We start from the raw sequence: 495829 nt of genomic DNA, 5'->3' as shown, positions 1-495829 counted from the left end.
AACAGCTCTGGTTGTTCCACGTGTGAACCTGTCACGCACCTTCTGTCAGTGGCCCAGTTCTGAGGGCATTCACAGACGAGTTTGGGGCTGTACTCTGGAATACTGATGTGTGGCATTTGGCACTGTGCAGTCAGGCAGGAAGGCACTGCAGCTCGTTGCGCTGTGCCTGCGTAGAATGGCAGTAATGACAAGTAATTACACAGGCTGCTCGTCAGCGCCCTGACTCCTGGATGTTTCCCTAACTAACTTCCCCCCCACATCACACATCCCATGACAGCATTCTTTTTTCAAGATTCACAGGTAAAAAACAAGCAGCATGACACAACTAGAGAATAGCAGTAAGTCCAGGACCTTGACACAATCTAGGCAAAATTTACTCATGATCTGGGTTTAGTGAGGTCTGCTCTTTGAGGAGGTCTGCATTAGACATTTGTGTCATTAATAAAAACACTTATAGTTACATGAGGATTTTTTATAGGAAGGTTATAAACAGTCGTGTTTCAAGGCACAAGCTAAACATTAGGGAATTAAGGAGGATTAGGAAGAAATTTCTTGCAAGCAGGTTTTTTCATAGAAGCATATTATACCATATATTATTCTAGTGCATCTTCACTAGAAACCACCAGTGTTAGTCAGTCTTAGGGACAGAATAACGAAGTAAGCTAACTGATGTTTGGGTGGCAATTACTAGACCTAGATATAACAAAATCCCAGTCATAACTGGATATGATTTGCTTTTCCAATAGTTCTTTTCCTCTTCACATACCACAAAGGACATATATCCTTGTTCACAGTGATGCAGTATGTCAAAGTGCCAGCTTTGCACTGCTCTAACCTTGGTTTTGGTATCATATTTGCATCTGGTAAGGAAGTAGAAGATATAAATATGGGAAGATATAACAGAAGTTAAAAGTAGGGCTGTGAGATTTAGGGAGAGCTTAGTGCAATAGTGCTTAACAGCACTCCTTAGCAAGAAAAGCTCATCAAATACATTATAAAGAGAGTAGGGACCAGTGAATGTGGTGCTTTCATTGTCAGCTTGGGTTTGTTTGTACAGCACTTGCCACAATAGGGCTTTTACCCCCAGGTGTTAACAGAGGAGAAGTTACATATGCACAGAAATGTGTTTATTTGTGCATATTTCTGAAAGGTCCAGAAAGAGAAGCACATGGAGAAGGGAAAGATACTGGCCAGCAGGAGTTGCATCAGATCCTAACTGTTGTCACCCTCTCTTTGTCACCCAAACAAAGGTGAGTTTTAAGAAGGGCCTGGGGCAGGATTACACATAGTTCTACTGTTACTTACAGAAACACCTCCCAAATGGATGGCAAATATAAGACAGCAAGCCATGGAAATCCAACAGGTGTGAGGTGGAGGCTGGCACCAGGACACCTGAAGAGAATTAATGTGTCTGTATTGCAAGAGAACAGACAGACAGAGCACAGATAAACTGAGAAGGGATTTGGAAGTGAAAACAATCCTCAGTTGATACAACAGGGAGCAGAGCCATCTGAAGGATGAAGAGAGAGAGATGACAATGTAAACAAAGGTACTGGGTTAAAAAATACCTGTTTCATGAGTGTTGTGGACAATTTCGTAACCACAGATTCATCACAGGACAGTGAGTCAAACTACCTAGAACCAATAAGGCATGTACGGCAGTCACTCGTCAGAGACACAACGTGGACCTCAGCTGTGTCCTCCTTAACATTCATCCCTGCAGTGATCCTAACAGGAAAAGCTCGGCAATGACTCACCTGGTGGTTTCCAGTCACTGCCTTTTAATATGTTGACCAGTGTGATCTCAGTGTTACCTTGTGCTTGCGTTATTTGTTTTCTCTATAGACCTGTCAGCTCTTCGTTTTGATTACAAGGTGTTCAACAGAACAATTAAAAATACCAACACAGAATGCTAACACACAATTGGGCTCAGAGGTTGGCAGTTCTGACTGAAAGTACTGCCAGTCCTACCCTCCCCTGTTTGTCTCTCTCATCGGGATACACCACCCTCTGCCTCCCAGCAACACAAAACTTGTACAGCTGTGTTTTAAACTGAATGGGGCAATTAATTTGGCCAGAAAATCTGGGGACAGGGGGGAGTGCAGGAATTCTTTTGGCTGGATCAGCTTCCCCGGCGAGTTGGGTGCAACAACACCCTGTTGTGGGTTGTGCCAGGGCAGTGGAGGGAAAAGGGCAGAACAGAATCAGGGCAGAAAAGGGGGCTGTGGGATGTGGCCATCCTGAATCCACTATTGGCACCAGGTATTTTAAAACACTCCATCACTGCTCTACACATGGACATCTAGGCATCATCTCTATACAAATAATTAATATCCATAATAAAAGTTTAAATTAAAAAAAAAATTAGTATTTATAATCCCCTAAGAAGAAATTCATCATTCGGAAGTGATTGCAGAAAATTCATTCAAATATTAATAGCCTGAATAAGAAACAAAATTGCAGTTGGTTATTTCTGGAGGATAGGTAAAACAGGACCCAGATTTTCTTTGTGGCTTGTGAGAGCCCCCATCACACAACACAGTGAGCAGCTACTCAAACCAAAGCCCCTGCTTTGTTGAAAAACTAACAGTAATTGTTAGTGGTTCGAGGAACCTCCCAGTAACAGACCAGCAGATTGTGAAAGGCAAATGAAAGACTAGGGTAAAGGAAGAGCGTTCTGTTATGCTTTCAAGAGGTGCTTTCAACTCAGCAATAAGCTGAAATAAGCAGGTTTTTGTCCCCTTTAATTTTGAAAAACCTAACGTGGGGCTTAAAATTACACTTTTACAATTCTAATTTTGTTGTTTGGGTTGTGATTTCTTTTTAAACCTATTACTCATAAAACTGTCTTCTTTTTTCTCCCCCCACTGACTCACTCTCTTGGTTGTATAAAATTACTGGTGCTTTTGTCATTCCTGTGCCCTGGTGGAGAACTAGCTCAGCAACATTTGTGTACTCAAATAAAGCAAGTAAGACTGACTTTGTTCCGTGAAGTATTCCTTACACCGAGAAAATAAAAGGAGAAATCCCAGCCCCAACTGAAGTGAACAGAAAAAAAAAAAAAATCACACCTCAAATTCGGTAGCATTAAGATTTGGCCTCAGCTGTTTTTTTCCAGAGTCAGGAGCGCCAGACTGAGTCCATCTGGAGTGTCTCCCTCGGCATTCAGCTTGACTTGTGACACGACACATTCAACCGGGACTTGTGAAGATGAACTCTTAGTTTTGAAGTCTAAAATACTGAAAGCCAAGGTTATATTCTTAACTGATCACCAAATAACGTGCCCTTGTTGCAACTTTAAAAGCAGTTCTGCAAAGGAGCTTGGCTAAATTAGATAACAACCTATACTGCTAATTACATTTCTTGTTACAGTTAACAAGAGAAGCACTTCCAAGCTCTGAGCACGCAGGCTCACGCTGAGACACGAGGAACAAACAGATTAATTTCATTAGCACACATTGCCGTCTCTAATAAAGCTGTAACAGGCCAAATGCTCTCATTTACACTCCCGAAACCCAGTCCCCCTCCAGTCACACTGCTACGCTTTCAGGATGCCAAGAAGGGAAATGGATCTGGCAATTGTCACTGGTTGGAAGCGCAAACAATTTTTCCCTTAACCACATCGGCTTTCCAGATTCACCCAGAGTACAAAACCCTGAAAGCTTCCTGCAGTCATTAAAGAGATGTGACTCACAAAAGAGGAATCGCTCTGTTGAGTTAGAGGATGTCAGTTGACACAGTTACCCAAATGATTGCCAGAAGCTGGGAAGTTAGCTACTGGCCTTATTCTCCAAACATTTCTCCCTTATTTTCTGCTAATGGCTCGTGCTAGAAGGAAGTTGCTCAGGTAGATGGCTCTTGAGACCCAGCATAGCAGTGTTTGTGGTTTTGGAACAGATGCACGCTTTTACTACCATCACTGGCCAGTATCAATTAGCAGATGATAATCAGCAAATGATTTATTGTTGTGGTGCCTGAATTGCTGTCTGCGGTGATACCTTAACATCAGGGATGCTTTAGCTCTTGAAAAGATGAATAGAATTTACAGGGTGCTGGTTAAAGCTAAAATTAAATGGCAATAGGAGTCTTAAAAGCACAGGAATATCACTGAGTGCTTGGAAAGAAGTTCAATTTTAACAAATGAAGAGAAAGGACCTGTTCAAGTATAAGAAGGGATAAGAAACTTCCTTGAACAAATTTCCCAGTATAAGACATCACACCAAATAACTAGCAAAGAATACTTTAAGAATAAAGAATTGAAATTCCTTTCTCAGGACATGAGGATGTGCAGCTGAGATCGCTAACAGCTCCTTAGCCTGAGCCTCCTTACATGCATCTCTCACCAGAGCCAAGTCTGGGAAATCACAAACATATGACAATTTTCCTTCCTGCTGCTCGAAACTCTGCCTCATCTCCCAGCAAGTGGTCCCATTTGGCTCCTACTCAAAGGCTGAAAGCGATCCCAGTTTCCTATAGCTCAGGATCACTCGGATGCCAATTCAGCGAGCAGAGGCACTGCAAGAACCCCCCTGGCACGGTTACACCTCACCCGTGTCCATGAGTTTTCCTCAGACTGGGGCAGTGCTGCCCAGAGCACGGACTGCTTCTGTGCTTCTCACCAGCCTGGCCAGCCCCTCCACCCTGCCCAGTGTGGAATGTTCACGTTACACGGTGGACTTTATTTTGTTTGAACACACAGACCCAAGTGCTGAGCATGACAAAGCGGCGAGGAACTCCATGAATTGCAGCCAACCCTGGATCGAGCCCCATGAGGTGAAGGAGTAGGTAATAAGCTGTTAGATTTACTTCAGTTTCTCCCTTAGTTACTTTATGCCTTTTTGGACTTGCCTTAATTAAATTCATTCTTTAAACTTGTCCTAATTAAATTGATTCTGGAACATAAATATCGCTCAGTTTCCACTGATCTGGAAAAGGCTCTTTTTAGGCCAGCAAGACGTTGTCCTTGAGGCATTTCCTAGAACTAGGATAGAAATCTGTGCTTATAGCTTATAAAGGTTGTTTCATTATCCTGCTCGGTGATTTTGCTCAATGAGAATCCTACCACGCTTCCATTGTGCCAAGGTTTGTATTTTCAAGAAAAAAAGGTTAGTAAATAATGGCCCCAGAGGATTACCTGACAAACCAGTGCTCTATTCAAAACACAAAACCAACAGATGCTGCTTTCCTTATGCATCTAAATAATCACAAGATACTGAGTGGTGCTGCTCTTTACAGCACTCAACAAGACAGCCTGTGAAAGTGCAGCTGTTTGTCATCACCACGTCTACCTTATACAGTGAGTTATGCTTAGATGCAAATCCTCTTTGCAGAAAGCAAATCTCCCAATGAAATCCCATCAAGAACCACAAAGAGCCATACAATTGTAGTGCTTGTGACAGTGGCTGGAAAGTACATAACGAGGCAGGTAGAGCAAGCAGAGTAAACAGGAGCAGGTTATGAAGGGATGTTGTGAAGAAAGAGCAAAGACCTGGGAATCAGGAGACCTGGACTATCTTCCAGGGGATGCAGTAAAATCACTGTGTAACGAGGCAAGGCATCACACCTATTGGAAAAGTTCAGCCAGTCAGGCTGAAATAAGAAGCATTTAATGTCTTGAGTTCAGTGAAGCCTGAATCAGTGACAAGAGCCCCATGAAATTGTTGTGGAAATTAATCTAATAATTAATAATGCAGGGAATCATTGACAAATCAGGCAGGGGGGTTAGTGGCATTTGGATTATAGGAGAGCTGTTGTTTTTCTAATTCTAACCCACATTTGTACTTTCCTCTTTGTCATGTCGACGTTTGCAAGCAATAAAAGGGCATTATGTGCTGGTCATTGCATCTGCTCTTGAGATAAATCTGTGTTAGCATTCCAAAGGGTCAAGGAACTCTTCCAGGGCAAACAAATTCTAGAGCACCGATGCCAGATGGTGTGTGTATATAAAGTGGAAAACGAGAAAAGCAATTTACTGTGTTCCTGTTCCAGGGAGAAGTATCAGCTGGGAAGACAGAAAAGGTGAGAAACTACTGAGAAATTGAAGAGACAATTTTCTTCTTCTGTATCTGTTGTGTTCTTTCTATCTGAAAAGTGTAGGTGCATAGAGGAATGGCAGTCCTTATTCAGGAAAAGTTATTCCAAAAAGTTAGCAGGAATATTTGACTAAAGAATGAAGGGTTAAATTAACAACATGTGTGAAGAATTTTGCATCGATTTATGTAACAGGTTCTAGATTTATCTGTATAGCTGGCTAATATATAGTCTGTGTTTAGAGAAATTTTATTCATAAAGACCAAATGTTTTTATCTTGCATTTTTGACCAAACTCTACAAAAGAGGCAGAAAATAATGGATCAGATTCTTAAATATAAATTAGCATATCTTCAACAAAGGCAAGTACTCAATGTAGTTTATCCAGCTCAGGTGCTGACCACTACTAGCTCACCTGCAGCTGTATTTAATGTGTGATTTCCAAGTGTGCAAAACAACTCTGCAAATTTTAGAACTAATCAATATTTTTGTCAAATCCAGTGAAGCAGAGAAACGTCTCTTGGAAGGGTTCAAAGATCATTCAGGTCAGTGTAAGAAATTTAAAATTATTTTCTTAAGCAAATTATAACAAGTCTTCATAAATAGCCTGAACTATGGATGGCCTTTATCACTTGCCACCAAACCTCAGAATTAGGTAGCAAAAGTGTAAATGTTCAGTTACAAGCAAAGAGGGAGAATGTGTGTCTTAATGTGTGTTCTTGATATTTCTGTGTGCAATCTTTGCTGAACAAATTTAACTTTATATATGTAGTTTTTTGAAAGCAATCTTTCTTCTTAATCTTATGGCTTCTCCTAGAAAAAAAAAAAAAAAAAAAAGGATATAAACAAAGACTCCTCTCCATACAGGAAAAAGAAGTGGACAATGCTCAGGTTTGCTGTCACCCTCTTTGCTGTCATAACATCATCCACCTGCCAACGATACGGATGTCTGGAAGGGGACACCCAGAAACCAAAGCCAAGTCCTGAGCCAAATATGCAGGAGTGCACCCTGTACTCCAAATGTAAGAGAGGTTTCATTTTTGCCAAATACGGTCGAGAAGTAGAGCTTTGTACACACTGACTGTTTTGGCAGTCCCCCTAATTTCTCAAAAGTACATAAGATTCAGAATGCATTGTATTTGAAGAGCTTCCTCCATTGGCATTTTGCTGCATGCAAACCACGAGTAAGATTCTGGGTCTTACCAAAGTCAACTGCAAAACTGTGTTGACTTCATTTATTTTCTTCTAAAAATCTGATGCACTTTGCCTTTCTTGTAACTTCATCTGCTTGAAACTGTTCAGAGCAAAGATGAATCTGGTTTATTGTGATTAAGTATAAAAATTAATTGTAGCAGACACGAAATGGGAAAGGTTGAAATCAAAACTCTATTGGGAGCAAAGTACAGTACTTATTTACATTTCTTCAACTATTTTTTTAATGCTTGATAGTTTTCAAAGTGAGTATCCCTTGGGATATAACGTCTGGCAGAACACTGCTAAAATTCCTGGCGCTCTTTAGGTACATCTTGACAAAGCACTGTTGGTGACAATCCACCTCACTTAGCACACAACTATTTCCAAACCCAAAAACGTTACAGCTTGAATACATCTCTTAGTTAGCACTAAGATTTTACCATATTATGCTCCAAACCAGATTAATCTTACATTTTGAGTCTTCAGAATGCATTATTTAAAAAAAAAAAAAAAAGAAAAAAATTAATAAAAAATCCTTATTTCAAGCTCTTTGTTTTATTCCCACCAGCTTCCTGTTGCTATGCAGACTTCACAGAGCAGTTGGCTCATTCCCCGGTGATTAAAGTCAGCAACAGCTACTGGAACAGATGTGGGCAGCTCAGCAAAGCGTAAGTCAGCTTTGAAGTTGTCTCTGTGTCCTGTTTCCATGGGTCTGTGCTGGGGCAGCCACACAGCTGCTGCTGGGCACCAGCTTACCCTGGAGATGGTGTCACCCAGCCTAGTTCCCATCACCCCGTGTCTACACCTGACCAAAATCTGACTCTTCTCCTCCTCCTCTCACTAAAGCCCATGAATCCTGAAATATATACTCCTTATGCCGTTTTATCATGAGAAAGTTATGGTTTTTTCAAGTTTGCTTTCAGCATAGAACGAGACCTAGTAGTTTTAAACTCAGTAGGTAACAACCACACCACACCTCTGTAGGTCTCCAGCACAGCCATCACCCACCAGTGAGGGTGATTCCTAATGAACAGAGACCAGGCACATCAACTAGATTATTAAATCTCAGGGAAAAAAAAAAAAAAATCCACAAGAGTCCAGAAATGAAACTTCTGAATATTTGGAATACAAATTCTTGTAGTCCAGTGGGTTTTGTAACCATGCAGAATGACTCCATAATTAAGACTTTTAGTACCCCGTTAGATGTTAAAGCTGTGAAACATGGCAAGTTATAGAAATAAAAGGATGAAAGTACAAAACAATTAAGCAAAACCAGATGTGCAAAAGTAAAAGCTCTTGCCTGCCACTCCCAGGAGAGCAGCACAGTGTGTGATTTTAAGTAACTTCAGCTGGGCTGTGGGAAAATCTAAAGATTAGTGAAACCAGGAGGCTACAGCGTAGACAATGTTTTGTACCATAGCTTCAAACTACATTTTATTATTGCCTGGAATCGCTCTTGCCAGGAAAACCCAAGGCCTCAGAAGTTTACAGAAAGCTCACACAAATAGGGCTGAAATATGCCTGGAAACATTTGTGCACTCTGGAGCTGGCTGTGCTGATTGCACGGTCAGAGCCTGTGCACGGTGCCAAAGGAATGAGCTCTGGAACTTAAACACTAACAGGGCCAGAGGATGCTTTTTCTGTGTTTTTCTCCTAATTTGTAGGGTTGCATCCACATCAAAGCAGGCCTAGAAAACTGAGGCTATAACCTTGATGCTCAGAAAGGGGCTTATTTGTGGCGTTTCTCGTCCACCACAGCTGTGAAGATTTCACAAAGAAAATTGAGTGCTTTTACCGGTGTTCTCCACATGCTGCTCGCTGGATCCATCCCAATGACACTGCTGCTATTCAGGCTGTCCCACTGTGTCAAAGCTTTTGTGATGACTGGTAGGTTCAGATCTCCAATCAAAGTATTTTTATTCATGATTTAATGGTGTTGCACCACCTTTTCTCTTGTTCTGCTTCTTCATTTCTCGCTTGCCACCTCTACTTTTTCCTCTGCTAAGCTCCTACCCCTAAAATAATAATGACACAGGCTGTGAATGCAGGATGGAGACACCAAACTGAGTTTAGTGACTCAGGGGCAGCACTGCCCTGCTCCCAGTGAGGATGCAGTGCAGTGGCATCCTGACAGAGGAGCTCCCACCACACTGACAGGCACTAACAGCAGCCTGCCCACCCTCTGAAAAGCCCATGTCTGTGAGTTAGTGTTCATGCAGTTAGCATTTGCAATCTAAATGCTTGATCACTGTATGATACATTTCTTTTGCATGCATAAAATGCCCCACAAAATCAGCAAAGAAGCCCCTTCCTGTGGGATTTCATGTAACGATTAATTCACGTAACAAATTATCTCCATTCCTTAATATTGTGCCTTTGACCTTATCTCTTCCATTCCATTATCACGCTCTCTAAAATCTCTTCTGAAAGCCTGAGAGAGAAAATTGCAGCCAAGTAATGTAAAATTATTAATGGCAATGGGCAGCATAATAGCATTTAATTTTGTTCCAAAACACAGCATCAGGGAATTATATTATTTTTTGAGTGCAAGGCACATGGTGGGACAACCCTTAGTCTTGGGGTAGGAGCATTTATATCCTTGTAGGGTTCTGAGATGTTCCCAGTGATACATGTGCAGCATATATCCCTCTCTCCCTGAAATTCTGGATCTCAAATAACATCATCCTGCAACATCTAAACCTCAGTCAGCACCATATGAACGTTGTGCCCAGTCACCAGAGGAACTCGTCTGGATGGGTAAATTGTTGTGAAGTGTAGTGCAAACAGCATAGGCTCTGTTCACACTATGGCATTCTAACTGCTAGCTTCCCGTGAAAGTGATGGTCTGTGAATCTCTGGATCCCTTAGGCTGCTCTGAAAATCGTGGGAAACTGTTACAGTACTTCTAAAAATGTTATAAAAGGGCTTTTCTTAAGAGGAGAGAAAACGCAGAGCACAGGGTAGTGCGTGGTTGGGTTCTCTCACACCGCTCTCTGCTGGGCCTTCCTTGGTGCTTACACGAATATAATCAACATGTGGATCCATTTCCATTCTCATATTCCCTCCAAGGGCAAAGTCATGTATGCAATGCAGAATTTTGGTAGGATTTGCCTTTAAATATGTCTCCATTCCTTTGTGCCAGAGAAGGGAATGAAGCCTAGCTTGTATTTGTAATGGAAGATAGTGAGAAGGTCTGAGGTATTTCTTAGCTTCCCTAGGGTTTTCTCCAGTGATGAATTTTATTTCTGTGTCAGGAAATTCCATGTGCCTCAGGAACAGATTTGTCATGTGCAGACTTCTTTCCTAAGTTTCTGGTAATCTTTTAAGCTGAATCCACATTATTGACCTCCTTGAAGATAAAGACTGAGACCTTGAATTTCCCTCAGTGTTCGCAGTCTTAGAGCTGAGAACCAAATATTAGTAAATTTTGCATTTGGATGTTAAAGCACTAGAGTTGCCAGTGAGCTTTAGAATAGATCTAACAGCAAAATTACAAAATACCAATATCTAAACCAAATGTATCCCAAAACAAGTAGCATAGAAAGTCATCACCAAACTGCTATATCGAGTGAAAGAGTAAAGATGAAACAAAATGTGTGCTGTAAGTTTAGTTTGCACCTATGAAGTGGTTTAAGACAGCTTTAGCATATATGAGATTTATACCACAGTGCATATTGTGGGTCAATATTACACTGCAAAATCCTCAGTGTCCCCTGGGCATCGCCAGAACCTGCAGGTAAACAGGACTTGTAACCTCCATCGCCCAAAAGTGTGGTGGGGGTGACTGAGAACTGCTGCACAGGAAGAATTGACCCTTTTGCAGTACAAGTCTCCTGGCAGAGAGCAGGCTGGGCTCTGAACAAATACTGAACAATGATCTATTGCCCCTGTTGGCGTCACAGATGCCTGGCCTGAATCAAAACTGTAATGACGACCCATTGCCCTGAACACCGCTCTGTGTGGCTGCCTAATGCCAGTGTCAAACCCATTCCTTCACCCTGCCCAAGGCCTGAGGCTAGAAAAGAGCCTGGACAGAATTCCCAGTCTTTCTGGTGATTTAAAGTAACATTTTTTCGTGTTCTATTCACTGGAGTCCCTTTGGCATGCTGTAGCACTGCTGGTGATGTGACCTACTTTCTCTCCATACTGTGAGTGTGCCTGCTCATACTCTCTGTCTTTGTGGCCAGAAATGTGCAGAGGATTCTGAATGAGCAGTGACTTAATTTAAAAGAAATTCATCTGAGTAGCTCGGGGCCATCCTTTTCTTCCTATTGTCTTAGAATTTCTTGCTCCCACTAGTCCTAAAACTATTGCTTTTGAAAGAATCCAGTGTGTAAGTCACTTTTTCATTCACCTGTGAAAGGGCCTTGTGCCTCCTTAAAGAGAAACATCTAATTAAAAAAATACAGGGGTAAAAAGCTTAAAAATAACAATATCCTGCCCATTGTGCATAAGGAACTAGTATGTTCATAAGTATTTAAGTTTCTCACAGGTTTAATTAATATTTGAAGAAAAAACTTACGGGTTTCTGGACAGCAGAAATCAGACTTTTTTCCCAAGTCATGATTTTCCACAAATTTGGCTTCATAATTACTTCCATTGGGATAAATGAAAACTCATAGCAATAGAGTTATGCCTTGCCACCTGCTTACAGAACAAACCACAGAGTCAGGCAATAACCGTAATTAGGAAACGTTTCATCTCACAATTCAATAAATAATGGTGAATAAAAATATAAACACTTTAATAAGCATATTTTATTCAAGTTCCCGAGGGAACCAGATGCACAGCACGAACATTAATTTATCAAATTGCAGCCTCTATTTCCAGCAGAGCCCCTCCCTCTGACAGCAGATTAATGGATGAACACATGTGAGACTATGGGTCTCCTGTCCCAGACCTGTTCAGGCTCTGGTTACCCTCCATCTGTTCCTGTTCTTTCTCCCTGCAAAAAGCCCAGAAAACCAACGTGAAGGTTCTGCAGATGTGCATGTTCTGACCTTTCTGCATTAGCAAATGTACTGCAACGTCCTGTTCTTTCAGTTCTATGACCACATGACAAGCCCATTTAAAAATGGAAGGCTGCAGCCCTCGTGATATCAAAATGGATTTGGAAACACGGCCCTGAAAATGAAAAATTCCAAACAGAAAATATATCCAAAGGCATTAATTACAAATATCACGCTGAACGATGCTAACTTTTTGGAAGCTGTGCATTAAGGTTTTGGCACTCTCAGTTGCTGGGTGTGAATAGTCTGCCTAAAGCCAGTGAGACTAAATGTAAGGAGATGTTAACTGATTTGCAGAAAAGGATCCTTAAGAAGGGTAAGAACATAAAGTAGAACATAAAAAAGAAGTGGAAGGAAGGAAATTATGTAGGATAATGGTAAGTCATGAGATCTCTCACCACTTAGACCAACCAGTTGCTCATTCTGCTCATTCCAGGTCATTTATAGCTTTTTTTCTACATTACCTACAAGTAAAAAATAACTTTAAATGTAAGGTTTTAGACCTATACCCTCCAAGACTTATCCTTCCTCCATCATTTCAAGTTTAACTGCTTTTAAAGCATCATTTTGAAGCTGATGGCCTATTAGTTTATATGATTTTGTTGTTTGTGGACTTTCCTTATTTCAGTGCACATTCTTCAGAGCAACTCCTCTGCCCAGGAAGCATCAGTTTTATTATATATATATATATATATATATATATATATTCATAAATACAAACTTTCCCCACACCTCCCTCAAGTGACAGCTCACCATGGGCATCCCTGTGCTCTGAACATCAGCATTCCCACATAGTATTTTCTCTGCTCAGTAACATCAGATAACCGAGCAGAAAACACCCAGACCACGAGCCCTTGGCTCAAATCTCTGAGTACAACACGTGGCAAGTGAACTGTTTCGTTTTCACGGGGATTTAGGTCTTCCTGGCCAGCTTGGAGTTTATGTACATGTCAAGCAAAGATAACGTGCCCATTTCTCGAAGATCAGTTGCTAAGCTGCACTGTAATCACACCCCACTGCTAACAGAGCCCCTGGACACTTTGTGAGTTGAATGTGAGTCCACAGAAAAGGAGGGAGAGAAATAACTGTTTATTCCCCTCTGATCTCCATGCAGGTATGAAGCCTGCAAGGATGACTCCATATGTGTTCGTAACTGGCTGACGGACTGGGAACGGGATGGAAGTGAAGAAAACCACTGTAAGAATAAATGTATTCCATACAGTGAGGTAAGAAAACCAGATCGACTGAGGCAGAAAATATGACATTAGGAGTTCTTTTCTTTTTTTTTTTTCCCCCTGGATATATGGGAGTAAAATGCCATCAATGAATTATTTTTACTTCAGCAGTTCCAAGCCATACCTACATCGGACTTTTTAGATATAGGCATTTTCAAAGATTTATATTTATGTACATCACTTACTCTGGGTACATTTAATTAATCACTATCCGTTCCACTTGTGAAACAAAAGTTCAAGCAGCATTGATATTTTAACCACAGTGGGGTTTAGAAAGTAGAAGGTAATGAGAGTTGCTCGTACAATGGAGACACTGAGATGCATTTCATAAGGTTCCTTACACAATCCAGGGCTCTACATTCCTCTATTTCTTTAAATTGGGATATAAATTCCCAGAACACTGAGGAATTTTTAAAGTTTTCTTGCCTGTTAGGCATCTTTGCCCTTTTCTGTATTTTACCTTGTTATGTTCAAGTCCTTCTCCATTCTCCACATCCCCATGTCCTGACATTCTTCCAATTGTCTCCCTTTTGATCTCCACAGCCCTATTGTATCTCTCACGTGTGTTCACCATTGTGTTTGCCAACTGTAGGCAGAGCTAACCCTGCCCTTTGTAACTCTGGTGGTTAAAGAGCAGCACTAACAAGGTGCCTGAGAGCTCATCCCATCTTTCTGAGGAGGTTTAATGAGTGGGATAACTAATTTTATGAGCAGAAGTGTATAAAAATGAGAACTGACAAGACTCACAGGAGCAAGGTTGCCTGGAACTTGATCTACAGACCTCTCAAGAGTCAGGATTTTTTTAGTGACTCGAGTAAATTTAGCTTCAGGGCGATATAATACAGCCCAAAACTGCTGCACTTAATTGAATATCCTGAACAGTTGAACTTTACTGAGCCCATGAAAAACTGTCCAAGTTGCAGAAGTAAACAAAATTTAAGTGAGGTGCTTAGGGACTGGTAGTAAGGCTTGCAGATTCATTGCTTTGAACTCAGTTCAAATGCACGTACTTCCAAAAGTCAGTTCAGCAACTGATATAAGTGGAAGACACAGCCCAGTTGGTGCAGGATTGCTGTCAGCCTTGCAAAAGTGACACTAATCAGCAGGCTCAGGAAGGTGGCCAAAACCAAATGGGCTGTGGAAACTTACAGCTTCGTTTCCCAGATGTGCTAAATCATCAGTAGTTCCAGATGAAGTGAAAAACAAAATGATAATCTCCGTAAATAATCTCCAGTCCCTGTCCAAACTGTCCCCGGTTCAGAGATAGGAGTTTTTAACCTTGAGTTCTCCCCTGTATTTATTTCTTAAAGAAAATATACCATCTGCAGGGAAAAACATGCAGCAAATCCTGAGGTCTTATCACTCGAAACCAGGCGCAGCTATTCCTAAACTAAATGGAACCACACCCTAAACTGCCCATGTTTTGCACCAAAAATAGGCTTGCATGGTAAGGAGGAATAAAGATGAAGTTTCTTCAGAGAAATTAAAAAACAAACAAACAACAAAAAACCGTATTTCCCATATGACATTTACATGATATACAAACACTAGACTTGATTGGTGTGGACTTAACTCATGGAAAAGGAAGATACTGTTACCCAGAGGCACAGAGGGTTCTCCAACCTCAGAGCACTGTGGATAGATGCTATTTTTTGGGGGTTTTTTTGTGATGCCCTCGGCTCCCACAGAGGAGCAACCAGCAGCCCTACATGTGACACATGCTACTGGATCTAAGGGGTCTTTGGGACAACTGCTGAATAAGGAACAAAGGCTGAATATTAGGGATGCTCAACTGATCATGGCCATTTTAGCCTGGCTAAAATGAGGCACATTTTGTCACTGTTGTCCCAGCTGAGTGCTCCCCAAGCAATGTTAATGCACAGACTAGAACATTTTCCAAGAAGCTAAGAAGTCAAAGTCCTGTGCAGTAATGTAGGGACAAGTTGTGTAAATGGGCTGTGTGCACTCTTTGCTTGCTGGTTGTGTTCTGATCTTTAAGCAGAATTAGGAGGAAGGTCAAAATAAAATTGCCAGTTTAGCAAGTAGAAGAGCACGAATACACGTCACAGAACATATGGGGCACAAGAATAGGATGCAGCTATGTCTCTTGCATACAGACCTAAGAAAACCCACATGACAGGTTTAAATGCTTTCCTGAATGATTGGCTAAAAGCAGGTCGAAATCCAGGAACTGCACAGGAGCTGGAAGAAAACGTTTTAGTGCTACATAAAATCACAGGAATGGTGAGAAAGGAAGAGCTGAGATCTGCCTGCCCTGAGAACATAAGGAGAGAAGTAGGTGGGTTAACTTTTCCTTTTCTGACCCTGCATTGCTCCCAGTGCATGAGCCAACCTCCATACTTCTTCTCCAGCATCCATGGCACAAGCCTTGGCTAGAGATGGTATGAACTGAGAAGCTATTTTACAGACTGCAGAGTCCTTGGAGCTTTTTGGAATGGACTCTCTAGTATTCATAAAGGATAGATTTCTAAGGCAAAAGTGATTATTATGCTTTCTTCTCATCTGCCTTCCTCACAGCATAGGTCAACATTGTTTTGCACATGACAGGGAGTCAGAGATATAAGAAAAACTTGTTGTTAAAAATAACTGGAGCAGAAGAAGCTGCAGGACTACAGATACCCAATGCCACTTCTGCATAATAGACTTAAATCTGTAATCAATTTTTTGTACACAGAGCAGCTTCCATGCAGAAGTCTCCTAACCACAAAGACAAGGCATCTGCACAGATTCACAGTGTCAGATCTTTGTAGGAGCTGGTGATGGTGGTAAATCAGCACATCAACCAGGAATTACAGCACTATGAGAAACACTGTGGGATTAAAGAATCAGTGTCACGGGCAAGGAATACTTGCACTATTACAGATGAAACCCAGCTCCCATCAGAGAGATGCTGGTGACATGGTCAAGGTGAATCAGTCAGTAACAGAGCCAGTGGTCCTGCTGCCTCACCCACAGTTCCAGTTATTAACACTCCTACTCCTGCCATCACTCCCACCCCCACCTTCATTCCTAGCTTTGCTTCTGGGAGTACCTAAAGCTTCCTTTCCAGGAACAGAAAAGACTGAACTTCAACCACAAACACGTGGGAGAAATACAGGCAAGACAAACTGTACGTGCTGCCTGCTTTGTGTCTGGCCATGATAACTCCTAAGCTAATACCTGTTAGGCAAAGTGAGGCTGGGTGAGCAGAAGGTTATCACAATGTTGTGTGGGTGACAGGTCCTGTGACAGTGGCCTTACAAAACAATGCAGCACCAAAAACAGGAGAGATTCACTTGGCCAGAGTACAAGGAGCTGCAATCAGAAATTTCTTGAGCCAGAAGGGCCATTGCACCACTGGACACGGCGCTTTGGAAGCCTGAAGAAAACTTACTTTCTTCGAGCAGTTGCTAAGTTATGTCCCTTCCCTTTGTCTTTGAGGTCCTGCCTGGACACGAAGTGCATTGCAGGAGGCACAAGGAGATCCCTCAGAGCTGTTATTCCATTGGGCTGTCTCTGGCCTGTAGATGAAAGGATTCCCATATTCAAAGCACTGTCTGGCACTTTCAGCACTACTCAGATTCCGAGGCGTGTCAGAGTGTCCTGACATGCTACAATTTGTCCAGCCTCTCACGCACTGCTTTGGTCTGTCAGCCCCAGAGAGCTGCTGGGCTGTCAGCCCCAAGCTGGAAACAAAGGGTGGCTGTTGATCCCTGCACTTGGTGTAGCCACTTGCACTCTCACACTTTTGCCCATTGTGGAACTGGATGACATTTTAAGATATTTCAGGAGAGATGAAACATGGCACACAGCAAGAGAGTAAATGAATGCAGGTAACTGTTTTATAAGCTAGTACCGATTTTTAAAAAGTGATAAATGTTTATCAATCTGTTACGAGCTGATTTTAACTCAAATCTTTCAAAATGTAATGGGGGCATTTCTTCTTTGACACACAGATGTACGCAAATGGGACTGACATGTGCCAGAATATGTGGGGGCAGTCATTTAAGGTGAGCAAATCCTCCTGCCTCTGCTTGCAAATGAACAAGAAGGACACAATTGCAATCAAGTATCTCCTCTCCGAGAGCTCAGAGGAAAGCTCCAGCAGCAGCAGCAGCAGCGAGGAGCGCTCCTGCCAAAAAAAACTCCTGAAGTTTGAGAAACCAGAGGAAGAGGAAGGTGAACAGACAAGATAAATGCTAGTGGATGTATGTCAGAACAAGGGAAATCATCCTGGGGGCTGGGCTCAGGGCGTCGTGCCAGCCTGCTTTATTCCTTGCTTCCTAGAACACAATAAATCAATGGCTGGTTGTATTAATCTTTCTCTGATGTTTTTGCATCTGCATCACAAAGCTGCAGACAGGTTAGCACAAGTGTAATCCCGTGACTTGAACTGAACAGCTACAAGCCTGAAGGTAACATCTAGGGGTTGACTTTCAAAGAGAAGAGGCACAGGCAGCTCCTGCTGACTTAAGGTGGAACAGTGAGAACCAGAGACCTCTGGAAGGTCATGCCAGTAATGCACCAAATCTTCAACCCAAACCCTTTGTTAGCACAGGCACACAGCACTCCTGTCACGAGTTCCTGTGTGTGTGGCTCTGCTCACATAAAGAAGAAATCTGCAGGCAGAAGTAGGTCGGTGAGCCTGGCTCCTGACCACTGAAAATGTATTTATTTTGTACCTCAAAAACATTCTCACGGAGCAGGGATTGTGGTGTACCAGATAAAACCTTGGATTCAAATATTGTCAGTATAGAGCATCCACAGTCTGTTGCACAGGGCTTTTACCTTAAAACAACCACAGTACAAAAGTCTCCAACAACATCAAGTTGAAGCATAATTTTAAGTGCAATTAATCCCACTGAATGATTCCAAACACAGTGACCTCTGACAAACCAAAGTGTCAGGGAGGGCCCCAGTCAGATTTCTGCCATCAATAATTCTGTTTCCAGTATCACTGTTACAGTCAAACTAAAACCAAAATCTGCACCAGTCCCAGAGGGACTCATCAGGTTAAGGATGAACAAAATCCTGCTTTCAGTTATGCATCCATACCTCCTCTGACACTGCTGTAGAGTGGGCAGCTCTGTGCCATTCTGCACAGCCTTTGGCAGTGTCATCACCAGGGAAACTGTGAAAAGGGTTGAATTTGGGGGCCAGATGATCAAATTGTGAAAATCAGCATAATCTCAGTTCTTTAAAAGGAGCTCAGTGCCTGACAGCCTTTAAAGATCCTGCCCACAGTTAAAACAATGACTTGGCACATCCTGTTAAACTGGGAGAATCTTGAAAACCCAGCACACTTTCTTCGCTGAGCTGTTTATTTACTGGAATGGGTTCACACAGCTGCAATAGTAATGCTAAACCCATTAGGTTGTGCTCTGCTTCCAATCAGCTTCTCAGTGCATTTAACAATAGACTAATTCCTACCAGCACTGAATTGTTCTTAGAATGATGTTTTGCCACATCTGCGTTTCGTGCTAACTGAATTAGTCAGTTCTACTGTTTGAAAAGGAAGAACAAGAATTTGGTCTTCAGTAAAGCTCTCACAGTCTTTTTTTTCTCCCTATTTCACTAATTCAATTGTTTCCTGTTCTTTATTGTACCTCAATCAGAGCAGAAATTTTCCTGCTTCTTATTTTGATGTGCTCCCTCTCACTGTCATAACACCAACTTTTTTTGTATCACCATGGCCAAAGATTTCCTTTGTGTTTTTTTTGTTAAGTAGAGCAGAATTGTTTCACAGAATCACAGAATATGCTAAATTGAAAGGGACCCACAAAGACCATCAAGTCCAACTCTGGCACTGCACAGGACCATCCCCAAGAGTCACACCATGTGCCTGAGGGTACCATCCAAAACTTTCTGCCTGTGTCTCTGCACTTTTTCTTCCTTTCCACTTTATTCTCTTTGCTCTGTCTAAACTACTCTTGAAACCCCTCTAAACAAACAACTCCTCCATGCTTAGTTTCAGGATGACCCATGAGCCTGGTTCTTGCATGCTCTTGAAGAGCACCAGGTCCTACAGCAAGATAAAGGACCAAAAAAGACCATTCAGCTCCTATTCATAATTTCCCCACTGACTTGTGATGTACCCCAAGCAAACCATTTAAGTCTTTTGTGATCCCAATAATTCTGCAGAGCTACCATATTTCCTTTAGGTCAGCTCTTTTCTAGGACAAAAAGTCAAGAACTACTCAGTTGTTTCTAGCACAGAAATTGCCCCATACCTTTGGTCATTCTCTCATTGATCCATGTGTTTTCTTCCATAAGGACTTTCAACCTTGATTTAAAACTTCAGATAATAGGAGGTTTAGTTTAAAGCTCCAAATAATTGACCAATGCACCTGATAATTCGTTTCCTCGGTGTTAGAGATAATGCCCAGTTTAACATTTGTTGTTCCAGCTTTCAGCCACTGCTTTCTGCTAAAGTCTATTTTATTACAGTTCTTCGTGTTTCAGCATTGCTTTTCTGCCCAGCAGAAATCATACTTATGGTTCTTCTCTGGAGCTTTTCCAGCTCTGAACATCCTCCCTAAATCAAAGCCATGCTCCATGGCAGTGTTAAGGGTGACCTACAGAGAGACCTTGTCCCTGCCTCTCCCCACACTTCTCCCTGACTGCACTGCCCGTGTCTACAAGGGCATCCTTCTGATTATTTTCATGCTTCCAGTGTCCATGTGTTAGAATTCTCGGTGTCACAGTTTTCCACTGAACAGCTCCCTGGTCCCACAGGTGTGAACTCTTAAGCAATAAGCTCTTACACTTCTTGCTTTGCACTTGGTTGTATTACAAAACCTTCACGTGAATCAGCAACCTTCTTAAGCCACTGTTTGCTCTGTCCAGCTGCTTTAAACTCGCAGTAATTTATGCCTTAAACAACCTTTGTGACACTCAGAAACGTGATCAGTGAAGATTTTACATTTACAGATAGGCTGGGATAACTCAGGTAAAGCAAAAGGAAAAATAACAAAAATCACTAAAAAACCAGACCAGAACAATACATTGTGCAGGTAACCAGGGAAAAGCAGGATCCAAGTTACTGGTGGCTGCAAACACCCCCACCTAATGCTGCTCTGATCAGCTAAGTTCTTGCTATGCTCTCACAGCCCCAAAGCATGTCCTGCCTCTGGACCCACACTGGCCCAGACCACTGAAATGTCTCTGTATTTAAGTGACACTTAGTGACTTGACCAAGAGCTTTATTAAAATGTCACAAGAGTAAATCAAATGCTTTGTGAAATAGGTTGTGAAATATGTTCCTACAGCAATCTGAGGAAACAGACTTACAACCTTTATCAATAAACTAAATTGGACTTATCAACAAGACAGTGTTGAGAAAACAAAAGTGATTGCCAATTATTGACTTATTTACAACCTGGCTGAGAATCAGCTTTTGTGCTGTGCTACTTGGGCCCGGTGTCACATTAACCATAACACAGCTAGCTGGGTCATCCTGATTGCTCTGTTTATTTAATTTTCTTTCCTTAAACATTGGCAGAATACTGTGAGTCTTCTGAAATTTCACTGACATGCCAGGAGTTCTTACAAATGAGATCTCTCTCGACAGCTCTGTTAGAGGTTTTTACTGTATGTTACCTGAGCACGCTGCTTTAAAATTATGAATGTTACTCATAATGAGGAACCTCATCTTTAATTACTTGCAGACTGAAAAGGATTTCATCATCCCTCTGTAATACTAATACTTCATCCTGTATATATTTCAATACTAAGCATTATTAAAAAACTTGCCCACTGTACCTTGTGCCATTGCAAGGCTTTCTTCCTCGGGCCACAATTTCCTGTAGCAACTTCAGAGTCCTCCCTCTATTTTTATAGTTCATGATTCTCCATGGATATTGATTGCCACGTAGTCTTCCTTTTTAAAAAATAATAAGCATCAGTAATTATGACATCTTCAGCTTCTGTTGCATTTTTTATGCGCCACATAAATATTCATTAATCTTCAAAATACACCTGAGAGGAAAATAAGTAGTGAGAAGCAAACTGAGTCAGTGGGAGAGAGGCAGAAGGAGACTTATCTGATCATTGCAAGTATTGCAGAACTCGGACTAGCACAGACAAGTTCTCTTTGAGAACCTTTTTTTCACACTGCAAATGGAGCCATGCTTTGTAAGACGATCCTTAGAGAAAAGGTATTATGAGAAATTATTAGGCAAAAGTTATTAGGCAAGAATTAGAGAATCACAGAACTGCTTAGGTTTGCAAAGGCCTTAAAGATCATCAAGTCCAACCATTAACCCAGCACTGCCTATCCCACCACTAAACCATGTCCCCAAGTGCCACATCTATACGTTTTTTAAATACCTCCAGGGAGGGTGACTCCACCACTTCCCTGCACAGCCTCTTCTGAAGAAATATTTCCTAACATCCAATCTAAACCTCCCCTGGTTCAACTTGAGGCTGTTTCCTCTGGTCCTATTGCTTGATACTCGGGAGAAGAGACCAATCCCCACCTTGCTACAATACCCTCCTTTCAAGTAGCTGTAGAGAGTGATAAGGTCTCCCCTCTGAGCCTTCTCCAGGCTGAAAACCCCAGCTCCATCAGCTCCTCCTCATCAGACTTGTGCTCCAGACCCTTCACCAGCTTTGTTGCCCTTCTCTGGACACACTCCAGCCTTTTATGAAATAAAATAGTGCAAAACACCCTGAGCACCCAAAACCCAAAATGAGTTATTCAACAGTGGATTTCTATGCACCTCAAAGGACAATGGAATTATACAAATAATAATTTGTGCATTATTTAAGACAAATAACATCAAACAGGCTAATTTCCCTTGCTGAGAGACAGCCTGCCTGCAGAGAAAGGAAAGCTGTAAATTAGATATGGCTTTTTAAGATTTTTGATAACATTTAATGTAACATTCTAATAAGTAACAGGAGAAAAGCACTAGCCATAACACAGGTGCACAGTTTGTTAAAAATATACTAAAAAATTACTACTTTCATCAAACACAGACAGATCTGCTTGGAATCCCAGAGGGTCTGTTCTGGTTCTAGTCCATGCTTATGTTTAGTCAGACAACAAAGTAGAGATTTTGCAAGCACTTTGAAGGACAAGATTAGAATAAAAATGATCTTTCTAACCAAAGAACTACACCAAGCCCCCAGAGGTGAAATTCTGAAAAGGGAGATGAAAAATGCTTGCACTGAGGAGAGGTAAATCATTGGAAAAAATCATCCAGGGAAATGTATGACAAGGCAAGAGCAGACCTATGCCACTTACAGCTGAAATGTTACACCGTGGAAGTTTTAATCTTTTAAGGCTTTGGTGTACGCAGAGCTCTGGAAGTCCTGACTCACCAAGCAAGCAGATGCAGGACCTACAGACATCCTACTAACAGTTACTCAGAGTTCATGACGTATCTCACATTCCACTGAGGCGCTGCTTCTGGAATGACCCCACTGCACACACAGGCTGTGGAATGTGGTGGGTATCAGGCAGAGTTTAACTCTATCCATCTTCTCGAGGAAATCAGCTCACAGGCTCTGACAATGCAAGTGCAGCATATTCTAAGAGAGCAAACATGCTGCTGGCGTGTACCTAATGACTATAGAATATAAAAGGAACAAAATTAGCCAAATCTATGCACATTTTCTGGTTATTATCCTTCCTTTTTTTCTGTTCCAAAGGTTTGCATAACTTGGAGTTATTTAAAAAAAAATGCCACATGCTCTAGACAGTTCTGTTGTGCGTTTGCTCCACTTTATTATCCAAGGAAACACAAAGATTTAGACAAGAAGAGTTAAGTAAAGAGTCCAAAAAGCATTATGGTTTGGATTACCATTTGAAACGGTGCCAAACTTTGCTAATGGCAAGACTGAATTCCCACACGCCTGCAGACTGATAATTCTCAAGCACAACTCATTTTTCCTCTTGGCAAAAAAAAGACCTGCACCTTTGATACAGTCACCTTAGCCAGCAGATCTAACTCAGTGCGAAGCTACAGGTCAGCTCTAGACCACAAGTGAAAAAAGACCCAAGCTATGAAATCAATTATCTGCTCCAAACAAGTGTGAGGGCACAGTTAGGATCAGACCCCCAAAATTTGGCAGCTTTCAACATCTCCAAGATGAATTTGCAGCAATCTCCTACTACTGAGATTTATCTTCACAGAGAAATGAGGGGGGAAAGTCTCTCTGCTGCTAAAGGGAAGTTTTGATTCCCTTTAGCTACTAAAAGCACATCTCTCCTGCCTCTGTTTTGGTCTGCTATCCGAGTCTTAGTATTATTTTGGCCTCCTTCCTTGTAAATGCAGTGAGCTCTCTGTGGAGTTTGCCTTGGTTCCCCTCTCAGACAGATGTGATTAATTCAGTGTTCAGGCTCTTGAGTTAATTCTCTCATTAGATCACTTTCCTTCTTCATGGAATGATTATTCCCACAGGAGAAATGAGGAAGACTGAAACAATATTGTGCTAGTATCTGACACATTGCATCCAGGATGTTTACTTTAAACCAAATTGCCTGGAAGTGCTCCAGATCTGTGGCTTAAACACAAGAATCTTCTAAGTGGTGGGGAACTGCAGCCATGCATGTTGCACAACATTCCCAGTTTAACTGGAATTCCTCCAAACTTCCTGCTAGGTAAGTGTACCCAGAACACAAACCTCTCCAAACAAGTAGGTCAGATGACAGGATCCTTTCATCCTCAGGGCATACTCTGGGACTGAAAAAGCTTTTTCCTCATTTTATTACTTTTTATCATACACCGATCACCTTTCCACCTAATGCTACTGGGAAGGTGGAGCCTGGAGCACACAGCACTGAAATATTGCCGGTGCTCCTGAGATCACAAGGCATTATCTGTGCGTTACTCACTGGAAATGTCACGTTCCCTCTGAAGGAATGGCTCAGATGTGTTCCCCACTTTTGCTGCTGCCACGCGAGGCACGGCTGGTCTTTGAAGGGCAACACCCCCCTCAGCTGGACACCGGCACAGCCTGTGCCTCAGCACTTGGGGTGAGATGTGGATACTCAGGAGAGTTTCTCAACAGCCACTTCAAGAATGCTAAACCTGTTCCAGACTGGCAGCTCTGATGGCTGTCACCTGAATGCCACCTTTACCCAAAGCCATGTTATAGTGGAAGTAATACAAAACCTTAATTACAATTTCCAAAACGGACAAAAGAGTTAACAAAGGTTTCTAAGGAGGAGAGGGAGAGGAGAGGCATTCAGCATGGTAGTGAGCTTTACAGTTTCCCAAGCCATTAACAGTTCAGCTGAAAAACAGACAGAGCCATCACCACCTTGCTGATAGTGTGAAAACTTAAATGTTTCCACACAAGTCATATACTCTGGGGCTGCCTGTGCAGAAAGATTAGCTTTGGGGACCCCTCCTGCTCTCCATCTCTAGGTCAATTCCAGTTCAGACCTTTAGTCTACACACATATTCATCAAGATTCATTAACCCTCACAGGAATGAAGGTAAAAGCTCTTGGGCCTGGCCCAAACCTGCCAAGAGAGAGTGTTTTCACACATGGCTTGGAAAGTGTGTTACCTCACTGTGACCTACAGAGATTGGAAACCTTCAGACCCTGAAGGGAAGCTTCTTTATCCACTAAAGCTTATGTATCACGTGAAAATGTAAGCTGATAACAGGTTTATGCAGGTATCTAATTAGAATCTAGTGCCTGTAGCTCATTAGAGGCTTTTGACTGGGTAGACAACACAATAACTAGTCATGATTATTACCATTGGGGTGATTATGGGGTAACCAATGTTTTCTTCCAGGAATACCTAACAAGTACCTTCTGGAACCTTCTTCTGCCCCCCATGTTGCACTCATCAGCCTGCCTGTGAGTGTGTGCTTGGGGTTTTTTTTGGTGGTAGGTTTACTGGTGTGGGGGTTTTTTGAGACTAAAAGCTCTCCATCTGTATGGAGTTCATAAAAAAACAAACACACAAACAAAAAAAACCCAACTTGGATCTAACAAAGATCTCGCTGTAACAGAGGAGGGGTTTAGCACCCACACATCCAACAGCTTTCAACCTCACGTTTTTGGTAATGTTCTAATACATCATCCTGCAGTCCCGCTTTTGTGAATGTTCCAGTACATTACCCTGCAGTAACAGCGGCACCTGCAGGATTCGGGAAAGGCAGCAAGACATCTCCCTCGACTCCACAGATCATCCGAGGCGTCTGGAAAGGTTTTACTGAGAAGCCTTCAGCCAGTGAAACCTGAGCAGCCACGGCTCTCTGCGGGACAGGGGTTTTTTCAAGAGAAAGCCTGAATAGCTTGTTTGGTTCCTGAAAATCTACGGCGTGTTTTGGGAGATGCACAACAGCATAGGGGAGCATTAGCCCCATCCTGTACAGCTCCTGTGTGGTCACAGAAGATGCCTTCTGAAGCAGTGCCCTTCCCTGGGGATGGAACCATCCAACCACATTAACACAGCGCAGTCCTTTGGGGCAAAATTAGCCATCTCAGCAGCGCTATTTTGTGTCCATAAATTTGGCGCTATGGTGTGAAATCCTAGCGCTGGCCGGGAGTCCAACAGCTGACATCAGCCAGCGAGCAAGCCACTGGCATTTAGGAGAATTCTAAGCCTTTTATTCACAGGCCACTTCCGATGAATAAAATGTCAGCGCGAGAGGGGTCTGGTTTCTTTTACTGATGTGTCAAAGAAAGAAAAAAACTTCAATGCATTTATTAGCCGAGCTTAAAATTTGTACTGAGTTATATCAGCATGCATCCAACTATGTGTGCTTGCAGAAGCCTTGTTCCATCCATATCTATGTTTTTTATGGGTATTTTTTTAAGAACAACTTGAAATGTAATTAGAATGTGATGCTGATGAACAGAGAAACCAACAGGCCCCAGAGGGTATCACAATTCAAATTCCTTCCAGAAGTACATTTTAAAGTTATTACAATGAAACCCAGAATCATGAGAAAAGCCTGAGGGGCCATGACCATTGTAACTCTGAGCAGACATGTTTTTCTTTCCCAGCCTCACAGTAAATAGATATGGAAGCATTCCAAGCAGCTCTCTGATTGCTTTTTTGCTTTGGCTGGATGTCATGCTCCTGGAACAGTTGTGGAAAACTCAGGAGGGATGCTTTTCTCTCAGAATCGGTGCCAGCTCTGCCAGACCCGGTGATCGCGTGCGTTTAACTCAGTATGTGATGCTCATCCCCTGTCAGTGCTCAGGCATGCAGTGACTCAGGGAATTATACAGACTGAGATGGAAGCAAGCTCTGCCTCAGGGTCAGCGCTGACTTCAGTGACCCACGTGGTGCTGCTTCAGGACAGCGATGAAACATCTGTGCTGGAATGAACAGGAAGGCCCAGAAATGGCATGACACTTTGAAGAAAGGGGATGCTGGGCTGGATCTGCTTGTCACGCTCCTGGAACGGTTGTGGAAAACTCAGGAGGGACGCTTTTCTCTCAGAATTGATGCCAGCTCTGCCTGACGCGGTGACCACGTGTTTAACTCAGTAGGCGATGCTCACCCCATCAGCACTGTCTCTGGTGCCACAGCCCTGAGCTAAGGACAGGCAATGCCCCCACATCCCATCTCTGGGGTTCCCTAGACAGGCAGCAACTGTGGTTTCTCCCCATCGCTGCCAGGTTTGTCCCTCACAAGCACAGACCGAGGTGGGTTGGGATCCAGTTTGCAGGAGCGTGACTGAGGGACAGAAATTATGAAGAGAGTGAATAAGTAAATTACCTATCGGGAGGCCAGTTTTAACAACCACCAAGCTCCCCATGGAGCAGGCAGCGAGCACACGGTGGCCAGAGGTGCGCCCGTGTGGGTGCACAAGGACTCCTCAGTTTAGAAAGGACGCTGAGCGTGTCCGGCGAAGGGCAACAAGGCTCGTAAAAGAGGTCTAGAAAACACGCCTCACGAGGAGCGGCTGAGGGGGTGTGCTCAGTACAGAGAGCCCTCAGCACCACGGAGCGCGCTCAGCACCCCCGGCCGCAGGACCCGCCATGTCCAGGCGGAGCCGCCTCAGCGGGGCGCGCGCCCCCCGCGCGCACGCGCGCGTGCGGGCGGAGCAGGCGCGTGCGCGGCGCGGGGCCGGGGCCGGGGCCGGGCGGGAGGTGCCGGGGCCGCCGCAGCAGCTCCAACTCCAGCTCCAGCTCCGCGATGGCGGCGAGCGCCGCGGCGGGCAAGGGCGGCCCCAGCCCCGGCTCCTGCTCCAGCTCCGAGCGCCACGCGCGCCTCCTCCTGGCCCAGATCAACCGGCTGCGCGCCGGGCAGTGCTTCTGCGACGTGCGGCTGGAGGTGGGCCCGGAGGCGTTCTCCGTGCACCGCCTGGTGCTGGCGGCCAGCAGCCCCTACTTCGCGGCGCTGTTCGCGGGCGGCATGAAGGAGTCCGGGCGGGACGTGGTGCGGATCGCGGGCGTGGAGGCGGGCACCTTCCACACGCTGCTCGACTTCATCTACACAGGTGAGGGCTGTGGCGGGGGCTCGGGGCGGGCGCCCCGCGGCCGCAGGCTGGAGCGGGGCCCCGCTGTGGTTTGGTGCCCGCAGGGGTGGTGAGCATCGCGGAGCACAACGTGCAGGAGCTCATCGTGGCCGCCGACATGCTGCAGCTCACCGAGGTGGTGGAGCTCTGCTGCGAGTTCCTCAAGGGGCAGATCGACCCGCTGAACTGCATCGGCCTCTTCCAGTTCTCCGAGCAGATCGCCTGTCACGACCTGATGGAGTTCACCGAGAGCTACATCCACGCGCACTTCCTGGAGGTGCAGGGCGGGGAGGAGTTCCTGGCGCTCACCAAGGAGCAGCTCGTGAAGATCCTGCGGAGCGAGGACCTGAGCATCGAGGACGAGTACCAGGTGTTCATAGCGGCCATGCAGTGGATCCTGAAGGATGTGGGGAAGAGAAAGAAATACGTCGTAGAAGTACTGGAGCCTGTCCGATTCCCTCTGCTGCCAGCACAGAGGCTGTTAAAGTACATAGAAAGTAAGTGAAAGAGGGAAAGAAAGGATGTCATGTGAGGAAGCCATGTGTTTTTTGGAGTTACTGCGTTTTGATGGACTTTTTCTTTTACATTAATAGCATGATGAGTGAAAATACTTATAGCAAACGAGTTCTCTTTTTTTAACAAACAAGCACAGCTTACTTTAAAAACTTGCTTTTGAAAAAGTCGTATAAAAGTAGGCAACCTCTGACTTTTCACTGTGCCTTATTTATTCTGCTTATTTCCTCCAGGTATTCCAGATTTCAGTCTTCGGGTGGCCCTGCAAACTCTGTTGAAAGAATATTGTGAAGTCTCTAAATCTCCCAAAGAGAACAAGGTCAGCAGTTTTCTGCAGGCTTCTAAAGGTCGTCCCCGGAGGAAAGCCAGGAAGTACCTTTATGCAGTAGGTTAGAATGTGGCTGTTTGAACCTTGTAAAGCAAATGAAGTAGTATCTCATATTACAGTACTAAAGAGATATATAAAGATAGCAAAATGTTTCATCATGGCTGAGTTGCCATGATAGCTGGTTTCTGCTTAGAGTTGCACAGAAGTCCAGCATTCACGTTTCATGTCATTATGACATGGCGTTCAAAGCCCAGATTTGCTGTCTGAAAGTAATATGCCTTGGGTGGAAAGCTGCAAATCAGCAGAGGATTTACCCAGGGTTCTCTGCTGGAATGGTACATGCAAATTCACTGCACCCTTTGTTCTTCTGAGAGCTGGAGTTCTCTCTGTCCAGGATACTTTGGTTCATGTGATTGGGGTACTTGATATTGCTAGTTTTCAGCAGAGCTTTATATTGGAAAGGAACAGCTTTGTTTCACCTTGGGGGAAGTAGCACCAACTTGGATAGCAAAGGCTGTTGGCTGGTCTCTGTTTTACTGAAAACATGAATTCTAAGATTTGTGGCATTATGGTGTCAGCTCAGCACAATTTCCACGACCCTCAAGCCAACCTGTCTTCCTTGTGGGCTGAAGAAAACCAAGCTCTTGTTAAACCCCAGTTCCTACTAAAAGGGGCTAAATGGCTGTCACTCTAATTTTTTTTTCACTGTTTTAGATATAGGAGCGTGGGGATGAGCAAGAAGCTCTTACTCAGCCGTGGTCTTTCCCCTTACTTTGCAGGTGGGTACACCCGACTGCAGGGAGGACGCTGGAGCGACAGCAGAGCCCTCAGCTGTGTGGAGCGATTTGACACCTTCAGCCACTACTGGACCACGGTGTCCTCTCTGCACCAGGCCCGGAGCGGGCTGGGGGTGGCTGTGGTGGGAGGAATGGTCTATGCCATTGGAGGTAACAGCTGAAACACGCTTTCTTTGTTACACGGACACTGGACAACTCACGGATGGGGATTTTTTTTAATTATTCTTCCTGTCAGTGGTTCTGAGGAACCCAGCAGTAGATAATACAACTTTTAGGTATAATTGGGGTTTGTTCATTCTCTGCCTTGGTTCTCTACCATCACTGCTCTGTGAATGTCTGTTTGGGCTCCTGTGTTGGCCAGTTTTTGCCAAGCTGCTTTCCCCTCAGGGTATAGCAACTCACAGGTTGCAATATGGACACATGCAGATACACTAAGAGATGTTGGCTATTCTGAGGGCTTTGCATACTCCCATTAATGGAATTTCTTTTCTCACCTGTAGTCTGGCAGAAGCCCATAGCATAAAAGGCAGTAGCACAGGACAGACCACTTGTGGTGTGCCTGCCTGGAAAGGCTCGTTGTGTGTGTTGGCACAAGGATGTGATGAGTAGCTCTACCAGCCCATCACTCAAGAATGCGTACGTAGACTGGTTTTGTCACCACAGAACATATTCTTTGGTCCTGACAACCCTGGCAGTTGTGCTGCAGAGTAAAAGATGAGTAGCACTGTGGTTGTTCGTCCCTCTGATGTGTTCAGTAACGTTTCAGGGAGCTGTTGATGAAAGCTGTTCCTAGTGATGGTTCAGTTCTGGGTATAAACAAACCTTTTGCTACATTGGCCATGTGGCTGAAAGACAGATCTTGTATTCCAATGTTGCCTGTCCTGGAAGGAGTTGAAGAATGTTTCCAAATCTGCAAAACATTTCCCCTGTCTCTGTTCTTGCTCTTATCGTGCAGGTGAGGACAACTCGATGATTTTCGACTGTACGGAGTGTTATGACCCTGTCACTAAGCAGTGGACAACTGTGGCTTCCATGAACCATCCCCGCTGTGCACTGGGAGTGTGCACCTGCTATGGTGCTATCTATGCTTTGGGTAAGTTCTCTTTTCCAGGTGGAGTTAATTTTAAAGATTCACGAAACTTGCAAATAGATTTGATCTTAAATATTACATCTTGGTGATGCAAATTCGCAAACTTAAGTTTTGAAAGCCAGCTGTGTCCATAAGCATTATTATACCAAATCTCTGTGGATTAGTTATTGTTTATAAGTCATTTCCATTGTAGACTGACTGCGTGCTGGTTTCAGAATTTGTCCTGGAACAGTGCACTGTATGCCAAACATGCAGCTAACACACAACTTCATGCCATTAAATTCCTTCCTGTGTTTGCTGTTACTTGTAGGAGGCTGGGTAGGAGCAGAAATTGGCAACACAATTGAAAGATTTGATCCTGAAGAAAATTGCTGGGATGTGGTGGGAAGCATGGCTATGCCCCGTTACTGCTTTGGGTGTTGTGAAATGCAAGGTGTGTATTGTTAAGTTTGTATCCATAAATAGTTCCAACAGCTGTTGGATTTTGAAGCTTTATGTTTCAATCATGAATTCTTCCCATTGTCTTGTACCGAGCTGTCAGCTGCTTGTGTTTGTGCTTCGCTGGTTTGTTCTTCTAGTACCATATTTCTAATTCTGCAGAACTCAAAGACTGTAAAGTTCTCTTTCGTCTTCTGCCTTTTATCTCATGAAAACAGTTTTTCCTGATACTGCTTTTATTTACCTTCCATATTTGGGTTTGTTTGTGTTTCTTTGTGTCAAGCTGAAGAGTTGCTACAGGTTATTTTAAGACAGTCATGTCTAAAGACTTGGTAAATAAATGTGCCTCTTAAGTATTTGATTCAGGCCTGGTCAGCATTTGCAACCTTCTGAATTCCTTCCCCTGCACTTAATTAATGTTTGCTTTCATCAGAGCTTCCAGTGTTGAAGCCTCAAGTTACTCATGCAAAAGCTTTATGTGCTGCTGCTACTGAACAAAGGGAAGTTTTTCTGTCACTCTTAAGCCATCTTAACGTCAGGCTGAAGCCTTTGTTGTGACAGTCATTTTCTGTCTGTCTTTGTATTGCGAAACCTGAGAGAGGAGAAATTCTGTTCCTGCAGGTTTGATTTACGTGGTTGGTGGCATCAGCAGCGAAGGAGCAGAGCTCCGCTCTGTCCAAGTCTACGACCCGATATCCAAGCGCTGGTCTGAGCTCGCTCCCATGGGCACCCGGAGAGCGTATCTTGGTGTGGCTGCTCTCAACGACTGCATCTACGCTGTGGGAGGCTGGAATGAATCTCAGGATGCACTTGCTAGTGTAGAAAGATACTCATTTGAAGAGGTATGGTAGAGTCCCTTCCTCTCATAAATGTAGACTGCATCAGGTCTGTGTAAGATGCTATAGAGGTAGCCTGCTTCCTTTCTTTGAAAAGAAAAACTGGAAGTTCCATTTCCTTTTCACTGTTGGCTGGTGATCCTGAATGAAACAAAGTTTTGGTGATCTCAGGGTCTGTCCTAACTAGCTGTTGTGGTTTAACCATGCACAGATATACTGTAGGTTGGTAAATACTTGCTAGGGTTAACATGAGAGGAGAGATTCCTCCTCTTCAGTAGAAAGGTCAATAATTTGAATAGAGAGAAAAAACTCACTGAAAAATTGAGGATCTTTCTTCTGCATCAAAATGGTGTTTCAGCATGACTAAAATAAGATAAATTATTCCTGACTGTTACTGCTTATGTTTCTATGATGCTGTTTGGAAGAGTAGCTACTGTTAAAAACAGAACATAACCCAGTGAGCCAATCTGTTTGCTTTTTGAATTCAATCTCATTTTCCTAATTTCCCACCTCAGACTGTACCATTCTCTATTTTGGAGACAGACTGCATCTTGCAGTGACTGAACAAAGGGAGGGGTACAGACAGTATGGGATCTGCTCTTTAGTGACTAACATGATTTGGACCCCTTGTGAAAGTATTATCATTCCTGGTTTGATAATCCTCTTGATACTGTACACATACCATATTGGAGCCTGTGAAGAGCATACACAGTGTTCTTTGGATCTGTTTCAGTCTTTAAGCTTTAAAAGTTATTTTATCAGAATTGGGGCTTGCCCTAAAACTACTTGTTGACTCTCACTTTTGTCATTAGGAGAAGTGGGTTGAAGTTGCTCCGATGAAGATCCCAAGAGCTGGTGTGTGTGTTGTGGCTGTGAATGGACTCCTCTACGCCTCAGGAGGCCGAGCTCCCAGCCCTGATTTTGCTGCTCCGGTAACCTCTGACTCTGTTGAAGTTTACAACCCTCATATGGACAGCTGGACTGAAATTGCCAACATGATCACCAGCCGCTGCGAAGGAGGGGTGGCTGTGCTGTGAAACACAGAGAAGGACACTCACTGGAGGATGGAGTAAAATCTGCCTCCTCAGATCTCCAGTTTCATTGGCCAGAAACCTCTTTTTAACACAGGAGCTGCAGTGGAGAATTAGATCAGAGGGATTTTCCTGAGGAGAAGGAAAAGCTCTTCAAAGTAAATTGGCTTATCCAGTGTCTGTCTTGGGAAGTATTCTGTTAAGAGTAGGAATGCCTCTTATAACTGGATTAGGCTCACTGAAATAAATGGTGAATTTGCCCTGTAAAAATCTGAAGAAGTAATTCCAGCACGTTAGAGACGTTATTTGGGTTGTTAACTCTCTCAGGTGCACCAAAGCTGGCATTTCAGCTGCCCTTGCAATCTGGAAGGGGGTTAGCTATGGACAGCAAGGAGTTACCTGGAGATAAGACCAGGTGGGCAGTTTAGATAGCATTAGCTGTCTTTTTCTGGTGGAAAACAAGGAAGAGAAGATAACATGGGGGAAGCTTGGTGTCTCTACTTAAGACCTTGACACATTTGAGCCTCTTTTCTGCTCCTGGACATTAAATATGAATTGGATATTTACTTTCTGGCTACTCCACTCACTTGGATGGTGAGTGGCTGAGAATTTCCTATTTTGGAAGGTTATCCACACTGTTCTAATAATGTCATTCCACTTCAGCACTGGCTTTTCTTCTCAGTGGTATCAGCATTGACAGTAGAGCTCCTTTTTGTGTAAGTTCTGATGAATTTTAAATGGAAATGCTGTTCCTTAGGTTTGCTGTTCTCTTTAGGACTGCTCTTAGGCAGAGCCTTTTGCCCCCATTTTTTTTTTCCCCCACAGTTAAATGTGCTTTTACCCTGTGTGACACATGCTGAGACTTGGCATTGGAGTATTTGCTGTTCTACAAGGCAGACACTTTCACCTTCACTACATCTCGTGCCTCGTCCCAGTTTGAGCCAGTGGAGCTTTCTGTGATAGAATTAGCTGCACTCAGCATTGAAGTGATGCTGTCAGTGATGCTTGAGGAGTTTGTATTTAGCTTGGATACATCCAGTAGAACAATACTACTACGAGTTTGGAGTTTTTTTCTAGATTCTTTTAATTAATTTGAAGTTGTTTTTTTTGCACACTTGTGACTGCACAGCTGTGGATGATTTGGAAGGAGCCTGAAGCGAGGCTGCTTGAACTGTGATAGACAGTGTTATTCTGGAACACAAAACCGCAACTGGAATGTCACTAAACAGGAAGCCTGCAGTGTGCAGACAAAGGAGCATTCATGCTGTGTAGATCAATAACCCCTGTGTAAAATTAACAAATTAATACAGGAATCAAATCCTCCAAGGTGAGCATTGCAGGTACCTTAAGAATCTAGGTTTTAAAATCTGACGTAGGGTTGGGCTAAAGCATGCTACATGATGGAGAGTTTCTTTCTCTGATTGTTCTATAATCTTGTGTGTGCTTTTACTTCAGAGGATTTCTTATATGTCTGAATTAATGTCTATTTTTTCCAAGTATAAGCTTGTATTAAACAGCTTTTCATAATAAAATGTGTTTTCAGAACTGACTGTGGAATGCTCTTGGGTAAGTTGCTTTCATATCACAATGAGTTGTATCACTGCCACTTTGATATAATAGCTCCTTCTGTCTTTGTATTGGAAATCCTATTTTCCAGTAGCACATTAGAAAAAGATTGGTTATAAACTGTGACTGCTTGAATGGTGCAAGTAACACCTTTCTGCAGTAGAACACTCACATATGTCTGTTCTCAGTGTAAAATCACTCAGACTTCTTGGGAGCCTGGCTGCCTTGCCAGCTCTGTCCAGCCCTCTGGGGGACAAAATTACAGATAATATTTCTTGGGCATTCTTCTTCACATTTCAGGGTCTTTCGTGGGAACCACTGGAGGAGCATTACCTTAGCTGTATTTTATTAGTTTGGGAACTGAGAGTTCACTTCTGATTCCTGCCCATAAACTTCCTGGTGTGTGGAGCTTGAGGGAATCTGCAGTTGTGTGGAGTTACCTTCTCCAGGTTCTGTAGCTGATTACATCATGTTTGAATGGAACTTGGTGGCTGATTGATTATGGTCTCTGATACTCAGCTCCTCTTTCACTGAATCAAGCCAAAGGCAGGGCTCTACTCTGGACCCATCTTAAACAATGATGTGTAAGTAAGAAAGAACAGAAACATTTTAGATCATAAACTCAATTTTATTTCCTTTATATTCAGAGAGCATTGATGTATATTTTTGCTTCAGGGGGATGATGCTGTTACCATACAAAAGTTGACAGGTTGCAGAAGTGCTAGGCTGGTGTACAGAGCTGCAGTTTCAGCGATACCACACAAGATGCCTCTATCTCCAGGACAAACAGGCTTCTTAAACCTCTGTTCTTTGCAGAGTGAACAGATAACAAAGTCTAAGTGACAATATGTGCTTTATTCTGTGTAGAATGATGAAGATCAGTGATTTAACAACTATGAGGACCAAATGGTCCTAAAACCATGTGTGGATGTCACTTTTCAGCTTTCTTGGATATTACACTGTACTTAAAGATTTCCAGTTAAAAGCTTACAGTAAATATGCTCACATACAATTTCATGGCTTTCCAGAGGTACCTGAGACCAGAGAAGAGGATCCACCTGACTTAGGCTGTGACTTCTGCTGAATGATGTGTTAGGAAGACTGAAGTACAAAGGCCATCTGCTTCTGCAGGGGTTTCAGTAACAGGCCCATCAGGGAGGGTTTGCAGATTACCAATCCATCTGTACCCGTTCTGGGAGCTCAAATATATGGATTCTCAGGAGGGAAAAGACACAAACTACTTTCAATCCCTTTAACTAGTCCCTTAGTGCCAGCACTGGAGTCCTCGTGTCTTACTGTATAACATCAGTTTGCAGTGCTTTAATTTAGGAGTGAGGCAGATCTTCCTGGCTGTGTTGCACGCAGCTTCCTTTGCTGGGCAGCCCTAATTCCAAACAAAACCTAGGAGCAGGTGGCCCACATACCCTTTTTTGTTTTAGTAAGCCTGAGCAGGAAGTTGACTTTCTGTCTCCTCTGGTGCCTCATCAAAGACACAAAGCTCACCCTTCAGCTTTCCCCACTCCAGCAGAGCAACTGAATGACATATTTGAGGTGAGTGCTGACCTTGGCTTGCCCTGCAAACAAACCTCACCTGGCCTTTCTTACTGACTCTGCACTGAGCACTTCCTCACACAGCACCCCTGGAAGAGTTCAGGCTGGGTGGAGCTCTGAGCAGCCTGGTCTAGTGGAAGGTGTCCTCGTCCATAGCAGGGGGGTTGGAACAAGATGATCTTTAAGTCCCCTTCCAACCCAAATGATTCTGTGATTTGCAGCACCTCCTCAGGTGAAATAGGAGTCTTGTTGCAGGAACTGAACATGGATGTGCTTGTGCACAGTTCTCTGCTGCTGCTTTAAACACCAAACTAAAACTGCTTTCACCTTGTTGCTGTTTATGACCACACAGTTGTCCTCCTCACCTAAGAACATGATCACACATTATAGTTAAACCAGATACTTTAATAACTCAGCCTACAGCAATTCATACCCACATCATTCTGAATCTCCATTTGAAATTCCTAGGACACCAATATGTCATTCAAGAGCGATTCCTTGTTCTATGGATAAGGACAGACTCCCACTTGCCTTGGAAGTCATTGCTATTTGCAATCCTTCCCTCCTAAACTAGCTTGAAAACCAGTAGGAAAATCAAGTTTCCTTTGAGAGTAAGCATCTTGATCCCTGCCATCACCACTCCTAAGCACAAATCAGTTCTTTATTTCTCCGGGAACTCCAAGCAAATACCTCATTGACAGACAATATCTCCTCCCTATCGATTTATTAGTTTGTGTTCTGCCAGTTATTTCTCCCTTCAAGCCTCTGCTCCTCTAAAATGAGCTTCAATGCTGCAGTGGCCAGCAGGGACAACACCATCACCACTGTTCCCCACACCCTCAGCCTCCGAAACCACCTCGGGTACGGGGGGAGAAGGGCAATGTCATAATGCAGGGCTATCCCCAGGGCCATCACCAGCATCACCGCTCCCAGGGTGGCGTCCTTGAAGAGCAAGGCCTGCCAGGCCAGCACGGGGGGCACGATGCCGTTAGCCAGGTTCAGCCAGTCCGGCTTGGCCGGGCTGCCTTCCGGGAGGGCAAAGCCCCACCTCATTCCCCCCAGGAACGAGGCCGTCACGGCCCCGTACATCACCTGAGCAAAGGCCACCTCGGGGTAGTAGGAGCCCTGCGTGGCCATGGCCAGCGGGGCCATCACGAAGGGAAACAGCCCCCCCAGGCTCAGGTAGAGGGCTGGCTTGGGAGCATCCTTCAGGGATTCCTTGCTTTCTTGGGATTCTGCCTCGGATTCTGGAGGTTTTTTCTTCTTGGAGGCGGGGAGAGAGGTGTGAAGAGCCTGGAGCTGGGTGGCATAAACTGCTCTGAGGCTTGGAGGTCTCAGGAGAGGACACACATCCCTCCGGAGCCGGAGGCCGAGGGCAGACCAAGTTGTCTTATCCTTTGCACAGAGCAGCAGCCTGGGACCCGTTAGCTTCTGGAGCTGCAAGCATAAAACTTGTCCTGAGCACCACACAGTGCAGGCTTACAGACCTGCAGTTACCTCAGCCACCTGGGGAATATTGTACCAACTGGTTTTCCAGGTCAGGTCACATCACAGCTGTCCTTGCCCTTGGATTTCAGGTGTTTTCAACTTTCAGGTGTTTTTAAGTGACCTAGTGAAGGCACCCCATGCAGCTGATGAAGAGCAACCGGGCTCTCCAGAGTGAGCAAGAAAACCTTTACTCAGCGCAGAAGGTTCGTACACCCACCCATCCTTCCCCCCACACGTGCATCATTTAGGTGCTTTGAAGATACATCAGTCCCTTTCAGAGCAAAACATAAAATAATTTCCTGCACAAGCAGGACAAGGTCACCCCAGCAACAAACTACTATCCCCTGGCTACTCTGTCAAAAAGTGAGAGGAAAAAAGACCTTGAGACAATAAAATGTAATTTTATAGAAGAAACAGCTTTGCCTGAAGGTGCTGTAGAAACCAGGAGCTCTCCCAGAAAAGCTGGGTGATAAACGTGTGGCTACTCCAGCTGAAAGCCACCTTTTATTTTTTTTTTCCCCAAAGCTGCAGTTCGTATACTTTGCTATTTTACTTCTAAATAAAAACAGACAGCAAAGACAGGCTTAAGTAACTTACTCTGAAAGATGTGTAGAAGCAGCACCGTTGTATGAGAGGAAACATATTTGTTTTACCGACGTCCTAAAAACAGAAAACGTCAGGACAAGGTCTGAAACTGCTGAATAGGTGAGTTTCTTATGTCCAAAGTCTACACTTATCAGATGCTCACAGACTCAGGCGTAGATTTAAAGAAATACATATATATTTTTTAATTTCTCCTGGAACTTCATGCAAATACCTCATTGGCAGATAACATCTCTTCCCTATTGATTTATTAGTTTCTGCCCTGCAATTTATTGCTGCCTTGTCTGCTCCTCTAAAATAAGCTATAATATATATATATATATATATATAACATATGTACTCAATCTGTGCTGGGCCACTACAGAGTGGAAAGGCCATCTCCTCCCAAGCTACAGGTAAGCTCCCTGCCGGAGGACGACACTCACCACGGAAGGCAGTTCCCAATCCTGCTGCCGCGGGGAAGGGCCAAAGTGCCCGCAGAGAGGGAAGGCGGCGAGGAGCAGTCTCACACCCCGGAGGGATTGGGGGCCCCGCCCACGGGCACCGGGCGGGACTCCCCGGGCGCCGCCGCCGCCCCGCCCGCGCTCCCTGAGGCGGCTTCCGGTGCCCCGGGAAGCGCTCCGGCGGTGCCCGGCGCTCAGCGCTGCCGCTCCGGGCGGCAACGGGAGCAGCCCATCGCGTTCCGCCCGGCCAGGGAAGGGCCAACCTGAGCCGAAGGCAGCAGCACCGCTCACTCTCAGCCCGAGGACCGCGGTCGGTCTGGCAGAGGAGCGACGGGGGCTTCTGCCGCCCGTGGAGTTACGGGGCGGCGCGGCCGCTCCTCCTATCTAAGCCCCAGCATGTCCGCAGCGGGCCAGCCTCCTACAAGCGGACTGCAGGTCCCAGCGTGCCCCGCGGCGCGCCGCCCGCCCGTTCTGCGTGGCGAGGGGTCGCGAGGCCTTCTGGGACACGTAGTCTGCGGCGGCTTCCGCCAGGCGGCGGCGAGGGCGGCGCGCGGCGCGGGCCGTGATTGGTGGGGCGGGGGGCGCGCGGCGCGGGGCGGGAGCGGGCGAGGGGGAGCCGGGCGGGGGGGGGCGTGTCCCTTCCGCGTGCTCGGCCCCGCCCGCGCGCGCGCCGGCCCCGCCCCTCCGGCCCCGGCCGGGCAGGGCCAGGCGGCCATTTGGGCAGAGCTTTGTTATGGTTGTGGGGCCGCCGGAGCCGCGCCAGGGCCCGCCCGGTGAGTGCGGCCCCGCAACGCCCCGCCGCGCCCCCGCGCCCCCGCGCACTCACTCGGCCCCCGCCGCCCCGCCGCCCTCCCCGCCGCCCCTCGCGGCCGCCGCGGGCTCGGCGCGGCCCGGGAGCAGCCTCCCGCCAGGCCGGGTTTCCCCCCACCACCCCGCGCTCGGTCCCGCGGCCGCGGCTGGGTCCCGGCAGGGGGCAGCGCAGGGAGCCCCGCAGGTGGGGGCCAGGCCGGGCCGGGTTGGGGAGCCGGGGCTCCGCGGGGTGTTGTTTGTTTGCTGAGCCGGGAAGTTCGCGGCGCTGACACTGCCGGGGCTCAGCTCCTGTCATGGGGTCGGCCGGGAGCGGGGTGGGCAGGGCGGGTGAGTGGCGGGGGCGGGGGGGGCCGGGCAGGGGCGACCCCGCTGCCGGCTGGAAACGAAACCAGCCCGGCCGCTTCCCCTCGGCTCCTCCCGGGCCGCGCTTCCCGGCTCCCCCGGCGGGAAGGGGCGGTCGGGGCCGGCAGTGACACGTGTGCTGCGGGCGGCCGGGGCCCGGCTCGCCCTGCCCGCTGCCCCAGCCGCGCTGGGAAACTTGTCAGGTGCCCCTCGCTGTCCGCTCGCAGGGAAACAGCGCCCGGCCCGGGCGGGAGGTGGCTCTTCCCGGCGTGAAAGTTATTCCTGCGCGTCCCGGTGTGTTTTGTGCCCCGTTGGCCTGAGGTTTTTTTGCGCGGTGTGGCGTAAACGACCGTGGCTGGGCTCGGTCAGAATTTGAGACTTTGGATTTAGTAACGAGCTGCTTTGGAACGATTTTAGAGCAGTCAGTGGGTGTCTGCGCGAGTTTTCGAGTTTTTAAAACAGCTTTAGGGGAACGGTCGCTATTTAAATCCTTGTAAGTAATGATGGAATGGTTTAAGAGGGTTGCTCAAAAATCTTTTTATATTAACATGACCAGGTAGGTCAGCCTGCCTTTCCCCGCCCCCGAGGTGTGAGTGACACAAGTGTTAGTAATGTTGATAATATTCTGAAACGTTGCGAGTGCCTGAGCAAAGTGTGGAAACAGCAGCGGGGGGGAATGGAGATGAGATAACAGCTGAGATAATTGAGGAGCCATCAAGGCCGAGTTTACTGTGGAGCTGACATTGCTTCTATAAAAAATGTTAGGTGTTATGAAAAAAACCTTATGTAAATGTTGCTTTCATGAATGACTGCGGCTGGTATTTCAGTGAAAGGTTCCCTTTGCTTATCCATTTGGAGACCGGTATTTCAAACTTCCAGGCTCTGACTCAGGAAGGAAACAGGTGTAGAGCAGTGGTAGGAAGAAATAAAATTCCCCAGATTTAAGAGGAGCAGCTTTTGCTTTTGCATTCTTTCCCATCATTTCTAGAGAAAAGTCCCTTAAGAAGAACTTTTTTGAAGTTTTGTGTTTTTGTCTTTAGAAAAGAAAGGCTTCAGGTGATACTTCCCTATCTTTCTTTTCTCTCTTTTTTTTTTTTTTTAAACAGCTATTAGTAGCAAAGTGCAGCCTCTGCATTTTATATTCATCTGTTTTATAGCCTTAATCCTATATGACACAGAAGTTTCCATTGCAGATATCATAGGAGGACCTAAAGGGAAAATATGCAGGGAACAGATGGCATTTTAAAAGAAAGCAAGTCCTGGTTTTTTTCTGAGGGTGTCTCAGAAATACGAGGAGCAGAATGCAGATGTGAAACACAACGAATCAAATGGAAATGTACACTCTCTGAATGTTAGAAAAAATGCTTTTACTTTGAGAATATTTGCGGGGTATGGTCACCTTGTCCCACAGATGGGACTGTTTGTGTACACGTGGTGTTACTGCCTCTTGAAATTCCTGTTTTAAATTAGGAAATTAAGTCACCAGAGAAAAAATAATATGCACTAGCATTTTTCACGAAATGTAAACAGCATTTCAAGGGGTGTGAGATACTTATTTTTAATACTGCAAAACGCTGCGGTTGGATCTGTGAATTTCTTCAGGAGTGTGAGGTCTCAGATAATGTTCTTCTTGCCTTTACAAAGTGAGCTAAAACCATTGGCTCGGGAGTTAAAATTGCCTCTTTTTTTTTTTTTAAAGTCAGTGTTAGGAGTTGTTTGAAGTTAGTTGTGTAACTGCTGAACTGACTGGGTTGTGAAGTGCAGCGCAGGGTGTGCTTTGTTTGTTTGTCTGTATGAAGAGGTGGGAACGGGGCTGAGTGTTCAGCAGAGCTGAAAACATAAAGCACCTCTCTGCCCGCCGGAGTGCTGGCTCTGCTCACACGGACACAGGTTTTCCTCGTGGCTTTGTAAAAACACAGAGTGGGGGTGGCCCTTGCTCCAGCTTATCCAGGGAAAGGTCACAGTTACTGAATTTTGCAGTCGCTGAGGTCGGTGTGTGCACCAGGAAGTTTGTTTGATTTTTGTTTTTTTTTTTTTTGTAGAGGGCGGGAGGGGTTTTAGTTTTTGTTCTGCAAACTCAGCGATGGAAGCAGACGTTTTACTGTCACTTACGTAGCGACCAGGATGCCAACTAAATCATGTGGCTTTGGTTTCAGCAAGAGTGGCTGAAGTGCATGTGCTCTTTGCTCCTCAGATTTGATGAAAAGCAGGGAAGTTGGCAGAAAACGTGGTCCTGCTCAGAACACTTCACCGATGCCAGGATGTTGTTTAACTTGTGGTGCTGTAACTTAATATGTTCCTGTGAAAATGTGCCAAACTTTTAAGGAGTTACTGTATGGTCAGAAGATAAATTTACATTTTTGGGAGGGGATTTAGGTAGAGATTGATAGTGGCTGAGTGTCCACCGCCCCGTGCCTGTGTGGGCAAACACTGTGCAGACCTCAGAGTTCTAGGGCTGTGAACATGACAGTGAGTGGGGAGGGAAGCATATTGGCTTAATTAATCATAGATATTAGTGATCAGGCTGTATCACTCCAAACTGGAAATTCTTGATTAAAGTGTGCTTAACTGTTTCAGTTCCTGCCTTCTCTCTGGCCTACAGCAGTGTGGGGAGAAGAATTTTCACTCTTTATGCTGTGTTTAAACAGCAAAAAGCAGAGTGTTGGTGTGTGCAGTTCCATAAAATGACTAATCTGAAATAGTTGCACTTCCAAGGTCTGGCTTAACAAAAATCCTTTGAACCAGTGCAGCCAAACATAACTGAGGTTTTCTGCAATAAATGATGCTCAGGGAGAAATATTTTGCAGTCTGTGACCTTGTGTCCTGTGGGACTTTTGTACACAAGAGAGTTCACCAGGATTTACTGAAGTTCTGGGATTCGCAGTCATTCCAGCAAAAATGCCAGTGTTGGTTTGGTTGGGCTTTTTTCTCCTTGAATCTTGTGATCACTTCCAGTTCAGTGTTTTACACAGTTTTATCTTCCACCCTACAAGGAGCATCACAGCCTCATGGTGTGATGTTGGTGACTCTTAAGGAAAGGGGTGGGTGGGTGTGTGTAATGTTGTCTAAATACATGCCCCTGCTTTTAGGAATCCACTTTTTTTCCAATACAGGAAGAAATTAAGATTTTTAATTTCATTTCCCTTGGAGGGAGCAGTTTATTTCCGGTGTCAGCTCTAGGTTCAGGTAGACTGTCAGTGTCTTGCATAGTAAGGGCCAGGAGGGCAGTGGGGACAGAAGTTTAGGATGGCAGGAATGGCCTTTTCTGGATATCTTTGTGACCCCCATGGCATAGTTACAACATCCAGAGCACATGGCAATGAGCGTCACTCTTGGAATTTTGTCGTGTTCAGTTTGTGAAGAAACAACTAACTTGTAAATAAAGGACTGAGCCTGCCAGGGAGGTACATGGTGTCATTCTGGGCACAGAAATTGTTGGTGTTCACAAAGGTGCTATGGGTTTGTATGGTAAAGATTACAACAGCTCTCCAGCCTTTCAGCAGAGGGGAGTGTTTTGCCATTGTGTTACAATGCGTCATCCATCATCAAGGGATTAATCAGGACTCACGTGAGATGGACTGAAAAGACCTTTGATGTTAATCTTAAAAAAAACCTCAGCAAGGAACTCTCATCCTGAAAATGTTGAATGTGTTATGATCTTGCCTGTTGGTTTGGGAAAAGTGTCTTTCCTCTACTTTGAACTCCAGTTAAAAGTAGAGAAACACGTTAATGACAACTTTCGTGTCTTCAGGTTGACTGGGCCTTATGGAATGTGTCCTACAGTGTTTAGGGAGCTGAGAGCCTGTGGGGATGGCAGAAGTTCCAGAATGCTGAGGAGTTGAGGTGCACTTTCCCTCACAGCTTCTAGAAAAAGGCAGGACTCGGCTGTGTTCACGTCGGGGAGTCTGTCCTGGATCACGCACTTTTTGGTAGTTTCACTTCTCTGTGTTGAAATAACGTTCTTACTGAACACACAGATCTTGACAAATTCGGTAAATGGTCTGAAATCAATAGGATTGGTTTCAGCCATTTTGGTGTAGATGGGTTCAAATTACTGTGTTTTGGTACACTGCCTACGCAGACAAGTAGCAGCTGCCTGGGCAGCACTTCTGTGGGGGAGTATCTGGGGGCTGTAGTGGTTCCTAAATTATCGTGAGTCAGCAGCATCACTGTCATGAAAATTCATTGGAACATACAGAAGCATTTAAAATAAGGTAATGAAGCAGTTTCTCCATTCTGCTGAGGAGTGGTAGGTCTGCAGTAATTACCTTGTTGAGTTTGGGACACTGTCACACTTGGGAGAGTTATGGCTGTGTAACGAGAGCTGTAAAGAAAATAACAATGTCTGTAAAAGAGCCAAACCCTGTGTAAGGATTGGGGAAAAAAATGGATTGTTTCTCTCTAGAATGGTTTTGTACAATGTGTTTTCATCAGCCATCAGCAGGTGCTATATAAAACAGGTTAAAAAAGTTACCTGCAGGTGTAACTGGGAGGCAGCTCTGACATCCTGTCTCTGCCTGCAAGCTGTCACACTTGGCAGGTGGGTCACATCATTTTCTTCATCACTGGTGCTTTGAACTTAAAAGCTTGGAGCTTCAACAGTAAAATTTGACTGGCTGAGGGTGGGTTGTTTGTTTTGTTTTGCTTTTAAAAAACTGTGACTATATTTGATCCCAGAATATGATAATACATCCCTTTTCTCCTGCCAAACAGTGCTGGGATACAGGGTGGTCTATGGGACTTCCCTAGAAAAAAAAACAAAACAAAAAACCAAACCAACTGCTAAAGTTGCCTTTCAGTCAGGGAATACTGAAGTATTGGGCTGGAGAAAAGATATCTTAAAAAGTATCTGCAAGGAGAGTTTAGTCAGCTTGCCATATCCATCAGGAGTAAAACAAGTAGTTAGGGGTTGAAATTGCAGCAGAATGTGTTTAGGTGAGGCACCAGATGTGGGAACAGCCTTCCAAACTGTAAGAATAACCAAAACAGGTTGTAGGGATATGCTGGCAAATGCTGGTTATGCTAATCTGGTTTGATTTACAGCTACCAGAAAAGTATTGCACTGGAGGTATGTGTAGTTTCATAATGAACTCCAGTCTGCTGATCTCAAACTCATTTTTCTAGTACTTTTGGAGACATTTTAGGATTAATTTTTGGACCTCTGTAGCCTAAAGATCACTATAGAGATTGGTGAAGGGGAGCATTGCTCAGCTGATTTCAAAGGCATCTAAAGGAAGAGGGTAGAGCTAAATTCTTTTAAACCTCAGGAAAAAGGAATTAATTATGTAGGCTCTGAAGATTTTATTTTTTTTTTCCCACACAGATGTTCTCCTGGTTTTCCTCTAGTTTATTGTAGGACACTAGGATAGAAGAATGACAGTGTTTAACTCCTGGCCTGCACAGTGTACCTGCAGAAGAACAGCACAATAATTCTCTGTAAGATCTAAAGACAAAGCTCAAACCAGCTGGACAACACCTTGTCCATAACATTATTATTGCTTGATTTTATCCCTAGGAGTTTCACAGACTAGATCACAGATAGACCTTCAGCAAAACACTGTGAACACGTAAAGAGGATGTATCTCCCAGCTGCAGCAAATCATTAGATCACTAATTAGGATTAGGGATCTCTTTTCCACCTTTTTTTTTTTTTAAAGCCAAGACCAAACAAGTGGATTATATATTATTTTTTCAATTTATTTTATATGTATAGTTGTTTTAAACTGAATTGTCTTCAGTAACTTTTCTGCACTGAAGTTTGTTAATACTTTCTCAATCAGAGAAGGTGCTGAAAATGTTTAACTAGTGGAATAAAAACCATTGCAGACAATATAAACCTTACAAACTGTAGTGCAGGTGTTGTACACATGCTGAAAAGTGCTGACTGAACATGTCTTTGTCAAGTCCTAGGCACAGAGAAATAAATGTGGAGTTTGATCATATTGTCCTGATGTAAAAGGGTTGGGAAATAATCCAAATGCAGGGAGGGGCTGAGAGGGTAGGAGTTGTCCTTCAGTTCTGGGCGTGTTGTCTTGAGGAGGAAGTACCAATAACTGGAATGTACCTCCCTTCCCACTTTGTGGTCCTGATCTTGTAGGACTCAGGTAATGGTACAGAGCGGAAGAATTACTTCAGTACTGGAGAATGGTCTCTTACTTCTGCGTGTCCTCTGTTTATTTTGTTGACTTTTGATTCTCCTTCCTCTTTGTAAATACCTTCTCCCTTATCCTTCATCTGGATTGCAGATCTGTAATTCCCCCTACTTGATTTATAGTCTGTCTTGCCTTGACACAAACATTTGATAAATAATCTGGTTGCATTTGATGCTCTTTTCCAAAGGAAATAGGTTTTTCTCCACTCCAAATGGGATATATTTAAATATAAATGTGCTATAGTAGCAGTAGTAACCCTGGTAAAATACTGGGTTATAAAATACCCTTCGTGGGAAATACCCACCCCATTATTTTTTTTAAGGTTCTGGGGAACTTCTTGCTCCACTTCTGCTTAGGTTCTGTCCCCACCTCTGGAAGACAGGTAGGCAGGAGGTATGCAACATGCAGCAGGGATAAGCCAGTAATTACATATTTGCAATTCTTTCCTGATGATGAGGAACATTATCCTGGTGTGTGCCACTGAGCAGCAGAAACGACTTTGGGTTTTGGGCAGACCATGCAGATGGGCTCTTCACTGCTGTTTCTCCCATTCTATCTTGAAGTTTTGGGGAGAAGAGTAGCACCTTTAAAGGCAGCCATGACAAGAGGTTGTGCTTTTCAAGGTTTTCAGACAGAACAGAGCCTTATCTTGACTTCAGATACTTGCAAAAGGTCTGTAGATCAAAGTGCACAACAAAATAGATGTTTGATTTTGTTCCCTTTAGGAGCTAAAAAGACCTTTGGATTTAATTAAAATGATCAGAATACCTTCTCCAGATTTAAAATACCTTTTATTTAATAAGAGCTAAACTGGTTTGAAAGTTTAGAAGATTGTTCACATTCAAAACCTAATGCTATTTAAAATGTTCTTCTTTGTTTTGAATCAGTAGTTTCAATAGATACACTTGTTTGAGAGAGGTGTGTACAATCCCTGGAACCTCTCTCCCTGCAGTAGGGCAGAGCAGGTAAATTTTCAGGTAAATACTGCAGTTCTCTAGCATTAACAGCACTAAAGACAGTTTTAAAGGGTTACTGGAGGGAAGTGGAATTCTGAGAGGCACAGGAGAGAGGTGTAAGGGACGACAACATTGCCAGCAGCTGCACAGTGTGAAACATCCGGGAATAATCGTTGGAAGGCACAATATCCAGAAAGTCTGTGCTCTCCCTGTTGTGTGCTTTTGAGGAGTTGAGCCTTTTAGATTTTACACGTTTAAAATGACCTCACCTTGGTACTCTTGATACTTTGATGAGTAAACTCCCCAGAACCCACTGGAACGCGGTTCGTTTGTGGTGTGTCACACTTGCTGGCTGAGGCCCAAAGGCTTATCATCTTACCCAGGCCTCTGTGCAGGTTCCTCAGATGGCCTTTTCCAAAATGTGCTTGGGGTTTTGGAGTTAAATTCAACTTGCTTCCAAAGACAAGCTTGCTGGCTTTGCTTTCTGTGGTTTCCTCAGGACTGTTGGCCCAGTGGTGATGTGGTAACCTGGCTGGCAGAAACTTGGGTCAGCTGAGGCTTGGAGGGCAGGTATCAGTCAGTCAGTAGCATTTCTAAAGATGATGTTTTCGCCAGTGGTGTTTCCTTGTTTGATGTAGAATCTTTCCTATGTTGCAGTCCTAGAATTCACTTTTCTCTGTGATTTGGTTGTCTGCCCTGGTGTCCTTGATTGCTGTTAAGAAAGAAAAAAAAAATCATCTCCTTACCCACTGCACTCTGGATCTCAGTGTGTGTTTACAGGACCAGGCTGTGAAGGCTGTGAACAGTCCGTGGGTGTGTGGGAGCATGTTTTTGTCCAGAAATTTGGAAGGAGGTAGGATTCGGTCAGCGTGACCTTGGAGAAGTGGAAAGTAAGTAGGTAAAAGGGACAGTTTGTTTGTGAAGCAGAGCTGTATGAGATGTCAGTGGGAGAACTGTCAGTAGAGAAAAGGGGGTTAGGACACAGATGTGTCCGTGTGGACCTTTCTTAACCTCTTTCCAGTTCATTTAAATTAGTCAGCTGGTTTGGTCAGGTATGTACAACATGGTTTTCCCCACCCCTAGCCTGTTACTCTGGAAGGACTTTTGTATGGCCAAGCTTCTGGCATGTTTTTATCTGGGAAAATATAGATTTGCAATATTGTTTCTAGAACACAAAACAGTTGTGATAATTCTGCAAGATAAATGCATTTGCTTTAAACTTGAAAAACAAGGTGTTAATCTTTCAGTAAAGCCTGCTTTTCACTAAACTTTTGATACCTCTCTCTGGGAAGATTTTGGTTTAGTACACGATTAACATTTTAATCCATTATTTAGTGTTCTAAAATGAGCTCATATTTCTATAATTCTAGAAAACCTAGTGTGAGTGATGCTCTGCATTTTTAGATGCTGGGGTTTTTTTCAGCAGCCAGATACCATTTAAACAATGTTTTCTGCTGTGTTTTTAACTAATAGGACTGTCCTATACCTTCAGGTAACCCTTTTGGAGGGCTGGTTGTGTAATATGATGGAAGGAACAAGTTCTGATGGCACATCTGAGATTTAGTTATTCTGGTTCCTGATACCTCAGGTGTGTGAGCACTACCAGTCCTACGTGCCAGTCCGGAACATCTACATTTGTCCTCTCCAAAGGTGGCTGTTTTTCAGTCCTGTAGACAGGCTGAAGGTGTGTCTAGACAATTGTATTCATGGAAGTGAAAGCAAAATGACAAGAAGTTTGTTTTGTAGATACTTTATGTAGGTGAACTGCAAATTAATGATCTCACCTTGGGAAGACGCAGCTCACCAGTTGTTATGACGACTGTTGAACCAGTTATGCTGTACTCCTATCTTTCATAGTAAGGCCTCACAGTGTTGAAGCAAGATTTATAATTACATTATAAATGTGATTCCCTGGCACAGGTTGCCCAGAGAAGCTGGGGGTGTCCCATCCCTGGCAGTGTTCCAGGCCAGGCTGGATGGGGCTCTGAGCACCCTGGTCTGGTGGAAGGTGTCCCTGCCCATGGAGGAGTGTTGGGAGCTCAGTGATCTTCAAAGCTGTGTGCCCAAATTCAGTTATTTTATTCAATAAAATGTTTATAGTAGTGAGACCAAGTGATCTTCTGCGGGTTTTTTTGGGCTGTTTTTCTGGATTAACTGGATAATGGAATTTCACGTGAGGCTTTTTGGTATCCTTAAGGAAGTCAGTAGCACTTTTGACTCCTGGGTTGGGCTTCAGGCTGTGAGTCCCTATTTCTGTAAATGTGCTGGGTGAGTCAGAAGTTGTTAAAAAAAGATTATATTCTAGTGAATGCATATGGTATGAATTCTCTATCATAAACTTACACCTCTTCAGTGACACTACTCTGAAGAGTAACAAAGTGGAAAGTGGCCTGTTTTGTGTGTTCAGGCATATCTGCTTGATTAAATAACTTTAATAGAGCTTCACAGAAAGAAATTTGATGAGGGAAGTAAATTCTGTTCTGCCTTCTGCGTCCATTAAGTTGTTCACTAATTTTTCTGAATGCTTTTGCAGCCCAGCTGACATCTGATCTTTAGGAATATTACTGAAATCCCAATTGACTCGGCTGGTTAGAAAAACAAATCTCTACTTTTTTTTTTTAAGTAAACGTGTTTTATTTAGACTAACAGATCGAAAAGCAGTGAACTGAAATTGTGGCAGGGATAGACAGGTGACCTTTTACAGCTGCTGTTAACTGGGTTGATGAATGTGTGATGAAGGGTAAAAGTTTACTTTTATACTGGTTTTCCACTAGAGGCTCCACGTCTCTGGGATTTGCTGTTGCAGGGGAGGGGAAGCTGAATTTGAGGCAGTAATGGGAGGAGGTTTGCAGGGTAAAGTGAAGCAGAAAAAGCACCCAGTAAAATGTGTCTGGTGTGGCCAAAGGTTGGAAAGCTGCTGAGGGTGATCTGTGCTCTTTCTTAGGACTTCTGAAAGGTCTTTATCCTTTTCCAGTGAGTAATTCATAGCTCAGTAGCTTTGCTTGTCTTTATCTCGTCTCTCTGGTCTCATGGTCTGGTGCACGTAGGTCTTTAGGTACTGAACACCTCCTTAGTTCCTACTGTCAGGTACAGCTTACCTGATTCTCTCAGCCTGAGAATCAAAGCTTTAGAAACTCTGGTTTAGAGAGGAGTAGAAATTAAAGTTACCAGAAGACTGAAAGCAACTGGGCAACTCCATTTCACTGTGGTGCAGAAGAACTTTCTGGATGGTGCACTAGAAAACAGGGGTTTGTCTCAGACTTTGGATGTTTCTTTACTGTGGTCTGTGTCTCCTCTTGAAATTCAATATGCCTGTAAGTTCCTTCCATTTTCATGTCAGTTTTTAATATTTGTTTAGACAAATACACAATGAAATCTGGCAGTGTAAAAGAGCACCTGACAATTTTGTTTGACTCAGGGATAAATACCACTTCTACTTGCATGCAAGATGACACAGTGAAGGGTATTAAGTTATGAAAGTTAAGCATTTACCAAGGGAAAAACGTACTTTTGGAACAATAAAATCTTAAGTAAAAAGGTTGCTATGAAGTAACAGTTAAGACATTTTTAATACTATACATAAGAAAAGATAATTTAAATTATTTGTAAAGGTTAATGAGAACTGTTGACAAGTGGAACACAAGTGTTAATACAGAGTTTAATTTTTTTTTTTTTTTTTTTTTACTTAGATTGTTTGCCAAACACTCATTTTGATCAGTGGAAGAATGTTTTCGGATAGTTGACAGATAACCTTTTTTTCTTCACCAAAGCTCATTATTGCAGATTTTGTTGTTTTGATAGGAGGTTTACCTTTAGGGAACATCTCATTTAGTGATATTATTAGTAGTAGTAGTATTTTCTCTTTTTTTTCTGATTTGTATTACCAATAATATTTCAAATTTTAATTCAGAGAGAATTAATTAAATTTAGCTTGACAAGCACTTTTATTTCCTTTTTCCTGGAGTTGGGAGTGGCTGATGATGATCTTTGTCCTTGTGTTTTCCATAGTGAAGCAGAGATCAGTTCAATTGAACTGTAAATGCCATATGAGAAGAATTGAGTAGTTGGCAAAGTCATTTCAGTTCTGTGTAGTACTAGAAAAAAAAAAAAAAGGAAACAAGATTAGATATTTGTAAGAAAAGTTTAAAATTGTACAGTTTAACCACTGGATAAATGGGCCATGGCCCCAAATCTTGAACACAGTTTTGGTGACATTGTGTCTGAAGGACATGATGAAGGCTAGTAAGGATGATCAGAGGTCTTCAGAATGATTCCATGAATACCCTGGAAGAGGGATGACTTGATGAGTCTTTGTATCTTGTATAAAATCATGAGTACCATGAAAACCTTTATAGAATGTGGTTGGGTACTTTGGTAGCTCGAGAAAATATCCAAGTGAATTGAGGCTGACATTTTTTGTAGCCACAAGTTGACTTCTACACAAAGCACAAGTAAACTGTGCCCACTCTCATTTGGGAGGCAAAAATGTATAAATGTGTCTAAAAACAAAGCAATTGAACAGATTTACATAGAAGCTCTGACTGGTAATAAACTGTAGTACAGACTCTGGCTTAAAAGTCTGAGAAAGGAGCCTGGGAGTCCTGATGCTGTTTGCTCTTGTTCTTGCACTTTTTTTCTCAAGAATTTATTGTAGGTTGTTGTCAGAGAAGGGAATTGAGAGACTTTGGGTCTTGGCCATTAGGATTTTGTGGTGTTACTGTTGTCAGCAGTGTGGGAGGTTATGGGGATGGTCTCAGGTAGGTTGTCCTTGTGCTGTTGGACAGAATTTGGAGTCTGTGTGAGAGGGGGCTGTAAAACCCAGCACGTGGGATAATCCCAGAGACCAGAGGGGTGCAGTACTAGTATAATTTACAACACTGCATCCAACAAGGTTTTTGCTGTAGCAAAAACCATTGCATTTGAGTGTTGCATCCCTTGTTCTTTTTGAGCTTGTTCATGCCCAGGAAGGCTGGGACTGAGGAGAAAACAAGGAGACAGGACCAGGGGCTGCTTTATGTGCACATCAGACACTGCTGAGTGAACTGCCCTGATCACTCACACTCACAGTGCCATCAAAATAGCATGTTGGGAGACCCAAATCTTGTTCAAGATCATTTATAAAATTGGTGGTTGGAGCTTTACAAAAAGTTTCACTTCGGTTTTGATTGCGCTGAAATATTTTAAAAAAGCCTTGCAGCAACACAAGTTTTGCAAGCTGTTGATGTGCTTTCTTTTCAATTACCTTTTCCAAAGGTGCTGGGAACCTTTTTTGTGAATGGAACCTGGATATTGTACTCCTGTGGTGGTTTTATAGTTGTGTGCTAGACCTGGTTCTTACTTCAAAACTGTAATTCTGTGTTTGTTTACTTAGATACCTTAAATCCAGAGAGCAGCTCTCTGTGGGCTTTGCTCTCTTTAGATCCATTTTTCACATTGCTGCAAATTGTTCTCAAGGTTCATTAAATCAACTTCTTAAATTATATGACTTCTCTTAATAGTTTGACATGGCCAAACTGCTGTACAGTTTGTTCTGAAAAGTGTATTTATTCAGAAAGTAATGAATCTTGTTTAAATATAGTCAACTGCATTGACTTTGTCCCTGTTTTATCTTCTTGCTGCTCAAATGTTTGGTAGCAGCCTGAGAAGGTCACATCTAAAGGAGTTCTGTACCTGTACAGGGTTCAGCATGATGGGAAGTCCGTTCTGTCTGCAGCAGATGTTCCATTATGTCCCTATGCACAATGAAAAATTACCCTTTAATATAAAAACAGGTCTTTTTAGATTAGCACTTCAGTTGTTTGCAATGTGTGACACTTGGTAGCTTGTGGTGTGGGATGGGATACTCAGAAAGTTCCCAGGTCAGTGTTGTGTCTGGCCATGACCACTCTGGTTTTTCCTCACCTTGGCTGGTGGTTTCTGTGGGTTGTGAGGCTGCTTGTTCTTATTTTATCTCCAGGAATGTGATCGTGGCTCACAGCTTAGGTGCAAAAGTGTTTCCATCTTTCCAAACTGCTCTACCCAAGAGTAACATCCAGTTCCAGCAAGAAAACACACATGAAAATGAGGGGGTTTATTAGAGGGGATGACTCAGAGGATAAAAGGTGGTGATTCTTTTACTGTTCCCTGTGTATGTTTATTTTGAGTGTCGATCAAAATCACCTTAAAAACTTTAAAAAAAAAAAAATCCACACGCTTAAGGCATGACATAAGTGCAGTGAAAACCAAATTTGATGAAAGAATGGAACCACATCCAAACAAAGAAAACAAACTCAGATAAGTCAAATATAAAGGCATAATAAGGCAACACCTGAAAGGATCCTGAGAAACAGCTGATGCCATCAAAACAGTGATAAAACTTCTCAGATGTTTCAGGAGCAATAAACTATCTATTTGCTTCTGGTTAGGTAAGATGGTTCAAGGAAAAAGAGGTCATAGCAGAATAACTCAGGTTTTGTTGGTGGGGGTATTTTCCGTGGAGAAGTTAATGGAATAGCGGTTGTATTACTGTCATCATCCTCTTGAGGGGGGAGTCTGGCTGTGCTGGAGCAGGTGAGGAATGATGGGACCACACAGAGATGAGGTTTGTGGAAGGGCCAAGCCTACCTGCAGCCTGGAGTCTCATTTTAGCAGCAGGATTTAAAATTGCTGTGAAGTGTGCAATCGCTTTCATCAGCTGCAAGCAGTTTCTCCACTCTTCCCTTTATTCTGATTCAGCTTGTTTTTGTTGCCCTTTTGTGAACCGAATCTGGGAAGTGATTCATTTAAAAATAAAAATGCCCTTTTCGGGGATTTTTTTTTTTTTAATTAGATTATTTCAGGTTTTGTTTTGATCAGAGATCAAAAAGCTTTTGGCACTTGCACTACAGTTGCTCTATTTCCCTTTCTGTTCTTCTCTTTAGTCATACTTTGTCGTGTTTATGCCACTTGTATTGATGGAGTTTTGTTTGTTTTTTATAGTGACTACAGTTCCTGTCTCCCCTCTTTGATGGAAGAGGACTATGACCCAGAAGTGAACTCTTCACTGTAGAACAAGAAGCTCTTGTGGAATAATTGTGTCCCTTTAAAAGCAGCACCCAGTCTACAAAAAATAGAGTAGAAGAGATTATTTTTGGACCTGGCTTTTTTTTGTTCATGTGACCTATGTTTCAGCATGTAAATGGTGAAAACCAGGGAAAATATTTGTGCCTGCTTCTGAGCTTTATATCAAGTAGTGCTTAGCTCTGTGGAGCATTTACCAAGTTACGTGAAGACCAGAGTATATATCCCAACGTTCATTTTTTAAAATACTTTACCTTTTTTTAGCAGATGTATGCGATAAAAATGAAGTTTATATTTTAAGAGCACTTCGGCAGATGCTTCTCGTTTAGATCTCGGCGTTTAGGGCAAACATTTTTATGTAACATCCTTTTTCCAGAGTGTTTAGGTTGATCTGCTGCAGATCATGAACTGTCCAGCAGCCTTGGGTGTTCAGTGTTAACCATGATGTGGCTCTGAATGTTGTCATGCAGACTTGACAAACCTTTTTGTAATGTAAAGGCTGGCTTCTGTACTACCACGACCAGAGGAAATTTAATGAGGTGAACGTGGGCGTGGCTTTTTTTTTTAAATATAAATTACCTTCTTAGGTATCTTTTTTTTGTAGTGAGAGTGCAAAGAGAGGTTAAAATGAGCAGCTGAGGGGGTGAAGGGCACAGTTGGCACCAAGTGCGGCCTCTCGTGCTCTGCTTTGAGACGCACTGTTGCCTCAAGGCTGGCCTTCCAGAATACTGGAGAAGGAAGGAACCCAGAGCTCACTGAAGCACACAAACTGAGGACATTGGACTGCAGAGCCCAAACTCAGGGTGAGTGATCATTTTTTTGCTTATACAGTGTTGACTTGTTTATAGACAACGTTGTAAAATAAAGCAAAAATGGTAAATGGGAGAACCTTCCACGAAAAGATGGAATTCAGTTACGCAGAGCAGTGAAAATTGCTGTGGTGTGTTGGAAAGAACAGTTTGATTTTGGATTCGTCAGTGAGACACCTCTGCTGGTCTTCAGTTGAACTTCCATTGAGATCCTTCCAGCAACTTGTGTTCTGTTCCTCATCATGTGCTTTCTTAGCTATGGAAGCGGTGTCAGCACAGGATATTCCCTGGTGCCTGGGAGTTGGTGGGTCTGGATACAGCTTTACTTGGGGGTGCAGGAGCTGACCCATGGTTGTCTTTCAGGTCTCTGATCTTCTCTGAACGTCTCTTAACATCACTGATTTGTCATACTTGATTTACAGCCTCTGGAATAAAACATGCAGCGATCACCTCTTTGTAGATTATGGGGCAATGAAGGATTGTACCCCAAATTCTGGCATGTCTTGATTTTACGTGTCTGTGCATTGTGTGGCTTTTCTAGGCCGTTTGTTCTGTTTTCTTCCCACCTCCACACCCATTCTATCATGAACTTCATGGGTGTGTTAATTGTAAACAGGAAGTAACTGGGAATGTTGAAGTTCTTACCTGTTTCAATCGGAGGAACACAGCACCAGAAAAAAAGGGCTCAAGTGTGGTATGAAAACTGGCAGCACTTTTCCCCTCCTGCTTGCGTAGGACAAGCTTTGGGAGATAAATTATATTATTATTTCAGTTTGGAAAAGATGACAGGGGGTGTCCTTTTCATTTACAGATCCTGGCCATGAGGTTTGATGCCTCATTTTATTGAAGGGAGACACTGGACCTAAATGGCGCAGCATGACTTTGTTCCTGCCTGGCTTAACTTCTCAACACCGCAGTCAACCAAGGTAACAGTAACACACATCACCTGCTTTTGCAGCTGTGACCACTGGTAAGATCAGTGTGTTGGGTTCTCTCTGTTTCTGGATGACATCTGTGGATTTGTGTGCCATCCTGATCAGATCCATGCTTGTGGATGGTGGTTAATCAATGCAAATACGGAAAATCGTAGGGTGTGGTGAGGTGGTGTTGTTTTGTTTTTTTTTTAATTGACAAAATGCCACTGCTGGACTGACAGGCTCCTGAGGTGTCCAGATGAATGCTTCATTATATCACTTTTTCCTTTCTGCAGTCCCCTGCAGCCACCTTTGAGAAACATGGAGAGCATCTTTCCCGGGGAGAGGGCCGCTTTGGCGTGAGCCGCAGGAGACACAACTCCTCCGATGGATTTTTCAATAATGGGCCCCTCCGCACTGCGGGAGGTGAGTGGGAAGGATCAGAAATGCAGCCTGAGAGTTTATGTTCTACAGGATGAGGAATTCTGCAGAATATAAACTCCATTTTCCCAAACTGTGCCTTTTCCAAACATCCTATAAGGAAGCCGTACTACTCTCTTCTCCTGTGCCGTGTGCTCGGGCCTTAAGGGGTTTTCCTGTAGCTGTCTGTGCATTGTGTAGCTTATTTTCTGATACAATCACACAGTAGCTTAATAAGTTCAGCTCAGTAGTTACCCAGTGAACACTGACTGAACAACAAAACAACCTGATATTTCCAGTGTTCTGCGTGCTGTGCTGATTTTTCTATTTGCACCCTTATCTCCCTTTGTTTAGACTGCTGGCATCAGCCGTCCCTTCTCCGCCACGATTCCGTAGATTCTGGTGTTTCTAAAGGAGCTCACGTTGGGCTTTCTGGCAGTCAGCCTGGCTGGCATGGTCCCTCCCGGGGCCATGATGGTGTGAGCCAGCGTGGAGGAGGAGGAACTGGAGTCCATCGCCACTGGAATGGCAACTTCCACTCTCGGAAAAGTTCCGCCTTTCAGGAAAAGCTGCCTGTTGAATCCAGGGAGGAGAAGAAGGAAGATAAAGAGCATTTGCAGTTTGAGGAAGAAGACTTTGTAAGTGTCTAGCTTCTCACTAGAAGTGGCAGCTGTGAGAAGTGGCTTTTCACATCTCATTTTTATTAGCATGGATAGGTGGTGAGGATCTAGGGTTGCATTCCATTCCATGTTTGAGATCACAACAAATTAAACAAAATTATTCCAGCGCTGACAGGATGCTAATTGGTACCCAGAGTCCTCAGGACCTGATGGCCTGTTGGACTGTGGGCTTTGGCACGTGTATTTTGCCAGATGGTTATTGTGAGCTCAAGGCATTGTAACACACAAGCCAGGTCTTCAGCAAAACCCAACTAGATTGACTTTGTGGCTTTGCTTACAAAACCTTTTTTTTTGCTCCTAAATACGTTTCAGCTTATCTTCAGTCTTCCTGTATTCTGGTACATGTTGGTGTTTGTGATAACCTTCCCAAGCTCGTTCATGACATGTTCAGACCTTTGCAACCATCTGTCTTGAATCTTCTGGAACAGTATTTTGTTATCAGAGCTGTTTCCTCTCTCTCTGGTAATCTGTGGATCAGGGTTTCTTGAGCCATTTCTTCCATCAGTATCTCCAGTTCATCAACTTTCTTCTTACTCAGCATTCTGATTCATGTGGTATTATCAGTATGATAGTCTCTTATATCCTGGCTCTATTTTTACTGCAATATCTTTAGTTTTTTTGACTTTATCAAATTGTACTTGGACTTCCAGCTTTCATCCTTACCATGTACATTCCTTAATGCTAACGTTTTGAGACGTGCACAGCTCTTCTGCTTTCTCTTTTCAATTTAATTTTATTTTTCCTGACCCCTGAAGAGGATTTTATTATCAGACCATGTGTTTTTCTTTTGCATCTGTTTCTTGCTGTCTTTAAGCTTTTCTTGACCAGTATAACAGGGACAACACAATCTGCAAGGTTCTGGTAACTCCAGATCCATTCACCTAATGCAGTTCCTCTGTCTTCATCTTCATTGCTAAAGCCTCCTGCAATGAGAGGTTCTGGTGATACTCTGCACACTTGTGGTGTGTCATCAGCATGAAGTTTTTGCTGCCTTATTCAGCATTTGTCTCTGGAAGGCTGTTTACAGCTGACATTGTTGTGGCAGTTTGATGGCACTGCTTCTGTTTGGGAAGTTAGGAGTTGGAGTGAAGTTTGTGGGTGCCCACAGCTGCTTCAGGCCAAAATCCAGAGCCTGCAGTTAAATTGCCACGGGAGGCAGTTTGATTTAAGCTGCTGGGTGTTGTTTCCAGTGAAGTGCCTGGGAAGTGATTGCATGTTCTTGTTCAGCTTCTTCTGCTGGAAGCAGGAGCATCCCAGGGTGGTTAACAGCCAGAGAGCAGCAATGAAGCTGGAGCATGGATTTCTGTTGCCTGATTTCTCAATAATACTGTAATTCAGGATTTCTGTAATACCATGCTTTTGACTGTCAGAAACCTGTTGAAATATAGAATTATTGCAGCAATTGTGATGGTGCACTGTTGTCATCTGTCTTGGTCTGAATCCTTCTTCCATGTTCTTCTTCATTCTCCAGTGCTTTGATTAGTGCCTTCCCCAACTACATGGCTGTTTCTTCTGTAATTATTTCCCCCATTTTTAAGATGATAATACCACATGCTGGCTATTTTGTTTGATAACTCCTGTGTTGTCTTTGCCATAGTGATGAAATCACTGTGTGCTGGGGTTGAGCTGTTAGGCCTGCGTGGCTGGCAATGGCAACACTTGTCCTGAAACACTTCCAGCCTGCTCTGCAGACCTAAGTTCTCCTGTGCTGTGAGCACCCCTGCCATAAATCTGGCCAGTAACTAAGAAAATGAAGCTCTGAAACAGAAGAATTTCGTAGGGACTGAGGCAGGAATTTATGCTATGGTGTGACATTTTTTCCTAACTCTTAAAGAACAGGAATACCTACTATTTCAGATGCTCATTATTAGAAACTTATGCTGTCACCATAGCAACTGACATATGAAGAATTCATTAAAAAGAGGAAAAAGATGTGGCTGTATTTTGAACTGGGGTTATTTGGGACAGGGGAAGAGGAACAGCTAATCAGAAACACTTTTCATTGCATGCTTAGATTTTCTGTACTCTGCTTTGAGTTTGAACATGTCCACAGTTGTTCCACTAAGTTGAACTCTGATGCTGAATTGCAGGTAAGTCTGCAGAGAGCACTGGGTCTGCATGCAGGATTGTCCTAAAAAGTGGACTCTGAAGCTTAAAAATGTAAATGTTGCGCTTTTTTTGTCAGTGAATGTATTGCTGTACATTAGGAATCCAGTATTGCTTTTGGTGGGTGTTTTTTAATTGGCTGATGCATAGTTCTTGTGTTAAAATATTTGAGAAAGGAGGCTGGATTCTTCATATACTGATAATGTGGATTCTGTTTTATTTTTTGAGCTGCTGACTAAACACCTAAATGATTTATGTGTGCATGGGTTGGTAGAATCTACTGAATTGTAATAGAAGACTGAAGGGCCTATCCTGGACCCTCTCATAGTTCCACTGGAAATACAGCAGAAACCAAGGAGAATACAAACTTGATTTTTAGGTACCTTGTGACAAAGCACTCTCTTCCACCCTCAGGTGCTGTTCAGACAATCTAGCTGTGCTCTGGGTTCCTGAAAACATAATATTATGTTAGTACTGATTATATTTTTGTGTTATGGACGACATAACGATGCATTCATTTGTGTTGTCTTTTTGCAGCCATCTTTGAATCCAGAAGCTGGAAGACAAAACAACCAGAACAAACCTTTAGGGACACCTTCTGGAGTATGGGGTAAGTAAAGGTCAGGATGTTGGTGCTGAGTGCTGGTGCTGAAGCAGAAAGTTGTAACCGGTGTTTAAATGCTACGTTTTCTTCACTCAGAAATACTTTCAAGACCTAAGTGAAGCAGACAGTTTGCTGCTTTCTGTCCTTTGTTGTTTTCCTCCCACAGTCTTCACTAATCTCTTGGCCTTTTTGTCTGCTTGAGACTGTGCTTGTCTTGTCATGAAAGAACTGCCAGTGGCAGCAGTGTCGCTGTTCTGCTCTCGCTCCCTGTCGTGCTGCAGTTACAGTTTCACACAGACATCTCTTGAAGGGCAGAGCAGACTGGAGTGAACTAGACATTAGTTCCTGGCTTGTGATCTTCATATTAGAAATACAGCAAAACTGTCAGATTTCTGTGGTTTGCATTTATTTGTTTGGGTTTTTTTTTAACTCAGCCTTGCTTTTGATCCTGTTTTGGTATGTGAGTCTATACCTTTAAAAAAAAAAAAAAAAGAGTGAAACAAGGTGCCAGCTCTAGCAAATAAATACAGGTTTGTTAATATCCAGTTGGGTTAGATACTGTAAATAGTCCAAATGCAAAAGAAACTCAAAACCACTTCTGGCAATAGTATTGGGTTGTATTCCTTTTGGATGTTTGTCAGGTAGCTGTTGCTCTGCTCAAAAACCAATGGCATTAACATTTATGGGGCTTTTTGCTGTTATCACTATTACTAATTTTTAAATTTTTATGCTCCTGGAAATGTGCTGATTTGGCCTAAGAACCATTAATTGTGCTTGTTTGTAAAAGCACTGTGTCTTTTGAGGTATAAATTATGCAGTGTATTTCTGCTGTGTTAGTAAATTAACAAAGCTGATCCATGGTTGCTGAAAAAATGCTCCTGTCTGTTCAGATTCCTGTAGAATGGTGCAAGGCTGCTGGCTGATGTCACTGTGGGTATTTCCCTTCGGCATCAATAGAGCTGTTGTGGTTGAGTGAGAAAAGATTGGACTTTGACATCCATATCCAGTACCTTTGCTCAGAGTTGAAATGGAAGAGCAGCTGATAGCAGTGTCAGAATCAGATGTGAGGTGTTTAAGATGGAGAGGGGAGGAACTGGAGAAGTAACTGAAGCTGTTCTGAAACTCAACATCTGTATTTCATAATCTCTTGTTTCATTTTTACAGAAAACCCCCCTAGTGCCAAGCAACCTACCAAGATGCTGGTCATCAAAAAGGTTTCAAAAGAGGATCCTTCCGCTGCCTTCTCAGCTGCATTTACATCACCTGTTTCTCACCTGGCAAACGGCAACAAAGCCACCACCATTGTCCCAAGTGTCTACAAAAATCTGGTTCCTAAACCTGCAGCTCCTCCTTCCAAGGTACAGGGGATTCCAGCCAAGTTAGTGAACTGCAGATCGAGGGAATCAACCCCCCAGCAGGTAGCAGGAGTTGGAATTCAGGAGTTTCTGGGGTAGTGGCTTTTACACTAGAGGGCTGTTTACTACTAAAACTTTTGTTCCCTGATAAAGTGCCTTTTGGTCTTGTCCACAGGGAGAACTGGCCACTGAGATCTGTTTGAGTGGGTCTGTCCTCATGCATTAGACAAAACCTTATCTTAGTAAGACAAAACAGGCAGTGCTGGAGAGGTGGAATGTGTCATGCCATGTGCCTCAACTGTTCATGTGACTATCTTGAAAAGTCTTTATTGGGATACACTACTTTGATGTGTTCGGAACACAATTGGGGTTAAGATCAGATTAGATTGTAACATCCTGCAATTCAGGTGTAATTTAGTTGAGCCTTAAAAACAACCTAGAAAAGCAGTGGGGGCTGTAGTTCATTTACTGAAGGAAATACAGGAGTGTTGAAAAGACCCAAGTAATTTTTTTGTTTGTGATTGCTGGGAGCAGAGTAGTGTTCCTTGGAGGTAGGGATTACAGTGGGAAGAATTGCCTGCTGGTGTCATCAACAGAGCTTTTGTTAATGAATGGTGACCATTAGCAAAACCAAGAGGTGAGATATCAGCATAACTCTAGCCAGGAAAACTGTGTGCACTGGTGCTTTTTTAAAGGCACAGCCATAAAGCAGCTGTAAGATGCATTATTCTGAAAACTTCTAGAAACTTGTACAGAAATTGCAGTGCATGAAGCAGCAGACGAGTCAAAACATTCCTTTCCACAAAGTCAGCAGTATTGGAAAACTGTCACAGGAAAACTGAATGAAAAATGGTTTTGTTAAATTGTATCAAGTGGTTTTGAAAGGGGGAGAACTGGTGGCACTGGAACAAGTGTGTTCTTTCTTGGCTGGTTGAGATAGCTCACAGCTCACAGGCAGGCAATCCATGAAGGTCATGCTCAGCCTCCCTAGGAAAGCAGGAGGGGTCTGTCTTTGGATCTGCCTGAGCTGCCCCTCTGTGGAAGGCGGGAGAACAGCAGTGGGAGAGCTGGGAAGGGAACAGTGCAGCCCCAGAGCTGCAGAGAGAAACTTCCTGTAATAGTCATACCCTACCCTAATTTTAGTACAGGCAGTGTTGCACAGCTCAGGGTATTCTGGGGGTTTGAAGGGAATGTTTGCAATGGGTGCTGTGAGTGCCATAGAATCCCTTTGATAATGCAGGATGCTCTTGTTTTTAAGTTGAAGAGTAATGCTGATGGCCTCCCCTAGTGATGTATTTATTTAAAAATTAATGAAACAACCCATGAGAACATGCTGAAATACTGGCCTCTGCTCTCATTGCTGGCAGATTGCAAGATCTGTTGCATCTGAGATTGAATTGAATCCCATTTGGGCATCAGTTATTTCACTAGTGACTTGAAGCTGGCTTCAGAAGTCCAAGGGGGCGAAGGAGCCTGTATATCTTAATGTTCTGATGGGTGTATTTCTTGTGCTACTCAATACAAGTTTCTTGTTAGGAACCTTTATGTAAAGACTCTCACTTCTCAGTGTTTGTCCTTGGCTGATAAGAGAGCCCCAAGAATAACATTCCAAGCAACAAAAACTTATCTTGGAAGTCTGTGCTCTTCAGCCAAATGGCCAGTGTGTATTCAAAGAGATACTGCAGGGAGTATCCAGAGCAAAACAGCAATTGCTCCTTCACTATGAGAAACTGGCTGCTTTTTCTTCTTTTTCCTTTGTTTTTCTTGTTGTTGCTAAATCAGTGCAATGATGGACACTTTCAGAACCCTAGGAAACAAATAATTTGCAATCTCACCCTGGACAGAAATATTCCTTGATGTGCTTCTTCCTTGCACAGGGGAACTTTCTGTCAACTGATTGGAGGTCTTTCCTTGTGGCATGCAGTGTTCCCCAAAGAAATGTGAATTTAGTTGGGATTTTTTTTTATTTCCCATCTGTGGGATGAATTGCATTACTTGGTAGTGATTCCAATTAATGAAGGGCAATGCTGGATTTTTTTTCTCTCTTTGAGCTCCTAATGGTGCTTTACTGGAGGGTGGCACCCATGAAGCAGAATTATGTGTGATTTGAGGAAAATGAAAGATTCCAGGGGGGAAAATGATGGGTGTTGAGGTAAACTTGTCGAGACCGTTCTTGGAGAGGGAGGAAAAAAATTTCACACGGCAGCCAACATAATGTTGTTTATTTATTTCAATACTTGCAAACAACCCTTCCTTGTGCTCTGCCATTTAACTGCCCTGTGTTTTGTGCTCTCTTTGATGCAGCCAAGCCCATGGAAAGCCAACAGAAACGAACACAAACCAGGCTCGCTCTCCTCCACCCGCGACTCTGCCTTTACCAGTCCGGTGTCTGTAACCAAACCAGCGGTACTGGCAAGTGGCTCAGTCCTCACCTCTCCCAAAGAGGTAAGAGGTTGGGATTAGGGGTTGGGATTTGGGAGCTTCTATCACTGTCACCTACTGTAGCTCAGACATGATAAAGCCCTCTCTTGTATGTGGTACCACTTTTGCACCCTTGAGGGATGACTCACTTGTACATTCTCTGGCACATCTTCTGATACACTAAAAGAAATAAAAATTTTAATACATTTGAACAGAGACCAGTGGCTTTACAGCCAGGTAAACCTGGCTGTAAAGCCATTGGTCTCTGCTCAAATGTATTAGAATTTCCCTACAGTAAAAAAGAAACCCAAAGTACTAATGCTTTAAATGGTGTTGTGTAACTGAACATGTATCGACTTGGTGTTATCCAAGTGCAGATACCAAGAACTCGATGTGAATAGATAGGTGAATTGATTCCCATGATGTTCTTCAGTATGGGAAAAGAAGGAAGGAGGGTGATCTACCTAATTTCCTCTCTTTAGAACAACAGCACAGGCAGTGAGCTCTGAGGGGGTTGAAGGAGTTTAACATGTGTACATGTGACTTCAGCTACAGAGTCTAATTTTGGTGTTGGAAGGAGGCAAATCTGCTGAGATTGAAACTGATTCGCCCCTGGTTTTGGTCTGAAGTGTGGAGAGAACCTTAAATACAAATCTATTAATATTTCAGCACTAACTGTGACATAACACAAGGAAAAAAAAAAGAACAAAAATAAAACAGGCTGTGATGATGATTCACAACATTTGAAATTACTGTGATCACGTTTTAAGCGTAGAAGTGGGATTTTTTTTTAAGCTGCGTATCTGTCTTGTTTCTTTACAAATATTACTTATAAAATAAAACCTTGTCATCTTTATGATTTTCTGCTTTGCAGGCTTTACTTTGCAGCAGCCTGCACTTTCCTGCCTTAGCCACAGCTGAGTGTACAAGCAGGCACTAAAGGCAATAGTTAACAAGCAGGCACCTGTCACTTTGACAGATAGATCTTAACACCGTGTTCCTTTCCTTTGCCTTGCTTTGTCTGTCTTTAGACCGAGTTCTTTGTGCTGCCTTGTTTTTTTCTGTAGTGCACAGCACAGCATGGACACCTTAAAACAGAGTTTCATCTCAGCAGACACTGAGGGCTGTGTTCACTTCGTGTCATACACACAAGTGTCTCCTTCACCACCTTCCCCAAGGAGGGCTTGTGTGAAGCTTCAGTCAGTGAGGGTGTGGGGTGCTAACCTGAGAGCAGAGGTTTAACCAGCCTGTGAGGTGCTAACCTCAGGCAGATGGGTTTTCCACAGAGCAAGCAGGACTTTCTGGAATGCTTCTTGTATTACCAACGTCAGTCAGCTAAACAGAAAGGGCTTAAAAAGTCCTCCTGACCTAAAACTAAGATGCTTTTCTTTGAGTCTGTTGGAGATTTAGATATGAAAATATGTGACTGTGGCCAGCACATAGTACTGTAATCCTGGCTCCCCAGGACTACTGCAAATAATCTCTGGCTTTTTGTTTCTGAAAGGTAATGCCTCTCCTGCAGAAGTGGTGAAAATAGCACCTTTATTCGTAAGAGACCACAGTGTGCTGAAAACTAAGAGTGCCAGCTAGCACTGGCCCCATGTCCCCACAAGGCAGCCTAGGACAACCAGGTTGCAATGCAGGCAGAATTCTTAAAATGATTCAGGATTACTTTTCTGTGAGGGAAGCCATCCCTGATACATGGGCTGACCTCAGAACAAATCTGAGGTGTTGCATAGTACTCTCATTAAAAAAAAACCCACACACACTCCAAAAAAAAGGCAACACCAAAAAACTGAGAGATGCCTTCATGTTTCAGTCAAAGGGCTAAACTTACTTCAGAAAAGATGCCACAAATGACTCCTTGTACTCCTTTAGTGCTAAAATAAATAGAATATTCTGTAAAACATAACCTTTCTACAGAAAGTTACACGTGAAACCAGAACGGAGGTGAAATTAATTCCCATTCAGAAATCTGTTGTTTCTAAACTTAAGCTATAACTGTCTTCTCCTAATGCATATAAATTAAGTTTTAGTACCTGAACAGCTTATTAAAGATTAAAACAGCCACTAACAATGAATGAGTTCAAGTAGAGTATTCCAAGTTACTAGAAGACATCTAATTTTAGTCTCCATTGTTCACTGGTACCTTTTGTCACTGCACTCAAACTAGTTGTCTCGTTGAGAGCTTAATTTCAGTACTGTGTTGGCTTTTTATCCTGATAGTCACAGTCACTTGTTAAATCTGTAACAAACTGGTGATTTGTTCCTTACTGTGTTGAATTAGGCAAAATCCAAGAAGGCTGCCTGAGAAATGTTTGCTGTAAGGCATTACCTCCAGCCTGCATTTCCCTGAAGGTTTTATTTCACACCAGTATTTCACGTGCAACAGGCGTTAGAAATTCAAGCAGCAGTTGCTGCCTTGTTTTTGTTCTAGTTCCCTTGATCTTTGCTCAGAGCACGGCGAGTGTGATAAAATTTTTTGGCAAAGGAGATTTGTTTTGAAGAGCCTGGAATTGTAACCTTCTTCCCCAGCTTAAAAAAGTGTGACTACAGACTTATGGAATGGAGATGTTACTGTTTTGATAGTGAAAAAAAAAAAAAGGCAAATACATGAAAGTAATTTTGCATTGAAGATTGTACTGTCAGGTATCCATAATAATGATTAAATTGTTTTAGAGTAGCCAGACATGAACTCCACATGATGAGCAGGAGGTTAAGATATCAGGAAATTTCACACAGCGTTTGCTTAGTCTTCTCTTGTGTGCCCAGTCAAAATCACGGAACAGATTAAATTGAAAGCTCACCTTGGTTAGCAGTGCTGCAACTGCAGGATCAGGGCTGGGGTGGTGCCAGTGGGGCAGCTGCTGTGCCCTGCCTGGTTCACAGCCCCGGATAATTAAGAAAACTTAAACACCATGGAAGAGCACGGGGGTTTCCTGGGATTCGTACACCGAGCTGAGCAGGTTTCCCACAGGCTCCAGGGTTGTCTGTGTCCGGCTCCACACTGAACCATCTGGGCTGAGTGTACACAGCAAGGAGCTGGCAGCCTGTTCTCCAGGGGAGGATCCTGAGGCTGGAGCTGCTTGTTTCACACCCGGCTGTGGTTAGTTAAGGATGTGACCTGACCACTCCCTGAAAGGAGATTACCTCCCCATAGCTAATTTCAGGGTAGAGTCTGTCAGGATGTCTTAAGACGCAAATTTGAACTGAGGCTAATCTCCTTAATTTGTTAAGTTTTGTAGGGCAAGAATCCTGCATGAAGTTTTCTGCCTTAATATTGTGTTGTGGGCTCCAGCTTGCTTGGGAGAGTTATATTGCAAGGAACAAAACAAATATGGCCATGTGAATTGAGTCCTGGGGTGGGGGGAGATTGAGTTGGTAATAATAGATGGGAGAACAGTGTGCTGGTAAGGGGAGAGGTGAATGTGCAACACCCATCAGTATTTTGATTGGAATTTGACATTAGACTGGGGGGGGTTGAGGGGTTAAGAGCCACCCAAAGAACTTATGAGTGTTTGAAAGGTGTAAGCACAGGCACTGGAGAGGAACTTTGTGGCAACACCATTTGAAATGGTCTGTGTTCTCCCTCCCCTGTACAGAGTCCTTCCAGCACCACCCCTCCCATCGAGATCTGCTCCTCACGCCTGACGAAGCTGATGCGCCGGACCACCGATAAAAAGAGCGAATTCCTGAAGGCACTGAAAGATGATAGAAACGGGGAGATAACTGAGAACAGGGAATGTGACAAGCTGGATGATGTAAGATCACTGTCCTTGTATATATGATCATAATGAGTTAAGGAGTTGGAGACTGAAGAAGCCCCGAGCAGTGTATGTAATCCAGGGCTGTGGAGGAGGAAAGGCGTGACTCCCTCTGGTCTGGCACACGTGCCAGCAGATGCAGTGCTCAGCACTGTGATGGAGGGAGATGGGTAACATAGAAATGCAAACGGATAAGTAATAAATGAGGTGGAAGGGAAGGTCACAGACATTGAAGGTAATCTAAATTTTTTGCAAGGATTCTCTAAGGAGTGGAACAATACCATATTCTTACATCTCTGTTTTGCTTTCCAACTTCCTTGTCAATCTGCATTCACGGGCAAGTAGAACTCTGTGCTTGTGAAAGGGGTAGGGTTGTGGCTTAAGCCTCAGAGGCTCAGACCAGACTCCTGAACGCATAATCTGTGCCTTAGTGTGTATGTAAAGCGTGTCCTTAGGAGCATTTAATTCTGGTAGTTTTCTTGCTATCACTCTGAAGCCCCTGTTGGTGGCTTTGTGGTGCCAGCACTCACAGCAGCACAGTCCACCAAACGTCCTTCATCGCGCGTTGTGCTGTCACGGCCAGGTATGAGTCTGTGCAGCCCTTATCAGCCAGGCTCTGTAAAAAAACACAGGCTCAAGGTGAAAGGCTTGGCTGGACTTTCAAAGGCAGGAGCTTGAACTTGGAACTGTGCTTTTGTGTGTTGGCACGCTCTGATGCTTTTATTTTTCTCTAGATGGAGAGCAACAGCACACCAGAACCAAAGGAAAACTGGGACGAGAATTGCCATCAGAATGGCCTTTCTCTCCCTTTGCCGGAGGAGGGGGAAAACCTCTCCCATTCGCTGGAAGCAGAACACAGGTGAGTAAATGGCAAAATAAAGTCTCTGAAGTAAGGGAGGGCGAGTCCTTGGGCTGCGTGAGGAGAAGGAAGTTATTTCAAAGAAAACTCTAATTTTTGGGAAGCAGCAGTAGCTTTGTGTGTGCATGGAGCAGGAGGTGTGTGGGCTTTGTAACTAGTGCTGAACTGGGCGGGGTCTTACTGAAAATAAAACAAGACACCAGTGACAGGTGAGCCAAGGCTTTACCAAGGTCTGTAATTAAATTCCAGTGCTGCTTTAGTGCCACATCCCCGTGTGCTAATGCTGCCTCGATATTTAGTTGCCCATACTGGGGGTCAGCATGAACCTGGTGTGATTCTCGTTAATTTACAAGCAGGTGTCCTGAATGGAATTTGGTTTGAGGACACACACACCACACTTTGTTTGCATTTAGAATGCTCCTGTGCTGCTTTACATGCTGCAGAAGTGGAGGAGAGCTAAGAAAATATTTGCCTGGTATCTCAATCTGTATCTCACATCAGTGAGTAAGCACTGTGAGCATCTGGTGCAAGCGGATAGTGAGGTTTAGGAGATTCTAAGCTGTGATACTGGTTTGGTTGCCTCGTGTCCTCCCTCAGTGTCCTTGGGCTGGAATTTCAGATCCCTGCCTTCCACCAGGCTGGTTATGTACCCATTGTACAAGACTGCTGATGGTTAAATACTTGTAAAAGACATTGAAAACTATTGGGTAAACCCAAAAGGTTGTTGAAGTGGTCTCTGATAGAGAAGATTCCCTGGTGAATTCGGGGTGATTTAGTACAAAACCTCGTGCTTCACAGACAAAGGGTTCTCTCCTTCCCCACTGTTCCCTCACTTTAGTTCCCACACCCCTTTTATTTTCTCCACAATCAGGTTACTGAAAGAAATGGGATGGCAGGAATATCCTGAAAATGATGAAAACTACCTTCCCCTCACGGAAGATGAGCTTAAAGAGTTCCAGATTAAATCAGAGCAGGTATGTTCACACCTTTTGCCACTTGTCACTGTTCTTCTCCCTCTCCCTTCTCATGCACGAGTCCTTTGTGGGATCATTCTTACGGATGTTCAAGAAGACAAAGAATTGAAGTGAGACTGTAATAGAATTGATGGCTCTGCATTATCCCTGCAGAGTGTGTGTATACACAGTTAAATAGGTAATTTGTGTCCACACACAGTTACTACCCACAAGTTTACTTGTTTTAAAACTTGCTTTCATTCCTACAGCGAAGAAGAAATGGATTTGGGAAGAATGGATTTCTTCAGGGCCGCGGCTCCAGCCTGTTGTTCCACTGGAGAAGCACTTTTAAGACAAAGATTGAGGACTCAGACACAGAAACTAGTAGCAGCGAAACGTCAGATGACGATGCCTGAAACTGGGCACAATAAAATTAAAATAAATAAAACCAACCCAATAAACTCAGTTCATAGTTCAACACGTGTTTGGGGTTGTATAAACTAAACAGAGTTTATTCTGTCTCCAGTCTGTTCAGTTTTTTTCTTTTGTTGTTGATACTTCATGCACAAGGGAAATAATTGTATCCCAAAGAAGAGAGAAAATTGGCTTCTTTAGCTTTTTCTTTTGGTTTTGCCCTAATGCTTACTAGAATTTTGTGCAGCTAGCAAATTTTGACAGAAATCCCTTGTGGGGCAGTGCACAAGTTCAGTCGTGTGAGCAGGACACAAGTGGCTGACTGATCTCTGCAACAACAAGCTTCTAACAGTGCCGCCGCATTGCCCAGTGCCGCGCGGTAACGGTGTGCTAAAACAATCATTGTCGATGACAAAAATGGCTTTTGAAGTTCTAATTATGTTAAATTAATGCTAATAACATGGATATTTTATTTTATTTTATTTTTTTCTTTTGGCGGCTCGGGGAGCTTCATCACTTAACCAGGCGTTTGTGGTTTTCTTTTTTTCTTTTTTTTTTTTTTTTTTTTTTGGGTACAGCTGTAAAATATTTGGATATAGGAATTGTTTGTGTTCTTCTTGCAGCCTTGATATTCAGGGTGGATTGTAAAATATAAATTTTTTGTGAGATTTCAAAGATTAAGATTATTTTGATAACATTATTTACAGATTTTAAAAAGTGACTATCACATTGAGTCTGTATGAGGGGGAAAAACTACTGCATCAAAAATAACTAACTTGGAATAAATATTTTGCATCAGTTTGCCAATTCTAATTGTCTTTCTTATGTAAGAAGAGCTTTCCTCTAAGGGACCTGAAACTCTGGGGGTTCAATAGCACTGGGGATAAACTTTTTCTTCTCCCACTCTATATTTCCACTTGGCAAACATTGCTGTAGCGCTCAGACTGCAGGAACTGAACTCTTCCTGTAAGAAGGGAGAGGGAGAACAATGCTGAGATGACAGCCCGTGCTTGGGTGTTGTTTTTTTTTTTAAAGAAAATAATGGCAATTATCTCCTACTAAAGCAGTTTGCTCTTTTTTTTTTTCCGCTTCATACAAAACGGTGAAGCTCGACCGGTCGGTGTCACTTGTTCCTAGTGCAATGCTGCTGTTTATGTTCACAACGTGGCAAGGGAATGTCTGAATCCAAAGCTGTTTTCATTGAAATCTTTTTTAAAAATTCATGAAAACATTTCTATTAGATTAAAAAGAATTTTACAAACAACTCAGTTGTGGCCTAAGCTATTTTAGTGTCTGGTGTAAGTTCAGCTTGTGCACAAAGGTTTTGGAGTGGAAGGCGCTCGGGTGTTGGGCAGTGTTTGCAAGTGGGTTGGATGGAGTTGCACAGCGAGAGCGAAACCCTGGGCCTGCTGAGCTGAGGGGGTTTCACACGAGGTTGTTGTGCCAGTGTGTTTTTAGTCCACTCCTGGCCAGGCAGAGAGGAGAGAGGTGTAAGAAAATTGTAATCTTTAGCCACAAATCTTTGCATCTGGGCTCAAGAGAGCACTGTCAGCATTATCAGGTATAACTGTGCTACCTCTGCTTTTCAGCTCCTACCACCACAGTGATGCTGCCTCCGCAGGGAACCCCAGATGAGAGGAGTAATGTGGCATTTCTTCATCACTGCCTTCTGGAAACTGAGCTCCAGGGGCTGGGTCTGCCTTGGAATGCTTGGGGAAGTGCTGGGACTCCTGTAAGACAGACATTTTACAGATTGCCTCGTTCTTTTTGAATGTCTTTGTGCTTAGGTCCCATCAAACGTGGCTTTTGGCTGGAAAAGGCCATCCATGTTTTAAAAAGTTTAACTTTCTACATCCATTTAAATCAAATTATGCAGATCTGTTGTGTGCACTGTTGGCAAGAAATGGGGTAAATTTAAAAACTCCCTCACCTTAAATCCGTGCTGACAGCCACTTGGAACAGAGGAACTGGATTGTTGAGGAATCCCTGCCTGGACTGAGGGAGCAGTGAGGTCGGGGGGGACCTGCAGCACCCTAGGGAGCGCCCGTGGGTGCTCTGCAAGGACAGGTGGGTGCAAGGATGGAAGGAGGGGAGCTTGTTTTGGGAACAAGGGCAAGGCCCAGACACCTGTGGCATGGAGAAGGGGCAGGAGGGGTTTCACCTCTGTACAGTTTCCTCCTTCAGTCCTGTGGCGCACGGGTGGGAGCTGCTGCAAGGCGGAAAAGGAGCACCCCGAGGCAGAGAATTGTTTGTAACCAGGGCGGGGAGCTCTGGGGGACCACCCTCATCTTGTTTTCTGGGGATTGCTCAGGTGCCCAAACGATTTTTTTCCCCATTCCAGTGCCCGTGGTAACAATGGGAATGGCCGAGGCCCAGGGTGCGGCCGCGCTCCCTGCCCGGCCCAGCGTCCAGCATAGCAACAGCGGCTCCAAACAGCGCCAACACAGCCGGCAGGTCTGAGCCCGCACCCAGCCCTCTCCCTGGCAGGGTGGCCCCCCCGAGTGACCCCCACCCTCTCTGCTTCCCAGGGTGCCGGGCATGGGCAGCTCCCTGTGCCCCCGCTGCCGCATGGCCTTCAGCTCCCGGCCGCTCCTGAGGGCGCACCAGGAGAAGCTGTGCCTCGGCATCCCGGAGCCCGGCAGCTCCTGCCTCCATGGGGGGAACCCTCTGCCTGTGCAGGGCACATCAGGAAGGCCACAGGACACCTCGGTAATTCGGAGCTGGGTCTGTCACAGAACGGGGAGGGGGAGGAGGGATGAGGATGGGGACAGGGACGGGTGCTGGGCTGGAAAACAGCATCTTGGCCAGCATGGCTGCTGGATCCAGCTTGGCCTGAGCTGGGGCCACGCTCTGCCCTCCCACCCCTGCACCACGCAGGCAGCCCTTGGGGCTTATTTTACCAAAGGCAGAAAAGTATATGAGTAAGTGGGGGGATTTTTTTTCACCCTTTCCTTCCTCTTTTTGTCTGCGAGGTCGCGGTGTCCCAGCATGGGGACGGCCCTGAGCCACACCATCACCCTGAGCTTCCCGGGGTCTCAGCGGCTGTGTGGGGACAGCAGGGACCAGAGTGGGCACAAGGGGCTCCCCTTGGGGTTGTGCTCACCCCCCGCGAGAGGGCCCTGCTCCGCACGGCCGACCCCGGGTCCAGGAGGCCCCCGGCGGAGGTAGGGTGAACCCCCGGCACCTGTGGGCACCAGCACCCCCACAGCTCCCCACACCCCACAGCTGGTGGGGGTCCGGCCCCTCCTGCTCGCTGAACCCCCTGTGCAGCAGGGAGAGCCCCCCCAGCAGCCGGGCCCGCCACAGGGACAGCAGCAGCCACCACAGGGACAGCAGCAGCCGCCACAGGAGCTGCTGGAGGCCCACCAACGCCAAATGGCCGAGATCCGGGCCAGGACCCAGCAGCTGGAGCAGCAGAGGGAAGGTACGCACTGGCAGGGTTTAGGGGTGATGGGAGGCACGTGTGGGGTGCAGCGACCCCCAGGGAGTGGGGCTGTGGGGGCCGTGCTGAGCCCCCCTGTCCCCTCACCGTCCCGCAGGGCTGTGCCGGCAGCTGGCGGCACTGGGGGCTGTGAGGCCCCAGCCCGAGCAGGGGGAGCTGGGGCTGGGCCAGGTCCTGCAGGCCCCGAAGGAGCAGCTCAGATGGGTGCAGGCGGCACAGCACAGGTGAGCCCCAGCCAGGGATGGGGGAAACTCTGCCACCTCCAGGGGAGAGCCCAGTGGGGTGCTCTCCATCAGGGAGCCTTTGGCTTCCTCACACCCCCATTTGCCTCCCCAGGGCCACCCTCCACCTCGACACGCTCCTGCCACCCGCGGGGCCACTCTCTGCCGAGGCCAGGTGAGGGGCCGGGGGCCAGGGCAGGTCCAGCAGAGCGTCCCGCCCAGCCCAGCGATGGCTGATCGGGGACTCTGGCAGGGCACTGCGACTGTCCTACCTGCGCGCCGGAGGACATGACCCAGCCATCCTGGACCAGCTGCTCCAGCTCCAGCTGGAGGCCACGGTGCTGGAGAGAGGAACCCCAGGGCTGCGTGGGGGCAGGAGGATGGGTAAGCCCCAACCCCAGCCCCGTCTCCCTGCAGGGACCGTGACTCCACAGCCGGTACCTGAGGCACCCCTGGCTGTGCCAGCAGAGCCCCCTGGCACTGGCACACAGGGTCTGGATGCGGCACTGCTGGCTGTGGAGCTGGAAAATTGGCGTCTGGAAGATGAAGTGTTGGCGCTGAAGGTCAGGAGGGAGAGGAGAGCCGACGCTGGTAGGTGATGGGTCCTGGGGAAGGGGGTCCCCAGCTGTGCACCCCACAGCCCCTGGCTGCCTCTGGGGTTGGACACAACTCATGGACATATGGGCAGGGTGGGGGGGGTACAGCTGCACAGCCCAGGGTGGGGTCTCTGCACTGAGCAGGAAGAGTCCCAACACCCCAGATCCTGAACAGTGGCCTGGTCAGATGCTGGGGAAAGGGTTGCTGGGGGAGTGCAAACCCCACAGCAAGGAATTGCTGTCCCCAGGCTCGAGGGTGGCTCAGCAGCACTCGGAGGAGCTGGCCCAGCTCCAGGCAGAGGTGGGGATGCTGCGATGCCACGCAGAGCAGGCGGGGCCACGGCTGCCCCCACCCATCCTCCCACCCCCTGTGGCCCCCTCACTGCCACCAGCCCTGGCTGTGCCAGAACTTTTTATGGTAAGAGCCTTGGCCCAAGGCAATCTCTAGTTCTCCAGGGAGGGGAGAAGAGAGATGGGAGAAGCTGCCACCTGGGATAGGATGAAGGGTGTGGAGGTACAAGCTTGGGAAGATTTGGGAACAGCAGCCTTGGCTGCAGCTGGGGATAGGGCCCCTGGAGCAGGTGAGTTCCTTCCCAGTGATGGAGCAGGGCTGTAATTTGCTCTGCACACTCAGTGCTGTGACAGAATGGCCAGGCAGCTCCTGCCTGTGCCTGTAGCAGGACAGTGTCAGGACCGTCCTGCCCTTGAAACCAATTTTTTTCATTTCCCAGGAGCCCCCAGGCCAGCGCTGGGGCCAGGCAGCCCCACAGCCCACGTGCCCCACGGCCTCCCCCTCAGCCCCTTTGTGGCCCTGGAGGACCCTCCTCCTGCTCAGGAGCCCCCAGAACACCACAAACCTCCACGAAGGTGAGCCAGGAACGGGCCACACTGCCCTGGCATCCCCTCACCACCCTGGAGGGGGAAATCAGGGCTTTATTAACTGTTAGGGTGATGAAAGGATGGCAAAACCTGTGTTTGAACTTCAGTTCAGCAAGATGGGGCTTGGGACTGACTGGGTAAATGGCACCAGGAACCCAGTGCTGGGGGGGAGAAGCATTTGGGATCCCTGCTGGGAGCAAGCAGAGAGGGTCTGGGCATTTTGGCAGCATTAGGCTGACCCCCAGGCCAGCAGCCTGAGTTACACAGCTCAGCCTCCATCTCAGGCTGCTCTTTGTGCCCCAGGACCGAGCCCACAGCCAGATGAATGTTCCACCCTGCTTGCAGTGGTGGTTTGAGGACAGGCAGAGAAGCACAATCACATTCCCTATGGCTCAGCTTGTTCCATCAGACACATCACCACCAGCCTTTTGTAGGAAAAGCCTGACCAGAGGCAGGCACAGCTCAGCCCTGGCAACCAGCAAAGCCCAGTACCAGCTTTCCTAAGTGTCACAGGCCACGTGCTGTGTGTTTAATAAATGGTTTCAGCCCATTGCTCTTCCCTTCTTGGCCCTTCTCTATGTATAAACAGAGCAGGCTCCCATCTCCACCTGGCCCAGAGGACAGCCCTGCCCTGCCTGGAGCCACCACTGCCTTCATATCCACAAGGTCTCACTGCACAAAAGGGCTGAGCTAAAAATCCACATCCAACACCATCCAGGATGTTACAAAGCTCTTCCTCAGCCTTTCCCCCCCACTCTTTAGGCTGCTCAAGGCTGAGGGAGGCACCCCCAGAACCCAGTGTAGGCTTAGCTGAGACTGAACCCAAACACAGCCCCAGCTGTGACCACAGAGCTGGTGCACCAGAAGGAAAAAAGGTCACATCTAGACTGTCCCCACACACGATCACAGTGAATTTCATTCACTGCTCTTCCTTCCCTCCAAGCAGCCAGCCCTGCCTGCCCCATCCCATCCTCTGCTCCTGCCTCGTGAGGCGGATGTGGATGGAAATGCTGAAGCTCAAGGGACCAAGAGCCCAGCACTGGGCCAGGGCTGAGACCTGCACCCCAGGGGAACAGGCCAGGAGCAGAGGCTGGAACCTGGCACAGGAGGAAGGTCGGGACAGGGACTATTTGCTTACAATCTTTATTGAAGTCATACAAAAGTTGCCAAAAAGTGAAAAAATACACTATATACAAAACCATTTTCCTTGTAAGGAGAGGAGTGTCCGAGGTTAAAGAATTATCATACTGTGCTTTCAACTGCAGCCCCTGATTCTGCTTGTGGCCTTTTCTCTGTCTAAAAGAGAAGAGAAGGGTTTGTTTAAAAAAAAACAAGACACTGCCTTACAGCACCAAGTCATGCAGCAGCCCAAGGGTTCTGTAATGTGAAGATTTAACTGACTACATGAGCTTTGCTTGTCTCCAGAGCCCAACACCACCCAAAAGCACTGACATGAACAAGTGCAGCCCAGGGGTAGGGTAATAAAACCCAGGAGTATGAAAAAATGGGGGAAAGACTCTGTGCTGGAGTTTAGCCCAGCTTAAACTCCCAGAAGCCATCTCTGTCCCACCCCAGAGGTGACAAAGCTCCACAGCTGGGGCTGTCCAGCCCACACAGGGTCAGGCACCACAGTGCAACATGCATCCTGCCCACTGGGAATATTCCTCATCCCACCAGGCAACAAAACCAGCACATCTACCAGGCACAGAACCATCCCTGAACAGAGTGTGGAGGGGAAATGAAATAAAAAGCACAGCCCAGACTCCTGGCTCAGCTGCCCACCTCCTCTTCCATTTTTGCTGCAACCTCATTTCCACTGGGGGCAGAATCCCCACCACCACCATTGACAGCCGGTTCTGGTTTAGATTTCTTGGCTTCGTTGTCTCCCTGGTGAGTCTCCTCCTCTGGTTTCCTCTGAAGACAAAATTGTTTATAGGCTTCACTAAGTACAAATTTTAAAAGTTTTAATCTTTTTTGAGAAATTCAGCATGAGAGGTCACTGCACGTTATCCACCCAAGCTGTGCTTGCCAGGCTGAGGGCAGACACCTCAGTGTCAGGGTTTAACTGAGCTCTGAGGCTCTGGCTCCAAGGTCTCAACCACAGCAATCTCCAGTGAGACACTCTTTGGGTGCCAGAATCTTTGGGTGCTGAATTATCCCTGATTACACTCTGGCAAGGAAATGCAACCACTGAGCCCAGTAACAGTTCCAGGGTAGGTTTAGGGCAGCTACAACACTTGAAATCACCTGTGTAAAGCAGTTCTGAGTCACTCCAGGCACACCTGAACTGACAAGAGGCCAGGCTGTGCCACGGCCACAGGCAACATAAAAACTCAAGTTCCTACAGGGGATATTCTTATTTATATCAACAAACACCTCCAGAGAACACACACACCTTTAAAGGAACAGAGTGCTCAACACCTCATCTCTGTAAGAGACCATTTATCATTAACATCACTCTGGCTTTGCTGTTTATTAACCCCAGGTCTCCATTTCCTTTTGGAAAGAAGGGAACCCAGCCCAGCCTGGTTGCCTGCCCTTTCCTTGAGACCTGCAGGTGACCCTGCTGCCCTTGAGGGTCCTCAGCAGAGGAAGCCCTTGTTCAGAGAACACCTGCAGAAGCCACACAACAGGGTCAGAAGTTACACCAGGGTCAACAAGTTATGATCAACAAGTCATTTCTGGACTCACCTTTTTCCTGACTAGGTGAGAGATGTCTGTAACACACTGAGATGCACCATCAGCCGCTTTTCTTACTGGAATCTGTTACAAGACAGACACTGACACGTGAGCAACTGCAACCAGTAATCCTTAGAGCAGACAGGAATTAACAACATCCACCTTAAATTAACTTACCGTGGAAGCAGAACCACTGTCCTCACTTTGTGCAAAGCCAGATGTAGTTCCCATCTTAAGAAAAGCAGAGGAAGCAGTGAACAGATTGTGTGCAGACCATTCAAGCAAGCTTAGAAGGGGACAGAAAGCCCAAGCCCTTTAAGTCCCAGCACTGCACTCTGCACTTCTACACAGGACAGACAACATTATCTCCAGCCCTGACACATTAAATGCCATAGAAGCCTATCAAATTCCCATTTAGTTTGGAACAATCACTGTCAGGGTACTTACTAAATATCCTCTCTTTAGAAGTCAGCTGCCTCAGTTTCCTTCTCAGAATCACAGCCTGTAACACCTGTGAGCAACCACCAGCCCCTGATCAAGTCCAAGCTCCTCCCATGACTGATTTACTTAAAGTTCCACTGGAAGAATGCTGGGTCAAAAGGAAGCCACGGGACACACTCACCAGAGTTGCCTTCAGTCCCAACTCAGCTACTCTTGCACTCTTTTGAGACTCCTTTGAATCTTCTATCTTTTCTTTAATTTCAGGAAGCAATCCCTTCAGCTCTTCAATCTCCTTCTCGTCCTCAGGGGACCCACTTTCTGCTTTCTTTATCCTCTCAGTCAGAATTGCTGGGGTGAAACAGTTATCAGGGCAAAACACCTTGAGACACAGTAACTGTCCAGTTATCAACATCCAGAGACAGCTATCTGCTAACACACACCATTTCCACAATTCTGCTATGGGTGTGGTCCGCCTGTCACCGCCTGCAGAGCGGCAGACACCGCTCGGCAGGCAGGGAGCACCACTCAAGTCTGCTCTGCCTTGACAGAACTCTGACAGAGCCTGAGAAAGCCACTCACCCAGTCTCTTGTCGATGACCTCCATGGACTTGCCGAACTGCAGGACGGCCTCGTCAAAGTCGCTGTTGTAGTGGTAGGCCAGGGCCAGCTGGTAGTGGCTCTCGGCCAGCAGACGGTCGTGAGCCTCCAGGTACTTCTGCTGCAGGGCCAGGCAGGACTGGAACTCCTCTATGGCCTGTGTGTAGTTTTCTAGGGGAGAAAAGCCACGAGGTCGTCACAAACGACGCCGATTCTCCAAACGATCCCAGCCCCCATCCCATCACTCCATGTTTTGTTACATCCTGCACCCTCCGCAAACAGAACGCGGCAGTCGAGGCCAGAGCTGCTCTCAGGTGATCAGCTGACAGCACCGCCTCCCCCTCAGAGATGCCTAGTCCAGTTCCTTAACTTCTCTCAGGAGTGTTTTGTCTACTTCCAGCACAGTCAAACCAGGCACTAAACCCTCCAGTTTAACCTTGGTACCACAAATTGCATGTGGCAGTTCCCAGCTGCAACACGGACCTGGAGCCAAGGACAGCCCCCTGCCACCCTCCTGCCAAGCTCTCCACTGAAGGTGCTCCAGTGACACAAGATAACCCTCGATTTGTAGCCCTGTTGGATCATTTCCAATGCCTGGCCCAGAGAAGGAGAGTACACTTGGATTTAACAAGATCAAATCATGTTTTTAAAGGAAAGGCAGGTGAAACATCAGAAGGCACAAACCTGGGGCTTGCTTCCCCCTCCTTTTTTCTCCTGTGTAACAACAAGAGTCTTTCCTCACTACACCTGAGCATTTTGGAAAGTCTAAGTCAACCATTTTTAATTTGCAGTCTTTATGTTCTGACATGGCATGGTACTGGCACCTCCTATTAATTAAGCTCAGTGACTCTCTACTTCAATAAGTCTCTTCTAAGTTCATAGGCAAGGTTTCATTTTCTTACTCAAATTTTTCTTTCACTGCTCTGGAAAAGCACAATTATCTCATTTAAGGCACCAACTCAGTTCATCCATTGATGCCAAAGCTTCTCACATGGCTGCAACTACCATGATAAGCCTAATTTGTTTTCATCCTGAGTGCCTTAACTCACCTCTGCTCAGTTTAAAGTACAAAACAGAGTGTCAGAAAGTGGAACTGAACACTTTGCACATGAGAATTAACTTACCAGACTCAATGCTAACTTCTCCTAACTTCAGATGAGCTTGAGCTGCATGGAGCTGAGCTTCTTTTGTTTCTTGTCTAAATCAAGGAAAAAAAAGAAATAGTTTCCAGGTCCTGATCAGAATATGCCACATTCACTAGCTGGTTATGCCACCCTCCAATTTACAGTTTCTCTGGCATATACCCAAATCAGAACTCAAGTCTTTACCTCTTATAAATGACTTTTGCTAACTCCAGCATGTCCCAGGCTAGCTCAAGATTTCCAATTTCATCCTCCTCACTTTCCTGTAAAGACCAGAAGTTCATGAGAGATTAAATGCCTTGGTTACCGATCACATCAAACACCGCCACTAAATCCCTAAGAATTCCTTCAAGAGGTAAACAGTTTACCACTAGAAGGAAAAAAAGAACAGGACTATGCAGAAGAGGTTATTGCATCAATCAAGACTCTGCCTGCAGTGAAGATGGTTCAGTGGAACATAAACTGTCTGTTGATATGGCCTTATTAATTTTTTTCCCCCAGAAATATCAGGGCACCAAGCACCAATATTATATTACCTCAAGAGGAAGATTTTGTTTAAGGTGCTATTTAGATCTTTTTTTTTTTTTTGTAATGAACCTTTGAACTTTATTAGAGTAGTCTGAGGAAGGGACAATCATTTAAAGACAGTTATCTAGAATGCAGCTCTCCCTGCCTGCCCCTGCACTCCAGGCCACGTTACTCAGCAGACCAAAAGAATCTGCTGAACAAACCCAAGTTTACAGACACACTGATCAAGATCCCACAGTGTGGACGAGGTGCAATTCCCTAGGCAATACTGGCTTTCAAAAGTAATTTCCTACACAGAACTAAATAAAACACAAGTGAGCTTTTATAACACGATCTTTAGGGTAACACTGCACCCTCCCCTGAGCGCCGCTATCAGAGCTCAGCACCCTCACCTTGTCTTCCACTGTCAATTCATTCTCTTTATCATCTTCAGCTTTATCGTTTTCTTTATCCTCCTCCTCAGATTCTTCTGCTTCTACAAGGCAAGTAGATGGATGAGAACACTTGTTGTTACTGGGCTTGCCTGACGTGGAGTCGGGCAGAATATGTTACATCCAACCCTCATCCTTCCAGTGACAGGTTAGAGGTGTGATGCAAGAAGAGCACAGATACATTGAATTCTCAGCAGCAGCAGCAGCCATCTTGCTGAAACTGTTCAGCACTGTAGACTAAAGCAGTCTGTAAGTTCAACTTCTTACTGCCTACAACAGGGACTTACACAGAATTTAGCTCTCACAAGTACACTGTGAGCTCCCACTGAAGCCACGGGGTCCTGAGCACCCCAGAGGAAATGGGCAGCTGCTCAACTTCATCCTCCACAAAACAAGTATTTTCAGCAAGATAGCTGCCAAGCTGCACACAAATTAGTTCATGTTCCTCATGTCAGGGATTTAAGTGGCAATGTTATTAATGAACCTCCTGTTGTGTAGCACTAATCTGACTTCTGATACCCTGCAGGAGCATCATATTATCTATTCTGCCAGCAGAAAACTTTTTGGGAAAATGTGCAGTGAAGGAGCACGGCTAATAACTTCAGAGAACTGGCTGATCTGAGTGCTGAAGTCACACAACTCCTGTATCACAATCCCTGGCTGAATTCCAGAACAACAGGAGCTTGATGGGGTGGGGATTAGGGAGCCTGTGAACTCGTCTGTCTAACTCCCAAAAAGCACACACCTACCACTGGCAGGGCCAAACCTGTCAACACGAGGACACCTCATCTGTAAGTGAAACAGGAGATGTCAGGACATTAAAATTTTAGTAGTGGGAGGAGTGTGCAGTGACAGCACCAGCCCAGGACATTCAAGAGGGTCCTCACATTTAAAAGAACTGGGGGAAAAAGGCAGCAGTATGTGCACATAGTCAGCCTTTCACAGGACAGTGAGCAGGTAACTACTCTTAGTTTATGTTCAGACACACTCTCTCCCCACAGGCACCTTGTTAGGCTGCTGCTCCACCACTGAGTGTTCACTGTGCTTAGCAGAACAAATCCTTTTGGTGTCCACAACTATTTAGCCTGAACATCTGCCTCTCCTGAAGCTGAGCTACTGACAGGCAAAGCTGCAATTATCAGCTCATCAATTAACTTGTGCAACAGAAGGCACCAGCCTACTAAGGCCACGTCCAGTAACACTGCAGCAAGGGGTGCAAGTCTTGCTGGGTTACTCGAGCAAAATCCTGAAAACAGCTATGATAAAGCAGGGATGCAGAGGGCAGAAGCTGGACAGCTGGAAGACTGTACCAGAGAGCAGCAATAAGCCTTCAGCAAATCAAGTTTAGGTTTGCCAACTAAATTCTCACTAGAAATGGACCACCAGGAAGACTCGAATGAAGAGTTCCTTCCCTCCACCAAAACCGAATTTACTGTTTTGTTACGTGTTCAGCTATTCTCATTTTTTTCATCACCTCAGGCATAACCAGAGGCAACTTGTGCTTCAAGTTATTTGGAGGTTAGTGCAATAAACCCCGATGCATGCAAGTGAACATCCATTCAGTATTCTCCACCAGCCTGGCCATTACTTACACATTTCACAGGGCTGTCAGTTTGCTTTCAAGTCAGATTTGCTCTGCAGTTAGTTAAGCGTTAGTCTAGAGAGACTGAGGCTATTCACTATTCCTTGAAACTTTACTTGGATGTAAAGTCCTTCAAGAGGCCCTTTACTGTGCCTTTTCCTTATTCTAAGGCAAACAGAAAATTCTGAATGGAACACTTTTTACCCATTGTTAGCCAAATCCATCAAGTCATCCACCCACAAGTACTTTTCTCCTCTCAGTGTTACCTTCTCCCTCTTCCATCAGGTCATCTTTCTCTTCTTTTTCTACCTTAGCACCTTCACCCTCTTCCACCAGGTCATCCTCCTTTTCCTCTTTCTCTACCTTAGCAGCAACTTCAGCCTTTTCTTCCAGGTCATTGGGTGGCTCTTTGCCCTCTGTGGGCACAGGTTCCTTTGTGGACTCTGTCTCTTTAGATTCATCTGGTTTCTCTTCCATAGCTGTCTCTACTGGCTCTTGTTTCTCTTCCACCTTCTTCTGCTCAGCTGCCTCTGTTTCCCCTTCTGCAGCTTCTTTCTGTCCCACAGCAGCTGCTGCCTGGGCTTCTGCCTTCTCTTCTGCTCCTGCCTTCTCTTCCACAGCAGTCTCTACCTGCCCTTCTCCAGCCTCTCCCTTCACAGCTGGCTCTTTTTCTGTTGCTTCTGCTGCCTGTTCTCCTGCCTCTCCTTTCTCTTCCACAGCCACTTCTCCCACTTCAGCCTCTTCCCCAGCTGCCTCTGCCTCCTTGCCTGACACTTCTGTTCTCTCCTTCTCCTCAGTTGCCTTCACCACCTTGTCTTCAGGCACTGCTTTCTGCTCTTTTTCTACCTCCTTCTCTTCCACAGCTGCCTCTTCTTTCACAGCCTCCTTTTCCACAGCCACCTGCTGCTTCTGCTCTTCTGAAGTTTCTTCTTTTTCCACAGAAACCTCCATCTTCTCTTCAGCCTCTTCAGGCTTTACATCCTTGTCAGCAGTTGCTTCTTCTTTTGGTTTCTCTTCTGCAACCTCCTTCATTTCAAGATCTTCCTCTTTGATTTCCTTCTCAGACAGTACTGGAGCCTCCTCTGCAGACTTTTTGGCCTCTTCTTTTTCCCCCATGGCGTTATAAACCTGTTCTCTCAACTCCTCCCTCGCTTCTTCTACATGATTGAGGAAGCATAAACATTCCTTCGAGTTTAGTGATAAAGACATTAACTGACAACACCACCCTCAGACCCTCCAGTGTGTGTTGGTTTGTTACCAACTCGGATGACACTCCTTAAAAAAGCTTCATTTTCCAAGGACAAGGAATTAGGACACAACCAACAACAGTCGCTCTGAGCTAAGCAAACCCCTTCCCCAGCATTGCAAGCGGCCGCTCAAGCAGTGCCAGCGATTTTAGTCACAGCTAAGCAAGAGGTGCCAGTGTTTTAATAGCCTGGATGGACAGGAATTCCTGTGTCATCTCCAGCTGCAGGCAGTATAAAACAGTTACTGTTCTTGGACTTTGTTTACAGAGACTCTGACCTGCTGGACTACACACACTGTACTGCTACCAGGTTACAAAGCAGTTCAAGTCAGCGGTGAAGCTTAGGAAAGCAAGCTTGAATGCAGTGTTTCAGGACACAGACACCTGGTGACCCCTGACACGTGCTTTCAGTGACCAGCTCCTTGCAGATGTTTTACAGGTTTTGCTCATCTTAAAGCAAGACTTAAAAAAAAAAAAAAAAAAAAGACCACCAAAAAACCCAGTCCATTCAGACTGCCAAGAGCTTCAACAGAACAGTTCAGGCTACCCAAGATACCAGTGGACTAAATTTGGATCCTTTCAGCAATGACATACAGTTTGGTGCCTCCACACCAGGGCAGGCAGCTTTACCTACCATCGACAGCTGGCAAGGCAGAATCATCATCTGCTTTTTCTCCTTCCTCTTCCACCTGCACCCCTTCCAAGGCATTTCCCAGCACACCATTTTCCATTCTGAAGGGAACAAAAGCTCGTTATCCCTTGGCTCTTGCGATACATCCCCATTTGAACTGCACAAGCTGCAGTGCCACAGCCCATCCCACCCAGGGCAACCCTGTAATCACATCCTAGGGCAACCCTGCCCATAAAGGAATGAAATCCTGTGACACCAGACAGACTCTTCAACAACTGACAAACTGTCACCATACCTTGCCAACTCCAGAGAGACTTTCCATAGTAAAAAAAAGCTTCTGCACACTCATCCGCTGTCTCACCATACTTCTTACCCCTACAAAAACAATGAAGAATTATTTGCATGTGCCTGCTTTAGATTTTGATACATGAACTGGAAAGCTGAATTTTTGCTGGACAGGAAGAAATCAGTTTCTTGGCTCCTCTTTCATTGCTTCAAACCAATAATGAATGCTCCTCTCACTTAGCTTTCATGTGGCTCTCAAACACACGCAAAGGGAATTAATCTTTAACGCAGAAAGTACCACTCTGGTACTGAGACTGATCGAGGCTGGTGAACATGTTACTAGAAAATAACACTCTCTCACTGCTTTTATATTAAAAGAGTCCTGCAAAACAAACTATCAAATCCCTTTTCCTCTGCAGGGAACTGCACTGGCAATTACTATCAGAAAAGCCATCTAAGCTGCACACCAGCATGTCCAGCACCTGGGGGAGTTCAGTTTGTCCCCTCCTCAGTTCTATCGTAAATTACAAACACATGAGGTAAAAATCCCAACCTTTCCCGCGTGAGCCACATCAGAACAGCCAAGCTGAAGCCCAAGCCCTGCAAAAACACCCAGAACGTTCTGCTACTCACAGTAAACTTGCAGCTTCCTGGAATGCATTAACAGCAGCCGGAATATTTCCCATCACCAAGTGCTTCTGCCCCAAACCCAGTAGTTTCTTTGATTCTCCATCCACGTCCATACTGGAGGAGGGGAAAGAAGTCAAATACAGGACACTGTTAGTTTTCACAGTCAGTTCATAGACAGCTCTCAAAACCCAGTCAGCTTTATGGAAGAGTGAGTTGCATAAGTTACAGGGGTTGGAACTACCAGCAGGGATTTGCTTGGCTTTGTTTGTTTAAATGGGGAACAACTTATGGTTCCAATAACCAAGAGATGACAGGAAAATCCAAACCAACCACTGCAGAAAGTATCAGAACCTGGTACAGCAAAGGGTGCTAAGGAATGCACTTCAGGAGATGTACAGAAACATGCCACCAAGTGCCACAGTGTTTCACCAGACTCCAGTGGTGGCTCAGTCAAGAGAAAGAATAAGCCCAAGTTCAGACTTTTCATAGCACAGCACGATGCAGCTGAGAAGAATGACAGATGCAGATCTTAGTTTCCATTCAGTGCATCTTGCACAGCTTTATTTCCAGAAGGCTCTGCCCAGCACAGGATCTCAGACTGGGACAAGAGAGTATTGTCACATGGCAGCCTGTGCCTCCCCAGCACTAACAGACCAAGAACTTCGAGAACAGCTGCTATTTGTGTATTTGTTACTCCTTGAAATGGCTTTGCTGCTCTAGATTTGTGCAAATCACGGGTGAGCACAAGTTTTCAGCACCTACAGCACCCACATCAGTTAAACCCCAAGCCCAAGCACGTGACTCGAAGGGTGACCTTTGTGTTTCAGCCAGTAACTCCTGAATTCCACATTATTTGGCGACCGACACTCCTGACTCCCTCACCTCTCTGTCTTGTCTGTGGACGTGGAAGGGGCTGCCAATTCCTCTTCCATCCTGCAAACAAAACATCGAGCGATTCTTTTACAAGCGCTCACCCACCCCACAGCAGGAGGGGGGGTCAAGCGAGGGGGGAGCGCTGGATTTCGGGCGTCCGTGCCCGCGGGGCGCTCTCGGGTTCGGTGTGCGGGGTTCGGGCCCCGCGCAGACAATGGGCCTTTCCCGCCCTGCCCGGCCCCGCCCCCAGCCCTTGGCCCCGCCCCCCGCCCTTGGCGCCAAACCCCGCGGCGGCTCCTCACGGGCCGCGGGTCACGTGACGCCCCTCCCCTCCCGCGGCGTCGCCTGCCCCCAACAAATATGGCGGCGGCCGCGCCGCGGTCACGTGGTGGCCCCGCGCGAGCCGCGCGGGCCCAGCTGGCGCCGGAGGAGCGGGGAGCGGAACGTACCACCGGGGCGGGGGGGGGGGGACGGGGCCGGTCGGTACCACCGGAGCGGGAAGGGGGCGGGGAGGAAGGTACCACCGGCGGCGGGAGGGGCGCGGGGGGATGCAGGTATTACCGTCGGTGCAGGGGAGCAGAGGGGACAGGCGCGACATCCCGACCGGCACCCCAGCCCTCCCCCAAGGAAATCCTGCCCACCGCCTCACTTACCCCCCACCCCTCCGGGCGCGAAATGTGTCCCCCGCTCCTCTGCTACCCCCTCCCCGACACGCACACACCGCGACCGGGGCCAGCCAGGCCTACCTAGTCGCGGAGGCCGGCGCGGGCTCAACGCAGGGGGGAGCGGCGACGGCCGAGGATTGCATAGAAGCTGCTGGAGAGAGGGGCGGCGGCGGCAGAGTGCAGCCCCCTGCCCCTCGGGCCGCCTATATACCCCCGAGGACACGCCCCGGCCCGCCTGGCGGCGCGCGCGCGCCGCGGGGGGACTACCGCTCCCGGCGTGCCCCGCGCCCGCCCCGCCGCGGGACGCCGGGGGCGCCGCCGCGCGGGGCCCGCCGGGAAGTGTAGTGCCGGCCGGGGCACCGGGGGCCGCCAGGCACGCCGGGAAGTGCAGTCCAGCGGCGCCGCCGGCCCGCCCCGCCGGGAGCCTCTTCCCGGCCTCGCGAATTCCCGGGAGGCCCCGGCACAGCCTCTGCACCCACCGCAGCCCGTGCGAGGCGGGCAGGCCGTGCGCTCCGGCTCTGCCCTGCCCTGCCGCAGCACACGGCCCCGAGCGGGCAGGGCCGACATGGCCGCGGCCCCTCAGGGCGCAGAGCCGCCGGCTCCGCTGCCTCGCTGTTGTTGTTACTAACAAGATAAAAGTTCAGCGCCTCCAACCCCGCTATGTCACTGCACCCAACAGAGCCGGGAAGCGTGGGCTCCACGGAGGTAAAGAGTCAGTCTGCTTCTCTTGAGAACTCTTCCCAGCCCACTTACCCCTGGTTGGAGAAATAACCGTGCAAAGTTAATTGGGGCCCTGACATAAGAGAGGGAGGGGGGAAAAAAGTCGCAAAGTCGTACAATGAGTACAGAATTTATTTAAGACAAGCAAACGTGCAAGGGGAACACAAGCAAGGAAAGCCACCGTCCTTGGCAGGATGACTGCTGTGAGCGGTGCACAGTGTGCCTTCAAACACGACTGCTTCCCCAATGACTGCAGCAAGAACCGTATTCAAACTCACCCGTGTTTGATTAGAACAATTAAAAAAAAAACCACACAACAGGATTTTCATTTTCCTTAGGAGTAAATGTCCAGTCTCGTAAAGATACCTGACTGAGCTGCATTGGCTTTTTCCACTGAGGTAAATTCAACAGGAATTAGAAAACATTTTACCAAGAAACAGGAGTTCCTTAAATTTTACATACAAAGAGTGATAAACAGGTTTGTTCCAGTTCAGCTGCACGCTGGGAGGCCCCGGGCAGGAAATACTTGAGGAGGCATTACAGTCAGGATGAATATGTAGCTTTACTATAGGCCTACTGTAAATGAGGTTATCAAAATCATCAAAAGTATCTAATTCTTTATGTTTTGAACTATTCAAATAGAGAAGATTATTCTTCTAACTGTTTGCTACTGCTATGGGAAAAAATTAATCCTATTTTACAGCTGGAGAACACCAAAATAAAGGGTTAATGTTGCTAAGGCCACAGAAGGTACCACCATCAGAGCAGGGGTAGGTCCTGACACCTCATGCCCTTTATCTCAGATGGTGATTCATTAAGAGACTGAAACAGAATAAAACTGTGGTTAGAGTTGGAGTTCCAGCCCTGTGCATCAGCACTCAGTAAATTAATCCCTGCCAGGGGGGAACACAGGGACGTGGAAGTGAGAAAACAGAGGCACAGAAAGGCCAGTGCCTTGCCCATGTTCCCAGCAGGTCAGGGGTAGAGCAGGAGACAGGAGCAGCTCTCCCGAGCATCAACCCAGGCAGCACCCAAAAATGCTACATCAAAATGGAAGGAGCTCTCTGACAGGTCTTTGCTCTTACTGTATCAGTCAGGGACTGATTTTGTGACCTCCCAGAACTCAGAGTGGACACCCCTGGTAAAGAAACACTGGACAACTTCACGGGAAAGGCAGGATGTTTTTCTACAGGACTTCCTGAAAAGTTCTTGTGGCTTTTGCGATAGGAGGATCAGAGCTGTTGTCGGAGCTGAAACCCAGCACTGTGACAAGCGAGAGAGCATGGCCCTGAAGGCCTGCTCCAGGGCCTGCTTTTGTTCTCTTCAAATCTACAGGCAAATTAAAAGAAAGAGAAAATAGAAAATCCCAAGTCCCACAAGTACAGTAAAGTGGATAGAAGTGCTGGGCATGGCTGGTGACTTGGGTTATAATGAAAGGGTATGGACACAGTGCAACTGCAGCACATTTCACTTTCTTCCCTGTGTAAAAAATATTACTAAACACATCAAAGGTGCTGGCTGAGCAGTTTTTTAGTCTTAAAATACTTTCGTGTCTTCACTTTTTTTTTTTTTTTTTTAAATTTTTCCCTCTCATGGTGATAACTATATATAAAGTTTTCGAAACTGTTTCACAGGCAGTAAACCCCAAGTATTGCCCTAGCTTGATAATGACATGTTTGGAACTTGATTTAGACTTCACCACTCTACCTAATCTCCAAAAGATTTGATGCTTCCAGCAGCGAGCTTGCAGTCCTTGTAATAAATCCACAAACTCGGACATGGAAGCTACAGCATCTCCAGAAAAGGAGGTCGATTAGAAGTTGTACATTGTAGGTAAACCTACTCAGGGAGGAAGCTGTAAATTTGGACAGCGTTTTTGACAAATTGTGGCAACAATCGTTCTGTGGAAGGGCACTAAGAGGAGCATGTTAATTTAACACCTTATTTTCCCGTAGTTAATAGGGGTCATTGAAGGGGTAATGGGGGTGTCCAGCATCTCTGGCTACAAGCTTTCCATCCACCTGTGAAGTAAACAAGACAAACTCCAGTCAGCAAGATGAAAATCCCTTCTTTACTCTCAGTTTCAAGTTCTCCGTGGTTTAGATTTCCAAACCTTTGTATGCCAAACATCTGGGACTGTACTTTTCAGCTTAAACAAGGGCTGTTCCCTCTTCTCTCAAGTCCTCTTAGCATTTCTTAACAGAAAAGACAGATTTCTGTAGCCTAGAGCAAGAGCCTCTCAAGCTGCAGAGACCTGAAGAACTAGATTAGGAATAGTTAAAAGCCTTTTTTGCCTTGTAGCTGTTCCTGAGTTAAGTGTTGTAACATGCACGCTTCCAAAACACTTCCCTGGAGTTGGAACCCTGGTTTCCACCACAGAGTTGCTGGGCTGCCAGTTTTGAGAGATGGATAAGATGGAAACACACTGGATGACTTGCTCAGGGCCACATCCTGAGGCATTAATAGTGTCACTGCACTCCTTCCTAGCACTTTTTTGCTTAAGAACATTTCCACAGAATGCCTCCATTAGCTTTCAGTATAAAACCTGCATTTCAGAGCAGCAACTGGAACTCCTGCTATGGAACTGTTTAAATTAAACGAGTCGCCTGGGGGCACTGCAGAGCTCAGAACGAGGGTGTCACAGCTTAACATCTGACTAATGCTCTGATTAAAACAAAATAAAGCCGAAATGAAGCTGTCAAGGGAAGGCAGCCCTCGAAACTGTGGACAGAAGTGTCACAGTAGCTTCGGGTTTCCTCGCGTTCTCTTGAGAGCCAACAGCTTTCTCGTGTTCCTAGAATTCAGATTCCTCCTTTCCCCCCCCTCCCAGCTTCTTCCCCCTGCATATTTCTGCACAGCGTGCCGAGACAGCAGCTGCCAGAAGCAATGTTTCACATCACTGACTCCAGTCTGCTCCAGGAATCTGAGGGAAGGAGGGGGGATAAAATCAGCGGTGAACACGCTGCAGGTGAATGGTAGTTTAGTATCAAAAATAGGTCATGATGTGTTACACGACCATCACTCCTCTCCTGGCTTGGCAGTCATTTAAGTTTCACTTCAGTACATTCCTTGGCCAATTATGCGTTTCCAAAAGTTTGGATTTCAGGCAGGTGAAAGGTCATTTCCAACCTCTAACTAGGTAATGAACAGTTAGAAGTATAAAGCAACTTAAATTGCCTACATTCAATGTAACAGCCTCTCCTCAGGCTTTAACACAGCAAGGAAAAGAGAGGCACAACTAGAACAACTTGTCGTTATAGATCAGTGAAGTAAAGCAAGGAGGAACTGTCAGATACAACAGGAGCTCTGCTGTCACTGCCATATCACACTTTGAAATCCAGGCCTGAATCTGTTAAGTCAGATTCATGGGGGAGGATAGGCATGAAAGGTTAGACAGGAATTTTAATTCACAGTTGACAAAAAAATCTTTCCAATAAGCCCAGGAGGGATGGGCAGGAGACGAAAGGTTCCGGTAGAGATCTTACAGCTGCAGAGCCGTGATTTAATTCCCCTCATCTTGCTTCTTCCTGTCTTGTCATCTGACACTGTGGCAGTACCTTTGAAGCCCAGCTGCATCACATCCACCCTCTCTCCAGCTGGATGGGCTGCCACTTTGAACTGCATTTCATCTCTCCTTTGTGAATCCCTGTGATCCCATCAGGTCTCCCAGGCAACAACAGCTCACCCGAGCCGGGCTGCGTTCTAACGCATTTTGCAGTTTCGTTAACAGAAACAACTTTGTTTGCGGCCTAAGTATGAAAACACTTGGAAAAGAAACACCCTGTCAGCAGCAGGTGTGCTCCTCACTGCCACATCCACACAGGGCAGCAGCTAAGCTGACCCATAAGCACAGAGAGAGTCCTGGCTGCAGGGATGTGGGGGGTTATATTTATGCACACACGCAGTTAAAAGTGTGGCCTTGAGGCTCAAAGCGTGACAAACAGTTGGAAGTTGTAACAAGTATCTTAACCTCGATATGAGAGAGTCGTTCACACATTCACAACTTCTCTTTTCTAACTCAGTCACCGATGTGCTCTCAAGTATTCTAAAAAACCACAATGATAAATCCTGGAGAAAAGCTTTCCCCGAGGAATTCCTAAAGAATAATCTACAAGGAGGAGGCAAACTGCTGAAGAGGCAGGGGTATGCCTGACAGCTTCCAAATCTGCTGAGAGATTTCCTGTATCTATGCAGTGTAGGATAGAGAAGGGAGAAATCAGTTCAGGCTCATTTTAGCACAGCTACAGCAGTTCATTACACCTGCCACATGTTGGCCAGTGATGCACCTCTGTTGTGTAGTCAGAAGCAGGACAATAAGAAAGGAGAAACACTAAAGACAGGAGACAAGAAGGCACTGACTATTTTTTTTTGGTGCAGTGAGGGAAAAAGAACAAGGTCGTTTAATATAATAAAAGAAAGACTAAGAGGACTTCGACACTATTGTGAGATAAGGTTTTGTGTGACAGTAAACTGCTGATGCTGAAAGATGCTGCAGCTAATAGATTTGGGAAGAGAAATATAACATCCTAAGCCCAAACTCCTCATATTGGAGGAAAGCCATTACAACAGATTCTGCAAGTGGGAACTTGCAGTGGAGGGGAGGGGACAAATTCCCTGATGTGGCTTCCACAATGGATGTGGAGAACTAACAGTACCCTGAGTCCTCACTGATCCTGGAGGTTTGTGGTATAAAGTAGACAGTGACAGCCTGAACAAGGAGCACTTCTGGAGGAATGACATGGATCTCAGCCTGCCTGGACTTGTGGAGAGCAAATCAGCAGGAGTTTGATGAGATGGGACTCTGACTTAAAGATCCATGGATGGGTCAGTAATGGGAGCTCAGGAGAGGGCCACCAGTGTCCTTTTCTGCCCCCAGACTTTGAAAAATTCTTTCCTTTAGACAACCTAAGATGCAGTGTTCTTACGAGTAAGTAGCTCTCATGGGGGGGGCAAAGAAAGAAATCTGTAAAATCTCAAGTTTTGGCCACATGCACACAACAAAAACTACGAGAAATGTGAAAAATTTACCGTAATCATTGGCACGATGTAACGCCAGTTTTTATTCAGGCTTGCAATGTGGCTCATCTCCTGGTCTGTGAGGCTGAAATCAAACACCTGAGAACAAAAGCAAGAGGCTTTAATAAATAACCATAAGTTGCCATCAGTTTGTCTTCTGCTTATAAATATGAATTTGCAATTAAACTCACTGTATAACAAACACCAAATAAAGGCTTAAAGTCTGAGGTGTTCACACACCTGCCAACTCTAAGCCTACACTGTTACTGCACAGTGCTCTTCCACAAAGATTAAAGGACTGTTCCTCCAAGTAAAGTGCTGCCTATTCAATCAGTATTCTGTTCCCATGTAGGTCTAAACCTCAAGTAACAGAATTTACAGGAATTTCTTGAGATTTCTAGCAGCACACTACATGGCAGAATTTGGTTTAATGGGAGTAGCATCTACAGAAACTGCTCCTAACTTAGAAACAAGCCATGTAACCAGCCAATCTTAATGATTAAGGGCTGAAAAAAGATCCCAAGCAGTGATTCAGAGACATCCCTCAAGATTATTTAAAGTCAGAGTTTTCAAATAATTTTTAAAGTGAACTGCCTCTACTTCAGAGCAGAACTGAGCCATACTTATTCCTTCAGCATCACTAGGATGGCAGTTTGCTGCAGAAATCGTCACCAGCCCTCACTTTCAGGACAGAGAAACTATTACTCATAAATAAGAACCACTGAACGTCATTAGAAGACGCCCTTGTTCAATAAATTTGCCTCTCAAAAGAATTTAAGTAAAGATTTTTTCATGCAGACTTGTAAAAAATACATTCTTTACCTTCTGATAACAAGACTGTGCATGTGCACATCTGCACACACTGAGCTGCTTAAAACACATCATTTGTTTTCAACAAAAGATCTTTACCCTCCCTTGTAAGTGTGTTGATGAACAAGCATGAGCCAAGGGTCTCAGTTTGTTGCTCTGCAAGTCTTAGGGCAGTGTTTTACTCACGTGAAAGGGAACTGATGAAAATTCCTTTCTTCCATTTCAGCTTACCTGGAGATTCTGCTGAATGCGAGCAGGAGTGACGCTCTTGGGAATGGCAACCACTTTACGCTGCACTTGCCATCTGTTAAGAGGAGGAGAGGAGAGAGATTTTGTCTGTGTGTGCAGCCCAAGAACTGTAAGTATTTATTTTAGCTTGAGTAATGATCTGTTTGTATGTGAAATCAAAATCCCCAGAGGAGGAGTGACAGGGCACTCACTGCATGGTATTAGGACCTGGTGTGCCCAAGCTCAAGTAAGACAGCAGTCACTGGACTAATTAATGAGGGGAAGATGTTCATGCCTTGGAGCATGCGAGCAAGTTTCAAGTGTTTTAAGCTAAAAATGCAAGGAACAGTCAGACAAATGTTCTTAGGCATTCTACACAAGTTCTAACACGACAACCACTGAGAAAACAGATGAAAACACAAATCCTTAAGTGCCTGTGCAATGGCTTGAGCACAAAATCTTGAACGTGTTCAGTTGGCAGGAAAACTTGCTACTGCCCAAGACTGTGGTAGTGATATCAATAGATATAAAGCCAGTCAAAAAACGAGGGCAGAAATCCAATTTTACTTCACAAGGTGCTGATCACATTCTGGACATCGCTCAATCCCATTGTTTCCCAGTACCCAGTAGATGGCTTTTGCTATATAAAAACAAAGCAGCAAAGAGTTCTTCAGTGCAAAGGAGCAAGGTCTTCTGCTCACTCCCCCTTCTTGGGAACCCACCTGAATGCAGCAGCAAGTCCTACAGTGTTCAAGGAACTGGCCACACACAAACTCAGTGGGCAGCACTCACGAGGAGTACACTGCTGCCTTAAGTGCCCTACTGCTATTTCCCAGAAGAAAAGGTAGTGAACTGTCCTAGACATGGATCCAGGCCCTAAAAGGACCCCTCTGATCTAGTCCATCCACCTGCCCTGAGGCAGGACCAACTCTACCAGCTCTCTAAGACAAGCACCAAATGGGGTTTGCTTTCGGCACTCCCTGTGATTTTAACCCACCCCCATGGGGAAGAACACACACTTTGAAGTGGATTCCTTCTGCCTTGTGTGTTTTGCTTTATTTAAGGCTGGGTCCCTCCCAGACAGCACCTCTCTCACAGCAGTTCTGTACCTGAGGATGATCTGGGCAGGTGACTTGCTGTATTTTTCTGCGATTTTTTTGATGCCAGGTTCTTCCAGGAGCACGGGCTCATCGGGGTGTTTCCACATCCGGTCCGGAGAACCAAGGGGACTGTAGGCAGTGACAACCAGTCCTCGTTTCTGGCAGTGAGCAATCAGCTCGTTCTGAGCTAGGTAAGGATGGCATTCCACCTGTTAAAATGACCCACAGAACAGATACCAACACAAAACTAAACAAATGGGAAGTCGAGCACAGCAGAACCAAATATATCACAGGAGCTCATTCCAGATTTTGTAAAACCTTGTAAGATTTAAGTTAAGTTATGTTCACTCTTATGGACAAACAGGAAAGGTATTTGTCTTCTTCCTTCATCTCACCTGGAGCACAGCTGGTTTGACAGTGGCCACACTTAGCACATCATCGATCTGACGACTGTTGAAGTTGGACAGCCCGATGGCTTTCACAAGACCTTTTTCCACCAGTTTCTCCATGGCCTTCCAGGTATCCTTGTAATCAGTGTAATCATAACGCATGGTGTTATCAGGATTCTTAGGGAAGAGATTGTCCCCTCGCCTGCAGCATCAGAGGGGAAGTGTAAGTACATCTACCACCTTATTTACAATATGTGAGTCCTTGACTAAAAGAAACCTTCCTCAGAGTATTCTTAAAAACTTATACACGGTGTGGAGGGCAGAGCACAAACTGAGTGAATTTATCTGTTCAGTTCCATTATGTGACTAAAGCCCTAAGCAGTTATTACACAGACAGTCTTCCTACATCAAGTCATTTTCAAAACCTCGAGGAACTGTGATTTCCATCTGGAAGTCCTTTGCTCAGCTTCCCAGGACAATAGGCATTATAGGTAAGCAGACATTAAAACAGTTAGGCAGAAATAATGGAAAACTGGAGAGTGAAGTGTTTCCAACAAGAAGAAAAATGAAAGTGCTTTATTAGAGTGTCAGTTGTGTCAGGAGTTGCGTAACATCAAGCAAATTTCAATACCAGTGATATCTAAACACACATCGTTATTTGTGTTATGTGTCATTACCAAAGCAATATTTAATGGGTCTTTTTTTTCCAGGCAAATGAAAAGCAAACCTGTTTCACAACAGGGGGAATTTTTAACAGCTCTTCCTCCAGACCAAAAGCACTTCCTCATTCTGTTATGCTGAGGAATATATTTATACTTTGAGCATCTTTCAATTTACTGGTAGTGTTTCACTTTGTAAAATTCAGTTCCTATGACTAGAAGGAGAAAAAAAAAGTCTCAAATTTGCAGAACTGAGTCCCCCTAAATTGACAGGGCCCTCCCTGTTGAGTGAAGACTCCATGCAAACATCTGGTCAGGAGATTTATTCCCCTTGCCTTTTTTTTTGCTGACTAATTGGGTGGGGGGACAACTGTTCCCACATCTACAAGGAAATAGAGTATGGAATTCTGCTTCTCATGGGGTCGTAGGGTAAGTGCATTTAGCACTTAGCTGGAGAACTTTGTCATCTCTGATTGCCTCAAATCATAGAATTACTGAAATTAGTGTCATAAAAGTCATTTCACTTCCTCCTCATACAAATACCACAATACTGCATGGGCTTGGCCACTCCAGTACATTTAATAACTCCTAGTGAAAAGTGTTTTCTTCTCTACAAAACACTTAATTTTCCCTTTACAGATCAGTACAACTAAGGCACAGGGCAGTTTCAGTATTTCCTCAAGGTTACCACACTTCCCCAATGCCTAAATGAGGACACCAGACTATTTTAAACTTCTAATATATTTGAAACTCAAAGACTTTACCTCACAGGTAGTATAGGATGGCAAGCTTCAGTATAGAAATTTGTCCCATAAAGCTTTATGACTTTTCCCAGTTACCTAATCTTGGCACCCATGCCAAACTGTCACCAGTTCAGTCATCCTAATTTCATTACCTAATTGTTCTCATGACTAAAAATTTATGTAGTTGCCTTAAGAATTTAAATGAAGACTTAATACTCATTTTCCAGCCTCACCATTGCTAAAAAATGAGAGCAATTATCCTTTTTCTATTTAATAATAATAATAATTTACATTACTACACAAAGCCATAAGTTTTGTCTCCTCTACTGTATATTTACAGACATGCTACAAATCTAACAGTAAACAAATTCCCACCCAACTGGAATTCAAAGAATGAAATCTGAACAATTGTTTCTGTGAATGAATGGATGAAATATGAGCAAGTTATGTGTAGAAAAGAGTGTCTACCTGGCAGTCCACAGGACCACCCACCAAAAAACATCTTGCAGACGGTACACACAGGAAGAAATTCACAGCTCAGAAAAGAAGGTTCTCAGGATATAACATGATAAAACTGGGCTTTCTGCTTTCTGTGCCCTTTCCACTTGGTACTTACTCAAAGGCATGAGGCCAGTGCATGAGGTACAGGTCCAGGTAATCCAGCTTCATATCTCCAAGTGTCTTCCTCAATGCTGGCTCTACATCCTCTGGGTGGTGCTTGGTATTCCAGAGCTTTGATGTTACAAACAGGTCCTCCCTTTTAATGAGCTGTAAGAAAGGAAGGAGAGCATAATCCACTGGAACAAGTTCAGAAAGAGAATTGCAACAATTTCCCAGCTAGTTTTAAAACAAAGAGAACAACTGAAGTTTTTGTTTAAAAAAAAAAAAAGGTTAACACATGGAACCTACTAATTAAACCTTTCAAAAATATACTGGATGGAGAAGAGCCAGAGAAACACACACACTGGCAAGTCCTTAAGTATATCAAATACTTGAGCCCTATATTAGAAGTTCTGATAAACAAAACAATCCTTTCCACACACACACTCTTCCCAACTTTCCAATTCAAGGGTTAAAGCCACTACTAAGTGTAATGTGGTCAAAAGGATGATTATTCAGTTTATTCATATGTAAATTCTGACATTTCTATTTAACAGTTCACATATTCGAGGCACAACCAGCCAACTGACTTTACTCATCACATGCTATAAACTAAGAATGTTTCTTGTGGAAACTGCATGGGAAAATAAACAGAACTTTCCCCAAACCTTTGCATTTGAGTTTCCAGGCTGTGGAAGGAACACACTAAGAACTGAGAGCCCTGTACCCTGTCTTGGAAGGGTAAGACCCATAAATAAAACAAATATTCAAAATTTTACTCAAGTCAGTATTTTGAAGAAGCTGGAATGATTAATTAGTTTTTCTCCTCCAGCCCTTCAGTTATTTCTGCGTTTCACACAAGGATGTCGTGTTCAAGAACAAATATTTTTAAAACTTCTTTTGAAAAATAATTTTCATTTAAATTGTAGACTTAAGTTGGCTGGCTAATATGAACTGAACAAAAGCCCTATGCTTCCCTTTGTGAGTTACCACATCTAGCAGGGAGGAATCCCTGGGGCAGGCTGAAAACAGCCTCTCTCAAGCAAATCACATAACAAAGAGATTGCCCTAAAGCCAGGGCAAGAGCAGCAGGAAAACAGGGAACAAGAAAACTTTCTTTCCATGGGCTCTGAGGCTGTGCAGGTAATCCTTCTGGCCCCTTGGGCCAACAAGAGCAAGGGGATAAATTTAAGATTCCACCATCTGTAGGAATGCCTGTTACATTACGTTATACCTTGGCCTTGGACTCTCAGGTGCAGGCCCTGGAGTCACAGTTGTTAAAACTTCACATGCAATCACTATTAAAAAAAAAAAATCACCATGTATTTACTCACTTCTTTTTTTTTTACCTATAACCACAAAACCTACAGTCACCAAATCTGCTGAGGCTACCTTAAATTGCATGCCAGACTGGAAAATCAGAGTAACTTTCCACATAAATCATGGCAAGTATTTTACGTTACAACTGCTGGTTCTGGGAACCCACTGTCTTTGAACATCCAAACTGGGACACTTCATGAGGGGGAAAGGGGCAGGCATGCAAATTAAAAAAGGCATTTTCTAAAGCTTCCCTCCAAATATTCCCGATGATCTCTTCTCCCCAGGACAGCCAGCAGGGTTTTTAGGAAGAGAGAAACAAACAGCTGGGGTAGACCAGGAGGAGCAGCCACAATGTCAGCTTCACCAGTCTGCTTTCAGGTCCCTGGCTGTAAATTTTGGTAGAGCACACAGCCAGCATGGCAATTCCGGTGTTTTTACCTTGCTGGGCCCGACGCATTCCTGGAAGGCCTCCCCGATCTCCGCCTCGTTGCTGTAGGCGGCGGCGCAGTCGATGTGGCGATAGCCCACGCTCAGGGCGCACTTCACCGCGTCCTTCACCTGCAACCAGACACACACTGTGCAGTGCCGTCACTGGAAAGGGACACTGCAGTGGGCAAAAGCTAAAAAATGTTACAGGTTTAGTGAGAAACGCTCCCAAAGAAATCCCACAGACCTGCAGAAGTCATGAGACTCAAACCGTGGGGTGCAGGGCCCTCCACTGCTGGCAGACACTCCAAGAGTAACAGGCAAACGGGCTGTGCACACAGGACCATTCATACAAGAATGCACCAGGACAGAACAAATCCCTACTCTTCACCATAGCTGTCACACTTTTCTTAGATATAAAATGAGCTTTAAGAAGCAGTTTTCAAATAAATCATTACTCCAGAAGACAAACTTTCCCACCTGACTGATGCATCAATGTCAGTTAAACCTGAATTATATCTCCTCTCGCCCAGTAAAGGCAGAGCCTGGTTTCTAACTCCAGAATCGCCAGAGTTTGGGTCTGGTTCAACCACTCACACTTAATTACTAAGACAATGCTATTTTATGGCACCTTTTCTTTTGTGTCCCATTCTTTACTGACTGCACAACAATGCAAGTTATTATACTGCTGGGACACTCCTGATGGTGCTCCCAACTTTGCATTTTGCTCACACTGAAGGTGTTGCCAACAGCAACGCGCCCTTTGCTGCGTATCGTTACACAAAAGCCAGAGCGGTTGGGAACCAATATTTCAAATTTGTGTCTGCTTTTGGAAGCTCTAATGAAGCAGAAGCACAAAACATCTTCACATGTGGGCCTCGGATATGGAGCAAGTCTGGGAACCACAGAATGGCATCTTTGTGAGGAGTCAGAAGGAGCTTCTGAATAAGGATTTTTCAAATATCTGATTGTGCAAGAACCAAGAATTACTACAGATGCCAGTGTAGTCATCATCTCCTGTTAGGCTCATGGGCATTTAGTAAAATCTGTTTCATTTAAGTTCACGTGGATAGCAAGCACATGTTCTCTTTGACATCTGTCCACCTGAAGTACTCCAGAAAGAGTACATCCTACCTGCACTGGGATTTCTGTTCATTGCTCCTCACCAACTCGTCTCTCAAAACTGCAGCAGACCGTAAATTACTCTGTGTACAATGCTTGATCCACTAGGACCCTCATGTGTTTACAGAGATCACATCTCTCTTGTCAAGAGATTAAAAAATGTGTCCACAAAGGCTAGAGGGAGATTGATTTCTTTCAACTTAACCAAAGTACCAGCATTTTCAATTTTAAAGCTGACAAAATTAGTAATACTGAGTAAAGGCATGTACAGTCCTGCTTTGGGACGCTACAGAAAGGCAAGGGGAAATCAAATGTGAAAACATCTCTCTCCTACTGCTGGATTGCATTTGGTTTTCTTTTCAAAGAACTGCAGTAAAGGCAGACACAGGATATTCTGACTGCATTCTTTGGCATTTTGAGAGGAGAACTGGAATGTAGCTCAGTTTCCCTTAGCCAGAATGACAAAGCACTTCTATCACAGCAGTGAAGTGAACCCTTCCCTTCTCCAGCAGGATGGCAGCGCCAGTGCTCCTTTCCCCTGACAAAGGCATTCCTCAAAAGGTCACTACAAAGTCAAGGGCAGAGTAACTCTGAAATCACTTGAGACTCAATAAAGGCTTTTAAGAATCAATATCTACCCCCCCCCCAAAGAGGTGAGAGTTGTGGAGAGGGACAGGAAAGGGAAAATAGCAGTTTTCTATGTCTGCACTAATCCCTTATTTCCTATATGAGATTAATACTTTTCAAAAATCCAAACAGGTGCAAAATTTGCCATAAAATGCAAGGAGGCACCGCTCAGAGAAGACCAGAGATAAGGCACTCCAAACATGTCTCTGCAAAGCATTCCAACAGGAGGCTGCACTTCTTTATCAATTTGATAAAAAAGTTTTGGTAAATTTCTAGCACTGAAGAACTGAAACTGTTCATTTAAATAAGGTTTGGATTGGGGAAAAAAAAAATCTGTATTTGTGTAAACTACTCTCAGCCTACTAAGACATTCCAATGTGAACTGAAAGTTCCTGTTGAACATAAAATCAAGAGAAAATATGAAAAAGAAAAGGCATTTTTTGGAGGGAAAAACTAACAATAGATGTAAGTTTAGGAAAAGTACTTTTTTTAAAAGAAGTTTTGTATTTTTGAGATTACGTGCAGACAGATACACACATTTTGTGGAAGAGAAGAGAGGAAATAAAAAACCACAACAGAAGCAGGTGGAGATTCATATGCCTCTGGGTATTTGGTGGTGTGAAGTAACAGTAGCCAAGGGATCCTTCAATCTTTCCACATATTCTTTAGTTTAGCCTGCTTACTCATGCCTTTCTTCAAATGGTTTACCCCAAAACAGACACAGTATTGCAGCCCACGTGATATTCAGATGCAGCATGACCAGAACATGTGTTCCTATATTGCAGTTCCTATATTGCACTAAAATTTGCCGAAAAGGAACTCACACCACCACATAAGTAAAGCTGACTTAAAAGTTGGTGTTGACCAAAAATAAAAGGAGGTTGCCTCTTATCCTTCAAATATTAAATTTAAGCCCCTCCCTTAACCCATCCCAGCAGCAGTGAATTTTTTTTGCGCCTGTGACCAGGATTCTCCACATTGCCTAATGAACTTCAAGAACGAAACAGTCTCCTCCGTAGCTGCAATCCTGTCACGAGACACCCAGTCTGACTGGTTTTCTGAGGAATGTTGTTTCCTCTTCAGCTTTCCTGAAGCTTCACATGGAAATACAACTTCCCCACAGCCCTGTGTCTCTCTCCCCCACAGAGCCAGCCCTCTGCCACTGCAGCTTAGACTGCTCATCAGGTGGGGAGCGATCCTGCAGCTTCAAAGCACGGCTCGCTTGAGAGAAGAGAACAAAGCATTAAAGGATTACAGCTAATCCAGCTGCAATATCAAAAAGCCACGCTACTGATATTCTTGATGCTCTTGTCTGAACGGATTTCTCTTTGAACTCATTCACTGTCAGCTCACAGAACTTTTGTGCTGTGCTCCCTTCTACTAAACAGGCCTCTATCGTGTTCCTATGGAAACATGGAGAACAAATTTCTCTTCTAGCATTTGATTACATAAAACACAGAACACCCTATTATTTTATAGGGTCTAAATCCTTATAAAACCCTATAGTCCTCCAACATGGATTTAGATTCAATAATTTGCCCCCATTCTTAATATCTAGGAAACTAGGGCTGCAATTACACCTTTGGGTCATTGGGCTGGACTGCTAAGATCTGGCTACAGGTCAGGGCTTGCTTACAGTCAGGAACAGCAATAATAAAGAAATTACTCAAGCTTGCCAAGGAAAATAACTACAGCCTGCAAAATATTTGCCTGAAATAATTTAAAAGCCATCCATTTCCATGCTTGCTTCTAATGCAGCCCTTGCACAAAGGAGCTTTTGACACATAGCCTCTACTTGGGAAACAGCTAGATTAAATATAATCAGTGATAATTCTTCTGCTCCACTGGGTTTTGGCCCTCAGTCTTTAATTCATAATAGCTATTGTTATGCCTGAACTATATCATGTCCTTTTAAGGGTAAATCATTTGGATGATCGACCAAATTGCTGCTATGCCTCTGAATCTGCAAAAGTGATGAGCAGAAATTTATTTATTCCATAGGAATAGCAGCAACTTCTGCAACTCTGGCCACTTTCACTGCACTTCCTAGATTTTACCTGCACTACATTCTGCAAGTAAGTCTTTGAAGACAGGAAATATTGCAAATTAGTGCCTCCCAGTGACTTCTGAGGAGCCCCAGAGAAGATGGCTGGATCCTGTGTGGGGTCCAGCTGCTAGGCAGCACTGCTTGTCACGGCAAAATCCTGAATTAGGTTTAAATTCTGCACAAACAGGATCTGTTCCGGTTCCTTCATAAGGCTGCACTCTCCCCAGAACAGTTCATGCACAAAACAAACAATGTATTCATATTTTGTTCATTTAGACTCAGACATTTGTTTTGGACAAAGCACATTTAACTGCTTTGAGTGCACAGAAATTCATCCATTAAGTTTGTGCATATTAATAAACTTAATTAAGCTGTCAGTTGATGTTTTAAGTGGCAGAGCTGAACATTCATCCTTGTCCTCGTTTAAGAGGTTGACTGAGCTCTCAACCCAACTCAGTTGCCACATTAGCTCAGCTTCCATTCCCAACAGATCCACTGTCCTGACAGTTGTTTGGACAGGAAACCCCACAATAAATGGCTCTCAAAAGACTTAGTTTTCATAGCTTGTTTCCCACCTTTTCCTGTAGTTGGCACGAGAGAACAGCACGTCTTGAGAAGGGTTTTAACTTTCCCTCTCAGTCACGAAGCTCACGCAGGAGCGGCAGCGAGACACACGACATTTACTGCGCAGACACGCAACAGTGCAAATGCATGATCCAGGGAAGCTGGGGATGCCCCATCCCTGGAAGTGTTCCAAGGCCAGGTTGGATGGGACTTGGAGCAACCTGGTCTAGTGGAAGGTGGCCCTGTCCACGGGGACACCTTCCACAAGGGAGGTGAGGGGACAAGCCAAGACTCTTTATGGTCTCTATCAACCCAAACCGTTCTGTGATTCTATGATTCTTTGAAACACCAGCTAAGAATTCCACCAAGCAGTGAACACGGCCTTTCACGGGGAGCATGTACAATCTCTTTGCCTAAGAATTTATCTTTTAACTAAAAGAAAGAGAAAAGAAAAGACAGACAAGGGGGAGAGGCATTACAATAGCAGGCACAGTCCACGGCAGGCAAACATTCCCACAGACTGTTTGTAGTAACACGGGGAATTGTTTCCAAGTGTGGTGTTTGCCAATGCAGTGCATTCAGAAGCAGTGAATGTCTAATGATACATGAGTCCTCTTAGTCTAAAAGCAGGCTGAGCCAAGCAAGTTCTTTGTTTTCCTGCTCACCATTGGCTGACTGCCAGAACAGGACTTATTGCAAGAACAACTACAGTTCTTGCCTCCCAAAATAATGCTTTCTGCTGAGTCACCAGCCTAAGCCAGAGGGGTGTCTGGTCAAGCTGGCAGCCTGAGGACTTACCAGTGGAAGAGTCCAGCACCATATTATTGCTACAGCATTGTCCCTTGTCCCACTCTACTCATTGGTCTCTTTCTGGATTCATGTCCCAAAGCACCACTGCCTGGGCTCAGGGTTAACAAGTTCGAAGGGATCTTCTACTGCTGCCTTAATGCCTGAGCTGTGCAAATACACACATACATTCCACTGGCTTCAGTGGACTCAACAGCTAGAACAACTCAAGCAAAGGACCTGGGTCTCAGATCTGGGATCTCCATAGAAAGGTGCACGAACCACAAAGAGTGTTGTGAGCACAATATTGGATTGTTCTCTGCTTACTTGGCCACGGTCACTTTTCCAAGTTCCCAGTCCTATGAGAGGCATCTTCTGCCCATTGTGGAGTGTAATGAAGTCACACGCTGCAGACATTTTTGCCTAGAGAATAAAAAGAATAAGTGGTTTTGGAGTAATTCAGTAAGTTGCAATAATTTACCTTTTCTGCTCCCAACGGTAAAGTTATTCTTAATCAAAAAGGAAGGGCTTACAGTGTGTCCCAACATCCTCACAATCTATGTTTCTGCTCAAACAGTTAAAAAGATGAGCTCCAAAGCTGGCTGGCTGATTTCAGCAGAAGCTGAGGAAGTTACTTCCCAAGTTCTGCTGCATCTAGGCTTGTTACAGTTATGTGTTTAAAAAAAACAACAAACAGAATCAAGAGTGGAAACATGTAATGTTGGTTGAATATCTGTCTATATAAGAGGAATGGACGTTTTCAAAGCATAGCACTCACACAGCACACCTTGTAAAAAAAGATCTGTCTTCTCTGCATTATCATTTTCCTTAGATAATTAGGTAGCAGCCCATGGATGTGTTCACACAGAGAGTTTATGTTTTCATTTTTTTTCTTAGCTTATCAACCTGCTTTTTTCCAGATTTACAGCAGACACCAAACTGCACACTTGTTTTTCAGACAGACATCATAACAGTGGAGCTTGAGTGATCCTGCCCTGAAGGCCACGGCACACCAAGGAGCTGGTGATCCACGGAACAGTTAAACCAGAGTAGGTCCAGTTAAACCAACCAGTAGGTCTGGTTTAACCAGAGTTAAACCAGAGTAGTGCCCTGTGCTGCACTTCATGCACTGTGTGGCCTCCAGGCCTGTGCTGTGGGGTGCACAACCCAGGATAAGCTTTGCAGCCACCTGCAACAGGGGAGTCTGCAGGCAGCTCGAACTTTGTGCCTGAGATTATGCCTCCTGGCTGTTATCTAAAAGAGCAGGAAGTTCTCGAGCAAGCTCCCTTTGTGTTTGACAGCAGAAGTGATGAATAGAGTTGTTTTCTTGTAAAAGAATCCCTAGTAGTTTGAGTGACCAAAACAGGGTAACCTCTCCTGTGGACAGGGTGAGGAGGTCTGCACAACTTGGGGCTCCCAGCACCTGAAAGATTATCAACACTTTCCTCTTTCTTTATAGGGTTAGCTCTCAAAACCAGCATTTGAGGTGATACTTCAGACTCCCAGTGCCCTTCTTACCAGGACTGTAATGGGCCAACACCTCCTGATTCGAGACAACAATGACACCAAACTAATGGCTCTGGATTTGCACTGAGGTAAGTCCAGATACTGGTGCTAAAGGCAATCACTGGTGAACCAAATTGCAGGTGTACATCTGTTTTTTGGAGTAGAGGGTCAGAGAAGGCAGAATGACAAGAAATTAGTTGCCTAAATAAAGGCATCTTCTTACATCACGTAACACAACTAAAAACTTCGGGCTTTTTGATTCCCTTTGGCCTATAATACAAATAAGACACCAACCGTATGCTTTACACAACCATGTTATGCAATCATCTTAAAGGTAAGAGTTCAGCTCAGAAGACAAGGTACACGTTTAATCAATAACTAGCATCAGCACATTTTCTAAGATCCACTCTGCTTCATGTAACGTTGTTGTATATTAACACCACCAAGATCAGAACTAAAACCTCTGGAAGGATGGAAACACTGGAAGGAAATACATTAACTCTTTCGACTCAGATTCTTCTCTAAAATAGGAGAGTTAGGAGAGCCACTGTATCTGCTAGCCATCATTATGTGGTTCATTGAAAAGCTGGACACCTCTTCTGAGGAGGGCAGAGACAAAAACAAACACAAAAGCAAACTAATTCTGTACAAGACAGATGCGTTTTTTAGCTTAACAATGCAGACCTATTGCCACATTCACATAAAAGAATTAAAACACAGCAATTCAAAGGCTGGGAGGATGCATCAATAATCAGAATAGCGCGAAGCACACCTGCGCATCAACCCAGGGGTACAACTCATTTTTAACCAGAAGCGAGGGGTCTGCCGGCAGCAAAACACGCAAAGATATGCATAACATTAATATGTATAGCTATGCAAATATGAACACACTGGCAATTCCTAAATCGCCGCTACCGAACAAGCTGAATGAAGCACAGACCAGGGACAGACCCTCCGTATTTCGGCTCCCCCCGGAGGCGCCAAGCGCGCCCACCCGCCCCTTATGCGGGGGGGACGATAAGGCGGCCCCGCAGCGCTCCCGCACTCACCCCTTTCACTCACCCCTTTCACTCACCGCCCGCCCGCAGCGCTGCCACAACCCGGCCCAGCTCGGCTCAGCTCGGCTCAGCTCAGCTCAGCTCAGCTCGGCCCGGCCCTTCCGCTTCCGCACGGGCAGCGCGCCCGGGGCTCGGCTCGCTGTGAAGCGTTGCGGGCTGGGCGCTGCCTGGCCGAGGGGCGAGAGTCCGCTCTGCTGCCGGGCCGAGGAGCGAGAGTCCGCCCGTGCGGGTTCTGCGGGGCAGAGCAGCCCCCCCAAACGCGGCGCTGCTCCCGGGCGGCGCTCGGGGCCCCGCGCCGGTCTCGCACCGACCCGCTCCCCGCAGCAGCTCATCGGCCGTGGCCCACCGCGCTTTCGTTCCCTCTCCGCCCGGGTCCCCTCGGGAGGCTCAGATAGCCCAGACCCCCCCGCCGTTCGCGGCCAAGCGCCAAGGGCCGCGCCATGCGGAGGGAAGCGACAAAAGGCACCCCGGCCCCGTAAATTCGAAGTGGAGCGTTTGCGTGAAGGTCCCCCTGACTGCTGTTTGTGTCGGCCTCTTGAAACCGTCTGCACTTGTAGGAAGACAGAATTTCCCTAGTTTTCTTTGCGGCCCTAAATAATAGGAATCCAGGGAAAGTGCAAGGCTCGTTTTTGCTCCAGCTTTTGTGTGCCAAAAGGTGCACAAAAGGGGAAGAAGCTGCAGTTCCCCAAGGAGCTGGGGCACCTTTTGTTACAGGTGCCCAGGAATGCATTTCTTTATTTGCTCAGAGATTTGCAGTGAGATTAGATTAGAGCAGGCTCATTCAGCAGAGTGCTTTCTTCTGCACAGGGACAACCCTGCTACTGGTTAAGTCAAAGCCTTCCACTGGAGCAGACTTTGTCCTGTGACCCAGACTCTTAATCTTAAACACAACTTCGGAAAAAAAAAAAGAAAAAAAAAAGTAGCCAGTTTTGACTTCTACTCCAGGCTTGAAATGAACTTGAAAAGATAAAAGATTAGATCAGAAATAAGGCAATATATATCTCCAGCGGGGCTTTGAAGAGCCTGTTATTTATTTCCAGGAAGACAATTCTGCTGCAGATTCGTTCTTGGCTGTTCTGACTTGAACTGCTCAGGAGGTTTAAAGGCACAAAGGTCAGTTAATCTCTTGGGCATGCATGTGACCAGATTTTTCTGTTGCACAGCCTGTTTTGACAAAATACAGGAAAGTGGAAGGAAAGTACAAGGACAAGACAACAACATTAACAGGAAATAGAAAATTTGAGAAATGGAAAGAATAAAGCAGGAGGAATCACTGCTGAGTTTCTTTTTATGGAGACCCTGTGAATCACAAATCCATTTAAAAATCCACAGTCTTCATGCAACAGAAGATGTTTGATTTATATAAATATCACATGTGAAAACCTTAACAAACCTCAGCCTCCAATAACATTATAGGGACTAAAAGAGAAAAGATAAGGAAGAGTAAAACATTTTGTCATCCAAACATACAGTAGTGGCTTGCTACTTGAAAAAAGAAGAAATGCAGAGAAGGAAGAGGTAGTGCAAGACATTTTGACCTAGAAATACAGCCTTCATTTGAGCAAAACAAGGAAAGCAAATATGTGCATTGTCTTTTTAATGATATGAAATTGTTTTCATTAGAATGATTGTGCACCAGCTGCTCGTGCATAAATGCCCCATGGTTTGGGAACATGTCAGTTGTTGACTTTTCAGTTGACTTTCTGTGCCCATGTGGCCAGGATTTTACTCTTACTGTGTCCCTGATAGTAACACCTGCATGTGGAAGTTTGGTATGTTCAGGATTCGTGCATGGGGATGTTATGATGTTATCACACACTGGCTTTAGAGAGCAGGCATGCCCGAGGGACATGCCCAGTATTGCCCAAACTCAGTTCACATTACTATTCCAACTAAATTCATCTTAATCTAGAAGTCTTGGACACAAACCCCTCAAATTCTCTTCTGACAAAGTGCATGGAAACCCAAATGTGTGGTAGTGTTCTGAAACAGAACCCATTTCTTTGCCTTTGTTTTTGCACACAGCAGTGTATTTGTTTTTCACATCAAGCAGGATACACGGGAGATGCTGTGATCAAGGTGATGGATGTAAAATCTAGCTTGGTTTTGGGTAGTTCCAGTGTGCTGGCACTGCAGGGCCTGCCAGCTCCTCTTTGTTAACAGATGAACTACTTATTGTGTCCCTGTGTGTGTGGATGGGTGCAGAGGCCACTGGGCCTCTGATGCTCCATGCTAATCAGGTACAAGCTGATCCTGTCTGGCAGCTATTTTAGCAGAACACTGCACCACGGTTATGCTGCTTTGTGGAGAAGCAAGGTGGGGAGAGAACTCCATCCTTCTAGCACCTGCAGGGGTGGACATGCCCTTTATTTCCTGGGAAACCTAATTTTTTTAAATCTTAAACAGCATCTTACATCTAAAAATTTGAAAAAAGCTGCAGAGACCCAGGTGCTTGCTGAACAAGGAGTGGCCCTGACAAGGTATTACTCCAAAACCTCCAAAAAATTGATGTTTGGAAAGACAAGCTCAGAAATCAATCAAAAATAATGAGGCCATGGACATATGAATGGAAATGCAATGCTTATGCACAAACCTGGAACAAACTGCCTACCATATTGGGTACATTGTGCACCTGAAAGTATGAGAAATGAGCATAACAAGCATTAAAGGAGTCAAAAACCAGGAGAAAGAAACTTCTGATTTGTCCATTGGTAAACATGCCAGAGTTGCATTAGGACTACATTGTTCTAGAGGTTTTAATTAGGACTGCCTGACCTTTCAGGGGTTCATCTGTTCACAGTTTCATTGGTCTGAGGTGATTACAGGGAGGTACATACATATCTCACCATATAGACCTCAATTCTCATGACAACACTGATGTTAAGAAAGTAGCAAACTTCTTTCTTTAAAAGATTGAGTATGCTATAACAATAGAAACAGCGTTAGATAAATCATTTGCAAGAAGAGAGTGCAGATTTTTTTTCCTGAGTACACACGTGCATGTTACTTGCTTTTATTATTTTGAGACTAATTTAATCTGATCCCAAAACCAGCCATCTCTGGGTGAATCACCACGTGGGTTTGGCCACCCAGCAACACTACACAGCGATCTCAATTACAGACATTTAAGTTTGTTAATCCTTTGCGGTTTTCTCCTTATTACAATTTGTAATCAAGTTTTAACAAGTATAAGAAACACAGCTGTTAACTGCAAAAAGGCAAGTAAAAATCAGTTGGTAAATGCATTTCTTACTTTTGACTAAAGCAAGCATTTTTATCCTCAATACGTGCTTAAAGGCCTTTAGTATTCATTATCTAATAAAGATTTAATATTTAAATTCGGGGTTTGGTCCTCAAAAAGTACTGCTTCTGTTCACTCTTGGATCCAAACACAATGCTTATGAGGATTCACTGAGGCCAAATATCCCTCAGAGCAGCTTCACTCTGTGAATGATGCAAAACTTCCTGAAGTAATTGTATCCTCCAAGAGTTTCCATACCACCACTGAAGCTGAAAGGTTAGACCTCATTTAGTTTTCAGCTGGTTTTGCTGACTTGCATGGCTTGGGTCGGCGTTCCCATTGATGGGGAAGAGTCAACGAAAGCCTCGGGAATGAGTGGCAGGTTGAGGAGGCAGTAGGTAAAGCAGAGCAAGAGGATGGAGGTTTGACCCCGCACCTCTGTAACACGTTGAACTGATCAGTATTGAAGTATCACAGAAGCATCAGCAGCACTGTGAATGCACATGGCTCTGTTTATAGGTTTTGTTTTACTACTGTCAGTGGCCAACCCTTAATTCACCTGAATTAACGCGCCAGGCATCTTTTATGCTCCCTCAAAGCGCTGTGTACCCTCCGAGGACTTCTAACAGTCGCGTCTTGGTTAATGAAGGCCTTAAAAAAGCGATTTCTCCTTGCGCTAAGCCCATCAGTCGCTTACAGCCGCTTACATTTGCTATTTCCACGGCACCTCCCGGCGCTGTCCGCAGGGAGTTATCAGCGCGGGGAGCAGCGCGGGTGCGGCCCGCGCCGATAACCGGGATGTGCCAAGTCATGGTGCCCTGGCGGGCGGGGGGACCGGCCCTGCCCCGGGACCGGCCCTCGCGAGATCGGCGCGCCTATAAAGGGGGCGGCGCGGCGGGGCCGCCGCAGTGTGGGGAGCGCTGCTGCAGGGAGGGAGCGCTGCGTGTGCGGGACCGGCCCGGGCTTCGCGTGAGTGTGCGCGGGACCGCTGCGGGGGGGGTGGTGTTTGCACAGTGATTATTTTACCTTTTTTTTTTCTTCCCCTTCTTAAATTTATTTAGGGGGCTTTTTTTCTTTTTCTTTCTCTCTTTCTTTCTCGTTTGCCTTCCCCTCCCCCTCTGCGCAGCTGCGCCCTTGGAGCCGAAGCGCGCAGGGCTCTGGCCCTGCCTGGCTCGCCACGTCCCGGCCCCGAGAGGAGCGCGCTGCGGGGGCTGCCGAGCTTTTCCCGCGGTCAGCGCTCCGCTCTTCTTTTTAGCGGGCAGATAAGTCCTTCCAACGCCCCGGCCTTTATCAGCGCCGCACGGGGAGGAGCTGCGGGAGGAGCGCAGAAAGTGCCTGCTGGGAGCCGAGGGGTGCGTCAGCATCTCGCTTCTGAGCTTTAAAAAGGAAAAAACGCACCCGAGTGCTTGATTCGGCTCGGGGACATGGAGGGGCCGGGTGTCCCCTGCCCCAGAGCAGGGTAGCAGTGGCCTTGGCGCAGGGGGAGGCTCGGGGGTCGCCCCGCAGTGCCCGTGGGCGGTGGGTGCCTGGTGCGGTGCCCTCGGTGCGGTGCCGCTCTCCGGCCGCGGCTCCCGCATCTCGGCCGCGTCCTTGTGACGGTCTGGAGGTGCCAAAGTGGGTGTGGTTTGCAGCGGCCTTTCGACTTTTGTTCGAGGCACCCTAAAGGTATGAATTGCTGGTTCGGAGAGCAGGGCCTGGCTCATTGTAATTGGCGTTTGAAGATAATTGAGGCCGTCTGCGGCTGTGAGCAACAAAGGTTGCTCTGACCGGCTCCGAGTGTTCGTGATTTACAGCGTTCATTCTGCTCTCCTCCAGAACGAAAGGAAACAACAATGATTCTGTGGTCTGTTCCTCTGTGGGTTAGGAAATGCTGTGGCTAAAAACCCGAGCGTAACACGTGCTGACCCCAGAGAGAAAAGCAGAAAGGTTGGCCAGGTCGCAGCAGGCGCCCCGAGGAAAGCAGATGCGATTCTCTTGCAGTACGAGGCAGCCGAAATCTCCCGCCGATGTTAAAAGGTCTTCATGTTACCTAAAATGGGGGCGATAACTTGTAGTTTAGGAAGGGGAAGTATTAAAGAGCAGTCTGATGGCTTCTGTCTGACGTTGAGTACCTAGTGAAATACTCCGGGGGATTGCTGGTGGAACAAATGCAGGAGGACTGGCGCAGTCCTGAGCAGGAGTGTGACCTTGGGCTTGAGAAAAGAATGTAATTCACTGACAAAACGCGGGGTCATGCACACCAGGCCACACAGCTTTTGCTTATAAGATAAAACCGGCCAGTTGGAGGCGTCTCAAAATACTGTGCAATGGCTCTTCCACCCTTCTTTGTGCAGAATTGCACTTCGGGAGCTGCACCTGCCTTTGTGGGTACAGGATTGTTGATGTCCTGCTGCCAGGCTGCTTCAGTTGCATCCTGCAAATTCCCTCTTGCTCTGGCCACCTTTATTTGTAAGACTCGCTCCCAGACTGCTGCAGTTGAAGACTAAACCCTTGGGGGTGAACATGGGGATAAGGAGCTTTGTCGCAATAGGCATTTAGAAACACCGAGCATGTTGGCACTTTTCAAAATAAAAACCGAGAGGTGGATGGTTAATGTCTGTGTGCTGCCGGGGGGAGCGAGAGAGAAACTTTCAAAGGTAAAACCGTTGCTAAAAAGAGTTAAATGGGGTTTGAAAGCTAAACGTTTGACTGGAGGGCTGTTTCTCCAGGAACAAAGTGCCTGGCAGGGGGGGAAGGAGCCAAGAAATGAGGTGCTCTCAACCTTTTTTAGAACGGGCACAGTGCCTTGCAGGCACAGCGTGGAAGAATCCTTGTAACTTGGCTTTCCTTAGAAACATGCTAACCTTTGAGGTGCTTTTTTGTTTCCAAGGCAGCTGGGGCTTGTAGCTGTGTATAGAATGACTTAAGTGAAATCACTTCTAAGAATATTTTGTTAGCTGCAGAAATAAGGTTTCTAGAGTTGGCAATTTGAACGATTGTGCTCTGGGTGCAACTGGAATACTAAAGTGATGTTCTGCATTCCCAGAGCGAGCAAAAATACTGCACAGGGCGTATTGCAGATGACTAGCTTTTAGGGCAGGCAGCCAGAAGTGGAGTTCTCTTGTCCTTGTCTACTCTCTTACTATTTTTTCAATAGACTTAAGGAGAAAACAGCCTGGCTGTACTGATTAAAGACTTGGTGAAATTTTAATTGTTAACATAGAATGTGATTTCCACACATACCACGGGTCTTTCTGGTTGCAAATAAAAAGAAGGTTTAACTGTTCAAAGGGTTAAAGTGTGTAGTTATGCAGAGCACTGTTCCCTAGGGATTAACAGAAGTTATTTTCTTTCAGAATCAACAGGAAGATCAAGTTTGAGGTCTTAAATTCCCTTGTAAAATTGAACAAGGGTCTTCTCATTGGAAGGTCTAAAAAACAGACTTTCTACTCATCCACCAAGTGGAATGGGAAGATATTTCTGAGTTCTGCTAAGGCTCTAGGCTAGCCCTTTCCCAGCCTCTTGAGCTGTTACTGCTTAGATAACCATTACTGTATCATTAGGAGGCCATGAGCCAAACATGTTGAAGTGCTGGTAGTATCTCTGTAGTGGCTTGAGTACCCAGGTGACAAAGTTAAAACTCGTGTCACTCTGAAGCCTTGTGGAGCAAGGCCAAGTTGTCTTTGGTGTTCAGTCTAGATTGATAAAATGCTTTGAATAAATGCTTACTTCCTGGTGCAGAGGTACCATTATCTGAACTGTGTTGGTGTTAACTCCTGTCTAGATTAAAAATCAAGATGTCTTCAGGAAAGGCTTTCATTGGAAAACCAGCCCCTGACTTTACTGCCACGGCTGTAATGCCAGATGGACAATTCAAAGACATCAAACTCTCAGACTACAAAGGTAAGTTTGTGCCTCTCTAATGACACAGATAATCTGGCCATAGGCAGAAGGGAAGGGTATCTAAAGATACATCTTGATTTGGTTCCAAAGTAATAGTGACCACTTGGCAGTGGACTGAAGTGTGGAACTTAGGCAGTGGTTCTCAGTGGTGGCAGGAAGCTGTCAGCAGCATGACTGGATGTCCCACCTATGATAACTGTTGCTAATTAGCACAAAACCCCTCCAAGCTGTAACCTTGCATCAGGCTTATTGCCCTGTGTCTCACACTGAGACTGGTGTAACATCTCCAAACTATGTGGAACAGCAAAATCTTCTCTTCCATCTTTGTCAATGAGAAGTAGATTAATTCCTTTAACCAGTGAAGTCCCTTTCTGTAGAGCACCTCTTCAGTTAAAATGTCTCCTTGGCTTGTAGCCTTTCAGACCTGTGGCATTTCTCTTTTAATTGTCAGCCACGGGGTCTTCTAGTGTGGCACACCCAGAGGTGTTCTCTGGGCAGGCCTATGGGAGTAGAGTCAGGAGACAGGCATTCCCTGGCAAATTTGACTGTCTGGTTTTGGAGTAGTTTGTCATTTACTCTTTAAAGGTAGTTTTGTGTTAAGACTTTTTACCCTCTATCAGTATTTGAATGGTTGATATCAAATATAACTCTTGAAAGGCTGAGAGGGATTAACTGGTTATGCTGCTTTTCTAGGAAAATATGTTGTGTTCTTCTTCTACCCCCTGGACTTCACATTTGTCTGTCCAACTGAAATTATTGCATACAGTGACAGAGCTGATGAATTCAAGAAAATCAACTGTGAAGTAATTGGAGCTTCTGTTGACTCTCACTTTTGTCACCTTGCCTGGTAAGAATCATCCGTTTTAACCTAATGGAATGTTCTGCCTGGCCTCAGTTCTTGCAGGAACTGAATCCTGAGTGTATTTAAACTTGCTTAATGAAGTGTCAAAGGCACTTGGGAAGTATTTGTAGTGCCAGCTACTTCTGATCAGAACTGAGCACAACTGGTCAGTTCTTTTGTTGCCTCCTGGCTGACTGAGTACGATACTGCAGAAAGGATCAGCTTCTGTTGTACCTTTAACCTTCATTCTGAACTGCCCACATTTGTAACATTTGAACTTCCTTCTTTTAGGATCAACACTCCCAAGAAGCAAGGCGGGTTGGGCACCATGAAAATCCCCTTGGTTTCTGACACAAAACGTGCCATTGCCAAAGATTACGGAGTACTGAAGGAGGATGAGGGTATTGCATACAGGTAAATACACCAGAGGGTAAACTTGCTGATAAGGTCTTGTGTTGCAGTACGAGGAGCATGTCAGATGATCACAGAGCTTGTGAGAACTTGAACACCTGCAGCAAACTGAAGCTGTTGGCTGTTCCAGATGTGAACTCCTTCAGGCTGTCTAACACTCCTACAGGGGGAGATGCTGCTTGGTTCTCCTTAGTGCTTAGACTTCTGTGCTTTTGTCTAGTTGGATCAATGCTGCACAGTGCAGGAATATGATGCAGGTGAGCCTCTGCAAACACTGGTAATGCAAGACCTACATAGTCATGAGAATGATTACAGATATTTAGTGATCAAAGTACAGATTAATTAAACCCCAAGCCTTATCTTTTAGTTTGGTATAAATTGCTGAGGGAGCTGAATTCTTGCTAACTTTAACCTGACTTTGGAGGACTGAGCTGTTTCTGGTTGGGGTTTTGAGAACAGTGTGTAGGATTTTATTTTTTTTTTGGATGTAAGAATGCCTCTCTTTGAATTTACTCTTTTTCCTTGGGTTTCTCTTCCATTCTGTCTTTTACTAAGATCTTCCTTAAGTAGGAAGCATTTCTTTCCTGCATCAGTGTTTTGAGCTGCCTCCTGTCCTTCCTAGTTCCTGCTGAATGTCAGGCTTTCAGTTGCCAGTGTTTCAGTGCTATAAGGGTGTAATATTAGATGGCACACTTACTGCCATAATTGAATACTGAACTTTGAGTTTTTGAAACTCATTTCAACCTACTCAGTCTTTCAAAAAGCTGTGTTTAACTTTGGGGTTGATTTTGTTTGTTTGTTTAGGGGCCTGTTCATTATTGATGACAAGGGCATCTTGAGGCAGATCACAATCAATGATCTTCCTGTTGGCCGTTCTGTTGATGAAACCATCAGACTTGTCCAGGCCTTCCAGTTTACAGATAAACATGGAGAAGGTAAGAGTTTATTCATTTTAATTCAATGCTTTCTCTGAAGAACAGTATTGAGTAGGCAGGTTAAATCAAGGATTACTGAAAGGTGCTAAGTCCATGTATCAATCTGTGCACAGCAAGTAATTGTAGTTCTTGAAATGCAGCTGGTTCTGTGAAGCTGCTTGCTGAAGGACACCGTAGTTCTTTATCCTGTTCCAGTTAATTGTCCACTGAGTACTTGCTAATGTTGAGATCACTTAAATCAAGTTGGTGATGGATGTCTTGTCCAGCACAGAGCAATTGTATCCTTTCCAATTGAACAGAAAATACTTGAGACAGAGATGAAGAACATGAAGAAACATGATTTAGATTCTGCTCTTGGATTTGGTAGGTTGAGCCCGCCAATTCTGAGGTAGTGTTTGATGCAGTCTGTTAGGCAAAGCATTCAGATTCCCAGAAAGTCTGCTGATCCTTCTGTCAGTATGTAGTGAGGGGAAAATAGAGGAGTCTCTGTGCCCATAGTTCAAGGGTGATAAGGTGCTTCAGGCTGGCAGCTCTTCTGCAGGAATCGAAAAACAAAAAGGCACCGCAGATGAAAAGTTTAAACCAAGTTTATAAACTCAGAATTGCTACGTAGGTGTTGGTAGTCTTCTGTTGTCATTAACTAATGACATGTGTTGCTGCTGGGCATACTTAATGTGCTTCAGAACAGGTAAATCAGTTGCAGGTTTTATTTTAATAAGCTACTCTTGTGGCTCTGGTATAGCCTGAAGAGAGTCAGTCGTTCTGAACATGTCAGGTGAGGGAACATCCCAAATACTTGATGGAGCAGTCACATGTCATGCAAATGAAGCCTTCTGGGGTTTACTGTGGCTTGGAGTAGCAAAAGTTTTTAGAACTAGGACTGCATCTAAGCTACTCAGGAGAGACTAGAATAAGATGGGTAGCAACACTCAGAAGCTGAGATCACTGCAGCTGTAATTGCCAGTGCTGTGTGGAGCAAGCACCAAGCAGTTGAATGGCTGTAAACAGGGAATGCTGTGGCTGCAAATTTGAGACCATGAAACCTCTGGGTCGTGGTGGCTTTCTGATAGCCACGTAGTGACAGTTTAACGCTTTTTCCCCCTCAGTGTTAAACTGGAGAACTGGGCACGAGGGTGAATTAAAGATAAGGGAATACAGACTTGACTGGATGCCAGGAGATAAATGTACTGAGAGGGTGTTAAAGCCTCTCTGGCCTGGGCTGATGGAGTTGGTGTTGAGCTGCTGAGCTTCTCTGAAGCCCTTAGGTGGGATGGGGAGGGGGTGCACGTGTGAAGGACCCCCTGATCTGTGGGCAGACACCTGGTTCACTTGCCCAGTGAACAAATAAAGAGTAAAATAAACTGAACACAGTGTGACCCTGCATGCCCCATCTGTGTGTTGCAAAGATGTGTACATGTTCTGAGCTGCTGTTTTGCCCTCACTGTTGTGTAAAAGGTGTTCTGCAGAAAGCAGCTGGGAAGACTTAAACGCTCTTTATCGTTTCAGTGTGCCCAGCTGGCTGGAAGCCTGGGAGTGACACAATCAAGCCTGATGTTCAGAAAAGTAAAGAGTATTTTGCCAAGCAGAAATAAACATTCAGCCTGAGTGGAAATTAGAATGCCTTACGTAAAGAGCAAAGCATCAGTTACTGAACTTTGACTAAGTCATTGCATCTGAGTCAAGGGATCATGTTATAGTTGTAAGCAGTAACTTTTTTACTTGAAGGAAAGTTTGTCCTGTTGACAGTACCTTCATAGAAAATACTAATGATCAGTATCTGTACATCAAGCCCTGTTGACCTTAGTGACAATGCTGTGTATGTGGTTAGCCATGTGTTACATATAGAGCAGTGGTATCCTTTTGTAACTCTATTAAACTTGTGAAAAGAGCACCCTGTCTACTGTTTTTCTGTGCAGTTGTCAGGAGGAAAGCGGTGCAGGCTGCACTTGTGGACATGGGCATTGTAGTAAATGCTGCTGATGCTTTTAGGTAAAGAGCTTTGCTACAAGGTAAAGGAACAGGGTTTGATTGTTCTGTCAAGACTTGAGCTCTGGGCACTGCAGTATTGCTCAAAGCACAGATGTGACTGGCAAAGGTGGGGCACATTTTCATGCACCACATCAACGTGCTCATTTCTGCATCTGCTGTCATGAGAATGGACTGTTCAGGGTCAATTTCTGGGAATCCAACATTCATTTTGAATGCTGACAGTACAGGAGGGGAAGACTGGGCTTGCTGGAAAGCCAACTTCCTTGGATACACAACATTCATCCCTAGCCTTTCCCACTGCATGTCATGGGGCTGATAATATGCCAGTTATCCATTAGCTTGTAGTCATGGGATTTAGATCAAAAGGGTGGCATTATAAAATCTGGCACTCAGGTGTGCCCAGCTTTTCCTTTAATCTCTGTGTTCCCAATGATCATGCAAAACTCCAAGCACATGACTGTGGCCTTAAGTTCCACTAAAGCTGTGTCTGATGTGTAGCTTCACAGTTAAAAGGTGGCTTGTGATAAAAGTCCTGGAACCTCAGAGCTGAGAATTTGGGTAATGAGCTATTGCCTAACAATGTGAGTGAGTTAGAGCCTTGTGATCTTGATGTACCTGTAAAGATTAAACTGTTAAAGGCCAAGACCTTGCATCTACTCTTCAGCTCCTCCAGTTGTAAACAAGTTCTGTTCTGCTTAAAAGTGAGCAACAGCAAAGTGAAGGCCCAGGGCTACTTAGATGACTCAGAAGTGAAAGTTGCATGCCTTGAGAAGTGAACTTGTTTAGTACAGCTGGAAAAATACACTGCAGAAGCCTTAACACCAAATACTTCAATAACTCCTAAAATAGCTAATCAGGGTCTTATTTATGTGCCATAAATCTTCATTGAAGATACGTGAAAGTGATGTTTACCTGGATCATTAAATCTTAATATTTAAAAAATACAAATTCTTGAGATAACAAATGAGGCAAACATCCCCAGTTACTTACTGATAAGTAACAGGAGCATTTATATGTTCAAAGTAAAATTAATATAAATCAGTATGGCTGAGCATGAAGTTATCTATCAAATGCTCTTTTCTAGCAAATGAAAAGGAGAAAAGTTAGGGCTAAGCTAATGTAAAACTTACCTCTGTTGTGTCTAGCTATTTTAGCCTTGAAATGTAAAATTGATAACAGCAGTTATTTGAGGGGTACAGGATTCATGTGGTTTAGTTCTGTGGAATGGGGGTCTTTAACCTGATCATGTGACTGAAGTGACTTTTGCTCTTATTCAGAAGTAAAATTACACTTGATTGCACTGGGCCATTGCATCATAGAACCATTTATGTTGGAAAAGACCTCTAAAATAATCAAATCCACATGTTACTGCAGCAAAGCCCTGCTGACCACTAAACTTTATCCCCAGGTGCCACATCTACACAGTTTTGGGGTTTTTTTAATACTTCCATGAATGATGATCCCATCACTTCCTGGGCAGCTTGTTGCAATGCCCAACCACCCTTTCAGTGAAGAAATTTTTCCTTAATTCCTAATCCAAACCTACCCTGGTGCAACCTGAGGCCATTTCTCTTGTCCTATTGCTTGTTACTTGGGAGAAGAGAACAAACTCCACCTGGCCACAGCCTCCTCTCCCAGAGGGATAGGATTCCCCCTGAGCCTCCTTCAGGCTCAGCACCCTCAGCTGCTCCTTGTGCTCCAGCCCCTTCCCCAGTCCTGTTGCCCTTCTCTGGACGTGCTCCAGCACCTCAACGCCTGTCCTGTCGTGAGGGGCCCAAAATCAAGCACTGCCCTGTGTTGAAGTCCTGCTGACTCATGACAGGGTGACACGTGAGCCTGTTCTGTGCCCAGACCGAGGGCCAGTAAATCAGTGACCAAGTTCAGCCCCTCACCCTGATATAAATGGATTTTCTCAAATCCTTAAGTGTGTTCACTGTTCATACTGTGAGAGAATGTGTTTAGAGGGAACAGGCTTTGTGGCTGCTCTGTCACCTACCCCTTGTCATGGAGGATAAAGGGGCTTTTTATTTTCTTTTCTTTGTTCTGGCCTTGGACCTCTCTCCCAAAAGGTAGAGGGAATCTTTATGTGCCCATCCCAGTCCCTGGGAGGAAGATGAGGGTCTGAGGATGGTGGAGCCCTGACCTGCAGCCTCCTTATCCCACGGGCTGAGCTGTCCCGCTGGGGCTGCTGCCAGGAGGGGAGGTCAGAGCTGCCCTGAGGGAGTGTGGGAGTGTCCCACAGAAACATTTTCATTTATTCATCCTGCTCCTCTGATGGAAGGCGTTTCCTCAGGTACACCCTAATTCCCTGTGCATGCTGGTCATGTGGGGACTCAAGCCCTGACAGGAAAATGTTGTCAGCCCTCAGCAGAGCTGTGTGTCACTCCTGCTCTGAGCGCTCCCCAATCCCATCCACCAACCTGCTTTAACACCTCCCACCTTTTCAATGTCTCAACTGCAATAGCTGCGTTCAGGCGTTTAACATTCCTATTTTGGAAAAGGAGTTAATCTCGGTGGCTACTTAAGTAGCTCTTAGTTCAGAAGAAATATTCTGTGCCTGAGAAAAAGATTTTGGTTCTACTTAATTTCCCTGCTGCTGCCCACCTGGAGCTGCTACACTGAGAGGCTACAAACTGTACGTACTTAAACATCTTAGTCAGAGGTGAGTGGTGATACTGTGGAAATTTGAAGCGGCCAAGAAACAAAATACCTGTGGGTTAGGAACTGTATTACAGCTTTGCACCAAATTATTAACTGGGAATTCACGCAATTATTGAATTTTTGAATGTGTCAAAAATGATACATTTGCAGAAAAGTTTGCCATATTGTCGTTTTAATGTTTACATGACTTACATTTCCAAGAGTGTAACACCAAAAGGTGGGTACTACGCAAAACTTCTTCAAAGCCAGAAGAGTCTAAGTTTATTTCTTTGCTTAAGCTCTGCACCTGGAGCACCTCCTCCCCCTCCTTCTTCACTGACCTTGGTGTCTGCACAGCTGTTTCTCTCACACATTCTCACTCCTCTCTCCAGCTGCAGGTTGTTGCACATTTTTCCACCCCCCTCTTCTTAACTCTGTTATCCCAGAGCCTCTCCCACTGCCACTGATGGGCTCAGCCTTGCCCAGCAGCTGGTCCAGCTTGGAGCCACCTGGCGTTGGCTCCGTTGGAAATACTGGAAGCTTCCAGGAGCTTCTTCACGTACTATCTAAAATTAAGAATATTTACTCCCTCATTTTTGTGACACATATTTATTATTAAGTTTTCAGGCAAGAGGATTTGTGTAAGAGCAACAGGATTTTTTGGTGTGTATAATACAAAAATGCATCAGACTTAAATTCTGTACCTTGTGTGTTTATCACGGAATACACAGAATGTGACATTTGATGTTTGACAGACAGAACCCAACCTTTACTAGATTTTGTACAGCTTCTGTGAGAATGTTATTTCAAAATTCACAGTTGCATATTGAGATGCTTATAAGAAAAAAATTGCTTAATAATGTTTAAGGAATTAGCACTTTGTTACAAAACGAGTTTCTCAGTGGTCTTGGAAAATAGTCTAATAAGTTACTGATTTTTAAAAGTATTCTTTTTCTTAACAAGTGCTCCAGCCTTTTTATCAGGCCTCTGATGAATAGGTTATTGGATTGTCCAACAGATCAATATAGTGCAAAGAACAAAAGCAAGTGGTTTACATCTCACAGGTGTTGCAAAATGATGCACTTTGGTTAGGAAAGCATGTTTGCAAAAGCCCCATGAACTGTACCTTTTAGTAATGTCATATATCAAAACACCAGCCATGTCAAGATTACTTTGCAATAATGAGGTTTATCATATTAACAGTCTGAAAAATATATATCCTATGAAATTTTCAGTGGGTCTGGTGTTTAGTATTAAATGACAGGATGTGAATATATATTCTGATGTGGATTGCTGGACAGATAAAGCACAGAGGGCTTAAACCAGAAATGTCTTGGTTCTAATTTGCAAAGGGTGCTTCCATGCAAGATGCCATTTCAGCAGGAATATGTGTGAAGCAACAGATTTTTGAAGTATTTGCACTGACAAATGAGATTAATATCCTTTGTCTGGAGAGGAAAGAAGTCTTTAACCTACAGTTCATAAAACAGTATCATTTAAAATTAACATATTTCATCAAATTGACAAAAATAAGGTAGTTTTTTAGAGTTTGGAAGACTGAAGGAAGGTGAATAATTCAGGAAGACTAGTCAGAAAAATACTGGAGAAAGGGTTCTGACAGGAACCTAAAGACAGGAACCTAAGACCAGCTAACTCCTTTAGAAGGATTAAGAAGGTTTATGCATTCACAGAAGAACTAATGATTCTGCATAAATTTAAGAAACACAGAAAAATCCTCCCACCCCTCCTTGTCTTTAATTTGCTTACAGGAATTTTCCTATCCCGTGCTTTGTTTTACACGAGGAAAAAAACCCAAAACAACTTAGTGTAATGATTTTAGTGTATGATTTTTAGACACCTTTCAAAGTGTTTGGGGAAATTAAATAATTATATGCAGCCATTAAAACTTCTTGCTTGCTGAGTTGTGTACAAACATCAACAAAAATAACATAAAATGAGAAATGTATTATGGATGTAATATTAATGATAGTAGACATTTTAAATATTTGTTTATGTATATAATCAAGTTTTGCAGATTTTGGCATATTGTTGGAGAAATTTTAAGCATTCCACTACAATATCTTACTGTTCACTCTGTGATAAAACATTTTTTTTTTTACATTTGTCTGCTTTGGTCGGTGAATCTGTGAAGGTTCAGGTTGCAGAGGTACAGCTGCTTCTCTGCTGCAGTCAACGGCAAAACCATTTCCCCCTCAGAGGAGGAACTTTGAGCTGCTGCTGCTGCTTAAATCAGCATTCAAAGCTAATTTATTGAATGTACTTTTTGCACAGGGCTGAACGAAGAGTGGTGATAACCACAGCGGTGCTGGTCAGGAGCTGCCACTCCTTGTTTTTAGAAATACTTAAGTCTTTACTCAGTTTTGGGGGTTTTTTAAGTCAAACTCAAGCCACTTGGCCTTTTCAGAAATGTCCCCCACGTTAAAGAGTAGCTACGCCACTTTTGGTCACAAATAATTAAGATGTCATGAATATTATACTGAACTGAGTACAGTGATGCTTCTGATCCAGAGGAGGGCAACCTAGCTCTAAAAAAAAGAACCCCAAAACAACATTCCAAAAACCCCAAACCAAGCCAAACTTTGAAAACCCCACCCAAACAACAAAGCAGAAGAGTGCTCTGCCCTCCCGAGGCTGACACAGCAGCCCCAATTTACACAGCAAACCACCTTCAGTTTTCCACAGTTTAGAGGAAGACAGGATTGTTACAAGCCACTCTTTTTCCGGGAGAAGGGAAAAAGTCAGCATCAGGAATTAAAGTTTGCCACACTCCATACCACAAAGAAACTTTAGTGCTTATTCTTGCACCCCCTGAGATGTAACTGAATTAACTGGTACCAAAAAAACCCAACAGTGCTTTCTGGGGTGTTTTTCTGAGCAGTAGCACTCATGACTGCTCGTCACCAGATGAGACTGTGCTTTGTATTTAATTGGTATTTTCTGTCACATCTTTAATTGTAATAAAAATCTCAGTTATTTTAAGGTTAATGAAGTAAAAAAAGGGACAATTTAACTGAGGGTGAATAACAATGATGTATGTTATGTGCATGAAAACATTACAAATTTGTTAATTCTCCACTGAATATTTTATTAGCTTGAAATGTACTGAGTATCTTCCTGCTAAAACTGAATTTAAAATCAAGTAGGTTTAAATTTATTTTATTTTTACTGTTCAGCCCTTCAATACTCACCCTACTGGTCATGCTGAGCCAAAAAAAAAAAGTCTTTAATAAATATTTAAAGATTAGGATTTAGAGAAAAACCTGCTTGTCTTACAAATGTAAAATGTGATACCTGAACTAGTAAATCTATCCAAGTGTTTGCAATTACTTGCTCGACATTTGCGAGTGCTGAAAATCAGAATGCCTGATCCGAGGATGATCCATTCCTCACCCTGTCTGGTCTTGCCCCCAGAGAGGAGAAAAGTCAAAACAGGTTCTCAAGCTTTCAGATTTATAAGACAATGAGACCATTACGTTCCAAGCAGCCAGGAGAGAAAACGACTCCCTCGCAGCTGTGGATCTGAGTGAGGAAAAGGCAGCGACACCCAACCCAGGTCACTCCAAAACTGCTGCAGCAGGGATGGATGTTATCAAATATTTGTGCTCAGTCCAGCCTGACACAACTGCCCAAGGAACACTGACAAGTTTTAACAAAAAAGAATCCCCCTACTTAGAGGTACCACTTCAATGTTGCTGAGGGAAAGTCCCCCAGCTGTTCATCGCTGGACATCTTCAACTTTTGTTGCTGTAAGAGCAGAGGAGGAAATGAGAAGCGCCCCGTTAGGTGCCTGCTGTGAAATGCTCTTGCTGCAACGACCTGGGAGAGGTAAAACTTTGTTAGGCTTGCTCGTACTGTGCTGTGTGTTTTATTTTTTATATCCCAGATGAGCTTGTGGCAATAGTTCATTAATTTCTGCTAAGATAACTTTTTTCCTTAGTTTTCAGATAGTGGATTTCGTGTCTTAGGTAGCTCACTATTTTCAGGATGCTGAAAACACCATGACCGATCCTCACTTGAACATCTTGAGCTCTCCACAAGTGAAGAAATGCATTGTTTAAATAAAAATACTCAGTGCTGAGGGTTACTCACAACTTTGTATATTTTATTAATCAAAATACCACATGAAGATAAATAAATTACAAAAATTGAAATGCAGTGGCTGTGGTAATCTGTTTAATAAATTAACTAAGACAAAATATTAAATATTTGTAACATATCAATGCAAAAAATCAAAATATTTTAATTTAAATCGTAATGTAAAAAGATAGATCTCATTCCATTCTATATTTAACCTTCTGAGATAACAGTATTTTGTGTTTGTTATTAATATGAACCATTAGCTCAAGCCCCTGTTAAATTACAGATCAGCTGGAAAGTTCTGAAAGGTCAAACAACTTTCAGCCAGAAGTAATTCTATAACAAAAGAACGGAATTTAAACAAATTTCATTATTTTACTTAAATTAAAAATCACAATACCTCTATCACACAGCAAGTCAGGTGTCTGCCTTAGTCAGATGTGAACAAAACATGGAAAGCAACAAAGATTTTTTTTGTAACAGCAAATGCACTGAACAAACCCAGTGATTACAAGCTCACTACTCTGTCTACAGGGAAACAAACCTGTTATACTGAATTTAGATTACATTTAGTGCACAGGCTATGAAAAACCGTACCAAGCAGTGACTTGTTGTGAGGGCAACCTTCATGTTTGAGTCTCCAAAAGGTAGGAAGAATCACAACATAAAAAGAAAGGGCTCAGTTCTGCAAAGTGAGTAGTTTTGCAGCATGTTGATACCACTGAAAGGAAAATAAGTGCTTAGTGATTTGCAGCATTGCACTGGAGCCAGGCAAAACAACTCCCATAAAATATTATTTTAATGTATTATATTATTATAACAAGGCCTGAGCCTCAAATTGCTCGAAGACAAATTAATTCCCAGTTCCCAGCGCCACTGTAACCTCTAAACAAATCTAACAGGACAAAGGCATCAATGAATGTTATGTTTCTGTCTAAAGATGGTTTATCCAGCAATGTAAGTAACATGAATGTCACTAATATTTTCCTTTTTTCTCTGCTTGTTTGCCTGTGTGTGTGACAGGGCTTCGTGTGATGGTTTTGAAGTGTGTCCAGGTTTACAATCTCCCCCACACAGAAAGCACACCAGCAAACTATGGCAGTAACTCTGGGGGGAGTTGGGGTGTGCTGGCACTGAGAAGTGTTTTAAATACAAAGGTCATCCACCTCAGAAAAGGTCATGAGAATTGTCCTGTCCAGCCAGTTACCTCGACAGGAGTAAAACCTCCACTCACACACAGATTACTCAGCATCTCTCCAAACGTTTCAGTCAGCTGCTCTATAAATGGGTAGATGTTTTAGAAGGACCTAAGGATGTCATGGTGTTCTGAGGAGCTCTGGGTGAAGAGGAAACAGCACCTTTGTACTCCCCTTTCCCTTTCTTAACCACCCTGAAGGAAGCGGCTGCCGCTGGCTCTGTTCCCCTCACTCCTGCTCCACGTACAGACCACACTGCTCCCTGAAACAATCCCTGGGGAATTTTCTTTTGGATGGTAAGGAAAGGAGGCATTAAAAGATTTCTTAATTAAATTAAGCCAGCTTTGTTCCCAGTGAAGGAATACAGGACAGATTTTCTTTCTGAGGAAGGCAAGACTGGAAAGACCGAACATCTATTCCCTAGGGAGAGCTGTGACGTGGGATGGATGGATGCTGGACACATCTAAAAAAGTATTTGCCCTGAGTTCAGACACAAAAAAATTTTGGGGTAGAGTGGCTGATCTTTTTTTACATTTACAAGTACACTAGGAAAGAAAATTCTTGAGAACAAAAGGACTTCTCTAACAAGCAGCACGGGTTTTCCAGGGGCCAGGGTGTCTGAACTATTCCCAACCAAAGGCCAATCAGTATCCTACCAAAAAATGGGCTCCCCAAAAGACACACCTGATCATCAGCAGCATGGAAGGCACTACTCCACCTTCCCCCAGACCACGAGTGCCATGGAGCAGTGCTCCCTCTCCCTGGGAACTGATGTTTGGACAGAGACGCTGCCCACGCTGCTCGGATTTGCCATCTCTTTATACGCACACCACTCTCCTCCTCCTCGGCACCACAGGGAAAGGTCGGTGCTGATGAGCTACACTTTGCTGCCCTCTGGCCCTCCCTGGAGCCAGTTCCTCAGTGAAATGTGATCCTCTGGGCTTCCTGTGTCAGCCCCAGCAGGCGGAATCTCTCTGCTGGAGGGGTGGCAAAGTAGACTCTCTGCTCCTCCGAATACCTTTCCTTCACCTCGATGATGTCCCTGTAGCGCCCGTCCTGCCAGTGGAAATTGAACTGCTCCAGCAACTCAATCCTTTTCTCCTCTGTGCTCACACAGTCAACAGGGGTAGGCTGCTCCAGGAGCAGCACCTGGATGTCTGGGAACAGGAGGAGACCCCGGATGGCAAACCAACCGCCATACTTGGGATGGATACACACGCCATAGATCTTCTGGAAAGAAAAAAAAAGATATCTAGGATGTCTCACTTTGTGTCTCTAGTAAAGGTTAGACTTCACAGCATCAAGCTTCAGTGCAACTTGTCACACTCCCAGCCCTCTGCTGGAGTGCTGTACAGAGCAGAAAGGAAAGCTCTTTCCTGTAAGTGTGGCTCCAGGCATCACTTTTCACTCCCATTTTCCTGTGCCCATACACCCCATCCTGTAACAGGGGGAGAGGTTCCCTTCTGAAAATCTAACACACAGATTAACCAGAGTGTGTTTTGTCCCCACTTAACATGCTCCAAGCAGCAGGTTTGCCTTGCACTGCAATTTATTCTTCTACATAGGTTTAACACATTGAGATATTTCTCTCCGTGTTTCCCCACCACCCTGAAGAACCTTGGAAGCTTCCAATTCCCATCTGAAATACTTTATGCAGCTTTGTGTGACCTGGACTTTGTAATTTCCTGCAAGAGATCTAGTAACCAGTGAGTAAACAACAGCTGTACAGTTCAGTGGTTGCAGTTTAGTGGCTCTTCCCAGGCTGTGTTTTTGCCTCACCTTGTTCCCCCACGGATCGTGCTTCACGTCCTTCCTTTGGTAGTAATACGCAGCTCCAGCAACGTGGGCAGCTGTCTGCGCCAAGAACTTGGGCTTTCGGCTCGGCAGGATCTCGTAATCAAACATCACATCCACCCTCTGGTCCGGGAATTTCTGGGAAAATTGGAAAACATCAGCCCAGGCTGTGAAGGTCCCTGCACAGCTGCAGGTTGTGATGGCAGAGACAGAGTATGCAGGTCCCCAGACTGCTGATGCTCTTACCTTCGTGAATCACACCTCACCCTCCCCAAGAGCACAGGCAGGGGCCTGCAGGGCTCTGTCTGCTGCTGAACCCACTCGGTTTTATGCCAAAAAATTAAAAAGAATGAGTATTTCAGCTTCTTACCTCCTTCACACGTGATAAATGATAGGAAATACACTGATCCACGGGATCCCTGATTATTTTTAATCGTTCTTTCTTCACAAAAGGCTTAAGGGCCTTGTCAAACATGGAAGGGGTGCTGAGGATCACGAAGGCCAGTGTGTCATCTGGGTAGGGGAGATGGAAGGCTGGCTGGAGAACCGCATTGTACCATCCAACCTTGGGCAAGGAAACACAAATTTCCATCAGAACAGGGACACCACTCCGGTGGACATGCAGGAATGTAAAAAAGTGGAAGGAAGTGTAGCCCCCTTCATTTGCAAACCAGATGAGGCAGCCAGCCCAGAGCCTCCCTTTCAAACCCAGCTGTTTTGCACCCCAGGATTCACAGCTTCTGGAAGCTGTGCTGGGAGCTGGGTGCAAGATAAGAATCAGGCACCGCATTCATTATTCATTATCCAGTTCTGCTCAGAAACCTAGAGGGAAGTATGAGCAACCAGGTCTTGCCAATGCAAATCAGATGGTTTGGTTTAGATAAAGCTTTTACAGTTTGGGGTTTGGTTTTTTTTGTTCTTATCATGGGCCAGAATGAAACTGGCACTTCTGTTTTGCTCATATGATAAGCTGCATGTTTTATTTCTTCAGCAGGAAACACTTGTGTGGAAGTGAAGGATGGGAAGCTCCTGACAGCGCTAAACCCCCACAAAACCCTCAGCTCCACCCTGTGGAGTGACACAGCCACATTTTGGTATTTGTTTCCAGGGCTGCATGTGTTATAACACAGTCCAGAAACGAGGGATCAAGGCAAGGCAGCAGGAATGGAAGGAGGTAATGGCCAAAATCCCCTGCACCCCACTACTGATGCCCTGCACAGTAATATCAGTCTTTTCACAGGTTATGACAATTCCCATTCTGCCAGGGGGCCATAAAGGTCAGGTCTAACATTCACAGAGATGCCCAGTAAAGTAACAATAAGCCTGAAAATGCAATGCACTGGTTACTCTAAACATCAGTGAAATAAATCTGGAAGTGACTTTACAGGTGAAAGTGGCAGCCAGAGTTTACCATAAAGATGCATCCTTCTGTCAACCCAAGGTTTAATCAGTTTTGTGCCTCTTGTTTAAGATGCTGAATTGAGATGTCACAAGAAATTAGAGAGATGTGAACCCAAGGTTTGCTGCTTTGCCAGTGTACATCAGTCAGTGCACCATGAAATCTAGAGCAAGCTGCAGGGATAAAAGGTTTCCCTCTGGCAGCTACAGCCTTTTTTATCGGGGTTCCACCCCTGCTTGTGCTGCTGTGTTTTGGGAAAGCACCATTAACTCCTCCAGATTCTGGAGACGCCACCTCTCCCAGCGCCTCGCTCCCTTTTACTCCTTACCTGAACAACACAGCAGGCAACGCAAAACATTTCAGGTGGCAAACACAACAAACGCTCCCCCAGGGGAAGGGCTGCGTTTATTGCAGATCGAATCTTACTGGTTATTGCACAGTGATTCGTGTTTGATATTGCAGATTGATTCATGCAGATTGATTCACTGCAGATTGATTCGTGCAGATTGATTCGTGCAGACTGCCCCGGGGCGGGCGAGGAGGAGCAGCCGAGCACAGTGGCGGTGGCAGCGGGGGCAGCGGTGTCCGCAGCCCGGGTACGAGCGGCTGAGGGGCTCAGCCCTGCCGCGCACAGGCGCTTCCACGCTCAGCTTACAATGTGAGCCCGCCCGGCGGACTCTGCTCCCTGCGGGCCACGGGTGCCCCGTGGCGCAACCCTGCGCTGCCCGCCGCTCCGGGACCCGCCGCGGGGCCCCGCGGCACCGGGGCACGGCAGTCACCGCGCCCCGCGGCACCGGGCGGGCTGGCCGCGCCTCCCGCAGCGGCTCCCGGGGCACCCGCAGCGCCGGGGGGGCCGAGGGGGCCCCGACCCGCCCGGGGTCACCGCCCCCCCGCGCCGTGCCCCGGCTCCGGCCCCGGCCCCGCGCTCCCCCGGTACCGGGGCGATGATGTCACAGCGGTGACGTCACCGTGCCGCAGCGGTGACGTCATTACCTTGAAGGCGTGCGGCTCGAGGCCGAGCGGCCCCAGCGCGCCCCGCAGCCGCTCCGCCACGCGCCGCTCCATGGCGGCGGCGGCGCCGCGCGGGGCACCACGGGAGCGGTAGTTCCACCGGGGACGAACCCCCCCCCCCACAACCGCCCTCCGCGTCTCCAGGGAGACGGCGAATCGCGCAAGGCACGCTGGGAGTTGTAGTGCGCGGCGCCCCCTCCCTCAGCGTTGGCTCGCCCGGTGGGGACTCCATGTCCCAGCGTGCTCGGCCAGCCCGCACAGCGCGGGCTGAGGGCGGTTCCCCCTGCTCAGGGCACGTTTTCGCCGCCCGGGGTTGGGGCTGTTTGTCTGTTCCCACACGCTGGTGGAGAGCCCCACCTGCCCCTCGGGTTGGGTGATGCTCGCTAAAACAGTTAGCGAGGCCGCTGTGCTCGCCATCCTTTCTCCTTTCCCATCTGAAAGGCCGTGTTCCAAGCCTCGGGTTTGGATCTTCCTACCCTGATCGTTACAGCAGCTTAACATAATCTTCTGCAGTTCTTGTGCAACGTTCTCCATCCAGCCTGAAGTCCTGAGTTTATCACAGTGCCAAGGACACCAAATCTGCAAGTTTTCGAGGACAGACCCCCTTCAGAAAGGCGAATGTCTTGCTCTGTGGAGTCCCCTTATGTGATATTGATGAGGGCAGGGACCAGGCAGCTGCCGGGGAGCTGCAGGAGGGTGGCACAGGAGGCTGCTGCTGGCTGGTGGCTGCTCGGAGCTCTGCAGGACGGCTCTTGTGGCTGATTGCTTTCACAGGCGACGGGCTGGCAAGCTCCGAGACGCTGGGGACTGATCTCTCATCTCGCTGTTCTCTTTTGCCAGCTGTCCTTGGTGCCTGCCTGTGGATAGAGTATTTATCTTACGGAGCACGGTTCATTTCCATGGGTAGTAGGGCTGTGGCTTTACCGATGCAGAGGGTAGGAGATTTGCCAGCTTTGTGAGGTGAGATCTTCTGTTTAAATCCTGAACTGGCAAAGCTTGAAGCAGGTATGACCTGAAAGTCTGCCCTCTCCTGGCGATGACCTCTGGCAGAGTGCAGGAAAGGTGTTCAGTCCTTCTGAGGCAGCTGGAGGAGGGGTGAGCAGGCTGCCCAGGGAAAGGGTCACAGCACCAAACCTGACCAGGTTCGCTTGGACAAGGCTTTCAGACACATGGGGGATTTTGGGGTTGTCCTCTGCAAAGCCAGGAGTTGGACTCAGTGATTCCTGTGGGTCCCTTCCAGCTCAGGATATTCTGTGATCCTAAGTGGCAACCTCTTGTACTGAGACGTTTGTATCCTGAGGGTTAGCATCTCCAGCTCATTCCGTGTTGGCCTTGAGAATGGGTGCCTGCTGTTCCCTTCCCAGCCGTCCTTGGAGCTGAGCTGGCAGGGTGTGAGTTAGCTCATGGCTTCCCTGAGCCATCTCATCTGCCTCGTTTAATCAGGAGTATTTGCTGTCTCCTACCCGAGCCCCCTGTCAGGGCAGAGGTGGGCTCCACATGTGCTTGGCTGGTGGGAACCAGCTTTGTTTGTACCTCAAACTCCCCCTCACTTGGCCCTTGCTCCCCCTCCCCAACTCCTACCCAGGGGTTCTGGCCTGCTCCCTGGAGAGAAATGAGTGACAGCTCAGCTTCCTCACCGAGGATCCTTGGATGTTTCTGACTCTTTAATTGTATCCTCTGTCCCACCCCACCCCAGCTGCCCTCGGACAGCTGCCAGCTGTCCCAGCCATCACAGGTCTAGCAGAGGATTCCTGTCACTGTTCCCAGCATTTGCTTCCCCAAACAGCTTTGTGCTACGGGAAAACAGAGGATATGCATCTCTTCCCTGAGGGGAAGGCAGCGATGTCTCCATGAGGTGTCTGTGTCCCAGGTATGGTTTTGTGGTTTGGTTTTTTTTTATTGTTAGGAAAAACACTCCCATTCATCTCCCTCAGGCTACTGCTGATGTCACCTGGGCTACAGCGTGATTAGGTGTCATCACGAAGCATTTACACAAAAAGAATTGTTAGTTCTCAGTGTCCTCCAAAGCATTAAATAAATATCACCGAAACACAATGTTGTACAGGTTATAACAGAAGGGGTTTTCCTTCTGCTTTCCATTCACAGCTCTTGAAACCTTTTTCTGTCCCTGTTGAACAACTATTGCTCTGCATTACGTAGGAACCTGAGAGAGACTCATACAAAATTTTTGAAGACTCATGGCAATTTGTTAACTGAAATGGAGTTAAAGGACATCTTAATTCCTTGTCTGTTTTTCTGATCTTTCTAGCCCTTGACCATAAGCATATAAATGTCTGGTTTTATCAGTGGGGAAGCACTGATGAACGCTGAGTCTGGAGGTCAATGTAGCTCTATTATTAGGTTTTCTTTGATAAAAACCACTGTATCAACTTGGTGAGATATTTTGAATAATGGAACTTCATTGCAGTTCTCCTGTAATTAAATATCAATTCCCTATTTCTCTCTATAAAAGCCTAATGCCTTCCCTTATTATGTCATTCTCCCACCTGTTGTTAAGCCCTGATATGTTGTCTATTCTGTCAACATCAGCTTAAAATGTTCCCAGCCCTCTGTTTCTCCTGCTCTGGCCTCACAGCACATTGCCTCCTGAATTTCTGCCACTGCAGTTGTTGGCTGTGCTGTAAATCCGATCAGGGAGCCAAGCTGGTTCTAACAAGAGCGTCATTGTTCGAGGGTTTTGTTGTTTTGTTTTTTTTTTTTCCCCTGAAGTGGTGTGCTTCACAGTGCTGCTGCAGGAAAAAAATTGTGCTGGCACAACTGAGAGAACAATGTGAGCAGGGCTAGGTGGGGAGGCAGAGGTTCTGCTGCCAGACTGTTCATCTCTGAAAACACGACTGAATTGCTCAGCAGAGCTGCCTGCTGCTGCTTCGAGGCATGATTTTGTTGGAAGCCCCATCAAAGTGGTTCCCATCCCATATCCACCCCCAGTAACTGTTCCAGTAGGCATTGCTAAGCTTAAGGGACTGTCACTGTTATCCTTCTAGCAGATCTTCAATCTCTGACCTGAAAAATCAAGGGAAAAGTCTGTTCTGGAAGGAAGTGCCATCCACGGCACCTGCAGAGAAAGACAGAGATCACAGGAACAATTTCCCACTTACTCCAATGTTATTAACACTCTGGGACATGGTATTCCAACCTCTCTTTGGTTTAGAGATCTCATGGTCAGCTCAGGTGTCCTATTGTCCCTGTACAACACGAGCTGACCCCTGTATGGGAAGGGTTTTGAATTGTGGCTGTGGCTTTGAGCAGAAACGAGGTGGCTGATTCTTCGTGTTTTAAACCTCCACGATGTGGAGCTGGTTGGAGCTGTTGGTGTCAAAGACAGGTGAAATCCAGTGCCTGAACATCTTTGCCAATGTGTTTTGTTGCCTGTCATGGACCTGTGGACCTGTGGACCTTTCTGCTGCCTTGTGCCACTGGTTGTACCCACACAAGAATAAGAAAATGCTGTTAAAAGTGGAATAGCAGCAGTTTCCTCACGAGACAACAGGTGTCACAAAAGGCAGACAAGGGAGGTTTAGGCTCAGCAAGTCCATCCTTGAACTTTTGGCCTAATCTGCTGCTTGCTTAATTTCTTTAAGAAAGAAGCAAGAACTTGCTGAGAGAGACAGGGTGGTTTTCTCCATCTTCGGGTGAGGTTTCCACCTCAGAGGCTTCGGCTCCGATGAGCTTCCCGGAGCCGCAGAGATCAAGGTGCCTGAAGGGAAGTGTGGCTGAATCCTGCACCCTCAGGAGCTGAAGAACCTGGCAGGGTTTTCCACAGCAATGTGGGTGACAGAGCTTTACTGTCCAGGGCATTCCAGAGGTCGTGCTGATGAGAGGCACTTGCTGTGCCCAGTTTTACTGAGTGTTAGGCACCCTAAAGGCAGGAAGGCAGTCCAGTTTGGAGTAGTGGCCTAGCACTTGGGCCAGAGTTAAAACTTTGCTCTGAGAGCAGCATTGCTGTGCCAGGACAGAGGTAACATGTGTGTGCCTGCCTGCTCTTTCATCCTCCCTCCCCGTGTAGTGTCAGGGTAATGAAAAGCTGCATGTGAGGGCCCAATTACGATACTTATCACTTCCTCTGACAGTGCCAAGATACTGTTTTTTAATGTGGCTCAGTTTTTTGTTTTGGTGCTGAAACACAGCCAGTGAGGAGGTGAAAATTGCTCACTTAAAGAAGGTATCTTTCTCAGCCTCTTCATCCTCTTGGATTTATGCCTTGCTTTTAGGATATAAAACAACCTTGTGTTTGCACTAACACTTAGCATTAAAAGAAATCAGGAACAAAGGGCTAATGTTCCTTTAAAAGAAAAAAATTCATGCCCTACTTTAGTAAGATGCTTAAGATTCTTGTGAATGGAGGCTGTAAGGCATGTTAAACTGCCCTGTGTTCTGTTTTTCCAATTTACTAATCCTGCTGATTCAGACTTTACTAGCAAACCTGCTACAATTAACTGCTTTATAGATGCAGTCGAAACATGTCAGGTTGCTGTTTGGGCAATGTCTAATGAGCCTGCAATTCCCACCAAGGGGTTAAGATTTTTTTCCCCTAACATTTGTTCTGAGGCACATCAGTAGAGCCTTACTGATCAAATGCTCAAGCAAACCCCCCCATTTAATAATAAGCAGCTGTTGCTATAGTATTACCTGCAGTTACTAAGAGTAAATATTTATATCCTGGTAGCATCAGAAACCCTGGCCAATATTACAGTAAGAGGCACCCAGTAGCTGTGCTGGCAGCTTGCTACCCCACTTGGAACCATGATTCACTTACGTGGGCACCTATTTTTATTTGAACTTCATGTAGCTTGCATGGATGCTCGTTGGTATTTCTGTGTCAGAAGGAGATAAATGAGGATGTTTTTTAGCAGAGTTTGACACAGATTGCCGACCACACTGAACCAGCAGTGCTGGAGGGGCTAGACAAAGGCTGCTGTTTTTTCTAAGGTTTGGTATATTGGGTAAGAAGTCTGGGGAGGGCTAATTCTTTGGTTTTTTGGTGTAGAATGCACAACTATCTCCACGCTGTGTTTTGAGCTGGAGGAGAGCAGTGCTGGAGAAGTGGCTAGAAATAGCTGGAGTGGATGATCTCAGCAGTGACCTGACAGGCTGCCTGAACTAGAGCTAGCTGCATGACCTTTAATATTAACAAAGAGATGCACTCTTTACTGTCAGGAACAACTAAAAGATGGAAATGATACTGTCTTCCCGAGGTGGGCAAACTCTTCTTCCTGACTTGTTTGTTAGCCGGATTTCCCAGAACTGGAAGCTGTGAGGTGTGGGGCTGACCCAGGGGAGGCAGCTCAAGGAAGGGACACAGCCATTTTGATGAGTCATTCACAGACCTGCCCTGTCCCACACTCTACCTGAGACCTGAACTGTTGGCTGCCCCCTCACGCCCCCTTGCTCAGACCTACACCTTAAACCCCTACAGCACCGTGCTGCGTGTTCTGTTCTTCCACCTCAGGTGACAGACACTGATGCAGGGCCTGATTTGTGATGTGTCAATCAGCTTTTGCAGTTGCCATCTGGCTTGCACAGGGAGAGATGCTGTGGTGCTTGGCTGCAGTGGGGGTCAGAGAATTCCGAGCTGTGGTCCTTTGTTTCAGCCCTCTCCCCTCTTCTGAGCTCTCACTCGGTGGACCAGAACAAAGTGAGAGAATTTAGTGTGTTGTCTCAACTAGTGCCTTCAAATGTTTTGCTATTTGTTGTTGGGTTTTTTTTCCCCAAATATACTGTAAGTTTTGGGTTATGGTGGGTGTTGTTTAAACTGTTAGCTAGCTAAAGCTCTGGGATGTGTAGCTGGGCTTAGACTGTGCCTTTTAGGGAGACAATGCACAGCAAGAAGAGAATAGATACAGACTCACCATGGATTTACCCTGTCTGATAAGACCCAATATGGAGCAGCTGACTTGACAAGTGCTGGTAAATTGCTTCCTCTTGTGTGGCACAAGAAAGGATGAGAAATTTTGTTATTTGAACAGAAAGTTCCATGATGACCATAAAGGAGAGGCTGCTGGTTTGCTTTATGAGAATAGAGTGCCATAGTGACAAAAAAAAGGGCCTTGTGAAATTTCCTAATGTGGTTTGAATTTCTTAATTCCATTTTGCTCTGAGATAACCTAATTTTAGAATTGCTGTCTGGTGAAGGAGAAGGGAAGAGATGAATGAATGACACTGAGTTCAGAAAGCCTTAAGACTGCGGGGAAAGAGGACAACAGACTGTTTGATGCTGAAGGCTTTGTAGTTTTGCAGGTGGGATAGTGCAGGAGACAGCTCTGTGGCATTCCCTTTGCTCCCTGCTTCTCAGTCAATACAAAGGACTTTGGGATGTGGCAGAGAGTCAGGGATGCTGTGAGGGGAGTCCAGCAGAGCTCAGTCAGGACTGGTTTTAAAAGCAGGCAGAGTCTGGTGACACTGGAGTAGCAGCAGGACTCATCAAGCAGAGGCTTGAGCACAGATCAAGACAGGACACAGTGGCAGAGGCTGCTCCTGTGAACTCCATCTCATTCAGCTGCATGAACTGTGGCTTTTGCTGTGAAGATCAGGCTGAGATCAGTTAGTTTTCCCTCTCCAGTGAACAGCTGCTTCCCAGAGTTCAACTCTGCTTCTTAGAGCGGATCTGAATGTGTGAGCAGCCCTTGGCAGATCATGGGCAGGGTGTGAAAGCCTGCTCGAGTGGCTTAGATCTCACTGAAAGTGAGCTGGAAAGGGACTTGGAGCATCCATGAAATAGGCTGAGCAGGATGTGAGTGACCAATTCCCTGTCCCTCAGTGTGGGCCACCAGATTAGACTCTGTAAAATAAAGGGATCTCTTTTCCCAGTTCTTCTCTAAGGCCTTTGAGAAAACAGGTTCCCTTCCTGCTAGACAGCCACAAACAGTATTGTACACAGCTCCTTCCACCAAAAACATAGCCTTCCATCTACAGATACTGAGATCCTTTTTAAAAAGTAGGCAAAGTTTCTCATCCTGCCCCAAAGATTATCAGAAGGGAAACTGAAGCAATGATCACGTCACTGTCTTGATTTGCCAGTGTCAGAAGGCACAGCCAGGATTAGCACAAAGGAAAACTGTGCTAATTTTGCAGTTGTCCCCAGCGAAACCCTTCTCAGTTAGAATCAAATGAGTGTCTAAATCTGGCTGAAAGGCACATTCCAGAACCCATGAACCTTGTCTTGTTCCAAGCAGAACCTGTAATTAGGCATCAAAAGCTTCAGGAGTTTGGACACAACAGCAAATTTTAAAGAAAACACTGAGTGTGGCTGACTGCTCATCCCTCTTCCTACAGCTCCAAGATAGAGCAGTGTGAAAGGAAACACTCTAATGCTTGTGAGAGTCATCCTGTGGCAAGTGATGTGAACTTCTGAAGGAGAGAGAGAGGATTAAAATAGGGGAGGGGGAGAAGTTACCCTGCGGGAGATTGTCAACAGATGTTCCATTGTAGTTCAAAGAGCACTAGCAAAAGGCTTCTGCTGCAGGGATATATTAATTCTGGGCAGTTCATCACAGGGAGACCTGTTTTATGACTGGGAGGATACTATAAGGTATCTTACTTAGTTACCATAAGGGAACTTAGCTCTTTATTTGAACTGTGGGTGGGGAGTCTGGTCTACCTGTAAACAGAGAGAGGGCTGAACAGTAGGAACAAACACATACTTATTTTCTTCCAGCTGTGACCACTGTCAGTCTGATCAAGATCAAGCTGGTTTTGTGGTTCAGGGGGTAATTTGGATGATGGGTCATTCAACAGAAAAAATATTGCAGAGGAACTGAGGCTAACCATTGTTAAACTGCTGGGGCACGTGAGGCAGACCTGTGTTGAGTATTGTCTTTCAAGTATATTTATTAGACAGGAAGTGGGAACAAGCACAAGGAAAACTGTGCAGGCTGCCAAGCAGATGAACAAATTGATCCCTTTGTCTTTAAAAATGCACTAATCTATGGGGTTTGACACTGTCTAACACCCCATCTACGCTTCTTTCCTGAAATAGTTCAAGATTTCTTATAAAAGCTTACTAATGTTGCAGAATCAGCTATAGCGGAGGATCTAATTCACAAGCTCTGTATCAGCAGGCACCATTAACAAGTCCTCTTCTGAGTAGGTCCAAGTGCTTTATCTTCTGAGATTGTTTTGACGTTGTGCTTTGGGTGAAGGTTCATTTTTCTCAGATCTGTGAGGAAAAATGTCCCCTGTGGCATTAAAGAGAGGAAGATCTCCATTCAGGTGTGGTTGGATGGGGAAGTTCGAAGTTCCTTTCTTATGTTACAATTCCGGGGGATTAAACCAGCCCAAACCACAAACAGTTTTGGGAGCCTAATACTGATGGAGACTTTTATATTTGCAGTCATGGTCTTCCAGCTTTGCTTATCACTTAGGAATGTATCAAGAGGACCTTTTTCATTCTGATTTAAGTGGTAACAAGCACAGGGGACAGTTATCCGTGAGAAATCCTGATGGGGTCGTTGATCTCGTGAGACCCACACACTGCCTTGTCCACTGCAGTGCTCCTCGTTGCAGTTCCTCTGTCTCTGAACAGTGTCTTTAGCCTTATTTACAGACTTGCAGAGTGACATGATGGTTAAATACACAGTGTCTACAGCTAAAATACAGGCACTGAGCCATGAAGGACAAGTGAGTGGGCAGAGAACTGGCACGTAGCACAGGTAGCCCTGCCCTTGGCACAGCAGCTCTAGCACTGTCACTTTTCAGCTGCTCAAATCCCTTTCCTTTCAAAACATGAGTCGTGAGAGGAGGAGGGGAGGGCAGAGGTGGCAGGTGGGTCTCAAACTCTGCTTTTCTTTTTCCTGGGTTTCTTTCCCTTCTATTTAGCTTTAAACCTAACTGATTTGATTGATTCTTAGTCCCTTGCTAATTAATAATATAATTGTGCCTTAACCCAGGAGGCATTAAAGTTAAACCTCATCAAAAGTGAGAGCTGTGTTCAAGGGGAAATGCAGAAATTGGCAACAGTTGATTTCTGGTTCTGTCATTTTGCTTTGCTGCACTGGAAAGATGAAGCCCACACAAGTGGCCCCATGGTCCATCTCCAAACTTGGCCACCTCAGAGCTTGCACCACCTGGCTGGGAGGTCACAACTTGGATGGGCAAAGGCAGAAAGCTTCGTTTCCAGGGGTGGCTGCCTGCACAAGCCTGTCCTGCTGCTGCCTCTCCAGCTAACACAGACCTGCACGGTGCAACCTCTCCAACAAGGCAGCTCACAGCAGTTTGTTGTGCAGAGAATGAATCAGCTCTGAGTGGGGTTGGTGGCAGAAAGGCAGAACATTAGAAACTCCAACATTAAGCACCAGAATAATGCTGACTGTAGACCTGAGCAGACTGGCTTAGTTGTGGCATGTTTGTTCTGTTACTTATTCTGTTTTGTGAGGTTTTATGTTGGGTCAGGACTGACATCTCTGCAGGGTTTAAAGTTCACCCCCATGTCTTCAGATTACTCAGCAAGCACTTTGCTAGGCTATGAAATCTTTGCTCTCCCTTTGCTCAAGATCTTCCAGGGATTTGCTTTTCTAGATTTGCTGTGGGAGCTCTTTAAAAAACAGCATAAGCCCAAAGACCAAGTAACTTCACTTGCCGTGTTTTGTTTTTGCAGCAGAAAAATCTTGTAATACAGTCTACATGACAAGAGCTGACTGATTTTGCCAAAGTGTTCTGACAGCTAGGAAAGACTATTAGCTCAGGAGAGACTCCTACCAGGTCTGTAGCAAAAGCTGTGCTTTGGAGTGCCTCCCTCCCTGCGGGTCTGAGCTCTGAAGGGAAGAGTTCAAAACAGCAACAAAGCTAAACAAAAAGAAGTACGTACCTTTCAGTTTGCTTTGTCTGCTGTACTATAGAAAGAAGCATGACAGATGATGCTACTTAGGTTTGGATTAGGCTGGCTTTCAGGATATTTCTGTAACTAAGGTTTGGGGTTACAGTTGACGATGGATGAGAGGCAAAGGAAGGGAGTCTAGAGGTGTAGGTTGAATTATTTGGTCTAGTGCGGTTCTCTAGGACAGATTTCATCTGATTTAACTGTACAGAAGTTAATCTCAGTCAACCCAGACAGGGAACGACCCTGACAAGAAGGAACACAAGCAGGGGGTGGTGTCCTTCTCAGAGCTATAGTTCATAGCTGTCTGGCATTTTCTAGTACCAGCTTTGTGAGTCTTCCTGCCCTGAATTGCTGCTGTTAAATCTATGACAGGATTCATTGTGATCTATAAAAGCTTTACAGTTAGATGTTTGCAATGAAAATATGAGGACTGAGACAGCTTTGGCATTTGTAACTTTATTGCAGAAAAAAAAAAATCCACTATCAACATATTTTACAAAGAAAGTTGCACTTTGGTGTTGGGCGAGTTTTCTTCCTCACCCCTTTCCCCTGGACAGCGATGCGTGGGAAACCAGAACAACCAGCCCCTGCCCTTTGGAGTGTGTGCAGAGACACCTTCCAGCTATGCCAGCCTGCACCAGTTCCAGCCAGGATGGAGTTCTATTTTCCACGGCTAACTTGCCAACTTTGTGCCGAAAACCAGTAGCACCCTGCCCTCCGGCAGGGGAAACAAGTCTGTAGCTAGGGAGATGGCTCTGTGCAGACAATGCTGGATACAAAAGCTTTGGAGTTGTGACAACTGCCCTTTAGTTCTCATGCCACAGTAGGAGAGAACCAACCCTTCCTCCCTATGTCACTGGGCATCCTTACAGTACACAGAGGCCAAAGCCAGCGGCTGAACCCAAACTGCACTGCAGCCATTTGTCAGCCACTTGGGAAGCAGCAACGCAGGGAGGAGGAACTACTGCCTTGCCCAGTTCATCTATCTGACCCAGGTCAGTTCTGCTCCATCTTTGGGCTCTGCAGAAAATTTGGGCCCTGCTGATGGGGAAATTCCCCTTTTCCTGCTACGACAAGCAATAACAGCACTGTGAAAAAAAAAAAGGTACTTTTGCTAGTGAGGCTTGGTATCTGTCCTTTGTGGGGTCAGTGATGTTGCTACTGAAAGGAGAGGAGAAACTGAGGCTTGTAAGAGCAAAGAGGCAGATAATCTCTAGCCCTTGCTGTATCCTGAGGGAGAAACTGGCTTAGTCAAAAGTCAAACACTCTAGAGAAGGCATTTCTATTCACCTGCAGACAAAAGTGAGCTAGGAAACAGGAGCAGGTGTAACTACACGAGGACTGTCACGTCACACACAGTCTGGTCTTTCTAAGGTGAGGGCACCAAAAGATCCTCAGACTTAACACTCAGAGGCTCTGGTCCGTGGGTTTCCTTGAGGGGCCTCAAGAGCCTTGGATGCAGTCTACAGCAGTGATATTTTGAGGCAAAAGTGCAGAATCTAATCAGCCTAACACCTAGAAAGGGAAGGAGAGGAAGGCACCTACATCCAGGACCTGTCCTCGTGACAAGACATGGACTGGCTCAAAGACCAACATCAGAAGGTAAAGGAGCTTTGACCTTGCATAGCACAGGAGGGACAGGGAAGTACTAGTTTTGTACAACAACTTCCAGCAACCAGATGCTAGCAGGAAAATGGGAGGCACCTGAGGAAAGGCATGTGTCAGTCCAGGCAGGAAAATGGACTAAAGCATTTACTGAGCCTGGGAAAAGGCATTTACATGTATGCTGAAAGCATCAGGTGTAGGAGACACAACCTCCTAATTTTGGTGAGACCAAATTAGTGTGTCTAATTGGCATGAGACTGAGTCCTATCAAGTTCTGTTAAGCTAAAATTATGTTAATTTTCCTCCCAGCAACTTCAAAGCAACATCAAGTAGCAAGGGCACTTCTCCAGTGGCCACAAAACTGTTTTCCCTGGTTAAAGAGAAAAGGTTTGCATGTAGGAAGGAAGCAGAGCAGTCTGTTATCCTCCTGGTAGGTGTTTCAGGATGGGCAGTGCCAATCCCGGGACTAAAGCTGAAACAGGAACAATAAAAGTGCAAGAAAAAAACCCCAAACAAACAACCTTAAAAACACAGAACAAGAGGGAGCCCAAGAGAACTGCTTTCCACATCCTTGGCTCCCTCAGAAAACAGCAGTCTCCTCTGTTAGCACTGTGCTGACACCACCAGTGTTAAGAGCCCTTGTATGGATCACTTGCCCACCTCCTTTGAAAGCAGCAGCCACCAAGATGGACAGAAGAGATCCCTGCAGAACACGATGGCAAAGGTTGTCTTGGCTAACTGGTCACCACACTAAGAGGAGGAGGCAGCTCTTCAGGGCATTATTTTGAGAAGAGCCTGGAGGAAAGGGCCAGACTTGGGCTCTGATTCGCAGCATAGAAACTTCAACACTGAACTATTTATAACGTCTAAAACGAAAAACCATAGGAAAAGGATCTTTCAGCTGTGTGCAAATCATAGCCCCTCATTCCTTGGCAGATCGTCTGGGACCAAGTCCTCAAGGCCTTTTCCTCAGGGAAGTTCAGCCGGCCAGGCAGAGGACAACCTGGTTGCCTAGTAGCTGTAGAGTGAGAGAGGGGTGTCCTCCATCATGTCATCCTAGAAGCAGAGAAGAGTGCTTTAATGAGATGCCTGCACATGGCAGTACGGTGCCAGCCTGGAAGAGAGCTGTGCAGGCAGCACAGCCTTCTCTCCACGCTGTCACAGTGTGGCCATCTGCCCAGCCATCCACCTAAATGCTCTCCCTGTGCAGCTGCTGGGTATTTGGTCTGCCACTCTCCCTCCTGCTCTGGCAGTTGGAGAGAAGGGGTGTGTGCAGGAACTGCCTGCCCGCTGCAGGGATGTGGAAAACCCCGGTTGTTGAAAACTCCACTCAGCTTGAAACATCATCAGCTTGCTTGAAACAGCATCAGGTTGTTTGCTAGCTCCTGTGCTCCTCTGTCCCAGAAAGCACAGGGAGTTAGTTGCAGCTTCCCCAGAGCTAATTCATCCTCTAAAACCTTCATATTTTTTTTATATTCCCAATGGGTCAAATGCAGACAGACAGACAGACAGACAGACAGAAAGACAACCGCCTTGGAACACAGCACAGGATCTGCTTTGTCACAGTCACAAAGCAAATGTATCAGAAGACAGGAGAAGAGGCTAGGAAGGTGTCATTTCAGGACAGGTTTGGATGGAGCTCTCCTTCCTCCCTCTATTTAACCTCTTAGCATTCCCCTGCAGAGTGAGGGGAAGGCAGAGAGCTTCTTTAGTGCCCAACCTTGAGACTTGCTGTCTTGATTCAAACCCTGGATGGAAGGAGAGGGACCTAAGAGGGAACAGGAGTGTGTGATCAGCGTTGCTGCTGCTGCTGCAAATACCCAAAGCATTGCTAATGTAGTAGCAGGGGAACTGCAAAGCAGTCAGTAGCAAGCCAGACCACGTCAGGCTGGGCTGCAGGGATGACTCACCATGGGCAGGTCCTGCAGGCGCCGGAATTCCATGCGGCTGTTGTGCTGCCGGTATCTCAAGAAGCCCACCAGGCCGAGGATGCCCACCATGACAATGAAGACGGAGATCACGGTGATTACCAAGGGATCAGCCCTTGTCGTGTCAGCCAAATTGGGTTGCTCTGCAAAGGATAACAAGGGAATGAGGCCAAAGGAGAGCCTTCAAGGGCTGGAGCAGCAGGGCTTTTGTCTTTTCTGGTTCTGCTCAGTACAACCACGAGGCAATCTGAGGTAGCCCCAGCCCTTTGCTACGTTTTGTGAGAGCAGGGACAAAAGCAGAACGTTTACCTGAATTTTCATCATCACCAACATCCAGCACAGAAGCTTTCTCATGCCTGGGCTCTGATGACGGCGCCAGTGTAGACGTGCTGGTGGGCATGGCAGCTGTGCTGGCAGACGTGGAGCTGGTCATGAGGGGTCTCAGCGTCACAGTCCTGGGGGTGGTGGCAGAGGACGTGCTCCCTACGGTGGAGATGGGAGCAGAGAAGGTTCTGGGCTCCACAGCACTCTCCTCTGTGACACCCACAGGGCTCGTTCCTGGCCTGGTTTCAGACCTTGCTGCTGTGGGCCCCACGGTCTGCTCATCAAAAGGCCCCAGCTGAGAGCTATTAGTTGTTGCTGCAAAATAGGAACAAGGAGTTAATTTAAAGGATAAGTGCAAAGCACACTATTCTGTGGAACTGGGCAAGATGGAAGCAAGGCTGTAATGAAGATTGCTGGGACTATGGGAATAGCAGCTTATTGTCAGTCCCTTGAAAAACAAGCAGGACCGACAGTGCAGGCCCAGCTGAGCCATGCCTTTAAGCCACAGTGCTTAGAAAGTCCTCTTGGTTTTCATATGTGCCAATCTGCGTTGTCAGCCAACCTCAGCTGGGCCCACAAGGCTTGTCCTTGGGGACAAAGGACAAGCTCTAACAGCTCTGCACACAGCTGGGGGCTACCCCAGAGCCAGACACTGGGAAAGGTATCTCATCTGTCCTTATGGGGGGGCTGCCCAGGGACTGGGGCTGTTGTTGTGTCACAGCTTTGTGCTAAGGGAGGGTTTGCTGCCCTGTTCTTGAGGCAGCAGGGAAGGCTCCTGCCGAGCCCCCAGCCCTGGTGCTGGAAGAGCCCAGCTGGGCAGCACTGCTGAAGCATGTTGTTTCAGATGAGACATATAAAGGATGTCCCTGCACACAATCAATGTCCTCATCACAAAGACACCAGCACAATTAATACCATAATTAATGGGGTTTGCAAAGAGGATGTTGAACTAACACCTCTATAGGTAAGTCCCACTGAACTGGCTACACTTAATGGCTCATTCCCTTTCCCCCCTCTTCAGTCTCCAGGAGAGTGCTCAGATATTTCCAGGTTGTGCATCCTCGAGGCAGGACTTTCTGCACAGGCAGTAAAGGCAAAACCTCACCCGGCACCGTGTTCAGAGGAGGCGAGGGGGTTGCACTGGTGGCCTCATCCGTTTCTTCAGTTGTGCTGAAAGGCTCTGTGGCTTCGTGGCTGGGCTGGTTTTCTTCCAGAGTGCTGGCAGTTGGGGTAGGGGAGGGGATTTCAGTGCTGCTGTTAACTGACAAGCTCGTGTTGTGGTGCTCAGGATGTGTAACTGTGATGTCCCCGGGGCTGGCAGTGGTGGAAGCCTGCAGTCCCTCTGCCTTGGAGCCTGCCATGGGGGTGGTAGGGATGAAGGCATTCTCCACCTCTGTAGCGTGGGCCCCAGTGGCACTGAGTGTTGCAGCAGTCAAGTTTTTCTCCAGGCTTGTCTGAGGAATGGCAGTAGTTGCTGGACCAAAGTCAGAGGCTTCCTTTGGCTGATGCGAGGTGAGCACTGTGCTAGGAAAAGGTGACGGTGTCTCCAAGGGCTCTCCTGTCTCCTGTCCCTGTCCTGTGGAACAGAGTTAAGAATGAGAAGTTTGTCAGAGATCCCACACTGAGAGGAGAAACAGGGCAGAAGAACAGAATTTGAACCTCTTTATCCCCTTAACTCCAAATCCAGCACAGGTTCACACTTGGGAAAGGGATTCAATAGCTCCTCTGTCCTCCTGGCCTTTCTGAGGCCTGGGACCTGCTCTGGGGGACCTTCCTTTACCCTCCTCCCCCTCAAGCCCTGTGTTCTTGTTCTGTGGGGTCAGCATCACCAATCCCTCTACCCTAGAGCAACTTAGAAACATTTTTCAATTATTTGGGTTTGTTAAAAAGTACCACTTGAGACCTGATTCTGTAGGAAATTTTGATAAGTCTTCCTTGGCTCATTGAGAAAGAGTCAAAAGTGGTGCTGAAAAAATACACACGAGGAAAACGTGGAAGTAGACCCTCTAGTTCCCCGAGCCTGATGAACTGGAGGACAGTGATATTTAAAAAGTCTGTGGCTGGCAAGGGTAAAGCACATATTGTGAGTAATTTTACCTGTAGTGTGGAATTGCTGCTAGAGGGAGAGGTGAAATGGGCAGCAAGAGAGAACTACAGCTAACAGGGCTGGTGGTGTGCTCTGGGAGCCGCCTTCATGAGCTATTTACAAACACATCACCAGCATGATGTGCAGCTACTGACACAGAAATGGGGAGCTCCTCAGCCTCCCACCACAGCAAAAAGGGCCAGCAAGCAAGGATCCCCCCAGATCCACAGCTGGTACACAGTGTGACAGCATAAGGGAGCAGGAAAACCACAAGGCTCTCACACCGCCCGTTCATTAACACGGATCCTGTGAGGGTTTTTCAGGGAGTAAACAGGAAGAAAACAGGAATGCAGCCACGTCAGGATGGACTCTCCAGACAACTTAAAAGCCACACAGTCAATATTTTGATGATTTCTGTTCAAGTTTCTACCCAAGTCACGGAGGCCTGATGAGCCATCTACAGAAAAAAATTAAAGGTACTGAAGCAAATCCATCACCATGCCCCTCCTCTCCACGGTGAAGGAGCATCCAAATCAGATGCCATCATCAAGAAACAGCAAAGCAGCACAGTCCTGTACTGCTTTGGGGAAATCTCAGCCGTTTTTATAAGCTCTTCAGAACAGACACAGTTATCAGAGCTCTTCTCCAGCTACAGCACTTAACAGGCCCTAAAAAAAGACACAATACGTCTCTCTCTTGAGACCTTTGCAGTATCCTGACCAGCTGGAGAATTCCAAACCTTCCCCAGGCCAGGGCCTCAGTCCCAGGAGGGCTCCCGCAGGGATGCACAGCCCTGTTCGGCACTTTTGGAGAACAAGCTCTCCCGGGGAGCCCCAGCTGGGGCAACTTAAACATGAAGACCAAAGTGATGCTCCTTTGGCCTCGCCTGGATCCAGCTGTCCGTGGCCAGAACGTGCCTCCAAATAAGGAGAGCTGCTCTCTGCAGCGGAGCTCAGGCACAGGATATGCTTACACCAGGAACACCTGGAAGGAAAAGAGCTGAGCACTGTGTTTCCTGGGACCAGGCACCAAAACACACAGCTTTTCATGTGACAATTTCCAGCCCTAAACCCAGCACTGCTATTCAGCACTGGGTGAGATCCCACCAGCTCCAGAGCGTGCGCTGGGCAATGCTGATGGATCCCGGCTGGGCACTGCCGGGTGCTTGCTCAGTAAACACCCAACTGCTGCTCCCACGCAGCAAGAGACACACACAGAGCCGTGCTGTCACCGTGGGGTAAACAGGAAAGGTGGTGGCCAGATGCCCAGCCAGTGGCAAGCCTGGCTTTCAATAGCTGGCCTGTGCCCGGGACAGCCTCTCATGAGGTGGCAAGCCACGACTGAGGTCGTGAAGGGGAATGATCTGTGGAGAGCTGTCTTACAAGAAGGCCTAAGCAACTCTGAAACCACCATGCCACTTTCTGACTAGAAAAGGAAAGTCAGAGGGAAGGTGGACAAGTCTGGACTCCACACACCAGGGCACCTCCCGGCAGCGTCAGGAACCGGCAGCCCTGCCAGGAGGTGCTGTGGGACGGGAGTGTTTGTGGGGACAAGCAGCTCCCCCCAGCCCACTGCACACACAGCTCCCTGCTGTCTGCAAGAGTGGTATTTCCCTAAGCTCTTCTCTCCAAGTAGCCACATGTCTCCTTCCCACAGAACTGTCTGGTGTCCAGCACTGCCAAGGAAGTGGATCCCGGGCAGATGGGCCACTCTGGCCTGGTGTAAAACCTGGTTTGTAAGGAATTGCAGAAGAGATGTTAAAATTGGCAGGTGAGGAGCAAGGGAGTCGCTGAGAGGCCTTTGAGCAAGGCAGGTGTTGATGGCACCTGGATTAGCAGGTCATCCAGCCCAGCACATCACAGCACCTCCAGCTCCAGAAACAAAGGAGGGCCTGATAAAACGCAGAGCCTAATCCAGACTCACACAAAGACTCAAGCCATTAAGAGATGATGGTGGAAAGACACAGAAGGCCAGAGCCAAGGAAACAAAAGATTGTGAGTAAACCCTGATCACCCGGGGACAGACAGACAAAAGATGCCCATCACCTGTCTGTCAGCTCCTAAGGAATAAGGGCACATCCAAAGCCAGCACTGTCACCAAGCACAGCACCTGGTGAAACCTCCCATAGGATCAACTTGGTGCTTGTGAGCTGTGGAAGAGTGCAAGCACAAATGACTTTTGTCTCAGTTATGTTTTAAAATAAAAACACCTCCCCAAAGGCCCTTGCATTAACGTTTGCTACATCGTTGCTGCAATGCCACAGCTTTGTTTACCACGGTTTTACCACCGAAAAAGGCAATCCATTCCCACCCAGCTCCAGCGCAAACCCCTTGGTACAGTGGGAAAAGCAGGGTGCTGCTGTGGCTGGCTGTGCTGGGGGAGACCCAGCAAACCCCATACCAGCCATGACCCTCCAGGGTCCAACCCCTGGGGTCTGCTCGAGGTCTTTGGTGCCCTGCAGGTCAGAAAATCCCCAGCTCCAGCGCTGTCACTGCTGCTCCAGTCACTGGAGCAGCAATGTTGGGTTTAGGTGTTTATTGGTTACCTAGAGAGACGCAGGTCAGAGCTCGTTCCTCTGGCATCTTCCTGGAGCTCTGCTTCCTGCACCACATGCCAGGAAAGCCGAGGCTGTACTGCCTAAGGCATCACCCTCATCAGCTCCTGGAGACAAGAGGGAACCAACTCCTTCTTGTTTCAGATGGAAAGGGAAGGAGTTAGTGTGGATGTTTCACTTTCTCCAAGGGATCCTCCAAGGCCTGACAAGTTGCAGCAACCCAGGACAGGTGGTGAAGGTGCACTCATCCTTGGATCCATAACAAAGCAGCTACAACTGTACCAAACAAGAGCTCTGGACACAACAGCATCTCTGTTTCCCTGACAGGGAACCAAGGGTGGGCCTGCTTTGGTTATGCTGCAGTGCCTGCTGGTCCCCCTGGCTACAGCCCCACTCCCACCCCGTGTCTGTACAAAGCTCCAGGCTCAGCCTGTGCGTGGTGAGAACCAGAGATCCCAGACCACATTAGGGCAGGGCTGGTGGATTTGGAGCGGCAGCTCCCATCAGACCGTGCTGACTGCAGTGACCTCTGTCTGGGAAACAAGAGGGGCAAAGGAAGAGAGCGGCCCCAGGGGAGAAGGGATGCAGCCAGCCAAGAAGCCCCTGCCTTGGACAAGGGTGGGAAACACTCCCAGCTCCTTGAGGGAAGGGAGGGCTCTGAACATCAGCCCACGGCTTCGGCCCCTCTCCAGCGCTGCCTGACACCACTGAGGGCTCTCCATGCCATCAACCCGAGCTCCCACCAACTCCAGAGCAGACACGGTAAAAATATGCCGTAACGGAGAGGAGTGAAGGAAGCCAGCTCTGCGGGAGACAGGGGCCATTCCTGCCTTGTGCTCCCTGCCCGAGTTTCAGGGCTGGGGCCAAGTGAGGGGACAAGGAGGTTTGCACAACCAGCACAGAGCGTTGCTGCTGTGTCAGGGCAACCACACAGAGCAGGGATGTGCCCTCCATCCTCTGCCACAGCAGCCACCCCACTATTTGTTTCCCGGAATAAAACAGTGACACAGAGCAGGGCCTCAGCTGCACCAGCCCACTGATGAGCTCCGGTCACAACCCTCCAGCCACAGTCTCAGCAGCATCCTCTGCACCCTCCTTCCTGTTTCAGCCAGAAACAGCAGCCTGAGCTCCCCAAAGGCCAACACAAATCCAAGTCCTATCCATAGACTTTACCACTGTTTTTAAGATCCCTCTTAGGATGAGATGGGGGAGAGCCCCATAAGGCAAGGCAGCCCGTGGCAGGCTGGCTGACAGGGCTCAGGGGGAGCAGGGCAGCAGGGTGCAGGCTGCAGCCACTGCTGGAAAAGGGGCACAGAGACCCAGGTGACAGCTGAGCACAAAGATGAGAAAGGATTCACCCAGGATTTCAGAACAAGTGCCCGTGGGAGCAGGACTCCCTGGTGTGGATGTATCCTCCTGTGCAGGCTGTCACTGTCTGAGGGTAGCACCTCGCTTAAATCAGCTTCCTACAGAGTGCATGCTGAACCACTGCTCTGATTCACTGAAAAGGCACCCAAACCCTTCTACAATGCTATTTTGGTGCACTAAATGAATTCAATTTCCATTTAAGTTTAACAGATCCAGTTGCAAGCAAACCAGTAAGATGGAAAAATAAAATGTTTAAAAAGTAACAGTGTAAACTGTAACCTGTATGTATTAATGCAATTACATCCTATTGCTTAGCAAAGCACTCAATTAAGCGTAGAAATTATCTTTGGTTGCCAGTTATTACCTTTTTATGGTTACCAACCAACAGTAATTAAACAACCTCTTCAAGGAAAAAGAGCTTGAGTATAAATGCAAATAAAACCATATAGTGGGATTTAAAACCAAGGCTCTTCATTTCATTTAACAGCAGAACTGGAATAGCTGCTGATTAGATACTAGCCAAGCCTGATCTCTTCTCCTGAAAAAAACAAACACCACCAAACAACAAGCAGCAGAAGAGATTTCTGGAGCCCTTCAGGGAGGTGCCAGATGCACCCAGGGATGCTGCAGAGCAAACACCCTCATTGCAATGAAGCGAGGCTCAGAGGTGTGGATCCAGTACGAAGGGCAACTGCTTTGTAAACTCAGATCCAGCTCCATACCTTGCCTCCATGGAGGCAGGATACCAGTGGGCTGCATTTGCCACAGCCTGAAGCGCTCTCCCAGCCAGGGCTGATGCTTGGACTGTCCCCATCCCCATCCCTTGCAGAGAGAGGATGGACAAGCTCCATCTGCTGCGAGGAGTCCCGGTGTGGGCCATAGGCTCAGATCTGACCTTGCAGCCTGCCCACAGTGAAGCTCTTCATGGCAGCAAGTTAATTACCTGGACCCTGTGAGCACCCAGTGTGGCCCTGGAGAGCTGCCAGGCCAGGCACGCTGCGAAGCAAGGGCTGAGGTAAGAGACGGGAATAGAAACCAGGTCTCCTGACCGAGAAGCTCCTTCCAGCCCCATAGGCAGGTGGCCATGAGCAGAGCACGGGACGGGAGCAGATTAGATACGGGGTGCTGAGCGAGTGTGGTGCTGCAGAGGGACAGCCCAGCACCCAACCAGCCCAGGCAGGCTGGAGGAAGCCTCCCCGGGGCATCTGCAGATGCCAGGCTGCAGGCTTGAACTCCTGGGGAACCAAAAAGGGGAGGCATTGCTACCACCTCGACTGATGGCACCGTGTGTGGGACAGGGACATCCAGCCGACAGCAGCCATGGCAGAGCAAGAGCTGTGAGAACAGGGATGAGCAGCCCTGGAAACAGAACCATGAATGCCAAGCAGAGGTATTTCAGTACTTGGAAAACCCATGAAACAGCACAGACATGTCCAGAGCATGCAGCAGTGCTGGAGCCTGAGCCAGGGAGGGGTGCAGTGCCAGCCTGATCGCCTGCCTGCAGGACACAGCACCCCAGGGTGGCACGGTCTGCCCGGCCCTGCCACACGAGACCCTCCTCACCCAGCCAGGGTGGGCAGAGAAGCAAGAAACTTCTTTTCCACAGGTTTTCTCCATCACTGATCCCCCGTTTAGAAGTGAGGGGGCTTATCCCTGGGGCAGAGAAAAGGGAGAACAAGCTGCTTTACCACCAATGTCACACCAGCCAGTTATTTTCCACTGGCCACATGCAGCTATGGAGCATCCTGCTTGGCAGGAAGGTACCCAGGAAGCTCCTGTGCTGTTTGTTTTTGTTCTCAGTGGGGGACTGAGTCATGATAAAGACCCCTTTGCCCACAGGCTGCTTAGGACATGCACAGCTCCCACGGCCTGGGAAGCCTGCCCTTCTCTGGGGCTGCGTAACCCCAATAATATGGCAACAGCAGGGAACTCTGGCATCAGCCAACCCTGGCCCTGCCTACCTCAGGAGTCACAGCTGCACTGAAGGAAACACTCACGTCATTACAGAAAATTAATTAGCCAGTTGCCTTAATAGCAGCCCCATGTCAGCAGGGAGCCCGCTCTCCAGGGCAGCACAGCATGAACCGGGGGAAGTCCGGACCTCAGGAAACCTGCCCAGCCCTGAGCAGGCCCCAGGTCCTTCCAGCTATGTTACTGCTGGTTCCACGGGCTGTGAGGCTTGGAGGAGGCTTCCTGCCCTGAGCAGCAGCAGTTTGGGTCACGCTGGCACATGCCCTGGCCCTGCCCTGGGCAGCCCTACAGGGCTCAGGATGTGGCCCCGGATCCCAGCATCGCTGAGCCTTATGAGAGCTGCCCTACAGAGCATGGTGGGGATGATGGCAGACCTACAGAAACCCCTGCAGCAAGAACTGTGTCTGCCCACCCACAGGGTTTTGGTGGAAAGGAAGGAGGAGCAGGGGCCTCTGTGCTTTGGACAGTCCCTGCTCCCCTTTGCCTGGAAGGATGGGACCAAGGGAGCTGAAGGAAGTGAGTGCTTTGCCCCTACCCACAGGGTCAGGTCTTGGAAGGGCAGCAGGAGCCAAGGCCCATCCTGCACCTGGGGGTGGGGGAAGAGCACAGAAATCCAAGACTGAGGGCATGACTTTACCCCACACAGCTGGAGGTGCCACCCTAAGGAGAGAACTGAGCTACAGCTCAATTCTGGCTGCTCAGTTCTGGAGCCATCCTGCCAGAGCGAGGATGAGCCCATCCACTCCTTCTCACCCTGGGCAAAAAGGGGGAAAAAAATCCTGGCCAATGGGCTGTGGGACCCTGCAGCAGACACACTGCCCGCCTGTGTGTACCGACAGACGGGGCTTTATGTGCTCATGCTGCTCCCGGCCCTGCGTCCTCGGCACTGCTGAGGCAGCTCAGAGAAGGAAAGGCAGCAAAATGCCCAGACCTAAATTACTCGGGGTTTTATTTGTAAGGCTAACGGTGCTGGAGGAAGTGGATTTCCGCAGGCAGTGAAGAAAGGCTGCATTGAGAGGCCAGGGTGGGCAGAGCACCGGGTATGCGGCAGCCTGAGCTCCTCTGTGGCCCCTGCAGCAAACCTGGAGTGGGAGTGGGAGCAGGACACTGGATGCAAGGGGAATCTGTCCTGGGAGCAGTACAGAGAGCAGCTCATGTGAGAGAGCTGTGGCAAGTCCAGTTTTCGATGGATTTGTCTGAGGAGTGATGACTTTAGGGCCAGTCTTTGGGTGAACCGTTCCTTTCCCCCATCATTGTCCTGCTAGGATTCTCTGGTGTTTCGTTAAGGGTTCTGCTTGTGGCATTTTTTTATTGGTGGCATGTCTTCCCTGGTATCTGCTTTCACAAAACATTTGCTCTCTCAGCCCTGGTTGGGATTAGCTAGCTGATCCAAAAGCTGTGAGGACAAGGGCCAGGTCAGCTACATAGGTAGCATTTCCTGAGGCTGAAGGGACTCTGGGATTGGGACACTAAGCAGAAAAGATCCCAGGAAAAACCCAGCAAAACCTTAGTTTCTGGTACATTCCAGCAGTTTGAGTCTTGGACTTTGCAGCAAGAAGGCTCCTAGGAGCCAGCTGGGGTGAGGGGCTCCCTGGGGTTTCCCAGTGTGCTAGAGTGTGAGATGCAGGGCCAACACAAGTCAGCAGCAGCCCAGATCTCCTCCTCCTCCTCCTTTCAGCAGTGGAAATCCTGAGTTCTTCCTCTGCCAGTGGCTGGTCACCCCGCCACATCCCATCACAGCACAGCCACCCTCGTGTGGGGAGTGCAACGTTACCCAGGGCTTTGCCCACATAAAGGGAGCTGGTTTGGGACTGTTCCCTGTGTTCAGCCTCAAACCCAGCCCAAACCCCATCTGGCACCCAAAATCTCAGCCTCAGCACTACTCTTGCTGCTGGGGCTCAGCCCCACAGGCATCTCTGCTAAGGTTTGACCTGTCCTAATTAGTCATTAGAAACCGAGTTTCTATGTGTCATCCCTCGGTCTCCATTGCTGAAGCCACGGTGCTGCGATCTGACCAGGGTCTGGGTCTGGCCAAGGGTTTTTTTCTCAGCCACAAAGAAGAGGAAATACATTTTGCTTCCTGAGCCTCAGGCAAGCCCCTAAAATGCCACTGAGCCTTTGTCACTGCCAGGGTCACGGGGAAGGTGACAGCCCCCCGACTCGGGGCACACACACTTCAGCCACGCGGCAGAGCTCGGCGGTGTCGGAGGACGGGGCTGTCAGCGCCACGCTGCAGACTGCGCCCGCCCACGTGGGGACGTGTTGATCGTGGAGCCGAGCCGAAATACGCCCCGAGAGAGTCTGCCTGGGGCCGGGGTCCGGCTCCGGCTCCGTCCCGGACACCGGCATCGCCTCCTCTTCCCGCAGGCACAGAGCGCGCGTCCCGTCGTGCTGCGGGAGGCGGCGGAGCTCGGGCTTTGTCCGGGGTCCCCTCGGGGGGAAGTTCAGCAGCGGCTCGGAGGCACCCGAGCTGCACCGCGGGAGGCAGGAGGCTCGCAGGGCTGGATGCTGGAGGGCGAGTGCCTCCAGGATCTCTCCTCCTCTGCCCGCGCATCCCCTCGGGATCCTGCCGGGTGCCGGGAGGGAGGTGAGCCCGGGCGGCTCCGCCGGCGGGAGCAGCGCTGCCGGCAGCTGCCTTGTATGGGCAAGGCCGGCACCGGTGGCCGCGTTGCTGCCCGGAGCGCGGAGCTCACCCGGGACTCCCCCGAGCATCCCCGGGTCACCTCACCTGAGCGCCCGCTGGGGCGACGGGGCCGGGGCATCTCGCCCGAGTTCGGGGGACGGGCCCGGGGCGCTGCTCCCCGGAGGTTCCCGACCCCGGAGTGGGCTCCCCAGACCCTCCTCCCGCAGTCCCACCGGCGGGCGGAGGAGCCCGGGCCCCGGCGCTGCCCCGACGGCTGCCCCCGGCGCTGCGCTCCCCGGTGCCGCCAGACCGGCGGGTTTCCCCGGGCCGCCCCCCCCGTCCCGGCCCCCTCGGGCGGCCGCCCCGGTACCTGGCAGGGCGCAGAGCAGGCAGCAGGCGGCGGCGAGGCGGAGCAGGGCGCGCCGCGTCCCCTCCATGCTGGGCCGATCCGCGCTGGCTCCGCCGGCGGCACCGGGGCGGCGCCGGGGCGGGCCCGCGGCCGGGGCGGGGCGGGCGGCACGTGGTCCGGCCCCGGCCGAGCGGGGTGGGGGCTGCTGCGGCCCCCCGCACTCCCGGCACGGGAACTTGCGTCTCCGGGTCGGACAGCGCGCTCCCGGTCCGCTCCCGGTTCGGTCCCTGGCACCCCCGGTCCGGTTCGCACCGCCCCCACTATCGCCGGTTGGTCCCCGGCATCCTTGGTTAGGGCAGGATTCTCTTGGTCCAGTCCCACACCGGCCCCGGCATCCTCAGACCGGCCACTCCTAGTTGGGGCAGGACACCCCTGGTCCAGTCTTTCTCTGTTCTGAGAATCCCCAGTCCAGGCCTGCACCACCTCATAACCCCCTGGACTGGTTCAAGTGACCCCACTCCAGGACTTTACCACCCCTAATCTGCCCCCAGCACCCCCCAGTTGAGCGTGACACCTCCACTTCTGCCCCATGCAGGGATGGGGACAGGAGCTGAGCCCAACCTGGGGCATCACCTGGGGCCTGTGGACAGTTTTGGGGTACCTCGGTCTGTGAGCACAGCCGGGTGCAGAGCTGTTCTGAGCACCCCTGGATGCTGCCCTGGTCAGGGTTCAGTCATGTGCTTGAGGTACCATGGCTGGTTTTCTTAGGTTTCTGCAGACCCTGGGCCATCTCCTGGCCTCACATCCCTCCCACTGTCCTGAAGGCTGGCCAGCCTCATCCAGGCACTGTGAGTCCTGAGCCAGCAGCCATCCTTCCGGAATTGACCTCTCTTCTGACCAGCATTTCTGAAGAAGAAACCCCATTATGAAGCTGGCAGTACCCAGGCACCATTCTGTTCTCTCAGGAAGGACCAAAACCCCCTTGCAAATCCCTTGTAATGGTTTTTCTTCCCTGACCTCAGCCTTATGGGTGCAGCTGGAGCAAGCCCTCCTGTCTTGCCCCATGAGCTCTCACAGAAACAATATTTGGGATTCCTCTGATCAGGGAAGGTTCCCTTTAACCATGAAGAACAAAGAAAATGGGACCTCAGAGGCATCCAAGGACCCCACATCATGGCGTGGTCTGTGCTGACTTTCTCTCAGGCTGCTTTGGCAAAGGTGGGTCTGTGGGTCCCCTTCTCCATCAGATACCTGTGTCTGCAGCACCATGGGGCAGAGGAGGAAAGTGGAAAAGGATATTTTTGTTCCCCAAGAGGTCTTGCATTCGTTTTTCAGCGTGGGGTCCCTTCATAGCTCCTGCCCTCATTTCTGAGGCAGGTGGAAGAGGAACTGATCATATCTTTTACCAGCTCTATAAGAAGAAGTAAAATCAAATTTTAGCCCCTCATTGGAAATATGTTTCTAGCTGCTTGCTGCTTACTGCCAACAAAACTATCCGCACCATTTCCTGGCACTCTGTCAAGGCAGAAGTAATTGGGCTTGTACAAATGTCCCAGTTCTAAGAGGAATTATTTTAAGTGTATTTACAACTACTTGTTAAGTTGTAAGAGCCTTCTGCTCCCCAAAGAGGCTGCAGGGCTGCCCACCAGAGCAAAGCCTCCTTTGCTCCAGACAGGCTTGGGCTCTTGGTGCCACCCGACCCAGGAGCCTGTCACACCTCACCAGCGAGGGACCAGGGTGTGTCCCCAGGCACCCATCCCTGGGGAGGGCACGGGCTCGGGGGGACGTGGGCACTGCTGGCCATGAGCGCAGTTCAGAAGCACATCCAAGGGCTGCACGTTTGTGACTCGCTGCTCTCCCCTGGCCTCTCCCTGGAGACGTTGAAACAATATCCATCTCAGCTGGCTCATGGATGGTGGCTCCCAGTCGCCAAGGTTACCGGTCCCCCTGCTTTAATTAGGCACGGAGACGCTGCAAAGGGTGTCTTCAACAGCTGGGGGACAAGGAGAAGGGGGGTGGGGAGCTGGCATTCCCCGGAGGGGGTTGGTGAGCAGCGCGATAAATCTGGGCAGATGAGCCCCCCTGCAGGTCACCGCTATTACTTAGCTGATCTCCGCACTCATTAGGACTACGATTAACAACACTAATGAGGTACCTTTGGCTCTCCATAGCAAGGAAGGAGCAAGAAGAGTGAATGCATTGGAGTGACAGTGCCTTTAAGATGATACTGCTGATGTCCCACCCTGGAGGAGGGAGCAAAAGCAAGGGGCACTTTTAACATCCCACTGGAACACAGCCACTTTCTCACGAAACAAGGAAAAATACTCCCCTTGGAGGTCAGGCAGCAGTCCCCCATGTCCATCTAGGTGACAGGGGCTCTTGATTTGCTCAGGGGGTAGGGACCCTGGGCTGTTCTCGAGTAGGACCGAAAACACCCTTGCAAAGCCATGCAGAGTCTAGACCAGGCAGGTCTTGGTAGCAGCAAGAGTCGAGGACTTAGAATTAACCTCTGAAAGAAAGTTTTCTGCTGAAAAACCACAACATTGACTTCTGCCACTGTCACTCCTCTCTCTTGGCAGTGGCTTTATTTAGCTCCTGTCCTTTCGTTTCTGGCTGGCGGCCAAATCACAGAGCAGACCAGAGATGATGATGTTGATTATGTTAATTTAATAGGAAGAAGCAGATCATAGAAAATAAGTGAGTGGGAAACAGTGGCAGCAGAAGATCTGAGGGGAAATAAGGGCATAAGTAGGTGGGAGGGAGGTGTTGACTCTGGGAAAGACAGCTCAGTGCTTGGGCTGTGTCCCCCAGCCCAGGGTACGATATGGGATGTGTCCCCCTGAGTGAGCAGAGCAGGGGTGCAGCTTTGGCCCCACTGCCACCGTAATCTGCAGCCCTGCTCAATCAGAAGAGTGATCACCTGCCTCACCAGCCCAGAGGTGAATGGTTGCAGCAGTGGGAGGCCTGGGCAGAGTGATGGCAGCTGTGGGAATGTGGGTGGTTCACCTGGGCTCTGGGCTTATGCAAATCATTCCATTTCTTGTGCTTCCTCTCTGCCCTCCGCCCTTTGCCAGGGGCACCGGGAGTGCTGCTGGTGCACATCCCACCCTGGTCTTGCAGAGAGCCCAGCAGACCCCCATTTGCCCCCCTACCACCTTGGAAACCTGCTTTTCCATGAGGATTGACCATGATTAGTGTTGGTCTTGGGATAGACAGACCCAGGTATCACCAGATGGCTGCTCTCATCCTCCAAAACCACTTCCTTCCAGGATGAGGAGAGAGGCTGCTCTCAAAGGGAGATGACTTGGCTCTTGAAGGGATTTTCAATTCTCAAGGGAGCTGGAAGCCAACTGACTGGAGCAGAACAGGTAATCATTGAGTGAGTCATTCCTCCCTCCCAAAGCTGAAACATTAAACCATTTTTTTTTACAACAGCCAAATTAAATCCCACAAGTCAGAGCCAAGGAAGGAGAATTTATCAAAGAGCAGAAGATGCCACTGAGGGACTTGCAGGCAGACAGAGGGAGCATTTGCTCAGCAGCCTGGGCTATTACATCTCCTCCATCTCTCCTCCAATGTGAAAAGCACTGCCATTCATCTATTTTTAATAACAATGACGCAGGCAGTGAACTTGACTTCAAAGCTGGGAGTTCGTCTTCTTTCCCCTTCATATCAGTCCTGACTCATCTTCCTTTCCAAGAGCTGTCCACGTCTTTGTAACCCAGTGAAGGAAGAAAGGAAGAACAAAACTGAAAAAAAAAAAAAAAAGAAAGAAAAAAAAAAGAAGTGGATCAGACAGCAAAGCATCAGAGTCAGAGAACCATTCTGGGAGAGGGATAAAAACCACTGGGACTTCACTGGCTCAGGGAGCCAGGGAAAATGAAGGGTCTGGGAGACCTGAGTGTACCTGGGGGGCTGGCTGATTGGGGAGTGTGATCTCTCAGGCAGCCAAGCAGGGATCCAGAAGCATCTGGATGGCTTGTAGGTCTTGAAGCTCTTGCAGAAAGGGCTGGAGGAAGCAGGGGCAGAGCTGAGGGTGCCCAAGCCTGGGGTGGCTGGGAAGGACGAGCTGAAGAGCTCTGTGGGGACAGAGGTCTCCGATTTCAGTGCACAAAAGGGCTCTGCAGTGTTGTAACTGCAGAGATAAGGGCAGCAAGTGTGAGGAGTGTAACCAGAGGAGGACAGGCTGCTGTGCAGCCTGGGGAGGAAAAAGCTGTGCTTTCATCCCAGAGAGGAGTTGGCTTAGCTGGGGAGTGAGGACAGGCAATGCAGGAACCCTTTTGGACCTTGGCATGGGGAAGGAGAGGTGGGACTGATGACCCAAGGGCTGGAACGTGGTCTGAGGGGCTCTCCCCAGGGATGGAGCTCCCCATGCAGGGTGACACAGGGGTCAGTCCTAGCTCATTCTCCCGGTGCTTGCACAGCCTCATGGCTGGGAGAATCTCAGAGCAGGTTGGAGTGAGCCAGCCAGCTCTGTGCCACCCCATGCCCATGGGAGCACCAGGAGCTTGGCCACAGCCACGTCACAGCGCTGTTTCACGGTGGACAGGGTCTGAATTGAAGCCAAGGCAGCAGATGGGCACGATGAAGCAGGCAGGGGAGCACGAGGCTGCGGCACCGGTCCCAGCACAGCAGCTGCCAATTTGGGCATCTCCATCTGCCCCAGAACAAGCCCTCTCTGGTTGCCAAGGCAGGGTGTGTGGTGCCGTGCCAGCCTCCTGCCTGGGCTCTGCCCAGTCTCCTGGAAGAGGAACGTGGAAGATGCTCTGACATTCCCGTGGTTGCCAGGTCCCCTGTGGGAGGTGTGTGGTGCTGTGTTTGGACTGACATGGCTGTGAACACAAGGACATGCTGGTGGTGAGACAGAATGGTTAACCCACTTCTTCATCAGCAGGCAGGTACATCCTTGTCCAGGGGATGTCCTCCTCGCTGCCAGGAGCATGGGCATGGCATGACAAGGAGCAGGGGGTCCAAGCACAGCTCCCACTGTGTCTTCCCCTGCTCAGAGTGGTGGGAAATGCCCTCTCACCCATGAGCAAACTTCTCCCTGTTCTGCACAGGCCACCTGCAAGGATGGCTGAGGGAGGCACGGCTGAGAGGTTGTAGCTTCCTCCACAGGGGAACCCATTATGATGCTTTTCAAAATCTAGGGCATTCGGTGCTTGACTGAAAGCCTAAAGGGATCATTTTTCATGGCTGTTCTGTTAAATGTCCATCTGGGACAGGGGCCAGAAAAGGCACTACGTAGGCATTAGACCAGGGTAGATTCCTTGCATTCCCACTGGGATCCTGTCCTCTGTCTCCCATGGCATGACTCCAGATCTCCACTGGGTTAAATCAGAGCAGAATTTGACCAATCCTATGCAAAGATGTTTTTCCTTGACAGGTTTCATTACATAAAGATTTTAATAGGTTAAATGACTAAAATGCCCAATCTCATCACAGTACTGTGAGGTCAAACCACTGTCTTGGTTCCTTGGGAGGGGAGAGAGACAGTCCCTGTTGTGTGACACTAATTTTGGAGCCCACAGAACTTCTCTGTCAGGGAAATCACCTGCTCTGATCAGCGGAACCAAATTTGTGTGCATACATTGCAGCAGCTTTCTCCTTGGGAAGGAGAAATCTCCCAAACTTCTCTCCTCCAGGGCATTTCCAAAGCCCAGAGGAAGGGAATTCCCCATCCTGCCAGCTCTCACCCAACTTGTCTCGTGTCTATTTTTATTGCCAGCCGTGGGTGAACCCTCGAGTGCTCCTTTGCCAAACCGGTTACATTTAAAAAGCCAGAGTGATCTGTCTGGGGGGAGAGAGTGGGTCTGAGAGCAGAGAGGAGCAAACCACAAGCCACAGAGCTGCTTTTTGGAGTGGCTGACTTTGCATGGGACAGCCTGGAGGCACCTGGGGCAGAGGGGGAAACCCGCCGTGAGCGCAGCTTCCCGCGGCATTTACGGGCTGTCGTTCACCGAGTGACATCTGCGAGAGTTTGGCTTTGATGAGTCTCACTGATGAGTCTTCTAATTGGGGTTGTTCACTTCCCTCTCTCTGGGAAACAGAGGAAGGCTCCCAAAGCCACTCTTCTGCAGATTTTGAGTCTGCAGATTTGCTCCCGGTGCTTCTCCCACCTGCCAGGGGGGGACAGGGGGGCTTTCTGGGGTGAAGCTCTGCTGTGATGTGTGTGAGCACACACCGGCAAACCCCTGCTTTTCTGCTTTCCAAAGGTGGGATTTGCCGTTGAGACAAAGCCATAGGAGGGGTCACAAGATGATCTTATTTTCCTCTCAAAGCAGGGCTCGCTGATGACACACGTTACAGGGCCTCATGAGGTGTGACATGAAACGCGGTGTGGGTGTTCCCAGCTGAGATTCAGCTTTACTGAATCACTCTGGAATATTTTAATGATGTTCTTTTGCACCAGCCCGTGGGATAAGTGCTTATTCCTGGGTATTACCAGGAAGGCATTTGCAGGACAAAAGCAGAAATAACATGTATCTTCTTTTGGAAAGTAGAAAAGAAGTAAAATGTATTATGGGGAACAAGGGAAACAATTTATTTGCCTCAGTGCTGGGATCAGCTCCTAAAAAGAGAAATAATAACACCTACCACCAGATGTCATCTTGAAGCCAACTAACAGCTCCCAAACCTGCAGGGACGGGGATACCCAAGGAACAGGGAGATTAATGGAGCAGGCACTGGGTTTTTTAGCAGGGCACAAGGCCACAGGGATCACTGCACCCTGACAGAGTGAAGGACCACGGAGTTGTTCCAGAGCTGGCTTTGTAAAAATCTTTTCTACTTGCTTGGATAAATCTCAGTAAAATGTAAAGCACTGAAATTTAACTTTAAGAACGTAAGCTGTAAAAAAAGAATCTTGCTGAAAAGCCCCATTCTGGAGCTCAGTTCTGGAGTGTCAGAGAGCAGAAGACACTCACAGATCTGGGTAGTTCCATCTGCTTTGTCAATCGTTAAAACATGATGGACACTATAATAATTTTTTAATGGCTTAATTACCAAAGCTTTGCTGAACCCTGTGTTTGAGCTGTCATTAGAATAAGTGTTTGCATGTGGTTGATATTTAACATTCGGGAGTGTGGGAAAATTTCCTGTGAAGGAAATCCAGGTGGAAATTAAAAAACCAAGATTTTCCCCTCTCCCAAAGAACTTTTAATCTGTTACCTGTGCAGAAATGATTATATTTTTTTGTAGTTAAACATACAGAGAAAGTTTCACAGCAGGTTTGGTGGAAATTCCGAGACTAAATTTAATGAAGACACTGAAGAATAGAAATTTTAATCCATCTGTAAGAATACATCTCTACGCAGTATTAGAGGTGGTGTTAATGTTTCCAACATCCAACTCCCTCAAGCACGTTTTGGATCACGCTGAAAAAGATTAGATGCAAAATTAATGGCAAACAATAATGAGAAAACTTACTACTAATATGGCATGGGAAGGCTTAGGGTCCAAGACCCTTTTTAGTTACAACTCTGTTGGTTTGAATTGTTTGGGATTTGGTTATTCCGTCCAAGACAGTGAAGCAAATGGACTTTGTTTGCTGAAGAGTTTCAGTAAAAATAGCTCAGCCTGTGCCAAAGATGAGGTCAGGGGAAAAAATCAGTCTCTAACCGGTGTAAAACAAAACCAACCCCCCTCGCAGCGGTTTAATGAGATGTCCGAGTCCTGCCGCGCTTTGGAAAGCACTCCCGGGATTTGGCGCTGCGTCCCAGCGGGAAGAAAGGCATCTTTTTCTATCCCTGTTACAGGGCTGCCTATACGGGGTAAGTGATAATGTGAGATATAACAGTTCGCACGTGAACGATCCCAGACCTATTTCAGGTTGTCAGCCGAACCCTCAGAGTATGAGAGACACGCTAAGCAGGGAGCGGAGGGAGCGGGCGGGCTGTGCCGTGCTGATCCACACCAGGACCAGAGGGAAGGCTGAGCCCTGTGGGAAACAGCAGTGCGGGGTAATTAGCGCTAATAGCGCCGGGGGCGCCGCCTCGGAGCCCCGCTGTGGTAACGGTAGGGGCGGGTGTTGCCCGGCCGGTGTGAGGGCCGGGGGCGGGACGGGCGGCGGGTCTGAGGGATCCGCTCCCCCATCCCGCTGACAGCCTCGGCCCCGCCGCCATCAGCGCGCGGCCATTGGCTCTGCCGCCCGTCCGTCACCGCCCTCTGCGCTGATTGGCTCATTTTTAACCCGCCCCCGAGGCCTGGCCAATGAGAGCGAGGCGCCCCCGGCAACGCCCCTCTCTTTCCTGCCACTGGTCCCGCTCTCCTCTCGGGAGTTGTTGTCCCTCCTGCGGTTGGTCAGACCGCCTGTCCCTCAAACGTCAACAACCAATCGAAAAGGCGCGCTCACGTGGACTGCCTGCGAGACCCTCCGCCCGTCTCTCGTTTTCCCATTGGCCGATCGGCTCCGTCCATCGCGCTTTACCCGGCGCCGATTGGCTGCGGGAGAGGGGCGGGCTCGCGGCCGCGTCCCGCCCCCGCGCGGTGGGCGGGGCCCGTCCTGAGGGGGCGGGGCGGGGGCGGAGCCGGCGGTGGCGGCCCCGGGTCCCGCAGCCGGGCTGCCGCCTCACATGGGGCCCCCGCGCCGGCCGCAGCGGCGGGGCCGACCCGCGCCGGGGCGCTGAGGGCCGCGGCCACGGCGGGGATGCGGCCACGAGACCCGCGCCGCCCGCGGGCCGTGCCGGCGCCGCCGCCGCCGCTCAGGTAACGGGCGGCGCGGGGGGCGGCGCGGGGCAGGTCCGAGCGGCGCGGGGGCGGTGAGGGCGGAGCGGGGCCGCTGCGGGGAAAGGGGCTCCGTGCCTGCCGGGGGGGTCCCACCGCCTTCCGCGCCGCGCTGAGGGGAGCGGGGCGTCCGGCCGAGCAGGTGCGCGGAGGGGCTGCGGGAACAGGCGGGACCCGCTCCGGGCGCAGGGGCTGCCTTGGGAAGGGTCGCTGTGCCGGAGGTGCCAGGGCTGGGCTCGGGCTTTGCTGTTGAAAAGTCACGCGTTAGTGACGGGCTCGGGTGTTGGGTGTCCGTGCGCACACGAAGGGTGCTGTGTAAATGCTCCTGGTCACTCTTGGTGCCGGTTCCTTCGGGGGTGGGAACTGCACTGGCTTCAAGTCCGGGGGACTTTCCACTTGGGTGTTCTGATAAGTGGCGCCCTGGTAGCTGAAAGCTACGGTTTCGAGAGTGCTGAATTGGGTTTGTAGAGTACTGAGTTAAATTGTATTGAGTTTTGCACCTTTCTGTTTGTCCCGCTAAAAACAGCTACAACTGGTATTTAGGCTAGTTTATGAAAAGCCTTTGTGCTTCAACTAATTTTTTTTTTTTTAATAGAGATCAGAGTTCCAGCATACTTTATTGTCTGCAAAACCAACAGACTTACAGTTCCATGGACCTAATTAGGCAGTGGAATTTACAGCCCAAGATAAGATTTTTTTTATGAGAAACTCTGATATGCCCTGTGGACCAGCCATAAACCTTTCCATTTAGTCACCATCTTTGCAAATCATTGTTGCATGCCAATAAAAATGTCATTTTCTGATCCTTCCAGTGTACAGCTGCAGACATGGCTGAGTACTTCCATTGTCCATTTGGGTTTGTCTTCGTGTAAAGCTTGCATGCAAAACGAGTAGCTTGAACTGCAGGCAGGGCAGAGAGGTGTGTTCCCTGTGCCTGGTGGCAAGTGTGTGCTCTCCTGTGTTTTTGGTTTGGAATTTCTTTAGTGCCCTTTCATTAGGATGACCAGCTGACAGTGGGAGCTGAGCAGGAGACGGGGACAGAGCAGTCCTTGCTCCGGTGCTTAATATTTTTGTGACTGTGGAAGGGCAGAGTTGGACCCGATGAGCTGTTCTGCTGGTATAGGCCTCCTGTAACCTGTTCATGCCCTCCAGTTCTAGATGTTTCCTTTTGCCAGTGTAATTCTTTATGCAAATGCTTTCACAAATCCATGAAAGAAATGCAGGGTTTAAAGGAGGGGACTGTTGCCTCTGTGTCTGCTGCAGAAAAGAATGAAGCTTGTGGTTCACTTGCATCATAGGTTCCCTTTCTGTATTCTTCCTGCAGCAGACAACCACGCATTTGCACAATGGCAAAGCTCTTTATTGTATCCTTACAGCCTGGTATCGTGCAGCCTGGCACAAAAACAAGTGCTTTGCTAGGCAAGATCAAAGAAGGTCAATGTTCATAATTATTTCTTTTTTTTTTTTAAAGCCCATTCTCTCCTTATTAGTTCCCCAATGTCTTCATTTGAAGTTGTGTGTTTATCAGTAAGTCCATCTAATAATCGGCAACTGTATCACACTGGCTCCATCTGTTGTCTGTTGCCGAGCCGTCTCTCTGCCTTAGATTGTAAGCCTCTTTTCGTATGATCCTGTCACTTTTTGTTAAGTTGAACACATTCCTGGTGGTGGCTAAGCCACTTTTTTGGAATGACTGTCCTGCCGGTTGCGCCAGAGAACTGGAACAACTTTGGCAGCCGGGAGTGGGGTGAGTTGAGAGAACTTTGCTTTGGAAGGCTGACCTTGTGCACTCGGGGTCTGTGACTCTCCAGCCGTGTTTCCCGTGGTACCCAGGGAGCTCCAGGTTGATTTGTAAATACCTGCAGACTTCAGTGCCTGCAACGCCCTCGCAGCAAGGGGTTGAGGAAGCCCCGTTCTCGCTTCAAAAACGCGTCAATAGATTAGTGAGGAGTGCGTTGCTGTTCTGTTTGTGCAGCCTGTACCTGAAGTAAACAAGGCCCTGGGTGTTTCACCCTAAGGTGAAACCAGTAACACAGTCTGGTGTTTGCTAAGGGTAGACTACAGAATGTGCCTTAAATATTTGTGGAGATGATACTTTTAGCTGGAAAAACACAAATCCTGACTGCCTTGTGCGATGGTGTACAAGTGTAAGATCGTGTCCAAGAAAGGTCAGTCAGGTAGGAAATTCAGCCTGCTTACTGTGTGTTCATCCCTCTTTCAGGCATTACCATTCCCTTTCCTTGCCTTTGCTCTGCTGGATTGTCTCCCTGGCTGCATTGGAACAACAGAAAGTTGGTTTCCATCTCCTGTGAATCCCCCAGTGCTAATAGAGCTGAGCCCTCAGCTGCAAACCTGGGCCCCAGAGAGGCTGAGGGAGAAATTCCTGGATTATTGAGATGCTACAATACCTGTTGGTATTAGAAGGCTTTGATTCCCTTTGTTTTTGTTGAGAGCTCTGGAAATGTCAGCCTGCTGACACCTGGGAGGCATGAGCAGCTTCTCAGTGTCTTTGCTGAGCTGTTTTGTTAAGCAAACACAATATATTAAAATTATCCATTTGAAGCAGCAGCTGTGTCTTGTAGATGATCTACTTGAGTGATTATTTAACTCTAAGGATGCTCTGTAACTAGGCTAGAGCCTGTCTGCACTGTGGATTGGAGTGACTAAAACCAGGCTGGGGGAGGAATGGATTGTTGCAAGGTCCTTCTGTAGAGGTTTAGTTTTGTGTTGTAATTGGACACCGGAAAACGTTGGCCCTTATACTGTGGGCATAAGGACCAAGTGGTTTTCTGTTTGTTTGTGAGTTTTTAATATTCTCCTCTCAGTTTTACTTGCCTTCTAAATATGCCTATGCCAGAATTTATGCCTGTGCCTGATGAAAATATTTCTAAACCTACAACCTTGGCCCTGAGCTCTGCAGTAGGTTAATGGCAAGTCTCCCTTACTCGTTTCAGACTTGGCTACAGTCACAAAATAAATGACCTGTTTGTTTCAGCTCAGCCTCTTGTGGAGGTTTGTTTGCATTATAAAACCATGATGCAGTTCAGCAGACTTCCAGTTTCTGGAGTGGTGTAGTAGGGCTAATGCAGGTCTCTTCTGAGGAATGCCAGCCCTAATTTGTGGGAAGTTTATGCTCTGACAGTACTGGCTAGAGCTAGGAACTATGCTGAGCAGGGGAGATGAAATTAAAGCAAAAGGTTACCTAAGTGGAAATACAAAATATTGGTATTTTCCTGTTCAAGTGCAGTGTTGTAACTGAGACTACAAAGTGAACTCAAAGACTTGTCCTGTAAAGTAGTCAAAGAAGACTTGCAGGTTCAGGATGAGCTGGGCCCAACATGGGGCAAGTTTTGGTGCTTGAATCTTCCTCAGCTGTAAATATTTGATGTTGTCTTTCTCCCAAGGACAAGGAGCTGAGTTATGGCCAAACCAAGGAACTTTCCCTCTGCTGGGGAAGCAGGTGACAGCAGCTGAGAACAAAACTGTTGAGTGCCTGGTTCTCTTTACCTGTTTGGTTTGATTTCTTGTGTTTCGTTTTCAAACACTTTTTTTTTCCCCCTTGTTTTTATTTTTCTTTTCTCCAGGCTGATGACCTCACAGTCAATTCAGTTTTTGGAAGGTTTTGTTCTTCTCGCTTTTTGAAGCCTTTCTGAAGTTTACACAGGGCTGTGGTGAAGTCTTCCTCCCTTCATGTTGTTATTTTATCCAGTGGCATTTGTCAGTGGAATTCCTTTAATTCCTTCATGTTTTTGCAGTGCTGGCTGTCGAAGCTACATCAGACTACGAGTTTAAATAGTTAACTCTTGGCAAGTGACTTTTGTCAAAGCTTTGGCATCTTGTTCTTCAGAAAACCTTTTCAGATTAATAACATGCATCCAACTGATTTATTGCGCTCCAGGCCGAGTGCCCAGCGACAGCCTTCGGTGTCTAAAAATGGTTGTTGTTGTTAAGGCCATCTTTTAGGAAATTAGGAGTTTGACATTTGAGTGCAAATATGCACATATTTATACAGATCCCGGGGACAGAAAACTGCTTAGCAATGAGTTGGAATATTTTTTTGGAGCGATCTTGTTTTATACCCCTGAGGCATTAAAGGGATGCTGCTTGAATTTGAGGAGCCTTAGCCATTTTTATGTCTGTGAAGTATAAAATGTTAAGAACTGGCTAACAGATGCCACCTGTTAGTTTGACCCTGATGCTTAGGGTATAACTTGATGTGACGTTGTGGGATTTCCATCTTTAAATAATTACAGATTCAGGCATTAGTTTTGAAAGGCAAACCTCTAATTAGCCAAATTAATGCTGATAGTAGCTGTATTTATAGTAATTTCTGCATTAAAAAAAACCAATATATTCGTGCAGCAAAGAAACTGATCTTATAATATTAATATGGAATTTTTTTTTTCTTCAAGGTGTGTTTTGGTCAGGCAAAAAATGAAAATGTGGCAGGGCATGAAACATGCTGAAATTTTACTTTTCAGTAATATAAGAAATTACTGAATAGGGCAGATATACATTTTGAGAGGTGCATTTCTGAATTATTTTTGTCTTGGCAGAGTGGGGTGCACTTTTTTTGTGTAAAGATGTCAGAAAAATTGTGCTGAAAGCTGAGAATTCATTAGGAAATTTTTTTTTAAGTATTTAGTGTCTTTTTATTTTTTAACTGCCTATGGAGAACAACTTAAGAGTTTTTATGCTGAACCTTAGTATGAAAAAATCCCACCCAACAACCTTTTAGTTCACTGGAGTATAGTCAGGATAGTCTTGGATTCTGTTCAGTGCACTTTAATTTACTACCTTGTATGGTTAATTAAAGTACCTCAGACTGACTTGACAGTCAATTAAACCTTGGTTGATTTCATTGAGAATGTGATCATTAGTGTAATTGGCCAAAATGACAGGAGGCCCACTTGGAACTGCACCCACTTGAAATTTTCCTCTAATTCCGTCTATGCAATCCTGGGCAGGGGAAGAGACAAGTGGAGCTCTCTCCTAATAATTTCCAAGAATTTCATGTGGCTGTCTGGAAATAAGGCAACCTCTAACAGGCAAAAATGAAGGAATGGGTTACTTGGGAATCCAGATGGCAAAACCTTTTGGTATTTATACTGCGTGCCAGAGAGATTTTGTTTGTTAAATAGATTGAGAAACTGTGTTGAGACTCCCCTGTGTTAATGGGATCTGGATACTTGAGAGAGTGAGGCTTTTCCTCCTGTTTAATATCACTTATCTAACTCGGTATCTTCTTTCTAGTGAAGGCAACACCATTCTTCCCTGTTTTGTTTTTGCATACATCTTGCTTTGCCTGAGAGCTTCCAGTCTTGAGTTTGCTGGGTTGCAGTGTGGAGGTGTTGTTGTCTCACCAGATGTGTGGGGAGGGCTCTGCAAGCTCCAGGGTGCACTTTCTGTGGTGGAGTGGTGATACCACGGTGTCAGGCTGTGCATTTCTGGGGGCAAACATCTAGTGCATATGGGTGCTACTCTGATGGAAATAAATTCTAAAAAATTGTTTCTTCCATTGCCAGGTTTTCTGGTCAGTCTCCAAAGGTACTTGCATCTCCTGCTCCAGAAAAATAATTGTTAATTAATACCACGGTTTCCTCTGTCTATCCCCCTGCCACAGACAGTTCTTTCTTTATCCCCTTGAAAAGCAACCAAATGATAGTTTGTCCCTTTCAAATCAAAAGGAATTATTTAAGCATGCCTTAGAAATTCCTAGGCACCTTGTCTATATAGCTGAGGAAGTTCTCTGGGTTATTTTTCTCAGTTGAGGAGATGTAACAGGTTTTACCATCCCATGGTGCATTCCAGACCATCAGGGCTCCTGGGGCAAGAACACAGGGTCAGAAAGTGCAGGAAACTCAGGCACGTGGGAGTCTGCATTCAGAATTCTGTAGGAATACCATGATGTGGCATTTGATAGAGATGAAATTTTTCATAATCAGACCGTGGTAAGTAACTCTCATACCCACCAGCATTCATTTAGAGAGGTGTTGAGATGTCTGAAATGAACACCCTTCAATTTTGGAGAGGACAACCTGAAATTCCTTCCAGGCAGTTCAACAGAGCTGGTTTCTGACAGCAGGGAAGGACTCTGTGTTTGCCTGCTGTGTTGGCACAGAGCATCTTTAAAAAATAGGCTGCATACAAAACATGGGTGCAGCAGCACTGCTGTACATTCAGGGAACAGCTGGTGTGCCTGTTTTTGAGATGCTTTTCAAATTTAGTGCATTGTTCAGGTTCTGTACATCTGTGTAAATAGATGTGTAATTGCCTGCTCTGTGGTTATTTTGTCCCCCTTTATTTATTTATTTATGTATTTTATTGTTTCCTTATCGTCCCTCTGGTTTTTCATTCAGCCTCAAGGTGAGGGGGAAGAGAAGAATCTCTTTGTGACTGTTCACTTTGTTCAGGCTTGTAGGGGCTCACCAAGCTGCTGTAAATGAACAGTTAAGTTTGGAAAAGACAAATAACCTCCTAAGTCTAAGGTTTAAAGAGGAAAAAAAAAAAAGTAGGCCACCTGTCAAGTTTACCAGTCCAAGCTGAATTTGATGGGCTCCAGAGTCACCCTGATTACTTCATCATCCTCTTGAAAAGGCAAATAAAATTGTTGGTCCCCCTCCATTTATTTTGTTTTTCCCTTTCTCGTACTTGGCAAAGGTAACTTGTTTCCTGTGTTTTCAGTTGAACTGAAATTAATATAGCTTTTAAAAGTATGTTTGTGGGGAGAATTTGGGCAGTTTCTTATAAGAATACTTTAGTTTTGTAGCGGGATTGTAGGTAATTTTATAAATTTGGGGTCTGGGTCTTCAGTGGGTATAAACTTGTATTCCTACCAGGTGAGGAATTAGTCTTGGAACACTCGCAAGGAGAAGCTTTAAAAACAAAGGTTTTGGTGCCTCAGCTGATAATTTTCCTTATGTCAACTGAAAGTCGATCTGTTTTTTTATAATTAGGGATCCTTTGTTCACTCCTGAAAGTGAAATTCTTTCTTGCAATAGCAGTAGATTGGTCACCAACTGCAACTGAAGTAGAATAAAATGTTGCATTTTGTGGGTTTCCTCCTGCTTAGTTGCTTGCTTTAGCAACCAGAACTTCAGTAAAACAAAGAAAAGGTTGGGGGGAAGGGAGTGAAAATTGTTTGTTACCGGTTAAATTTTGAGTTCCAACCCTATTCATCTCGGAATAGCCAGAGCATAGTGTATTTCCATGACTCTAAAGGACAAGTGCATTAGATTGCTGTTGTTGTGTGGTGGTTTTGGTGGTTTGGTTTTCTTCTTTGTTTGTTTTCTGCCTCTACCTGGATATCTTCTTTCTTTTTTTATTCCCTTAAACTGGTGCAAACTTTGTTGGGAGTCCCACCAGACTTCTTAGACACGTTCACAATAATGGCAACCTCAATTTCTTGTATTTTAGGATCCAGCAAGAGTAGAGAAGACAGCACATTACCTAAGATGTGAGAAGTCCTCCCGTAGTGAGATCAACCCTTGTTTCCAAAATGGACCGGAGTAAGCGGAATTCCATCGCGGGATTTCCACCACGCCTGGAGCGCACGGAAGACTTCGAGGGTGGCACTGGAGAAGGGACTGCATCCCAGATAGGAAGAGTTTGTACCTCTTCATACAGAGCCCTGATAAGTGCCTTTTCCAGACTTACTCGTCTCGATGACTTCACATGTGAGAAAATCGGCTCTGGTTTCTTCTCTGAGGTGTTCAAGGTGTGTGTTTATTTATTTTCTCCCCTCTCTTCGTGTTGGTTGCTTGGTGTTTGATGAGGAGAGTGTATCACAGTGTCAGCTGAAGAAGGAGTGGTGAAGAACTTTCAGGTCCCAAACATTTCTTCTGTCACTCTTCCAACCGTTTTTATGTCACTTGTAATTTATTTGGGGAGTTACAGAGCAATTTGGTGGAAACAGAGCAAGCTAAAAAGAACTGGTTTATTTTTGGACCTCTGTCGTGTGTTTTTGCATTCTTGTATTTATATTATATTATATTATATATATATTAGTGTTTTAAACACTGATAGTTATTGGTTCTTCTGTATGTAAGTGTAAATGTCTTTAATTTAGCTAGTTTATTGGTCTTGTGGGATGGTGCACATTCCTTTGGCAGTCTTTGCCTCTCAGCATTAGTTGCATGTGTTGGGGAGATTCACACGTGGTTACTGAATTTGAAACCACGGCATTTATTGCACTGAAATACAATTAGCTGCTCTTCTGTTTCCTTTGCTGCTTGTTATTTACTTCTAACTCCAGCAGGGATTGGTTTGATGTAAGTAATATGAATGAGAAAGTCTGATGTTGTCAGTGACTTGCTGCTATGAATGTTGGACATGGACAAGATCTTTCTAAAGCAATTTGCCAAACTGTACAGGCACCCCCAGTTTTACAGTGCTGGTGGTTCTGCTACTCTGACTGTTCTGGGGAGGTTTATTGTAGAAGAACAGGACACTGAGTTGACCTCCAGGCTTTCAGGCAGGCAAAAAGATAATTTGCTTCCTTGTCCTAGTCCCTGACTTTACCTGAAGTTGCCTTCCATGTTATTTCCATTTAAGGGAAATGCCAGAAAACTTTATCTTACAATATATTATGTCCATTCCATGACACTTCATGTGGGTTTTTCTTTTCTTTAAGCTAAATCCATAAACCTTTTATCCAGTTTTATTGCTGTAAATAGATGCCTGAATTAGAAAAAGAAAAATTATTTTAAGGTTGCTTTAATACCCAAAGGCATTCAGATCTCCATGCATACATTGGCTCTTATGTAAAGGCAAGTCACTCCACAGAAGTTTTTCTGTTCAGCTAGATATGTGAAATTTTACTTTTCACTCACACGAGTTTTTCATTCTTTCAAATGGGTAGACATGAAGAATTTTATTTGGGGTGTGTAGGAGACTCGGTACAGATAATTTCTTTATAAAGCCAGCTTGTGTAACAACTGAAAACAAAGGTTTGCTTGGTAGATGTTTGTTTGGGGTTTTTTGTTTGTTTGGGGGTCTGCACTCGCTGGCATTGCTCTGGGAGCAGGGCTGGTGGTCTCAGTATCTGGTGCCTGTTTTCCCAGAAGCAAGCACAGTCCTCCTGCAGGGAGTCAGTGAGTGCTAAAGCCTTTTCTTTCTCCTCAGTTTCGACCAAAGCGTCTCTCCAGTTTTGGCCCAGAGGGGTGAGATGCGTTGTGACCTTATCGTAGGTGCAGTTCCAAGCTCACTTAAGCAGGTGTCTGTTCTGGTGCTTTATCAGCCTGGCCACCTCTGTCATTAATCCTGCTCTGCTGATGATCAGATTTCATGCAAGAACCTTGATGTGCTTCCAGGAAGGAGATCCTCGTGGTTTGCCACAGTTACATTTCAGGCTTGTCTGCAGCTCCCAGCTAAATGATTGAACTTGGGGAAAATCCAGGCTAGTTCTAGACTTGGCTGTGTAAGTAACTTTACAAGTGCAATGAAGCCTTCCCTTCAAACCAGCAAAGATGTCTCAACCCCCCCCATGTCTCCAGAGCTTTTTCAGTAATGTATTTGTCTGTTGTTTTGTGAGTATCATACATTGGGCTCACTTTGATTTAGCAAAGAATGCTTGGCCTGTTTTGAGGGCTTGGAATTTTTGTTTTGCACTGTGACTGACAATTGTTTTCCGTGATTTCTTCCCCTCCATCCTTTTCTGTGGAGACTCCATTTAAAGTAGTTTGTTGCACTGGATAGAAGTTGCCTTCTCTTAACTTGTTACAGCTCAGATGTTTATGTTAATGGTCATATGTGCTGTGAATGATCTCTTAGCATTTCTGCTGCACCTTTATTCATAAACTAATTGAACTTTGTGGTTTAGTCAGCATAGAGTATGAAACTTGCATTTTGATTGTGTTAGCCATCACTATAACACTTCAAATTCATGTTCACCTGAGTACCAGGTGTTACAGAAACTAGTTTAGAAAAACTGAATTTTGTCAAAATATTAGCAATCTAGTTTGAATCAGTTAATGAAATACTTGTTTAATGATGGCTGGGCAAAGGTGAATATAAGATGCATAAAACACAATGCAAAACAAATGCCTTTTATATCTGAAATACCAAGCAGCTGAGTGTGGGTGCCTCCAAAGAAATATTTTGAGATGAACATCAGCCCTCCCATTTCAGTGTATTTACTGTCAGCACCATGTGTTAGGTGCTCAGTTTATGATCCCCTATAACTTGAGATCCTTTCTGGACAACTTCTGACTACACAGTTTTTCTGTTTTTGCACTTGTGCAGCAGATTTTACCTTTTTTTGCTGTTGCCCCCTTTCAAGCATTTCTTAATTTTTCAAGGGATTCCTTCAGTCTTGATAATCTTAGCAGTTTACCTGTGATCCACAAGCTACTCATCTGATTATGGTTTTACGTGGCCACTTCAGAGTATTTCCTTTTAGATCACATTTGTTTGGCTTATTTATGAAGATGTCTAGAGAGGTGCATTGAAGCCGTATGAGAAATAAGATAGGATGAATCTTAGTGATGATGTGACATGGAAACCCTTGAGAAAAGATAGGTGGAAATGCCAGTGCCGTTTGGTGATGTATGGACTCCACACATAATGAAACTGGCACTGGCAGGGTGCAAGTTCAAGTACAAATACAAAGAGAGGGCATCAGTACTTTTGGGTGACTCAATGAGGTGGGTGGTGTCTGCTGAAGGGTCACTCTCCTCAGGGTGTTCCTGCTGGATGTGCTTGTACTGTGAGCCCTCTGAATACTCAGGAATGATGGTCCTGCATTCATTAGTCAGTTGTTGGTCTTTCCTTGTGTGGTCGAATTTATGTTCTCCACGTTTCAAAAGTGCTGAGTGATCACGGAAGGTGTGCCTGTCCAAATACGGACCTTGAACCTGGGGCTGGGATCCTGTTTCTCGTATTTATTTAATGTCTTCGAGGTGCTTTCAAGATAAGCAGCATCCAGCTGTCTAATGTGAAAGGAGAAACGGGGCTGATGTGGAGGTGTGGTGTGCTTGGGAGTACTGTGAAGAACACATTTTATATATATATATATATTCTTTTTCTCAAGTACTTGTACCCAGGATAAAACTGGTAGTTCTGTTTCTTCTAACATTGATACCAGATAGTGGTAGATTTATGGTACTGTGTCTCATGGGCACACTGTCAGCTGGTGGGCTTGCTCTCTGGAACATCTTTGGCTGTGGTAGAGCTGTTAGAGAGATATTACTGAGCTGCCTTTCCCAGAGTGACTCAGTGAGAGGTTTGGGGTTTTTTTTTTTTTGTACTTTATGACTTTTAGTGATTGTAGTGGGTTGTGGCACTGTCAGATGCCTTACAGAAGTCTGTGTGTATTGCTGTTTTAAAACAAGTATGCATTTTGCTTAATTAATCTTATCACTTAAATTTAAAATTAATATAAAGCAAGGAAGGGATGTTACAAGAACTGCTGCAGTATCCTTAAGTAAGCCAGGCATAAGCATTTGTGATCTGTTCTTGGCAGCTACTTTTGGCTTGTACCTTATACTTACATTATATAACATTCTACAACCTTCTTTGGTGTATCCAGGCCATAATTTATTATTTTTAAGGGATCCTTTTATAGCTAGAACCTCCCAGTTTGAGTTGTTTCTACAGCTGGTCCTTCCTATTTGCTTATTGACTCTACTAGCAACTCATTACTGACAGAGGGTTCTGTTTTCCTGTGGCATTTAGTCATAAGAGTGAAATGTCTGTGAATGTGTGGAAGGAAGGAAGGAGATATTTGAGTAGTTATATAAATGAGCTTACACAGAAGGCAGTGCCAGTTCAGATCCAAAGGAGAGGATGACTGCAAAGAGGAGATGGAAAAGGTGGAGGAAAAAAGGCAATAGAATCTTAATTGAAGGTGAGGGAGCTGCTGTTTGGTTTTCAGCCCGTGCTCAGCGAATCCCACCGGAGGAGGTGTTGGAAACCAGTGTCTCAGAACTTGCAGACAGCGCTTTCCAGGCCTGGAATCTTTATTAACTTGGGTTTTATCAGATAAACAGGTGCTGCAATATTTGAATTGTCCAAATGTTTTAAACCTCAATGTGAATCTGTGCATTGTTGCTGGTCTTTGCAGAATGGCCAAGATTAGAACTGGAACAGATCTTCCTCCTGCAGGGCAGGGCCTCAGCACTCTCCCAGGGCTCTACAAGCCAGTTTTCACTTTCTCCTCCGTGTGTGTCTGTTTGCTGCACAAATGGGATATCAGTCTTGAAGACTGTCAAGCCAGTACCTTCCCTGCTGAATTATTTTAAGGAGGAAGGGGTTAATTGTCAGTATAAATCAAAAAGATTCTGGGCACTTCAATTGAAGGCAAACTTTTCTTAATCTATCATATCCTTTTGATTGTTATTATTATTTCAAAACTCTCAGCATAAACTGACAACAGGAAGAAGCTTCTTTTTTTTGTTAATACCAAACTAAGAGATGAATTTGGCTCTTAATACATCTCTGGATTTTTCTTAACAGTTTCATTGCTTTGTCACCAGACTTCAGGCCAACATTCTTCAAGGTGACGTTAATATCCCCATAAAACCACCTGATTAGACAGAAAACTTGTGTAGGGGAAGATAAGAAGGCTAATTGTGTTGTAGGTGTTTTTCTTTAAAGGAACTGTTGTATATGAGATTTGGTGTTGATGGAGCCATAGTTTGATTAATGCTGTGTGTGTATCATGTTCCTGGACTTACAATGCAGTAACAAGAGTTTTCCTCTGGTCAGTAATACCATACTGGAGATAATTGCACTTATTTGTATTCCTGGAAACTGGTTCTTCCCCAGTAGGCATAACTGCTTTCTGCAAGTTTTGCTTACATCAAGCTTTGCCATTTCGGTTACTGTTTAGGCCTTCTTACCACACTGTACAGCTTTTGTGCTTTATTTTGCTTTGTAGGTCTGTGGAGTTAAAAGCACAGGGTAGGGAAAAGGCTTCAATGTCCCCTTCATCCTTTTGTCCCAGGGCAAGAGCAACTTTCTGTCATTCTTTGTGGACAACTCCTCAACCTATTCTTTAATGCTGATAGGAGACACTGCAGTGGGAGATACCTGGGAGCGGGTATCTCTGAAGAATCAGTTTTATTGAGCAGGAGAGGGGTGATTGCATCATAACCACACTGGACTGAAAAGCCTCCAGTGATAGATTAGACTACTCTCATTTCCTGTGGAAATGATGGGTGTGGACAGTCCCTTTACCTGCTTGAGCTGGAAGGGCAGAAGCTTCTTGCAAAGTGATGGTAAAAATCGACTGGGGAAGTGAGAAAACATCTGGAAGATTCTCCTTCCATCATCTGTAAATGCTTTCCTCATTCCTTCTCCATCTACACAGTGGCAGGAATCATCCTTGTAGGGTGGAAAAGGACTAGGAAATGAGTAAGTGGATCCCCCTACCTATGGGTTATACAGATCTAATATTTGATCTTGTGGGCATGGGGAACATCCTTGTGACTGACGAGTGACACCCAATTGACCAGAGCATATCCTCCCTCACCAGGTGTGGGCACTGCTCCTCTCCCACAGTGGGATAGAGCCATTGGAGTTGTCCCTGCCCTCCCTGTGTGACATGATGCCTGTTTAGAAAGACAGACAGCAGCTCTTCTTGTCCATGTGTGCCTTTTGGTCTCATTTTTAGGCTGAAAATCTTTCCCTTTTGGCTATGGGTGAAACTCTCACCTTACTCAAGATGACAGAAGTGAGATATTTGAGGCTTAGGGTCTCTCCTGTGAACTTACAGTGTTGAAACAAACTGCTAATTGTTTGGGAACACAGTCACTTTGGGTATTATATAAACTGGCCAAGAAGGATAGAATAATTCTGAAACTTCATTTCAAGCTCTAGGGTTGTATCAGCGAGGTGGTTCTGATCTGTCTTTCTACTCTGATTCTTGTCAGGAGTAGGAAGAAACACCATTCTAGAACTGAGATGAGGCATAAATCCTGAGGGTGCTGGTGCTTTCTTAGTCAAAGTAGAAGTCTTGTGAGTTTGATTTGTCTCATGCTGGTGTGTCTCAGCCTTTTGGAGCCCTTCTGCCAACTGCTAAGACGGATTTGTATGGTAACCACTTAACCAGACAGTTGTCTTCCTCTTGCTAATGATTTTTTGAGTACTGAGGTGCCAAGTTGCTGTCATCCTAGTCCTTGTCACTTAATTAGCAAATGCTTTTATAGGGCATGGGCTGTGGGGAGAAGTAGTAATAAATAGGCCTTACTCCAACAGATCATTAATATAGGAATTAAAAACCTCATCGGTGTCGCTGTTCTTTATGGATTGCACCATCGGGGCAAAATACTTCCTCCCCACTTAGGCAACTCTGACTTTTAATGATATTTGCAATCTGATTTGTAGGGCACTCTTACATTTAGCAGAGCTGAGAATGCTTTGAAATACAAAGCAGAATGGAGTTCACATTTGTCTGAAACAAGTTCTGTTATTTATTTATTTATTTATTTATTTTCTGGCTAGGAGTCTAAAGACACTCATGTTATAATCACCCTAAAACACCAGCTGAGGAAACACTGGGATTGACTCAAAAGCCATCACCAGGTAGCAGATTTAATGAAGGCCTTGTCTTTTGTAGTGGTGTTGAAAAATTTTAAGAAATTTCTGTATCACTTCTTCCTGTAGTCCTGCTTGGCATCACTACAAGTGAAGTCTAGAACTACACTGAGTAAGCAAATGAAAAAAGGGTGAAAGAGTTCTTATACTATATTTCACTTTCTCTGGTTGGGTCAGCCAGCTCCTCTGTTTGAGAAAGAAATGTTTGGACAGTATGGCAGAACTACCCTTGAAAGTGAGGGATTTGTTTGTTTAGTAAAAAACCAGAACAAAAATCATTGAAACAAACCTGATGCTAAAAGAGGTTCCTTTTTTACTCAGTCAAAAAAAAAAAGGAGCATAGTTTAATATAAAATTGCCCATTTTGAATTGTATTTATCACCTGTTTGGAAACTTGGCCTCTCCTAAGCCTTGCTAAACAACTGATATGTTTTGAATGTCCGAGATAAGTCTTTGTTGCCCTCACAACAATTCCAAGAGGGAATGCTCACAAATTCTGTCAGCAGTCAGAAAGACACTCTGATACTGTAACAAGTGGGACCTTGCAATAGGAGATAACCCCCTGGTTGGATTTTGTGTTTAGTACAGTGACTGCTGTAGTTCAGAGACCTTTGGGCCTTTGATTTTATTCAGGAGGAAAAGCTGTGCCAATCTGAGTATCATTGTGCAGTTTCCCAGGGGCAAAGCAGGTGGCAAGATTCCCTTGGCACTGAAATGTTTGTGTGCCTTTTGCCTTGTTTTCCATAATAATTTCTCAAGCACAGTCAAATGAGATCTGTTTAGTTTTCTGTTCGGGGTGGAGATGTGCTGGGTTGGCAGCTCTGGGATTTTCTGGGTTTTGCCAGCTGGCAAACATGCACATTTGTGTAAGCTCATTCATAGCTGATACTGAGAGACAGGTGCTGATTTACTGTTCTTCAAATAACTGGGCTGGCACAAGTCCAGTATTAACATGACTGTGCCTAGAGAACAAGAGTGCATCACTTAAAATCATTGTGAGACACCTCTGAGACACCCCTCTGAACACATCTTTACTGGTATTGGCAGCAGGGGAAAGTTAAATGTATTTCAGTGATGGATTTCACTGCCTGTGCCTGGGGAGTGTCTGGGAGGTTAATACTCACACATGCACAGGTGTTACTGTGGTACTGGAAATCTAAAAGTGAGATCTGCAAATTATTATTTGATGGCACTAACAGAAAAGAGATGTTCACAGTGTCAGATCTATAGGGAATGCTTCCTCATAACCCCAAAATTACTGTTGGTAATGATTAGAGAAAGGAACTCCAACTGTGTTTTAGGGCTTGTTTGCTGCTGCAGTTGTTGGGATTCTGGATGCAAGACATCAAGAGCATCCTGTTCCCAGTAGGATATGGCTGAGGCCGTATCCAAATTACAGGGATCTCTTCTGTCCATGTGCTTCCTGTGTCTGGGAGTCAGCACAGCTGCTGACCCTCCCTGTGCTTGGCACAGGCTGGAAGTGCTCTGGGGTGGCCCCAGGGCTGGGCACAAGCCCTGCAAGGTGGGGGCCTCCTGTCTGATGGTCTTGTGGGATGAGGGGAGGAGGGAGCTGTGAAACATCCGCTGCAGTAATCGATGCCGGGACAGCCTTGCTTTGTTAACTAATCCGCAGCTGACAGTGTGTCTAACACTGACTCACCGATGTCAGTTTGTAACTTCACACATGAGCTGCCTGCAATTAAGTCCTGCAAAGCCAATTCTTGCGCTTCCCAACCTTTACAGGCGATGGTGAGACATAAGAAATTGCCTGGTATATTTAATTAGCTGCTTGGGTAAGGAGGAGAACCTAATTCTCAGTAAGAGCAGTTTTGTGAAGTCTTAAATAACAAGAAACTACTCAGAACTTTTGCTGAAAGTTACTAACTGTATCAGTTTATAAAAGCTGAAAGATCTTCAAGTAAGCAAAATTTGGCTCCTTCATGCTCCTTGCTCTCTTCTTACTTGTGTTTGTGGTCAAATTTTAGTGCTGTAACTGTGATTATGGTAGCAATAATTGTATGCCAATGGGGTCTGCTCTGAAAGAGAGACAGACTTTTCCTTACTCATGTATGGTAATGTTTATTTGAAAGATTTATAGAAGAAACGTAAAGAAATTATTTCTGCCTCAAACAGAACTTTCTGTCAAGGTTCCTGTACAGGTTTTGAAAGCGAAGCCAACAAATGTATTTGATGAATACCAATGATGACATTATTGGTGTAGTGGGGGTACTGTGTGCTCAGTACCAAACTGTTTATATACTGTAAAAGACTGGAAGTGCAATTGTATGTCAGGAAAACTCAGTCCAAACTGTTTGCTGCTTCAAAAGCATCTGCAGATTATGTAAATACCATTATCTTTCATACAGGATGAACCCATAGTAACATGGGAAATATTTAACCATAAGTATTAAAAATTAAATAGGAAAACAGGAACACAGGTCCAGTATCTGATTCTGTATTATCTTTGGATGTTACAACAGTCATTTGCAGATGTCAGTCTTCCAGTCTTGTGGCAGGTAGATAGGAATATCACCTGCATTTTGTAGATACAACCAGAGAGGAAATGAAAGAAAGGAAGTACCGTGCTCAGGGTTCCTCAGTGAGCTGAGGAATAGCTGACATTGAAAATTAAGAATAAGCTCCCCATTCTGTACTTCAAAGTCAATATTTCTTTTTCTTTCCTGACTGTGATATTAGGCTCAGGTATGAAGTGCATAGTTGAGCTATTTACTGAGGTTGTGATAAAACAGCACTTACCTGGTGTCCATCAGTCAACTTCCCCACCCTGGGTTGTGCCTGATTATATCTCATCTCAAACTGTAGATCCTCTGATGAATTTGTGCTTTGTCTCAAAATAAGACTGTAGTCTCTTTTTGCCTTTATGGTTTGATTGAGATCAAGTTAATGGCAGAGATATGTGCACAGAATCCTATCAATAACTGGTTTGTTTAAAATAAACGGGTGCTCTGTTTTGGACTCTGGTTCTGCATTACATTGGCAACAAAAAAAACAAATGCAAAAGAAAAATTGAGGGTTTTTTGTCACACAAGTGGATTTACAAACTCTCAGTAGTACCCTGTCTTGCTAATTGTAAATTCACTTTGGTAAAAAATTGGAGGATTTCTTTGGCTGTAGGTGTGGAATATTCTGTAGTAATTGAACTTGTTAAATCCTGAGTTAGTGATGCTAGAAGCTACTAAAGTTATCAAATCAGGACCTTTGTCTGATGACCAAAACCAAGCTTTTGTACTAAAGGGAAATCAGTAGTCTCCCAACTTTTTCTGGATATTTCTCTCCACTCTTTTTAGTAGGAGAAATTATTAGATTCACAACTACTGTCAGGCTTTTAAAAGGTTTTGGGGTTTGTTTTGTGCTTAATTTCTGTACATCTTCTGAACCTGTGCTAAAGCTCTTGTAGCACATGCTGACTAGTTTTGTTTGGCAAACTTTTGTTACACTTGGCAGGCCTCTCTCTTGCTGCAAGAAGTTAGAGTACAGTGACATTCTGTATTACTACTCTGAAAACAGCTACAATCCCATCTGACTCCCTGGCATCAACACAGCAGCTTAGTATTATCTGGATTGATATATTTCTTTAAGCTTCTATTTGTCACTGCAAATCTTCCCAGGGACATGATTGATTTTTGGACTCAATGCAGGCATCACTTCTTCAGATATGTGTATCTGGCAGTGGGTACATCTTGATGTTTAGAAAAACATTTGAGATTCCAGACTTACAAACAGTGTGATCTGAGCTGGGAAACAGGTTTGTCTTCTCAGCTGCAGGGAGCTTTCTCCAATCAACCAGAGAAAGCTCAGGTATTCTTTTAACACATTCATCCTCGAGCCATGAATAGATGTCCCTGTAAGTGTGATTGATGACTTGGTGGCTTGACTGTGAGACTTGGATAAAATACAGGTAAACCCTAATTTTTTCTATAAGATTCCCTCTCCTGTCACAGCAGGAAAGTCTGGTTTTGAGAGAAGTCTTGTATCAGAGCCAAATGCTGGTCTGCTTCCCCGTGAAAGGCTGTTTCCCTGTCAGTTAGCACAGATTTGTGATGAAGCCTTTTCTTTTTAACAGTGATTACTTCTATCATCTCATGTGCCTCAAGAGCTTTGTCAGCTCAGTCAGTTGAAGTTATACTGCACAGCACAGTTAGTGCAAATGGCCTAGATAGGCAACTAAGGGAATGTCTTCATCTCTTGTCATCACAAGAGAAAATACCTGCAAATCAGATGAGGACAGGGGCTGTTACAGAAGGGAGATTGATGGAAGGTGGCACAGATAAGCAGAAGGCTCTTCAGCCTTTGCTGTCCATGCCACTGACGTGAAGGCTGAACGTGGAGGAAATCCTTGAACTGGGGAGTGTAAGGTTGGTGAGGCAGTGCCAGTAAAAATAGTACATACAGCATTTTTGTGCATAGTCCAGTGACCTCAGAAAGGGGAAGCAAACTCAGGGAAGGTCATATTTGGACTAGAGGGGACTGCTTTTAAAATGGTGCTTTGGACACATGGCAGGCAAAGGCAAAAAGGTGAAATGGCCAATGAACACCAAGGTGTGTAAGAGAGTGAAGAAAGAATTGTTGTGTGTGCTAGAGCAGCAATGTGATTTTATGGACTAGGCTGGATGAGGAAATATCTGTAAATGTATTTAAGCAGTGAGGCTGGATGCCAAAAGAGGGGAAGGTAAGGAAAAGCTGGAAAGCAATTAAATGAGGTTGTGGAAGAAAACTGTGACAAAATACTTCCAGCTACATAATGATGATTTGGAAAATAATGAAAATGCAGTGGAAAACTAGGGGCAAAGCTCAAAGCTGTGTTGGCAGATTTATAATATCGGTGTTAGGAAATGTTCTTCAGATGTTTATTCCAAGGCCACCTGGAAAGGTACAGTGAATACAGATCAAAAAGGCCTTGTGAAAGATGAAATCAGGCTAGATTTCAGCTATTGCTTACACATGCCTCCCCTTCAGTCCAGCAGAAAGTGGAAGTAGTGTAAATGTGTGGATTTTCGGAGAGCTCTGATAGATCTGCATGATGTAATAAATAATGATCTGAATTATATTTTTATTTTTTTAATAATAAAGAACTTTATAGCTAAGCAGCAAGCTAAAAATTAAAACTATCAATTTTTTGCAGGATAGTCCTCCTGTGAACTTGATACAGCATTCATATAGTGACTAATTCTTTGGAATGTGAGCCCTGCTCAGTCACTATTATGAGATTTCTTTTAAATACATTACTCTTTCTTTACATGGATCCAAGACTTTCTCACTTGCTTCTAAAGGAAGGGATAAGGTCCAGGATCAGAACGTGGTTTGGAATGAGCAGACAGCCCATGCTGCTGAGCCACAGTCAGGTCAAAGTGCAGAGTACTTTGATCCTAGAAGAATCAGAGTGCAAAGGGACAGTTTATCTCCCTGTCAGCAATAAAACAGGGAGGCAATATCTGGTTACAGTGACCTTGGAGATGGAGACACACACACACAGGTAAGCAGACTGAGAAGTCAGAAGCATGTGCAAAGCAGCTGTAGGATTGTCAGAATGTTTCTAAGCAGAGACACTGTGATCCAGACATTGCTGAAAGGTTACTTGGTCTGATATCCAAGGAGGCCTAATTAATAATAATGTCAGCAGCTTTAAAAGCTTTACAGCAATCTGCAAGTTGCATCAGTGAAAGGTTTGAATTGCATGAGTGAGTCCCTGTTTATGTTGAGTATACAGGCATAGGCCCGAGGCAAACTGCCTTGTAAACAAATGTTGAATTGGATCGGCAGTATTGCCAAAATATTTACTAGTTTTCCTTCTGGGTCAGGTGGTTGAAACATCATTTCCATGCTTTCATTGCACAGAGATGGCCTGAAAGGAGAAGGAGGATTAAAAAGAAATAGTTTGGCAGGGTTTGGCCAGGGCTGCCAGAGCAGACACAAATTTTGTGTAGGGAAAGGAGGCACAGAGGGCTGTGTCACTGGCAGCTCCTTCTGTGTGGGTGATTCAGAGCTTGACCAAGACCTGAAAGACAGAACCTCTCTCAGTTCCCTGTTGTCAGTCTGTTCTTCCCACAGAGATGCTGTTTGCCAGCAGTGCTTCAGGGGAGAGAACACTGTTAGTCTTACCATGATTCCAAGTGATTAGCACTGTGCTCCATAATATAGAAACTGATACTGGATTTTATTTATAGTACTGACTGTTGTCCTCGTGAGAAAGATGCCTTTTCACCTCCAGATCTGCTTCTTCCTCCTTGCTTAAAGGGTAGCTAGCAAGAGAGGAAGAGTCCTTTTTTTCCCCACCTCTGCTTTGGTTTGATTAGGAGTTTTGCTGTTGTGTCAGATTTGGCAGGAATACATTCTCCAACATCAGAGCAGTATATGGAACGTCAAACAAAATTGCTACTGTTACCTTACAGTGGCCCTTGAGGTGACACAAAGCACAGTGCAGTGTTGGCTGCTATTTGGAGAACAGCTACATGGACAGAATATGCTGCTCTATGTGCTGGAAATCTGAGCTATTTCCAAGGATGGGGAGAAAGAACACCCCCCCCCCAGGACATCACCACAGAACCTCATTCAGTCTGTCAATAGAACAGCAGAATAGCCTAAAAAGGAGGATGAAAAATTTTGTCTTTGCAAAAGCAGCTGAATTTTCTCTGTATGTGGAGCCAGAACTGTGGGCAGTCAGACCTCTGAGCAGCAGTTGCTGATCACTTCTCTGGCATATCAGACCTGAAAATCCAGGGAACATGTAGGACACAGTGCCTCAAAAAGTTACCCACCTTCTTTTCAGAGGTTTCCTTACCTTAAGAGGAGCAGTCAGAACAAGGAAAAATATCCTTTGATAGGTTCTGCTTTTACCTCAGAGTTGAGGGAAAAGAAGTGGAAATTTTGGCGTGGAACTGAGTGAAGTATAGAAATGGCCAGGAAATCAAGAGGTAGCTGGCAGAGTTAATGAGAAGGCAAATACTGTTCAAGACCACACTCCAGCAGAGTTCCTGCTCACCTTCTACCTCTTTTCAATCCCTTTTGGCAGACCTTGAAGCTTCTGTGTCAGTGGGAAAGCTCATTTCTGAGAAGGTTCTGTTGAGAGCTTTTCTCTGCCTGTAGGATTAAAGTTTCTTCAAATCCTTTTCCATTCCCTGAAAACCCCAAATTACTCTACCGCAGCACCCCAGATTCCTAACCCTTCTCTCAGGTGTTGATTTAGCTGCTTCTATTGTATAGATTCAAAGCACAGTCCTTTAAATTGACATTGTTGGAACAAATCTTCCTTTCTTGAGACTGTGAAAGCTTTTTAAATTTTTATTCCCCCTCACCCAAGGCGTTACTCCTAATAAAACTAAGGTATAACTAAAATTTGTTTTAAAAGTCTGTATATATAGACACTGACCTGTCATTCAAATTGGCTGGGTATGCAAAAGCTGCGTAAAATTAAAAATTAATGAAAGCACACAACAGACACAAGAAACCTGGCAAGTAACAATAAACCTCATCCACTTAACATGCAATCATCCTGCCTAAAACCAATAAGCATGCCAAACAGGCAGGACAGGTTGTGTGCAGAAGGATTCTAGATTATCTTGTTCTAATGCACTAAAGCTGTAGTTCAACCAGTTTTTATTTTAAAGCCAATATTACCACAGAAAGGAGGAGTCCCATGCCTGTGAACTTGCTCTTGGGTTTCCACTTTCCGTGCTGGTTTCTATATATCCTCCACCCCCTTTCTCTGATCCTGCTTGCACTGGGATTACTGGGTGACTGTGGGTGAGGCATCTGAGGAGCTCATTTACATCGGCGGGGGAAGCAGGAGGAAAAGCATCCAAGGGCTGGTTTTCTACTCCCGCAGTCCCTCGATGTTGTTTTCCACACCTATCTGGGATGTTTCCAGTGCTACACTATACTTCAAACTAGGATGGGAAGAGGCAATTTGGAAGCATCTAAGCAGGCAGGCACCTGAAACGGGTCACCCTTTCCTCCCAGTACATCCCTGTGCTCCATTCCTGTGCTTTGTGTGCAGATGAGAATGTTTGGCTATAAAATATGCCCCTTGTTCTTGCAGATATGGTGTGAAAATAAAGCTTGAAAAGGGGGGGGTATCATCCCTTGCTGCCACAGACCTACCAGGGAGCTTTACCTCCTAAAACCATACCCTACTTTTTTCCCCTGCACCTGCTTATCATGAGTTCAGCTGTTCTTTCTGTAATTAACATAATTAATTAACAATTTAATGAATTAAATAAGCTGCAATTAACATATCACAGCTCTTACTGGAAAAGATGTGCAGAGCCTTGTGGAATAAGAGCAGGCAGGCTGCTGTTGTTTAAAATGTAGGTGGTTTGTGTGTGCCTCCATCATAATGTGAATTTCAGTTTTAAATTAGAAAGCTGGTGAGTCTTAAATTCATGCAAGACAGACTTTTTTTCTAAACTAATCTCCATAAAAGTGAATCAGTTTGCTGTGGGGGTAGTTCAGTATTTTGGGAAGTGCATGTTTTCTGTTTGTGAGCTGCAGGTACTGCTGTAGGAAGAAAATGGTAACACAGTTTCCATCAATACTACCAGCATGTGTGTGGGAATGCCCAACTGCAGGGAGATTCAAAGGGTTGGCAAGCCTTACACTATGGTGACAGCTCCTTTCTGGTAGCAGCACACATCTACATAATATTGGTCTGTTGACAGATGGGCTGGTTTGAGAGTATCAAGTTAAAAATGGCCCAGTCACACATTTCTGACCGGGGAAGGTGACTCTGAACTGGGTGCTGGTTCTCTGCAGTTGCTGCAGAAATCCTCTTTTTTGTGCCAACACTGCAGCCAATGCTGACACCCTGGTTGAGGCAACCCCCTGTCCAGGAACCTCTCCCTGCTTTGCAGCAGGGCTTGGTTCAAATGCTTTCTGTCCACTCAGTGTGGGAGCTGCTTCATAGTCTTGGTTCAGAAGTAAATTTGGAATACCCCCACAATCTACCCTGCACCCCAACCAACTCTCATAACCCGCTCTGTGAACAACCACCACTTCAGAGGGTAAAAAAGAGGGATATGGGTGGAATGAAGATGAGTTTTGTAGGTCTTGGAGACTTTGTGGACAAATGAGTGGTTTCCTTCACCTGTACTAAGAAGCTGGTAACTTTTTTTCCAACTTCTCAAGCTCTCTGTCATTGTGAGTTGCAAGAGAAGAGCAAAATGCCTTTTCACATTTTCACAGCATGCTTATGGAAAGTCACCTCTGTGATAAAGACTGCAGAAATTGGAGTCTAGATCATCATTTGTCATGGAAGGTCTCTACACTGTACTACAGCATTACTGGGTTTTCAGTCTTGCATTTCATATCCTCACCGTTTTTTGCTTCTGTCCTTTAGGTAAGGCACAGAACTTCAGACCAGGTGATGGCTTTGAAGATGAACACACTGAACAGCAACAGAGCAAACATGCTGAAAGAGGTTCAACTTATGAATAGACTCTCACATCCAAACATCTTAAGGTACACTGGCTTTTTTTCTGAATTATATAGAGATAAGTTGTCTTTAGTAAGGCTGTCCTATTTTCTATCTTTATTTATTTATTTTCTTATACTGTATCTGTTGTGAATGTGATAGGATCAGTTGCTAATTTAATAGAAGAAGGGGGAGGAGGAAGAAAAGACTTGAGAGGAAAAAAATCCCCAAAACATCCCACGGACATGATTTTGGTATCTGGAGTTTACCAGTAAATGAGTAACATATGTCAGAGAAAAAAAACAAGTGTTCACATTTTAAATTTCAAATGACTCAGTAAAGTGATATGAAGAGGGAAATTTGGCTTCTTTCCGTGAATTTAAATTATTGCAAATTTAACACCATTCAAATAACCTATGGTTACTAATCTTACAGATCAGCAATGCAAAGTGCCGTAGCTGCTGCTTATTTTTAGGTCTGCTTCCTAGTTTTTAGCATTTTCTTATTGTAGTATTGCCAGGTGGTATAAGAGGGACAGAAGAAAAGAAGCTAGAGTTGAACTAATCTGATTTTTCTGCTCCTGAAAGGAAAAAGGTAGTTCTTGCTTTGCAAAAGGTTTCTGCATGCAAATCCAAAGTGTTTCAATGTGTATCTTGAATCTTTTTAGTCTTGGTTACTCTTCTATGATGATGTGACAAGCAATTAGGATAATTAGCTGAAGCCATAACATTATGAAATTTAAAGATGTGATGACAGTGCACCAAATAACCAGTTCTCCCCAACTGCTGTTGTGCAGCTGGGATCCGTTTTTGATCTCAGGCAGTGCAGCTCTTTCTGAAAACCTTCAGAGACATGGTGACCTTTGTTACTTCATTTCCTCTTTTTCACCTGTCTGTTAAATAGTACAGACAGAGAGCACTGATTCCTAAAATCCTCTATAACCAACTTTTTTGATCTGTAAAATCCCATCTCAGTGTTCATCAACTGATGTGTAACAATAGCATTTCCGTCAGTATTTATGAGGACACCTATCAGAAGCATTTGAAATATTTGTAGGGAGCATTCCAGGAAGTCATGTCTGTATTCTTTATTTTTTTTCTTAAAACCTCAAAAACCTGTGAATTTAGAGAATTTTTACCTGTAGTAAACTGTATTGGTTCTATTACAATATATTTATTCGAGTGGTGTACGAATCTATCCTTAATTACAATTCTTAGTCTATTTTCTCTGCTCTGTTCCCAGCAAGTCCTCCTTCTGTTTGGCTGTTTGTTTGTTTGTTTTTGTTTTTAGTTCTCCCATTTTTTTTTAAATTTAAATTTTATTACCTATCTGGCTTTTTAGATTTCAGTATCACAAATTGTTTCTTATGTCTATCCCCCACACCCTTTCCCTCAGAATCCTTAGATAGGCACTACATGATCCTGGAGACGGGGACCCTGATCCAGCTGCTTTTTTAGTAAGGTCTGTGGAAAGAACAACTTCATAGGATTGTCAGAATCACTTCATGGTCTTCTTTATCAACTTTGTGTGGTTTGTAAATCTTATTTTGTAAAAAATCTAGGCATTCGATTGCACCTTGATATAACCTTGCTCCCCCTTGAATGGAATTACTGAGGTGTTGCTGGAAACAAAAGTTGCTGTGCTCAGTCCTGAGTAATTGCTGCAATTCAAATGTTTTATGTTGTCTGAGAGATCATATCTGTGATATACTGGTCCCCCCTGGCCTTAAAGCCTGTGAATAATTTGAAGTCAGGGGTGTTGCACAGATGGTCCTGAAGGAAGAACAATAATGTATTGATTTATGCCTGAAGCAGAAAAGGAATTTCATTTGGTCTCCCAGTTATTACCCAGGATTGATAGAGAAGTCTTTCTCTCTGTGTGCTCAGCTAGGCAGTTATGAGTGAATACATCAGAAATAAATGACTTAAATAGAAACAATTTATCTTTGCATAGTGTGTTTTGAAGGAAAAGCTGCATTTGATTTATTAATTGCTTGATTTGAGGCTTCTTCTTAGAGAGTTGGTTCTTTGGTAAAAAAATACTGCCATTTTCTTATCTGTTAGGTGAGTCTCCTTGCTACAGGAAATGCAAATGGGAAAACAGGGTTTAATTTTAGTCTATTCTTTTACTGAAAAACTTGCCCTGATAGTGATAAGTGGTGAGAGGTTGTATTGCTTGTTTGACAACATTGTGTTGTCAGAGAAGAGCAGCTGGCGTTGCATTGCTGAGAGGCCTCCAGGAAAATGTTCTACAGCAATGTGTTCCCACTGAAACATTTTCTGGGATTGTTTTTGGAAATTTTAAGCTTATATTAGGATTTAAAAGGAACATCCTCTTCCAAGAAGTTCTTATGTATAACTTCTCCAGGGGCTATGAGCTACCTCAGTTTGCCATTAAATATTATTTTCTTCATTTCTGTCCTTTGAAGTTTTCCTCCATATTACTGAGTAAGGTGTTTTGTAACCAGCATCAGCTTTACTTCTCTACTGATTAGTCACTGGATCTCTTCCACAAGCCTTGAAGGTGTACTCTGCTTTTTATGGAATATAGAACCTCTGAGCTTCTTCATATTCTGTAAGCTCTGGGACTACCTGCTGTTAATTTATGATTAAAAAAAGCTGCTTTCCTTAGTGCTGATCTTCTTTTAGCCAGTAAGGATACGAGTGGGTTCTTAGGCTGAAATGTTGAGATCATGTTGTGCAGGACTTGGTTGTTGCAGGTGAGGGCTGTGAGGTGCTCTGATGTCAAATGGCTTGTAAAATTATGAAGCTGGGTAGATACTGGCCTTGCAGCCTCCAGATTTCTGCTCTCGAACCCACTTCAGCATGTGCAGTTTAAATGTTTTAGAAAGCCAATGTCAGGGTTAGCAACGATGTATTTATTTTAACATACTAAAATATTGCTTAAGCTGAGTGTGTGGTTGTGGTTTTGAATGTGTCCTGGTACTTTGGTACCTAAAATTGGTAATTCAGTCAGTGCTTTTGTGCTAGAACTTTTGTAGTTTATACAAACTAAGTGGTATGAAAGAGAGAAGAGGCTCATTATTATCCTTTGGATGCTTAAAAACCCCATCCCTTTGTCAGTGCTCTAAAATATAGAGCTTTGTAACTTTTTACAAACTGTCAATGATGTTACTGCAAAGATTTGGTGTTTCTGCCATTGATTGCACTGATGTGAACAATAAATATTGCTGACTATTTAAAACTGCTTTTGCTTCTGTGCTGCCCATATCAGTTCCTTTTCGGAGTTACAGATGCCTCTTGAGGTTTTTATCCAGACTGTGATCATTTTTTTGGAGTGTGTTTGTCAGCAGTTGTTGACTTCCTCCCATTCCTTAGCTCAGCAGGGATTACCAGGAGGCAGATCCATGTTTTTACCTCAGTGACACTCCTGTACTATTTGAGGAGATGCAGTTGGGTTAAGGTGTTTCAGTTTCTCTGCTTCTAAAATTTGGTGAAGCACCAATCTGGGTATTTAGGCTTTGAAAGCCTTTTTATGCACAGGGTGAAAGGCTGACTTTGAATCTCCCCACTCATTTCCCTGTTTCTGCACTCAAATTCTGCTCCTGGCCAGCTATGTAGATCCATCTTGATCAGAAGACTGATGTAAGTGAAGAGTTAGTTTTCACTTACACAGTCCCCAGTAAGTATACCCGTCCCCATGGTAGGACCATAAAGATTCCAGTGGTCAAATATATGTGTGTATATAAATTTCTAATGGATTTTCCATCAAGAAAATGAGAAACTCCCCTCTCTTAGAGGGTTTATTTTGGCAAAAATAGAGCCTCTTTGTCAGTCTGTTAAGGATATTTTAGAATGGATGAGTTCAGCTCTTGGAGCTACACAGCCATGATGGTAAAAAGTGAGGGGATTTTGGAGTTTTTTTGTTTGTCTCCCTTCCTCTTGTTTCCTGTTTCAGCTAGCAGATATGATTCCAGAAGCAGAATAAATGTTAACTATAGTGGAGTAACTTTTTGTTCAGTCACTGTTTGATGTTCATAGCAAACTATGTATGAAAGAGCTGCTTATTTTTTTGGTTTTTCCTCATGGTCCAGCTTAGGGACACTTTAGGAGTGGACAGGGCAGGAGCAGACGAATGTTTTTCATGTTTTATTCTGTTTCTACCATCAGCTTCATCTCCTGTCCCCACCTCACACCTGCATACAAGCTAAATACGGAGAACTAAAATGCCTTTCTGCCTCTGATCTACATTTCACCCTGCTTTGGGCGTGGGATGTGCTGGTTTTATCACATCTTCCCTCGGAACAGATGGTGAGGGGAGGCATGAAGAAGTGAGCTGGACTTCTGGTTTGTCCCACGTGATGTTTACTACAACCACTTTAATACAGGTTGGGTGATACATGGCAAGACTGTCGTTGCTGGGGGTAGGGAAGGCAGAGTTTTGGAGCATTTCTTCACTTCCTTATTAACTTCTGTCCTATTTAAAGGGCAGTGCTGTTCAGGGCTTGGGTCAGATCTGGTACCAGAGCTATGAAAGGTTTGGTTTATGCTTTTGTTCTGCTGTTTTGCTGATTCCCTGAGTGCTGGTGTGCTGCTGTGTAGTCATGAGTTTTTGCCCATAATGAAGTAAGAAAATAAGGCTGTAAAGGACTCGAGAAGTCTCTGTCCTTTTGCCCTGGTGGGGAGCCTTTGGGCTGGAGTTTGGGAGACCTGATACCTTTCCATTTTGGTAATATCATGCAAGTAGGTTTTGTTTTTTTTCATATTCACAAGTGCAGTGCTGTGCTACCAAAGATTCCCTGTCTCCTGTGCTGTCTCTTAAATTAGTGTATCTTCAATTTCGAGCTAGAATTTCAGTCTTTAATATCACGACCGTTCGCATGAAAAACTATTTTACTATTTGATCTGTACCTCGGGGACTTGAGTTAAACCACTCTGTGCACAGAAAGCCTCAGCTCATGCCTTAAGTGCTCTCGTGGGAGCTCTTGGAGATATTGCTGCATGTTTGGCTGGGAGCATGAGGGCAGATTGACTCGTGGATTAAACCCACCTCCTCGTGCCTGCCTGCACACAAACAAGCACACAGTGTGTGTGTGTGTATTCCACGAGCTTCTTCCAAGGAGAATTTCATTTCGTCTCCCTTGAGGCAAATGCAGCACCCTGGGAACACAATACCAGGGTTTTTTCTGTGTGCAGCTTTCTCCTTTCAGACCTTCCTTTCTGTGAAATTACTCGTGATGGACTTTTGTTACAATAGCCAGAAGGATGGATTTTGTCTTCTAACATCCTTTGTCATGTGTTGAAAAGTGCTTTAACAGGAAAGAAAATTACTTTTGCTTCTCTTTGTGTAATGTGATTATCAAAAAGGAGTATTGCAGGAATGCAGTGTGCGAGGCAGCAGAAGAGAGGCTGTTATGTGCTGTGTGTAGTATGTTACAGAAATGATAGATTAAATGCCTTACCTCTGTCCAGAATCAAAATACAAGTGTAGAAAACTTAAAATACATTTTTAATCTATCATGGTGCCTAAAACATTAATGCAGACCTAATGTTCTTACCCTCTTCCTTCTCCAAAAATCAGTGCAATGAAATAAGAGGGTGTTACTGAGCTCATATCAGAGACTTCTGCACTGGTGTGTTTGGTTTGGTTTGGTTTTTATGTTTAATGTTATCAAAGTGCTGGATTTTCTCATACAAGCAGTAAATTTCTGCGGGCATCAATTTATTTTGCTGAGGTGTAGCTGCCCCACAGCTGTCTTTATCCACAAAACAGGAATGTGTGCCAGTGAAGTGCTTTTAATGGGAAGCATGTGTTCAGTGTCTGGATGTCCACACAGGCTGTATAATCTGAATATTAGTTTTGCTTGATAAATTAAGGCAAAGAGCAGACAGAGGCTACAGCTTTCCCTTTTCTGTCCAGGATTTTCTTCCTTGCCATCTGACTGAACTGCACGTGGTTTCAGCTGTAAAGGACTGAGAGATATCCAGACTGCCTTCTCTTGCCCTCCTTTAGGAGGAGGGATATTCCAGATTGATTGATTGAGGAATTACCTCGTTTACAAAATGAGACTCCCAACATCTGTAGGTTGCTGACATTTGTTAGAAAGCATTTTGTGTGCTGCACTGTGTTTAGCAGGCTGGACTCGAGTAACGTGCTTCGTATTTGCAGCTTCTGGAAAACTTTTCCAACCGCTCGTTACGATTTTGGAAGCGTTTCAGCTTCCTGATAAGGCCAGATACACAGTCTTGAAAATAAACTTCCTCGAGCCTGCAAATGCTCTCCTGTTTTGTGGGTGACTGGATCATTGAAGCTTCTTTCCACTAGGAATGCTTATAGGAAGTGTCACCTTTGGCTGACAAGACAATCTGCTGAAGTTCACCTACGAGCACATTTTGGCTCAGGAGTTGGAGCGTCTCGCCAACAGGAATCATCTCAGCTGTGCTGGACCAGCATGTCAGCTTCCTCTCCACAGACCTTGGAATCTCAGCTGGGGCAATCTCAGAAATTGAAATCAGATGTTAAATCTTGCTTGGTAATGGTATTTCCCGGTAGCAGCTGGGTGTATTATCTTAGAGTGAAAATCCTTTCCAACAATGTTTTGTAGCAGTACTTGGCTTAACCAAGTGCCTTATTATTGCTTGATAAAGCAGCTAAGCAGAAGTTTTTCAGGCACTTGGATCACTACAGGTCTGTTCTCTCAATCTGTTTTCCAGAGTCTGAAAACTGAGATTCACGACAAGAAGTTTAAATGGCCTCAGTGTGTTGCTTGTAAACTCATTAATTCTTTTTATCAGTGTATCTGGTTTCTCTTTTCCTGGGGAATGGCTTCTAAATATGAAGGGGTTTATAAATGTATCTTTATAAATGTCCAGCTTTTTGCCATGAGGTCATGATGTGGAGCTTTGTTTTTAGTTTGTGATTCAAAGTTAGAAATGAATGGCTGTTTCCTGGTAGAAATCCCAAGTGTTTAAGATTTTTAAACTCTTACTTTTGGTTGCTTGAGTTAGTGTGTCTTTGCTGCCTTAAGAGTGGGTTTATAAAGGTAATGAATGTGTTTCCATTGAGACTTCCCTGGACCTAAACAGAAAAAGTTAAGCTCTGCCAGTCTTTAAATGACAGTGATGTCTTTCCTGTTTGGTAAAGATCAAACAAGACATTTAATTTTTTCAAAATTTTGATAAAATCTTAGATGCATTTGTATTTTAGTATTATGTCAAATACAGTTAAATTCTTCATTTGAAAGTAGTGTAATACACCTTTACAAAGGAAGAGTTGATAAATAGATGAAAACATTGTTGTTTTTAATTACTTAGCCTCAGTTTTTGTTAAATGAAAATATTGCCATACAGGGTTAGTGTTTAGTAATTAGTGTGTTTCATAGAAGAAAAAATACTTTGAAAAGTTGTCTAATAGTGGAATTCATATATTGAAGTTGGGGTTTTTTTCCATTTTTCTTGTGAATAAAGTCATTAACACCATGCCTGATAGCTCTGGAGACTTTCAGAATGCACTAAGAAACAGATTTCTGCTCTGGATTTCTTAGTCTCAGGAAGAGTTCATTTGTCAACTTGTTTACAGAGTGGTTCACGTGCCATGGCTGTGTGAACTGAAACTCAGAAATAGCAATGCTTTGAGTAGATGATATATCTAAAAGAAGGTTCTTCCATTTCCCCTGAATACCTGGTCATGCCTTGTTGTTCTACATTAAACAAGAGGAATTGGATTTTTCACTGCCTCTCCAATTAAAATTTCCATATTCAGGGAATTTTCTTTGAGCTGAGAGCAGGCAGTAGATGTTCTGGTACAAGTCCTGCTGCTTCTTTGGTTATAAAACCAGATTTCCACAGCTCAGCTTATGCAAAGGTTCTTGCCTATACAGTTTTTCTTCGGCTGCTTGTAATTTCCCAGTCAGCTGTTGGACAAGGGAACAGTGAGGATCATTCATTTCCTCAAAAGCAGCTTAGCTGAACTAGCACTACGTGTGTCTTGCATCATTTTGGGGTTTGAATTCAGAAGTGCTTCAGGATATAAAACGTTCTTTTTCCTTTACATTGTTCCCCGCAAGATTCCCGTCACATTTAATGGAATCGTGCATTTCTACCCCTTGCTTGCAGATGGGAAAGTGCTGAACGTTGTGGAGATGACAGACAGCTCGGTTTTTGCTCACCGAGACCAAAACCTAAATGATAAAACTGAGAATTAGTTAATCCAGGAAGAACTGACACTTGAACTCTGCAGGGAAGGCTCTGAAGCTTGTACAGTTTCAGCATTACTGAACTTTCTCGTGGGAGATGTTTACTCTTAGTATTAATTTGCATTTTGTCGCTTTTAAGTTCAGCTTGCATGGTGGTAAAAAATGAGCTTTGAGTTGTTTCTCATACGTTAAATTTATGGCACGTTCCGTTGCTCTCCAGAAAAATCAAGGGTGACAGTCATTGCTGTGAACAGCAGGAGTGAGGTGGACCTTGTGCAGTGCAGGGAACACTTGTGGAATGTGTGTACACTGAATATTATCACAACTTGCTTTGATCCAAGTGCTACAAAGAGGGGGCTGGGGAGGGGAAGTGGACAGCATGTGTGTGCCCTCATATTCCTGAGTGGTGAGGAATGGGATAGGAAGAAACATCTTTATGCTTAAACAGCAAAATGCAAAGGGAAGTAATTTTCTGTTTGTGCAGAGCAATAGTGGATTACTTGGCTTAAACTTCCTTACAGCAGAACTCTCAGACTGTTCCTTTCTGCAAAAACCATTATATGCTGGCCTTTGCTTACAGTCAAATTAGTGACTTTCCATATTGAGTTTGAGCTGTCTCCCCTGCTCTCTTGGAACTGCTAATTCAAATTATGTTGTAATGTAGACACATGATTTTGTTTTGTGCTGAGATGTTTAAGTAATCAACAGTGAAGTATGCAGTGTCTGTGAGGCTGAATTTTTTTCTTTTTCCTCCTTTCGTGGTGTATCCAGAAATTCTTACTATATTAGTAACTTGAGAGAAAAAAAAGAGGGGGGAAAGAAAGCCCAAACCACTTTTCTTTTCTTGTTTCTTGTAGGTTTATGGGTGTCTGTGTGCATAAAGGACAGCTGCACGCTCTTACTGAGGTAAGACAATTTCATGATATAAGTACTGAATATGAAAACAGTTCTCAGGCCGGATTCTGCAACTGCTGTTGAGTGACGTTTCTTTTATGGGGAGTGGTGAGTTAGTCACTTGGTACTTACTGTGCTGTGGGAAGGCTGCAGAATCAAGCCTCAGAACTCCCCTTTGCTCACAGCTCTTATGTCTTTTCTGCTCAGAAGCACTTAGAATGGGGGAAAAAAAATCATAGTAGGAACATAACATTTTACTGACAGTGTCTGACATGAGAGACGTGTCATTTGTTTCAATGACACCGCATTGTGTTTAAGTCTTATTTCTACTCCAGCTGAACATTTCACAGGTGAGTCAGTGACATTTCAGCTGGGTGATATTATTGTATTCAGTCCCTACCACTTTCTTATTTGGAATAACATCAAGATTACAGCTTAATCTGGGTCCCATTAAAAGGAATTATTCCACTGCCTGTGGACCCTGGCCAAGATCTGGGTATCAAATGTGAAGCTGAAGTTTCCGTTCATGTGAGTCTTCCCACCCAGTTTTACTGGCTTGTGTGTTTAATCCCTCTGTAAACTGCTCAGGAAAAACAAGAAGGGAGTATTTTCTTGTTGGGAATAGTGTTGCCTGTTTTGAGTCAAAATCGATAAAATTATTTTGCCTGTTGTATTAGTTTGAGTACAGATTGAAAGGAAAGTAATGTTTTGTAAAGTTAATGTTGCTTACTTCTGACTCGTAAGAACTGCTGCATTAAAAGATGAACCCTTTCCCACCCTCCCAAAGACAGGTATGCTATTAATTAACAATTAAAGCAGGTTCCTGGTACGGTGTGCTTGCCAAGGACTGCAGTAAAATGAGAAGACTGGATGGCTGTATGCTAATCAGCAGGATATGTGTCACCATCACTTTCTGGAACTTACATATGCAACTCTGAGGCAAAGATGCACATATGTGGGCAGTGAATTTCTTCACCTTCTGGGGTGACAGTTCTGCAGTTCTAGTTCTAGCTGCTGCTGGAGTGATGCACTCTAGTTCACAGTGTCTGTATTTCTAGTGTAACAGCAAAGGTCAAAGACACTTTCAGAAATTTCAGGATACAATGTGTGTGAGCACTCTGGTGTGAGAGGGACAGTTTTTTTGATTCCCCACCCTCCTTGTGCTCAGTAGAGGAAACATTTCTAAGATGGCTGATCAAGACCTTCTGGCAGGCTTTGCTAATGCTATTGCTGATTTCTTTTGGACCTCTGATCAATGAAAACAGGGAGGGTTTGTGTCCTTCCACTCACTGAACACATCCCAGAAGAGATTGAGCTTCATAACACTTTGTCATACTAAAACTTGGCAGATTTTCCTCAGTGTGGTTTTTTTGTTTGTTTGGTTTTTCCCCCTCCTTCACAGCAGTTGCTTGCCATTTAAATGTCCCTCTCCACCCAAAAGCCAAGAAAATGAAAACAGCACAGATGCTTCCTCATGGAGAGCTAACTTTGTAGCTGCTTGCTTTGCTCAGCTATTTTTGAGTTCTTGGCAAGCAAATAAATCTAAGAAAGACTTCAAAGAATAACTTTTTATAGCTCTAATTCAGAATAACAGAAGAGATTTCAGAAACATCTTGAGACCAAAGAGGAAAAGTTTTAGACTGAAGAAGGTTGCTGCAACATTTGGAGAAACAGAAGAACTTCAGTGGTTTGTTATAAAAGTGTAATTACTGAACACTGCTTTTCTTCTGTGGACCAAGACAGGATTTAATGCCTTCAGTATGAAAATCCATGACCAAATTCGATGTTGTAGGGGAAGACACACACAACCTTGCCCAGTGCAGCAGTTGTTCTTTGGTTTTACAGAGTGTTTAAAAGTTAAAAGCTGTCTATGTTCCAAGTGGTGGAATTAGTTGTCTTTTGTGACAACAGCAGTGGCATTTCTCATCTTGAAGTGTGTGTAGAGTAATAGCTGAGTTCTGAAGACTTCTGAAGGTTAGAGAAGGGGGCTGAAATGATGTGCTGGAGGAGTTATTAGTGAGACAGACATGGTGAATCACCAGTTCAAATATAGCCCAGGAGGATAAACAAATCAGCCACTGTCTCGTGGCTTTTTGCAGCCTGTGGTCCAGCAAGGTGGTCTCCTGGCTTCCAGTGCTCAGCATAATTGATACTAGCCTGGCACTACAAGCACTCAGAACTTCTGCCAGGGTTTCACCTCTCTGGAGATGAAACTGTTGATTCAGAGGCCCGTTGGTCAATAGGTGTCTGAGTCACTGCAGGGAGAATCCTCTTACACTGCCTGTGCTGGACCTGTTCTGTAAGGAGCTTAATTATCCCTTCTTGTGTTTGGAGAGTACAGTTGATGATATGCCTGTGTAAAAGGGATACAGCATCGCTCAGAGCTTATGTCTGAGGGCACGATGGGAAATCATGTTTATTTAACAGAAGGAGTTGAGAACTTGAGGCCAATGTTCAGTGACTGGATTTAGAGGACTTGTGCGTAATGCCCTCCTGTGCTATTAACAGGCAGGGCAACAAACACAAATGTTTTAGAGGAGCCTTGAGGATTTTGTAAACTTGTTAAGGGGCTATATTAGAAATATATAGCATTTTGTTATTGGAAGGCAGAGTTGAAAGTGTTAAGAGGTGTTTTTTTGTGTGTGAGACATAGGAGAGGATCATGCAGAGCAGGTTTTTTGCTTGAGGAAGGTGTTGATCTTATGTATGCCTTGGGATTTTCCCTTTTGGCAGCATTTTGTGTTGTTTTAATTCTCCTCTCTCAAGTGGCTTTTGTTTTTGAAACTTGAGCAAGAGGCAGTTTCTGTTTGTTTTGGTTTGTTTTTTTCAAAATAAGAATGGAATGGTTTAATTATAGACTGCACTAGGACCTCGACCTTGTTCTGAATCCACAGTCTTATCAGTTTTGATAATCCGATTTTTTGAAGTTCTCAAACCAGAAGCTATGGCATGTGCCTCTTCTGAAGTAGCTCAGTATCCTTAAATTGATGGAACAGTGTAGGCTGGCGAGGACCTCAATCCCTGCAAGCACTGAGTTAAGAAACCTTTAAGGAAAGTAAATGCTTTAATAGGTGTATCACTCAGATGAGCTGGCAGGCATTAGACTGCCTCACAGACATCGAGCTCGTGGGCACAGATTTGCTGTGCTTGTTTTCTGTAAAACCAGAAACTGGGTATTCCTTCCTCAGCATTCAGCTCTAATCTGAAGCTGATGGTTTGTCCCTGGAGCTGCAGGAATCTGCAGTGCTTCCTGCTCTACTCACACGCCTCTCCAAACTCCTTTCAGCCTCAGGCCTCCCTGTGCTTTCCAGCCACCTTCCCAATCTGACAACTCTCTCTTCACTTCCATTTCTTCATGTCCTAGCACAGAGCAGCATCCTCAGTCTTGGAGAAACTCGGGTAGTGGTAGAGCTCTGGTGTCAGCGTGAGGTGCTGCTGAGCACTCAGAGACCGGACTGGAGCTGCTGCCAGGGGGTCAGCAGAGCTCAGGGACACGGAGCTCATGTGGAGCAGACACGGCTGGCTCAGCAGGAACTCCACAGGATCTTATCCCACCCACATTTACCCCTGAATGGCTGCTTGAGCAAACATCCATTTTGCATGAGAGGCAAACAAATTTATTTGTGTGTTGCAGGTTTTACAGGCCCGTGCCGAAGCTGATACCGCAGCTTACAGTCTAGCATTTAAAAGCCTCTTAATACCTTCGTGCAGCTCTTAAAACTATTTGTAGAACTCCATTAAACAGGTTTATCTGAATTTCTAGGAGACAGGTCAGGCTAAAAATCTTGTGATAATTAGATGTATATATATGCACAGAACGAGTCATACAGCTTGATAATTCCTTCCTGAAAAAAATGAAAGCCCTGCCAGCTGTGTGTGTAGAAGATGAGGAAGGCAGAGTTATTATGTGTTGATTGGGATATCTTGAAATTGCAGTGCTGCAGGGACAATAGTTAATTGTTGCAACAGAAGTTTTATGGCTATTAATTCATACTGGAAGATAGTAAAAAAGTGTGCAAATGCTCTGCTGCCACAATGCGTAGCTTTGTTTGTTCCATGTGGGATTTGTTGTGCTCTGGAGCAGAGAGCAGGGCTGCTCTCTGGAGCACTTGCTCAGTGATGGTATGAAATACACATTTAACGCAGATGTATGAGACAAAAAACGCTGTGAGAAACATCTTGACTCTTTTGTTTGTTTGTTTTTAAGAGAATCCACAGAATTCTTTGAGCTTGTGCACATTTTCAGTTTGATTAATTTTTTTTATAGCTGTGTCATAAACCTCAGGACAAAGTTTACTACGGAAAGCCTTCCAGACGTGGTAATTTTTATCCTGGGCAAGATAATTGCTGTTGGATAATTTTGACATGTTGTACTGTAATAGCTTACTGAATTTGACACTGCTGTTTTTACCATCAACCACAATTTGATTGTTTTGAGACAAGAATGCTGTTTGGAAAAGACTTTTCTTTTTTTTAATTCCTTGCATAGTGTATCTCTTTTGTACTTGTAAAGCTTGTCTTAATGAAAATGCCTGTGGCTTTTGAAGGGAGAGGTTATTTTCAGTGAGTTCTTCTATGATAACTGAAAACTTTGCTTTCTCACCCAACTGCAATAATTTAAGTAAACTATAAATGCAATTAGTGGAGTTTCAGGTTTTCACAGACCTTCCTTTTTTTAGTATTTTTCTTTTTTACTTTTGGAGATAACACTGATTAGAAAGCAAACATACTAAAAGCTGAAAATTCTCAGCCTTGTTATAATTGTGCTGAATTATCCTTTTACAAAGAATGCAAAGTAAGTTCTTCAAGTGAGAAGGTCCTTCTGATGTACAGCTTTCACAAGCAGAATCTGTCATTAAAAGTGCTTCATTTTCCTCTTTGGTTTTTTCCTGCCCTCAGTTCTTAATCAACTTTTTATGGAGAACCTTTGACACTGGAATGGAGAAAACCGGGCAGACATCACTTAGGTCTGCTCTTCTGAACTTTATGCTGCAGCAAAAATTGTAGGCATACATTGCTTTCTAGATGGTGATTGCTCACTTTGGAGAGTTCTAAAAAGCTCTGGAACACCATTCCTTCCCTCCTTCCCTCATTTCCTATAAGACTCCCTAATCCCTACTTTTATTCCACCGGTGTGATTCGTATTGTTTGAATAACTTCAGTTTTACTCACGTAGCACTGCAAATGTTTACCTCTGCTTTGGTGATCACTGGAGGCTGTCAACTCCAGAGAACTCGGTGTCTTTGGAACTGGAGTTCCTATTAGCTGTCATCCTGCAAATATTCTGTGCAGCTGAGGGGTTATTCCCAGTTTAAGTGTTACCTGTTTGCCAGCTGATAGTAGTTCCTGGATAAGTTGGCTCTGGTGGCTGTTCCTTAAAAAAAAAGAATATTTGCAGTGTGAAGTTGATTAACCTGAGCTGGAAGACAACTGAAGAGAAAATGAAAGTGTTAAAGATGGCACCAAGTAGAAAAAAATTTAAAAAATTAAAGGACTCTTATCTTCAAGCTGTTAGAAAATATTCCTTATTCGTTGGATACTCCCATCCAATTTCTAGCAAAAAACCTCCAACAATTTAGAGAATTATTAGGGAAGCCCTTTTGTTCAGGTAACATGAAAGGTTTAGGTGTTACCTGATGTGTTCAGTGAAGCCATACTGATCAGAGGCTCCCAGATCAGTTTGTATTCCTTAATATCTTGTGCTTTTCATTAGCTCCTCTTACTTATTGAAATCTGAGACACTCTATATAGTCTTTCTGACTAGTATTGAAAAAAAAAATTCCAAAGGAGGAGGAAAAAAGCAAAGGGGTGGGAAAACTCTAGAGGTGTTTTACTTTGAAACAACTTTCAAAAAAGATTATCCTGCTGTGGTGACAAAGGATCTCTTTTGGATGGCTTTCAACAGCTGGCATTTTCAAGTGCCTCTTGGCTGTAGGATGCTGCAGAAAGGCTGCGGTTTAAACTTTGTAAGAACTCTAAGTATGTGTAAAATTCTGCAGATTAATTCTCAGCCAATGAATAGCATGACCTGTGGATTAATACTGTAATAAATCTCTGCTTGCCTGCTCTGCATGGACTTTTGTGTCCGTAGTTCAGATACTTTTTGTAGCATTCATTGGAGCTGCAGCTTCATTTTATGGAAGGGATTCTTTCAGTGGTGCTGGACAGGGGTGTGCAGAGTCAATCTGGCCCTTTGCATATACTTGGCTCAGGGTCAAGAGAAAACCACTCATCTGGAGCCCAGGGATTTTTCCTCAAGAGAAGAGTTTAATTCACCCCCCATTGATAACTGCAAGAACTCACTGTAGGACCTGAGCAGAGCAAAGGTTGTGGCATCAGAAGTAAGGCTTGAACCAGAGTGTGAAATAACTCAGATGTTAGGAAGACCAGGCTAGGCTGTAATGTGGCAGGTGAGAAATCTTTCCATTCCACTGACACAGCTTTCCAGCACTAAATTAGTGAATGGTTCCTGAGATGTCTGTTAGGGCTGTTCACTCTCTGCATAGAGCTTTGTCACAGCTTCACAGGGGGGTTGAGGTTGGAAAGGACCTCTGGAGGTCATCTGGTCCAAACCCCTGGCTTAAACAGAGCCACCTAGGGCTGGTTGGGGCCAGTTGCCAAGGTCCATGTCCTAGAATCACAGAATGGTTGGGGTTGGAAGGCACCTTTAAATGATTACCCAATTCCAACCCCTGCCCACCATGGGCAGGGACATCCTCCACCAGAGCAGGTTGCTCAGAGCCTCATCCAGCCTGGCCTCAAACACTTCCAGGAATGGTGCATCCACAGCTTTTCTTGGCAACCTGTGCCAGGGACTCCCCACCCTTACAAGAATTTCTTCCTAATATTTAATCTAAGCCTACTGTCTTTCAGTTTAAAAACATTACCCTTTGGCCTTGTAAAAAGTCCCTCTCCATCTTCCTTGTGGGCTCCCTTCAGGTGCTGGAAGGCTGCAGTCAGGTCACCCTGAAGCTTTCTCTTCTCCAGCCTGAACAATCCCAGTTGTCTCAGCCTTTCCTTGTGGCAGAGGTTCTCCACCCCTCTAATCATCTTGGTGGCCCTTTATGTTTCTGTTCTTGAGGGAAAAAAATACAACACAAAAATTGTTGCAACTGAACAGATGCTGCGAAGTATCTTATTAATTCTATCACCTTTTATTAAAACAAAGTGGAGTCTTTTTACATTGGGGAATAGGGATAAGGTAAAGCTACAAGGTGCAAAGATATGTTACTGTGTGCCTGCTCACTGGCACATGTGAGTATTGACATAATCTTTCAGTGTTAAAAACACCCAACCAACTAAATGTGGACTGAAAGACGAGTCTTTTCTGCTTCATTGCTCGTGAACACCAGGGCTCAGTTAAGAACCACTCAAAGTATCACCTTTGTGGTCAAATTCAGCTACCTTGCTGAAAGGAAACAGGCACAGGCAAATAGGGACCTTTTCTTAAGAAGAGCCAAAAAGTCAGGAAGCTTCTGCTTATATTCCAAGATGAATGTGTTTATAAGATGTCAAACCAAGTTGCTAGCAATATCTCTTTAGAAACTGTAAAGATCCTGATTCTTTAAAGTGATAAGCTTTGGGATGTGTGCCAGATTTCTTATATCAAAGTATTATTTTTAGCTTTTGCTTAAATTATTGTGATAAAAAAGAGAGATATCTATAGATTTGAATATTAAGTACTTGTGTGTATGAATCTGACAGAAGATATTCTATTAGCTTTGTCTGGGACCACATGCAGACCGTGTGCTTTCTTGTTTCTGTGTAGCTTGCAAAATGATTCCTAGTTCATCTTTGATCATTTTGAAATGCAGTTATAATTGCTTTTATAAACCTGGTTCAGTGCAGACATTTCCCTTCATCTCTTGATTGTTTGTAAGAGAATTTTAAAAATACTTGTCAACACTTGAGCTGTATTTGGTCTTACTTTTTTCACTCTTCCCAGCATATGGACTGTCAGTTTTTGTTCTGCTGTGACAGTTCACTTGGGTTCTCAGTTTAATTTATAAAAAGTAGGTGAATGCACTCTCAGCAAATGTAGATTGAGGCTTGGCAACCAACTCTACCTTAATCTTTCCCTGTGCTATAAAGGCATCATATTGTTTCATTTCCAAAGCAGTGTCCCCTTCCTTTGGATTTATCCTCTTTAGAGGAACTGCAGCATTGTCTCTTCAGCCTGAGAGATCCCCATCAGAAAGGCACATACCAGGTTGCAGAACTGAAGGGGCCCTTTCCTGTGCCTTTGATCCTGTCAAGCAGTCCAGGTATCTCCAGAAACAACCATGTCCTGATTAAGTGGAGAGTGCCAGACTGAACCAGCTGTGTTGGTTTAGGGAGAGGACTGTCTACCCTAACTATACTTTTTGAAAGGGTGCATGAGAAAGGAACTAAAATTAAAATCTTGTTTCCGGCGTGTATTCACAGTCTGGATTATCAACTGTAGGAAAGCTGAATGAGGGTCAGAAGGATGTGAGCACCATCATCTGTTTTATCAGCTAAAGATGTCTCATTTTTGTTGAAATAATGCTGTAGACACTTGCACTAATCTTATCCCAGCAGCTGAAGAATTCCAGACTCTGGTATCCATCTGTACCTTGTATGTGAGATTTGAGTCAGGCTGATTAAAGGTGGATGTAAACCTGACTCATCTGTGTGCACCAGTGGCTGTAAAATCAAATCTGAACATGGTGCATGTAGTAAGTAAATTCAACTGTTCAAAGTATGTAGAGTTTAAAAAGCTTGTAGGAAGAGGAGAGGGGGGTGGTATTTGGAAAATGTCACACGTTTAAGCCTTGGGTTGTAACTTTAAGGCTTCTTGAATTATTTTGTAACACAAGAAAGCAGTGTGTCTAAGACAGTGGAGTTATTTCACAGAAGTCAAGACAAAGTACATATTCTTTACTTTGTTTATATTATTTTCCTTGGGAACCCAATATTTTAGTGAATCTGTTAAAAAGAAGAAAGACTTCAGTCCCAAACACAGCTTGATGTGCTGCACATACCAAAAAAGTCCATTTACAGTCACACGAGGGGGCCTGGTTTTCAATGACAGGAGGCAGGAAATTTAGTGTTCTGCCTGAAATTCCATCTGCAGTTCATACTCCTGTAGCCTGGTGGTGGGGCATATGTGATGTGCTTGACCCTTTATTTCTTTCTCTGGCAAAAATGATACAGGTCTCCACAGGAGTTTGAGCCAAGTCTGTCTGATTTGTAGCTTTGCAGTTTTGAGTGCTTAAATATCAGCAGGCAGGTTCTTGGAAGGCATGTAGAGGACTTCATTTAAGTTATCTGATCTTTCAGATTTTTTTTTTTTACATCTGGTGGCTACTTACTTTTTTTTTGATAAATGAAAGCTAACCATCTTGTCTGATTGCAGTGATCAAAGAGCTGGCTTTCCAGAAAAACACTTTAACAGAGCTTTTTTAAAAAAAAAAAAAAAAAATTGAGTTGGTTGTACCAAATTAGTCACACACTGGGGACAACTCTGCAGAGAAAAGTCTGTCCTTGAAGCAAAAGCAGACAAGCAGTGAAAGATGGGTGAGCCCTGCACTGTGCACGATGCATCTGCACTGCGTGGTTAGGAGGGGACACAAGGGTGGGTTCTCACGGAGACAAAAATTTCAGGTGTAAAAAGAACTGTAATCAAAGACACTGAAGAAATCCTCGTGTAAAGACAGAAACCAAGACTTTGAAAGCAGGAGTTTAAGCTGAGGTGCACAGTCTATATTTGTGCATGCAGGTGCTAGATCAGAAGGGATGAGCAACCAGTTATTTCGGTGAGAACTTCTGGACATGCAGGCTTTGGAATTCTAGTCTTTCTTAAATGCTTGTGTGTGAGCTTAACAGCTCATACTTAAACCTCCTTTTCTCCCCTCCCTCTCTCTTTCTATTTTTTTTTTACTAAACCTTGGCTACACAGGCTATATGTTGGCTTTAATTCTTTTCCCCTCTCGTAGGAGGATGATTGACTTGTTTTATCACTTCAGAGCCTGTAATAGTGCACAAGCCACTTTTATTCTTTATTTTAATTGAGATAGATACATCTAAATATGTTGTGTTCAGAGGAAGGCTTGCTGAATATCTCGCTGCTGCTAACCTCTTCCTCCTTCTTAGAATGTCTCAAGGATAGAAGAAAGTAAGATAACAGGCAGATAAAAGTTGAACTGCAAACAGCAAGTTCCATTGTCTCATTCTTTCCCTTCCCCTCATGTGTGAGGCGGGTGGATGCTCCGTGTGTGGGGTTTTTTTGGGGGAGGGATTTTAATGTCTCTGTTTGACACTCACTGTAAACCTTCTGGGAAAAAAAGAAAAAAAAAAAAAACCAAACATTTTTGAACTTCAAATTCTGCAATTCTTTTATTGGTGGTTTCTGATATCCTAGAAAGAGGTCTCACTTAAGAGTGAGAAGATGAAACTTCTCTGCTATATTGCTGGGGTGGGGAGAGAGGGGAGGAGAACTGAATAGTGCCTCGAGAGCCAGATTTTCCTGCTACTTCTGCAGATGAAGAGATGAAGTCCAAATGGGTACTGTGATACTATTGGACATTTAACTTTTTTGCCTTGCAGGTTTTTTTTTTAAGTAGTTCCAGTAAATTCAGTTTGTATGCAGTGCTTTCTCTTCCTCCCCCCCCCCTGCACCCTGGATCCCAGGAAACATACTCTTGAATTAACAAGTGTTTTGTAGTTTCACTGCCTCGTTTCTCTTAACTTATCAGCCGTGCAAAACATTCAGGAGCTGAGTTGTAAAGAAAATTCCTTGTAATGTTTGCCTTTACACACTGCTATTAATAGGGGTTCTTGGTGCCTTCTGTGATTGGCAATAAAGTGTTTGAGCACCCTCAAATGTAAATGGACATTGTGGCACAGTGGGAGTGTGGAGGCTTGGAAAAGCATTCTGAAACAGCTCAGAAAAAGTATTCCTTGTGCTGAATTTAAACAAAGTTTGTATTATGAGAGGTGTTCGTGTGCTGTAACTTTTGCTCTCAGTAGATCCTTGTAGCTGTTTTACAGACTTCAGAAAATGAAGCAAACAGGTTATTTATCTGGATCTTGCAGGCATATAATCTGTGGGCTGCTGCTGCTGGTATTTTTGTGGGGAAGGTGAGAAGGACCTTATTTAAATAAGAGGCTCCTTGTCAGGGACTTCAGCTTCTAGAACTGAGTGTTTAGTATGTTCAAAATGCTGCCAGTATGGATAGAGCCTTCTGCTCTTAACAGAAGTGTTATTGTGGAGATGCTGTTCCTCTTGCCTGTGTCAGCAACGAGGTACTTTCTCTTCTGTGCCTTTGTGCTAATTTATGCCATCGCTAGCTTGCCATATCCCAGATTCTTATCTGCACTGAAACTGGGCTCTACTTTGAATCCAAATGGTTGTGACTTCAGATTATAAATGCAGGGTGGTTTTTTTTTTTTTCTTCTACTAATATAATTACAGGAAAAATGGTTATCAAGGTCAGTTTGTATAGATATACTGGGAGTGTTTTCCGGTTCCAACAAAATAAGCTTATTTCCTGCAATATCTCAAACCTGAGTGTGAGTAAAACTTCATACATATGGGTTGCAGTAGTGCATTGTTGTTGCTTTGTGCCTCAGTGGTGGAAGCCTTACCAACAAGGGCCTGTTTCTAGCAGCAGGCAACCAAGTGAACATTAAATTTTGAGTTGAGTGAAATGACAGGAAAGGGCTAAATTCAGCGTGCTGACCATGAGAACTGTTGGGATTAGAGAATTCAAGGAAGACAAATCTTGCCGTATTCTTTTCCATGCCAACACTTGAATGTCTGGAATGCAACAAGTGGTTTTCATTACAGCTCCTTCCTGAGTTAGTGCATGTTAATTCTTGTTTGCCCTTATAAAAGAAGCCATGCCTGTACATGCCTTTTCAGCAGGAGGAGCCAGTGGATCAATCAGTGCCACAACTGACACAGAAGAAGAAACAGAGGTAGATCTGTTGCGTTTCTTGGCTTCTGGTTCCGAGTTCTGATGAGTAACCAGGCTGTGGCAGTTGCTTGCCCTCTCCTCTCTGAATAGCTGACACCTTTTTAAGTTTATTTTAATCCTGTAATGGTTAAGTCCTTTAAAGAAAATACATACTTTTTATTAAAGAACTGACTTGTTTGTGTTGGTTTAAAAGCAGAAGACAAATTGACTTTAGGTTAAAGACTGTTTTTCCCTTTCGTTTTCAGCAACTGAGGAGCAGGAAAATAAACCAGCCTTTAGATGAAGACTTTTGGCTTTGCTTCTGCCCTTTCAATCAGGCTGTTTTTCCAAGCCACTTGTGCCCTTCTGATCCCTCATGAAAAAGTTTGAGCTTTGTTCTGAAATGTGTTTGCTTCACCTGCATGTTCTCTTTCAGTACATGTGGTTTTCTCCTTGGAAACATTAGTTGACCTGCTGACCCAAAGTATACTTGTGCAGCCCAAATTCAATATCCAGCTTGTTCTGTTTCAATGTTTAACTTATTTTCTTTGGTTCAATCAATGTGTTAGGTATTTAGTGGAAGTGGAAGGCGACTGCTCAGAGGTGAGGTGGTTGTGGACGTTTTTAAATTGTGGGGTTTTTAACTAGTGGAGGGGTATGAACCAACTTCAATCTTAAAAAAAAAAAAGTCAGTTTAATCTGATAGTCAATCTCAGTGTATCAATTTGCAGTATCTTATGTAGTAGTTTTGAACATACTGATGCTGTCTTTCTTTTCCAGTTCTGCACAGTTGAAGCTAATGAAAACAGTTGGGGGAAATGAGAAAATTTCCAATCCTCCCACTGTAGCTAATTATGCCAGTTGTGACAGAAGGGTACATTGACTTGTTGTCTTGCAGCCAGAAGCCTTCAAAATAGTCACTTAGAGAGTGCTGAGTGTGGCAGATGACTTAAACATATGAGAAATGAAGATTGGGTTGTGTCCTTCTTGAAATGGATGGTTTAAAACTGGTCTTAAACTTCTGCAGAAAGCCAAGTGAAAAGCTCTCAACTTTCTTTTAGCAGACATGAGAGTTACCTTCTTACTTCCAACATTAGAAATGATACAAATACTGGAAGCTCTGTCTCTTTTGACACTCTTGAATGCGTTTGTTGACAGTGTTTACAATACTGTTATTTTGCTTTCCCGGTCCCCCTTCAGAGTCCAACTTCTTGGTCTGGCGTTTGCTTTGACATCTCTCTTGTTTTTCCATGCTGAAGGTGCTGATGGCACGATTCTAGTTTCTCTTTCCTCCTGCTTCTCTGCCTGTCTCTTCGGTGGGTTTCTGCAATATATTCATTCATTGCTGTCTCAGTGTTTGTGTCCTGGGTCCCTGCAGCTCTCACTCTTTACTTACCTCACTTGGTCAGTCACTTTAAATGCTCTCTCCACGCCTACTTTTCTTAACCACTTAATGCATTGTCTTTGGTAAGGTTTGGGCTGCAGTGTAGGGGTGTCTTGTGGTTACTTGTTGCTCTTTAAATGGCGAGCAGTGACATTACAAGTCATCTAAATAGCAGGCCAAGTTTTTTTTCTGGCTTTCCTGTGCAATATCTGATGGCTTGTTTGTATCAGACCTTCATATTGAAACAGCCTTAGGTTTTCAAAATAGCATTGAAAACTCTTTACAATTTCCATCAGACTTGACAATATTTGGAGTCTTTGTTTTTGAGCCATAACTGCTGGAATTGTGTGAATTTGATGAGCCTTTCCTTTAAAAGCTTCTAGTTCTCGTATTGGTGTTCAGACTTTTATTTTGAATTCTGAAGCTAAAATCTGACAGCTGAAGTTCATTATTAGTCTCCTGAAATGAAGCATGTAATGCTGTATGTAAGTACTGTCATATTCTGAATTTCAATCAATTCCTTATTTCCTGTGCTTGAGTCTGATAAAGTGACTGCAAGTGTTTTGCAAAGCAGCAAAACACTGTTCTTAGGTTAAAGCAGCATGTTTCCCTATCCCTGACTGTTGTGCAGGAAAGGGTTATATACTGCTGCTGCTGCTGTATTTCTTAGCAGTAAAGAATATACAGTAAACTATAACATCAGAAACCTCCTCAAGGCTCTTTGATCCAGGAAGCATCTGCGCTTGGCTGAGCTTCTGAGTAACATGTCCTGCAAAGAAGCTACTACCCTCTTTCCTCATCATAAGATTTGGGGGAGGTAGAAGAAATGGAGTTTTGCTGAACTTTCATTCTAGCAAAAAGAGTGTGAGCTCCTACCTCAGAATTTTTTCGGAAAGAATACTTCTGTGGGCTGCGACGCCGGGATCTTTTAAACGGGCATTTCGTTTGCTTTGAGGTGTAGCAAATGCAAAAATAAACAACCTTATAGCCATTACTTTCAGACCTTGGCAAGCAGATAAACTGAGTGCTGGGATCCTGTTACGTGACAAAAAGCTAGCAGGAGGAATAATGGGTAGCTGTTTCACTGCAACCTGATGATAGAGAGTCTGAAAAGGTCTGAACACTGCTCCATTTAGCCGTGAGGTCTCTCTGAAATGTAGCGGCCTTTGCTTTCATTGTGGTGGCCCCATCAGATCTCTGCTCCAATTGCTTGTACACTTATGCAATGGCTGTTGTTGTAGTAGAATCGTGCTTTGAGATGATGTGTGTGCTGCAGCCTTACTGTACCAGTGCTGAAATGTTTCAGGGACAAAACAAAATCCAGTGTTCCCTTTGGGAGAGGTGCATTTACGATCCTTCGGGATATTCTTGCCACAAAGAGCTGGTTTGTGCCACTGAGAGACTGAGAACAAGTATTTTTTTCTTTCAGTTGCCCTGGCATTTAGGAAATAATGTACATAATTCTGTGTCTGTTCTGAAAAGGCATTGTTGAAGGGCTCTGAAAAAAAAATAGGCCATCAGGCTGGCTGTTTGCATTATCAGCCTGAATAACCGGAAGAATTGGATTACTTACATGACACTGAGGGAGCACTAAACTCTGTGTGGTGCTTGCCTTAGGGACAATTTGGGCTTCTGCATGCAAATATTACCTGCTGGTCAGCTAAAACCTGAGATCAACTGGAGTCTTAAACGTGTCTTATAGGAAAATCTTAGTGCAGTTGTTCACTTGATGATTCGTCTCCTGTCTTTCATGGAGGTACACGAGAATGTAGAGCCAAAGCCAGACTCACATCTCTAATAAACGAGGGCTGTGCACTTGCTGGGTGGCAGTTTTGGACAGGAGGCCTGGAGGGTTTTGTAGATGTGCTGGAGACAGGTTTGGCTCTTGCCTTTGCAGCTCGTCCATGTTGTGTCCTCTCTGTGTGTGTGTGTGTCAACCTTCACCCACCCCATGCTGGAGTTGAGTCCTTGCAGCTAAGTTGGGTGAATGACCCTGCAAACCAGTTTGACTGGAAGAGTAGCTGGGAGAATAGATATATTGGATGCACTTAGCTGATATGGCAGCAGTGGATCAAATCTGAGAAGGAAAGTAAGAGCATGCTCGATACAGTAGCCAGCTGTTGTCCCATTTCAATATGTGTCAATACTCATCTGGGCTGATTGTTTATTAGCACTTCTGGAGCTATTTATGTCATGGTGTGGCACAGACTAGGAAATGGAACCTGGGCCGATGATTCCTTCCCCTCACATTGTCTTGCCAGGGAATTTAGGTATGGTAGTGCTACATGGATGGTCTGTTGTGTGTTACTGCCCTGTCAGAAAGGTGAAATGCTTTGGGGCAATTGGTGTCACTGTAACTGGGTTATCCAGCCTGGGCCTTTGGTGCCTTCTGTTCCAGGTTGATCGGTATTGTTTGGATTTGAACATAACTGGATGAGAAGTGCTGTTCACACTTGCCCAGGGAGGCTGGGAATATGTAAGAAGTTATTGTAGAAGTCTTATTCACCATTTTTCCTTAAGCATGATAGCAACCTATGACTTAGAAAAAATAGAAATCTAATTTTATTGAGCATGGTTTTTTTTCTTATGTGCTCTGTAAAGTCATCTAGCTCCCTTAGGGGTTCAGATAAAAGCAGTGAGAAAGATCAAAGCTGGAAAAGCTCAAAGCAGCATTGTTTCCAACGCTGAACCAGGTTGACTGCAGCTCTAGTTGGTCTTGAAAATCTCCAAGGATGGAGATTGCGTAGCCTCAGACTGACCTGTTCCAGAGCTGCTCTGCTCTCTGGGCACATGTACCCCTAGCACAAGGAACAGGTTGTTTTGGAGAGAGAGGGGTCATGCCCTGGACTGCCAGTGAAATGGACTGGGATGAACCCTGTTCCCAAGGGAAGCACAGTGGAGCCCCTTCCCAGTGAGCTCTGTGCCAGTTAAAATTGATTTGTGCCTCCTCTGCCTGAACACTTTTGCCACCTTAGTTAACCTGTGGAACTTGGGTATCTGTTAAAAAGGTTTTCAGAATTAACCTGTGAGCTCAGCTAATGGTAGGCCCAAACTGTAAGGAAGAAGCTGTTCTGAAGGTGAGCTGTGACCCTTGGGCTTATCAGTAGAGTCTGGCTTTGTGTGCTCTTTCCTTGCTGTAGCACAGCCTGAGATCATCCATCCACACTCCATTGTGAGTGGTTCGTGTTTGCCTTGTGCCCCAGGCTCCAAGGCACAAAGAAGCGCAACAAAATACAAGCAAGTTACAAGTTTCTGAAATAACAAAAGCTGCAATTAAGACTTCAGTTTGAACATGATAAGGGTGCCACACTGTCATGTGTCACTGTCAGGGTGAATGACACAGGGAAGTACAAAGCCATCTGAGAGAGGGTTGGAGATGTGTCTGGCACAGGGGAGGGAAGTTGGTGCAACCTGGCACAGTGTTAGTGCGTGGGCCAGGCTTGGGAGCAAATTGTCCTGCCTGCTTCGCTTGGGTTTTCTTGAGAGAAGTCACTACTGCTGCCAGGTTTTCCTGCTGGAGAGAGCTACTCCTTTTGCTTGTGTGCTGGTGGGGCACTGGGGCTGGGAGTGAAACAAGAAGCTACTTAAAACACGATGTAGCTGCTGGTGTGGTATAAAGGGTCTGTACATAAAGCATAAGCTGAGTTGCTGTAATGATTATTTGAGCAGTGGAGCTGCCATGTCTTAGCTAAGTTATATTGCTTAGTGTCATTTAGGTGCTGCTTTGTTTCACTGTCTTTTATAGCATTTATCTTTTACTTAATGTTCTTTCCTTTTCATGAGGGCCGCCATTTGATGGGGTTGATGTAGTACTGACCACAGTGGGAATCAGATTGCTGATTAGAACTTGCAGATAGAGCAGTGAAAGAAATGGAACTTACAGCAACACATTGTAATATTTTTCTTTGATGCTGTTTCAGTTTAGGGAATTGATATCTGGAAACTTGATCAGGTTCCATGACCTACACTTGGATACTTACCCTGCTATTTGTTGACTTATCCTATATAAGAGCCAACTCTTCATCCTTTTTTGCCCTAATTTTCCTCAAGCTGGAAATGAGAGGGTGATACAATATTGTAGATGTTTCTGAAGGGTCTGTTTAAATACCAGAGAGTTAATGCAGTGGTGGCTGTCACGTGCATCTTTAACATAAATGCATTTGCACAGCTGGTGAAGGGAGACATTTTCAACCTCTCTTGATCTGCAAACTTTGTGCCCCTCCAAGCCCTTAAGAAAAGAAGTTTTGATATGTAACTGAGCTGAGGTCACCTGTGTAATTATGAATTTTACATTCCTGTCTGAAGTTAAATAATTAATTACAAATGTTGCTTTTTCTTTTCAGTACATCAATTGTGGTAACCTGGAACAGCTCTTAGACAGTAACCAGCATCTGCCCTGGACAGTGAGGGTGAAACTGGCTTATGACATTGCTATGGGGATCAGTTATCTTCACTATAAAGGCATTTTCCACCGAGACCTTACATCCAAGGTACCGTTTATAAGCTTAAGAGAACTTTTTGAAGGTACTGTAATTGTTTGTTGGGGTTTTTTCCTCCTCCTTTTGGCAGATAACTGTTATTGAAATACAGTTTATAGAATTGAAACTTTCCTCAAAACATGTTCATGGTTTATATGGGAACTGGAGAAATTACTATCCTGAAGAAAGGTTATTCCTTAAATGAGTTCAGCTTCAGATTTCTCAGAAAGCAGCTGCAGAGTTTTTTTAGTTCCTAATTGTGGTTCGGTAAAGTATTTAAATCCCTGGATAATTAAGCACAGCAATCTAACATTTGGAACAGGTTAATCGTATAAAGAACCCAATTGAGAAGATTATTACAAACGCACTTTAAAATCTCCTTGTTGTTTTTGTTTCCCTGTGTATTTCACAAATCTTCTGTAGGAAGAGTGACCTTTCATTACTAATTCTGTGTTAAGTGTTTCTCTCGCTTTCAAAGTCAGTAAGATCAAAACAATTTGCCTAAAATTTTCAAATTTCAGAATTTCTTCCAGAATGATATTTCCGTGGCAGAGTTCCCAATGGACAATGATTTATTTTTTTAATTGCCTTAGTGACAACTTGCATGAATTTATTTGGCTGAAGTAGCCAGCTAATTCAAGCTTGGCTAGAAACACTGACAGAGGAGCACTAAGCTCTGTGAACAGATTGTCCCACTATTCACACTGGGTCTGAGCATGCATTGCAGCCTGTTGTGAGGGCTTTCCTGTCCTGTCTGTCCTGTTGTCTGGAGCTCATGAGCTGGTTTAAGCTCACTGGGGACCTGCAGTATGAAAGAAGTTCTTGAGAAGACTTCATCATGCACTTCAATCGAAAGCATCCAGAAGAATATTATCTGAGTCTAAAAGGAACTGTTTTTTGAGATTAGAAACAGCTTTTAAAAACCACAACACAGTGTGTTTGCAAATGTGAGTAACTACTAGTCCTCCATCTAGTTTTCTTTCTTTTTTTTTTTTTTTTTTTTTTTTTTTTCAAGTTACCTCAGTGCGGTGTTAAACAGATGCAGAATGTGCATCTAACCAAGGTGGAATAAAGTTGAGCAGGTGATGAAAGAAGTATTTCAGTGAAGTCATAAAATACTTCCTTGGCTGTCCTTTCAAGTGAAAGGGGCTGAATTCTGCAGAGAAGAATGTCAAATTTATGAAAAATGCCCATACTTGGAGTCATGTCTCTTTGACATGATACGCTCAGAAAGCTCCAAATTTCAGTCACCTTGGAGTGTGAAGATAAGAGATGCATAAAGATATCTGAGAAGATAACTTTAATAATAATGGCATTCCCCATTCTTTTTCAGTTCAGGAAGTATTTTAGTCCATCTAAGAGTAGAGTTCCTGCAAGGAACCAAAGTACCTAAAGGAGAACTCTGTGCCTGCAGCACTTCTCATAACACACACTGTGATGGTTACTCATATAAAAATCCCATTTCCTGGGATCCCTGTGAATGCCTTTGTTCCCAGCTTTACATAACTGTATGCCATTCTCTGGAGCTGCCCTCCCAGTGCTTCAGTGTTATCTACTGTTGAATGCCAATTGTTTGGAAAGTGCACCCGCTGGGAGGGGTTCGTGATGTCCCAGCAGCAGCAAACTCATCGGAGGTTATTTAAAAACAAACGAACAACAAATCAAACCCTAAGGATTTGTTAGCAGTTATGCTGTATTTGGGTTGTTCTTAGCACTAAAGTTATAGTGTCTCAGTGGGTCGCATTGGAAGCTGTCAGCATAAAAGTTTAAGTCATCAGCTTAGAAATTTTCAAATTCCTTGGGCGTTTTGGGTTGTTTTCTGTTGGTTTGGGTTTTTAAGTTTAGTTTTTAAAGTATTTTCTATGTGATATGTGCGCTTTCCTTGTTCTATTTGGGAAGGGACGTAGATGAAACACCAGGACCTTAAACACCCACCTTAAACAACTTGTGAATTTTATTAGTGTATTATTGTATTGATGAAATATATTTTAAAAATTAAATCTATTGGACAAATTACTCTCCTTTTGAATCTTAAAGAAGTCACTTTGTTCCAAAGGAAAAACCTGTCACCAAAATTTTCGGTGCTCAGACTGTGGTTTTTGGCTACTGCTTGAGGACGTGCCTTGTCTTTTACCAGGTTGTATTGGTGGTAGGATGAGTCATCTTCATTCCTACCAGTAAACAGTTGGTGTGTGAACAAGCTGAAGGAAAATGTGATGGACTCTTTCCTTGGGAGAGGACTTCTGATCTGGATTGAACAAGGGCAGATTCAATACTGTTCTATATTGTCCTTTCTTTGGTAAACTTCAGTAATTGATGTGATGCTTTAGTGTTCAAATGAAAGCAAAGACAAGGATTTAGACCTGCAAAAGTCAGAACAGACACTGAGCTTGCAGGGTGGGAGAGTGGAGCATTTTTCTAGGAAAATTCTTGGCCTTGACTGAACTGTGAACAGAATGAAACTGAGACTTTCTATGCAATAGTGTCTCCATGCTTTACCTGTTACCCTTAAGACAATACCCCACTGCAAACTGTCCCTGTAATATGAATTTTACTATTAAAATTACTCTTCTTTTTTTCCTGCCAGATCTCTAATTCCTGCAGCTTCCCGGAGCGGATGGTGTGATACATAAATTTTACTGTGTCAATTGTAGCAGCAGACTTGTCTTGCTCTTAGTGTAATGTGTGTCTATGTATTTGCACAGCATTTTAAAGAAAAAGTTCCTGTCCTCTGCCAATCTGAGATCGAAAAATAAGTGGCTTGGGCCATTAGTCTACAGCAGGGTGATCTCTTTTCCTAATGGCACCATGTGGAGAGCAGCAGAGCAGCATTGATACTGCAGGAGGCCAGAGGGAAGAACGGTGGAGAAGAGTAGATGTAGGTCATCGTAGTCGATGCGACAGCCCACGGGGATGTCAGCCCTGACATCCCACGGGTGCCCTTCCCGATGCCCTTCTGTCAGAGAAGGGAGGCAGTGCTTGTGAGAAGAGCGTGTGCTGCCCAGACAGCCGGTGCTCACCCGTGTCGGGAGCAGCTCCATGCCCGGGCTCTGGAGCTGATCAGGCTCATCTGCCCTGCTCGGTGGCGACAGCCTGGCTCGAATCTGTCAGGAAGCACAAGTGGTCAGACTGGCCTTTTCCAGCCTGCAGAGAGTTAGGGGTGTGGGCAGGGTGACTCGTACGCTTTGCAAGCCACTGACAGCAAGCTTTACTGTCCACGCTTCTGACTCGTCATAAAAAGGTTTACGCAGAGATTAAGCCATAGATGGGTTCTGACATCCTGCCTCGTGGGCTCATTCCCTCTCCATGTCACTGCAAACCCCAGGAATTGTTTGTTATTTGAGGCTCATTGAAGGTGCAGAAGGAGGATTTGCATCCTGGAATCATGAAGATTTTCTTCATCTTCCAGCGATTCTCAAGAAGTTCTGGTTAGGAATTTTAACTCTGAAAGTCTTAGTCACAGAAAGTGCAATCGTTAAAACAGAATACTGTGAGACATTGAAAGTGTTTCAGTAGAAGCCACTGAATTGTGATAGAGTTTTTTCTTAATCTGACTTGGTTTTGCAACATTCTGGCTGTTGTAACCTGCAATTAAAATAGCAGTATTTGGGGCAGTGCAGGGAAGAAGCATCCAGCCTGCAAAAACATGGCAGTGTTTTTGCACCTCACCCCTCAAAACAAATATCCTACTACTACACAGTGAGTTTCTTCAGCACCTTGTTTACACTGTGTTTGCACTGCATTCAAACCCTGCTCTGGAAGCACTGTTGATTTCCTTGGCAGCTCACACCAGTGACTGCCCTAATACCAGTGAACTTATTCTTACAGTGCCTCTGAGATGAGGGAGATGAGTAAACTCAGCCTTATTATGACAGATTAAAAGCAAGAATATTGGTGAATGTTGGGTATGTATTTTAAGACTTTTGTCTCTTGTTTGGGGTATTTGGCATTTTACGTGTTTAAGTTCAAAGCAATGTGCTCACTGACCTCAGAGACAGTTGGAAGCATTAGAGCACTTATAAAATAGTCAGGTTTGACCCCTGGAGGCAGAGAATGTTACTAATCCTGTGTGTCCTCTGAAAGATTTTGTTAAAGTAGCTTTCTTGTCACAGACTCCTCCTGTGATGCTGAGGAAGGCCAAAGTCCAGATCCTGGGGCAACACTGCAATAGTCTTAACCACAAGACAGAAAAGCTTCATTTGCAGCCCAGACCTTTTTTTTTTTTTTATCTCTTCCCAGCCTTTCTGTCACCCTGCTGTTTATGTGGGAAGAGTGGCCAGAGCCCTGAAAATAGTGGTCCAAGTGTTTTATGTACAGCCCCAATTCACCATCAGCATGAATCCATTGTGTGCACTAAAACACATGGATGCCAGGTGGAAAACTGTGTGATCGTGTAACTCAGGACGTTACCTTAATGTGTATGCATAAGGGGAAGAAGGAAAGCTGTTACAGGAAGTTTTACATCCCATCTTTTGTGCAATATTATTTTTTTGATCCAGAGTTTTTGTATGCAACTTCCTACCAATTTTAGAAACAATGGGAAAAAATGACATGATGCACTTTACCTTAGGGTTGGAAACCACAAGATTCATGGTGAAGGTGTTTGTTGCTTCATGAAGTAACATGAAGTATTTTTAATTTGTATTTGTTGCTACTGTTAATTAATATTACTAAAGCACACTGCATATTGTTGCTGTGGAAGAGGAATAGAGAGAGGGATGAGAGAGACCCCCTGGCAGTGAGAAGTGAACATCTTGGAGTCTGCCTGTTTTTCCAGTACTGATCATACCTACTCTGTTACTATCCAATCCTTTCTCCTAGTGCACAATGCCAGCCTCTGGTTAGGCTTTTCATCCTTCTTCATAGGCTTTTTCTCTTCTTTTTACTCCCAGTTCCAGACCTTATTGATCAGTCTCCTTGTCTGAGCCTGACTGCATTTACCCTCTTCCTATTGCTGCCTCTTGATGCTTTATCCAAGCAATCTTTCTGTGTTCTGGTCTTTAATTTGTTGAGCCATTTCTAGCTCTCCCCATGTTCTGCTGCTCCAGGTTAGCTCTCATCCCTGCCACCACCACCTGTTTGCTGTACTTGCAGTTCTTAAGTCCTTGTGATGGTATTTGGGGTTTTTCCCCTGTCTCAGGAGCCTTGCTCAAGACCCTGCTCTTGGTCCCTGCCAGCCCCTGGCTTGGACTCATCCTCTGTCTTGTCCCCTCAGTCACTCTCAAATTCCTCATGCAGGATATGCCTGTCCCAGTCTAGTCTTTGCAGCAAAAGATGCATCTTACACAGAGGTCTCATCGTGTTTCAAGTTGAGAACATGCCAAATTTGATATGATACCACAGGCTAATATTCTGAGGATTTTTTATTTTCATTAGTTAAAAATTTGTTTGCAACACATATTCTGAGTTAGTTCTCCCAATCACCTGAGCTGTTGTAGCTGAACACCCCCTCCCTAAAACCCCACCAGCAAAACTCTTGATCAAAAACAAACTGGCAAACCCCCAAACAAGTGCCTTTTAGTTTTGCAGAATTATTTATAATTGAAAACAAGGTTTTATAATCAGTAGTAGGCTGCGAGCAGTTTTAGGGGACATCGTGAGCTCCACTGATGATAAAAATCTATGAAGAAATCCTAATCTTTAGGCACACAGATACATACACACATATGACTGTGTGTGTATTCCTGCCAACATCTGCTTTCACTTCTCAGTGTGTAATGGCCCAGCCTTCTGCCACTGAGAGAGGAGCAGCCTCAGTTCCTACGGGACAGAATCCCTGCATGTAAGCAATTACTGTGGATTATCTGATGTAACATAAATTCACTGCCTTTGGGCTTGCAGGTGACGTGCCCTGACTTCCTACCTTGTACTCTGTTTGCTTCTTTAAGACGAGGTAAACCCCGAGCAGTGAACAGCACCTTTGTCTGATGAGTCTGGTACTTGCTGCTGCGATTGCAGAGTCCCCTTTGTGCTGCACTAAGCTCTGGTGGGGATATTTTGCACTGCAGGGGAGGGCTGGCACTGAAAAAATTAGCTGTTACAGATGGTTATTTCTGATGATAGTTACAACAGCAAACTTTTACTGGTACTTTGGGAACCAAATGGAGCCTGTCCCTTAAACACAATAGTTTCAGAAGTGTATCTGGTACTGTAAACTTCCTATTATTCATTTAATTGTCAGTGGTGTTTTTCCTAGGGGGTAGCTATTTAAAAATAGCTGATACATCTCAATTGGCCTTCAAGTATTTTAATTCAGTAACAGCCATCAGAAGGTTGCAAATGACACTGCAGTAGCATTCCTGTATTTTCTGGAGTGCAGTAAAGTATCTGAGGAGTTTAGCTTGTATGTCATACCATGAAATAAAACTATGGGGTTTCTTCATCTAAGCAATTTATTTTTAACTCTGAAACTCTTGAGTCTATTTTCATTTTTGTTTATGTAAAAGGGAGAGTAGAATATTGCATTTGTCTTAGCAGGATTATGCTGTGCAAAGCAGATGTTAAGCTCCTGTAACACACAAAGGGGGCTTTATGTTCTTTCACATCTGTCTGCATAAACAGCTCTGTTAACTCTTTGGGGCTCATGTACAGAGCTCCTTGCTTCTCTATTAAGGGACTGCCTCAGGAAGGACTGATGGGGTTCCTATTTTGGAGGAAAAAAACCCACTCTTGAGAACCCAGCTGAAGTCAAATAGTGCCCTCTTAAACTGTGTGAACTGCCAGAGGAAAGAACATCCCTGTCTGTAGGAGTCCAAAGAGAAATCTTGAAAAGGTTGTCATGTTTTGTTGCCTTGCAGCTTATACAAATAGTACAGTAGTAAGTCAAAAGTGTTTTTTCAAAGCCTGTATTGTGAAACTGCTTGGAGTTTTCGTTTCATAGGCAGTTCTTGAGAGGCTCTTGCACTAGCAAGGGGTTTGAACTCTTGCATTTCTGTGCCAAAATCCATTAATGAAACTTCTTCATACCACATCGAGACATTGATATACTTTTTTTTTTTTTTAAAGAAACTGAGAAGTATCACTTTGTTAGAAGAAACAGTGCAGTGTGTACTATTGTACTTTCCCTGCTAAGAAACCACCCCTAGATTAAATTCAAAAGCTCTTTTTGGCCATTTAATCTTTAATGAAGGTTTCTCTCTTTTTGATCCTGATTTACCTTGATGGTAGAATGTGAATTCTTGGAAATGTCTTTAAGTGGGTGCACGTGAACTGCCAGTTACCGTGGGCCATGTTCAGTCACCTATTTATGAATTGCATCTTAATTCTGGTAACTCAGTTATCTGTGCTGGGGGTTTGGGGCAGTGTTGTGTGATGGCATCACTGGGGTGGAGGAGGAGCACGATGGTGCTGAGAGTTAGCCTTGAATCTTGGAGAATCTCAGCACAGAGTGAAGCATCACTGTCCACACAGCTGTGCCTTGAATTAGCAATGCAGGCTGGAAAACTGACATGGGCTCCAGGAAATTGGTGCTTAGCTATGTTAAAACTTACCCCAGTTGAATTAAATCAGTTTAGTTTCACTACAGTGAGCATTTGTAGTGACACTGGAATTTTATTGTCTGGTGCATGTCACCTGCCTGTGGCTGATATCAGTATGAATAAAAAAGTCACTCTTTTACTGGAATACATATCCTAATGGATTTAAAATCACACTCAGCACTTCTTCCCGTGCAAACAAAAGACAAGCTTCCACTAGTGAGAGAGAACAGTTTGGCTTCCTTCTTTACATCACTTAACATTGTGCAGCCCACCACAGCAGAACAACTGATCGAGTCTTTGTAGCCCCAGATGTTGCCCTGGGCTTTCCCCTGTGCCTTCTCCCGGTGCAGTGGCCTCTCCTGCAGGACCTGTGGGATGTCTGCACTGCTCGGTCTCTCCAAATGCTTGCACTGAAAGCGAGCCTGGCTTTGCTGCAGGCAAATACCTCTTACTGGGGAAGGAGCTCAGAGCTGTCAGGCAGCATTGGCTTAATTTATGATTTATCTGGGAATAACCTACTTGCATAATGGTTCAGTGCTGTACCTGAGAGCTGAGGCTGCCTGGGGCTTGTTGGGGGGTGGGATTGTTCGTCTTCAGTTGGTGATGTATCACTGTCTAATGGGATGTGATTAGATACTGGCAAGAAGCTGAAGGAATATTTGCTGTCAGGATGATGTTGAGTTTAAGTCTCCCTCTGGTATCAAAGCAGCCTTGTAAATTATCGTAGATCTTTAGGTCAGTAGATAGGTTTCTGCAGATTTTTATTTGTGTTGAAAGTAGTTCTTTCAATTGTCTGGTTTTAAACGTTTCCCTGAAGTTTTGGAGAGCTGAGGTTATTGGAGAACAACACTAGTCCATAAAACCCAGATGGTAAAATTAAGTATTGCGGTCTTGCTCCTAAAAACGAACAAAATGTAAATAGTCAAAGGTAATACAAGAAGGAAATCTAGATTTTAAAACTAGTGTTTATGAATCACAGATGTTTCTTAAAAGAACGTTGAATTAAGAATCATCTTTAGTTGCTGAGAAATTTGTGACAGAAAAATAACCTGAAACTTTTCTGCATAAAATAGTATCAACCTTCCTGAACACCGCAAAGTCTCCGGTGTCCTCACGGACCTGTTTCTGTGTGGTACACAACGACATTCCACTTGTCTGAATCATTTGAGTAAGATTTCTCAGAGAAGTTTTATCCTTCTCAGTTTTAAGTCCACTTAGAATGCCCAAATGTTTAAAGAGAGGCGAGTGCAATGAATGCCCCCTTTGATACAAGATAACAAAGGCCGCAACTGAGAAGCTTTGCTGCTCTTTGGGTAAGCACAGTTGGTTTAACTTGGTACATGTTTATGAATCCCCAAGCTAACTGTGGTTATTATACTTGAGTCATGCTAAACAAATAAAAGCTTTTGCATCTCAGGAGCCTGGCATGTGTTTCGAGAGGCTGGCGTGCATTTTCTTTACGTGGTCCCAGGAATGGCTTCCTCAACCTTTTAATTGGCAGGAGGGAAACTCACTTCATGGCCCGAGCCACAATCGTCTCTGAATAATATAAACAGTGATGACCTGAACTTGATCTTTTAGACAAGGGACTCGCTTTTCTTGGTAGCTGCATTATACAGCCAAGCTCATGCTCGGGGTCAGCGAGGGGCTTTTGTATATCCAAGCACAATAAAGCCAGAAAGTGATTCCTGCTGTTCAGCTAATTAATGCAGGGTACCACTCGGTAGGAGCCGGCAGTGGTTTTGCTGCCTGTCACTGCTATTGTACTGCCTGCAGGAGGATGCAGAGCAAGGCATGTGGGAAGGGAATGAATTTTGTCTTGTTCTACCTATTGCAGGACAGCAGAAAATGCAGGGGAGTCAGCTACCGATTCATTTGGTGTGAAGGGGAAAGGTGTGGTGCTGGAATGGTCAAAGCATATTTCTCAGAGTTGTAAATAAATAACAAAAAGAAATCGATAATACTCTGTGTGTGATGGGCCAGCCCAGAATTATCTATGTGTGTCCTTAAATTGCCCTCCATCCTGACACTGGAGGGCACATTTGAAAGGAAAAGACTGACAGCTTTTCCCTTAAATCATGTTTTCTAAATGCACTGTAAAATAAAGAATTTTGAGACTTTAAAGGAGCATATAACTTTGTCACATTTGTCTTACATTTTCTGATGAAAAGCTGCTGCAAAGCAGTGAGTTCCTTTTCAGTAGCAAAATATACAAAGGCATTTAGAGTTTGCTCTGATCTTGTATTCTGGTCAGGTACAGGTAATTGGTGAAGAGAAAATTTAAAGTGTCATAGAGAACAGCATGTATTGCATATAGTTGGGTATAAGGGAGCTAAATCATCTCAATTCTTGTTATTACCTAGCTGGGTATGTGCTGCCTGTGGCTACCTGCTTCTCAGCAAGTTTGTAAGTGGATTATTAACTAAGTGGAAAGCTGTTTGCAGCATCTCAAGTTTGGCAGACATGTGATTGTGCAGGGGGAGGGCAGGGGAAGAGGGTGGTTGCTCTCAAACAAAAGCTCTCATAAATGAATGTGCTCCAAACTATATTTTCTAGTTGTGTTCCAGATTAAAAATAGAGAAAACAAACGTTACAGAGGTTTCATGCCCAGACAATAACTCTTCTGTTTTGTTGGTTTTCTTTTCTCCTTTTTCCAGAACTGCTTAATAAAACACGATGAGAATGGATACTCAGCAATAGTGGGAGACTTTGGTTTAGCAGAGAAAATTCCTGATCACAGGTACGTGAACTGATCAAAATGGGGAGAGAGCTGCAGTGCCACTGCAAGTCAGAAGCTCCAGTCAGAGCCAGATCCCTGAGGCTGTTGTTGCATTCTGATACAGTTTTTGCAAAAAATATCCTCAGTCTTCAATCTGGAACTGCAGGCTGGATGACCAAAATGTTCCAGCCTTAATTACTGTCCATTTTGATATTTAGTGGTGACATCTATTCTTCAAAAATGTTCCAATGAGCAGATGATTTACTCAAGCTTTTCAGTTGATCTTTTTAGCAGGTACTTGGGAAATTTGGGTTTAAAAAAACCCAAAAAATACTGTCTAGCACTCTGGATTGGGATGATTTTGTAATAAATGTCATTTGTTGATTGCAAGCAACTCTAGCTTCTTTCCATTTTCATAAATAACATTCAGGGGCATTCTAGTACTCCCTTTAACATCTGGGTTAGTTGTCAAGATCCAGATTTATAAAAAAGAGTAAAATTAATTATAAAATTACTGTAGCTCACCATTTTACTTCTACTAGGATGAAATTATAATCTTAACTCATTTGAGGAATGCACAGGTGACTGTCAAAGCTATTGTCACAACTGGAAATAGTCCTTTTTGTCATCCCTCCATTAGGGAGATCAAGGCCAAGGATTTCATTGTTCTCTCTGTATATTAACTTGTGTATTTCAGAGTATTCTGAGTGTGAAATACGCTGTCAGATTTTCTCCAGTGTATGCTTCTGAGTAAAATAAATAAAAGCCTTCCAGCACTTTTGACTGCAAAGAGAACAATAAAAGTTGATCTCAGCTATGCACAGTTTTTAGTCTGCACATATCCTGAAACCATATCTTGGGAGATCTAAAGGCTTGGGTTAATGTTGATGAAATGTTGATGTAAAAGCTCAACAAAGTCTTAATTTTCAAACTGCTGATAAGTACAGCCAGTGTGGATCTTGTAGCTCCCCTGGGGCACCCTGTAAGGTGCTGAAAGCTTCAGCAGTATTGAAATGAACCCATCCCAAAATCAGGAAGGCACTACAGGTGCCCTAAGTTGTTCTTAATAACCAGTTTTGAGATGCCTTGAAAGCTGAGAGTACAGCAATAGCTGGAGTAGCTACTGAAGTAAACAGCTTGAGAGAATTGCTGCATTAGGCACCATTTTGGTTTGATCTAGTCTTACCTCCATTCTGAAAGGCAGCTTTGTTGTTCTCAGTTTGCTAATAGCAAGCCATGCTATCCTGAAGCCTTCAGAGGCCTTTATTTTTTTTTACTAGGTATTCCCTCAAGGTCAGCTGGGTGACAGCCTGGAGGTCTTTCTTAAGGCCCCAGTATTCAGCCATATGGAAACTGCAGATTTTTCAAATTGGATCTATTCTAATTACTTTGAGGTTTTGCCTAGTAAAGGATTCATTTGGTCACTCTTGATTTTTTTTGTTTTGCTTTTTTGTTTTAATTCAGTTTGCAAACAGGCTGTGCTGACTTCATTTTCAGAGTTGCTTATCAGCATACATGTAGGGATGGATACCTCTTTTTTTTTTTTTTTTTTTTCCTCAAAGTGGCCAGGCATTTAAAAACTAGAAATAAAATGTGAGTAATAGATTGGGAAAGTTAGTAGCAATGCTTGAGCATTTAATTAATAGTTCTTCTCTCTTTCCTTCCACTCCTCTCCCCCTATTCCCCCATCTATCCCATATCTGTATAGTGAGAAGTTACCAGTGGTGGGTTCACCCTTCTGGATGGCACCAGAAGTTCTCAGAGATGAACCCTACAATGAAAAGGTAGGTACATGATATAAATGTTAGTTGTCAGATGTTTCTCCTCAGTAGCTGTATGCATGATTTAGAATTATAATAAATAATAATAATAAAACTATTGCTATTTTCACTTGTGACATTTCTGTACTCAGGTCATTCAGACTAAGGGAGAGTGAGAGTTGAATAGCTAATATTTTTAATTCATGGTGTGTATTCTTACATGGAAATAGAACTAGCTTTAGGATTGTTCTCTGTGATGCTATTTCTGTTCTGGAACACCCCACATGCCAAAATATGGTAATGGTTTGTTGACCTAACACAGTTTCATTTAACCAAGTCTCATGAGAAATGTAGTGAAGTTGCTTCCCATACACTGGTGAAATCTGGGTAGAAGTAAAACCTGCCTGTAAACTTGTACAATTATGTGTGTGTATGTGTGTATACGTATAAATCAGCATTTCTTTAGGTAAGATTCCTTGATAAAATAAAAATGCTCTCCAGAGGTATTTGCAGGTTTTCCTATTTGTGTCATTGGGAAATGTTTCTTTCAGAGGAGGATCAGATCACACTGGATTTTAGAAACAGTATTTTCAATCAAGCTCTTCTGTACACAAGATTTTCTCTCCATTACTTCAGCCCTGCCAGTGTAGCTTTTCTGTGATAAAACCCACATCTTGTACCTCTTTCTAGCTAGTAGTCAATAATCTATTTAATTGGTGGTACTTTTAACTTGCAGGAAAGCAGTAGCTACCTCAGTAACGAATATAATAATTACCATTTCAAAGCTTTTTAAAGAGTTACAATCGACCTAAATTAATAATAAAGTACCCAAATCTGTGGTGCCACATTCTTCACCCACCCTGGGGCATGGAGGACTAAAGAGGAAGCAGGTCTTACACCCCAATCAGCATGAAAGGTGACAACATAAGCCTGGCTGATATGTAAGGGATGAGGGATGCAAGCTTCTGCTCTGTAGACTTGTATTCCGTGTTTTCCTAAATTTTATTCATGAAAAACTGAGGTGGGTGGAAATCTGAGGAATTGTGCAGCTCCAGGGGTAGTCAGATAAGTGATTACTGAGCGTCATGGAAATTGAGGCTGGTGTACAGTGCTGCTGAATATCTCAAGCTGTTTTCTCCAGAGGTACTGAACCCTGAGAAGAGAAAACTGTAATTCTTCTTAAAAACAGCATTAATGTTCTGGATGAGCTTTGATCATGCATATTCTAAACCCATTTTTCTAACCACAGTGATATACAGGCACGTCACGTTTTTGGCTAATTATTCCCATCTGTAGGACATCAAATGCAACATCACCATCCTTTATGCAAGGAAGGATTATTGTTTTGTTTTGTTTTGTTTTTACAGTGCTGAATTAAGAGTGATCTGGTGGGTTTTCTCTTTTATTCTTGAAAGAGTTTTAAAGTTATCACTGCTGTTTATGCAACAAGAAAGCTTTACTGTGAGCATGTGTTTCTTGGCTGTGGAAAAGGGTAGCTAATAATGCAGTGGCTCTGTGTTGTAAGGCTGAGGGACCAGTTTAGGTGTCCCCCGATAGCCATTTGGGGTGAGGAGAGACTCTGGGGCAGATAAGAACACTCACTGTTCATAACTGAACCACGTGTCTGTGAATTTTTTTCTTTTCTCTCTCAGGCAGATGTGTTCTCCTATGGCATAATTCTGTGTGAGATCATAGCAAGAATACAGGCAGATCCAGACTATCTCCCTCGCACAGAGGTGAGTGTGTTGCATTTATAACGCTGGTGGGAGGTGCTGAGTCTGCCACGATAAAGGCCTGGCCTTTAGAACTTCTGGCACTGCTGCCAAAGATAGGATGAATAGGTGCTGCATTAAAAATAGCCTGGAAAAGGCTTTTGTTCTTCCATGCTGTTATTGGAGGAAACTCCACTGAAGACACTTCCCCAGAGACTTTGTGCAGCTGTGGTCCTCATGGGAATTCTTTTCTGCCCCTAACTGGCAGAACACTGAGAGCACTGCAATGCCAGCTCTTCCTTTTGTGGAGTGATTCCTCATGCAGACCTCTTGCCAGGTTCACTTTTGGCACGCTGCATCCCCTAAGCAGCCCCTCCTTGTGAAAGGGGAAGGACCTGGGTTAACAGCAGCTAAAATAAGCTCACCCTTATTTTTGCATAGACTCTGCTAAGCACTGTGGATCTGAGCTATAATTGACTAATCAAAGATACTTCTTTACTCTCTTCGATTGCCTTTTGCTTGAGTCACATCTGCAGGGCAGCTTTTGGCCCTCTGGGGGGGCTCTTCCAAGCTGTCTGTCTCCCTCTGGTTCTGAAAATGTGAAATTACTCAGGTCTCAAACTGCAGTAAGTAAAATTCTTTTGCTCCTCTGGCCTTCACATTTTATAGGAACCGGATAACTTGTATTACCAGTCTACCATCCACAGAAAAGTTAACCATTTTAACTGATACATTTTCATCATAGCAAAGTCTCTGGTTTTATAGCAGGCTGTTAATTCACACGGTGAAAGTCACCACAGTGAAACATCACAGTATAAGATATTGTTTCCAGATCCACACAGGCAACATTTCAACTGCAGTGGATTGCAGTTGAGTGCAGGAAGAAGGATGGGCTTTGAAGTCAGTCCATTCTCTTACAGGTATCCTGTATCAGTAATCCCACTGGGAATGCTGCAGTTCAGAGCGTGCATGAAGGTTTCTTAAAATTGTCTGCACGTGGTTGTTGAGATGGTGTTCTTGGTTATTCCTGATAACTCCATGTAGGGTTCCCCTAAAAAGAAGATGCTTTGGGCCAGATAGCAGACCTCATTTATATCTCTATGTTGTGTTTTTGTTTGTACAGAATTTTGGATTAGATTATGATTCCTTCCAGCACATGGTGGGAGATTGTCCTCCTGACTTCCTGCAGCTGGCCTTCAACTGCTGTAATGTGAGTATCTTACTTGAAGGGGAGAGGCCTGAACTAGAGTTCTCTAAATCCCTCTGGCTTTTGAAGATAGAGCTTAAAGCATTTACAGAAGAGGCTTGAAGAGCCTACCTATAACAGCAGTGCCTTCTGATAACCCAGAAAGTCCCTTGGAGTTTTTGTAATCCTTCCCTTCCCCTTGCAAAAAGGTGTATCTTGTGTTTTTGCAATTCTGTGTTCTGTCATGCCAAACAAACAGAACTGAACAGCTTCTTGCAGGCTGCTCAGGCTGATCATAACCAGTTGGATGCTATTGGAACTGGGTAACCCTTGGGCTGACAAAATGCAGCTGTTATTGTGTACAGACCTACTGAGCTGTGAAGAAAGGATTCTGAGCTGCCCTCACAAACAGAGGGGACAAACAAACCAAGAGCAGGCATTAAACTACTCTGGATACCTTCGTGGTTCCTGAGTGTGAAAATTCCAAGGAGGAAGGTCTCTCTTGTTGGTTATCCCATAAGAGAGCTGCTAGTACCATTGTATAGTAAGCTTGTTTATATGAAATAAGAGAACCTGAGCTCCTGCCAGATTCAGGTGAAGTTGGGAATGTCCAACTTGCACAGCTTAAGTTGAGGCAACTTGTAAAAATTTTATTGCACAAAACTTTGCTGGGGACTCACAACCAGGCCATACTGGAACCACTACCAGCACTGTGTCCAAGTGTGAGTGCTTGTAAGAAAAGTCTCATCTCTTTGTGCTCTTGATGCTTATTTTTGACCTGAGCTCTCTCTCCTTTGTATTAGTGCAAATGCACATGCTCCAGGAGAGCACGGTATAAAGGTGAGACTGGGGGCATGACTGCTGCTCTTGACACCAGAGAGCATAATTTAATTCTAAAAATGTTTGTGGAACTTCACTGTGGACAAGCTACTTCACTCCTCTGGTTTCACCTTCATCCAGCAGAGCTTGTTTCACCAGGACATTGGTACATCTGACTCATATGAAGTGTTTTGGTTACATGAGCACTAAAGGGTTTGGCTAGAGGTAGGATTTGACTTGGGAAATATCAACTCCCACCTGTAGGCTCCAGAAATGGTACTGCATCCAAACACGTGGTGCGTGATTCAAAGCAATTTCCTAGCACAGAAACTCAGAGAGAAACTGCTCATGAAGGAAGAGGCAGTGACCTTATATTCTCATGTAAGAATTTGGTGTGCTCAGAGAAAAAGGATTTTCTCCTACTGATTATTGTCAAATGCTGCTTCTTGTGTAATAAATGTCCCTTCCCCGAATTGAAATGTAAATTACTCTCATGTGATCGAGCCATTAATATGCTGATTTCAGCATGGGCCATGCTGGAATTCACTGACCACTCACCTAGTAGAAGGAAAGAGGGGATAAACAGATAAGGCTTTCTTGTATTTTCCTAAGCATGCTGTGCTTCAGTAATAGGTGACTGGTGTGATAATTTGCTCTTAGACATGGACATTTATAAAGCTTTTTATTAGGTCAGCAAAATGTAAACTCTGTAGCCCAGCTGATCAGCTGAACTAATGTGCAAACTAATGTGCAAAGCCCTGGGGTTTTCTACAGCCAGGAAACGGTTTTTTAGGGCACGTAAGAAAACCAGTAAAAACTGACATGTATGAATAGTGGATTAAAATGCCTTTAATTTGCTGTTATAAAGTGTGGGATTTTTTTAAATGAGTACCTTCTAAGGTACTCCCCAACAACTATAAGTCTATTTATGTGAATACTTAATAAACATAATCATAAATGATCATGCAAAAAGTTTACCATCACGAGCTGAGCTGTGGGCAACTTCTGCCTTGAGGAAGAATCTTTTTTTCCATTTGAGCAGAATCTGGACTGCTCAGGGATGGAAGAGGCAAATGCTGCTCTGAGTAACTTTTCCATTGGTGCCTTTGTCCTGGATCTTACCTAGCATAAATTAAAATAGCCAGAGAGCCCCTTTTACTTCCTCTAACTTCCTGTAGCTTGCAACAGCTCCTTAAGCCTCCCAAATTAGTAAGTTTGTCAGAGTACAGCGTGTGCTTCAGTGTTGCCCCTGCCCTACTCTTTCAGTGAAGCAGGGAAAGCAGAAAAATGTTTTCCAATGCCAGGAAATTCCAGCTGCTGTATTAGAACAACTTTCTTGCTTGCTCTTGAGCTCTTCAAGTGCGATCTGTCTGGTTGGTTTTTATTACCGTACGTGCGAGTGTTTAGCCCTTCACCCTGTGTTGCTGGAAGGTGTTCTGGCACTGCTGATCAGACCAGTTCTTTTCAGGAAGATCCATCTCGTGGGACCTGCAGGGCAGTACGAGGGAGGTCTGGGAGGTTTGTTGTGCACAAAGCACCACTGTTCCCATTGTAGAGGTGAGATGTGTCTGGGCTTGCCCACTCTGAAAAAGCCTTTAGAAGGCTGGAAACAGGAATCGGGTCAAGCAGAATACTTTGTTATTACTGTAATGAGGTAACTTTCAGCTGCTGAGTTAGATACTCACACCTACAGTAGTTAAACCTGTAACATATATGCAGGGTCAATGTTCAAAATTATGAAATGCCTTCTAAATTACTATCTTAAATTTAACTCTTGGCCTGCAGTTCAGTTTTAGTGTTGGACTTTGTTTAGAGTTCCATTTCTGCTAGAATGAATAATTAAATACACACTGAGAAATTCAAACTGATACAGGGGGAATATTTTACCTGAGGTTTTTTTTTCCCAATATATTACTTGGTCAAATGATATTAACCAATCTTGCTTCCTTATAAGACAGACCAGTACATCAAGTGGTAAGGCTGATTAACAGATGGAAAGATGCATTTTTAGCAATGCCATTTAGGTGGGTTTTAATTTAAGCCACAAGGAGATGATGGAAGAATTACAAACCTTTAAAGAATGGCATAGCCACGTTGCTCTGTGTAATCCTTTTGAAGCAACATTGGTACATAATCTCTGTCTGATAACCAGAGTCCAGAAGGAAATCTTGAACTATTCAAGCTGTTCAAAACAAACAAAGCCCCATCACAAACCATGAATCTGACCGATTCCCACCTTGTCAGTTTAAAATTCATCCTCTGCATACAACGTTTACAACTTGATAATTAAATGTGAGAAGTATAACAGACAGAAATGCCACTTTGCGATGATAACACACTTACAACAGTCTTGAATTTCCTTGGTTTCTTCAGATTGTCCCTCTGTCTGTCCACTGTGTGTAAGCAGAATAGCATGGACAAACCCACATGAGCTTATTTGATTTGTGTGCATTCACAGATGGATCCAAAGTTGCGTCCTTCATTTGCTGATATTGTCAAAACACTGGAGGAGATGTTAAACCGCCTGAGAAATGAGGACTCGGAGCGAGAGAGAAAGTTCTTGAACCTTGACAACAGTGAGAGGAAACCAAAAGGCAAGTGTCTTGTGTTGTACAAACATTGCTGCATGATAACAGCAAGAGGGTACAATGCTTCGTATTTCGAAACCTGGGATTTCAGCTATTTATGCAGTTATTTACACCTTATGAAAAATTTTACATGAACCTTGAAAATTATTCTGGAGCAATGCTGTGTACTTTAAGCTGCAGAATGTCCTTTGGGGAAAAAACAGCTGTTTCTTAAAGTGCCTCAAAAGATTTTGCCCACAAGCTCTTGAGGGGAAATTCAGAGTTTATTTGGGAATGGTTTTGTAAATTGCTAACAGTATATGAAAATCCATCAACTTTTTATTTATCCCTGCCCTACTTAGTACGTATACGTAATTCCTTTGGTGTATGTTACGTGTAATGTTCAGAAGCTTCTTAAATTCCTTCAGGAGGAAGAGCACAGAAGATGCAAGAGTATTAGAAAGTACCTAGAAATAATCTGAAAGATGAGAAAAGATGAGTCCCAGGTCTGCTGGGGAATGTTGGCCTTGAAAGGTTTTCTCTAAGGCTGTCTGGTGCCACCTGGTGTGGGGAGTGAACTCTGGTAGCCTGGGCCACATTCTGACTTGGGTGTCTCTTATGTTAGTGCACTTCTGGCACTGGGAACTTAGAGTACAGTAAAAACAGTTTATCATGTTGTGTGTATATATAAATATGCAATACATGTGCATAGCCATCAATCTGTAATATGGTTTTAGGTTGCAATAATTATTCTCTAGTTCAAACCACATAGAGTTAATGCATGGTAGTTCTCCCACACCTGGAAAGCATCTAAAAGAGGTGTCAGTTAAAAAGGAAAATGTGTTTTTGTTTGTTTAGATTTTTGGTTTGGTTTGTGTTGGGTTTTTCTTTTTTTCATTTTTCTGGCATTCTCCCCTTGGAGTACATGTACAAAACAAGTACTTCTTGAGGAAGTGTTACATGCTGTTCTTTGATTTTTATAGTCTTTCCTACATGGAATGACTGCAGTCTAAACTGTGGTAGTATTTAGAGGGGAAAGTGAAAATCCATATGTGCTTATTCTGGAAAGGGTAATCAAAAGGAGATATCACTTCTTTATATTCATTTGTTAGGGCTCTAACACAGCTCTTCAGAGCCAGTGGCAGATGCACGTTCCAAATACTTAGTTAGCATCTACCATTTTCCCAACCTGTTCTAGTGATACAGCTTTATTTTTATATATATATTTTATATATATATATGTATGTATGTGTGTGTGTGCAAATACACATGCATATGGACAACTTTAAAACTCCTATTCATGAGAGTCAAACAGTCATATATCCCTAGTTTTGTGTTGGATAATGTACTGAATGAAGCCTGTGATGGAATTATTTAAAATCTGCGTGGTACCAGGTGGGGCATTTATTTTGATCCTAGACTTTTTCTGTCAGGGTGAAAAAGTCCCAGTTCCTTTGGCAGCTCAGTTTTGTACTTGTTCTCTTTGGTGGCCAGTATCACCAACAGATCTTGGGCAACCTCTGCTGGAAGCCAGGACAATAAATCTAGAATCGTGCTTATGGAAGATAGTTTGGAACATCAGAAATGCAGCCTTTTTCTTTACAGCTGTCGTGAAGGCTCTGTGAGTGAGCAGACATACAGCTCTGTGTAGAGCTTCTCTAAGCTAAGAGTGTTTCTCTTTTTCTACTCAGGATCAATTGAGAAAGGACCAGGAGTGAAACGTTTGAGTTCCTTGGATGACAAGATCCCACCCAAGTCACCCCGTCCACGTCGGAATATCTGGCTGTCGCGCAGCCAGTCGGATATCTTCTCCCGCAAGCCTTCCAGGAAGATAAACGTGCAGGACCCCTACTATACACCAAACAAAGGCTTAGGCCGGAAAGTGAACCCCTTCAGTGCCCGGGAGGACCTCAAGGGGGGGAAGATCAAGTTCTTTGACATGCCAAGCAAGTCTGTGATTTCCCTCGTGTTTGACTTGTACTCTCCAGAGGCAGGCGGGGGGCTGAAAGCCAGCCAGTCCCACTTCCGGCAGGCATACAGCGCGGACTGGCAGGAATTTTCCCTGCTTCCTGGGAGGAGATGCAGATCGCTCCCACTCTCTCCTGAATTACCACACAAGGAATATGGCCTGTTTGGAGGACTGTCCTCAACCGTTGGCAGGTGCGACCCAGCCCAGCTTGGCGCGGAGGTTCGGCAGAAACTCCTGAGTAGCAGCAAATACGGTGTGTCAGAGATCCCCCCCTTTCACGCCAAGCCTCACAGACCAGAATTTCTTCTTGCACCAGGACAAGAGGAGGATATGGACTGTTCAGATGGGCCGGTGGCCCAGGAGGAAAATGGGTTTTGCCTTGTTGAGAACACGTGTGGAGCTCCAGCGCGTAACCAACCATTAGTGCTGGCCCAGCCTGAGCCTCTATCTTACAAAAAGCTCCCAGTTGAGAGTTCAGTGAACTCTGAGGGACATGGCTCCTCACAGGTGTTTGCAGGTTGTCTCCCTTCTGAAGAGATGGAGGTGGAAGATGATCTACTGAAAATTACTCTGTTAGAGTCCACAAAGCCTCTGTTCAGCGTTAGTCCTTCCAACGAGCTGAAGAGAGAGGCGTGGCCCTTCAGGGAACAGGATGGGGACAGTCCTGCCCTGTTGCCTCAGACCTCCTCCAACATCTCAGCAAGTGGCAGCACAGAGTCAACTTGTGACATATGAAGAGAGGGCTCAAACTGAACATGTCCTTGAGCAAAGAGTTGTTCCCAGTTGCTTAAACTCTATTTTTCTCTAGTGCCGGGTCTCACATTTGAAGGAGACTCAGCAGATGGTGGGAGCTACCTGTCAAACAGATTGCTGCAGACAGTGTCTGGAGAGACTGATTATTTTATAAAACTTTATTTCAAACTGTGCTTATTCCCGTTCCTGATTTACATTAGGAGGGGGAACTACTCCAGCCAGAATGGCCATGTGAGCCCCACAGCCTTTCTAAGAGGCAGCAGCCAGAGCAGGCACCGCATAAACAGTTTGACCTGGATTTCCAGCCTGGAGTATTTCAAGGCCTTAAGCTCCATGTAGAGTAGAAAGAATGACCCTTAGGTTTTCCCTCTTTCTCCGACTGACCAGCAGCTCTAAGCCACTGCAGATTTTTTCATTAACATTCTGCAGCAGTGCACGTGAGTCGGAGCCTCTGTTTTAGAAACAGGCACAGAGGTCTTTCAGAGCTCTGTTGAGCAGATAGGAATGCTCTCTGGTTCCAGAGCTGCTGTGAATGCTGTTGCAGCATTAAACAAGCTCTTCTTTCAAAAGCAGCAAAAACAAAACCCCTCATGCTGGTCACAATCTGCAGGCCGAGTCACATGACAAATACTTTGCAATTAAGAAGAAGAATCTGTTCCCTGGGATTTGGTAATGGTGTTTAATGCATTAGTGCAGGGAAGCTCTCTTCCTTGTACAGCTCTTCGTGTACCTCAGCCCAAACGTGGAGGAAGATTTGCCCAGGGCACAGAGAGCCGTATTCCAGGCATTGTGATTTCTGGGCTTCTGAAGAAACTGCCCCTAAGAGTAACAGTTGTACTGAGCTCTTTTGGGGGGGGTGGGTGTGCTCTTATCTCTGAATAGCTGAATGAACATCATGATCTGTTTCTGCAGAATCTTTAAATACAATAGCTACATCACAGTTGACTATTACCACTAAGCTAGCAGGGTCACATTCACCTCCCTCTCTGGTATGACATCCCATCTCACTGATTCCACTGCAGTAATGATGGCTCCTCACTTAAAACCAGCTGCTTGACAGAGGACAGTGATGCCCTGCTCAGGGGAAGTTGCCAGCAGTGTTGTGGCCACACAAGTGCTCTTAGAGAGGATGACTCACAGGAGGGCTTTGAATTGTCAAACTAAAGAAAATCAGCTTGTCCCAAATTAACTGGTTTTTTTCCCCCTACAGAAAGAAGCTGCTGTCCTTTTTTGGCTTCTACTATCACTGAATAGCATGATCTTTTTATTTTTTTGATCTTTTTTTTTGTTTTTACTTCCCTTCACCAGCAGGTACATGTGAAAGAAGCAGCAACCTGAGCTTTAATGCTGCATCGGTGATCCCCGCTCTGGGGCGCGATGCACGGGGAAAGCTTGTTCTGTGACCACGTCTGTGCACCATCCTGCCCTTTTCCACTACCACCGTCCCAACAATATGGGATTTTATTTTATGGGTTTTATTTTAACCTATATTATCATTCCTAAGTGAGGTGTGCATTGCATGCCTGCTGAGCAGATGGTGGTGCAGCGGAGTCCAGAATTTCATCCAGGTAGCCTGTTACACTCTCTCTCTTCCTGCTCTCTTGTACGGATAGATAATGTAAGCTAGGCTCTGATGGAAGCCAGACTATTTCTACTCTTCTCCCATCTCAAAAGACAGGATGGAGAAAGCCTTAGTTCTTTATCTTTCCAGAGGTGTAGGTAATTATTCCATGAGTTACAATTATGACTCTCTCTTGTGAAGCGTGTGTTAACCTGAGCAGCAGTTCTCCCTTTGCAGTGGCTGCAGTGAATTCAATGACAAACCCAGTGTTGCTGAGTTACTTAGCACAGTCCATCCAGATCAGGCAGCTGTTGGCAGTTTGAAAATGCCTGTGCTCACTAAGATCACCCCTTTTGGCCCACACCTCTCTGCCTCTTGAAGGTGCTGATCTGTAGAGTAGTCTGGATTCTGTATCGTGTCTGCAGAGTGCAGACCAGCTTGTACAGCTGGCACTGTGTTGTGTGTAACTTCCTTTGAGGACAGAGAAACAGCAGAACTCGATTGCCAGAGTTGCCTGCCTTATGCCTGCTTGCTTTTTCTTTCTCTTTTTTTTTCTTTTTTTTTTTTTTCTTTTTTTTTTACTACTTTGATACAATTGTAATCTTCTGGGAGGGAAACCCTCAGCACCAGCTTCTGTTGTCACAAGATGCATTTAGGCGTGTGACATCAGACAAAAAAAAAAAAAAAAAGGCAATAATGAGTAGTTTACTTTTGGATCACCAGGCTGAGGGAAGCTGCCCAGCATCCCAGAGCAGCCTGCAGCCTCAGCAGAGAGCACACGCACACCTCTGGCTGCCCTGTGGCTCCTGGGAGCCCTGGCTGTCAGCTCACACCTCATCATGAAGCCTGTTGCCTTCTGTGGCACCCATTGCAGTGACCTCATCCCTTCTCTTACACCGTTCTTAACGATGTTTCCCTGCCCTGAGCAGCTCTTACAAAGCAGCATGGCTAAAGGTTTATTTTCTTAAATGTCCGCTCTAAGCACAACCAGCTGACACGCACTGGGCACGTCTGTCGACCTTTCTGGCTCTTTGTACTGAGGTGGAGATGTCAGAAAGGCCAAGGGCTAGCAGCTCAGGCCTTTCCTGGATTCTTGGTCTGCATGGGAAGGGGCACGTGTACAAAACTGGAGTAAGAAGTAATTTTTAAGAATAGCGGAGTGGTTGCTGAAACCCAGCGTTTCCAAGGGTGTGGATGCGGTTGGATCTCGCTGCATCTCACCCCTTAGGTTGTGTAAAGCTGAATCTAGGTTGCACCTGGTAACTGCTCCTAGGTTTTCTGCCTACCTGAGGTTGCTTTTTGTCAGAGGAGGCCGTTTTCTGACAGCTGCTGATGAACACGAATTTGAACACGTGGTTGGCAAACTCCTTGTTTTACAGAGTTTTATTGCGCTTGGATTTTACCGTGATTTTGACTCCACGGGAGCCCGGTGTTTTAAATTCACTTTAAATCTTTCTGTATTGAATTCATTGAGATGTCTGTTATAAGCTATTTTCGTTGTGGTTGCAGGTTGATGAAACGCAGCCCAGAGAGTGCATGTGAATTGCTGCCCTTCCAAAGCAGCTCAGCCAAGGGGCTGCAGCAGACTCGTACTTGTTGGAGAGGCATTGACGTATTATGTGTAACAGAACATTGGTATTTTTTGCCAGTACAACTAAAGACACTTGAATAATTCCTGTTTGCACTTAATGCTATTGTTTATATTGCATGTCACTACATTTCTATGCAAAACAAATAACCTTTTGGTTTGGATTTTTTTTTTCTTTTTTTTTGGGGAGGAGGGGCAGCCAGATATTTGATTAAGTATAAAGACCTTTGCGAGATGATCTATTTTCGTATTTATGAAGGAGTTTTACGTCTTAATATTTTGCAGTCTGTAAATAGCTCAACTTGTAATTAAAGGCTTAGGAAGAGGTTTGTAGCCTGTGTATAATAGTAAGTTAACACTGCCAGAAAAAGAAATCTTTGCGAAACAACTTTTCTAATATTGCGGATATTTATGAATATGTAAAGAAAGCACGTCTTGTTTTTATGTTGATTGACCTTCTGACTTTTTTGAACTATAGAAATGGTGTATGTTTTATTGGAACTGCAATAAGAAGTAACCAAAGATGAATCCAGTTAAATATTTTCATAATTTTTTTCTTGGTCAGGTTTTGTAAACTTTCCCAACTTGCTTTCAAAATAAAAATGAAATCAAGGCCTGAGTCTTGTCATTAAGAGGACAATTCTAGATTGAAAAAGCTGGCTTGAATGCTTAAATAAGCTGTGAATGCCATTAATACCTGGCTTGAAATTGTACTTGCTATTACTCAGTGCTGAATTATAAACAAGGAATCATCCTTAGTCAGTGTTATTTCTCACCTGCATCTTACTGAAGTGTTCCACTATTAAATTTGTGAGAATCAAAGGGTTTTATTTTTTTTCTGCTCTGGGTTACAGTGCCCAGAAGAGCTAGCCACAGCTTTTGACAGCAGCCTGCAGGGAGCTTGCCGTGGTGGCTGCTTTGTTCTAGCCCTGAACAGCTTCAGGAGCACAGGAAGCTGGGCACCTTCTCAGGACCACATCTGGCTTTCAGCCCCACTGCATCTCCCCTCGGCAGAGGTCTGAAGACCTGCTGTGGCTTGGTTCTGCAAGCTGTTGGCCTGCACTAGAATCAGCTGGTCCATCTGGGAGAAACCTTCTCCTTCCCCTCCCTCCTGTAGGAGAAAAGGTCTCATCTGGATGTGCTGTAACCAAAAGGTGCATTTCTCCTCCCCCTTCGGCCTCACCCCTGCCTTCACATCCCAACATGCCGCTAAGGAACACAGGGGGAACTCCAACTGAGAGCAATTTAATTGGTCAGATGTTAAAACAGAAACAAGAATAAGAAACTTGTTCTCTTTCTGGTGATGGAACAAAGGACTTCAAAACTTGAAGGGAGAAAAAAAGCTCAGTTCAGTGAGGAGTTCTGTAGCTCTATGCAGTGTCCCAGGCCAACTTTATCTTCTCGCTGTGGGCTTTGGAAGATTTAGAAAACAAGCTCTTCACAATTTGCAGTGGCACCGCTTTCCCGCTGAGGTACAGTTTATTATGGCACTCTGGCAACCAGGGCCCGGCTCCAGTGTCTGTGTTTTTCCCTTGCTTGAGCATCCAGACGTAAGCCATGATATAGCCAGTCATGAAGGCATCAAAGCCAGCTCGGTGTGTGCCCCCCTGGGAAGGAGGGACACGGGCTTCCTTTTCCTTTCCTGCAGCACCTGCTGCTTCAGTCTCGGGGATGTCTGGGTGACTGGCTGAGCCCAACCCAGCAGGAACCTCTGACTTCGTCTCCACTTGGTCACTGTCAGAGGCACTGCCCTTGGCAGAAAGGCTCAGGGCAGCAGCTACCTGGGCAGCAGTTCCCTCAGTGCTCCCCAGATTCTCTTCCCACTGTGTGCTGGTGTTTGAGCTGACCTCTGTTTCCACATCCATGGAGTTCTCCTCCAGGGGCCTGCCCTCTCCATTGGGTGCAATCTCTGCCAGCTCTGTAGCAGCTGCAGGCCCATAGCAGCTCTGTTTCTGTGGTGGTCCCTCCTCCCCGTTCTCAGCTTGCTCCATTTTTTCCCCAGAGCTTTCCTCCAGGAACGCCTTTGCAGATGCTTTTGTGTTCTTCCGCTGCTTCCATCTGTGCTTCCGTTTCTTTCGCTTCTCCCAGAGCTTGTCGTCCTCATCAATGATGAGATCGATGTTATGAGACTGTGGACACTTCACTCCTTTTGGACACCAACCATAGGCCTAAAGGAGAGAGAGAGAGAGAGAAGCTGCAGACAGGTAACATTTTTCTTATGTCTAATCAAGATACAGGGGAGGGTAGAGGTGGCACCTCTTGCTTGAGGGACAAGCCAAACTAATACAGAACTTGCATCCCTCCCCCAAAAGCAATGGGTACTGTAACTCACACCATCCCACTGTTTAGGGCAATAGAATCTCCTTCTGAATCTTTCCATCTAACACAGCCTGTAGAATTCCCCACCTCCCAAGCGGACTGTGCTATTGCCCTGTCTGTCAGGAAGCCACCCGAAGCTCCAAAATGTTCCTTCTGCTGTGAAACAAGCGAGGGGAAGTTCCCACGTGCTTCCCTGCCACCTCCTCCTCTGGCCAGGTGTGCCTCTTTCCACGGAGCCACGAAGGAAGCTGGGATCCAGGTTACTCACCGAGAATTTCTCACAGACGGGCACCTTGTTCCCCTCTCCCGTGTTGTGGCTTTCCTCTTCCAGGGAGCAGCAGCGATAGTCGATGTACCGGGACACGTTGGCAGGGTAGTTGCAGAACTCCACAGTGAGGTGCTGCCCACTGGAGTCCTTCAGCTTGGAGTTCTCCCTCTTGCTGGAACAAACAGGAGCACACAGTTACTGTGAGGAGCTCACTGAAGGACCACGGCTCGGAGCCAGCGCCAACTCCCTGCTCTCCACCGAGTCCCAGCTCCACGAGTTTCCTGCCCCTGAGCTCCACTGCTTGCTGGAAAGAAATTCAGTCCTGGGAGAGCAGCTTGAGTAAGTAGATGCTTCTGTGCTGATTTAAAGGTTGTTTTTTCTTAATATACAGACAGGGAAAACGGTGTCTCTGGTGAAGCTATGGGAGAAGGTGGCACCTAGTTTGATTTTTAAATGCTAAGGGCACCAACATATCTGTTAGTCTCCATGCTGTTAATGGACAAAGAAAAAACACCCCAAATTGAGGCATCACCACCCAGGCAGGCTGAACCTGGGCAGTGCAGAAAAGGAAAGGGTTTCCATCTTATGAGAAAAGAATCTGACCTCTGTTTTGTCCCAAGAGGTGATTTAAAGGCCCAAAACCTCTGGAAGGCTCCATGAAAATAGAATTGTGGGTTAAGACATTTAAGAGGTCAGTTTAAAAAGTATTTTTATCTTGTCAAAACAAAGCACTCTCATGTTTTGGGAACAGCCATCTTGAATGTTTTCAGACCTGTCAAAGTGGTATTTCCTGAGATAAAACAGTCACTAAAAATACTATTTCTCCTCTACACAGAGCATGACCTGAGCTTTCTGGAGATTCCAGGGGCTGTATATCACAGCCAGGGGCTTGTTTAGATTGCGTGGGGACTGCAGAATGTGAGGCCAGACTGTAAAGCACAGATGGGTGTCCTGAACAAGAGCACAACCCTCGCCTGGAAGGCAGTGATGGGATTTGGAGCAGGCTGCAGGTGTGTGTGACAGAGCTGGTCAGCATCAGGATGTGCAGGGAGCACCCACCCTTTAACTGCAGCATCCCTCACAAAACACAGTCATAACCAGCAGACCCTGCAGGGCAGCCCTGGTTTCATTTGCTCTCTGAGTTCTTAGGGGATGTGTGTTCCTGCTGTGACCCGGTGACACTGCTGGACCAGAGCCAGGCAGTGACTCAATTAGTTCTCAGATCAAGTCGCTGTGGCAGTGGGACAGTGAAAGGACACAGCCCCCCTTGCCTGGAAAAACAAATACACAGTGACTTCCCCCCGTGAGCTCCAAGTAGCAGAGTGCTGCTCACCACTTCTTGTAGGCGTACTCGAGGTAGGACGCCACAAAGCGCGTCTCAAACTCCGAAGCGTATTTGGTGTCGTAAATTCCCGCCGGGAACATCTCGGAGAGGTCGGCAGTGAAGGTGCCCAGGCTCTCGGGGAGGTGGGCGTAGAAGCACTGGTACAGGAACACCAGGTCAATCAGGCCGTTGTGGAGAACGAGCGGCTTCCTCGCCCGGATGAGCTCCAGGAAAAGCGTCCGCACACCCTGGCTCTGGCTCTCGTTGCCCTGCAGGAGGAAGGATCAGTCAGGGAGCCTCGGCACCCCGACCTGCCAGCACCCTGGGGAGCCCTCAGAGCCCGTGCCAGCACCACACTGCCCACAGCTGTGACCTGCTCTGAACAAACACAGGCACAAATACTTGGAGAAGCAGCTGCACCGAGCGACAGCCTGGGTGTGAAGCAGCAGGGAGGGGAGAGGGACAATGCTGCACTCAGGGCCGCAGGGTGAGCCCATCCTCACTCGGCAGCAGAGGCAGCCAGTGCCCTCCCAGCAGCCTGAGCTGGGTTTGTACCTTGTCATTGCCCTTGTGGTACGGGATCCCCTGGGAGTACTGCTTGTTGAAGTCGAAGCCGTGCTGCACCAGGAACTGCACCGACTGGGGCTCCACCACGTAATCCTCCATGCAGAGCAGCGTCAGGTTGTAGATCTGGCACAGGTACGTGTTCTCGGACTGCGGGGGGACACGGTCACAGGGGTGTGGGAACAGCCCGGCGGGGCTGTGCCCGGGGAAGGCGGGAACAGCAGCGACCGGCCCGCGGACGCACCTTCTCCGGGAGCTGCTTGAAGCAGGCGAGGCCGAGGGACAGCACCGAGCGCGTCCTGGCGGCGCTGCAGACGGCCTTGTAGCGCTCCTCGATGCACCTGCGGCACGGACGGACAGCGGGCCGTGAGCCCCCGGCACCGAGGGACGCGCCCCAACCCCAACCCCCGTCCCGCGGGGCACTCACGGGCTCAGCAGCAACTTCCTGGCGCCGAGGCCGCTCAGCTCCTGCGGGGAGACACAGACACCGTCAGCGGCCCCGCCGCCCCGGCCGCGTCCCGGCGGCGCCCCCGGCCCCGCTCACCGTGTCCACGGCCACGAAGGTGGCGGAGCGCAGCGCCAGCAGCAGCGACGGCCACAGCTCGCCCAGGTTGTCGCTCTGCACGTCCACCACCGGCACCCGCGCCGCGCCCGCCATGGCCGCGCCCGCGCAGGGCCCGGGCCTCCGCCGCCGCGCCCGCCTCGCCGCCCGCCCGCCCTCGGCCCCGCCGGCCCCGCGCCGCCCTCCCGCGCGGCGGGCGCGCGGCCCTGCCGGCCCTGGGGGGGATTTTCTGCCGTTTCCAAAATCCGTTTTCAACCGAAACTTGGGGTCAAGCGAACCGGCGTTCGGCTCGGACGCTTCCCCGGGGTCCTTCGCCATGCGGGCGCTCGGGCCGGCGGGAGAAGGGGCGGGCCCCGCCCCATTCTGCTCGCGGCTCGCTGATTGGCTGTCGCGCGCCGGGAGGCCCCGCCCTGACGGCGCGCGCTGAGGGCGGGAGGGCGCGAGCCCCTCCCCGCGCCTCCCTCCGATTGGCTGGAGCGGGCAGGGGGCGGGGCCGCCCGGGGGCGGGAAATGTTTTCCCGGGAAGGTGTCACGTGGCGGCCCCGGCGGCGGCCCCGCCATGACCCGGGCCCGGGCAGGGACAGCGGCGGTGGCCGGGGCGCTCCAGCGGGGCGGCGGCAGCGCGGGCCGGGGCAGGAGGCGAGCGTCACCCCGCGGAGGTGCCGGCAGCGGGAGGGGTGGGGGGAGCGTGGGGTGTTCTCTGCCGCAGCCCGGGCGGCCGCCGGTGCCTCCTGGGTCCTTGTAAGGCCCCGCTCTCGCTGCGCGTCCACCCTGGTAGCGGCCCTGCCGGGCTCCCGCCTCTGCTGCGGTCGAGCCCCGCAGCCCTTCGTGCCCTGACCCCGCTCTCCTGACAGGGGCCCCGGCTCCAGCACCCGCCCCGCCGCCCACCCGGCATCACTTCAGCGACCCGGCCGAGGTCGAGGCCCTGCGCGGGAACCTGCTCGCCTGGTACGACAGATGCAAGCGGGACCTTCCCTGGAGGGCGCTGGTAAGGGGAGACATCGGGAAGCACTCTGCCTTAAGGGAGTCTCGGTGAAGTGACCGCGGTGTCTTTCCCTTTGTGGAGCATCCCTGCCTTCATGGAAGCGCTCCTAGCTAGTCCTGGCAGTTCCTTGGGGCATCTGTAGCCAGTCCCTAGGTATGAAGAGTAAAGCAGGGCACACTTTTCGAACACAGCCTCCAACCCGGAGTTCTTTTCTCTGGCGTGATTAGTCGAGTTGTTTTTTAACCCTGTTTTGTTTCTGCCTCTGTGATATCCTGCAGCAGTGAGCGCTGCATGGAAGAGGTTTTCCATGCATTTGCTTTGTATTTGCTTTAAGCCTGCTGGGTGTTTTTATTAGAGCTGCAGCCTGCTCTGTGCTCAGCCTGGCAGCCAGTGGCTCAGGGGTGACTGGGGTGCTGAGGATGCAGCCTCCTTTACAGCAGCATCTGCCTGAATGGTGCTGGGAACTGCTTGGCCCCTCGGTGGGATTTACATCTGCCTGCAATCGCTTCATGTGTGGAGGGGCTGAGGTCTGGGACAGCTCCTATGGTGGGATTTTGAATCTTGAAGGTGACTCTCGGTGTGGGATATTTGATCAGGAAGAAGCCGCTTTGGCTGTCACTTGATTAACTCGAACTCAGAACTTATGAGCGCTTGGGGGAGGTGTTTTCTTCTTTGCAAAAACACACCACAAGTAGTTTTATTTTACACGGAGGTTCCCTTTGTGGTGGGGTCCTGTGTCACCTTGTTTCTCACACCATCGCCCTCCCCTTTCAGGCAGCGACGGAGCCGGATGCCGACAGACGGGGTTACGCAGGTGAGGAGCGGGGACTGCGCCCCAGCACGTGTGGGGTGCCCCTCTGTGTGTGGAATTGTGAGGGGTGGCTTTAGGGGCCTGGGGGAGCTCCTGTGGTGCAGCTCGTGGGGAAGGTGAGGGGTGGGAAGGGGTCCCGTGGGCTGGATGCTCTGCAGTGCTTGTAGCCAGTGCTCACAGTGCCAGGTGTGGGGTGGTGCTGGGGCCTCTGCTCTGATGCCTGCCCCGCTCCCTGCAGTGTGGGTATCCGAGGTCATGCTCCAGCAGACACAGGTGGCTACAGTGATCGACTACTACAACCGCTGGATGCAGGTGACTGTTCCCCACAGAGTCCTGTGCCCACAGGCTGCCCCTTTTGGAGAACACATCCACTGCCTGTGGCAGATCCCCAGCTGCAGAGCACAGCTCTGCTTGAGCCTGACTCATCCCCTCTCTTCCACAGAAATGGCCAACACTGCAGGCTCTGGCACAGGCATCCCTGGAGGTGAGTGTCAGTGGGACCAGGTGCTCTCCCTGCCCTGTGGCTCTCCACTGACCCCGTGCTGTGTCTCTTGGAGCAGGAGGTGAACGAGCTGTGGGCTGGGCTTGGCTACTACTCGAGAGGGAAGCGTCTGCAGGAGGCAGCAAGGAAGGTGCTCTGGAGCTGGGTGGGAGGGCATTTCCAAACCCCTCTGTGGGTGGTGGGTTGGTGCTGGCTCACACCTGCCCTGCCTTGCTGGGGCTGTGTGCTGCTGGCATGAGGCTGTAGGGGCTGGGATCCCATCTTCCTGTGGGCAAAACGGGTTGCCTGCATGCACCCACCCCAGCTGCTTCCCAGACCTCAGCTCCTTCTCTGCCAGGTGGTGTCTGAGCTGGGTGGCCACATGCCCAGGACAGCTGAGGCCCTGCAGAAGCTGCTGCCCGGAGTGGGCCGATACACGGCGGGAGCCATCGCGTCCATCTCGTATGGCCAGGTGAGAGCTGGGCATCGGTGGACGTGTCTTCCCTCTCTGCCACCCAGCCACACTCCTGGCAGGGTCCTGCTGCTGGGTCTCACAAACCAGGGGCTCCTCCTCAGGGCTGTGCTTGGCTGTTGCTCTCCCCTCGCTTTGGGGTGCATCTCACCCACCGCCCAGGGTTGTGGGTTGGCCTCTTGTGTGTCCCTCTCCATGCTGGGAGCACCCCAGCTCCCTGCCTGGCTTGGAGCACATCCCAGCACGGTAACCCCAGCTCCTGGTCCCAGGCTACCGGCGTTGTGGATGGGAATGTGATCCGTGTGCTGTGCCGCCTGCGATGCATCGGTGCCGACTCCAGCAGCCCGGCCGTCATCGACCGGCTCTGGTAAGGGGAGTGCTCTGTCTCTGTTTGGAGCTGTGGTGATCATGGCCCAGGGCAGGATTGCTCAGGAGCCAAGGGGAGCTGAGCCTGTGAAGGGAGAGAGGCGTGGGGTACAAGAGCTCTTGGGAATTTGGTGCTGGGAGTAGAGGATAAAGGAGCCGTGTTACCGGTGCCTACATAGGAGCATCCTCCCTGGCGGGCAGGAGGCAGGCAAAGGTCCTGGCATGCTCTCCTTGCAGAGCCCTGTGCTTCTCACTGCCGTTTGTCCAGGGACATGGCCAATGCCCTGGTGGACAGGAGCCGCCCTGGGGATTTTAACCAAGCCCTGATGGAGCTGGGGGCGACCGTGTGTGTGCCCAAGGCCCCGCTGTGCGGGGAGTGCCCCGTGAAGCAGCACTGCCGAGCACGGTGCAGGGTAAGTATGACCCCAGAACGTGGCCCTGAGGGGTTGCCATGCATGGGGACAGGGTGGGCTGGTGGATGAGCCTGTCCCTGCTCCCGTCCCCGCTCCAGGTGGAGAAGGAGCTGGCCTTCGCCTCACAGAAGCTGTTTGGAAAACCCGCCCCAGTGCCCGACGTTGAGGACTGTGGTGAGTGCGGGAGGAGATCTCTGTTGTAGCTCCAGGTCCGGGCCCTGCAGCAACTGTTACATTGGTGTTTGCAGGTGTTGGGGACTGTCCCCTGTGCCTCCCAGCCACAGAGCCGTGGGACAGCAGCCTGGGGGTGACCAACTTTCCTCGGAAAGCAGCCAAGAAGCAGCCGCGGGCGATGCGAGCGGCCACGTGTGTGCTGGAGCGGAGGGGCTGCCGGGGGAAACCCGAGTACCTCATCGTGCAGAGACCCAGCTCAGGTGATGGGGCTGGGCAGGAGGGGGATGGAGGCACCACACAGCCCCTTCCCACCTGCGTGAGGGACAGAGCAGCACTCAGAGCAGCTGGGAGAGGCACTGGGATGCACTTCCTGCTGGGGTGGGCAAAGGAGCCCCCTGGGGCTATGAGGAGGCTCAGTGTCCCCAGATGTGGCCCTTGCTGTCCCACATTTCCATCATGCCTCCTCTCCAGGTCTCCTGGCTGGACTCTGGGAGTTCCCAAGTCTCCCGCTGGCTCAAGATCTGCAGGAGGAGAAGGAGAGGGAGGTGCTGGCTGATCACCTGCAGGCCTGGATGGGGCAGCCCGTGGCAGCCAAAGGCCTGCAGTTCATTGGAGAGGTGAGCCCAGAGCCAGAGGGACACAGTGTGAGCCCCCTGTGCTCAGCCATGGGGGATGCAGCACAGGGGAAAAGGATCCCCCTTCCCTACTGTCACCCCTCCCAAGCTCTGCCCCGCTCCTCAGAGCCCTGGCAGACTTGGTGTACTTATGGGGCAGCTGAGCTGTGCACTCCTCATTGCAGGCCAGCTGCCTGTTTCACGTGTCTTCCCATCCCCTCACAGGTCATCCACATCTTCTCCCACATCCATCAGACTTATGTGGTCTACTCCCTGCCCCTGGCTGGGGACGTGACCCTGGACCCTGCCTCCCCATCCCGCTGGGTGACAGAGGAGGAGTTCCATGCCTCGGCTGTGTCCACGGCCATGAAGAAGGTACTGGGAGGCACCTGGGCCTCTCCTCCCTTCCCTCAGTCTTCCTGGGAGAGCCTCTGCCATCCCCTCAACCTCTGCAGGCTGTCTCAGCTCCCAGACCCGGCTGCTGTTCAGTTCTGGTCCCTCTTGTGCTCCCTTCAGGTGCTGAAAGCGCACGAGAAGCAGCGCGGGAAGGAGAGCAGCCCTGCCAAGGTGAGCAGTGTTCCAGGGTGCCTGGAGCCCCAGGAGCTGCTCCCTGTTGCTGTGGGACAGCCTCTGGTGTGCCATGCTGAAGCCCCATGGGGTTTGGGATCAGGCCAAGGAAAATCCTGTGGCCTGGGGGGGACTTGCCTGGCTGGCACTGCCTAGGGATGTCCTCTTTCTCCAGAGGGAGGCCGTGGGGGCCCTTGGGGTTTGGTTTAGTTCTAGTGCTTGTCTCCTGTAGGGCTCCAAGCGGAAGCGGGGGGCAAAACCACGGGGAACAGGCAGCATCTGCCCTGGGACACAGCTCTCCCTCCACGCCTTCCTCCGGGCACCAACTGCCCCGTGACAGCACCTTCCACGTGTGAGACCCCCAGAGACCCACACTGGGGTGAGTCCTGCCCGTGGCAGGGGCTGGGGTGTCCCTGTGCCTCTGCAGGCCCAGTACACAGCACTGTACTGGTCTCCTACTCATCCTTTCCACTGGCTCTCCTGTGGGAATTCTGCCTGGACGTGGCCACTGCGGTCCTGGATGTGTCCTGGAGCCAGACCCGCCCTCTCCCCTTGGATGGAGCCCCGTGCAGCCACTGCTCTGGCACCGTGGACTCACAGCAGCAGGAAGGCTGTGGCCACGCTGCTCCTGCAGCCCTGTCCCCTGCCTGCACCTCATCCACCAGCCAGCGACTGGGGACGCTGCCATACCCTTCCCCGCCTCCAACAGTCCTTTTTATACACTTTGTTTTTACTGAACCTGAACCACAGGCTTTCTAATAATAAATCCTACGTGTGGGGAGGTTTTTCTACGTGACTTTCTGTTTCTGTTGCACTGTGCTAAGCTGGGGGTGTCGGGCAGCCTGTGGTGGAACGTGAAGATAGCCAGCAGGATCCCTGCATTTGGGTTGGAGACAGCAGGGATGTCTTTGTTAATGCATCCAAGAGCCCCTTGGCTGAGCATTAAGTGCTGGTGACCCAAAGAGGGAACCCAGAGCATTCCTCCTGTGAGGGCAGGCATCATTTCTCTGAGGGCTGTGCTGCTCCTGCCCATAGGCTGCTCCTACACAGACCAAACAACTGTCCCCAGGGCTTTTTGTAGGGTTTCACCCTTCTTTTTTTTCTTGTTGTTCCTGCTGAGGTTTTCCCTGACTGTGATGAACCCTTGCAAGGGCACAAGCCTGGGGGCTGGCAGGGACAAGGGACAGTGCTGGTGGGGTGCAAGAGGCAATGACCTCAGTTTAGGGACTGCAGGAGTGGGGACAGCCTGCCTTGAGGGACAGAAATGGCCCTCTCATCCTTGCCTGGCACTCAGTACACTGTAAATGGGAGGACTGAGAACTCAAAGCTCTGCTTGCAGGTTAATTCTTTAATTGAGAGGAGCAAGAGGCCACCACTCACCCCAAAGAGGGGCTGGCCGTGCTCTGGGTGGTAACCATTGGTGAGCAGTCTGTCCATGGCCTCAGGCTTATCCACTCCCCTCTGGCAGCCCTTCATTCCTCCACAGCTGGGGGTGTTGCTGTGCCAGCACTGCTCTCAGCCCTGCTGCAGGCTCAAGTCTCCATAAATGAAGGCAGAAAGTTCTTCTTGTGAGGTTGATAAATGACTGGGAACCCAGGGAGGGAGAAAAATCACCCTCCATCCTGGGGGACGCTCAGAGCCCTGCTGGACTTGGCCCTGAGGGTCTTGCTCCCACGCTGAGTTGGCTCTGGGTTGACCTGGAGTGCTCCCTTGGTCCCTGCCCACTGGGGCCACGCTACAGGCACCCACTGGGATGTCCACAGTGGTGCAGTGCCCCCAGGGTCGGACTGGAGAGGACGGGGAGCTGAGGGTGGAGGATTGCAGCGCTGCCACTACTGCTGCTGGTCCATATAGACCTGCACAGCTTTCCACAGAGCCCGTATGTTGCCTTCCCCGAAGCCCGGCGCTCCCCGACGGTCAATGAGCTCCAGGAAGAAGGTCTCCTCGGAGAAGATGGGATGGGTGAAGATCTGCATCAAATACTCCTGAGAAGGGCTCTCTGTGGCATCACTCCCCAGCCGGCCCTCGTCCCCAGGCACCGTGGTGTCCAGGAGGATGCCAAGCTCTGCCAGCGTGCGGGGGTCCTGCCCGGCCCCCTGGATCTCCTCGGCTTTGCCCCCCTGGCTGTAATACGTGGCGGGGGGCGTGAAGAATCCGCACGCCCTGCTGCTGCAGAGCCCTGGTCGTGCTGACGATGTCGGTGGTGCAGAGGCCGACGTGCTGGATCCCGGCCCCGCCGTGCTGCTCCAGGAACGTGTCGACTTGGTTGGTGCCGTTCTGCGAGAGGGACTCGGCCAAGACCAGCTTGCAGCCGTGTGCCGGGCTGCCCTGGGCACTCTGCAGCGCGAGGAGCACCATGCCCACCCCGTGGCCCCCCAGCACGTATCCCTCGGCCGGGCTCTCCTGTGGGTTTAGCAGGAAGCGGTGGAAGCCGAAGCAGCGCTGGTACCAGTCCAGAGCCGCCCGGGCGCCGCCCCGGGGACAGACGTATGTGATGTGGTCAAAGTGGGTGATCTCAATCCCATCCCCCGTGGCTGAGGGGGCTCCTTGGATGGGCTGGAAGCCAGGCAGGAAGGGTCCCCGGTAGCGAGATCGGTCCAAAAGGGTATGGCTGATGTTGCCCACGACGGAGCTCACCACCCCGTAGGTGACAGAACCGCCGTCATCCCTCAGCTCCGTGGGGGGCACCAGCAAGGAGCATCCCTGGCTCTGCAGCCGCTCGCAGAGCCCCAGCACATCGTCCACCTCAAAGCAGACGTTGGAGGCTGTGCCCAAGGCAGGCCGGGGGTCTGTGTCGTAGAGGAACTCCCGGGAGGAGGAGCTGGCAGACCCTGGTGCCAGGCGCTCGTTGACGAGGAAGACGGCGGATCCCCGTCGCAAGGCCACCTGCCGGACCCGCGGCGTCTCCCGCACGGCCACGGGCTGGAAGCGAAAGGTGTTGGCCAGGTGCTGGGCCCAGCCCTGCCTGTAGGGCAGGTGGAGGGAGATGAAGCAGGGGCGGCTCAGCGAGGCTGCCATGGCTGGGCAGGCTGCGGGGAGGACGCAGGGGGTCAGGGGGGGCTTGCTGGCCACGGGAAGAAGCCATTCCCCCATCTCGCACAGAGCCCACGTGCATCTACGTGCACAGATTCGCACTTGTGTAAACCTGCACCCCTTAAATGTGTGTATTTAAATAAGTGGTCTCACAAGCCGATTTGCACCCACCTTCAGGAGCAGCTGTGAAGAGCTGCCCAAGGATGCTGAGCCATCCCACCACCCCTTCACTCTGCTGCCCTGCCCTGTGCCTGGGGTCCCCGAGGAGAAAAACCCCTGAGCCCTGGCTGCAGCCCAGTGGGCCCCCTGTGGAGCCATGTGTCCCTTGGGAGTGCCACAGGGAGGTCAGCAGGGAATCCCAGTGTGGGAGGCGTGCTGTACGTTTAAGCAAGATTTTGGGGACAAGGGTTGTGGGAGAGAATGTCCTGTACCAGGAACATGGAGGTTGGACTGGTAAACATGGAGCAACACATTAGTTACAGCTAAAAGGCTTCCGTGCTGTCCCAGCGCTTGCCAGGGGTTTCCCACAAATGTGAGGGTTACAGGCTGATGTGCCCTTTCCCTCCCCAACAGCGACAGCGTGGAGCTACCACGCTCCCTGCAGCAGGCTGGGGACAATGACCTTGCCCTGGGGGGCAGAGGAGGGACACTTCGGGAGAAGTGACCTCCCTCCCCACCCAGCCACATGCCTGCAACACTGAAGGAGGCAAAAAGTTCTGTCCAAAAAACCAAGCAGCATCCCTTCTCCAGAGCATCCCACTGAGGCTTCCTGACCCACGCACAAGCCAGCCCGGCCAGAGCGCACAGGAGTGCAGTGGGCTGGGGGAACACACACACACACCCTGCCCCTGGAAGGGGCTGAGCACACCGAGCTCTCTCTGCTCCCAGGGCGCAGGGCTGAGCAGGGGCTCCGCTGAGACCCGCGCCGGGAGGCGAGACCACGCCGGGGCCCCGCTGAGCACATGGGCAGGGACCGGCGTTCCTTCCTTCCAGCCCTCCTTCCCCCTGCGGGATCAGCACGGCTCCCGCTCCGCTCCCGCCGCCCCCTCTCCCGCCCGTCCATCCCATCCCATCCCATCCCGTCCCGTCCCTCCCCCGTGACCCCGGGCCGCGCTCACCGCGGTCAAGGCTGCGGGCGAAGGGGATGCCGGGCAGGGCCGGCCCCGGGGGAGGTTCATTCCCTCCTCCCCGGCATGCCCCGGGCACGGTGGGACGGGCACAGGCGCGGGGGTGGCGGTGCCAGGGAGGCTGCGGGAGCTCCGGGGAATTCTCCCGTCCTGGGCCACGGAGAACGCCGGGGACGCCGCACGCTGAGGGTGCCGCAGTTCCCACCGAGGCCTGCGGGGCCGGGCGGTGCTTGTAGGGCGAAAAGCTGCCCAAATTTACGAGCGCGGGCACGGCGGCTCGGGGTGAGCCGAGGGAGGAGGGAGCCGGCTGCCCGGTGGTGCTTGGGGGTCCCTGGGGTACAGCTCGTGTCTGTGCTGGGTCATTCCCTGCCAGCCCGAAATCCAACCCGAATATGTAATGCCCGCGGTCAGTGCTGGGCGCTTCACGGTGCCCGGGATACCCGGTGGGACTTACGGAAGCAGGTTGTGGGTGGGTGGGGGTGAGAGCTCTGCGGAAGGTCCAGTGTCAGTGATGAGATGGGGCTGCTCCAGGCAGCTCCGCCTGCTCCCCGATCCCAACCCATGGCTCCACGCTCTTGCAGACGCCCCTGAGCCCCTCCAGCCCCCTCCCAGCAGCGATCCTCGCTCGCCCTGCTATTCGTGGCTGTTTTCGGACCAATCCCCCCTCTTCGTGTGTCTGGGATCATGTTCTGTCCTCGCTGTGACTGTGGCTGCTGCCCTTCCCTGCCTTATCATGTTTTTGTACAGAGCCCAGGTACAATAAACTGCTCAAATATTTGCAGAGATGTCCATGTGCTGCCAGAGTGGTGAGCTCCTCTTGTTTGGTTGGGGGGTGGAATCCAGTGTTGCTGTGATTTCCCAAGGGAGCACCGACTCCTCACACCACCACAGCTCCACTGGTGTGGGGCTGGACGGGAGGCATGGGATGGGACACTGGGGGATGGCTGTGGGGCCACACAACAGAACAGCACTGCCTTTGAGGTGACGCCGTGCAGAGCAGGGGTGTGAGGCAGGCACCCATCTTTTTGGCTGCAGGGTGGCTCCCCTGGGACCTTGTGCATGGATGGTACTGTTCAGTGTTACCCCACAGTCCTGCAGCCCTTTGGTGCAAGCAGTGCCCTTGGCAGTGCCCCCAGCCCTCCTGTGCCTGTGGGGTGGTTTCGAGTGGCTGTGCCTGTGTTTTCCCTGCGGCACTGCCTGTCACCCTCTGTGCCAGCCCAGCACCAGGCACCGCTTTGCCCCAGCGTGGCACGGGCTGGGCTGTGGCAGCAGGACCCGAAGCCACATGGCACCGAGAGGGACAGTGCCTGCCTTGTTGCCATCCCCTCGAGGCAGGCGGGGGTGGCCGGGGAGCAGTCCCTGTTCCAGCCAGGCTCTTCTCCTCCCTCCTGGGCGGGGAGAGTGGACAGGAGATAAAAGGGAGACCAGGGCCAGCTGGAAGTTGCTGAAAGCTGCTGGGACCAGGAGCGAGAGAGGACGGCAGCGAGGAGAAGTGCGGTATTGAGGGCTTGTTCTTGTTGGGGAGGGGGCTGGGGATTGGGAGCACATCCATCCTTACCAGACCCTGCAACCCCTTGCTCCTTCCCCAGATCATCCCCCCAGTCCCATATCCTTCTCCTGCCCATTAAACCTGCTGGATGCCAGAGGGATGGGGTTTATCTTGGGGTTGGCATGGTTGGGGGGGGCTGTGAGAGGAAGGGACTTCAGGCAGATGTCTGGAGGCAAGGGCTTTAAACAGCCTGTGTACCCCCAAAATGCTTCATGGGGCATCAAGGACTCTCAAGGTTACCTGAAGGTGAAACCATTCCTGTCCCAGTGACTCCTGACTGGTAGCTGAGACGATGAGGGCTGCATCTGTGCTCCCCTCTGGGGCAAAGACAGACCTCTGTCTGGGACTGGGTGTGTTTTGTGGCATCAGGGAGGTGGACAAGGCCCATGAGAGGAGCAGCACCTTCATCTCCTGTCGTGTGGAGGAGGCGTCTCACTGCTGGGGGAGAACAGGGTGCTGTGACAGTGGGTGCCCACAAGAGATGCATCAAGGCTGCTTTGCTTGCTGGGAGCTGGGCACCCCAATCCCCCACCTCGTCTCCCTCTCCTTGCCCCCAGAGTAGGGGTTCCTGGCTCCAAGTGCTGTGCTGGGACCAGTCCAACACTGCCCACCAACCCTTGTCTGCCCTGGAGGGGGGTGCAGGGAGATAGTTTGGGGTTGCAGTGGATCTGGGAGGAGAATAACACCCCGTGTCACCCTGCCAGGGCCCAGGGTCCAGCATGGGGCTGCTGGTGCTGGCCCTGGCCACCTGGCTGGGGCTGGCCTCGGCCTCTGAGGGGGTGGCCAACAGCAGCCAGATCTGCCAGGAGGCACCGGCGTGGAGCATCAACGGCTCGAGCCCCATGGAGGGGGCGGCAGGGCAGGTGACTGTGGTGGCTCTGCTGAAGGCCAGCTGACACTTCTGCCTGAGGCAGGCCCACAGGTGAGCCCGGCTCCCTGCCCCAAGCCAAGCTCTGCCACCTCGAGGGGGTCTCGGCAGCCCCCCCTGCCCCGGCACCCCTTCCCATTGCCTCCTTCCCGCAGCCTCGGGGGCCTGCGGGAGCGGCTGGCCCGGCAGGGCATGGCTGACACCCGCTACATGATCGTCAACGAGAAGGCGCCGCTGTCCCGTGCCATGTTCGGGGAGCTGCAGCGCCACGCCCCGCCCGGCGTCCCCGTCCTCCAGCCCGAGCCGGAGGATCCCGACGTCTGGCAGGTCCTGGGGGGCGACAAGGACGACTTCCTTGTCTATGACCGGTGAGTGGCCCACTGAGGCTTTCCTGGGGGTTACAGAGCGCTTGGTGGGCTTCCAAAATCTACCCCCATGGCTGGGCCGAGGGGACCCCAAAATCCCGTCTCGAGCCAGGCCGTGGCTTCTCCCCTCAGGTGCGGCCGCCTGGCTTTCCACATCCAGCTGCCCTTCAGCTTCCTCCACTTCCCCTACGTGGAGTCGGCAATCCGCTTCACCCACAGCAAGGACTTCTGCGGCAACTGCTCCCTCTACCCCAACACTACCCAGGAGGTAAGAGCAGGGGTGTTCACTGGAGCTGGGATTCCTTCCTTCCTCTGGCATTGCACTCCAGGAGAAACAGAGTTATCTCCGTGTCGGGGACAGGCTCTGGGGTTGGCAGCTGCCCTTGGCAGTGGTTGAGAGGGAAGGTGGCGAAAGGTCTGGAATAAGGGCACTTAAATAGGTCAGAGCTTTCAGACTGAGAAGGAATGGACTAAAGGGGTCATAGCCCAGGTCTGGGAAAACTAACTAGGACTGTTCTCATATAAGAAAGGGGCAGGCAGTGCATGCAGAGGTGGCAAGCTCAGAGCAAAGAAAAGGACATAGCTCTGAGCTCAGCAGGCGATTAGTCACTTCCTAGGAGAAAAATCCATCCAGAAATATTAAATGCAAAGTCCCTTTTCTCTGGACCGCTGACAGCTTGAGCCAAGGGATTTGGGTACAGAGGCTTGTGCCCTGTGTGCTCCAGCCTCTCCTGTCCTCTCTGTGTCCTGGGCCAGGGCTGGGGAGGCTTCGCTCTGACCCACAGCTTTCTGTATGACACATTCTGCTCTGCCTTCATCCCAGCTGTGCTCCCAGGGCTCTGTGGGCGTTCACATTCCACGCCAGTCCTTGTGTTACTTTCCTCAGGCTAACAGTACCATGGAGGTCCCTGTAACCCCGAGCCCCCTTCCCGAACACGAAGGGAAGGAGTCAGGGACCCCCGTCCACCAGCACAAGCCCCTCCATCCTCATCGCCACCATGAGGTCAGCAACGAGAGAGCCACAAAGCCAAGTGGGGACCACGAACCTGCTGCCCATCCACATCACCACCATGGAGACCACGATCATCTCCATCACGAGAGGAAGAAGCAGAAGGAGGGAAATGAGCACTAAGCCAGGCTGGGCAGCCTTACAGAACCCAGTAGCGTGCAGAACACCCCAACTCACTTCACAGAGGCATGGAAGGACTTGCTTTGGGCTGCTGGTCACCAGCAGCACTGGTACAACAACTGCCTCCAGCATTCCCCATGTGGGTCGCACTCCCACGCTGTGACAGGGATGGAAATCGCCCTTGGACCCTGCTCAGTGCTGCATTTTCCACCCCAGGGCTCAGTTCTGAGCCTTCCTCTGCTGCTGCCTGCCTTTCCATGCTCAATGAAGCCTGCTGTGCAAACCAGGAGGTCCCTGGTCACTGCTGGCTGACACTGCATGGAGCAGCAGGGCAGGGATGGAGGGGCCAGAGCTGGGATGGAAGCAGCACTGCCAGCACCCTCTGCCCATCCCAACACTCCTGCGTGTCCTGGCACCCCTGGGTGTTCTGGCCAGGGAGCGAGGCGAGGGACAGCGTGTGCCCCGCAGGACATGGTCCCAGGGGTGCACGAGAAGCGGTGGGATGTGGCAGCTCCCCATGGTCCAAAGCCCGTGTCCCCATAGCTGTCACATCCTGGGGACCCCTCAGACCGTGCACACGGGTATGTGCAGTGGTGGTGGGTGGCCGCAAGATGGTGGCCTTGTCCCCTCGTGGAGACCCAGGGGCTGTGTGGAAGGGCCCACAGCCCTGGGAGGACGGGGTGAGGATCCTGGGGTCTCTCCTGGAGAGAAGCGAGGTGGGAGGGCAATGCGGATATCCCAAGTGCAAATAAAACCTCTGTGAAGTGGCCACTGCTCAGTCTGGCCTCTGGTGGGCCCGGGGAGGGCGGGGGTCTTGCCCAGTGCTGGTCTGAGCTCTGGGCACAGGGAGGGACACAGGGCTGAATGGAGACACCGAGATGCAGCAGCTGGTGGTGATTTACATCCCCTGGGCGGGGGTTGGCTGGAGGTAAAGGGGTTGAAGACTGAAGAGACCCCATCTCTTCAAACCTTCTGGTTTCCTCCTGCCAGGATGGGAGCGCAGGGCGTTAGTGCAGTGCTGCCAGGAGGATGTTTGGCTCGGCACCTCCATCTCTGCCTTGTGGGTGTGGTGTTGGGGTGCCTGCCCCAAGCTGCTGTTCGTTCCCACATGCAGTCCAAAGTCATCGTGGGCACCTTGTCCCCAGTGCCCAGACTGGTCCCCACTGTGAGCACGTCGTGGGGCTCCCCAGCCCTCAGGCAGTTGGGTGCTGTGTCCCTGGCAGGCAGTCACACCTGCCTGCACCGTGGGCCACCCCCAGATCTGGATCTGCCCTTTACTCCAGCTCCATCCATCATCCCACACAGCCCCACTCAACGCCTTCCCTGAGCTGCCCACCTCCTTTCCAGGCCCCACAGCCTGAGCAGGGAGCAAGGAGATGTTTTTCTGCTCAGCGTTATGCAGTGCCATGCGTGGTGTGTATCCTGCTGCTGATGCTCTGAGCTGGATTTCTGCACCCCTCCAGCCTGCCTCTGCTGCAGAATGCTCTGCCCAGTGACTGGGACAAGAACCAGGGTGGAGAGAAGCTGTTCTTCATGGGGATGAGGGCTATGGGAACAGAAGGGTCTTTCTTACCAGTCTGGGAGAGCCAGCCAGGCTCTCCTGTGGACTACTGACTGAGACTCTGCTCTTCCTCCTCCATCTCTCCTCCCCCTTCCTCCTCTGCCTGCTTCCAGTAGCCTGCAAGGGCACCTCTGTCTGCTGCTCCTGCCATCAATATTGAGGTTATCTTTTTCTTCTGGCAGCTGCTGTAATTGAAACAAAGCAGGCCGGGCCTCACGGGCTCCGCTCCTCTCGCTCATTTTGCCGGTGCTGCTGAGACAACTAATTCATCTTATCGATGAGCGGTTGGCCTCTTTTCCACCAGATCCAGGCACAGCCCTCTCCCCACCAAGGCTGGTAGGAGCAGGCTGTGTCCCTGTGGCATGCTGCTGGGTGCTGCTGGGTGCTGCTCAGTCCAGCCTCTGGTCCTTGCCTTGCCTCAGCTGGGTGCTGGCCACCAGCAGGAGATGCCAGAGGAGCCAGTCAGGGGGAAAAGGTGCAGACATCAGGATGCTGATGGTTTTATCTCTTTCTTTTGCCTTCTGATGTTTCATCAGCACTTGACTTGTGTTAAATTCCACATCCTTTCCTTGCTCAGCTCCTAAAGGTGTCCCTGGCAAAGAGGTGAAGGGTGATGAGTGGGGCACACGTGGATTTACATTCCCTTGCTGAGGGATCCCATCTGGTGCTGGGGGTGTAGTCCAGTGCAACTGCTACCATTTGGTCACCTCCCAGCGGGCGAATTTCCAGCCCTGAAGGCCTGGGTTAGCATTTTGCTTTGAGTAGAGAAATTGGTATGGGAAAGAGCAGTGACACTTTGGGTGAAGTCCTACATGACTGAGTAACAGCAAGGGTTTAGGGTAAAGCTGATGCTGCTCCATATATTATTGTCCAAAATCTGAAGGGTTTGGGCATGCTTGGGACCCCTCTGGCATTACTCTGCCTTGAAAGACGCCAGAGACCTGGAGCTCTGCAAATTCTGTGCCAGTGTCTGCAGTCCTGTGATGCTGAGGGAGAGCTTTGCTCCTGGTGGGGTGGAGGAGAGGTGTTTTGGGGGAGGTAACAGGCTCTCTGCATCACTGATGTCTTGGAGAGTGATGGTATTAGCAGTCATGGAGCCCCAAGGAATCCTCACCTTTTGGGGTGGGCTGGCTCAGCTGGGGGGTCCAGGGCCAGAAATTCGGGCTGACTTCAGGTCCTGGTGGTGCTTGGCACTCTGGTGTCCGTGGCTGTGCCACCACTCCAGAGGAGGGTGCACCGTGGCACCCCGTTACCTGTGGCTGTGCCACCACTCTGGAGGAGGAGAGATGCCAGTTTGACATCACATGCAGCTTTGGCCCTGTGTGCTGCTCCTACTGAGGGCCAGGCAGATCCTCTCGGGAGAGGGGGAACAGCCAGTCCTAATGTCAACAGAGGCCTCTTGTGCAGCGATGCTGTGTCAAGAAGAGGAATGGGTCCCTCCTCCTCCGCCCATTCATCTGGCAGCCGGGGCTGGCGTGCTGCCAAGCCAGGCTGCTTTGGAAACATTTCATTGAGGAGGCAGCTGAGCCTAGGAAAACAGAATGAAAATATACAGAGGGATCACTGTTGTTAGGCAAAATAAATGCGGGCGGCTGCGTTTCTGTCCCCCAAGTCCAGCCCAGCCGGGCCCCTCTGGCTTCCATGGGGTCGGGGTGACTGCTGCTGCCTGGGGATGGCAGCCACCTTTCTCCACTGTGGATTAGGAACTGGGGAATGAGGGATGGAGAGATCATCCGTGGCTTTGGCCAGCTTGCTGATGACCCTGGTGCAGAGGCCCAGACTTGGTGCGGCGTTGCCCAAGGAGATGGGACAGAGCAGAGAAACAGCAGCAGAGGTGAACCAGCAGCAGTGACTCTTGTTCCCTGCGTGGTCTCAGGTGTGGGAGGCTGATGAAGATGGGGCTGCAGAAGTGAGTCAGATTTTGGCCTCGTTCATTCTCATCTCCCTCTTCGTGGGACCAGGCTGGGCATGAGGCCCCCAGTGGGACAGAGTCCAGTCCCTGGGTTTTCAAATCCCAGTTGTTTGCCATGCCCCATCTTTTGTCTGCTGACAGAGAGAGAGCAGGGTCACCCCAAAGCAATCCCCAGGGACAGAGGTGGACACAGCTCTCTGACTTCTGAGCAAAGCTGCATTTGCCTCTCCTGTTGTTTCCCCCATAACCTCTACCCTTCCTTCAAAGGCCTTTAAGTCTTTGCATGGCCTTCTGACGACCTACAAGAGACCTGTCCCAGCTCTTTCTCTCCATCCTGGTGGGTCCAGAGTAGTTTGGGGAAGGCAGAGGTGGAGCCCCAGCCCCATGGGGTACCAAAGCTCTCATTCCTGCATGATGGCTGCTCTCTGTGCCACCATGACACAGCTTCCTGTGGCTTCACCTCCTCTCTTTGTTCACCCAGCACAGTCTGGATCTGGTTATTTATGGTTTAGATCAGGGGTTTGAAAGGAGCCCAGTGTGAGCAGACCAAAACCAACATACACTCTGGGAGGGACACATCTCGCCAGCACATGGATCTGAGCCCATCTCACCACACATGGATTTGCACCAAATAGCAGGTGCCCACCACTCCCCCGTTCCACCGTTAATTACCCTCCTTCATTAGGATTTTGTGGCTTCTCCTTGAGTCTGAGTTTGTCCACATTTCAGCCTTTTCTGTGTTGTTTTTCAGCTCACAGAGTCTGTATTGTCTTTTCTCCATTACAGATCCTTTTTTTCCTGAAAAAGTGAAGTTGGTTTGGTGTCTTGTTTCCCACCTGTTTCTCCCCTCCTTCCCTTGAAGAACATTCCTTGCCCAGAGTCACTTACATTTTAATTACCATTAGCAAACTGTGTTAAATGCAGAGGGTGAAAGGCTGGGATGGGTTATCATGTGATCTACCAAGTTCTCTGCCCAGGGAGCAGGAGTGGGACCCTAAGTGATGGAGGGCAGAGGAATGAGCTCCAGCCCTGGCCTGACTCTGACTTCCCACCCAGCTGGACCCTGTGACCCACTCACGTCTCCAAAGCCAGGGCGGACCCGAGGCTGAAAGCTGACAGGAGCATTGTTTCCCCCTCACTTTGCCATCTTTTATTCATACTCTTGCAGCCTGCAAAATGATTCCTCGGTTATTTTAGCATCTCTAATTAAGGGGAAGGAACTTCAGAGGCTGAAAGGGGGGGCGATGGGCCAAGAGGGCTCCTTTCTGCTGAGCTCAGCCCCGCGACAGCCAGCCTGGCCGGGATGGACGTCTCTCCCCAGCGTGGGGTTGAGTAACTTTCTGGAGCGCTCTGTGCTTTTAGACTGCGTGCTGGGGAGGTGACTGTTTCTCCTGGAAGCCGAGGGTCTTCGCCCAGCAGCTCCTCTGTGCTTAATTGCTGGCCTGCACAGCAAATGCGTTTGCTGGAAGGGTGCAGAAATCTCCATGGCAAGGCAGAGGCTCAGCACTTTGCTAATCTTAACGGGGGCTGGGGAAGGCAGTGCTGGCAAGCCAGAGATGTAATGTCATATGTGGGGGAGAGAGGGAACAACAGCTCCTGACAGCCAGAACTCTCTGTCTGGGTACAGGGGGGAATCTGTGCCTGCCCCATCCTGACACCTGGTACCCAAGGACCTTGCTCCATTTTTCTCCCTTCTTCACTCCTGCTCCAGACCATTTTGTTCCTCCTGCCTCTCTGGGTAACCCCCACTCCAACCATACAAAGGAGCTTCCCAACCTGCACCCTGCCCCACAGGCCCCATCCCCACAGCAGGGCCTGCCAGCTCTCCCCTGCTCACACACCCCACCCTCCTGCTGAAATCCTCCTGGACTTCCAGCCCTGCCAGATCCAAACTCCTGGTGTTTGTGGTACGTGGCAGGCAGAGACAATGTGTCGTGGGGCGCTCTGGAGATGCCTTCTCCAGGCACAGTACTGTGTGTGGGCATCCTAGATCCTGGATCAATGATGGCCCATGGTTTTTCTTGGGTATTGCTGTCCCCTGTGGCAGTAGACAAAGGGTAGATAAAGCACCCCAAGCATCCCATGCTTTAAACTTACACACCCCTGATCAAATACAGGGACATACAGGCAAGCAGAGCTGCTCCTGTGTCAAAGTGAGGGTGAGAGCAGCCATGCTGTACCTGATCTTGGAATTTAGCCCATGTTAGGAGTGGGGAGATGATTCTTTCCGTCCTTGCTTTTCTCTTCTGAGTATGCAGACAAATGTAGTCACACCTGAAGGAGGTCTCTGAGCTTGTCAGTTCTGGAAAGTTTCATAAAATAACTGGCTGGCTAGTGAAAAGCCACTTTATTAGAGTCCCTGCTGAAAGAGGAGCACAGCAATAACTCAGCGCTAATGAATCAGTGGAGAATCCACAGGGGATTCAAACAGTTTGATGGCAAAAAGCTCCAACTCCAGCCTACGCTTTGTTGGAGACCTTACTAGGCCCTGGAGAATCTAAAAATGGTGCTCAACACCATGGGCAACCAAACCAAGGTGTTCCTCTTCTTGCTTGCAAGGCCAAATAATTCACAAAGCAATGCTCTCTGTCTCCTTCTGGACATTGGATTCATGGGGATGCTAACGAATAACTATCCTGGGCAACAGATCCCTCTACTCCTGAGTGCATTAAGGCAAGGGAGCTGCAGTTACTCCCTGTGTCCTTTCCTTCCTGCCTCTGCTCTGAACAGCACCAGCAATACTGGAAAGGTAGAAACAATCACACTTCCAATGAGCACCATGGGCTGTATCAGGAAGCTTGGGCTGCTGATAAACCCAGCTTTGGCTGCTTTGGAGCAGCCAGTTCACTGGATGGCTGGAGCAGGGGCTTGGTGTCTGCCTGCATTCTGCTATCCTGCTTCTTTTCCATTGTTAGTTGGCCATAAAGCTTCTGCTGCCCTTGTATATCTTCATCTGTCACCAGAGGACTTCCCTGGTGCTCCCTGGGTCTTGCAAAGCTCTGCTGTCATCTCTGCAAGGCTCAGCCAGTGTCCCATTTTAGTGAGGGCACAGCATTGACTGTTTGAAGTCAAAGCAATGTTGAAGAGGCACAAGAGCATCCAAGAGAAGGGAAGATGCCCAGGGAAGGCAGTCTTTGTGCAGAGGATGGGTTTTGGGCATGGTGGGGAGAGAGGAGGGCAGCTACATCAAGTGTGGGAACAGTCAAGGAGGGGGCACTCCCTTGGGCTGAGAAGAGGCACCATCCATCACTTATCTTGTCTGCCACAAAACAAAGCACAGGTGCCAGGAAACCCCCAGAGGGCACCTCAGCAGCATGCTTGGCCTCTCTCCTTTTTAGGGCCCTTGAATCCAGTTTCTAGCAAGACAAAAACAGTTTTCTTGCTCCACAGCACCTTTAACTTAAAGCTGGACTTCTGATTGAGCTGGCACCCAGAGAATTTCCCAGGATATTGCATTGCATTGCTGCCTAACTGTGACCCTTTGGTCAATAAATTTTGTAGACATGGACTCGAAATAAAATGCTTTCTGAGGCCAGTAGGAAAAATAAACACTTTGTGAATAATACCAAGGGCCAGGCTGGGAGGGCTGGAGTTGGTGAGTCACAGACCCCAACCAAACAGCCTCGAAGCCAGGAGGGGAACCAGGGCTGCTGATGGTAGAGGCTCAGCAAATGGCTGGGCTCAGGAAGGCGTGTGGTGAATTATTGATGTACCTGGTTCCAGGCTCTGAATGAGCAGCATCAGGGGCTGGGCGGGAGGCTGACATTTTGCATCCTTCCCCTGGGAGAAGAGGTCTGTCCATGTTCTCTGGGAGGAGGAGAGCTCTCCCCCTTGCAAAATTCAAGGCAGTAATGAAAGGCACAGGGAGAGATGGGGAGGAATGGGGAGCAGCAAATGTTCAGAATGAGGAGGGAGAGGAAAAATAGATTGGTTTGTCTTTGAAATAACATGCTAAGCCCCCAGAGACAGGCTGGCCAGCCACTGCACCGACCTTGCTTTGATTTGAGTCTGGATTATATGTTTTATGCAATGAAAAGTCAGCTCATTGGGAATGAATAACATCCCTGCTTGGGCTGAAGTCTAAAATCCTCTTTATTGGCACTGTCTGGGGACGACGTAAGTAAGGACACTCAAGGTTGTCACTAGGTGAGCTCTGCAGTGACTGGTGACAGAGGGACCAGACAAGCTGGGGTGCTGTGTCCCAGCTCCCCTTCAGTCTCACCCTCTGCCTGGGCAGACCTGGCAGCTGCAGGGAGACACAGCAGAAGCTCTGATAGCAGAGCCCAGGCTGGAAGAGCTTGCAATCCTACTGGACTGGTCTCTGCCACGAAGGTGTGCTCTACCTTGGGCCAGGAGGGTGCTTTGGGACGGCCCCGTGAGGTCCCTCTGTGCAGACAGGGAGGCAGACAAAGCCCTTCTCATGCCCCCAGGTCCTGCCACCAAGGCAGTGAGCAGAGGCGATGGGCAAAATGACGTGCTCCTGTCGCAAGTGCTTCCTGTCGCAACAAACCCTTACAGAGAGCGAAACGGCCTTCGGGGTTAAAGAAATGGGGCTGTGATTTCTGGGGAAAATATAAACAAATCTGTGTGTCGGTGCTGCCCAAGGCCAGGCCCTGCCACTGTTAGCACTCATTATTTTGAACAAGATCAGCGTCAGCAAGGAACACCTCAGCCTTCAAGGAAAACCTCTTCCTGACCTTCATCGATTAGCATGTGGCTTATCCTCTAAAATGGAGATCTCTCATTGCAGTAGCTCTGCCTGTTCTCACCACCTGCCTGAGACCTGATTCCTTCCCTCCGTGTCCTGCAAAGGAGACCTTGGGCTTGGAGGTATCTTGTGGCATAGCAAAGGCACATAATTATTTCCTGTTCCCTAATTGCATCGCACTGTTATTCCAGGAAATGTACTCTTGCTCTGTCAGTAAGAATAAATAGGAGATCTCTGCAACAAGGGAGTAACCGGTAATGGTCTAGATGTGACTGAACTGCAGATAGGAAGGAACTGGTCTTGGATTCTCAAAGCACTGAGAATAATAGCAAGAAAACGGAACTCTGAGACCTGTGAGCTCTCTTCTTCCTCAGAGGTTTGTCACTCAAAATTAGACAGGACAAAAAACCAGGAATGTGTTTCTGGGGAAAATCCTGGGATGGTGTCATGCTGGACACAGCAACAAAGTGACCAGTCCTGGCAGGGTGGGGAGGCCCAGAGAAGTTGACTTTAGTCATGGCAGCCCTGTCCCCATCAGCCCTGCACTGTGTTGGTCCCACGGGTGCTGCCATCACCCTCTGCTGGAAGCAGAGGCTGGTGAAGAGTCAGCTCTCTGGGTTTTGAGGTGCCTGGACTCAGATAATATGCTCTGAATATATTCATATGTTCCTTTAGTGCAATCCCACCTGAGAGCACAGCAGAGCTCCTGGGAGCCAGCACTGCCTGTGTTCTTCATTTCCTTCCCCGAAGGCCGTGTGTGCCAGAGGATCCAGTGGTCCCTGTACACAAGGATGCTGCAGTGATGTGTGGGACGAGCATCTTTGCTACAGGGCTTGAAAAGAAACAGGAAACCCTGATGCCCATTGGAGGACAGGGCACTGCTGTTTGCTCTGCCAGTCGATGTAAAGCTGTAGGTGATCGACAGGTGAGATTGGGTGTTGATTTATGGGTCAGGCTGGGCGCCGGCACCGGGTACCGCCAGGCTCGCAGCAGGAGCGGTCTCGATTCCGCCGATTGTCCCGGGGGAGCGCTGCCACCTCCAGCCCTGCCGAGCCCCTTTGTCCGGCTGACTCAGCGCAAGCTCCTGGCGCTCGGATGTCCCCGACAGCCCCTCACTCTCCAGAGCCCTGGCACCGGGCGGTCGCCGGTCCCCACCCCGCGGAGCCCGGCAGGTGCCGGTGGGAGCGGCGCCCCGACGGGCGGCGGGGGCGGGCGGGGGGCTGCGGAGCGTCCCGCCCCGGCGGGGCCGGCTCCCGGCCGGCGGGACCACCCCCCGGTCCCCGCCCTCTCCTCCTCCTCCTCGGCGTCTCTCCTCCCCTCGCCCGGCTCAGTCGGTCGCAGCCATGGCGGAGGGAGGAGAGGAGAGGAGCTGCTCCGCCCGCCGCTGCCCGCCGGCGCCCCGGGCCCCAAGCGCTTGTGCTCCCGGGCCTGCCCGGCGGGGGGCACCGGGGCCGTGCACCCCCGTCCCGGGGCGGCGGGGGCCGGCTCGGCGGGGCCGGGCGCGGGGCCAGCGGGGCCGCTCCGGCGCTGCCCGGCTGCTGCCCCGCGGCGGCGGCGGGGCCGGCGGGGCGGCGGGGCCGGCGGCGGCGGCGGCGGGGCCGGGGGCGGCGGCGGGGGCGGCGGGACCGGCAGCCTGCTGCAGCCCGGAGTCGCTGCTGGACGCGGCGGCCAAGCGGGTGGCGGGGAGCTGGGCCTTCGAGCGGGTGGAGGGCCGCTTCCAGCGCATCCCCGAGCCCGTCCAGCGCCGCATCGTCTACTGGAGCTTCCCCCGCAGCGAGCGGCAGATCTGCATGTACTCCAGCTTCCAGCCCGGCCGCGCCGCCGCCGCCGCCTCCCCCGCCAGCGCCGCCGCGGGGGGACCCTCGGCCGCCGCCGCCCCCGCCCCGGCCGGCGAGGAGAGCCCCGCCGCGGGGCCGCCGCCGCCCGCCGCCCCCGCCGCGCCGCAGGGCGAGGGGCTGCCCTTCCGCCGCGGCATCCGCCTGCTGGAGACCGGCGCGGTGGACAACGTGCTGCAAGTCGGTGAGTGCCGGGACGGGGCCCCCGGGGGCTCGTCTGTGTTCGTCGTTCCTCCTTCCCCCCCCTCCTTCCACCGCGCTCCCCCGCCTCCATCCCCTCCTGCACTTCAGCCTTTTGTCTGGCGCGGTTGTGGTTTGACAGGAAAATCCTGCCCCGGGGGCAGGGACCGCCGTGCGCTCCTCCGGGAAGATGCTGGCTTGGGGTTTGGGGTGGGGGTGGGGGTGGGAGGAAGGGGGTGACACAGCCCCCCCCGGGGAGGGTGCGTGTGCTCGGGGTCACCGGCAGCCGCCCGCAGCTTGGGCGCCGTCCGTCCAGTCCGAGGGTGGAAATAAAGACCACCTTGTTTCCCCCCCAAAATGCCGCTGGGGGTTTGTGTCGAGGGCACACAGCCCTACCGGCCCCCCCTAACCTCGCAGCCGCGGTCCCTCTCACCCCTGAGCCACCCCCACCCGCGGTCCCGCGGGGGTCCTGGCCCTTCCGTCGGGAGACGGGCTTATAAACATAATGCATCTCTCCAGCAGCTCCGAGCGTTCCTCTTTGTCCTCTCCATCAGGGGCTTTCCCCGCTTGGAACATCTCTAATGGGGCATCAGCCACCGCTTTTCCCTTCCCAGCCGCTGCTGGGGCACGTCCAGCGGGGCCGGCTCGGGGGGGAGCGGGGGCGGGTGACGAGTTGGGTGGACCGGCGGGTACCACCGGTGACCTGGCGCGATGTGCGTGTCGGGGACGGATGCGCGCGGCCTCCTCATGCTCGTTCGGTGTCGAAGGGGCCGTGGGAATGATGGTGGGAATAATGGCATCGTGTTTTTTCTCTCCATGGGCAGGTGGCTTTTGTGTGCGCTGGCGGAGAGGAAATGTTCCTCTTCCCCTGTCCTTCTAGCCCCCTGTCCCCATCTGAAATCCGCATATATTTAAAGAGAAACAAATTGGGGGTGTTTTACATAAAATAAGCCGCTCCTCGTTGTTATTGGAAGGGATTGAAATGCGCGTTCCCATTAAAATGACATTAGGCGAGGAGAATTTGTTTTGCAAATGCGAAATGTAAATTCATCTTGTGCCAGGGTATGGCGTGAATGAGTGAAGGGAGGGTGGTTTTTGTTGTAAGGAATGGGTAGTTAGGCTGTGTTTATTTAAAGAGCCCTTCTTCCTTTTGGGGAAAAAAAAGCTGCTTAAAAAAATAAAAATCCCTTTTGGTACAGTTTACATTCAGAAGAGCATTATCAAAACATTTTCCATTTGAGATGTGAGAATAGGAGGCAGCAGAAGAATTCTCCTCCCACCTCTGAGGACATGCAGTGAAAATTCCTGAAGCACAAAAGGTTTTTCTCTGAGGATATGATTATACCCTTTTTTTTGGCGTGAATTAATATTTTGTAAGGGCTGCGTTAAGATGATTAATTATTCTGTTTAAAAGACTGTGAAACTCAAAACCAAATAATTTTTTTTTTTTTTTAGTAGCAGAGGAGTAGCTCTTCAGGAACTTTAAAATTAGGAGGGAAGGGAAAATAATAGCTTGCTGAGGGCAATGTTTTAATGACCTGCCCACCAAGGTGCATATGCAGTGAGCAGCTGGTGTGGGAGTGGGAGACAGAGGGAATGGTTGCCTGAACCCAGGACTGGTTCTGTACAAAGGAATTTTCTTTTTAAAATAGTTTTTAAATTTATTTGCCTTTGAAACGTGGCTCTGATGAGCTTTTAGCCAATTACGTGCAGGATTTGAGTGAGTGCTGGGGTCAGGTGCATGTGGGACGCAGCAGAGCAGTCCCATCCCAAAGTGACACCCAGTGCAGGCATCCAGCATCCCATCTGCCCTGTCTCCCTGCGAGCCAGAGAGCGGGGAGGGAGGACGGTCCTGGCTCTGGCGTTTCATATCCCCTGACAAGTCCAAACCGTCTCCCCAGCTTTGAAATCAGAGCTCGTGCTCATTGTCCTCCGAGCCGTCAGCTTTTTAGATGAAGCAGCATGTTCTGGAAGCGCTCGCCGCAAAGTCGGTGGGTGATTTATCTCCTGTTTTCCCAGCCCGAGAGGGGCGCGCGGGATGCTCGCCAGGGGAGTTTGCCTTCGGAGCCGGGGTGGTGGTGGTGTTTCAGGCCTTGGCTGTGTTGCAGCTCCTCTTTGGACAGCAGGGGGTGGGTGTTGTGGGGTCAGACACCTCAGTTTTTGTCTCCAGAGCAGCCGTGTCACAGCAGTCCCTTGCAGCCCTGAGCTGGAGGAGGAAGATTTACATCAAACAAAAGGCTGTGAAGGGCTGCGTGTTTATCCGAGGCGGACAGGAGGCATAGCTGAGATGTCCTCCGCCAACTTTCCACATCCATCCTGCAGATGCCTCTGGAAGGTGAGGTGGAAGAGCTCCAGCCACCAGAGACACAAACACTTTGTGGCTGCGTGTGTGTGTTTGCAATTAAGATAGGAACTTGGGAACCATTATGTCCTGGAAAAAAATAAAACCCCAGCCCTGGCTTGCTTGATACTCTGCAGTGCTAAATCAAAACTACTGTTCCCCTCTTAAGGATCCCTTGAACGGACACCACCAGCTTCCGGCGCCATGACCTGAGGTTTGCACAGTTGAGACTTGCTGTTAATAAAGATCAGATGTTTATACAGTTGTCTTTCTGACTCAGACCTGTGAAAAAATAGGGATAGTACAGATGTGAAATTCCTTCTCTGTGGTTGGAAAAATCCCTTTGAAAAACTGAAAGACAAAATCCAGGAGGAATGACCTTCTGGCGATGGAGGGGGTGAGGGTTGTGCTCATAGGGACAAAGCGCTTCAGGCTCTGGCTCCCTCGTGCTTACAAAGCTGGCAGGTCTGAAAAAAACATATATGCCACATTATCAACCAATAATTCCTTCATGCTTAGTAAAACTTAAACGAGGCTTAAACCCTGATCTCACTGGAGTCATTAAATTGATTTTTTTTTTTTCCCCCCCCCTGCTCAAAGAAAGATCTTGGATGTTGAACACAGGCATCTTTGTCTCCTTAAAAACTGCTTTATTATTATGTGTACAGATCCCGTCTTTGTGTGTGTGTGGTGTGTGGGTTTTTTTCTTTTAATTTTTAGACAAATGACAAAAGCATGCAGGAAAGGAATGCAGAAATGCCAGGCTTAATATAAAGCATGCAACTGCACTGCATGCCGGGAATCCTAAAGGATACAAAACCTTTAACGACAGCGGTTAATTTTTAACAAGTTCAGTCGCATAAATATTTATGAACAAAAGTTTTGACACCATTATCTCTTGGGTTTTTGGAGAGAGAAAAGACCTTTGGTGGATTTTGACAGTAAGCTGTGATCCAGCAGAACAAATTCATGTTCCTCGCCTGCGCTGCCCAGTATGGTGTAATACGGTTTGCCCTCGAGTCGTCACGGATGCCGATGGGTGGGCAAGTGTCCCTGGCAGTTTTAGGGGAGGGAAATTCGCCTTTATCGTCGGTTTTTTTGCTAGATTGCTCATGAGAGGAAGCGTCGAGCTTTGTGTTGTAACCAGCCACTTAGGGACCTACACGGTCTGTGCTCCTTACCCACAGATAAGCCTTTGTGCCCTGATGGGAAGGTATGCGGTCCAGCCATAAGTACATAGGCAGAATTTACTTTTGCTGTTAGAGTAACAATGAAGCAAGGCTTTAAAATGCTCTGGCTTTGTAAACACTTGGAGGGAGCCTGGTTTTTTCAGGCCCGCAATTAATTCTGGATATTTTATCTGATGACTTGCAGGCCTGTCCTGGGTACCTTCCCATGTTTCCTGGTCTGGTGGCTGTGCTGGGCATGCAGGCACTGGGGATTTTCTAAACCTTTTTCAACAGCCTTCTGCCTGGGCAGAGGTTAAGCTAGACCTGATACCTGTAAATGATACCTGTAAATGCATTTTAATTGGAGGAGTTCAGATTTGGAAGCTCTTTGTTACACTTTAATCTTCAGCTTGTGTCAGTGTATATTTGTAATGATGCCTGTTGAAATGCAGCTTAAGAGGTAAAAATACCAATGGGTTCCAGTGTGGTTGAAACCACTTTCAGGTTTTTTTTTCCAAACTACTTTTAGGTTTTAAGATCTTTTTTTTCTTTCCCACTAAAAATGCTTGCTTTTAAGCGAGCATTTGGTTTCCTTCCCCTGTGACGTGGTACGGGGCAGAGTCTAAATTTATAATCCAGTGGTGTGTTGCTTTATAGAGCTGTTTATTTTGGGGAAAACACTTTGATGGGGCTCTCTAGGGCCAATTGTGGTTGCTTTTGTTTTGTGTAAAGACTGGTCTCCTCTTGGGTCTGGATTTAAGGCTGTATCCAGCAGGAGCAGGTTTAGAAGGAACACCATAGGATGTGAAAGGTTTTTTGAGGTTGAAACCTGGTGTCCTGTGTCAGAGTTTTGCAAAGGGAGTTAATGTTTCTGTATCCTCTTAGATTTTGTGTGGGATGCTTGTTGCACAACATGTTTCCAATTTGCTAATTAATTTTTACTCTATTTTTCTTTATGGGTAGATTACTTTATCCTACCATATATATTAAAATACTTTTACCCACATAAAAGGGGTTGGCAAAGTTTCATTAGCCCTATCATGATGGAAACTGTTGAACGTTTTAAATATACATTAAGCTCTTTAGGTTTCTAATTATTTTTTTCTTAGCATATATAATTAAAACAAAGTATTATTAGGCGTTAAAACTTACGATCTGTTTATTGCTGCTCCCTCATAGGTGAAATATTTCTTGAGCGTGTTCTGGACTGTATTACAGAAACTGAAATAGGAGATGATGAAAACCACCAGAGTTTCTTGCTGGTTGTGCAGGGAGAGCTAGGATGACAGCTGGAATTTTAACCTTTTATTTTAAGCAGATTTATTTATTGGCTTTTACGTCTTTTTTTTTTTAAGAGTATAAACAAACCCTCTGAGGCTGGGCTGTCTTTTTAACTAGGCGGTTAATTAAATGATGCTAACTTAAAGAGGCTAGAGACTTGAAAAACGAAGCACAAGAAATAAAATATTTAGTTTTGGCTCTAAGAATAAATGGGTTTGAAGTGTTGTTCAGAGAGAGAGAGTGGGATAAGTCCCGGTTTCTGGTTTGAGCAGGCAGCAGGAGTTTGTTCTCAGCTCACCTGTGCTTTGTAAAGCTTAGCCCAGGTGAGAGGGTGGATTTCTCCGCTTCCCAGTCGTGCGTCCTTCGCAGCAGATTTTAATTTTGCTCACATCTAGAGGGAATATTTTAGGAAATATTTAACTGCGCTATAACTGCAATAACATAAACCACATGTGCCTGCGTGCTTTGTTTTTGAAGCTTTGTGCGAGGGAATGTGCTTCGCTGTTATTTGACGCTCGCTTTGATGTTAGATGTTTTATGATTAGCCCCTCTAACCTCAGATAGGACTTTTGGAAAACTTAAATGAGCTTGTCTGTCCAAAAGCTCTGTAAAGTCACATTCAGCTGTGAATTGTCTTGTGGTGTGTCGGCTTTAAATTTTGTTTGGAAAAATATATATATTAAAATAATCTTGGCAGCGTTAGGATGGAAAAGAGGGCTTGTGGGCTTATGTGTTTCCTTGGCATATATGGGAACCTCACCCTGGAGGACAACCTAGTCCGTGGGGGAGGTGAAAAGTCCTTGATGGTCTTGGAGTTATATCCTCCCCTTTCCCAGTAGGAGACCTTCTCCCTTCTGAGGTTAGCTCAGATGAATGGCATGGCCAACCTTGCGCTTGCCTTTATTTTTAAGGGGTTTTACATTTAGGTGACATGGACAGCTCTGTGTTTAGCAGTGGTGCTGGTTTTCCCCTGCTGCTCCTGAGACTGGGGTAGCTCGTGCAGATGAGGAGCTTAGCGGGGTTTTTGGGAGGAGCAACAACACCTCTTCGCCCTTTCAGGGCAGCCAAGCCTGGGCATTTTCAGTGCGAGGCCAAGGCTTGTTGCTGCATGGTGATACTTTGTACTTGAGGCGGGTGAATTTGCTTCTGGAGATGTGGGAGTAGGGCTTTTTCTTTCTCCCAAGGGTGTGAAGCTTTGAGTTTGTTCCCTGTTGCTCTCTGAGGACCTGACCTCATGTTAGCATCCTGGATGAGGTGGTGGGGAAGGAGCCTTTGCTTGCTCCAGGATCTCTTTGCAGGGCTTGTTTCTTCTAGTGGGGTGGTGGAGGAGACCTGAGGAGGTGGGAGCTGGGGTCATCTCCTGACTTTGCTCAGTAGGAGGCATAGGATGGTTGAACCTATTTCTCCATCAATCTCCCTGCCTGTAGCTGGTGCTGGTGACTTTATTTTGCAAGGAGGTGGAAGTGTGGAATAGCTCTCTCAAGAGTGTTAAAATGAATTTCTGGTGTGTCCTATCCTATGTTTGATGCTGTTCTGAGGAGGTTGTGTCATGGGGTTGTCATATTCCTGGTCTTCTAGGGATGAGAACAGGGGAGGAAAGCGACTCCTCTGGGTGACTGGTTCCTGTGCCAGTAAGTGCCATAAGACAAATCTACCTTCTGGAGCCAGGATGTGGGATGGTGGTGGGGAGCGCTCCCTGTCTGCCCACAGAGATGCCAAGGCCCTGGAGATGCTCTCCTGCACACTCAGGAGAGCAGTGCTGAGCCCTGTTTCGGGTTTTTGCCTGGTCTTCACAAAGGTTTGATGTATGGGCTTGACCCCCAACTTCATGTGCCTTTGCAGCAGGAGTTGAGAAAGGACCTGGTAACATCTCAGAGAGACACAGGTTCTGAAACATACCCCCTTCTTGGGGGTTGTGGGTAGGAAAGGATCTTCATTGTTTTACAATAAAATGTCCCAGAAATGAAAATTCAATTTTTCAAAAGCTTTTTTTTTTTTTTTTTTTTTTTAATCCTGGTGTTTGAATATGAATTGATTCCACTTGGTTGGTGCGGTGGGTGTGTGGTGTGTTTTATTAAATGCTGAGGATTCACCTGTTCACGACACCATTACATTTCTCTCCAAATGGATTTTCTAGTGCTGCATTTTAAGAGCATTTGCTTTTTTGTCTCAAGCTTACGGCTTAGGATTTTGTGCAGGATTGGGGTTAGTCCTTGTAAAATGGTGCATTTAAAGTAATGCTCAAATTAATAAAATCCTGGGCTTTTACTTGTCGCATTGTAGGTGCGTGTTGCCAGGGATTTTTCCTTTTTTTTTTTCCCCCCCTCTTCTCATTAAAAACAAAGCCACGAATGTGCTTAGGAGGCAGATCTGCTGGGATGCCAGCTTGGAAGGGGTTGCATGCGGATATATCGGTCCGGCTTGTCATCTGCAAATGCCCTGCTGCTGTCGCCCCGGGTTAAAATAGAGAGGGGGGGGTCTGTACCCCCCTTGCCGTGCCCCGCTTGTCGCTGATGCCTGTAATGAGCTGCCTGCACCTTCCCCACCCAGCTCGTTTGACGGGGGGCCGCTAATCGTTATTGAGGTTCGCTCAGCAGGATGCGGCTGTGCTATCTGCCTGGCTGCTGTCTCTGCACCTGGAGAACGGTGCCCGTGCCCCGCAGCTGCTGGCGCAGAGGGATTCCCCGTGGGAACGCCGGAGGCTTGGTGGTGTCTGGGACCTTGGCAAGGTCAGGACAGGCTGTGCCCCTGCTCTGGGTGCCGACCAGTAGCACTGACCTCCATCCTTCGGCTGATACCAGCACGTTGGTGAGTGCTCAGGACACCACTCGCAGCCCCACCTCGTCACCGGTGCTCCGTGGCTTTTGAAGGCAGCGGTGGCGGGAGATGCTGTGTGTTGTGCCCTGGCTGTGTGGCTGCCTTGATGAAGATGAGTGCCCTGTCAAAGGGGTGGCAGAGCAACAAATGGGTTCCCGAGATAAATAAAATTTGCATTAATGAACTACAATGGCTTTGGATGCCAAATTAAAAGAAGTGTGTCTGGAGGATGAAAAATAAGTTTATTTTCTGTCTCACTCGCTAGTTCTCGTCTCTTTTGATTTTCTTTATCATCAGAAAGACATTTTTAATTTTTTTTAAAGCCAGTTGTGTTTATTTTGGTAACAGTTCATTGGCTGCTCTGTGTACAGAAGCTTTCTCTTGAAAGTACTGAAACTATATTAAAAGTGCTTTTGGCTGTCATCTTTTATTTTGTGTCTCCTTCGTTCTTTTCCCAAAGCTGGGTCGTTGCTATATCAAATGCTCTGAAACTGTCTGGTAGCATTTTCCCTGCGGTGCTCTGTATAAACTGGAAATAAAAAGGGAAAAAAATTGCAGGATTTGGATTTCTGCAGCTTTTTTTCCCTCCTCTGTGTGTGTGCGTGTGTGTGTGTGTCCCATTGAAGTCCGAGCAGCTGTCTCCATCCGCCCAGCCTGCTGATGGCATGCACAGATCTGCTTCTTGTGATTAAAAGGAGAAATAATACCCCAGTGTTCAGAGAGGGCCTGGGGGAGAGAGTTGAGCACCCAGGGAGCAGTGGGTCTCCCTTCCTGCCTGCCCCTGCCTGCTTGGCCCAGGGACCAAGGGAGCTGGAACCCCCGTGCCTGTCCCTGCATCCTCGTGGCGTCGTATCCCAGCAGAGGAATATCCTGAGGGAGCTGCCCTGTTGCAGCATCTCCACCCCAGGGTGGGCTCCTCCATCCTGCACTGGCGACCTGCAGAGGCCCTGGGGTTTTTTATTCTATTCTAAGGGTGTCGAAACGTTTCGGTGGCGCTGCAGCCGCTCGCTACCGGCGAGCTTTGAAAAATACCCAGCAAGTGTCGAGCATCTGTCTGTGAAGGGGGAGGAAATCCCCCCCCCGTTATTATTTTCTCCCGATTGTCCTCCCCTTGGTGTGGCTTTGGCTATTATGGGTTTGTAAAATAGAACTATATATGACCTTTTATCTTACAAGAAATAGGTTAAGCCATTTTTAAAGAAAGTGGTGGAGTCAGCAGTGCTGCTAAGGAGCTGCTTTCGCATGGTTGATAGGCTGTGAAGCCGCTCAATGGACTTTGGTTTCAGAGACAATATCTGTTTAAATTAATCTTTGTCAGATACATGCCACTGCAGACAATTCAAATTCCATTTGCTTTCTGATCTCATAACAAAAAAGCACCTTACACTGGTTCTTTTATCGGAAAATTAACTTTTGTCTGTGTGTCCTGGAAACAGGGGTGGCATAAAATCTAGTTAAAAGGCTCTGTTATAGGAGGATTCTGTTTCTTTGTACAAGGCAGACTTTTTTTTTCCCCCCTTCTTTCCCCTGCGTGCATTTAAAAAGAAGACGAGTGTTTGAGATAGATTAAGGAGAATGCCAGCAGATGGACCGATTCTGTTGTTGCTGCTGGCAACCATCTAAGCAGCCATTTTGAACAATGCTGATACCGGGGTACTGATAACACAAAGATGAGGATGGGATAAATATCCAGCTAGTCCCTTTCTCCCCGCCTGCTCCTCCTCCCTCCCTTTCACGCCGCCGCTGCAGCCCTGTTATTAGAGAACCCGATTGTTTCCAGAGAAATGCTTCATCCTCTTAGCTCGGCTGGTGGACGTCTAGTGTTGCTTATCGCCTTGATTTCCCTCGTGGCTGGGGGAGACACGGGCAGATCAGCCTCTCCCAGGAGTGCCTGCTGCGTGGGTCCTGAGGGGAATGGGATGTGGGTTTGGGTGCTTTGCATTCGCGGTGCTCTTTTCCCTGCCCTAGGAAAGCATGGGGCTGTTGGTCCTTCCCTTGTAAGTGGAGACACTTTCCTTCCCTCCTTGTGCACGTTTTAAGTGCTTAATTGTTAAGTGTGATGGCATTAGATGGACAGATTCTAGGGTTCCAGGAGATGTACCATGGCCTTAAATGAGTTTGAGATCTTGTTTATGCCAAAATGATTAGTATGGGGCAGGGATTGCAAGTTGAGAGCATCCCCTTTGTCTGGTCTCCACTTCCCTTTCTCCCACTCATGCTGGCTGGCTCTTGGCTATCTGGTCATGTTCATGTCCTGGACCTGCTGCTCTTGGAGCTTCTTAAGGTCAATACTGCTATCTGTTTGGCCTGCTGGATTTTTGAAACTGGAATTGGTGGCCACCTCTCTCTCTGTCTTGTTTCCCCTGTCTGAGGAAACAGCACTTTGATTGATCAAGAAAACCCAACCAAGCTTGGTCTTCTCCTAGCAAAGAGCAAAAGGCTGGTTTGTGTTTTGCAGGAGGAGCTGGGCTGGGATGAGCATGGGGCTGTTCTGGGAAACCCGCTGGGCTTTGCCCTGAGCTCACTGTGGTGTAGCATGGTCCCGACTGTGGGATCTGCAGAGTAGTCAGGGGATGGTGTGCAGCCTTTAAATGTTCCTGGAGCTGAGGACAAGCAACAATAAGTTGGTCTGTTCTTGCTGCTTTCCTTGCATGACTCTGCAGACCATGGGCGGAAACTTTGACCTGTTGACATTGCAGCACCTCTGAGAACTTTGGGTGAGGCGATGCTCTAACGGCAGCTCTTGCTCCACTTAAAACTTCTTTGGGGTTAAAAACTGTACAGATAACTCCCAAAGAAATCTGTGTAGAATAAAATCATGGAACATATATCTAATTATACACAGTAGATGAAACTTTACTGTAAAGCAGCAGATGTAAGAATTAAAAAAAGGAGCTGGGCAAGCATTTTATGGTTTCCCTTTTTAATTTGTCCCCTGCATCTGTTACATTTTGAGGCAAAAGTTGTTTCTTTTTTTCCTGTGGGAAAGATCTTCTTCCTCTTGAGTCTCCCCTCTTTTAGCTCTACCTTATTTGATCTATAAGCTGTGGACTTGCCATATTTGATGTACTTGCTAAGACAAGGGGTATCTGGCCTGAGAGTTGAAAAATCAGGCTGTAAATTCCACTTGGAAATGTTGTCATGGTGTGTTGGAAAGTTGTTGAGGTCAGCTGAACTCTCTGAAGACTTGGACTGAGAAACTGAGGGTCTCAGCAGGTTGTCTGTTTCTGAGATTGACTGGCGTCGCTGACAGATGCTTTTAGTGCACTCAGAGGGCTCCAGAGCCTGTGTTGTCCCCAGCCACCTCCTCCTGTGGTGGCTCCTGCTGTGTTGTTTGACCTTGCTAGGCCTCCTGCTGTGTTAGGAGATGACTTCTGGAGACTGGAAAATGAGTAAGGAGAGAGTGCCTGTTTTAAGCAGATACCTTCTCAGGAAGGTGATGAGTGGGATGATGGAGCGTGCTCTTCTGCCCCTTTGGCTCGTGATGAGGTTGGACCTTAAAAGCTCCTGCATGTTTTGATGGAGAGGAACCGCAACCAATGTGTGGCAAGGCATGATAGAGTGAATTTATGTGGTTTCTGGTGTCCTGCTTCTGCTCTTTTGCTGCCCACTGTGGAAAATATTACTCACCAACAACAGGCACAAAGCACGTGCTTGTGAGGATGACTAAGAACGAGCTGTGGGGCTTGGAGGACTTTTAAGCTGCACCCTCTGAAATGGTGCAGAGGGGAGCTTAGCCCTGTTCCCTTCCAGAACCTCCCAGATGACATGGAAATGTACGTTGCCTCCCCTTCCTAGAGCTCTCTTCATCTCTTACTTTCCTTGAGTTTGACTGAGTCTGCTTTAACTTCAGGGACTCCACCCCGCTACATAAAATTCGTGTTCTTTGGCTAACCCCCCTCAGGTGAGCTTGATAGCAGCCAGGTTTTTTGAGTTTGGGGAATATGTTCAGGCAATGGTTTATAAGGTTGCTGGTTTCAGAGTTGGGACACAGCACTTTGCTGCTAGAACTTGCCCCCAGCCTTCTGTGGTGCAAGGACAGACCATCCCTCCAAACAGCTGCTGGAGGGCAGGACACATCCTTGTTCTCTGGTGAGTTAGGGTTGAGGTGGATGAAGAGGGGATTGGCAAGGTCACGCTGTTCCCACGCAGGTAAGGTGTACTGGGAGCAAATAATTGCTTCCCAGTTTGGAAGTTACTGTTTATTTGGGAAAAGACTTTTTTTCTGGTCACCTCCCAACCACATGACTGTAGGAAAGAGTATTTTCAGGTGCATCACTGTCCAGTTAGAGCCACAGTACTTACACAGAGCAAACATCCATTATCTGTCAAATTCAGCACAGTGACAGGGTTTGAAAGGTTCCCATGCCTTGTGCTTTGCTTAAGCTGGAGGTTATTTGCTGGTGGCTCACGTTGGGCTGCCTTCCCCATGGGGAACTGGAAATGTTTTACAACTGGTTCTGAGCTTGCTGGGAAACGGGGCAGAGGAGAATTTTGCTCTGTTACTTTTCTGTCAGTGTTGAGGTAAAAATTTTCTGTGGCTTAGGCTCTGAAAAATCATGAAAACTTGGAAAAACTGGACAGGATAAGTATGAATTGTTAGTTGTTCCTAGTCATGGCTCAGCTTCTCAACTTTCACTGTAGAAAAGAGGGATGTGGAAGAATGACTTAATGAGGATTGTCCAAATTTGGGGCTTCTGCATGAAAGCACTGGTTTTTCAAGGAAGATAGGCTTCAGAGTACTGAAGGCTTGTCCTAAAAATACTGCTGCTTCGTTCTTTTTTGCACTTGAGTAATGTGTGTTAAATAAGGAGGCCTAGGCAGAAAGGACAGAGCCAAACGAAGTCAGTGCAGGGAATCAGTGTGTTACGGTGGAAAGCAGCTGCTCCTGGGCGAGCAGAGAGCTCAGACATTGTGTGTCCCCTCAGCCAGCAGTGTTGTTGTCACCCAGCACTGCTGGTGCCACCCAGCACCTCTCTGGGGATTTGCAGAGGGGCTTATCAAGCACGGCTGCTCCTCATGTTGGGCCACTGTGTTTTGGAGAACATCCCAAATGGGAGACTGATGCTTTCCATGAATGATGCGTTCCCTGTATCTGAAGGAGGTACAAGGGAGTTGTGAAGTTTTCCCTTGCCTGTCTATCTGGTTTTTGGCTTGTTTCTGGTGGCTCAGCCCAGAGCCTGTGGTGCAAGCACTGTGGGAAGGTCTGGTGCCCAAAAGGGTTTTTTCCCCACCCGTCCCCACACCCACACAACGGTCAACCACACCAAGGTTTCCTGGACTGTGAGGTTTGATGAACCATTAACCTAAAAATGCCCTGAGTAGGAAGAAAATGTTTCCAAGGTCCAAAAATCTTGCAAAGCTTCTGAAGTGGGAATGGGAGCTGTGGTTTGCTCGAGCAGCTTTTCGTGCTCCTGGCTCTGCTGTGAGCTGGCTCTGCTTTGTGGGTGCAAGGGAATGTTTGGGATCCTGCTGAGATGGGAAGGCAGCCCTCCAGGGCCAGGTCAGCCAGAGGGGCTGCCTTCCAAGCAGATGTCCTTTTGGCATGAGGCTCAGCAGGTTTAAGACAGGATGTCCCTGTACTCCAGAGAGCTGAAAGCACTGAAATAAGTAACAGGCTGGGAATGTCTGAATCCGGTTATGAATTCCTGGGGAAGAGGATTTGGCAATGGCAGGATGTATTGGTGGGCAGGCTCGGCGTTCAGGGTGGAGGACAGCACCTTGCTGTCCTGTGGGCTCTGCTGGGTGCTGAGCCCAGCGCTGGTGGGGCAGCCTGGCTGCACGAGCCCCTGCCCCTTCAGGACACTGCCAGGTCTGGCTCCAGCACTGAAGGAGACCACTGCCCTCCTTATCCATTGCTTCTCCTGTTGTTGAACAAGGGGAGAGGCACCCAGCTGTAAAGGTGGGGCCTGTGGTGTGGGTGGTGGAGTGGTGATATAGCAAAGGTGTAGCAAAGGAGGGCTCTGGTGGCCAGGGGGGTGGCCCACAGGAGGACCTGGTGACTGCAGTGTGTGTAAAAGTAGAAGATGGGGTGGCCCATGGAGGTGGGCACAGGGGCACCCAGGTGGCAGGAGGCTGGATTTACTCCAGAGCAGGGTTAGTGGCTGGGACTCAGAGCCTGTCCATCATCTAGTCCCAGTGGTCACATTCCTGAGGGCTTTCCCAGAGCTGCCTCTACAGCATGGGTGACGCTGCAGCTCAGGAAGGAGCTGTGACAGCAGGATCCTGACCCTATTTTCATAAATAGTAACAGCATCTCTAAAGGCTTCGAGGGTTGGGAACAGAACGGCTGGGTTCCCCTGTGTCTGGCAGTGGTCAGCAGCAGATGCTTGGGGAGGAGATTAAGAAATGTGGTTGGAGCAGAGGGATGCTTCCCTGGTGTGAGCAGCCTCTCCAGCCAAAGGGCTGCCCTGGCCCTCGGCTGTGATGTGGATGCGGAAGGAGATGGTTTGTGACAGCAGCACTGGCCCTGCATCTCCTGCAGCACTGGGATTATCCCTTAGTCTCCTCAGGGCATCGCATCCCTGCTGCGTGGGCGTAGGGATGGCCCTCCCTGTCAGGGACCGCTGGCACTGCTTTGGGAGGCAGCAGTGATGCAGCACTGGTGGGGCTAAAGAGGCTTTTGGAGAGACCAGCCCTTCTCCACCCCACCTCGATGCCATCCTGGATCTGCGGGCTGAGGTTTGGGAGAGGGAGCGAAGCTATGAAGAGCTGTGGATTTAATAAGAGTGTGAGCAATGTTTAATCAAAAACGTGCTGTGGCACCAGACTCTGTTCTTTTCCTTTCTCATCACAATCTTCTTGTCGGTTTGACTTTGCTAAATATTGTAGCGCTTCCCTAATTGTAGGACAAGTTAAATTCCCCATGCTAATATTTGAACAGGGTTAGAGGACTGTAGGCAGCTGCATCTCTCTGAAGGGCTGCCTCATCTTGGGGTGTCTGCTGCGTGTCTGGCTTTCTCTGGGATTAGAATAACCTCCCAAGGTTATCCATTGAGGAATAGCCCCTAGTGTAGAGATACTTGCTAGAGAGAAGGAGAGCTCTTCAACCTCCTGGTTGTGACTTTTTAACGTGCGGCTCGTTTGGTGTGGGCTGCAGTGGAGGAGCTCATAGCCTATGCTGGAAGGTGCATCCAGAGGATGTCCCATGGACCACTCTGGATGGAAGTGCTGCTGCTTGGTAGCTCCTGATGCAGAGCCTGTGAGATCTCGTTGCCTTGTGGGTTTGGGGCAGTGTTTCTGCATTTGGAGCATGCAGCTGTTATTGGGAGGTTGGGTGAAAGGTTTTCCTTGGAGCTCAGGAGATAGTGTTTATTCTTTAAAAGGGTAACTTGGGGTGAGAGAGAAAGAAAGAGAAGCGGCCTAATCTTGCAATTTAAATATATTTAAAGATTCCCTCTGTTTGAGTTTGCTTCCTAGCCTTGATCAGAAGGAAATGCTGTTAGCTACAGAGTGGAATAAATCGAGGGCACCCTTATCTGTGCAAGATAAATTACTATTGTTTAGGAAAGACACTCCAGGGATTGAAGAATTTAATTAAATACACAGGGATTATGAATATGCATGTAAATTAGACAATCTAGATATGACATGGCTACAACTGCAGGGAATTGTTCGAACTTAAAAGTGTAATCATTCTTTTTATCGGGATGTGGGGATGGGTAACAAATGAGAAGATTCCCTTTCCCGTTTGCCTCCGCCTCGGCTGGTCTCAGGTCATTAAGCAGTGGGAATTACCCGTCGTGGATCAGCCCTCCACAAGCCCGCAGAGATGATGCTCTGGAGCCTTTCTCCACCCTAATGAGCCAGGGCAAGAGCTGAGGGAGAAATGGGGGTGTCGGTGAGGGGCTGCCACTGCCATGACCCAGATAAGGGGTTTGGGAGGGTGGGGGGATGTGGTTTTCCTTCTGCTGAGAGAGAGGGGAGGAGAGTGCTGCCAGCAGGGTGCACGCTGCAGGCTCGCTGCTGGCTCTCCTGGTGCTGCCACTGGAAAGAAGGATCCTCTCTGTAGGCTTGGAAAGATATATGCTGTCAGTTCAGAGCATCTCCCTAAAAATCACGGGGCTAGGGAGTGCAAATATTGATTGGTCAGCTTTTCTGCCTTTTTCTGGTGCTCCTACAGGGGTGCCCCCCCCTCCAGTTTGATCACTGCTGTTCAGAAAGCGGCTCGGAGATCACAAAATGGTTATTTAGAGACTAAGTTCTTGATCAGTGTGAACAAGAGAGGCAAGATTGAAATATTTCTTCAGAGTCAAGACTCCTGAGGAATTTACAATGAAATATGGGGAACATGCTTGTGCTGCCCTCCCAGCCAGGTCTGGGCTCCTTGTAGCATCCTGGTGATGTGCAGAGCCAAGGCAGGTTCTTCAAAAGACATTAACTGCAGTACACGGTGCTGCCTTGAATGTGTTTAATTTGCAAATCTTAGAGGTGGCATCTAATAACAATGCAGAGAAATACTTTTCTTTTTTCCCCCCATTGTGTCTCCTTTGTTTGACTTCACCTCCATCCGCTCGGTTTCATTGTTCTGCTGAAATCAGATTTCTCTCTAGTCTGAGTCCAGGACCTGCAGCTGAAGAAATAAATTGCTACAAGCCCCCAACCCTGTGAATTATTTGTAATTTTTAAAACAGGCAGCGAAACGTGGTCAGGATCTGACTTTGAACTTGAGTAGTCATTGAAAAGAAATAATTGAGGAGAGGCTGGATCTTGACTAGATGTTTTCCCTTTGGCTGTTGTTTTCCCCCATCTTTAGTTTTTTTGCTTTTCAGTTGTCCGGAGCTGTATGAGATGGATCTGTTCTGATGGTGGGTCCCCAGTGGGGCCCCCGTGAAGCAGGAGCAGAGCTGAGCCCCTGGCTGGCTTCCTTGGGGAGCTGGGGGTGGTTTGCAGGGTCAGACACAGGTCTGTTCTGGGTCACCCCTCCACGGGGTGGAGTATCAGCTCTTCCCACCTCCTCCACCCCCATCGAATTGAGGGCTTATGGTAATCAGGAGCTCAGTGCTGTCCTGTTTGACCCACGTGGGAACAATTCCTATTTATCACTTTGAAAAGTGGTTGATTTTTCCAACCCCTGGCTCATGGGTTCTGATTAAAAAACAACAAGGAAAGAAAACCCCCACATCTGAAAATGTGAAATATTTAAAGCCTCCACACTGCACATTTTTTTCAAAACCCTTAGAAGACCTTCTTTTTATTTTTGCCCAGGAAAAATACAATAGGAGAATATTTGTATGGGTGCACAAGTGCATGGGGACAGGTTTGAACCTTTGTAATAAAGTATTTCTAATAAAAATTTAATGTCTTCAAGACAGTGTTATGGCAGCTCATTACTACTAAAGGTCATTTGAAGAGTATTGATCCTAAATGTTACAGCCGAATGTAAACTTTGACTGTTACAGTTATTAATGTGTATTTATGATGTATGGGATATGTGGAGAAGGAAAATGAGAACCTGAACGGTATGGTGAGCTCATTTGCTCACTCATTTGGGTTGCCAGAGGCTGAGTTCACACGATTCACCTCGGTTTTAAGCATGTCCATCGTCTTTGTGTTACACAGATTGAACCTTATTTATTTTTTTTTTTTTAAAAACTGGGAAAATCCTTTAGTCCTGCCCTAGAAAAGGAATGCGCTCTTGAATTTTTGGTCATGCCCATGGCACAGCCTGAGCTCTGTATCTGTGAGATAGATATTGGGGAGCAGTGTTTTGCATTCAGCTTCCGTGCTGGCACAGGAGTACCACGGGCTGAACTTTGTGTGTGACCGAACTGCGAGCATAAGTGGGAGCTCTGATGAGCATGCACCTTCTCTGAGGGTAATTAAAAGGTTATGCCACTAAAAAACCAGTTGTGGGGTTTTTAAACTGAATTAATTAAAAAATGTTAAGGTTGTATACTGAGAGAACAGGTGGTACTGTATTTGTATTTTTGCTATACCGTAATGCACCTATGTTTGCACATCGTAGGCAGAAGGGCTGTATTCACAGGGAATTTTAAGGCTCTTTGTATTTAAAAAAAAAAAAAAAAAAAAAGGATAAAAAAAAGACAAGAAACCTGTGGTGGTAGGAGGAAGATAAACGGTGCTTGTGATATTTCAAAGTCACATTAATCTTTTTTTCTTTCCTTTTTTTCTTTTTTTTTTTTTCTTTTTCCTTTTAATGTATGACTTTCTCCAGGGAAATTGTCTCCTCATGACTGCAGCGGATTAATGTGCACAGATCAGCTCCTGCATTATTTTTCTGTTTTGACAGAGTGGTGATTTTTATACGCACATCCCTTTCTGCCAAGATTACAGCTCATGTTCTTGGAGTTTGGAAGAGTTGCCTGCCAAGAAGTGGCGAGGAAAGGGAAGCTGCCGTTCCGATGCAGGGTGCTCGCCAGGAGCTCTCTGTGGGTGTGGAGGCTGTGGTTTTGGTGGTGAACACGGGAGCCTGGTGGAGGCTGGCGAGGGTGAGTGCCCACAGCCAGATCCTGGTGTGTGTGGTGGGACTTGTGCCGTGAGGATGCTGATGTGGTGGTCAGTCTCCCAGCCAGGGTCCGGTGCTGGTAGCAAGGTGTGGGCACCCAGGAGTTCAGAGGAGCCCGTTTTGGATGGGTTTGTGACTGCACTGAGAGTCCCTCAAAAGATCCTGCTGCTCTCCAGGCTCGTTGATGTCAGCTTATTTATTTTAAATTGCAGTTAAATATGTGTTTTTCTGTTGAGCTTTGGTAGAGTTTCACTTGAACCAAAAAGGGAGAGCCGAGCCAGCTCTGGCCAGCCTGTGTGAATGGGACAGGTTTGGCTTTTTCTTCTCTCCCCGTGGCTCCCACAGTATCTCTGGGCACGAGCTTGGCGTTGCGTTTCTGATGATTGTTGCATCCTGTTTCTAATGGTTTGTCTAGACAGTGCTGACATAACTATGAAAATACTTTGGTGACCTAGTCTAGAATTAGCGTGCATAAAGAAATCAGCCCTTGCTTCTGATGTTTGCAATCAGTTTGAATGACTATATTGTAGCACAACTTAAGAGGGAGGCAGATCTGGAGTTGCTCCAAAGAGCAAGTCGTGAGCAAAACACGTCCAAACAAACCCATGTGGTAAAAATGCAGTGGATAGGGAAAACATCGAAATGCAGGTTAGTCACAGCTTGCTTTGGAGCTGGGTGGCAGGTTTATGGAGTCCGGAGTAAGGCTGAAGCTCCCCCATAGTTGGCCCAAAGTTTTTCTGGGAAGCTCGTAACCCAAGCTCTGAACTTGCTCTGTGTGATGTTGTGACCGATATTCGGAGAAACTTCCATCAGCATAAAAACAACGTGTTCCTTCCAAACATCAGCTGTGCTGTTGACAGTGCCTTGGATTAGGGGCTTGTAAGCTTTGGGACTGGCAGTGAATTCGGTCAGTTAGCTCAGAAATACATGGTATGTTTGTGCTGGTGACTCTCAGCAGCTTGATGGCATTGGACTTCTCTGGTCCGAGGCCAGTTTCTGCAGCACTACCCCCTAAGTAGTGTGTGACCTGCCTGCTTAGATTACTAATCCCAGGTATTTTAAGATAAGTCCTCTGAGCTGTAGGGTCTGTGTGGATGTCTCTACAGACCACATCCAAACAAACCCACATCATGTGTTTGTTGATGATGGTGATGGCTCGGACACCCTGGGAGTCTCCAGCTCGAGATGAGGTCCTTGGTTGTAACACAGCAGCAACAAAGCTGTGGGACACTTTTGGTTTTGGTGGGGGTGTGCAGTGTGGTCTTCATTGGGTTTGGGAGACTCTGAGAGCTGGATTGTTGCCCTCGGAGGGGACAACAGCACGTTCCCCCATTCCTGTACTGTAAGCAGGGAAAAAAGGACAAAATATGAAATGCGGAGCTCACTTGCAGAGAAATAAATGACATATGAATGGGAGTTGTCTGACACAGCAGTTCGATGGTTCTGTGCCTCATGCATAGCCAGGTAGCACTGGAGGCTGTTCCCAGATGTGGGAAAACTGTCCCCTGCTCACAAGAACTCCCTCTCTATGTCGGAATAGGAAGATGTTTCCAGGTGTGAGCAGAGAAGGAAGCAGAGGACAGGCAGGTTTTCCTTGCTTTAGGGTGGAAGGAGAGGGGTGGCATTGCAGATGGAGCCAGGAGCAGTGCCTCATGTCAAGGCTCTTTGAGGGCTTGCGGGTTTGTAGGCATTTAGGATGGAGAAGTCCCTTTGGGAGGCAATGCAGTCCATCCTATAAACATGAAGCTTTGCTTTGTTTGCCCACCAGTAGCTTTTGTTCTTGGATTGCCATGTGGAAAACACTGGAGCTGCAAATGTCTTGGTTGAGAGGGGCAAGAGCAGGAGCCCACGAACTGGGCAGTGGGCATAGGGTGAAGGCTGGGGTATCTGCCTGGTGTGCATTGTCTCCACTCTGGTGTGCTGTAGGATTTCTTGGTGCAAATGCTGTAAAATGCTCCTCTTACTCTTCTTTTGCCTGGAGAAGCCCCAGGGCAAGCAAGAATGAAGAAAGAAGTGAAACCTGTGGCTGTGACCTCAGTCTGGCACTGAGGAGAGCTGGGAGGGTCTCCCAGGTTGATATCTGCAGGAAACAGATGTGTGGACTTTATTGGGGGGGGGGAGGTGTCAATTAGGGATTTGAACAGCATTCTGAAGGTGGGAGACTTGCTCCCATTGTTGTGGTGGGTGGGCAGGGGTTGTGTGCAAGGGGCAGCGCTGGCCCCACATTGCACATGGGAATGTGGTGGGTCCAGGACCATCATCCTGCTGCCCTCCCTGCCTGCACTGGCTGCTCCCTGCGCTGGGGAGAGCGGTGGGATGGAGCTGGTGTGCAGATGTGTGCAAGCCCGAGTGTGCAAGGGCTCGATGCCTGACGGTGGCGCGATGACTTTCCGTGCCCTTGAGCCTCTTTGCAGAAGCGCCGTCGCGATAACCAAAGGGAACCGGTCATGACATTTCGAGGCCGGTGGGGAGCCTGGCCCGCCTGCCTGCTGCCGGTGGAGGAGGTGTTTCATGACTACAATTAGTTACGTGCTCGAAGAGGGAGGAAACAAATCTTTACTGAATTGGAAATCTCGTGAAAAGGTCACACTTCTGAAAAGCTGTGCATTTTAAGACTGCTCAGCTCTGCAAAGCTGCCTTTGAACTGGAGGAGTGGGAGTTTAACACCCTTGCGACAGCTCTGGGCTTATTAAATGCACAAAGCAGGAGCTGGAACCAGCCATGAAGTTAACTCTTGCCAGGTGCGTGGCCTCGGGAGGGGAGAGGAGCCCATCCTTGGTAGTTCTCAAGGGCGAAGCAGCCTCAGTGTAAGCCCAGATATTCTCCCAGGCATCCACTGGGGAGGGAGCTGGTATAACAGGGGGAAATTCCCACTGTTTTTCAAATTTGTGGACATGTGAGGATGTGAGGAACCGTGCTTCTCCAGTGCCAGTGGAAATACTCAGGTTTTTGAATTAAAAGAGAGGGTAAATGTGTTTCTTCTTGGGTTTGGTCAATATATTGTGCTTAGTTAGTCCTTTTGTCTTGGAGGTTCCCATGTTAATCATTTACTTTTATGTAATAAAAATGCCTTTTTCCTGGCCCTTCTCCTTGGTCTCTTTGGTTGCCTGTTCTTTTCCCATCCTGCTAAACTGCTGACTTCCCATCACCATCTCTCCCTGTGTCTTCTTTCCTCTGCCGTGGCAAGATGAAGGTTTGCTTACCCCATGATAGTCATTGGTAGTGAAAATCACTGTTTATCATCTGCCTGGCTATTAGCACAGGTAAAGTGTCTTCATTAGTGGCTATTAGTTTGAGATTGTAGGTGCTAATGGCCCCGTTCAGGAGAGCAGTAGGCACTTGCAAAATCCCGCTGGTGCGCAGAAATTGATTGCTGTGGATCGATCAGGCTGGGAGAACCGGCCGGATGTTTTGAAGAGGCTTTAATACTGCTCACAGGGCAGCTGGTCCCTCCTTATCTTGTCCACTGCGAAGTCAGGACCCGGTCAGACGGTCAGCACGGGTGCCCTTGCCCTCTCAGCTGGGAGTTGTGCTCTGTACCTGCACTGGGAAGCACAACGGGTAGCTTAACCCACAACTCAGGGTCTCCTCACCTCACACAGGGCTGTGAACATGTCAGCAGATGCATCTTGCGTCCAGGTGAAGTGAGTGGGACCATCCTTAGCCACCGAATTCGCTGTGTTGTGATTCTCTGCATCCCTAGTGCAAAGTGAACTGGAGTATTGCAGGGAGGGTATTTGCTGCTGAGGATCTGGGCCGTGGTGGTTCTGGTGAACTTGGTCTTTTGTGGTCATGCTCTAGCTGAAACTGGTCTCCTGTTCCTCATTGCTCTGGGTAGATCCTTTGGGAAAGGGACGTGGTTTCTCCTGATGGATGTTTTTCCTGCAATCCCCAGTCTGTAACTGAGCTAAGGCAGCCTTGAGCTTGCAGATGGTTTGGGTTTTCAGAGCAGTGCCTGTAGGCAGTGGGAGAACCTGCAAATGCTCAACTGACCATCTGAAAAACCAGAGTTTCCTGTTGTCTGTGGCCTGCTCAGGCTCAGAGGCTGTGCAGTGTCCCATCTCCACTGTGTAGCATTTTCTTCCACAGCTGGTCCAAGAGAGATTTTGTTGGCATTCCCAGTGGGTGTGAAGCATTCCCTGCTGCTGTGCACTGTCTGCTCCTTCTCAACTGGGATGTGCCTCAAGGTCCTGAAGGTGTGGGACAGCATTGAGAGGGACAGGAGATGTTGCAAATAGAATAAGCTGCTCCTGATGTAGCCTGATGGCTTATGATGTTGGTGAGAACTCAGGGCATCAGGACAAGCACATGGAAGGGTGTCTGAAGGGAAGACCTACTTAAAACCAAGAGGAAAGGAAAGCAAGGAGCATGGATGGATCGAGTCCAAGCAAGCTAGTCTCTGCTCAATATCTGAACCTCGGGGCACCGTGTCCAGAGGGACCTCTGACTCCTGTGTGTGAGCTGACGTCATTTTAATTAAATTGTGCCTACCTGGCTGGGTTCTTGCTGGCAGAAGGGATTATCCTGAAGAGCCAGCTGGGCTGCTTAGGCTCCAGTCTCACTGCTCCTTGTATCCATCACAGGTTTTCCCGTGGTACATTTTCACTTCTTCCCACCATTGGTGATTGCCTAATCTTTTCCTGCATCCCAGTGAGTGAGGAGGGAAGCAGATCTGGGAAAAGGCAGGGTGAAATGCTCAGCTCTGGGCACTCCAGTAAGTACTTCTTGTGTCTGTATGAGGCTGGGACTGCTGCATGGGGGTCAAGCCATGGCAGGTGAACACTTCTAGCAAGTTAATAAATCAGTTGGGTGCCTTTCCAGGCTGCGTGGTGGGAGCCAGGGAAGAATTTTTCGCGGCCGTGAGTCACCTGTTTGTGGCCCGTTGGCAGAGGGACCGCTGTGCTGCCTCCAGTCTGCAGCCCTCCCTGTTCTCAGACACCATCGGCTGGAGAAAGTGCTGATGCAGCCTGCAGCGTCTGAAACACGCCGATGCCATCTGCCTCCCTGATGGAGTTGGAGCAGCTTCTTTTTTTAACCTGAGTTTGCTGAGTCTTGACTAATTAGCTGCCTTTGGAATTTGTAACGTAGAAAAATGCCTGCTAAGTTTGGGATGGGGTGGGGGTGCTGGGGCACTGTGCAGTCACAGGTTTGGATTTTTTTTAAAGAAAGAAGTCTAATTTGAGCGAAAACAGATAGGCAGCAGTCTGATTGGCTCGATTTCTAAATTTGAACTCTGATGGCTTTGCTGTTTCCAAATGCAGTGAAAGTGGTCGTTTATCTGGAGTGTTGCCTTACCTGGTCCCACAGTTCAGGGTGTTTCCTTAGGGGAAGGAGGTCATGTCCTGTTAATGGTTTGTGGGGTGGTGATGAGCTGGAGGAGTCCCCCCAGTGCCAGTTGGGAGCAGGATGTCAGTGTGATGGGAATGGGTGGGAGGTGCATGGGCATGTCCATGGTGGGCTCCTGCTGTGTTCCAGGTGAGGCCTGGTTGGAGACTGTATCGAGGTTCCCTTTGCTGAGGATGGAGGTGGGCACTTTGGGGTGCTCTGAGTGGAGAGGGAGGGTGAATGAGTTAGGGCAGAGGGTTTTGTTGCTCGAGTCCAGAGTAGAACAAGATGAATCCCAACTGAGGTGGCTCAGGGTGGTTGATCTTGCAAGACTTTTTCTGTCTGTATGGCCCATGAGGGTTCAAAGACCCATCTCTGCTCCATTTTGTGATCCCTCAGTAGGAGTTAGTGATTTGGAGCATGGTAGGGATGTTTCTAGGTAGGTGAAGAAATCCACTTGCTGTGGGAAGGGAGCACCATTCACTGTGGTGTTGGCCCCAGGCTCAGATGAACAGTGTGCTGAAGCAGCCTTTATTGCTTTGAAAGGAGATCAGCGTGTGAGGTCCATCTGGCACTTTAAACAAGTGTGTTTATTTCAAAGTGAGCAAGCTTTTTTAATATTTGGGATCGAATCTCCTGCTCGGACCCATTACGATCCTTGCTGCTCTATCCCATTTCTCTGGACCCGCTGTTGCCGGTGGGCAGGAGGGCATTTCAGACAGGGAAGGTGATTGAATTAGTTTTCTTTAGTTCTGGGCCTCCTGTCTGCTCTGGACATGCTGCCAAAAATTCATCCAGTCTCATCTTAAGACAGATCTTCAGCTCGTAAACTGGAGTGACAATTAGATGGTGCCTGGGCAGCAAACCTAATAAGAGGCCAAGCAGAGCTGATGTTTTCGCCCTTGCTAATGGAGTAGCAGACTAGCTCTCTGAAACATCCCTTCTCTAAACAGCTTTGGCATCCAGACATTTCACAGCAGCTAAAATAAATAAGCCCTTCTCTACTTTGCCCATTGGGAGACGTCCTTGCTGTGCAGGGGGAAGTATCCTGGAGCTGGCTTCCCTGGGAGAGCTGGGGCTGAAGCAGATCCCTCACTTTTCAGAGAACTGCCTCCTCTGCCTTTCCTGAGGCTTCTCTTTCTCACTTTTTTTAAAGATCTCCTGGTTTCTATGAGTAACTCATTCTGTTTGGGAATGGACTCTTAATGTTTGTCCTTCTGTCTCTCTGCCTTTAGGTATTAGGTTCCCCACAGAGCCTTCCTCTTGCAGTCATTACCCTGTGTTGCAGGAGGATCTGTTTTGATGTCTCTGCTTTCCTGGCATCTTAAGAGACTTGAAAAGTGAGAGATTCTGGCAATTTGCTTACCACTTGCCTGTTTACCCCTGTGAATCTCCTGCAAGCAGCGTGATGAAGGATGGGTTGGTGGGATCAGTGGAGCTCTGCACCCTGCTGCTCTGGGAGGGTACCCCACTGGAATTCGTGGGGATTATGAGGGTTTGGAGTGCTGGGTTCCTTTCTGATTTAATGCTCAGTTGATATTCTGGTGTGTATTATTAATTGCAGCCACCAAAGATTTGAGAGGGGTGGTCTTTGTCCTTCAGGGCTGGGATATTTGTGCTGTTGGGACTAGGTTTTTTTGCTTGACAGAGCCATGTCCGTGTCTGAGCTGCTTCCCCATCAAGTCACTAAACAGGCTGGGAGAGAAAGCCTGTTTCCCACAATCTTTAGCTCGTGAATTTTGCTCTGGAGCTCCATTCTGTGCCATTGGATAAAGAAAGGGGACCCTGTACAACTGCAAAGTGAAAACCTCGTCTCCTGCTATTTTTGAGAAGTTGTCTGTAATTATGCATCCCTGCTGTGGCATGTTAGCTTAAACAAAACCTGCACCTGGCAGGAATATTAGAAGGCAAGAAGTTGAAAATGCCTCCAACATCAACCTTCTGCAGTACCTTTTAGCTTGGCCTGTCAACTGTTGAGTGGCAGGAGGTGTCAGAGGAATGCAAACACGTTTTGCTGATGCTCTTGTGGCAGGGATTTAGCATCCTTCCTTCATTCATCTGTATTTTTGTAGTTTATCTTCTCTTTCCAAATTTGTATTTCATGCCCTCCCCATCCCCCGCGTCCTTTTTTCATCTTTGCCATCTTTGTGTCTTCTGTCCTGTCCCAGTGGCTGTGGTCTGAGGGCCTGAAGATTAGAGGATCACCCTAAAGGATCTGCAGAAGTAGTCAGGCTCTGTAAACCCAGCCTTGTTTTTAGGAGGCTGACGTTCATGCTGTAGGGTTGCACCTCCACTGGGAAAACACACAGAGATCTGCAAACACAGAAGTGGTGAAGATGGATGTGCTCCTGCCTCTTGAGCTTCTCATGGTGACTGATCAAGCTGGGTGGTGCAGGGAATATCCCCGTTGCAGAATGGGAAGGGCATGGACAGTCTGAAGGAGCACTGAGGATGGAGGTATCCAGCAGGTGTGAAATGCAGCCAGGATTTTCTTTTTTCCCCTGAAATTGTTGTGCTTTAACCAGGTAGTGACTCCCTGGGACAATATGTTCTTCAAGATGGAGAAGCTCAGAAGATGACAAATTCTCCAGCTTTAGGGAATATTTGCGTGTAAGATCTCAGGGCTGCAGGAGAATCTCAACCCTGTTTTTTCAGCTGGTGGATTATGCACCTGACTCCACCCCATGCTGACCAGAAGAGATCTGTGCCAGTGGAACGTTGCCAAGGGCAGAAACCAAGGCACTGGCATTGCCAAGTGCCAAAGACCAAGGGCTGTGTGCTGGAAGGAGCTGAGTTCTCCAGGGCAGTGTGTGGAGAACCTCTTTGGGTGCTCACGATGGCCACTTTGGCAAAGCCCGTAATGGGAACAGAGTGGAAGCTATCAGCTCTTCCTTTCTGAGCATACCAGTATCAGGTTGTTCCAGTTCTTCTCAGGATGCCAGGAGCTTGGCTTTCTGCTTGAAATGGTTAATCCTGCTGTAAAAATCACATTCTTGGTTGCTTGGGAATTGTGCTGCAGAAGCGTCTCCAAAATAATAAATGGCTTTGAAACTCGGAACAAACAAGTGTTATAGATTACACTTCTCCCCCACTTTCTTCTTTTTGTCTAAACCAAATTCATATAGCGGAATTTTAAAAATACACAGTCTAATCTCCCTGAAACCTAAAACCATTGATCTTTCCTGTAGGGCTTCATGGATGTGTTCCATTTTTGCAGTATAGCTGTCATCTTGAAGATTGGTGATTAAAGTACGGCTTTTTCCCCTAAACCCCCATTTTCATCTGCTGGTGAAGCTGTGGTGAAGTGTTGAACTGGTGCAAGATTCACAGCAACCTTTGTATCAGGAAGCAGAAATTAGTAGTGCTTGTTTGACACTATGTACCTACCTCACCATCAGTGCCCCTTACCAATTAGGTGACTGTAATGTTCTTGGAGAGGGGGCAGAGAAAGACTTTTTGGATTGAAAAAAAGGCGTGGTTGGAGGTGATTTTTTTTCTGCAGCCCATCCAAACAAAACCAATTCTTGAGCTGCTTTGGGCTGTGAGAAGGTATGCTCTTCTTCAGCAAAGAGGGAGGTTATGTGTTATAATCCTTGGCTGATGTCCTCACAAGGAGCAAGTGACTGGGAAAGAGGACAAACCAATTAGATGCTGGAATGGAAAACCCCTGGGGGGAGAAGCTTTGCCTTCGTGCCTTCGTGTGATGTGAAACTGCTGTAAAACACATAGAGGTGTATTGGCAAAACAGGGAAGGATCCCAGTTGAGGGTAGAGGAGTGGGTCCGTGCCGTTTGCACTGTTGAGATGTCATCACCCAAATCTGCTCGTGTCATAAATTGACCTGTTTGGACCTTTTTCTTTCCAGGGAACTAAACAGAAGCGTATATCCGAACTGTGAGCGAGGGAAGTGGTTTTTTGCAGAGTTCTTGTTCCAAGCAGGAGAAGAGCATATGTACAGTAGACTTAGATCTTAAGTTTGCACATTTGTCACTTAGCATCTGTCCAGCATACAGCATGGTTGTTTAAGGTGTCCTGGTTAATAACCAGGAGGAAAATACACGGTGCTCATCCTTCCTGCCTCTTGGGGAGGAGGTGACTTATTTATCCCAATAATAGGCAAGCTCACGTTTGGTGGCTGCAAGGGCTTTCTTCTTGTCGGAGCCTTTGTTTTTAACCTCAGGGCAGAACTTTGTGAAATTACAGATTTACTGAAGAAACATTTTGCTTGTTTGTACCTTCTGCTTGTTTTTCAAGTACGTATTGTATGGGTGTATGAGGATGAACAGCACAGAGACCAGAGAAGTGCTAGGCGGGACAGGTAGGACGCTGGTTAAATTGATTGTAGTGATCCGTAAACATCACCTTGCCTTCCAGGTATTTACATAAGTAGAAATCAGAGCAAATATTTGTAATGGGATAGACCCTGCCATTATGCCAGCTGATGTACAGACTCAGGAAGAGATGATGTTGCCTGCCAGTGTCATCTTGACAACGTTAAGTGGGGGCGAATGTTCCTATTTACCCTCGAGGTCTTGGGGTAGATTTCTTTTTTTAAACGTTGTTGAATCAGTTGAATGTGGGGTGGTTTGTTGTTTTTTTTTTTTTTCCTTTTCAACTCTGAGATCAGTTATTTGCCCTCCAGATTAAAACCCAGCTTTGGAAACGAGAGTGAATTTATGGAGTGTGGTGCATTTTAATTAGAACATTTAATTAGGAGAGAATTCATGAGAGTGGGTTTTGTTTTAAAACGATCAAAGATGTTAAATGAAAACAAAAGGGAAAGAAATTATGGAGAAGCATAAAAGATCATTTATTTTGGGTATCTTCTCTTCCCATCAAAGGAGATCACCTTCTGTCCTGTGCTTTTTGTTCCAAAAATAGCTGAGGTGCTGCCTGATTTCTGCAGGTCCATGTTGATCTCTCTTTGTAATTACCTATGAAAACAAATTGCGCAGTTGGGAGAGGAGAGAAGTGAGTGTCAGCAGGCTGCTGGAGATAGCTCAGGTGTGTAAAATGGCTACACCGTCTCACTGCCGAGTGCCCTGGAAATAAAGCCGTGGATTTCTAGCTTGTGTTTAATGTCTGTGTCATCTCCTCAACCTCTTGCTGACAGCTATTTTCCATGTGTGGCAGATTAATCTCCTGAGGCTTCTGCCCAGCTCCTCTCTGAGCTGCATTAACATCTCCTTGCTTTTGGTATCAAACCATGAGCAGCCAGTGTGGGCATCGTATTTTTCTGATGGTTGATGAAGGAAGCAGAGAGGTGGTTTTCCTCACAAACTACTTCTGTCTTGCTTGTCTCCAAGCAGCAAATCATGGTAGGTACTGATGCCAGGGTGAAAGAATAACCTGCAGGTCCATCACAGGGTTTGCTCTCCTGATTCCTGCTCAGGTATGCGCCTTCACAGAGATTTCCTTAAAAATCAGCTTCCCTTTGCAGATCTAAAATACAAATCTCTATTTTTAGTATAGAGCAAGATCTGATGTCCTCAGGAAATGAAGTCACTGACTTCACTGCATCACCCGTTTCTGCCATGGAAACAGTTGGTGAATTAATGCAAGTTTTGCACAGGTTTAACAGCCATCCTCCTCTTCAGAGCGAGGGGTGGGAGGAACATTTTCTATTAAACTCCGAATTGTTGTCTTAAGTTATTAATTCCTTGCATCCTAATGTATTTATCTCTGGCTGCAGTGAGGAGTGGAGAGCTTTGAAATCTCGCTGGCTCAAAGGATGCTTTCTGCAGCGGGGAACAAAGAAGCAGCATCGCTTTAGTAGGACACTACATGGATGTAAAGACTGTTTTACATACAGTGTGCAACTGTCTGTACCTGCAGACAGCGTGGCAGAGCCCTGCTGCTGGGCAGGTGTGGAGGTCCCTTTGTCCTTCAGGACGTGCCATGTGTGATGTGTTCTGTGGAAATGGAGCGGGCAGCATCCTGAGCTTTGTCCAGGTGAGGTCAGGACCAACACTGGCGGTCACAGAGCTGCCCTGGCCGCTTGGGACAGAGACAGAGTGAAGAGGAACTAGGACGGTGGCTGTGGAGGATGTAGACCCTCCACACCAATGTGCTCTCCCCATCTGTCTTTCCCAGGTGTTGTAGGCAGAAAGAGCATTTTGTCCTAAAAATCTGGACTTCAGGATCTGGTTTTACCAGGGGCAGGGTTAGATTCAGGATATTTTTGACTCTTAAGTGGTTTTTGCGTTTAGTTTGATTCTCTGCCAGGTTTGCAGTGTATCCATCTCCCTTGATACCTCATGGCACCTCGGAGCACATAGCAGGGTGTCCCAGTGCAAAGCACTTGCCTGCCTGCTGCCCCTGGGGCTCGTGGGTCTGAGCTGCGGCGACGGGGTGTTGGTTCAGCCACGTGGCCCTGAGCACCGTCCTCCTTGGGGCCTTTTCAGGCTGTGTTGTGCGGTTGGCCACGCTTTCTTGGTGCTGTTTCCATCTCCAGTTCCTTGGGCTCGCTCTTGGCCAAGAAAACATCAAGTTGCTGAAATTAAAAGCCGGGATCGTACTATTTATGTTGGAGGATCGGCGCAGTTTACATAGACGGGCTCTTTGCAAAATCAGCTTACGCTGGCTTTTAGCAGTTGAAGTGAACAGCTGTATCAAGTTAGAGATGCTGAAAGGGAGTCCAGCTTCTCTGACACGACAGCGGGCTCTGGGTGAGGGGCAGATGTTTCCAACTGGGTTTTGCTGGGGTTCGAAGCAGGAGTAGTTTGGGATAGGGGTCTGAGCTCCACGGTCCCCGTAAAGAGCGGGGATCCTGGGGACCTGCTGTGTTTTTTGCCCCCATCCCAACCATGAATAGCAGGCAGGGCCCCACTGCCTCCATCCAGATCGTGTTGAGCAATGCTGTGGCGTTGGCTTGATGTTTCTGGTCTTGCTGGAGAGTAAACCTTGGCGTGGGTTTCTGAGTTCTGCTTTTCCGCTCTCGTTCATTGTGTGTGTGAGCCTTGGGCTGCCACCCCAGCTTTGCCCCACACTGTGAACCCCCTGAACTGGGAGCAAGATGAGTTAAAGCTTGAAAATCCCTGGGAGCGAGTGGGTACTGGGAGGCCAGTCTGGACATGGTGGGGGAGCTGGGGGAGATTGGGCTCCTCTCTGGTCTTGGCTCTGATGTGACCAGGTTTTGATGCACTAGTCTGCTCTTACAGCAGGATCTGGAGGGTGTTTGGGACATCTCTGCCTAGGCATGGCGTATGGAAACGCGTGGGAAGGTGATGGATTTCTTGGACAGCTGGAAAAAAAAACGACTGTTGGGCAGATGTGCCCTCTTTGAAGTGGCTTGAAGGGTCTGTTGGCCCTCAAAGAGGGGAAACTCTTCCTAAGTGCAGCTGCCTCATCTCTCTGGTTGTGAATTGTCCAAAAACCTCAGTGAGTTCTTGCAGGGTGAGCTCAGGCTCCAGGACCAGGACCCCTAAGGAGCACTGGCACTGCCATAGATGCTTTCCATGGCCCAAGAACTGGAGTAGGCTCTTGCATTCCTTTCCCTGCCAGTTTAGGAGCTACTTTGGACAGGACTGACATTCCATGTTCTCCTTGTTTTCTCCTGGCACTTTTTCCCAGCATCAGTGATGTTTTAGATAAGGGAATAGTTTCTTGCACCTGATGGCAGGTTTTTGCCATAGGAGCAGTTTCTCTGATGGGCACCATAGTTGTGTTTGTAGAGGAGCAGGCTGGCCAAGGTCTGGAAATAAGCATTTTTAAGGCAGTGAGGGAAGGAAGATATTACAAATATGATTAATGGCAGTGGGTGTGCATCTTAAAACTTCTTTTTGTTGTTACTTGATCTTTCTCCTGCAAACTCAGCAGCTGACTTCTGCAGAAGATAAACACATGGGAGGAGAATGAAGAGGGGCCCTTTGGTCTTCAAAAGCAATTAAGTGTTGAATGTCTGACTTGAGACATCTTGAAGAGGCCCAGACTTCAGCAGGAGGGTGTTCATCCTTTTCTGTAAAGCAGACCCCATTTAAGGGCTCTCAGGTGCACAGCAGCAGTTGCAAGTCACTTGGGCAAAGTGTGATTCCTTATGGCAGGGGGTTGCATGGAGCTGTGCTGGCCGAAGGCAGCTCACACCAGGGCTACATTTTGTCATATAATCTATATTTAGGTTGTGTTTTGCATTCGCCACAGTTACTTTAGAATAACTTAAAATACACTGACGTTGACAGAAGTAGATGAGTGTAATTGGAAGTTTGGGTCCTGGTGATTCTGTCCTTGAGATGTCCTTGGTGCCCCAAGATCTCTGAGAAGATCAAAGCAGGGATATGAGTCAAGGGGTCATGTAATTCTGACACGCAGGAAAGCAGATAAGTCTTGCCACCAGTGTTTCTCCAGCACTGAATTGGCAATTGTGAGCTTGCAAAGGGCAGGGGCTGCTGCTGGTGAGCTGGAGGTGTCCCTGGAGGTGCCTCTGGGTGAAATTTTGCATTCATTTGAAACATGAGGTGGCCACCACATGCTGAGGTAGCTGGCAGGAGATGAGGGCAGAGCCCAGGCCAGAAGATCTCTCTTCCTGGCTGCATCCAGTTTTTGATAGCAGGATCTGGCCAGAGATGTCAGCTTGTACAGGCTGTTTGCCCTTCCTGAGTCACAGAATCTTAGAATGGTTTGGGTTGGAAGGGACCTTAAAGAACATCTTGTTCCATCCCTCTTGCCACGTGCAGGGGCACCTTCCACTTGGCCAGCTCAAAGTCCCATCCAACCGTGCCAGGGATGGGGAATCCTCCCATGACCCCATGGATGGGATCCTCTCATGCCCGGTACTGCCCAGCTTTGTGGTCCCCATTGTTTAACCTGATTTGTAAAAGGATGTGGAAAGACTTATTAAAGCAGTGACCACGTCCTTTACTGCATCTCTGTGTGGAGGACAGGCTGAAAATCATCTCAAGGGACAAGGAACTAGTTCTTGTTTCTCTGCTTCCATTTGTAAGGAAGGTGAACAGGGGCCAGGTTTCTGTATCCCCAGAGACCTTCTGCCCAACAGTGTTCATGCAGCAAAAAAAGTCTTGAATTCAGTCAAAGCTGAAGACCTGGGCAAAGTTTAGGAAGAGGCTTGGTGCAGACTCTTGTTCCTAATCCAAGGAGTATGGTATCTGCTTCTCAAACAGCAGGGGCAAATTGTCTGGGATCCAAGTCAGAGGCAGAGCAGTGGGGCCTCTCACTGGTGCCAGTGAACTTTTGATATGCTTATTGGCTGAATCCCACATTTGGAAGGTAAATCCTTGAGGGGAAATTGCAACTTTTACCCAAGCACATGCTGTTTGAGAGGGACTCTTGCCTGCTGTTTGCTGTCCAAAAGTTTTGTGTCTTTTTCAGTATAGTCCTCCAAGATCTCTAACAGTCACCAGAGAGACTGGTGCTACCTGAAGATGATGCTAAACCAGTTCTTTGGAGTATGTAGATGATTTTCTTGAAGTTGATGGTAGAGGAGCCTGGCTTAGACCCTCGGGGATAGGGAATGAATTCCACCATAAGCTGTGCAAGTGGGATACCAACTGCTCCATTTTGCAGTGGATTTAGCTCAACATTCTTGTAGATATGAGTCCTTCCTGATGGCTTGTCACCCTGAGACCAGAGGAGGTGTCCCTGCTGTGTAAGGACTGTGCAGGCCAGTTGAATCTGTAGCTCCTGGTTGAGTGTTGGTCACGCACTGTGAGAATTAGCACGAACAAATCTTGAGGTCGTACAGTCTTCCAGAGGTATGGGGATGTGCTGGGAAATCTGGAGGAAGAAATGGGTGATTTATTCCTTGGGAACATTTTTCATCTCCTCACATCTGTTACTCTTTCTCCTGCCTTTTCTTCCCCCTCCTCTCCCCAAATTTGCACTTTGTCATTAAAACCAGGAAAGAAAAATCCCAATATGCATATGACATTTTACGAAAGTGCTCTCTGTGCTCTTAAAATCCAACAGTTTTGCTGCACAGCATTCATCTGTAATCAATTAGAAGGTTTTCTGATCAACAGAAGCTGGAGGTTCAGTTCCCTGGAGCTTAGCACTCTGCACAAGGAGGTGGGATTGCCTTGGCACTTAGTCTCCTTTCACCTGAAGAAGGAAATTGGAGCTGCAATGAATGAAGCTCAGTGAGACAGAATGAGATCAAAAAGCTCCAAATATGCTTGTTAGCCCTATTCCAGCCCCATTTCAGTGGTGTTAAACCAGATGGTCCAGATGCAGCTTCCAGCTCAGGAAGTTCTAAAACTGATTCTTGCCAGAAGCAGGGGAGAAGCTCTCTCTGAGGGTTGTCAGCCCCTGTCAGAGACAAGATAGAGGTGAAAGCTGGGATCCAGTGCAGATTGACATGTTGTTTTGGGGTCCTCTGTGATGTGCTGCCAGTGGTGGGACTGAGACCTTGGGTACCTAAGTGACACTGGTCCAATTTCCTCACCCCAAACCATGAACTGCTCATGCCCATGAACTCTCCTTCCTGAAACCCACCCAGTGTTGTACTGATGCCTGATTATAACCCTAGAGGAGTAAAACTTTCTGGGGACAAAACCTTACTTTCACACTGCTCAGAGCCTGCTGTGAGGATTTAATTTCCAGTTGCCCCATCCATGGTCTTTGGAGCAGGCAGTGACTGGGTGAAGGGCAGGAAGGAAAAGAAAACTTAAGCTAAGTACTAGGAGGAAATGGAATCTCCCTAAGTGGGGATGAACCATCTGGGTATTTTACTTCTTAAAAAGAAGGACTGAAACCTGCTAAGATGTCAAAAACTAGGTCGGGCCAATACTGGGACGTAATTGTGCAAGGAGGGATCAGTTCTGTGTGTTCTTGGCCACCAAAAGGTCTCTTCCCTCCATGCTCTTAAGAGAACTCGCTCTGTAGGAAGCCTGTCCAAGTCTGTCATCTTTGGCTTCTCAGCAATTGAGAGCAGCAGCAGAAGCATCCTCCTGTCTGATGACCTGAGCATCAGGATGTTTCTCCCCTTGGATGGGGCAGGGGCATAAAAATTACAAATAAAAGGCAGAAGGGCTTTTGAGAGAGTAATAGAGTGCAAGATGGAGTATTAAGCCCATCTCCAGCCATAATTAAACCTGCAGTTGGAGGGTCTGTCACATTGCTTCAGACCCTTGGAAAAAAAAATTCAGTTGCTAGCTTCATTAGTAATTAAATGTCCAATTACTGTATGTAATGTTTCTGCTTTGCTGAACTCCACAACTGCATTCATAAACAGCCCTAAGGAAGGCCTCTAATCTGTGCCATTGTTCTTCAAGTGGTTTGCACATGCAGAAAAAGAAAAGAAAAATCAGGCAGACATTTATAATATGGAAAGGAAAGGGGGAAGGGGTGGGAAGACGAGGAAATCAAATCAGCATCTTCCACCTCCCTCCCCCCTCGAGGTAGGATCTCTGCCAAGCCCACAGAGAAGCCCTCAGGCCCCTCGAGCATGCAAATGTAATTTTCTATCCAGACAACACACTATTTTTTTTTTTTTTTTTTATAAAATGAAGTCCACCCCCACTCCCCCCGAAAACCTCCTCAAATCCCTGAATGCACAACAGAAGCAAGAAGAAAATTACAATGAAAGGAGAGAGAGATGGGAGGGGAGAGAAAAAAAATAAAAGCAGCAGCAGCCCACAAACAGAAGGAGAGATGGAAGGAGAATTGAGATGAATATGCAGTGTCCAGAGTTTAAATAGACATAAAAGATAATGAAGGTGGGGAGGGGGGAGGAGGGAGGAGAGATTGTAATCAAACAAAATGATTTTGGTCCTCTTCAATCATCCCTGGTTTGCAGGCTGTCATTTTATACAAATTAGAGCTGGGGTAATTGTATGAATATTCACTGGGATTGAAATCACGTTTATTAAAGGGAAGGCACCCTTCTCAGGGCCCACTGCGCCGCTCGGCTTTTGTTTGCCTGGAACAACAGGAAAGTCACTTACGCGATGGATGAGCACCAGATCCACGCCCCCCTCCCCTCCTCACCCCCGGCAGGGACGGGGCTGGGGTCCTGGGAGGATGCTGGAGATGGCTGGATGCTCTTAGGGATGAGTGGCCCTTGCCTTTGGGGTGAGAAGCAGAGGACAGTGTGGAAATGCCTCTCTGGGGGATAAGAACCCTAGCCTGGGAGTTGTCTCTTTGCCTCTCCTGCAGAGGGGGGAACACAAATGCTCTAGCTTTTAATTTCCAGGCAAGCTGTTATCGAACCAGCAATAGCTTGAAACCATTCAGGATTAAATAATTGCCGCATTTTTACATTATTATTATTATTGTTGTTATTATTATTATTATTTATTTCCCCCTCTTTGAGTGTTGCTGTGAATTGAATTCTTCTTCCTGCTCGGGAGTCCGACCCAGGTCTGTGTCGCACATGTCTGGCACCACGCTGGGGACGGCTCCTCTCATACATAACCAATCAAAGATGTATTCAGGGCCGTTGTGAGGAAACCAGGGATGATTATAAGTCGAGCGATCCAAGCCTTTTGCTGACTGCTCACCCTCGCATATTATGAAATTTCTCTTAGAAGGGCAGACAAAGCCCTTTGAGCCCGTGTATTGGTGATGGCCTCGCTTGGATGTCTGGCTTTAACCGCTTCACAATGTCAGCCTCTCGTTTCTGAAAAAAAAGGCAAACGTATCCTATTGTAGCATGTCAAGTACCCAGCGCTGCCATTCAGCAGCCCAGCCATGGCTGTAACCCATCCTCGGGTTGTCACGGCAATGCAAGGAGATCGCTCTGCCGCTCGGTAGCCGGCGGCAGGAGGAAGGCGAGGCTGACCTGGAGCGGGAATGTTCATTTAAATATTTGATTGTGCCTTGGCCCGGCAGTGGGGTGGGTTGTCCCTTCTCTGGGACAGCTGGGCTGCAAGCAAAATTGGGGTGGCTGGGTGTCGTGTTCGGTTGTCGTCGATGAAACCGTCTGTAACAAATCGTGGTGCTGCGCAGGGGCTGCCTGGGGAAGGAGAGGAGGTGTGTTGTCTTGAGGGGCTCAGGACTGTTTTTCTGCTCAGGTGCTGGCAGAGCTGGGTATCTGTGTGCCAAACCCAGATGAGAGTAAGAAATCACCTGGTGGGGGACCAAAAGCTGTTTTTTTTAAATTGTTTTTTAGAGCTTACCTTTTATTTTTTTTATGCTTTGAATCTAAAAAAAGATTAATTCAAATCTGAGGCAGCCAGCCCTGCCATTGCAATGGGTGCACAGGTAGTCGAGTGTAGCTTGGACCTTACAGTTAAAAACCAGCTAATTTAACCTAATTAAGGAATTGTTTTTCACTGAACGTGGGAACATCAGTGGGGCAGACTGCAGAAAAATGGTTGCACATGTAGTGTCAGAAGACTTCTTCTGGAATTGGAGTGATTGTAGCATCTGCCTGCACTGTGGAGGGTCCTGCCTTCTCCAGATGATAAACCAAGCTCAAAGGGATGACAGATATTCCCAGCATTTTCCCAGGGCTCAGCTGAGGGGTTTGATCTGATAGCACTGACTCTACAAGACTAGTCCTGGTAGAGCAAGGAGTTGGATTCTGCTCTCAGCAGTGGTTGTGTGTTAGGCTGGGGCATCATCTCTGGTCCTTCTGCCTGGGCCAAGTAAAACTTGGCTTTCCCCTCTTCTGTCTGCCCTGCCCAAACCTTTCCATGGAAGATACTGCTCCAGCAGTGCCGTGTGTGGCTGTTCCTCAGCCTGGTGCTGCTCTCGACCGGTCTGGTCAGGTCCTCTCCACCGTGAGGGGAGGCCACACGTGTGATTCTCATTGGAGTCACAACACTGTCTCTGGCTGCCCTGCTTCAACACAGCCTCGTATGCAAATAATCCTTCAAAGCTTCAACGTGGGAGGCATCGTGTGCTCTTTGGGGTCAATGGGCCACGTGGTTCCTGGCTTAGCACCCTCGCTGGGGGATCGTGTCCGTAGGTTGTCCGTAGGCGTCCTCGGCTTCCTGCAGGCCTGATGTAGAGCAGTAGAGCTGCCCATTTGTTTTTTATCCAGGGCTTTCCTGTTCTGGCAGTGTTTTGCCTTTGAAATGCAGCCCAAACCCCCGCAGAGAGCCCCTGTATTGAACTGCGAGGCGCTGAGGGCTGTGCTCGGGGAGCTGGTTAGGATCAGAGGCTCCCTGCGGCATTGAGGGCAAAGAGGAGGAGTGGGCTGGTGGTTTGAAGGCATGGGATGAAATGGTTGCCTGTCTATTGATGTCCTTGCTGCTTGGATTGGTGCACATGTGCTGGACAGATCCTGCAGACCCCAAAGCGCATATGAACTGAGACAATGTTTTCTCTGGAGTGATGGGGGTGCCCAGAGACCATGGGTGAGTGTGAAGCTGAGGTTTGTGTGAGGGGGAAGAACCTAAAGCTCAACTCCATAGGCAACCAGGCAGCAGCAGCAGCATCATCTCTGCTCTTAGGTCTTACTCTCTTTGGGTTGTGTGTTGTGAGGCTCTTCTTGGGCTTTTCCATCACAAACAACTTTGCCAGATTTTCTTCTCCTTTGTATACAGGGACCTTAACCTTATGAAGTGTATTTGAGCTTCTAGAGACTGCGGTAAACCTTTTTGTTACTGCCAGGATATATCAGTGAGGGATCAGGTTAGACCTGTAGGATCTAGATTGCTTCAGGGTCATCTAAATTGCAAGGACTTCTTGAGTTGAGGTAGAGGACAAAGGGCATTCCTTAGGTCTGTGCTTGAAGCTTTTTTCTGTCTCCATATAGGGAAACAGAATGTTGTGGGTTTTTTTGTTTTTTTTTTTTTTACTCTGAACTCAGTTGTCATTGTCCTAGTTTTTGAGCAAAACTAAGAAGAAAAGTCCTCAAATGGTTCAATATTTTGTTATGATACCAGGAACAAGGAGCCTTTCCAACAGAAAAGATAATCCCTTGTCTCACTGAGTTTGTGACTTTAAAAAACTCCTGCTGGCTGTTTTCTGTGGGGACCATTTTCTGAGGCAGCTTCTCGGTTTTGAATGGTTTCATTCCTCAGCGCTTCTTTTGAGTGGAAAGTTTAAAGATGCGTCATCTTGCTTGAACAGGGCGATAAACTGTGAAGCAAATGTGAAGAGCCTTAGAAATGGGCTGTACAAAATGCAGATGTAGAGGATTAGAAAACAGAACTGCACTACATCCAGCGATAAGTAAGGTCGGACTCAGCAGTTTCTGAGCAGTTGCGCCAGGGAGGAGCAGGGAATGATTTGCTTTTTGGCTCCCAGAGAGAGAAGCAGAGGCGGGGAAACCTCTGGGGTTGGTTCGTGCCTCGGGTGCCGAGCGCTGTGGTGTGGTCAGTGGAATTCTGCTGAGGGGGCTGGGGATGGCAGAGAGGTGAAGCACATGGCAGTGTCTGCTGGGGCCTTTAGTCTTGTCACCTGTCACCCAGGCAGGGCAGAGTGATAAAAACATCCCAGTGGGTTTTCATGTTTATCAAGTGTTGTACGCTCCAGAATGACCGGCATTTCCATGGATGAAACGCAGCTGCTGGCAAGTATCTGTTGCTGCTGTTTGGGAGATACAAAGGGAGAGGAGGGACTTTCAGGCAATAATGATGCTTTCAGGTAAGGAAAACCCAACATGCAGCTGTTGGGGAATGTCCCCAAGCTGTCAGTTTTGAAGGTTGGAGCCCCCTAAAACCAACACTCAGAAGTATGGCTTTGGTAGCTGAGGGAAAATCAATTCCTGCTTGGAACAGGGAAGGCAGGAGGGGAAGCCCTGGACTGTGGCTCTCATCTATTAGTGCTCTGATTTTGCCTAAAAATTTCTGCAGTTTCTCCAGGGCTCAAGGTGCTCTCTCATGGCTTGGGGGCACCACACACCTTGAGCCTGTTCTTGAAGGGCCTGCCTTGCTTTTGCAATGCTGATCATCACCTATCTAAGCAGCTTTGCTGAGGGCTTTGTTTTGCTCAGGAAGCAAGCATGCAAAAGCTCCCGTTGAGTATTCAGGCCCCACCTCTAGCTCTGGGTTTCCTGCACAGCCCTCTCCCTGTGAGATGTCTTTCATGCCTTCTCCTTTGGCTTGCTCATCTTAGTAGAGGAGCAAAGCTGCCATGTCCCCAGTACTCTGGGGTAAGATCTGTTGACGTATCCTGAGGCTAGAGTTACTTTCTGTTTACAAGTAGTTCCCAGGGCACAAATTACAAGTGCTATGATAAAAATGTTGAGCTGGATATCTTTATTTTTATTCTGTGATCAGGTCTTTCATCACTTGCCTCTCCCTAACCAGGGAGCTCTGAGAGCTGGGTGGATTTCAGAATTTCCATCTACCCCAAAAGTGTAGATTTAGTGTGCAGATTTAGTCACCGCTGGCCCAGCCTCAAAAGGCTTAAAGCTCTCCAACTCCCTTTGACTTAAGGAGTAGCTGTGCAGGCTCACTGTCTTGCTTGAGGTTGTTGGTTGACCAGAGCATCTTCCAGGTCCTCTTTTTCCTTGTGATGAGCTTGTATATACACTGTCTTCTCTGACCCCTTGCTTGGGATGCCTGGGGTGCAAAGACCCCTGCACCTATTCCTGCCAGGTGCATCCCATCAAGATGGGAACTCATGGGGATAGGTCCCCTTTCCATTTCCAGCATCCTGGGGGAAGGCACAGGGGATCCTAGAAGTCTGTTCTGCTGGATCCCTTTTGCCATTTTTTTTCTCCTAGCTTCCTTTCTGAAGACCGTCCAAAGACATGAATATTTTGCAATGGACTGTGAAGGACTTTAGAAAGCTGTAAAATGCACATCAGCCACTCCATAAACGCCCGAGATGCTGCGCAGAAGCACAGCTACTCGAGTTTAGCCAGCTCTGTATATCAAAGTGATCCCTGCAGATTTATTAGATGTTTCAAAATGGATTTGAAATAACTGGATTTAGTGTTTCTGGCGATTCCTTGAACCATCTTGTTTTTCAGCCAACTTGCATAAATGTGCCAGTCATGGGCTGCGGTGTATCAGCCAACTTAGCAAATGGTTTTATTTATAGCTGAAAGAGTGTAGCCAAGGAGTATAAATCCTGAAAAAAAGTATAAACTGTATTGTGGAATTAATAAACTTCAAATTCATGGAATTTCTAATGTTCCACTGATGGCTAAAAAATCTGTTTAATGGCCGCTGAGTGATATTTGGCTGCAAAGCAGAAACCCCAAAGTTGTCTTAACTCAACAGTGATATTTTTTAGTGTTTATGTGCTGGCGCTGAATGTCTTTGCTGAATGATGGAAAGCTGACCTTCTCTGCCGCGTTTCTGCAGCGACCAGATAAGATTTCAGATCACAGCTTCGCTTTTTCTGTTGATGATCTGTGGCTGTAGCCCAAGAGGCGCTGTTAGATGTCGGGCTGTTTATCTGGAGGATCGGTTGCGTGTCTGGCTAACTTTGGGGGTGTGAAAGATGTTCAGTGCTGAAAGCAAGCACAGGGGAAGGAGCTGATGGTCGGAGAGTGGACCCTGTGCTTCAGAGCATGACTAGGCAGCCAAAGGAGGTCCAGCCACATCTTCAGAGATACCGATATGTGTTGGACCTTGAGAGGTAAGAAGATCTGGGCTGTTGAGGAGGCATTCTCCTCCTTCATCTCTCCTCTCCATTGAAACTGCTAATGATAGTGTATTTTTAAGCTGGTGACTGTTGTGTTCTTTTTGCAGTGATTCATTAAAGTTTCAGGACCTTATTGCACATCCTTTCCTCCTAGGTCAGTGGCAGGGCAAGTGCGTTGCAAAGATCTCCTTGCTACATGGATTATTTATGTGGGAATGTGTAGGACCTGTGCGTGCATTTAACAGCTGCTGGCTGGCAAATCTGTGTGTAGGCACGTTGTCCTGGACGGTGTTGGTCGGGGAGCGTGAGCTTGGGATCCCCTTCTCGGGCGGGCAGGATGGAAGGAATGGGGACACCAGAAACCATTGAGGCTTCGTGGTCCCCAAGGCAGAGGGTTGCAGCATGATGTTTTGGACATGTGAGTGCTGTGTTGTCACTGCAGTGAGTTTGAGGTGCTTGTGGGGCCATTCCTACACCCTGGCTGACTGGCACTGATGTGATGCATGGCAGGCACGGTGTGTCCATGCCTGCTACATCTGCGAGTGGTGGTCAAGTCTCTTGCCTGATCTTTGGATCCCTCGTGGTTGGGTGTCCCTGACTTCACAGAAGACTTTCCCCAGTGTATCAGGGTCATTGCTCTTGATCTCTCATGTGTTATTGTGCTTGGTTAGCCAGGACTAGCCTGGCATTTCATGCGTGTGGCTGCTGCTTCCCATTTGAGAGATGGGCTCTAAAAGCCTAGTTATGTTTTATTTATTTAATTTATTTTAGACCCGAGTTCAGCTAAGCAAGTTTGCAGTTTCTCTGGGTTCTGGTGATTGACGTTGTGTTTGAACACCACATTCAAAGCCAATATTTCTTGCAGATGCTGAGATAAGTATCTGTAAATCTTTGCATTTACCATTATCCCCAATTTTCTTGTGCAGTGCCTGCTGTCACTGTGTAAGGGTATTTATCCTGCACGTAATCTGATTGGAAAATAAGGCTTTGAAACAGAAAGGAAAATACACATTTCAGGTGGTGTTAGAAATGTCAGTTGTGGGTGCTTAAACAGTCCTGATTGTCTCCAGGCTTTGGGGCATTAGAGTTTTCAACCCCCTATTGTTACATCTAAAGCTGCTTATTGGAGTCCCGAATAGGTTAGAAAGACACCTTGTTCTGCAGCCCCTCAGAAGTCTGCCTCTCCCCCACCACGGAGATGGCCTTCTTACAGCCCAGCCAGCCAGGATTTAACCCTTGGCTCAGACAGCGTGGGGCCGAACAAAGAGCCGCTGCTTTCAGATGGAGCAGAATAAAAAGCTATTATTTCGTAATAATACTCTGCTCTTTCCTTCCAAGGATTTCTTAAGGACTTTACAAATATCAAGGCCTGGGCAGTCGCCCCCACGACTGAGAGCTGGGGAAGTGGCTGTGTGTGGGCACCTGAAGGCCTGAACCTGAGGCGTAATCTCTGAGCTGGGGTGGATTCAGGACTCAAAGTCCCTTTGTGCACTTCATGCCTGTAAGAAGTCAAGGTGTGGGAGGACAGTGAGGATGTTGAGGGCCAGGAGAGCCTCCTGATTTGCATGACTTTGTACCCATTTCTTAGCCTTGTTCCAGCTCCTTGACCCTTGCCAGTCCTTGTTGGCTCTATTGGGCCAGTAGCGGTGGGATCAAGGATACTGAATTCTGCTCAGTGCAGATGGACTTCTTCACGCCATCCCTCAAGCAGAGAAGATGGAAAGATGTCACTGTTCACTTAGACACCACTATGGGGGTGGTGGAAATCCTGCTCTCTCCTGGATTGGTTATACCTAACCTTCTGCCTCTGCTACCATCACAGCATCAGGTGGGGTTGAGGTGTCTTTGTATGGAGGCAGGTGCTTGCAGCCCCAGTGGTAGGAGGAGAGATGGGATATAGGATTTCTTCCCTGTAATACCGAGCCCTGTCATTGAGCAGATCAGACCCCCCCTCAAATTAAAGATGGGAGCTCCTCTTACCAGGGAACCTGAGAGTCTTTGCTCTTTCATCCATATTTTCCTGCCTTTTTGGTCTGCTAGGGCACAAACAGGAGTTGTTTTAGGTTGTGAGTTTTTCTTCCCCCACCTCTTCTTCGATTTCTCCTTAAAATTTGCACCTCCAGGAATGTTGTGGACTCCCAACTTGGCGTCTGGCACTTCTGCCCTGCCCGGGGCCGGCTGTGTCTGGAGCAGCAGTGGGTGAGCAGTGGTGAGGACCTGCCGTTCCCATGATTGTGGGTACCACTGTGGAGGGAGCACATGGCACTGCCCTCTTTGTCCTCACATCATCCCTCAAAAACCTCCCTCTGGCCGGCATCACAGACGGGTGGATAGATCAGATTTCAAACAGTGACAATAAGTCTCTTTCCTTTGCGGGGACAATTAGTTTCTTTCCTCTGAGAGAGGTTTGGTTGGAATGGGCTGACCCTTCTTCATGGAAGGAGGGCCCTTGTCCCTTGTGTCCCTGGGAGAAGCCACAGCATGGACCATTTATGGCTTTTCCTTTTAACACAGTGACAGCGGCTTTGTTTTCTACATTTAGTTTGCATCTAAGACCAGGACACGGCTCATGCTGTGTCCCTGATCCTGTGTTTAAAGCTTTGCTGTGATATAAGTTTGGCCTGGGCCCTGCAGGGTTTAGCTTAATTTTTAAAGCTCTCAATGTGAATAATTCCTTGCTGAATGCAGATCGCAAGAGGGGATATTGATTTAAAGCTTTAAAGCTGGTGGTTATGGATTAAAAAAAAAAAAAAAAAAAAAGGAGGAAAGAAGGAGATTTACTGTAGTCAGAGCTGGTTGTCTAAATGTTAGTCCCTTACAGACAGGCTTTTGCTGAGCTAGATGTGGGAATGGCAAGGAAGCCTGGTGAAATTTAGCTTTAAATTGTTGGCTGCTGAGAACCAGCCCTGGGATACACTCAACAGCAGTTTCCTGTGCCAGGGGAGCATTTGCTGTGACTCCTTGGTCTGGGCTCTGTGTGGCTATGGACGTGCTGTGGGGTTGCAGATAACCCAGACCCTTGCCCAGGGTGGGGGATCAGGAGGAGGATGTGCTGGGTCTGGGTGATGTTGCTGTACAGCTGCACACAGGGGTGTGACTGGGGTGACAAGTGGGGAGGGGTCAGCAGAACAGGGGTGTGGGGGCTTGGAAAGAAAACTGTGGGAAAGGAAGCTTTGGTAGAGAAAATGGAAATGAAGAAAATGAAGAGAATTAAAGGCAGGCTGTACGTCCATTTAGCAGACAGGGCTCTGAGGTCACTAATGCTGGTTATTTGGATTTCAAAGAGGATCCTATTAGCTTCTGTGGCGGAGAACTATTAATCAGTGGGGCGGGAGGCAGGAGCTCAGGCTGGCCGGAGAAATCATTTTCGGTGTCCTTGATGTCCTGCCGGGCTGGCGCTGCAGAGCATCCTGCACAATGATGGGTTTGTCTCGGATGAGGTGCTTCCAGCCAGAATGGGGAATGCTGAGCCCCTGTGCCTGGAATCAGTGCAGGGATACACGGATGTCATGTCCACGCAGACCCCACTGCAGAATCCCACCTCGATGCTGCTGAGCTGCTCATAACGAGTACAAAAACTGAGTGACCTTTGGCAAGCACCCAGTTAAGTTGCGTGTTGCTGTTCCACAAGCACTGAGTGGGATTTGGGGGAAAAAAGACAGCGTGTCCAGGTGTGACGGTGATCCCTTGGAAATATAATCTCTGGCCTGCCTTTTTGTTCCAGTCAGGAGTTTTCACATGTGCCAAGGAGCCATTTCCAAAGGAGCTTTGAGCACAGGACCTGAAGTCACATTGAAAGTCTGTGAGTTGGACTCGTACAGCAGCCTTGCTCTCCAAGCCTGGTGCTTTAAAAACCTCTGAAAGAAGCCTCTGAGTGTTCTGAAGAGTCATTTGCTGTAGAAGGATGACATAAATAATGCAGAAGGAGACTTGTGAGTTCTCAGAGATGGGGTCAAAGAAGGGTTGTTTAGACAAAATTAAGATGTGGACATGGCAGTTGAATCTGAAACAAAATTGGTTTGGCAGGTTTTCCCCAGGAAAAGTATCCGAAACCCCCTTGCTTGCAATATTTAAATTTATGCCAAAACTTGTTTAGCTGGGGTTTGGTCTAACACTTTGTTGTTACTTAAATCCTTCAAATACCATCAGGAGGAAGATATTTACCAACAATTGCTAGATCCAAACCCCTGTAATTTCTTCTTCTACATTTTAAACCCCCTAGTCTTACCCATAGAGACTTTTAGGGGCTGATACTCAGAGTTTTTAAAAAAGGTCCATAAAAATAGTCTTGTGTACAAATAATGGCCATTGCCTGAGAAAATTGATTAAGATCAGTAAGATCAAGTTTCTGGCTGGACTGAGTATATTTAAAATCCCTAATAGTCTGGCTTTTTGTCTGCAGGATGAATTTATACAAAAAAGGAGAACCCAAGCCCACTATTTCAACACGCCTGGAATTCATGAGTAGAGCTGGGTTTCAGAGACTCCCCTGCCTTGTTTTGGCTAAGTGCTTAAAATGGAAAGCTGGAGATTAGCATGGTGGGCCTGGGGTCATCTCGTTGCAGAATATATAGTCTCAGGCACACAAGATCCTTTTCTTCAGACGTCCCTTCTGGTTGTGGTGTTTGAGCCTTTGCTTTGCTCCCTGGCTAAGAGCAGCGTTAATCATAGGACTGGAATTTGTGACTTAACCAGAGAGGCGTTTTAGTGCTTTTCCTGTCATCGATCAGCGGGGCTGGAAGCCACTGTCTCAGTAGCGTGTCCACACTGACCTCTGTGTTGGTGCTTATGTTGGTTCCCATCCTCCTGGGTGCCTCCCAGCCCAGGAATGCCTTCCAGCATTGCCTGCCTTTCTCCTTTCGAAAGGGATGCTCTGAACTTGGACCCCTTCAGAGACAGAAAAGAGGCTTTTTGTGTGCATGCTGCAAAGGGCTCTTGTGTCTGCAGCAGGGCATGGCAAAGAGACCTTCCTTCTGAATCCGTGCCTCTAAAACAAAACAACAAAAAAAAATCCCTTGCATCAGAACTTGCTATTTATATTTCTAGCTCTGAGACTCCTGAGCTGCATTATTAATGAAGCGTTTACCAATTAAGATAGATGAGTCTGCTCTTGAGGGTGTTTGTTAAGGTAAGGTGCCTTATTAGCATATCAGATAGATACTGTGCCAGGTGCTGATTAAAACCTTGTTGACTCCCCAGGGGCAGAAGTCTTGAGGAAATAAGGTGGAGAAAGTTGTCCTGTTTCCTGTCTTCGGCCTGTACCGGGAGCAGGAAGAGGAGCTCAGCATCCCTCCCCCCAAAGGCAGATCCCAGAGCTTGTGAGCAGCTTGAAATGGGCATGGGGAGGAAATTAATCAGCCCAGATCAGAAATTCCAATAGCTGGAGTGATGCAAGTGTGATTAATGCCTCCTGAATGTAAGAGGTGGCAAGATGCTAGTTTTGCTGCTCTTGCAAGGCTAGCAGCCTGTCAGGCGAGGAATTCGTTTCAGACATTGACCCTACGGGTTTTGGAGGTCTGGAATTGTTGCTTCCCTATGTTACAGTGTTTCAGCAGCTCACTAAATTAGGTTTGCAGGCAAAATGATGCTGTGAGGTACAGTCAGCCCACATATGAAACCAATTTCCCTTTGAAACAGCACTAAAGAGGGCGACCAGAAGAGAAACGAGATCATCTTTAGGTCTCTCGTGACCTACCAGAGTTGAGAAGTGTGTATTCGCTTTCCATATTTATTATAATATGGCAAAGGAACTACATTGTAGGGCTTTAATGATCCGCATGTGAAGAGCGTCTTAAAATAGACTTCAGATCTCCTTGGAACATACGTATGTGTTCATAATTTTACAGCTATAAAAATATATATTTACTGAACACACGTACTTTGTTTCTCCATCTGCTAAATATAGTCACGTACGAGAGTTATACAGAAAATGTGATTTTTTTTTTTTCCCCCCCCTAAATTATCCCGCTGTCAGTCTGCTTCAGTTTCAGCGCCGGCAGAGGCGAGGCGCGAGCGGAGATGGGCGATGTTGTGCTGCCGAGCAGGTGTCTGGAAGCAGCTTGCCTGAGGATGGGGATCACTGGAGGTGGGGTTGGTGGTACCAGCCATTACGAAGCTTTGCCCAGCAGTTCATGAGAGAAGACCCCGTTTTCAGTTTTGCCTGTAACTTTGTCAGGGTTTTAACCATCCGTGCTTTTAATTTCCGTGCTGAACTGTTTGATTGTTAGGGGAGGAAAAAGAAGGGAGTGTGTAAAATGGCCCCGCCGTTTCAGGCTTAGAGAAAAGCGTTGGGCTTGCCCTGCTGAAAAAGTCCAAGCAGCTTTTCTTGGAGCTTGCTGTGAGGCTCAGTGTGAGGGAAAGGGTGAGGAGGTGCCCATTTTCCGAGACGTCTTTGCCATCCCTCTGCGTGGTCAAACCCATGAAAAGTTGGAATTTGCATGCGCTCAGCAGAGACTTCTTTGATTCCAGCAGCTGGTAATTACCCAAGTGCCTTCATAATGGACAAAGCTCCTTCCCACGTGGCTCCCCAGGGAGGCAGGGCTGGATGCCGGCCCTCCCCAGGCAGGGGCTCCCGGCATGCTAGCCCGGGGCAAGCGGCACCAGAGGGACTTGTCCTCTAATAGCTGCCTTGGGGAGCAGACACCGAGTGGGGAGATTGTCCCTGATTACAGCGGGGCAGGAAGGCGGGACTGGACCTGGCAGGGGACGTTGAAGTACAGAGACACTCTTGGCAAAGGCAGAAAATGGGACAGTGACTGGAGGAGGGAGGCTTTCCAGGGTCAGGGAGAAGCATGGGATGGTGTTGTGCAAGAGGGACGCTCCAGGTCAGTTTGTCTCCCTCTGATATTTCCTGACTGTGCAGCTGGAGTCATGGCCCTTCACCGGCTGCTGTGTCTCCAGCACGCGGTCCTTGCAGAGGGCTGCAGAGACGCTTGCACCACGTTTGGGAGATCAGCAGATGGTTTCTCTAAAGAGAGCCTGACATATGACTGTTGCTAAAATCAGTTTTTACAAAAACCACAAGTTCTCTAAAAAAAGGATCGTTCCTCTCACAAACTCCAGCTCAAATAGTCTTTAAAATAAATACACTTCTGTGGCGTCTGCAGTTGGGCCTGGCTGGAGAGCCTGGAGTCTGCCTCCTGAGAAGTGTCATGACTCTAGAGTTTGTTTTGGTTCATTTTTGGAGTGTTTTGCTGAGAAGGAAGGAGCCAGGCAGTCATCAGAACAGTCCCTGGGTAGGATCTGGAATGGGGGACTCCACCATTCCTGTTTCTGCTCCTCCAAGCTTGGAGGAGGAATTTGGAGAACCCTGAGAAACCAGTCATCAGCAATGTGTCTCGGATAAGAGGCTGTTAAAGAAGGTGCTGTCTCTTTGTGCTTAATTCCTGCCTGCTCTTTCAGGACCCTTTCACTGATGGGTGAAGGTTCCTGGTTGGTCTATGCAGCAGAGGGAGCAGGTTAGTGGTGCTCTTGGGCCTCTTGCTTCCTGACTTGCTGGTGTGCTACAGTGGCAGCATGGCAAGACATGCTGCTGTCTGCAGCAATGTGGCAGGACACCGTTGCACTCGTGCTGAAGCTCCAGAAATGACCACAATCCTCGGGCACACAAAGGGAGGTTTCAGCTGTGCACCCCTAAACGCCAAGGATCGACCCGCTTCTTGTCTTTGAACTGGTGCGTGTCCAGCTGACAGGGTGGAAATTTATAACCCTGGGGAGTGCAAAGGTAGCAATGTGTTAACTTTAAATGGTGTTAGTGGGTTTTCCTTGCAGAACCATGGCTTTCTCTCAAAAGGAGCATCACAGTAAAGGGTGGCCTGGCTGCTCCTTTGGCCTGTCTTTCCCTGCCACGTGTGTGCTGTGGTGGGGCTGGATGCTTGTGGGAGCGGGCGGATCCTGTGTCTGAGACAAGTTTCTTTCCTCAAGGATGTGATTTACTGAGAGACAACAGGAAGAATAGTTTGTGGGGGAAAGCCTGCATGAAATGGGACCACATCGTGGTCCTCCAGCTCTGCCTGTGGGGAGCTGGGTGGGTGGCGTGCTTGCCGGTGTTTTCAGGGATTCCTTAAGCACTTGAGGAACATTTGCTCAAAATTCACAATCACTTTCTTTCTTCTGCCGTGCAAAAACTCTACCAATGAAAATAGATGAGCTCTCTGGGTCATTTCCAGATGCCCTTAGTAAGACAGAAGTGTTTATTTTTTATGGGCCAATTTTTGTAGTCTACCAGAACGTCTTGTACTGTCTAATGCTGCATGGAGCAATAGCTCTGCAGAGTGTGTTTAATAAGAGCAATGTGCTCTCAGGGATATTCAAATCAGAGTTAGTTTCCTCGCATGTACGCACTCGATAGCGTGTGTTATGAAACATCTGGGTCCAAAACTGCACTAAAAAAATCAAATGGCCAAGTCAACCTGAAAGTTGTACCAGGGCTCTGCCTGGAGAATCACCATGTGCAGCCCTCCTCTCTGCTGCGGGGCCCTGGAGCAGATGGCCTGGCTTTTTTTTTTTTTTTTTTTTTTATTCCTTTTCCTCCTCCTCCTCAGAATTTACAAGTCAGGAGTAAAACTCAGCTTTGAATTTTCCACCAGCGTGAGGAACCGCAAGTCCAAAAAGGGGCTCTCTGGCTGCAGTTCCATGGCTGTGTGGGAAGTGAAGAGCCCTTGGTTCTCCCATCTCTGCATCCACCCTTCTCCTGCTGCGGTTCTTGGCGTTTCCTCCCAGGTCTGGACAGCCTGTTGTTGGTGGTGCTGGAGCAGCGGGTGGCTGGTGGAGGGGGATGTTGGTGGCAGCAGGTCTGCCATGGCATCCCGGCTGCCTTGTGTGCCTCCAGTCCCCAGGTTCCCGCATCTGCGAGGTGTGCAGTGTGATGCTGATGACTCTGCCTTGCACCTTCCACCTGGTCTGTGACCTGAGTGCCCTGTCTCCAGGGGGAGTGATGGTGGATGTCTTGGGGAGAGCGTACATGCAATGAAAGCTTTTCATGGGATGTTTGCCCAGAGCCCTTTCTGTGAGCTCTCTTGCCATTGGACGTAATCCTGGCAGGGCTTTTCCATCAGCTCCACGAGGAATGGGGTTGTTCCTCCTCAGAAGGACCCTTATCTGTTTTTTCTGGGTTCTCTGTGCTTTTACTGCAGGAATGGAGAGGGATGGGACAGGAGGGTTGTGCTGCTCTGTTGGGTTCATCAGTTGTGGCACCACAGGCTGGGACACAGTCATTTGGCTGAATTTACTTCTTTTTTTTTGACCTTAAAACCTATCATTCCATTTGGGATGTGTGTTTAGGGGAATGATCTTCTAGATTTAACCTTTCTGATAGGAAATCTGTTCAACAATGACTTCCGTCAATGATTGTAGTTCTTCAGGAGCATCCCTGGCATCTCCATGTCCCTGTCTGGTGTGACTTGTTTAGAAGACTTTGCTGCAGAGATGGAAGAGCTCTGTTAGCAGCTCCATCTCGCTGAAGGAGCTGGCAGAAAAAGCAGCCATCAGGGAGCTATGGTGCTTTCTCTGCCTTTGCTTCATCAAAGAAAGCAAGACCAAGCGCTTGGCTTTAAGGGTTTCTGAAGTTACTGTCTGCAGACTGGGAGAACATCTTCCCCTTGGCTTGGAAAGGCAGTGGGCTGTGTTTTAGATGAAGCCTGTTCAGTGTGGCTGGCATTGCACCATTAATGACAGGGAAACCAGCTATCTCCCGTTTTAAATGAGGATGGGAGGTGTAACAGGAATCGGCCCTGGAGCAGGCTGCTTGTTCTTGGCGTGGGCAGCGTGCCTGTGAAGTGTGTCAGCGTGGGTGAGGGAGCCAGGAAGGACTGGGACACTCATGTCCAGTGCTCACAGAGGGTCCTTCCTTTAGTGCTGCACCAGTACTTTAATGACATCTGAATTACTGCTCTAAGCTGGTTGTGGATTCTGTCAAGTCATGCTAAGCCTTCCCAATGTGGCTTTCTGAAGGGGCCAAGTCCCAAGGGACCCTTCTCCCTTTCATATTCACTCTGTGTACACTTAAATTCTGTGCACGTGGGATGGGCTGTGTCTGCAAAGAGCTGGGCTTAAGCCTGAGCTACTCCAGGCAGTGCTGGTAGGTTGGGGACCTCTGAGGGGTGTCTCATGTTCTCGTACATGCTGTGTGACCAGTCTTGGGGGTGCTAAGAGGAGCAAACTGAAAACAAAGGGCTGACCAGAAAAAGCCTTTTCCCAGGAATGCAGCACCTGTTTTCCCCCGCCCCACGGCTGATGTGCTAGAAACCAAGAGCCTTTCTCTGTGCTTACAGATCCCAGCTGCACTCTGACCTGTCGGTAGGAGGAGGAGATAAATCAGGGTCCTCTGCTGGGGAAGCAGGGGAATTTGCTGCTGAAACAGGTCCCCATACCAGCACAGTACAATTTTGGTCTAAATTTTATACAGGTGGCAATGATGGACCGTACACAGCCCCGCTCATCCATACAGCTGGGTGTGCAGTGGGGCAGGTGGGTCTTCCCTTGGCCATGCAGCTGACAGGGAGGAGTCCTGCTGACTTCTTCAACAATGTGAGGTCTTGGTGTGATGGCTGTGCTTGGGAGAGGTCATTTTTTGTACAGCTCAGGTGCTGTGTGCTGAAGCTGAACTTATCAGTGTGGACAAAAACCACAGGGCTCATGGTGAGTCCATGTGCAGTGTAGGTAAAGGGCCTTCAGTCAAGGGCTTTCTTCAGGATCTGGGTGGTTGAATAACACTTTAAGGAGAAAATACTTGTGCTGAGGCCTGGTGCTGGATCCCTTGCTCTGAACAAACCTCACAATTGTCTCTATCTTTTGTATGTCTGTCTGCAGAGCGAGAGCAATAATTAATGCACAATGGCTCTCTTGGGTTCTGGCAGAGCCAATACTGATTTTCCGAAGTCAGCTCCAGAAGTACTGAAAGTGCAGTTTTAGGCAGGGCTGTGGGTCAAATGTTTCTCCATTTGGCTCCTGCTGCTTTGATTATCAAACATCACTTGAAGCTTTTCAGTCAGCATGAAAGTGAGAGCATCAGTCTAAACCAAGGAAGTCCTGGACATCAGATGATTACATATGCCAAAAAATTACCTTAGCTTGACCTTGGAAGAGGGGAATGGTCAGCTTCAGATTTATATATTTTTAATGCAGCTTTTCATTTTTAACTTCTTTCAAACAGGCTTTTTTCCTTTATAGATCTTTTCCTCTGCAGCATTTTGTAAATGCACCAGTCATTTCCTAAGGAGCCAAACTTCAGCCTGCTCCTTAAAATACCTCTGTGAGGCCCAGAAGGGACATTATCCCAGCTTTGCAGTCAGGGAAACTAAAGCCCAAAGAGGGCAAGAGCTTCATTTCAAAGGTGCCAGGCAGTTGTGATCCTTGTTATAAGGAATGAAAGCCATGGATGTTTTCAGTGGCGTTGAGTCTGCGACCTCTGCAAGCCAGGTGGAAGACCACAGGCTTTTGGAGAGCTGGAGCTCCTGTCTCATCCAAGTGCTGCTTGCTGGGAAAATGCTCACCTTGGAGAAGCAACGGCAGGGTTTAGTGGAAGGATCTGTGTCTGGGACTGATGTGCACTGGGTGGGTTGGTGCCACACCACGTCCCCAGCAACGCCGAGCGAAGGTGAGAAGGATGCTCAGAGGTTGCCAGCCAGTGGGGCCAGGAAGAGTTGGGTATTTTAGGAGGGGATGCAGGTTGTTTGACAGGGCTGAGACCACACAGTGGCTGATGGTTTCACGTGTGTCTCTGGAGCGGGGAGGAATGATGAGATACATACCACTCGCGTGCCTGTGCTCTGGCTTGATGTGGTCTCGCTGAGCGAATCAAAGCTTTTGCTTTGAAGGCAGAGGAGGGGGAAGGGACTGCCTTTGTTCTGCTCTTTGGAGAGTGCTGGAAATCCTTCAGACCAGAAGACTACACCCTTCATTACCCTCTGGGTTATATATATGCCCCATATTGGAAGAATGGTTCTGTCATATGAAGTTATTTGATTATTTATACAGTTAATGTTTAACAGAGTTGGAGTATTAGAATTAAACAGGGGACGAGCTCCCAACTTTGCGTGGTTAAGGGCTAATAAAACTTCTCTGATCCAGTGTTTTCCTTTCACCAGAGGGGATTTTTTTTTATTAGCTTTGGAGTGTTAAAAAGAGATCTCCTGTGTTTGAGGCAGATTGATCTGTTGGCTCCAGACAAAGAGAATGTGCAAAGGTGTCAGCTTAACTGTCCAGCCGGCACAGATGCAGGAAGCCAAAGATTTCAAGGTGAGTTTAATTGGTATCTTCAGTGGCAGTAGCTGGGTTCAACAGCATCTGCCTTGGAGACTGGGTGATGTCCACAGCCCACCCCAGGTGTGGAGGAGCTGGGTGAACAATGGACTGGAAGGTGGAGGGTAACAAGAGACTGGACTACCTGATGTTGACTTTGTCACTTGTGCCAGTCTCCACCGTGCTGTTTTGGCTGTCGACTTGCTGCAGGAGAGCCTGGAGATGTCAGCTGGTGACCCTTCAGTCACCACATCTTCCAGGGGTGTTGAACTGGGATAGTGTTTCCCAAGTGTTTGGCGTGAGGATTGCAAAGGCGTTCCCAGGGCAGCCCCATGGCTGGTGTGGTCAAGAAAACAGTAGGAGAATGGGACAACAGTGGGGATTAGCTGAGCTCAACAGAGTCTGCAGTGGGTTTGATATTGCAGTGGGTTTGGTTTTCCTTTCTTTTTAGTTTAGTTTACTCAGACTTAAGGGTCTGGTGGTGTCTCACCCCAACACATTTCATACCTGTTGCCCGAATCCAGCAATATCTCTTGGTGGCACAGAGTTCTCAAAGCTGTGGTTTTTACAGTAACGTGGTGGGAGATGGTGAGGATGCTGATGTGGGGTTTCACACCTTCGTTAAGGGGAAGGCTGAGGAGTAAGGGTTTTGTGGCATCCTAGACATCCCATATGGTGGAGTGATTGTGACTGCCCCAGAGATGCCCTTAGTGCTGTTGTTCTGCACTGCTCACTTAAAAATCAGATTGATTTTTAGCAATCCACCAGGACTGAAGGCAACCATGACTATGGACTTACCACTTGTATTTTAGGTGTCCCGAATATCTACTGTGCATTTTCCTTCCCTTTTATCTCCCACGCCCTCCTGCCTGCCCAAATGCTGGATATGCTATGGATGTAATTTGCTTCTCCTTTGGCCCTGTGTACTGATGTGATTGCTAACTCTTATTGGACTGGAAACAGCAATTTTTAATCCTTTCCTCATGACTACGGGAACAAGGGGGGATGTGTGAAGCAAGGCTGTTGGAGTGGCTGTTCCCTGGGTGGAAGATCCACAGATGATGTTTCGCTTTTGCAAATGCACATTGTGAGCATGATGGGAACTCTGCTCCTCATTGTCCTTCCAGCCCTTTCTCCTCACTGTAGATGATGCAGGAAACTGTACTGAAGAGTTTTGTTCTGCCGGTTCCACCCACGAGTGTCACCTACTTGTTGGCTGGGTGGAGTGAGACTCTACATTCAGCTCTCCTGGGAAGTGTTTATCTGTCCATCCGTGCTGAGCTCATCTCTAGGTTTAACGGAGCAGTTTCCCTAAAGAAGGAAGTGAATTGATTTTAAAGGAATACGCCTCCTCTGCAAGATGTCACGGTCATGATCTGTGAGACCCTGTAGACGCATGTGCTCGTCACTAAGATGCACTTAGCTTTTATTTCAAAATGCCTATTTTTATTTATATTTCACCTGCTGAGTCCGAAATGTGGTGCTTCCTGCCTTCAAAGAGGACTGAGCCCTCAACCTAACATAGAAGTCTGGGGAGTTTCCATCTCCTCCAGTGGAAATACGCATTGTGGAAACTGGCTCCTGGGGGAAACAGCAAGTGGAAAGTGTAATCTAGCGTAGAAGTATTTGTTTTTTAAAGACAAGTGGCAATCCCCTGTCCCTCTGCTGCCCTGTATGCTCCTCGTCTGTTTCAGATTTTGATAAATTTCTTGTTTATCTTGAGGAAGCAAATTAATAAGTAATGACAATTGCTCTTCAGAGAGAGGCTGCTGATGGTTGGAATCATTTTAATATGGCATGTGTGTTGTTGAAGGACTGTTTGCCGTTGAGGCGAGTGCGTTGGTATCAGAGGCGGTAAAAGTGTGACCATTCCCCGTGAGCCCAAGAGTTGGATGTAAACTTATGCAGGTAGGTCTTGTGAGCAAGGGCTCAGGGGGAATTAGGCTGATCTTGCTTGGAGCTTTGAGGCTCTTATCTCCTTTAGCTCTGGCTGAATTTGAAACCCAGCACAACTGGACTGACTCATCTTCCCTGCGCATCACTGGGCAATCCCAGTGTTGCTCTTCCGGACGAACATCATCGTTTGATGTATGGTGCTGGTCAGGTCTCAGCCCTCTTTATATACCAGGAACCCACAGCTGCTTCCTTCAGACTCCCACCCGAGGTGATGCTGTGTTTGTTTTGGAGGTGGCCTGGCCCTAAGTGTTGTACACACCCCTTCTGTGTGAATGTGGAGATGATGATGGAGTCTGGCTGTGTATGCATCAGGATGACGTTAACATCACCGAACAAGTAAACCCAAGGACTCAAAAGTCCTGAGCCATGACAAGAACGATTGTATCTGCTTAAAAGGTCAGGAGCTTTGGAAAGAGAACCAAGTTTAATTTCTACACGTTGGTGGTGCATCCTCTTGAAGTGCCTGTGGTAGCCACGTGACTCCACAGGCTGGGGCTTTTCCACCGCAAGTGGTTTGGTAGTGGTTGTGCAGCGGTGTGCACTGCAGGTCTGCATCCTGGCAGGAACTTGCAGGAGTCCAGCGCTGTTCCTCATCTGCAAAACCCAGGTGTTGAGGGTATGTAATGCTTGACACACTGTCAGTGCAGCAAACTGTGGTAGTTGCTAAGCAGCCGTGGAAGCGGGGTTAGCGGCACCCACCATCGGGGCAGTACAGAACCCACCTGCATGGATCCATTTTCAGGTGTCATCCTGGCAAGGGCATCTTTCCCAGCATCAGCCCTGACCCCTCTCATGACAGCAATTTGTTTTGCAGTGATGCACCACCACGTTTAGTCAGTGGTTTCTGGAAAGCAAAAGCTTTCCAGACGGGGGTTTACCCAAGACCTGGCAGATATTCCCAGTTGAGCCCCAGAAGGTTGCCTGGGTGGAAGGCAGAACTGGAGGTTTCCTTGCTGGGGGGACAGCAGTGGAGCATGGGTTCCTTGCATCCTTGCTCAGTGCTTCCCAGCTGCTGAACCCTGGCCATTGTCTTGGCTGCCGAACTCCTCTGCTTCGTTTTCCCAGACAGGTGGAGAGGGACTCTGCTCCTGCTCAGCGCAGAGCAGGGGAGGTAGCAGGTTGCAGCTCCCCAGGTGCACTCTGCCATCTGACCAGGAGAGAGACCCCTCCAAGCCAGAATGTGCCACCCACAGTGTGTGGCTGGTCCTCCTTTTCCAGGGGTGTCTGTGGACTCCGTTTCAAGGGTCAGGGGAAGATTTCACCACAATGCTTTCCCATTTTAAAGTGGGAGTACTCTGTAATACTTGAGTTATGTGGTAATTAGGGCGACTCCTAAAACCCTTTGCTGAGATTGTGGGTAAAACCACCTTCTCTCAAGTTACTGGCTTCCCTTTTCAAAGGGAAGGGAGGACTCAACTCGTAGTCGCTCATCTGGTTCTGCTTTTTACTTTGTTTCATTCCCATTATGCTGAGCTCACTGCATTTTTGGTTTTTGGTTGCTTCCAGTTCCAAATTGAGATAAATGTGCTGATAACCCTTTGGCACGTGCGGTGTCTGCTGCCAGGGAGCTGTGCCTGTCTTGTCCCACAGAGGATGGGAGCTGCAGGAGGATGCAGGAGAGGGATTTCACCCAAGTGAGGCTTTCAGGTTTTATTTCAGCCAGCCAGCAGATAGTTGTCTGGGATATTGCTTTCCCTTTCTCTTTCCTTTTCCCCTTTTTGTAAAGGGAATTAATTACTGAAATAAATCTGTGGTTAGAGGAGCTGGAGACTCTCCATCTACCTCCAGAAGGGCCTCATGGCACATAATGGGAGAAAACCTCCACTAAATGTCTCACATCACACTTTCCCCCTTTCCCTTCGATCCTGTATATGTAGCATTAATTGCACAATATAGGTTTCCTTTTGTTTTAATTGTGATGAATTCCAGGGAGAAGGAAAGGCTCTCTCCCTTGTTTTTATTTCTACTGTAGCCCCAGCCATCCTGATGACAGATCTTGTCATTACACGGTGTCATTTTGGATGTTTGCACTGCATCAAAAGCAAACGGAGGAGCCTGCAGTCTAGGCTGTGGATTGAATAACAATGTTTTTCCAGAAAAAAAAAAAAATCTGTGAAGTTTTAATGAGAAACATGAGTTTTGCAGAGGCAGCCTGTACACCACTGCTGACCAAGCAGAGAGATGGTTCCCATCTCCCTGGGTCTCAGCTTTTGTGGCCCTTTGTGTTTCTGGAGGCTGTGAAGCTGTGGAGTCATCTTGAACTTGAGAAGCAGGAGGGCTTTTGTTTTCCTGTGTGTGGTGGATCTTTCGTGACAGCTTTCCAGTTGCATGGTCCTTGCTAAAGCAGAGGTTGGTGATGTGTGACTGGGAGATGATGGAGACAACGGTTGTCCAGAGGGAGAAAAGGTAGTGCTGAGAGTGTTAGCATCACTACAGGGGAATCTGCTTTTCCTGAAATGCCTGCGTGCTAAAGATGGTGAAAACTGTTGATGCAGGAGAGCAGAGCATCTTTGTCAGGCATCTGTCTCCCAACCACATTCCTTTCAAGCAAGGAGGGCTGTTGGGGAAGTCTCTGCTCTGCAGACCTCCCGCTGCCTTCCTGACTTCGCAGAAGGGTCATGTGAAGACTGATGTGATCAAAAGGGTTTTTTAAGTGTTATTTAAAGCGTGTTGACTGTTCTGCAGAGGGTTTTGGTCATGGAGAATCGGGTAATTTGACTGCTCATCAGCCGTGACCCAGGACTTCGCTGCAGGGTCTCACCAGAGAGGAGATACTGGCAACTGAGGGCTTTAATGTGGTTGCATCACTTGGGTTGTTCTTATCCCTCTTTGATTTTCCTTACAGTGCCTGAACACGCTGCCCTGCTGTTGCCCTCTGAAGTGTGTTGAGCTTCCTGTGAGGAAGTGTTTATGTCAGGGAACCATTTGTGGGGCCATACCCAGGAGATTGCAACAAGTCCAGCTGCTCAGGCGTAGCCTTTGGGCTCCGTGGAGCTGACTCTTTAGCTGTCTTGAGGAATGTTGGATGTGATGTGTAGTTTAGTGGGACTGGAGGATACCCAAAAAAACCCTGGTCCCTGTGGAAGAGGCATAAAACTCATCCACCAGCAGGTTGAGTTGGGCTTGGGAGCTGCCATAGCACACCTGGATGCTCTGCAGGTCTCTCCACTGTCAGAGTTGGTGCTTCTCAGACACAGTTCTCAGCACACTTCACCTGCATGAGGGATGGAAAGCCCTGTGACCCTCCAGGGATGTGTGTAAGCAGTGGCATCTCTCCTGCGAGGAACCAGCATGGGATGGGGGACTCTGGTGCGGGAGGAGCACAGAGCCAAGATGGAAATGTGGGGAGCAAAACATGACAACTCTGCTGCTCTACTCACCACTTCTACTAAAAAGTGTTTCCCCCCTCCAAAGTGTAGTCCTGTTGGAGGCCCCCATGTACCTTACCATTTCCCAGCTCTGTGCAGAGATTCCAGGGACAGGAATCACTTGCTTTCCCCAGAGTGGTGGGGCAGATCTTACACCTTGTGATGCAAAGTCCTCCAGCCTCTTTTGCAACTTATGAGTTTAAAAGCAAGCTGGAAAAACACTTTTTTCCACATGAAATCAAGTTCTGTGCTTTCCTCCACTTCAGGTTTCACTAGATGTTGAAATACAGCAGTCAATCTTCCCAAACTTCACAGTACCCCTCACCTCCTCTTCTGGGATGGCTCTGGTCAGAGCTGTCACCAAGGGCTGGTGTGCAGCAGGTATTTGGATGACTCACTGTTCTGGAATTGAAGTCCCTTTCTTTAGAAATACACTCACAGAGTTTCCAAAAATTATTCTGGAATAAAATGTCAACAGAGGAGGCTGATCTGGAATAGCAATTGCTGAATAATTTATTCTGCCGTGAGTAGATAATTTCCCTATATGGAGCAGCCCTAATAAGCTCCAAAATGTAAGCTTTATTGGTTTGGGGGCCAGAGGGCGGGGAGGAAACCACTAAGTTTTCATGAAGTTACTGAAGTGAGCTGAGCTCTTTGAGTATAATAATATTTCTTCAATATTAAGTGTATGTCTGTGGTCTCCTTAGTGAAATTCAATATATATATAAAAAGGTGGGTTTATTCTAAATGAGGGCTGCAAAAGTCAGAAGGAGAGGGGGTCATCCTGGTCCCTGCTCCTGGGGTCTGTGCCCAGCTCCTGAATGGGGGTGGAGAGCAGAAATGGCAAAATGGTGTCATCTTAATTTTTTTTTTCCGCTTTGGGGGAGCAATTTCAATGCAGAGCCCTTTTCTATCTTAAAAACAAGGTTCTCGGAAGGAAGTTAATTGACCTTTTCAGCAAATTTGTTGTTGAGACCGTGGCCACAAATGCTACTGAAATGCTTTGTAAATACAGTGTTCATTTAACAACATTACCAGTAACTTAGAAAGTCAGACTTTATCCTCCCTTAAAAATGAAAGATCTATTCTTAGCGAAAAAAGCATTTTTTGGGGGGAAGAATTTGGAGCAGATTTTTGTATTGAATCTAGGCTGCCTCATTCCCTCGGAAGGCTTCTGAGGGCCAGGAAAATTATAACTAATAAGTTCCCTATAAATTGTAGAGCTGCTATTTTAAGGTCTGGTGTCTCAGGGAGGATCAGGGTGGTGTCCTGCTTCCCTCCGTTGCTGCACAGTGCCCTGGTTTGATTTTGGTCCTTGTTAAGCTGTCTGCTGGTCCTGCCCCATGCAAAACCAAAATGTGGGAAGAAGGCAAGTCAGGAGGTTCTCAGGCTCGGTTTTGCTTTTGATTTATGATATTGGTAAATTGAGTTTGTGTTTCGGTCTGAAGATGGCCTGCTCCTGAGGCAGCTTTAAACGGCAAGATATGCTTTGAATGCAATTTTTCATTGAATATTTGGAGGCAAAATCCTAAGCTGCTCCCCAGCCTCAGGCTAGGACCTGGAAAAGCTGCCAGTGCAGGAGGGAGGTTGTGTCTCGGAAAAGCAGGTCAGGCAGGGGAGCAAATATGCTGAGAGAAAAGGATGTTCATGGCTCTGGAGCAACTTCTTCCATAACCAGAGGGTACCCAGGGAGGAGCCCTTAGGCCAGGAACAACAGGTTAAGGGCTCCAGCATGGGAGGCAATTCGCTTTTAGGGGGTGGGATTGTGTTTTTGTGTGGCTAAGAGTTCTGTGAGTCACCACATAAAAAAAGATGATGAAGGGAAGAGCGCTGCTCCATCTGCCTTTGACTGTGATGAAGTTCAGTGATCCCATCGTGGTGACACTTGCATGGAGGGATAAGAGGCATTTCCTAATTAAAACCCTTTCATGTACTAGCAGCTCAGCTGTTGGAAATCTGGGTGGCTCCATTGAAGTCAGGAGATGACCCCAGCTGAGCCTCGTGTGTGAGTTTTGGCATCTCCCATCGGATTCCTTGAGGCAGCCGAGGTGGTGACAGCACGAGGCTGGGTCTGCTCTGTGGCAGCCTCAACTGATGGCACGCACGAGCCCGGAAACTCCAGCAAAAGTGAATTTCCTCCCTGTGGATATTTTCTTTCATGCTGGAAAACAACCCTGCATCTGTTGAGCAAACACCTGAGCTGTACCAAGGAATGTAACCATGTTGCTCCTTGTTCGGATATGGCCCCTCTTGAACTCATGGATGCATTGAGGACGGTCAAAGAGATGTGTTGCTTTTTCTCCCTTAACGTAGAAATGGTGCATTCACCACTTCTACTAAAGAACCCACTACACATCCTCATCTTTTTAATTTCTCATGCTTTTCAGAAAACTCTTTGTATTCAAGATTGCAGTTAGTTATACTGTGGCAGTAAAGAGCAGAGACTTGACAGCGTTTTGCCACTAGTTATTACATAGACAGCACATGTTAGCAAAGATGTGGTGAACTCATCCTCACTTCAAGCCCTTTCTGTTGTTTATGTGGCTGCAAAGCTGGCATTTTTGGATTAGTTTGAGTTGGATCTGACCTCCTAGCTGAGGAATTCAGCTTGCAAGGCAGCACCTCAGCTGAGGAAATCAGACTGAGCTTTAAAACCGGTTGTATTTTTTCCTTTCTTTACCTAAACCATATGTTTTCAGAGCAAGGGTTGTGCATCTGGGTAGATTAAAATCCATTCACGGGCGGGCATCAGAAGATGGTGGAAGGTGATGCTGGAAAGGGTGATCTTGGCTTTGGGGCTCACAACAAAAGCACAAAGAACCTGGTTTTTCAGGACTAGGAGGGCAACAAAGAGCATTCCAGGCTGGGGGGGAAATGGAGAACAGTTTTGAATATTTTTGGTAAAGTCACAGATTGGAACTAGTCGTCTGGAGCATGCCCTTGGGCCAGCCACCCCCTGAGCTGGGGAGGGGGAGGGAAAAAACCTCCATTTCAGGCTCCTAGATAAACAAACACCAGAAATCTCGTAAGGGTAATAATGGAAATCACTGGGAAATTGAGTTAATACAAGGGCATCTGTGTAAGTGAATGCTTGGGACAGGGAAACGGCTTTGTCCTTTAACTCTAGTAATGCTGGAGCAGATGGGAAGCGCGGTGTGCTTCACGCATTAGCTGGCTCGGATAAAGAGCAAGGCAGAGGCCAGTCCTCTTGGCTGATTAGAGGTTAACAGGGATAGAAACCAGTGGATTGACTCTTCATTTGCAGGAGGTGTTGTGGGATCAGAGCAGATGGCAGAGAGAGCGTCCCTCCAGCTTACTCAGCTGCTCGGAGGAGCTTACGGCTCCCTCCAGCACAAACAGCCCCACTGCATCTCCTCTGTTTACAGCTGCAGCTCTTGCTTCTTCCCTGGCCTACCCGGAGAGATGATAGAAGAATATTTGTCGTAAACCTGTGGTAGTTGGTGTCTGAGGCTGTAGGTATGTGCGGGGACACTTGCAGACACGGTACATCCTCCCCAATACATCCTCCCCAACTCATCCGTATCCCTTTGTTTTCCCTCCTCTGGCAGCAGCTCAGCTGCAGGCACGGCTCCTTCCTGGGGGCTATTAATGGTCTTTGTTAGCTCTGTGAAAGCAGAGGTGCTTTTCCAGGCTGGTAATGACCAGGCAGGGACAGGAGCGTGGTGGGGACAGGGAGGAGGGCTGTAATTCAGCAGAAGAAGCGCGGCTGCATTCTGCTGGGACAGCATCGTCCTGGACAGCCGTCGCCTGCCTCCTTCATCGCTGCCAAGGTCTTGCTCAACAGCAGCACCTTTGCCTGTGGTCACAAAAAAGAATAGCTCTGGGGAGGAGGGAGGATGGAAACTCGTAGCAGCTCTGCTCATTGACTCACTGGAAGCCCGGATTCCCTATTTTGCAAGGGAGAAATGGCAATTGATTCAGCCTTACCCTCTTTCTTTTTGTCTGCCAGTGCTCTGAAAAGGCACATTTTATCTGTGTGTGACAACACCTGCCTAGGGTGCCTCTCATTGAGCCGCTGAATCAAAAGAGCAACAAGAAAAGTGGGTTTAATTGCACACATCTTCAGCAGAGTCTTTCTTGCACTGGCAGCACAAAAGGCCAGCCCTGTGCTGGTTGAATGGAGCCCGGGAGGGCTGGGGCGCGCCGTACTCTCCGTTACTATCGGAGGCAGATGATTCACTTTGCTGGAGCATTGTCATGTGCAAATGAGTTCATGAGCCCATCTCCTTTCCAACTGCAAGGTCAGGGACTGAGCAATTGTCAGCATCAGCCGGCTGGGGGAATTGATCTAGAAGCCGGAAAGCTTGGGGAGATTTTACTAACCTCCGCTTCCCACCGCCCGAGCGCACCGACACCTTCCTCCCGTGGGTGTTGTCTGCATTACAAATATTGACCGATTTTAAGTTCATGTTTAGAAAGCTGCTGTTTCGAGGCACGGAAATGTGACTGAGAATGGCTTATAAATAACACTTGGTGCGGCAATTATTATTCATTGCTAGTTATGGCTTTCACACAGTGGAAAAACAAATGGTTTTTCCACTAGGAGCTGGAGCTGCAGTCCGTTTAATCACTAAAGAGCTTGGAATCACTTTAGTTTAAAATAACTTTCCGCTGTGGTTTGGAAATTAAAAAAAAAATATATATATATATTTGGGTCACGTTAACCTAGTGAATACAACTTGCACTGAGAATTTCAGTTTACCTCATCTACATCTGCTGAGTCCCATAAATATCCCTGCATTCACTCCCATTTGGTTTTGCAGAGCTCCTGCCTGCCCAAAGGCAGAGCTGCCCAAACAGAGATTTGAAGTGGGGTTAGTCTGGCTAGAGAAGGAGTCCTGGAGCTGAGCATGGAGTACAAGAGCAGTGAGGAGCCAAGCTGCTGTCTGCCACAGCCACTCTCTGGCTAGGATGCAAGGGGATGTGGCTGGTGCCTTCAGGAAGCTGCGTGGATTGACTTTCCATCACGTTGCTCCTAACAGAGGCTGCCCAGAATATCAGCCTCGGGTACTAGGAGGTCACTTGAGGTTTTGACAGCCAGGTGTGGGGTGAGTTCTTTATGTACAGTGTCCAGCCACATCCCACTGGTGGTTCTTGCTCAGGGTATGGATGGGGTGAGCGTTTCCCTCTGCAGAGCCATTCCTTGCCCTGCTTCGAGGTTTCCACAAAGACTAGGAAAAGCCTGTGGAGGAGACAGAGGAGCCACAGTGATGTGAAAAAGTGCTCCCCACGTTACCCCTGTGTTACTGGACCCCATCCTGTTGCACAGCAGTGCCAGTGCAGCATCCTCAGGGTTAGGTCCTGCAGGTGGCTGCTGTTCCATGGTGGTTTCCACCCTGGCTAACGCTCCGTGAAAGGCAAACGACTGCCACTCCTGGGAAGAGTGAGCTAATTTTTTCCGAATGGCACAACTTTGCATATGACAACTGTGACTTCTGTCTGGGCTGCAGTGTGAAATCTGAGAGATGCCTGTGAGCAGCAGCTGCCAGAGGGAGCAGAGCTGAGTGCTTGGGTTCCCAACTACTGTGGTAGCTGTGGAGTCCTCCTCTCCCTCCTCTTCCTTGCAGGTGTTGGAAGGCTCTTCATGCCACAGTTATGAGAAGGGAAGGTGTTATGCCTGGGTTTTGCTGGTTTCTAGAGTTTGAATTTCCACCTGGGGGTCTGCCTGTCTCCAAACTTCAGGTATTTTAATGTAACCAGCTTGAATGTTGGCTTTACCTTCAGTGATCTGCTGGAGGATGCAAAATGAGGGGTCTTTACAGCTGGGCTCATGGTGGGTTGGAGCTGCAGCAAAGGCTGGTGGTTTCTCCTGGTGGTTGGCACGTGGACATCTGGGTTAAAGATGTCCAGCTGAAAGACTGCCTGCTGTTACAGAACTGGACAAGTTTGCAAAGCTCCTTTTGGTTGAGTAGGTTTAGAGATCAAAGAATTCTCCATCTTGGTTAAAGATGCTTCTGTTGAGGCCTTAATGCTGTTGTCCTAATCACAAAAGTGTCCTACCCCGGAGTCCCTGCTAAAGGCTTGATCCTATGGAGCTGTTTCAGAGCCCAGGGAGGTTTTGTGGATCCATCCTCCTCCCAGCCTGCGGGGTTTATCTGCTCCAAAGATGAGAGTGCTGCCCAGCTGATGAATTTGTAAGTCCCACCATTGTGGAGCTCACAAACTTCTAAAAGACAATTCTTGGGTCTGTTTTAATTTAAATCAGATGTGCAATGTCCTGCAGCAGTAATGCAAGGAAGGTCCTTGCTCCAGTGTTTTGTCCACATTTGATGGGTCAGATGGGTGGGATTAGGAAAGAGATGGGCTCATCATGCCCTGTGTGCCTGTGAACATTTTTGGCACCTTTCTGTGCTCTTTCTGGGGCAGCTATGAACACTCAGCTGCTTTTGCAACCTTGATCAAAGAGACATCCACTGGGAAGCTTCTGTGGTAAAAGTAGGAGAGGGTGTTCTGGGACAGGGAGAAGGCAGCGTTGTTCTTGGGACAAAGCTAAACTCTGGCGGGACGTAATGAGTCCGTAGTTACAAAGATGGTATTTAGTTATTTCTTTTCCATGGTTTTCAAGCCTTTGCACTGTCACTTTTTCTGGCAGCAAATCAAACACCAAGTTAGTTTATGTTAAGAACAGAAGGTGAAGTCCTAGATAAGCACTCGGCTGTAGGAATGTCTTATATTGAGATGTACAGGGAGGACACGGAGGAGAGTCTGTCTTTGCTCTCAGTGCTATCCAGACCCCCTGTCTGTGACCAGGGCTGTGTTTCTCTCTGCTGAAGTGCTGGTATCAACAGCTCCTAGGATGCTTCTTGCTTCCAGGATGTGAGATGAGCAGAGAGGAGAGTACAGTGACAGATGCCCTTTCCAGGGTTACTCGTAGCCTTTTGGTGATGATAGCACCAGAGTTTTGCATGGACCAGGAGTGCATGTTTCGATGGATGATGGAGTAATCACACCATAACCCACCTTTTAGCCACCACTCTTCTCTGGGACATGATACCCATCACTGCTGAGCTGGTGTGCTCAGCACCTGTGGATGCTGGGGTGCAGACCTGGCCACAGTGTAGGGTGCAGTGTGGTAGCTACTGTCTGACCTCCTGTTAGTGTAAATATTCCCAAATAATGCCTCTGTTCCCGCCAGCTCCTCTCTCTCCCCCTCTACCATGTTTAATTTCTGATTAAACTTTTGACAAATGTTCTGTATAGAGTTCCTAGTTTATCTTAAATAGACCTGCTGCCACCACAGCTAAAATCTAAACCATCACTTGACTTAGGGCTCAAGTGCCAGATGAACTTGGCAGTTGTTGACATATTGGACAGTCCTGTTTGATGTGCAGACCCCAGCTATGAATTGTGAGGACTGGCTCTTGGGGCAGATGGGAGAGCACAGCTTTTGGGATGCCTGAGAACAGCCTGGGAAGTATCTGGACAAATTTTCTCTCTCGGGGGGCTGAGTCAGACCACAGTTACTGTATTTTCGGACTTATACCTGTCTGAAACAGGTCAGTTGGTTAAATGAGTTCATCCAGCCTTACACCAGTTAGCCCCAGGTGGGGGCTGGCCCACAGTCCTGCTAAAGTAAGCAGTTCAAGGCAGTGTTTATGGCCAGTAATTTGTCCTAGAGTGTTTTATATATACGTGTGCGTGTGCCTGTGGGCATACACACGAGCATATCCATACATACTCGCTCAGGAACGCGGTTTCCAGTCCTTTCAACTTGTTCAAAAAGTAAACTAGGGAGAAACTGGCAGTGAGTCGGAGCCGCCTGCCAAGCATTGCAAACCAGAGAAGTGGTAAAACATAAACACTTTGGAGTTTATCCTTGGGATTTATATAGTTTGGCTGCTGGGGGATGGACTTGTGTGGAGGGGGATGGCTCGTCAGCTCCTGCCCTGCTGCTCCCGCGGCGCCGAGCCCGGCACCTCCGTGGCCGCGCTTCCACTCCTGGCAGCAGTGCGAGCAAGAGGGTAGTGCAGGGCTGTCCATCCCTCCCCTCCTGCTCTGCTGGCCACATGGGGTGGGTTTTGGGTGATGGCAGCAGAACAGGTCTGCTTCTCTTCTCCCCCCCCCCCCTTGCACTAAAGTAAAAGCAGACCTCCTTGACGCTTAATCAGATTTGAATGTGTTTTTTGGCGTGGCTTTAAAGAGACTGGCAGTGAATAGCTGGTTTTGATGCCATTTATTAAAAACCTCTGGTAGAATTTGTCTCCGAAAGCCTTTGTGAGAGCTGGCAAACGCACAAGGGTTTGATGCAGTTAATGTATTTTAATCTTCACCCCCCCACACACACACACCCCTTTCCCTTTTCTGCCGCTAATTGTAGGGCTCTCAGCTGTCTGCTGCCTTCTCTGGGGGGATGGCAGGCTCTGCAGGGACCTGTACATACACAGCCTTAATAAGGTTGCAGTGGTGTGGAGAAAAGTGAGCATCCTCTTCAGGGAGGAGGGCTGGGATGGGTGGTGTGGGGTGCCAGGTCCCACACCAGGTTCTGACATGGGTGCACTGGGTGGTCCTGTCCATGTTAATTAACTTCCTGGTGCAGCCTCATTCTCCTTGGAGGAATGAGACAGATGAATGGGGGGAACAAAGATGTCCCTTTTCCAAGTGCAAAGTGTTCATGTTGGACCCACTCAGCAGTTGGATCCTGAGAAGGGCTTCCTGAGGCTCCCTTTCAGATTGAGTTTGATGGTCTTTCGTCACTGACTTTGTCCCTCACTTGCTGGGTATATCCACCTTCCTTGGAGCCAGAGGGCTTTCTGAGCCCATTTAATGCTCCTCATCTGCATTTGGGACTTTTGGGGGGCTTTTTTTCACACTTTGTGCCCCAAGGCACTGCACCCCCTTGCAGCATGGTGAGCACTGTCAGGGGCACCGTAACACTGATGTGAGCAATTTGTGGAGCTCAAGGAGCAGTTTTCCCCCAGCCCACAGTTTGGGCTGCGTGTTGCTCCTGTCACTGCTCCTTGTTTTCCCTGTGTGGAAGAGCTCAGAGCTGTGGCCATGCCCTGGAGCACTCTTCCTGGTTGAGGGACAAAGTTGGAATTGCTTTGCATTTAGTTCGCCTCATCAAAAAAAAGCAAACGTGGCCTTTTTCTACCAGCCCTCACTCATGTGAGTTGCAAATTCAGCGAGAGGGAGGCGTGGATGGAAATGACTCCCAGGAGAGAAACAGTCTGAGAGACTTAAACAAATGGGAACTGAGCAGCTTTGCTCTTCCCCTGAGGGTTTGGCTGTTAAATAAACTCACCAGTGAGTCTGGCTGCACTGTGTGTGTTGGCGCAGAAGTGTGTTTGTACACAGGGGCTGGGTGTTGCTGGGTGTAAGCCACTGGGATGGGGTGTGCTGGGTGCTCTCCTCCTTGGCGTAGAGATGCTCAAGCAGCCTTGGCTGGCCTTGCCTCTGTCCAGAGTTTGCAGGGGTGGCTGTGGTCAGAGGGAACCTAACCTGGCCTTTCCCTCTTCTCCTTGCCCTCTCCAGGGTTCCACCTCAGCGGGACAGTAACAGAGCCAGCGACTGCAACAGAACCAGAGATGACCTACAAGGTGGCCATCAGCTTCGACCGCTGCAAAATCACCTCAGTGACGTGCGGCTGCGGGAACAAGGACATTTTTTACTGCGCTCACGTCGTGGCGCTTTCACTGTACAGGATCCGCAAGCCAGACCAGGTCAAACTCCGTCTTCCCATCTCAGAGACCCTTTTCCAGATGAACAGGGACCAGCTCCAGAAGTTTGTTCAGTATTTGATCACGGCACACCACACCGAGGTGCTGCCCACCGCCCAGAAGTTGGCTGATGAGATCCTGTCGTCCAACTCGGAGATCAACCAAGTGCACGGTAATTCCTCCCCCCTTCCTGGGTGACCCGGCACTGCTTCACTCTGTGTTTGGGCTGGGGTGGTGGTTTTGATGCTGATGGTGATGGCCTTCATTTTGCTGTTTGTATGTTGCTGCTCAGAGAGAGCTGGCGGTGTCACACTGATGTTAGTGCGTGGGTGTTGGGACCGCATCATCAGGGCATCCCCATCCCGCCCTCTGCTCCTCTTTGTGTTTGTCTGTCAAACAGGGGCTTCAACAGGCAGGAAGAGGCAGAGCAGACAGGCTGGTGGTGCACAAGGCACAGCTCAGAGTAGAATGGAGAAGCCCCAATGGTTAGTTCCCAGCACAGAAGGAGGTGGTGCTGGGACCCTGCGGAGCGAGAGGGGCAGTGGGGATGTGGCTCCTCCATCACGTAGGGACGCGGTGTCAGCCCCAGCCCTGCACGTTGCTAAGTCAGATGTGGCTGAGCCGGCGGGAGATAAAGCTTTAATCTCTATGGGCGTTAATTTGCCCATAATAAATGAGCGCCGCTGTTCTGACCTACTGCACAAAGGCCGTGGAGATGTGTCCTGGGGCTTTGTGTTTGGAAAGTGCTTTTGACTTCCTCCCCTGGAAGTCTGAGGGACAGTGCCCATCCCAGCCCTGCTTTGCTGGCCCAGGAAGTGTCCCAGTCTCGAGGGGGGGTCTCCTGCTGTGTCTTTCCAAGGAGCCCAGGAGGTTGCCCAGGGTCTGCAACAATGAGCCACTCCCCACCGTGCCTGTCCCACCAGCTGTAGAGCAGAGATAATAAACATTTATCTACCACGGAAGGGCATTGTGGGGATTAACACATGCCTGTTAAGTGCTCTGAAGATGAAAAGCCCCATGTGCAGCCTAAAATATCATCTGAGCTGGTTGAATTCACATGTAGAGGGGAGGCCAGCGGTTCACCTCCACCATAGGGGTGATGGCAGCTCTGATCTTAGATGTTTTCCCCTCCCTCTATCTGGTTGTTCCTGCTCCTACGTTGGGAGTGGCCTTTGTCTCCTCTGCTGGGCCATGTCTGCTGCGTGGGAGGTTGTGCTCTAAATAACTGGCTTTTGCAGGGGGCAGGAGGTCCTCAGTTTTTGGCATTACAAAAGAATGAGGAGCTGTGATACTGCAAGGATCTGGTGAGGGCCACTCCCTCCCTGAGCAGATCTACTGAAGCTGAGGCTGGGCAAGATCCCTTCTTGGCCATTGTTCGAGGCTGCTTTCTCCTAAGCAGATTGAAGTAAAGCTTTTAAGACTCTGAATATTTATTGCTCTAGAGTCAGCAAAAGGCTGGTGATTGAGAGTCTTACAAAGATACAGATGTTGGCTCCGGTTCAATATCTGCCTCGTGTTTTTATAAGTGGTTTTGAAAAAAAAAAAAAAAAAACAAAGCAAAAATTCTTGGTGCCTTCAGACTCGTGCAAATTCACACACTGCAGCGTGTGATTTTGAACCAACAGAGACATGTTGACTCACCCCACAGAAGGTGACACCTGTCTGACACCCCTGTGGCTGCCCAGCTGGTTACAAGCGAGGAAATGGCTCTGCGAGCAGGAGAGCAGCCTCATGTCATCCTGGGGGAGGATGCAGATCAGCCCTAGGATGATGAGGTGATCTAAAGATGACCTGTAACTCGTAGATTTTACCCCCTTTGAAAAGGAACGCTCCGAAAAACTCACATTCAGGTTCAGAGTGATCCTATCCAGGGCTCCGAGTCTTGATCCTGGACAGTGTTGCAAGTTTGCCCTCCTCGTCTTACCAGAAACAGCCACAGTCAACTGCATTTGCAGAGCTGCTTGAGCCCAGGTGAGGAAGGGCTGCAGGCACATGGGGCTTTCTATGGGAGAGCAGTTCTGGGGTCTCCAGTTGAAGGGGATCCAAATCTTTCCCCCATCTCTCCCTTTCCAGCTGTGGGTCACTGATCCTGAGATTTATGTTTCTTCTAGCTGTGCTTTACACAGAGGTTTATGGGCTTGTGTTTGCAGTTCTTGACCATGTCTAGTTCAAACCCTTGTGGTCACACCTTCATTCACCTTGGGGTTGGGACCAAAGTGGCTTTTTGGCAGGCCAACCTCTGCAACCCAAGCAGTAGCCCAGTGTGTGCATTAGACACCCGAGGTTATTACACGTTGGAGCAAGAACAGCCTCTCCAGGAATCCTTTATTCCTTCCCCCACCCATTTCTTCTGAGGAGAAGTCTGTTGAGCTTTATCTAAGCATTTGGTCTTCCCTACCTGCTTCTGGTCACTCGAAGGGCTGCTCCTCCTGTATTGACAGTGAGCACATGGGATGGAGGAGCTGATTCTGCACCAGTTTGGCTGGAAAATGCCCGTTGTGCAAAGGGATTGTCTGGTTTTGTACAATAAGGCTGTCAGGGATGCTCCTTCTCCTCCTGCGGAGCCTGAATGGCAGAGGAAATTACCGGCCATTGTCTGGCACGCTCGGCTCCGGGCATCGGAGCTTTGTTCCTTGCAGGAGTCTGTAGCCGCGGGCTGTGCACCGCGTGCCGATCTTCCCGGCTGTCTTCCTAGAAGGAAATGCAAACTATCCAGTAATGATGGAGTCTTGGAGCGCAGCCAAGGCGCTCGCGTGTTCTCGAAGGATTCAGTCCAAGCGGAGCTCCAAGGTGTGTGCCTGCTGCTCTGCTCCCCGCTCGACCTCTGCCCGCTGGAGGGGGTCACGTTTCGCCTGGCGCGCTCACAGCGAGGGCGTCTCGCCCGCCTGGCACCGCCTCGCTCAGCATCTGGAGTGGCAGCTGGAGGGAGGAGACCAGGGCTGGTTTCAGTGCTGTAGTGTGCCCTCCCCAGGGGGATAAAAGCCAGCGGTGTGACTGCCCAGCATGGAGCAAGGCTGCGAGGGTGTCGCTGCGTCAGCAGGAGTGTCTCGTGACTGCCTGGCCTTTCCCAGCGGGGTGAATGCTGGGGGCATCCAGAATCTGCAGCTGGAGAGCTTGGAGCCAGGACTCCAGCAAAGTGAGGATTATCTGGTGGTGGCCACCTTGGCACTCTGCTCCCTCTCTCCTCCGAGAGCATCAGCCCAGGGCTTGCCTTGGCTTGCTGTGGCACCAGCCTGGCTCAGGGGAAATGCAAGATGAAGAAGTGTCTCAGGGTCACCAGCCATGGTGGGACATGCTGGTGGGATTGGTGCAGCTTTGCTGTTGGGGGATCCATTGCTCTACCACTGTGAAACCTGGGAAGAACACATCTTCCTGAGGTGTGGATAAGGAAGAGAGAGTGATTGCTTCGGTGCAGTGAAGTACTGCAGAGAGGGCCAGGAGGTGTATGGAGAGGGCAACACTGAGAAAAAGCTGAAATGGGAGTTGTAGGCAGAGAGGGAGATTTTGGGGGCAAAAGCAAGCGAAGGAGGGGGAACTCAGAAGCACCAGTGAGTCCTGATAGCAGTGCTGGTTTTCCTGCTCTTACAGCTTGGATCCAACATCCATCAGCAGCCAGTGCACAGGATCCAAGCTATCCAGGTAACCTTCATCTCCTCTGGTATTTTGGTTCATGCTCATAGGGAACAATTTGAATTTATTTTAAGAAGACTGGATCAGTGTGAGGGGTACAGAAAGGAAAGCTCTGTTTCAGATACGTTCCTTGAACTTGGCTGGGGTATCTGGGCTTTGGAAGCAAACACTGGATTCTTCCTGAGGGCAAAAGCAGTCTGTGGCAAAGGAGAGGAGGCTGATGGAAACCACTGCAGGGCCGCACAGAGTGGTCATTAAAATATGTAATTAGAAACTTAAAGACAGGACAGTGCCTGTGAGTCCAGAAGACCTGGGGCTTAGAGGTGTCTTTCGTGATGAACACTGCTGAATTTTTGCCCTTCCTTGAGTAAGGAGCAGGAGGGTTTTGGCAGGCCCAGTGTTTGCAGCTCTGTAACTCACCCTGCTTGAGCGGCACTTGGGCATGTCAGAGAGTGCTGCTGCCTGCAGCCCAGGAGACGTGTCTGGGGCGGTTTGTCTGCCCCATGGAAATGCCAGTGCATGGCACTGTGTCTGTGGTGCTCAGCTGATGCCATCCAAGGGCTTGGGATGCTCTTCTTAGCCAGAAGTAGGAAAAGCCACAAAACCTTTGCTGTCGCACAGTGCAGGGGCAGCTCCCACCAAGAACAATCCAGTGTCAATCACCAAGGGGCCTCTGTGCTCCTGCAGGGACTCAGGAGCTTCCTTGGAGGAGACTTTTGGAAAACCCTCAGGCCTTGGCGTGGGAAAAACAGATCTGCTTATGGAAAAGCCATAAGGAAGCCTCTGCCTCATCCATTCTCCTTTGTCCCAGATGCAGTCTTGACCACCTTGAGCCTTCCTTCAGCTCCTGGGCTAATCCTGTCCTTCACCCCTTGGCCCATCTTGCTCCTTGCACACTTCAAGTCGGCTGCCAGGTCAGCGTGCGGGAAGTCCCCGCTTGTCCTGTCACACCGAGCCAGGGCTGATGTTTGAGGAGTCCTGGGGCAATCTTTAACTTTCAGGTCATCCTGAGACAGCGTCTGGAGGGCAGCACCAGTAAATCTATTTGAAATTCTGCCTTCCTGCAGTGGAGGAGGAAGAGAAGGTCAGATCTCCAGGGGATTCGTGTTCCTGTTTGCTGAGCTGATGTGGATTTAAGGGAGAATAACACACCTGAGTTGCTGGAGAGAAAGGCAGCTCTTCCTCCTTGTCCTGCAAAGCCACTGGGGTTGCCAAATAACCCTAGAGCACATGAGTGGTGCTTGACAAGCAGCTTCCAAAGTTGGGTGCACCAGATAGTGGTACCAGCTGAACCACAGAGCTCCACCACGCTGGGATCCAGTCCAGATTCACTTGCCCCATTGCTGGCAGGTGTGTTTCAGTCTTCAGACCACCCTGGAGGATCCGCCCCCTGCAACCTGTCTCCACTTGAAAACAAATCAGGAGCCTTGGCAGAGCTCGATTCCTTGCTCCGCTGCTATTTTTAATCCCTTGTTAGAGTTCATTTCCTTTCTGGTGCCTGGTTATTTTCTCTCCAAGGTTTTCTGCTGTTTGCTTATTTGTCCACATCCTCCCCACCCCCTGCCCTGAGCTGTTCCTTCAGGTCTGTTTTCTCTCTGGGCTCCGGAGAGGCAGCCCAGAGGCATTCAGCAACACCACCACGTGCAGTCATGAGATGGACCCTGTGAAGTGCCACTGTGATGACCAGCCCTGCTCTGGGCACCACTGACCCTGGGGCCAGCATGGCCTCGAACCACTGACAGGTGCAGGGCACAGCTCAGTGAGATGACCATGGGGGTGATGCTGGAGCAATCATCTTTATCCCTGGGTGGCTTTTAGCATCAGTTTGTCAGCTCCAGGCACTGGTTAAAAATAATAATTATCCCTTTTTAATTTGTGTCACCAATCCTGCTTTGGGTGAGACGCTCTGGGAGTGCTTTCCACCTTACCCATCCTTCTTGGGTTCAGGAGCTTGGGTTTGGGATGTGCCAATGCCTTGGCATGACCCACAAGGTCCCACTGCCTCCTTAGCCCTGAAAATCTGCATCGCTCCAGTCCAGGAGCACCTTTTGTTTTCTTCATGTAAGGCAGCTAATTTCTGAGCAAGGAATTGAATTTTCCCGTGCCTGGCTTCACTCTGTTTTCTTATTTGTTGATTTTTCCCGTCCTAATTTCTCAGTCTTTGTATTTGCCTGGAGAAGTCTCACTTGGCTGTCAAACAGTTAAACCCCGAGCCCCCTGCAAGGGGGAGTCCTGCTCGGGGTGTGATGGCTTGCATTTTTATCTCTGTTTCTGCAGCCAGCGTAAACTGGGCTGGTGAAACACTTTCCGCTCAAGATGCGCAGTGGTGTTTCCTTAAATCTGAATCCGGCAGGACCAAGATCCAGCGCACATCTGAAACAGGCCTCTTTGGAGCACGAATGCTGCCATATGAGAAATGTGTTATGCAGGCGCCGGGCTGTTTAACATGCCGTTCCCGGCTCCTTTGGAGCCGAGACATGGAATCACTCATCAGCTGCGTCACGGCATGCCGCTGCCGAAGCCCCCACGGTGTGAACGTTGGCAAAGGGAAGTGGACAAATCCTGCCATTAATATTTAAACCCAGCACAAATCCCGTTGTTTGCTCTTAAATGTTTATCCAGCTCCCCCGGCGTAATTGGGCAGCCTGTTATCTGCCGGGCTGCGCTGCACGTGTGGGAATCTGCTATTGCAGCCCTCCCTCTGAATATTTTGTAGGAGAGCAAAATACGTTTTCGAGCAAATTTGGGTTTTGTTCGGAGGCGCGGGAGGCGCGTTGCTAATTTGGCTGCGGCCCGAACCCCAACGTGTGAAGTGCTCAATGTGTTGTGTGGGAGGAGGAGGTTTTATTTAGCTGCACGCTCCTTTCCTCGCTGCCCGGGCTTTCCGTCGCTAACGCTGCGTGAGAGCAGCGAGCGCCGAGGGTAGCCGGGGAACCCCAAAAAAAAATGCAGTCGCTCTTTGCGTCTTGAGAACTCCTCCACCTTAATCTGTCCCAGCGGCCATGGTGAGGCACCAAGGATGAGCTGAGCTTAGGTGGGCCACCCCAGGCGCCTCCTGGTCCCTGCAGATGCAGCCAGGTGACCCTATAAAGGCAGCCGAGGCTGCTCTGGATAGCTGCAGCTAGGAGTGGCGGGCAGGAGGGTGGGGAGGAGGATATTAAGAGTGCAAGCGTCTGGGATACCTAGTGATGGGGCCGGATAAGCGCTCGTGGTAGACAGATTAGTCATCGGTTCCTGATAGGGGATAATCGCTGGCTTGTCTGCTCTTTATCTGTGAGATAAGGATGGGGCTGGGGGAGGGAAGGAAAAGGCACAGAAAAGCTCAAAGGGCCAGGATGGACTGTCCCTGTCCCTGGCGTGGTTGTCCCTCGTGGCTTATGGCAGGGCATGGCCACTGGTGGCGGAGGAGCGGGATTAGGGCATGTGTGGGGCTGCAGGCAAAAGCCTTCATGCTCATCCAGGAACTGTGATTTCCTTTCTGTTGCTTCAGCTCCCATCCCAGTTACGTGGTTGTGTTGCCTATAAATTGTTCTGCAGAGGGAGCAGCAGCATCCTGTCCCTTCAGCATGCCTAGAGCTTGCTGGAACTTCTCTCAGGCAGTGATTGTTAGCAGAAATTAAGTGATTTTTGTAAAGGACGTTAAATACAAATAACTATCTTACCAGGTCAGGAGCATTCTCAGCTTTTCCTGGAGGAGTAAAACCCCTCAGGTTGGTGTTGTCTTGCTTACAAGCCAGGAAGAGACAGTTGCCCTGCTGAGCAAGCATCCTGGAGCATGATTTTCATGAATTGCATTTGAGCTCTTGGTTCAGCAATGCATGGGGCTGAGGCGTGCACAGCATCCTAAGCTGTCTCTGTAGAAAAGTGATTTCTGGTACCCAGTCAGATCCCAGTCAGTGGGGGAAGACATCATTAAGATTTAACTGGGAATACATCAGCTACAGCATCCCTTAGCTCTCTGACCCCCTTCCTTGCTTGAGAGGAAGATGAGATAGGAGAAGCAGACCAAAGTGGAGTGGACCATCCTCCAGCCACCTCTGTCCCTCCTTGGCATTGGTTCTCCCTGATGAGTCCCTGAGCAGGATTCAGAAGCAGGGAGCTGAAAAGCCAAGTTTCTGTTCCCTTTTGTGCTCCTGGCTGCTTGCTGGACTCATGCTGCTGCCTGCCCTGCGAGCCCTGGAACACATCACTGGAGGTAGGGTAGTGCTTTGGGGAGGGAAAATGGGAATTGAAAGGGGCAAGGCAAGGGAAATTTGGTCCAAGTTGTTTAAAGCACTTGTGGGTTTTCTGTCTCTTTTTGTTCTCTGGAAGATGAAGTACAGCCTTTGAACACGTGCATGTGACTTCCAAAGGCCCTGCTCTGGTCACAGTTTGCTCTTTGAAGGATTATCGATCCTTTGTTCTTTCCTGTGGAGGGGTCTCTCCCAGGCAGGTACACAGATGCCCAGGGACTTGTCCCCTGTTCCAAAGCAAATGAGGGGCAGGACCAGGTGTTTAACCCAGGGCTCTGGAGCCCATCTGCAGTGGTACCTTTGTTAGACTGTTCCAAACATGGGAAAGGGCTTGCAGGAACTGGAGCTTTACTGATGCCTTAACAAACCTGTGATGTGAAGCAGCAGGATGAGCACCCTGGGCAATCCCTGGAGCCGTGGAGCGCTCCAGGCTCTGCAGCTGCATTGCCTGCACTCCTGGGGCTTTGGAGGAAGGCAGGCCCCTGCCCTCCCTCGGTCCCATGTCGTGTGGGGCAGAGGGAGAGTGGCCAAGCAAGCATTAGCCCTGTGGTCAGGATCACTCCTGATGGCTGCTGCCACCACCGTGTTGGGAGAGCATAGTGCTGCTGCCTGGGAATTAGGGTGGTATTCACCCACCTGAACTGATGAAATAGAAGTAGGTGCATTCCTTGCTGGTGGGACTGCTGATCCTGCTGCGATAAACACAGTTGTCTCTTTTCTCCTCCCTCCCTGTCCCCTCAGGTGCTCCTGACCCTACTGCTGGGGCCAGCATCGACGACGAGAACTGCTGGCACTTGGACGAGGAGCAGGTCCGAGAGCAGGTGAAGCTGTTCCTATCTCAGGGAGGGTACTACGGCTCGGGGAAGCAGCTCAACTCCATGTTTGCCAAGGTGAGGAGCTGGCTGCTCTCTCCCATCTCTGCTCAGCATGTCACGTAGCTGGCAGCTCGCTGGCTGCCCTGGCAGGGTGCCCATCACAGCTGGGAATCTCTGCTCCAGTGCCTTCTCGCCCTGTCGCGGAGCAGGCGGTTGTAATCCAGGCTCTGGGTCAGGCCTGGGTTGTCTCACCTGCTGTCCTGGCAGGTCCCTTCCTCCCATGTGATGGGTTTGCTGTGATCCCTGTGTGAGGGAAGGCGTTCCCTCGTCTCCCCTTCAGCAGGGTGGGGAAAAAACCAACCCTGCAGAGCTTACCGAGATGTGGAAAGGTGCCAACGGCCTATGGCCTCTTCTCTTTCTTTGCAGAAGGGCTTTGTTTTCATGTTCATAATCACTTGGTCCTTTTCACAGCCAGTTGGGCTCCAACCATCCTCATCACAGCCATTACATGAGGGTTATAATGTATGACTGTCCGTTATACACACACACACACGTATACATATATATATGTGTGTATTTACAGTCTGGACCCTCAGGATGAGGGAGGGGTGGGTTGCCAGCCGGGTGAATGTGTCTTAAACACCTCTGAGGGATCATGCTTGTCTCACCAAAGACCTTCTCTTTGTCCTCTCCAGGTCCGGGAGATGCTGCGCATGAGGGACTCCAACGGGGCCAGGATGCTGACGCTGATAACAGAGCAGTTCATGGCTGATCCTCGGCTCTCCCTCTGGAGACAGCAGGGGACGGGCATAACGGAGAAGTGCCGGCAGCTCTGGGATGAGCTGGGTAAGGGCCACTGCCTTGCAGAGAACAGCAGGGCTGTCTGGGCTGCTGGGCCAGCAGACGTCATTCCAGAGGCCCTATGGGGCTCTGCTCTGGGAGAAGAGACCCTGAGAGATGCCAGGAGTTTACTTTATCTCCTGCCGGGGAAATCCTGGTGGGACAGCTGGATCAGGCCCAAACCACACAGTTCAACAGCTTAAATCAACCCCTCTCCTGCGAAGGGGTCAAGGATGATGGGTGTGCAGTGTGTGGCCGGTCCCATACTCGCAGCAGCCTGGTGTTTGGTGTGCTGCCCCAAAGCCTTTTGGAGGGAGGACACACGGGGTTTGTGTGTCCCAGGGGCTGGATGTAGCCTGGATGTGGAAATGCTGTTCCTGGAGGAACCATGATCCAGAGGGGGAAAGGCAGATTCTCAAGTCTCATCACATCTAACAGATTTCTGCCTGCTGTGGTGCACGTTTCCAGGGTGAGGGGGCAGGATGGGTGGCACAGAGCCTGGCTGTAAGGGAAATGCAGTTCTGGGTAATTCTGTCTAAGCACCTTAGACACTGGCTCAGCTGGCTGACACTGTAATATCATTAGAGCAAAACATTTAGTTGATGTGGGCTTGGGGAGGTTGGTTGTGTGGTGAAGTTAATCCAACAGTTTTGGGCTCTCCTGGATATCTGGGATCTCGGGTAAATAGTTTGATTTGAGCCATAGTTTTATGAGGGAGTTTGAGCTGCTCTGCAGCCTCCTGGTAGGAGATGCTGTGCAAGGGCGAGGGTTGATTGGCTGGGACCAAAGGGATCTTATAGAGCTGGAAGAAGGATTAGGATGGTCCAGGATCTGGAGCACCTGAAACTGCAGCTGGAAATCACAGACCCTCCTACCAAGTGCCCAGCAAATGCAAATATAGTCATGAGGCTGGGGAGCCTGGCCAAGCTGTGTAGACAAGGGCTGGGCAGGGGTGGAATGACTCACTTCTGCATGAAGTTCCCTGGATGGAAATAACTACACCAGCTCTGGAGAGCTCATCTGTGCTTGCTTGCCAAGAAGATATTTCCAGGATTTTGGGATGCTGCAGCTAGACAGTTGGATAAGCAAGGATCCTGGAGAAGTGGCCAAGTCCACCAAGCCAGAATTTCCGCATGGAAGAAAGCAAACACATTGGTGAAATGTGAATGGATTGGGGTGTGGGCAGGCCTGGACGCCGGAAGCAATTTGCCCAAAATTACAGATTATCTGGCCAGATTTCCAACCCTGTATCCAAGCCGAGAGCCTTCCCTCCCTTCCTGCACAGACAAGGGGGGAGTGGTTGGGTTTCAGCCCCGGCTTAACCGTACAAGGACCGGGTTGGTGCGTGCAGTTTTGGTCGGCACAGTGGGAGGAGGTGACAGCACGTCCCCGTCGGCAGATGGCAAAGTGGCTGGGGAACATCAGGACCTTACCAGGGCTGGATCAGTGTGACAGCAGGGGAAATGTGGTGCCAGCCAACACACGTCAGAGCAAGCAGCTCGCCTGGCACAGGCATGTCACACAAGAGGGTCTGGGCATCTCCACGCTGAAGAGAAACCCCTGTAGAGGACACGGTGATGTTCCAAGAAGCGGCTCCAGGACAGGATGGGCATGGACTATACCCAAAGCAGGCGTTATTCCTGCTATTTTACAGAAGCCTTTTGGATTTGGCCTTGGGCAGCGTTGGCTGTAGGCACAGAGCATCCCTCTGAAGGAAGGGTGGAGGCATGGAGGGAGTTGGTGGAGCTCACCAGTAACAAACCTGAGCAACAGAGAGAGGTGTCCCAAACCACCCCTGGATGGGTAACAGTAGCCAGGGCATATGGGGCAGTGAAGGCACCTCATCTGACTGCCTGTGGGCTGTGGATGCCAAAGCTGCTGGTGTTACCACTGCTGCTGAAGGGAGGGATGAGGGGCCTGTTGCCAGCTGCCATGGGAAGCCCAGACCGCAATCCTCCACCACGTGGAAGCGAAAAATGGGCCTCTTGGAAATTATTTTGGGCACGTGTTTAATAATTAATCATTGATTTTAGCAAAGACTTGCATCACAGACTTGCGTGGGATTGGAAGAAGATCAGCCTTAAAGAAGATTGTGGATTTGTGCTGGGGAAAATGTAAAGGATTTTGCAGGATTTCAGAGTTTAAAAAAAAAAAAAAAAAATTAAAATAAAAATGGGATCGTTTGCTTGTGCATGTGCTGCCAACTGAACATCTATTGCCCCGTCTGCTGGGGAGCCAAAGGAAGGACCTGCTGGCTGGAGAGCTCAGCAGCGTGGGAGTATTTGCCCTGGCGCATTAGTACTTACGATTAAAGCCTAATTACAAAAAATAGACGAAAAACCAGCTGAAGTGCAGCCTGACCTTAATCTGCCTGGAGACGGGTTTATTTATCTCGGCCACTTGTTTACAGTGGGGAATTTCAGCAGATTAAGCCGGGGAGCGACCCTGTGGGAAACGGGAGAATTTCTTTGATGGTTTGGAAACTTGGGCGCGGGATCGGAGCGCCTGTCTTCTCTGGGGCCGGCAGCCAGGACCGCTGGGCTGGGAAGGCTCTGACCCCCCCCAGTCCCTGCACCCAGCCCCGTCATCAAAAAGCATTTTTGTTTAGAGGCTTAGCTTAATCGTGATCTGCTGCTTTGTTCCCCGCTTAACCTCCTGCTATCGGAAAGTTCACATGAAGGTTTCTGCAGCATATGAAGAGACACAGAGTCTGACCTGGCGTGGCATTTTGGCCCAGGACAGGAGTCACTTGTACTGTCAGCTGATGTCACTTGACCATAGGGCTCAGAAAACCACTCTGTTCTATCTCCCAGATAATTATCATGACCGAGACATATGCAAATCCCACTTCCCTCCTTGTTCCCATCTCCCCACCACATCTTCCCTTCTGCAGGAGAGCCCAGGGGCATAACGTTTTGGCAGGCAAAGGATGCCTCGGAGGGCTCCCAAAAATAGGCAGCAGAGTCATGAGGCTTCCGAGGATCGCATATTAGCTGAGCTGTGGGAGCCAGAAATCCAGCGGGTGCATCCCATTCCTGGGGGCGGTGGAGCCAGAGCACCAAGCCTCGTTACCGCCTGTCAGCCAAGCTCTGTGCACCAGCAGAGGCGTGAGCTGAGATTGCCGGAGGCTGCTTTTCACACAAGGAGCCCCAGAGTGGGCGAAGAAGGGCAGTGACAACAGGCAGGAGCCCTGGTGGGAAGGGGATGCCCAACACCAGGAGCCAAGTGCAGAATTTGCCTCATGGCCATCCGAGGAGGTGGGGAGTTCTATGCCCTCAGAGTGGCAGTGGGCAGGCGCCCACCACTCGGCTGAGGGGCAGCAACCAGAGCCTTAAGGAAGACTCATTTTCTGGAGCTGAGACCTGATTTTTTCAAAGGTGCCATGTCTGTGCGTCCCCTGTGGAGCCTACAGGAGCCTGGGAGCAAGTGACATGGACTCTGGGAAGGATGGGCCCCTAAGGAGGTAGCTTTTTTACACATTAATTAATTGCTGATGTTGCAGCTCAAAAATCTTAATCCCCCATGTCCATCAGAAAGGAGTTGGGGGTTTGGTGGGGTTTCCTGGGAGCCCCGAAGCTGAGAAGCAGATGGAGCTGGACCAGGAGAGAGCTGCTTTGGACATTTGCTGGTCCTCAGTGCCTGCGATTGCTTTTCCCGTGCCCATTCCTGGATGTGATGCTGCTGCCACCATCTGCGTTGTGACGCCTCTCCTGCCGAGCCAGGCTGCTCTGAGGAGCCAGACGTGCACAGCCTCCACGCCTTACTAATGGTTTGAACTAAACATGTCCACAAGTCCCACCTTGGCAAAGGATGCGTCTGAGGAGGTGCACCCCAAAAGCACCACCAGAGCTCAGCTGTAACGCAGAGGAGCAGACACCGGAGTGGGGCCGGGGCCAGGACATCACTGCTCAGTCTGGTTTTGCCTTGTGTTGCCTGGCAAAGGGACTGGCTGCTCTGGCTGCCTGTGTGGGAGCTGCAGCCTCGCTCGGGGCTGTTTGGCTCAGTGGCAGGGCTGTGCAGCTGGGGAGCTGCCGCTCAAAACACAGCCAGCGAGGGAGGGGGTTTGGGCTTGTGGAGGAATCCCCTCATTGCGCAGCAGGGGCGTGTTGGGTGATGTTGTCCTGCCACAGGCTGTCACTTTGGGATAGGAACTTGGCTCTGGGAATCATGGAAAGGTGGGGGAGAGCACCAGGCTGGGCAGGGAGGAGGAAGGTGCTCCAGGTTGATGCTGGCCCCATGGAGGAGAGGCAGGGAGTGTGTTTCTGCAGGAGGCTGAGCTGTCCCATGTGTATGACAGGATTTGACACGGGCAGAGAGAGGAGCAGCAGGAGCTGCTCAGCCCGAGGGGATCCCTGGGGACACTCACACTGCAGCTGTGCCAGCCCACAGCCATCCCACCCCGTGGGGCAGGCACAGGGGAGGGGACTTGCTGCATCTTGGCAGCCTTGCAGGGAAATCTGGATAGAAATGCAATTAGCTAGAGGAGCATTCATGGTTTTGCACTTACTTGGGTTGCTGTAGCCCTTATCAGAGCAGTGAATGACCCAGGAGAGTTGGCAAGGCTCAGTTCTCAGCACCGGTGTCAGTTTTATTAAAGGGTGAGTTGGATCTTGATGATGACAGATGTCCTTGATCCTGGTTTTACCTCTCACACAGCAGACAACATTATCAGGACTGTGAGGTCCCATGGTTGACCCAGAGGGTGTCAGCGTGGGTGTCCTTCTGGGCATCTCTGCTTGTGAGATCCAGAGGACTCACACCTGGGAGGGCTCTTGCCTGCAAGACATCAAGCCAAGCTCGAGGTTCTCCTGTTGGTTCCTCTGCAGGCTGGGGGCTACTGGGGATTAAAAAGGAAAAAGAGGGGGAAAAAAAAAAGAAAGAAAATACACCAAATCTCCTTTTTAAATAGTTGAATGCAAATGGCCTGAAGAACAATAGCAGATGAAATAGCATTCAGAGCGGGTTTTAAAGCGCTTGGAACGTGGGTAGGATCAAAATCAGGTTAGTCTTTGGAGATACAGACTCTGCAGCTTGCCAGGCTGTTTTTAAGCATGCTTTGATGTGTAGTTCAAACACTAGATTTGTCCTGGCAGACAGAAGCACTCACAAATTCATACACAGCCGCTCTCTCCTTCCCTCCTCCCCACTGTCCCCCATCTCATGAGATTATAATTTAGCTTCATTATGGAGGAGTTTTACTTTGTCCTAGTTTCAGCTGGGATAGAGTTAATTTCCTTCTTATTTAAAAGCTGTGTAAATCCCCCTCCTGGGTCTGTGCATTATGCTGAAATGAGTTTATGAACCTCGATGAAACCTTGCGGGCTCTTCACGGCGAGCGCGGTGGCCGCCGAGCTTTGTGCCCCGCGCGTACGCCCGTGGCACCTCCGTGACTTCTTGGCTTTGTTTAGGGGCACTGTGGGTGTGTGTGGTGTTAAACCCTCACTGCAAGCTGGAAGAGAAATCCTGCTGGCTCCGGCAGCTGCGCAAGTGGGGCGAGATGGACGTCTGTCCCCTGGAAGATGGCAATTACGGTAACGAGCTTCCCAACATCACTAACGCGCTTACGCAGAGCTCCGGTCACAGCCAAGGTGAGTCCAGGCAGGGGGTGGAAATCCAGCTGATAGCCACAGGGCTTGGGTTCAGGTCAAAACTCACCCAAAGCTGAGAGACCTCGGTTCACCTGCTGGTGGTGTTTCTGGGAGCCCTAGGAATACAGAATGTTTCTCTTTGCTGCCTCTGGTTTTACGTACACTTGGAAAGATTTGTCTCTGCTACATCTTAGGTGAAGTTACTTGTGTTTTGAGTATCAAATTAGAGCAACTCGTTTTAAAGCAACTCGACTTTGGGGGAGTTTAGACTCCTATGGTCTGTGCAGGTTTGGGTGTGGGGTTATACAGAAAATCAGTACCACTTGCATTGGAGCAGAGCTGATCTCGGAAGCCCTGGCTCTGATGTGAGAGTGAGGAGTTGGAGATGATGCAGAGTCCCTTTCCCAGCCCTCGAGCCTCACTTACAGGCTGTGATTCAGGTCGTAGGGAAATCATTAGCCAGGAATGTTAACGCAGTTCAAGTGCAGAGCACAGGCAGAGCAATGTAGTTATGGGGTTGTTCCTTGTGGTATTTTCTCAACCCCTGACAAAGCATTTGATCCCTTTAAATTTAAGCATGTTTTCTCCTTTCTTTTGCTTGAAGTAGACATTAATTGAATGTCACTGCTCTTAACATACCTCTGTTTAGTGCACTAGAGTACTCTTTGGTGTATTATGTGTGGCCAGAGTGGGAAGAGGAGAGGGGGACAGCCATGAAGGAAACTTCACTCCTCTGGGTGGGATTAGTCCCTCAGCGGCAGTTCAGGAGCGTGGCTGTCCTGCCAACCCACCCGAGTCATGGCCAGGACCACACGCCCTGCTGCTTCCAGTGCCTCCTTATGCCCATCCTCAGGGAGCAGCTTAATTTAAACCTGGCCTTGCTGCATGTCCTGCACCAGCCCCGGGACTCCACACTGGTGTTCCCAGCTCTCCCAAAGATTCACTTCGACATTAGGGGCAGGTTACTGGGGCTGAGCAGGTCACTTTTTTTTAGACCTGCAGGGAGTTTCCAAAGCACATGCCAAGGATGTCCCCTTCTCCCAGTGCTCCTGCCTCTCCAAACAGGGGACTGAAAGCAGCACAGATCCTGGAGGTGTCCCAGGGTTCATGTTTGTGCATATGCAAATACTGCTGCAGATTGTTGCCAGCCTCTTTTATTACTGAAGGAGAACAGCTGATTCCTGAAATCCTTCCTGGTAAAGTGAGCAGGCTTGGTTCTCAACATAGAAACACCTGTTTAATTTCTTTCCACCTCGGGGTGCCTGCAGCATTCTGGCTAATTGCTTGTTGTCATCCTTTCCGGAGCGTGTTTATCCAGCCTCCCTGGATCAGCTTTGAACAGTGCCTTTTGTTTTCCACCCTTGAATGTATTTTTCTCGCCCTGTCTTGTGGGTTGCAGGACCTAACATTCAGCCTTGCACCCCCTTTGGGGCTTCCCATTTTGCAGCCCACCAGCTGTTTTTGGCCCTCATGATCCAGTGTGGCTGAAGTGAGAGGGGGATTACTCCAGACAGGTTTTTTCTTATGACAAACCACTTGCCTGATCCATCTGGATGGAGTGAAATGCTCGTCCAGCATTTGGTAGCTTCAGAAATGTCCATGAAGTTACAGAGCAGTTCTGAACTGGGCACAGACACTCACTGCAGGGCAGCAGTGGTGGTTTCAGGCAGTGCTGTCTCCTCTCTTCCCACCCCCTCACGCAGCCCCTGGAGGTTGCTGGAAGGTGATGGTTCCCCCTGTCACCCAGAGACAGATGACACAGACTCTTGTGCTTCCCTTCGTGGCTTCAGGTGCTGCTGATCTAAGAAGCTGCGGTTCAGTGAAGCCAGGACTTTGTGTTGGAGAGGAGGAGGAGAGCTCATGGTGTTTGCAGGGCAGTAATGCTGAGCAAGCCCAGTCCTGATCCAGGGGCAGCTGCCTGCATGCTGAGCTTCATGGGGGAGGGAACTGCCACGTTTCAAGGCATCAGCCTTGTATGTGACAGTGGATTGTGGTCAGAAAGCAAACAGACGGGTGGCCCCTGCCTCTTTTCTCACCTCTCTGGCCAAGTCACCTATTCTAGCAAGTTACTTAGCAGTGCTGTCTAAAGAGACATTAGTTTCCATCAGAGATGGGTTGGGCAGGAGAGGCATCCAAAGGCAATCTGCCACAGTGCAGGAGCCAGAGCCCCTGTGTCCATCTCAGAAATGGCGTGGGCCCCTGGGCTGGGACCAGGTGGGGCTTTACTCTCATTATGAAGGCAGAGCTCTCTCCAGGGAGGTCATGTCTGGGAGGAGGAACAGGCTGCCCCTGCCCCAGCAAGGCCCTGATGGTTTTTCTCTTTGCAGACTCGCTGGCCAGGCCCAGACGGACCGTGTTCACGCGGGCGATCGAGGGCTGTGACCTGCACTGGCAGGACAGCCACCTGCAGCGCATCATCAGCAGCGACTTCTACGTGTCCCCCTCCTACCAGCGGGAGGGCGAGAGCCTCCTCTTCAACTCCCAGGGACAGCCACTGTGGCTGGGTGAGCATCCAGACCAGCAGCCCCTTGCATGGCCTGTGTGGGGAGGGCTGTTGGTGGAGGAGAGCCACCCAAGGGTACCCGGGGTCCTTGCAAGCTTTTGCATCCTAGACTGTAATTGCTGCCCTGACCCTTAGCCTGAGGGGTGGGGCAAGCAGAGGAATTTGATGCCCAGCCACAGTCCTTAGAGCAATCCCCATGTCTTTACAGTCTGGGTTCCTCTTGAGCAACTTGGACCAAACTTATCATGTCCTCTTTCATCCTGTCAGTGTTTTAGCTGTCCCCAGTGCAAGCTCTCACTTTTTTCAGTACAGGGGGACTGGACACTTAAAGTCCCTTGAAAGTTGGCTGCTTAGCACTGCTGCATCCTCTGGATTTTTAATTCCCTGCTCTCACCTTGGTACTCTCCCCTTAAAGGCAATGAGTAGGTGGTACAATTAAGCCTTATGAAAGCTTAGGGCATAAGGGGTCAGGCAAGCCCAGTACCCTCCTGTGTTGCAGACTTTTAGCCCATGTACCTCAAGCCACAGAAGTTCTCTACTGCAAAGTCATGTCCCTGGGCAGACCTGCAGACCCTTGGCAGCTCCATGTCTGGGATGAAGACAAGTGACATGAAGGGCTTGGTGTGGCTGTCAGCCTTTGGACAGATCCCAAAATGGGAGACACAAGCCCCCACCTCCTCCAGGAGAGGGGATGACTCATCCCCTACAGACCAAGAGGTGAATATATGGACGTGGGACAGGTCAAAGCCCACCACTGCACTGTTGTACACTCCAGGAGCTGGGGTCTGCCACCACCCAACCAAATGGGAAGGGAATAATTTAAGTTTTCTAGAGAGGTGGTTTCTGGAGCAGCAGACACTAAGTTGCTATTAATGCCAGGGAAGGGCCCACATGAAGGCTGCTGGTACAACTTAGCTGGAGCAGGAGAGGATATTTCTACTCTGGGAAGAGTTTTGGGCAGGTGCAGGCAGAAGGGCTCTTCCCTGTGCAGCCACAGGCAGCATTGGTGGGTTAGATGGTGGATTCTAGATGGGCTCCATCTAGAAGGGATGTGGTGGACCCAGCTCCCCTGTCCATAGCCTAATCTGGGTTCTGTTGAGCCCTTAAGTCCAGCTGCTTGGTGTGTGTTATTTTTCTGATGTATTTACCGTGACTTTTGGATTTTGCGCTTTTGCTTTCTTGGCACCCTTTCAGGGACTCAGTGCTGGGAGAAGAGTGTGATTTGTCAGCAACTTCCAGTGATGAATTCAGCGAGAAGATGAATATTTCATCCATTTAGCAGATGAATAGAGAGAGCAACAAGAAGCTCTTTTACAGATGTGTTTGTTCTGACAACCTCTTCCTCACGTATTCTTTGTGGGTGACCTTTGGGATGTGAAAACCCCACTTGTAGAGGTGGTTGTCTGCATTTCCAGAGCTTTTGGAGCTCTCCCAGGAATAGAAATTATCCCTCTACCATAACTTTAGATCTTCCATGTTTGCCTGGGTTTTTTTTCTCCCCTTGGTAGGACATCTTGCAAGAAAATGGGATTTTTGCTGCTTGTTATGCAGCATGTCATGTCATCTGCTCCTGCTAATTTCTCACCCAGTCATAATCCTCTCCACAGTTGCTTGTGATTTCAGGTGAGCAATAAGCAGCAGGAGCAGATGAATTCCTAAGCAACTGTGAGTCCTGGGAGGGGGCTCCATGCAACTGTTCCTAATAATAAAACACCAGGTAGGAGAACTGCAGAAAAGACGGGGTGTCTGCAGAGCTCTCTCCGTGGAGCTGTTAAGGAAGCAGTTGAGAGCATCACCCCAAACCTGCCAGTGTCCCCAGCGCGGTGCTGTGTGCCCTGTGTATCATCACCCGTGCCACGAGAGCAGGGAAGGGTGTTGGTCAGGACACCAGGAAGTGTTTGGGTGCACCAGCAGTGAGAGGAATCCCGATTTTAGGAGAAATGAGCGGCAGGGTTGCACCAGCCTGCGCCGGAGCTGCCGTGCTGCGGCAATGGCGCGTTGGAGACGCTTCCATTAGATAAGCTCTGCGGAGGTGGGGATTTAGGCATTGACGTGGCTGCCGTGGGTTGAATGTGGTAGGAGCCCCGTTAGCATTCCCGCTAGGCATCCCTTCCGGGAGCAGGGAGAAAGGGATGAACTCAAAACAGGAAGCAGGAGTTTAGCTGGGGCGCGGGGAAGATCAGGAGAAGAAGATGCCACATCAGTACCGCCCTGTAAATGTCTGTGCCCGCCTGGCTCAGCCGTGCCCCCTGTGCTTGTCCTTGCAGAACACGTCCCCACAGCCTGTGCTCGGGTGGATGCCCTGCGCTCCCACGGCTATCCCAGGGAAGCTCTCCGGCTAACCGTTGCCATAATCAACACCCTGCGACTGCAGCAGCAAAGGCAGCTGGAAATATATAAGCATCAGAAGAAAGGTAGGGGAGAAGTGCCTCATGAGGCCTGCCTGGGGTGTCTTAAGCTGGTTGGGAAAGTCTTCTCCACTTCCAAGAGTGGAGAGGTTGAGGGTGGGCAGCGCTGCATGGGATTACTCACATCCTAGGAGGACAAACTGATTGCTTGAGCCAGCCTGAGTTGATACTCCCATGCTGAGGACAGAGCTGCCCACATGCTGTCTTCAGGCTGCTGGAGCAGGGATGTTCTTGCTCCCACAGTCACTGTGTCTGGTTGCCTGTGTCCACTTGCCTTTGTCTGGTTGCCCAGGCAAGTACTGCCTGCTTTAAAGAGGAGCTGCCTCTCTGAAAAGCAACAGTAACTGGCTGTGTGTGCTACCTCCACCTTGCATTTCCTGAGTAAATGTACCAAGAGGCAATCCCAGTGTTCCTCCTTTTGCAGGGAGCTTTTGGGGGTCAGGGACTGCAGTGCTGCTGAAGGTCAGCGACTCCTGGTCCTTGCCAGCTCAGCCAGCTTGACATCACCAAAAGATGGAGCTTTTAAGACTTACTGGAAGTCTTTGTCATTTCAGGAGAGATTTCTGCTTGTATTTCCAAAACATTCAGGCTACCATTGGAAATTAGTCCATAAGCTGCAGGTCTGGCTTTATAGACTCTATCTTGGGACTCTGCAGTCCCTCGTGTCCTCCTGGAACAGAGAAAGAGTCACTGCATGTCACTGCATGCAGTCGTTTATGTGGCCTTAGGGGCACCTTTGTGGGAGTGTGTGCCTGCTCCCTCTGTTGTCTGTGCCTGGTGGCTGCTCTGAGCTGCTCCTTGCCCTTGTGAACTGCCATGTCCAGGCTGTGGGAGGAAAAAAAGGTCTCAGAGACCCCTCTGGGTGCAGAACTTGTCCTTAAATTCCTTACTTCTATCATCTTTCTGTTCTGTTTTTTTTTTGCAGAGCTCCTGCAGCGAGGAGCAACAACCATCACCAACCTGGAGGGCTGGGTAGGCCACCCTCTGAACCCCATCGGCTGCCTCTTTCTCACCCTGACCGAAGCTTGTAGATTAGAAGAGGAAAATTGCCTTGAAATTTCAGGTACCAAGTGCTCCTCCTGGCTCCCTTCCCGGTGGCTGTGGCTGAGGTGGGTGCAGGTCTGGGGCTCTGAACGCCTGGGCTTTGAGTCTGCCCTCACTGCCTTGGCAGGAGCGGCCAGGGCAGAGAAGCAAGGTAGTGACCCTGAGTTTTCCCAGCCCCAGGGTCTGCAGCCAGAGCAGAGCCGGAGGGCAGCTCATCAGAGCTGGGACAAAGAGTGCTGGTCCATGGGAAGGCTCTAGTGTGTCAGCTGTGCACCCTGTTGAACATGTCTTGGGTCTCCTGCAGAAGGAAGGGGGAAGCCCATATCTCCCTCAGGGAGCTTTTATCCATCATCTCTGGGTGACTGAAGGTGGGCAGGAAGGGAAATGTGCATCTTGCTTCTGAAGTTGAGAGGTTTTTTTCTCTGGCGTGGTTCTGCTACCTAGGAAGACTCTTCTAACCCCACTGCATCTGCTCTCTCTTCTTTCAGACGCTGGGGACTCCAAACCCCCAGTGTATCAACATGTGCCCGTCGTGACTGGCAGCCAAGACAGCGGCGAGTCCTACCTGTCCCTGGCCTTAGAGGTGGCCCTGATGGGGATGGGTCAGCAGAGAGTGATGCCTGAAGGTCTCTATGCCCAGGACAAGGTGTGCCGCAACGAGGAGCAGATCATTGCTCGGCTGCAGGACCTGGAGCTGGACCCGGTGCTGGTGCAGACCCTGCGGAAGCAGTGCATCTTGCTGCTGGAAGGTGAGGACTCAGCTCATCTACATGACTTCTGTGTCTTAGTTGAATGTTGGTAACATCTCTGGGGTGCCCTTTCTGAAGTTTACTCCTGTCTGACCCCACCCTGGCTTCTTCCTCTCCGGGCGTGGTGCAGAGCCTGTAGGATGGCTGCTCTGCCCCATTGCCTGGCAAAGCAAGGGTTTGCTGGCACCCCTGGGAAAAGACCAACTCTGAGGCAATAAAGAGAAGGGTGCTAAGCACCTCAGTTTCTGAGGCTTTTTGACCTGAAAGGTTTCTTCAGAAAAGGAAAGAGCAGCCCTGGATCTAACTTGAGTAATAACATGCCAGGGCAGCAGATCCTCAGAGCTTCGGGGTGGTGCAAACCCCAGCCACAGATCCTGCTGTGCTAATTATGGCTGATGGGCTCTGCTTCTGCCTAGGTGGTCCCTTCAGCGGCTTGGGAGAAGTCATCCACCGTGAGAGCGTCCCCATGCACACCTTTGCCAAATACCTGTTCTCTGCCCTGCTGCCCCACGATGCAGATCTGGCATACAAGCTGGCTTTGCGGGCCATGAGGTTGGTGCATGTTTAATTCTGTCTCTGCCCCCCTTTTTGCCTCTCTCCTGTGCTCAGTGGGAAGCTGGGATGCTTTGCAACTTCAGAGCAGGGATGGGAATGGAGACAGGCTTGGAGCTTGCCACCCTTGGGATCTTGTGCAGTGTGTAGGGTCACCTGGGCACAGCAGCAGTGCAAAAAGCTTCCTGCTCTCTTTTTGGGTGATTCCTGTTTTATAAGCCCCATCTGTAATATATGCATGGATCCAATAATGTCTGCTGGTCCAGCTCTCCACCTCAGCCCCTTGCCCCAGGCTGGACCACCACCTGCCTGTCCCTATGACGGGCATCCTCTGCCGGAGCAGGTCCCAGACACTCACAGGGCTGTCGTCTGCCTTCTGTCTGCCAGGCCTCGGGCACCCTGCAGCCCTCCCTGCCTGCAAGAAGGGCTGTTATCCTGGCACAGATGGGTGGATGGTTTGCCCTGGGCTCCAGGATGTCACAGAGCCAGGTGGAGAACACAGTTGCACTGTGTTCTCCATTAAATCCCATCTCTGTCTCTGGGACTGGGGACACAGCTGATGCTGAGAGCTGCCTTATCTCCCTTCCCAGTGCATGACAGACTTCAGACATCAGCCTGTGTACTGCACTGTTTTGACAGGGCCTGGATGGGTCTTGAAAAGGCTGGAATTTCCCAAACAAGTCAATGCTTGAAGGAGTTTCAACCCTAGAGCATCCCAGTGCTCTCTCCCTGTCACACCATTAAAAGTCCTGGCCCAGAGCATTATCTCCATGCAGCATTTCCTCAGTGAAATGGACAACCAGAGGACAACCAAAGCTAATAAGCAGTGGAGGGCCTCTGTGGGGTGTGGGGGCACCATGCCCTGCCAGACCTCCGGCCATCAAACAGGACTAAGTGCCCTAGGGATGCACGTTGCTCCTTCACCATCTGTTAGTGCCCATCCCCTGCTCCCAGCTGGGACTCCCTGTGTTGGGATGTCTCTGACCTGGGCTGGAAAGGTTGGGCTTCTGCTGCCCTGTGGTTACCTCAAGCCTGCAGGTGAGGAGAGCAGAGACAGCTGGATGCTCTCCACATCTGGGGGAACAGTTTCCCTCCTACATGCCTCAGCTAGCCATCAAGTCAGTGACACCAGCACCAACTCAGGGGTTTAAAAGCTAACGTGTATTTGTCACCACGGCTGGCAACACAAGACTCCTGCTCCCCTTCCTTAGGCTTCTCCCCTGGGGTTTCCAGGCTTTTGGCTATCCCTACAAAAGCAGGTAACCTAACCCGGCTGGGGAGGCCCTGGGGAAACGTGCCACTGCCTCTGATCATAACCAAACATCTTAAGAAGAACCAGATGATACAGTCAGTTCTGCTGGGTGCTCTGACATGAAAGGAGCGGGAAGGGAGGAGGGATTTTACTTCTTCTCCTTTTTTTTTTTTTTTTTTTTCGTCTTTCTCCTGAGGTCTGTGCTTTCCCTTACAAGTTTATAAATCACTTCACGGGTCGTTCTCCTCCTTTCAAGTCGGCCTGAGATTGATCCCGGTGCCCATGTGTTGAGCACGCAGCCTCAGCAGCCCCACACATGCAGGGCAGCGGGATGCCTTCAAAGGCGTCGCTGCAGGCAGCCCCTGCCTCTCCCTGGCAGCACCTCGGGGGCTGGGTTGGGGTCTGATGTTTCCTTCTCCTGTTTGCCCTTCAGGTTGCCTGTCCTGGAGACCACAGCACCGTCCGGGGACGTGACTCACCCCCACCACCTGGTGTCGGTGGTGCCCAGCAGGTACCCGCGCTGGTTCACCCTGGGCCACCTGGAGTCACAGCAGTGCGAGCTGGCCTCCACCATGCTCACGGCAGCCAAAGGTTGGTGGCAGGGCAGCCCCGGGGCAGAGCTGATGGGATAGTGCTGCACAAGGGCATCGAAGGGTTTTTCCTGGAGGAAAAGAGGGAGGTCTTGCTTCTGCTCCCTCGAGCACCCACTGGCAGCCTGCTATGGGCAAGGTGTGGTGAACTGGCCATGGAACAGCCCAGCGGAGTCCGTGGGGTTCTTGTCCCAAAGGGCTCATGCTCCAGCAGGGCAGGATGGGAGTTTCCCAGGAGGTGCAGGCAAGCCTGCAGGGATGCCAACCACAGTGCTGCATGTCCTGGGTGATGCAGGACCATGTCTGCCCTGCAGCACAGTCAGCTGCCAGGCTAGTGAGCCCTGCCAGGCATGTCGTGGGTTCATGCCATGGTTTAGTTTGAAGCTGCTTATCCTTTGACCTCTGCTTTGTCTCTTCCTGTCGTGTGGTAATGATCCTGCATGGGCTGTTGGAGGGAGAAGACCTCCCTGGGCACCAAACCACAAGTGGCTTTTGTCAGGGCTGAAGATGGGATCAGCCGTGCTGGGTGGGACACTTTGTTCCCAGCCACAAGGGGCTCGTGAAACACCTCCTCACTGGTCCCTTGGGCCTCTTCAGTTCCTGCCAGGCACAATGATAAGGCGAGCACAGGCTTTTCATTAAACATCCCTCTGACCAGAAACCAGCCCCACAAGGAAGCCTTGCGTCCCATGAGGGTCAGTGGGCCGAGCAGGTACCACTGCCCACTGTAGTCCTGGTACTGCCAGCCTGATGGGGAAGATTTTTCCCAATGAGACGGAAGGAAAATGAGCTGTCAGAAAGTTCCAGCCTCGCTGCCTTGGCAGCCTCTTTTCTCCTTCCAGCCTCCTCCTCTAGGCTGCTTTTCCAGGGCTGATGGTGTCCTGCCCCTGACTTGCAGTGCCTTGATGGAGAGCTGGTACCTGGCTTATCCTTTAGGTTTTTTTTCTCCCTTCCAGTGCCTGATGGGGAATGAGGGGCATGGAGCTGTTGGATTGCATCTGTTTTTCCCACTGTGCCCTTCCTGGGGTGTTCCCCTGCTGCAGCACGTCCTGATGTGATCCTGCGTCCTCGCAGCCCCTCTTGCCTGCGCCCCCACGAGCCATTTTTAGGGAGGCCTGGATTTTGGTGGCGGTGCGAGCGGCTGCGGTGGGCGGCAGGCGATATCTTTAGCTGTGAGTCACCCGAGATGTCTCTGCGTGTCCAGGTGCAGCGCTGGGTTTTTCACACTGCTGTGCGTGATTTGGTTGTCTTTGCATGAGGTTCATCTGCTCGGTCTGCGACTCTGGGAGTAGGAACATGAAGAGACCTGGTGTGGCACGTTGGCACCTCTGCTCTGCCCACACCCCAAAGGTCCCTCTTCCCCAAGCTTAGATGCAGGATCATGATACTAATATGCCTTGATGGGTCCCTCTTCCAAGATCCTGCCCTGTCTCCCAGTGCCATCATGTATCCTTCTAGCACCCATGACCTCCTGTGGCAGGAAACCCACAGCATCACTGGTGTAGTGCCATGAACCCCCTTCTTTGGGCGTAGCTCAGCCTGCCTTGGTTGCAAGAGCTGCTTGCCTGATCTGGGATATCCAGGAACAAGTGAGAGTCTGGGTGACCCCAGCACAGCCTTGCATAGGGAAGGGATTTACTGGGCAAGGCAGTATGTGTGCAGCAAACAGCTTTTCTTCTTCTTTTTAATGTTCCTGAATGAAAACTGACCTTTCTGCAGCCTTTCAGTACTGGGCATCTCCCCAAACCCCTCCTTTCCTGGGAAGAGGCAGCTGTACAGCTGTTGAACTTGAGGACAGAGTGGAACAACCAGGTGCCTGGAAATGTCAGCTTAAACTCCTGGACATGTCTGGGATCACTCAGAGTTTTTTGTCCTCTCCATGAGAGGATGAACTTGAGTGAGGGTGGATGCTGTAGGATGTGTCACCTCCTGGGGAGGATGGTGCATTTTGGACTGTTGGACTGCAGGGCCAGATCCAGCATCCCTGTGTGTCCAGAGGGGCTGAAGGGACTGTTCACAAGGTGGTGCAGGCAGGAGGTGATGCTCAAGGGCAAGGTGGAGGAAGGCTGAGCCATCTGACCGTTCTTGCCTGCACACAGGGGACATGCTGCGCCTACGCACGGTGCTGGAGGCCATCCAGAAGAACATCCACTCCTCCTCCTTGATCTTCAAGCTGGCTCAGGATGCATTCAAGATCGCCACGCCAGCTGACAGCAACTCTGACACCACGCTGCTCAATGTGGCGCTGGAACTGGGGCTCCAGGTACGGGATAGTGCTGGGGATGCTGGTGGCCCTTCTGCCCCACACGCTCTGGCAGCAACACTGGTGAAGGTCTTCCACCAAGCAGGGTGCTCCCTGTGGAATGAGTAAATTGATCCCTGCATGGTCCTGAGCAGGGGAGCTCAGCCCTGGGAAGCCCCTGTGCTCACTGTGGTTTGGGTGGAGGTGAGGCAGCACCAGAGAGCTGGTAGCCAGCTGGACCAGGGGAGTTTCTGAGGAGCACTACTCTTTTTGGTGGCCTCCCTGGAGCCGTGTGGGGCAGCCATTCACCCCAAGTTTGCCTCACAGGTGATGCGGATGACCCTGTCCACCCTCAACTGGCGGCGGCGGGAGATGGTGAGGTGGCTGGTGACATGTGCTACCGAAGTGGGTGAGTGCCTCACTGTGCTGGGGGGATTTGGCCCACATGTGGTGGGAGTGGGCATGGAAATCCTAGGGCCATTTGTAGTTCTGGGTATCTGAGCTCTCTTGGGTCTCCCATTTCTTCCTGGGTAACTGAGTGCACCTCAGAGCACCAGCTGGGGTTGGGGCTGCAGCAGTGGCTGGGTTTGGGACGGGGATGGGTCCTGGCCAGCGGTGCTTGCTGTGCCCTGCAGCGTGGCAGCACAGGGCAGCCTCTGCCTGTCCCTGTTGAGGCAGGGGCAGCAGCTCAGCACTGCTGTGGGCTGGCTTTCAGGTCTCAGAGGAGCCCTGTGAACTGAGCCAGGCTCCAGGGCTGTGCTGTGACCACAGTGTTTTTTTGCAGGGGTGAGGGCCCTGGTGAGCATCCTGCAGAGCTGGTACTCGCTGTTCACTCCCACGGAAGCCACCAGCATTGTGGCGGCCACAGTGATGTCCCACAACACCATCCTGCGCCTGAGCCTGGACTACCCACAGCGGGAGGAGCTGGCCAGCTGCGCCCGCACCCTGGCCCTGCAGTGTGCCATGAAGGACCCCCAGAACTGCGCCCTGTCTGCCCTGACCCTCTGCGAGAAGGACCACATTGCCTTCGAGACTGCCTACCAGATCGTCATCGACGCCGCCTCCACCGGCATGACCTACACCCAGCTCTTCACCATTGCCCGCTACATGGAGCACCGGGGCTACCCGCTCCGGGCCTTCAAACTGGCCTCGCTGGCCATGACGCATCTCAACCTGGCCTACAACCAGGACACGCACCCGGCCATCAACGACGTGCTCTGGGCCTGCGCCTTGAGCCACTCTCTGGGCAAAAACGAGCTGGCGGCCATCATCCCGCTGGTGGTGAAGAGCGTGCACTGTGCCACGGTGCTCTCGGACATCCTTCGCCGCTGCACCATGACAGCCCCAGGGCTGGCCGGCATCCCTGGCCGCAGGAACTCGGGGAAGCTGATGTCCACTGACAAAGCCCCCCTGCGACAGCTGCTGGACGCGACGATAAGCGCCTACATCAACACCACCCACTCCCGGCTCACCCACATCAGCCCGCGGCACTACGGGGAGTTCATCGAGTTCCTCAGCAAGGCCAGGGAGACCTTCCTCCTGGCGCAGGACGGGCACATACAGTTCGCCCAGTTCATTGACAATCTCAAACAAATCTACAAGGGCAAGAAAAAACTGATGTTGCTGGTGCGGGAACGGTTTGGGTGAGCCCCGGCTCCTGCCGTGCTCACTGGCAGGGTCCGCCCGCAGCATGGGGACTCGGGAGAGAAGAAGGAAGGAAAGTGGAGATCACCTTCCCCCCATCGGCAGAGGCTGCTCTGTTCTGGTCTTCTGTTTCTTTTTTTTCTTTGTTTTTTTTTTTTTTTTTTTTTTTTTAATGTTATTCTTTCTTGGATTTAACCATTTCACACACTGAGAGGATCCAGAGATTCCTTGGGCACAAACCAAAAGGCAACCACGGGGAAAAAAGGATGGTTCACTCAGCCCCCTGCCCTCCCTTGCCAATACCAAAAGCTAACCTGGAAATCTAATACCTCTTTCCTGAAGGACGCGGTCGCTGGAGGGATACGAAGGTTGCAAAGTGTAAAAAATCTTTAAACTTAACATGGGGAATTTAACAAAAAAAAAGAAAAAGAAAAAAAACACAACAAAAAAAAGAACAAAAAAAAAAAAAGAAAGAAAAAAAAAGCGAGCAAAGAAACCTGCGACACTAGAACCTCATGCGTCACCAAAAGCGATGGCTTTGCAGAGCGCTTCTCCCACCCGCCCGAGACATGCAAACTCCTCTATTTGTGAAGATACTTCAATAAAAACAAGTAAAAGTAACTGTTCTCAGGGATTGCTTACTAAAAGTAACACAAAAAAAAAAAAAAAAGCATTTATGATACTGTAAATACTATAGTATATGTGTCAATTATTAAATTGTAAAGTTATAATTATTTATAATTCTGTCTTTTATTTGGGGGATACTTGAAATTGTTGTGGGCTGGGGCGATTATTTTTATTATTGCTATTATTATTATTATTGTTATTATTATTATAACTATTATTTAAAAAAAACTACACAAAACCACAGACAAAAAGAGGAGGAGGCACGCGAACGTTTCTCAGGTTCCCATGGCATTGTCAGCAGCGAGAAGGGTGTGGGGGGGAGGCGAACTATCTGCTCGACTCACAGCCCTGGGACAGACGGACGGACGGACGGATGGAAGGAGGAGCAGCAGCCCAGCGCTGGAGGACAGCGAAGGAAGGGACTCGGGGCGATGCTCGCTCGGACACATGTGGGGCTGGCGCTGGAGGACGCGAGCCCATCGCCTGGCACGCAGCGGTCTCCCGGCAGGTGCAGGGTGTGAGGTGCCCGGGTGGGCACCAGGGCCGCCTGGCTCCCGGGGAGGGAGGGGGCAGGTGCAGCCACGTCACCTCCCCACACCGTTCTGCTTCCCAGCTCCGTGGTGCAGCCAACGCTCGGCCCTTCGGTTTTGGTTCATTTCTTTGCCCGAGGGTTGGGAGGGCTGGGGGACCAGGGCCGGTCTGGATGGTGACTTGTAGTTAGAGAACGTGGGCTAGTTATCTGCTGTCTGGTTTGACTTTTAATTTTTTGGCAAGTGACTTGTGTCCGCACTCCGGCCAGGAAACCAATTGTACTCGGTCTCTGTCGCCACCGAAATAGCGGTCTTCAACCAGTCTGTTTCTCTCTTTTTTTCCTTCCCTTTTTTTTTTTTTTGCGTGCGTGCGTGTATGTGTGTGTGCGACCTCTTCATCTGATGTTTAATAATAAAAGGGATGAACGTTACCCCCCGTCTCTCTCCTGCCTTTCTCTGAAGTCAGGGGGTCACCACGCTTGCTGGGCAGAGCCCCGGGGAGGAGGCAGTGTCGCTGCTCCCTGTGGTACCCAGCTCCTGTGGGGGCATGGAGCAGGGGCAAGGCATCCTGGCTGCTTCTGGGTGCGATTCCCTGCCACGCACGGTGTTAGCAGGTCCCTGATCATGCTGGAGGCACTGCCCTATCCGTGCCAGCTACAGCAGTGTTGGCACCCACGTCTCGATCCATCCTGCAGCCAGCCTGGACTGCAGTGAGTGTGCTGCAGTGTGGGATGGGGTGGCAGAGAGTCATAACTCAAGGTTCCTGGTTTACTTTCTGCAGGGTTTGCTGAGCCCCAGGCAAGCTTGCCTCTGAGGATCATGAGAGATGAGGAGGTATGCATGGGGGAAGAACTCCAGGACTGGTGGAATGGTCGTAGAGAGACTCTGGGAGCTGGAGGAAGGTGATGGTGGTAATAGGGCCATGGTGCATCCCAACCAGTGTGGCAGGGTGCTGGTGGTCCCCCAGATGAGTCCTGCTGTGTCTCCCCCCCCCCTTGGGCTGCCCTGGGTTGACATCGTGTTGCCTATTCCCACCTGAGCAGGACTCAGGCACTGCTCATGCTGTAAACCTGTGATCCTGCCAGCCTCAGGCAGCCTCTCCCTAGCAGAGCTGAGTGCATCCACAGTGCCAGGAGATGCCTAGTGTGCTCTGGGCTCACATCCTCTCCTGCAAGCACAGACACTGTGCAGCCTGGCAGGGAGAGGCAATCCCACTGCGCTGGCACCTGTTTCCCCATTCTGACCAACAGGACGGGGCTCAGGGGTTCCCCCTGACCCCACATGCCCCTCTAACTGCCTGCCACAACTGCCCATGTCCTTCAGGGCCATCCAGTTCCCCGTCCCCCCAGCCAGAGCCACACGGCTGCTGCAGAGAAGGTGCTGGTTTAATGCTGCAGCCCAGCCTGGAGCAAACCTTGTGACAACACACTACTTGGGGTGACTGTGCCCAAACCAGAGTCCTATCCCCAAGGCCCCAGGCTCAGCTGTGCTTGTTGATGTGACGGGAATGAGCGTGCACGGCCTCCACAAAGGCACCCACGTGTTCAGGGTTCATGTCAGGGTAGAGGCCGTGGCCCAGGTTGGCGATGTAGCGTTGGGTCCCAAAAGCCTCCAGCATCTTCTTCACCAGCTCGCCAATCTTCTCCTGTAGGCACCGTGGGAAACCATGTCAGACCCATCCCTCCCAAAATACTTCCCACTTCCCAGTCCCCAGCCAGCCTAAGGGACTTCTGGGACACAAGCCAGCAGTGGAGGTGGGGAAATTGAGGCAGAAGGCCTTTAAAACAGGCTGGAACTAGCCCCGGTGGCTGAAAATGGCCATGGCTCACCTTGGGTGCGTAGAGAGCACAAGGATCCAGGTTCCCTTGCAGGGTGACATCCTTCCCTATCTGTGCACTGCAGCCGGGAGGAAGCTTGTGAGTTGTTGCACGTGGTGCAGAGGCTGAGGGCAGCCAGGTGCCTGCAGCCCCCACCACAGGGCACCCAGGACCCCTCAGTGCAGCCCTTGGTTGCTGCAGCATGGTGGCCCAATTACCACCCTCCTCTGGAGCAGCCATGGGATGGCTCAGGGCAGAGGAGCACCTGAATGCTCTGTCAAACTCTTACCGAGCTTCCTGGGGCCGGATGGTCCAGTCGAGACCGACCACCTCGTATCCGGCGTGGGCCAGGTCACGCAGCGCGTAGTGCGCGTCCTTCGCAAAGATGATCTGGGGAGGGAGGAGAGGGGCAGTAGCTCTGCTATGGGTCAGGCCCCTCTCCACGGGCCAGACTGGGGTAAGCAGGTACAAGGGGATATACCCCTCTCCAGCAGCCAGGGTCAATCCAGGCAGCCCCGACTCACCATGGGCACCAGGGGCAGCGCTTCCTCCTTCAGCTTGCTCTTGACAGCCTGGGCGATGTCTCGGATGTATGGCAGGGCAAAGTCCTGAAACTGCTCTGGGCCCAGGTGCCCTGCATGGGATTCAAACAGCTGGAGCGCCTGCCAGAGACATGGAATCATTTAGGCTGGAAAAGACCTTTAAAATCATCCAAATCCAGCAGTTAACCCAGCACTGCCAAACCACCACATATCCCCAGGTGCCACAACTACACATCTCTCAAATACCTCCAGGGATGGCAACTCAACTACTTTCCCATGGGGCTGGGAGAGCAACACCTCAGTTCCTCTCCCTCCTCCACCCAGAAGCTGGACCCTCTCTGCTCCCTGTCCCCAGTCCCTGCCTTCCTGCCTGGCCCTGTCCCCATACCCCAGGACACACCTGCGCTCCAGCAGCCACCTGCCCCACCAGGTAGTCAGTGATGACATCGGCCAGCAGCCGCAGCAGTTGGTGGCTCGCTTCGGGGTGCCGGTAGAGCCAGCTCTTGGCTTTGGACATTGTAGAGGAGCCGCCACCCTCAATCATGTAGGACATGAGTGTCCACTGCAGGCAGGAGAGAAGTGAGGAGGGTGATGGAGATGAAAGAAGACATGAGGCACCAGTCGCACTGCTGAAGGTAGGACCTGTGAGCACCTCAGAGCCTGAGGCACAGCTGCTCCTGCCTTGAATGTCCCCCACTTACACAGCCCTGTAGCACCCGCATCTGGAGGCGTCATGGCTGGTGTTACCCCAGGAGGGCAAAGGAAACCCACATGGAGGAGCCTCATCACTTACCGGTGCCCCTGAGAAGCCGATGAGGGGCACCCTGCCCTCCAGGCTGTGTCGTGTCAGAGTGATGGCCTGGAAGACATAACCTAGCTCCGCGGTCACATCCACCTTCTGTCGCAGTTTCAGCAGGTCCTCCACCTCCTTCAGGGGCTCTGTGAACGTGGGTCCCTTGCCGGGGACCATGACAACCTCCATGCCCAGCGCCTGGGGACAGGTGAGAATGGAAGAAGCAGGAATGGGGCGTCTGAACTCTGCCCCATTCCCAGCGGCTGCTCCCCATGGCGTTGGCCATGGCTCTCACCTGGGGCACCACCAAGATGTCAGAGAAGATGATGGCAGCATCCAGGGGGAATCGTCTGAGTGGCTGCAGAGGAGAAGAGGCAGTGTCAGTGAGGGGCTGGGACCCCTCCCCACGGAGGGCCTGGACAAGCACATGAGGCAGCGGGGTCTCCAAGCGCTGAACAATTTACTGGCACCACCTGGGGAAGCCAGACCCAAGGCTTCTCCCCATCCCTGTCCGGTCAGGGAGAGGGAGACACACAGACCCTGCTGAGGAACGCTCACCTGCAGCGTCAGCTCACAGCACAATTTGGGGCTCCGGCAAGTGGCAAAGAAATCCTGCGCCGCCCGGGTCTCCCGAAACTCTGCAAGGGACCAGCACAAGGGTTACCGGGTGCATGCTGAGGGCCCCTCGCCGACCCCACGTGCCTCCACCGGCTCACCTGGCAGGTACCGGCCCGCCTGCCGCATGCACCACACCGGGGTGTGCTCCGTCTCCTCCCCGCGGGCCGCGCGAAGGAACGTGTCGTTCTTCAGCTTGGGGAAGCCCTTGGGACTACGGGAGAAGGAGCAGGTACAGGCTGTCACCCACGAGGGGTTTGGGGCAGGGGATGCCATGGCCAGCGGCTCGTCCCCACTCCCCAGCCGGTGACCGCAGGGAAGGGCTTGGGCCCAGCTGTGACAAACGCGATAAATTCTCCCCACCACAGTCCAGGGCCTCTTCCTGCTGGGGGCTGCGGGGCCCTCCCCAGGGAGAGGCGATGCCCGGCCCAGGGCCCGTGAGATTAAGTTATCGGGGCCACCAGTTGCTCCCGCCTGGAGAGGTTCGGGACGAGCGGGCGCGGGCAGTCCTGCCACCGGCGGCCCCGGCCCCTGCCTGTGCCGGGCCACGCGTCCCCAGCACCCCCGTCGCGGTGTCATCACCGAGGGGCTGCTGGAGCCCGACCGGCCCCGGGATGGGGAACCCCGAGAACCGCGGGGCTCACGGGGACAAAGTCCCCAGAACCTCCGCCGTGGGACCAGCAACTTCGCTACCGCACCAGTGCCCCTGCTGATCCCTCCTAGTGCAGAACTAGCACTCCCAGTGCCTCCTCAGTGCAGGATCGACCCCCACAGAGTGACCTCAGTGCCGGACCCCGGTGCCAGCACCACAACCCCAGGGCCACGGCGGTGCCTCACCAGTGGCCCCAGTACGGCACCCCGCCACCAAAGCACCACCCCCGGGGCCCCCGCAGTGCCAGATCGCCATTCCCAGAGTCACGCGAGTGTCCCCAGTGCAGGACCCCAGCGCCAAAGCACCATCCCCAGGCCCAGACAGCCGTTCCTAGAGCCACACCAGCGTCCCCCTTGCAGATCCCGGTGTGTGTCCCCTGTCACCGCACTAGGAGGAGACGCAGCCCTGCCTGGTCCCAGTTACTCACAGCAGCCGCTCACCACCCTCCATCTCCTGCACCGCTCCTCGGACCCCGCGTTGCCTCCCGACGAGGCGCGGTCCGCCCAGGTCCGCCCCCGGCCCGCCCCGCCGGCGCCGCCATCTTGCCGTAGTCCCGCCTCCCCGCCCGCCGCCATCTTGCCCCGCCCCCCTCCGTACACCGCCCCGCCGTGCGCCGCCATCTTGCCCTGCTCCTCACTCCTCCGTACGTGGCACGGGCGCCGCCATCTTGGCTGTCGGCGGGCGGGGTTCGCCGTAAACCGGAGCGGGGCTCGGCCGGTGCCCGGTGCGCGATGCGGGCGGGCGGGGAGGCGCCGCACCAGGTGCTGGGCCGGCTGCGGTTCCTGCTGCAGTGCAGCGAGTGCTTCCGCCGCGCCCGGGCGCTGCCCGCCGCGCTCTGCTACGTGCCCAAGGAGGTGCAGTACAAGATCTGCAAGGACCCCGCGGCCGCCGCCGCCGCCGCCGCCGCCCGCAGCCTCCTGAGCGTGTGGGACAGCCCGGGGCCGGCGCGGGGCGGGAAGCGGGCGGCGCGGGCCACCATCGAGGTGCGGAAGGGCGGCTGCCTCCGCGCCACCGGCGAGGAGTACTGCAACGGCGCCGGGCTCTGGGTCAAGCTCAGCAAGGTAACGCGGGGGCCGCAGCCCGCGGAGGGCCCGGCCCGGCCCGGCCCCGTCTGACCGGCCGCTGTCCCCGCAGGAGCAGCTGGAGGAGTACCGGAGCGGCTGCGATCTGGAGGAGGGCTGGGTGCTGGTGTGCAAACACGCCGACGGCGGGGACCGGCTGGTGCCCGTGGAGTCCACGGAGCGGATCCAGCGGCAGCAGCAGCTCTTCGGGGTTGACTACAAACCCGTCATCAGGTGCGGGGCCGCCGCCATGCCCCGGTGGGTCCCCGGGAACAGGGAGGTGCTCACCCGGGACCAGCTGTCCGGGAGCTCGGGACGCTGCCCCTCGGCCCTTCCTGCTCTGGGCTGGGGAACCCCAGCCCGTCTGGACATGTTCCATGGAAATGAGGCAGGAAGGATGCCAGATGTGGAGTGAACTGGGTTTGGCTAGGGCACTGTGCTTGTCACCTGCCCGGCTGGGTGTAGAAGGATGGAAAGGAAAGGGTGACAGTTGAGGCTGCAGGTGATGGAGCACGGTGGGGCTTTAAACCCTAACTTTCCCCCTAAAGCTACTCTTTGTTCCTCTTGGAATTTTATCACTCCCTCCACTTCTCTGTGCTGTTTCAGATGGGAGCAGGTGGTGGATCTGACATACTCCCTGCGCCTGGGAGCAAAGCCCAGGGCCATGGAGCAGGATGAGGCTGCAGTAGAGAAGCTTCGGTATGAACCGTTTCTCAACTTCTGCTTGTTGGGGCACAAGGTGCTGTCTATCCCTGGTTCCTCAGACAGCTGTCTCCTGCAGACGGGGTGGGGGGGAAAGGGAAGAAGACAGACAGTGGAGAACAGCTCTGTGTCTCACAGTCTTGTCCTAGATAAGCCTGCAAAAGGCAAGAAATGGGGCAAGACAAGGCAAGTGGGATGTGGACCTCCCTTTTTTGACCTATAAGCCTGGCTTCCTCTGGCTCTGCAGACCCAGTAATCCTTTCTCCCTGGTAGGTTTGTGCCCCCAACGTGGACTTACGAATGTGATGAAGACCTAGTGCATTTCCTGTATGACCACATTGGGAAGGAAGATGAGAACTTGGGCAGCGTTAAGCAGTACGTGGACAGCATCGATGTCTCGTCCTACACGGTGGGTTAAAGGGACAAGGCTGCATTGGCCCAGCTGTGCCATGGGGCTGTGGAGTGTGGAGCTTGCTGTGCTGCTCTGGACTGGGCTATGTTTGAGGATGTGGCAGAGAAGCCTGGAGAGCATCATGCAGCATGTTGTGTAATGTGCCCCTGGAGGGACAGTGGTTTGAGAAGCCAATGCTAATATTAGTTGCTAAGCTGATTTTAGGGAGGGGTTGTTATTTTGTGCTTTGTGTGTGACCCCAGGGCACCTCAGAGGGCCAGTGCCAGTGTCCTGTGTACTCCCTTTGTCTACCCACACCCAGGCAAAGGGAACAGGCCAGTGTGATGGCCCCGACACTAAGATTCATGACAAAAGTAACCACTAAAGGGAAGTTAATCCCACGCCCACCTGATCTTCCTTTCATTCACTGCCCTCTTCCAGGAGGACTTCAATGTGTCATGCCTGACCGACAGCCGTGCTGACACGTACTGGGAGAGTGATGGGTCCCAGGGCCAGCACTGGGTGCGGCTCAACATGAAGAAAGGCACCATTGTCAAGTGAGTCATCTCTGCTCTGCACACTGGCTTGTGACTGTGGCAAGTTCTGTGATTCCCTCTCTCTGCCTGAGTCTGTTGTGGCCCAAATATGCCCTGCCCTCCAAGCCCCTCAGCCTTTACCCTGGCTCTGGGTTTGAAGGGGTCTTGGCATTGTCACAAGTACCTGGGGATCAGAGCACCAGCTGCACGTGCTTGGTGACAGCGTGGCCAGGCAATGAAGGGGAGCAGCAATGGGTGTTCAGATGCGGTTTGCCTTCTCCTCATGTCCTGCTTCCCTTTGCAGGAAGCTGCTGCTGACAGTGGATTCCAACGATGAGAACTTCACACCCCAGCGGGTCGCTGTGTACGGGGGCGAGGGGGACAATCTGAAGAAACTGAACGACGTCTGCATTGAGGAGTGAGTGGATGGAGGTACACAGGTTAGCGCGGCCCTTGCAGGGGCTGGAGGTGCTGAACACTCCAAGCCTAAGCAGTCATGTGGCCCCAGCCAGGCTCTCTGAGCTGTGGGTTCGCTCTGCCTACAACAGCAGACAGCACAGTCATTGGTGCTCTCCCAGTTTGATTGTGGGACACATCAGAATCATGTCACCTGGACCTGTGTCACCAGCAGGTTCAGGCATTCAACTGTATTGTAGGCAACTGGGTCTGGGTTCCTGCCACAGGCTCCCATTTCAAAAGATGGAAACCCTCTTCCCTTACAAGCACCCAAGTGGATTTTGACGGGATGGGCGAGGGAACAGCCTTTCAGCCTTCATCTGTGCTGTGTTTGCAGCAGCTACATTGGGGATGTGTGCATCCTTGAGGACATGACAACACACCTGCCCGTCATCGAGATCCGGATTGTGGAGTGCCGAGGTAGGGCTGGCTGCAGTGGCCACATCCATAATGTACCTGTATGATGCTGTACTTAAAGAGTTTGTTCTGTGACTTCTTGTCATTTGGGGACGTTTCTGATGAGATGTAAAAGAACCAAGGGAAACTCCAGAGAGATCTGATCTTTTGGAAGTTCTCAGCTTTCATCCTATCTTTCTCTGCCTCCAGTTATTTAATTTTTTTTCTCCTGTAAATGCCTCACTTCTTTACAGAGATATTTCAGGCTTTCAGTGCCCAGCCCCAGAGCTGGTGGAGCTGGTCACGTTCCTAATGCTTTTGCCTGTAGGCCTGCCGTGCTGAAGGGCTTATTTTCCCTTGGTCATATCATCCATGGTCTTCCTTGGCAGATGACGGGATTGACGTTCGTATCCGAGGCATCAAAATCAAATCCTCCCGGCAGAGGGACTTGGGGCTCAGTGCTGACATGTTCCAGCTGCCCAACTTGGTGCGCTACCCTCGCCTAGAAGGGACTGACCCTGACCTGCTGTACCGGCGGGCCGTGCTCATTCAAAGGTACTGTGTGGAGGGCAGCAGACAGGTAGGGTGGCATTGCCTGCAGGGGTTGGTGCCATCTCCAGCATGCATATGGCTGGATGCTGTGAAGTTGTGTGGCTCCCTTTGGGACAGACTTTCTGGACGCTGGAGAAAATAGCAGAACCATTTGGGAGCAAAGAGGGCTCTCTGGGGTTGCTCCCCTATGTTTTCAGAGGAGTTTTGCAGCTCAAGTTCAGTGCCTTGTGTGCTGCAAGCACAGCATATCTGTGCAGTGTATGTATGCATATCTGTACATGCAGAGTCCCTTGTAAGGGGGTGCAAGATTCACTGCAGTGCCCAGGGAGTGGAAATTTAGTACCAAAGGCTGTGTGATGTAAAAAACTACACTGGGTTTGGTTTGGGTGAGTTGTTATTTTTCTGCTTGTGCCCAGGGGCTGCCTGGTCTGGAATAGACTTGTGCAGATCCCTGTTCCTCCTGTGTTGCAATACCTTTTTCGGGATTTAGGTTCATCAAGCTCCTGGACAGTGTCCTACATCACTTGGTGCCAGCTTGGGACCACACTGTTGGCACATTCAGCAAACTCAAGGTGAGCAGTTCCCTTGAGGACTTGTTGGGGCCTCAGTCTGGCAGGGTGACTGTGCTTGGGCTGTGTCAAGGGAGGCAGCCAGTGCTTGTTGCCTGTAAAGCAGCTCAAGGGAAATACCTGGCTGAGCTCAGTTCATTAATGCTGTGAAAAGTGATACTGTTTAGAGGTCAGTTTTACTGCTAAACCAGGGATGAGGAAGCATGTAGCTATGGGGTAATAAGAAGAATCAAACCAGAACATTTCACCCTCCAAAACACTTGGACCATAGCAGCACTGGGCACGTGAGCTGGACAAATCTCCCCTACAAGATCTCAGCCCGGGACACTCTGTTCCTGCACTTTCTGCCAGCAGCTTTGAGCTGGCTGTGTCCAAACTGCAAGGCTTTTACCAGTAACTCATTTCTGGCTTTAATAAGCTTTTGCTTTCCATCTTTCTCATAATGCTGAGTTTGTCCCTCCAATTGTCTGTTTTTCTTACATCCTCTCCAAGAATACATATGCTGGACGTTACTGGGATAGCTCCATTCTGTGTGTTTCCAGGCCAGCTCAACGTAGAACCCAAACCATTTGAGGATTCTTGTTTGCTTAGAGGAGCTGGCTTTGATTACAAATAGGAGGGATAGTAAGACCAATTTTCTGGTGGGAGTGAGGGTAAAGGAGAGTCTAAGCAATACTGGGGCGTGAGCATCAGATGACAGCTGATGGCTTGAGGACTGAGCTTGATGTCTCCCTAAAACCAGAATGCAGAATCTTTTAGAGGCAGAGGGGGAGCGAATACTGCCAAGGAGAATGTGTGTGGGTGGGAAGGCAGCGGCCCTGGGAAAGGGAGAGACCCAGAGGTGTGGTGTGTACAGTAGGGAGTAGGTGACATGTTTTGTACATACCTGTTGGCAGCACATCAAGCAGTTCCTGCTGCTGTCCAAGAAGCGCACGGCCCTCATTACTCAGTGCCTGAAGGACTCGGAGACCAGCAAGCCCAATTTCATGCCCCGGCTCTACATTAACCGACGCCTGGCTATGGAGCACCGAGACAACCCTGCCCTGGACCCCAGCTGCAAGAACGCTGTCTTCACCCAGGTACTGTCCCTCCTGGAAGGGTCCCTGCTGCTCTGGGGAGAGTGGGACATCCCAGAAGGAAAATGATCCACATAAAGGTGGGTGGAAGGGGCAGCTTGGAGCTGGAGATACCTAGGGCCCTCAAGGCCTCTTCACGTGACTCTTAGGCTCTATAATTACATGTGCTGATGATCCCATATCCAGGAATAACATCTAGGAGGTATTTGGGATCTCTGAGTTGAAATCTGTACTCTATCCTGGATGCTCTCTGTGGCATGTTGTTAATGCAGAGTGTAACAGTCTTGTTACACTAAAAGGGCAGCAAAGAATTCTTATGTGACAACAGTCATGCAGCTGCATACAGTCCCATGTCATGGTTTTACAGCAGTGCTGATCTTCCTGTGCTCATTCTCCCCCCACCTCCAAAGGATCCAGTGCTCTGTGTGTGCACAAACAGCCCAGACTGATGTGAAATTTAATGTGTTCTATGCACCTCTGAGGCCTAAAGCTCCATACAGTGAGGCACTGTAATTTGTGCTCCCTTTCCAAAAATGAAGGGTTTCTAGACCATTTAGAGACCAGCTTCAGTCAGTATTTGATGGTTTGGGGCAAACCAGACTTCTTCCAATTTCCTGCCACCACCTGGCACCAGTTCCCCTGGAGAAGGGATACCAGCCTTGATCCTCTGCTTGCTGCAGGTATATGAAGGCCTGAAACCCTCAGACAAGTTTGAAAAGCCTCTAGATTATAGGTAAGTGGTGTCTGGGTGAGAGGGGGCATCATGCAGTGCTGGGAGCTATGTCCTCTGTCACAGCAGGGTGTTTGGGAAGCCTCTGTGTGTCCTGTGCTCTGGAGAGGTTTTGCTAGGACAGGACTCAGCTCAGCCATGGGATGAGGGCCTGTTCCCCAGGGTTTCACCTCCCTACTGAGGATGCAGCTGTCTCTGGAGATTGAGATCTTGTCCTGTCCTAAGCCCAGGCTGCTCCACCCTAGTCCCCTGGTGTTTCTGCTGTGCCTGCTGCTTCCCCAGCACCTCCTTGGCTTTGAGTAGCACCTCAGGCGATGCCTGGCTTTCTGCAGGTGGCCGTTGCGGTACGACCAGTGGTGGGAGTGCAAGTTCATCGCAGAGGGCATCATCGACCAAGGTAGGGACTGCGCGGGGCAACTTTGGAGCAGGCAGGGGTTGATGGGCTGACTGTTCTGCAGGGGCTTCTGTTTGCTCCTGGTGTTAACTGCCCATGGAGGAGAGAGGGAAGGCAGGTTGCCTTGTCCTGCTGCTCCCAGCCATATCCTAGATGCTGCTTGCTGGAATGGGGATCAGACCTCCATTAGTCACTAACAGCAGCTTTACCAGTGCCAATGCTCCTTCTGGCTGTCCTCCCCAGGCCAGGCAGGGATGTTATTTCTCCTGTTTTATTTCCTCCGGTTCCATAAGGCTCTGACAGTAGCCTTCTGCTAAACCCAGGACCAGGTTGGACCAGGAAGTATTCCTCATCATTACTCCATAATTGAGGGTCAGCACATGGGGAGTTCACATCACTAAAAACGTCCTTCTCTTGGGGTTGCAGGTGGCGGTTTTCGGGACAGCCTGGCGGACATGTCGGAGGAGCTGTGCCCCAGCTCGGCAGACACCCCCGTGCCTTTGCCCTTCTTTGTGCGCACGTCCAACCAGGTGCCATGGGTTGGGATATTTGGGACAGACCCTTCTGGGCCTGGTTGTGCAGTGTTGTCCCTGTCCCCTTGCATGCCAGGGACATACCTGCTTCTGTTGGTCACAAGCTTTTCTTTGTGAAGGGTTGGGTAAATTGTTTTGTGGCATCTCCTTTTAGAATATGCCAACAAGGGCCTGGATACTGGCTGGTCTATCACTGGGAACATTGTCAAGGAGGATTGTCAAGGAACATTGTCAGGGGTTAGCCTGCTTCTGCTGTGGGAAGTGCTCAGAGGCACAGCAGGAATGGTCTGTGGTGTTTCATGCTGTGCTGAGATCATGACTTGGAGTTTTGCCTCCCACTCCTGTAGGGTAACGGCACTGGAGAAGCCAGGGACATGTATGTCCCCAACCCCTCCTGTAAAGACTTCCCAAAGTATGAGTGGATTGGGCAGATCATGGGAGCAGCTCTGAGGGGCAAGGAGTTTCTGGTAAGCTTTCAACACCATCCCTGTGAGGAGATTTGCCGCAAAAGGAGTTGTTAGCCCCCTCCTGCAGCCTGTCTGACAGGAGTATGGAAAGGCTCTGTGTCAGACTCTGGGACAAAAGATGTTTGGCAGGGTTTAGGGCTGAGGGATTTGGGGGATGCTGCTGAGAGCTTGGGAGACAGTGACTCTGCTTAGCTATGATGAACTCTGCATATGGATGCGGGGAGCAGGGAAGCTGCTTTGTGTCTCATCGTTGAACCCTATGTCCTTCTTTGAGGATGTCTCGTTTTCACACAGACTCAGCAAAATCTCTCTTCTCCTTCAGGTCCTGGCTCTTCCTGGTTTCGTATGGAAACAGTTAACAGGGGAGGAGGTCAGCTGGAGCAAAGACTTCCCTGCTGTGGACTCTATGTTGGTGAGAGGCACAGCCTCCCAGTTCCTATCCTATTCCTTGTGACACTCAGCAGTGTGGTGATTTGTGTCCCCGTCCTTATGTGCTTGCTCCCTCCTGTGATTTGTCAAAGAAACAAAGAAACAACACACAACAAAGGGCAACTCTTTAGCTATAGGGTGCATCTAATGCTCATATAGAGATGCATCCATACTGACTGCTGCTTTAAGCATGCAGTGGCCCAAGGTCTAGGGCAGCGTATCCCATGCTGTGTCACTGTCACTGTTCTGGGAAGGGAGGAGGTGGGGCCCTGGGCATAGCGCTGCTCACTGGGCATCTCTCTAACAAGCACTTATTTGGGGCCTGGGCAGGTGAAGCTCTTGGAGATGATGGAAGTCATGGACAAAGACACCTTTGAGTTCAAATTTGGGAGTGAGCTGACCTACACGACAGTGCTGAGCGACCAGCGCGCGGTGGAGCTGATCCCCAACGGCAGCAACACCGTGGTGCGCTACGAGGACCGCAGGGAGTTCATCCGCCTGGTGCAGAAGGCGCGGCTGGAGGAGAGCAAAGAGCAGGTAATGCTGTCCCATAGCGTTGGTGGTCATCAGTTCCCAGAGACACCCCCTCCCAATCTGCTTCTGGTAAAATGCATCGTGGTTGGTGTCCCTGTGCTCTCTAGTGCAATGGTAGCCAACCCTTTTGGTGAGGTCCTGGAGCCAGTGGAGTTGTTCAGGAGCAGAGTGGCTTGTAGCAGCATGGGTGATACAGGTTTTGATTCCCAGCTCTGACACAGGCTTCCTAAATGAACCGGGATGCATCCCTCTGGGGTTCTGTCCCCTTCTTCAGGTTCCTTGGAGCATTTGCTGAGCAGTCACATGGCTTGCATGCAGTAGAGTCCATAGGCTCAGCCATGAGTCAGGGAAATGGGCAAGACATGATGCTTATCTGCCCTGTCTCCTTTTCAGATCATGGCCATGCAGGCTGGGCTGCTGAAGGTGGTGCCCCAAGCTGTTCTTGACCTCCTTACATGGCAGGAACTGGAAAAAAAGGTCTGTGGAGACCCTGAAGTCACAGTTGATGCCCTGAAGAAGCTCAGTAAGTGAAGGGCTCTGCTGAAAATTCTTTTCCTGAAAACGAGACTGTCTTCTATCTGTGCTGGGACAAGGAGAGATGTGGGAGGCTGGTGTTACTCTTTATTCCCAGTGACAGTGTGGGCCTGTGCGCTTCCTGGCTTTAGCTGGGTGCTGGTGGGGGCAAGGGTGTCTGTTGACTCCATGCTGGGCCTCAGAGTAGAGGCTGGGGCATCCCTACGCTGCCAGTATCTGAGCCCCTGTGGAGCTGGTATGTGGATCTGGCTGATCCACAGGGATCTGACTGCATGTCCTTGCACCTTGGCTTTATGTGCTCACCCCTGTGGGCACCCAGAGGTTTCTTCCTGTGCTGGCAAAGAAGGAGGAGCTGGGATCTTTAATGAACTCCTTTTCTGTATCCTTTCTGCCAGCCCGGTTTGAGGACTTTGAGCCACAGGACACCCGTGTTCAGTACTTCTGGGAAGCACTCAACAACTTCACCAACGGTGAGCGCTTTGCTCTGCCCCTGCACATCTCATGCCATGACAGCTCCTGCATGCTGGCTGGGAACTGGGAGAGAGAAACCAACCCTCACTGCTGCCTGGGGAACAGCTGGGAGCCAAGGAGAGCAAACAGCTGGGCTGAAGGAACTGCTTGCTAGCACTGGGGATACCTGGAAGCTGCTGTACATCCCTCTAGGGTTTGCTGATACCTTTGCTTTTCCTTCACAGAGGATCGCAGCCGCTTCCTCAGATTTGTCACTGGCAGAAGCCGCCTTCCAGCACGGATCTACATCTATCCAGACAAGATGGGGTAAGTCCATTCTTCTGTAGGCTGCAGAGCTGACAGATCCCACACCAAAGGGGTGTGTGATCTCGTCTCCAGTGCCTCACTGGCCTGCTGGTACTAACCAGTTTGTCACCATCTCCCCAAGCTCTGAGACGACAGATGCTTTGCCGGAGTCATCCACCTGCTCCAGCACTCTCTTCTTGCCCAACTATCCCACGTAAGTTTTGGTGCTTCCCTGTGTCTGGGAGACTGTGTGTCTGGGCTCTCTTCTTAACCTTGGTGCTGACCCATAGGGCCACACTTACATCTCCTGCCTGTCCCTTGTGGCTGTTGAGATTCTCTCTGTGAGCAGCTGGTGAACATCTTGTCCTCTCAGCTGGCAAATGCAGCAATGGAAACTCCTCATCATCTTCATTTTTTGTCCCCTTCTGCCATCCCTAGAGCCAAGGTGTGTGAAGAGAAGTTGCGCTATGCTGCCTATAACTGTGTGGCCATTGACACAGACGTGAGTCCTTGGGAAGAGTGATGTTGCAGCCTGACCAAGCAGCATGGACAGTCATTCAAAAAAACTGTGCAGTGGGAAGAGCTCCCTTGTTTTTCCAGGATGTGTATATATAATAAACATACAGGTGAAACCTGGCTCACAGAGTGGATATGGAGGTTTGGGTCTTCACCAGGGTGGGAGCTGGCTAGGATTGTAAATATGAGTGCAATAGTGAAATCCTGGCCCAGCTCTCAGGCATCAGGAAGGTCTGGTAGTCTTTTGTAGTGAGTTGCTTCTCCACATGTCCCTGTTGTAGCTCCACAAAGCTGGCTGCTCCCAGGCTGCACTTTGCTCCAGACAGAAGTGGGACAGGGACATGAAGCTGCACAGCAGGTTATGGCACAGCACAGAGAACTCTGAGCTGCTGCTGAGACCAGGGGGAAGCTCAGAGTGTCTTGACCACATCCCCTTGCCTTGTTCCTGCTCTCACTTTAGGCCAGTGGAAATGAGATCTTTCATCTATGATTAGGAAGAGGGGTGGGCTGGTGGCAGGTGCTGCAGGGGTGCCTTTGGCCACCAGGTGTCATGACAGACCTGCACAGCAGGACTGTGGGTGCTTCCGAAGGGACTCCCGTGCTGTTACATGGCACAAAATCCAAGTTCTGTGACCACCCCTGGTTCTTTGCACCCCTTGCACAGCAGTGACTGCTGAGGGACCTGCTCCCCCACAGGAGGTGGAAACTGTATTTCCCTTTTCCTCTGACTTTCAGTTCTGCATCCAGCATGCTGGTGGCTTGGCAGCTCTTCCTCCCAGGCTTTTTGAGCCTTGATTTTTCCCCTAAAAGCCAGTATTAACACCAATCTATTCGAGTTCTCATGGAGATGTGCAGGCACGGCCAAGCTCTCCTCACAGATGGCAGGGATTAGAGCACTAGCCAGCACAGCAGTACCAGGCTCTGCTCTTTGCTGAGGGAAGGGAGGTGAATGTTTCAGGGCTAGTCGATGCCTAGCACTGTGAGCTACCAGTTGTTAGTCCACGTTTCTACCCCCAACTCCATCCTCAGCCTGTGTGGTCTGTTGGACCACCACAGCTAAGAGCCACAGAGTCACCGGGGCTGCACAGGAGTGGGGCTGATGCTGTGAGTTAAGATTATTCCTGTGTTTAATGCTTCATGGCTTTTTCTCATCTTTTGAAGGAGTCTGTCATCCAGAAGTCACTTCCTTTTGTAAGTAAAGTCCTTCCCTTCACCAGTTTCCTTTGAAATTGCTGTAGTCCCAGATCTGCTGAGGGGAGTAGTGCTAAAAGCGATGTAGGACCAGGAGGGAGCATGTGCTGCCACTTCCTGCATCGTGGTGAGTGGAGGGAGCACAGGGTGAATGGGGAAGCTGTTTCTGCCTGCAGCAGGGCCTTCCATGCTCAGCTGGGTGAGTGTGAATCCTGTGTGCTGGAGAAAGGTTTTTTTAAGTCCTAGACTCATCTCAGAATTGATATCTCTGGCTTCGTGGCTGATTCCAGCCACCAGCATGGACAGGGGCAGAGCCAGTGCAGTACCTTTCAGTGCTGGTGACTGAGTCTCTTCCTAGGGTGTCTGTTTTAAATAGGCATGAGCAAGCTGGTGAAAGGACTTTGATCTGCTGGCTTGGCCTCAGTCAGGAGTGTTGGGGAAGGAGCCTGCAGCAGCAAGCTGGGGCTTGAAATGAGCCATCCTAGGTCTGAAAGGGACTGACATTTGGGTGGAATCAATCCTGCTTTTTCCAGCCTTACCCACTTGTCTCTAAGGCAGATCACCAGGAAGTCACATTATTTTCTGAGCAGAACTAGAAGCAGCAATAAAAATTTACTCCTCTCTGGTGCTTTATTGCTGGGCAGGGTAGGGTTAGTTGATAAGTGGCTCAGGGCAGGATGGATAAGGCCCTAGTCTTTGGTGAAGGGTGAGCTGATGTTGCCTATGGGAATGGGCAGGTTAGGACCCAGCTAGGGCTGTGTGGGATGACCAGCTGTTAGGGTAGCAGGCACCTCTGAATCCACTGCCCTTGGAAGCAGCTGCAGCTGATGGAGGGTAATTGAGGTAATTATGGAAGTGTACCCTTATTTCCTGCTACTGAGAAGAGTGCTGCCCAAGGGCTTGCTGGAGCTCTGGGGAAAGAATCTAGCTGGTAACAGGGATTTCTGTTTAAAAAATACTTGTAGTAACAGGACCCTGGCCCTAGCAGAAAGGGGATCACCCAGGATGGTCTGGGTTTAACCCCTACAAGCATATTGAGAAAAACTGCACTGGCTGTAGTGTTGTGGGGAGACCTGTGAAAGCCCTTCCAGTTGGAGGAAGAGCCCATCACAGCACTGAAATCTCAGGTAAGGTTGTTTCATACATGGTTAGAGGGTTTGGACAAGTGTGGCTGCTGAGGAAGGACGCCAGGATAACCCACAGATCATGCTGTTGAGTTTGCTGCACAAAGGTGAGCTGGGAAGGGGGAGCTGGTAACTGGCCTGGATCTCCTCTGCATAGTCCTCTCTCATCTGTGGTGTTTTAAAGACAATCACAAATTGAATTTCTGCTGTGACAGCCCAGTGAATTGTGGAAAAGGTCAGCCTGACCCAACTCTGGCCATTCTCAGGGACCCAGGGTCGGTGTTATTTCAGTGCTGGGTCACGTTTCTTCTCCGATCTCTAAAGCTGTGGGTAGGAACTGTTTCCCACCATGTCCAATGTCTCCCACAAGTCAAATGCCCATGCCCTAGACTTCTTCTGGATGTGGCCCAGGGTGAGGGAGCCCTCCTGGGCACCAGGAACTAGAGGCTGTGAGTCTTCACCCTATCAACCAGTCTCAAGTGGGTGGAGATCAATTTTCAAGCCAATGCCATCCTGAGCAAGGTGCCGGTGCCCCTGTGCTGCTGAGGAGTATCTGTGTGCCAGAGCTGCAGCTCTGCAGGGTGCATAGGATGAGCTGGGGGAGGGACTGATGCCATCAGGATTGTCATAGAATAGTTTCAGGTGATTAATAACAGCCATGTAGTCTAGCTGTTCTTGTTATTCCACTAATACCCCAGAGGATGACAAAATGTAGTTTGTCAGTAGTAGTAGTTTGACAGGTTCTGTCTGTCCCTACCTCATGTAGGATCTAAAATAAAATTAACAAACTAATTGTTCCTGACCTTTCTGGTGATTGGTGTGGTCTGGCTGGGGCTCCTGTGTCCTTCTGTGGATGTGACACTCAGGGACATGGTTTAGTGATGAACATGGCAGAGCTGGGTTTACGGTTGGACTCAATTGAGCTTTAGAGGTCTTTTCCCACCTAAATGATTCTGTGATTCTAAACAGCAGTGGAGACTGGTGTCATGAGAGGCAGCTGGAGGTGAAGCGGAAACTGGCCCTGTGATCCCCTTTGCACACAAAGTGATGTCATGGAAGTGACTCAGACTATTAATTGGCTCAACCCTTTGCAGCAGCTCTGCAACCAGTGCTACAGGGTGACGTGGCTGCAGAGGGAGGGCAGGGGGCCCTCCCAGCTGTGGTAACTGCAGGCAGGAGCAAGGCAGAAGTCTGCATTTCTCTCGTGCTGTGTTTCCGAGCACTTTGCTCCTGGCAAGGCGGGTGCCCATTGCTGCACTGAGGCAGAGTCACGCCTGTTCAATAGATAACGCTGCAGGGGTGACAGCTGTCGGATTGGTTTGCACTGTGCCTTTGCAGTCAGGGATGGAACTGGACTCTGACCTGCCAGGAGAGCAGTCCGGCACCAGAGGGGTGCAGGGACCTTTGAGCTCTGCCAGGCTGGTTGTTTCATGATCCTTAAACGTGGCCTTTTGTGCCCAACCTGAAGAAATTAAGGTAGTGTGGGGTGGAGTTGAGTTGCTCTCTGCCTCCTCCCTGCCGTGGTATGTAACAGGCAGGTGTGACATGGGGTGACACACTGCCAGCGTTCTGGGGTGGTTGGGTGCTGCTGGGTGTCACAGCATTGCTCCTGCTGCCAGGGTGCCACTGGTGGCTGGGGTAAAGCTGTTCATCCTCCCCAGCTGATGTTTGGAGCATCCCCACTGGTGTCCAGCCTGCCTGGGGCAGGAATATGTCCCCCAGCGAGCTGGGAGCTGGTTCTCCCCATAGCAGGATACCTGCTCTCCTCTTTTCCCTATCCAGGCTGGAGAAGTAGCCCTGTGCATTGACACCACAGGGACCCCTTCTTTGCTTGTGAGGATGCCGGCAATGACAAAAGATGTTGGAAGCCGGGAGGAAACAGAGTCCTAAGCCTCAGGGTGAGGGGATGCCTGTGACCTGGGTCAGCTCCTGCCGAAGACTGAGGGACTGGGGTGGGACTAACACAGTCACATCTTGGCAAAGGGGGATAGCGGAGGCCCCGGGGCTGGAGAACGGGGAGATTGGGGCGCGGGACGGATGAAGAAGGGCTGGGGCGTGCCGGGGCACACGGGCGGAGCGGCGCCCGCCCGGGGAGGAGGCGGCGGCCGAGCACCGAGGGCTGCCCGAGGCGGGCCGGCCCCTGAGGGAGGCGGGCGCGGCGGCACCGCCGGAGGAGAACCGGCCCCGCGGGCGCTCCGGGGCGGGCAGCGCCGGCCGCAGTCGGGTCCGCCCGGGGCGCAGCGGAGCCGGTGCCCGGTGCGCGATGCGGGCGGGCGGGGAGGCGCCGCACCAGGTGCTGGGCCGGCTGCGGTTCCTGCTGCAGTGCAGCGAGTGCTTCCGCCGCGCCTGGGCGCTGCCCGCCACGCTCTGCTACGTGCCCAAGGAGGTGCAGTACAAGATCTGCAAGGACCCCGCGGCCGCCGCCGCCGCCGCCGCCCGCAGCCTCCTGAGCGTGTGGGACAGCCCGGGGCCGGCGCGGGGCGGGAAGCGGGCGGCGCGGGCCACCATCGAGGTGCGGAAGGGCGGCTGCCTCCGCGCCACCGGCGAGGAGTACTGCAACGGCGCCGGGCTCTGGGTCAAGCTCAGCAAGGTAACGGCGGCACCGGGAACCACCCGCGGGATGCCGGGTCCCGACGGCGCTGACAGAGCGGGATGTACCTTCAGGAGCAGCTGGAGGAGTACACGGGCGGCCATGGCCTGGCAGAGGGCTGGGTGCTGGCGCAGAGGTTCGGAGAGGGAGGAGATAAGTTGGTCCCGGTTGACTCCGTGCAGAGGATGCAGTGGCAGCACCAGACGCTGGGGGTTGATTACAGACCTGCTGTCAGGTATGGCCTCAGCCCGCTGCGCCCCGGGCAGGGACTGGGCTGGGCTGTGGGAGCTGGAGACGCGCGTGGCCGGTACCCACAGAGCATATGCGACCCAACCATCCCAAATCCCGTGGGCACGTCCAGCACAGCGCTCTCGCTCCCTCCAGCGCTGGTGGGACACATGCCTGCCGAGCCACCGGTGGGCAGGTGGGTGCCCTCTCGCAGGCTAATCCTGTTTGCTTGTGGCAGCGCCTGCACAGGATAAAGATGCCGGAGGTTCTAGGGCACTCAGATTTGGGCTGAGCGATGTCGTGGAGGTAGTGAAGTGATGAGAGAGCTCAAGTTTGATTTTTGTGATGGAAGGCCATGTGCAGGGCTGGATTCCCCTGCTCTGTCCCAGCCTGTACCTGGGTGCAGGGGCACTCTCATCCCTTCCACAGCTGTTCCTGCAGCCCTCGAGTGTCACCCCCAGTCCTCCACCACTGCTGCCTCCACTGGGGGCTAAGGCAGTAATGCTTGGGCACACTGAGCACTGACCCATCTTTTCCCTTGTATGACTCCTCTGCCGATGCTGCTCCAGCTGGGAACAAGTGGTGGACCTGACCTACTCCATGCACCTCGGAGAGATGCCCAGGCTCATAGAGCAGGATGAGGCCGCCGTGCAGAAGTTTCGGTATGAGTGCCTCTCCTAGAGCGGGACTGCAGCACCCTGAGGGGCAGCTGGCTGGGGCCTGGACATGCCTGCAGGGCCAGGACTGGTTTCAGGCTCAGGAGTCGGGAGGATGGGTGCCATGAGAAGCCTTTTACATTGGTACTTCTCAACACTGCTCAAGTAAAGATGGCCTTTGCTCTGTGGAGCACTGGAGTGGCTGCATGCTGCTATTTCCACTGGGCTGGAGTGGCCATAAACCCCTGGCGTGCTGGTGATGAGATACAGCTGTGCCATCTGCCTGCTGCAGGGACAGGTGCCTGTCACCATCCCGAGTTGGTGACCACCAGACACTGTGGCCAATCTGAACTGGGGTGGACACTGCTGGTGGGCAGTTCTGGGGTGCAGCCTGGTCTCCTCATCCCATTAACACGGAGACTCCCTGCAGGTCTGTGCCCCCAGACTGGAGCTACGAGCATGACATGGAGCTGGGGCGCTTCCTGTACGATCACAGCGAGAAGCAGCTGAAGTACGTGGACTGCACCAAGGAGCACATCAGCAGCATTGAGGTCTCCTCACAGACGGTGCGTAATGGGGCTCCTCTGCAGCCTAAAATTGGCATGAGGCACATAAGCATCACTGCAGTTGTGGGGAGGAGCAGCTAGCAGTGGCAATCCCTGCTGTGAGGGGCAGGGGATGGTGGTGGGGTTTTGCTGCCCTAGCAAAGCTGCTGGGAGTTGGGCAGCTGGAGCAAACCCCCCTGTGTCTCTGGGGCACTGCAAAGGGTCTGTGGCTGTGCCCAGTTCGCTCTGTGCAGGAGCCACCATCCACCTGCAGCCTAAGAAACGAAGGGGCTGGCCTGGTCCTGACCTCTTCTGGACCCACAGAACCCATCCTAGGGGTGGTCTTGGTGTGCCCAAGGATGCTCATCTCCCTCCCTCTGCTGCACTCTTGCAGGAGGACTGTGTTGCAGCCCATCTGACAGACAACCTGACATACACCTTCTGGGAGAGCAATGGGCCCCCAGGGCAGCACTGGGTGCGGCTCAAAATGAAGAAAGGAGCCATTGTCAAGTGAGACCTGGGGGTGTTCCCCTCCATGCCAGCAGCTGTACCAGGGATGGGCAGGGTGCAGGACAAAGCACCTGCTTCCTCCTCAACCCAGCTTTCCCCCAGCTGCAGCTGGGGACTGGGGGTTGAAGTGAGGGACGGCTGCTGCCAGAGGCACTCCAGGAAGACACAGCCTTGCCCCCAGGCCTGGGAGAATTCTGGGGGCATCTCTGTGCCCAGGCAGCTCAGGAGGGGAGGACAACACTGCACCTTGGTCTTCTCATCCCTAGGAGGCTGTGGCTGATGCTGGATGGGCAGTCCAGCTCCTATGTTCCCAGGCGGGTGGCTGTGTATGGGGGGACACTGAACAGGCTGCAGCACCTGCGAACAGTCCTAATTAACGAGTGAGTAATGAGCGAGGAGCAGTCTGGGTCCAGCTTGTGCTGAACTCCTGAGCTGTCTCTGCATCCTGAGCAGGTGCTAAGGAAAGGGCTGGGGTTGGTCCTGAGTCACTTGCCAGTGACAGTTGCTCTCCAAGGGCTGGGGACTCCCTGGGTACAGGCTACATCTGTCCCCACAAGTGTGGTGGTCCCTCACCTCCCTGTGCCAGCTGAGCACCTTCATCCCCTCTCCTGCTCCTCACCTATGCTGCGGCAGCTGGTCTGCATTGTGCTTCCCTCTGCCTGGTGACTTTCTGCCTCCTCCTCCTCACCTCTGGGGACACATGCCACTGCTGCCACCCCTCTGAGCATCTCTGCCATGCTGTAGCCAAGAGGTTCCTGGGGAGCTTCCTGTCCCTGTCCTCACTCTGGCTCTGAGCACCCTTCTCAAGGCAGGCAGGAGTTCACTCAGGAGCGCAAAGATCTCCTTCAACTTCCCCAAAACTTGCCCATTTGCCTTTCTTGGCTGAGCAGTGAGATCTGTCTTTGAAGAAGCACCCATGAAACCACCGAGGTGTCCTTTGCAGCTGCAGGAGCCAACTCCTCCCTCTGTCTGCTTATTTGCAGTGGTTTTTCCCCATGGGCCCGTAGGACTTTGATGGGACCTTGAGAAAGGCTTTGAAAAAATACCTAGCAAATTGCTCATCTCCACAAATCCCTGTTTCCTTCAAAAACCTTGGGATGATCATCTCTGCTTGAAGGATGGGTCTGCCCTTGTGAGATTTGCTGGGACCCCCCTAAGAACAGTGACATGCTCTTGGCCATCTTGTCTTTCTGTGCTGCTTGGAATTTTTCTCTTTTTGGCTCTTTGGATGTGGCTTCCACCTTCTCCAGAATGTCTCTGTGCCTCTGACAGCCTCTTCTCTCTGCTTGGGCCCCTCCTGCCTCGGCCCTGGTGAGGCTTTGGGGGCTTTCACCATGGGTAGCAGTGCATCCTCGGCTGGGGAGCCAGAGTGGCCTGTGCCTCGCTGGCCACCTCGGTGGTGTTTGTGCCTCATGGATCCACCATCCCTCTCCGTGCTGTGTGCAGGAACAGCTACCAGAATGTCTGCATCCTCCGGGACGTGAAAGCCCACATGCCAGTGCTGGAGATCCGCTTCCTGGAGTGCCGGGGTGAGCCTGCGCTGCCGGAGCGGGGCTGCCAGCCCAGCCTGGCCCTAAACATGCAGCTGGTCCCAGCACCTGCGGCTCTTCCTGCAGCACCTGCTGCTTTTTTGGGATCCACTGGAGAGAAAGATGGGGAATGAGCTTCATATGGGATGCTGCAGGTGCTGGGGGCGCCTTGCCCTGGGCTGCAGCAGCGCACTCAGCGTCGCTGTTCCTTCTCGGCAGACCAAGGGTACAATGTCCGTCTGCAAGGGATCAAGATCACATCCTTCTGGGAGTGGGACTTGATCCTCAACGCTGACATGTTCCAGCCAGCCCGGCTGGTTCGCTACCCTCTCCTGGAAGGGGTGGACGCCGACGTGCTGTACCGGCGGGCTGTGCTCATTCAGAGGTATGGCATGGGGGCGTCACCGTCCCTGCTTTGAGCCCAGTCCAATGAAGAACCATGCCCTGGCCTCCAGGGCAGCCCTGGGCTGGGGTCAGCACTGTCCCCACAGAGAGACCCTCTGCAGCAATTCAGCTGCAGTGCTGCGGTGTGTGCTGGGCTGCCCTCATTTACAGCGTTTTCTTGGGGGTTATGGAAAAAGTGCTTGGCCAGAGGGTGCTGGTTGGGCGCTCCCCTTGGTGTCTGGTGTCCCTCCATGGGCTGGAGGAGACCCCTGTGCAGAGAGCACAGTGCCCAGGGGCTGGGGCTGTCTGTGGTGAAATGCCACCCTCCCACAGCCTTGTGATGCTTCTCTCCTGTCTCCAGGTTTGTCCAGCTCCTGGAAAGTGTCCTGTGTTACCTGATCCCCCTCTCCGAGGACAGCATTGGTACCTTTAATGCACTCAGGGTGAGCATTTTCTGGGCTCCCCTGGGATGTTGCCAGTATTGGTGTTTCCTCATGAGCTCAGATGGTTTTCTGGGGGCTGTGGTGTGTCCTCCTTGATCCAGTGGGGACAGACCAGCCCAGGGCTGAGAGCTGCCGTGCTGGGCATTGCTAGAGGGGTGGAGGAGAATGCCCTGTGACACCAAGGGCTGTGCTTGCAGAGAGGAAAAGAGGGCACATGGTGGCAGGATCAGCTCTCTAACCACCCCTGCCTGTGCCTTGTTAGAGCATGAAGCCATTCCTGCTGCTGTCCAAGCAGAGCTCAGCCCTCATTGCCCACTGTCTCCAGTCCTCGGAGAGCACTGCTCCCCACAGCACGCCAAAGCTCTACATCAACCGGCTCCTGGCCCGGGAGCACCGTGCCAACCCTGCGCTGGACCCCAGCTGCAGGAACGCCGTTTTCACCCAGGTATGGCAATGCCATGCCCAGTGCCAGGCTCCTGCCAGTTCAGCATCACTTGCCCCCGCTGTGTCTCATCCTCTTTCCGCTCTGCTACTTTCCAGCTGTACGAAGGCCTCAGATCTTCCAAGAACAATCAGCCCCTGGACTACAGGTAGGTGTTCAGCATCATATTTGTGGAGTGTCACCTCCCCAGAGCAGGGTGCGAGGGGATGCCAAGTGCTGCTGATGCTCTCGGAGGAGGGATGTGCATGGGGCTGTTGCTTCCCCACAGGTGGCCCCTGACCTACACCCAGTGGTGGGAGTGTGATTTCATCGGTGAGGGCATCATTGACAATGGTGAGAGCTCTTCCCTCCTGCCCCAGGGCTCTCTTCTGGGCAGATCAGTGGGTGCCCACACTGCCCCAGTTGCTCTGTGAGAGACAAGCCCTGCTCTGCACACTTTGGGTGGTCCCAGCATCTCCCCTACCCCACCAGTGCTTCCCCTTCCCCAGGGAGGGGAGTAGCTGGGCAGATGCTGTGGCTCAGTGTCTGCCCTTGGTGTGTCAGGCAGTAACCAGCCTCTGCCCCCACTGCAGGTGGTGGCTTTCGGGACAGCCTGTCAGATGTGTCAGAGGAGCTGTGTCCCAGCTCAGGAGATGTCCCTGTGCCCCTGCCCTTCTTCGTGCGCACCTCAAACCAGGTTTGACATCCCACTGTTTGCCTGTCCAGGCCGGGGGGAGGGCAGCCAGCAGAGCCTGGGGATTTTTGGGTGGTTAATCTTACCTTAATGCTTTCAATCTGTTGGGTGGGGGAAGCTGTGCTTGTGCCCGGGTGGTGGAGGTCTCCTGGAGGGGTGTAAAGGGCAGGAGAGGCAGGCAGAGCAGTGATGGAGGGGGAGGCTGCAGGAGAAGCTGTGCTGGGCTGGTCAAATCTCTTGTCTGTGGGTCCTGAGCCTCTCTCCCACAGGGTAACAGCAGCAGTGACACCAGGGACATGTATGTCCCCAACCCCTCCTGCAAGGACTTCCCCAAGTACGAGTGGATCGGGCAGCTGATGGGAGCAGCCCTGAGGAGCAAGGAGTTTCTGGTGAGCACAGCAGAGCCTTCCTGGCTAGTGAGGGGGCTTGGTAGGGGCTGCTGTGTCTCACCCACTGCCTGTGGGTGAAGGAGGGGCAGGGGGAGGACACACAGTGTCTGCTCCCTTTGGCAGATCCTGTCTTTGCCGGCGCTGGTGTGGAAGCAGCTGGCAGCAGAGGAGGTCAGCTGGAGCAAGGACTTTGCAACCGTGGACTCAGAGCTGGTGAGCAGGGCTGGGGGCTGGCAGGGCAGTGCCTGGTGCTCCTGAGGCTGCTCTGGCTCCACTGTGGTGGCTGCTGCCCATTTGGCTTGCAGGTGAAGCTGCTGGAGGTGCTGGAGCAGGTGGACAGGGAAGCCTTCGAGTTTATGTTTGGCAGGGAGCTGACCTACACGACAGTGCTGAGCGACCAGCGCGCGGTGGAGCTGATCCCCAATGGCAGCAACACCGTGGTGCGCTACGAGGACCGCAGGGAGTTCATCCGCCTGGTGCAGAAGGCGCGGCTGGAGGAGAGCAAGGAGCAGGTGACACCGTCCCCCAGGGCTGGCACGGCTCCAAGGGGACCCTGCTCCTGTGGCAAGCCATCCTAGGACTTGTGGGGTTCACGTCATGAAAATGTGTCCCCAAAACTAGCTCCAGTTGGGCAGTTCCACGCCCAGGATGTCCATGAGCCCTGCATCCCCTCTGGGGTCTGGTGGTCCCTGCCTGCAGTGCCCTGGGTGGCTTCCCTGGGCTCAGACCCTGCCCTGGTGACACAGAGCCCCTCCTGTGCCCCCCAGATCGCAGCCATGCGTGCTGGGCTGCTCCGTGTGGTGCCCCAGCCTGTGCTGGACCTGCTCACCTGGCAGCAGATGGAAAAGAGGATCTGTGGGGACTCTGAGATCACAGTGGACGAACTGCGGAAGTTCAGTAAGTCACAGGGCCAGCCCAAAGCTGCTCCCAGCCCCCAAGAGGGCACGGACTCCCCTTTATGCTGCTTGTCCTGGTCATGGGGTGCTGAGGGGCCTGGGGCAGGATAAGCTGGAGGAACCCTGGATGGGGATGCTTCAGGTTTAGCTGCAAACCCCACTGGTCTCCACTCTCATCCATCTGGTCCTCGGCTGCTATGGGCAGAGGCAAATGGCCACCCTGCAAACTGGAACCTCTGTTTCTCCAAACACCACGGCACTGGGTGCTGGCCCCACTCAGGGATGCCAGGGGCTCTCAGGGGCTCACTGGGGAGCAGAGGGTCTCCTCCTCTCCTTTGCTTTGCTGGTAGTTTCTAATGAAGCCGTTGCACATTCTTTGTCACAGTCAAGTTTGATGACTTTTCCTCTGATGACACCCGTGTCCAGTACTTCCTGGAAGCACTCAACAACTTCACCAGTGGTGAGTGGCCCCAAGCCTTTCCCTGCTCTTCATGTGCTGTGGTTTGGGTGAGGGTTTAGGGTACCCACTGCCTTGTGCACCAGGGATGCTCACCAGCTGCTTCCGTGGGAGCTGGCTGAGGTTATCCCACCTGGCCCTTCCTGGGATGCTGAGAACATCCCTTAGCTTTGCCCCTTGTTCCTGGGGTGATTCTGCAAGGGCAGGACCTGCTGCGACAGGAGCAACTGGGACAGTCCTGTTCCTGTCCCTGAGCCTGATCCCTGTCCTTCCCCTCAGAGGATCTCAGCCGCTTCCTCAAGTTCGTCACCGGCCGGAGCCGCCTCCCCGTTCAGATCACTGTCTACCCAGAAAGGTCGAAGTGAGTCTGTCCTGCCCTGCTGGGGTCCCTGTGCCCTGCTGGGGTCCCCACACGGTGTGAGGTCCCTGCGCCATGCCCGAGTCTGACTCTCTTTTTTTCTCCCAAGCTTGGATGCGTTGGACCTGATGCCCCAGGCCTCCACGTGCTCCTGCACCTTCTACTTGCCCAACTATTCCTCGTGAGTCGAGCTGGGGACAGGCACTCTCCCCTCTCCCTGGGGCTGGCATTGGGGTTCCCTTCTCCCAGACCCTGCCCTGGGGGATGCCTGGGCAGGTGTGGGGAGGGAAGCCTGAGGTTCTCCGTGCCGTGACCCAGTGTTCTGCCCTGCCAGGGCCAAGGTGTGCGAGGAGCTGCTGCGCTACGCCGTGTACAACTGCATGTCCATCGACACCGACAAGAACCCCTGGGATGAATGAGGCCCCCACACGCCCCAGGCTGCGGGAGCTGCCCCCCTCGGGGACACGGGATTCAATAAAACTGCAGGGCCAGCTCCTGCTGTCCTGGCACGGGTCCTGTTCGTGTCTGTGCTCCTCCAGGGCTGGGCCTGGAGCCTGTGGCTTGTAGCAGCTGGAGGGGCCAGCATGGCACTGCCCCGCTGGGCGGGAAGAGGGTCCTGTGGGGTGGGGAGAGTGGCCTGCCTGGGTAGGGGGCTGTGGGTCCTGTCCCCGCCCTGCACACGATGTGCATGGGGAGCACAGCAGCGAACCGACCGCCCAGCGCCCCCCAGACAGCCCCGAGTGCACCACGCAGCCCCAAACACCCCCAGTGTCCCCATATAGACCCCAAATGTCCCCCAGTGCCCCCACACACCACCAAACCCCCCCCTGCACGCCCCGCTCCGGCCGCCAGGGGGCGCCGTCCAGCCGAGCGCCCCCACCCCCACCACCACCGCGGATCCATGACTCGGCGCTCCGCAAGCGCGGGATCTTTCCCTCGGCGCTCGTCTCGCCGCCCTGGCCGGGTGGCTCCCCCCCCCCCTTGCCCCGATGCCGAGCGAGGAGGAGGCGGATCGATGCTCTCGGCGCTCGCCCCTGATCGACGCCCTCGGCCGTCCTCGCGCAGGCGCAGCGCGGCGCGGCCGCCATTGCTGCGCTGTCAGTGCCGGGAGCGGCGGCGGCACCGACCGGACCCGTCCCTGTCCCTGTCCCTGTCCCTGTCCTCTCCTGCCCCGCCTCTGTGCCCTTCCACAGCACCATGGAGTTCCAGGCCGTGGTGATGGCGGCGGGGGGCGGCTCCCGCATGACGGACCTCACCTCCAGCATCCCGAAGCCGCTGCTCCCGGTGGGGAACCGGCCCCTGCTCTGGTACCCGCTGAACCTCCTGGAGCGCGCCGGCTTCGAAGGTGAGGCACGGCGGGGGCCCCGCTGCCGCGGTGCCGGGTGGCAGGTGCCCTGCCGGTCGGGAAGGGGCTGTGGCAGATCCCTCCTCTGCGCTGGAGCTCCTGGCCCTTGTCACGGCCCTTCCTGCCCTCTGTGCCAGCGCCCCTTTCCCCCTCGTCTGCCCCACCGAGGGCCGGGCACCGCCTGGAGGTGAGGTGGGCGCCGCTCTCTTCTCCTGGCTAATAAGTGACAGGATGAGAGGAGGCGGCCTCAGGTTGCGCCGGGGGACGTTTAGGTTGGATATTATGGAATTTTTTTTTTTTCAGGGGAAAGGTTGTGAAGCGTCTGAACGGGCTGCCCAGGGCTCACCATGTGGATACGGCACGTGGTTTCCCGGTGAACACGGTGGTGGTGCTGGGTTGATGATCTTGGAGGTTTTTTTCTGGCCGTAATGTGTCTCTGATCCCCAGCTCTGGTGTCTCTGATCCCCAGCTCTGGTGTCTTTTGCCAACCGCGAGTCTCTCACGTTTCCCTCTCAGTGTTACTGCCAGCGGTGTGAGCAGCGTGTCAGCCCCCCGGGGATGGCTCCCGGTTTGTTGTTTCAGCCTGGCCCGAAGTTCAGGGTTACTTGCGGTGTGCGAGGCGTGCAGCCCGTGCGGCAGCACAGAGGGTTTGCCAGGGCAGGGCAGGGGGAAGGGGCACACTTGTGTTGCTCACCCTGGGGCCTCGTCCCACAGGGGGCACTGAGGGAATATTTAGTACCTGGTGAGACCCTGTGGTGTTTCTGGGTTTATGTGCTTGTTTACCTTTTCAGTGGTGGGCTAAATCTTTCTGTGGTGCCCACCCCCAGCTTCTTATAAAGCTTCTTCCTGACACCTTTTCATGCTTCTGTGTTTTCACCTTTGTGTTTGTCTTGTTTATTTCTGCTCCTCTGCTTTGACTGTGTGATCATTCTCTACTTCACCCCAGGCTGTGGCTTTGGTCCTGATCGTTTCTGTTTTCTGTGAAGATGGAAATATCAGCTCATGATTGTCCATGTTGGCCTCTTACTGTTTCAGTGTGAGGGAACAAAACAAAAAGCAGACTTAAGGCTCTGCTTTTATTTTGTTTCCTTAAGAACTTTTGTCCTTGGCATTTGCTTTTTGCTTGTTGCCTGTTGAAATCTGCACACTGAACATCAGCTTTCCTTGCCTGTCCTCCTGTCTCCTTCTTTTTTGATAGGATCGTACTTTTGTCCTGCACCGTGGGGATTTAGGGAGCTAAAAGCTTCTGTGTAATCAGCACTGTGTTTTGTGTGGCTCTTTGCTCACAAATAACCATTTCCACTTGAAGCTCTTGTCCACTGGAAGCTGCCCCTCTGTTCTACTCAGCCCTAGTGAGGCTCCACCTGGAGTGCTGTGTCCAGTTCTGGGCTCCTCAGGACAAGAGAGACACGGAGCTCCTGGAGAGGGTCCAGCAGAGAGCAACAAAGATGATTTAGGGACTGGAGCACCTCTCTTATGAGGAAAGGCTGAGAGAGCTGGGCCTGTTCAGCCTTGAGGGGGGACCTCATCAGTGTCTGAAGGGACAAGAGGAGGGACCAGGCTTTGCTCAGTGGTGCCAAGCAGTGGGACAGGAGGCACCAGGCAGAAACTGAAACACAGGGAGTTCACCTGAACATGAGGAAGAACTTCTTTACTGTGCAGTGACCGTGCACTGGAACAGGTTGCCCAGAAAGGTTGTGGAGTCTCCCTCACTGGAGATATTCAAGAACTGTCTGGACACAATCCCATGCCATGTGCTCTGGGATGACCCTGCTGGAGCAAGGAGGTGGGACCTTCCAACCTGACTCATTCTGTGACTCTGTGCTGCAGTCAGACCTTTCTCCTTTCTCTCAGGCAGCTCTTCAGTTTATCCCTGCCCTGTGAACGTGTGGATGTGCAGGGCTGTACTCAGTAAATGTATTCAGCTTCAGTAAGGAGGCTGCCACCTTCCTGCTCCTCCCTTGCTCCTGCCCCCTGGCCAAGCTGTACATTTCTGCATTAATAATCCAGTGGCATGAATTCTCTCCCTGGATCATAATGTTTATTAAGTATTACACAAGGCTTTAGTTTCTCATATTATATTAATAAGTAGATGTTCCATGGGCGGATTCACTGCATCCCTTTTGCCCTAACTGGAAGTGCTTCATCTCTTCTAATGTCGAGGAGACCATTGCCCACCTCACCAGATTAATGCTGAACAGTGTGAGCTTAAAACTTCCACCTGACACCAGTTCCCTCTTCATCAGTTAATCCTTCACCTAATTCAAGGTGTGCTTCCAATCCCTTTCTCTAAGTTCTTCAGCCTGTTTTGAATCCAAGTTGGCATCCAATATGGGAGTGGGAGAGCAGCCCTCCCACATCTCTGGCACCAAATTCCCCCACAGTTTTCATGGTTACAGTTCCATTCTCTTTTCTGTTAATAGATTCAGGATGAGAGTTCAGTTTGGATTGATACATTAATACATTAAGATTTATTTTTAATGTGTTTTCATCTTGCCACAGGAACCTCCTAGGCTGAGGGCTGTATTATTTACCATACTGCTCTTTAAAATTCCATGTTATGGTGTTGGAGTTTTTTGGGAGGTGGGATATTTTAATTGGAGGGGTGTGACTGTTGCTTTTCCTTCCCGTTCTTGAGGCTGGTGGAAAAGGTTTCGTGCCGTTTTGTTTTCTCAGTCCTTTCTTTGCAGAGCTTCTGTTCTCACATTCTTCATTTTGGAAAATATGCTTTCATGCCACTGCTGATTTCCTTCAAATATGCATTTATCCCTTTTCTTTTGTAGATGGAATGAGCTTGTTGCTCACATATTACTCCCGTCCCTTGCCAAGCTGATGCTGCGAAATAGCTTAACCATTGTATTGTAATGCTGTGGTTGGTGGGGTTGTCCACAGAGGATTACACAGGATCAGGGCGGCAAAAGACAAAGCCCCGAAGTGTTGGTGACACTAACACAGGGTCTCCTTGGTCTGTTTGAGGACAGATGGTTTGAGGTTGCTCGTTAATGATAGAAGAAGTTTCTGTTCTGTCTTGCTAACAGTTCGTGCCACACATGCGTGTGTCACTTTCAGTAACCTCCTCCACCCACACAAAGCAGGAGGGATTGTTTTCACGTCCATTAGGACTTTTAATTTTCTTCTTCAAAAGTTGCTGCGGCCAAAAGAGCTCGGTTCGTTGTACAACCCAGTCGTGTTACTCAAGTGTTTTGACAGTTCCATCAGCCTCTCTAAATAAAATAGTCTGTCCTGTTTGTGATCATGTTATTTAGGTTTTTTTCTGCTTGGTCTCATCTCACTTTCCTCTGTCCTAGAGGTCATTGTGATCACAAGGAAGGAAATCCAAAAGATGTTAAACTTGGACACAAAAATGAAGCTCGATTTTGTGTGCATCAGTGACAACATGGACATGGGTACAGCAGATTCCCTGAGGCACATTCACCAGAAAATTAAGGTATTACTGTCTGTTATTGAACTTGACTGGGAGTTATTTGTTTATAATCATTTTTTTTGTTGTGTTTTAAGAGCATCCCATGTGATGATACTGTATGTAACCAAATTTCCTGATCTTCAGAAGAGCTGAATTTTGAAAGGTCACCTCATGGGGGAACTCAAACAAAGACTCCGAATGGCTGGAATTGACAGCTAGGAAGGCTGGAGCAGATCCAGCCTGGGCACTGGCTGCTTCTTAGTCGGTGTTAGCTTTCTGGCAGGGTAATTAAAAGGTTGTATTTGTTTACACCATTTTTTTTCTCTCACCATGTGTGAGAGCTGTTGTCCACATAGTGCTGGGGAAGTAGTTCTGCACAGACATCCATCGCTGTCTCAGCCTGGGCAATGTGAGGATGCCCAGGGAAGTTCAGTTCTTGGCCCTGCCACAGGCAGTGTTGTCAGGCCAGTGACTCGTGCTGTGCTTCAGTTTTCTGCTTTTCCTGTGCTTTTGCTGGCCTGGTCATATGGTAAGCTCTTTGATAAACAGTGCCCAAATGTGATAAAGGGCTGCTGTTCGAATAAAACCACCAGTTTATAGAATTCTAATTTCCAGCTGCACAATTAAAACACTCCCATGTAAGGCAGAAATGCTGCTCCGAGCTCTTGCTGTGATCCTGGATGGAATTTTGTTTTTGTTGTTGTCATACACTTAATCTCCCTGATTTGTTCCCTGTCTGTTTAGGCCATCTTAGCCAAAATGACTCTTTATATAAATGTTGCAACAGAACATCAGTGAGCTGCTTAAGTCGTGAGGTGTCTTTTTGTCTTCAGGCTCTTTTTGAAGGTAATCAACTGCAGCGTAACAGGCTGTGTACTCCCAAGAGAAAGACTCCAGTTGAGACAAGGTGAAAATTTCCTGGAAAATATGGGTGTGTAGGTGGCACAACGAGAGAGGCCCTGCAAGGGATTAATGCACAGACTGGAATGATTTCAAGGGCAAAGAGAATATATAAAACGAAAGTCACAATCAAGGAAATCAGTTCAACTGAACCGAATGTTTCTGTCACGAGAACCGTGCTCTGGCACAACGCGGTTTGGCACTATTTTTTGAACATGTGCAAGCAGTAAGGAAATACCCCTGCACTGCAAAGTGGCACCCTGACCTTACAGTTCTGTTGCCTGTCTGGGTGTCCCTCTTTTTGGCAATCCAGACCAGTTTGCTTAGGGGGCCTGGGAGACAACAAGTAGATTGTGTGCGAGTCAGAAAGCAGACTGTGTCTTCACAGGCGGCAGTGTTGATCTTCTGGTTCTTTTTCAGAAAAAAGGCTTAGAGAAGATGTGAGGTAGCACTGAAAACCACACAAGTTTTCTTAAGTCAGATGCCGTGTATGAACAGCAGCAGCTGCTTCTGCCCTTTTTGTTCCGTGTCTTGCTTGTCTGGGCAGAGAGGACAAAGTGGTCTCTTATTTGAAAGAAGTCTATACTGAGTTCTTGAACAGATTGCTGCACTGTGTATTTTGGAGTCATTCCTCTAGTAAATGCATACCACTGGTACACCTTTTATAGGGTATGCCCTCTCCTGTGTGACAGGGGTGAGAGAACTCCACAGCAGAGGTAGCTGCTGTGTGTTGGCTGTGCTTGCGCTGTAGCAGCAGAGGGATCTCGCTGAAGAATGAGTTTCCCTGGTGAAAACAACTGCTGCTTGTGGCCATAGTTTGCTGGCAGGCTTTTTGCAACCCGTGCCAAAAGTCTGATGAGAAGTTCAAACTGGTTGCTGAAACTTAGTTGTCGCAAAATTGAGTTAATTGCCCACAGACAGAAGAGCGAGTATGCTCAGTGAAAGTGAGGTAACGTGGCACAGTATAGACAGCTTGCATGTGAGCAGTGCAAGTGACAGGGAGTAAAGCCAGGATTATAAATGCACAGTAAGAAATGTGTCAAAGGGTAGCTGAACTGCTGATGACAAATTCTGAGGTGTGCATTAAAGCACTCCAAAGCATAACATCTCATGACTGGCTGCCTTTGTCTAGGGTTTGACTGAGGGAGTCCCACTGGCACAGCACTGCTGCTCACTGTGCCTGCAGTTTCGGGCCTTTTTTGTTGTGTTGCACCTTGGTTAATGAAGCTTGATAATGTAAAGATTAAATGTCAATAGATTAGACTTGCAGAACTGCATTCAGTAGTAGCGTGAGAGCACGTATGTGCAAAGCCTGTAAGGACTAAGGGAACGTAGTTTGCACTGTTGTTTTATCCCTTTTGGGTGCTGGTGTTTTCGGGGCCAGGTAAGACTGACTGTCTTCATTCCCAGTAGCAAGCAGCTGACTCTGCCAGTCTTACTCTTTCCTGGTTGTTCAGAAGTTCACAAGAGCAAAGGAAGCCTGTTCAAGTTTCTGTTTGCCGTTCGCCCACTCTGCACACACAGGAATGTTTTTGACATCTTTACATCAAGAGTTGATGTAGGAGATGCATGTTCTTTGCTCTATTGGAACTCTTCCTGTTATTTTTGGCTGTCTCAGCCTACACCTGATTGACAAGGTAGCAGCTTCATTAGGGTTTTCATGTTCATTACAAGCCTGAATGTATCCTTTTCTTGGATCCTGCATACAATAAAAATATTTTGCTAAACTTGATTCCTAAAGGCACCTGCTTGAGAAGCAATTGGACAACAGAATACTTGGTCCTGTAAATTTAACATCCTTCATGAAATCTTATTTTCCACATCCAGATTTTTTTCCTATCACTTTCTGATTCTGCTCTCTTTAAATATCTTTCCTACTTCATCACTCACTTAGGCTGTTACTGGTCACTGTTTCATCCATTACAGGCACGGGAGGAATGTTGCCTTTGCATGCTTTGCTAAGCAGCCTGGAGAATCTGTGTGGGGGAAGAAATAATTTGCTTCCTTAAGGGTCAGGTTCTCTAAAGAGTAAACTTTCATCAGGAAGAAAAAAGCAAACCATTTGAATGTAAGGATGGCTTAATCTAGCCCTGAGCATGAACAATTAACTCTATACCTCTACCACAGATGATGAGAAAATAATCATCTTGCTCTGGATTTGTCTTCAAATTTCCTCACACATACTGCTTCGAGATTAAGGGGGTTTTAAATGTGACCATTTAAATCATCATAATCATTTAATCAGTTTGACATTTTTAGTAAAACAGTATGTTGATCAAGCTACTGTAAACTAAGGATGGTGTTGCAGGTGGACACAGCAGGTGCTAAGGTGTAATTTATAACTTCCATGATTCTTATCATGGAATTCTTATCGTTCTTATTTATTTAGCATCCTAAGATTGTTAATTGCCCAGAGCAGTGTGGAAGGGGGTGAGTGTAAGAGCTGTGGCTCTTTTTAAAATCATGTGTAATTGCTTTCTCCTCAACAGCAATCATTAGTCCTTGTTTCTGGTTTTCATTGGTAAGCAGCACTGGCTGGAGCCTTCAGGTGAGTTGAATCTGAATAGTAGGGAAATGGGTAAAAGCCTTGACAGTTTGTGGTGATACCTGATACACTTCCTAGCAAGAGAAGAGATGTGAGTGCTGTCTGCTGCAGACTGTGGTAGGAGATGATGTGGTTTTGTTTTTTGGGCAGCTTACCTTTCAGTGCTGATTTTTCTTCATCATTGTGGGGAGTAGCCTTTTTAAAAGTGAATTTATTGTGATGTTCCTTGAAATTTATGTAATGAAATCTCCTGGCTCACTCATAGAGGCTTTTCCTCTGTAACAGGTGTTGGTGGACACACTTTTTTCAAGTCCTATTTTAAAGTCTTCTGGTACATCCATTGGGCCTTTTCAGTGGGATTATTACAATACCCCAGTCTGTTGCTTTGTGACTTCTTCAGTCCAGACATGTGTCCTCGTTTATTCAACTTCTACTACCATTCTTAAAGGTCTTCTCTTGCAGTTTAATAGACCTCCTCTGAATGATTTACAGGGCCAGTATGCAAACTATATGTCTCATGAACCAACGTGTTATAAGACAGTTATAGCACACAGAGTTTGGCTACTAACACAGAAATTATGATTTTGGGGATTAGAAACAAGAATAGGAGCCCAAGAGTAAATTGCAATATCTCAGAATGTACTAATTGAAATAGGGAGCTGGTGAGCAGCCGCTTTGATGGAGGAAGGAAAGGTAAGTGCAAGACTAGAATGTATCAGGTAAAGTATTTTTTATGGTAGAGATCAGAAATTCATACTGTTTCTTAAAGCTTGAGAAGGTTTTTTTGCCAGGAATACTGAACAGGTGTGGAACTCAAATGTGTCAGATGTGGGACAAACATTAGAAAAGGAGATAAGATATTCAGAGTGAAATATAATTGGGTTTGAATTTCCTATGAGAAAACACAGGCTGAAAACTACAGAAAGGTTTTAATCAGAGAAGAACAGGATTGTGAGACCGTCTTCCAGGAGTAATCAAGATAAAAATCCTAGAATGAGAATCTGTTTTGTTGTTGTACTTCTGTTTTTAAATGAACTAGGGAATTTGATGCCTGGAATGGCAGGAGGCAGAGCTCTGACTTAGTGAACCCCTTTGGGAACTGTGTTTCTGTGACCCTCTGCTTGTGCCATCAGGCTGTTGCAGCCCTTTTTGGGGGTTGTAGGTGGTTGATGAAAAAAAATAAATGGCGAGTGGCGTCACTGTAGTTTACAAATGAGTTCCTCTGAAATTTAAACATCTCTAATATTTGACCATTTTGTTTCCTGTGCCGAATTTTACCAGACCCACACGGCTGCTGTCTGGCACCACCTCCCAAGCTGGGGCCTCTGCAGGCACCAGGTTGAGAAACCTGTTTAAATCATGAAGCCCTGTTTCAGGCTGAAGCAGGAGGTAGATTGGGTGTGCCTGGATCAAGCATTTGTACTGAATCTGTATTATTTTCATCCTCTGTTAAGCATTTCTCTCCCTTGTGTCACTCAGCTCAGTATACTCCAGCCAGTGATTAAAATGTGGCATTCCAGCAGAGTAACACCAGTGGAACAATTTCATATTTTCCTTCCCTGATGAGCCCTTAGTTGTGTTAATGGAAGCCCTGACTAATACGGTGTGAATTAATCAGCTTGTCTTCTGCTGCTATCGCCGGTGAGTGCTTGTGTGTGGAACGTTTCGTCTCAGGTGGTCCACCTGGTTTCCCCAGTTTTCAAAAAGTGAGATTAGAAAGCAATACAGCTCTTAAAAAGCTACCAAAAAAAAAGAAGAAGAAGAAGAAGAAAAACCAACTTCCTTTGAACAAATAAACAAAGGTTGAAACTCCAGATTTCTCTCGGTATGCGCGTCTCTGGGAGCCGTGTTGTGGAAAGTGTGATGTCACGGCGGTGGTCTGCGTGCCGCTGAGGGTCACTGATCCGTGGAGTCTTGGCCGGCATGGCTAAGCGCTTCGCTTCCTCTGCTGAAAAATCTCCTTTCCAAACACATGATGTAAGGAAGCTTGCTGTAACGGCTGGGAGGTGGAATCAGAGTCCTTTTGGTGGGACTGAGCAGAGTTCGGTGAGTGTGGAAAGAAAAACTTCAGTCCCTGTAATATAGGGTGATGTGGTTCTTTCTTTTTGTACTGTCAGTGGAAATAAAAAAAAAACCCTCTAAATTAAATTCATTTGTAAGAGGCAAGATCTCTCTCTGTATATAAGCAAGGCTGAACTAAATATTCGTCTATTTTGAAATAGTAAAAAGAATTTAATCATTTCTTTTCTGGCACACCTGACAGCAAATATTGCTTACTTAACTGTTTAAACTACAAATAAAAGTTGCTGTCTTGCTGATTTTTCTAATTTTGCCTTTCACAACATTGTCAGTGGGAAAAGGGGATTTATCAGATGGCAGCTCACAGGATATGTACCTACTTGTTTCCCTCTCTGCCTGCTATTGGAAGCTGCCACACTGAAGGCACCAGGCAAAATTTACTACAGCTTGGATGCCCAAGTCCTGTTCCCAAAGCACAGCTGATTGTCTCAGTAGAAAGCAGCTCTACTGGCAGGTGCTCAGGCTGCTTGTAGTGCTGTGGGGAATGATACAGCACTGCCTGACTTTGTACTTGATGACTTTGAGGACTTTCCTCTGATCATTATTTTTCTTGGCAGGGTAAGAGTTAAAGAATCCAGTAGTGGTTGGGGGGTTTTGTTTGTTTGTTTGCTTGTTTTGTTGGGTTTGTGTTTTTTTTAATCTTACCCAGCTTTATAAGAACCTAGCTAATGAAATTAATTATTTTGCTGCCCAGCTTTACTGTGGATAATGGCTAAACCATCAGAAATTTGAATAAGGCAATTAGCTCTGAAGGTTGGATCAAGAATGATTATTAGGGCTTTTGCTGTTCTGAACATTGTCAGCTAAAGAGGACGCCTTCCATCATACAGGCAGGCAAAAACCTGAGGTGTTTTGCAAGAAGAGTCTTGACAGACCTGAGATGCCTGTCAGTTTTAATTGTTGTGTCTCCCACTGCTTGTCCTTATCCTTTTCATGCTCCTGGGAACTCAAGGCCTGTGCTCATTATGTTAACCGGTACCTCTTGTTCCCATGTAGAAGTTGATGGTCAGCATTTCTCCTGTATTACAGTGTGTGTTTTCATTTAGACCCTGTGTGGTTTCTGATGAATTACACAAATTCAGCCTATTCTACTTGCAGACTTAGTGAGCTCTTTGCACGTGTATATGGCTGAAGTAATTTGTTTAAAAGCGTCCTGGTAAAAAATATTTTCCTGTTTTTGTGAGCTGCTACCAGTTTTCATTTCTGGGGAGTAAATAGCAGTGCTCATTTTGGTAAACCATCCTTCATTTTCCCTATTTCAAGTATATACAGCTGCCTTATGTAAATAACTTACTGTGCTTAAATCACGGCATTGTGACAGCTGTAGTGCCCACAACTGCCAGGAAAAACCCCAACCTCCTATGAGAGAAGATCTGTTAAGATCCAAACACAGGGAAAACACACGAATAGAAATCGTGCAGGCCAGAAACAAAGTAAAAAGGGCTGTGGACAGCAAGGAAGGAACGTTATTCCAGAAAAATGTCCAAGTAACCTCCTTGCAGGCGGTGTTTCTCAGTGAGTATTCACCCCTTGAAAGAGAAAATGGGAATGTTTGGATCAAACGCAGTTGCGTGTGTTAACCTCAGCACATAGTTCCAGTGATTGGGGAATGTGGGAGGGAGTGGATGCCAAGCGTCAACCCATGGAGTGACCGTGCTGGAGAGGGTTTTTCCCTGCGTCTGGTTTTGCAACCTGGTAAGCAGTGTAGCACTGATAACAGGAATGTGGTGCTGTGAGCAGCACACGCTGTCCCAGAGGCTGTCACTTTGCTCAGCACTGGTTGTTTGTCACTGTTTAATTTGGTGAAAGCTGTGGTGAAGATCAGCGGACTTGCAAGATGCCCGGAATTCAATTTGACGTTTTTGTTGTGTTACGTGGGAAACCCACATAGGTTATCTCACTTTTTCTTCGTTCTGTGCTGAAAAAGAAAAAACAAATATGTGTTCAGATTTTCTTGAAGTGAATTTAAGGCATTCTTCTGTAACATAAATTCTGTTTACTCCTTTGGGAAGATGTAGACTTAATAGTGCTGGAAAAAGCAGTGGAGGCCTTGACATCTCTGTAACATTTTTCTCACAACAGCAGTTGCTGCAGACCAAATATCACTGGAAAAATTGGAGAGGTGCTAGGAGGAGAAGGTGGTGTTGTGTGGAGGGCAGAATAACAGGAATCTACAGTTCATAACAGTGTTTTTATTTAATACAGCATGATTAGTTTTTACAGGAAGACCCCAGCATTTGAACAAAGCTGATGGGGTCTCCCTCAGGTGGTTGTCCCTCCTGTGCAGGCTGCAGGCAGTAGCAGTGCCACTGAGCTGTGTCTCACAGAGCCTGTGCTTTGCAGAGCACTGGGTTTTCTTTTGAAGCAGAGTTGAAACTGGGTGTTGTGTAATGACTTGTTTTGACCTTGGAAAGAGTTTCACACCATTTTTTTTTTTTTTAATTTAAGATCGTGCTGATACTAGCTGCAGGATGGCAGAATGATTCCTGAGGACACATGCTGTATATGTTTTGGTTTTCATTTACTGTCTGGCTTGAGTCTGCAAGGAACCATTATGATCCTCTGGTCTGTATGGGAATTTGCACCCACTAATTAGGGCTGCTAGCCCCAAAACTTACGGATGACTTAGTGATAAGTGTTTCTGAAATCGAGCAAGACTTTCTTCATCTACCAGAACGTATGAATAGTCTATTACATACTTTGATATTTTATTCCAGGTTATACTTACTCTCCCTTTTAAACCGCTTTGTGTTTTATTCCTACGCTGAACACCGATTCCCAGCCCCTGAATCCAGTCGGGCCTGCTTTTAGTTGTGTTGCTGAGAGATCTGCAGTCCAGGTGACTGCAGACTGTGGGCCTTCTTTCCCTTCAATAAGTTGAGCCGGTTGAGCTCCTTTAGGACTCCTTTTTATTATTATTGTGTGTATGGCTACAGCACCTGACTGCCTTAAGGCTCTGCTTCCATTAAGTGTTAAGCCTGGGCTTGAGCTCCGGGCTTTGGCAGCAATCCTGCTGCGCTGCTGCCGTTGAGGTTGGAGCCCGACTGCCGCGTTCTCCTCTCTGCTCATGCGAGGCAGAGAGTCCAAGATCAGCTGCACAGCAGGTCTGGCGCTGCTGCCGTCCAGGTAGTCCTGGAAACCTGCCTTCCAGGAATGGGAGTGACGAGGAGAGCGCCGTTTGTTTTGGGAGTTCTTCTGCCTGGGAAGGAGGGATCTGTTCGTGCACTGCTTTGAGCCAGGGGAGAATTTAGCTTGCCAGGCTGTGTGAACTGGTGAATTTGGGGTCTGGGTTCTGGGGTGCTCCCCTGAGCCTCAGCAGGCATGGTTCTTGTGGTGTTGGTGCACGCTTTCTGGATGCCTTTAGATGGGAAGAGCTGTCTCCTCTGTGGCATACTCAGGATCTGGGTGTAAATCCAAGAGGTGACTCTTGATCTTGGGTAAATGAGAGAGCCCAGTGTGATGAGATGAAATGTGTCAGTCCAGTGCCCCAGTGTCCTGATAACCTGACAATTGTCAGCATTCTGCAAGTGTAAGGGTAGCAGATTTCTTTTATTAAAATTAAAAAAAAAAGAGAAAAAGACAGCAGAGCCTAAAGCCAACATTCTTTAGAAGATACAAATAGGTAATAGAGCTGGCAGCCTTTATTACTGTGAGGCAGGAGTAGATTTGCTAAGTGTGAGACAAGTGGAAGGGATGGGCTATTAAAGAAGGGTAAACAACTTGCAGAAAATGGAACCAGTGAAGAAGGGTGATGTGGTTGAAGGAGAAAGATGGGAAAATTATTTTTGGAGTACTGCATAAGTAGGACAAAATTGAATTTGTCTAAACCAGAGGAAAAAGTGGATTGCAAAGCCTGTGTTCCAGACTAGAAGTTTCACAGTTCAGTAAGAGTCATAATATCAACTTCCCGCTTTGAAAACATTCTTAATAAGTTTACCAACTTGTGTTCATCTCTAAACTTCTGGGTTTGGTTGCTGAGAACTGTAAATTACCCTTTTCCACCCCACGTGTCAGTTTGAGCATAGGTAACAAGACTTCCTTCTGGGAGGAGACAGGATGCCTTCCAGGCTTGAATATCTTTCCTGTTCCTAGCTTATATGTATGTAAATTAAAAAATATTGATTTTGGATGGTAGCTCTTGAGATACAAAGATAGCCTAAAATGGTGTTTTCATTGTATGATCCCATCTGATACAACACATAGGATGAGCCATGTGATGGGACTGGGGTTAAGTCTCCTCCCCAGCTTCTGGCATCTTTCTTGCAGCTTTCTTTGAGAAGATAAACAGTGATGCTGACAGGTTACGTATGTGAAGGCATTCACATTGCCCTAAGATATCCTCAACTGATGAATTCAGGGCCATCCAAGAAATTAGAAGAGAGTCCCTTGGCTCCCATGTTAGACTTTTCTGTTTTATCTTTTTTAAAGAAGGGAAAAAGAAGCCTCTAAGACTCCTCTTTCACATTCCACGCTGTCTTTAAGAAAAAAAAAAAACAAACAACATTTCTTCTATCTTTTAATGAGGAGATGTTGATGCTGGATTTTGGATTGAGAGACGTTCTGTGCCTCAATTGTCCCATCAGAAGAGTTATGAAGGTGCTGGTCTACAGCAAACTTGTTCTGCTGCAAGGTGAGAGCAGAGTGGGTAAATGCTTCATGTCTGCTAACAAAGTACTTAATCATGATTTTCTTCTGAATTTTGCTATCGAGGACGTTACAAAAGCAGAGTGGGAATTCCCAGCCAAAGGCAGCCATGTCAGTTGGTAGCTAACAAGATCCTGCAGACATCAAAAACTAAATGAGGTTCCCTGCTCCAGTTACAGCAACAGCCACAGAGCTTCAAAGAGGTTACAGGTGTGGAAATTGGAGGGCTCTTAATGGAGACTGAGATAAAAAGGGATTCTCTAAAGCTTTGGATGTAAGTTTCTGATCTGAAGAGTGGTGAGTAATGCAGTTGCTGTGAGGTATCTTTGGCTTTGCCTGAAGCACGCTAACAAGCAATCAAAATGCTTGCCCACAGCCAAACTGTTCTTTCCCTTTCCACTCTTTAGAATAATGAAAAGCATTACACACAAACCCACTGTTAATGCAACATGTGGGTGAAGTTCCAGGCCATTGTGTATAAAACTCAGTCTTAATTCCAGCAGTAATTATAACTTGTTCCTCTCTCCCCTCTTTGTATGGTGACACCGCAGGAAGTGATGCAAAGTTCTCTGTTTGTGCATGTGTTAACTTAGACTGAGTGTAGGAACAGTCTAATCTCTTGATTTTCTTTCTTTTGCTGTCAAAGTCTCAGCTGTAATAATTTGCAGTTGGAAATTTTTAGCCTTTAATTTCAACTTTTTGTCCATTTTCAGTTCTGTTAGGAGCTGGTTCTACTGCTTGTGGATGTCTTACTTCTTTTCTGTTTGTAATGCAATCTGACATTTGTTTTCCTCTTTCTCTTGAGGCTGATTTTGTTCATATTAGAGGCTTCTTTGCAACACATGTTTTCTCATTTTCTGGTCTGCTGTTTTTAAGGCCATCAGCAGTTTAGGCTATGAGGTCCTGCCCTTGTCTATACTTGATAGAAAAAGCATAGTGAATACCACTAAAAATTGGTCATTTGCTGCCAACTATCTGTGGTAACCTTGACATCTCCTGTTTGATCATAAGGGCTCCAGCAATAATTGCTGAATATAAAAGGGTTTTTAGCATTGCCTTTGTATGCAGGGTGTGAGAAAGTCCAAGGCTTTTTATTTATGCTGGTATATTACACCATATAATTGCATCCATCTTTTGATCTGTGGTATGAATTAGTTCCATTGAAAACATGTTTTCTATTTTTAAATCGGTTGAACTGAGTTCTTGAAACATTGTGCTTTTTAGTCTTGTTTTTGTGTAGATTTTCCATACTGTGCTTGGTTTAGTATAATTGTTGACATGTTGGTTTTCAGTGTTTTTTCTTTACTGTTCTCTCTATTTTGTATAAATCTCTTGATGGTTTATGTTACGCTGTTTTATTTATCCTGATCAAGTATGTAAGTTATTTCATAATACCTGATGATTTTATAGTTCAGAAACATTTGGTGAAGTCCTGTTAGCCAGTGTGGGAAGGGTAGAGTGGAGATTTGGGGGCCTTAAGTGCCATGTGCCTGTACTTGACTGAACTCTCTGTGTTGAGTGATCACTGGATTGGAAGCCCAGAACTCCAATAATTCATAACGTCAGTAGGGATGGAGAATTGTCTCCTTGAAACTCAGATCATGGGTGGGATGGTCTCTGCAGGACCCCATTTTTCTCCACTGATCAGTATCCGAATCTACATTTTGAATTTGAATGACTAAATTGTAAATCTGAGGTTAAACGGGATTACTGACGCCCTAGGTGACTCTTCAAGGAGCATCATATTCTCCTTGTCTTTTCCATGGCTCTGTAAGGCTGCTGCCTCCAGATGAGTAGCACTGCAGTGTTTCCCTGTGTTCCCAAACCCAAAGTCATTTGCTGTTCACTTATGATGCTTGATGGCGTTTTCACCTGCTCTGTACAGCAGCTTCAGTGGTAGAACCCCCCAGTCTGTGACAAGGGCTCCTCTTTGCCATTGAAGCAGTAGACAAAATGGCACGAATGAAGTTCAGCAGAGCAGGAAAATGCCAGAAATTCCAAGCATTTGTTCCATGCCCCATCCATTAGGTGGTCCTCCTTGAGTTAAGACCCTTGCCTTGTCCTGCCCCTGGTTGTAATGAGTGCTGAGCGTGCATTTGTGCGTGCGTTTTCCTTCCTTTCCTTTCCTTCTGCTTGGGGTGTGTGCTTGCTGGGGTTTTTTTTAATCAGTTCATGTTGATTCTTATCATCTGTTTGTATAATAGTTTGGGGTTGATGTAATCATTGTTACATGTATTTCATTAAGAGATGTATGTGTGTGTGTGTGTGTACTTAGGTGTTTGCATAATTCATGAAGTCAAGTATGTTCACATACCCCTTGTTAGCACATGAGTGCGTGTAGTAAGTGCGTACTTCTCTTCTTTGTAGCAGTGGCTTGTTGGGAAAGGTGCACTGTATTTATTTGGCATGTATATATGTAAAAAAACCCACAAGCTCTACCATTTATTTTCTTTCTTCTACGCCCACCCCAAAAACGTAAAGAAAAACACGCACTTCTGCTAAGGTTCTAGGACGGTTTATTTTTTCTTTCAACCATTAGTTTATTCATTCAGGAGTTGTACACTGGCAAAAAAAAAAAAAAAAGAGTGCATCCATTAGACAGTGAGGGCTTTATTTACGAGGGGGGTGGTGTTTCAAAGGGGAGGCTGTCAGGTCCCAAAAGAGCCTTTCATGGTGTATTCTCAGCGTGCTTCTGAGGCCACTGCTCTGCTCATCAGGAGGAGAGGCAGAAATGTGGGCTTTACAGAGCAACTGTGTGTTTCACTGGTCCCTGCGCTCACTGACGTTTATTTACATATTGGGAGAGTAAATGGGTAGAACAGATGGCAACCAGACATTTGGTGGTTCTGTTCCCGTATGCTCCTCAGGGGTCTTGCATTCAGTTTTTGCAAAAGGCTTGTCCTATAGCGAGGAGAGAAAACCCAGGAGCCTGGTCAGAACTATGAAACGCTTGTTGGGTTTTTGCGTTAGTGGCGGATTAAAGCATTTAGTAAGATGTGAAATAATTACAAGGTTTGTTTAACAAGCCGAGGTACTCGTTCCTTAGGACGAAACTGTTGGAGGGTCTGCCTGTCTCGTTTTATTACTTCTTATTTTCACCACTGGAGTGAATGCATTTAGAGTTGAAGCTGGCAATCTCTTCCTTCTACAGAGTGAGTTTGAAAAGTACAGGTCTATTTATATGTGTCTTGAATACCTTTTGGCCTTTTCTACAAATATCGTAACTCACGTGTGCTCCTGTAAAAACAGAATATCTGAAAATTTTGCAGGATTTTCCAGGATATTTAATATGTGTTTCTTCACAGTTTACAGTTGTGAAGCGGGAGATTTACTTCCATACCAAGCTGAATTTTTTTCTTATTTTCTTTGTACACCCCTGGAATGTTGGACCAGGGCTGCTCCAGAGTGCTGGGCAACTTGCTTTAGTGGATTAGGTTGTTGGGTTTTTTTCCAGTGTGTGCATGTTGGTTTTTTTAGAGAAGTGGTAATTAAAGCACTTTTGCTGGGCAAAACTCTTAATATAAAATACACATTTTGAAAGTATGTTAAAAGGAGTGATGCAAGTCGGGTTTTGAATGTGTAAAATTCTCAACCTGCACATTGTTCCTTCCTGTAAAGCAGCCAGGTGTTTCTCGGTAAAGTAGGGAGAAATCACATGAAAATTGAAGAGCTTGACCTTTTGCACAGCATGCCAAATCCAGCTCCAACAGTTTGTGACATGATGAATTCCAGTGCCTTATTGGTAAACACGTGAAACTGCCCAGCATTTATAGGAGAACCTGTCAAATAATGTAAATTCCAGACCTGAGTTAGTCTCAACTACAATGTGAAATCTCCTAGTATTGGATAAAATCTGTAAACCAAGCTTTGCTATAATAAACCTTTCTGTAATGAGCGGTCAGTCCTGGAACAGTTTACTTTAAACTAGTTTTAAAAAGTAGAAGCAGAATTGCTGATCCTCCATGGATTAACTCAGGTTTTACAAAGCGTTTTCTAGTGCCCTTCTTATTAAATATTGACTTTTTGAAAGAGAAAGCTAGGCAACCACGTCACACTCTGCAGGGAGGCTTACCATGGTAAATGGTAGCACAGAAAGCGAAAATGGTAAATGTCACGGAAGAAACACTGTCTTCTTGAGGCACATTTAGAAGGTTGATCATTAACAAAAAGTGGTAACTTGCTACTTTTCTGTAGGCCATGCTGCACAAATATTATGTTAGGATTAGTTTAAATGAAAGTAATTGCTGAACCAGTAGGTTTTTGGCAGTATATTCCACAACCCACGTGAAATACAGAAGATTTTTTTCTAAGTAAGGGTTTTTAGCCAGATTATATTGATAGTGTGCACTGTAGTGAAGCTGCCATGTCTCACTTGGCACGTGACAACGTTTCTGTGATCTGTGGGCAGTTCTCTTGAATACTTGGTAAGGGACTTTGGAATCCTTTGAGATCAAAATTAAATACAAGCCTGTTATTAAATAGGACCTAACTTCCTCTTTTTTTTTTTTTTTTTCTTTTTTATATAGGGTATTGCTGGTTTTAGGAAATGTATTTCTAAACTGAGCCCACCATGGCAGTGCAATTACTGAGTAAATCACATCCTAGATAGTCTTTGCTTTTTTTGTCCCCCGATAAAATAACATAGTTTAAATATCTTTTTCAGTGGTTTGTAGCCAGATGCTAAGTCAGCTAAAAAAGATTTCTTCAGAAAGGTTTCTTTTCTACATCATTATATAACTAAAAGTAGCTGAAAATACAGCAGAATTTCCTATCAGTCTTGAAAAACCATGGCTTCTGTGTCCTTAGGAGCAGACGAGGACAGTTTAGATGGTCACATATTCTTTATGGTCCAGAGCTGGATAAGCATTAACCAAATAACAGTAACAGCAGGACTCAAGGAAAGTACACTGGTAAAAACCAGGAGATATTTTTGGCAGGGTGTGGGCAGACCTTGTGTTTTCTTTAGGTTTAAAAAAAAAAAAAAAGAAAAAAGTTAACGTGTGTATTTGGTTGTTGGGTCCTCAAATGCTAATCCATATGTGGTAATTTGTATCTCTGAAGGGTGTGGGGTTTTTTTTTCTTCTTTGACAGACTGATGTCTTGGTGTTGAGCTGCGATCTGATCACAGATGTTGATTTATATAAAGTTGTGGATCTCTTTCGGACACATGATGCTACCCTCTCCATGTTGATGAAGAAAACTCATGAACCAACAGAAGTGGTACCAGGACAGAAAGGGAAGAAAAAGCCAGGTATGTAGATAGGAATACATATTTAGTAGTAAATTATAGAGAAACCACTGGTATGTATGATATGTTTAGTTACCAGTCCCAGAGCAAAAGAAAGAAAAAAGGTACAGATGCCCTATTTTTCCTCAGATTCCCTGATGAGGGTGTGGCTTGGTTTTTTCCAGCTCAGAATTAAGTATTAGACTCGTGTAATCTTGCAGGCTCTGATCCAAAGCTCACAAGAGTTAAGGGAAAAGCTCCAGGTGACTTCAGTGAGTTTTGGATGGAACCCTGGATTTTTGTTACATATGAGCATTAAAACCGTTAGGTTTTTCAAGAGCATGAAGCATCAGCCAGATCATAGCTGGGAATTTTACCACTGACCAGCACTAGGTGGGTAACAAACGCTTCTAGAAATTCTCCCCTCTTGTGGTACGTACTGAATTACTCTTCTGAAATCACATCCAGGAGCCTCTTGCTAGGCAAAACTCCCACTGATTTCAAGGACTTGGTTAGATGCTTATCTTGTCCCTCTTACCATACTATCTTAGTTAGTGCCTTGTAATCTTTAATGTATCTGTTCTCACAACACTGCTGTAAGGCAGAGCAGGGCTATTATGCCCGTTTTACTTACATGCTGAAAGTGCTAAACACCATACAGTTGTTCCCACACCAAACCTCTCATTTTCTTTTAATGATATATGTTAAATTGCTGAGCCTAGATTACTGCCAGCCTAGTGGGTCCTGGTCTGTGATTAAAGCTCAGAGGCATTACAGGAATACGAATAAGAAAGTGTAGCTTCAAACTGTTTGAGAGAGGAGCGAAATGCAAGCCAACAGTTGGACTACGTGTGTGTCTGAAAGTGGAGGAAATGTGTTTTAAGAGAAAGCTGCTTAGACTCTGCATGAAAAGATTTTTCTGGAGCGAAGTGCAAGGTTAGTAGGGCTGAAAGCATTTAGTACTTGGACTCTCAAACAGCTCTAAACCCCCATATTTCTGAAAAGGCAATCTAAGTGCTAATGGCACATAAAACGTTGTCAAGAGCCCTGCTACAGCCACAGAGTTGAGCATTCAGGAGCTGTAAACTAATGGGTCTGTGGTTAAACATCATAGAGCTGCCCAGCAAGTGAGCTCTGAGCACACAGGGTGGGGGCAAGGAGGTCTGTGAGGATAAACAAGATCATCTGAAGACTCTCTGCAAATATAAACACGTCACTTTGTACGTGCATTCTTTTTTTTGTTTGTTTTTATGTCTGTGTGCTTGACTTCATAGCATGTGTCTTCCTACACCACTTGTTAAAATTTGTGTATGGTTTCTCTGGTTTTTAAAAGGCCAAACTTGAAAAGACTAAAATTCCCTTAAGTAGAAGGGTTTTACCACCCATGGTGTTTTATTGTGGGGCTTGGTGCTAAGGTCTCCTGCCCAAAGCTACTCTACTTGAGCTCTCACGGACAGCACTGGTGATATGTTTTCTGTAAACTGCCTCAGATGAGACATGAACCCTACCAGACCTTTCTCAGTCATTGGTTTAAAGCGGTGGAGTGCCAAGACAAGAATTTTCGGTTCTTCTCCAGGTTCTGAAGGAGGGCAGTACATTTTAGAGAGCACCAGACCCTTCTGCCTTTCGTTCCTACTTGACCGAATGTACCCCATTGTTGTCAACACCATCCTAGCTAATCTTCCTCTCTCTTCCCGTGCTGGCCTCTTACCACCACCAGCCTCCATTCTTGTTCTCTTTGCTTAGTTTCCTCCCTCAAGGTTCCTTGTCAAGAGCCCAGCTTCTCTTTGTCATATATTACCCTTTTCTTTCACTGCCAGTTCCATTCTCTCTTCTGCTTCTGACTTCTCGTCTTGATCTGCTTCATTTATCTACCTGTAGTCACCTGTTTTCTTCGAATTCCTGTCTCTGTGGTCTAGTGTCCTTTCAGACAGTCCCAGTTCCACTAGTTTTCAGGGACTGCTTTCTCTCCTTTCCAGCCTGTCTGGCAGAATCCTTGTTTTTCTGTTTTTCTTTCCCCTCACCCTTGCGAGCTTATGAGTTTTACTTCCTTGTAAAAAACAGGTTGCAAAAACGCAGCAGATTAAGCTCTTTCCCTGGGAGCAGAGCATCACAGCGTGGCTGTGGAACCTCGTGGCTTGTGTGCTTTTCACGTACCACAGAAAGCTTTAGATAGCACCTGCTATTTGATCAGTCCTAGGAGCTGAGGCATTGGAACAACCTATTATTAAGAATAGAGTACACAGAAAATAAAAAGTAAAAAAGGCAAGTCTAGAGAAGTGTAGAGCATGTGAACCTGCAGGTTTTCAAAGACTGGTAAGAGCTTTTCCAGGGAAGGGCCACCAAACTATTTCAAATTACGCTAAACCCTCTTTTTTCTTTAGCCTTAGAAGCAGCTGAATGGTTTTCACTGAAGTTTCTCAGATGTTCCTCTTAGGGCGGGCATCTGGCATTGGAAATTTCATCCCAGACAGTTAAAACTTGGTGAAGCTTATAAGGAACTGAAGACAAGATACTAATGTGGAATATGTTAGGCAGTTTTTCATAGTATGTGGCACTATTAGCTCTGTCTCTAAATCGTGACACATCTATGTTTCTGTGTACTTGCACTGTATTGTGGAAATGTTTGTGTTAGGAAATGGATATTATTGAACATTCAAGAACTGTGATAAAAGGAACAGTTCTTAAATTAACATTAACTGCAGCGCTAAGTGCTATCAATTTGTGCTGATGATTTCCTGAAATGTTTGACTCAGCTGCAAATTACAGGGTCAAGTTCATTGGCTTTTATCTTTAGGGGATCACATATTGACAATAATCATCTCACTGGCTTTTTTAATTGAGCAATGGAAGGCATGGCCATAGAAAAAAACACAACACCGAAGTGCTAGTGAATGGCAGTAACCCAAATAAACAGAGAATGTCAGGAATTCAGACTCCCAGAGTGGAGCCCTGTGCCTCAAGATGGCCTGCAAGGGATTGTGTGGAAAATAGTGTCTGAACCTTTCTGTGTGTAAAGAAAGGCAGAAGAGATGGGGATGGTGACTCTTTCCTGCTTATTTTTCTTGTCTTGAAAGCAGCAGGCATGTCATCACTGGTATTCCCTGTGTTTGCCAGAAGACCTCTTGGTGGTCTTGAAGGCTGCATCGTGTGAATTCTCTCCCTTTAATTGAAAGGGTGGGGATACTGAATCTTGAACAAAGGTGTCTTTTTTTTCAAGTGTCAATTAATTATGTTTGATTTAAAAGCATTTTAGAAAATCTGACTGAAATTTATTTCTCCTCATCACCAAATTGCTCAACATTTTCTTGTGATGTCATGATTTCTTTAGATCGCTAAAGCCCTTGAAATAGATGAGAATCTAATTTCTAAGGTAATTAATAAATTGCAATATCAGTGTCAAATCCTTATTCATTTATCATGAGGAGGCAAAACACATCCTGCTTTCCATTTCCGTATTTTAAATGATTTTTTTTTTAAAGTTACTGTCACTGCAGCTTTAACATTTTTCTCATACTTTCCTTGAAGGGATTTTGTAAACTAGTTATGTATTCATTCTTCCATTTATTTATTCCTCACTAAATAAGGCCAGTGGGATTCGAAACAGCTCTCTTGTATCTCTGGATAATTGATTTTAGTAGTAAGTTTTGCCTTTTTTAGCTTTACAGTAGTGCTTAGTTATTGCCAGTGTACAGGGAAAAACCTGACCTGGCATCTGCTACAAAAAAACCCCACAGAGTGTTCTCGTGGCTTCACTGCTTGTTTCTTATCTATCCACACAAGCAATAGAAACCGGTTTGGTGTCTGTCACGTACCTGGTCCTGTTCTCATCAAGTGGGGTTTTTTTCCCTTGTTGCAGAGGGTTTTTCTGTGGCAGTGTAATATGTCACTTTACTGTAGGAACAACCAGGAGATGGGCAGGCAGGATCTGAACTTTGAGAGAAGTGTTGATACCTTGATGGAAGAAAATCAGACACTGTTGTATTTCTGACCTGTCAGGAGAACCCATTTAGGAGGCAGAGATGAGGGTTGATGAGCCCCTACTCTCAAACTTCATCACCCTCCATTGCAGGAGAACTGGCACTGCTTTCAAGACTTAAACTTGAGTTTTTACATCAAGTGAGCTTTATTGTAATTGTACTTAATTTGTCATAGTGTTACATGCTCAGGCCTATTTTTGTACTTCTCTGCTGTATGATTAATTTCTGAGAAGGCTTGGGGGATTTTCTGAAGAGGCTGTGCTTGATCACTTGGATCAAAGAGTGCCACAGGAGAACTTTTGACAGCTGTGTAGGTCTGACTGTATTTTGATAGTGGTTATTGCTATGGTAACTCTGAGAGAACAAGTAAAAGTAAAACACAAGGGATGGGGCTGAACTGGGAAAAATAAGGTTAAAAATAGTTTGGCTGAAAAAGATCTTAGAGAATTAGCTACTTCTAGGCCATGCTGTTAGTCCAGTGTGGTTAAAGGCTTAGAACTTAGGAGATCAAATATTTGCCGGTTTGGCCCAAAATAGTAGTATTTAGTGGGAGAAAGGAGATTTTTGTTAGAACTGTACCATGGCTTTCTCGTACAGCCTGTGGCTCTGTAAAAATTGATATCTGGCTGCCACCAGAGTGATGGTTCCTACTACAAAGTGAACATTAGAATAAGCTGCCACCACTGTATTCAGATGTTGTGGAAAACTGTTCGAAAAACAAATGCTTTACATTTCAGTAGGCCAAAGTCCCTGTTGATGCTCAGCCACTGATTGCAGGAGATGGGGATTGCCACAATAATATGTGTGACTGTTAGGTATTCTCTTGGTTGGCAGTTTTATAAATGGATATTTAAACCAAGTTAACTCACCCAGAAACATCTGTGGTAGAAGTCTTAGAATCTATGCTTTTGTGCCTGTTTGTGATTTAGGTTTGCTATTGCTATTAGTATTTATCTGAAATAGATGAGTTGCAAAATATTTATGTCTTAACTGAAATCATAATCTGCTCCAGACCACCTAGTTCCAATGTGGAGTGGCTTATGATGAGGAAGAAGCAGTTGGATTTTGAAAAACTCACTGCTTGCCTTGGGTTTGTTGTTGTGTAAATTAAGGTAGCAGGTTTTTTTTTTATTTAAAAAAAATTAAAAAGAGAAAGAAGGAAAGCATAGCTCAAGATAATGTTGCATGTAAGGACCTGTAGTTGGCATCTTCATAAAAAGGATGCAAGAAGCTTGCAGGGCCAGTGTTTTGAATGTCTTGATGTATATCAGCTACCCTGACTGAAAAGAAGTTGGAAAAGTTATCCATAAATATTAAATTCATTGATTTGCTGGGAAAGTCTGAAACCTAATATTTCATATTTTGGAGGGTGGTCGGTGGTCCCCTTTGTCTTTTCAACCTGCATTAAAGTGGGGTTATATAATGATTGTTTGGTTTTTTACTTCAGTGGAGCAGCGTGACTTCATTGGAGTGGATGACACAGGAAAAAGATTGCTCTTCATGGCTAATGAAGCTGACTTGGATGAAGAACTTGTCATTAAAAGATCCATCCTTCAGAAGTAAGCTCATGAGTCCTTGTAATAGAAACTGAACTTGGAATGGGGTAAAATAACTGTGTACTAGAAGTGGTGGTCAAAGCAGGGTGAGGAGGGAACAGGAAAAGCAGCTTTTGCAATATTCAAGGAGCAGTATTTTATTATTTGTTACATCATTACAACTGATTGATAGGCTTTTCTTACACCTCTGTTGTGAAAAGTTCCGGGGCAAGAAAAGGAATGCATGAAAAGGTAACTCTTGCTGAAATGAAGCCTGTATTGCTACAGTACAGATACAGTTAAGATTCAGACATCCTGAAGTGTTAGGCCTATGTCCATAATGTCCATAAATGCTGGTCTCATTGTTTGAATCCCAGATGGAGTTGCAGAGTATCCATGAGGGGCTCTCAGGATTTCATGACCCTCTTCTGCATATAAGGCACAAAAGCTCAGCTGTCTTTGCAGACCCCAAAAGTTTCATTAGAGAATCCACGTTATATCCACCATTAAACTGCACTGGGGACTTGGATGAATTTATTAAATATGTCAGAGCAGCTGAGCTTCCTGCACAGTGTAATTCATATCCATTAGTAGGAGAAGGAAAGATGACTTCTTGTTCATTACAGTCTTCTGTACAGTGATTTTAGCTGTCTCAGACACACGTCTGACGTTCTCTGTGGAGAGCTCTGCTGTCTCCTTGAGAAGGCCAACCTTTGTAGTCTGTCCCAGGCTGACAGTCAGACTTTCACCTCTGTGAGATGAGACACCTGTGGGGCAGCCATCTGAGAGCAGGGAATTCATCCATGTGGACCTTTTAAGTCAAGGATACGGACATCTGGGGTCTGCTCTCAGATAAATCTCTGCTGTGAAAATGCCTCTGGTGTGTGCTGTAGGCCACAGCTCGGTGTAATCTTTCCTTGAACATCCCGCTGCCAGATGTGAGGGAGCTGCTCTGTGCCCATGGAAAGAAGACCCCTCTTCTGCCCAAGTTTGAGGGTTACCCTAGAATGGGGGTGATCAAGAGTGGGCCCTGTTAACTGTTGTGATGGAAAGAACCTGTCCCAGCATGTTTCCACTGGCTCTTTCCTGGGTTTTTCTTGGACAGGGCAGGGACCAAGCTGCAGGCAAACCTTGTATACATACACAGCAGCTGATTTGCATAGAGTAGGAAATTCATTACTGTTATGTTCTGTGTTTTGTTGCAAATGAAGTCTAATAGATCTGTTTTGGGCTAGGGAGGAATATTATATCTACTGTTAGTGACAAGCTTGTTTTTATGACTTTCCCCTGGCACTAGTGGGTGGCTGTGGTATAATGACTTAGGAATTGCTGTAACATGTGTGATCTCAGTTGACCCCTGATTTTACAGGTTCATCTAACCAGAGAATTCTCATTCCTATAGCTAAATTAATCAGGCTTTATCCTGCAGGCTAAACTTTGCCCTCGGGAGCACCTGTTCAGTTACATTGTCTTCAGCAGATCTTCTTGATCATAACTATTTGGGATTTGGTAAATGGAGTGTTGGTGATACACAGATGGGATAAGAATCTGTGTGTCTCCCTGTCCTTCTTACATTTCCACAGCTATGAAAGCTAATGTAAAGCATTAGCCACCCTCCAAGCCCAAAGATGACAGGATAGTCTAGAAGAATAAAGATCTGCTAAGTGCTAAAAAGAAAATAAAAAGGATGCTTTGAAGCATCAGGCAGAAGTATTGGGCCAGTATCCACCTGGGTGAACCTCTGATATATTAAACTGCCCGCTGTGGATGCTGCTGTGCTCTCTGTGCTTTACAGCTGCCACCTTGGAGAAGCTCTGAGGGAAGCAAAACAGTATATGGAAATTGTCAAATATTTTCAATTGAGGCAAATCCAGGGAAGCAACAACTGTGGGAGCTCTAAGAAGACAAAGTGTTGGCAGCTAATGATGTTTTAACCACTGTGTTGTCTAGACCTGCTCAAGCCCTGACTTTCTCATGTGAGAAACAAAAGCAATGCTTAAAACAATCTTTGAAGTCTTTTTTTAATACATCATAGTAAAGCAAAGAGAGGAAAAAAAAAAAAAAAGGAAAGAAAAAAAGCAAGCCCAATCTCGTTTGCTTCATGGATCACTGGAAGTGACTGACTTTCAGCTGCCATGTTGGCTGTTTCTTGATCCCTGGACTTTGTTTTGATGAAATAACAGACTTTGTGGCAAGATGGTGGGAGAATTTCCAGTACACTCATTCATTCCTCTGTAAAATACAATAGACGTCTTGAGGCTGTTGCTTTTGTTTGTTTTGCTTTTAATGGTCCCTTTGAAGGGTTATAGTGGTCTTGTTACATGAACTCTAGAACTCCTCCAGTGCTTGTTTTGTTCTTCAGATCCTTTTTCTATTTTCTTTTTTCTCTCTCCTTTTAAAGAGGGGAGTGGAAGGAGGAACAGGGAGGGAGTGGTGAAAGGGATGGGAAGAGGGAAGCTGAACTTTTCTTTAAAGCTAGGAGTCTTGTTACTGGTAAAAAATCTAGATCCCATACAGAAATGGTTCAAAGGGCCTTTGGCTTCCCTTCCTCACAGGAGGGAAGTTGTGTTGACAAAACATCCAAAGCTGTAGAACGCTAATTTAAATCCTTGTAGAAAAACCTTTTTCCTGACCTTTGCCTTCTTCCTATCATTGGATTTCACGCTCTTCACTTTCCTGCCATAAAAGAGCAGCTGGTGGGGAGGGACAGGGGAAAACATACATTCTCCTGAGTACCTGTTGAGTATTAAATATTTATCTGCTCTTGACTCAGGCATTTTGTAATAATGAAAGTGTTGCGGAATGAAACGTTTTGATGGGATTTCTAAGCTCACGGTATAACCTGTTATTCTCTTTCTCAGATTTGGTTAGGATTTCTTTTCCAGATTTGTTGTTTTGATTTGTGTTGTGGGTTTGTAAGTCGTGGATAGCCATTTTGGGTTTGGGATTGCCTCTCCTTGTTAGACCACAGCGGAGAGTCTGGATTTTGCTCCTTTGCTTGCCAGAGCAAATCTGGCAAAGCTTTCTGTTCAGCTGTTAAAATTATCCTTTATTTTCCCTGCGCTGTTAATCACCCAGATGACAAGTCCCACAGGTAGCATCCACCCTTAGTAAACAAATGGAAGACAATATCAAATACATCCATCCAGGCACGTTTTGGTGTGCATCAGGATGGGCCAAGAAGACAAATTTATTGGTGGTGCCTAGAGAGACTAAAGCTGCTGGGGAAAGCATTTTCAAGGAAATGGTTCCCTGTTTGGGTAATGAGAGCTTATAAAAAGCCATGAACAGCCTGTGCATGTCATTCACTTTGGCAAATAGCTGCAAGATGAGATACTAGAATGAAAGAAATACAGTTTGGGGAAGTTTCAGAGCCAGTTTAGGGCCCTTTGAAGAGAAAAAAATAAAGTTATGTGCTCATCCCTGGAGCCTGGTTTTGCCGGTGACATCTCTCTGACTTGGGTCTTGACAGGATGAAGGAGTGAGGAAATGATGAGAATTCCATAGCTGCTGCCTCTGCTTTGGGAGGGGGCAAAGGTATTTGTTTTCAAAGCACGATTACAATGGACAGGGAGCTTTTTGCTCCACCTCTGATATTTATGGTCATGCAAAGTGAGACAGTAAAAGACACCTGTTGGAGCAGGTCTAAATTTGGAGCATTTCCTTTTAAGATCTTGTGGGCTGTGTAAGGGTGAGTTCAGCCTTCGTGGGTGTTCTGTCTGCACAGACGCAGGTGCAGGGCTTCTCCTAGAGAATATGTTAATAAATCACCGTGACAATCCCAGCTACTTATTACCTCATGTGCTTCAGACAGAAAGGAATACCTCATCTATAAATATATACAGTACTAACATTAGAAACCTTGAAGTAACAATGCAGATCTGTTTTTAAGATATTTTAATAATAAGAGGGGGGTAGGATGGGGGAGTTTTTTTTCTTCCTTCTCCCTTTGCATCATGAGAGTAAAAATGAATGGTGTAGTATAATTTCAAAAGTCAGCGTTGCCAAGTGGGTAGGTAATGGGAGTTCAGAAGTAGCTTTGATACACTTGATTTCCTTTCTGTTGCCTTGGGATATTGCTTTTTTTTTTTTTCCTGCTGATAATTTGTTTTAAAATAAGTAGATCATATATAAACACACTGCAACTTCCTTAGTGTTTCTGTTCTCTGAAACTGTCCTTGGGAAATTGGCATCTCTGAAATTCTCTGCCACTCCTGTGGTGGTTCTTTTTTTTCTTTTAAAATCTATTTCCATGAGAAAGGCTGGGAATGGCACTGGTATAGGCAGATGCTCCACTGTGGAAAGCATCCTAGGCTAGATCATGGTCAGGTGTCCTCTTCCAGATCCAGCTGTGCTGGATAAAGGGGCCACCGCCCCAAACTTACCCCCAGTGGGACTAATGGTCGAGTACTTCATAAGCCACGTGTCAAAACCAGTGTCATTACTTTTAAGAGATTAAACAGCAGGACTTTAAAGACTTGGTTCTTTTTACTTTGTGCATTAGGGAGATGTCCCCACAAGCAGTGCCACTGGCAAGGGAGCAGGGGATGCAATAATGCAACTCAGTAGGAAAATTCTGAGGAGCAGTTCAGGGCAGACCAGGGAGCAAAAACTCTTTGCTGGTCTGAGCTGTCTACAGGATGAGTACACATGTCCTAGCTTTGGTGGTGTTCCCCTGTCTGACACTGAGTTCCCTTTGCATTCAAATGGTATTTTGAGGAATGACATAGAAAGTTGTTGGATATATATTTTTTTTCTCTAAAATATGAGTTTTACAGAGCCATGTGCAGATCTTCATGTCTTTTCTGTCAGTCCAGATGTGGTCTTGCAGTTAGTCCAGGTCTGCTCTTTTCATAATTAAAAATAAAGTTTTCTGACTAGCATCTAGAAAATAAGTGAGGTGCTTTTTGGCTCCCCCGTCACAAAAATAGAAATTGTATGTGTTGATTTAGGTAATAATCCTTTTGCAGATGCACAGGCCAGAAAAGAATCTGGTTCCCCTTCCCAGAACTGAATTGGTTTCACAGTACTAATAGGAATTTAGAAAGTTGTAAAAAGTTATTTTAGCCAGTAAAGCAAGCGGATCTGACTGAATCAAAACAGGGGAACTAAGTCTATTGAATAAGAGGGTGTGACTTTTACACACTAACTTCTCAGACTATAACCACACTTTAAAAATGTTGGTGCAGCTTTAATCATATTTCTTCAGAAAAGAGGATTTTGCTGAACATTTCAGAAAAAGATACTGGCCTGTGAGTTGTTGTTTGAGCCTTGAGCTGGGAGTAGATGTTCTCAGGATGCCCTTTTAGGTTTTGTTTAGAAGTTTCTCAGTTCACTAAGAGTAGCTGCTGTAAATATGAGGCATTTGTTTTCTCAGAAGGTTTGCCCTTTTTATTATGCATTTAAACTTTGCTCAACTTGTTCTGCTTTTTCTGTTAAATATGTTGAGGATGAGTGTAGCCTTCAACTTCAGAAACGGAGTATTTTTTTTAAATTATTTACTATTTCTAAAATTAATGTAGCCAAATATTAGGCAAACTTCTTAATTTGATGCTTTTATATATGTTACACTTGTACAATAAATGTGAACATACTATAAAAGCAGCTAGTGAGACTTTGACTTTATACTTTAAAGAACGTTGTGCTATTACTGATTTCAATACTGTTGCTTCCACAGGGTTTTGTTTTGCTGGTGCCATGTTATTTTATTCACTCATTGGTGGGGGGGTTGAAAGGAATGCACAGCATATCCAGGTCCTATTTACAAAAGGAGGGTCATGCTGTGTCTTGACAGCTTGTACAGGTAAGAGGTCATGAATCTTAGAATCTGAAATAGAAGCAGGAACTTCTATTGAATCCAGCTATAGAAAAGCTTATTGGCAATGGCTTTCATTTTACTGCAAGATTCTTGCCAGTGTTATAGCACACACAAGGCTAAAAGCGGAGAGTGTGAGGCTCAGCATTTGGTTTCTAATCGTCGGTAAATGTATGTTGTGTGGATTGTCATTAGTCATTTGTCTGTCTGTCTGCTGCGGTCTCAGACCAGCACTTAGCCTGTGATTTGGTTTTACTTTTCAGAGGTTTCAAAGGAGGAAGGGATGACTGTATTGCTTGGACACCCTCAAGTCCATGTGACTTGGTAAATGCAGTGCTCTGGATGAGTCACCAGGCTGGACAGCACTGAAGTTGAAGTTCATTGTTACTCTAAGCCAGGCTTGGGTCTTGAAAAGATGACAAATGGTCTGTTCGTTTTAGAAAGATGTCTTAATACTTTAATACAGTTGCCACTGTGTACTTTTTAGCAAGGCTGTGAGTTAGCTTATTTCACAGAGTTGATGGGGAATCATAGCCGTCATCAGTTGTTTTTTTGTGACATTTACCCCAGTTGATCCAGGTGTAACCTGTATGGTCTAAAAGGTCATCTGAAAGGTTTGATTAGGGCAGAGACACAGAATGATCAGTTGCTTGCTTTTCAGCCAAAATGTGTATTCAGTGTAACTGCCTGTTGAAATCGTAGGGATTCAGCTTGTGTCCGGTGATCCCGGAATGACCAGGACGTGACAGAGGGGCACAGACTCCTCATTGTGCGGTTGGGATGGTACGGAGAGAAAAAAGCCAAAGGTCAGAGGAGTTATCCCTGCTTGTGCGAGCGCTGTCAGGCTCTCCCCTACCACATGTCCACCATGTGTTCCTCATCAGCGGGATGTGGAACTCCATGACGCAGAGCAGACTGGAATGCGGAGTTAGTTAACACCCGCCGTTGGGGAATTTATCAGCCAATGTGGGATATGGGGGGGGGAGGAAACGGCCTAGTTTAAAGCAAAGTAAGGGTGAAATGAGGCATGTGACTGTTCCTCTTCAGTTAAAAGGTCTGATTCTGCTTAGGGCTGAGGTCCTGGCTCACAAGCCCAGCCAGAGTTTGGGGTTCCCTTACTGTTCTGTGTTATTGGTGCGTTTTTTTAAATCCTTTAAATCGTCGTGCTTAGCAGAAGATTTTTGCAGTGGGCAGGAGGGAAATACCCTTGGGATTTTTGCAGGGAACCGTTCATGTAGTTTATTCTAAGAAATCCAGATTTTGGAGAACCTTTCCTTCATCTTGGTCACTGAGATCCCAAATCACTAACTTGCAGGGATACATAAAAGTAGATAGCCTCTCCATTAAAATCAGCTACACTTGGTATCAGTTGAACTGCAGTTGCATAATATTTTTAGTGCTGATTTATTGCACTTACTTTGTGGCTACTGTGAACTCTAACCTGGGTAATTTACTGTGATGTTTCGTACTGCTAAGAATACTGCAAAAGTCATAATGGAATGAGTCCAAGTTTACAACTAACTGGTTGAAGGTGTATGTGGGCTCACATCCTTACTGGGTTCACGTTCTACTTTATCCGCAGCAAATATATATCTTTCAGAATGTTTCCATTCATTCAGAATACAATGCTGAATTCCCTGTTGAATAGCTGTAGTGTGGTTCTCCCCAAACAGCATTGTGCTGGCAGTTTCTGGAATTACACAGGAAATGAAGAGCATAGCAAACTTTCCTTTCTCTTGCTAAGACATGCTCCCCGGGAGTTCTTCCAGTAGATCGAGTAAATAGCAGAGATCTATTCCTAAGGGCAGCATGTTCTCTGTGTTTCTGCTTTGAGAAATCCTAATTTTCTCTGCCTTTAAATCCTTCCTTTCTTCATCAAATTTATTGCACCATTTCCCCAGCTAGGGAAGATTAGATAGAGATTCCTTTTACAAGCAGTAAAACTTCATATCCACTTCTCTTGGAGATTTCTTGTAGAACTTTCTTTGCCCAGCCACCAAATATATACTTTGTTGAGAATTAAGAGGAGGTGGCTGTTAGATCTTGATATGTGAACTGGCAGTACAGAATGCTGTTATCTTTCCCAGTTACTCATGCTAAGTATGACTTGCATGTACCTGCATATTGGCCAGCAGCAGCTGTTGGTATTACTTGGGTCGATCATCTTGAAATTCTTCAACCTCTTAAAAAATGTACTCTGTGTGTGTATTCATAATTAGGTTAGTGGAAGCTCAAGAGTTTAAAAAATCTGGGTCAGTCAGTACAGGGAGATTTAAAAAGGGAATAATTTAGGGCCTTCAGACAGAAAAATTTGGCTGATGGACTTTAATTAAACTCTGAGGGTTGGAAGCAGACCAGTAAGAAATCGGGGAAATTTACATTTAAGCTCAACTTCTAGTTTTTCTGCATATTAATCGTCCAGCAGCTGGTGATATTTGCAAGAGCACAAGAGAGACTGTCTTTCAGTATTCCTTTTGATTTTATTTTTCCCTCCTTTGCTTTATTATTCCCAAGGAGTAGCATTAAATGTAATTTCAAAGGCCATGTGTGTGTCCTTAACTACTCTGTCCCATCTCTATGATACATGTGTTCATACATGTGTACATGTATGGGTAATATATAGCTTTGTTCACTGGTGCATTGGTACAGCATTTGTAGAACTGAGTATATTTTTTCTGTTGGTTTTTTTCCCCCTCAAATGAGCTACATCATTTCTGAAAATACCTCTGAAATTCCCACTTCTGTGACTTTGAGCCTTAGCCAGGTAGAATAGTAATAACAGAATCACGGCCAGCGGTGCCATAAATTACAACTAAAGTATCGTGCGAGAAGTCTGATTTCTGTTTGTACTGTTGTGAGAGGTATTTATGCAGGGCTGGTCTTTCAGCAAGTGTGATTATTTTCAGAGAGGCCCCCTCTCCATTCTTGCATTAGAATGTGCTGGGGATGTGTGTGGGGAATGGCACCTGACAAACAGCAGCCAGACAGAAGGAGTAAAATCCCTTGGGAACGAGACTTCTTTTTATGGCCTTTTTTTCACTTCTAAGGCCACTTGAAAAACACTGTTCTTCAGGTAGATCTCCTTCCTAGATCCCTGGGCTAGTATTTGGGTGCCTGCCATTTTCCCAGACCAAGGAGCTACTGAAGACTTAAGCTTTTCCAGTAGGAAAGTATGCAAGCACATACTTTGCAGCACCAGACGCTATTGAAAGAATAATGGACCCTCCCCACACTCAGCTCCATTCTTCTTGCACACGCTCCCAGACCTCTGGAGCCACTGTGCTAGCAAATGATTACATTCTGTTTTTCTTCCCTTAACTCTTCCTAAACAAAATGTTGATTGAGACATTGATTTATACAATTCAGATTCCTATGTTGAGTCAGTGTAGTTAAAAGTAGTCTCTGGCTATTGAGGGGGATAGATCAGTGAGACAAATTAGTGCTTGCTGGTGTGTTTTTCTGTATCTTGTCCTCTGAGAAAATAGTCTATATTTCATATTTAAGGAATATGTCTCTTTCACATGTTTGTTTTAGATGTACCCCATGGTTGTGTAGCTTTAGAACACAGGACTGTATATGTGTTCTGATTTATGTAATTATATGAACAAAGCAACCTGGAAAAATAGCAGACTTAAGCATTTTTTTTTTGTTTGTTTTTAATGCCCTTGATATTTACCAACTAAAAAGAAGAGGGTATGATACTAGGGATGTTTTATAGATTACACACCTTCATACCTGATGGGAAATAACCTCCTGCCTGGGGTAAAAGATGACTTCTCATGTCCTGAACAACTGTAGACTTAAAAGGTTTGCAGGAAAGTTGTCTGACCTTACTTCTTCGTAATCTATTATTGTCTTTGGAAAAAAATAGAAGTGTTAATCTGTTTGGTTGTTGTAGAGAACCATTAGAATAAGCAACCTTTGTGTTCAGAGAGGAAGAGTTCTCTAGATCTACAGATGATCTGGTACTGGAAGGAATAAAATTTAATGGGAATTGGTGTGGTATCATCTGTTTGCATCAAGAATGCCTTTTAATTAGTATACAAAGATATCTCACTTCTCTACTTGGCTTTGTGGCCTTGAGAAGTCCACTTAAAGTTTGTGTCTCGTACTTTCTTTGCTTTTTAAAATGAATGCAATATTACTTTCCTTTCTCGCAGGGGCATAACTGAGGAGTGTTTGTCAGTAGTGTAAATGTAAAATGCTGCTCTCAGAACAGGGTATTAACTGTTGGCTTTCCCACATTTAGAATCAGAATAGTACTTGTTAAAATGACCTGCAGGAAGCAGCTGATGTAACACTGCTTGCAGCGTGAGCTACAGATCGTGTTTGAACCTAGATTTTCAGTTTCAGCACTTGCATTTCTGCATGTCAGACACCTGTAGTATTTATTATTGTGCAGTTTATTGTGTTTTACGTTGTTATGCACTGCTGCTCTTACCACTCCACTGTCTCTAATTTCCTTTCAGTGTACTAATTCTCCAGGTTTTTTTGTACAAAGGTACTTGACATACAGGGAAAAATTAAATACATTTTCCTTTGCATTAGCAAGCCACTACTCCTGAGTGTACACAATTGAATTTGTAGATTAGGTGGTTCTTTGCATGCACGTGGGCAGAGCAGCCCCTGGGCTTGTGCATCCTGCAGGGGCTCAGGGCACGCTGTGGAAGGACCAGGAGGACTCCTTGGTAGGAGCCAGTTCTGCTACATTAAAACAGTAGTCTCATCTGGGCTTTGTCAGGTCCATGTTATTCTCCATAAAGGATAAAAAGTGATGTTTATGTTTCTTGAATCCTTGCATTTGTTTGCTGCTCCTTGCTTCCAGTTTGGCCACCTGATGGCAGCTTTTAAATTCTGAGATCAGGATTTGTGGTTTTGTTACCCCTATGTACAACTTTGGTCAGCACTTTCAGGATCCAGCAGAATGCAAATATCAAACAAGAGTGTAATCTTATGTAGTTCTTCAAATAGCTCACTTTTATAGTAGAAAAATAGTTCCCTTTGGAAAGTGATCACCCCAAAGACTTAACTGCTTTCATTTCTCCTAAACTTTTTAAAAACGTGACGGCTGTTTTTGCAAGTGATCTGTTGTAAAACATCTCCCAGGCTGATTTGGGCTGCTCTGTGTGATCTGCTTCTTTGCCTTTTTTTAATGACAATTTTATCCATAACCAGAAAGAGTTAATGTTTTCTGAATGACAGGTTATGGTAATAAAACAAGGTGATGCTGCCCTACTAAAAAGTGGCCTCATACAGGTTATGTGCATAAATGAAGTTATAATGAACCTGTAAATCAAGAGTGCCATGAACATCAGAAATGCCAAATGCTGGAGCTGAAGCACAGTTGAGTAGCCTGTTGCAAAGAAGTCTGCCCCTTTGTTGCTGTGTTCTGAAGTTGTCTGAGGATACTTTTGTTTCCTACATGCTTTTATTATTGGGCAGTGCCTGAAAAGTTATTTTGTGGTGAAGAAGTGAAAGCCAAACTGAGCTGTATTTATTCCCAAAATTCTGGGGTGTTTTGGCTTTTAAATCTAACGTGAGGAAGGACAAGCAATCAAAGTGTGTACTAATGTGGATTAAAATACAGTGGGGAAAAAAGTGTGAGAGCCCATTCTTAATAGTCCTGTTTGTTACCTTAAGCAAAAATGTCACCCTCCCTTCTACTGTTTGTGTCCTGAGGAGAATCCACTGTTCACATCTCTGAGGAACTGATGTTGTCATCCTTTTAAACAGTAAGACCCAAAATTGAGATTAACAGTTATCGAAAAGTAAGAAGCCAGTGTTCTGCTGTTATTTCATCATTTTGTCCTTATTTGCTAAGCTGAGATTTTGACCAGTTAGGGTTTTTTTTAGGATTTCTGAGTACTGTTCATTGCTGTAGTTATTTCATTGCTGAACGACAGCATGTTTTTATGCACTGCTGTCAGTTCTAGCTTTGTTCCAAAAGCAGAGGTGATTATTCGTGTTGCCAGAAGTAGAACTGCTGTATGGTTTGTACTTCCAGAAATTCCTTCGTGGCTTCAGTTTGTGTTTGGTTTTTGGCTGGTTTGCAAAAATATATGATCCAATAGATCCAGTCATGTTTTTAATTGAAAACATACATAGTTAGTGTATATTATAAAAGAATCACTTGGCGTGTAGGGAAGAACCCATGAAAGCATGTTTGAGAATTCCTACCTGCATCTGGCATAAAAAAAAAAAAATTGAGGCAATTATTTTGTGTGTATGCACTATGTATTTTTTTTTCTTTTGTATCAATGTACGTCAGGGGGTCTGAATACAAATAAAGCATGCTATGCAGGCTAATTAAATCAATGCCTCTGTGGAAGCAGTTTAGTTTCTGGATTTGCTCTTCTCAATCTGAGATGTAAACAAAAACCTGGTTATTTTTATATCATTTCCCCTTGCCTCGTGTACGTGATTCTGGAAACTGGAGGGTTATATGTTTATGCCTCTTTTTACAGCAGAATATTTGGCGTGGCTGAATTTTTATTGAGGCATAATTCCTGGTTTCCTTAAAGCTGAGCAAGACTACTGTACAGCAGGAACACACATTAATTTGAATTGCTGTGAAAGGCTGTTCATGTTAAAGCTGTCAAGGCAGCAAATTGTCCTCAAGTGTTTTTTCATTAAGAGTTGCTTGCTGCTTTTGTAGAAAGGGCTGCTTCAGCCACAGAAAGTAAAAGAGAGCTTTCCTTCTTCTTTCCCTCCTTACCTGGGAGTGATGCAGGTACCATTGCATTTTGTTCTCTCTCCAGAGGCTCCTTTTTTTTCTCAGTTGGCTTTAGTTTGTTCTTTTCAGGTGGGTTTGTAGCTTCCTCACAGACTGTGGGCTCATTGCCCTGGCTTCTTTAAAATGTAGAACGCAAAGATATTACCTGTCTTAAAAGTGTGGAGTGTAAAGGACTGTACACTTATCAGTATGGCCCATGCTCCCATTAAATGTGCAATTCCAGCTCCTTAGAATAAACCTCTTTTATGGTGAATTCCAATATAATAATAAAATCTGTTTGTGAGGAGAGTGGCTTCTGTGGTGTGAATAATCAGACCTACCTCTTCTGTTGCAGTGCAAAAACTCCCTTTTATTTTTAATAGCAAATTATTTGAGAGCAGAGCCCAGAAGCATGGAATTTTTAGAAGTAAACTGGTCTTTTAAGGCTTCCTGTTCATTTTGGTTGTGCTTATTGCTTTTTACCTCTCTCTGTATTTACTTTTTTTTTTTTTTTTAACTGTCTCTGCAAAAGCAACCATTGTAGACTTGGCCCTTTTTTTATATTACTAATATAGTCTAGAGGGTTAGCACAGGTCTTTATAGTTACAGATTGGTTCTAGTGCATTTTTTTTTCTTTATAAACTAAGGGCAGGACTGTACACGAAATCTCTGTTATTGTATTTGTGCTTTGTACTCGTGCACTTGTTGACTGTTTTACAAGCCAGTAACGTAGTAGCCACAGGCTAGGAAGCTTGCCCAGAAATCTGGCATATTTAATTAGTGCTAGTAAACAAGCAGAGTTTCAAATTTAATTTTTCCTTCTTTAATTCCTATAAACCTCAAGCCATTTAAAACTTAATTTTGACACTAGTCTCGTTTATGCAGTTGGATAATACTGAAACAGTCCACAACCACAGACAGAACGGTCCCAGTCTTTTCCCAAGCAAGAAGGGAATAGAAGTTGTTTTGTTTTAATAGTATTTGAGGTTGATGTAAAACTGTAAATGATAATCTTCAGGTCATCCACCACCCATTTGCTTTTTCTTTCTGCTAGGCTAAATGTTTCAAGATGAGGAAATTGTCCTACCATGAGTTTAGCCTTGCAAAGGATGAGGATTGGATTTGTTGCCCCTCTGATCTTTGTACAGACAAAAATACTTTGTACTTCTAAGAGCAGTTGATGGAACATCTGAAATCTGGTCCTTGCCATGGCCAGTTTATTGCTCTTCTAGGCTGTGAGGTTTAACTCACTGCCCCAGGTGGCAACAGAGGGTTCAGTTGCTGTCTTGTCTCTTGCTTTTCAATACAACCTTGTGATCTGTGCTGGAAATGGTTCTCTGCTACTGCTTTCACCATTGGGGACCACTGAAGTTTAGACTTATGACATTTCTCCTCTTAATTTCACTGCTGAAGTTACGCTGTCTCCAGATAAGTAATGTGCTGGTGTCTCCTTATCCTAGCAAAAAAATACATGCTGATTTTGGCCAAGAACTGGACTTTGTAACTGCAGCTAAAAATTATTAAAAAATAATATTTAAATGGTGAAAATACACAGATGAGTAGTGCTTTATTAGCCATCCAGGCAGCTTTTCCTTTACTTAAGTGTCTTGTTTTTTTGTTTGTTTGCTTTGTCTCCTACTTATTTTAAAGGCAGCTCCCACCTATTGTACAAAGTGAGGCCCAGCCTCAGGCCCTAGTAATGGGTGAAAGATGAGACAGGTTTTTAGAAACTGAGCTCTGTCCTCAGTTCAATGTATGTTTTTGTTCATCTGGGCTTAATGCTGTAGTGCTCCAACTTCAGCATCTTCCTGAAAGCATTTTAGGTGTAAGCTCAGTTTCTTATAGTGATATGAAGCAGCAACTTCTGTTATAGCTATTAACGAATCTGGAAATTTTAAATCATGAGTAATCTGGTCTAACCAGAAACTAATCCAGTGTGGTTGTAACCACTGTAATTACTCGTTTAAAAAAATGCAAAGTTGGATGTTAAGGTCACCTTGTGGTAATGATAGTTTTCTGTATCTAGTCTGTCAGTTGTTGGGACATTGTCAGCATGGTTGCTGTGTCAAGCGCTAAAGTGTCCAGATTCCAGTGGAGCTGAGATATGAATAGGTACAGAAGCAAACACTTTGTGAATCAAAAGTGAGTGAGGCAAAAGCAGTAGGTGTGGGGGGAAATCAAAAGGAAACACCGGTCAAAGCATCACCTGAGCAAGCTGCAGACCCTCGAGGAGCAGGAGCGAAGTATAATTCACTTGCAGGACATGAAGGAAATGAGCATTGCCAGACTTACTGCTGAAGGGCTGGGTGTGCATGGGCTGGATTTGGGTAGATTTTGGTAATTTAAACCATTACACTTGAAATTTTACCATCTTTGGATTCAAAGCTCGTGTCCTCTTGCTTTTTAGACTCAGGTGCTGGTGGGAGCCCGGTGCTGCTTTGTCTGACAAACAACATATAGTGCTCTTTTCTTTCTTCTCTTCTCTCCTCTTCTTCCCCTGTCAGGCTCTTGTCAGGTTGTTCTTCAACCTGTGAAACTTAATTTTTCTGAATGAAAATATCTTCTAAAGAAGGACTCACAAACATGCACCTTCTATCATGAAGAGCCCATTTGCTTGTCAGATCCTAGAAAAGGGAAGAGAGTGCTCAACTATGGCCTATGCACAGTGGCAGGTTTAAAGAGGGATTTTTAATTTTAATAAACTGGTGTTTTGTTTGCCTTTGAGTGTAGAGCAGTGACATGAAGAAATTGTGTCAGCCTTGCTATATATTGCTGGTGACCTGCAGCTTTGACCTAGTATTCAGTTTCACTGTTTCCCATGCATTTACTGTAATTATTTGATTTAAGAAAATATATCATATGTCTGCTGCTTAGCCCTTTGGGAACTGGCGTAGGAGGGATCAGCAGGAGCTGCTGTTCTTCAGTAGCCTCTGTACAATCCTCCAGCTTCAGTTGTTTTCTTAAAACTTGTTCCTCTGATGTGTTGTCATCCTTTCAGCCCTGGTGATTTTAGGGAACAATTATTTACTAAGGTGAATTTCCATGAAGTAGGAAGCAAAATGAGCTGAAAATTGGAAATGATTACGGTTGCCAGGTGCAGACCTTTAGTTCTTTCTCCTTCTTTAGCAAAGAAAGCATTTCCCAAAGCTTGATTAAATCTCTTAAATCACAGCTTAGCCCAGCATAAGAAAAATAAGCTCAAATACCAGATCTGAACTAAGTGACTAAGCCATGTCCCGTTGTGTTGGAATTGAATTGGTTATAGTGCACAATAATCTACTTTATTGTCATCCTGGCCTTAACTGTAGCATAAGATGATTACATTGAATGTGTATAATAATAAGGCTTACACTTTGTATATAGTGCTTTAAATATTTTGGCAGACCATAGAAAGAACCTTTACGTGCAAGGCTTGATTAATCCTTTTCCTCTGTGTATAGAACAAGTAGCTGCCAGAGCTCAAGGGTAAAACCTATTAATAATGTCTCTGGCAGTCCCCGCCCTCCTTCACAGTGTATTCTCTTCTGTTCACACCAAACTCCAGGCTTATTATCATTTTGGTCTCTCTCTTTTGCTTTCTCAGTTTCCCCAGAGCAATCAGGGGACTCTAGCAGACTTGAATCTAGTATAAAAGTGTCTGTGGGGTATAAAATATTTGTACAAGCTCCGTTTTTCCAGCGACAGGGAAAGAGAAAAGGGGCAGCAGTGCTGTGGGGCAGCCCAGCCCCTGTGTTATTTCCTACAGCTGTTCCCACTCAGTATGGTGGAGAGGACCCTTAGAACCAGGTTTAGGGAAATGCTTTCACCAGCAGCTGTGTCTGGTGTGTTCCCAGGGGGATGCACGTGCATCCAGCGACGTGGCCGTGCATCCCTCAGGGAGCGCTCCTCGGACTTGGGGTGGGCGAGGATTTACTGTTGTTCTCTTTTTCACATGGGGAAGCTGAAGCAGGATGAAGGAAAACATTTTTTTCTGAGCTCCTGGGATGAGCTGGCTGCACAGCCACTGGCACCCTTGCTGTTCAGCATCGAAGTCAAGAGAGATGTTAACGTTAAAGCACGGCATTGGTGCCAAGAAAACGACTCTTTCTACAGGGAGGTCACACTGGCTTATTGTAAACCATTACTGACCTTGAGCAAATATTAATCCTGAGTTCTGACTGCTAACCTATACTCTTTATACTAGGGAAAATGATTTAATCTTTGGCTTTCAATGAAAGTTTGTTCCTTTACCAAAAAGTTTTCAGCATGTTTTTGTCAGAAGTAGGTTCATAGTTTGTATTATGGTCTCGTGGGTATATTAATAACATTATACAACAAAGAAAAATGGCATGTGGTGAAGGTTTTAAGTGAAAAATATTTATTATTCGGAAGGCTTTCAAGCAACTTAGGTCACTAGATCAATAAAACATTTTCGTTTTGGAAAGTACTTCCCATTCCTGGTGCAGTGTCTCTTTAGCTGCAGCAGCTGTGGGGATGGATGGGATGGATGGTGGGTGGTTACCAGAGCTGCCACGGCCTGTCCTCCCTTGCCAGGTCCTCAAGGGAGGACCAAAGTGCACCTTGCCCTCCTGTCTTTTTAAGTAAGATTGTTACAAAACTGGAGGAAGGGAAGCGGTGAGGAGATGCCTCTGAGCTGGGAAGCTCAGTTCACCTGACCCTTGGCGCGCTTCGTGAGACACCTCATAGCAGCCTGTGCCATCCTGAACTCTCTGTGGGTGTCCCTTTCCTCTCTGTGCCAGCGCTCTCCCATCACTGAGATACTCCCCACAGACAGAGCTGAAACAGTTGTTCCACCCAAGAAGCAGCATCCTCTGATTCACCTCTGCTCCTCTGCAGCCCTGGGTGTGGGGTGGGGGTCCTAGCCAGCGCGGCCACCACCGCGGCTGTTCAGCCCAGAGGTGGCAGCATTTCACCGGTGGGCAAAGGAGGCCCGGGATACAGTGGGGACATTCATTTGGCTAAGTGCTTTGGGATCTTTTTGGCCAGAAGCACTCTGGAAAAAAAAAAAAAAAAATCAAGGTCATAAGGTGTCTGGGATTTTTGAAGAGCCAGTGTAACAGTGGTCTTTTATTATTAGTGAGTTTACAGCCAAGAGCTGTCCCGTAAATGAGCAATGCGATTTAGGGATTATTTTTTTTTCCTTTAAAAGCAGGAATGCTTGAGACATTAAAGGTGGTCTGGCAGCTTTTGCTGTGAGACTTCTCTTCGTGTTGATCTGTACACTGGCTTTGTATCAACACGAGAGCACCACGTCCGTGCAGACAGGCAGGGGTCAGCACCGTGTGTTTGAACTGGATGGCAGTGCTGCTTCATACAGGAATACAGTTCATAGTATGGGGGATAGGAAGAATGTGGTAGACTGTTTGGCTGCATGGACTGTGTGAGCTACATGCCATTAATTAGAAAAGAAACCAGTGTGGAATGCATAGTTTGTACTTAGCGTGCTGTTATTTATTTACTTTGGAAGGGTGAGGAGGAAGATGAACTAATACTCCATGAGCCCAGGGTGGATGTAATTCAGGTATCAGTTCAGGAGCCAGGTTTATAGCAGGTATGATTGGATTTTTATTGTGTCATTGCTTGGATTAGCATTAGAGTACGGACAGCCTCAGGTCCTTGAGCTTATTTAAAGACCTTCATATTTTCCGTCAACAGCTGTATGAAGTTAAAGGGAAAGAGGCCATGGGATTTCTCTTTCTCAGCTAGTTTATTTGTGAGGTGGTGAGGTTAATGTGGCAATATCCCATGCTTAGTAGAGAGGCTTTTTGGCTTTAAGCATTGTGTGTGCTCCCTTCAGATTTATGATTTTGACCCCAGCCTGGCATTATCACACTGTCAGTGGGAGTGCAGGGCTGGTTGGAACCTCCAGCTCTTGGTGGTAATCTCTCTTAATTAGTTTACAGTTGAAACAATTGTCCAAGTTTTTGCCTTTAAATAAGGGAAGTTTGCTTGACTATCAGTGGTTGATTTCCCTGAGGGAGGAAATCCTGAGGGAGGTTATCAGGGAGAGAAAAGCTCCCGGGCTCCACTTTCAAAGCAATGCCATGTATGAAGCATGCATCAATCCTGTTAGTACTGCTTATTATTTCACAATGGCGTGTCAGGAATTACGGGCTCGGACCTTTCTAAGGACTGTTGCAGACCTTTATGCACCCTCATCCCGAGTCAGGATTTTGTGGAATTATGTGCTAATAAAAGCTAATTTTACACATTAAATTGCATTCTTTGAAATTGTGCTTTTAATTGCCGATCTTTCCCTGACTTCTCTGCAGATCTCTCGTAGGCTCCTCATTGTCGACTTTCTGCCAGGGAGCCCTCCATGCCTCATCATTAGGACTAAAATCTGCCATCACTTAACATAACACACAGAGCTTACAACTGGGAGCAGCCCCCTCCCTTGCATGGGAGCACAGGCAATAATAGACGCTATAGTGGCAGCACCAATGGGAGCTTTACCATGTATTTTAATGACTCGTGCTTGATTACATTTGCTAGATTGAACCAAAGTTCATTTAGTAATTGGTATGATTCTTAGCGGGTACACATTTGACATTCCTCGCTCATTAAAGAGCTCCAACAATGGCTGTTACAACTTTCATCTCAAGGGTGACCCTCTCAGATACGTATCCAGTCTTTTCCTTTTGATGAACCACCCAACCCGGCATTCATTAACACTTAAACATCTGCAGCCAGCCCCTCCTAGTACCTTCTCCCTTGCTTTGATGATATAATTAACAGCCTTCTGTATTATCTCCCCCGGAGCAGCAAGTCTAGGTGTGTCAGCCCATGCGTTGTTTGTTATTCGATTCTCTCTGTATCGGCTGCTCCTTGCGATGGGGGCTCATTTTTCATATGTTGTAAAGATTAGCTGATGGAGTGGGAGATCAGAGGCATGAGAAGGGAGTGTGGCTCTCGATATTAGTAACCAGATGCTCATTTGAAATGGTGATGGAGTTTGCTGTTATCTGTTAGATTATTTGGCTCCTTTGCTTTTACCTGAAGATAAACTGGTTTAAGTACTAGTCAGTGAAAATTAGCATTATCTTTAGTGGCTTGTTATGATAGAGTGCTCTTATCAGTCTGGTTTAGCGTGGCTATTCTCTCCTTGAGTCTGGTTTACAGAAATCACAGCTTTGTTTATGCATGTGCCCAAACTTGCCTGTTTGACCTTTGAAGCTGTGATTATAATATTAATCTATGGGACTATTCTGTTGCAAATCACTTAGGTGGTCTGTATTTCAGAGGATTTCATTGTGGGACCTCCCTCTTGTCCAGCATGATGTTCTGTTATTGTTAGTATATTCTACATTGAAAGCTAACTCAGAGTGGCATTTCAGTACGTCTTGTTGTCTGGCTGCTTTTTGTGGAGGTTGTTTTTGTGTGTGTGATGGAGGAGCTAGAGGACAGCGCTGTGCTACTGTTTGTCCACTTCCACTGATTGTGTATAACTTTATAACAAAGTTGCTTAGCTACAGAAAAACTTGGTACAATACTTGCATGCAGATAACAAACTTCAACCCGCAAATCCTCAGGGTCCTGTGGTGTGGCTAAATAGCCTTGTTCCAGTTTGCAGGTGGGGAGACTGCACACAGACACAGCAACAGAACCAGCTTTCACTGGGGAGTTCCTGTTTTACGCCCTTGCTTGGTGCCTAACCCCTGCAGCCTTCCCCTGCCTGGTGTTTAGGCAGGGTTGGGATAGATCTTGAATAGTGAGAGATTAAAACTGGCATTCTGGCACTAAAGGAACTTTGTCCTGTTTGTCATCTTCAAGTTAAGAATTGAGGATTTTTCCTCCTGTTTTCCCCTCTCCTTGTCATATTGCATCCATTTCTATCTTTTTACGTATTTATTGCCTTGTTCCATTGATTTGTTCATTTCCACAGTAAACTATTATATTCGTTACATAAATACAAGGGAGCCCTTCTCACAGAAGATGTGAAATTTCTCCCACTCATAAATACCCAAAATGTGGAAACCATTCTCAGGATGCAAAACAGGAGGGAGTCTGCTGACTTCCAACTGCAAGACCTCATTAAAATTAGTGGATTCCCTATCCTCTTTGCATAAGGAACATTGCTATTTGGGCTGACTTCCACAGCAACATCTGGGCCACTGATAACATCAGTACTGGAGCATTGCTAGGTGAGCTCATGTTTTGTTAATGAAGTAATCTACTGAAAGTGCATATATCATTTTTTTAGTACTACATACTTCACTGCAAAGTTGTACTACTATTGTAGGAGCTTTCCTTTGCAAGTGGGACTTGAGGAATTTTGTTATAGTCCAAAATATGCCTAGCTTGAATTGAATGGCATACTTGAGAAATGCCACCTAAGTCATAAAATGTTAAGACTTAAATACTTTGGTAGTTCAATGCACTCGTTGAGAAATACACTGAAAAATGGCTTACTAGAACACCTGATATTCTTACAGCTTCGGTGTTACTAAATATCTGGTGTGATAGTGTTTGGTTATATATGTAAATATATATATAAACCGATACTATCACACTGAATGTACATAAATATATATATATGTATACCCAATTTGTGAGTGATCCTTCTGCTGAGCTAACTAAATAATAAAAGTGATCATGATCACAAACATCTGACTTTAGCATGTTCTGGAATAAGCAAACGAAGTTGGATAGAATATACTGTTAAGATACGTTCATTCAGACTTCATTATGAAATGCTGAGGTTAAAAGAGGAAAAATGGAACCAGAGACAATTTCAGGTGTGAATTGAAATATCTCTCCTTAATAGCCTCTGAGTGGGAGCTCAGTTACAGGTGTCTTGAACAGCTCAGTGTAGTCCCCGACTGTTGTTGTGTTTTGTCTTTTTTAATCTGGAAGCTAAATATTCTTGTGGCTTTCCTGTCCTGAGAACTAGTGGTGAGTGTTCAGACAGTCAGAATGCTCTCAAATGAGGCCACAGGTTTGTGGAATGGAAAATAATATTGGCATAAAATATCCAGCTGCTTTGAGACAGATTCCAAAAAGGGTTTCCATTATCCAAGAGCAGAGAATGCGTAGAGAGAAGCAATAGAAGTAATCAGTGAGTCTCTGTGATTTAAACTTCATTCTTAAAATATTGAAGCTATTGGAGATTCCTGAGGTTCTGAAGTATTAACCTGCCACTGCTCTGAAAGCGAAGACTTCCCTGTTTGCCTTAAGATGAGTGGGAGTTTTACTGATCTTTTCCACCTTACTGGGCTGGATGAGCAAATCCTTTGTAATTGAGCTGTGGCAGTCATTTGTAATGTGTGGTGTAGGAAAGGTGAGCAGACCCTATCTCCTTCCTTTATTTCCCTCCAGGAAGTGTTGGAGAAAATACAGTAGTGTTGTTGTGTTTGCTAGCAGAACATGCCCAGCCTTGCATATTAAGGCAGGCACTTTGCCAGAAGCTTTGAATTATTGTACCCTGACATTACCCACTGTGACTTTTAGCACTCTGGGCCCATTACTTTGGCTTCCTGCCCAGTAATGTGCAATTTCCACTTACATGAGAAGATGCAGCAGGAGTAATGACTCCTTGGAGGAGGTGTTTTCTTTCACAGCAAATCAGCCCAGGGCCAGCAGGTGTAAGTTTATAGACACAGCCCAATAATGGCAGCCTGCACTGTTCTGCTCTGTCAATCCAGCAGCAGATGGAAAGGAACAGACCTTTGCATGCTTTTCACTGTCTCCTGACCTCATTGCAAAGTCAAGCTCTTGTAAGTGGCCATGCAAAGCTCCATGATTTTCCCTTTTTTATTCTTTTCCAGGCACCCCAGAATGCACATCAGGACAGGGCTGATGGATGCCCATCTCTACTGTCTGAAGAAATATGTGGTAGACTTTCTGGTAGAAAACAGGTAAGAAACAAAGTAGTGACAGGTGTTTGCACTGACATTAGGTTTATACCAGAACTTTTAAAGGAAGATTTTTTTCCTAAATTAGCTAACATAAAATTGAAATATAAAAGAAACTGGTTTCCAAAATGCTTTAACTACACTAAAAGGAATGCCAAGCACTATGGCTGAGTTTCTTATTCAGATCTTCTTCTAAAAAAAAAAAAAATAACAGCATAAGTGAACACTAACATTTTTGTCTTTTTTCTGCGTCCCTTCTTTTTCTAATCTATCTGTGCTTTTTGGCTGCTCATTTTACCAGGGCTCCCCCATTGTTAGCCCTGTGAATACATTTCTGACCTTTGATTTCCCCCACCGCAGTCTGTTTTGGCCTTTGCATCACCTTCTCTCTGCCCCTTCACATCCACCACCGCTGCAGGTGGGCTATCTCTGTAGCATCCTATGTTTTTAGCTTGTGATGTTCCTCTGTCAAAACTCTGAGACCACCCACGGAGAGTAAGAAAAACATCCATTTATGGAAGTGGAGAAGGATCTTAGCTATAATATTTCATGAAACAGGCAAAAAAAACCCTGTTTATCTTTAAAAAACAAACAAACGAACAACCCCCCTCACAGTAAGTAGTTCAGTTTTGGAATAATGTCCTGTTCCTGGACTTTTTATAGCCCTCTCATGCCTATTATATGTACTGAATGCTCCCTGAGTTCTCAAGAGTTTTCTCCCCTTTTAAGTAAGATGAAAGATACAGGGGCTAAGTGTTGTGTTCATAGTGCATTTTCTTAGCAGATAAACTGACGTGTGAAAAAACATCGAGGGTGGGAGATTTATGTTAGTCTTGACCATACACAAATCTCGTGATGCAGCTGGATACATGACTGAAAGAGCTCTTCCAGAGTAAGGGTCTGTGGGTTTAAGGCTTATCCAATACTTTGACTGGTACACAAGGACATTGTACAAGTTATTTTAGTTCACATTTGTGCACAGAAACACGTAGGAAAGGTGAGAAAGCTTCAGGAGCAGCAGATGCTTTAAACCTGGAATAAACCATTTATTCTGCATATTTGGGAAAGCTGGTGACGGTTTGGAATTCCTGTGTTTCCTATGGTAGCGTGAAGCAGCACTTACACTTTCCTTTGTCATACAATATGTAGGACTCATTTCTTGAAATCCTAGCCATCTAGTTTTGCTGGGATTAGACATCTCTGGAATATTAGGCATTTCAGACATTCAGTTGTTTTTCCCTGGCAGTTCATTCTGTTTTGAATTTAGATCTGTGGGACGAGGATGATGTTTGTCAGGTATATCTGAGTAATTGTGGTAACTTCAGATTTCAAGGCTTTCAGTTGAAACTGGTGAGATCTTTGACTTTGTCAGTCAGGATTTTACCTTGTATTAACCAAAACCAGCAGAGTGAAATCCTGCTCTTAACTCTTCCAGTTTCCCCCAGTTGCCCAAAGAATAAGTCTAATTGGGGTTGTTTGCTTGGGATTTTTTTATAGTGAGGTCATATTCTTTCTTCACTATTTTTTTGAGGCTGTGCTGCTTTTCTGTGACACTTCCATGGCAAACAGATAATTACAGCAGCTAGGCAGCATTTCTTAAGACCTGATAGCAACATCTGGCTTGCTAATGGCAGGTATCTGCTTCGTTCCTTTTATTGCACAAATGCTGCTTATTCAGTCGATTGAGAGAGTCAATTGCAAGTAATGTGCTTAACTGGCAAATCTGGGGAATGGGACTTTTGCCATGAGGAATAACTTGGGCTTTCAGACTTCTGGCATCAGAGGGCATTTGCAGCTTGTTTTTCTTCTCTGAGGAAGGAGAGGACAGTGCATACTCAGTGATCTTTCCACGTTTGGCAGTAATATGCCAAGGCTTTTGAAAGACCCTGTGCATCATTTTTGCCTCAGAAGTACTGACATCTACATAATTGTTTCTGTTTAAGGATTCTTTTTAATACTTTGGTTTTCAGTCTAGAGAGAACCTACAGTAAGAATTTTGCCTCTCTGAAATTCCTCACCAGGACTGGAGAAGCTCAGATGCCTTGTTTAAGTTGTGTGAGTTTAAAACTAACAGCAGGGACTGAAGTGAACAGTGAAGCTCTTGTACAGTGCCAGGAAGTACTGACACAGTGTACTTCCTCAATATTACAATATTTACATTGTGTTAATATTTTAACAGCGGGGTTTGATGGCAGGCAGAACACCTTTTTTCATTGTTTGTAGCTCAGTGAAGGATTTACATTTTTTCAAATGTTTTTTTGACGTACAAAAGCTGAAAAGGTGTTGGCCAGCAGTAAAAAATTCAGATGCTACAACTGGCTTTTGCAGAGGAAAATTATGATTACTTCCAGGTCAAAGCATTACATGAAAACGCATGTGGTTATCTGTGTGGGATCTGTTTCTTCTTCAGTGAGTCCCAGCTTAGCTGCAGAGTGTTCCATCAAGCTCTGCCTGGGTGGATGTAGTTTGTGTATAGCTGCACCTGTAAGGGTAAATTGCAGTCAGATTAATACATGCATTGTATTTGTATTTGTTGTGTGACAGCTTTGGAAAAAGGCTGAATACTCAGCTCCAAGATGAAGTGATGCCAAGGTTTTCTTCATTGGCTTGGCCACTGTCTTTCTTTGTGGTACTAGACAGATACCCTAATTTTTCTGTGCACTTATTTCCTCTTCTGGGTGGGCTTGTTTGGAGAATAATCAGTATTTGTTTGGCAGCAGTGAGATTCTGTGATGAGCGATGTTAGGAGAGATCAAAATACTGTTTGGTAGCCTGTAACTCAATTTGTAGTCCTTTCATACATTTTTATGAACTATTTTTAAAGGCCTGAATAGTAGATTATCCTGCCTGAAGTTTTATTGCAGTATAGCAAATCAAACTTCTAAAAGGCAGAGCTTTCTAGTGCCATTGAGTAAAAGTCAGAGGAAATGTTTTGTTTATTAGAACCTCCTCAAATATGTTATGTCCAGACAAAAAATACGATGCCCCTAATGTTATTTAAACCTGGGGAATTTATTTTTCAGGAATGAAACTTTTTTTCTTTCCTCTCCTAGGAGGAAAAAATGCTTTTTGTCAGTTAAGTCTCCATCTATTATTCATCCAGCAGTTCAGCACTGATCCTGGTGAAATCGAGTGTGCCAGGGTCCTACCCTCTCCAAATCTACCAAGGTCAAACGCTCATGGTTCCAACAGTGGCTTGGGCAACAGCTGAAGAAATTCATGCCTACAGCAGTTTATTTCCTTCAGCTGGAATTTGTTCCTTCCCTTCTTTCCACACTTCTGTGTCACCAGGGTGGGTTGATCAGCTGCAGTGCATTGGCAGCCTGTGCACAGGGTTGCCAGTTTGGAGCACTGGGAGCTCTGCCCTTGGATGGACATCTCCATCCCTGCATCCACAGTGGATACCTGACACTGGTGACTTCTGGGTCTGTTCCCACTAAATTCACAAGAGTCACAGACCATACCCTGAACTGTGTTCATCCTGACTGAACAGGGACTGTGACCTCAATGTAAAGCAGCTCTTGTTTGGGCGATTGAAATTTAGGCTTGTGGTAGCTGTCCTGTCCTTTGTTGTTTTTTTTTTTAATCCAAGACCTTTGGTTCTTCCCCAGTTCCTTTTTGCATCAGCGAAGTCAGAGTTGCTGAGGTTGGCCTCGGTAGAGAGTCTGTGGAATTCTATCACACCTCTGCACGGGAGGGAAGTCAGTTAAAAATCTGATCTCCTTGTATTTAGGTGAGAGCTTTCGTTTCCTCAGCGTTTCCTGTTCCAGAGTAAAGCCAGCCCGAGGATTCCGTAGGTGCCGCGCCTTGTGGCGTGGGAAGGCGGGCGAGCACAGGCCGTGTGTGCTGCCGGAGGTGCCCTGCCAGCACAGGGCAGGGATAGTTGAAGGTGAACACCTGCACTGCACGATGAACTGCACAATATTGCTTTTCTTAAAGCGGTCGTTCCACGAGCTGAGCCAGCAGCGAGACAGAAGCAGAGGCTGTAGCTGGCTGGGGGCACGGCTCCACCCCACAGCTGGCGGGCCTCACACCCCTGGGGCCCTGGGGTGGCAGCCAGCACAGTAGCCAGTCCCTTTTTTGGCACTCTCCTGAGTGCTAGGTTGGAATCCTGCCTCGCTGCTGCATTCAGGGCAGATGGAAAGAAGAGAGTCCTTATTCCCTTTCCCCCCTGAACTTCGTGTGTAGCGGAGGGCAAGATCTAGGCCTGTGCCGTGTGAGCCCGGCGTGTTGCACAGGCGCGCACTGGTACTCCTTTACTGCGTGCTGACAGTTGGATTGCCAACAATCCCGGCAGAGCTGCTACCAGGAGAAATGTGATCAAAGTGGAATTGCGTGCTAGCTTGTGTTCTGCTTTTCCACAATCTCTCTAAAGCTCTAGCCTGCTGAAATAACTCATATAGGGGAGAGTGGGAGGGGAGGCAGACGGATTTAGAGCAACCCCTTTCCCTGTAAAGTTTTAACATGGAAACTTCAAACTTGCTTTGGAAGTTTAAGTCTCTGTATACATCCTATGAATATGCTTAAGAGCATATGTAATATTCATTTATAATATGTGTATGCATGAATGGCATTGTGCCCGCAGTCAGTTGTGCAGGTACAGGTGACAACATTGGTAATATGTGTAAGAATTCCACCTCACTGAGGTAGACTAGGAAGTCTAAAGCCAGATCAAGGCTACCTAAAGCAAAGCAGTGCATGGTCCTACTTATTAAGTTGCCTCCCCAAAATCACTTTTCTCAAATTTCATCAGTGCAGAGCCCGTCAGGAATATGCTAATCAAACCTTAGTTACAGGTTGATCCTACAAAAAGCTACATTTCAAAATACTTACTTTGTAAATATAAGCACTTGGCAGTTGGGAAGTACCACAACTGATGTTCCCCTTGCAACTTTTTGCTTTTGTATCTGCCCTGTATTGTGGTACACTCTACAGTTATGTGACTGTATGTTGGTTTGGGTTTGTTTTTTTTTTTCCCCTCTGTGACCACTGCTTCATTTGTTTCCTGAGATACTTGCTGAAGGAGATACTGTTCAATATTGTATATAACTTCTGTAGTTCAGGTGAAGGCCACAGCCTTACTCACTGTTCAAACCCTGTTCTGAAGATAAGGTAAATACTTTTGCTTTTGGATTCTTGTTGCTCATCAGTGATACTGTAATGCCCTGCACAAGCTTCATTAACTATTTTTCCAGCACCCCTATTAGCGAAGCAGTGGTTCTTCCCCTTCTGGAAGGGGGAAACCAGGGTACACAAGAGCTGAAGTTTGAAGCATCTTCTTTTTAAGTATGCCATTTTTCAATCCTTAATGTTATACAGAGAGCTCATCATGTTGAAAAAAAATCTTTTCCATTGATGATAGCTGTTACAGGGTGACACTGATCAAAAGTACACAATCAGTGGCAACCTACAGAAATTAGATTTATGTCCTGCATTCGACAGTATCTGTAATATCCTCTGACAGAATGGAATTACCAAAAAAAATTTTAAAAATCAGTTCTTCAGGCATCACTCATTTGCCTTACATCTTAGCAGTTCTTTTCTCCCCTCGCAGCCCTCTACCTTCTACATTTAACACACATGTTCTAACAAATGAGCCAGTCATTCTTCTGCCTCATTACACAACTGTGATTCATCCTCAGGGCATAGTCCATCTCTGCATTGGGTGAAGAAGAGATTCAGACTGGGGAGAGAGGAAAAGTAGGTGTGTTTTTAAGAGTTGTGTCATAATGTGCACACATGAGGTCTTAAATAAGGTATAAGCAACATGCTTATAGCTTTTCTTAATTTGAGTGCCCAAACTGTTACCTTGATATTCTTTTAAGTGTGTGTATATGTATTTTTATATATGACACTTTTAGAATTAATCAGCAAGGCTACTGTGACTCTTACTAATGGAGTAGCTGTTATCAACATAGATTTATCACTTTCAGGTCAGCTGCCAGAAAGAGATGGGATGCTCTGAACTTCAAAGAATATCCAGCTCAGCATTTGTAACCTTGACCTGGAGCATACTCTGTTTCTTTATGGAGTAGTGCATGAACACTGCAGTTACCCTGCAGAAAAGAGAGAGAATGGAGCATGCCCAATATAGAAGGACTTATTCCTTTCAGAAGTAAAAAAAATTAGCTGCAAAACAGGTCTCTTCCAAGCATGTGCAAACAGTGTTTTTTCAGACTTAGCTTGATGTAGTGTGGGCACATTTTCTGTTTATAAATGTAACGCACCAATGAAAAGACAACCCTGTACCAAATTGCAAGCATGGAAGCGCAAAAGCTTTTCAGCAAAGCAGATGAAATATTTTAACGTGGTCAAAACAAAGGGTTTTTTCCACGACTTTGTTCTTGGAAATAGCTGAGACATTTTTGATGAAGCTATCCAAAAAGTAATCAGCTTGAGGCAAACACCTGGCATAGGTAATTTCAGCCCAAACAGTTACACTTTGGCAAAGTTTACAAACAGATGAAGACAGAAACTTAACAATAGGAAATGCTGGGCAATGTATCTGTAGGCACCCCAGTTACACCACCCCTGAATGCTGATCGTCTCAGAGTTGGTGAAGGCAGGTGCCACTGTGTGTTTGCTCTGATGTTCTGGGTTCTCTGTTGCTCATCAGGGTGGCACATGCACTTTCTGACATAAGAAGATCTTTGGACTTAATTTCAAAAGACTTTGTCGGTAAATCTAAAACTTAAGTTGACAGCACGCATCTTGCTCTTACCCATTTGGACATTTCACGTGATTTTGTGGTGTCCTTCCCTCTTTTTTTTCCCACCCTTCCTCTTCCTAAAAGCAAGGTAACATTTTATTGTGTTTAGTGATGTGGTTTGCGAATTGGCATTTTGTCCTGAATCCAGTCCTTCTCAACTGCTGGGTGTAGAAAAAGCCACCGTTTCCCTGGTACAGTCACTTGGGAAGAGGGCAGCTCTGCCTGTGGCCAGCAGGACAGTGTGTGGTACTGGAAAGGCGAGAATAATAAACAGCAGCACTGTGATCACTTCAAAAGATCTGACTAAGCATTTGCAGCGCCTTGTCCTGGGAATGCTGAGTGCTCACATCTTGCTCGCCACCCAGGGAAATGCACTTTCCCCGGGGAGCCCTTCTCTTGGGGTGCACCCCGTGAGAGGCTGAGCTGCAGCTAAGAAAACAAATCAGCTCTTCCGCAGTTCTTCCAGCTCTGGAGAGCTGCCTGCCAGAATCTGCCAGTAGAGAAACTCTTTTCTGAACTGAGCAAATTTGCAGTAAACTTTATAGCCAGTCAGGATGATTTGTTTACAAAGTTAAACACTGGGGTTTGGGTTGTTTTTTTTTTTTTTTTTTTTTTGAACTGCTGAAATAAATAAGAGCAAATTGTGTGAGGTCATAGCTCTGCCTTTCCAAACTGCTTCAGCTGCAATCCCAGAGCACACTGCTCTGCTCAGCTCCCCTCCACTGTGTCCAGAAAGCCTTTGCTGGGCCAGCATCAGAAGGGGAGAGGAAGGTTTGCTGTCTCAGTGCTGTTTTCTGAGATCTGTTGCCCTGAAAAGAGCTGCACTGGAGCTACCCTTCTTCTCCCCGATAAATGGCATGGCAGTGTGAAATCTTTGGAAACTGGAGGTGTGAGTGACTGGCTCTGGAGCTCCTGCTTGGATGGCTGTGTGCTATGCTGTACACAAAGGCCCCTGCAGGTTTATATTAAGGTGCTGCCCAGACTAAACCAGTGCATTTTTTCTTTTTCCCCTCTAAATGCCTTTTTATCATTCAGGCTGTCACCTGTGTTTCCTGGCAAGGGCTGCTGGCTGGGGGAGGTCTGGCAGAGCTGAACACCCAGCTTTGGTGGTCTTTGTGTGGCTGCCTGAAAGATGGCTTAAAACAGAACCTGCTCTGTGAATACCTGCGAGTTAACATGTGTCAGCCGTGTGGCTGGAAGGTTTCTCCTTTGCTGTAAAGAGAGATTTTATAATGAATACTTTCCTTGTGATTAAAACGGATAAATAAACAAATAGCTCCTACAGGAAGTATACTGTGTGAAGACAGGGCAAATAGATTGTGGCTTTCCAAACAAGGAGAAGAAAAAGGGGAGGAGGGGAAGGGAAACAACTAACCTAACCCAAGTTCCTTCTTAGTGCATTTAGTCTATTAGAATGTGAAATGGCAATTCATCTTTCCCATTTCCTTTCCTTGTCAAACATATCCAGCTGTTGGAGCTTTCCCTGCTCCCCAGCAGAAATGCCAAGATTTGAAATTTGTTGATGGCCTCCTCCTCCAGGGTATCGTTACTGTTATCATCTTTCCATGGTACCAATCAAGCTCACTCCTGAAACCTCACGGGGAAAAAACCCCTAATGATTCTAACTAGATTGAAACACGTTATGATTTTCAGCAAATGCCTTCCGTAAGAAATACAATTCCTTTTCCTGTTAGCAACCTGCCTGGGAGCAGGCATATCTTTGGATGTGCTGAACTGGAGCTGATCAACTTCCTGAATAACTGCAAACCTTTCTGTGAGACCACGGTACGCCATAGCAGCCACGTGCCTGAGATAGTAGAAGCCCACTTGCTTGCAGCACAGCATTCTGTGCATGCAAGCTGCTCCTAATGAAAATGTTTTTCTGAAGTAAATGTTAAAAATGTGTTAATTTTGTTCTCCAACTGTGGTTTACAACGTCATATAACAACCCTTTGGATTCCCTAAAAAAGTGAATTTAGGGAGGGCATGAAAAAGGTCATTCAGTTACAGAGTCACAGAAATATTTAGATTGGGAGAGATGTATAGCAAGCAGTCTCTAGTCCAGCCTCCTGCTCAAGTAAGTCTAACTTTTGTGTTGCTCAGGGTTTTTTTTTTTGCAGTTGAGTTTTGAAAATCTCTGAGGATGAAGGCTGGGCCTTGTCCCAGGACTGTACCACTCACTGAAAAGTTGTTTTCCTTATGTCCCAACTGGAATTTCCCTTGTTGCAGCTTGCATTTGTTGCCTCTTGCCCTTTTACGGTGCACCTCTTGGAAAAGTCGGGCTGTCTTCTATATCACTTCACTTGTGGTAGTGGAAAACTGTAATCAGATTCCCCTGCAGCCTTCCCATCTCTGGACTGAACAAACCCAGCTCCCCTTGCTTCTCCTCCTGCATCATGTGCTCCTGGCCCTCTTGGTGGCCTCAGCTGGGCTTGTTCTGATCTGATAATAAACATTAAAAATTGTTAACTATTTTTTCCACTGTTTGATGCAGTTTCGGTTTCCTTGGGTAGCCTTCAGCCAAGTTGACTTTTACCTTCTTACAAGATGTTGGTTTGGAACCAAGGAGAAATGATGAATCTTTGACCCATCTTTGTGCCCTTTTTTCCTCCTTTTTTTTCCCCTTTAATGATCACCACTTGGACAGTATCACCCTATGCCTTCTTTTATTGGTACAGTACATTTTCTCCACCTAGCACTTCTTTCATGTAAGATAATACTTTGGGTGAAGTTACTGTCTTACCTTGCTGGACATCTCCCTGTGAGGATACAATACTGTGATATCACAGAAAGTTCTCTTGCAGTGGAAAATATTATATCCCTGTATTTTCTATTCAGGTGATCTGAATGTACCATTTTCAAGAATTTTTAAGATAATCTTTTCCTTTCTTCCCCTCTCTGTTCTACTTCTAAATATTTCTTCTTCCACATCACCTCAGTCACTGACTCATCCTTCTGAAATGCTGAGTCCCCTTTTACTGCCAGGTGGAATTTTTGGTAAAGAGAGAAAACAAGAACTGTTTTCCTAGTGTTTCACATCTCTCATAGGTTTTTTATTCTAGGTGTTGGTTCAGTGTTAAGTTTCATTGTGCCTTAGCCAGTCAAATGAAACATGAACAATAATAAAGATGTCTGTTACATTGAATTATCATGGTATTTTAACTTCTATATGAAGTTAGAAGGGAGAGTAAATGCCACCAATGATGATAGGGCATACCTGAATGAATGGAGTAGCTAAGAACTACCTTCTTTGAGTCAGTAAACCATCATTCAGTCAGTAGTGGTATTCTGAGTTCCATTTTGAATGTGGTAAGTAGCTAGAGTGTGAGGTAAGGGCTGATCTTAGAACAGTCTTGAATCAAAGAAGAGCAATTGCAAATTTCTTTAAGTGAAAAACCAAAAAAGGGAGTATAACATTTTAAATAGTCTGTGGGAAATGCTGAGCACTGTCTAGCAAAGTTACTGATTTTGAAGAAGTTCAAGACTTGAATGGGGAGAAGGCAGGACATTTCCCTAAATCAAAGATACAGAGATGGACTATAGCCCACACACCATTTTACACCAAACTTTTATGGATTAATACCACCTGGAAAGAACATTATGAATAAAAGCAGGCTTGTGAAAAAGAGGAGATGGGATTCATTGACCAAAAAACTTTCTCTTAAAGTTCTTCAAGAAAGGATAAAGTAAAGACCAAAAAAAGTTTGGTCTTATCACAGACAGAAGATCATGTTGCAAATGCCACAGTAAAGAGAACAGGAGAGTTGTCCTACAGGGAGAGGTGGAGCAAGGATTGGTAATCACTGGAGAGGATAGGAATTTATTAAGGTAGAATGATTGCTGTGGAGAAGGGTGTAGAAATGGTACTTGTACAGGTGGAGGCAGGACTGAATTACACACCAGAGCTTCCTGTTTATCTCCCAGAAGAAGTTAAATCAAACCAAGAACAGGTCCATTTGATTGCAGACCCCCAAATGCAGTATCTGCACAGAGAAACATCAAAGTGACTTGGACGTCTACAGTGCCTTTAATGCAGTCTCAGTGGAGTGGGGTGGAAGAGGTTGCCCATGTGAAGCTGCAGCCATGTCTGTATTTTCTTACATGTCTTATACAGACAAGTCTGAAATGTTTGTCAATTTATCTAAATATATAATTGCTCACCTTAAGTTTACGTAGTTCATCGGTTTATGGATTCACGTCAACGAATGCATCATATACGTGTGTTTGTTTAGGCATGTTGTCAGAATGCCTCTGTTCCTCTTTCAGAAAAGGAGCCTGATTTCTAAGGCACTTAGAAAAAAGTTGGTAACTCAGACACAGATGGCTGCAAAGGCGGAGGTGGGAGAGAATGGGGAGAGATGAGTTCTGGCAAGGAATCACGTTTGTTGCAGGTGCGCTTGTTTTAGAAGAATGGGATGCTGTCTGGGAATGAATGAGATCCATTCCTCAGCAGCCTGCACAACCTGCCAAACACCCTGGGTGGCCTCCGACGGCCTCAGAGACTTTTTGGTCAGAAAGAAGTTCTAAAAATGTCTAAACTTGCTGGCATTCCCATGCAAAAGCTGTATTAGTTGGGAACTGTGGGGTGTTCCTGGCTGTTTGGCAAGAGGGCAGAGTTAAGGTTACTTAGATGACCTGAGCTGAGTGTGTGCACGCTTTCAAAGGATTTGAGTATGTAATTGAGGAGTCTTAATTTCTGTGGTCAATTTTTCAGAAAGCTGCCTTGTTTCCCAAAGGGCTTTTTGGCAGAAGTGGAAGTTAGATCCCTGCTCCTTTAACTGCATCCAGACTTGGTGGAACTTGAGAACAGCTTTTCATGTGGTTTGCATCCATACCATCCCTTTCATACTTTGATCTGGATCCTCTCCGTGTTGCCGTGTCTGTGACTGCCACTTGCGTGTCTTCTGCTTTTCCTCCATCATCCGAAATGCAGGGTTTTGGTGGTGATTCTGCAGTTTTGGGAAGTCATTCATAAACCTGAGCCTGCAAAGCAAAGCTGTGCAGTTTTACTGGCTTGCTGTGTAATAATGGCTTTTGAATGAGTCACACACGCTCTTATGAGTGTTGGGGCTGTGTTGCTGTCAGACTTGAACGTTGTAGTAGGAAAATAGTATGGGAAGACAGATGAAGCACAACTGCAGTCATGTGGAATTACCTTTTAGTAGAGCATTTCTCAAAGTTTCCTTGTCTTCTCTGTAGGCTTTTAGCTCCAAAAATAAAAGGAGACACTGACAAATAATTAATTACTATGAAATTGGGGGGGGGGGAATATATTTGCTCTTTTTGTGATAGAAATTTTGAGAGTAGAACAGGACAAATAGAACATAGCAAGATATAACAGATGTTTGATGGTATGATGGGTGTTGCAGGTTATTGAATTAGGCACAAGTAACTGCCTGGTAGTTTATTAGCTTGTCTGGTTACTTTGGAGTTTTCCTGTGTTATAATTGGTCTTGGGTACACCAAACAAAGGCAAAAGGATTATTGCAAGATACAAGGGTAGAATTAGCCTTCTGCAGGGATGTGGCACACCCTATACATTTTATATGTTTATCATTTGATTTTTTTTCTCCTTTTGTATGTAGCCCTTCTGTGCTTTCTCCACATTCTTAGCATGTCTCAGAAATTCCAGCATTTTTAGTAGTGAATCAGTGAGAAGAAGGGGGAAAGGCCTGTAATTGCTTTTTCCATTGTGCTTGTTAAAACCGCGTTGTGGGAAATGGACCCAAACACTGTCTTTTAAGTGGTGTTGAGTCTGAGGCAGGTGGTATTAACTCAGGACTGCATTAACTCTTTTCAAATCTCTTTCCTGTTTCCTTGAGGAAACATGCCTGGTGTATATATGTGGCAAGGGCTGTTTGCCTGCCTCTTGCATTGACATTTTAATTTGGTCCATGATATAAATATCATTTCCCTAATCCCCCTTGCCCTGACCCTGTTTTGTCTTTTCTTCAAAGTGAGTTGACTTTTTTTTTTCTTTAGGGAGGGGGGAGGAGATGGGAATGGTGGCTGGCTGCTCTAGTTTGGAGCATTAAATGCTTGGGGAAAAAAAAATCTCAGAGTAACTGTTGTTTCTTTCTTTGTATTCACATGGAAATTTTTAATCTCCATCAAAGGATCAGGAGAAAATAACGTTGAGATTCAACAAGAGAGCTCCCAGCTTACATGGAATTTTTAAATGTTATTTGGCTTTATCCTTTAAGCGATGAGAACCATGAACTATGTACCTACAGGGTTCAGAATTAACTTTTCTCTTTCTTCCAACACACCCTCTTTTTTTTTTTTTTTTTTTTTTTAATTCCTCCCTCCCTTTTTCTTACATCTTTATTGTTCTGCATAAACATGCAACTTCTTTCTGGCCAAAACTGTAATTTGCCTTAGGATTTGTTTAGTTGTATTTATGTATACATTTCTAACATTAATTATGAGCACCAGCCTCATGTTCTCCTTTTGATGTGATCTGAACAATCTCTGTTGAAGGCCATGGAGCTAAGATCAGAACCCAACCCAGCGTATGCTTGCATAGTTGTACAAGAGGTAACATTTTCCTGTTAAAAAATAAAATAAAAAAAAAAAGGCATAAGTAGGTATGAAAAGGCTAATGATCTGCTTGTTTGTGGTGTAGAATCACAAACACACTCTGCACCTGTAGGTGTAGCTGATTGTGCTGACGATGGCAGCAAGGGAGGCCCCCTGCAGCTCCCCACGGAGGGTAACAGCAGATTTCACAGGTGGGTGCTGGCAGCAGGGCTAGATTTCATGCTTCATCACAGATTAATAAAACAGGGAGGATATTAAAATGCTAATACTCATTAATACTATTTTATGGTGTTTAACATTAAACATGGAAAATGAAAATGAATGACAGCCGGTAAATGGAACTGACACTTGTGTTCAGGGTGCCCAAAGCTGGTGAGAACTAGCTGCAGGAAGTAAAAGCTGTGGATGCTCCCTTTCCTGCTGTGGGTCAAGCCAAACAGCATTTACTGGTACCTAGATTTGTGCAAGCTCACCTAAAGTTAGACTTAAATAGACTCTTCTATTATTATATAATACTTTACAAGAGTTTTTTCTTTACCAGGTTTGGTCAGAACCATTATTTTCCATGTCATATGACAGAGTCTGCAGTAATACATATGTCTAAGAGCAGAAATCACAGCCCATTGAAGCATAATTGTGAAATACTTTTTTTTCTTTTTTTAAGTGGTCAACATCAGGTTTTTTCCCCCCAAACTCTTCTTGAGTTTCAGTTGGCTACATTGTTCTTCATTTCTTGCTGAAGTTTCAATAAGCTTCCCTTCATCCCAGAGGCGGTTGCATTTCAGCAACAAGTAAAAGTTGGCCCTCTGTGGGCCATAATGTAATGTAATATAATATAATATACATAGATACAAACTTAATTCTGCCATATCGCAGACTGTTGTAAGTTTATTTATGGTTAAAAGTCACTGAAAGCCTCAGCATAGCTGTGTTTAAATATGAAACTTAAAGATTTAGGGTGTTTTCACCTAATGTTCTTCACAAGTAAAACTTTTTAATTTAGCATGAACCTTATCTCTGCCTTTGCTGAGATGTAAAAACCCCAGAAACACTGGGAATACATAGCAGTGCACAAAGACCAGGGGTAAAGGGGTTCTAAAGGTTTAGTTATGTCTCTCTGTTAATAACAGTACTTGGTAAAATTATAGTTGTCTGTCCATGTATCCATTTTTGTACCTTAATGTTTTAGGTTTTAAATAAAATCAACCTTGAATATTCTAGGTTTGTAATGCCTGGGTCCGAGTCTACAGTCTGCACAGCTGACTGCAAGTGACTGATGTGTGCTCTGAGCTCTTAGGTACATTTAATATAGACTTTTCCAGAAGGTTCTTTTGCTTTTAAGAAAATCTTCTCTTGAACTCCCAGCTTTTTCTTGCACTTGCACCATGAATTTCAACTGCCCAGTTGTCTTCGTTTCCCCCAGTTATGCCAACACCCCCTCCCTGTCTGTGACCTGCTGGGTGAATGGCAGATTCCACCCCAGAGATACTTCTTTTTACATGCTTAAAATGGGATCGGTATCAACCCCTTTCAAAATTGATGCCATCTCCTCTTGTTCTCCGGAAGCAGAAGCCACATAAAATGCGTGTCCCTCCCTTCATTTACAAGCAGCCATTTAATGCCACTCTCCATCTTTGGTGGTTTGACTGAAAACCTGCAACTTTCTCTTGGGGTGAAAACAGAACTTCTAAAATCAGAGTTTAGGGAATGAAAGATCATGGAAAAGGGCTTGTTGCTTGGGCTAGATTTTATGAAAACATATTTATTTTGGCCAATGTTTCTCAAAGGCAGGTTCATGTTTATGCTCTCTACCGTCTGGATTTTGCAGTGAGGTGTCAAGAGCATGCTTACTCCAAGTTGGCTTAGAATTGGATTTCTGCCAAAATTTTGTGTGCCCTCCTCTCCTTCCACCCACCCCTCTACTTTCTTTCTCCTGGTTATACAAGATTTTTCCTTATGTTGATCTCAGTGGGTATTTCATTTCCACATCTTGGTGCTAAAGAAAACAACAAGCTTTAGAAAACAGGGGATCCAAATTTTAAAACCTGAAGAGAATAACAAAAAGTGCTTTCTTCAGCCTATGCACGCTTAGGCTTATTTCTTCTTAATATAGGTATGTGAAGTTCAGGATTTGATTGTAAGAATTTTGAGCACACCAGACCAGAAACCTTTTTGGTTTGTTGTCTCCTGTATCTAGATTACAGTTGGTTCTTCCAAACTCTGCTAATTTTTTTCTCTCCTGATGAAGGGTCTTCAGTCCTGTGCCTCCTTTGATTTCAGTTTCTTTCCTAGTCACAGCCAGATGTTTGGTTTCCCCCACTGTTGACAGTCAGATAATAGTGTCACTGTATCACTTCATATATCTACATTTGCAAGATCTGTTACAAAAAATTCCCAAATTTTTCTCACAGAGGGCCTTACTGTGTATTTTTAATATTTTCCAAAGGCAAATTCCTTTAATGTTGCATATAAATTGCTTAAACAGCAAGCAAAGGCGAACCTTCCTGTTTTTCCTTTTCCAGTAAGAAGGGTGTGTTTCTGAGCCACATCTTATGGATGACCTGGAGATTTGCTCCACCTTTGGCAAAGGAATGTGGCTAGCACTTCAGAGAATTGCAGGAAAGCTTCAGGAGTTTGGCCAAGAAAGATTAAACCTTCAAAAACCAGGCAAAACTTTGTCTTTCCCCCTTTCCACCGCTTTCATTTCCTACCGTGTTGTGTTGTCCTCTGCATCAGACTATTTAAGACTGCCAAATACTTGGGTATTTTATAGGTAATATATCTTATAAATGCCATAGCCAGCCTCTGAGGGAAACAGAGGATTGTCGGTTTTGGATGAAGTATAAAACCCAAGCAGGAAATCATTGCTGAATGGCACAGCTGCAGGCAAACATTGTGAGCTAGTAAACTGCCCATCTGCACAGCCACACGTGTGTGGGAGCGCGGGGCCGGGGCGGCCAGGGCAGAGCACGCCTGTAAGTGGTTAGCAGGGAGAAACTCGGTGATTAAAGAACGAAGTGTTTTGCTTCGTTAGTTCCTGAAATGCAGCTATCTGAAGGTGATTATAATCTTATTTTTCGAGAGGGAGGAGAGGCTGAAGACTCAGAGCTTTTCCTTGCCTGTCATATAAAATAAAAGCCGAATTTCAGAGCCTGGGGTGGGCTGGGTCATCCCGCTGCAGGATGAAGGATGTGGCACAACCTGCCGTTGAGGGCTGAAGGAAAAGTTTGTCAGGGAAAAAGGAACACCCTGTATTTGTTCACAGGGCTGAGCTGGCAATCACATCCGAACCTTCCCTTCAGATTCAGAGGCTGGAAAGACTGCTTTGGTCCTTAGGTTTGCTTCGCTATTGTTGACCTGAACAAGAGCCTGGGTGGTTTTTGAACTGGATGTTTCTAAAAGTTTGAGCTGTGTAAGGTTCCCCCCTTCGCTAGAGATTTTGCCAACCAAAATAATTTTCACGATGCTCATTCTAGTACTTTCCTTTTGTAATTTAACCTGTTAGTTCAGTTAGTTCCTAGTTTTGCTGTCTTCCATTCTAAATAACTCCTCTTTCTTTGTGGGTTATTGTTTGTTGAGTTCCTCTAGCCAAGCTCGGTGTGTTAGTTCTCCCAGTCCTTCCTCTGAAGTTTAGCACTTCCTCTTACACATGCCAAGTTTGAGTTCATTTTCCACATGATTTTCCCAAGTACTACTTTAAATAATCCACAATTCAGTAACTAAATGGAGATTGTTAAAATAATGGAACAACAACAATAAAGCTCTTTTAAGACTGCGCACCAACTGTAAAAACTGTTGATTTGTTTTTTTCCCAAATACTTTATTGAAAAATAAAATTATCTTCTTGTAGTCAAAATTGAATTAACAGGGTTATAATCCCATTGTACAATAGACTGTCTACGTTGATGTTTGTCATTTAGGAGAGTTTTTTCTTGATTCATTGCAATGTATAAATGAATGCAAGAGTAAAGATAATGTAGTGATCAGGGTCCTTGTTTAAGGCATATGTGGCTTGGGCTAAAACCCCTTGTGTTTTCTCTGCCTCGTGGTATTGTGGTGTCAGAATGGATGTAATAAAAGTTGAAATCTGTAGGCAGGGAAGATGGGTGCATTGCCAGCTGAAGCCTTTGGAGGCTTTCTGTTCACTGATGTAATTTGCATCAGAGCACCTAAAGAAAGAGCAGCAAAGTCTTGGGACCTAAACTAGTTAAAATGTGCTGATTTCTCTTGGTTTAAAGGACTTAGTCCTTAAAATGTTCTGAAAGTTCCATGTGAGCAAGAATATCATTAATGTATGCATCATAAATTTAAGGATCTGATATTTCATATATCCTTGAGCATTTTCATGTTTTTATCACAAAGAAAAGGAACTGCTTTAGTTTTTCCTCTAAACACTCTTTATTCTCTCTTTGTATGTCAATTGATGCCATTTTTTAAGCCACATAAAGAGGATTTTGTTGTTGTCATTATAATATTGGTACTTTCTGCATTCCACCTGCACACAAGTATGAATTGCAGTGTGATGCTATATTAAAATACAGGGGAATTAGTTTTAAAGATGAAGTTTTTTCCTTACTTTCAGTCTTTCTTTATGTTTTAATGCACCAAGGAAGCAGATGACTAGTGGACATTGTCTTAGTGTCTTGCAATACCTGGCATTTTGATTTATCCTCATGAAAAATGTGCAAAATATCTGATAATGTTATGCAAAGAAAATGAAGGCATGTAAGTTTTAGCTTTCATGAACCTCATCTGTGCATCTCCTTCCCCAGGACAATCACATCTCTCCGGAGTGAACTGATTCCACATCTGGTTAGGAAACAGTTCTCTTCTCCCACATCCCTGCAGCAAGGACTAGACAACAAAGAAGAGGACCAAAAGAAAAAAGAACAAGCATCTCTAGGTCAGTACAAGTATCAAAGATGTGGGTATATGAAAGTTTTAAAGTTCATATGCTACAGCTAAGTTATTGAGTGGAGTACAGAATTAGCCTGAAACACTTGTTTGAAGATCATGGGGTCTTTTCTCATGATAGTAAAGTTTCTAGCAGATTACTTTTTCAAACAGTATTATGCATTATATAAATATTTTTGTCCTTCCTTATTTTGATGTAAATCCTAAGCAAATCAGCTAGGGGCTTCGTATTTTTTCTTCCAGAACACAGGATATGTAAATGCATTTTTGAAAATGTAATTTTAGGGGGGAGTTCCTAAAATTGCGTAGGATAACAGGCTAAGCCTGAACCACCCCACACTGAGAACCGGACAGGATCTCAGATCTTGGAACTTATTTTTAACATTTCCGCTGTCTCCTTGTGTGACCTTGGGCAAAACATTGCATCTGTCCTGGTTCCTTGATTCACACCTGCGGAATAAAAATAAGCACTTACTCACTACATGTGATAAAATCTGTTAATGATTGCTAAGTATCCAGCCATTGAGATGAGGTGAGGCAAAGATTTCCCTTCACCACCACTATTATAATGGTGTTCCCTTTCAGAAAGTATTTCATTAAGTCCTGTCTTAACTTCATGCCATGTGTGTGTTCTCCAGACATTTATAGTTTCATAAAGGAAGATAATAGCTTGCTGAAACCTGCTCCAGATAACTCCTGTTGGAATGATCACAGAGGAGATATGACTGAAACTCTCCACGAAGGAAAAGTGCGCTGCTACGTCCACATCATGAAAGAGGGGCTGTGCTTCCGAGTGAACACTCTTGGGCTGTATATTGAAGCGAACAGACAGGTGAGGAAAACACAGAACTGCCTCCTGGGAGTAGAGCAGTAGTTTATGGCACGTTTTTACCCTCCAGGAGTGGCTCCCTGCGATACAGCTGAGGAGTATGTGGGAATTGAACCACTGCCATCTTATCGAGGCACATCACCCTACTGCTTGCTGGATAGGGATGTGAGGCCAGGAAACAGTTCTGTCGCTAATTTACTCCATAGCTTTGATTTAGCTAAGAAAACCTTCACCCCACACAGTCCTGTGGGGTTTTTTTTGTTGGGGTTGGGAAACGAGACCTGCAGCCAAAGAGCCAAGAAGTGTGGAAAATAAGAATGGAAGTAGCTTTGATACCTTATCTAATCAGTGTCCTCCATGTCCTAAAGGCAAGCTCAGTTCTGACTGGACTCTTCCTAGCAGATGTTTATCTGTGATAATGGCAAAGGTTATTAGCAATTTGCAGGAAGACTTAAACTACCCTTACATTTAAATTGCCTAATGATTTCCATGATGAAAGAATTATTTTATGAACAGGTTTCACTACAGTCGTACTCCAAGTAAACACAGAGGTGAAAGGTAGATCTGGTGTAGCATCTGTTGCAGCTTTCACTTTCACACTACTAAGAATTCATAAAATAAAAAAATCACAGGGGAGGATTAGAGAAATCCTGTACTAGCTAATGAGCTGATGAGTAAAAGCTCTTAATATGTTTGTAGGGTGGAGATTTGGGTCATTTTGGGGGGTTTTACTACACTGGCTGATGCAATGTACAAGTTCTCACTTTGTTCTGCCAGTGATGAACTTCACTGCTATCAGGAATGGACAGGTTCCTTTAAGTTTTGAAAGACCTATAAGGAGTGCAGTAAGGAAAGACTCAGGACTTCTGGAAGTGGGGCTGGGAGGGCGATAACGTTGTTTTGAGCATCCTGGAAGTGATTACTGCTTTGCATTTGCTCTCAGATTGAGCTGATTTCTTTTAAATAACGTGAATGGATTAATTCATGCGCATCAGAATTGCAGCGTGGCAGCGTGAGTTTACACACTGGAGCTCTTTCTCCCAGGTGCCTGTAAAGGAACACAGAAATAAAATTATTTGCTTTGTGGCTGGAGGCATGAGGAAGAGAGGCAGCATTGCTGTCAGAAAGAGAAAACTTTCCCCAGGAATAGCAGGAACAAGTGTGCCCAAAGGGTTAAAGGTGAACACCGCTTGCTAGGGGAAGTGTGCGTGTACATTTGGCAGCAACCACTTCAGTAAAAAGTTATTGACTTAAGCCAGTCAGACTCCATGTGGGTTTTTGTGTTGGGTTTTGGTTTTGTTGGTTTTTTTGTTTTGGGTTTTGGTTGGGTTTTTTTGTAACCTAAATATTCTATATTTTGGTCAGTTCAGGAAATATGTTTGCTCCTGGGTGGTACAAAGAATTAGTGTTTTTAAATCACTTTGGGGCCTTCAACGTTGGAAAGGATTTTGTTTGAATTTTTAACTTTTTCAGGATGGTCAAATTTCGAAGGAAACTATGTTGAGGTAAAACGTAAAACGGGCCTTAATGAGGAGTTGTGAGAAAGGAGTTCCTTTTTTCAGTGCCACCACATTTTGTTTGTCTTGCTAATCCTCATAAAAGATACACAATTAATTTGAACTGGTTTTTTTACCTGTTTTGTTGGTCATTAAGGAAGACTTTTGGTGTCTTGTTTGCCCCTGTCTTGGTCTTCACGGACCAGATTCTGATTCCCCTGCTGCAAAGGCAGGACCTATGAGTTTGAGGTCCAGAAGGACAGGCTTATGGAGCAGTAGCAGTCCAGTCCAGTAGCTGTGGGAAGGAATGGCATCCTAACCCGTTGCCCTTCTGGTGAGGAAACAGTTTGCTCACATCATTTCACTTCCAGCTGGTTTTCTGGATGCCTGCAGCCTGTGTGTGGGCAGGTGGGTTCAGGAGGGAGTTATCTTCAATAGCAGGAAATAGTTTCTTTGTAAGATGAATTAAATCCAAACACATCTTAAACCTTGCCTTGACCCAGGCACTCCCTCTGACTCCTGCCCCCTGTCTAACCTTCCTTTTCAGAGTAAAATGCTTGAGCTGGTAGCTTTCTTGGGTTACCCCTCAGGCTGCACTACCATTGACTGATTCTAATAAGGGCTTTGCTCTGGCCAGTAAAATCCTTTATTTATTTCACCACTCCACCTTTCCACTGAGGAGGGCAAGAGCCTTTCTTCATTTCGTTCCCCTCCCACAGATCAGCAGTGGATAGCAGGAATCTTTCCAGCCTATGCTGTAGGTATTCTTTGGTGTGTGTTCTTTGCTTGGATCTCTGTGTCAGGTGAGGACAATGTCCCTTCACCCAGCCAGCATCATCTGGATGGATTGTCCTAGTCTGTGGTGTTCTGGTAAGCTGGTGGTTTTCTGTAGTGCCTGCACCTTGGACTGAAGGATCTAATCTACTCTTATTTTTTAAAAAATAAACAAAACACAAATCCAGTGGGAAGGACCAACTTCAAGATGTAAAGAGCTACAGATGTGAAAACGTCTGCTGGTGACAACGGGCAAATAGAAATGATAGCTCAGATGTGTGAGTTCATCTGAGCTCACCTCACTCACCTGAATGAAGCATCAGTTGTGAAAATTCTTACCATGTGAAAACCAACACTATTTATCCATCCTTCAATGCTGGAAGGGAAACAGGCTGGTCATATTATGAATATCCAAATAATTTCCTGCAAGTATCATCTCATTCGAGACCTTGAGATCTATTTTCTGATCTGGTCCCATCTTCTTCAGATCTGTGGGATTTGCTTCCTGAGGTTCACTCCGTAGCCATCAGCCCTTGTTATCCCAGCTTTCTGAGGAGGTCATTTTACACAACTGTACTGTATGGCAGTTCCTTCATAGCAACTTTGGAAATTGCTGGCAACATTCAGCCAAATTCAACAGAGCAATAAAGATCTCAAAGATAAACATTTCTAAGAGTTTTGTAAAAATAGGTGCCTGGGTAGAGAAAAGAGAGACTTAATGAGTGCTGCTCCCTCCCTTCAGGCAAACCCAGTTGCACCATCACTGTGCTGAGACTCCAGTTGACCTCCCAGATGGACAATCCATGCGCACATCCTGGTGGCCAAACAGCATGTGGGGAGCTCCACAGCAGCCCAGCAAATGCTGACTCTCTCTCAGGAGTTCAGTTTGCTTGGCACGCAGACCTCTTAGCCCTCGTGCATCGCTTTGCCACCTTCTGAGTCCTCTGGGTTTCTTTGCCATCTCTGTCCTACCGAGACACATCATGCATTGCATCACCCCTGCCAGTAACTGTGCAGCACCGTGTCTGCATCGCTGCAAGGCTCCCACCTCCCCTGAAATCCCCATCCAGGCTGTCATCACCTCTTCTGTGGTGTGTGACCTTGGCCCCAGCCTGACGCCAGGAGATGCAGAACGCCTCAGGCTGCTCTTTCACCCACGAAAGGAGGAATAATGATGGAGTGATATCCCATCCTCCTGCAACGCTGGCTCCTCTTTCTTTTCAGGAGCCAGTTCAGAATTGCTCTCCGTGGATTTGTTCTTGGCTACCTCACGGACTGTGTCTCTCTCTATTACCATCGCTGCTTTGCCTGCTTATCTAACACCTGCCTTCTCCCTGTCAAGAGCCTTTTCTTGTGCAGCTTTCTACCATCTGGAATAGCCACTTGATCAACTTCAGTTTCTTTCTGCTTAAACATCTGAAATACGATTTTGTTGCCTGTTCCTCAGTGTGCTGCCTTGTGGAGTGGGCTGATCACAGTCATCTTTTTAAGCCAGTTTACTGATTTATGTTGGGTATTACTTGCTTCCCTCCCTTGCTTTACTGAGCAGCGTAAAACACACTGAGCAGCATTTGCGGTGGCAGATGCCGGACATTGTAGTAACGTACAGGATGTCACTGTGTTCAGCTGGAGCCAACCTGCTGCTGCTGCTGCTGATCCACTGCTTCTCCCCAGGTGGGAAACCGAGCTGAAAGGAGACATGCAGTGCACTGCAGTGGCAGTGCGTACCTGCCTCCTTTACAAAAGTGGAAGATAATAAATCACACTTACCCGGGGGACATTTAAAATGCAGTAACCCGCTTTTTCCGGTAAATTAAAATGTTTGTGACAGATGCAGTAGTGCAATAGAAACTAAAACCATCTTTGAGCTGCTTTATGTAACGTGTGGGTACAGAACTGTCATGTTAACTTGTGATGTGGGGTTTTCCATCCAGGTTCCCAAGCTATTGCTTAACCTGGGTCTGGAAGAGCCACTGGTTCATGGGTCTGCACAGATCACTGACAGAGGCATGGTAAGTGTTCCCTTTTTCTACCTCTGCTCTTTCAATACAGTCTGCACACACTTTGCTTCAAAAACTCCTCGCTAAAATTCAGTTCCATCGTTGGAAGTGAAGCTGAGTTCTGAAGTATGGAATGGCAGTTCAGGTGATACAGCCCAGAATCTCCTGTAGACTCACCCATGGGTTCCTGCCATTCAGTCTCTGTCTTTCGGTATAAATTCTATCCAACTCCCAAGACCCCACTGCAGAATCTTGTTCCCTAATGGCAGTTCCTGGTAGTTGAGCAGTTTGCCTCCCAAAGGACACCAAACCCAGAAGGGGTCACTATTTTAGCTTTGCTTCTTGCTAAAGCATTTTGGTTGAGTATCAGCTTCAGGCCTCCCTTTGATAGGTCTCACTGGGCAAACCTGAGTGAAACCAGTGAGTACCTGCAGGACTGTTCTTACCTTAATGAATGAGACCTACAGAGCCAGACCTGCTAATGGAGTTTGACCAAGCTAATGGACCTTGAGAATACCATCCAACTGCCCAAATTTCTAGGTATTTCCTCTGCCAAGGATCCCTCAGGGTGGAGCATGGTAAACTTTGTTGATGAGTGCTTGAGACACACTGTTTAGACGAGGTGTATGGAGAACACATATTGGAGAACTCATGCATTTGCTAATTTCTGTTGTTTTCTTCCCTAGGTTGGATCAGACAGCATCATTGGGTCATCCACACAAATCGGGGAGAAGACATCCATTAAACACTCCATCATCGGCAGCATGTGTACCATAAAAGACAAAGTTAAGATAACAAACTGCATCATCATGAATTCTGTTACAATTGAGGAAGGGTACGTTACCTTTTTGTACCTTGGTTCCCTAAATTTGCAGTTTCTTTTCCTGGATAGGTCCTGAGTCAGTAATTTTTGTCCTATAAAGGTTTCTCAGCCAGAAGAGATGATGCCAGAGGGTATGTTTCTAAAGACTGAGTCAGAAATAAGTCTCTATAAGCAGTCTTGTAGTGCAAAAGTGAAATGAATTAATGAGAGGACTGCAGTCTTGGAACATAAATTTCTTCTTTTTGCAGTAGATCCTGTCATCTTCAGAATGTGTAGGTAAGTCAAGTGGATGTATGAGTCTGTATGAGCTTGTGTGCCATTCTTCCACGCTTTATTTCAGTGGCTGGCTCTGTGAGTAAACCTAAAATAGAGGCACAAAACATATTTTAATGTGGTAACTTACCAACTAGAAACATTCTTCTCGCCTTTGAGCATTACAGCTTCACCTAAAATGTAATTTTCTTTGGCCCTTTTCTGTTGTCCTGCAGCTTTACTTTACCATTGCCTATGCTGAGTAATAGAATAAATGAATAAACTTCTCAAAGAGGAAATCTGCCAGCTAGCAGAGGTTTCTCATGCACTAAAGACACTGACTAAATAGTAAGCCTTGAGCTGTACATTTCCAAATGTGGGAAAAGTGGCCTATCTGTAATTGTTGATGTCTGCATGCCCCCATCTTTCCATACGTGCTGGCTTCCTGTGGATGTCAGTGGAAAGGAAACTGCTGATTGAGTCTGTGCAGACCTGTATAAATTCCCTGCTCCTTCATGGCTTGAGGTTTTCTTAGGGCCTCAGGAAAAAGGCCAAGCTCTTAAAAAAATGCCAAGTTGGCTCTGAAAGTTGCATATCTGAAAAACATAAAACCCCAAAGGATGTGGGGTCTATGGAGGATACTACTGTTACATAACTAAATTACAGGTAAGTATGGGACCTTACCACAAAGTGTTTGTCTTTAATAGAAATCCACAGTAATTTCAAGCACATCATAAATCAGAATTCCATTGAGTATAGAAAATAGCTGGTTTCCAGTTCAATCACAGATGGATCCAGTATAGCTGTATCACAAGCACTGCTGTCATAAAAAGTAGAGGAACCTCTCTCATTTGATCATAAGATGCTCTGACACTTTGATTAATGAATTGATGCCACAGTCATAATGGTTTGGTTTTGCATATGAGGTCAGCAGCTTTACCACAGAGGCAGCTGGGTGTATAAATAGTGCTATTTTTATGAAGAGTCCCAAATCACCTTGTGTTTGTCTGCCTTGGTGTATAGTAGTATTCTAAATCTTAAATCGAGCCCAGAGTCATTATGTTAAGCATTTCACAAAATTCCACAAGCATCGTAAAGTTGGTGATGTGTTATTATTTTAAGAGGGATAAACTGACTTTTGGGGTAGCAGTTTTATGAATTTCTAGAAAACAATGCCATCCCCAGTCACTCTCAGTGAAAACAGTGTAGCCACCAAAGAGTGAAAAACCTCATAGCCCCAGGGGTTTACCCCCTTTAGCTGCCCCATGGTTACTGCACGCTGATGCATTGGAGTCGAATTTGTAATTATTCCTCCACAGCCAGAATTAAGACTGTAGACCCTGGATCTTTATTTCAAAGCATACTGTAATCAGTATTGTGTAGAACTGCACAGATACTGAGCTGATAAAGCATTTCTTAGGGCATCATGGTAAGTCTTAAGATTAGAGGAGCAAGAAGTCATGCATACACAGGTAGTGAGAAACAGAAATATTCTAGCTGCTGAGAAAAAGGCCTTCCTTGTAGGGAAGGATTTGTCTGTATTTTTTCTATGTATTTTGACTCTTTCATTACTTTGGTTAAGTTTGATAGATTTTTTTTAAAATGCTAACTATTCTTACACGTGTTGATGGATCCATTTGCAACAGGTGGATAAATTATATGTGCTTTGGCTTTAAACTACTCACAGTGGACAACTCCTTATGAACACCTCTCCTCCCAAGTGTCTCTAAAATAGCTCAGGCTTTATCTAATCACCAACTTCAGAAAACGTCTTCATCTTTAATTGGAAAGTCAGTATGTGTTGGCTGATATGGGTCAAAATGAGCATAATAAAGTGCCTTGACAGATCTAATTTATTTTTTTTTTTGTTACATAGCAAATGTCCTACAAGTCAGCTGATTTTACCATCTAAGATACTGTATATTAGAAACTTCTGTAATTGCACTGAGAAGTGGATAAAAACTGTGTAATTTAAAGAATATACATCTTAGTGCTGACTTGAGCAGCTCAACCACACTAATGGGCTACTGTATTAGTGCCTGAGTCAAATGTGAGTGGTAACTGAAAGCCATTCCCAGCAGTGTTCATTGCACATATTATGGAAAAGACAAAGATGTTTAGATAACTCAGACTGAAAAGAAAGATCTGGTAAATCTTTTCTGAAAGTTGGGATACTGGGAACAAGCAAATGCAAAAATTGCTCTGCATTCTAAGTTCAGTTATCAAGAGTGAGGTGGCACTGCTTTGGTATTTCCCTTGTCACGTCACCTCTAACTTCTCTGGGTTGAATGTTACATTATTTTTTTTTCCCATCTCAACTAAAAAAGTGATCAGCAACAACAACCTCCCAATCTACCCCCCCCCCAAAAAAAAAAAAAAACAATCCACAGATGTAAAATGTTTATCTCTTGGTAATGTTATGTTATTTGGGAATGCTGTGCCATAGTTCCTGCAGCTTCAAGATGCACACATTATACCTCCAAACCAGAAAAAGGTTTTGAATAACCTCACCACATTTGATACCAGCTTCTGAAATGGATAAATAGAATCTTGCTATGCAGAGTGGGGACATCACAGGGTGCTTAGAACAAAACCAGATTCCTATTGTTAGGCTGTTAGGTTGGACTCATTACTGGAGGAACAGAGGTTATGGAATAGGTGGTGATGACCTTCCCAACTGAATGGGTCAAGGAACTGGGTTTAGCTTGGACAGTGCCATTGCAGAGTGTCTGCAAATTATGGTCTTTTGCAATGGTCTGGTGCATTTGATACTCTGGAGGATCAGTAGCAGGGTTTTTGTTTTCCCTGGGTGTGTAGGGCTTCTGTTACGTTATATATGTCTCCTGTGAAGTGATTTGAGTAGATATGAATCCCCCCTTAGAAGAGATTACAGGGGATTAAAGAAGTTAGTAACAGGGCAAAATAATTGGTAGTCCTTTCTTAATGTGTTTCCCACTGTGCAGCTAATTCTTCCATCAATGAGACAATAAAATAGTGAAGATTACATATGTGCTGAATGATGGACATACTTGACCAAGCTGGGAGGGATGTAATTTATACAACAGCACAAGTGCTGAGAGATGCTGACATCCCAGGTGACAGGCTGCAGCAGGGAAACGGTTCTTGTTTCCCTCTGGATGGCTCCCCAGAGCTCAGTGACAAATGACTGCACTGAGTTGCGTAGTTGGAGAAAATCTACTAATCGAGCTGAAATTATAGGTCATTTGAAAACTTTGTCTATCTGAATGCTCCTGCAGTAGCTGTGTGTGTCCTTCCTCTCTGCAGTGGCTTGGGACTGCCCTTCTGTTTGTTCTGTTTGCATCAGAGGCGGAGCAGCACAACAGGATCCCTGGATTGAGGCACCTTTTGTGCTGGAGTCCCTTCATTACATCTCAATTGCAAAGGGGCAATGTGTAACACCCACAGACTGACTGAAGCTGGTTGCCATTTGCAAATGAAAAGTGATGTAGATATGCCCCCCTGATAAGCAAGGCTGGCAAACTGGTTACAGCAGACAAGGAAAAGGCTGAGGTTCTCAGCCCCTTTTTTGCCTTATTCTTCACTGGCAGTCTCTCCTCCCACACTTCTCAAGTTGAATGGACCTCAACACACTTGAGGCCTGATCAGAAGGCTGGAGCATCTCTCCAGTGAGGACAGACTTGAGAGAGTTGGGGTTGGTCAGCCTGGAGAAGAGAAGGCTCTGGGGAGACCTCATTGTGGCCTCAGTACTTAAAGGGGGCTTATAAAAGCAATGGGTACAAACTATTCAGCTCAGCCCTTTGCAATAGGACAAAGCATCATGGTTTTAAACTAAAAGATTTAGAGTAGATTTAAGGAAGAAGTTCTTTATTGTGAGGGTTGTGAGGCCCTGGCACAGGTTGCCCAGAGAAGTTGTGGTTGCCCCATTCCTGGAAGTGCTCAAGGCCAGGCTTGATGGGCCCTGATCAACCTGGTCTAGTTGAAGATGTCCCTGCTCATTTAAGGGAGTGTGAACTACATAGGCCTTAAAGGTCACCTGTAACCCAAACTACTCTATGATTCTATAACTCTATGATTCTGTAATTCTATATTCTATTCTATGATTCATTTGGTATATTTAGGCACACTTAGCTATTTTGAAATTAAACCAAGATATGAATGGATTAATTTAGTTTCAGGTTCCTGTTCTGCATTTTGCTTTGGTTTGTTGGGGTTTTTATCAAACCTTGGCTTTATTTTTACCAGTTTTGTTGTTTTACTTGGTTTACTAGCTTCTGGCAGCAAGAACCTCTAAGTGCTCTGGTCATACAGGACCTTATGCTGAAGTGCTCTGAGCATTACAAATAATATTAACAGGAAAAACATGTTGAATCCTTTATTCCATCCCTGCAGATAAATATTTCGAAATCTCTTGTTTGTTAGTAAAACTATCCCACTGTATACACTTACTGGAAGGAGCTTGGCCGTTTTGTTATGTGCTCAGTATATCCTTCTTCCTTGGTCATGGAAAATGAACACAAAAAGGAGGAGGATGGGACTACAGTAGGGAAAAACCCACAATCTTTGGAACTACTTAGAGGTTAGTTGAAGAAGCAAGCCTGAAAAGCTCAGATAAATATCAACTCCATAGTAAACCATGCTTTGAAATGGTCTTGTTGACATGCTGGTAGTCGGTACCCCAGGGACTCTGTGCTGGATTTAGTGTCTGAAATGGAGTATTTTGCTGCTTTACTTTTCTCAAGAAAATTCAGGAGAGCATTCTACTTCAAATTATGTTTTTATGGAAATGATAAATAGACTGGTCTGATTATCAGAGAGGATAAATGGCACGAGATTGGTATCAAGATTTTACCTCCACAGCTAGGAAATACCAGATCTTCACAGAGTAACCAAGGAAGTTAAACCTGGCTCGCCTATAATTTTATCAGAAAAAAATGCTCACTGGGAATGATGGGGTTTGGATGATGGAAAAGTTAAATGAAATGTCTAGTCAGATGCCTGGCACAGGCCAGAGAATTTTAGGCAGTACCTCCTGAGTTGAACTCAGCAGCTGTTGACTCAGAAGATGGTGGTCTTCATTTGAAAATCAGAACAATTTGAGGTCTACTGACCAACTCAGGAAGCTGTTCCAATGTTCCTTTTAGTCTCCTTATTTGCATTTGTAATGTATAGAGGCACATCTCTGTTCCTCAGCGGTTTACAGTGGTCTGTGGTCAGAGATGCTGTGTGTGGCACAGGGGCTTGCTAGCACAGGTATAATTTGTGGGATGTAGAATCGCGAGCTCTGACGGGCAGATATTCCTTCCCCTGGTATTTACGTTTTTTGATATTTAACAGTTCTCTGGCTGGAGTTCTGCAAGGTTCCCCCTTCAATTATACAGTGGTGTCTTTGTCCTGGTGTCCATCATGTGGATATATGTTGATATGATGTCTCAAAAGATTCCTCAGCACTGAAGTCCTCAAGCTGCACCCCAAACTGGTGATAGCAGTGGAAGAAGGAGAGGATTCCTTCACGAAAGGAGCTTGCAACAGACCTTTGCTGAATAGCCTGATATAGTGGGCTGTCAGTTCAGGAACTTGGACTGCAGATGTGACTGAGGTTATTCTGTGTAGGGGAAGGAACCATTGAACAGTAACCTGACTCTGTTTGTAAAACTTACAGCACGTTGTTGGAACCACATAAAAACACACTACCCAGAAAGGACTGCTGAAATTCCCCATGTGACACACTGCTAAGGTCATCTTTTGGAAAGGGAAGGGGTTAAAAAGACAGGCAGATATGTTTTGGGTCAGGCTGCACACAATGGCAGCAAACTGCAGAGTGTTGCAGCATCAGGGAACTTGGAATGCAAGGGAGGTGACACCAAAGCTTCAGGTTACAAACTGCAGGGAGGTGATGTGAATGTTGAGGACAGAGGGAAAGCTGGAGTCCCACAGGGAGATGTGGTGAACCTTGGGGAATTCTGACTCCCTGAGCAGAAAGAATAGGCTGGATTAAAAATTTGTATGAATGACTTAAGTACCCAGATTCGTTGAGGAAGAACTGGCACCGAAAATGTTATGTCAGCCAAAACTAGCATCTTCCTTCTTGAATCATGTGAAGAGAGTAAGTTATGCACTGGATTTTGTTTAAGGTGTTTGGGCTACCTGTGTGAAAGTAGATGACACAGATGCCATAATGTTGCTCAGTGAGGGGACTGGAGAGAGACCACGTGTGACTGGTTAAAGGCTACTCTAGTTTACCACGTGTCTTCAATTTATTTCTACTTTCTATGAGAAAACGTCCAAAGGAAGAAAACAACAAGCAAGGGGAGCTAGATTGACTACTAACTGCAGATTGATTGTGAAGTTTATTGGTTGTTTCCTCAATAGTGCCAAATCAGCACCTGATGTAGAAACAGTCAGCGGTTTGAAGAAAGTTCTAATTAAAACCAGGGTGGAATTGAGCCTTTATAGGGGTTCAGTGCCTAAGTAGTCTTTTTCCCCTTGGACAATGGCAGCACAAAGGAATGATCCTATTGCCAAGGCAACATATTTTACAGTACATAACCTCATGAAAAGGAATGAGGAGATGAAGTTGTTTCCAGCACCCCAGCTTGCGAAGCTGGAGATAAAGATTTGCTTATGCTGGAATTCCCAACCATTTTGTATCTTGAATCATTTTTTAAGATGGCTTTTGTCTTCTGGACACTTTGTCTCATGCCATCAATTCCCCCCCCCCCCATATGCTAGCCCTGGAAAGAAGAATTAGTTTAGAATAGATATGACAGAAAGCACAAGAAAAGTGAGAACTTAATTCAGAAAAAGCACATGCTCAACCTAAATATATGGATAAAGTATATCATGGGTATGTATAAACAAGGAATACATGAAGAAAGCTATGTATAGTCCTTGCCTGTAAAAAGGGCTCTTATTTCTCTTGATTATGTATCAGTTCTGTCCTTTCTGTCACACTTCTTGGCTTTAAACTAAACATTTTTGGTCAGGAACCATAATTTTCATTCTTCAATTTAATTCACTGCACATGCTATATAAGATAGAGACAACCTCTGGCCAGCAGAGTTTGCAGGAAGATAAATTGAGGAAGAGATGGCAAAGTAGGAAACTGGTGAGCAGGAAGCGGTAGAGCTACTTACAGGACTGGTTTTCACTTACTTTTGACTAAAGTCAAATTCTGCTGTATCTAATGTATTTAGGAAATTTCTCATATAATACCTGTTATCTTGTGAATGTCTGAAACATTATTACTAACAGCTCCTCAAAAAAAAATTTTATTCTGGCTAGCTTCCTGGTACATCAGTCTGTCTTAAATAAATCACCTGTTCTTTAATCTCAGATGCAGATGTTTCCCTGATAGCGCAGGGAGCCCTTCCCAGTTTTCCAAACATCTTGTACATCAAATGTTGAACTTAAAGCACAGATGAGCTCTGAAAAGTGGCATTTTAAAATATCTCCTCTCATTCTGCTTCTTCAGGTGGCCAGGGTTGTGTCTGACTTCAGAGCTATAAATAAGCTTGTGCCTCCTGCTAGCCACATGGGTCTAATCGAAGAGTGTGGAGATTTTTCACAAGCAGCTGATTGCTGTTGGGTTTTGGTGGGAATCTGGGTGTGAGTGTCTCTGATGCTCTTTAAAATCTTCCCCCACTTGGGTAATGGAAAAGGAAGAAATTATCACATTGTGCCAGAATTGTGTCTCTTAAGTTCCTAAGGGGACTATGGAGTGGAACAAGTTCAGCTTGGATCTAAGAGGCCAGCTTCAGTTTTTAAGGGAGACATTTAAAAAAGCCTTTTCAGTGTCAACTTAGCCCATATGATACGGAAGCTGATTTAACCAGTAATGTCTTATAAAGGGCCACAGCTCTCAACCCAGAATTGCACTTGAAAAACTCAAGAGAAAGTGTCTTTCTGCTGTGCCTGTTACCTCACTCGGTCTGACTGTGCCAGATGGTAAGAAAGTAAAGCAAACCCAGAGGTGGGAGTGAACATGTAATTTTTCTGCTTTGTTTCCTTCACATAGACATCAATAGCTTTCCCTGGCCATCGACAGAGTGTCTGTAAAATCGTGCAGGACATGGCCCTTCCACTCTGCAAAAGAGAATCCAGAGGGAGATCAGTTTTCCTGCGTGTGGGGTTTCCTGGTGTAACCTCCTTGCAGCCTGCTTTTGCTGAATTGTGCAATCCCGAGCTTGCAGCTACATAAAAGGCCACCAATTTGTTTGTTACAAGATCAGCTGGATTTAACTGAAGTTTCAGAGGTGAGGCACCACCTTCCAGGCGACCTCCCCCGGCAGCCTTAGTTTCACTTAATAAAACACATTAAGGTAGGTTTGAGGCAATCCTTTAAGGTCAGTTGAACTTTCACTGGAAAATACGAGTGCTGGCAAGTATATACAATATGTAATGCAAAATGTTTAGGGTGTGGGGAAGAAGTGTAAAGGAGCCATACCACAGTGATGAGCTTGGCTAGAAAAGAGACATGAAACAAGTTCCTTAGCGAAAACACCCTCAGAGACGGGTGAAGAATTTAGGGGGGGGTTGGTAGAATGATTTTGTTACCCCCCAAGGGGAAAAACAGGAGATCAAAGCCCAAATTCACTTAAGAATGCTTGCTTTGAAATGTATCTATAAATTATAGCACGTACTGCTGGCATCTATTGTCGTCTTTGGTATTTACTTGAGTGTTTAACGTGAGATTCACAGTGCCCTGAGTTCTCATTTGTGTGTAAAAGCGTGTTGGTGTAAAAATGTATTGGTGTGTAAAGCATATCGGTAAAAGGAACATTTTGGGTTCCCAAGTTCCCTGGTATTGTTTTTGCTTCTTCCCTGTTTTCCTGTGGTCTTTGTGCCTCGCCCCTGTGATCGTGAGTCCCAGCTGCAGACTCACTAGCTAACGGAGGATTCCTCGAGGGGTTGCTGGTAGGTTTTAGAGCTCTACCTGTCTCCTTGCCACCTCTCAGTGTTAATAAGGTGCCTGTTGTGGCTGTTATCTTCTTGGTGAGGGCAGAATGGGATGTTGCTCCCAGGGTAATCCGCATCTGTTACCCCTCAGTCAGCAAAGTAGCTGCCGAGGCACGTCACCCTTTGCTTTTAACTCCTGCGTCAGTCTCTCCTTTCCCTCGCTCATCTGGAGGAGCAAGAGACCCGACTTCTTGGCATGGCAGAGCAGTACCAACAGGCTGTCCTGAGCTTTGTGCTCCAGGCTCTTTCTTTCTCGTGAGTCTATAGTTTTAAGCGTTGCATTTTAGACACCTCATTTGCTTTGCTGCCCAACAGAGATTATGTCGGGGTTTTGGCACAATTGGATTAAAGTACCAGACCTGGATAACTTCCACTGGCATTTCAGGAGATTTGCTGTAAGGCAAACCTGTGACATTCATACCTTCCTAAGCTTGCACAACCAGGGCGAGAGCTGCAGTTGGGGTCTTGACCTCAGTTACTTAAGCCCCATTCTCCCAGGAGCGTTCATCACTTTAATCACAGAGTCCTAAATAATCAGTGGGTAGCCTGTAATTAGGGGGTTGTGTCTTGGACTCCTGCTGCCTGCTCCCGGTGTGCTGAGCGCTGCGTATTTTGATTTCCCGTTCCCCCAAAGGATGTTTGATCTCAGATTTACACTTTATAAAATTAGGAAGGGTACGGCACCTCGGTCCCCTGGCAATCTTCCTGCTTTCAGTGGTAGGTGCCTTTCTTTTCCCAAGTATTGCAGCGCTGCAGCGATTGACACACTTGATTTAAGGGTTTGATTTACAGACCGATACTCAGGCTGAAAGTCAGCAGTTCCAGGGCTGCATAAATCAGCCTGTCTCTGGGACTAATACTTCCTTATTTATAATTTCGACAGGAGATGGAATTCTTTCTCAATTCTTTACATTTCTTTCAGATGTAATCGACCACCCTGTCCTTTGGTTTAAAGCTATGTGACTTTGCCACAAATAGAGGGAGGGGAAAGTAAGCCGAGTCGAGGAATTGCTGTGCTATAAAAGCTCCATATTGTGTGCTCTTGGACTTTGCTTTCTCCCAGCTTTCTTCAAGCCCACACAAGAGATGGACTTGAGGTTTTTTTGGCTTTATTCCCCTCCCCCCTCCCTCCATACATACGCTGACCTTTTAGAAAAATAAATAAAAGATAAAGAAGGACCTGGAATGTTGCAGAATGTGTGTACATTTTGCTCTCTGTTGTTTTCTGCTGGGATTACTTGTTTACAATGGGGGAGAGAGGGAGGGCAGAGGAAGGGAGGTCTGTGGCCTTAACTGAAATTAGTGGCATTTCAGAGTGATCTTGTTAGGTGGTCTGCAGTTTAAAGACCTAAATCCTTGTAATCCCCCCATGCCTCCTTGGCCACTACTCCTTTTGCTCTTGTTCTCTCACTTTCAAAAAAAACCCACCCCAAAGTCAGGCTCTCTGTCTCTCAGATACAGGCGCTCAGCGTTCATGCAGACACAGACATACCCTCACACTCTCTCTCACACGCTCCCATTTGCACGTTGTACCTGTATAACAAATTAATGCTTGAGCTACATCTGTTCCCACTGCAGGACTGGGCTTGTAAAACGCTCTCTCTAGAATGCAGACGCGCACTGAATATTTTTATTTATTTTCTGAAAAACACCCAGCTGCCAGGCTTTCAGTTTGTGATTACACTTAAAACAAATTCAAATTGAAATTTCAGCCATAAATCAAATGCCCCAAATTAGTTCCTCTTGTGGGTTTGAACATGCTCTTTGGATTTTAAGGTCAGAAGATATCCGTTTTCACCGTGCTGAAAAGTTTAAAAATATACTACATTTTCAGGGGGAAAAAATAAATATGGTTTGCATTATAAAGCAGTACATCAATGTGTATGCGCACACACAGCAGAGCTGAGGAAGCTGGATGCTGTCAGAGCACCTTTGAGGGCTAATAGCACCTAATTGTTAAGCAAGGCAGGAGCCCGTGGTGGCAGTTTAGCCAAGGAGACTACAGCAGAGTGCCCTGAGATGTGATATATTTACCCTGTTAGAGAATAAAAGTTTATTCCTTACTCTTCAACTTGAAAAAATAGTAAAAATTAAATAAATACACAGAATACTTCTCTTGGCAGGCTTTATAACTTTTTTTTTTTTTTTAGAGAGGAAAAAAGGCATTTACAAGTGGTTTCAAAATGGCTGTGTTACATCTGTCAGCGGGTGAAGGGAACACCCACAAATTGTGTTTTTATCTCTTGAAGTTTTGTTCCACTTGAGCAATAAAAGCCGGATTTGCTGCTGGTTTGTGTGATTGGGGTAATCTGAGCATTGAGTATGGTTTTAAAACTTCTGCAGTTGGTTGGGTTTATAAGTTTTAAGAAACTCCTGGGGTGGTGGAGTTCTTGGGTTTTGTTTTTACCCTGGCACTGGGGAAGGGTTGATTTGCGAACACCTGGCACAGGCAAGTTCGTCTTGGTTCCCTGGCCTGTCCCTCCCAGCAAATGGTTTGGCAGGAACTCCCCCTTATCTTTGATGTTAATGTCATCAGCAGTTTCTTGGTTACAATGCTATTCTTTCTCCGGGAGTTGAAAGACTATCCTCAAGTAGGCTCTGAACACACATGCAGCATTCTCCAGCCTGGACTCCACACCGACAGCTTAAATCCCCTCTCTTTTGGGGAATATCCTCCTGCATGAGGGTAATGCTGAAAGGTGTAGCGCGCTCACAGCTGCTCTCATGCTCAGGAGAAGTGATAGATGGTGAGAACCTAAAAGTTTGCAGGGGAAAGCTTTCATCTGACTGGCTCGAAGCAATGGAGGAGGAGGAGGTATTCCGCAGCGCGCGTTTTGGATGGGAGCCATTTCAGTGGGAAATGAGCAACTTCTCCCATTCCCTTCGCTAGTCCCTGTTGAAAGCCAAGTCAGGATGGCAGCGCTGGGCAGTCCTCCCTCCACTGATCCCTTCCCTGGCCTGGCTGCAAATGCCGAGTTGCTCTTGTCTCGGTAACCGCTGTTGCACAAGACGATGGCCCGAGCGGCTGTGCCGGCACACGAGGCTATTGGAAAGGAAGCAGATCGTGACAGTGTGAGAGCAAAGGCAGGCAGGGGTCTGCTGTGTATCTTTGCCGCTTTTTATCTTATTAACATGTTAGTAAAAACCTTGCCAAGGCAACCTGAGCTGGTTGCTTGTAGAATAATTGCTCGTGTTGCCTCCTTATAGGTCAGAGAAGGGGGAGTTTAAGTGAGTTAAAAGAATAATTGTTCAGAGGGGACAGTCTGTTCAAGGGGGGTCGTAACTGCAAACCACTGCGACTGAGGTCCGCTTTTATTGCTTTTACTCCTACAGAATTCATGCTGGTTTTGTGGGGCAGATGGTTTCTGGTCAGACTCACAGTTGTAATGTGTTTAACGACAAATTCTGTGTACCAAATAATAGTGATGTGTAAGCAGGAAGATACTCTGAATTAATTTGGGGATCAGCAGTCTGGAGTGAGGATTGATGTTTCTCCTTTCTCCCGAGGACCACACCTGGCTAGCTCTCCATTCAGTACAGAATTGAGGCTCAGGGCTCTGACCTGATAGCAAGACCCTCTGTGGTGTTAGATGACTCCAGGGTAACAGTTCTGTCCATGAGCCAGCCTGGTGGTGTGCTGCAGCCGTGTTTCACTAGTGCAGTGAACAGTGGTGCTGCCTGTGACCAAGGTGGGGAATGGCTGCAGGTCATTAAACTGCAACCCACCATGCAGAAAGTCACTGAACCTAAAAACTTCAGGTTTTGACAGAGATCAGCTGTTGGACTGAGGATAGGAAAGATATTCACAATTATTGTAATTAATATTAGCAGAAATACTGGGGAGCAGATATGAAATGCTATGGTTCACAGTAGCACTAATGTGGGAGAGCAGATTACCTGCATCTCTCTGGGATTATAGATCTTGCTTATACCTTCTTCCTGCTCAGCAGAGCAGTTACAAAGCCAGCACTTGGGACTCAGAACTCCTTTCCTGTCTGGACAATCAGATGGGCAGATTTGAAGGCTGGTTATTACAGATTAAAATACATTTTGGAATAAGGTGACTTTTGCTACAGTTCCATCCTGTGTAGCATTTCAGACTTTGTGGTGTCAAAAGCAACATGAGTGTGAAGATATCCAGGGCAGGTAGAGCAGGTCTAGTGTGGATTTCATTGGTTTAGTACTGCAGAGTAATCATGTTTGAGTACTTGACTGGAATGTGAACAAAGCCAACCAGCTGAAGTATTGATCTGCCACTTCTCTTCACCCTTTCTTAGTACCTGGCAAGCTGGAACATATAAAACTTCTCAGCAAAATTTGCAGGGAAGGACTGGGCTGCTGCTCCTCTTTTTAACTGGGAAACTGAGCAGAGAAGCCACCCCCGCAGTTACCCAGACTGTCTGTGGAAAATACAAGACTTGATCCAGGTCCCAAGTCTTTATTTATTCAGTTAAGTATTTATTCAGTTGAGGAAATGTAGAGGAAAGCTGTTCTAACAGGAGGTAAAACGGCAAACTCTTTTTTGCAAACCCATTCTGACACCTGGCATTTAAGTTTTTCCAGCAGCTGGGTGTGAGGATCAGGAGAAGAATGGAGTTTTTTGAGAAAAGAGCAGAACTGAACTTCTCACAGGATCATGCCACAGAGTCATTAGATATTTCAGTGGATACCTTCATTTTGCACTTGTCATTTAAGTTATTTTCTTGTGTTTATGTTGTAGGTGCTGTCTTCAGGGCAGTGTTATTTGTCACAATGCCGTTATAGAGAAGGGTGCTGACATCAAGGACTGCTTGATTGGAAGTGATCAGAGGCTGGAAGCCAAAGGTAAGTGCAGAAGTTGTATTTGCTGTGCATTTGTAATCATTTTCAGAAGTTTTTCCTTGAGATTTTACTCCTGCTTCTTCATGAAGTGCCAATAAACAGTGACAGTTCTGCAGCGGGGTGTCCTATAATATCAGGATTTGTTTTTCATGGAAAGTACAGCTTCTTGGCGTGAGAATAGTTCGGAGACTCGATCCTCTGAAGTTGGCAGCAAAACTCTGTTGTTCTTGTTATAAAGAACAAGATTGGGTGCTGAGACAGTCTTTTCCCAGAGACCACAATTGGATCAGCTTGAGGTTGTCCTCAGCAGAAGGAGCCATTATTTTGACTAGCAATCTTTGTCAGTGTCAGGGGCGAAGCAGTCAAATTACTGATCACACAGACACCCTTCTCTGTGCGTGCTGTCAACCCACGGTGCCACCGTGTTCCCATTCACCTCGCTCCAAGCAAAAGCTCTCGAGGTGGAGCATCAAACTAGGAGCTGCTGTTCTCCATACTAAATACAAGGGCAGCCACATTCAGATGTTTACTGCCATGAAGTGCTATTTTGGGGCTTCAGAAAGGATACAACTACGTGGCCCTCATTTAGGCACGGTTCAGCCATCCAGTGGAAGTGTTCGTGGTGAGGGCTCAGTGGTAACCGCCTGAGTGGAACTGTTGATTTCCTGCCCTAAGAGATAATGGGCAGGAAATGGCTGTCTCAGTGACTGCATCCCAAGCAGAGGCTTTTTAATGAATATTTATGGTTAGGGTTTGGCAGATCCCTGCTCTCGTGTGTGGACTGAGGACAAAAGTGAGTTCCTCTGCAGGCTCCATGTGAAGTTATTTAGTCAGATCAAGATTTATTTGCCTGCTTTGTCTTCGTGGGTGGATTCCCAGTTGGTGATACAGAGCAGGGTTTGCACTTAACGTAGTATAGCGTAACCTATTGTCAGCTTTGCATATGACAAACTTTCCTTTAAATTGAAACTAGAAGTAAAAAAGACTCATGAAAACAAAGTATTGATCTTGCAGTTGCAAGTCTCAGATACTGGAGGTAGCACACTGAGAGTGTTCTGTGCGCTGTGGTCTCGGTCCCTGTGTGGCTCTGTGTCTACTCATAAGCTGTACCCATCACATCATTATGAATCAGTGTCCTTTGTGGGATTCATTGCCCCCCTGTCACTGAAGATTTGCACTATTCATGATGTTCTGTTTGTCTGTTTGTCTATTCATTTGTGTCCTCCCCTGAGCATAGAACTATAGAATCATTTAGGTTGGAAGAGTCCTTTAAGATCATCAAGTCCACCCACAAACCTAGCACTGCCAAGTCCACCCCTAAACCATGTCCCTAAGTGCCACATCTGCACATCTGCATGAATTGTCAGGAGAGGTGCATCGGGTCACATTTGGTTGTTAACCTGCAGTGTGAACTGTGAGGACACAGGGTGCAGACTTAGCTAATATTTTAGGAAATAGGAATATGTTTGATTTCTTTAGTGTATCATACCAAACAGAAATATCACCCTTTGACCTTGCTCACATCTGCTTCAGAAGTCTCTTCCAGGGTGCAGATCCTAGTCTGGTTGACTGTAGTATGGAAACTGTTCTTTCTTCTTATTTGTCCTTGTCATCCTTGTCTGGATATTTTTCGGGGTCTGTGGATGTATTTGCAGGGAGAGTAACGGAGCTGTAACCCATGGTTCATTTGCCTGTTCTTATAGAGTCTATTGCTCACCTCCCCAAAGCTTAAACCCACTTCTTAGTGAGTCTGGGGGCCCTCTAGTTAAACTGTTCAGATACTTATGATTGACGTTAGCAAAGACATACTCAGTCGATTATAAATACACCATTATGCTGAGCAAGAGAAAATAATAAAGCCTCAGTTCATTTCCCTGCCTCAGTTTCCTAACCATTCCAGAATTTCTTTGGGCTGGGGGTCAGGTTTGCCTCGGTGGTCTGGGATCTGTCTGCGAAGTTCATGACTTATTTCCTGAACTGTGGAGTCTTTCCAGCCCAGCATGTCTCTTCTGACCTCAGCTGGTCCCGTAGTAAACTGGGTCTTCTCTTTTTTGCTGTGAAAGCATGCCATGACTTCCTTTCCCCTGCCCAAGACTTCCTGTATCTTGTGCCAAGCTTTTGGTGTGGCCCTCTAAGTCCATTTCCATATTGCCCCTTTCATCAAAACTTTGGCTGTGTTGTTCTGTTTGGTAACTTTTCCTTCTTCAAACTCGAGCCTCCAGGGCCAGACTAGGAAAAAACCTAGTTCTCTTGGGTAGGAGCCACCTTTTCTTGCAAGCTGATCACCCTTCAGCAGATGTAAGCAGTAGCAGCTGGCTGCTGACCCCAGTCTGTGCAGCAAAACTGCACACACCTTCCCAGAAACATTAAAAAAATTAAAATGCAGCAGTCCCTTATTCCAAAGCATCAGCCAGGATTCATCAAAGGTAGAAATATCCCTGAATCATCCTATACAGCCCCAGGCAGATCCCACAGTTGGCTTTGCTGCAGAACTGGCTGTGTGCTCCCTGCTCTACCATATGAGTCCTGGCCACACTGCCCAGGCAGCTCGGGGTACAAGAGCTCTTTGAGCCAGTGGTGCACTGACCTTTCACAAAATGAATTCCAGTCCCATGCAAGGAGGATGGCAGGAGAACAGCTACCACAAATGATAGGTAAAAGTAACTCAAACCAGCTCTCATCCTTCTCCTTCTACAGAGTAATATGGGCATATTTAGGGTGGTCCAAATAGTACAGCTGGGAGTAATGGGATTGAATTAAACACAATTTAGGTTGGCCATCTAGAGCGTTTTCCTAATGATGTGGTCTGGTAGGCTGTGGGATAATCTCCCTGGGGACATGGTGGGAGACCTCATCACTTAATAATGGGCTTGGCAAATCTGTGGACACCTAAATAGAGGGAACACTCCAACACTGGTTACTGGGGCAGATGAGATGCAGCCTAGTACTTTCAAACTAAAAATAAAGTTGAAGACATGGGAGGGAGCAGGTAACTGTCAGCAGTGATGTCCCAGTGCTGCGTTGACTTCAGCCCTGTCACAGCACTGGCCAGAGATGGTATCTTTACAGAGTGCCTCTGTCAAAGTCAAGGTATAGCATTTTATCTAACTTCTGAATTTGCAAGCCACCCCTCCTGAGAGCCACACTATTCTCTTCCTACTGCTTTTATTTCCATGCCTAGGAAGCGTCCACTTTCCTTCCTCTTTGATACTTTAATTTTAGGAATTTTCTAACAGAGAATTAACAGCTGGGCTTTGTGAAAGCTACCTCACCAGGTAGCACTTTGAAAAACATGTTGGCACCTTAGAAGAAGGCAGTAATTGTTGAAGGGATGGGAAAAGGCAGGCAGCATTCCGAAGGACCGTAATTGCTCAGAGCATTCAATCACTGTTTAGGAGGCAGTTATTAGGATTATGCTGCAGCCTTTTTGATAAACCTATTTTTAAAGAGGAGCTCAAGAGCAGCATGCCCTCACTGAAGTAGGACTAGGGAGAGGGAGTGAGTGCTGGTGATGGGCCAGGCATGGAGTCAGATGAGCCCTAGAGTCAGTAAGGCCGGATTCAGCAGGGAGCACGTTGTACATCTGGTACAGGTTAGCCAGGAAGAAGCATGTATGGTAAAGTGGCCTAACCTTTCTTGAAGCAGAGACAGTAAACACACATACAAAGGATAGAACTAGCAAAATTGATATAAAACTTTATCCCTTGCATGGACCATTAGTAGTGTCAGAAACTTGTAGTCCATTGTGCACATTTCTGCTGCTTCAGCTGATGGGAGCTGATAGTAGTGGGTCTTCTTCTTTAAGAGGAGATGGATCTGCAATGGAACAAGAGAAACTCTTTGCCAGGAGGTTTCACAGATGTCCATGGGCACCAGCAGCCCTGAGATCCACTCCTGGTGCTGGCAGGTGAAGGCAGTTGTTACTGTAGGATTTACTGCTCCTGCCCCCAGCATCAGCCACAGGGCCCCAACCACATCACCGATGTCCTACCTGATCCTGACTCCTGCTTCACAGCTCTCCACTACAGATTTGTCCCAGGATCAGGCTCATCCCATTCCTAGCTTTCTCTTTGGTTTTTCCCCTCATCTTCCTCCGATGGAGACTTCTGTTTTTCTCTTTTACTTGGTTATCCCCAGACACCCACCTGACTACTTCACCTCTGGTATGACCATAGGTGCTATTTCCAGTCCCCTTGCCTAACAATCCATTGTCCATCTGGCACTCCTCAGCTGGACTGCATCCCTTTCCGTACTGCGGTCGTGGCCAGGCAGGCTCGTACTGGGCACAGGAGGGAAGTGGTTCTGTGCAGAGTGCTGCAAGGAGGAAGCCCTGCCTTCCTCCTGCACTTCCATGCTCGAGTGTGCTCACTGCAGACAGTCTCTGGAGCTTCCAGCTGCCCTCCTGAGAACACGTGCAAGCTGATATTTTTTTCCAAAGGCTTATCGCGTAGCCAAAACTGTGTGGTTTCTCACAAGAAGAGGAAAAAGGCACATATCCAGTAAGGACTGGCTCCCGTTTCCGATCACTTTCCAAGTCCTGTTCCAAGCTTGGAGTCCTAGGACTTCTCAGTGAAACAGAGTAAGATTGTTTTATTTTAATGAGGGCCAAAGAGCACATTTTTCTCTCGTGTCATCCTCTGAAGGCAGGTACAGTTCATGAAACCTCCACATGTGAATGGGTGGCTGCTCGTGAGGAGGTTTCACCCAAGCCAAGATTTAGCAGGATAGAGACAGGAAGGAACTGAGAGACTTTCTGATGCTCTTGCTGCATTCAAGGATCATCTTGCATCAAGAGCATCTGCTCTTGCAAGATGCTGAGTACCTCCTGGTGCAGTCTTCAGGAACTGAAAACACTTAGCACGACACAGGGTTGGGATCAGAAAGCATGCTGCAGTGCAGATGGGAGTTATGAAAGCTCATGAAGAACAGACACAGACTAAACAGTGCACACATGTATATTGTGTGTGGGGGTGCAAAATGAGCTGGAGGTGATGTAGGAATGGTGTGAATTTATAGCAAAGCTGAGAGATCCACAAGGTTTCTCCATAAAGTAGTTTAACTACTGAGTGTCCATGACAAAGATATTGTTGGCACTTAAAACAGGCATCTCTTAAATAGTTGACATTTTTGTTTCAGCGACTGTGCAGTGACTACATTTCTAACTAATCCTAATAAGCCTCCTTTCCAAGTTGTATAAAAATGGTTTATGAGTTCTGGCCTTAGCAGTGGCATAAAACTTCCCTAGAATATCCATCCAGCAATGCTTTGTCCTCCCCTCTGCCGCTGGGGACTGTCACACTGTCATTCCCAGCCAGGGAAGTTCAGGCTTCCCGAGTGAGCGGGTTAAACGAGCTGCCACATTCGCAGCGTGCTGATTGTGAAGTCTACCCATAAGGCAGCACTTCATAACCTTGTGGAAATATTTTTACATGCTCCACGCAGAGAAAATAACCACTTGTGCTCTGCTAGAGCTCAGCCACATGAAAGAGCCAGGAAGAACACCCCAATGGATGCTGAGAAAGGGAAGGGACCTCTACTGGTGTCCAGTGCAGCAGACAAATATGGCACCTCTGCTGTCTTAGCAGGAAGCGTGGACAGTCTTCAAACTGTTGTTTCTGAGATTCCTGCTTGCATTTGCTGTGAGGTGGTGATATCCCAGGGGAGCACATCGATCAGTATAATCCACCCTCTCTTAAACGCTTTGCTGGGACTCTGCCCCAGTACTAGGACTTCAAGTGTGTCCACCTCCCCAAGGAGCTTTTTGTCTTAGGCATATCCCCAGCTCTTGGTCTTCTTTTCCCTTTACTCAACTTTCTTCTAAGACCCTGGCTGATCACTTTCCCATATACCTCTCTTTCCAGTTCCTTCACTCCCCCAATCCATCTGCTTCAAGACACAGTAAATTCATCTCTCATCAGGCCCTGAATTCAGTGTTGCCTTTACTTTACACTTTAAAGACACATCTATCCCCCAGAAGGGTGTGAGAGCAAAGGGGTTGCTCTCACAAATAGTGGTTGAACCTCACCTGAACCAGGTGAGCACCAGCACTGAGCACTAGTGGTTGTTGGGGATGGGTGTAAGGCAGGAGGGAAATCTCCACTGCCAGCCTATACTGTGGGCTGGAGGTCCCAGCTGTTGGCCAGAGCTGATCTGCCTGAAGCGACCACCAACCCCATTCCCAGTGCCCCTGGAGTGAGCTGCACATCCCACCCTGGGAGCAGCTGGAGCACTCAGCTCATGGGCAGCATCACTGCTGGACACCCACAGGCTGGGCTGGTGGTGTCACAGCAGGGCTGGCCTGGGGTTTAGGAGAAATTGTGAGGCACTCCTGGCCTTTGGGGCCACAGCGTGGTCACCCTGGTCTCCAGTGATCGCGTAAGTAAAGCCTGGCTGGGAAGAGAGCAGGCCTTAACTGGAAAGTCCCACTGCTCTGTAAACACAAACAAATCAGCCCCCATCACCTGCTTCCCTTCTTTATCTGTACATGTAATTTAAAACACCCTCCAGCCTCCCAAAGTCAAGCTTCAGCTGCTTCCCATCCCCTTAAGCCCCTTTAGTTCCTCTCCCCCCCCTAACCTGGCTGCTTTTCCAGGGCCAACCATCACTGCAGAGACAAGTTGCTCTTCTCTCCCACTCTCTGATCCTTTCTGTCCTGGGTGAATGTGGTGGGAACCACCCACAGCGTGTTTTCGTGCATGCGTTTCTGCAGCCACCCCTCCCCCCCGCCTAGTTTTTTAAGTTAAACTATCTCTTGCTTTAAAGAGAGCAAATACACAGCAGTGGCTTTCATCACTGCTGTATAATAGAGCAGTAATTCTGTGCCAGGGACTGTTTTCTATTTTATTTTAAAGGGTTTATAAAACAGTGTATGTAATTGAGTGAGTAAACTGAACGTTTTCTGGAGCCCCTGAGGGCTGAAACTTCGTGGTGGTCCTGGGCCTAGGCCCTAACCCTTTTTTTTTCCTCTCTCTTTTTTTTTTTTTCCTCCCTTTCCCCTCCTTCCCCTCCTCCTTTACAACCCAGCGTTGCCACCAGCAGCAGCAGCAGCAATCTGTCTGGGGCTAATTGAGCAAACAACAAGGAGATGCTTTCACATGGCTTTTAAAGGAATGCTCCGGCATCCCCTTTCTGTGAGCGGCTTGGCAGGAACCTGCCAGGAAGGCTGGGGAGCGCTGGGTCCCCGGCCCCCGGCCTGCTGGTGGGGTTTGTGCTGGGCTGCGCAGTCATTTCCGCCCCTCTGTTTATTTGCATTACAATTTGTTTTTAGCCAAGCACCAAAAGCTGCTCTGCTCTCTAGCTCGCCTTGTGCGTACGTTTTTAAGGGGCTAGTGTACAGTACGTGTAAACAAATGTCTTCCCAAGCAGGAACGCATATATAACGAGTGACAGGTTTTTGATTTACACTCAGTAAAATCTCCGTGGACACTCGGTTCAAGCACCCAGGCTGACTTCAGGCTGGGCTGCGTCAGCAAGTTGAAGCAAAGTGCTAATCAGGAAGGTTGAATGTGTTGATCAGCTCTGGATTTGCTTAGCACCAGATGCTCCCAATCTGAGAAGATCTAGTTGAACATGATTTAAGGTTGCAGAGTCCAACTCTTAAAGCTTTCTGAAAGTCCTTTCTCTAATCCCTCTTCTTTCTCTGTGGGCTGAATGCATCTGTAACCCTGCCAGTGTCAGATAAAAGGCAGCCTGGTAAGAAATCCCTAATGGGGAGCTGGGGAAGGAGAAAGGGAGCTGAACAGCGAAGCATGTGAGGTACTTCTCCCTCCTCCCCCAGAGTTTCAGGCAGAGTTTCTGCAGGAACTGAGCTTGCTGGTACCAGCCAGAGCCACTGGCAACTGGCAGCCACGTCTGATAATGAAACGCTATCCACAGCTCAGTTCTCTGGCACACACACTGGAGTCTGAATTCCCTTCTCTCCACAAGGAGGGCTTTGGGAAGGAAAGAGGGAAGCGGGGTGAATCCTTATCTGCCTATCGCATCCCCTCAGGGTGCGGAATAGGGCTTTGTTTCTAGCAAAGCCATTCCCCCTTATCGCTTAAAAACTTTCTCGCGGATTTTAGACAGGCAGATTCATGTGTTCCCTTTAAGCCTGTACAATAAGAAATGGGTTTGGTGATTACATGTGAGTCTGAGGTAGCAGTGACATACCGGGGCAGGTCATGTGTGCCTCCTCTGGGGAATCTGGGCCACACGGATCAGGGAGGAGATGAAACAGGCAGAGGGATGGGAGATGAGGGAATGCGTGCTCAGATTTTCCATGTGGCTTTGGCTGCTTAAGCTCCCTACACTCACTGATGCCTCGGTTTCCCCAGCTGTAGAACAGGAATGCTCTTACTCGCCCACTCTTGAAAAGCGTTTTGAACTCATCAGGTGTAAAATACAAGATACCATAAGGCAGCTACAAGCATGTCAGTGCAAAATGCAGATAGCTGGTACCACCTCTGCAGCGGGGTATGTGACAGGACCCATCCCAGCTCTGCACGTTGAGGACCATGGAGGATGCTGTCTGAAATGAAGCAACAAGTTCCTTATTAAAAAGTATGGCTACAGATAACCTATATATAGAACCATAAATTGACATGGCTCTTCATAAGCCTAGATGAAGGCATGTTTAATCTGCAGAGGCATAACGTAATTACTCTCACTGGATGGTAGCCAGGGTCTTATTCACATCATAGAAATCAACATGATAGGTAGTCTGCTTGGAGGAGGTTCAGGAATGGAGTCACAGGAGTTGCTACAGGGCCTGTTTGAGATATATTGGGAAAGCTGTTGGGGATGAGGAATGTTATAGCAAGAAGTGCTGCAGGTTGGATTTGAGGTACCTTGGCAAAGCTGTGTGGGGTCCGGGACGGGAGGAGAGAGGCGCTGAAGGCTGGACTTGGGGCTATTGGCAGAGCTGTGCTGGAGAGGTTGTGTGGTGCTACCTACATCATGCTTGCACCTGGCACTTGTACAGTCAGCCCCTCATTTTCCTGAGCACTGCATCCACCTCTGCTCATCCTGCCCAGAGTGCTGGAGATTGAGCTCCAAGATGTCAGCACGAGTCTCCAGGATTAATTATCAGCTGTCACTAAATACCCCAGAGCTAAACGTCTCGATCTGATGCTGAAGGTGAGAAGCAGCTCCTTGCTGTCCTTGTTTTTTGCCTTCACAAAGGATCTCTGAAAGGGCAGTTGTGTGGCTCACCCACTCTGTCTCTCAGGCTCAGGAGACTGCATACGATCCATATGACTGTGGGGTTGAGGGTGCAGTGGGAAATTATCTTGCCACAGTCCAAAACTCCTTGAAGTTTATAGAGCAGAATTTGATCAAACCTTTAGAGCAATGGTTTGCATGGTGCAAGGGTTATGTCTTGAATTTTAAACCAAGAGAAAGCATCATGTTGGCCCGGCCACTTTGGGGATTGCCAGTAATTTCTTCATTTAGCCAAAGGTGGCATGTTTGTTGTTCTGCAGCTGTCTTGCAAAATCCACTCCCCTGAGGGGAGGAGTTTTAGGTGGGTAAATAAAACACAAGTTATTATTTCCATCATCCTTGGATATCCACCCCAACTACCGTGTAAGGTGTGGGAGACACCACAACCTCCACTGGTGTATCCCAGCACCTCACAGGCCTTGACCCTTTATCCCAGGCTCCAGAGCCAATTGTTATTCCTAATGTGCAGGAGGTAAGATGAAGAGCCTAGGGGCATGGGTCACACCACCTGAGCTCCACCTGAATAGGTGTCCAGCTCCCAGAGAGTGATTTAGATTCACCCCTCCCACACAGTACCCTGAGGACACCCACTTTGAGCAGGCCAGCTCTGTGTCATGCTCTGAGGCCACACGCTTGGGTTTTTTAGGCACTGGGCTTTCAGTTGCGTGTTTTTATTATTTTGGCTTTAGATCCCTTATTTGCAGTCCTTCCCTGACAAGCTGCTTTTGCATTTTAAAGGGAAGGCTCTTTCAGTACAGTGCATTAACAGTGCTGGGGCAGGGACTGGCACGTTAATGTGTCCACTGGGGCTCTGCAGAGCTCCTCGGAACAGGCAAAGAAGTGACCCAGCAGAAATTGCCCCTCCAATAAAAGGAGTCTAAGGAGAGCTGTTCACCATTACCCTCAGAGGTGATAACTGTGCTCAGGGAACTTGCTTCACACAGGTACTTTTGGAGAGGCTCCATCCAAAAGGGAAAAGTCAGGTTAAATTTGAAAAAAAGCAAACAAACAAACAAAACAAAACCCCACAGCTTTTTTTTTTTTTGAGCTGAGTTGGGATTGCTGAGAGGATCTCACACTGCCTCGGTGATGGCCCCCCAGTGCTGAGCAGCCCCTCTGCTCCCCAGCCTCCAAGCAGTTTGAGAGCACACAGTGCTCTTCAGAGTCAGGGTGGGTGACTTATTGTTAATTTTATGTCAGATCTGCATGTTGGGTGTTGATGGTTCCTTGCCTTAGCCTAGGTGTACACCTGTCAGTAGCAGCTGTGACTTCCGTAGGGCCTCTCTTGTTTATTGGTGACACATACATGTGAAAACTCTCATTAGAGAAACCTCCTAATGTTTAGTCAGTTGTTTAGGCTTTCGCCATGTGTGTGGGATACTGTCAGAGAGAAGCCGGAGTCCAGTGAATCTGTGTTTGAGTTCCCCAGAATCTGCTTTTCTCATTTGTTTTAAAGTTGCAGATTTGAAAAAAGCAAGGTCTGAAGCTCTGCTGCAAAACTCAATTCCTCTTCTTTTCCTCCCTCTCTCTTTTCAGCCAAACATGTTAATGAAGTCATTGTGGGCACCGAACAGCTGATGGAGATATAACCCGAGTAGGTTTTAAAGATGATTTTATGGAAGCCAGCAGCAGAACCAGATGTTCGAGCGTCGTAAGATCATCCGTACAGATCAGCACTGGCACAGCTTACCCTGTCATTGCTCCTTTCCTGTTCAGCTTTATATTTATGTCTTAATAAAGGAGTATTTACAGAGCGGTGTGTCCGTCAGCCCCTCCCCCCTCATTGGGATGCACGCGGGTTTGTGCCGGGTTATATCGGTTCCTGCGCGCCCGGCCAACGCACTGTACTTTTCCAGCAGAAGGGAGAGCGGGGACCACACAGACTGTGCCCACTCCAAAGAATGACTTAGCCGCCCTCCCTGCGGTGTAAACCACGTCCCTGCAGTCCTGCACCACCATCCCGAGCCTGGGAGAAACTTCTCGGGATGCTGCTTGTGCATCTCATCAACGCAGCAGGCGGACAGCGAGAACAGCGGCAACGCGGGCTGCTCTTTGCAGCCCCGCGGCTTTGTCAGCCTCCTCCTCCTCCTCCTGTCTCTCTCTCATGATGCTGTGCCCCACAGCACAGAAGTGTTTCATCTGTGCCTCTTCCCCTCTGTAAAGCGGTTGAGAGTTTGGCACCTCTTTCCATCAGGGCTGAGTTTGGTCTGATGCTTTGAAATCCCGCCCAAGAGCGAGTATGTGAGGGCTGGGGGAGGATGGGGTGGTTGTGAGGTGTAAGCAGCGGGTACTCCCTGCCTTATTTTGATGGTTCTTCAACCTGTCAGTGTGCTGTTCCTAACCCCAGAGCAGAGGCCCTCCCCACACTTGGATGCTCCGTGGATGACCGTACCTGTGTCTGCGAGATGAGTCGCGCGTGCTACAGTGAAAAGCACAGCGCTGTGGTCAGGGCTTGTGCCAGGATTGTAAAGCACCTGGATGGAATTGAAACACGAGCTGTTCTTTAATGTTTATAAATTGGACACAAGTTCCTACCTAAAAGCTGTTTATTAGAACGTAGTAGGACTGAACGGGGCATTTATCTACCCCTGGCAGTTTGACATCCAGAGGTGCTTACAGCAACTGGCGGGGATGGTATTTCATTAACTGAAGTGATAAATGTGAAATGTGTGCTTCATGGGCACCGGTGACCCCTGAGGAGAACTACCATTTCCTAGTTAATTTGACAGGAGAGAGATTATAATCCAGACATTCCCTGAGTTTCATAAACAAAATCCTTCCTCTAAAGGACCAGACTGGAATGGAAACTATGGGTAAGGATGAGTTTCAAGGCCTGTGACAAGCTGCAGAGAGAAGAAACGCGCTGCAGTTCAGCTCCAGCTTTCTGCTGGAGGTTTTGCCTCGTGTATGTGTGCAAACATGTTCCTAAGGTACGAAGCCTTTTTCATCCCAGGATCTCAGAGGCTTTACAAAGGTTAATTAAAGAGAGTTCTTGTCTCTCTGTGCTGCAAGGGAGTGAGGCTCCATTTTGGGTGTGTAGAAACAGAAGCAGAGTGGAGTGTAATTACCTGGCTTTGCATTTTACCATAAGGCTGGCAAAGCTGAGAGAGGTCTGCAGGGACTTTGACTTAAATACAAAGCCTTCTCCCTCTCTGTTTTCAGGATACATCTTAACTTCTGGTAAGTCCACATCCCCTTATTTAACAGCTACAGCTTTACCTCCTTGTGCCTTAATTATATGTTAAAGTCTCAGTCCTTTTGTTTAGCTAATTTAAGGAGAGGGTGGGGGGCTCTTTACTGTGTCGGTTAGAGTTTAGCATTAATTTAGTGTTCTCTGACACTTGAAAACCTGTCCGGGATTTGAGGCATTTTCTTTTCCTTTTTGCCTTTTACGACCTGCAGGTGTTTGGTGTGAGATAAAAGTAGATCCCAAAGTGAGATTTCACAGCACAAATTATCAAAGTGAAGATTCACTCTTGATGTAGTCTTCGTGTGTGGCAGTAATTATGAAAAATAGTTCGGGATAATAGGGCCTTCAGGAATCCCAAGGCGGGCACTGGGAGGTTAACCCTTCCTCATCTAACCTGGCCTCCACGCTGCTGTCATCATCAGGTGAGCAGATGATGGGTTGGGTCAGGCAGCTTTACAACCCGAGTGATGTTACAGTCCTCAAGAAAATCGAGGAGGTGACTGAAGACATGAAGTTCTGTTCCCAGGTAGGTTTGGATGTGACTGTTAGGTCCTAGGTCATACAGACCTTCAGGAAGGTGTTACTGGTACGGGCTGCTCACCAGCTTTGGGGAGTGGGGCACCTCTCAGACACGAGTAAGCTGCTCACTGTGCTGCTCTGTCACACCCAGACAGCTGAGAGTTACAACCCGTGCCCATCACGGTGCTACTGGCACCAAAGTGGTGCTTTGTAGGCAACGCTTCTCTGAAAGAGGTGGAAGTTCCCAGCTCTGTATGTGTTGGCTCTTTCTAGACAGACTTGTCCTGGACATTTCCTTGGCAGATGTACAGCCAAGGGTTGCTGTGAGAAGGTTCTTGCAGGGACTCATCACATGCTGCATCTGCGTGGGGTAAAGCAGAGGTTTGCAGTGATGCCCAGCGAGGCACCCAGCCGGCAGCACCACTGGCTTGTAGTTTTCCCTGAGTGGTGTCCTGCCAGCAGCTCCCAAAAGGCTTTCCCTGTGACCAGGGCAGCAGGGTCAGTGTGGGTGCAGAGCCCAGCAGCAGCGTGTCTGGGTCAGCAGCTTCTTCCCGTGGGTCCTGCACCCGGAGCACACCGAGACGGGAACACCTGAAACTCTGCCCCCTCACCCTGGCTCCCATGAGAGTTGGGTGTCTCCAGCAGCAGCTCTGCAGCCAGGTCCTTGCCAGGATGTTTGCAGCCAAGTCCATTTACGAGACAGAGATTTGGGAAGAGCATTTGTTGGGCAGTTACCGACACCCAGAGCTGTGTCTCGCCTCCCTCGGCCGTTCGTGTTTGCTTTCGTAGGTGACTGTTGGGATCTCTCAGGAAGCAGCAGCTCATCTGATCCCTTCTGCCGTCGAACCGAAGCGGATGGCTCCCATCTTCCTGGCAGCCTTGGAGCGGAGCCACAGAAGGCGAAGGCAAACAGCCAGCCATTCCCAGGGACAGTGGGCTTCCCACCCCAGTGGTGTTCGAAGGGACACAAAAACCTTTGCACCCAGCTCTGATCTCGCTTTTAGGACAATTTTTTGGCTTGTGGGCAGGAAGGGGAGAGCAGCACCAGCCTGGGTGGTCATAAGGCCTCAGGTGTGCAGATCTGGCTCCCCCATCCCCTATCCAGCTGAGGCTGTGTGTGCAGACCTAGCAGTAGAACTCTCCTGAACCTCTTGAAGCTGGGATCACGAGGACTCACCAGTCTTTTACTGCCTCTGGTCTCCATGGTTGATCATACAGAGCCGTGTTGGTCCTGCTGGCTTCCTTGCTGGCTTCTGCACCTCCCCATCCTCCCTCTACCTGCCTGGAAAGAGTGCTTTTCACTGTGCCCCTGACCATCCTTTGGACTTTGCTAGTCCAGAGACCAGAATTTTCCTTATAAAACCCCAGAGGTCTGGGGAAATGAGTGCATTCAGGAGGTGCCTTGCTGCCTCCACACTGGCCCAAGTGCCCAGCGAGGGCCAGTGGCTGCTCTGGTCCCTGCCCCGGTGTCTTGTGAGGGGCAGAGTGATCGAGCCCCACGTGGAGCTCGCAAAGGAATCACCTGTGCAGGCAGCAGTGGTGTGACAGCCACACGTTGCCCAGTGCGTGGTGTAACCCACTCCCAGGACACTGCAATGCCACCCTCCCATCACACACAGCCATTCCTGTGGCCTTTGGTCACCTGTTTGAAAGGACTGATTATTGCAGAAGGCAACTGGGGCCGGGTCCCCTGACACTGCAGGCTGCACGCTGTGCCCCAACCAGCCCCTCCCGGTGCCACGGGGGAGCGCAGAGCACAGGGCCCTTCTCAGTGGCAACCTGCAGAGTTAATTTGGGGATGGGGAGGTTCCCTTGCTGGGGTCCAGCACCCAGCACACCCACCAGCACCTCTGCAGCAGCCTGCCCACCGAGGCTTGCTCCCTCTCAGCCAGATTCCTGGATCCTGTCGGTTTTCACTCCATCCCCCAGGAGCCAAGGTCCACAGCCGCGCCTGTGCCTCCCAGACGGGCCAGCAGACGGGAACTTCCTTCCAGGCCCTATAGACAGACATTTTATATATGTTAAAATACATGTGTATATAAATATGGAAAGCAAGAGCTTGGGAGAGCTTGAGTCTAAATAAACTTGTATGTTTTAGGCTTTTAAAATGCTAATGTTGAATTTCGGGGCAGGGGGGATGCAAGGGGATTGTTGGACTGAGGACCAAGACAGCTGATGAGCTTGGATCAGTGCCTTTACAATTCAAGGAAAAATGGGATAGTTTGGGAAGGAAAAAGGGATTTTCTTGGTTTTGTTTTTAGTAGAAAATAAAAGAAGCTGCCTTCTTATTTGCCTCCCTCCCCCAGCGCTGGAGCAGCGAGCGACTGGTGTTGTATGCATAAGCTATTCCTTTGTGCAACATCTAAATGGTTAATTGTGTTTGAGGAAGATGTACGGGCGAATGGAGGGACCACCCAGCAAGAGACAGACAAGAAAGAGCGATCTCTGAAATGTTTAACCAGAGAGAGAGCAAAGTTGTTTAAAAATATTTAATTTACAACATTCCACACTGCTGATTATAAATTGGCCGTCCAAAAACACTGCTGCGTGCGGGGAGGGATCCAGGCAGCATGAAACAAATTCTTGTGATTGTTTTTCCTATCTTCCTCCCTCCTTTCCCTGGGGAGTTTAACCCCGTGGCAGGATGCGGGTTGCCCCAGGCAGGGAAGGTGGCAGCGACCGACCGCTCTTCCCCAAGACCGTGGTCTCTGGTGTGAACACCTGCACCCAGGCCCGGGATGCAGCTGCCTCCCAGCACTGGGAGAGTTGGAGGGGACAGTGAGGAACAGCCGACCAGCAGTGCCCATGGCGGTGACAGGCACATTTGAGATGGTCAGTGGGTAACAGCCCTGCAGCCCCTTCCCTCTGATTTCCACCCCAGCACCAGGATTCCCAAAAGCATCCAGCAGTGCTCCCAGGCATGGAAAGCCAGTGATGGATTGGGAGACTCGAGGAGCCAAACCTGGCCAGACTGTGCACCCACGAGAGCTCCCTCACAGCGGTGCTGATGGCGCCCGTTGTTTGGGTCAGCAACGCTCAGCCACGTCACCCAGCCATTCCCAGCGATGCCGGGAAGGAGCCGGGACCTGGGCCCTCACATGGTCATTGAGCAACAGCAACATCTTCCCCCGCTTGGGCCTTTCTGCAAAGGGGGTGGTTGGTGCCGGATGCTGGGAAGAAGGGATTTGGCTGCGCTCTGCTCGCAGCCACCACAGATCCACAGCTGGCTTTGACGCACCCGGCCGCCCCAGCCCTGCTCCCGCCACACAAGGGGACTGCTCTGCAAGGAAGGAATGTCTGCTCAGGATGGTGGTCAGACCATCCACCCCATCACCTGGGGATGACTCCTGCTCCCACCACAATGTCCTTTCCAACCTTCATAACCCATGTTCCCCCTGTGGCAAGAGAGGTCTGGGAGAGGAGGCTCCCGGGAATGCCCCTGGGAGACCGGGAAGGTGAAGGATGCACATGGTGGGAGTCAACTCCTTGTTCCCCAGCCAGTACCAACTGCCTGGAATGTCCACTGTTGGGTTGGAGAGCCACCATGCCTGGAGGGTGCTGAGGAAGGAAGAAGAGGCACAGCCCCTGGCTGGTGGCCCCACTCTGCAGAAGGTACCTGAGCAGAGCTGAGGGACAGGAGGGATGCAAGAGGAGCCAGGATTCAAAAGCAGCAGCTGCTCTTGCTACAGATCCCTCCTTGGCACTGTCTTGCAGATCCCACCTTGGAAGGCAAACATCAGAGGGCTTTCACACCCCTGCTGCCCCAGGACCCTGGCCATGCATCTGGGGAGCCCAGTCACTGGGGAGGGCAGGGGCCTCGCCCATTCCTGCAAGCTCTCCTGGCAAGAAAGGGGCACGGGGAGAGCTGCAGGGCTCTCTGCCGGGGATTGCCACACGTTTCCTAACCCTTGATCAAACCAGGAAGCCCCGCCGGCCACCTGGACGCTTCCTCGCGTGCAGGGAAGGCCTGTGACAGCCCGAGGAGCCGGGGTGGGTTTGGCTGCTTGCCCTGGTGGCGAGCTCGGCTCTCAGTGGCTGCACCGCTCCGGGCCCTGCCAGCCCCAGCCGGTGCCGGGAGCGAGAGCGGAGACAAAAGATCTTGTGTCCGCCTGCCAGCAGCCGGCCCCGCCGAGCGGCCGCCCGCCCAATTAAACCGTGCCCGCTTCCCATGCGGCAGGGGCGCCCGGCGGGCTCGCTGGCCCCCTCCCACCACCCACCGGCCCCCGGGGACCACCACCCTGTGGGGCCTCCCCTGCCTCCCTGCAGGCGCCAGCGCTTCCGCAGCCCTTGTCCAGCAGGAATCCGCTCCCTTGGTGCCCCAGCGAGGGCATCTCCACTGGCTCGTGCTGGGGATGGCTCGCCCCATCCCCAAGCGTCTCCTGTTCCCCCACACACACACACTTTTCTTTTCTCACAGCACCCGCCAGTGCAGCAAACAGGGACCTGAGCATCCCTCCCTGCTCCTGCTGCCCGCAAGGGCTGGATCAGGATGAGATCTGGCAGCGGCAAACTCCGCCGCGGCGGGAGCATCCCCACACCCCGTCCCGACCCGCGGGGCCGGTGTCACATCCACTTAGTTGGCTCCGAAAATCCCTTGCCCTGACACCTTGTTAAATACCCACCAGGGGTCACAGTTCCTGGGATTCTTTTTCCTGCTTTTCCTTTACCCCGCTGAGACGTTTCGGTTGGCAGGAGCTCTCCCCCCGCTATTAGGTATCTTTCGGGGAACAAGAAACCTAGATCACTTACAAATTAATTTGGAGTTAAACCTACAGAAAATGAGAAACATGCTGCTTTGCAGGAGAGAGCGCTTGGCCAGCGATCAAGAAAAATACATCCAAACCGCCCGATGCGGCGCGCTCGGCCGCGGCCAGGGATGGGGGCTGCGCACTCGAGGTAGCCGGCAGCCCTATTCGGGTGCATCTTAGCGGAGCTGCGGCCCTTCCTGCCAGTTAATAGGGTGAAAAGGGGAGTACCTGCTTCCCAGCATGCGGGGGGACGCGGGGAAGGCTGGTGTGAGGGGCAGCACTGCAGCACAGGGGTGTGCCTGTTCCAGCGCCTCTGACCAGCCGTCCCGTGGCATATGGGACACCTTTGCACCCGCATTTCCCCCATCGCTACATCCCTGGCGCCACAGCAGCTTGTGCCAGGAGTGGTTCCCGAGCGAGGGGGATGGTGCTTTGTGCCAACCGTCCGGCCAACAAGGTGCCGTGGGACGAGGGAACGCGTGGCGATGCGAAGGCTCCGGAGCCCCCTGGCAGGCGGGTGGGAGCAGCCCCCCGTGCCAGGCGCTCCCGGAGGGTCGCGGGTGCGGGTTTGGCCGCGCATTGTGTCTGCGGCGAGAGCGGCTGTGCCGGGAGGGGGCCGTGCGGGGGAGGCCGGGGCGGCGGAAGAGCAGTGATAAGATAAAAGGTCTGCTTTCCCATGCCGAGGAGCCGGGGCGGGGGGGACGCGGGGCGAGCGGCGAGGCCACCCAGGTTTCAAGCACTCGGCCTCGGCGCCTGACCCCGGCACATTCAGAGAGCACTTCCTAAATTTGTCTCCTGTGTTCCTGACTCACAAGCAATTTCCTCACCCATAAAACGGCGTCAGCATGAAAGGACTAGCCGGGACACCAATTACTTGTCACCGTTTTACCACCCCGCTGCTCACCACTTTGCAGCCCCCGGCAGTGCCTGGCCAGGATCTGCCCCCTCCTCATAGAGCCCCTCAAACTTGCACAGCCAGGGGGACACGGCAGTCAGGGTTCCCTGTGCCTTGGGGAAGGTACAGTTGAGAAGAGGGATCCCCAGTGCCTGGCACCTGGTGATGCCCCCAGGCAGACCAGCCAGTGTCCCTGCTGCTCCTGGGCATCCTGAAGGAATCACTCAGCCCAGTCTGCAATCAGCGAGATGTGGACCGTCCCCAGGCCCCTCAGCTCTGTGCTGGCGTGGTCCCTGTGGTATTAAAGATGCTCCTATGTGTCTGCATGGGAGGAAGCAAGGCTCCATCATCCCACCCTGGTGGCACTGGGCTCATTGCTGATCACGGCCAATATCCTGCCACAAAGTCCCTGGATCCACGGTGGCACAGGGCATTGCCTTTTGGGTGTCTCCATGCCCTGCCTTGTCCCTGCTCCCTGTGCCTCTGTGCCACCTCATCTGTCTGTCCCTGGTTCCCAGTGTCATCCCCAGCTGCTCCCATGCTCACGGCGTGCAGTGGGGGACAGGCTGGTGCAGAGGGGCACAGAGTGCTGGGGGTTTTGGGAGGGTCTGGCTCCTGGGAAGCCTCCATCCTCCTCCTGGGAGCAGGGAGATGCTGTGC

At 47.2% G+C, this 495829-nt stretch overlaps 19 protein-coding genes across 29 annotated transcripts; 10 read left to right on the top strand and 9 right to left on the bottom strand.

Moving 5' to 3' along the window:
• Window positions 1–5981: 5981 nt before the first annotated feature.
• On the top strand, window positions 5982–17785 carry LOC126635516 (riboflavin-binding protein). The gene is made up of 6 exons (XM_050306840.1): window positions 5982–6018; window positions 6897–7051; window positions 7792–7891; window positions 8982–9110; window positions 13347–13458; window positions 17424–17785. The coding sequence occupies exons 2-6, from the start codon at window positions 6913–6915 to the stop codon at window positions 17661–17663; spliced, it is 720 nt and encodes a 239-aa protein (XP_050162797.1). The 5' UTR covers window positions 5982–6018; window positions 6897–6912; the 3' UTR covers window positions 17664–17785.
• A 9749-nt stretch (window positions 17786–27534) lies between these two features.
• IPP (intracisternal A particle-promoted polypeptide) lies at window positions 27535–34484 on the top strand. The gene is made up of 8 exons (XM_050307191.1): window positions 27535–27884; window positions 27968–28399; window positions 28649–28804; window positions 29523–29690; window positions 30496–30633; window positions 30941–31063; window positions 31690–31910; window positions 32717–34484. Exons 1-8 carry the CDS (start codon window positions 27581–27583, stop codon window positions 32939–32941), a joined length of 1767 nt encoding a protein of 588 aa, XP_050163148.1. The 5' UTR covers window positions 27535–27580; the 3' UTR covers window positions 32942–34484.
• Window positions 34485–35123: 639 nt separating this feature from the next.
• TMEM69 (transmembrane protein 69) lies at window positions 35124–38744 on the bottom strand. The gene is made up of 3 exons (XM_050307210.1): window positions 38569–38744; window positions 38138–38200; window positions 35124–37489 (listed from the first exon to the last, which is right to left on the bottom strand). The coding sequence occupies exons 2-3, from the start codon at window positions 38180–38182 to the stop codon at window positions 36779–36781; spliced, it is 756 nt and encodes a 251-aa protein (XP_050163167.1). The 5' UTR covers window positions 38183–38200; window positions 38569–38744; the 3' UTR covers window positions 35124–36778.
• A 530-nt stretch (window positions 38745–39274) lies between these two features.
• On the top strand, window positions 39275–69990 carry GPBP1L1 (GC-rich promoter binding protein 1 like 1). Its single transcript, XM_050306658.1, has 12 exons — window positions 39275–39359; window positions 53804–54687; window positions 55505–55619; window positions 55904–56033; window positions 56382–56665; window positions 59351–59423; window positions 60582–60775; window positions 63077–63217; window positions 66796–66954; window positions 67692–67816; window positions 68688–68790; window positions 69039–69990. Exons 3-12 carry the CDS (start codon window positions 55560–55562, stop codon window positions 69183–69185), a joined length of 1416 nt encoding a protein of 471 aa, XP_050162615.1. The 5' UTR covers window positions 39275–39359; window positions 53804–54687; window positions 55505–55559; the 3' UTR covers window positions 69186–69990.
• A 5458-nt stretch (window positions 69991–75448) lies between these two features.
• Window positions 75449–83901, bottom strand: LOC126635613 (nuclear autoantigenic sperm protein-like). Of its 2 annotated transcripts, XM_050307007.1 has the most exons (12): window positions 83894–83901; window positions 83602–83699; window positions 81988–82878; window positions 80101–80183; window positions 79367–79443; window positions 79163–79236; window positions 78021–78209; window positions 77623–77789; window positions 77178–77231; window positions 77013–77084; window positions 76104–76235; window positions 75449–75617 (listed from the first exon to the last, which is right to left on the bottom strand). In XM_050307007.1, exons 2-12 carry the CDS (start codon window positions 83696–83698, stop codon window positions 75564–75566), a joined length of 1890 nt encoding a protein of 629 aa, XP_050162964.1. In that variant the 5' UTR covers window position 83699; window positions 83894–83901; the 3' UTR covers window positions 75449–75563. The 2 variants fall into 2 exon arrangements, with proteins under 2 accessions (XP_050162964.1, XP_050162965.1); XM_050307008.1 differs by lacking the exons at window positions 75449–75617; window positions 76104–76235; window positions 77013–77084; window positions 77178–77231 and adding an exon at window positions 77241–77511.
• LOC126635655 (nuclear autoantigenic sperm protein-like) lies at window positions 83813–86279 on the bottom strand. The gene is made up of 5 exons (XM_050307076.1): window positions 86133–86279; window positions 85396–85446; window positions 84517–84627; window positions 83894–83973; window positions 83813–83823 (listed from the first exon to the last, which is right to left on the bottom strand). Exons 1-5 carry the CDS (start codon window positions 86192–86194, stop codon window positions 83813–83815), a joined length of 315 nt encoding a protein of 104 aa, XP_050163033.1. The 5' UTR covers window positions 86195–86279.
• A 606-nt stretch (window positions 86280–86885) lies between these two features.
• Window positions 86886–105893, bottom strand: AKR1A1 (aldo-keto reductase family 1 member A1). 3 transcript variants are annotated; one of them, XM_050306962.1, is made up of 9 exons: window positions 105777–105893; window positions 103536–103631; window positions 98075–98194; window positions 96333–96484; window positions 94321–94516; window positions 93935–94134; window positions 92829–92901; window positions 91800–91886; window positions 86886–88792 (listed from the first exon to the last, which is right to left on the bottom strand). In XM_050306962.1, the coding sequence occupies exons 2-9, from the start codon at window positions 103623–103625 to the stop codon at window positions 88727–88729; spliced, it is 984 nt and encodes a 327-aa protein (XP_050162919.1). In that variant the 5' UTR covers window positions 103626–103631; window positions 105777–105893; the 3' UTR covers window positions 86886–88726. The 3 variants fall into 3 exon arrangements, with proteins under 3 accessions (XP_050162919.1, XP_050162920.1, XP_050162921.1); XM_050306963.1 differs by having other exon boundaries at window positions 105790–105842; XM_050306964.1 differs by lacking the exon at window positions 105777–105893 and adding an exon at window positions 104727–104862.
• A 4019-nt stretch (window positions 105894–109912) lies between these two features.
• Window positions 109913–116973, top strand: PRDX1 (peroxiredoxin 1). The gene is made up of 6 exons (XM_050307559.1): window positions 109913–109982; window positions 112777–112895; window positions 113589–113742; window positions 114028–114150; window positions 114952–115082; window positions 116589–116973. Exons 2-6 carry the CDS (start codon window positions 112790–112792, stop codon window positions 116672–116674), a joined length of 600 nt encoding a protein of 199 aa, XP_050163516.1. The 5' UTR covers window positions 109913–109982; window positions 112777–112789; the 3' UTR covers window positions 116675–116973.
• A 6622-nt stretch (window positions 116974–123595) lies between these two features.
• Window positions 123596–129290, bottom strand: MMACHC (metabolism of cobalamin associated C). Of its 2 annotated transcripts, none has more exons than XM_050307558.1 (4): window positions 129192–129290; window positions 127170–127364; window positions 126785–126937; window positions 123596–126235 (listed from the first exon to the last, which is right to left on the bottom strand). In XM_050307558.1, exons 1-4 carry the CDS (start codon window positions 129261–129263, stop codon window positions 125924–125926), a joined length of 732 nt encoding a protein of 243 aa, XP_050163515.1. In that variant the 5' UTR covers window positions 129264–129290; the 3' UTR covers window positions 123596–125923. The 2 variants fall into 2 exon arrangements, with proteins under 2 accessions (XP_050163515.1, XP_050163514.1); XM_050307557.1 differs by lacking the exon at window positions 129192–129290 and adding an exon at window positions 128527–128666.
• Window positions 129291–139491: 10201 nt separating this feature from the next.
• On the bottom strand, window positions 139492–153957 carry LOC126635785 (mucin-5AC-like). 2 transcript variants are annotated; one of them, XM_050307312.1, is made up of 5 exons: window positions 153874–153957; window positions 144007–144477; window positions 142887–143216; window positions 142560–142720; window positions 139492–141705 (listed from the first exon to the last, which is right to left on the bottom strand). In XM_050307312.1, exons 1-5 carry the CDS (start codon window positions 153938–153940, stop codon window positions 141661–141663), a joined length of 1074 nt encoding a protein of 357 aa, XP_050163269.1. In that variant the 5' UTR covers window positions 153941–153957; the 3' UTR covers window positions 139492–141660. The 2 variants fall into 2 exon arrangements, with proteins under 2 accessions (XP_050163269.1, XP_050163270.1); XM_050307313.1 differs by lacking the exon at window positions 139492–141705 and adding an exon at window positions 141967–142417.
• An 8467-nt stretch (window positions 153958–162424) lies between these two features.
• On the top strand, window positions 162425–238237 carry TESK2 (testis associated actin remodelling kinase 2). Its single transcript, XM_050306934.1, has 11 exons — window positions 162425–162558; window positions 169993–170293; window positions 186464–186585; window positions 195551–195599; window positions 213233–213379; window positions 223503–223585; window positions 225273–225348; window positions 226977–227060; window positions 228160–228246; window positions 231500–231635; window positions 233300–238237. Exons 2-11 carry the CDS (start codon window positions 170075–170077, stop codon window positions 234310–234312), a joined length of 2016 nt encoding a protein of 671 aa, XP_050162891.1. The 5' UTR covers window positions 162425–162558; window positions 169993–170074; the 3' UTR covers window positions 234313–238237.
• Window positions 238238–238708: 471 nt separating this feature from the next.
• Window positions 238709–242612, bottom strand: TOE1 (target of EGR1, exonuclease). Its single transcript, XM_050306935.1, has 7 exons — window positions 242499–242612; window positions 242382–242422; window positions 242199–242295; window positions 241946–242104; window positions 241400–241659; window positions 240067–240238; window positions 238709–239647 (listed from the first exon to the last, which is right to left on the bottom strand). Exons 1-7 carry the CDS (start codon window positions 242610–242612, stop codon window positions 238850–238852), a joined length of 1641 nt encoding a protein of 546 aa, XP_050162892.1. The 3' UTR covers window positions 238709–238849.
• Window positions 242613–243065: 453 nt separating this feature from the next.
• MUTYH (mutY DNA glycosylase) lies at window positions 243066–248195 on the top strand. 2 transcript variants are annotated; one of them, XM_050307152.1, is made up of 15 exons: window positions 243066–243175; window positions 243371–243504; window positions 244276–244315; window positions 244551–244624; window positions 244755–244796; window positions 244873–244944; window positions 245152–245265; window positions 245535–245632; window positions 245900–246044; window positions 246143–246215; window positions 246293–246478; window positions 246690–246835; window positions 247058–247207; window positions 247349–247399; window positions 247632–248195. In XM_050307152.1, the coding sequence occupies exons 1-15, from the start codon at window positions 243076–243078 to the stop codon at window positions 247734–247736; spliced, it is 1530 nt and encodes a 509-aa protein (XP_050163109.1). In that variant the 5' UTR covers window positions 243066–243075; the 3' UTR covers window positions 247737–248195. The 2 variants fall into 2 exon arrangements, with proteins under 2 accessions (XP_050163109.1, XP_050163108.1); XM_050307151.1 differs by having other exon boundaries at window positions 246143–246218.
• A 362-nt stretch (window positions 248196–248557) lies between these two features.
• On the bottom strand, window positions 248558–251559 carry HPDL (4-hydroxyphenylpyruvate dioxygenase like). Its single transcript, XM_050307154.1, is given in 3 exon segments — window positions 248558–249552; window positions 249554–250428; window positions 251551–251559. Coding segments are annotated over 2 exon segments (1185 nt in total). The 5' UTR covers window positions 250418–250428; window positions 251551–251559; the 3' UTR covers window positions 248558–249231.
• A 1361-nt stretch (window positions 251560–252920) lies between these two features.
• Window positions 252921–256241, top strand: LOC126635730 (selenoprotein Pb-like). Of its 2 annotated transcripts, none has more exons than XM_050307206.1 (5): window positions 252921–253056; window positions 253813–254030; window positions 254132–254344; window positions 254474–254609; window positions 255228–256241. In XM_050307206.1, exons 2-5 carry the CDS (start codon window positions 253828–253830, stop codon window positions 255471–255473), a joined length of 798 nt encoding a protein of 265 aa, XP_050163163.1. In that variant the 5' UTR covers window positions 252921–253056; window positions 253813–253827; the 3' UTR covers window positions 255474–256241. The 2 variants fall into 2 exon arrangements, with proteins under 2 accessions (XP_050163163.1, XP_050163162.1); XM_050307205.1 differs by having other exon boundaries at window positions 252932–253051.
• Window positions 256242–264979: 8738 nt separating this feature from the next.
• ZSWIM5 (zinc finger SWIM-type containing 5) lies at window positions 264980–363426 on the top strand. The gene is given in 17 exon segments (XM_050306904.1): window positions 264980–265007; window positions 265010–265156; window positions 265159–265218; window positions 265221–265670; window positions 333565–333921; window positions 342353–342501; window positions 343122–343272; window positions 348675–348854; window positions 351182–351358; window positions 353625–353771; window positions 354691–354828; window positions 355298–355558; window positions 355975–356110; window positions 357796–357953; window positions 360052–360215; window positions 360522–360603; window positions 360979–363426. Coding segments are annotated over 17 exon segments (3633 nt in total). The 5' UTR covers window positions 264980–264994; the 3' UTR covers window positions 361842–363426.
• UROD (uroporphyrinogen decarboxylase) lies at window positions 363222–367922 on the bottom strand. Its single transcript, XM_050306913.1, has 10 exons — window positions 367842–367922; window positions 366864–366976; window positions 366706–366785; window positions 366443–366505; window positions 366148–366345; window positions 365755–365916; window positions 365337–365474; window positions 365102–365202; window positions 364825–364891; window positions 363222–364640 (listed from the first exon to the last, which is right to left on the bottom strand). Exons 1-10 carry the CDS (start codon window positions 367862–367864, stop codon window positions 364476–364478), a joined length of 1110 nt encoding a protein of 369 aa, XP_050162870.1. The 5' UTR covers window positions 367865–367922; the 3' UTR covers window positions 363222–364475.
• Window positions 367923–368019: 97 nt separating this feature from the next.
• On the top strand, window positions 368020–390975 carry HECTD3 (HECT domain E3 ubiquitin protein ligase 3). Of its 4 annotated transcripts, XM_050306908.1 has the most exons (22): window positions 368020–368268; window positions 382748–382951; window positions 383026–383186; window positions 383749–383841; window positions 384266–384401; window positions 384775–384890; window positions 385157–385270; window positions 386337–386419; window positions 386639–386804; window positions 387165–387246; window positions 387509–387691; window positions 387787–387836; window positions 387957–388021; window positions 388261–388364; window positions 388631–388750; window positions 388874–388963; window positions 389056–389262; window positions 389518–389647; window positions 390032–390106; window positions 390383–390464; window positions 390571–390642; window positions 390796–390975. In XM_050306908.1, the coding sequence occupies exons 1-22, from the start codon at window positions 368146–368148 to the stop codon at window positions 390878–390880; spliced, it is 2541 nt and encodes an 846-aa protein (XP_050162865.1). In that variant the 5' UTR covers window positions 368020–368145; the 3' UTR covers window positions 390881–390975. The 4 variants fall into 4 exon arrangements, with proteins under 4 accessions (XP_050162865.1, XP_050162864.1, XP_050162862.1 ...); XM_050306907.1 differs by lacking the exons at window positions 382748–382951; window positions 383026–383186; window positions 383749–383841; ... (16 more) ...; window positions 390571–390642; window positions 390796–390975 and adding exons at window positions 368549–368709; window positions 369082–369174; window positions 369451–369586; ... (15 more) ...; window positions 377673–377744; window positions 377969–378167 and having other exon boundaries at window positions 368076–368475; XM_050306905.1 differs by lacking the exons at window positions 382748–382951; window positions 383026–383186; window positions 383749–383841; ... (16 more) ...; window positions 390571–390642; window positions 390796–390975 and adding exons at window positions 368549–368709; window positions 369082–369174; window positions 369451–369586; ... (15 more) ...; window positions 377673–377744; window positions 377969–378167 and having other exon boundaries at window positions 368078–368475.
• A 625-nt stretch (window positions 390976–391600) lies between these two features.
• EIF2B3 (eukaryotic translation initiation factor 2B subunit gamma) lies at window positions 391601–487571 on the top strand. The gene is made up of 11 exons (XM_050306911.1): window positions 391601–391806; window positions 395115–395254; window positions 410490–410649; window positions 416053–416164; window positions 438435–438524; window positions 456543–456673; window positions 457323–457516; window positions 461718–461795; window positions 462470–462618; window positions 476516–476619; window positions 487354–487571. Exons 1-11 carry the CDS (start codon window positions 391659–391661, stop codon window positions 487404–487406), a joined length of 1359 nt encoding a protein of 452 aa, XP_050162868.1. The 5' UTR covers window positions 391601–391658; the 3' UTR covers window positions 487407–487571.
• The last annotated feature ends 8258 nt before the right edge of the window (window positions 487572–495829 follow it).

The sequence above is a fragment of the Myiozetetes cayanensis genome, unplaced genomic scaffold (genome assembly GCF_022539395.1).
Source record: "Myiozetetes cayanensis isolate MyiCay16 unplaced genomic scaffold, myiCay2020 scf12, whole genome shotgun sequence".
NCBI classification, from domain to species: domain Eukaryota; kingdom Metazoa; phylum Chordata; class Aves; order Passeriformes; family Tyrannidae; genus Myiozetetes; species Myiozetetes cayanensis.
The sequence above is the reverse complement of the archived record's forward strand: the minus strand, read 5'-3'. Positions and strand labels throughout refer to the sequence as shown.

Excerpts from the sequence above, each read along its gene's own strand:
- LOC126635516 (XM_050306840.1), top strand. The coding sequence starts at position 6,913 with ATGCTCAGGTTTGCTGTCACCCTCTTTGCTGTCATAACATCATCCACC. Across the intron at positions 7,052-7,791 it reads GTGCACCCTGTACTCCAAAT|CTTCCTGTTGCTATGCAGAC; the intron begins GTAAGAGAGGTT and ends TATTCCCACCAG. Across the intron at positions 7,892-8,981 it reads TGTGGGCAGCTCAGCAAAGC|CTGTGAAGATTTCACAAAGA; the intron begins GTAAGTCAGCTT and ends CGTCCACCACAG.
- LOC126635613 (XM_050307007.1), bottom strand. The coding sequence starts at position 83,698 with ATGGAAAATGGTGTGCTGGGAAATGCCTTGGAAGGGGTGCAGGTGGAA. Across the intron at positions 82,879-83,601 it reads TGCCTTGCCAGCTGTCGATG|AAGAAGCGAGGGAGGAGTTG; the intron begins GTAGGTAAAGCT and ends TCAATCATGTAG. Across the intron at positions 79,444-80,100 it reads AATTGACAGTGGAAGACAAG|GAAAGTGAGGAGGATGAAAT; the intron begins GTGAGGGTGCTG and ends TGGTCTTTACAG.
- IPP (XM_050307191.1), top strand. The coding sequence starts at position 27,581 with ATGGCGGCGAGCGCCGCGGCGGGCAAGGGCGGCCCCAGCCCCGGCTCC. Across the intron at positions 27,885-27,967 it reads GCTCGACTTCATCTACACAG|GGGTGGTGAGCATCGCGGAG; the intron begins GTGAGGGCTGTG and ends TGGTGCCCGCAG. Across the intron at positions 28,805-29,522 it reads GAAGTACCTTTATGCAGTAG|GTGGGTACACCCGACTGCAG; the intron begins GTTAGAATGTGG and ends CTTACTTTGCAG.
- LOC126635655 (XM_050307076.1), bottom strand. The coding sequence starts at position 86,194 with ATGCAATCCTCGGCCGTCGCCGCTCCCCCCTGCGTTGAGCCCGCGCCG. Across the intron at positions 85,447-86,132 it reads GCGCCGGCCTCCGCGACTAG|GATGGAAGAGGAATTGGCAG; the intron begins GTAGGCCTGGCT and ends TTTTGTTTGCAG. Across the intron at positions 84,628-85,395 it reads TCCACAGACAAGACAGAGAG|TATGGACGTGGATGGAGAAT; the intron begins GTGAGGGAGTCA and ends CCCCTCCTCCAG.
- HECTD3 (XM_050306905.1), top strand. The coding sequence starts at position 368,146 with ATGCGGGCGGGCGGGGAGGCGCCGCACCAGGTGCTGGGCCGGCTGCGG. Across the intron at positions 370,981-371,345 it reads CCGGATTGTGGAGTGCCGAG|ATGACGGGATTGACGTTCGT; the intron begins GTAGGGCTGGCT and ends CTTCCTTGGCAG. Across the intron at positions 373,887-374,215 it reads GAAAAGCCTCTAGATTATAG|GTGGCCGTTGCGGTACGACC; the intron begins GTAAGTGGTGTC and ends GGCTTTCTGCAG.
- LOC126635785 (XM_050307312.1), bottom strand. The coding sequence starts at position 153,940 with ATGGAGGGGACGCGGCGCGCCCTGCTCCGCCTCGCCGCCGCCTGCTGC. Across the intron at positions 144,478-153,873 it reads CCTGCTCTGCGCCCTGCCAG|GACAGGGACAGGAGACAGGA; the intron begins GTACCGGGGCGG and ends TCTGTTCCACAG. Across the intron at positions 143,217-144,006 it reads TCCTCTGAACACGGTGCCGG|CAACAACTAATAGCTCTCAG; the intron begins GTGAGGTTTTGC and ends CCTATTTTGCAG.
- EIF2B3 (XM_050306911.1), top strand. The coding sequence starts at position 391,659 with ATGGAGTTCCAGGCCGTGGTGATGGCGGCGGGGGGCGGCTCCCGCATG. Across the intron at positions 438,525-456,542 it reads GACTTTCTGGTAGAAAACAG|GACAATCACATCTCTCCGGA; the intron begins GTAAGAAACAAA and ends CTCCTTCCCCAG. Across the intron at positions 456,674-457,322 it reads AAAAGAACAAGCATCTCTAG|ACATTTATAGTTTCATAAAG; the intron begins GTCAGTACAAGT and ends TGTGTTCTCCAG.
- PRDX1 (XM_050307559.1), top strand. The coding sequence starts at position 112,790 with ATGTCTTCAGGAAAGGCTTTCATTGGAAAACCAGCCCCTGACTTTACT. Across the intron at positions 112,896-113,588 it reads CAAACTCTCAGACTACAAAG|GAAAATATGTTGTGTTCTTC; the intron begins GTAAGTTTGTGC and ends CTGCTTTTCTAG. Across the intron at positions 114,151-114,951 it reads GATGAGGGTATTGCATACAG|GGGCCTGTTCATTATTGATG; the intron begins GTAAATACACCA and ends TTGTTTGTTTAG.
- TESK2 (XM_050306934.1), top strand. The coding sequence starts at position 170,075 with ATGGACCGGAGTAAGCGGAATTCCATCGCGGGATTTCCACCACGCCTG. Across the intron at positions 195,600-213,232 it reads AGCTGCACGCTCTTACTGAG|TACATCAATTGTGGTAACCT; the intron begins GTAAGACAATTT and ends TTTTCTTTTCAG. Across the intron at positions 227,061-228,159 it reads ACTATCTCCCTCGCACAGAG|AATTTTGGATTAGATTATGA; the intron begins GTGAGTGTGTTG and ends TTGTTTGTACAG.
- GPBP1L1 (XM_050306658.1), top strand. The coding sequence starts at position 55,560 with ATGGCGCAGCATGACTTTGTTCCTGCCTGGCTTAACTTCTCAACACCG. Across the intron at positions 59,424-60,581 it reads GACACCTTCTGGAGTATGGG|AAAACCCCCCTAGTGCCAAG; the intron begins GTAAGTAAAGGT and ends TCATTTTTACAG. Across the intron at positions 60,776-63,076 it reads CTGCAGCTCCTCCTTCCAAG|CCAAGCCCATGGAAAGCCAA; the intron begins GTACAGGGGATT and ends TCTTTGATGCAG.
- TOE1 (XM_050306935.1), bottom strand. The coding sequence starts at position 242,612 with ATGGCGGGCGCGGCGCGGGTGCCGGTGGTGGACGTGCAGAGCGACAAC. Across the intron at positions 242,296-242,381 it reads AGGAAGTTGCTGCTGAGCCC|GTGCATCGAGGAGCGCTACA; the intron begins GTGAGTGCCCCG and ends TCCGTGCCGCAG. Across the intron at positions 239,648-240,066 it reads CCGTCTGTGAGAAATTCTCG|GCCTATGGTTGGTGTCCAAA; the intron begins GTGAGTAACCTG and ends TCTCTCCTTTAG.
- MMACHC (XM_050307558.1), bottom strand. The coding sequence starts at position 129,263 with ATGGAGCGGCGCGTGGCGGAGCGGCTGCGGGGCGCGCTGGGGCCGCTC. Across the intron at positions 127,365-129,191 it reads TCGAGCCGCACGCCTTCAAG|GTTGGATGGTACAATGCGGT; the intron begins GTAATGACGTCA and ends TCCTTGCCCAAG. Across the intron at positions 126,938-127,169 it reads ATTTATCACGTGTGAAGGAG|AAATTCCCGGACCAGAGGGT; the intron begins GTAAGAAGCTGA and ends CAATTTTCCCAG.
- UROD (XM_050306913.1), bottom strand. The coding sequence starts at position 367,864 with ATGGAGGGTGGTGAGCGGCTGCT. Across the intron at positions 366,506-366,705 it reads GCTGTGAGCTGACGCTGCAG|CCACTCAGACGATTCCCCCT; the intron begins GTGAGCGTTCCT and ends TCTCCTCTGCAG. Across the intron at positions 365,917-366,147 it reads TCGGCTTCTCAGGGGCACCG|TGGACACTCATGTCCTACAT; the intron begins GTAAGTGATGAG and ends TCCTGCCTGCAG.
- AKR1A1 (XM_050306962.1), bottom strand. The coding sequence starts at position 103,625 with ATGTCTGCAGCGTGTGACTTCATTACACTCCACAATGGGCAGAAGATG. Across the intron at positions 92,902-93,934 it reads CCTGCCCAGATCATCCTCAG|ATGGCAAGTGCAGCGTAAAG; the intron begins GTACAGAACTGC and ends TCCTCTTAACAG. Across the intron at positions 88,793-91,799 it reads ACATCGTGCCAATGATTACG|GTGGATGGAAAGCTTGTAGC; the intron begins GTAAATTTTTCA and ends TTTACTTCACAG.
- MUTYH (XM_050307151.1), top strand. The coding sequence starts at position 243,076 with ATGACCCGGGCCCGGGCAGGGACAGCGGCGGTGGCCGGGGCGCTCCAG. Across the intron at positions 244,945-245,151 it reads TGCAGGAGGCAGCAAGGAAG|GTGGTGTCTGAGCTGGGTGG; the intron begins GTGCTCTGGAGC and ends CTTCTCTGCCAG. Across the intron at positions 245,266-245,534 it reads CGTCCATCTCGTATGGCCAG|GCTACCGGCGTTGTGGATGG; the intron begins GTGAGAGCTGGG and ends TCCTGGTCCCAG.
- TMEM69 (XM_050307210.1), bottom strand. The coding sequence starts at position 38,182 with ATGTTTCCTCTCATACAACGGTGCTGCTTCTACACATCTTTCAGA. Across the intron at positions 37,490-38,137 it reads GCTTCTACACATCTTTCAGA|CTCCAGAAGCTAACGGGTCC; the intron begins GTAAGTTACTTA and ends TTATGCTTGCAG.